The sequence below is a fragment of the Onychomys torridus genome, chromosome 5, assembly GCF_903995425.1.
Source record: "Onychomys torridus chromosome 5, mOncTor1.1, whole genome shotgun sequence".
In the NCBI taxonomy this organism is placed as follows: Eukaryota; Metazoa; Chordata; class Mammalia; order Rodentia; family Cricetidae; genus Onychomys; species Onychomys torridus.
This window is the reverse complement of record NC_050447.1, coordinates 4,000,650-4,577,365: the sequence shown is the minus strand read 5'-3', so window position 1 is coordinate 4,577,365 and position 576,716 is coordinate 4,000,650. Positions and strand designations below refer to the sequence as shown.

The following is a 576,716-nucleotide window of genomic DNA, read 5'->3' as shown; positions in this document are numbered from 1 at the left end:
CCACAGCTGCTCCTTCTGAGGAATGTGTACACTGCATCTGAATTGCACATGGTCCTCCTTCAGGTGTATGTTTTGGGACATATATGTTCTTTTGTAGATTCAATCTGATGTCCTTTTACCCCATTAGTGTGTCATTTTCAGTCATTCTAGTGACTTCAGATACTATTTATTCTATGAATAAGAAATTCATAGAATAATTAGTTCATAGACCACTGACACCACTCAGACTTGGGAAGTTAAGGCCGTGAACACTTAACTTGATGTTACCAGACACTGTTGGTCCTTGAGTGCTCTTAGCACAGTCTCCAGTGTGGCCTTTAGGCCTAGACTAGCTCAAGAATGCATTATGGGCTCACGAGGATATTTGCATTATTATTATTTTTTTTAACTTCCAAGATGAGTTATTTACTTTCCTTTTTTTTTGACTTTAGAAAGAAGCCACAGTACTCTTAGTGTATGGTGCTGCTGCTGGTGTTGTCAAATGAGAAGACATGGAAGTTTGAAGGCAGCTTAGAGCCCTGAAGGGGTTTTGTTTTACTTCCAAGTTTCGTGGGTTAACATCAGCATTATTTCCTTGGCAAGAATCTGACTCAAAACTACCAAGTTCTTAGAATTTGCACCCTGTTCTATAAATCACACATCGGTGGATCTGGGTTCTGGTATGAATGTGCACAATAGGCAGCATTGGTGGACTGTTACACAATTGACAGTCTGGTTGTTTAGGTTTCTATATGCCAAGGAATGCAAGCTTCTAGGTACAGTTTCTCTATTTAACAAGGGTGGTGGAGCCCAGTATGATTTGTAAAATGCCTGCACTTTACTGAGTATCGTAGTCAGGGTTGCTGTTTTTGTGATGAAACACCACAGCCAAGGCATCTTGGGGTGGAAAGGGCTTATACTTCCATATCACTGTTCATCATTGGAGGAAGTCAGGACAGAAACTCAAGCAGGGCAGGAACCTGGAGGCAAGAGCTGGTACAGAAGCCATGGAGGGGTGCTGCTTATTGGCTTACTTTCCCTGGCTTGCTCAGCCTGCTTTCTTATAGAACACAGGACTACCAGCCCAGGGGTGGCACCACCCACCATGGGCTGGGGGATGGTCTTTCCCTCCACTAATTACACAAATGCCCTTGCAGGCTCTCCTGCAGCATGATCTTGTGGAGACATTTTTAATTGAGGTTCCCTCCTAGATGACTATACCTGTGTCAAGTTGACATGAAACTAACCAGCACGCTGAGCAAAGCACGCTATAGTCATTGTTCATTTTCAAGTTTAGGATGATGGAATATGCCATAGTTCTTCAAGCATCCCACTGGTACTTCAGATGTTGGGAGTAGAAGCTGTGGGAGATTTAGGGGTATGTGCTAGCCAGGTGTAGGTTGCGTCAAGTTTGCCAGAGAGAACCTTAGTTAAGGGATTTCCTCCATCATTTTTGCCTGTGGATGTGTCTGTTAGTCATTCCTTGATTGTTCATTGACAAGGGGTGCCTGGCCCTGGGTGGGCGCTCCTCTGTTGTCTGTGAAAGGCAGCTGCACAACCACGGAGAGTAAGTCAGTAGGCCGCGATCCGCCACAGCCTCTGCTCCAGTTCTGCCTCCAGGTTCTTCTCTGTGTTCCCGCTCTGGCTTTTCTCCATGATGAGCTGAGAAGCCTTTCTTCCCCAAGTTGATTTTCGTCAGTGTTTTCCCCAGCAACAGAAACCCTAACTGGGTAGTGAGCCTTTCATGGCCAGTGTCCACTGGCAATTTCAGTTTTGCTTCCAGGAGTCTAGCCAGGGAGGCCATGTCTAACTTGGTCTGTTATTTCATGGTTTTAACTAAACGCTGTTAATAAGTAGATGGATCTGCTATAAAGAATCACTTTTCTCATGTACAAAGTTACCAAGGGCACACAGAGGCCATCGTGTGGGGGTCAGGGGCTTCCCAAACCAGATTGTGAGCTGAGGCTGTGAAAGGATTTCTTAGCAGTTGTTAAGAACAAATGTATATCAACAAGTATGATAAAGGAGAGAGAACCATAAGCATTGCTGGACATATACTTCTACCAAGATGAAATCCTGAGGGAGGAAACTTGAGCAGACACAGCAAACAGCCTGGACACTTGTGTGCTTCCCAGTTTAACCGTCAGGAAATCGAAAACCCGTGAGCAGATCAGTACACAGCGGAAGATTGAGTCAGCAATTAGAAACCACCCATCAGAGTGAATACCAAGAGCATGGTGTGGTGACTCAGTCCTGCGGACCTACTGTCAGGAAGTTGAGGCAGGAGGGATCACTGAGTTTTAGGCTACCTTGGGCTGTGAAAGAGAGATCTGTTTCTAAAATGAAATGAATAAATGTTAAGCCTTAGGGCCAGGCAGTTTTACCGTTGAACATTATAAAAACAGTGGAGACCACTTCTTTAGTTATTCCAGGGAGTTCAAGAGGGAGGAATTCTTCTCAGTGTATTCCACAGGATCACATTACGTCAACATCAAAGCCAGGCCAGGGCACAAGGATGAAATGGGCAATGAGATGGCTCAGGGGGTGGAGGTGCTGTGCACAGTCCTGACAACCTGAGTGTGACCCTTGGATCCTGAAAGGTAGCAGGAGAGAGCCGACACCAAGAGCTATGTTCTGATCTCACATGCGCACCTGCACTCACACATGCATACACTAAAACCAAAATGATTAAATACAATTCAAGAAAGAATAAAACTGTAGGATATTATCTTTGAACCTAGATGCACAGATTTCAACAAAACACTACCAATTCCAGTCTATGGAATATTACAAAGATATGCACTGTAATCAAGTAGACTGTATCACAGGCATGATTCAGCATCTGCTAATTGATATGTATATTAAATCACCAGTGAAGAACAAAACTCTATAGTTCTTTATATAGAGGAAAAGCTGGGTGAAAGTCAGCATTCTTTCATGGTGAAGACAGCGTTAGATATTAGCTACAGAAGGAATGTACCTGAACGCAATCCAGAAGACAGGCCGCAGCTGTCATTGTACTCGGGAAATGCTGGCAGCTTTCTAAGGTCTGTAACAAGTCAGAGGCCTCTGCTCTCACTACTTTCATTGCTGGAAGTCTTGGAGTCATCAGAGAAGCAAAAGATGTGAGACATTCAAACTACAAAAGAGGAAATGGCATTGTCACACTTGACACAGGACCTTAGGTATAGAAAACCTTAAAAGCACTCCAACCTTCTTAGACCAGATATACAAATTAAACAACATTGTAGGACACGACACTGTCAGTAGTGCCACATTGCCAGGGTGAACAGTAGTGCCACAATGTCAGTAGTGAACCTGCAGAAATAGACTCTGGGCAGAGGACCTGGGAATAATGTGAAATGCCTTGGAAGTTAAAATGGCGTCAGGAAGGGACTTATGTGGAGGTCTGAGACACTCTGAGTAGTCCAAAGATGTCAGCTGCCCTGGCTAGGTTCCTGATCTATCTGTAAATCTTAATACACCTCCACACATCAGTACCAGCCTGCCAGCTCATGAGAAATCAATGAAATAATAGTGGAAGTCCATGTCAGTAAAGGACACTTTCTTCCCGTGGCTTCCTCCTGTCCTTCCCTAGTAGAGACTGGAGTTGGCCTTTGTAACTAGTCACCAGAAACTGGTTGAGTTTCACATGTGCTGTTGTTAGAGAAAAAAAGCTTTTGATGGGCTACATTAAATTTAGTAAACTGAAACCACACCTTCTGTTGTTTGGAAAAGCAGCATATATCTGGAATTGGAAAATACATGAATTAAAAATGTTCTCAGTAGAGGTGGGTGTAGTATGCACAAGCCCTGACTTGCTTATTCACCTCAAACAGAAAAAGGAAAGCTAAAATATACTAAGCATTGGAAAATTAGTTACATTTGTAATTATTAAAAGGAGCAGATTTTGATGTGGTCAGATGTGTAAATGCTACAAACGTGAGCTCCGACACTAGAAGATCAACCAAAACTGAAAATAATTGTATTAAAAGAAAAAGAAAAGCCTAAATGTTTAGCACAAGGAAGGCATTTGTGTGTGGGAGGAGCAATGTCAGATTAGCTATGCAAATAACATGAGGAATTAGAAAAAATTTCTCTGTGTAACAGCCTTAGCTGTCCTGGAACTCACTTTGAAGACCAGGCTGGCCTTGAACTCACAGAGGTCTGTCTGCCTCTGCCTCCTCTGTTATTTAAAAAGTATCACTCTGTAACATTTAATTCTGTCCTTACAACATACTGTCTTTAAATGGAAGACCTTCGCTCTTTCAGTGGTTATCTGGATATTGAGGAAACAGCTTCAGATTATATGTATACACGCTCAGATTCAAAGGAACATTTTTAACAACTTAAATGCATGCATACAGATATGACTGACTTGCCTGATGCTCTTCTCTGTTGGGGTTGGATGGGATTATGAGATAGTTTCTCTGTCATCCAGTGTCCATGAGCTCATTGCAATTCTCTTGTCCCTATCTCCCAAGTATGGAATCACAGCCACCGGCCACCATGTCTGGCTCAGTGTGTTCTGACAACTAAGTGAGTAACAGAGGTGTCAAAAGTGAGGCTGCAGTCCTCCAGTACTTCACATAAGTGCATGGCACGAAGTCGAAGAGCAGCCTCCGTCATGCCTTCTCTGTAGTCTCCCCGAGTTGTGAGAGTCCTCATGTTAGTTTTCTGTACTTCACATCGTGTGGCTATGCAGGATGCTTGTTGTTCTAGTATTTGGTGCTGTTGGCGGATAGTCCCAACTCAGTTTCCAGGGATAAGTCTTCCTGAGAGTTCTGCATTGCACACAGCAAATATCCACGTGCAAGAGTTTTACTTAGAAATCTACCAAACTTTCTGGGTCATAGGACTTCATCAGATTTACCTGGAATTGCTAAACTACCAAGCAGTTATGCCAATTTTGCCAGCGAGAGATTTGTTTCTTCATAGGCTTTGGCAGTTAGGAGCCTTGGCTGTCTTGAGGTCTTCGTTTTGATTTCTGACCACTGAAGACCTTTTCATGTGGCTGCAGGCCACTTTAGTTTCTTCCACTTCCTCTCGTGAAAAAGGAAACGTTTTAAACGTTGCGGTTGAATGCTTATTTTCAGTCCCCTTTAGAGTTTCAGCTTAATCAGCATTATTAGTCCTGTATTAGTCAGCTTTTCTATGTGAGGAATTATGCCAAAACCTTGTTGGGGTATTGGTAGTAGGGGCTTGGTGATGGCAGTATCAGTTCAGAGGACGTGGTTAGCTGTCTAGACCTTCCATAGCCCTGAGGAGTGCTATCAGATGCATGCTAATTACCTTGTGACTTCAGAATAAATTCTGCCCTGATTGAGGAAAGTGCTGAGAGATACGCAGTGATCAGCTGGGGAAAGCGGGCAGGGCGGGGCCATGGTGGATTTTCTAGGGTGTGAGGGAGACAGGTGACCTGGGCATGTGCCATATGGAGGGTGATGGGTTGGATTATGCCTTTTCACATACTGAGTGGCTCAATCCTAACAGTCTACCAATCCCAACAGAAATGGATTTGTGGTAGTCCTTGGCTTTAAAGCAAGGGCCCTGTTCATCTCTGTGCCTTTCTTTCTAGGTCTTTCTGCAGCCCAGCGGAAGTTTGCTCATTCGCTCAGAGACTTTAAGTTCGAGTTTATTGGGGACGCCGAGACTGATGATGAGCGATGCATAGGTAAGAAAGACATGAGGTCTGGTTTGCCTTCCTCCCGCTCCCAACACAAACTCATCATGCCTTTCTCCTTACAGATGCTTCCTTACGGGAATTCTCTAACTTTTTGAAGAATCTTGAAGAACAGAGAGAGATCATGGTGAGTATCAGAAATGTGAATGTACTGATTAGCGGATTTCTAGGAGGGGACAGTCTGGGCTGTGAAGCTAAGCTGGACAGAAGTTTTGATGAACTTAGTGCTTATAATGGGGGAGGTATGGATGGGGTTTCGGAGCTCTGGTTTCTGGGTCCATGATGGTTCTGTTAGTGATCAGTTAGTTCTTGGGCAAGGTTCTGGGCCTCAGGCAGTCTTTTTTCACTTGTAAAATAGAAGGAGGGTGCTGGTTTGCCTTTTGTTAGCAGAGCCTTTGGCTTACCTAAATGCCATGCAGGGGCTGAATATACCCTAAAGCTGAAGGAAGAGATGCGCACTTGGAGGTAGAGGGAGTGGAAGGATGGTTTTTGAGCCATTGCTCTGGGTTTCTAGTCTGTGAGGGTGGACAGAGCTCTGGGTTTCTAGTCTGAGGGTGGACAGAGCTCTGGGTTTCTAGTCTGAGGGTGGACAGAGCTCTGGGTCTCTAATCTTGAGGGTGGACAGAGCTCTGGGTTTCTAGTCTGAGGGTGGACAAAGCTCTGGGTCTCTAATCTTGAGGGTGGACAGAGCTCTGGATTTCTAGTCTGAGGGTGGACAGAGCTCTGGATTTCTAGTCTGTGAGGGTGGACAGAGCTCAGATCTGGCTGTCTCTGATGTTCCTCTGCAGTGAGATAGCGTGATCCTGATTCTAATGAGAGCTGCTTCTCCATGCAGCATACTCTGAGTGCCTGGTGCTTTGTGAATACCTGTGAACTCAGCAATGATGTTTCGGGGGTTGGGGGGATTAGATGATATTTGCCTTTCTTATAAGTTTTCCAGTTAAACAAAGACTCACAGTGTGATTACCACTGGGTTTCCACATACTGTTCTCATTGTCCCCCACCTACCATTTTAAAATAATTAGAACTTGCAGAAGACTCTGGGTTCAGTGTCCTACAGAAACAATATAATAAAATACTGTTCTTGGTTCTTCAGAATAAACACTGCCTGGAATTGTGCTGATGTGTGAGTGGGTTCAGATGTGATAATGCTTCTGGTACTGAGCACAGTAACTAGAACGGTTAACCAGGACTGTATGCTGGCATCGCTCTCAGCCACTGACTTCACCTTAAGTCTCTCACTTATCATGCCAGTTCTGTAAAGAAGATCATTCCTCCACTCTGTTTTATAAACTGAGGCACATGGTCTGCCCAAGGTCACATGATGAAGTAGAAGCTAGAACCCTGAGCTTCCCCGATTACTCTGTGCCAGCTGCCCACCCACGTGCTTTAATTTCCCAGGTGGCTAGTGGAGTTTCTGTCAGGAGCATGTGCATTAGGGGCAAAGCCAAAGGATGGAGTTAATTTTGATTTTAGGAGCAGCACAGACATGTTTTCTTAAATCTCATAATTTGTACTATGCCCTACATTCTGAGATATTTTTCTAAATGTTAAAAATTCCACGGAGGGCCAGCAGAGGTGGCATATTATCCCAGCACTTTTATCCCAGCATTTGGGAAGCAGAGGCAGGTAGATCTCTGTGAGTTTGAGGCCAGCCTGGTCTACAGAGTGAGTTCCAGGGCAGCCAGGGTTACACAGAGAAACCCTGTCTCAAAAATGCAAAATCAAAAACAAACAAACAAAAAATCCACAGAGGGAGCTGGGACGATGTCTCATTTGGTAAAGTGCTTGCCACACAAGTGTCGTGATTCAGGTTAGGATTCCTAACATGTGCAGGAAGGCCAAGGGTAAAGCAGTGTGTACATGTCATCCTAGTACCCGAGAGGTGGAGGTGGCAGGCTCCTGGGGCTTGCTTGCTAGCGAGTGACTGAATCGGTAGTGAGCTGCAGGTTCAGTGAGACCCACCCTCAAAAATGAAGGGGAGGAAGTAACACCCGCTGTCAACCTTTGGCCCATGTACACATCTATGTAAACACATGTATCTGCAAACAGGTGTGTACACATAAGAACATGTACAAAAACATACTCAGAATTTCATGGTGTACATGTGAAGGCAGTGTCATCACATGGGCTTTTCCTGGCACACACTGTTAATTAAGTTCAATTAGTGTTTGTATAATGTTATAGTCTCTCATTTCTCAGCTGTTCAGTAAAGAATAGATATGACATTTGATCCAAATAGTGCCATGTACCACCTTTCCACACTGAAAAGTGGAGGCATGTGGAGTGGTAATGGAATTTCTTGGTTTATGTTACATAAGAGGTGTGTGCATGTACTTTCTTTGACGTTTAGACATTCTTTTCTGGGATTTCGAGCATGTGGCCAGCATTTATTGACATTTTGTGTTCTTTTTATTGGTTGGAATCTGAGAGTTTGGTAGCAAACTTTGTGAAGTACCTGCACCCACAGTTTCATTGCTAGCAAGGGAGGTAATGAGTAGACATGTTGTGCCATCAGGCAGTGAAGGGTGCTATAGCTCAGAGTAGAGATGGGTAGGGAGCTGTGGGTGAGCTGGGCAGAGAGGTAGTCATGAAGTGTTGAGGGCCTTTTTGGTAAAGAACTGTTAGATATCCTGGTGTGGTCAGGAATGGGGTTCTAGGTAGAATGGAGCTGGAGTTTAGACTTACAGAAATATCATGTGACCACTCTCTGCCTTGATGGTCCATTTTTGTATTCAGTTTCTTGGAGTAAATCAATGAGGTCAAGAAACTGGAATGTGGTCTTAGACTCTGATGTAGATAGCATAGTTCATAGAGCTGCTGCTAGCTGACCGATGATTTAATCGCAGCTGTTGTGGCAGCTGACCGTGTCTCTGTCTGAGGTGAGAAGAGTGTAAGAAGGTTGGATTCCTGGGACAGGGCAGATGTGAGAGTAGGATTGTGTCTGTGGAAGGCTCTGAACCCCAGAAGAATGGTACAGTATGTTAAAACTGACATGTGGGCCAGGTGTGGTGGCGCACACCTTTAGTCCTAGCACTTGGGAGGCAGAGGCAGGTGGATCTCTGTGATTTTGAGGCCAGCCTGGTCTACAGAGTGAGTTCCAGGACACAGAGAAATCCTGTCTTGAAAAATGAAGCCAAACCCACTAAAACCTACAAAACTGACATGTGGAACAGAAATGCCTGCTGGAGAGGAAGCAGTGGGAAGCCACCATCACCCAGATGATGTGAACAGGATACTCCAGTTTAGTATGGGAAATTGAAAGCATTACTAGAATATAGTGTTAAATTACTTGTTCTCAGCACCCAGTGTCACATCTGATCCTGTTTATCTCATATTCCTAATCCCCCTGCTGCCATTTTGACTCAGAGCCCAGCATCGGGTCATCTCATATACAAACATACACATTTCAAGTACAAATCCCTTAGGACGTATCGGCGAGGTGCCAACTTTAACAACAACATGGACAAAATGCCTTTATTCCAGAAGACAGCTCAGGATCAGAGTCTTCCCTTCTGTGTCTCTCTTAGTAGCCATTGGTCTTTCTGCAGCATCATTCAAATAGATGACATTTGATGGTAAATTTCCAAGTCACTTCAAATTTGTAGGGTTTTCATCTTTTCCCCTGACCAGAATTTATAATTTATGGGTTTTTGGGGTGGGGGGTGGGGACAAGGCTTCCTTGTAGCCTAGGTTGTTCTCAAGCTTGTAGTCACCCTGCTTTCCCTCTTGAGTGCTGGGAGATAGGCATGCACCGTCACATGCAGCCTCCTGAATGCTGGAGGATAGGCCTGGGCCACATGCAGCTTCCAAGTGCTGGTGGATAGGCATGCACCATCACATGCAGCCTCTCCAGTGCTGGGGGATAGGCATGTACCGTCACATGTAGTGAGCCAAATACTCTCTACTGGCATCTTTAGAAGTAGAAGTCTCCCAAGTTAATAAAAGTTGAAAGGTGTGTGCCATTTATCCACACTGACATTGAGTGATTTTCTGTGATCTTCTGAGATCACCTCTTTTGAAGCAGGAAAACTGGATAAAATCATCATGTGTCTTTGAGATCTTTTGATAGCTTATGAAGAAACGGTTGTGACATTTGGAGACCAAGGCATCTGTAAACTTTGAATAAGAACAGATATGCAAGAAACTTTCAGTGTAGCCCTGGAGAATAGCAGGTAATTAGCAAGTTTATTAAAATAGACAAAGGTATGAAGTGTGGTTGTCAGGGAGAGGGGGTCAGCCAAGCCCGTGGCTGTTGGGGACAGAAGCTGTCCTGAAGCTGGGAGCAGTGGGCTGAGGCACAAGGAGGTCCTTAGTGCTCTTGGAGCAGCAAGGAGGGGCTTGAGCAGCTAGACTGGATGCAGGTGCATTCTGGGAGCTCAGAACAAAATTCAGTCTCCAAGCCTCTTACAATGAGTGTAAGCTGGCAGCTAAAAGCCATGGGTGGAAAAAGACAGCAGAATGAGCCAGAGTGAAAGCCTTTCTGAGAAGGTTAGTGTAATCTTAGTGATTATTAAATCTTTAAAAATAATCAGTATTTTCCATCGTCTGACATTAATTAACAGTGAAGCATGATCATTGGATATTCATAGTTAAGGCTTAATCAGTAAAAGGGAAAAAAAGTGAAAATCTGTAGAAGGCTAAGACCAAAGCCAAATGTAGAAAGTTTTTTACTGAACAAGTATTCTGTAGGATTTTGGGCTTTAAAGGGTAAATACATGTGTCTAAAAGTGCAACCGTTGGCCAAGAATCCACATCTGACGAGACCGACAGCCGTATGCTCTTGTGCCTTGTATATACCTAAGCGGGGCTGTATGTAGTTCAGCCAGCACCACTGTGTGCTTACTACATCCAGGTGCCGGTTGTGACAGTAATGACAGCTCTTTCTGTGAGTAGTGGATGTCCACGGGAGATGGTCAAGAGAGTGTGTACTCAGTCATTTTGCTGTAACAGAGGTCTCCTGGAGAATGGGTGATGAGCCCAGTTACCCAGTTAAGCCCAGATGAGCTGGAATGCTGAGCCCTTCTTGAGGGAAAACTAGTTCCATCTGGAAAAGAGGGAAGGCTGTTTGAGTCTCCAATGTCCTCTTCCATTGCTATTAAATGAATTACTGAGATTGTGGGTGTGGCTTAGCGGTGGAGTGTGCTCAGTATGAAAGTTCAGTCCCTGGTCAAGCAAAACTAGGAACTGAAATCCAGTGACTCACTGGAAAGGGAAGCGGACAGAGTACCCGGTTAGGAAAATGAGCCACTATTTGCCTCCACACCCAGAGTTTGGTCTCCACGAGTGGACATGCCCCGCCCTCTAGACAGACATCACAGTGGTGTCAGGAAAGGGCTTCTAAGTGAGTAGTTTTTCTCCTAGTGTTTCTACCTGATTGTGGATGTGAGGAACCTAAACTAGGCAGCTGGGCCTGACCCAGCAAGAGGCCAGCACTGGCAGGCTTGTGTCTGTTCATGCTGCCAGCATTCCTATGGTGCTCCTCCATGTGGCCTGACAGCACATGGTGTACTTATCTGAGGTGGGCAGCTGTCCAGGAGTCTAGGACTTTTAAAATAGTGCTGCGGCATTTATGAATGTCCCTTCACACTGTATTTACTTCTCTGAGGAAATCCTTTGAACAGACTGATTTGGGTTTTCTTTCCAGCCTGCAAGGGCTCAGTTCCTGAGGATTTGGGCAAATCAGAGTAAGGGCATGGACCAGAGGGTTAGAAAAGCTGTGAGGAACATTGCCTTTGGGAGATGGAAGGCAGAGCTTTCCCGGTGGTGCCAGAGGTCCTTAGACATCAGTGTTTAGTACCTCCTTTTCATACTGGAAGTGAGGGACAGGCAGGGCAACTTGTCTACCTAAAAAATATATTCTCATCTCTGCTACTCTGGTTTTTGACTCTTGATTTTTGTTCTAAACTATTGCTGTTTTTCTATAAGAATGTTTCATGATGTCACTGAAATAATGTTCATTAAAGTAAATGAATGTTTTTACTCTTTGGAGAACACTTCTTCATATTCCTTTTTAGCGTGTCTCATAGCAGGTGACTGGGCCAGCATCAACTTCCTGTAGTGAGGGCTGGTTTCCATGACAACTGGACAGGATTTGGAATCATCTAGGAGACCCAGTGGCTTGTCCATGGGTGTGTTTCTAGAAAGGATTGACTGAGGGGCCAGTGTCCACCCTGAGTGTGGGCCGCACTCTCTGTGGGCCCTTGACCGAGTGGGGAGGGAGAAAGAAGAGGCTAGCTGAGAGCCAGCGCTCAGTTCTGGGGGGAGGTATGTGTGTGTGTGTGTGTGAGTGTGTGTGAGTGTGTGTGAGTGAGTTTGTGTATGTGTGAGTGTGTGTGAGTGTGTGTGAGTGTGCGAGTGTGTGAGTGTGTGTGAGTGTGTGTGAGTGTGCATGTGCGTGAGTGTGAGTGTGTGTGAGTGTGTGAGTGTGTGTGAGAGTGTGTGAGTGTGTGTGAGTGAGTGTGAGTGTGTGAGTGTGTGAGTGTGTGAGAGTGTGTGAGTGTGTGAGTGTGTGTGTGAGTGTGTGTGAGTGTGTGTGAGTGTGTGTGAGTGTGTGTGAGTGTGTGTGTGAGTGTGCGTGTGTGTGACCACTTTTTCCTTTGCCTCCGTGCTTCTCCACGCTGCCTGTACACTCTTCCACCTTGAGCCACAATGAACCTGTTCCCCTGTTAAGTCACTTCTCTAAGATACTTTGTCACAGTGTCAAGGAAGTAATTAATATCCTGGGGGGATATGCTAGAAATGCCCATTCTCAGGCTGTACCCCAGACCTGATGAATGCTGAAATCTGAACCACTAGCCCATGAAATCTCCTTTGCCTTAGAGTTTGTTCTCTCAAAAAGTTAAACCATGGCTTTTGCTGGCTTTATGCCAACCGGAGGGTTAAAAGACTCAACAGGTGAAGTTTTGATCTGTCATTTTCAGAGGCCTGGACACTATACCCATACCTGATTTGTCTTAATGAAGCAGGCTTCTACTTGCTAGTAGTTTTAGTGTTGCATAATAATGGTTAATGTTGTTTATGCATGTGAGTTTATGTGATAAGTTGCATAAACATTAGGCAATATTGGGCGGTCTATGCCTTCTGTTGACTCTTGCAAGTCATATTTGTAATAACAAATGTGTAGTCCGTTCTACAGATAAAAATGACACATTTGTCTGTGATTTTGTTGGCAGGAATGTTTACAGTAGGAGAAATCATAGCCGTTGTTCATGAAGACATTTCTTAGTTTGCTTTAAGAGCTGCCCATGACAATGCCAGGTATGGTGGAACACACCTTTAATCCCAGCACTCGGGAGGCAGAAGCAGGTACAGATCTCTGAGTTCGAGGCCAGCCTGGTCTATAGAGCGAGTTCCAGGATAGCCAGGGTTACACAGAGAAATCCTGTTTCAGAAAACCTAAAAAAAAAACAAAAACAAAAATAAAAAACCAAGAACTTGCCTGTGACTTTATTTCACAAAAACTTGCTTCCTGTCTTTGGAGATGATCTTTACCATTTGATATATTTTATCATTTTATCCTGTAAGCCCATTACAGTCTAGCCAGATATGCATGCTCCCCTGTAAATCCTGCTGCAGGAATGTCCCAGTTGAGGATTTATCTTTACACGTCTAGAATACTTGAGGAATTTAAGAATTTGGGAGAAGCCTTGTGCCATGAGTCAGAATCCTCTCTGTTGATGACTCATTGTTGTCTGTGACCCTTAAGCCTGTTCTCCTCAGATTCTGCTTCCCTTTTGGAGCTTACGTTTCCTCTATTTCATATCCTTGGGGTCTGTTCTTTGTTTCTAAGGAATTGTCTTACTTCGGATTCTACATGCATATGTGCGCCCATGTGCACGCTTGTGCACGCATGTACACACACACACACACACACACACACACACACACACACACACACACACACACACCCCTACCTATGTAACCACACACCTACCCACTCTCCTACCCATTCACCCACTCACCCAAAGAGACACCAGAATATTTCCTATATTCATTCCTATAATTGCCTAAACTGGGATATTTTTGTGAATCAGCTGGATCTACTATTTCATGGTACGTACTTTTTGATGAGCTAGGGCATCTAGGATCATGCATGAGTTAGAAAAATGAGGAAATTGGAGCCCATTGAAGCGAGTGGTTTGTTATGCATCACTACGTTAGGAACCACTGCTCTCTGTAGGACCAGCAGACAAGAGAAACATTGTTTCTTGGCTTCAGCTGTTTGTAACTTTTGTCTTTTTCTCTACCTCTTTTGGGGGCACATAGACTGGAGACTGAATCCTGGGCCTTGTGCTCACTAAGGACACATCCTCCGAGTGGTCTACACCTTCAGCTCCTTCCCTCCAAATTTGAACCTGAATGAAATGTGTATAATAAACGCATCACGTGGCTGCTGTGCACCGGGCAGCAGCGTGAGCAGATGTGAGTTTGGGTGTCACTTCTTGCCTGTGTAAACAACTACAAGCTGTCAGTATTTCAGCTCATTAAATAAGGGGCTGGTTACAGAGCGATGATGAGTCTCTCTCTGTAGCTGCTTGGAAACCTTGTTTAGAGAACTTGTTAAGTCAAGGAGGTTCCACAACTTCTGTCTCAAAGGTGGGTGTTACAACCTTGGGAGTAAGTCCTGGATATTGAAGTGGGGTACACTTTAAAGAAGTGATATGTCTCCAGTATTCTTGGAGGCACAAAGATAAAAATATTTGTGGGGGAAACCAGATTTTGATAACTAAGATGGAAAGTGATTCAGAAGTGTTTGGGCTCTGAAGAAGTTTTAGAAATATCTTAATACAAGTAGTTTATTTCCTTTTTTCGTGTGTATACACAGTGATGAAAATAAGCCAACTCTCAAGGAACTCTTTCAATAAACTAAAATATAAATGCTAAGTTCACATATAATTAGACTTATTAAACATTTTTTTTTCATGATAGTATATGAGATGCTAGAGTGTTTTCCACGTTGTGGCATGTGTAATTGATAGAAATGGTTTTATATTGGTGGTGGGGTTTGTTTGAGGTCAAAGGGATTCCCAGTGGCTATGATACTGTGGAGGACTCTGGGAGTTTTGCCAGTCACTGGTGATGCAGGGAAAGGGAGAAAGATGGGTTGTGGACTTCCTTGCATTAGTGTGAAGGCCAGGCTTCCTCCATCTGCCCACAGTTTGTGACCACCCACTGCATCTCCAGGGAAGGAGACTGGTTCCTCATGGACAGCCTCGTTCAGCTTCTCCTGGAGATGCCATGCAGCCTAAGATACACAGTTCAGCCTTCCTCTCTCCCTCTTTTTCCTGGGGTCAGATCTGTATCCACAACCCAAAGGTCTTCTGCCAGCTTTCTGGGCTCCCTCTTTTGTCCTTCTCAAACACTTCCCCTAATACAGTTCTTGGATTTCTAAGCTTTTGTTTTCTGTGTCTTTGTATTAGAGGATTCTGACTAGGAAAAACAAACTTTTGTAGCAAAGATTTGTTCATGGGCACAGTTGTGTTTGTTGTTATCAGTAGGACATTTTTGTGTGTGTCTTTTAATTATCTAAGTTGCTAAAGCTTCATTCATAAAGCAAATAGTTGAAAAGCCGGCTCTGTGCTTGGCCTTGTTCTGCACCTGAGGATGCAGTGGGGAATTAGTTTTTTCTTCAGGACAGGTGCTTAGCTGGTGGCCACCCAGGAGACCGAATACCAGGGCCTTCAGCCCAGTCAGGAGTGACCTGAGCATCCCAGAGAGGTTGGAGATCAGGGTCCTGTTTGTTATTGACTAGATGCTCTCTTTGAAGAGAGCTTGCTTGCTCACAGGCTCTCTCTCTCTCTTCCTCCCTTTCTTTCTCCCTCCCTCCCTTTCTCTCTCTCTCCTTTTTTTTTTTTTTTAAATTTAGCAGCTTGTTGCCTTATTGAATACGCTTTACTTCTAGCTTTGTCCATATTATCCCTGATTTAAGGAACTATAATTTTCTTTTTCTAACTTAAAACAGGAAAGCCCAACTTGCAAATTCTGTGTGATGATGCTTTTGTAGCCTGACAGACTAATCCCTCACTTATTTCCGTGGTTTTAAATTCCTTCTCATAGTGTTCTGCCCAAGTATTTATTTTCTTAAAAAAATAGAAGCAGGGTCCTTACTGTCCCACATGCAGAGAGGAAAGGGGCCAAGGTTAAACAAGGTTAACCGTCACAAGTGTCCTTATTAGGCTCAGGCCCTCTAGAAGGCACAGCAGCTTTTGAGTTCCTGGTTTTATTATTTACTAAGCCTAAGTTAGAACATTGTTACCAACAAAGAATTAGATTTTTAAAATTACAGTGAAAGTACCATTTTTTTCCTTCAGAGTCCATTATTGATTTGCTCTGTTCCTTTCCCTGTTAGCCAACATTCACCAGGCTTGTGTGTGTGTGTGTGTGTGTGTGTGTGTGTGTGTGTGTGTGTGAACTAAAGACTGTAGAACATAGACATCTAAAGGAATCTTAAACCTTAGTAATGCAGACTTGTCCTCCGTTTTCTTTCTTGCTGTTTTAACCTGAGCCTTGGTCACAGCCAGTGTTCCCGAAGTTAGTTTGGAACCGAGGCTCTCAGAACTTCAATGCTTACCCTCTTGTTTTGTTGGTCTCAAGCTAATTGGGATTTAGGATTGAAAACTGACAAACATTCTCACGGGATACTTTGTGTTCTTCTCGGAATGCAAGCAGAAATGTGATAATTGAACTCATAATTGTAGGGATGCACACTGCACCCAGGTGGCCGTGGATTGAAGCCTTGGGCTTTCAGGAACGTTTTATTCTAAGCTCCTTCCTGATTTCCAGGTTGATACCCTGTGGAGTGTGCAGCACCTCTGTCCTTAGGTCCTAATTCTTTCTGTGAGCTAATTAAAATTCTCATCTTTTTGCCCTTGGTGGTGGTATACACCTTTAATCCCAGGTAGAGGCAGGTGGATCTCTGAGTTTGAGGCCTACAACTTGGTCTACAGAGTGAGTTCCTGGACAGCCGGGGCCACACAGGAAATCCCAGTCTCAGGGAAAAATTCTCCCTGGTTCTAATGATTTTAGGTCAGTGGTTTCGAGCTCTTACTATACAACTTAATATTGTTTTTAGTTTGTTTCCCTACCAGGCCTAAGAGATCAGTTTAAGCTGACCTTAAAAGCAAAATGCTGTACTGGGGTTGAGTTGGCAGCTGACTTCCTTCCTGGGCGGCACTGTCTTTCCTCACGGGTGTGAGGTATGGAGTGCCATTCCTTCTTTGTGGTTGGGGTATTTGGATAACAAAGGGAATTGGTTCCTCTGCGGTGAAAAAATAGAACTAGTTAGGGCAGAGCCAGTGAGCCAAGGGCAGCCTCCATCCCCACGGTGGAGGGCACTTTGAGCACTGCTGACATGAAGACTTTGGTATCCTCTCAATGCCAGTCTTTGACTCTGTTCTTTTATTAGTTCAACCATTTTAATATTCCCATGGAAACTTGGATGTACGTTGATAGGAAAAGCTATAATATAGGAGAGCAGCCAGCTAAGTGGAGAAAAGGATCACACATGAGTGTGAATGGAGAGGGATGGAACTGTTTAAAAATGACTTGGTTTAGCTGGGGAAAATTTGTGTGGCAATATGTATCTCATTGTATGGTTACACACTCTTCTTTGTGGGAAGAGGCGGGGACTAATACATGGGGGCAGTGGAGATAAGGGAGGGTCTGAAAATGATCAAGTAACGGTGATGCCTTGTGTATGTAGAATGTCGTAATGAAACCTAGTATCCGGTGTGCTGAGTGACGTTAATATGTAAGAGCAATGTTGACTTTAGAACTGTTTTACACATGTGTTTAATAGTTATCTAAGCCTGGATGCTCAGGCAGCAGCACACGAGTGTGTCACAGGCACACGTAGTCCTGCAGCACAGCTGTTGACAGTGCTGTGGTGGCCACAGCAGAGGGTTGGCCTCCTTTTTGTCTTAAGGCACCCCACTTTCTTCAATCTTTCAGATGCTTTCAGAGGGAATATCCTCTGAAGCTCCAAGGGCCTATTGACAACACAGGGGAACAGGCTCTTAAAACTGAGCCCCGAGGTGCATTTCCATGGTTCTCTCAGTGTATCTGCTAGTCTTGTTCCCTGTGTTTCAATCTCATTGTCTTTGTTTCTCTCTCTCTCTCTCTCTCTCTCTCTCTCTCTCTCTCTCTCTCTCTCTCTGTGTGTGTGTGTGTGTGTTTGTGTGTGTGTGAGAGAGAGAGAGAGAGAGAGAGAGAGAGAGAGAGAGAGATCACAAGCAAGTGGCGCATGCGTGTTTGTGTGGATACATAGGTAGGGTGCTGGTGGAGGGGTCAGAGGATAACACTGTACCCAAGGAACCAAATCCATCTTGCTTTACTTGGTGGCTGTGGATTTGGCCAGTCTGGTGGGCGTGGTCCTGGGTCCCTCTGGTCTACGCCTTCACAGCCCCGGGATCAGAAACATGTGCCACCACACCTGGCCTTGTTCTGGGGATTATGATATTGCTCTTGTTTCGTGACCCAATCCAACTTGTGATCTCAAAGTATATGAAAGTAGATTTGATAGGCACTGTTGTGGCCTAGGGTTCTTCAAGCAGTTGTTTGGTGATCCAAATAATGAAAGTGGGATGGGCACTTGAAATTTGGGTTTGATCCTGGGGACCCACATGGAGACTCCTGCAAGTCCTCTGACCTGCACATGTGTGATGTTACATATACCCACCTCTCCAATAATACATGAAAAAAGAAAATTCAGTAATAAAAAGCACATTCCTTGGGGAGATTGACAGAATAAAGTCTTTAGATATAGCAATCCTTTTTTGGAAAAGTATTTCTCATTTTGGGAAAGTTGTTTTGTTCAGATAGATAAATCCTTGGCCCCCTTTCTTGAGGTTCTATTTCAGGAAAAGCAAACACTGTCTCAGCTCAGTGGTTCCTTTGCTGCTGACTGACACTGAAGTAGAAAAGTGGAGTTTTCCCTTTAGTGCAATAAAACAAAGTGTCTGGAAGGTCGTGGGAGAAAACAGTGGAAAGTCTCTTATGCCCTCAGATTATGCATTCTTTTAGAGGTCACAAGCACTTGGAATCCAGGCCTTAAATAATGAGGGCTGTGGAGAGTGAAGATAATTCCTTCTGGTTCTTTTATGCGCAACCTGGCTTTGCTGGTATTTGCTCCTTATTAGAAAGATGTGGTTAGGTGTTTATCCCAATGGTTCTCTGTTTCACCTGGGCCTTGCTTTAGAAATTGTCACTAATATTACCACACCATTTTACTGTGTGGGTCTTTGGCCAGAAGTCTTATTCTCTTTGACTTTACAGCCTCAGTACTCACCTTTGATCCCCAAGGTGGGAGGAATTGCCAGTTGCTATGGATACTCCCATGCTAGAACCCAGTCTTGTGCTCTGTTACCATACTAGAACCCGGTCTTGTGGTCTGTTACTGTGCCAGAACCTAGTCCTGTGGTCTGTTACCATGCTAAATCCGGTCCTGTGGTCTGTTACCATGCTAGAACCCGGTCCTGTGGTCTGTTACTGTGCTAGAACCCGGTCCTGTGGTCTGTTAACCATGCTAGAACCCGGTTCTGTGCTCTGTTATTGTTAGCAGGTTTCTTAGCTCCTCTTGAGCTGGAAGGTTGCCCAAAATAAGTTTCCTTTTCCTTTTCTGTTTTTGACTTAGTACTGGTAATTTGATACTGCCTACCAGGTACTCTGCCATGGAGATATGTCCACAGCCATCTTTTTATATTATTATTATTATTATTATTATTATTATTATTATTATTATTATTATTTTGAGACAGGGTTTCTTTGTGTACCTCTGGCTGTCCTGGAACTTGTTCTGTAGACCAGGTTGACCTGGAACTCAGGTCTGTATGCCTGTGCTTCCTGAGTGCTGAGATTAAAGGTATGCTCCACCACTGCCCAGCTCATCTTCGACTTCTTTGAAACTATTCAAGATTTTTAGAGCCAATATCTAATGAGAAGAGTTCTCAGACCAGAGTCCTCATGGAACACCACTGAAAAGTTTATAGTCATTTTAATTTTCACATTGTACTGTGAATCTCTGAGTCTGGAGCTTGCTGTCTTGCCTTTCCCCAGCTCATCTAGAATCCCAGGATTGACGATAAATTAGGACCTCAGGTTTCTGTGGCTAACTTTCTGTGGAGAAGGCCCCCATGGCAGACATTGCCTGGACGTTGGATGCTAGCTTCTTCTTGTTTATATAGAGGTAGTTAGTCACAGTCTCCCTTCTAAGGCAGCCGGGTCATTACGGCTCTTAATCAATTGCTTGTTACAGAGAAACCAAACACGGAAGCTCTGTGACTCTACCTGTTACATCTTGTTTTGCACTTTGAATAAATCAAAATCTGTTTTCTTCCTTATCATTTAAATATTCAAAGACAGTCTTTGTGTTCTTTCTAAATGCTCTCTCCTTCCCTGTTTCCATTAAATGCTGCTGCTTGTAGTTAGTTCTCTCCACCCACCTTTAAGTGGAATCTAGGGATGAGGCGTCAGGCTTGCGCAGCTGGTACCTTTCCATGCCGAACCATCTCACTGGCTGGATCTTCTTTAGCATCCTAATTAGGGACATCTCTATGAAGTATTTTGCTTCTTTTTAGATGTAACTGCCAAGTTGAGCCCCATGTGTAATAAGGTTTGTTCCTTCATTGTCTGATGGGACATGTTTGATTAAGTGAATATTTTAGGGCTCAAAACTCATTACTGAATTCACACAAACTGTTAAGATGTCCCATACACTTGAGCAACTGCCTTTCAGCACTGAGTCCAGTAGCTTTCTCAGACTTTGTGGATCACATTTGAATCCCCTTTTAAGTGTGAGAGCTACTGAACAGTAGTACTTCAGCCAGCATTCTCCTGGCTGCATTGTTGGGTCCAGGGTCTCTCAATAATGGGTGACAGATCACCAAAGTCTATTCAACCAGAAGCAAACTTTATTCCAGAAAAAAAAAATAAATAAAACACTGAGGGGTGCAAAAGCTTACCAGCTAGCTGAGACCACAGCCAATGCTGGAATTCTGGGGTTGTGGTAATGGAGGTGGGTACTGGCCCCCGCTTATAGTGTCAGGCAAGGGGTGCATGTTGGGAGTCACATAGAAACATCAGGCATGGGGTGCATGCTAGGAGTCATGTAAAAACAACTATTAAAAGTTAACTTTGTTCCAGGCAGTTGTTGGCTATAAGGGGAAGGGAGTTAAATGTTCACCTCTGGCTGTTGCAGAGGAGCTGACTGTAAAGCGGAGAGCCATTGTTAGCAGTTAACCTTTAGAGCTGATGACTGTCAGCTTTCATCTCTTAAGCTTATAATTTTATATTTCTATATTCCTGGCCCCTTTTCCAGCCTCTGTCAGCAGCAAACGTGGGAGACGTCTGTGGAGAGTACAGGCTGATGGGGTGACTCTCTAGGCTGGGTTGGTATAGGTCCATCTTGCCTCCTGTGTGTGTGCATGGTTGGATGGGAACACAAATGCTTCTGTGCATCACTTTCTGCCCATGGCTGATTTTGTGCTCTGGTGCCAGAGGCCTCAGAGTCGCAGATTGTTGCCTGGCCTTGCATAGAAAAGGTTGGCTGGTTGCTGCTGCCGGACAAGGGCTGAGTCGTTAGCATGTTTTGTGTTCATGAGGTTGCCTTTTGTTTCCAAGATCATCTAAAGCACTTACCAAGGCTCAGGAATGAAGGGATTCTGATTTTCTTTCTACCAGAATGATTATATCATCCTTTATGTGCTTGTAAAATCACATTCTGTATTTGCTCTTTTCATCTCATTTTTAACACGTGGAAGTTTTTCTCATTATTGTTAATTCACTTGTCTTTAATGTAGAAGGTGTCATCATCACAGATGGCCTTGGGAGCCCCAGTGTAGTCCATTGAAGATTTAATACTCATCTGTCTCTGTGGAGGAGTAGTGTTTGGTATTAGGAGTACTCATCTGTCTCTGGGGAGGAGCAGTGCTTGGTATTAGGAGTACTCATCTGTCTCTGTGGAGGAGCAGTGTTTGTTATTAGGAGTACTCATCTGTCTCTGTGGAGGAGCAGTGTTTGTTATCAGGAGTACTCATCTGTCTCTGTGGAGGAGCAGTGTTTGTTATTAGGAGTACTCATCTATGTCAGGGGAGGAGCAGTGTTTGGTATTAGGAGTACTCATCTGTGTCAGGGGAGGAGCAGTGTTTGTTATTAGGAGTACTCATCTGTCTCTGTGGAGGAGCAGTGTTTGGTATTAGGAGTACTCATCTGTCTCTGTGGAGGAGTAGTGTTTGGTATTAGGAGTACTCATCTGTCTCTGTGGAGGAGCAGTGTTTGGTATGAGGAGTACTCATCGGTCTCTGTGGAGGAGCAGTGTTTGGTATTAGGAGTACTCATCTGTCTCTGTGGAGGAGCAGTGTTTGGTATTAGGAGTACTCATCTGTCTCTGTGGAGGAGCAGTGTTTGGTATTAGGAGTACTCATTTGTCTGGAGGAGCAGTATTTGGTATTAGGAGTACTCATCTGTGTCAGGGAAGGAACAGTGTTTGGTATTAGGAGTACTCATTTGTCTCTGGGGAGGAGTAGTGTTTGGTATTAGGAAATACGAGTAATACTTTATAGTAACAACGCTATATTTCTGTGAAATTATGAAGGGAACGTGAAGCTCCATGGGGTCCCCAGTCTCTTTTGAGAGAAAGAAGAAAACAAAACAGCCACTGTCCTTCTACCAACAGTACTTACAAAAATGACTGTTGGCTTACTTTGTTCTTAAAGAAAGTATTTTAGGCTCTGTTCTGGAGTCACAGACTAGACTTTCCAGGGGACGACAACCTAATGATGGATTTTAAGCTTTACAGAGTGCTTTCAGTTGATAAAACAAAGCCAAGACCTGTGTGTACTGTTGGCTGTCCCCGCTCCTCCTCTGCTTTGGGAGCTTGTTGTTGACTTCAGCAGGAAGAGGCCCTCAGACGCTTTCCATCTTCCTTTTTAGCTCCTGGTGGCCAGGCAGATGCCTGTGTATCACACCAGTTCTCTAAATGAAGGAAAATTCCATGGCCTAAAATGACTCTTGATCTAACTTCCCGGTCTCCTTTTTTGAGGGAGTGTTTGCTGTGGAGTCCGGGGGTTTGAGGAGGCTGTCACACACTGGTGCTATGGGATGTCTTTGTCATGTCTTGAGCATTGCCTTGGTACTGTTTTGATGGTTACAGGTGACATCTGATGTCTCCAGCCTCCTGTGGTCCTCTTGCATTAACACTGAACTTCTGGGAGTTCCATGCCTCAATCTGCTGTTTTTCTTTCCACTTGGAGGAGCTTTCTCAGTGTTACCTTTGCCTGGAAAGCGCCTGTTGTCTGCTCTAAGCTGGGTTCCTGCCCATGCTCTCTCACTGAAGGATTTACTTCTTCGTGGCTTGGAGATGCCTGCAGCTCAGCTCAGCTCAGCAGCCTTCTAGGTACCCCAGTTTGGGATGCTGATGCATTTGTGTCTCTAGGAAATGCTTCCATCTGGGATGAACCTCATCTCTCATCCTGTTTCTTCATTGTGAGAGAAAAATCCTACAATGAGGCAGGTGAAAACTTATGCTCACTTCTCTAGCAGGACTTTAGCCCTGCCCATGGATATTCCTGATTCCATAGGCAGTGATCCTCATTTGAAGCCTGTCTGCCTGCCTGCGCACCCCCACCCCCATCTTTACATCATTCCCAGGCCTGAACTCTCTGTAAACATCGTTGTCTTATACCTCACAGAGAAAATAACTATCTCTAGTCCTTCCCACAGCTCCTTCATGATGTCTGCAGACAAGACTGGCTCTTGTTAGAAGGAAAGGAAAGATCTCAGGTCTCAGGACAGGGCAGCTCCCCATGCAGTGTCAGCGTTCCGTGTCTTCCCATGTTCTGTGTGACCTTTCAGCCTCTTTTGTGGGCTCTTCACAGGACATTATGTACTTATGTCTCTTATGTACTGATTTCTGTCTTTAAAGATAAAACAAAACACCCAGGAGAAGTCCTACCTCTTCCTGAGTGCTTATAGTTATCATGGTTATCCCTCTGAAGAATGGCTGTTCCCAAGATATTCCCACCTTTCCGTTATGATCACCTGCTTTCTGGCCTTTCCCATAGACATGGCTAACATGACTGAGTTTACATAGTGTTGTATAGACACAGTTACATGACATCTGTTCCACTTCCAGCTTTTGTGTCTGGATCTATCCTACTACTGTATCTGAATGACCCTATAGATTATATGTTTTCTGCAGAGGCTGGCATCTCAGGAGAGAAGTCAGCTCCCATTGCATGCTGGTATAACATTTAACAGATACGTATGCCACACCTCCTCCTTCATTTATCCAGTACCATGTTTTAGCAGCATCTTCACAGGTTTTGGTTCATGACTGCTTGGCTCCTTTGCTTTGTGTTGATGGTGAGCAGCACATTATGGCAGGTCAGGTGGAGCAGAGCTGTACAATTTATGTTGAGCAGGAAGCCCAAAAGAGAAGGGGCTGGAATTCCAGTATCCCTTCCTTCCCAGTGACCTGCCAACTTCATCCACACTTCCTCTTGTCAAGGTTCTGCTAGTGCCTTCAGCAGATGGACCTTTGGAGGCCGTTAAGGATCAAAACTGTAACATTGCTCTCAGGTACCTGTTTGCTCATACAAAATCTGGAAGCCATATTTCCTTTTTTCCACACTCAGTTCCCTTAGTTTGCAGCTGTGTCTCAAATGTACTTGCTTCTTTTTTGTGTCTACATTTGTGTGAGCCACCATTCTGTCTTGCCTCCTGGGGATACCTCCTGGGAAGAGTTTCTTCTTCCAGTTTCCCCTCTAAGTCCTTGGCTCAGAGCAGGGGATCTTTAAAAGGGCTGCAATCAGTCTATCAGTTCTCTGCTTAAAAACTGTCCAGTGGCTTCCACCCCCAGGGGTTCTCACTGCAGGTGTCCTGGCCTCTGCTGTCACTCATCTCTCTTGTCCCTCCAGTGCTCTATGCCCAGCCACACCTCCCCTTTGACACGGGCTGTCATAGGCAGTGCTTCCTTTTCTTTAACCCTGTGCCTCTACTGGCTCCAGGCTGGAATCTGCTGCTCTTGAACCTCGTATTCCTGATTCCTTCTCGTCTTTCAGCACGTAGCTTCTGTGTAACTGCTCTGATGAAGCTCAATACTGAACACATTCCTCCTATCACCTTTGATGAAGCCCTCCCCACACTTGGGTGGCCCACACTTTGCCACTGGAAAGCATCACTAGAATTTGCAAGTGTTCCTCCCCTACTAATCAGCAGAGTTCATGAGGGCTGAGGGGCTTCTCATTCTGGTCTGTATCCCAGCTCCGGTGCTCACATCCGGCTCTGGTAAGATGTACTTGGATGGGGAGTGCCCACTTGGGACTTTGACTGCACTGTTCTTGGGTTGTTGATCCCTGTATCTCTCGTTTGTGACCATAAGATTTGTCAGCCTCTGTCACACTGGCGGGGTTTACCAGGCGTCCTTCTTTCCTGAACATGTCAGCCTTTGTAGAAGATGTGTTTATTATGTATGGGTTTATTCTGCAACAGTAATAGGCTAGATCTGGAGAGACAAGCTTTTAACATGACACAGGTGTCATATATATTTCCTTAAAAATTATATTTATTTATTCAATTTGTGTGTGTGGTGGAGGGGCACACACATCCCATTGTGCGCATGTAGAGATCAGAGGACGATTTGGAGAGTCAGTTCTCTCCGACCGTATGGATCTTCAGGATCGAATTCTGGTTGTCTGGCTTGGTGGCATGTGCCTTTGCAGGCCCAAGTATCTGAATCTGGAAATTGTCTGTGGGTTGGATCACCTTGAAAACTGCTGGCAGATTCTCTGATGACTGCTTTCTGAGATGCAGCATGGGCCATCGCAGACCTTACTTGGCTGGCCAGGACCTCTGCTCCATATCACTTTGTGTCTGTTGTCTTCAGGACAGGGTGCTCTCTGGCTTGTCACTGTTTCCAGTCACAAGGTCCTAAATGTGGAACGTTTGAATCTGACATTCAAAATACGTGAAATGAATGCGTTTGGAAGATGAACCCATCTGTCTCTTTTCCTTTGGGTCTGTTACTTAGCTTTTGTATAGCAAAGTAGCAAATTTTCCAAGTGGGTGAGTAGCACTCAGGAGGAGCCCTTGTGTTGGAAGGGACATTTGCATATTTTGTATTTACCTTGTATTGGGAGTGTTTACTTTAAAAGAAATCCTTATGAAATAAATGAGTGCAAAGGAGCCTGTGGTGAAATTAAGAATCCCAAGGCCAGGGAGTATAGCCCCTGGAAGAGCACTTGCCTAAAACGCTAAGGGTAGGAGAAGGCACTGGATTTGATTTCTGCCATGTTCCTCTTAAAAGCATTTACCATTTTTTCCTTTATTTTAAGCTTCAGTTCTTTCTTTCTTCTTTTGTTTTGGAGGGGCCTTCACACATTCCTGCATAGTGTTCTAAGGTCCTTCTGTCATTCTGGATATTTCTGGATCTTGGAGTTGGAGGCTGAGAAGGCCACTGTTCAGTAGCATACTGTTACCAAGTATGCTTTCCTTAGGTAAATAATCCTTTTCTTTGTGTTTTCAGCATTTTGTGGCTTTGAATAAAAAGCCTAAGTGAGTCAGGGTAAGATACAAGTGAGATTGTGGCCTGTCACTCTCCTCGATGTGACGCTTGCCGGCAGGCCTGAGCACTTGGCCTGACTTTTGCTAATGTACCTTCCATCCTCACCAGGACAGGAATTGTCAGTGGTGACGTCAGACTACTTGTATAAGAAGAATCCGCACAGTTCTGAGTCTTTCCTTAGTGTGGTCTGGTTACCCCTGAAGGAACGTCATTGAATTTTAGATTTCCGAGGAGGAGGTGATCTCAAACACAAGTGCTCTGTAGTGGGTGTCATAGAGCCCTTTGTTCGATCGTGCTGGTCTTGGAGAGCTGTGGGCTGAGTTGCATGTTCTCTGCCAGCTGCTTCAACTCTCTTCCCTGAAAACATTTACAGACATGTAGCTCTTTAATAGTTATACAGCGCCTTAGTTGTTATGTTGGCAGAATGAGGTCAAACAGCTGAATATGTTGTTCACTTTACTTCCGGTGGAGTGCGGGGGGAAATGAAGTGCTGTTCCCTAATGCTGTGTTCTTTTGTTACTTCTTCTTCTCCAGGCACTAAGTGTTACTGAGACCCTGATTAAACCCTTGGAAAAATTCAGAAAAGAACAACTCGGAGCTGTAAAGGTTGGTGTCTAATTTGAGCACACTTGTAAACAGAACATGCTGGGGCCTTTGCTGCTGCTGTATTCTCTGTTCCCATTTGGCAGTGTGGAGGGCTTGCTGGGGGAGACCATCTGTTGTTTGATGTTTTAAATGCACTTTCCCCTGGGGGGAGGTGAAATTGAAAACAAAACAGAAACACCTGGACGGGGAGTAAAACAACTAGTCATCTCCTTTGGCTAAACCTTTCCAGGGCTTAAATTTCCTCTCTGGATAGAGAGCGCTCTGCTGTAGTCACAACTGTGTGCGCGTGCTGCTTCACTGTTGTAGGAGTACTGTGACTGTGCCAGGCCTTGACTAGGGACTCTGCTCCACAGGATGTCCTGGAAACTAGGAAGAGGTTACTGCTGTTGGGATGTAATTTCCTTGACTCTAGCAAAAATTTATTGAGCTTCTATTATGTGCAAGTGTTTATTGTAACAGTAACCTACAGCTTCACAGTGAAGGATCTGGGATGTTGCCAGGATTTCCCGGAATAATATAGCAAGCAGCTTTGCCACAGCAGAGCCTGAATGTATTTAGCAACTTCTAGAGTTTGTGATCTCAGCCTTGAAGTTAACCTAGCAAAATAATTTCCACCAGTGGAGACTAACTCATTTTAAGTAGGGAAGAGAACTATCTCGTTTGCCACTTTTCATAGATAGAAAAAAAAAATCAAAATCCTTTGGAACCATGTACTTCAGTAGCTATGACTGCACAGGTAGGCCCAACACACTCCAGTATTTTTGTTTGCTGTTTATAGACTCCTTCCTCCTTTTAAGTGCTTTGTTGAATTGAAAGTTTTGTTTGGTCTGATAATGTACAGAAAGACTGTAAATTGAGGGTAGTGGGTGTCTGGGGGTGCCCCACCCCTTCTCTGACAGTAAATGAGCTGCAGCAGCCTGGCCATCTTCCTGACTGCGGCAGCTGATCGGATGCACCTTCCCACTCTTGCCTTACCTGTCCAGTGAAGGACCTGGTGTCCTGCTTTCCACTGGTGTGTCTTCTAGTTTGAAGCTTGAACATGCTTCTGTGTCATTGGCAGGCAGTACATGCTTACAGCATTCAGTTCATGCTTTCATAGGATGGTGGGTGAGGGAGGGCAAGGGCTGTATTGCCTTAATGCAAGTGACTTGACCAGCACATGGCTTATGTTTTTCTTGTCAGTTTACCTGCTAGGTTGTGTACTTTCTTCTTCTGTCAGTGTCTTTCCTGGCTCCAGGCATCCTTTATGTTCCCTGTTGTTTGTTCAGTCAAGTGACTTGCAAAATAAGCAGCCCCTTAAAGGGTGAGATTCCTGCAGTGATGTAGCGTATGACTCAGGCTGGGTAGTGGCCAAATACTACCCAGAAGGCCCATTGCTTTACAGTTTCGGTGTGTTTCTGGCAGTAGGTTTTGAAGGATTAATTCCATTCTTGGTGAGTACAGTATGTGGAGTTGCTGTCTTGTCTGTTGATGTCCCTGGAGAAACCAGATAGGACCCTGGGAGAACTCCCCCCTTTTAACATAATAAATAGAGGTGGTTGCCTCTATAATGTAGTAATACAAAAATGGTGATCTCTTGCATCACACTGTAAATTCTTTCAAAGACTGTGCATCATTTTTCTTTGCCTCCAGAATTCTCCACCTTGCCTTTTTGTAAATGTCTAGAAAAGAGCTTATTTGGTTTATAATAATTCTGTAAGAACCAAAGAGGAACTTGCAGTTTAGGTACCTGCTCACATGCCTCTGCGTGTGCGCGTACATGCGTGTGTGTGTGTGTGTGTGTGTGTGTGTGTGTCTGTGTGTCTATGTGTCTGTGTCTGTGTGTCTGTGTGTGTCTGTGTCTGTGTGTGTGTCTGTGTGTCTGTGTCTGTGTGTGCGTATGTGTGTGTCTGTTTCCTGGACACCCAGTCCTGTTTTGACAAGCACACACTTGTGTTCCGTTGCAGTGTGCTTTAAAAAAACTTTCAACTCTTAGTTTGCGGCTTTTTTTGACAACCATCACGGAGCAGTTTCGTGTGGAGATGAAAACAGCACATTTAGAAGTTGACCACATCAGAGTTTTCAGACGTCATTGGCAGCGCTTAGCTTTCTCTCCTCTCCTTTTCCCGTGTGCTGATTTCACCTGTTTGCTTTTCTGTGGGGCTCTTGGTTCCCTCTGTGCTTGCCGTCTCTAGTTCTAGAAGTCGTAATTACACGTTGAACTATGGTGTAAGTGTAATCTAAGTTGCTAGGTGGTTTTTGTAAATTGGATTTTTAAAACCTCTGAGGTGCTCCTGATGATGCTGTTCTGTTTTGATGTGCCTGTCTTGAGTCATGTCTGCTGGGTTTGGGCTTGTTTCTGATTTGAAGACTCTTCTGTGCTTTCCTGTGGGCCTGCTGGAATCAGACCTGTGTCCTGGTGCTTTGGGCCGTGCTGCGTGCTGGCAGGGGTTTACTTCAGGAGCTGCGTTTCTGAACTCGTTCCACTCTTTCCTTTTCTGTACGGTGATGGCTTTTATTTGCAGTGCACCCAGCGCCTTAAAAGCCATCGCTCACTAGACGCAAAGTATATTGAGTAAAATGGGCAAGGGCCAGTGGGACAGACACCTCACCGGTCGGGTCATGGTGCGGACTGGGTCTAGAAGAGTAGCAGTAGTGTGCTAGTGTGCTGAGTGTCAAGCAGATGCCACTGAACTGTCCTGACAGACTGTAAGACTACCTCGGAGACAGCAGAGTTTGATTTACCTAGTAGGCCCAAACTTCTAGCACAAGATGCGAAACCAATGTTTGCTTCATATGATTGTGACCTCACACTTCACCCCAGGACCAAGCTTGCAGTCACATTTAGAAAACATTCTTTCTAAGAATATGTCTAATGAGCATACTTAATAAGAACTGACTGGCCCAGACCTTGTAAATGACAGCAGAGCATGAGCAGAACCAGACTTCCCCATGTAGCTTACCATGTCAGGCAGGTGGAAAAGTGGAGTGCTGCTCTAACTTCACCCTGCTGCTTTTTCTTTGGTTAGAAAGCACATATCTGTGTCTGTCACATGGCATCGTGTGCTCAGCCCTGGGACACACAGTGAACTAACGCACTGGCTAGCCTTCAGCAAGGCTGTGGGAGAGGAAGAGATGGGAAAGTGGTGGGATACGCTGAGCTGAGGTCTGGGATCTACCCCAGATGGCTGTGGCACACACTCGTTCCCTGCAGGGAGACCACCCCAAGTGAACTGTGATTTGGGACCAGCTACTTCAGGCGCTGTTCCTCAGTTTCCCAGTGTGTCTCAGAATGGGATTTCCAGAATTAAAAGGACCTTGAAATACCCACTGTGGGTCAAGTTTGGGTCAGGTTTGGGGTGGATACTTATGGTGGCAGTCACTGCCTTCCTGCTTGTGACTTACTCCCCATCACTTGCCAAAAAAGAATCACTCCGGTTTTTAATCCACTCTTCGTGGTTTGTCTGCAAACACTGGTTGGGTGAATGAGCAGCAGGTATTCAGGTGCTGTGTGGCTCTGGTCAGTGTGGGGCCTGTGATACTGTGCCGGCTTACTCATTTGTCCTCTGAGGTGCCGTGGCTCACACTGGATGAGGGCCAAGCATTGGATTGGAGTGTGTAGTGGGGAGGAGCTGACTTCTCTTCTCTTTAGAAAGGCTAAAGGCAGTTGGAGGAGGATTGTAGATGGGGCTGGGTAGCTCATTGGGATACCAAGTGGGAACAGAGGACAGGAGGAGCTAAGGGAGGTACATGAACGTGTACACCCCCCTCCCCCCACACCGGAGTGGGGAAGGGAGCTTGGAGCATGGGGTCAGAGCCAACAGGACCCTGCTTAGGGGGAGTACGTAGAGAGGGACAGGGGACTTTTAAAGAGGTCCCTTGGTGATTGCTGCCTGTCTTTGGGGCCTTGTGTCCTGTGTGGAGTATAGTTCCCCTCCTTATTAAGTAAAAAGAGAAGAATTGAAATTCCCTAAGGAGGTGTTTAAATCATCTAGACTACTCAAACATTGAATGTTATTTAATGTGTACAGCTGGAAAGGAAAACCTGTTTCCCAAGAAAAGTTGTAAAATGTAGATAACTACACAAAGATAATAATATTAAAGTGAACATAATAAAAAAATCTTACGTCTTCCAAAAGAAACCAAAAGCTCTGGTGTGATTTACAGATATGTTCCTATTTTTATTATTTTTTCCTGTTTTCATGGAAGTGTATGAATGGTCCAATGACTTTGAGTTGAGAATGACTGATTCCACTCTGATGTTGGCTGCAGCTCCCTGATGTGCTATCTAACCCTTACCTGGAGTGCTGTGCATGGTTGGAAATCTAGAGTATCTCTTTGGGCTCTACTGGTTGTTTTGCTTAGATGGTGTGTGTTTTATTTTAAGATCTGATGACAATCTCTTTATTATAGCTTCATTTTTTAACTCGTGACTTTTTCAGCCCATCTGGAATTAATTTTGATATGGGTGGGAGTTCTGTTTTTGTTTCCCAGTTAAATAGTTACACCAACTCCACTAGTTAAATAATGCATTTTAAAATGGTGTGCTTTCTATGGGGACCTTTGTATATATTTTACTTATTTTTTTTTGAGACAGGGTTTCTCTGTTTAGCCCTGGCTGTCCTGGAACTCTCTCTGTAGACCAGGCTGGCCTCGAATTCACAGAGATCCAACTACCTCTGTCTCCAGCTGAGATGAAAGGCTGCCTCATCACCACCCAGCTATATTTTATTTTTTAATGATATTTAAGAGTTCCGCTAATTTGAGTTGTGGGTCATGAATTTCCTCTCCCAATTATACATTTCTATTGGTCCTGTTTTATCCCACGCTACTATTTTAAGTCACATCTCCACTCTTTTTACATGTGCAACTTTATAACAGATAACTTATAGATAACTTCCTATGAGCTGTATTTAATCTGTAAACAAAGTTTACTTGGCATAGTGAGTTTTATAAAAACATGTTGAGGTTTTTTTCCAGCAGTTTGAGGACAATTAAAAGAGAAGACATGTGATAGGCTTGCCTCTCACATGGAGACGGCCCCGGCTGTCTGGCTTGCCAGTGCAGTACTTTAACCTTTTTCCCAGCCACTCACATCTCACTGGAGGCCGACTGGCTCAGACTCCCCCAGTTTATCACATCTGCTTCCTAAGAAACATCTGCTTCTCACAGCAAAGTTGAACTCCAAGATTCTGCTGCCATTTGTATTCGATCCATCTCCTATGTGAAGCATTGGAAAGGACGTGGTCCATTCTCACTGGTTGCTCCTGTCCATAGATGTAACTTTAGCACAAGAAGTGAACACAAAGAACAGATGTGCTGCAGTCACACTCAGAATAAACACAGGGGAAATAATTGTCTGGGTTGAGATTCCTGGAGCAGAGGCAACAGCACCTGTGCAGTGTGGTGGAACCTCCCAGCCTGAGTTTCATTTCAGTAGGTGGGTGTGACTGGTTCCCAGATACAACTCTTAGTTAAGAAAGCCTAAGCCAGGCAGTGGTGGCGAATGCTTTTAATCCCAGCACTTGGGAGGCAGAGCCAGGCAGATCTCTGTGAGTTCAAGGCCAGCCTGCTCTATAGAGCAAGATCCAGGACAGGCACCAAAACTAAAAGAGAAAACCTGTCTTGGACCCCCCCCCCCCAAAAAAAAAGTTTTTGTGCTACTGTTTTCTTTTTCTTTCTTTCTTTCTTTTTTTTTTTTTTCTTAAAAGATTTATTTATTTCTTATGTATACAGTGTTCTGTCTGCACATATCTCTGCAGGCCAGAAGAGGGCACCAGACCTCATGACAGATGGTTGTGAGCACCATGTGGTTGCTGGGAATTGAACTCAGGACCTCTGGAAGAGCAGTCAGTGCTCTTAACCTCTGAGCCATCTCTCCAGCCCTACTGCTGTTTTCTTTCACCCCCAACTTTACCCACACATTAATCACAAACCAACATTGCTGAGTGTGCTGGGGGTTTTGGCCATTGAATCCAGCTCTTTTTTTTTTTTGTATGTGGAGCTGAGGATCGAACCCAGGGCCTTGTGCTTGCTAGGCAAGGGCTCTACCACTGAGCTAAATCCCCACCCCCAAGACTGTACTCTTATGCATTGTGGACACACTGTGGAAAATGCAGGAATTGCTTGCCCTTCCTGTCGAAGTGGAGAGGCAAGTCCCGCGAGAGTGGTATATGGCTGTCCTGCAGGTGTACAGCACACTGAGTGGGCAGGACGTATCCGTGCCATAATATGTTCTCCATGCTGTCAGCTTTCTAAATGGGTAGTGATATGAAGGCAATGATGTGAGTTGTACTTTATTTCCTGCTATTAAAATAGTTGATGGCGAGTGTCGGGAGAAACAGAAAAGATAGGAACCAACTGTAACTGTAATCAGTACCATACACTTACAGAAATGCTGTACACTGAGAGAGAAAACTCCCCAGGGCCTCAGAAAGAGAAAGTGCTTCCATTTCTGCGGAAGTGTGACAACTTAGACATGTGAGAGGAAAGCTGCCTGACCCCTGCTTTGTCCCTCGCACACCCGAGGACAGTGGGCTCTCCACAGAGGAGTCAGCACAAGATACTCCCAGATCATTCTGAAGAAGACTTAGGTTCTCCTTGTCAGACCTTTTGGGAGATTACGTATTATTTTACTTTACATATATGGGTGTTTGGCTTACATGTGTATCTGTGAATCATGTGCATTTAGTGCTCACAGACAACAAAAGAGGACACCAGTACCCTTGGGACTGGAGTCACGGATTTGTGAGCCTCTGTTTAGGTTCTAGGAAAGGAACCTGGGTCCTTTTCCAAAGGTCCTGAATTTTTGTTTTCAGGCTTTTCAAGTTGATACTTAGAACTGGGAAGAAACACCAATTCCTGAGTCTCTCGTTCATCAGTGTGGGGACTAATTTATGATCTTAAATGATGAAGCAGAGGCTGTGATGTCCTAGGCTCCCAGAATTCAATCTGTAGTCCTGTGTAGTGGGGACCTAAGTGCCAGGATGCAGAAATCACATCCTTTGTTTCATCATCCACTAAAAGAGAAAACTCTGGCTAGAAAAGACTAGGGTAGTTCACTATCTTTGATTTAGAAAAAAATAGAAAGTAAGGAAGGAGATGTGCCTGGACATGCTGAGAGGAAGGCAAGTTGGTGATGACAGACACATTTCTAACATCACCAAGACACAGGCTTCAAAATGTTTGTTAAAAGTGTGTTGAGCCGAGGGAGGGCTGCTCTGCCATCTTTACCTGCAGAAGCTGGTGACTTGTTTTCTCAAAATTCCTTTGTAGCAAAGCAAAGCAGATTCTAGCTCTAGGCTATGCCTGAGAAGTGTGTGTGAAATCAACCAAACCGCTCTCCGTGGTCGTCAGCATTGCGTTGGGGTCTGGTGACCGCTGTTGCTGTGTTAGGTGGTGTATGGATCCTTGTAAGGTCAGGGAACTCAGTAGCAGTTCTGGGTAGAGTGATCTTCTATTCAGATTGGACTACTGATGACTTTCTTCCCTGAGATGTTCTAGAATTATTACGAGTCAAAATCTGTATGGCTAACCTGACTGAGTCTGACACGAATTTCATCTCTGCACAAAGTCCTGAGAAAGATCGTTCCTTGAGCTTATGTGTCTTATGTGAGAGAAGAGTGAGGTGATTTGACTCTGCTGAAGAGTTGAACATAAGGAAAGGGCTGGGAAGAAACTCCCGAGAGGAGAGACAGCGGGAGAGTGTCTCCGTGGCCCTGGTGCCGACTCTGATCCGAAGCAGCGGCTTGGGCATGGGAGGCTCTGCCTCAGCACTGCCTCCACATTTAGTGCTCTTCGCTTTTTGGTTTTTTGGTTTTTTTTTTTTAACATTTTTTTTTTTTGTAATTTTAGCCTCCAGTAGATTTAACTGTGCATGTGATTTATGTGTATTATGTATAATCGACCTTGCCTGGCTTTTCTTTGTAGGAAGAAAAGAAGAAGTTTGACAAAGAGACAGAAAAGAATTACAGTCTAATTGATAAACACTTGACTCTCTCTGCCAAGAAGAAAGACTCACATTTGCAAGAGGTATTCTTTTCACATTGCTCTTGATATATGTAGTGACCGCTCTCTTTGTAATAATCTCTTTCCTTGTGAAGACTTCACCTGAGATTGTATAGACATGGAAAACAGGCACTGCAGTGAACTAAGAGCAGAGTTCTGTGACTGAGGCAACAATGAATGTCTTACAGTATCGATCAAGTTCAGAGTCAAAGCAATAAACCTTAGGCTCTGAGCTTTTCACAGGAGCAAAGTTAGTATTATAAAGAACTTACACAGCCAGGCGTGATGGCAACACTAACACCTTTAATCCCAGCACCCAGGATGCAGAATCTCTGAGTTTGAGGCCAGCCTAGTCTACAGAGTAAGTCCAGGACTACAAAGAGAAACCCTGTCTTGAAAAACTAAACAAACAGCGCCCCCACTCCCACCCCATTCTTCTTTGCAGGGATAGGCCTGTTCTTGGCTTTCAGGTCTCCTCGATGAACTGAACTGAATGAGCTCTACACTGTTTTATGTATGTGATAGCAGCTTTAATCTACTTGAGCGCTGAGCTGCGGGGGGGGGGGGGGGGGTCAGTCTTGTTGGAAAGAGTGAATCTCTTCTACTGTTCTACTTGTGTTAATAGGTTTGTTTTTTTTTGGAAAGCAGAATGTGAGCAGAAAGGAATTTATATCTTACCTCTCATTTTCTCCATTTCTTTGTAAATTTCTAGACTATTTTCCTTTCTCTCATAGTCTTGAATAGAAACTTTATTTATTTATAATATGGAACATAGACTTTTAAAAGATTTCTTTGAATTTTTAAAAATAATACATGTATACATGGCGTATATGTGCACATGAGTGCAGGAGCCCACACAGGCCAGAAGAGAGTGACGGGTCCTCTGGAGCTGGGGTTACAATTGATTGTGAGCCGCTTCAAGGAAGTGCTGGGAACTGAACCTATGCAAGAAGATTATGCACACCTTTTTCAGAAAAAAATAGTTCTTTAGCCTTGAGAACATGTGTGCATACACAGACTCCCCCTCACTCTGACACCACATATACATGCGCGTGCACACACACACACACACACACACACACACACACACACACACTCTGTAGGACCATACATACTCCCTATTTTCCCCCAGATACAAAGGACCTCAGTACCTTCCCTTAAATACCCAACCATCTCCTCAGCCCCAGATCATAGAGTTAATTAACAATAATGTGATACATAGTTGAGATTGTAACTTACAACAGAAGCAGAACACTGCCTTTCTCCATTTGTTGGCTTTTGAGCACACATGAATCTGTGCATAATGCTCAATTACATATGTACTTGTTGACATATCATCCAGACGATAATAGTATGAAACCAGCTTTATATACAGACTGTATGTGTGCATACATCATTGGCTTGACATCTACAAGTGACAGTTTGTAGATTTAATTCTGAACAGTTTTATTAAATAAGAAACACAAAGCCAAATGCAGAGTTGAAAGCCCAAGAGGTCAGAGCAGCAGCCAAGAGCTAAGACCAAGATCGCCTTCTTACCCCTTGCTGTTGCTATTGTCCTTCCCCTCAGAAAGAGACCTACTTCCTGTGTGTCTGTCTTTTTATTGACTTTCTGTTCTGCCTTTTCATTGGTTGTAAACCCAACCACATGACCTCCTCATCACTGCCTGTTTATACAGACCTCTAGGTCTCTATGGTTGGTATTGAGATTAAAGGCGTGTGTCTCCATGCTGGCTGTATCCTTGAACAAAAAGAGATTCTGCCTGTCATGTGATTGGGATTAAGGTCATATGCTACCACTGCCGGACTTCTGCTAAATGGCTTGCTATTAGCTCTGACCCCAGGCAACTTTATTTATTAACATACAAATAAAATCACATTTCAGCACAAATAAAATATCACCATATTTCCCCTTTCTATTCTAATAAAAAGAAAAAAGTTTTCACTAATATAAGAAAAATTATATACAATAAGTACAATAACTATATACAATATTTACTAGCAATAAATACCTAAACAACATCTAGTCCATTTGCATTTGACAAACTCAGAGAAAATGATTCCATTATCTATCCTATTTTGGTAAGTCAAAACTGTACCTGATTCATTTTTTATCCTAACATATTACTAACAGAACTATCTTATAATGTCTTTCAAATTTATACACTTACACCTCTTTAGTGAGTTTCTTTTCTAAAATACTTAATAAGGAAAACTATAACTATCTAATCTTCAACTCCCTCAGAGACCCAAGAAGGAAATGATATTACCCAACAAAAATAAAAACAGGAAGTGCACGCAAGCAGCTTCCAAAAAAATGTGAGTTGACAGAAACAGCCAGCTGCCTGTACAGTCACCTGAGGTTTCTCCAGTGTTGGGACATCATCTTCAGCCTATTGGCTTAGCGTATCTGACAGACTCACTTGTGAAGTAGGATGTACACAAGGTCAACAGTTTGACCTCACATTTGGTGAGAGTAGTCCTTGTTCCAGAAACACCTGAATTCTACTAGTGTCCTATCATGATTCAGGATTTTAAATTCTGGAAATGGTTGGTTTTTTTTTTTAATTCAGCTGTCCATTCTTCTTGGCTTGTGTATATGGCTTCAACAGTTTCTTTTGTGTTTTTTATACCTTTGACATTTGGATGACATTTAATATTTTATAAAGAGAAAATAGCTTTTATATCACTTAATCCTCACAACAGTGCTTGAGGTGTAGGGCTCTGCTTTCTTATTGCCTTCTGCGTAGGAAGCCATATGGTGGGTTCTCACTGCCCCCCAAGTCTGTTTTGCAGCAGTGGCTGAATTGTATGCCTGCTGCTCTTTTTTACTTCTCTTCTCCATTATCTCTACTTTCAATTATTTCAAAGACAATTTTTATGCCTCAAGTCACTTTCCACCTCCACATCATTCTAATTAGCCATCTATTCCCGAATGTTCCTTGTGTGTAATGTAGGAGGCATCTTCAGCTCCCACACTCCACCTCTCATCCATCAGCATGTGGCCCCTTCTCTGCTGATGGCACCCAGGACCCTATGTGCTGTGCACTGCCCTCTCAGGGCAGACAGGTTTCCTGCTGGGGGTGCTTTGCAGTTCTTCTTCCTGCTGCTTAGAATATGGTTTTTATTTTTTTAATCTGGTGCATTGGTAATTGAAGTCAGGGCCACATACATTCCAGGCATACAGTTCCCTACTGAGCACACTCTGACCCCCGTCCAGTGTGTTCCAGCCCAGACCCACAAGTCTGCCTCCTTCAGATACTGTCCCAGATACCCTTTACTCAGGCTGTGTGTTAGGAAAACTTCTTCCCGCTGCCTGTAAAGATGACTTTCTTCCTCTGGCTTACTGTTTTTCTTCCTTTTGTTATGTACTGTTGCATGGCTTCTTTCAATGGCTATAAGCCCTGTGAAGGCTACAATCTTGCTTTCATTCAGTCCCCTGTCTGCCTAGAATAGTAGTAGTTTGTATGATGTATGAGCAGGACGTGTGCATAGTGAGCTATGGCTTTGGCCGAGTCTCCAATCCCAAAGACAATTAAGCTGCAAGTCATGAATTTGAAGAGGCCCCAAAGATGGTTTCAGTTTCCATTTCGATTGAATGTATTTTCTCTCTTGTTCTATTTATTCTTCATAAACATAGACTCCCATTTGAAACAGCCTTCTTGCAAGCTGTAGACATTAGAAGGGAAGAGGCATTTAAAGAGGAGAAGGCTTGGTTTTGGATGTTCATAGCTTTTTTGAGCTGCTAATGTGGCTGATCTTCAGTGAATTGACTTTAGTTCAGGAGATTAATTAAGGTTGCTGGGATGACCCTGTGCAGAGGTGCAGGAAGGTGTGGGCATCATTCTCCATTCTTGTTGAAAGAGAAGAGCAGAGCCCTGTAGTGCGTCCCTGCTGACCACTTTGTACTTCTGCTAGGAGCTGCTGCTCCCACTCTATGGGTACCATGCACAGGAACCTTCCCTAAACTCCAGGGGAGGGGAGATTTCCATTTTCCTTGGTTTTTAATGTTTGTTTCCCTCCAGTAGACAAAGGTACTATTTCAGTTTAAATAGCACTGGAGAAGTAACACTTTAATAATTTTATGTGGGACTCATCTCCTGTATTCTACTTGTGTAGAGCTCCAATTGGATAATAAAATGCAGTTGTGTATCAAAGCGAACAACTTTGGCTTAGTGTATGTGTTACTCATTTTGTGTTGCTGTTACAAAGCACACATGGATGTGTGGTTTATACACAAAATAGTTGTGGAGATCTGAGAATATGACATTGGCATCTGCTTGGTTTTGGTGTGAAGGGCCGCACCGTAGCTATGTGCTTCATGTGATGATGTGTGTTAAAGAGGCTCGGGAGGTGCCGGGTTCCTTAAAGCAGCCTCGTTACTTGGGAATTCCATGAGGTCTTCATTAATCCCTTCCAAAAATAGTGCCTCCATGACACAATAACCCTGTAGCAGGCCTCATTTCTTGACCTCATCACCCCAAGAATGACATATCAGAGGCCAGGCTTTCCAGTGCATTGAAGTTTGTCAGGCGCAGGTAAGCTACATCCAAATCATTCTATGCAGGAAAAAGTGAGAGCACTTTAGACTTAGGCAGGGTGAGAGTAATCATTCTGTACCCACGAGAACAGCTGGAATATTGTGGTGGTGGTGGAAGTTCTGAGCGAACTGTGACCCGGGGACTGTGGCAATTGAATGGTAAAGCGCATGGCCCAGTCCTTCTTGATGTCCAGAACATTAGGGGTGGCGATGGAAGATGACCTGCAGTGTCAGGAGAGCGCCAGTCATCCCATCCCACATGATGATCCCCAGGGGTGAGAAAGGAAGGAACACTCCTCTGAGCTATGCAGTTTCTTAGCTGCTCAACAGGATTACAGGGTTTTTAGCTGTGGGTTCCCCTGGTGATAGGTAAATAATCAGACTGATTATCGGGGACGTAAAGTCATGATTTTTAGGTAGAAACTCTCATTTTGGTAACTTTATGTTTAAACTTTATTTTACTTAAAGCATTTTAATTGTTTCTAGAAACTTCTGAAATTTTGTTGTAAACTCTTTATCTTCATGTTTGTTTTAGCTTGAACTGTACAAGGTCATTGGCTTCTTAATGCTTTTACTTGGCTGTGCAGCTCATTCCCACCCTTGTCTCCGGAGCTCACAGAACCCTTAACCTGTGAAGACTTCCCCAAAGCTTCCAGCAGCACCACTGTTCTGTCATTCTGTCTGTTTTAGGTAGTTCATGTACTTGGAGTTTCTATTTTTATGTCTGATGTATTGTATTTAGTATGAGAGGCTAACTGTTCAACCATGTTGCCTCCCTCCCCTCCCCTCCCTTTCTTTTCCTTTTTAGACAGAATTTCTTGGTGTAGCCCTGGCTGACCCGGAACTCACTCTGTAGACCAGGCTGGCCTCAAACTCTCAGAGATCTGCCTGCCTCTGCCTCATGACTGCTGGGATTAAAGTCATGTGTCACCACTGCCCAGCTGCTTTCTTTTCTTTTTTAAAGCCACAGTCTTGCTGTGTAGCCCAGGCTAGCCTCTAACTTGCCCTCCTGCCTTAGCTGTGGTTACAGGTGTTCATGTTACCGGTATGATTTGCCTCCTTTTGTTATAGTTCACTGTGTGGTGTGTGGGGAGTGTGCACACCTATGTGTGCAGAGGCCAAAGCAAGGGGTAGGACATTGGGTGTCCTGCTCTATTTCTGGCTGCTTTGTTCCCTTGAACCTGGGGCTAGGCTAAAGGCCAGCAAACTCAGCAATCCTTCTGCCTCCACCCCCTGTAGGAGAAAATGTAGGCATGACCTGTTGGCCAGCCTACATGGCACACTGCGCTTTTAGATAAGAAGCATGGCCCGCCATGCTCCTGAAGTCAGAACCCTGTGTAGCGTGAGTAGCCGGCAGCTGGCCTACAGACGAGCCTGCACTCCCCATCTCCTTTATGTGGTGCTTCTGTGTAGAGACCCTGGTGGTGTGTGCGCTCACTGTCCACTCCGAGGTAAAGTGCTAACCAGTCACCTTCCATAGGCTTCCACTATATGTGTGGTTGCCCACATGCAATCAAACAGATGCTGTTCCCTGAAAACCTTCTCTGGATGGTTTATCTCCGCATCCTTTAGTGACCCACAGCCGTTGTGGTCTTGTCGGGGGACACCCCCATTACGATGGCACCCCCAAAGTTTGTGTTAGAGACATGTGTATGGCCACACCTGACATTTTGTGGAGGTGCTAGGGTCCTCGTGTTTGTCCAGCAGCCATTTTTAACCACTGAACAAGCATTCTGGCCCATGTCATTTTAAAGGGCGCAGCATATCTCCTTGTATTCATAGAGCACATGTTTCCTGTCCATAGAGACTTGAGCTCCTGGCTGTACCATGTCTTTTTGAGTCCTTGTTTTCAGGTATTTTGCATATATACTCCAAAGTGTGTTTGGTGGATAATAGCACCATCCTCTTTCTATGGTGTTTGGACCTGCCGTGCTGTTTTCTGTGGTGAGCACACATGCCATTGTTATCGCCCTCACTAGTATTCAAGGGTCCCGGTTTGGCCTCAGCAGCACTTCTGCCTCCCTCCTAGCAGCCGCCGCCGGCTGGACGTGAGGTGGCGTCTCACTGTACTTCCCTCATGGCTGGTCCTCATTGCACACACTTTTCCATCTGTGCAGCTCTTTTGGAGACAGGCCTGGATGAATGCTTCAAAAGAAAATTAGCCAAGTTATAATTGTATTGCTTGATGCCTCTCAGGATGTCTTCAGGGACGAGGTTTCCCATAGTCCTCTCTGGCACTGTGTTCCCTCTGTCCTTCCCATTGAGGCAGGATAAGTTGGAATAGTCTCCTGACCAACTGGCAGCCCCTAGGCCCTGGGGATCTGGCATTATGTGGGTTTAGGGACATGCCTACCTCCACATGGGCCTGAAGCCCTGGCTGTCAGGCCTTAAGTGCTGTCCCCTCATCCAGTGTGGAGGGGAGTGCAGCTTCCCCAATCTTCCAGTGGCAGGCTGACTTCATTCTCAGAGGGCTTGCTCATGAGAGTGTTGATGTTGGGACTTTTGACCCAGTTCCATAAAGAAGTGTACTCCTTAGTCTTCAGTCTTTCAGGGTCATGCAGCTTCTCTTTAGAGTCTGAGGAGAGCCATTTCAGACTTTTGTGTGTGCTCCTGTTGCTGGAGAGAAGCCATGGGTAAGACACGAGTGAACATGTCCTAATATAGGTTTATAAAGACAGTGCCCCATGGACTGGAGTTCATTGACCTGTGGTGTTGAGTTTGAGAGTTCCCTGTCTTGGGCTCAGCTAACATTGGTTGTTTTAATACAGGCAGATCTCCAAGTGGAGCAGACACGCCAGCACTTCTATGAGCTCTCTCTTGAGTATGTGTGCAAGCTCCAGGAAATCCAAGAAAGAAAGAAATTTGAGTTTGTGGAACCGGTGAGTAGCAGAGCAAGCGTTGCTGTGGATCCTTGGGAGTAATGTTGGGAAAGACAGAGCGAGACCTCACACGCTGGCACAGGTGGACACAGCTAGTCAGAGTCTAGGAAAACATCTAGGTGAGTGGAGCCTTGTCCGCAGGGCCCCATGCTCAGCCTTCCTCCCATAGTCTCCCTCGCTGCAGTCAGCCTGGATTCGGTCACCCTCTGCCACTGCAGAGAGTGTGAGCCACAGTGCCAATCTTCATGACTTAATAGTTTTTAGTGTCTTAAAGTCAGTTTATGTGTTCAAACGTGCATTTGTCTCAAATGTTTATGATTTCTAAGTCATGCTGCAGCATTTGTGGATAGCTAACACTAGCTTTTAAATTTATTTTAGCTCTATTTTTCTGTATGTGTGCTTGTGTGTGGGTATATGCATGTGAGTGCAGATGTCAGTGGAGGCTAGAGGTGTTGGGTCTCCCTGGAGCTGGGGTGATAGGTGGCTTGCCACTCCACGTGGGTGCTGGGAATTTAGCTGGATTCCTCTAGAAGAGCAGAATGTGTTCATTGAGCCATCTCTCCAGACCCTAGAAACACCCTTTTAGATGTCTTCTAAATAAGTTCAGTTACTTACATATTAATATGCATATATAGGGTGTGGATGTAACCATCTTAATCAAGTGTAGATGGCATTTCATACAATGGGTTTTAGCAAAATGTCACGTGATAATTTTAATATAGATTGCATTTGCCCTTGCTTTATCCATTTAGTCTGTTATCTGCATGGTGAGAAACAAAGGAATAATCAGACAATACTTACAGGAATAGTTAGTTGGGAATAACAGAATCAACCAGAATCAAATAATCAGAGGAAATTCAACCTGACAATGTTCTTTCATGTTGAAATAATTGTAGTGTGCATGATTGGTGCTGTCATTGTCCCGAGTGCTGCCCTATTCACCCTCACTCTACGCAGTACTCAGACACCCCTGCCGCCCAGGGCAGCATGTGAAGGAGTGAAGGCGAGTTCAGTGATTCACCAACAGCGACTGATGGGTGTTGATACAGACTGGCCGTCCCATGCCAGGGCTTTATTGCTTATACCTGCGCTTTCTGAAGAATATAAATTCGGGATTTCAATTCCTCTTCCCCAATCCCTTTTACTCACTTTAGAGATATCCTTACCTGTGGGCAGAAGCAACTGCCTTCTAAGAAGGGGTGGGCTGGGGGGTTGGTAGAAAGCTGAGGTCTTAGTTACTAACTGCCCCACCTCCCATCCCTGGGCATTCCCCTGAGCGCCTTTGCAAAGGTTCTTGGAAGCTGTTAGACCGTCATGCATGCTTTCTCTGATCCGACCTTCCTGTGTGTTGACTTTGCTTGCAGTGCTCAGGTTTCAGTTCTAAGTGAGGTCAGGATTCTCTTGACTGATGAGGTACAAGTGGATGACTTAGAATTGGATTTTTCTTGGAGAACAGTACATAAATATTGTTTAATGATGCTGGTATTTGTGAAAAAATAGCATTCTTCATTTTCAGCACAGACCAATGAGTAGGTAATGAATGGCCTGACAATTTTTTAGGTTCCTGTGTCTTCTTTGAGGCTCCTTTCTGTCAGGGGAATAGGACCAGGAGGTGGTTGGTGTTACTTGTGGTTCTTATTTCCTCTGTTAAAGTTTTCTTGGTTGAACTAATGCCCCCTTCTCCTTTGTCATAGATGCTGTCCTTTTTTCAGGGAATGTTTACTTTCTACCATCAGGGGCATGAACTTTCCAAAGACTTCAATCACTACAAAATGGAACTACAGATCAACATCCAGAATGTAAGGAACTGAGCAATGACCTTGGGGTTGTGCCTCCTGCTCACTGTCTTCAAGGCCAGGAGACTAGGCCGGTACTGGGAAAGTGGGGATGTGCTGCCACCTAGCGGTCAGCTCCTGGTGGAACAAACTTCTCTTTAGCTAAGGGAGGCTCAAGAAATCCTCCCCCTTGTCCCGACCTTTCTGTGGGCAGGTCTCATGGTAGACTTTGCTGTGTTAACTCTGAATCAGTTGTTAACATCCACCTAAGCTTGGATGTTAACGGTTGGTTACAGTTTTCCCTTCCAGACTGTGGAATAGCGTCCCTGCACCTCAGGCATGTTCAGGACTGTGTTGGTATTCACCCATGTGCTGGTGTTCACGACTGCCATTTGCTTTCATCACTGTCCTTTGTATAATGTGTGCTTTCAGCCTGAGCTTGGAAAACGAGATTTAGAGATTCTCACTAAAGTTCTTTGACGCCAAGGAGATGGCTCCGTGGGTAACCCCGAGAACCTGAGTTTGAGTCTCCAGAACCCACGTAGAGCCAAATAGACCTGCAAATTTGTGTGTACAAGTGTGTTCTGGTCACCTCAGATTGTTGGTGTAGGTACCAGAGTTAGTTTTCTGTGTGTGGGTACACATGCAGGCCACAGGCTGACATCTTATATCCTCCTCAGTTGCTCTCCACCTTATTTTGAGACAGGGTCTCTCCTTGAGTCTGGAGCTCACTGGTTGTCTAGGGTGGTTGGTCAGAGGTGCAGAGGTTCACTTTCCTCACCTCCCTCCTGTCATACCACGATCCCTGCCCCTGCAGTGTTACAGACATGAGATAGACCTTTATGTGGGTGCTAGGGATTCAAGTTCCATCTTTATGTTTGGGCAGCAGGCACCTCACTGACTGAGCCTTGTCTCCAGCCCACTAGACTTTTAATGAAATGATTTATTTTGAGAGTACCTTGCAGGCTGTAAAACACGGTTTGTGGAAACAGCACCAATTGATGAAATTAGATTATATAATGACCTTCACTCCCAACTGGGCATATAATTGTAGAATTAACCTTTTCTTTCTAGACTTCATCTGTCAACTTCAGGTCTGATCAGATGAGAATCCCCAGTCAGGTCTGGTGTGTGCTTTGTGGGCCTAATATAAAATGAAAGCATAGGATCCCACAATGAAGACTTTCAAGATGGCAGATCACCTAAGCTGGCAGATTGTTAAGCTCAGTGTGGTGGTTCTCCCTTGTCATCCCAGCACTTGGGAGGTGGAAGCAGGAGAGTCAGGAATTCAGGGCCAATCTCAACTCTGTAGTGAGTCTGAGACCATCTTGACTCACATGAAATCCTGTCTTAGGCAGCACTGCTGGCCATGTGTGGCTGTATAGGCCACATGAAGCCATCTAGATGTATCTCAGGCTCTGAGTGACAGAGGAACACGTCAGTCCCCTGGGCTTTGACCAAACTGTCATCACATCCCTGGCTATGGAGAGAAGTACTTTTATGACGTATCTGCTGGTACAAGGGAGACCAGTCAGCTTATATATACACCAAAATCAGTCCAGAAACACTCAGCATGTCACTGGGACTGAGTCATATTGAGTCATGAGATAATGATGAGCAAAGCCCAAAGATAGGCTTAATCTACAAATGTCACACAGTGACCTGGAAATACGTTGATGAACTAAGAGCCTAGACATTTGTCAACAACACTCATTCTTTATTGTGGACAAATGTGTAGCAGGAATCTTAAAAGTTCTTATTAATAAAATCAAACCTGAGCCAAGTATTGGGGTGAATGCTGGAAGATCAGAGACACAGAACAAGCCACAGCTTCCTCACTTCACCAGTTCCTCAGCTGGTCTTGTTTCCTCAGACTGCAAGCTCCTGAGTCCTCATCCACATGAACCTCAGCTGAACTGCTGCTCCAAAGCCTAAAAGCTCAACCAGCCAAATGCTCAAGCAACTCTGGTGCCTGGTCTTCACGCCTTATATAATCTTTCTGTTCTCTACCATCACTCCCTGGGATTAAAGGCTGGATTTCTGGGATTAAAGGCGTGTGTCACCTGGCTGTTTCTAATGTGGCCTTGAACTCAGAGATCCAGAGGTATTTCTGTCTCTGAAATGCTATGATTAAAGGTGTGTGCTACCACTGCCTATCCTCATGTTTAATATTGTGGCCATCCTGTTCTCTGACCCCAGATAAGTTTATTTTGGGGAACACAATATTTCGGGGAACACAATACTACCACATTTCAAATGGGCACACAACTTTCTGAAAGAGGAGATTTTTTCTATATATTTAGGAACCCAATGAAATTCATTCATCAGGGAATTGTCCTCAATCCTTAATCTTCAGCATAGTCCTGATTCCAGCTGCCTCTGTAAATACCCCTCAGTTTTACTATGGTTGTCCCTGAGGCTGCATGGGTGCTGCTCTCTCAGACCCCTTTGTTCTGCCTCCTTTTCAGTACCAAGGGCACTCGGTCTGTGTGCTCCAGCCCCTCCCTCCCCGAGGACAGAATCCAGGGCACAAAATAGCCAGGTGTCCCACCAGTCCTCTCAACTATATTTTTGGCTGGTCTCGCCCTCTTGGGTTGAGTCAGTACCAGGCTTTATGCTCCCAGCCGGTGCTGAAGAGTGCAGGTGTGGACCGTCTGCCCTGCCCTGTCTGGCTTTCAGCTGCTTTCCCCTCTGAAGTCCGGCCCTTAAGTCACACACTGTCCATTCCTTCCCTCGCTGTACTTCGGAAGTGCGGCCACGTACCTTTGTCTTTTTGGCAGTTCATCTTATTCCCTGGTGATTTAATATAATAGCCGAGTACTGACTAAGTAAAGCTACATGTTTCTGAAAGAAAGCCCTAGCTATGTTTTATTTTTTAATATGATCACTGAAATGATAAAACCAAATTTTAGGGGTAGGTATCTTTACATTTTAATAGTACATAGTTAATTTTGTCAACTGTTTAGAATTTTATTATAGTAAAATAGTTTAAATTTAAGATGACTTTTATAATCAGGACGAGGTAAATTTTATTTAAAGTTGAAAACAACCTGTCTCCTGACCATGAGCCATGCCTTCATACTGTAGCAATGGCCTGACTCACTCTCCACTCATCCTCTGTAGTCTGGAGTGCTAAGCAGAACGCAGGAGAGCAGCGAGATGGCTGTCCGGAAGTTGTTTTCTTCTCTTCTGAAGGGAGGACACTGTCAACTAAAGGATATATTAAATCACTAACTTGGCACTTTTGTGATTCCATCCCCAGAAGACTGGGGCGAGAGAGACTGGGCTGGAAGTCCTGGCAGAAGGGACAGGTTAAGGATGGCAAGATGACTAGGAAGAAGAACCCCTCGACAGTCATAGGCATGGCTAGGAAGAAGTTAAGAATGTGGGCAGATAGTTTCCCTTGGTAGGAAATCATTATGGGTTTTGAGTGGCATAACTATAAAATAATAAACGTTCCTTTCCCTCTCTTCCTGTTGTGCTAAGTGACTTACTCCACTGTGTACAGAGGGCATAACTCCCGAGACACAGGGATGCTGGGAAGGGACTTTCTCTTCTTCCAGGCCCTCTACTTGGAGGCCAAGGCCATCAAGGGGCGTGGCAGTTAACCGAGTTCTAGGCCTGCTCTGGTCAGCTTCAGTTTTAATGTTGGGCTAGAAAATGGGCCACACCTGGTATATCTGGGATCAGTAAGTACAGGATTTGAGGGAGCATCCTGGTAAGGCTTTAAAACTGGTGGGGAACACGGGACTCTCACTAAGGGTAAGGGCTGAGATTGAGGCACTGCTGGCAAAGCTTGCCTCTGATGCTCTGATGGGACAGAGGTCCCCCAAATGTGCTTTGCTCTGTGTTTTTGTGTATTAAGAACTGATTGGCTATTACCTGGGATCTGCCAGCTCACTCTTTCTTTTGGATCTACCTCCATATGTATAGAATTCTTGAGAAGAGGTGAGGTGTTAGTGTGGTGTGTCTGTCTGTCAGGGGATCCTACTTTGCTTTTTTTGGTAAGCTTAAACCCTCTTCATGCTGTTAATCACCCTCTGTCTTCTTTTGCTCCATGAATGATGCCATGGGGCTGAGATGGAAAAACATGACTAGAAAATGGTTAGTCTACTCTCTTGTCCCCCACCTTCAAAGGCTTATTTGAGGATGTCTTAGTTACTGTGATAAGACACAGTGGCCAAGACAGCTTACAGAAGAAGAATTTATTTGGGCTTATGGTCCCCGAAGGTTGGAGTCTGCGATGGTGGAGCAGAGCTGGCCGTGCTGAGGGTTTACATCGTGAACCAGAAGCACAGGCAGAGAGTGCCAACTGAGAAAGTAAAGGCCTGGGGACTGGCTCCTGGGCCTTCTCAGGGCGGTCTGCAATGGGCCCTGAGCTGGAGATCCCCAACAGAAAGGGAATGTTTGTTTTGAGACAGGGTTTCTCTCTGGTTTTTTTTTTTTTTTTTGTCTATATTGGCTCTTTGTTTCTGGAAATAGTTTTCCTTTTTTTTTTTTTTTTTTTTTTTTTTTAAGATTTATTTATTTATTATGTATACAGCATGTATGACTGCAGGCCAGAAGAGGGCACCAGATCTCATTACAGATGGCTGTGAGCCACCATGTGGTTGCTGGGAATTGAACTCAGGACCTCTGGAAGAACAGTCAATGCTCTTAACTGCTGAGCCATCTCTCCAGCCCTAGTTTTCCTTTTCACAGCCTCCCCATGTCATAGGAGAAAGGTACCATTCTGCCATCTTTTCTATTTTTTTTTCACCCTTATGGGCTTTGACTACCATTTGCGTGGTAGTGAGGAGAGAGGAGAAATTTCAATAATAATTTTCTGTCTGAGCCCCGTTGCAGTTTCACACCAGCAGTTTTTTGGTTTTAATGTAGTTATTTTTGACTCTGGCTGAAAGGAATGTCCATAAACTGGGTTGTGATGACCCGTCTGGACAGCTGTGCTGACTGTCACTGCAGCTCACACGATGGGTTCAGAGTGCCCGCTTGGCAGATATTGGCAGCATGTCTACTGGGTTTCTGAAATGTGATTAGCCTCTTTAGATGCATGGACATTATTTGCTGGTGAGCTCTTCTTCCTTCTCCTATCTTCCTTAGGGAAGAAATGTCCTTTTCTATTGTAGTTACCACAGTCTGGAAGAATGGGCACCGACTTTTTGTCAGCTTGCAAGGAATAATTCTTTTCAGATTCACAGTGCTCACATTGTTGCTGTGATAGAAACAGCATGGGTCAGGTTGACTGTTGCCAACACCTTTCATTTTCCAGGTGGATAGATATTTGATGGCTTATTTGCTCCTTAAATCTGAGCTGTTGCACCACAGGAATTTTATGGTGGAGAGATCTGCTCTGCATTCTACACAAGCAGCCAGCACTTTTTCGTGCTCGACTTCTGTATTAGCTATTTTATTGTCCAGTTTTGTCGTCTTTGAATGTAAATCTCAATAAGGAGACACACTGGAAAGAATAGGAGTTTTTTGAGTTCTGCTGATTTAATTTTAGTTACACAAAGTCATTAAAATAGGGGTTGGGATTTAGCTCAGTGGTAGAGCGCTTGCTGAGCAAGTGCAAGGCCCTGGGTTCGATCGTCAGTTCTGGAAAAAAACAACAACAAAACAAAGTCATTAAAATTACGCACACACACAAAAAAAAAATCATAGAAGTTGGAATTCATCTCTTATTATTATTATTTTTTCTGTTTCAGACACGGAATCGATTTGAGGGAACCAGGTCAGAAGTGGAAGAACTTATGAATAAAATCAGACAAAACCCCAAGGACCACAAGCGAGCAAGCCAGTTCACAGCAGAAGGCTACCTGTATGTCCAAGAGAAAAGTAAGTGTGCAAACACTGGCTGAGTGGCTGGTTAGGATCCACGTTACAGTCTGAGCTCTGTGCCCTCAAGAGCTTCCCATGAATGCAGCCAACAGAGATTTGAGCAGAACGGTAAACCAAGCCACTCCATCTGGGGTACACACACAGACTGATTCATTTTTGAGACATCTCACTGTATAACTGAAGTGGCCTTGAATTCCCTGTATAGATAGCCCAGGCTGGCCTCAACCTACATCTTGGAGTCCCGGTATGTGCCACTGCACCTAGCTCCAGAGTTTTCTTTTCTTTTTCATTTCTTGACCAAACACAAGTTTAGCGGTTTCTGTAGCATGTGCATTATTGTATTATGTCTTGTTAGTAGTTGGAGAGGGTGTGTGCAGGCCCTATGATACTGTGACGAAGACAGGAGAGGCCAAAGATCCTGGCGTCTGTGAATCAGATCCCTACTGACACCTGGGAAAAGTCTATTTGAACCCTTACAATACTGTGATGGTTGGGAATTACCCCAGTACTGTTTCTGTCCGCTGTGATCTTGAAGGCATATTTAACTAAAAAAACATACATTTATGTTGATTTTTTTTTTTTTTTTTTATGGATGGATGTGTGTGTTGAGTGTGTGAACTGCATGTGCTAGAACCTAAAAAGGGTGTTGGGTCCCCTGGATCTGGAGTTTTGGATGGTTGTAAACCAAACCCAGGTCCTCTGAAAGAGTAGCAAGTGCTCTTAACTGCTGAGCAGTCTCTCCAGCACCTTGGTGCACACATTTCTGATTTTCGTTTGCATGGTGCTCTCTGACCATGCTGCCATGCTGTCTCCTGCTGTGTTCCAGGAGTCTGTTTCAAAGGGAGCCAAGGTTGAAAGTACAACAGCCAGCAGCGACCTTGTTATGGCACCTTTCTCCTCTCCTCACCCTTGACCAGTTCTGGCCAGTGCTGTGACTGTTTGTTGGCCATTGTCTTCCTGTGTCCACATCACCACATCCTCTCCCTTTTTCTCATAACTATGCCGCTCATATGAGTCAACGGGGCATCTTGTCCCTTCACATCATCCAGAGATAGGTTGTTTTATTAACATTATTAGGGAAGGAGTTAGAGAGATGGCTTTTCCTGAGGACTAGGGTGCAGTACCTAGCATCCATACTTTGTGGCTCTAATGTCTATGACTTTTTACTCACATACACCCATACACATAATTAAAAATAAAAATCTTAAAAGATATTAGGAAGACTGTAGATGGATATAGAAGATATTGCTACATAGTTGTATTTTACTAATATTTGTATTAGTGTTGTGTGGCTTATAACAAAGTACTTGAGAGCTGATAGTTTATAAAGAAGTGGTTTATTTGGCTCCTGATTTTGGTGGTTGGGAAGGGTCCCATGGCTGCATCACAGTGGGACAAAGTGAAAAGGCAAATTGCTACAGGTATAAGGGTGCTTCACTTTAAAATAGCCTATCGTGGCCTGGGGGTGTGGCAGGGGTGGTGGTGGTGGCTTAGTTTGTCAGGTGCTTGCACTACAAGCCGGAGGATATGAGTCAAGATCCCCAGCACCCATCTAAAAAAGCCAGGTGTGGCCACCAGTGTCTAACCCTAGTGCTGTGCAGGGATAGAGACGAGTGGGTGCTTGGAACTCACTGGCCAGCCAGTGCTGGGTTTAATGAGAGACCTTGTCTTCCAAAGAAGGTAGAGAGTGGTAGTGGAATGTACCTGATGGCTTCCCCTGGCCTCATGCATCCATGGACATGGACATGCACACACATAAACACACACACACACACACACACACACACACACACACTATTGTCTTGAGAACTAACCACTGAGAGCTCTGTTAATCCCTTGTGGGGGGTAGTGTCCCATCGTCCAGTCAGTCTCAATATAGTTAGGACTGATGGCTCAGCATGTGACTAATCACTGCACAGTTGCTTTGTTCAGATACAGCCTAGAGGAGTTTCTAGTTGGGAAATAAGAAACAAAATCTCATTCAAAGTTGAATTCTTCAGCTGGTCAGATGCACTGAATGTTTTACTTCTTCTCACCCTTAGCTTTGCTCAGGGTGCTCTGCAGTTTTCTTTCTTTGGTTAAGTGTGTTAACTTTCTGATGTGCACATTGACCAGCTGGGAATAGAGGCTTGAGGGAGCAGTACTGCTGTCTACACATTGCTGTGTTTCCTCCATTTAACCTGGAATGCCTGAATAACTCTTGGGTTTTCTAGCACATGAAAAGCGTGCCATCTCTTAGGATTTAGTTATTGAGTGTGAGTGTGGATGGTCCATGCAGTGGGGCATGTGTGGAGGAATTGGTCCTCGTTTTCCGCTGTGGGATTCTGGGATTGAGCTTAGGTCAGCAGGTTTGGGCTGTCAGTACTTTAATACCCCCCCAACACCCCCCCCCCCCCAGTGACTTTAACTCACAGTTATCCACTGAACAGGTTTTCAAGTCAGGTCTTGAGTGTTCTGAGGGGCTCCCTGCCTCCGACAGTCCCTCCATTCTGTTGGCTCCTGCATTTTATGCTTTGCCTGGCTGAACTGTGCAGTAATATGCTCCCACTGTGCATGTCTGCCTCCTCATGAGGAAACCACAAAGATCTGTGCTTTATTTTAGGGCCGGCTCCATTTGGGTCCAGTTGGGTCAAACACTATTGCATGTATCGGAAAACAGCCAAGAAATTCAACATGATCCCATTTGAGCACAGATCTGGCGGGAAACTGGTAAGTACTTGATAGTAGTTTTTTGCATTTTTAGGAGAGATACTTGTTGGGTCTGCCATTTCAGTAGTTTCATATTGACTATTGAGAAATCTGGTTTTAGGATTAAAATCTTGGTTTTGTTTCTAAATCATACTCCTGGGTCTTTACAGTTAGGTTTTAAAACAGAAGTCATTGTTTTATAAGGGGAAGATAATTCCTACACTAAGCTTTTGTGACTCATTGATCACCCATGTTTATGTAGGCGATCCAGCTTGTTCACATACTGTATATTCACAGTCTTCAGAAACTGGGAGGTGAGGTGATCTCTAACGAATCTCCTCTCATTCAGTTGGGCACATAGTTTTCACATGGCTGTTCCCTGTTTAGCTAGCTGTTCATCCCAAAGAGATGAATAGCAGAGCCAAGCCTGATAGGGAGACCTTGGGAACCAGCTGTGCAAGGAAGGTGATCTGCCCAGCAAGTGAGCAGTTGCAGGAGATGCTCATAGCGAGCACCAGTCCCTGAGCGGGAAGTTCTTCCCACTAGCAGTGAGCATAATTGGCCACACAGTCCAAGGAAGCAGGGAAGTTCATTGCTTGTTGGGTAGTTGGATGACATTTTGTTTAGGTGAATTCAGAATTAATCTAAACTGACTTCTATCTACATACCCTTTGCTTCCTCCAGAGACAGACAGACAGACAGACAGACAGGCAAACAGACAAACATTAAAGCAGGCATTCTGTAATGACATGGAAAATGAAAAGCAGCCATCGAGAAGAGGCTACAGCGAGACTGCTTGTCCCTTGTAGAAGGCAGGGGTTGAAGCTTTGAGCCTGAGTTTGCAGGTTCTCAGGCATCCCTACCTAGTGATTGCTTTCTAGTCTAGGCTCCAAATGATGAACTAATATGCTATAGTATATGGTGGTGATGTTTTGAATACACACCGTGGGTCTTTTAAAATATTATTTACAGAACCTCAATTTCTGGAAAATCCTAAGTATGGATTCAGACTTCTTTTTTATTTTTATTTATTTATTTATTTATTTATCTATTTATCTATCTATCTATCTATTATTATTATTATTATTATTATTTGTTTTGTTTTGTTTTGTTTTTTTGAAACAGGGTTTCTCTGTGTAGTTTTGGTGCCTTTCCTGGATCTCACTCTGTAGACCAGGCTGGCCTCGAACTCACAGAGATCCTCCTGGCTCTGCCTCCCGAGTGCTGGGATTAATGGCGTGTGCCACCACCACCCGGCTGGACTCAGACTTCTTAGCGTTGCTCTTTGCTGAGCCTTTGTGTTGCTTCTGTCTCTGCCCCAGTCTGATGCTCTTAGGAGGCCGGTGGCAAGAGGCGAAGTGCCGTTGTGGTAGAAGGGAAAACGTGAGGAAGCGTAGGGTGGCTCCCTTAGGAAGCAGGAGTACCTCTGTGTTGGTGGATAAACATGTATGATCTCAGCCCTGTGGTGTGCTTTCAGGTCAGTCCTTATGTAATTGCAGTGTTTATAGACTAGTAGTCACTATGTAGTGGTCACACTGATGTTGACACAGGGTGTAATATAGTGTGATGTGAAAGCAAATTTTGACCCTTTACAAAAGAGTGTGTCGACAGGCAGGCCATCATTACCGGACACTGCTGGTAATCCGTCCTACAGTTGGCGTTTGTGAAGTCTGCGTAACAGTATCATCATCAGGAAGACTATCAAGCCTCAGGGCAGGACTACACAGCTGTGGAGCTGAAGTGGGTAGCCTTGGCCCTGCAGGGCGGCACCAGATGCATTCGCTGCACAGAGTTTTGAGTCTTGTGCTTGTTTGCAGGGGGATGGAGAGGTGTTCTTTCTGAAAGAATGCACCAGAAGGTATACTGACTCCAGTGACAGAAGGTTTTGCTTTGACATCGAAGCTGCTGACAGGTGAGTTATTGGAAGTAATTAGATATGATATTAAAACTCATTTGACAGTATGATTTTTTAAAAATGAGTTGTAGGAGTGATTTCTGTGAACTAGAAAAAAATGTCATCTTTTTGTGTTCCCAGGTTGTCTTTATTATAAACTGTGTAGTGGTGGGGTCATAGCTCTTTATCTTGGCCAAAGACTGGAATCATTCTAACTGGTCCTGTCACCTAACAAGACACGTTGAGCATTTCCTTGTTGATGCACTTTTGATTGACAGTAGGAAGAGAAGAGTGAGTGTGAGTGGTGTGTGGTTGAGTTAAAGTGCGTGTCGCAGTAGTGTGGAGACAAGTGTCCCTTCTTGTGCATGTGTGCATTTTGAGTGTATGTTCTCGGTGTGTGGCTGAGGTCTAGACAAACCCTTTCACTGTAGTCAAAGACTTTTCTTACTAAATAACTTTCGGGCATTTAGTTTTACAAGAGTCTTTGGCAGGAAGGCAGAAAGGAAAGAGATGGTGCCTGATGTTCGTATCCTCTGGGAGCACTCTGCTGCCTGGTTGGCGACTCCATGCCACCCCCGGTGTGGTTGCGGTAGTTTGTAGATAAGGCTGTTTGATGTATGTATAATACAAGTTGTCCAAAGGAGAGGACAAAGAACAAAACCTTTTCAGGTCACCCTAATTATTGCTACTTTCTTCATATGATCTAGCTGATACTATGGAACTGGTACAGAGGGAAAAGCCCATAAGTGAGTTCACTGAAGATCAGTTGCATGAAAACGTGCCCTTGAGCACCCTGACAAATCTGTCAGTGCTGTGATGAGAACAGAGAAGGAGGAGGGTTTTGCTGAGATTGAAACAGAAAGAGTATTGCTTGAAAAGAGGCTAACATTTAAGTCACTTGCAAACTGGTCAGTAACCTGTAAGACCCCTTGTGTGTTCTCAAGAAGAGCATATGCCCACAGCTGCCCTCTACCCAGTCCTTTTTAGTGCCTGGGTATTTTCTGTCATGCAATCCCCCCCACACCCCTCCCAGATGAGAAAGCGAAGCTCCAGTGTTTGAGTGAAGCCCCGGAGGTCTTGTAGATACTAAGTGGAAGAGCTGAAATCTGAAGTTGTACTTTTTAACCTAGAAAGGTCAGTCTAACTTCTGTGTAGTCAGTCTGCTTCTGAAATAATCAACATAGATGAATCAGAAGTCTAGTGTGCTAGATGGTGCATTAGATGGAGTAACCCACTGCTTTGAGAGCAGGATCTCTAGTACTTCCATGCACTGTTGCAATGCAGTTTTCATTATCCTGGCTGAAGCTCCTATTTTTGGTGACATTGATGATTCTGAATGAGCTTTGTTGACCATGATCTTTACGTGATTGTAAATTATAACCTTTTCCTGCTACTCAAAAAGATAGCTGAGAGATTACTACTAAGTCACCTTTATACATAAAGAGTAATGTGATAGTTTATTTGTGCAATCCAAAAAGGTTTATCCAAGGATCAGAGGTAAAAGCCAGCCACTATATTAAACATAGAAGTCAGGCAATGGTAGCACATGCCTTTAATCCTATCACTTGGGAGGCAGGGATCTGTCTGGATCTCTGTGAGTTGAAGGCCATACTGGGAACAGAGCCCAGCACTAACCATAGAAGTCTGGAGTTTTGTACAGACAAACAGGAAGTGACAGAGCTGGGCTGGAAGAAGAAGTGATGTAGCTGGACAGAGAGCAAATGAGATAGCAGAACAGAAAGGTATCTAGGCTTGGATATACAGGAAGTAGCTCTCTTTAGAGACTGAGGTGTCTGTGAGGTGAGGTTAGCTTGTTGCTTTTCCTATTCCTCCGATCTTTCAGGTTTTTACCCCTATATCTGGCTCTGGGTTTCTATTTAATAGGACCATCTAGCAAGTTGAATCCAGAGTAACTTTTCTGAGATAAGATCTTATGACATGGAGTAGGCTAGCCCACAATCCCTCTTTCTCAGTCTCTCTAGTGCTGGGATAACAGATGTATACCCCATTCCTGGCTAAGATAATAACTGGAACTGAACTTACAGGAAACCTCTTCTAGTGGTTTTAAATTTCTTTTTAAGATCCCCTTTGAAATAAGATTGACATTTACACGTATGTAAATCAGCTTCAAAGAGTTTTCTTATTGAAGAGATGCCCATCCTTCGAGCTGCCATTCTCGAAGTCACCACATCAGTCCCTAATGTCTGTCACAACCCCGAACTCCTGTCTGTTTGCCTCTCCCCCTTCTTTCCTCCCTTCCTAAATAGAATCTCAGGAAACTCAGTCTGGTGTTTAGCTCCCCCTTTCTTCTGCCTCTACTTCCTAAGTGCTTGGGTTCCAGGCGTGTGCTACTATGCCAGGCTGTGACCCGTTCTTTACCAACGCCTGCCATTGCTTCCATCCTTCCCAACTCTGGTTGTTAGTGGGACTGTGGTCCCTTCCTGCGTTAGTCAGGGTTCTCTAGTGTAACAGAAGTTATAGAATGAATCTCTCTCTATATAGGGGACTTACAGGGTCCCTTCCTGTGCTAGTCTGGGTTCTCTAGGGTAACAGAAGTTATAGAATGAATCTCTCTCTATATAGGAGACTTACAGGATGCAGTCCCAGCTCATCCAACAATGTTTTCTGTGTATAGAAAGTCCAAGAATCCAGTAGTTGCTCAGTCTATAAGGCTGGATGTTTCAGCTGGTCTTCAGTATATGCTGGGATCCCAAAGAAGTAGGCTCCAGTGCCAGTGAAGGAGTAGAGGTGCTGGCAAGGTGAAGGCAAGGCAAGAGCAGGAGCAAGAGCTTCCTTCTTCCATGTTCTTGTGCAGACTTGCGGCAGATGGTGTGGCCCAGATTAAAGGTGTGGCCTTCCCACCTCAAGATCTGGATCAAAGATGTCTGTCTTTCTGACTCAAAGGTCTGGACTAGAAGTGGATTCACCCACTTCAAACCAAGCAGAAATGGTCTCACTCACAGGTGTGCCCTCCATTCCTGGATTGTAGTTCATTCCAGATGTAGTGAAGTTGACCACCAGTGATAGTTATCATACTCCCTTGGCAATGTCTGTTGCATACTTCCCTGCCCCCTTTAATGTTTATTTAAATAAATGGAGGCCAGAAGAGGGCATTGGATCCCTGGGAACTGGAGTTACAGAGGGTTATGAGCTGCCATGTGGATGCTGGGAATTGAACCTGGGTCTTCTGCAAGAGCAACAAGTGCTTTCAACTATGAGCCATCTTTACAGCCTCTATTTATTTTTATGTTATATGTTGGAGTGTTTGGATGTATGTGCACCATATGCATGTTGTGCCGGAAGGGACCAGAAGAGACCAGAAGAGGGCATTAGATCCCCTAGACCAGGCATTAAAGATGGTTGTTAGCTGCCATGTGAGTGTTAGGAACCAAAACCAGGTCCTCTGCAAAAGCAGCCAGTGCTTTTAACTGCTAAGCTGTTTTTCCAGACCCACCTATGTTTTTTTTATTAAATGCTGTAGAGATTTTTAAAGACTGTGTAGACAGAGAATTTATATACTATCTATAATCATCGGTACTACCATTTCTTGCCTCCACCCACTTTGCCTTTAAATTTCCTAACAGAAAATTTCAGTTTTGTAACCAGTCTTCATTCAGACTGATACTGCCTCCATATTATTTCATGTCTTAAAAACAACAACAACAACAACAACAAAACGTTACCATGCTCTCAGTAAGCCCTTTCCTTCCACCTTCTGCCCATTTCTTTTGTTCCATAAGCAGCAAACATTCCTCAGAAAGCTATCATGTTGATGTCTCAGATGACTCTCCTGTCCTGTCAGGCTGCGGGACAGGCTTTTGGGTCCTTCTGCCCTGCAGGTTCATCCCAGAAGTCTTCTGTGTGGGGCTCTTTGCTCATGGCCCCTCTCCCTCATGGTGCAGTTGGCTCCGTTGCTTCAGGGACACTGCACTTCAGACTCTTCCACCTGCTGCCCATTTTGTTTTTTACCTGGTTCTCCAGCATATTTCCCAGATCCTGTGGCACTGGAGTTTTCTGGGCTTCCTCTCTGAACTCCTTTATTCCTATAGCATTCCCTTACGACCTTGTCTAGCTCATAGTTTTAGTGCCATAGATATATTGGTGATGGCTGGATGTGTTTCCCCTTCCTAGAATTCAGGGTCTTCTCTCTGGTCACCTTTCTGTATTGCTGCTGGGATGGCTCAGAGGCGTTCACAGTTGGAGGTCATATGTTGCTGCTGCTTTTACAATTTTTCCAAGGATCTTTTAAGTTCTCGTTATTTTTGGGTGCTGCTGGTGCTGCAGCTCAGGGTTTTATATGCAGTGGGAAGTACCGTACCACTAAGCCATTCGCCTCATTCCATACTTTTTTGTTTTGAGGGGAAAGTATACTTTGTCGATGGGATTCAACGTTTTATATATGCATATGAATTCAGTCTTAAAAGTATTATTTGCTTAAGTCTTACTTTCTCTAACTCTCTGGTTAATTTGGAAAATTACTTGTAATCATAATATATTTTCTTTATGATTTCCTCAGGTTTTCAGAATGAATCCAATTTTTATTTTTGGATTAGAATCTTAATTGGTTTTGGCTTATTTCTTCATTTCTCATTACAGAAATATCTATTTGTATTTGTGTTTTACCAGTAGTGGTTTAGGGTGAAAGATCCTCTCACCCCAAACCATGTTGGTCATTTGTGGAGCAAACACTAGTGGGCTGGGGCTGGAGAGATGGCTCAGTAGTTTGTCAGAGGATTGGAGTTTGATTCCCTGCACCCAAATAAGGCAGTTTACAACTGTCTGTAACTCTGTTCTAGGGGATATGGCGCCCTCTTCTGGCCTCTATAGGTACTGTACTTTGGTGTACATATCTCCACCCCAACATAAACACTTAATTTTTAAAAAAAATCTTAAGAAAAAAAACTAGTGGGCTGGATATGAGGGGCGAATGTACGTTGAAATCTCTGTAATCCTGAAGTCATGTGGTGGACTCTGCTTTTGTTTATTGCCCTGGTTTCTGTCCCAGAAGACAGCTAGGAGTTACAGGTAACTTGTTCTCTCTCTGTTAGACTGCCTTCCATGAGAGTGGGGTCCTGTTTCACTTAGCAGTTCCAGATGGAGTGCTGTGTATGTGGCGGACATTCACCGCCTCTGTACTGTACATTGAATTGCTGTTCAGAGGAGGCAGGACTGGGATCAGATTCAGTCAGCAGCTCTCCTCTGCACTGCACTGCTGCAGCTGAGCCCAGGCTTGCATTCTGCTTAGAGAAAAAATAAATTTAGCCCATTTTGGAGTGTGTGGGCATTGTAAATAGGATTCTGCACAGTTTCTGTTGGAATCTTTTGAACAGCAATTTCATAGCTGATTGTATATCTTTAATCTAAATTTTGCCTTCTTTCCGAGTATCTGTTCTGTATTTTTAAATGTTAGAAGAAGTGCTGTTATGGCGAGACTCCTGAGTGTGGGCAGATATTTGCTCTTCTTGCACAGGAAGAAGACTACAGTTGTGGTCTTTAGTTCAGGTCAGCTTTGGTTTAGATTGGTTAGTTTTGAAAAGAGTCAGCAAGGCTCTAAATAGTGTTAGTTGATCTTTTTCTTGTTGGGGAATCCACAGGCAGCCAGGTCAGGGTTGATGCTAACATTTTGTGTCGGGTCCTGCTTTCTTGGGCCTGGCTTAGTTTCTCAGGTGGCTCAGGCTCACAGTGCCTGCTCCCATTTTCCTGAGAGTTACAAACATTTCCAGAGGTTGCTCACACTGGCACACCAGTGTTCACACTTACAGCTGGTCTTGTAGGGCACATTTGCATTAAGTTGAAGCCATGTGTTGATGCTTAGGTGATTGGCTACTGAGAACTAAGGGGCAGGGAGCTAGGTGGAGATCAATGGGCCATTTTTAATGTTTTCTTTTCTAGGCAGATATATACACTGTCTCTCCCCACTCCCCAATTCACAAAAAGGCAGCTTTGAATATTTTCTTTGATAGAGAGAAACATTTAATAGCATGTGCTAAAAGACCATTAAATATATCAAAAGAAGTAGAAAGTTGAATGGATTTTTATAGAATTCTTAGAACTAATAATTAAAAGATAGAACATTTGAAAGTGGGTAAAAGCTGTTTTTCTAGGAAAATACACATGTACCATGTGTATATAAGCACACAAAAAGATCTTGAACATGAACTTGGGAAATTCAAGTCAAAACCACACTGGGTTAATACTTGATGTGCACTGGGACAGCTGTATTAATGAGGTATATAGCAAGTGGTGCCAAGGGTGTAGAACCATGGGAGCCTCATACGTTAAGATGGGATTATGAATGGTGTAGCTGCTTTGGGAAACAGTTTGGTAGCTCTTCCAAAGGTAAAGCATTACATTACCATCTGACTCAGAAATTTTACATTTGTATTTATATATGTACATGTAGTTTATAAGTGTATATACATATATTTGAATGTAGTAAAACATATGTCTGTGCAAAACATTCAAATGATTATTCATGGAAGCATATTCATGGATCATAGGATCACCAAAATAGGAATTGAATGTTTCAGTAAACATGGTGCATTCCTCCAGTGAACAGTGGTACCTGACTAGAAGGAAGAGTGAGTGTATGCTGGAATGTTTGAATAAACCTTGAAAGCATTTGAGTAAAAGAAGCCAGTCATAAACTAACACATATCATATAATTCCACGTATGCACATGTCTGGAGCAGAGAAGTCTGTTGGGATAAAGAGCCGAAGAGGGGGCTGCCTCGGTCTGGGGGCTGCACAGAAATGGAGTGATGCCCGCTGGGGTCAGACCTGTGTCTCATGCATGATTAGCATGTTTTAAAATTGACTTTGGTGATGTTTACACAGGTCTGAGATACTTACAGTGAATGAGGTTTACGCTGTGAATTATGTCACAGAAAAGCTTCAAAACACAAACAAACGAGGAAGACAGCCGCAAGTAAAGGAAGGTCTTAAACGACTCTACACGTGGCCTTCCTTATGCCAGCCGCATTTCAAATACCACGGACTGTGAAATGGCGAGGCCACTTTTGGTTGTGGAAATAGACTTGAATATAGTTGTTTGGTTCAGTGCAGGCTGCAATCAGGAGATGTAACTTTCTTCTGTGGAAGACACTTACCTCCCCACCCCTGCCTCAGCGCTTTGATTCTGTAGCTTGTTGGCAGGTTTACCATGTGCTGTGGTGTCCTGGGGCCCTCCCCGTCCCCTCACATCAGCTGATAAGTAATTACTCTTGTGACCTTTCTCTGGCACACCACTTCAGGATGTGCTTCGGGATGCTTCTGCTTTGCTAACCCATTGCCTTAGAATTTGGTACTTTTTGTGGTTTTACTGAGTCCTCGTGTGTCAGTCCTGAAAGAAGGGTGAAATACTTCTTCTCTTTGTGAATTACCTGTTCAGGTTTTAGTGCCTCCGATCAGTGTGGTAGTTTCCTGCGACTCTGAAGCATTAGATCATGTGGAATGCTTCTTCACCAGTGACTCTGTCTTCAGATTGAGAGAGTTAGAAGATGTTACTTCTAGAAGTTCATACAATTGGTTTGAACAGTAGCAAGAATGCTTGTGTTTCACGCCCAGTGGAGTAGTAACTGTTAACATCATCTCACCCAGGCTCATGCACAACTGTTAGTTGATTCGGAAGGTGGCGACAAGGCAAGAGGGAAAGCAAGGCCAGACTTTTAAGGAATGTGCAGGGGAGGAGGGCTTCTAAACTGTGCAGGGGATGGAGACACTTTAGTAGTTTGTTATAATGGAGAGTGGACCCAAACTGCAGGTCCACCTCAGCTTCCCTTGGAGAGCCTCGCAGCCACGATGCTAGCAAGCAGCCAGGATTCAATGCAGAATCAGGAAGTGATTTAATCTGGGTATCGATCTCAGGACTGAGGACAGCGTGCTTGAGCACTTGCCCGAGAGCATGGCTCAAAAGTCACCAGGTCTTGTAAGATAGTTGGGGAGTGTGACTTCATGGTCTGTAAAAAGAACATACTAGTAGTTACATGCTGATACCATGACAAAACATGAAAGAATGATTTAAGAAGGAACCCAATGGTGGAATAAATTGGAAGAAAGCAGTGTGAGTCATTGAGTGTCAGTGGGGCCAGAAAATGGAAAGCAAACAGCAAAACAAGGTTGTCATTATCGAGACACTTGTGAATAGGAGTTACCCCTGTACTATGAAGATTGTTTCTTGATTGAAGCCTGAGCTTTAATGTTTTAGTCACACATCCCTCTCACCCAGTATTCTGGAGGTGAATCATAGGGATGGTTGTACAATAATGTATTTATGGGTAAAAATTGCCTAGATAGCAAATTTTACATTATATGTTTTTTTTTTATTGTAGTTGAAATTAATGAAAACATTTAGTCCCTGTGATCAAGCATCTGGAAACAGAAGAGGAGGTTTTATGTTGGCACTGGGTGACGTACCTATGTTTTCCTGTTATCTTGCAGACCTGGCGTCCCCTTGACTGTGCAAGCATTTTCAGAAGAGGAGAGGAAGCAGTGGCTGGAAGCTCTGGGTGGAACAGAAGCTGTAAGAACATCAGAGCTTTATTTCCAGTCCTTACAGCTGACTTGGTTCATTTCCAAATTACCTTTGTTTTGATAACTAGTGTTTGAGAACAGTTCCTTGCTGGACTGGGGCTTAAACTCATCTGGGAGCCATGCAGCACTCTAGGTGGTTATCTTGGGGTGGCAACAGTGCACCCACAGCTGGGGCACTGCTCACGTTCAGTTCTGATCTTCCTAGACTGTGTCCTTCTGTTTGACTTTGCTTTGAAGGAGTCAGCAAAACTCTCAGCTTCAATTCTACCCGACAGTTTTGGGTGGCAAGTACATTGAATGTAGTGTAGTTTCTGGAGATGGGACAGTAAGTCCATGGCAGCTGAGAGACCACTGCCCACATGTATATTTATATTATATTATATCATATCATATCATATAGATTATAATAGTATAATAGTTTCTACTTTGCAGTGTAGAGTAGCCTTAGAGACTGGGCCTCTGTATTGATTTTGTTTCAAAGAATAGACTAAAGGTTGTTGTAGCTGGAGACCTTCTCTCCAGCCCCCGCCAAGCCCTGTTAGTCTGACAGCCCACTTATAAAATAAACACACAGACACTTATATTATTTAAACTGCTTGGCCATTAGCTCAGGCCTACCATTGTCTAGCTCTTACTCTTATATTTAGCCTATTTCTATTAACCTATACTTTGCCACGTGGCTTGTAGCTTACTGGTACCTTACATCTCGCTTGTCTTGGCGGCCGCTGGCAGGTCTCTCTGCCTCCATCTTCACACACATATACCTACACACAGATACATAATTAGAAAAATTTTTGAAGAGTTTTGATGCTGGGCAGTGGTGGTGCACGCCTTTAATCCCAGCAGTTGGGAGGCAGAGGCAGGCGGATCTCTGAGTTCAGTGCCAACCTGGCTTATATAGAGAGTTTCAGGACAGCCAGGGCTACAGAGAAAGATCCTCTCTCCACCATTGAAAGAGTTTTGATAGTACGGAGATGTAGTTATGCTAATTCTTTACTCCTTTTTAGTAAAGACATTTCCTTAACCTTGATAATTTCTCAGAGCCTTAAGTAGTACTTTAGAAAGTGAACCTCCATAGCAAAGATACCACACATTTGAATCTTTGAGAAAAGTGGATTTCCAGTTTGGTTTAGTCTCAAACTCATGATCAGTTTGTCTTCCCCTGTATAGAACCAGGCCACTAACAGACAACAGCAAGAATGTGGAAAGACTGCTCAGTCATACATTTGTATGGGGACTGTAAGGTGTAGCACACTTCTTGCAGGTGCTGTGAGCCTTGCAAATAGTGAGTCAGTGCTAGGATTCTGAGAAGCGGATGACTGCCATGCTGGCTCAAACTATAGGCAAGTTGTTTGAGCCATCTCCAACTGTCATCAATATCAGGAACAGTCAGGAGACAGGGAGCTAGATATTATCAGTTGGAATGCAGCAGTTTGTCAGCCTGTCTGTAAGGTGGAGTGTTCCCATATACACAGACTTGTAACAAGTTCCTTAAAGACTGCACACTGTTTCATCTCATTTTGCCAGTTTGGCATGCCTCTTTAAGAGAAAAGTAGACCAGAGAAGTCCTGTTTGCCTTACTTAGTTTTGCATATAATAGCATATCATTAACCACGAACAGCACATCTCTCCTGCCTTCCCCTGCAGACTCCACATGGGGGTTTTCCTGCACTGACTAGTTGTAACACCAGCTGGATTGACCTAACAGTTCATTTCAACTCTGACACTGCTGTCTGGAGTGTTGGTGGCAGATTTTATAAGTTGGGCATTTGCATCTAGGTAACTGCCCCTGCTTCAGTTCTGCCAGTGACAAGTCCTGGTCTTTGTAGCAGTGTGGTGTGAATTGGGGATTGCTGAGACCCCCTTCCGTGGGTGTAGTAACCAGCTGACAGCACTTGGAGGGAAGGTACACTTTATGGTGTCTTACAGAGCACGCCGAAGCAATGCACAGGCCTGGGTGCAGTGAGGGTGGATGTAGTGAGGGTGGGTGTAGTGAAGCTGGGTGTAGTGGGGCTGGGTGCTGAAGAGCTCCCATGCCCCTGTCAGAGTGCCACCACCCCAGCATTTGATGCCCTCTGGGGGAAGTCATCAAAGCCTGTCGATATTACAGAGCTGAAACTCATTCCTCAGGGGGTCAGGATGAGGCCCAATGTTAATTCTTTCATCTTTATGCTACATAGGTTTTGTTTGCTAAGCTACTTGTTGAGCATAAATTTAGAGCTGTCTCAAAGGGCTCTTGAATATCAAAACATTTCTATTAGGAAGTTCCAGGTGTGTGGGAACTCTGTTCTGTAAAGCAGGGGTGAGATTAAATGTAGATTCCCTGTGCTGCATTATCTAATACTGTTTATGAAATTGAAAACTTGCATGTTCTTACTGAAAGGGTTGTTCTCTCCCTCATTTACTAGCTGCTCCATACTTTGAATAGAGCTGTCCTCCCGAGACCAGAAGGAGGTAAGTAAGTGTTCATTTATCTGTTCATCACCAACCCAGAGCTGGGGCTGGGGCTCTTAGGGTAGCCTCATTGCTCCCTCTGAGCTTTACTGTGAGCTCTCCTCTGTAGTCATTTCGCTGTTTATGTCTACAGACATGAAGGATGATGGGAACGTTCCAGGAGCCTTTGGAAGGGCCACTCTTTGCCTCTCTGCTCTCAGGCTTCCTCATCCTGTCACTTGTCATTCTAGATAGAAAGAAGTGGATTCTCTAGAACATAATGATGTTTGGTTGAGAATAGCAGGATGCTGCAATGGTCCTACGCTGTAGCAAACTATGGGCATATTCAGTAAAACATGAGAAAAGGACAAAATTTTTAAGGCAAATATGAGAAAAATTACTTCAGATATTTTAAAAAAATAATCCTTGGCCACAATGAGTAATAAATAACAAGAGTGGCCCCAACCTGACAGTGAATCTAGTTGCTGGTAAGATTTCCTTGCATGAGCACTTATTAAATAGTGCTGTGGTTCTGCAGGCTGTGGTTCTGCAGGCTGTGGTTCTCTGCAGGCTGTGGTTCTGTGCAGGCTGTGTGGTTCTGTGCAGGCTGTGGTTCTCTGCAGGCTGTGGTTCTGTGCAGGCTGTGTGGTTCTCTGCAGGCTGTGGTTCTCTGCAGGCTGTGGTTCTGTGTAGAGCTGTGTGGTTCTCTGCAGGCTGTGGTTCTGTGCAGGCTGTGGTTCTGTGCAGGCTGTGTGGTTCTCTGCAGGCTGTGGTTCTCTGCAGGCTGTGGTTCTGTGTAGAGCTGTGTGGTTCTGTGCAGGGCTGTGATACTTACTGTCAGGCAGTCTGGACCCAGAACTCTTCTTTCATAAACCCATGTCTTTATTTTCTTGCTTCAGTTTGATTTTTGGCCACTCATGTGTCCCTGTCATCCTTGAAATCCTCTAGTTTTGTAGCCTGAGTGTGTGCTATACAAGGCACATACACTTAGGCTTTGAAAAACAGCAGCAGCAAAGATGGGCTGAGTTGTCAACATATGCACAACAGGGATCTGCACAAGGGAGACAAAGCATTGCCTGTCTCTGCTCAGGGACTACTGATGTGAAACAGAAAGGATAAGGTCTGCCACACTCATTTTGGACTCACTTTTGATAGATTTGGTGAGAGAGAGTAAGGCTATGCTTAGCAAAGCCATAGAAAACGCCATGTAATGTTTTAAAAACATGTTTTAAAAAACAGTTGTGATCACTTATGCTGATTCTTGAATCAAAGACTAGAGGTCTGTAGCCTGGCCCTGGATGTTGACAGATGCCCCCAAAGGGGAGCGTGTTCTTCTTCTTTCCTTTACTGATGTCCCTTCTTCCCACCCCTCCATCGCTCTGTCCGTCCCTCCAGTCTCTCCCACTCATTGTCTCTAGCCTTCCTTATTTCTCATAAAAAGTGGAATCAGTTCTTCTGGGGATGGTTTTGCAAAGCAAAAAGAAATAACTTGCACTTTATACAGTGTTACCAGTGATGGATTCTTGAAACCATTGTTCAATTTTAACTATTAAAATTCACTTCAAAGCCGGGCAGTGGCAGCACACACACACCTTTATTCCAACGCTCAGGAGGCAGGCGTATCTCTTAAGTTCAAGACCAGCCTGGTCTACAGAGTGAGTTCTAGGACATCCAGGGCTACACAGAGAAACCCTGTCTCAAAAACCAACCAGCCAGCCAGTCAACCAAACAGTTCACTTTAAGCCTAGAGTTACAGATTCTGAACAAAGCTTTTATCCAAGGACTACAAACCCCATGAAGCAAGAGTTAATGCTGCAGTCCTTTAGGCCTGGCAGCAGTGGCTGGACAGTCTGCTTTCTTTCATGAAAGTTTTGAAACAAAAGCAAGATCTATAATTACATGCCAGTCTGGTCATAGGCAAACTTTTATATTAGAAAAAGTATAAAATTTCATTTTCAGATTGGACTTTTCTATTACATGAATTATCTATTTTAAATTCAAATTATGAAAATAGTAACATCAGTAAGAAGGCTTGGTGCATAGTGAAAACTACCAAAATGCTTATTGCTCAGAAAGCATTTAACAGAAACTTTTCCTAAAATTTTCCTTCCTTTGTTAAATGAAAAAGCTCAGACTCTCATTGAAAAGCTTTTGTGCATATTTGGAGTTTTCTGTAACTGAGCTGCTCTTAGGATTTTTGGCAAATACAGAGATTATTTCTGGGTAGCTTCTCTAAGAGATTGGTATTATTTTCTTTTACTATTTAAAATAATCTGTGCCTATTAACTTAGAATATTTTATGGTATAAGTTGAATTACAGTAATTGTACATCTTGATTTCATCATGAAGGCTTTCCTATAAATATATAAATTTTTCAGTTATGTCATTTACGTGGGAAATATCTTCAGCAGTCCTTTTTTCTCTTTTTTTTTTTCTTTTTTCGAGACAGGGTTTCTCTGTGTAGTTTTGGTACCTGTCCTGGATCTCATTCTGTAGACCAGGCTGGCCTGGAACTCACAGAGATCCACCTGCCTCTGCCTCCCAAGTGCTGGGATTAAAGGCATGTGCCACCACTGCCCGGCTATTTTCTTGTGTTTTTGTTTGTTTGTTTGTTTCTGTTTTTTGCTTTGCTTTTGCCTTCAGCAGTTTTAAAATGGTGAAACAAAAGTTCTACTACCTTAATTTTTTTTTTTTCTTCTTCTTTTTTTTTTTTTAAAGGGAAAGTAACTACTTGTCCCTTAATATTTTGTAACTTTCTTTTAGGTGCACAGTTGGATACCATGGGATTCACAATTCTCAGAAAATGCATCAGTGCTGTTGAGACCCGAGGTAAGGCATGCCTTGCTCTGCAGCTTTATTCCTGGAGGTGTGTTACACTGGGGACCTCTGCAGTGTTCCTGCATGGTCACGTGCTCCAGCATAAACACTCCTTCGCGTTATTCCTTTGTTGTGACAGTGTGGGTCTCTTTATTTTCCTCCCATGAAAGTGTGGGAGAACTTCACACATTCTTCTTTATGTTACAAAGTGACGCCATTGTTACAGTGGAGTCACATTAGCAGGTTAGATCAGCTATCACACAGATTCCACAGGGTAGACCAGTGGAAATCATGCTCATGGTTCTGGAGGCTGGAAGGGCAAGCTCAGGGGAGACAGGGCTAGTATTTCTGAGACCTGTGCCCTTGGCTTGCAAATGGCATCTCCTACCATGCCTTTTCTGTGAGTATGCGTGCCCCTGCTATCTGTTTTGTGTATTTAGAGTTGCTGTTTTTTTGTTTGTTTGTTTTTTTTTTTTTTTTTAGTATAAAGATTCAAGTGATGGTCATGGCAGTGTGTGTGTGTGTGTGTGTGTGTGTGTGTGTGTGTGTGTGTGTGTATCCCCAGTTTTAATAACCATACAATCTCCTTAAAGTCCTGTTTTTATTTATTTATTTATTTTTAATGTTACATTCCACGGTTCTGAGGTTTGGAACTTTACAGGGATACAGTTCAGCTCACACAAATCTTTGGAAGTATCGGCAGTTGGAAAAGCACATTTTGTTCAAACACCTTAAAGATGGTTTTCTTACTCTTGTGGGATCCTGTTAAACACGATCTTTGGGGCTGGGGTTAAACTCAGCTGTGGCAGAGGCTGGGATGTGCGCAGGCTCTAGGTCTGACTTTAACATGCACACAGACATATGCATCTTTACTGAAGTAAGAATTAAAGATAGTAAAATCCAGTGATCTTTTAAAATATAATATTTTCATTAATTCTTTGAGAATTTTATACATGCATACCATATTTTGGTCATATTTACCCCTACACTTCTGAATTCTCCCAGGACCATCCCTACCTCCTTCCAGCTTTATCTCATCTCTTTCAAGTGATCCACTGAGTATAGTTTTTGCTGCCTCTGTCCTCATGATGTGGGGTGTGCTGGATAGTTTCATGTCAACTGGACACAGGCTAAAGTCATCTGAGAGGAGGGAACCTCAATAGAGAAAATGCCTCCGTAAGATCAGGTAGTAGGCAAACATGTAGGCATTTTCTTAATTAGTGATTGATGGGGAGAGCCCAGCCCATTGTGGGTGGTGTCATCCCTAGGCTGGAGGTCCTGGGTCTGTAAGAAAGCAGACTGAGCAAGCCATGAGGAGCAAGCCAGTAAGCAGCACCCGCCATGGCCTCTGCATCAGTTCCTGCCTCCAGGTTCCTGCCCTGCTTGAGTTCCTGTCCTGACTTCCTTCAGTGATGAACAGTGATTTTGGAGCTTAAGCCATATAAGCACTTTCCTCCCCCACTTGCTTTTGGTTATGGTGACCCTAACTAGGACAGAAATCACCCACCGGAGTGTGGTGGATCCAGCAGGGATGGCACTTGGAAAGCAAACTGACTTCCCAGAAGCCACTGTCTACAGCTGCTCAATGAGTGGGGGTTCGAATGAACAGCTTTGAATTTCAGTCTGTTCCGTTGTGTTATTGCCACTGCCATAGCCATAGGTTTTGATCTCCTCTAGGTTCCTTTCTGCCCTTTGCGGTCACTTGCTACCCTGCCGTGGTCTTTGGCGTGCACTGGCCTGGTTTTTATCACGTCAGTTGTAGGGACATGTTAAATGTTTGTTTGATGGAACCATACATGCAGTTCCTAGTCTTTTGGAATCTATTTAACACATGGCTTTGAGGTTCTTTGTGCTGGATCCTGAACTACTTTTTTAAAAATCAAATCCTATTTGGACCAACAGCAGACAAATATTAAAATTTTGCTGTAGTCATCAGCACACCAAGAAGAGGGAACATTTTTTTTGAGTAACGTTATTTTAGATAAAAGCCATCATATATCAGAGAGTAACTAATAGAGATACTAGCATACCTTGGCTGGGTGGGGCCGTTTAGCAGTCTTGTTACCATTTCAGAACCAGTCAAACCACACATAGTTTGCTCATAAAATTATACCATGCATGATCCAGCACCATCATGAGAAGTTCATGGTATGTATGTATACCAATTTGAAGAATTTCATCAAACACTTGTTGCCAAGTCCTGCTGCACATTCATCACGTTGAACCTTTAAAGTACTGATCTGGGCTCTTATACGTAGTCCGACTTAATTGCTAGTGGCATGAGCTGGGAACTGGCTGTTTTAAAAGCTCCCACGTTTTAAAGTTATAATGTCCAGTAACAAAGTTTGGGTAGCATTGTGTTAGTAAAAACATTGCTTGTGTTGGAGAAAGAACTTACAGTTATTACCTTCACTATTGCTAGTGTCTGCTACTTGGGGATCTTTTTTCTTAACTTCTTTTTTTATAAAACAACAACAACCCAACTTAACCCAGAGAAAACAGGAAAGTTCTGAAGAAAGCAGCACGTGTTCTCAGTAAAGGGTAACCCATCACACTTTAGCCCCAGTGCTCGTCCGAATCCAGTCTGCTAACCAGTATTTATTGAGCAATCTCAAGGTGTAGAGCCTTGCCTCAGGCCTTTGGAATAGACAGTGAAGGTTGGTTCTATGAGCCCTTAATCCAGTAATAGTAGACCGAGCAGAAAGATTTGTAAGCAGTTGAGTTATTCTAGGTGATAACATAAAACTGTGGCAAGATTCACATTAAGAGAATCTTAGGGTCTAGAAAACACGAAGTGTTAAACAAAGACTGGTTTAGGAACAGGCTTTTAAGATTTAAAGGACGAGTGTTATAGTTTGGCATTCAGAGGATTGTCAGCTAAGATGTAGAGACAGGTTCAAACTTGATGGAACACAAGGGAAACAGCATGTACTCACAACAATGCACTTGATGGTGCAGGGGCTGGCTCAGTGCTGCAGGGTGCCAAAGAGCAAGCAGGCTTAAAACAGCAGAACAGAAGTGGCATTATGTGGGATGTACGGACTGTGCAGAGGGCAGTGCTCCCTAAGGACGGTGACCTGGGATGTGCGGACTGTGCAGAGGGCAGTGCTCCCTAAGGAAGGTGACCTGGGATGTGTGGACTGTGCAGAGGGTAGTGGTCCCTAAGGAAGGTGACCTGGGATGTGTGGACTGTGCAGAGGGTAGTGGTCCCTAAGGAAGGTGACCTGGTTGGGACAGTAAGTTTGCCAGGGGTGCAAATAGTTCAGTCATCTGAGTGACATCACCAGAGTCCTGTTGGTCAGTTAGTGCTTGGTTATTCTGCAAGGAATTTATTTGGGAAATAAAAAGGATCAAAGCCACACAGACATTTGTGACAGACCTGATGTCATATTCCAGGATCCCAGGGCCTGGGTTCAACCCTGGTCTGTGAAGGACCATTGTTGGTCTTTGGACAGTGAAACTGGACAGGAGTAGAGCAGCTGTGGATTAAAGAGGGATTCTCTTTGGCTTTCGGGGGACAAGAGTGGCCGTGGGAGGTTTCTGTGTGAGTGCTGTGAGAAGCCTACTCATGGGGTCCATGGAGCCTTGGAGACTTTAGGAACGTGAACACAGATGTAGAGGAAAGCCTCTGGCACACAGCTGACTGTGGCCGAATTTCAGTGTATTCAGCCAAGAGAATACAGTGTCAGGTGCTTTGTCGATGAGAACCCTGGGGGATTTGGGAACATTTGTCTAGTTCTAGTTCATTCATATCCCAAGCTTTGCTCTGCCCTCCTCCCTGTGGTGTCTACTGTGCAGCTACTTTCACTAGCCCTGTGTAGTAGCTCGACCTTTGTATCTACTGTGCAGCTTCGATGTTGCTCTTGGGATGGAGTGCTGTCAGCCCACACTTCTGGAGAAGGGTAATGGCTTAGCATTCTCTTTTGCTCTTCTGAAGCATCCCGATTCATGGCTGCCTGGAGGGTCTGACTCCTAAAAAATAAAATAAAAGACATATTTTGGCTCTCAGCGTTGAAGGTTCCAGCCCATGATCAGTTGCTCTGGTTGCTTTGGACCTGCGGTGAGGCGGCACAGCGGCAGACTGCAGTGGAGGAGAACCACTCAACATTTGGCCAGAGCTGAGAGAACAGAAGAGGGCCACCCTGGAAATGACCTGAGAACCTTCTGCCCGCCTTGCTTCCTAGATTCCAGTCCTCCAAGACATGGGACCTGGGAGTCATTTAAGGTCCACATTGTAGAGTTCTGCTTCTGGCCTCCCAAGGCTCTTGCTTATTTCATACTGTGAAATGCATGCAGTGTGTCTCCGAGAGTCCACGGTCTTTACTCTCAGCTCCACTCAGAATTAAACTCCAGGGTTTCTTCTGCCAAGACTCCAAAGTCTTATGTGGGGTCCCCATGGCCAGGAGGCAAAAGAGTGGCTTCAACTGTGGCCCTGAATCCACAGAGGAAGAGGACTTGACTTGTCCAGGTCCCACTGAAGGATATCAGAAGAAGACAGTGAAGGTGTTGGGGTGTGAATGGAGGTGATCCTTCCTGAGTGTGAGTCATCAGCTGAGCAGAAGAGGAGCGTGGTTGAGCAGGCACGCAGGTCCCTTTGGAAGGATTTGCCTCACTTCCAAGTGACAGGAAGCCGTGAGGTCTAAGCTCCTGTGAGGTACAGAACAATGCTTTGGAAGGCCCCTTAGCTTCTATAAAGAATTTGTACGATTTCACACACCTGCTTGTGGAGAAGCAAGAGCTAGCTCTGTGTTGGCCTCTGTCTTCTCCAGCTTTCTCTGAGTTGTTTTTGTCCCAAGACATTTGTGCTCCTCCTCTGTTGCTCACCCCTGCCTTTGTTAATTACTTTTCCTATGGTTATTTTGTTTCTGAGAATCCCATTTACTTGGATGGAGAAAATGTCTCCTCAGTCTCAGTGGGCTTTATTTCTGTCGAATGGAGGAAGAGTCAGTAAGTGATTGCTTTGGCCTGGACATTCCAGAGATCAGCCAGCATGCCATATTGGCAAATTGACAGATTACAGGTTGGTTATAAAATTGTTGGAAGGGTTTGTCTTTCTATATGTGGTTAGAATTAATATTTTCATGTAACATGCAGAGGAGCTTTCAATTTGTTGGGCATTTATGTCACCATCTTTCTGGATTATGAGCAATCCAGAAGATGGAGAAGGAGGGTCATATTGCACATGGAGGAGAGTAATGGTTCTAGAGTGGGAAGTATGATTATATAGTTTCCTTAAGTAAATAACTCCTTCCTAGAAAGGAAACATGCCCTTTTTTTTTTTTTTTTTTTTTTTTTTTTTTTGTGGGTCTGCAGAACACCCAATTTTGAGATATATGTACAGTATTGTAAGCAAAAACAGTAATTCTTTTGCTTAAAAACATCTTAGCTACTGTTTTTTAAATAGTCATTATGTTAAAACTAAGTTTGTATGTCACTTTTGTTTATGAAGTTTCTCTTAAAAATCTTCCATATGTGCATAATTTGAATATTCACTTTAATTTTCTGGAGCATGTCATTAAAATGTTGGTCTAGGCAGGCTGTCAGTTATCAAATTCAGCATTGTAACAAGCTGTGAGTTCATGGGTAGATAAGTCATGTTCGACCTTGATTTGTCACATGTAGAATAATTTCTCTTCCTTTGAACAGCAAAGTTTTAGATTTTGGGGGTATTTTCCTGACACCGGCTGAAGATTGTGCCGCTTCGGCTGGTGGGGCTGATGATGAGCTAGGGCAGAAGATAATATATAGTTTCACTATTAATCTTTGGAGATGGGTTTGGGTGGGAAGGTGCCCAAGTGGAGTGGCAGCATATTTTACCATGATAGCACATCAATCTTAACTCACCAAGGGCAAATTCCAAGCAAAATGAAGAAAATAAAGAACAGCTGTCCTCAGAAAACTCACAAGTAAACTGGCTTCTCACTAGCTGTCTCTTTTTAGTCAGAATGGGTGTGAGGTGAGCGTGGGTGGAAGCAGAGGACAGTCTCACGTGGGAGGGAGCAGAAGAGCCGTGTGGTGTCTACAGAAATGCAAATGCAAAATTGAAATACCGCAACCAGGCAAGTCGGGCTGAATAAGAAAACTCAGTCTGAAAAACTATTAGCTTTACATGAATGTCTGAGTTAAACTAGTAAGGATGAATATTTGCAAAAGGCTGGAATGGCCCATGTCCCTGCGTACCTCAGGTTCATGTAGTTGAAGGTTGATGCTGTTAATTCTTCTCTTGTTCAAGCGGCTTCTTTTCTCAGCCAAGAGGTCTTCAGCTTTCTTTCATCTTCTGTTTATCTCTGGTTTTGTTCACTTTCCTCCTGCTTAGCCCTTAAATCCATACAATAGGAGTGAGCTTTGTCTAGTAATTATATGAGAGATCTAGCTTCTGGGTATATTTGGGGTTTTTGGTGTGGTGCCGGGTCAGAAAAACAGCAGTGCCGTAGTTTCAAGTCCTGGTGCATGTGTGTTTGGACAGAAGACTTGTGGACTTGGTGGATTTCTGTTGGTAGTTTCTTGCTACAGGCTAGCTGACTTGGTTTTGTGTGTTTACACCAAAGCCTAGTAAGTTTGTGATGTTTTATCTTAATGTCTTTCATTTTCTTAGCGCAATGGGTGATCATGGATTCTAAAGCCAGGCCTCCTTGGCACCTCAGCCTGACCCTTATCAGGATGCCGCCGGCATCACCTTCCTTTTAACATCCATGAAGGAGGCTGTTGCCTGTGTCTCCTTCCTATCATTGTTATGGTAATGGTACGTGTTGACTTCTCCCGACTAACATAGAGGTAAATTTAGCAGCAGGTGCTACTGATAATTAGGAAGTACCATTAGTGCGAGGCTTATGAACACTGATGAACTTTTAAGTCACGGTTCTTTCCCATCATGGCAGTTTCCATAGGGCACCAATTCCCCTGCAGTCATGTGATCCGATCATTTGGTGTGGCTTCTGTATCATGCAGCAGAATTAGCTGATTTGGCTTTGAGCTGGGCACGGATGGCAGCATCAGGAAAAGGCTGGACAGTTTCAGATGCTTTCATCTGCTTGAGGTAGGAATAAAACGAGACTTCCGGAAAGCAGGAGCTGACTTCCACCTTGTGTCTGAGGTTCTTTTCTAACTTATGTTAGTCAGAAATTTCTGTTACTTGACTTTGAGTGGTGCATATCAGTGATGAGTTTGAAAATACTTTCCTTTGGCTGCCCCATCCGTCCCAGCTGACGTTAAAACTTGTACTTTCCTGGCCACACATGTGATTAGTGGACTTCAGTCGGTAGTTCTCGGGTCATTCCCCACAGGAAGGATGCTGGAGGATACAGTGTCTGGGAGATGGTGCCGTGATGAACTCCAGCCCAATTCTAAGACAGTTAATAGCAGCTTAAAGAAGGAAGGGCTTGTGAGGCCCAGAGTTCAAGATGCAGTCCATCATGGGGAAGAAGTCAAGGCAGCCAGAGCTAGAAGCAATTGCTCATGTGACCTCCACAGTCAGGAAATAGAAGGACAAATGCTTGTCCTCAAGCTGACTTTCTCCTGTTTATGCATCTTGGAACTCAAGCTCTTGGAAGGATGCTCCACAATTGAATCTGTCTTCCCTTTTCAGTTAACCTAGTCAAGAATATCCCTCACGGGCATGCCCAGCTTCTAAGCTAACCCAGAGATTCCCTCACAGATGTGAGGAGAGGCATTGTCTGTGGGTTATTCTAGGTCTTGTCCAGGTGACAGTATTAACTGTCATAGACGTCCTTGGGTTTATACCACATTCCTGATATGAGTAGGCTGAGTGGTGTCTTGGAGACTGGCAATAGAAAAAGATTCTTGAAGTAGAGACAACGGTTCATGTGTGAGTCTCGGTAGCTAGAGCATGGCCTTTGGTTGCTTCTTTCACCCTCAGTTACCAAGAACATTGCAAAGGTGACTGACATACACCTGTCCTCACTTCCTTATAAAAGGAAGAGGACTGTCTTTCTAAGGCTGTAAGTAACCTATTCTGTGCTCCAGAGGGTCGGATTGGAGCAGAATACACCAAGACAAGTTTTTGTTGGGTGTTGGTGTGTGGTTTGTATAAGGAGATGCCTTATGAGCAGTTGAATGCCTTGTGGCAGGTCATGGCTTCTGGGCCATGCTGCTTTCTGGCTCCACAGGCTGTGTGAGTGATTGACAGGTTAGAACAGCTGCATGTTGAGAATAGTCTGAGGGTTGGATTGATGAGGATTGGATGGTAAAAGATGGAAAGCAGAATGGTTGTTAGGATTTGGGATATAATTATGTAAGAGGTGATGGTGATTTAAACTAAGGTATATACAGCATGATGATGCCTCAAACATTGAATATAGAACTGTTGTATGAACAAGTAGTCACACTCCTGATTGTATAGCCAGCAGAAATGAAGCCAGCATGTTGAGTACACACCTGCAGTATTATGTACAATAGTCAAGAAATGGGAGCAAGCCAAATGTCCAGCTGCTGAATGGAGAAAGAAGATGTAGTGTGTGTGCACATACAGAGAGCTGTTCAAACACGACAAAGATGCAGTCTTGTTGTGTGCAGAACACCAGAGGTTGCTAGATGAATGGAAAGAACCTGGATGTGGAATGGCTGGCACTGGACTGCATCTCTATGAGCTCACTCACGGAGATGTTCTGAGAAAGTGGCTGTCACAGAGGTTGGGAGTCGAGTGGTGGCTACCGTGGGCTGAGGGGAGAGGAGGATGGGAGATGGAGAGAGGTTGGACGGTAGATATGTTAGAGTGAACTAGGAGTGAGAGCTGCTTGTGTGTAGTGGGGATTGCAGAGAGCAGATTCCAGAAAGCCAATGGAAGAACTTGAATGCTGCAAGAGACAAGCATGGTTAACCTGATGGAAATATCTTACTTATGTATGTGCTGATATGCTCTAAACATTGTACAGTTTTTGTATTTTTCTGTAACAGCTAAAAGTTGATATTGACTGTGGAAAGAAGGCAGGAAGTGATGGAGAAGAGGAGACATTTGACAAGAAAACAGACCAGTGGCTGCAGGAAGGAGAGTAGAGGCTGGCTAAGCTTACCCAAGCCAAGGTGCACAACACATTTAGCCCAGGGAGAGATGCGAGATGAGTAGCAGGTTTGATAGGACTGTAGTTTGTGTCTAGCTTTTCTGAATCCAAGGTTCATGTGACATGTCTGTAGGAAGTCTGTTGAAGCTGAGAGGAGAGAAGGAAGATGTCACAGAGGTGAAGTTTGATGGTGCAAAGGAACCCATGGCCCTGGGCGTAACGAGGCTAACCAGAGAATCCACATGGGTCCTTGTGTTGAGGGGATGACAGGAAGATAAAAATGAAGAAAGTCAACGGTAGTATGGGTCTACTGTTGTAGTTCTAGCTAAGTGATAGAGCACTCAGCATGTACAAGGAAGGCCCCTGGTTCAATCTGCAGCATTGTCCACCCTCCTCAATAAGGTTAGTTAAAAAGAGGTCAGGGGAGTACAGTATGATAGAATCCACAGGGGAGATCCCTTGTCTGCTGGGTCACTCCAGAAAACTGACGTCAAAACAAGAAGCAACATCCTCCTACCTGTGGTCTAGAGTGCTCAGAAGGTTGTCTTAATGGGTTTTCTCACAAGAGAGAGCCCTACGTGATGGTGCCCTCCCCCAAGGAACTCAAGTAGGGGGAGGTGTGTGATGGTGCCCTCCCCCAAGGAACTCAAGTAGGGGGAGGTGTGTGATTGTGCCCTCCCCCAAGGAACTCAAGTGGGGAAGTGTGTGATGGTGCCCTCCCCCAAGGAACTCATGTGGGGAGGTGTGCCCTCCCCCAAGGAACTCAAATGGGGGAGGTGTGTGATGACTGTGGACCCTTCACAAGTGGAAAAAGGTAGACCAGGCCTCCCATCCATGTGAGCTGCATAGGTCTTAGCTCTTTACCACAGTGAGCACAAGGAGATGGAGTCTCCGCAGGCTCATCTCAGGGGGTTAGGGTTAAAGTAAAGTATAAGGAGACACATTTCTGAAGAACAGAACAAATTAGATGTGGACACGGAGGAAGGAAGAGGAGAGGAAATATGTAAGTTTGTGTTCTGAACAAACTGGAAGTGAGGACAGCACACTCTTGACTTGCTCATCTACATTTGCATTAATTCATCCCAGAATGTCACCTGCCTCCCTGTACATACTCTGCACGGACGTATGCAGACATGCTAGCAGCAGAGGAAAGATCTAGCCATGCCTGAGCATCTCTACAACACCTTAAGAGGCCTCTTCTCTGGCAGATAAAATATCTGAGTGGGATCTGCTTTAGACACTATCTAAAATTCTAACAGATATTTGCTATCTTTAGAGTGCTACAGGTTCTGTCTCAGTCTCCAGACAGCTCAGTAGTGGTTAAGCAAGTACATCATTTAATAGGCTTGGTTCTACTGGTGGTTTAGAATAAATTAGAGTAAGCCTGTCACAGCCATGCTGCTTGTCCTAGGAACACTGAGGAGAGACTGAAGGACACATAGTCGTAGCTGGTGCCTCTGAGATCCTAGGATAGGTGTGCATTAGGTTTCTGGGAGAGTTTGGACCCTAGGAGCTCCTCTCTGTTCCCCTGAAGCTTTGCTTTGGTCTCCATCTAAGCATTTCGTCTGCTCGCTTGGATGGTTATTCACGACATAGCAGTGAATCCTTCTACAGTGAAACAGAGACCATGTTTGGTGTGAACAGGAAGTAAGGACAGTTGTGTTGATGTGTGGTTCATTTGATCCACCTTCAAAAGTAGCTTCTAATAAACAAAGTACCCACTGTATTGAGACTCACATTAGAGAGGATGAGTGTTAGCAAGACTAGGTGTGTCTTTGGAGTCCCAACCTTTGCCTTATGTGGAAGCGCACCGGCTTAGATCTGGCACCAGTGTTTGCCTTTTGCCACTCTCTTCTTGTGCTGGGTTGGGAAGTAGGAGTGATGTGTTGGTCCTACTCAGAGGCCATCGTCCCTGTCACGTGGCTCAGGGCTTTTTTATCTTTATTTCCTGCTGTATGTCCTACTTTCCTGCTTCCTCCATGTCTGTCTGTCTGGTTTTGGGCATCTCCCTTTCTTTCTCCCTTATTTTCTCTTCTCCTCCTTCTACATATTCTCTCTGCCTGCCAGCCGTATCCTTCTACTACCACCTAGCTATTAGCCATTCAGCTTTTTATTAGACCAATAGGATGCCACAGGCAGGCAAGGTAAAACACATGTAACACATCCTTCATCATTATAAACGCAGCACAAAAAAATGTAGCCCACCTTTACACAGTTAAAGTAATATTTCACAATGGATTTCACCCTTCTTTTACCTTCTTGTGTCTTAACCTCACCCATCTTGCTTCTTCAGCATCCTTAGTAGAACCCTCTTAATTTTGATGTCCTTTTCTGAAGGCAGAAGTTTCTGTCCCGCCCACCAATTCCCAAATAACTGACATAGAGACTCAGTATTAATTACAAATGCTCGACTGATAGCTCAGGCTTGAATACTAACTAACTCTTACAACTTAAATTAACTTATTTCTATTAATCTATGCATTGCCTTGTGGCTTGACGTGTCCTCCAGCATGTCTTGCTCCCTCTGTGTCTCCTGTCTACTCCTCTGACTCCACCCTTCTTCCTCCCAGTATTTTCAATTTGTATGTCCTGTCTATACTTCCTGCCTGGCTACCAGCCAGTCAGTTCTTTATTAACCAATGAGAGTAATATATATTCACAGTGTACAGAAGGATTATTTCCTCCTTTTTGTCTAATTAAAAAGGAAGGTTTTTAACCATAACTTAGTAAAACTCTATACAACAAAACAAAAAGTAAGAATTACAGTATCCAATCCATTTGTATTTGGCATATTTAGAGAAAATACTCTGTTTTTTTTTTTTTATCACATTTATATGACTTTAAAGTTTTATACCTAATTTACCTTTCATCATAACTAAGGAAAACTTCTATGGCTAGCTAGTCTTCAGGAACATTGGGCTGCCTAGACAGTTACACTAGGTTCTTCTGTGACATTGGGGTATCCATCTTTGGCCCACAGGCCTGGTATAGCTGACAGACATTTCTGAAAAGCAGAAAAATTTGAAGGACTGTCCTACTTTATCTTGGCCAAGTTCAGCAGTCACCATTTTTGCATCATGCTGATCCAGTTGGGACAGTACACTGTCAGCAATTGAGGCAAGGGTAGTTTTTTCCCCAAGTGGCTAACTTTTGCCATAAAGAAAGTAAATTGTATGTGGAGATTCTTTGATGCCCATCATCTTCTCTGAAGTAGATTGATGCTGTCAGGAGCAGATATGTCTTACTGTCATGAAAAGCCTTAGGTTATTAAACATAATAAATGCCATGTTCTTTAGGTCTTTGAAGTGTTTGAAGACCATTTATATATCTAAGAATATCTGTTTATGACCTTGAAAATATACCTAATATTAATGTAAGTTTGACTGTTATAAATGACTAATTATTAATCTGTACTTCTTATTTATACATTATATATTTTTTGAATGAGTTGCATAAGTACAATATCCCAAACAAGAGTAGAAAATACATACAGCATAACAGAAATTGTAGCTGGAGACCTTCTCTCCAGCCCCCGCCAAGCCTTGTCAGTCCGATAGACCACTTATAAAATAAACACACAGACATTTATATTATTTAAACTCCTTGGCCATTAGCTCAGGCCTACCATTGTCTAGCTCTTACTCTTATATTCAGCCCATTTTTATTAATCTATACTTTGCCATGTGGCTCATGGCTTACTGGTACCTTACATCTTCCTTGTCCTGGTGGCCACTGGCAGTGTCCTCTTCTGCCTTCCTCTTCTCTCAATTCTCCTCTCTGTTAGTCCCGCCTATACTTCCTGCCTGGCTACTGGTCAATCAGTGTTTTATTTACCAATCAATCATCCACAGCAAGAAATAACTTTAAATTTGTAGCAATAAACTAAAATCTATACCAATGTGTGGTTATATATTGTGTACCCTAATAAACTTGTCTGGGGATCAGAGGACAGAGTCAGCTACTAGATTAGACATTGAGGTCAGACACTGGTGGCACACACCCTTAATCCTATCACTTGGGAGGCAGAGAGCCTTCTGGATCTCTGTGAGTTTAAGGTCACACTGGGCTACATGAGATTGATCCAGTCTAGGAGAGAAACAGAGCCAGGCAGTGGTGGCACACACCTTTAATCCCAGCACTTGAGATCTCATACCTTTGCTTGGAAAGCACATATGCCTTTAATCTCAGGAAGTAATATAGCAGGGCAGAGAACGGTATATAAGGCGTGAGGAAACAGGAACTTACTGTCTTTAGGCTGAGGATTTTGTAGAGGTAAGAACTAGTGACCAGCTGTTCTGCTTCTCTGATGTCTGGCTCTGGGTTATTTGTTAAAAGACCATCTAAGATTCGAACAACACCAGTGTAAAATATTTTGAGATTAGCAGTTGTTTTTTGGATTAAAGTAGATTCAATAATCTACCCTTTCCCCTCATCATTTTTTATATCATATCCCCCTTTCTTCCTTTAGAAAGAGATCTCTGAATTTAACTCCTTTGTGTAGTTTTTCTTTTTTGACTATGAGCGATAACAATTTGTAACCAACTACCCAAACAATGACAAACATTTATAATCTATTGAATACCCCCCCCCCCCATCCTACTCTTAGGAATGTGAGCAATGTTCTTTAGACTACTTCCTGTTGTTTGTGGGTGCTGGTATCTTTGGGGGAACCTTGAGAAAATTAGGATAATGGTTAAGTCTTTTCTGTAGTGAGGCTGGTTCATCTCAGATGGAAGCCTTAAAGCTATTCTGGATGCTGGATCACCTGGGCCATCCATTATTGTTGATGTCTGTTCCTGTGTTCTAAATATACATAAACTTTATTTAAAAGGTAACGTACATATTTGTATCAATATGAGTATAGACTGTGCATTGTACACAAGTCAGCCAAAGATGATTTTTTGTTTTGTGTTTGAGCAGGTAAAATGTATATCGTGTGTCTTATAGTTCTTACAGGTTTGTTTCTTTATGTCTGTAGTCAGAATTTCAGGGTGTCTTCCTCAGTCAGACCTGATCATCTTTAAACTGGAATAAAACCACAGCTTCTCATTTTCTGTGGAGATAAAAGTGTAACCTCTCCCCCAAAGTAACACATCTTTTGACCTAAATTTTGAAGTCAAGATATTTTAAAAATATATCTGTTGATTTAGTCTAGCAGTTTTTATAATCCAGTATCTTTTAGCAGCCCCCAAATTCAAAGACAACACAATAGCATACAGGATGCACACTTTCTGTGCATTTTTCACTATGGGCTTCTTTCTTTTATATTACTTCATTCCCTTTTTAAGGACTTTATTATATATTATGAATGTTTATAATGTTTATACTTTTTCTTTTTTCTCCCAAGCCTATCTATGTATATTTTTAAACACTGTAACCCGTTGAGAGGTTTTTTCTGAATCTGTCTTTAGTTTATATCTGTAATCTTTTCTGTCTGCATGAGCAAAAGCCCAGACTCACCACATAATGTGCTGGTAGAGCTTGTGCTGGCAGTTCAAGCCTGCACACAGCCACTGGAAGATGCCTCTCTGTACAGTGGCCCATGTGAGAGAGGTTGCCGGAACCCACCATGATGCTTACTTAGCTTATAGCGTGCTGGCAGCTACCAGGAGATGCATCTCTGCACTGTGGCCAGCATGAGAAACCCTAGACTAGGAAGCCCAATTTGACTCCTTTTTTGTGTATTTAGAACCCTTCTGTAAAATCCTTTTCAGGTTTTATGTGGATCTTCAGTATGTGATGGTGGGTGCTCTCTGTTTTCCTACTCTTCCCAGATTGACATCAGAGGAAAAGGAGATCCTCGTCCTCCTGAGTCTATCTCCTTTCTCTCATAGTGACGATCTCTTCCATTTTCTTGAAGATAACATTTCATTCTTTATTTCTGAGTAGAACTTCATATGTGAGGCTTGTTCCTGTGTTTTGCCAAGTGTTATGCCGCTCAGTCTTCACAACAACCCCATTTCACTAGGATCCCCAGTTTTTAGATGAACAACTTGCGGATCTCACAGCAAGGAAGTGGCAGAATGGGAAGTTTCTAGGTGTTGGAGGTAACCTTAACTTGTAAGGGTTTATGCCTGATGACCTCAACAAGTTTGTATTACAGGATTGGGCTTTGCTTACACAGCTGCACCCCTCTTCTTCTGTGCTTAGAAGTGGCCTCTTCATTGTTCAATATGTGTGGAGCTACAATGATGGCTCGCCTTCTCCAGTTACATTGGTAAATCTATGCCCTGTTAAAACACAGTAACTCATGTTTGGCTCTGTCCACGCATATTTAAGATGTTAATACAGAATGTCTAACAGAACCTGAGAATGTCATGTGTCCCTGAGTTTCTGCAACTTATGTATCAGCCTGTTTAGTTTTCTGCAACCCAATGAAATAATAGGTGGGAAGTGTGTACTGTATGTAGGCTGGATGTGTATTTATTAAGGATGAGTATGTATATATATGGAACATAAGTTTACATTTTTTGTTCCATGACATGAAATAATATTTATGAGTTTATGTTTTTTTAAAGTTATCTATATAGCATGTCATTTTTGGCCATGCTGTGAGGATTTTTTTTACACAGTTTTTATTGATTTTATGTATACTGTTTTTCCTTTTGTTTTTAAATCTTTTTGATTACATATAAATATGTGACTTTGTAATTAAAATATACTAAAAATAATGGTTATTATTTGCATATGCTTGAAATTGTCTGCTTTTTTTCATCATAGAATCCATAGAGGAATTTGCTTTTGCAGTGCTGGTGTGATACATAGATTTCCTTTGTGTTTGTGTATGCACAGGTGTATGTGTGTCTGTACATATGTGTGTGCATACATGTCCTACTGAAAATGAGACCTTGCGGACTTCTGATGTAAATTCTGTGAATGTGAATATGAACGTGAATGACCCTACTGTCATCACAAACAGATGCAAGTGAAAGATTCAGTCATTCTACAGTTGTTAAGGACCTTGTTGGACACCAGGTGCTCAGCAGGTTGCTAGATGAGAGCTGAGCGAATGTTGGTTTTTAGGCCGATGGAGTGTGATCATTTATTTCTGTAGAGTCAGGAAGCTGTAAAAAATTTTTTTTGTTTTGTTTTGGTTTTGTGAGACAAGGTTTCTCTGTGTAGCTTTGCGCCTTTCCTGGAATTTACTTTGGAGACCAGGCTGGCCTTGAACTAGCAGAGATCCACCTGCCTCTGCCTCCCGAGTGCTGGGATTAAAGGTATGCACCACCACCTCCCTGTAAAATATTTTGAAAACAATTCTGTGTCTGTTTGCACCTGAGTGCTTATGTTCCCCTTTGGACCTGATACTGGTACTGTTTTTGTTTTACATATGAGCATAGGAGATGAGAATTCTCACAAGCCATCAGTTTCTTAGCCCGTTGCCCATTTCGTTCATTGACTTCCTGGCTTTACTCATTACATGGTAGCATGTGAGGTGTGCAGATGGCGTCAATAAGTGGAGGGCCTGCTCCTGAAGCCAGAGGAAGGTGACCTCACGGCCACCAGTCTCTGATTGCTCTCCTTTACCTTTCCAGTTGTCATTCTGTTTCTTTTTGTTACTTTACCTCTTTGCCTGGGAATGAAAAGTCCTCAGTTCTTGGGAAATTAGATGTCAGGTAGCCTGCCGGCTTGTCTTTCCAGTTTCTGTTCACTTATGTTCTCACTGTTCACGTTTCCTGTATTTTTGTTGTCTGCCTCCTTTATTCCAGAAGCCATCCTTGTTTTTGGTGTCCCCGCCCTTGCTGTTTTTCTTACTCAGTCTCCTGACTTGTCACTCACAGCTTGCAGTGGTCTGGATCTGACTGTGGAGTCCATGACTTGGAAACCCAGTGGGAGGCGCAGCAGGGTTGAGAGGCACTTAGGTCAAGTGCGCTGCCAGAGGAGTGGAAGCCTGCAGTTGTAGAGTGCATCATTAGTTCATTCCTGACCCCCACACCCTCTCCTGTGCTCCCCACACCCTCTCCTGTGCTCCCCGCACCCTCTCCTGTGCTCCCCATTGTCTCCCCTGTACCCTTGCCCTGTGACGGGACCATGGCAGGTCAGGAGAGACATTTCAGCATACCTGCTTTTCTCAGTGACTGCAGGCTGCCATCAGCCTCTCGAGGTTCACCCGTGTCTACTGTGCCTCAGCCATGAAGAGAAAGGAAACCTTTGCCTATAAAAAATGAAGAGGGCAAAATTTTTGTTAAATCTAGAAAATTACCACTTATGTCCTGAAAAATGTCTAATAATGTATATACTCTAACTTGTTCAATTCAGAATTCTATTTTGCCCTAATCTTTATAGCTTTAAATTAATTTTAAGACACACATAGTTTGTTCCCACTGGTCATACACCAGGTACCATCAAAACAGAGTAGTTCCTGGGTAATTTATGTACTGGGGATGAGCTATGTAGGGTGAAATTCAGGTACACATTTGTTTAAAAACTCTAAGGCTGTATGCGTTGTGGGGTTTAGATTTTTTTTTTTTAAGTTAAAATGGAGTACATATTATGTACTGTGTGCTTCTTCAGATCGGCCAGGTATGAAGGCCACTTTGAACATGGTGAAAAGGAGCATTCTCATTGAGCGAGGAAGTAAGGGTTAACCTGGGGTTAGGCTGGGTGCTCTCAGACCTGGTTTCAGGAATTGTGAGTAACAGAGTATGAGCTTGTCTTAAAAATATATGAAACATTGAATTTAGGAAGGAACTAAATGTGAGTTACATTAGGAAAAAAAAAAAAAAAGAAACAGGCAGACTTCTGTGGGAGAAAGAAGTTGGGTTGTCCCTGGATTTGGCTTAATGAGAACGTGCTTTACTCCATGCCTTGCCGGTGGGAAGCTGGAATCCTGATTGGCACATGTTTGGTGACTAAATCATGGCAGGTGAGTAAGTTTGTGAGGATGAGGGGGCAATGTTCTTGTTAGCTGAGGTACCAGCCTGAATGGAGCCACAAAGGATGGTTTGATCATCGTTATTTGTATGTGACAGTCTGTAGTCTGTTGTAATTAAAACTCTGTAAGGAGCACAGGTGGATAGATGAGGCAAGGGCCTGTTACGTGTGTGTAGTGTAAATATGGTGAGAGGACTGTTCAGGGGGAGAGACCACCGGTGTTGGAATGGATTCTGGTTGTGTTTCTTTAGAAGGTCTCTTAGTAATGAGTATGTACAGTGTGCATTCTACAGGAAGAATACCCCCTGACCTGTTGGATGTAGAAGCAGTAAAGGAAGAAGTCAGGGCTGACCCCAGAATTCTAGCTCTGGGAGATGGGCATTACTGTCCTTCTCATTAAAAGAGGGCTTTTGGAGAAGAAGCTGGCCAAGCTGTGCTAAGCATGGTGGCACACTGCCTACACTTTAGCTGCCTGTGGCTGATACATTGCTGTGAACGCGTGTGTGCTCGGGGATGCAAGGCGCCCACTGGCTCTTGGTCAGCCTTTAAGAACAGCGTAAGAAGAGATACAAGAGTGCGTAAGACTTGATTATTTTAGGTGCCATTTCCAAACTGCCTTTTTGTACAGGACCTACTTAAATTTTATTAAAAAGAGGAAAAACTGTGGAGCTGTCATTCTTTCCGCCTTTGATTATGTCTTAGTAATTAACTCTAGTTCTCACAGGTTGATGAATTTGAACCTGATCAATTATCTGATCGTAATCAGGCACAGAGTGGTCATCATTGCTCAAGTGACATTCTTGCTTCATCTTTGTGTTTTTGGCACTATTCATAAATGCTTGCATCTGTTTGACTTGCTCTTCTGACTCTGTCATTGAAGTCAAACTACTTAAACTGAGTAGTGCTGAACGAAGTCCGGGGTGTTAAAAACCCTCAGGACATGCCTTTTGGGAGGAGGAAGGGAACGGGTTCAGTTTTTTCCCCTGTTGGAGACTTGAATGTTCTGATTCTTGCTTCTTGGCGGTTTCCTTTGCGTTTTTTTTTCTGGTTCTTTGCAGGGCTGTGCTATCCCCCACCCCCTCAGTTGTATCTGTTCCTCCTTAGGGAGGGGTTCTCTGCTGCTGGGGTCGTCTGGATAAATGTGTCTAGACCGTGAGCTAGTTCTGCCTTCCTGACTCTAATGAGACCTTGAGAGAAGGGCGTCAGCCATTGCATAGGATCATATGGTGCACCATTTATAACATAGACATGATCTCTCCCACATCCCTGGGAGCTAGAACCCCAGGATAAAGTCCCCAGCATGGTTTGTTTCTTCTGAGGGTTTTTCCTTGCCTGTAGGTGACTTTTTTTCTTCTTGTGTCTTTATGTGGTCTGTTCCCTGTCACTGTCTATTTCCAGATACATTTCTTCTTAGGGTGTAAGCCACGTTGACTGGGGCCACCTGATAGACTGATTTCAAATTAATACCTCTTTTAAAGACCTTTATCTAAACAAAGGGTTGCTGGAGAGATGGCTTAGTGATTAAGAGCACTGACTGCTCACCCAGAGGACCTGGGTTTGACTCCCAGTACTCATTGGTGACTCAACTGTAACTCCAGTTATGGGGAATCAGGTGTCCTTTTCCGGCCTCTTTGTTGCTGCATGTGTGTAGTGTATGCATATATGTGTAGGCAGAACACCCATAAAAAAGAAAAATAAAGGTGAAAAAGATTATCCCAGCAGTGGTGGCGCACGCCTTTAATCCCAGCACTCGGGAGGCAGAGGCAGGGTGATCTCTGTGAGTTCGAGGCCAGCCTGGTCTGTAGAGAGAGTTCCAGGACAGCCAGGGCTACACAGAGAAACCCTGTCTCAAAAACAAAACACCCAAAAAAAACCCCAACAGCAAAATAACAATAACAACAACAACAACAACAACAAAAAACCCAAAAAAGGAAAGAAAAGAAAAAGAAAAAAAATTAAATACAGGATTAGAAGTTTAACATGTAAATGTTGTGTTTCACACTTGGTTCTGTAACCCCTAACGGGGCCCCCTCCCCCCTTCGCACACACTATTTGAGAACCTTAGAAAATGAGTGGCGAAGGGCAGGGGACATAGTTTGGTGGTATAGTACTTGCCTAGCATGCTTGAAAGCTTACATTCAATTCTCAGAAGAAAAAAGGAAACTTCTGGTGTTGGGGTGATGGCTCAGGGATTAAAGAGTTTACTGCACAGGGCGGGGACCTGAGTTCAGATCCTCTGCACCCATACCCATATGGAAGCTGAGCATGGCATCATGTGCCTGTGAACTCAATGCTGTGTGATACATACAGTTGGATTCTTGTTCCTGGTCAGCTAGTCTGTTCATAATGGTGAGTTGTAGGTTCAGAGAGAAACTCTGCCTCAGAAAATACTGGGGTAGAGAAGACATCTCCATACCAGCCTTTGGCTTCCACAAATGCTTAAGTGCACATAAAACAAAGAGGAGTAAATGGCAAAGGAGGAAAATAGTGATTTTGACTGAATGGTGAAAGTTAGTGTGTGTAGTGTGCTGTGATTTATAGGATGGGTTCATATCATGTCCTTCCATCCCAGCATAACACAGGAATGCTGCCCTTGTTCCCAGAGAGACCACCCAGAAGTTTCCCGTCTCTGCACCCAGACCTTCAGACTCTGCACCAGCCTGTTGCTGCTGCATGCAGGGAGGTTAAAAGAGTAGTTCTCGAGGGCAGATCCCACAACCTTTGCTGATTGGAAATCTGGGGATTAGAGACATTTCCTTGGCAGTCACTGTGTTCTTGTTAATGCTAACATTTGGAGTGCAGAAGCAAACACACAGTTGGAGAGTTATAACTCTGTAATAAGGAGACAAAGCCACAGTTTTGATGAGTCTTATTTGTTAGGAAGCATTTCAAGCATAGAAGATGTGAGATTGCTGTAGTGGGCTCCCAGGGTCTGAAAACCCTGGCGCAGCAGTTATTAGAGCTTTGCAGTACTTCCTCGATTGACCTTTCTAACTCGAAAGCAACTCTCAACAAGGTGTCTGCACCTCCTAAGGTGTGCAGCTTTGAAAGTTTTCCTACCCAGCCTGATTGCCCACCATAGCTTCCGGACCACTTTCAAAGTGTCACTTAACAATAGGTCCGTGCATATGAGCATCCACATGAAGACATTTGTTCACATGTTCAACACATGAAGTTACGCTTGGGTAACTTGTGCCTTTGTCTCTTGTACTCAAGGACACATGGTTCTCAGGTTTCAGCAGAGAGTAAATGCATTAAGTTGAACTATTTACTCATTTGAGTGGAGTGTATGGCAACTCTTGCTGAAAAACAGATTCAGGTCATGATCCGCAAGAATGGTCTAAACACTTTATTCGTATGTGCTAATCCCATGTTAATAAAGGGGCTGAAATGTCCCAAGAAAAATGTAAGCAAGTAAATAAAGGAAAACATGGAAGGACATCTGCAGAAACTGCATTGGACTACATTTCAGGGTGCTCAGCACATCTGCTTAGCATGACTTCATGGAGGCTGTTTTCCAGTCACAGCTCACAAATACACAAATACAAAGCTGATGTACATCAAGGCTAATATACCACTTTGGTGAACGTTTGCTTTTGTCCAATATTTTTATAGTCTACTTGTGGGAATGCTGCATTATGAGTTGTCAAAGATTTTGGAATGCAGTTGTTTGATAGCTTTGAAAACGCCATGTTCTTGTAATCTGCTAACGTTTTGTCTCTCCATAGGTATCAATGACCAAGGACTGTACAGAGTTGTGGGGGTGAGTTCAAAGGTCCAGAGACTTCTGAGTATGTTGATGGGTATGCCTCTTTAATCATTTTTCCATGCACTAATTGTTTATGTTCATTTACTTTGCAATTTAATATTTCAGAGTTGTATGTTGTATACTCAGGAATACACTCTTCTCTTGAACTGTTTACTTGGGTGCATTGTGTCCCCAGCCAAGGCTGAGTGTTTGCATTGGCTGAGATTATCCACATCCTTGGTCCTCTTTTTGTTTTTGTTTTTTTTTTTTTTTGTTTTTGTTTTTTTGAGACAGTGTTTCTCTGTAGTTTTGGAGCCTATCCTGGAACTCGCTTTGTAGTGCTGGGATTACAGGTGTGTGCCACCACCGCCCGGCGTCCCTGGTCCTTATTAAGCAATGCAGGCAGAATGATGTAGTTCATAGGTAGATGCCTCTCTCAGTAGATTTCATTGCCTTTCACAGTAGATGCCTGTCAGACCTGTGTGATCTACATGTTTTCCAAATTACCTGTCCAGAATCCTGACAGTACATTTCACTAGACAAGACCACAGGAACTCACTCATTTTTACAGTTTCCCAAACTGTCATTTGCCAACGAGGGCCTGTGTTCCATAGATTCCTTGTTTGTGGTCCTCACCAGGCTCTTCTCCAGAACCATGCTCCATCTGTGCTGATGACACAGTATTCTTTGGCATCACAGACTGGAAGAAGCCAGAGTGAATTCATTTTGTTACCCCAGACGTTCTGTGAATGATAAAGTGCTTTTGTATTATATGCGGCTGACAGTTCGGTACAACCTGTAAGACGCTCATGTCTCCTCCACCCTGGAGCAGACTGCCCTTGAAGGGTGGTCATAGTTCAGCAGCCTGGAGGGCCTGGCTATCAAACCAATCTGTCATTTTGGCCTTGCTACCTAAGAATTTATTTGATATCTCACTCTAATTAGTCAACACTAACAGTGCCCTCAGGTGTGCTGGGAATTTATTTAAATCTATCTGCATTGAAAACTCATTTTTGAAAGTATAAACTAGGATGAACAAGACCAGCATTATGGATAGCTTACTGGGCTGTCTGTGAAGCAAGGGTTTCATGAGCAGTTTTCACACTATGAACCACAGGAAAAATTCCCCATCTTCATTGCAGAACTTTATTATAATATATTCGCTTTCATGGGTTACTTCCATTTTCTACCTCTCTGCTTTAACTTGGGTGTGCAATTCTGGCAGATACATTTTCCTTTTTACCATTAGTGGGCTCCAGATTAAACAGTCAGGTTGCCAGTGGTCCAGTAGCAGCTGGAAGAATTTAATGGGCGTACAGCATCTGCTTTTACTTAATTTTAAAATTAGAAATACTAACTTAGTGTTACAATGCTTAGGACTGGAAGATGATATTGTGACCAGAATGTGTTTTGGCCAGAAGGCACATTTTGGTGGTAAATTGGCCAAAAGAACCTTGGCTTTATTTTGATCACTATTTTGTTTATGTTCAAGGGAACTTTGAACAAGGATATTTCTGTGGTCACCCCAACTGTTAAGTTGTCTTAAAATTTGTTTTTGGCCTCACAGAGTCCTGCATCTACAGGATTATTCAATTCTAATGATAGTTCCTCTGCTCTTGTGAAAAATCCTAAGATAGCCTTTAACTCACAAGGTGTTTTAAAATTTCAAAGCCCTCAAAAGTCTATGACCCAGAGAGACCTGGGAGATGGCTCAGTGGGTGAAGTGTTTGCAAAGACCTGAGTTTAGTCCCTAATTCTTACATAGAAGTTACGTGAAGTGTGGATACTTGTAACTCCAGTGCTGGGTTAGGAGACACAGGAGGGTCCCAGGGGCTTGCTGGCCAGTCAATCTAGCCAAACAGTAAGCTTGAGCATCCATGAGAGACTCTGGTTCTCTGTTTTTTTTTTTTTTTTTTTTTTTTTTAAAAAGCAACCGAGAAAGGAAATATCAGCCTCTGAACCCTAGATGCACATGCATGGGGTAAGTTCACCTGCATGCACATATCTAAGCACACATATACACATAAGGGCATGCACAAACATAGATAACTAGAAAACCGTGGTTTTTTTTGTTTTTTTTGTTTTTTTTTTTCCTGTATCCGAGAAGTCCAGACACAGTGTGTCACAACTTTGTTCAGTTACTGGCAGGGAAAACATTATGTTTTCAGTAACATTGTGCAAACAGAGGAAGTTAGAGGATTGGCAAGAAGACATTAACTTGTTATTTCCTCATTAAATAATTCTTTTAAGAGGGCTGTGCAGTGTGGATTTGTTTGTATTAATCTGCATAATCTGTAATATGAATCAGATTGCCCATCAAAAGTGTAGCGGCGGGGCTGGAGAGATGGCTCAGAGGCTAAGAAAACTGGCTGTTCTTCCAGAAGTCCTGAGTTCAATTCCCAGTACCCATATGGTGGCTCACAACCATCTGTAATGAGATCTGGCTCCTTCTTCTGGCCTGCAGGGATACATGCAAACAGAACACTGTATACATAATAAATAAATAAATCTTTTAAAAAAATGTGTAGCAGCAATATCATTCATTACTTTGTTACTAACATAAATCTTAGTCTTGACAAGATAGATGTCATCACTGTTTCCTGATCAATTTACCACTTTCTTGAGGTATTCTTTTTATCCCAATTAGATATTTCAGTCATTTAATACCATTTAAAAAAGCATTTTAGAGTTTCAATAACCGTGCATAAACATCCCATAGATGCTCTCCCTGACTTTTCTATTTACATCATGTTAAGGTTAGATCCTGGAGCGGGAAGGGCATGAGCCTGCCAAATGCTTAATTTCTTCTAAAAGCCAATCAATCAGTCTTGAAAGTAATATGTTCATTTAAAATTTGAAAGTTTTTCAGAGCACATTTTATTGGTAATGGACTTTTCTTCATGAAAACAAATTGAATTTTTTTAAGCATCCTGGAAAAAGTTCTAAACCATTTTATGTTTTTAGAAGAGGACTGTGTTTACCTGATTGTCTATTTCTCAAGACCTGTTTAGATTTCTTTAAAGAAAAATGATTGCCACTTTTACATGAAATTGTATCACTTCAATTTCAAATGTTTTAAGTATTCTTCAAACACTGAGATGTAAACATTTGTGGTGATTCCCAAGGCTTGATTATGCTTCATCTTTTGAATGATGTCCTCACTTGTTCCCTTCCTGTGGTGATTTTCCTTCCCTGTTTAAGATGAAATAGATAAAACTTTCTTCCCATTCCTTTACTTCCTCCTTTTCCCTACTACCTCCCCATCTTCTGCTTCTTCCCCTTCCTCTTCCTCAGGCTCTTTCACCTGCCTCTCCTGCCACTGGAGATGTCCGTTGACATAGAAACTTCCGGGACATTCTCTCCTCCTCCAGGCCAGGTACAGGAGGAGGCTGTAACACAAATCTTAAAAGGTCTTATTAATAAAAACAAACTTGGAGCCTGGAGCCAGGTACTGGGGTCAACGCTGGAAGATCAGAGGAGCAGAACCAGCAACAGCTTCCTCACCTCGCAATTCCCCAGCTGATCCTGTTTCCTCAGACTGGAAGCTTCTGTGTCCTCATCCAGAATGGATCTCAGTTGAACTGCTTCTCGAAAGCCTGAATGCTTAAGCGGCCTAGTTCCTGGTTTTCACACCTTATATACCTTTCTGCTTTCTGCCATTACTTCCTGGGATTAAAGGCATGAGTCACCATGCCTGGCAGTTTCCAGTGTGGCTTTGAACTCACAGAGATCTGGATGGATCTCTGCCTCCAGAAGGCTAGGATTAAAGGTGTGAGTGCCACCATTTTCTGGCCTCTATGCCTGTTAAGAGGCTGTTCTGTTCTATGACCCCAAATAAATTTATTAGGGTCCACAATATATTGGGGGAACACAAAAGCACCACAGGAGCTACTCTTCCCTTCTGGTGATCCTTTCCCTGGGGATCGGCAGGTGCTGTCTGCTGAGGTTCCGGCCCTTACCTCGAGCATGCTCAGTGACTGCTGCTCTGTGTGGAAGCCACTTTCCTCCTTCCCTGCCCCTCTGCTGTCTGTCAGTCAGGGCATGTAACAGTCCCGGAGGAGGTGGTTTTCTTTTCTTTCTGGTTTTAGCATTAGAAACATGGAGCTGATGAGGAAGGCAAGGGAAAGCAGCAGAGGGAGCGTCTCGGGGAGTCAGTGCCAGTTCCTAGTGAGACAGGGATGTACAGATGAGTTACAACAGTTAGGGCAGAGTAGGACTGGTCGGTGCCTCCTGATAATCTTTCTTCTTCCCACACTAGAGTGAAACAAGAACAGAGCAGGGGATTCTGGGAAAATGTGCTCATGCATATATGGTCTGGTTTACAAAAGACTGGGTGGTTTTATTTCTTTTTAGACACTGAACCATAGAAAATAAAAACAAAAAAACCCAGGATATTAATTTAAAATATTTTTTGTTTGCTTTGTTGGATAATTTTCTTACATACATAGATTGGACAAAGTGAGCAATGCAGCTGGAAACATGATTTTTGGTGATAAAGCATATTTGTAAGACACACACACTTTTTGCTTCTTCAAGTATTCAAAGAAAAAAAATGAACTGGCCCAAGTCCATGTTGGCTAGGGTGCTGACTCCCACATAAGTGATGCTTTGCAGTGAGTGTGGGTTGCATATTTCCAGCTTCAAAGAAATGACCAGTGCTTATGCAATAAGGAAATATTCATATAATAACAAAAATGCCAGCTCTTTGGTTCTGTGCCTCTTAGTTTAGATTTTTAACTAATGAGTTATGTTGTTCTTTGGTCAGGAAGGAAGTACAAGTCCTCCTCACTTGTGGTAGAGCACATATTCTAAATGAGCACTCTAAACATATTTTAGGTGTGAATCCTAAATAAATTAACACGTAGCTCACTGTTTGCAAAGGACTGCCAGGTATGATTGAGTTATTTGGAAACAGCAAACAGTTAATAGATGATTAGTTACATAGATATACAGTCATTAACTTCTGATATGACAGCTGTTTTTGTTCTGTGAATTTAGAAGGATGGCTTAGTTTTCCATAGAAAGAATTTGAATCTCAAAATACAGACTGATAATTTGGTAGAAAGTAGAAAATAAAAGACTTCCTTTAGAAGCCTCTTGGATTTTAAAATGGTGATTTGCTTGTAGCAAGTTTATTGAAAACGTTATCTGACTTGTATGTTAAAATGAGATTTAAATAATGGATTAAATGAGAGAAGGAATATTCAGTTACAGAAGTAATTGGTTGGCAAAGCTGTTAGAACAGAATTATTTAGTCCTAGTTATAAAGGATTGCATCTTTAATCAGGGTGCTTAATTTGATTTCTCGGACGTTCCGTGGCTGGTCTGACAGGCCCAGTAACAAATGAGTTCTGAATTGTAGGGACTGATCAGAATGTGATCAGCTGCCGTTGCTGTAGTTCACTGCATAGTGTGTCAGTTGTGTAATCAAGCGATGCTGGATGCCTCCAGAGTCTCCAGCCCTTTGAGTAACTGACTTCACGTGTGCCGTGGCTGTACACTAACACCCTTCCTATTTACTCTGAGATGAGTCCAGCATGGAGCAGTCCTCCTTTGGCTGCGTCATGCCCAGGCCCAAAGCTCTTCGGGCAGTGTGTTCAGCTAGGGTGGTGGCCCACTTTGACAGCTTTTGCTTTAATGCTTTTAAAAAGGAGTGCCAGCAAGGTACTTTCCCCTGTGGAGACAAATCTGGTGTAAGGGAGGAGGGAATCTGGGGACAGCTAGTTCGTTGTTTTTAGTTGAGGCCTTACTCTGGAGTGAGGGAGGAAGAGTCTCTTCCAGAAGTTGCTGTCTTCTCCTGACTGTAGGAGTGTGGGAAGCCAGGTAGATTTCTAGTGGTCCTTGACACCTTCCTTTATAACCTGTTCTCTGCTTCCTTCCTTTGTGGAGAGAACCACCATGGAATGTCCTTGCTTTTAATTGACTGTGCAGTGATCTGCTGCTTTTGATAATTCATGGAAGTCTGCCCATGTCCTTACTTTGTTAGTATGCTCACACTAGTTTATAGGAGCGTTCACTATGCTTAGATCTCCTTGGTGCAGATGAGGATCTCAAACTCAGTTGGATTGGGGTCTTCCTCGCTTGGGGTGGCTTACTGTTCCAGGCTGGTACAGCATTGAAGCCCAGCTGTGGAGACCCAGGCTGCCAGCTGTGCTGGGTGTGCTGACCTGGACAGACAAGAATGGCAGATCCTCAGAATGTTTGCCTTTCCCATCGTCCTGCCATTTTATTTTAACCTGGATTAATAACTAGACTCCTACTTTCCTCCCTCCCTCCCTCCCTCCCTCCCTCCCTCCCTCCCCTCCCTCCCTCCCTCTCTCACACCTGCCTGTCTGTCTGTCTGTCCCCCTCCTCTGTTTGGACTTGCACACTTTTCTTTAGAACACTAGCTCTGTAACAGAGCAATTGGAAACAAAATATCAGCAACACACTTTGAGGACAAAACCAGTGTAACTGCGAGTGAAGGCCAGAGGTGCTGCCCGACGCTTCTAGCGTTCTGGACGGCAGATAGACCGCAATGCTGGAGTGAAGCCATCCTTTCACTTAAGAGATTTTGTTCTTTACTTTGTATCTTCATTGCAACTTTTTTTTACTAATACAAAGAAATAAAAAGTGTACATGTTAATGAAGTAATGTGGTGTATTGACACATTTACATTGTAGAATATTAAAATTAATAGCATTTGAGTCTCTGTTGTCATGTTTCCTTTTGGGTTGATCATATGTTAACCTTCAGAAAACAACTGTAAGGAATACAGACACTGGAATGTGAGACCAGACTAATTACTCTGTCTCCCACTGACATGCTGCCATTTTAATCATTAGTTTACCTTCATGGTGACAGTGTTTCTTATGTGGTAAATCAGTGGATAGTAGCAGTGCCAATGGAGACAAGCCACATTCATGCTGCTGATAGCACCACACGCTCCAAGCTATGGCTGCTGACTGGCGCCTTTAATGATGACGTCACTTCCCATGAGCTGTCCAGTCTCTTCCTTCTGCATTTTCAGTCTATGTTTACTTTAGGTCCTCTGGCCTTGGTCTCACCTATAGACTTCCTGAAGTACTAGAAATGTCTAGTAATACAAGGTAGCTTATGTTATTATTAAATGACTGCATAGAATGCTTTTCTTGAGAAACTCCAGGATTAATTATCTGTTGTTTTAACCACTTAAAATTGGAAGTTTCCTGAGCTAGTCAGGACTTGGGATGGTCAGATTTTTAGCTAATTTTTCATTTTTGCTTGTTTACCAGATGCAAAAGCATGCAATGAGCTGGACCTGGAGAATTCCTTAGATTGGGAAGTGAAGACAGTAACAAGTGCCTTGAAGCAGTATCTGAGGTGAGCTGCTGCCACAGCCCAGGCATCCACTCCGCAGAAATGGCAGTAGTTGTGTTGACACTTACTGACAAGGAGAAAGTCTATGAGGAACCTGATGTTCCGGAAATAAAGCCAGTCGTGATGAGTACTGTCTTAGTTCCTGTTCTGATACTGTGCAGACACCATGGACACCCAAACTTAGGAAGGAAGGCATTTAATTGAGGGCTTGCTTACAGTTTCAGAGAGTCACGGTGGGAAGCATCGTGGCAGGCAGACAGGCAAGCAGGCACTGAAGCAGTAGCTGAGAGCTCATATCTAACCTATAAGTTGCAGAAACAGACAGACACACACACATACACACACAAGGGGTTTGGGGGGACTGGGTCTCACATCGTTTTTGAACCTTCAGAGCCCACCTACAGTGACATACCTTCTCCAACAAGGCCACGCCTCTTATCCCTACCCAAACAGTTCCACTCACCGGAGACCAAACATTCACATGCCTGAGTCTGTCTCATTCAAACTCCTGCAAGCACCTTTGTTAGGTAAACTGCAGCAGAGGAGCTTCATCCTGAGCAGATATAGAATGTTTCCACTGTACACTGTGTAGCAACAGAGAATCTTTTATTTATGATTTAAGCTAAAATGAAGACTGCTTTAATTTAACTATTCTGAACAGAACAATATATGATAAGACATGAAAGTCTTTAAAATGTTTACTTGTTGAGGTTTTAAAGAAAATTAAAGATCAGTTTGTTATAGAAAATAACATAGGGCTGGGATTAGAAAATCCCAGCAGTTGGGAGGCATCTCTGTAAGTTCCAGGATGGCCAGAGCTACACAGAGAAACCATCTTAAGAAAAAAAAAAAAAAAAGAAAGAAAGAAAAAAAAGAAAGCGGTCCACACTTTGAAGTGATGATTCATTTCTTTAGTAAAGGAACTTACTGTTTGAGAAGCATGTGGTTTCCTGAAGAGCAGCAGTAGGGAGTAACAATTACAGAGCCATGGCTGGGCTTCTCTGCTGCAGCTCTGAGGTTTGATGATTCTGAAAAGGCAGAAAGGGCGAGAGGTGGCCATGCTTGCCCAGAGCAGGGCACACGCAGGGTGCTGAAACAATTGTAGGGTAGTTTTCATGTAAAATTACATTGGCTTCCATGAGCACACGAGAATCTAATTATGTTTTACTTTGTAGGTTTTAAAATGAGACATTTCAAACTATGAGACCCAGAGCGGGTGTAACAGGTCCTCATGACTCACTGTGCTGCCCAAGGCGGCGGGGTCTGTCTTCTTCCTTTGGTCTTTGCCCTGCATCTTTTCTCTTGATACTAAAAAGATTTTCACAGAAATATTACTGTACTGATAAACACTTAAATAAATGTATATTTAAAACAGAAAGACTTCTTAAAAGGGTAATCAGAATATAATTATTAATGCACGCAGAATCAGTACTAGTCCGTGTTCCTCTGCCTCTGCTCACAGGATTTAATGACACCGATGATCCACAGTGTCAGATCTAAAGTGTACAGCCCTCCCTGACCCCAGCCAATAATGGTGTTTGTTGATGAACCTGAGTTATTTTTTTAGATAGTTGTGTACATTTTCTATGGCCTTTTATACCCTCATGGTGTCATACAGCGTGTGTCTCTAATCTTTCTATTTCCTGTTGTCTTTGCTAGGGTCAGTGGGGTCTTATTTCGTGAATTTATTTAAGTAGCCCACCATGCCACTTTCTTCTTGTTGTCTCAGGTCAGCTTGTGGCCACTGTCTGCTTGTCATCCTTCTTATTTCATTATCAGCTTTGGAGCGTTTCATGTAAAGATAGTTTTCCTTCTGAAATTTATTGTGCACCTTCTTGTTGCCCTTCGTTGTAACAGGAGCGAAAATGAAAGCTAAGCATACACCCTAAGCGTCCGATTGCCACCAACAGTGACTGGTTAGGATGTGGATTAGATGAAGGAACCCTTCAGTATTGCTTGGCTAGTCGCTCCCTGGGAAGATGGGTGTTTTATGGTCCATTGTAGGGTCCCATCATGTCACGGAAGCATTTAAGCAGTGTCCTTAACTAGAAGTGTCTGGCTGTCTAGAGGGTATTGATGGTATCTGCATGCTTTTTTGAGGCTTACTTATCTGTATTTTATGTGTATGGATGTTTCACCTGCCCGTGTACCAGGTGTGTGCAGTGCCCATGGAGGCCACACGAGGGCATCAGATCTCTTTGGAACCAGAGTTACAAAGGATTCTTAGCTGTAATGTGGGTCCTGGGAACTTGACCTGGGCCTTCTGGAAAAGCAGTCAGTAAGCTTAACTGCTAAGCCATCTCTGCAGCCCAGGTGTACATTTTTTTCTTAATTGTCACAGTTTCTGGAGGAGTATTACTGACATCTGGTAGATAGAGGTTGGGAATGAGCTGCTAATCTCCTACAATTCATACAACACTCTCCCTGCTCCTTTCTTCAAAGAATTATCCTGAATGGCAGTAGTGCTGAAGTTGAGAAAGCTTGTGTTAGATGGGCCAAGGGAAGTGTGGATGGGATAAAAACAGGATGAACTGTGTACGTTCCACTCTGGCAGGTGGCCGTTGATCTATTTACTGTTTGTATATTATACCTAGTGCAGAAAAAGAAGTTGACCAAAATCACAGTTATGGATGGAAACCTTGAGAGAAAACATTGAACTCTTGGTGCTTCCTGCTTCTTGCTCCGCAGGGTCCCTTCTCTTCCCTTGTAGGGAGTTAACTTGGTAAATGGGAGGCTTCTTATGCACACACACACTTTGCTTTTGGGTCTTGATCCTCTCTGCAGCTGGCTCCTTATTACTGCGGGTCTTCTGTTGCATTATTTACCCTCTTTTTTCATTACGTTGCTTTATTCCATTGAATTCCTCTTTTAAGTCAGCCATTGCATACAGAAAACATTCTGAGACACTGTTATTGTCCAGCTTAGTTCTAAATCTAAGCATTCTGCCCGTGGTGAGCGAGGATTATCTTAGGATAGCAGAAGCTTTGGGAGATGTACAAGGCAGGTTGCAATCTTTCCTCCTGTGCCACGCTTAGCAACTGTAGGTGCATTAATTAGGACTTAGGTGATATTTTTCTGGTTGATGTTTTAAGTGGGAGAAAACTTGGATATTTTTCTACCTGCATATTCCTTCAGAGCTGTGGCCAAAACGAGTGTTTATTTCCTCTGGCCTGAGAGACATTGCTGTTTGATGGGGTAGAGGATATGAGGTCTGGAGCCAGCCTGCTGGTCAGGGGTGAAATCTCAGCTCTGTCACTCCCAACACTAGGATATAGCATGGAACAGCAGCATTTCTTTCCTCTTAACCATTTGCCTGTGAATACTTCCTGCAAATTGCTAGCCACTGTGTGAGATGCAAAGCTGGAGACACAGGAGGGCGTGGTCAAAGCACCAGGCAGAATCAGAAAATAGGGGAGCAGCTGGCTTTGTCGGAAAAAGAAAACAGTGCACAGTGAACCCACATGTGGCGCCTCCTTTCTCTTCTGCTGACCGGGCAGTGTTTTGCTTCTCTGTGGGAGAAGCCTGGATCCCAGCCCTCCAGTGATGTCCTATCTAGGCAGTCTGTGAGTTTGATGGCCTGTAAAGTATTTGTTGCCACAGTTTCCCATTGTTTGGTAAAAAATGAGCTGTTTGTGATGATTCTATCAAGTGAACTTTACCTGGAGGAAACTTCTTCTAAGTGTGGAAATTGGAATGGGTTTTTAGGGAAGGAAACACCAGCTTGAGTAAATATTATGATTTCCACCCTCCAACAGATCCCAACGGGTAGCAAAGAGAGGTGGCTTAAATGCATGTTTAGTGGGAGGCTGAGAGATGCAGTGACTCAGTGTAATATAAAATTTGGATGGAGAAACTTGTCATTTTTATTACTGCTTCCTAACATTAATGATATTTATTTTTTATGCAGTATTGCCGGCTAGACATATGGTGGTGATGTAAGTAGCTGGTAGAAGATATTTAGAGACAATTCAGTCTTATTGGAGAAGAGATACTCTCCACGGTGTTGCTCAGTGTTCTTTTTCCTTTGCTTTTGACCCAGCACTTGAACTTTCCCTCTGTGAAAATGGATGGCCTTTCCTTTCCCTTTCCTGCTTGTCTGTACTTGGAAATAAACCGCCTAGAACTGACCTCTCATTGCCTGTCTTCTCCTGGTTGAGGCTCTGATGTCACCGGGAACCTTCTCCTTAATGAGTCAGGGAAAGGAGAGGGTGGAGAGGAGCTGAGGCAGCTAATTCGCTCATATCTTTGGTGGTCGTTGTTGGCAAGTACCGCTTTGTGTGCCGGATACACGGCACCCAAGCTGTGGGTAAGAAATATGTCCTCAAATCTTTTTATATAGTTTTGTTTTTGAATAGCTTTTCTTCATGAATCTCACGTTTTTTTATTTTAAGTAGAAACATTGAGGTATGTGTACCTTTCTCAGCTTTTTTTGAAGTATAATTATTTGGGCTGAGCTGTACATATTTATAGTATATGTAATCTTTATACACTTGTGAAACCATCACCATACTCAAGGAACTGAGCCTGTCCATCATTCTTCTAAGCTTTCTTCTGTTCTCCTTTGGATTCCTCCCTCATCATGGCCTCATCAGTAGGTAACCATTTAGCTGCTCTCTGTCTTTATGTGTTAATTTGCATTATTATGATCTTTATCAGTTTGACTTAGAATAATTGTTGTGGCATGCTGAAATCATTGATCTATTGCTGTGTATTTGGGTGGTCTGGAGCTCTTGACTGTTATGCATTAAACTACGTGAATGTCTGTAGAAATCTTTGAGATAAAGATTTTCATTTCTTTGGATGAATCCTAGTGGGCAAACACCTGGACCATGTGGGAGGGATAGCTGCACTCTTTTGGAAACTGATCAACTTTCCCAAATGGGATGCACTTCCTCGCATCCCCCCAGTAGTGTGCAGGCCCTGCTCCCTCTATGTCCTCTGAATATGGCCGGCTTTTCTTACTCAAGTCATTCTAATAAATTTATGTTGGCACCTCATTGTATGTTCTTTTAGTGTGAACTTCCTTACGTCCAGACTTTTCTTGATGTGTGAACTTATTCACCATCCATGTATATTCTTAGGTGAAGTGTGGCTTTGGCTGTCACTACCTTAGTTTTTGAGACATTGAACCTGGAGCTTATTGATTGGTTGGTAAGCAAGCCCTAGAAGGATCCTCGTGCCTTGCCTCCCCAGAATGGGCTGATGCGTGTGTAGCATCACACTCAGCCTTTGATGTGGCTGCTGGGATCCAAACTTGGGACCCCATGCTTGTGTCACAAGCACGTCACCACTCAGCCATCTCCTCAGCTCCTCTGCTTTTAGTGAAGTCAAAGCATGATAGCCTCAACTTTTTAAAACTTATAAAAGACTTGTTTCATAGCCCAGAATATAGTTTCTCTTACACAGTGAATTACCCATGTACACTGAGTCTGTGTGTACTGCTTTGGAGAAGAGAGTCATTTTAAAGGACATGAGTTAGGTGGAGGGTGGTAGTTTCACTCAAACGTCCTGTGTCCTACCTGATTCCCTTCCTGTTCATTCTAATTCAAGTCTCTCTGCACTTGTGGATTTCCTACGTCACGCAGTCTTGTCAGATGTTGCTCTTGTATTTGAAGCTCTGGTGCTTGATCTGTGAGTGAATGCTTGTTTTCTTCTCCACGAGGCAACCCTTTCATCAACATGGGACAGCCTTCCTTATCCCTGCTTAAGTGTGTACTCATGTGCACATGCTTGAGTGCACACGAGTATTTGACTGTTTTTAAACACTCAGGGGAATCCTGAGTCCCAGGTTTATGACCATTCCCCTGCAGAGTAGTTCTGCAGATCCCCACCCTGTTCTCTAGGGTGATGCAATCAATAAACCTGGCCTGGCAAAGTTTAAGATGTTAGCAGGTTGGCTGAAGTTCAGCATTACATTCTCACAGGATAAAATTTGCTACTATTTGCATAATGCAGTTTGCAAAAAAAAACTAAATGCTGTATATATTTTTACATTGTTTGACTTTATTTATTTTATAGCCTTCAGTTTTTCGTTTTAAATGTTTCTTCTGTATCAGTGGTTCCTAGCCTTCCTAATGCTGTGAGCCCTTCATATAGTTCCTCATGTTGTGGTAACCCCCAACCTTAAATTTTTTTTGCTACTTCATAACTGTAATTTTGCTACTGTTATAAATCATCATGCATATATCTGATATGCAGGATGTCTGCTATGTGACCCCAATCAGAACCAGTGTTCTACATGTATTTAGGCATAAAAATGAAAACCAGTTATTTTGATAGAAATATCAGAGGAGAGGGTTTAAGTTTCTTTAACATTTTCTGTGTATTATTTTAATATCAATATTTTAAAGATGCCTTTCAAAACTCTGCTTATATTTAATATATACAAGACTAAAGTTAAATACATCTTATACTTAAGTATATGAAACTCTTATATGTAAAGTGAGATGTTCATAAAGGGACTTATCAAGATTAGATTTGAAACATAGTATGCTTAGACCTGATAAGAATTTGAGGTTGCTGAAGAGTTGGCAGTGACTAGGAGAATCAGCAGTTAACATTGTGGGTTCTATATCTTTTGGTATTTGAAGGTTAACTCAGACATTCACAAGCAGTTTGCTATAATGTTATAAGTAAACGCAGAGATGACTTGTTTGGTAATTGAGCAGTGTTTTTTTTTTTTTTTTCCTTCCCTTCCCCAGGAGTCTTCCAGAACCTCTTATGACCTATGAGTTACATAGAGACTTCATTGTTCCAGCCAGTAAGTATCATGTGGATATACAAAGACTCAGATTGGTCGTTGATAGTGTGCACACATAAAAAATTTCCACCTGAAAATCTAACTTAATAGTACTCCCATCTGTGTTGAAAGGAGAGATCCTTTAGAGAATGGTTGTTTTTCCTCCTTTTAGAAAATGAGCAATGGCTGGAGAGATGGCTCAGTGGTTAAGAGCACTGACTGCTTTTCCAGAGGGCCTGGGTTCAATTCTCAGCACCCACAACTGTCTGTAACTCCAGTTCTAAGAGTCCTGACATCCATGGCAAAACACCAGTGCACATAAAACAAAAATAAGTAAGTTAAAAAAATAGTGAGCGAAGCAATTTGGTAATGGATTATCCATGGACTTAGCAGTTTCTTGTTGTTTCTTTGCCTCTAGTAGAAACTCAATGTGTCAGGCCAGAACAGAGTCCTGACTTTGGCAGCCAGTTCTGTATGCATGGCACTCTCACTGTCCTGTGAATACGTAGTATTGGCATGAACAGAATACTACAGAACAAGCTGGTAGGAGGTCAGAGAGAGGGTGAATCTGGAGACATTATAGTCTGGAGATAGTTTCTTATAAAGACATTTATATAGATAACATAGACAGAAGGATTATTATGAGATACTGCCAGAAGCCTAAACTACTTGATAATGAATTATATAGGATATATGCTGAATGACAAAGGCCAAGAGCTGGTGAATTTTAATTTGGAGTTAGGTATTTTCTGACCCCTAAACCCATGAACATTTGTTTGTGCCCATACTATGTACCTGCAGTATAGTGAGAGTGTGTTCCTGGTGCAGACAGAGCTGGGGATATTTCTGTCATACAGCTCTGCTTTTATCCTCAGTACATACTGCTTAATCATTCTTCTGAAGGGTACTGATGTTAGGTAGTTCAGAGTTAAGGAAATAGAGGTTGAGGCATACATATAAAGTAACTTGACAGATTGTAGAGACCCTTACCTCTCCACAGGCTGATTCTGCAATACTGGTTTTCATAGGCTCATTGATAGTAGCTAAAATTGTCCACCCACACCGCTGGATATATTTCATATTTTAATCTGTTGAAAAACTTAGAGCAATCCCATTGGGTCCTATGCCACTGCTGCCTGAACATGGCTTTAAATGTTCCCTTCTTGTGACATCATGGCTCCAGACTGTGTGAGATTCCTAATTTGTTGCAGAAAGAATCACTGTTGGCTGCATTACACTATACACAGAAAGGAAGCTTTTGGGAAAGGCCAGAATACAGTTGTGTTTGGAGTTATTCCAAAAAAGAGGATTTGTCTGATCAAGGAAGCGGGGGGGGGGTGGTGGTGTTGTTTTTGAAAAAACACAAGCAAATGCTTAGTTGTTTTGATTTCTTCCTTGTGACATTTTTGGCAAACAAGAGAAAGGAATTAAATTCAGTTGGAGGACAGTTTTAGGTTGTTCATCATACACCCTGGAAAAGCTGAGGAGTGCCAGCTTGCATCTAGAAGTCTTTGCATTCTGGAGAAAGGAAGAGTGGTTATGGAATGAGGTTTTACATCACATGAGTTAGTACCATGAGAATTATTACCATGTGTGACTAACAGTGGAGTGTTCAGAATCCTAATGTCAAATATCTTTTTCCAGATGAGGAAGTTCCTCCCCATTAGGAGGTAATGAAGCCCGAGATGGTGGGGTTTGCTGGTCTATTTAACTATGTTTTGGAGAATTGAGTAGATGTGATGGGTTCTGTTGCCTGTTGGGTCAGTACCCAGTATTTTATCTCCTGACCTTGTGGCCTTTGTAATAGTTTGCATGCTGATTTGAATAACAGGACTGTTGTGAAGGAGTGCTGCAGCTCCTGTAGTTAGTGGTGTGGATTCGTACCTCCATGCGGTTGCAGCTGGAAGGGGCCCACACTAATCTGGTATTAAGAGAAGCACTACACATGCCAACTGGTTTGCTCGAGTCCAGCGTGGTTAGGGCAGTTTGACTTCTCCTTTTCCTTTCTTGCGAGTACCTTCCCTCTGTTCTTGATGCCTCTTGGGAAAGGGCATGGGGGTAGATCCTCCTGCATTTTGCACATGCACTTGTAAGTATTGAATTCAGTCACATAAATCAGATGGCCAAAATTACTCTCCTCCTTTTGAATATTGGAGGATTGGGATTGTGGTTTAACTCATTTCCTATCAAAACCAGCAGTGCTTGCTTACCTTGTTTGTCTGTGAGCTCAGCTGATGATTCAGTAATGAGCCCACATAGCCAGCCTTTGTGGCTGTCTATCACACCAGCATGGAAACTAATTTCTGGCTCTTCCCCGCTGAGTGGTGATTTCTGTGTGTGCTGTGATGTTGAGAAGGTACTCTGTCCTTCACTGAGGGGTCTGAAGGCTTCCCCCAGTGCCTTTGTGTTCCTTCATCATTTTATTGCCTGTCATTTTCTGTTGAGAGTGTGAGCTTCTCAAGTTGCTAATGCAAAGGTAAGAGTTTTGTTCCATGTTCTCACTGCAAAGTGTCTATCTTTTTGTTTCTTATTGTAAAAGGAAACTGTTCTGTATGGAACACATTGGAAACATTTTTCAATTTCAGAAGTTTGAAAGCCTTAAACTGTTAACTGCATTCATTAGGTTTACTAAAGAATGAAAAGCACCTATCCATGAGAAATATAGTATACTTTTGGGGGTAGAAATTCATAAACTAAAAATGTTTTGAATTGGTCTATGTAAGAATTCAAAGGTTTGTGTCAGTCTGTACAAAGCTGGTAGCATCTACCTGGAAGCCTTCCCCTGGGAAGCCTACTGCCCTTGAGAATGATGTAGTCCATGCTCTGTAGCCTCAGAGTCCTTAGCCTGTCAGTGGTGAGCATGGACCCACCCTGCTGGGTTGGATTCACATTGGACTTAGCATGGGCTGGACAGCTTAATCCATGGTGCTTGCCTGGTGTTGGGTCTTTAGAACCAACGGCCTCCCTATTGCTGCTCAAACTAGAATACTTGTATGTCTGTGTTGTGTGTTTGCCTTCTGTAGTCAGGTTACCTGTACAACACACCGAACAACCACAGCCATTTCTGATGAGAGCCAGTGTAGGATCCAGTACATGGTATTTGCATAACCAGAGCATTCCATTCCATTCTTGTTGGGAAACACACATGAGGAAGGATGTGGAAATGTAGGCATTACAGGGATGGAGTGTGTAATGTCTCCTGTTTCTCTTAGCTGGGCATGTTCACTCTGCAGTAGGTGAGGACCACAGGAGGACTTCAGTACTTTTTACATGATGACTGAAGCTGCATTTACCTTAGGAACTGTTTGGAAGGTCACTGCTTGTAACTTCCTACATTACAATATTATTGACACATGGCATTTACATGTTAAGATAATTTAACAGTCTGCCTATGTTTTTTGTTAAGCCTCCATAAGCTTGCTCCTATCTGCAGCCTCTGTTGTTATGACATCATAAGCCATTAGACACTGAAGTGTGATGGATGCTGGTGTGTGGTTTCCCAATTCTGTTTTTTCCTATCACAGCAAACTCTCAAGTCTCTGGCACATTACAGGAATTTCGTGTACAATTAATTAGGTGCCCTTGATAAAAATGATATGCTCTTCATTCTTTGCTAGTTAGTATCAATGAAAATATAGCAAAATACATATAGCATAAGTAACAGAAAATAGTGTGTTTTAGCAAGATTTTTGGGGTGCAGATGACATATTACCTTGTAGAAGTACCTATTAGAAAGATTTGATATCAGAACAAAACAATGTAATTTGAAGAGCTAAACAAGCAGATATGGGAGAAGTGTGTGTGTGTGTGTGTGTGTGTGTGTGTGTGTGTGTGTGTGTGTGTGTTGGAGAGAGAGAGAGAGAGAGAGAGAGAGAGAGAGAGAGAAAGATATTTAATGAATTGTAGTAGGCTACTGGGAAGAAGGACTTGAGACTTAAAGTGGAAGGCTCTACTCTTTTCGAAAATAGATTTCAAATGTTATTCATTGTTAGAAATGAAAAATATGAAAAATACCATCACTAGAGGCTGGGAAATGTATCTCTTCTGCTTACATCTCTAAGTGATGAATCCTGAAATATCAAACTAGATTTTTAATGTAGGCAGCTGCGTATTAGATTTTGGGTAGGCTCCTGAGCTAGCAGTCTTTCATTGCAAAGCCTTTGGAGTTCTAAATTCCTGATGACAAAATTACTATCCTTGATAATGATTCTTATTCCTGTGGAGCTTGTGACTACTTCAGTTTCTGCTTTTATTTTGTTAAAAATCAAAGCAGTGTCTTGAAATTATGTTCTTATCTTATTTTTAACATTATACAGTCATCTTAATTGACATCTGTAGACTTCTATATAAAGCCTCTTATGAAGCATTTCTTTTGCTTCTGATGTTTTGATATTTGGGGCCTCCTGTGTCCTGCCTGGTTAGCCAGTTCCTAGTTACAAACTCCAGTCCACTTTTCATGCACTGATAATCAGTGTGAAGCCCCATCTTCTCACTTGATGGCATTCTCACTTCAGACCAGTGTTGTAATAACCCAGGGACAGAACCCTCAGAAGTCACAGTACCAGTGGTAGTCTTTGCCTTGCCTCACTGGACCCTTCCAGCAGGATCCATTGTAGGGATCTTTTATCCCTGAACTTCCTTCCCTCTGTACCCTGACTCACCATAGCACTTGCTTGCAGGGTCCTACATGGCTTGATGCCTTCTGTTTGTTAGGCACAGTAAGTACACACCTTTTCTTCCTCAGTGTGCACTCGATCTCATACGTTACCATATATCATCAAATAAACCATGAGTTCAGTTTAAACTGCCTCTTTCTGAGGTACCTAAGTGATGTGACTTAAGCATATATTTTGGGGAGAGTCACAAGCCTGTCACCAAGAAGCTCCCATTGCTGCTATTGGGCTTGTGTTTCCTGGTGGGCTGCCAAAGACTGGACAGTGTCACGTGAACTGTGGGTTGACTAGAAGGGATGCTGGCCAAGGGAGAGGCTGCTGGAGCTTTGTGTGCCATTAACATCAACCAGGGGAGAGGCATGAATTGGGAGAGGCCCAAGAATGCTTAAGTGTCTTCTCTTTTCAGATCCTGAACAGACAAATGGTTACAATTTCTAGTTAGGAGTAATATGCTTGATTCCAAGTACTCTATTAACTATTTTTCCTTTCCATTTTTTAAAAAAGAAAGTGGCAGCCCGGAGTCCCGTGTTAATGCCATCCATTTCTTGGTACACAAACTGCCAGAGAAAAACAAGGAGATGTTGGATATCTTGGTGAAACACCTAACCAAGTGAGTGTTCTTCCCTTTCTTGGCTTCCCTCAGTGTTCTATGCATTGTTCCTGGAGCTGGGGCCGTGTGTCCCCAATACCAGGGGCTGCACCTGGAGACCAGGCTGGCCAGTTGACTCACTGTGTGTCTTTTGGACAGAGCAGTAAAACAGAATGCCTGTTGACGCTGTATGATTATTTGTTTAACACCACTGCCAACACCTCAGTGAAAGGGAGGGTATTGTATATTGCCCCATCACAGATTGTGGAAGTGTGATTATAAATGTTTTAGCAGATTGTGAGCTTGGTTCCACACACACCTAATACTTTGTTTGAGCATGTCTTGTAAGTTTGTTTAATCCAGTCATGGGTCTGGTCCATTTATGTTTCCTGTCTAAAAAGCAGAATGTATTAACTCAGTGGAGAAATAAACCTTTTCAAATAAAAACGACTTCCAAATCACTATATCTGTAAAATTTGAGTGAGGAACAGTATTTAGAACTGTGGTTTTTCTAAATAAAACCACGTGCCTTTGGAAAGTGCCAGTAGACACATAGTTAGACCAGATAAGTGAACGCCCTTCTCTGTGAAGCATATGGAGAAAAGACACAGATTACAGTGACTGCTGAAATAATTTCTGCTCAGTGGCAAAAGAGCAGGGTGTTAAGACAATGGACTGTGAGCCTTTAGGACAGACGGACGGTCTCTGGTGGGATGGGTCCTGACTTCAGTGGGAGTTCTGCTGAGAGCAGCTGTGCTTGGTGCTCCCTGATGGAGCACCTGATCATTAGGATCCTGCAATGACCTAGATGTCTGTGGTAGCAAGGGGGGTGATGATCTGAGTAGAGGGGCCATGTCCTAAGCTGCCTTTTTTCTGTGTGTAACTAATACATGATAAATGTCTGTTTTGTGGAGGAAGGCATGCTTGCTGAAATGACAAGCAATATGATTTATTCTTGTGAAACAAAACACAATTAAATTAGGAAATTCCATTTTTGTTTTCAATCATTGGTTCAAGGCAGCTGCACAATTCTTTATATCTATATAAATCTACTTATCTGTTTAATGTTGAGCAAGTACATTAAGAAATGATGACACAGCTGTTGAAAGAATGGCTGCTTAGAAATGAGCTAGCTAACATGAGAACTGTCAGTGGGAACAGCTTCACAAAACGTTCCTTCACCTTGGCACAGTCCCCAGCCTTGTTAGTCAGTTTGCCATGCCTGTGACACAGATATGAGAGAGAACTGAGAGGAGAGGAGCCTTGTCCTGCCCAGCTCACTGTCTGAGCGAGCAACTCTAGCCCTAGGTCAGCCGGCTCTATTGCTTTGGGCATGACGTGAATCAGAATAACATGAGGAGGAGCCTGTGGCCGAGGAGACTGGTTCCTATAGAGAGGAGGGAGATGGGAAGATGGGGAGCTGGGGAGAGAGCAGAGCCTTCGTGCAGGCTGCTCTCTGGTCCAGGTGTCACAGGCAGACACTGAGATAGTTTGAGTGTTCTGCAAAGTTACAGAGTATCGAATGCTCCATGATTGTCACCATCAAACTAAGGTTGTTTTCTTTCCTTATCAATATCAGTGTGTCAAATCACTCGAAGCAGAATCTAATGACAGTGGCAAATTTAGGAGTGGTGTTTGGACCAACTCTGATGCGACCTCAGGAGGAAACCGTTGCTGCCATCATGGATTTGAAGTTTCAGAATATTGTTGTAGAAATCCTAATTGAAAACCATGAGAAGGTACCATTGTCTTTTTTTCTTTAATAGTACTTATGAATTTGGCTTGCTAGCCTGTGCATGGCTTTGTTATTAGTCTATATTTTTGTTTTACCATTGCTTTGAAGTTATTCTTAAGATGCTGACATTCAGCGCTGTGTTCTGATGGTGTTCCATGAACCTGACCCTTAGAGGGCTCCTCTTACCGCATTGCTTTATTGAAGAAACCTTGCATCCAGATGCAGATGAATAGGCAGTGCCCATGTGATTGTGCATGGTTGAGGTGTTATTTACATTCCTGTCCTTGGATATTTGTATATGCTTACCTGCTGCCCACTAGGCACACAGTGAATGATTACTGAAGGAATTAATGCATCCAGTGCATCTTGAGGGAGTTCAGCGTGAGGAAGAGATGGAGCCCTTTGAAGGACTGTGGGACAGATCTTCTTGGGTCTCTGTTTGTTGGAGCAGTTTTGGTGCGTGTGACTGTAGGTCTGTTCTGACAAGTTAAACGTGGTGCTGGTTCTGTCAGTGTGTCTCACTGATGTGACGCACTTTGTTTAGGTGGGCACCGAGTCTTACTGTTTTGGTAGTGACTGGTGGTAAGTTTATGCTGTCATTTATGGTCCTGTCCCATTGTCATTAAGCCTCACTGATGTGCACTGAGTCACCAGACAGTACACTTGGGAAGGTGGCTACTGTTCGGTTTTAGAAAAATATGTCATTAGACCACCACTTCGGAACGTGAGATCAGCTCACCTCATCATTATATTAAATCTTCATTAGAAGACTCTGGTACAGTTAGTTCATCCTTGAGAACTGGGTCCAGGTCTTACTCTTGAGTAAGGGGACTCTAAGCCCCTCTGCTGGGGAAACAAGCATGTACTGATTCTGCAGGAATGTGGTGATGGTTCTCCATGCTGTTAGAGCTTGTGAGGCTTTCTCAGGACCCTGGAAGCTGGTCCTTGTGTCCACGCAGAAGAGGTCAGCCATGCACTCAGCGCTCAGCTCTCTCAGAGCCAAGCAGAGAGTTGTGATTTTCCTCCCCACTCTGTGGCTGGACACACAACCTCCGTAATGAGACTGCTGAGGTTTCCTCTTTTTTTTTTTTTTTTAAATATGTTTTTAATTGAAACAGATTAGATCACTTTCCCCCCACCCTTCCTCCATCCAACCTCTCCCAGCTACCCTCTCTGAAACTCCTCCCATGTCCTTCTCCCACAGTGTTCGATCCAGGGGCTGTGGTGTAGATGTAGCCATTGGGGCTGGGTTCCCCACAATCCCTTGACCTCTACATTGTGTCCAGTTGTGGTTTTCTGTGATTGTTTCCATTTGCTGTAAAGAGAAGCTTCTCAGGAAAGGTGGCTTCAGCACCTGAGATTTCCTCTTGTGGAGAGAGGAGGTGGGTGCTGTAAGCAAGGCTAAGGCTAGACGTACAGGGTGATGAGGTGAGGTGGCAGCTTGCTTTCCGTATGCAGTTCCTCACTTCCTGACTTCTCCTTTCTGATTTTTCTTGTGTATTTCAAAGTTCTTTGTTTCTGAACTGTTAACTAGGCTGCATGTCAGAGACAGGCCTCGCTGTAAGGAAGAATAATCCCGTTGAAAAGGGTGGGTATGAAAACTCCATAGAGGTGTGTGTGTGTGTGTGTGTGTGTGTGTGTGTGTGTGTGTCTATATTAGTCACATCCCTTCATTGGACTGCAAAGGAGTGAGGGAGGGTGCAGGTCCCTCAGTACACGGAACAAGAAGCGAAGGAGGGAGTGGAGACAGGAGGGCTGAAAGGCCTGAGGGAAGTGTGCGCAGTGACCATGATGAGCAGGCGGGAGACTGGAGGACTTGAGAGAGGTGTTTCTCCTTTTCTCTCATTGCTTCTTTTCCTTCCCAGGATTAGGAAAACATTGTCAGAAAGTCACCAAAGCCAAGAGGGAACGCCATGTTATTAAAGCAGAGGCACCCCAGCTGGGCTTGGAGTCGGGGAGAAGACAGTTCTCTGCTTCGGAGAGTGTAGTTCCCTTGCCTCCCCTCTTTGCTGCTTCTTATACAGTCTGTATGTCCTTGCTAGGAAACTCACCCCATATGTCTTGGTTTCTTTTGCATACTAAACAGTAAGATGTTGTTTTAAAAGGAGTGTTCCTGGGCCAAAAACATCATCAGGGTGATGGATGTGTTTTCTTTTCTTTGCAAGACAGAAAATTGTGTTTCCATTATAGAATGGGTACTCTGAATTCCCACAGATTTTCTGACTGTGGTTATACCTGTGGCTTTGTGGCACTTGTTATACATTAATTCAGAGCAATGTTTCCTGAGTGCCTGTTGTGAGTTAGATATGTGTGATTTGGGGAAAATAAATATGTGAATCCTGTTATGGGAAAGAAAAAAATGTTCAGAAGTAGCCATAAGATACCCTGTGGGAAACTGAGAGAATGCTGAGGACTTCAGGGGAGAGACTATGTCAGCTTTGGTATATTTGTTCGTTGAGAAGTATTCCTTAGAAGCTAGTTGGAGTGGGCTGTAGACCAGAGGGGTGTGAAGAAGACTAGAATGTAGGAGATGGCTAACTACAGAAGCTCAAAAAGGAAATATGAGACAAGATTAGAAAGGGAATCTGGATGGGATGGGCAGTTTGAGAGCATCACTGCAGGTACATGGACAGCTCAGGGTTGGGTGGGCACTTGAGAGCATCACTGCAGGTACATGGACAGCTCAGGGTTGGATGGGCAGTTTGAGAGCATCACTGCAGGTACATGGACAGCTCAGGGTTGGGTGGGCACTTGAAAGCATCACTGTAGGTACATGGACAGCTCAGGGTTGGGTGGGCACTTGAGAGCATCATTGTAGGTACATGGACAGCTCAGGGTTGGGTGGGCAGTTTGAGAGCATCACTGCAGGTACATGGACAGCTCAGGGTTGGGTGGGCAGTTTGAGAGCATCACTGCAGGTACATGGACAGCTCAGGGTTGGATGGGCAGTTTGAGAGCATCACTGTAGGTACATGGACAGCTCAGGGTTGGATGGGCAGTTTGAGAGCATCACTGTAGGTACATGTGAGAGCATCACTGCAGGTACATGGACAACTCAGGGTTGGGTGGGCACTTTGAGAGCATCAATGTAGGTACGTGGACAGACAACTCAGGGTTAGGTGGGCAGTTTGAGAGCATCACTGCAGGTACCTTGACAGTTCAGGGTTTTATGTAAACTTGCTTCAGGCCACATAATTGACTAGGGTGTGTAACAGCAAGGAGAGGCATATGTAATGAAGAGGGAGGCCTTAGGTAGATTGAGGGTCAAGAAGCCAGGGTTTTCCAGGGTGAAGAACATCACTCAGCAGGATCCAATGTCTAATTTGTATGGGTCTCAGAGGAAAGAGCAGCAGTTCAATCCTGGGAGAATTTGCAGGAAATACAAGTAGGAAGTGTTATAATTCAGGACATGAGATTGACTTTTGGTTTATTAAAATATGGCATTTGCATCTTATGGCCCTAATGGGATTGGAGGTTTTTGTGTTTACAGACATTTACCATATATGCTGAAGTTTAAGCTGAGCATTGTTGTGCATGCCTATAGGCCAAAAGACTGAGGCAGATGGACACTGAGTTCCAGGACAGCCTGCCCAGGAAGTTTGACTAGTTCAGTGATAGTCTTTATTTTCCTAGAACGGATGAGGCCCTGGCTTCAGTCTTTTGTACTGCACCCTCCTAAACAAGAACAAAACTAGCAGACACCTGAACTGTGTAGGTATTTGGGAACACATGGTCACATGTCTGATTTCATCAATATATGCAATAATATCTACACAGGTGTTGTTGGTTGTTTTATTCTTTTTTGGGGGGCCTGCCACACAGCTCCCAAATAAATCACACATGGAAGCTTTTTCTAATTATGATTGTCCGGCTTAGTTTCTAGCCAGCTTTTCTTAACCTAAATTAACCCATCTATCTTTTGGCTTTTCCCGTTCTCTTACTTCTATAAATCTCATTCCATGGTTTGCTGTGAAGCTGGGTGGCTGGCCTCTGATCTCCTCCTCTGGCTGCTAGGTCTATTTCTCCTCCCAGAGTTCTCCCTCTGTATATTTTGTCTGTCTGCCAGCCCTGCCTATCCTTTCTCCAGCCTTGCTGTTGGCCATTCAGTTCTTTATTAGACCATCAGGTGTTTCAGACAGGCACAGTAACACAGCTTCACAGAGTTAAACAAATGCAATGTAGACAAAAGTAACACACCTTAAAATAATATTCTACAACACACGAATTTTCTATGTGAGTGATAAGATTGTTCATGGGGACATAGTCAGATAGGGGTGCTTGGGCTTGGACCCAGAGTGTTTGATGTCACGTGCTCTGATATTCATTGCTAGAATAAGAACACTGTCCTTGAGAAAATGTCAAGACTTTAGTGTTAGTGATGAAAGAACAGTCGTATAAGAGATCCCATGTTTTTGCCAGGGTTGTTGAAGAGTGTGGCGAAGCATGCTAGTGGTTGCCTATGAAATAAGACACTGTAAGAAGTGACAGGTGGCATGGAGTCGTTCAACAGTAGACATCTTGTTGGGAGCAAGGGCAAAAGGCAGCTCCTGAGGGGCTTCAACAGGAGATAGTAAGTATAGGTTCACTTTGCATTTCTCATGTGCAGCACAGTCCTGCAGAAGGAAAGCCAGAACATTGGTGTACAGGAAGGACCTGGAAGGCCTGTAATGCATCAGGGGTTTGTATCCAGTTGGTACTTCTCATAGTAGAAGTGCCAGTCAACTCCCAGGAGGGAGTGAGGAGCTCTTTAAAGAAACAGCTGAGCAGGCAGTAAGCCTTCCCAGGCATTGTGTCTGTGTACATGGAGCCCAGAGGAGGAGCCCTGCCTTCCAACAGTAGGGCCTCCTCCCAGACCCTGGATTAGGCACAGACCCAAGCACTTGTTTTCACAGAGAGATTCTTTACTGAGAAGGGAAGAAAAGTTAAAGTGGCTGCTTGGGACCTGGGCAGAAAAGAGCAGCAAACTGACCTTGCAGTTGTAATTTTTAAGAGGAGGAAAAGGGGAGATCTGTGTTAGGGTGGGCTACAATGCGGTGATAAAGGAGACAGGGGATGAGGGAGAAGGGGAACAGGACAAAACAGAGGGGGGAGGGGTATTTATCCCAGAGGGACAGAGGACTGCCTCTGGATTGAGGGGAGACAGACAGGGCACATAAGCAAGCAAAATGGTGGTTTATAAAGGTAAAGAGGAAACCCTGTGTTAGGATGAGGTATTTAATTTTAACTGGGTATGTTAATTAGGTGGACCAAAGGGAGCTTTTAATTCCTGCACTTTGGTAGTCAACCTCAGGAGGAGGAAGTGGCCAAATAAGGGAATAGACTTTGGTGACTAGCTTCAGGATCTAATGGTTTTTAGCAAGGCGGAGGGAATGGGGAAGAAGAATAAAGCCCGCCAGAGCCACATACCCTAGGTGGGTAGTGTCCCTTCACAGCCTGTCCTTATATTTTATACATTCTAATGTACTAAGGTTACTGTTATGCCCACGTCACAAGTCCCCTCCAACAAGACCACCAACAGCCAACTTCTGATGCAAAAACAAAAGGTTTCTTAATTCAGGACAAGCCCGGGCATGGCCTTCATCTGACACTCCGTTACAGCGAGTGAAGGAAGAAACCCCGAGCACTTATTACAAGGGGTTTATATAGGAAAAGTTTACATGCAGTGGGGTACACATCCTAGTGTCTTAGGATTGGATGAGGGAGCTAGGGGTGAGGTAGTTCTTTGGAGTTATTGGCTGAACTATAAGCATGAAATTACTAATGGCTGACATGATGCAGGGCATCCATGGAGACATAAATTTTTACTCCCTATATCCTGTTTGCTGGGTCCAGGATATATACATTCAGATTTATTGTTCCAGTCTAAGTTCACCTACTGGTCAGCTTCATGTTCATCTCTAGGTCAGCTCTAAATTACTGGTCAGCTTCCAGGTTCATCTACAGGTCAGCAGATACCTTGAGGTGGTCTGACTCTTAAGAGGGCTACTGACTTTTTCCCTTTCAGTTACAATGTCACTGTCCATCCAAAGACCCTTGAAGATCCTATTGAGTCTTTGAGAGCATCAAAGAAAACACAGGCTGATTTTCTTGGAATTTTTAAATTTCATGCTAATGCTGAAAAGAATGGTTCCATATGAAGTAAGGCACATAGCTACTCTACCACAACAGCCTGTGGACTATTAAGACTGTATTCCAGTTCTAGCTAGCTTGTTGAGTGCCATACGTGGCTTTTCAGTGTGATGGAGTGGTTTGTATTGATTGGGCCTCACTGGTATTTCTGTTTGATTCTCATAGTGACAGGAGATCATGGAGTTTGTCCCAGGCCTGAGCTTTTTATGTTGCAGTTTCTTTAGATCCTAGGGTGCCCAAAGACAATTAAACTTTTGTTACATAAACTTTTCTTTGATATCTTTGTTTTTCCTTATAGCTTTGTCAAACTCAGTGTGTTAGCTTTTGGAATGAGGTGGTTTGTGCTGTTTTGTTAATTTGGCCCAGACTTAGACAAAGCTCGGAGGAAGGACTTAGAGTTGAGGAGTGATTTCATCAGGCTGGGCAGTGGCTGTCTGTGAGGCGTTGTCTCAGGCGCTGATTGGTGCAGGAGGGCTATGCCCCTGTGGTCTATGCCCTCTCCAGGCATAGGCCTGCCCTGGATAAGAGAGGTTGCTAGGTAAGCAGGTCCCTCGTGTTTCTGATTCAAGCTCCTGCCTTGGTTTCCCCAATGATGGGTTGTAACCTGTGAGCCAAGTAAATCCTTTGCTCCCCAAGTTGGTTTTTGGTCACTGTTTGATCACATTAACAGAAAGCAAACTAGGTCAGGACTATATTACATTTCTAGGGTTTGAAACAGATCATCTGTGATGATCAGGTTCTGTGCAGAATGTCGGTGTTTATGTCTTTTCTAGTAGTTTCTATGCTATGATTTTTTTCCTGTTGAAAATATGTATTATAAAGTCTCTCATCAGCCCACACCCTGCCCCCAACCACAAAGAACAGAAGAGGATGAATGGGATGGGTGTGTATACTTAGCCTTCTGGATCACAAGTGCTGCTGCATCCTGGGAGTCAGCCAACCACTGATGGAAAACACTGTGGGGAAATGGGTGCAGGTCCACTGAATATGCAGTCTCTTCTCTTTCTTATTGCTGCTCAAACAGTACATTTAACAACTATTGAGGTAGCATTTGCATTGCATTAGGTATTATGGGTAATCTAGCTATGACTCATAAGGAGGTGGTGCTCACACTAGATATAAATACTGTGATGTTTTATTCAAGTGCTTGAACATTGTCACATCTTTATATCCACGGAGCCCCACATACCACAGATGACTCCATTTCCCAGCAATCACCAACATCACCACCAGAATATTAAACTGTGGACACAGACAGGACACTTTTCAGGTACCCCCATTTCATGAATGTTTGTGCCTGAGGTGTTGACTTTCTGTGTAGAGGCCATGTGTTTTCAGACATGTCTTTTAAAAAGGCTTTCAACGTCCAGGAACCCTTTTTTCCTTTTCAAGGTGAGAAGAACAATGATGCCTGTGTTCCTGATTCTGTTCTGTGCAGCCTGGAGCCAGGGCATGGGAAAGGCTTCCTAGGGTCTTCTTTCCTAGGGGACCATGGCTGTTTGAGGGGAGCAGATTCGGGGAAAGGAGTCATTCTGCAGTATGTGGGTCCCCAGTGTAGAGAAACCACTGGAGTTGGCTCCAGAAAATGGGGCGACTGCAATAAAAGGGGGTCAGGTTTTCAGTTGTCTTAGAAAGCCTTCACAGCACAAGGGGATGGACTTGCCAGGAGGGAGCTTTTGATTGAGAAGGAAGAAGGTCATGATATTGAGACTGTTAGATATTAGAGATGAGATTGGGGGCAGGGCTGGTGTAAAGCTTGCTGACCTCTGAGCTCTCACCCACCCTGGAGTTCTCTGCTAAGTGTCTGGAGCTGTGGGGCTGCAAAGGCCTGTGCCTAGAGCCTCCAGGTCAAGTGTAGACTGAGGAGCGGTGCTGCAGAGCATGGTCCTCTCTCATCTTGTGTTCGATTGTTTGTATTCGGAAGGAATACTTAGAAAGGGGTGTAAGAGTCAGGGAATGGGTGCTGTGGCGGCGTGTGTGTGGGCAGGTTGGGGAGCAGATATTGCCAGATGTCTTTACTGGAGGGAAAGGTTAGTGTGGGGCGTGTGGGCTAGATTTCCTCTCTTGGCCTCAGTTCTTGTTATTTATTCTCTGTAAAACAAAGCTCGAGTTTTCTCCACACCTCCCAATACAAAGCTGGAAAGAATAATTTCAAAACCTTTTTTGTGCCAGACCTAGCTCAGCTCCCCTTATGGAGTTTCATTGGAATAGTTTGTAGACAGTTTGTCATCAGGGATGCTAAAAGAAAGTGCCTTGTGTTGGAATCTGCTTCCCCAACTTGAGGGGCTTTTCATATGATCTCTTCAGCCTCATTGCCAGCAAACTGGTCTGTCAAACTAGAATAACTGAAGAACGTACTTGTGTAACGGCAAGTTTGCCCGTGTCCTGCAGCTGCTCGGTCCCAAGCAAACACACAGAGGCTTATATTAATTACAAACTGTTTGGCCTATGGCTCAGGTTTATCATTAACTAGCTCTTACAACTTAATTCAACCCATTTCTATTAATCTATGTTTTGTCACGTGGCTTTGTGGTATTACCTGTGTTTTATTACATCTTACTTCCCTGACAATGCTCAGCCTCTCTCTGGACTCACCTTTCCTCTTCTCTCTCTGCTTGGATTGCCCACCTGGCTCTGTTCTGCCTTGTCATAGCCCATAGCAGCTTCTTTATTAACCGATGGTAACAACACATATTCACAGTATACAGAAAGACCATCCCACAGCATAATTGAGTAACCAGGACAGTGTTAGCTCATACCCAAATCTCACTGGTGTGCATACATGGAAAACATGAAAATATTTTTAGAAATCTGCAGTTAAACTAAACATTCTAAGTAGAAAAAAATAAATATGAAAGATCATAGGAATAAAATATAATAAAATGAGTTTTTAAATTTTTTGAACTATAAACGAGTCTTGAAAATAAGTTACACACTTTTCATAAAAATTTTGGAATAGTAAAAGGGTACATTAATGTACACAATGAACAGCTCTTACCCAGTGTACTTAGGATGAGGAGTGTTTCCGGTTTCAGATTTTGTAATTTTTTTGGATAATGAAGTACTTGCTCTACCAGTTCTAATTTGAAATCTAATCTGATCTAATCTGAAGGTACAAATCCAAAAATACTTCAAAATTGGAAAGTTTTAAGTGTTACTTTGATGTGTGGTGGAGCATTTCACAGCTCAGGGTTTTGGTTTCGGGGTGCTCACATGGTATGTACACCATTGAAGTCTACAAACATACCCTTCACCAGACTACCATACTTGCAGAGGAGAATGCACCCATGGACCCTAAAGGAGGCCCCTCTCTCTCTCTCTCTCTCTCTCTATATATATATATATATATATATATATATATATATATATATATATATATGTAGCTATAAAGCTTAGAGAAATCTTTGAATTCATAGCTATTTCATTCATCCATCTGTCCATCTGTCCGTCCATCCATCCATCCATCCATCCATCCATCCATCCATCCATCCATCCATCCATCTGAGCCCTCCTACCTCTGTAGTACATTACAGTAGTTTGGTAATTAGGTTTCACTGCCCAGCCCCTTTGAGATCTACTCACTGTGGGCGTGAGCTTCTCCATCACTGTTTGGAAGTTTTGGTTCCCTCTTTTCTAAGTATACTAGTCACTACTGGGCTAAATATAGCACCAGGTAATCAGTGGAACCTGGGCTGAGTAGATGACAGAGATCACACATCAGATACTCTACATCTCAGATACTTACATTATGATTCATAACAGTAGTAAGTAAAGTAGCCATGATAATAATCTTATGGTAGGAGGGTTCCCAGAAACTTGGAATCAGGCTATAGAGAAACTGGGCTTGTTAGTATGAGGTTGCTCTTGGAGGCCCAGCCTGAAGGATGTTCCATGGTAGATCTCAGGTGGAGGCAGAATACAGGAGCCAGGGCTGGTAGTCCTCTGACTGGGGATGCAGAGGCTGTAAGTGGAAAGCTTCGTCCTTGACTCTTGATGACCTCCAGGGACTAATCAAGACAGTCTTGAGTTGCTGCTGATTCTTTTACTAAAATAATATTTGACGACCTTTGGTTTGCCAAGGTTTTCATTACAAGCAGATCATCCTTCAGACTGAATGAGCAGGTATGAGACACCTACAGTTTAGTTCATTCTCATAAACAGGTTCTTGACAGTTTTGGTTTAGCTCAGTTGCATTTCATATATTGCTGTAGCTTTGGGTATCTTCTGTGTGACATCAAAGGTCTAGCCACATAGCATTAGGTGGACACTAGTGCTTTGAAGCATTCCAAACCCGAACATCTTTCAAGCCTGGCCCTGAGCCCCATAGTTTTATGCCTAGAACGTATGAGTACTTGCTTTCAGGTCTTGTCTTTTTGCTTGCCAGCCCAGTCTTTAACAACTGAGCTGTCTCCAGCCCTTCCCTTCCCATCTTTCCTTCTCAGTCCAAGATTTAAAGTAGAAATTACAACCACCTCCCTTCCACTCCCTTCCTGCCGACCCTCTCGTCTCCTGTCTCTCCCCCACCTTTTGCTACTGCACTACTTCTCCAGCTCATGCATTAGTTCTGTTACTGGGAGATAGTTTTCCTGGCTCTTGATCTCTGCTCTGAGGTCCTGTGCTGTCCCACATTACTCTGTACCTGGTTGACCCTCTGGTCTGGCTTGCATCTGGCCAGTGAGCATTGAAATCCCAGTCCTACACCTGACATCCCCCATCTCCCGTCTCCTGCAGCTTATTCTATCAGTGATGACTTTGAAAATATAATGAAAACTTGGGGTCCTGTTTTCAGGATATTCTCTGTGTATGTTAAAGGATTCTATATATTATTTCAGGAGTCTGAAGGAATCTCAGGAGAGCAGCTTAGGGCTGTGAGCAAACTGGGACTGGAAGATCCAGGAGTGGTTGAGTTCATGGAACTTTCTCTAAACTCAGCCTTTTTTGTCTTTTGCTTGCGTTTATCATGATTCCTCAGGAGCCTAATGGGAGGGGCTGGGGATGGGACTTTCTGATTTCTGTCTTCCTGATCAGGAACACGAGCCACGGAAATCTCTTCATTGTGGCAATCCTCAGTTTACCCAGGGAAGGTAAAATCACAAGGAGATAGACAAACAATTCTGAAGTCATTTTAGGTTTCACATTAATGGATAGAATAATGAAAGCAAACCTCTTTCTGTTCTTTGAGACACCCTGGTACCCAGCTTTCTGGGGTTATGGGGAAGTAGTAAGGGATGGACTTGGCAGACTGAAAAAGTTACCTTGGGAGGGCTCAACAGATGGCTGAGGGTTAAGAGCACTGAATGCTTTTCTAGAGGACCTGGGTTTGATTCCCAGGACTCATACAGTGGCTCACAACCATCTGTAACTACATTTCTGGGGCATCCAATGCTCTCTTCTGGCCTCTGTGAGCAAACAGTCATGCATACGGTGCACAGACATACATGTAGACAAAACACCCATGTTGGAGCCCACAGGACTGCATAAGAGGTTAATTGGACCATGAGCCTGAGTACCAGGTGTGTTTGTAAGGGTCTGTCTAGCAAGGGGGAGGTCTTTTGCTCCACCCCTTGGCATTGTTATAAATAGACCTTTGAAATAAAGTTCTGGGCCGGTGGATAAGGATCCAGGTTCACCTGAGTCTATCCTGTGTTTTCTCTGTTTCTCTCCTCACTATTTCTAACTAAGTCTCTTATCCCTCAATCCTCAAGAGTTCCTGGGGTAAATAAGTGTGGGGGCTGGTCCCCGACACATCCACACCCACAAAAATAAATAAAAATGTAAAAAAAAGTCACTCTGGTCCCACTGCATTTGTCAGTGTAGTTTATTTCATTTGAAGCCTTCTGGATTTTCTTTTCCAATCAGTGTTGCATTTAGTTAGGAACAACTGCTCACTCAGCATAGTTACTGTCTTAGCATTGTGACGTCCATTTCCTTAAACAAGTTTTTAAGTGTTGGAGATGGAATCGTGGGCCTCGTGCATGCTATCTACACAGTACCACCGAATCACACCCCAATATGATTACAGTGGCAGACACTACTGTCCTGGGTCAAAACTAAATGTTTTGACTAGTAAATGCTTGCCATACAGTGGCTAACCTAAGATTGACATCTTTGCTCATGAATTTTCTGGGGAAACATGCCAGTCTGCTTCTCCTAGATTTTGGTTAATCTCCAGTATCTGTTTTGCTAAAGGTCAGAGTGAGCAGAAGGGGGCCTCTACACAGGCCTGTCCTTCAATTAGACACCTTCCCAGAATGCCTGCTGCCCTGATTTCTCAGTGTGTCAAGGTCTTATGGAAAGGCCACATTCTCGGATACTTGCTGCAAGGATTCACAGGTGCAGCAAGTTGTCCACACAGCTGAGTTTACTGGGACACACAGGCCATAGGGGTAGGTGACACAGCCCAGGGGCAGGGGGAGGAGATATTTGCAGGCTTCCTTATGCTGTCTTTCACCAACAGGGACTACAGGGCACTGTGGTGAAAATACAGCAGTGGGTGCCATGTTCCTCAAACTCCCGACCCAGGACTGTGTTACAGGTTGTTAGTGGACACCTTTGCTTTGCATGTCCCAAGCCCAGAGTCCTAGAAGACTGTAAGGTCTTAAAGTGACAGCTGGGTATTTCTGTACAGTCTGCACAGAGTGGCCATCCTGACCACTTAGGGGATGTCTTATGTCAGTTTAAAAAGGGTTTACCTGCCAGCAGTCAGGCTCACTCAGGTTGTTCTTTCCTACTAACTGCTGTAGTGAGGCGCTTTGGGGCAGGACTAAGGATGAGGTCCTGTTTCTTCGTCAGGATGTATTGCTTCCTTTCCTTTTTGAGAGGTGACCTGTGTGTCCGTCAGTTCCCAGCACAGACATCAGAGATCCTGAGACTGAAGTGCTGGTCACCCTGATTTAATTGCTGCACACCACATGGGTGCACTGATTATACATGCATGAAGATGTGTGTGTGGTCATGTCAGCAAGCATAATCTACTTCTAAAAGTTTAGTATGGCCTTCAGAGAGAAGCATGGGAGTCTAGAAGGGTGCACTCAGAAAGGCTGAGTCACACATGCCACATGGTCTTATGTCACAGTATTGATTTGGCACTGGATGAAAAGTCCCTCAAAAGCACTTCTTGCTTTCACTGTGCAGTTGGCTGACCTTTGAGAGTGACTGGAGATCAGAGGTCAGTCTGGTCAGCCTAGTTTCTGTTTGCGCCTCTAGTCCGCCGAGTGCTGACTCTGGGTTCTGTGCTGTCTGGAGAAGGTCTGTCTTACATGCCCTGCTCCTGCTGTGTTCCTGTTCCCTCCATTCCTCAGCTCGGGCTTGGGTGTGTCTGCATCACAGTGACCCATCCAGATTTCTCCATCCTCTGTCTTCTGGATTACATTTTTCAAAAACCCTTTGTCAGACGATATAAAGCTTGCTCTCTGGCTTTCAGCAGGTGAGTGTACCATATGGTATGACTTAATAGCTCATGACTTATATTTTCACCACAGTGCCCTGTGATCCCTTGTAGATGACTTGTAGATTTTTGTGGAAATAGTGTCTCTTTTGAAATGCCATAGCTAGTCTTACTAAAGATAGATCCAAATCCATAATGATGTCACAGACCCTTGATGACCAGTACAGTTCTCCATTAGAGTTGATGTCACAGACCCTTGATGACCAGCACAGTTCTCCATTAGAGTTGATGATGTTATAGACCCTTGCTGTACCAGCCAGCAGCAAGTGGTTTCCATCACTACATACTGAGCACCTTGCTGAGAAAACTGATAACAAGTAGTTCTTGTTACTGTACAGATACAGTTAGCTTACAGGATTTCTACAGTAGAGTCACATCTAGTGACTTGACAATTCCAAAATATTTTGCTTTAGGTGGGAATTTGCTTCAAGTTAATCTTGGGGGTATAATGTAGATGAGCCAGGATTGGTCATGAGTTAGTAGTTGATGTAGCTAGGTGATGTGTTTATGTGATATACTTGAGTTGATCATGTAACTTTTTATTCGTGGTAATAGTTCAATGATCTGGTAGTTGTAGTTGGCATTTTTTCTCTTATGCAGTCATTAATTGATTCAATGGACACTTATAACGTTGTATATTCCTTTTGTATTGATAGCCACATTTAAAACGTATATCTCAGTGTTTAGTGTTCTAGTGTCTTTGAGAAAGGTGACATTGCAAAGTGTGAGGTCTGACAACACTAGAGGCTTGGCTTGAAGGTTGTATGCTAGATCTGTGAGGGGCCTGCTGTTCTCATTGTTCAGAACCAGGTCACACCCTTGGTACCTCAGAAGACTTGCTCTCCTGGGCAGTCTTTCTAAGTCAGTCTGGTAGTTTTCTTGGAAAATGTGTGACTGTTTGTACGACAGCAATGTGATCCAGACTCAGGGTGGGGTGGGGCGGGGTGAGGAGCAGCTTGAGTCAATTAAAATATGCAAGATGCTTTTCCCTAGGTTTCAAGTATGCACAGAGAAGAAGTTAGGTGTCAATAGCTTACTGGGTATCTGGTGTCCCAGACCTTGGCAAACTCTAGTTTATTCAGAGAATGAATCAACCAACTAAGCCCAGAAGGGTAGGTAGTATATTTTGTGCAATTTGTAGGTAAATACAAAAAGCTGAAGCTTGGAGAGCTGAAATGAACTTGCCCAAGGTCACACAGCTTCCTGTATTCCTTTACAGTCTTCCTCATTCCACAAGGATCTTAGACAGTTAAGCGACAAGTTAGGCAGCTCCCGTGGCCTTACTTTACCAAGAAAAATAAGTCAACACTTTTTTAAAGTTTAAATATTGGTCAGTATTACAACATGGAGGCTCCAGGTTTAAATTGCACAAAAGTGCATATGTCTGCCTCTTTGGGAATGTGTGGGAGTCAGAAAGAAAATCCCTGTATTTGGTTTCATAAAGCCATGAGCTTTATATAGCTGCTGGAGCCACACATGCCTATGCCCGGTGGTGCCCCAAGAATGTTCCCATTAATCTCTGCACAGCTGTGTGATTTTGTCATCATTATTACTTATTCTTAATTAGCAAAAGCACACATGGACTTCAGATTGTAGATGGTGCCAAACCAGATCTCCAGCATGGTTGCATTAATCCATTATGAGGTAGATTTGTAATCCTTTGTAAATGAGAGCAGTTCTGTATGTGTTCACATAAAGAAACAGTATACACCTGAAACACACAGAATCCGGGCCCCAGTCTCCTCTGTGTTATCTCTGCACCTCTCTCCTGCTGTGCTTTGCTGTATAATCAATTCAGCTTTGTCAACTGTAGAGAAGAGGATTTGTTTACCTGCTCTCTCTCCTGTGCAGCAGTCTCTTTCCTGACCCCACAGTGACTGAGGGAGGAGGCGTTCCCCGAAGGATGGCTTTGACCGCTTGGTCTCTTTGGGATGCCAGTTCTTTTCGGGAGGAAATGTGGGGAAATGACCGCTGAGAGGACTAGACATCATTTGAAAGTTTAATGATGGAATCAGGTCATATGTGCTTCATGTGCTAATAAGCACAAGTAAGCCGTGCTGCTTTGATGGGTTGATGTGGAAAGGTCCTCAACTAGGGTTGGTTCTTGTGTGTAATCATTTTATTTCGAGGTTTATGCTGGATTGTGTTTCCAGGGCCACAGACACATGCACACTGTGACTTTTTTGGAAGTCTGTCTTGCATTAATACCACTTCCACGTTCCTTAAGGAAAACCCTTTTGTGCTGTGCTCACCCACTCCTGACTGCTCCTGTCTGGTGGGTCTCAAGGTTTTATGTTTTACATGTGCTGGAGAATTTAAAGGCTCCATACTTCTAAGGAGCCTACAGTTGTTCCTTGTGCTGCGCTGGTGTGCCAGGAACTCTGAAATCTGTGAATCGACCTTGCCCAGCAGCTATTGCTAGTGATGAAATGGACACAGGTGATAGTGAAGAAGCTAACAGAAGCAGGCGTGTGCAGGGTGTGCGTGTGTGTAGCAGTGAAGCCTTTGAGATTTCCACATGCCACAGGATCTTTACGCTTAGGTGTTTATATGTACTGTTGTACACTTATCAAAGACAGATAACTCAAAAGCATGTTTTAAAAAACTGTATTATTGTATTTGATATGTATGTGTGCCACATATGTATGTTTGCCAGCATATATGTCTATGTACCACATCTGTGCTCAGTGCCCTTGTAGCCAGAAGAGGGCATCAGAGCCCCTGGGACTGGAATTACAGACACTTGTGAGCTGCCATGTGGATGCTGGAACCAAACCAGGGTCCCCTGGAAGAGCAGCTGGTGCTCTTAATTGCTGAGTATGCTTTCTAACCCCTTCCCCCCAAACATATTCTAAGGTAAAAACAGACTTCAAAATCTAATAAAACAAAAATAGGTTAAGAGTAAAACATCAAAATAAAATTTAAAAAGACCTCTAGTAGCAAATGGAGGACAAGGCTTAGAGACAGATAAATAACATTCCCAGCCAATGTGACTGCCCATAGGTATGTATCCTAGTGTGGGGATTGAGAGTTCATGAGTGAGTCTTTGACTCATCTCCTTCCTCAAAGTCTCCCACATTTTGCATGGTCCATCTGGATTTATTCCTAATTCGACTCTGTATAGAAAGAATAGAGTGAAATGTAAAGTCCTTAAACATTTCATCAGAAACACTGAGAAAGAGGGATCTGGGAAAAGGATCCCCTAGAGGAGAGAGCTTTGTGTCCCACCCTGATATGCTCCCATATATGTGCCTTCAAGGATGATATGCTTTGGTTGATGAATCGGTTTCCTGTGCTTGGAGAGTCCCTGGGCTGAGGACTGAGGTCTGCCAGCTCTGTGCAGCCTAGCCAGAGGAAGAGAACATGGATGCAAACTGCAACAGGTTTGCACAGAGGCTGTGTTCTTGTCTGGTCCATTCTTAAAATGGACTGGATTGTTTTCCTTTAGTTCTTAAGTTGAAGCCCTAGTCCCAAAAGTGTATTTGAGGACATGGTTTTACAGAGAGATTTAAGGATAAGTAAAGGCCCCAGTAAGGAAAAGAAGACACCAGGATTGGCTACAAGTGTGGAAAAGAGTCAGTGAGTCAGAAGGTTGTTTACTGCCAGCCACAGAGAGAGGCTTCTGGAGAATCTGACCCGGGTTACTCTGGTTTTGAACTTGTAGTCAGTTGGATAGTGAGGAAAACAAGAGTTCCTTTGTTGAAGCCCTAGTCTGTGGTGATCCCTAGTCTGTCACAGCAGCCATAGCCAAAGACACCTTTCTTTCAGGTGACGGAACAAGCAGACACCATACCTGGGAAGGTGCTGGAGGAGCTGTCACCTGTGGTGTGCTGTGAGCAGCAACTGTTGACAAAGCCTGTGATGTTAGTGGAAGGAAGCCAACCAGCCACAGACTGGCAGCCATGTGGAGTGTGTGGGAATGTGCTGTAGCAGGGGGGCAGGTGGACACTGTAGGTCAAGAGCCAATCTGAGGAGGAGGAGGGAAGCCTTCTGACATGTATAGACAAGAACTAAATAGTAAAATGGGAGTTCAAAAATAAAGTGATTAAAGAAAGAAGCTTCCTAAACAAAGAAAACAGATAGGTGTCTGAAACAGCATTCAAAGCACATGAACAAATTAAAACTGGAAGTGAATAGAATCAAAGTTAAAAAAAAATTACTGTCATTGAAATAGTCCCACTCAGGACGGAGACAGCTGCAAGGGGACAAACAGCTGTGTGGTTCCAGTACAGACCTAAGGAGATAGAGAGTTGAAGCAGTTTTAGTGATAACTTAGTTGAGGAGTGTACTTAACCCGTTCAAAGCCTGATGACAATTAGAAAAGGCCACTTTACACCCTGAGCCCATCAGAGTCACCCACAGCAGACACAGCATGCTTCATTTACTGGCTTTGTGGAGGAAGAGAATGTGTTGAGGGGGTATATCTGGTCCCCTCATATTTTTCTACCCTGATGTTGACACATCTTGCGGACCTGATTTTGGCTTTAAGAACAAAAACAAAACCCAAACATCACAATGCAGAAATAATACTGCTTCTTCTGACCACATTACTCTGAATTTAGATATTAAAAACATTAGTGCTAATAGAAGAAAAATGAATGTTTTCCACCATATTGTGGTACACAAGCTCTAAGTGGAAATTTTTTTTAAAAGCTGAAAAATACAATAAAATAAACATCATGAAAACAAGCATGATAAAACTTAGAGAAGGCCAAGTGAGTCTTAGAGAAATTCACAACTGGAAGAAGCACTTGTGTGTGTTATCCAGAGAGAGAAACGTAAGTGCACCTCCCCAGCACCAGAAAACCAACACGAAAGTAGGAATTGGTGCTCTTTCTAAGGGAGAAAAAAAATGCATGTATAAATATGCCTTACTTTGGGGAGATTAAGCCATAGAGTAAAACCAAGCAGATAAACCATGGGCTGTGCTCACAGAGAAAAAGAGGGTGGGTGTGCATACAGAAGACAGACGGACAGCCTCTGAATGAAGCTAGTGATGTCAGCTGAGAGAAACAGAGGATTCCCAAACACTGGGCTTTCACATGTCTTTACAGATGAATTCTGTTCCTATTCTTGTTTCCTCTTGAAGCCCTGGCTGGTCTCCAGCTCACTATGCTGTTAGGGCTGGTTTTGAACTCTTGATTCTCCTGCTTCCACCTCTTGGGTCCTGGGACTATAGGGTTGTTCTACCATGCCCAGCCCTGGAAGAAGCAGTTCTATCTGTTAGTATTGGACTGGGTTGCAAGCAGCCTGTGAAGGGAAGTTTCAGTTGGGGAGAGAAGGGAGAGAAGGTTGCAGACCCATTTTACTTATGAATATTATGGAGTGATATTGTGTAACACACTTGCAGGTAACAGCAGTATAGTGAGATTTCCAGTATTTCAGTTTAAGCTTATTTCATCTGGAGTAAAGCTGCTTAGCTGGCTCCATATTTGGGAATATATTGATATGCACTGCATTATTAAATCAAAGGAGAAAGCTTTCACTAGATTCCTGAAAACATTAGGTAAAATTTATAGATTCCTAGCAATACTTTGAAATAAAAAAAAAAACTGTGACTGACTACTTAGGAAAACATCAATATATATTTGAGCAACATGGTATCATATTTTAAAATTGTTAAAATGCTAAAGACAGAAGTATTATTTAATATTAACTATTATTTCTGGAAGTACAAGAAATTGGGAAGGTGACATGTCAAACCTGGAGTGGGGCAAGGTTCTATTCAGATAGCTCTGGAAGGCAGGGTGAGGAACATTACACATGCACATTCATGAGGTTAGTGAGGGTGAGAGAATCAGATGATCAGTGGACCACCTGATGCTTAGAAATCAAAAAATTCAGTGGGACAATGGATCTTCCAAAAAGACAGGTCATGTGACTGTGAACTTACATCAACTGGATCAGGCCCTCTGGATAAGTGAGACAATTGAATAGCTTGAACTGTTTGGGAGGCACCCAGGCAGTGGGACCAGGACCTGTCCTTAGTGCATGAGCTGGCTGTTTGGAACCTTGGGCTTCCACAGGGACACTTTGCTCAGCCTGGAAAGAGGTGACAGGACCTGCCTGTACTGAATCCATCAGGTTTAAATGAATCCCCAGGGGAGTCTTGGCCCTGGAGGAGATGGGAATGGAGGGGAGGGGCTGGGGGGAAGATGGGGGTAGGGGCGGGAGGGGGAATGACTGGGGAACCCATGGCTGATGTGTAAAATTAAAACACAAGTATAATAAATAAAAAAAAAATTCAGTGGGATAATGGATCTTCCAAAAAGACAGGTCATATGACTGTGAACTTAAATCAACAAATGTAGAGCAGCCTTCTGAGAACTCTACCCAGTGACCAGAGGGCTCTCTCTGAGAGTGGGGAAGAAATAGCTTTGTGTAGTTCTGTCAAGAATGCATTTCCATGATGGGTTGACTTTGTCCAACACCGTTTATAGCGTGACAAGCTTTGATGAAACATCCTCACACTTTGTTTTAGAATCTAAAACTCTAATCTTGTGGAAATATGGAAGAACGGTGACCACGGGAGGGAAAGGTGGAGAGGTTGGTACTGGGCAGAACCTGGTCAGCCTGCACAGAGTTCTAGTTCCACCACATAGGAGTGGTTCTGTTGTTCTGTATAGTGTGATGCTATAGTTAATAACATGAATCTCGTATAGGGATGATTCTGAATGTTCTCAGAACGGAGAATCACACAGTTGAAAGGAAGGGATATTCTAACTGGATGTGTAGCAGCTTGTATATTATGATATTTTGTATAGTAATGACAATATAGAAATAGTAAACAGAATTTTTTCTTAAACTTAAATTATTAGCAGTGAGTTTCATGAGGGAAAAAGAGATAGTATTAGGGAGAGGAGAGGTTTAAATAGTGAATTGTCTAATAATCTGAGTGTGTCAAAATTAGTAGTGTTATTGGGATGGGGAAATGGCAGTCCATTTGTAATTTTCTAATATCTTGTTAACTACTAGCTACTTAAATTTACTCAGAGGACAAACAGTTATTTTTCTGTATGGTTGTATATCTGTTAACTTTGATCTTGGATGGAAATAGAAATCATGGAGGGATCAGGTCCTTTAGCCCTTCTTTTCTGATCCAGTAACTCCTGGCATGGCTGTCTTATCCTGAGGTCTCAAACCTGAAGTAATGGAGAGCTTCCATATATATGGTCTATTTAGTGCATGCAAAGCGTTTACATTTGGAAGCCATTGTGGGGTTGGTTATCTTGTCCATTGCTATTGTCTGGTTATGTATGTACATATGGCGTCGGATGCATGAGTGAAACACATGTGTCTTCTTGTGGTAAAGATGAACACTAATGCTTTCACATTTCCCCTTTATACGTGAGGGTTCTACATCTCCTGCCTTTGACTGTGGCCAAAGGATCTCATAACTATGGTCAAAAGATTCGCAGCTTTTGCTCCATTTTTTGGGGGACACTTTTTGTGTAAAAAGTTAGCTATTATGTAAGAAATATAGTTACCCTGATGGAAGATGGAGGGGAGGAGGAGGGAGGGGGAGAGGGGAGAGGGAATCTGTTTTCCTGTTCTAAGCAGACTCACTATTTCAGTGATATTGCTTTTGGACTTCTTGGTAACTTCCTAGGAAGCAGTCTTTTAAGGTGGCAAAAGAACATTTTTTGTTGCCGGCTCATTTTTGTCTAATAAAACTTTGGGAAGTGGCTTTACAGAGCTGGATCTGAGAAGCCGTTAATCATCCCCATGCGGCTTTCGGCACAGTAGCAGCGGGGCTAGTGTTGGCCCCTGGGTGATGGTTTCCTCGTCCACGCTCTTCTCTCTGCTTCCTCAGCTTGTGTGGTCACCTGTGGACTGAACTCCCTGGCCTTTCTGGAACTGCTCATGGAGTACTTACTGTATAGTACCTGATAGATTGTCCCAGCTTACGTATTTTGTCCTAAGCAGGTGTAGTGAAGATTTAAGTGTCTATAGGTGCTGTGGGATTTGGTAAAACTTGAAGGAGGTTAATCAAAAACCCCTTTCTGTGCCTCTGGGAAATGTAGAAGATGAGTATGAAAGAGGACACGTTAGGATGATTGGTTTATGGTGAGTGTGCATGAGATTGGGAGGAGCTAGCACTGCCTTGTGGTGCCCTGTGGTGTGTGAGCACTGTTAGCCTGTGACAGGTGAGGGGAGACCTGAATGTGAGCACTGTTAGCCTGGGGTGTGGGGAGTCCTCATCAGCATGCCACTGGCCGATTATCAGAGATGAGGGCAAAGTCACTCCTAGTTCTGAAGAGACCTGCCACCTTTGTAGGATTGCCAGGCTGTAGGAAGAGTGATGCACTGGGCTCAGAACGCTAGGTGAGATAATCTTTACTTGATCATAGATTCATGAGTTAACTGTCTAAGCCATTTGGAACATCAACCACCCTTTCTTATGAAATGCTGAGGACACAGAGCCTGAGCTTCTGACTTAACCTTGCCTAAGAGCTGTGAAACTTGAATAGTTCCCTTTTCCTCATATTCAGTGGGCTGTTTCTCCCTATATTCCCAGCCCTTTAGCCCTGGCTTTGATCTCCGGGGCTTAATACACCACCCTTCCCCCGACCCCCTATGTGATAGTAGCTTAGAATCTGAGAATTGCTGTGGAGGCCTGCTGATTGCTTTTCAGTTCTCATAGTCCTGTGACTCCCTGGTTTCATGCTTTGGAGGCTATTGCTCCTGGTTGTCTTGCAGAACTGAATGGGATATGGTTGACCCCTGGCATGGGCCTAGTTACTGAGCTTCATTAGATCAGCATCTTTTTCATCTGAGGTCGGCCACCTGTGAGGTCATCCCTTGCAGGTGTGATGTGCACAGGCTCGCTGCCAGTGTCCTTGTCCTCTATGCTGCTCTTAGGAGGCTGCTCTTGAAGACACCTTTCATTTCTGTAGGGACTTCGATTGCTCGTTGCTTGTTTCCAACCCACTGGAAATACTTTGGACACATTTCTCACTAAGTAATCGCTTTCTCATGCTTGCCCTCACAGCTGTAGAGTGCTCTTTTCTAGAGATGATGGGACATGTTGATTGTGGAAGCAGAGAGAGCCCGGCTGGTCTACAAAGTCCAACTCAAGATTACAAAGCAGAAGGCGACAGCGTTTCACTATATTGTTGTTTGGAAAAGACATAAATCATGTACATATGTACTGATACATATTTTAAAAGGCTTTAGAATTTAATGTTTAATTTGGAATATTGTCAGTCAGGAGATGTTACCCATACAATTCTTTATGACCTTCACTAACTTTTAGGAATAAATGAAGAAGTCATGGGATGAAGAAATAGTAGTATCACCTGATGTTATCAGTTCCCGTCTCTTGTGTAAGGTTTCTCACAACCTCCTGTGATCCATGGGGAGTAGACACCTCCTTAGGCAGCCACACACTTGTAATAAAAAAAGTAGCATTAAATTAAAAAGTCAAAACAAGGACAAATTCAGGAACTTTGTTAATGCTGTTGTTATCAGGACATCATGAGTCTGTATGATCAACACATTATGACACATTAACTGGGCATTTTCTGGAAAGGAAGACTGCATTGGGCCTTGCCCCAAGTCTGCTGAATGAGAATCCATGTTTCAGCAAGCCTTATGGGTGGTTGGTATGCACATACATGCTTGAGGGGTCTGCTTTAGTAGGCAGTATGTGCTCATGATAAATTCATGAAAATTCCCTTTGATCCAAGACTCAATCTATGACTGTTTGTCATGTCTCTTTAATGTCTTCAGTTTCAGTTTCTCGTATTTACCATTTGTGACATGGATACTTAAGTATGTGGGGAAATTGTTGCATTAAACATCATGTTTCATTTTGATTTTATGATTGGATTCAGACCCTGTATTTTATGGTGTTCCTCTTCTAAGTACATCATATCACAAGGCATTGGATACTGGTTCAGTTGCCGGTGAGATTACATAGATCACTTGGCTAAGATGTTGTTGTATCTACTTTTTATTTTTAACCTAACAAAGGCAACTAAAGGAAGGGTGTGTTTACTTTAGATCACAGTTTGAGAGCACAGTCCAGTATGCTGGGGAAGGCAGGGCTGCAGGAGCATGAGATGGCCGGTTTTACAGTACAGTGGCCACAGTCAGGAAGCAGAGAGACATACTTTCTCTTCTTTTCATTTCAAGACCCCATGTTTAGGGTGTGTTTTCCCTTCAGTTAACCCAATCTAGAAATCACCTCATAGACGCACTCAGAGGATTGTCTCTTAGGTGATAAGGGAGCTTATCAAGTTGACAGTCTGGACTGTCTGAGTGGTGATCTGGAAGAGTGAAGTGTGGCTGAGCTCATCAGTGGCTTTCTCTCATGCTTCAGGTGGGCTATAGGGCACAGGTATCACAGTCACATAAAACCTCCACTGAATCAGTGGCTTCCAGGTTCTTGTCTTGTGAGTCTACAGAACGATATTTAAGGACATTGAGAAGAGGAGGAGTTTAGAAGGGAGTTTTATTACATCTGTAGGTAGGAACTTGAGGGAAAGAAGGCAGAACTCCTGTATAGCAGGGGGACAGCTGGGAATGGCACACCACTGAACTGGGAGTCTGGTGGCTGCCAGGAAATAAGACAGAGAGTGGGGTGGGGTGCAAGAGGATGAACTGGGCCATCTAGTTGGCCCAACCATGCTGTGTCCTCATGCTGCCTCTCAGCTCTGGCATATCCTTGGGTACAGAGTCCAGGCAGGCATGCTCATGTGGGGGAAGAGAGATAATGAGAAGCCATACCTCCCTTCTGGTATCCCAAGCCTCTGAACAGGCCAGAACCAAAGATATTTGGGTTTAAACACTTTTTACCTCTGGCAAGGACATTGCTTCCTATAGAGCAGTTTCTGCTTTTAGATAGTCCTCTACCCTAAAACCTCTCAGTCATTTCTACCTCGTCTGTGCTATCCCACTACTTATCATAGGAGAGCAAACCATCCCAGGTTTAGTTCTGAAATAAGTAGTCTCATTATTTTCATGATTAAACAGACAAGGAAGGCAACATTTATCTGCTTTGCTTCATAATACCTAAGCCTTAGCTAGGATGTTTTCAAGCTTCTGGAAACTGCTGTGCTCAAATCTGGTGCCTGGGCTGGGTTGAGCAGGCTCCTACTTTCACATGGCTTCTGTACAGATGTTGCCACTGTAGAGCCCCAAGCAAATGTTCTCACCAACAAGGCAGAAGCAGGGAGTGTAGGACCTTTGAGGCTCTAGCACCAGATATCCCACAGCTCATTCTAACATAGGCTGTTGGTTGAAGCTGCTCTGGGCTTGCATCGATAGGAGGAGAAGAGTGCTGCTGTCCCCTCTTAATGAAAAGTATCAAAGAAATGATCAGCTTAAAATTGCAGATGGTGACTACTGGGATTATTTGTTGTAAATGTGTCTTCTTTCTCTTTGCAATTAACAGTAAATACCTGAAGAATATTCAAGAATCTGATTTCTTAGCAATCACTCTGTTTACAGGATTAGTTGTTCCAAATTTATTAGATGGAATTTAATTATAAGAAAATCTTAATGTGTTGAGCTCCCTGGAAATAAATTCGAAGTGATGGCAGACAATGTTGGATTCTGGACCTCTTTCTTGTGACAAAGTAAGTTTACATGACTCAGTTTGATAGGTTCTTAACCTTTCATACCAACACAAATGCCAAACACTTCATTATGAGTGTGTCAACAGTCATTTGGATGAAGGACTTTTGCTGTACTCTGCATGTGGTCCTATGGTTATTTTACTTGACTGTTTTTTCTCTTTCCAATTAAGGGAATGTATCCAGCAGTGCATGAATACACCCCTCCAGTGTGTTTGGGGACATTTGTGTCAAACCCTGTCCTACTCCTGGCCAGAGTAAGCTCCCTTGAGCAAAAGCTTCCCCTTTGCTCTTGAAGCATAAGGACATGATTGTAAGAGGGACAGAGAATTACAAACGATGAGTAATCCGGGTTAAGACCTTCATCCTTTCAATGTACAAGTAGTAGGGCAGGATGGAGGCTGTTACTGTTACCTTTTAAGATATATTGAAATAAATGGTGCCATTCACACCGAAGGAGAGGCTGGTGCTTGGCTATGGGATGTATGATTCCCCCATACACTCTGTTTAGTAGGAGGAAGAGTTGGAAAGTAGGCTGTTTGGATTGTTTTAAATACCCATTTATGAATGTTCTTAGATTTCAATGGTAAGGTATGGCTTATCTATTTCATAATGTGTTTTTAAATAAAATCTTGCCCTGAAGTTTAGTTTTGATGGCTGTATGTAGTGGAGGCTGATGTGCATAGCTAGGGACAGGACATTGGTAATTCCAAAAACCCAGTTCTATATGTCTCTGCACAGGATGTATTGGTTGCTTTCCTCTTTAAAACCAGACAAGACTATGAAAGACTAAACCCCAAAGACTAGTCATCAGAGCTTTAGCAGAACTGTTTGTTTGTGTGGGGTTGTGTGTGTTCAGGCGCTTTTCCTGTTGCTGTGATAAGGTACGCTGACAACAACGGCTCAAGGGAGAAAGACTGTACTCTGGCCCACAGTTCCGGGTTAAGGTCATCCCGCTGGGTGGGGAAGTCACAGCTCCAGGAGCTCACTGCAGCCGAGCACACTGTGCACACAGTCAGTAGACAGAGCCCATGGAATGATGCCCCTACAGTGGTGGGTCCCCCACCCTAGTCAACCTAGTATAGATAATCCCTTACCTAATGTAGGTAATCTTCAGAGTTATGCCCACACGCTAATCTAATGTAGGTAATCTTCAGAGTTATGCCCAGGCGCTTTTAACTCTTAATGATTCTAAATTTTGTCAAGTTGACAACACAGTGGTCAGTTTTTATCTTCTAAGATATTCTTTTAAATATTGCAAACATTTGACATTTTAAATGTTGCAAACATTTAACATGGTAAGCTTTGTAACGTGTATGAATTGTAATTTGAAAAAAGGGTTTTTTGTAAAGAAAGAAAAACTATTACCATCAATTTTAGACATAGTGATTAGTGGTACAGGGTTACCTGCTGCCACACCCAGTGCATCAACCCCTTAATATGAGACTCCACTCTAAGAAGTTACATCAGTGCTACCCTGACCAGTGAGTGCTTGGGAGCTCTTAAAGAGGCAGGCCATTGGAACAGGCATGTGTTCATGGAGAAAAGTTCAGATGATTATGATAAATATTTTTCTTTGTAATTAAAATCCACATGTTGAGTTTTGGAGACATAATAAATTCATTGTTCTTTCCTGCTAGAAAACTAGTTACCCAGCTGCCTGTTTTCCAGAAGATACTGTCACCCTTGAAAATCTATGAGGTGACATTTGCTGGGATTTAAAGTTTCCAAGAGGCTCGTAAGAAAGGACTTTTTAAAACAGAGTTGATGCCAGCTTCACAGGGCGCTTCACTCAGGGCATCCCTGGGTCTTTAGGACAGCAAAGGATGGTTTCCTCATTGGTGTCTTCTGTACTTCTTTCAGGACCAAATCGTTTCTTGGGATGCTTGAGGCCCAGAAAAAAAACGTGAAAAGCAGAGAAAAGAGCTGCCCTCCCCAAAGAGGCTGGCCAGATCAGAGCAGGGAGAGGGCAGTGAGCAGACAGACATCAACTGTGGAGTGGGGACTGTAGTTGACAGAGAACATATTTGTTAATGTTATTTTGGACCTTTATTGTGAGTTTTTTAAATAACATGTTAGCAAAGGACGCTTGAAGAAAAATTCTAGTGAGGCACTGTATTTTCCTAAGTGAAGAATATTTGTAGATGTTTGGGTTGTGGAAGCCAGAGGCGCAGCTGTGTTTGGGAAAGTGCTTTTGTCTGACTGTCGAAACTTGATGCTGGGTTACCCAGACCTGTACAGGTGCAGATGGGTAACATTGCACCTGGAGTGATTTTCTTAACTTTTGCAAACCATAGAACAGCATTTTCTAACTAGGAATGTATGTTCACACCGTGGTCTGTGAGCGCTGCATCTTTGCGTTGGGCCAGAGAGGTTTCCTTGACATAGATAGGAGTAAGTGATCGGCGAGTGTGGGGGGCTTCCTACTGCCTTTTGGTTCTGCAATATTGTCAGAGTTTTAGTGCCCATAGTCCCATTGTCTCTGCCAATTGCTGGTATTCTGTCCGCTCTTGATTCCATGGAGGCTGCTTGCCTGTGATTTGGAGTGTGTGGCTGTGGGGTGTGCTCCTCTCTGTGAAGGCTGATTGGAAAAGGCTGACCACCAGAACTGATAAGGCAGACTGCAGTCAGCTGGGTGGTACGATCTAGTCTGAGTGAGCTACAGAGATCAGTATCTGTTGAGGCCTGGGGGATGTGTCTGCACATGTCTCCCAAAAGAAAGCTTAAACTGTAGGAAGGAAAACAAGAATCCTGTCAACTTCATATATCTGCAAAGAAAATTTGGGTGTTTTTTTTTTTCCTCTTTTTTTGTTTTTATTTTTTTAACTTGTAAGTCAAAATTGAAGGTGCTATTCATAGGGGACATGCAAAGTCAGGGCCAACATCAGAGCCTGTGCCTCTGGGAAGAATGCATAGAAATAGCAATGTCCTCTGATTCTGTCTTCCTTTAAGTTCTTACGTCCCTGTCCAGTTTCCCACGATAGTAGGAAGGGTCTCATCTGACAGCTGGCAGCCAGACCCATAACATGCTCCGGTTGTCTGGCTTCAGAGAGCTCTTTGAGAAACTGCAGCAGCTGAGCAGAACCTGTCCAGAAGAGGAGGTGTGTTGTCCCTTGGTAGCTGTTGGAGATTGGTTCTAAGATACCATCCACTGCCCCCTGCTGCTGCCATATGACATGTCCCTTGTATAAAACAGCATAATATTTCCATGTAACTTAACAATACCTAATACGGTATAAATGCCGTATAACTAATGACTACATTGCATTTTTAGAGAATACAAATAATGACAAAATAAAGTCTATATATGTTAACTACAGGGGTAATGGTTTTCTCCAAATACATTGTCTCTTTTGCCTGCACTCTGGGATATGGGACAGATATTAGAAGAACACTAGTACACACACAAGTCATACTTTGTTGGGGACAAAAGGTTGGAGCCAATAGGATGCAAAATAGCAGTTGGCTGAGGCCCTCTGTGGGTAAGGCCTGAGCCTGGCATTGATGGGTGAAGGGAACAGGGGCCTCAGCCTCAGGGACTTTAGTTTGCTCAGCTGTTTGAGAAGTTAGTAGAAGAGACAGCAGGGACGCTTTCCAGCTGAGAGTGAGTTCTCATGAATTAGAACCAACATGAAGCCTTAAAATTCTGAAGGCTGAACCTGGCCTGTGTTTGACTGTCCCCATTATAAACTCTAATTGAATGCTCTAGAATAGACCTACATTTAGTCATGGGTAGGGCTAGCTCAAGGTCAGATAGCCAGAAACCAGTCTTCCATTTTATTGTAGTATACAGGGAGGATAAACCAAGGGAAGTCATCAGTGAGCCTTTGGGTTCCTTCAGGGCCACCCTAGTCACAGAACCCCAAATGCACTGTAGACTCTGAGGCTGAAAGTGACTTTGGGGGTAATTATGCATTTTAGGAAGATTATATATTTGCCCTTTCTCCCCACTTCCTGTTTTGGAAGTTTACTTGGGAGAGGGAATGCATTTACTTGCTGCCATCTTCTGGAAATCTCTGTCTGCTTACGAGAGACACCATTTATAGGCCAGCACATCACTGTGGAGGACGCTGGATGAATGGGACGTAATAGGCCACAGTGGAGTTCAGTGACTGAGACGTGCATTCTGGCATCAGGACGTCTGGTCCAAATCTTTGTATATAAAGTAGTTGGTATAATGTCAGGCATAATCATGTACTAAATATTTGTACCTGCTGCTGGAGCTGCCAGAAGCATGTAGACATAATCAACAGTCTTTCTTCCATGGTGAAAACCGCTGGACCCCTGCAGAAACATCTTTGTGAAGATGAGTAACTATCCTCCTTCAGTTATTGCTGGTTTAAGTTGGGTGCTGATGCATAAATTTCAGAGATGATCTTTGTCTTCTGGCAGAAGTGATTCATTTCCACATGTGGCCTCTGGTGGCATGGCAGGAAGAGTTTGCTGAGTCCCATGCAGGAGCATCTGCTTCATTGCACCCGAGGAGCCTGTGATTATGAGCAGCAGTGACAGACTTCTGTTTGTGCTAGCACTGTGGGGTGACCTGAGGTTGCAAATGCTTCCTTACCGGATAAGCTTTGTTTTATTGTTAAGATTGTCTGGTCTGAGTTTTTCTTGTGTTGTGAATATGGAGATGTGTGAAGAAGTTTTTAATCCTAAAAATGAAGTTTTGAGTAAATTTGATCTATCCTCAAACAAAGGCAACAGGAGGTAGAATGCTAAATTACGATATTGGAAACAATGGGGGGCACGTTACTGTGGTAAGGGATTAAAAAAAAATCCCAGAAAGAGACCTGGGGATGTGTGTAGTGGTTCAAGAATGATGATTTGATAACGTAGAGCAAAACAAGGTAAATGGAACATTCTAGAATCTGATCACCAGAAAACAGCTTGGCATTTCAATGTGAAGAGCTTTTTTGCTTATTTCCTCTTATAGACCCAGAAAAAAATACAACTTAAAACTGTTCCTACACATTGCAAAGAATCATAACAATTAGTTCTGTAGCCTTCTGAGAGGAAGAAGGACCTTGGAATTGATGCTAGTACATTGGGAGGCAAGGTGAATGAATGTGTCTGAGGAGCTTATGGCTGTGTGCCCATGACTGCCTGGTTATAGTTGCAGTAGGAAGAGATTTAAATGTAAAGCTTTAGTGCTAAAGTAGAGAGATGAAGGTGCAAAAACCAGTGGTTTGGTTAGAAGTTTCTTGGGAGTCATGACAAAGCAGTCTATTTGTGACTGTCCTTTCTGTCCCTTGCTCCATATCTTTCTCTGGAAGAACTACTCAGAGCTCTGGGAACATCGGCAATGGTGGGAGATGAGCACTGTCTTGTGGAAACAGTGGTTGAGCAGCACACCTAGGTTTGAATTCTCTTTCCTAATTGATGTGTCATGACACGGATGCAGGTTGGGACTGTTTATTCTGAGTGCTGTGTGCCCAGTGCTGTACTGAGTGCTGTGTGCCCAGAGGTCTCCCCAAGCGCTGACATCAGTTCCAAGCATTGATCTCAGCATTCGGAACTGGTGAGATCCCAACGCCAAGACAAGGCTGTCTGTAGCGAATATCTAGGCTTGGGGACTGCTAATGTGGAGGGTGATTCAGCTGCCTGGATGTCGGGCCCTCAGAGAATTTATTAAGGCTGTGGTTGGTGGCTGGAATCTTTGAACCATCATATGTATAAATGGGATGTGGCGTGCTCTAAAGAATTCACGTGCATGTCTAGTGCCATTTTTTTTTTTCTGAAAATGTTTTTGGTGTTCTGAGTTTTCCCTTCAGGCTTTCCACAGTTGTCTTAACTGTGTGGGATGATTTCCAAGTCTTTGCTCTGGCTACACAAAAGCATGACCTGGGAGCTTTAAAATCGAAACCCGAGAAAACAAGACAACTTGAAAGCACATTGTCTGGTGCAAACCCAAAGGTGCCTGAAGTCTTCTGGAGTCGAGCTAATGTTTGGCCCGAGCTCTTGGTTCTAGACTGAAGTACTGGGGGGGACTTAGTTCAGCCTTCAGGGTATGGTAGAGCCACAGTGGTCTGACTCTGCGGACTGGGCAGCCCCCATACCTGCTTCCCCAAAGCCTTCTCCAGACATCTCACCTCGAGTGCAGTGGAGGAGGAAGAGGTCAAGGATCGTCAGCACTTACACCATGCTGTCTGCGCAGCCTTTCAGAAAGGCCTACTGGGAAGTCACCACCCACCTAGTGCCAGTCCTCAGGGCCTAACTGTCCAGTGCTTAGTGGTACTTTGGATGTGCTGGCCCAGTGTGGTATTTGGTTGCCTAGTCTGATAACTTCCCAGAGGCATCATCATGTTTGTAGAAATCAAGCATAGATGAGTTTGGGACTTTCATAAAGTGTGATCACGGTGCTGTTCTCTTTGATGAGAGGGATTATGTTCCCATTGTCATCCATCACTGATCTCATGTTCTTTTCCACCTCAGTGCCCCTGTCCTCATATGCCACAACCTTTTCTTCACTTGAGCAGCGACAGTGGCAGTACATGGCTGGGCCAGCAGTCCGGGCAGCTGGGAGATTGTCAAGGCACACCTGTAGTTCCCTCTTTGCCAGTGCCGTGTGGAACCAAGATTCTGTGGAAAGACCCCTGGTAGTAGGTTACCAGATACAACAGCAGATGAGATTTTCACTAGCAAATAAGTCCATGGCAACTTAAATAATTTCTTATTTTGTTTATACATGAGGGGGCAGTGTGGCACTATAAAGCAAATACACTCTTAAATTAGCTTATTTTTATTGGTATATAATAATTTATAGGTGAGGATTTCTAGGTTTTTCAGTTAAAACCCTTTCTCTGTCAGTTTTCCTTTGTGGACACACATATGGAAGAGACACCTTCGCTTACCATACAAGTCATGTGCTTGATTCTATTCAAATGAGTAAGTAATAATTGCAATGCCTTTTACTGTGAGTTTACATTTGTATTCTTTTAAAGCTAGGTGCTTGCTTCCTATCTCCACCAGAGGAGTATGTCCATCTGCTGCAGGTGTAATGTCTGTCAGGCTGATGCCAATAATGCTTTATTTCTTGGCTTCATTGAAGGCTGGAGTCCCTGAGGCTGAGGGGTGTCTGTGATAAGTCATTGCACTGTGATGTGCTTCCCTTCATGGCACACATATTACTTTGTCCAAAGGAAAACAAATTGCTAAGCAAAGAAGCAGCATATTTTAATTAATGTTGTTATTTCTGATATATGAATGACACTGTAGATAAATCATGGTGGCGATGTTCTGGGCTTCAGAAATAGGAGAGAAAATTATTAAGGGGGGTTAGAAGGTGTTAAATGAATTGATGAAATCTATAAACATTAAATAAGAAAGTTATGAAGACTGTAAATCAGAATCCAGACAGGTGATTTCATAGGCACAGGCTATTTTTAAATCTATAAAAAATGTTTGTAAATGGATGTTTCTGTTTATGTAGTTGGGGAAAAAAATCAAGTCCAGCATTTTGACATAAGAATAAGCCTCTTCAGGCTGGGCAGTGGTGGCACACACCTTTAATCCCAGCACTCGGGAGGCAGAGCCAGGCGGATCTCTGTGAGTTTGAAGCCAGCCTGGTCTACAGAGCAAGATACAGGAAAGGCACCAAAGCTACACAGAGAAACCCTGTTTTGAAAAAATCCAAAAAAACAAAACAAAACAAAACAAAAACAAAAAGAAGAAGCCTCTTCAAAACTTAAGGGTACTTGATGCTTTAGTCTGCACCTTGGCTGCCTTCCTCTGGGATGGAGAGCTGTGCTTTTCATGGCGAAAACCATCCCGCTTGTTTACTTTCAGGAAAAATGTTATTTGAAATATAATGAATTGGTGCTTTTTAACTTTAGTGAGATGCTTTATTTTGAATTCTTGTGTTAAAAAAAAAATGTTTTCTGATGTCAAATTCAGAAGGCTCTGGCCTGTCACGAATGAACCCCAGATCTAACGTGGCTGGTTTCTGGTTTGCTATAGCAATGCATAAGTTTCACTCATGGACACCCATTGTCATGCTTCTACCCAATGACAGATATTTCGGACCTCTCCTGAAAATGCATTCCCTGAGCCCACCTGCCTGTCAGCATCACCTCCAAATGCTCCACCACGGCAATCAAAGAGACAGGGGCAGAGGACGAAGAGGCCGGTGGCCGTGTATAATCTTTGTCTTGAGCTGGAAGATGGTAAGATGCCGACTATTTCTCTGTTGGTGGCATGCTGACAGCTCAGCCTGTCATATGACCTCTGGGCAGGTCACTGTGTTTTAGTCTTTGTGTTCCAGTTTCTTTCTCCCCTAAGTTGTAATGTTTTAGATTAGCAGGGAGGTTGATGTTTTCTGGTCAGGGAGAAAAATGCAAGTTTCTGTTTAGTGTTTGCTTTTGTTACGCACAGTTCTTTTTTATTTTTAAGACAGCTTAAATTTCTTTTTTGGGAGACTTGTGTGACCTCCTGTGAGGTTACATAATCCCGAGACAAATGGAACTAAAATTAAAGCAGATCTTTGATGTGAGGAGCTGGTGGAGCCAATCCACTGTTAATATGTCTGGATTAAAGGCACAGGTCACTATTGCCGTGTGCTCATGCTCTGCATCATACTGAACCCAATGGGCTCAGGTTCTCAGAAGGCAGAACTCTTGGTCATCTCCAAAGCTGGGGTGCCTTTGAGGTTGGGTTGCACAGCCTGGGTGGCACTGAGGCAGATGGTGATTCTCATGTCCCATCCAATCTGTTGTTGCCAACCACCTCTCACCTCATAACCCTGTCTGGATTTTTAGGTTGGAGCTGAAACTGTGAGCCAACAAAGGCTGGTTGGTGATTTGTGGTCACGTGCCTGCATTTTTACCTGTGTATTTCTCCTGTTCAGTCAGTTTTCCAAATTTAAGGTTATTTTATACTTTTCTTCTCTTCTTGCTGCAAAGCCATTTAGCCTTTGTTATTCTTCCCAGCACCTATGGTTATGTAGATTGGGACCAAATTATAATACCTTCATCATAAACTCACATTCAAGAGAAAAGTGTCTATTGGTTCATGCACAGAAGTGACACTCTCCTCAAGTGACTGGGGGCACATTCAAATTACAGACCCAGGACACCTCTCCTGGCAATACTGAGGGCGAGCTGCTCTTGATTCTTTCTGAATTGTTTGCCATGTGTGTATAGTCAGATAATATTTTCCAATTTCCTGGAGAAAGTCATGAGTCATGAATATCAATTTCTGATTTAAGAACATTTTGTGTGTGTGTGTGTGTGTGTGTGTGTGTGTGTGTGTGTGTGTGTGTTTAAATCAGAGGTCAGTCATTCTACAACACATCTTTTGAGGAGTCTCTTATTGAGTTCAGTGCTCAATGATTAGCTGTGAACTCTGGGGATTGCCCCTCCTCTGCCCAGATCTAGGGTTACAGGCCTGTGTGACCATGCTTAGCTTATTGATGTGAGTTCTTTTAGGGAGCCACACTCCACCAGCACACTCCAGGCTCCTGGCTTGCCAGCTCCTCAGCTCCCAGAACTTCTCTTCAGATTCTTTCCACTTGTGATCCCAGATAACCTTTTCTGTTCTCACTTTGATCCTTTGCCAGCAAAGTTGCTAATAGGGAGTAAAACTGACTGGTTTGAGTTTCACCTCCTCTCACATCTCACCTGTCCTCTGGTAGAGGTGTTAATAAATGAGAAACAAGCAGATGGGAGAGGAGTAGGAAATACATCAGCCAGGCAAAGACCTGACTGTCCTTTAAGGAAGCCAGAGTGAACCCTTTCATGGCGGAAGTGTCAAAGTCAGGCACTCCTCTGGAAATCACATCCACATCCTCTTGTTCTGAGGAATAAACTTATATCTTAATAAGTCTGTGGAGGCGCTACCTTTCTGGGCAGAGTTCTAAATGATTGTAATGACTGAGAGTGTGTATTAGCAGGGTTCTCATCTTTGATGGAAGACTCAGGGTGGCACATGGAGTATATTACTCCTGTTTTAGTAAAAACACTTTCCCTCAGTGCCAAGCAAGTGCTCTGCCATTGAACCAGTCACTTCTGATGTTATACTTCTTAAATGTTACTTGATTTTGAGGGGAAATATCAATTATGCATTTCCTTTATTTTATCTTATGTTTGTTGTTCATGATGTTTAATTGCATGTCATTTTACTGTTTTCTATTTTATACCTTTGTTATTTCTTTTTGGTGACAATCTTCACTTTTTTATACATTCATTCATTCATTCATTTATTTATTTATTGAAAATAGATTTTTTTTTCATATAATATGGTCTCATTACAGTTTCCTCTTCCCCAACTCCTAGATCCTCTCCACTTCCCAACCACCCAAATCTACACCCTTTCTTTCTCACTCTCATTAGAATACAAACAGGCCTCTGAAAAATAATGATACTAAAATAAAATAAGATAAAATAATACCAATCACATCAGAACAGGACAAAAAGGGAGGAGGGCAGCAAAGAGAAGGTACAAGAAACCCATACAGAAAACCAATAAAGAAATGGTAAATCATAACATAGATGCACAAGCTGTAAGGTTGAAGAAAAAAATCCAGACAAAGCACTGTGAGACAAAATCACTCCCAACACCATTGTGTTGGCTGTCTACTGCTGGGCTTGGGGCCACTGTAGGAGGAAGCTTCTGACGAGCAGTGAGCAGGATACTGATCGATGGGTCTAGCAGAATGTCATCAAGGAGTCATTTTATTGCGGGGCTCTTTTAGCAGAACAGTAGTTGGTTTTCCCCTGGGTCCATGGCCTGTCTAATCTTAGATCAATCTTGATATTTTGTTTCTTTGTTTTAAATTAAACATGTATGGGTGTTTTTGCTTGAGTGTACCTCTATGCACCTCCTGTGTACAGTGCCTGTGGAGGCCAGGAGAGAGCATCAGATCCCCTGGCACTGGAGTTACAGATGATTGTGAGCTGCCGTGTGTGTCCTGGGAATTGAACTTGGATCCCTGAAAGAGCAGTCCGTGTTCTGAACTGCTGAAGCATCTCTTCAGCCCCTATCCACCATCTCAAAGTTGTCCTCACAATTAGGAAAGTGCCTGAGTTTGTGATTCAGTAACTTTCATACTTCCTTGAAGGTGAGAAGGTAATACAAATCATTTACAAAGAATGCTTTTCTTTATTGCTGAAAGAAGCTTTGCGTTTGAGTTGTGTGAATATGTATGTTTGTATGATGTATGTATTTATGTGTGAGGAGAACATGGAGAGAGTTGGAAACAAGTGTCTGAAACAAGGAGAACAAGGAAAAGGAACTAAAAATGTAATTGATGTTGTCACTAAAAACTCTACCTCCTCAGAGATGCCTGTGCATTCATTTTTGTTATGATTTCAATGGTTTGAGGAAGCATCAAGCCGTCTAGCCCAGGCTGGCCTTGTATCTTTCGTGATGCTCGTATCTCAGCTGTCAAATCCTCACCACAGATGTGCACCACCACAGCCAGCTTACTCGTCCATCCTTTAGTGTTCAGCTTTGTGAGGGTTCACAAACCATTGAAAATGTTTTTGGTGGTCACTTCCAGTGTTTGTCAGATTTCGTTTAAATATGTCATATATTCTACACACACACACACACACACACACACACACACACACACACACACACACTCACATTGGGGGGCATTGAGACGGGGTTTTTCTGTGTAGCTTTGGTGCCTGTCCTGGATCTCGCTCTTGTAGACCAAGCTGGCCTCGAACTCATGGGGATCTGCTTGGCTCTGTCTCCCAAGTGCTGGGATTAAAGGTATTCGGCACCACCGCCTGTTTTATACATATATTTTAATGTTAATATGCCCCTGTTCTTGTTTCATTATAAAATAAGGTAAATTTGACTTCATAGAATCCAGGATAAGTAGTTTGTGCTTAAAAGTTAAGTAGATTTTTTTTTTTTCCTGCTAAGATTTGAGAGAAGGATGTGAATGTGTAACAGACATTGCCTGTGACTTGGTCATAGGTTTGGAGTCTGCGCAAAGAGCCTTTGCTGTGTTTCATCTGCGTTGAGCCAGACAGTCAGTCTTGGAGAATGCTTAGCATTCAGCTCAGTGTCCGGGAGATGTGAGCCATGACGCCCTGTGAGGAATCAGGAGGCCTGCAGGGGAGGTGCCTAGGACAGGCTTCACAACACAGAACTCACCTTACAGGGTTTGACCGCTATAAGCATAGTGGCTTAGTGCTCGGCACCAACTTCTGTGGATATATTTATTGTGAGAATCATCACGAAAGTGGTCAGAATCAGGAAAGCCTATGAGTTTGGTATAGAGTGATTTTGATATAGGTAATACAAAGCAATTGAAAATAATTCTTGTCATATATGATCAAATGACATTCAATTTATTTGCAAAGGAACTTAAAATTATTATTTTCTTAACCAATCATTGCTAGTGTGAATGGCAGTGGTATAGTATCTAGTTCTCTTAATTAGAGCAGCTATTAAATCTTCTGAAATGCTCGCCTTTTGTGTTGTAGAATGCACATTGCTCACTTTTCGATGGCCTTTAGTAATCTCTTGAACCCCAAAGCCGCATCAGTTTGGCTGAGTCTGTTAGAAAGTAGCAGGGCGTGAGGCAGGCTGCTCAGCACTTTGCTTCCATTTCATTCTCCTTATCCATGTTTTTGCTTCCTTAGAACTAGTATAAAGTAGCCCAAGAAGCTAGGGCTGTGGTACACTGTTCACATTCTCCAGTTCCCCGTGTTCGCCTCCATACTCTCTTGTATGAGGAGGAGCTGCTGTGTTTGCTGTAATTCCCTCTGACATGGAGGAAAGTTTGTCAGGCTGCTTGAGATGACAGTGACCTCTCTTATTTTCCTTTAGAGGCAAGAAAAAAATAGAAGTAATGATTTGAAGAATGAGGAGGAGAGGCTTGCCATCTGAGTTTTGACTGAGTTCTTCCTTCCTTCATACCAGCTCTAATTTTAAACGGAACTAGACGTTTATGAGACTAGTTGTTATATGCATCTTCCTGAATATAATTAGATATTCAGTGCTTGTCTTCTGTGCATGATATAGCAGTTTACTTCTTTAGGCAAGTTAAAAATATGATTTAATGCGGGTTGAGGACAGAATCATCTGGGAAGCCAATTGGCAGGATATAATAGTCTCTATCGTTGGTCTTTCTTGGGTACCGTTGGGTTGGCACTTTGAACACTTGGATGACAAATGTGTTAATGGCAGCACATCCTTTGAACATGTGTTATTGTAGTCCTACAGGGTGGTGGATGGAAGCAAAGGGGAATGAGTGTACACTGTTGACGGAGAGGCAGATAGACGGGGAGGCCTGGTTCCTGATACTTCCTTCTTACACTTTGGAGAATTCCTTATCTGGGTCAGCCTTTGAATGCACAGTGGGGCAAAATTACCATGTTGAGGTCCCTTCAGCCACCGTTCAGTGTCACATGTCAGCAATGGACACTTAAAGTGGTGGTGGCTATGAATTTAGCCAACTTCAGTAGATTAAAAGAATTCATTTTCATTCACAGGTATAAGCAAGAAAAGCAGAGATGAGAAAGCAGGCCTCTGTGTAGTCTTCTAGATGTAGATTTTGCAGGGTGAGCTCAGAGCCTTAAGTATGATAGGCAAGTATTCTGTGATATCCCTAGCATCTGTAGTTTTTTTTTTTTTAATCCTAAAATAGTGAACCTTATTAACTGTTGAGGTTTCTAACACTGTCCTTCAGTTGTGGTTTTTATGGCAATGGATGCTAGAATTAAAATTATGTCAAACTCCTCACAAAGAATTTCTAGAAAATCTGTTGTGTGCACACTTAACACGCTCAGGCTGATTTCTCAATTGCACAGTTTAAGGTACTGGTATATCGACCACTGAATATGATGGACATAGTTGCTGGCTTGTGTTTGACATGACGGTGGTCACTCAAATCCCACTGCTCTTCCTAAGGAGTGTTCTTAGAGCCAGGGCACTTTCAGCAAGGTGACTGTGGTCAGAAGGATGAGAAGCACACTAAATTGTTGTCAGCAAAGAGAGGAGTGCCTCCAGAAAGTCCAAGGAAAGAGAAGTGTTTAATACCAGTGCTACATCTTCATAGAGAAGGGGTAGTCCTCATATTCATAAAGGAGACAAAACACATTTTTTTTTTCTGAGTGTATTTTAAAGTTTTGATTAAAATATAGTTCTATCATCCCCCCTCCCCTTACACCTTGTATATACTCTCCTCTTCCCCAAACTCATGGGATTTTCTACTTTGTAAGCATTATTGCTACATATGAATATAAATGAATATATATAAAAACATGGCCTACTAAGTCTATTCAGTATGCCTGCATGTGTGTTTCTAAGGCTGACCACTTGATATTGGATCACAGTTGGGGCTTGTTACTAGGGAAGATTAATTCTTCCTTTCTCAGCAGTTCTTAGTTGCCTATAGCTTTTCACGTAGGGGTGATGACCCATGGGATTTCCTCCACCTACATTGGCATGTCAACTGCAGTTGGACAGAACCCATTTTACTCTGTCCTTTACAACATGTCCACTTTGGTCCATAGGTTCATCCTAGAGCGGGAAGGCCACCATTTCACCAACAGGTCAGGGATATGTGGGTGATACTTGTTGTGGCTGTGTACTCCCAAGAGAATGTGCTTATAAAGCCTCTTTTCTCCCTCCTCCTCCTCTCATTCCCTCCCCTCCCCTCCTCTCTGCCCCTCCTCCCCAATGCACCCCTCCTCCATCTCCCTTCAGAAAGGGACAGGCCTCCCATGGGTGTCAACAAAGCATGGTTTGTCAAGTTGAGGTCGGACTAAGCTCTTCCCCTTGTATTAAGGCTGGGCGAGGCAACCCAGCAATAGGAACAGGTTCTCCAAAGCCAGTCAAAGTGTCAGGGACAGGCCCCACTGCCACTGCCAGGAGTCGCACAAACAGACCAAGCTACACAATTGTCACACATATGCAGAGGGACTAGGCCAGTCTTATGCAGGCTCCCCAGTCATTGGTTCTTAGTCTGTGAGCTCCCATGAGCAGGCCAGTTGCTTCTGTGGGTTCCCTTGTGATGACCCTGACCCCTCTGGCTTGTACAACCCTTCTTCTCTCTCCTCAGCAGGACTCCCTGGCTCAGCCCAGTGCTTGGTAAAAATCTGTTAAGATGTGCTTTTGTTTTGGAGTTGTGGCTGCCTTCCCTGCTGCTCTTAGCAGAGCACTTCTAACAGTGTGAGAAATAGAAGGGTCACCACAAAACCACAGTTGGCATGCATCATCACCCATATCTTGGAACTATGGGCTTTCCTTGTGGACATATCTGACCAGCTTCGCATAGGAGGTAACCAACCCAGATAACTAGGTGGGAGCAGGTCTCCATCTTGGGGTTGGAAATGGTTCTTTTCTCCAGTTTGTAATTGTTCCACCAGATATTTCATCAGTGGGTTCTGGGTAATAATTTCCTGAACATGGGTACCTCTTAACAACACCCTCAGAGCATACAGCGATTCCTTGATGCAGTTGTTTTTTGTTTTTTGTTTTTTTTGTAATGCTGAATCTGAGACTAGGCCCAGAATGTGACAGTCCATGTAGGCTGATTATTTCTTAACTCATTTTCACAGTGATAAGATCAGTGGGTTAGAAAAGACAGCTAGGAGCTTCAGGGCTCTAACTGAGCTGTGGCATGCCAATAAGTCATGCACGCTGCCACCTCTGCATAGGCCTCTCCTCTGAACTCCCATGAGCTCGACTCCCAATGCTAGTGAGAAAGCAAGGGCAGCTTCTGCAGCTTCCTATGTAGTGTCAAGTATGCTTCTGTGTGGGATGAACATTGTCCCCTTTCTCAGGAGGAGGAAAGAAGCTTATTTAACGCCTTTAAAAACACGTAGCTGCAACTGTGGTGAAAATAAGTTCATGGCAGGTAACTAGACTTTGTAGAAGAGAGAAAAATTCCCTTAAAGCTTGTCTTCCTGTAGAGTGTGTACTTTCTTCTTCTAATAGCTTTTATTTTAATTTCTTGTTCTGACTCCAAGCAGCTGACACTCTTGTTTTAGCCCTCCTTGAGAGTCTTGCAGCGTAGGAGGTAGCCGAGCTGTCTAAGAAACATCTTTTCAGACCAACCACAGTATTGTTTATCCTGAGTGAAATGGAATTTTTAAGGCTGTCAAGAGTGACTGATTTGCAGTGTTTTCTTTGGTAGCCAGGACAATGAGCAGGTATCTCGAAGTGGGGAGGGTATAATGCCAATGTGGCCAGTTCCAAATTACTTACATTACTCAGAGGACTCATGAAGACCCTGAAGAAACCAAGCAGAGGATAAAGATGCCCCTGCAACTAAGGCATGGGCACCCGATGGCCACTTCCTCAGTCCCTACAGTCCTTGCAGCTACCGAGGAAAGAGAGGATGAAGTCAACAGAGAACTTCCTCACTTGCGGGCCTCCTGGTGTCTGTGTTTGGCCTTTGGTAGCTCTGGGTAGTGCTTCTGGGGCTTGACTCTTCCGTGTGCCTGTTTGTGGAAAAGTACATGTCACCTTTGGATGTTTGAAAAAAAAAAATCTTTGCACCTGTTCAAATTAAGTGTTGTGATGCATTTTGGAACTATATTTTCTAAGTTACACAGGCCTTTTCAGGTGTGCAATGTAATTGTGATCATGATTTTATTTTCCTCTTTGGGTCAGAATAGAAACAGTGGTTATTTAATTCTATAAAAGAACCAAGATTTATATGCTCTTTTATTAAACAGGTTAATAGGTTATGGAGGAATATGCCACAAAGTTGAGGAATAATAGTGTCATCACTAATTATCTTACTACATGACAGATACTGCTCTTACCAATATTTATTTATTAAGCTTAGGTCTTCCTCAGAACAAACTGCAGGTGGTGTTCATCTCTGTGAAATGGGTCAGTAGCTTTTCTAGAGCCCACGGCTGGTTAGTGACAAGGCCAGAACTACCAGGCAGTGGCTCTAGGACTCTGGCTCTAGGACTGTGCTGAGGTGCTGAACAGTAGCCCAGACATAGCTTGCAATAGTGATGAAAATGTTCACACCCACCCCACCCCCAGCAGTATGATTATGAATGAAAAGGAAGGTCAGAGACTCCTTTAAACCCTGTTTAAATACAGGAATAGGCATAGAAATCTAGGTAAGTAATCAGCTCTGACAATGGTTATCCTAAGGGCTTGGGGATGTGGTAATTGTGTTTATCTCTTTTTTATCCTGATCACTTGTTACATACACAAGACATAAACATATGTACACAAACAGCATGCAAACATTCATGTAAATAGATGTACGTGTTTAGAAGTCTAGCTGTCCTTTGCATTTCATGCCTGCTGTGTTGGGTATCAGTTTAAGATTTGGAAGTCGGAGGACTCAAGCATAGAGCTCTGGAGTGATGACATGGGTGTCCCTGCACCCCTGGCCAGCTCTGCTGCGTAGTCTTTTCTTCCTGATGGGCCGTGATGCAGCCTCCACCTTTCCCCACTTGCCAATTCTCTGCTGCTCACTTTGTCCTTGCATTTTGGGGTCACTACTACTGGGGACACTTGGGCAGCAGAGTTTTATTGAATGGCAGACTTGAATTCATGTTTAGATTAACCTGGACTGAAATCCCTGGCCTTCCTTTGATGGCTTTATGGCCTCAGAAAACCCCTTTGTGCCTTAGGAGTTTGTGCAGTACAACTGCGACATGGTTTTTGCCAAACACATTGAGTTATTGGATGCAAGCCACACTGTGTGTAGAGGATGCTCCAGGAATTTTAGCCTCTATTTTCTTGATGCCCTGATATATGAAATACTTCCATTGGTATCCTTTCAGAGGAAATGTCATTTGGTATTTTAAATGATTTTTGTCTAGTATAATACCAAGGATTGCTGATCGCCAACATCTTTGTTTGGTAATTGCTGCTAATTAAAGTTCAGTAAAGACTGAAAAAGCCAGGAGCAGAGAACGGGTGAATGACTGGGAATCTTAGCAGCTTTACCGTCTACACCAGTGGTTCTCAACCCATGAGTAGTGACCCCTTTGGAAAGTGCATATCAGATATTTACATTACAATTCATAATAGTAGGAAAATTACAGTTATAAAGTAGCAATGAAATAATCTTATGATTGGGGAATCACCACACCATGAGGAGCTGTATTAAATGGTCGCAGCATTAGGAAAGTTGAGAACCACTGAGCTACATTGTCTCTGTGGGCCCAAATCTTGTGTTCTGTGCACAATACTCAGTTTCCTGGAGTGTCAAATGCTCTGCATCCCTGGGAGTTTATGTGAGGTTTTCTTCAGTGCCTGTTTCTCTTTGGTTTCTAAGGATAAAGGCACATGGTTGTTATGTTGGTTTACTTGTTGGTGAAGGTAGAAATCTCAGTCTCTTACAAAAAGATGCCGAGGACTGTAATCGTAATACAAAATGCTCTGCTCTGCAGGCTGAAGCGAGTTGCTCTTTCTTGCTTCTAGTTGCCTCGTTAGGACTGCCAGTCACCTTTGCAAGTGGTAGAGGTGGGGCCCGCGAGCTGTGACCCTTCTTAACTGCTGCTGCTACTTGATAATGGGGTCTGGTGTGGTTGTTGTTTGTTTGTTGCTTTGTTTTGTCATGGTCTTGATCTTTTTTTTTTTTTTTTTTTTTTTTTTTTTTTTTTTAGACAAGGCTTCTCTGTGTAGCTTTGCGCCTTTCCTGGAACTCACTTGGTAGACCAGGCTGGCCTCGAACTCACAGAGATCCACCTGCCTCTGCCTCCCCAGTGCTGGGATTAAAGGCGTGCGCCACCACCACCTGGCCATGGTCTTGATCATTATACAGGCTATCCCCTTATCGGCTTTTTCCCGTGTATAATTTTGACTTATTTTAGCTGTCCAATGTCTTTTTAAGGCAAGTATTGTGATCAGTTTTTTCATTTGTTTTTGAAAAAATTCATTAAAATATTACATCACTTCTTTTGCTCCTTCCAACCCCTCCATGTCTCCTCCATTGAAAATAGGAATAAACGTGTTAATTAGTTTATGGCAGTTTCACTGTCTCTTGGTGCCTTGATTTTCAGTCTGCAATTGGGGAGTTGACTTTCCTTTTAGTGTATGTTTGTTTTGAGGAGAGGTTCAGACCTTTACCTGGTCTTGTTTTTATACTTTTGGGATTAGAGGCTGAGGATGACCGTTTCCTTGAATGGAAATCTCCTTCCCTAGAGGGAACTATTCTCCCACAGCTGCTGTCTCCAGTCTGTGTATTATTGAGCTTTGCTGTGCTTTTCCCTTTTGACTTCTCTTATTTCTTAAGAGCAAACTGACAGGAGAACAGCAGGGTCCAGCCTCCTACCTGGGGTTGGGGGTGATTGGACTAGACCTTGGCTCTTGAACTTGTGCTGAGCACGCACTGGGCAGGCTGCATTCCCCAGCCCTTTACTTCTGTTTCTAACACACTCTCTGTAAGTACCCATGTTGCAATCTTTCTTCTTTAGCCTCTCAGATATCTAAGACTACAGATGTGTGCCATCCCAGCACTTGGAACTCAAGGCTCACAGTTAGCTCTCCTCTAATGGGCATCTGTCAGAGCTAGTTTTTTTCCCACAGTTCCTTCTTCTAACAAAGGAGTTCTCTGTCGATGTTCATTGGCGTAAAGTCAAGTTGAATTTGAGTTTTCTAAGAAGATAATCAGTTCATTCACATAATATCTATTGTTAAACTGAGTTTTCCAACCTGTCTTTTTTAAAAAAAGTGTCTAGTTAAGGAATGGGCTATGTGTTTACACACACTTTTCCAGTGAAGGAAAACTAATGTGTAAGTTAGTACAATTTCTCTGGTGTGGGTTTTGATGAAGGTGGAATAAATATCTGGTCTCAGAACTGTGAAAGAAAATAATTTTAATTTTTGTCTTGCTTCCAACAAAGGTCTTGGTATAGATCTTAGGTATCTGCTGCTCTTGACAGAGCGTCCTAAAGACAGTCTGCACTGTGGCCGTTTCCGTTTCCGGTGACTACATATGGGAGGCTGTGAGAGGAGCACTGGATTGTCTCTGTTGTGTAGGTTTTCCATCTGCCAGGCTCCTTCCCAGCCATGCTGCCTCATCTTTCTGCTGCTCTTTCCTCTGTGTGCTACAGCTACAGGTAGAGCAGGTCCAAGGAACCCTGATGCTCTGGACTAGCCTGACTCTGAGGTGAGTGGTGAAGAAGCAGCCTTACTCTGCTGGACAGTCTTAGCTGGTGTGTGTGTGTGTGTGTGTGTGTGTGTGTGTGTGTGTTATTCTTGAGGGTGATCTAACTGTAACAGACCCTTATGTCCCTCCCTTTTAAAGCAATCACAAGTTGCAGTAAGCCATTCTGGAGTCACATTCCTTACTCTGAATTAGAGATGAGCAATGTCCCACTATCCACAGACTTCACATCCGGTAGATGGAAACCATGCAATATGTTGATGTACTTTCAGGATCCGGGTAGGAAAGGTAAAGCGTATGTGGCTCAGAAAGGACATGTCCTAGTTACAGTGCAGGATTTCAATATGAACTGATCGAGGATGGCAGTTGCAAGGTGTCATTTCCTGTGTGTCACTAGTATACAGACATGGGCCTGTACTGACTGTGTATCGGGAAGTAGCACTATCCGGTCCACTGTCTTCTATTTCATGTGTTCTTCTGTTTAGGAGGGATAATAATGATGCCTTTTATCCTCTGTTGATTGTAGACAGACATTTTCCTGTGTCTTGCCTGGTCCCAAGTAAACACACAGAGGCTTATATTAATTACAAACTGTATGGCCTAGGCTCAGGTTTCTTGCTAGCTAGCTCTTTCATCTTAATCCATTTCTGTTAATCTGTAAGTTGCCACGTGGCTGTGGCATTACCAGTCTGCTGGCATCTTGTTGCTCCTTGGACGGCAGCTGGCCTCTCATCTCACTCCACCCTTCCTCGTCTCCATCTTCAGTTTGACTGTACCACCTAACCTTATTCTGCCTCGCCATTGGCCAAACAGCTTTATTTGTCAACCAGTGTGAGCAACACATATTCACAGTGTACAGAAGGACATCCCACTGCAATTGATCTTAAAATTGAGCAGTGATTCACATCTTATCTATTGTGTTGCTCCACTACCAGGACAGATTTCACTGTATGGAGGCTGCCTCCACATTTTCTCTTCAACATGACAAGGTTATTTATGATACTAAGTATAGTAGCTGGGGAAGGGGAAATGTACAATTTGGCATGCTATAGTTTAAGCTAGTCCATGTAGCATTAGGTACTAGTTTTGGTAAAATCTACCAACCTAGACCTTATTTTAATATGCTAGAAATTATGTCAACATGTAAGAAATGGGTTCCTGACACTAGGTCCCATAGCTCTTGATCCAATGTCCTCTGTATGCCAGAGTATCATCGGAGGAAAGATCACTATGGTGCAGTGTGGTAGCTGCTTGTGAGTGGCCCTCTGGACCATGGAAATGCAGCCTGGCATTATGGCAGGAAGTTGGTTCTACCAACCCCTGCTGGGGAAGGCCACTTAATTTGGATTGAAGCCATTTTCAAAAATTAAATAGTTGATGTTGAGGTTTGAATCTATGTTTCTATGTGTAGAGGAAGTTGCAAGATACCAGATCACTTGGAGACTTTATTCTCGGTAAGCTTTTTATACTGATAAGCAGTGAAAGTAATACTTAAGGATATTAGCTTTTTACTTATATAGTAGCTTGTGTTTATTACTTACAGTGTGTGAATAATCCCTCTTACATGAGTTCATTAAAATAAAAGTAACAGGTATATTCTAGTGAATTCTGTGATGGCTATTCTTTGGCTATCAATATTTGGGAAGATTATCTGTTGGCATAAAATGCTCTTATTTCCTGGTATTTTAAAGCTATAGTGTTCTTTTTGCTATTTTTTTAACCTTGCCTTACAAGTTTTAGTATGAAATGTATTTTTGTTGTATTTTTTTTTTTCTTTTTTTGGTCTTTTTTGTTATTTATTTATTTTTTTCCCCAGAGCTGAGGACTGAACTCAGGGCTTTGTGCTTGCTAGGCAAGTGCTCTACCACTGAGCTAAATCCCCAACCCCAAGTTCTAAGGATTTCTTAATAGCTTAACTATATTTAGTTTGCTGACATGGGAATTATAAAGTACAGCATTTTGTTATAAGATTGTCTTGCAATTCTCACCTGTTTTAAGAAGATAATTTACAAAGTTTTTGTTTGATGTTTGTGGTAATTTGAATGAGGACAGCTTCCATAGGCTAATATGTTTGAATGTTGGTCCCTAGTTGGTAGAACTGTTTGGGAAGTATTGGGAGGTGTGGCCTTGTTGGAGGTGTGTCATTGGGCATATACTTTGAGGTTTCAGAAGCCTGCCCATATCATTCTCATTTCCCTAGTCTCTCCCCTTCCCACCTCCCCACACTGCCTACACTCGCTCCTTTCCCTTTCTCTCCTCCTGGTGGTTGTCTCAACATATGGGCTCTTAGCTATTGCTCCAGTGCCTGGCTGCCTGCTGCCTTGCTCCCTCCAGGATGGTCAGGGACTCACCTCTGAAACCAAGCAAGCCCTGATAGAATGCTTTCTTTATAAGTTGGTTTGGTGGTCACAGTGTCTCTTCACAGCAGTAGAAGAGTAACTAAGATAGTATTTAAGAGTTTATGACATTTTTTTCTGATGTTGAGACTGTTATCCTCTCTTTGCTGCAAGTTGTGTGTGTATGTCTGTGGTGGGGGTGGTGGGGCTATAGAAGTCTCCTTGTACATTCTTTTTCTTGCTACATGTTGAGGTCTGAGTGTTGAGTTTTCTGTTTTTCCTGTAGCTTATGGTTGGTTGCTGCTGGAGGTTTTATGGTTTTATTTTGTTGTTTGATCATCACCTATTTCTTTGTTATGTGGCCTTCATGTACCTACTGTTATCATTCTTTTGGGTCCTAGGTGCCTAGTATACCCATACTTTCTTCTTGTATTTTCATCCTTGTCTTTTTCGCCTTAACCTTGCTTCTTTAAGTTGATGTATTGTTTGATTTAAGAAATGTATTTGGAGAGTCACTGTCTTTTAATTGGCAAGTTTAATCCATTTTTATATAATTATCATTGTTACAATTTCTATATTATATATTTTTCACTGAATGCATTTGATACATTTTTCCTTTTGTTGTTGTTTTGTTTGTTTGCTGTGACAGGGTTTCTCTGTGTTGTTTTGGTGCCTGTCTTGGATCTGGCTCTGTAGACCAGGCTGGCCTGGAACTCACAGAGATTCGTCTGGCTCTGCCTCCCAAAGGCTGGGATTAAAGGCATGCACCACTACTGCCCAGCTCATTTTTCCTTTTCTTTAAGAAAGAAAATGAGCTTCTGCTGTTTCTGCTGGTAGTCTTCTGTGTTCTCATGGTAGTCTCTGTGTTCTGATGGTAGTCTCTGTGTTCTGATGGTAATCTTCTGTGTTCTGATGGTAATCTTCTGTGTTCTGGTGGTAATCTTCTGTGTGTTCTGATGGTGGTTTCTGTGTGTTCTGATGGTGGTTTCTGTGTTCTGATGGTAGTCTCTGTGTTCTGATGGTAGTCTCTGTGTTCTGATGGTAGTCTCTGTGTACTGATTGTAATCTTCTGTGTTCTGATGGTAATCGTCTGTGTTCTGATGGTGGTTTCTGTGTTCTGATGGTAGTCTTCTGTGTTCTGATGGTAGTCTCTGTGTTCTGATGGTAGTCTCTGTGTTCTGATGGTAGTCTCTATGTTCTGATGGTAATCTTCTGTGTTCTGATGGTAATCTTCTGTGTGTTCTGATGGTGGTCTCTGTGTTCTGATGGTAGTCTCTGTGTTCTGATGGTAGTCTTCTGTGTTCTGATGGTAGTCTCTGTGTTCTGATGGTAGTCTCTGTGTTCTGATGGTAGTCTTCTGTGTTCTGATGGTAGTCTCTGTGTTCTGATGGTAGTCTTCTGTGTTCTGATGGTAGTCTCTGTGTTCTGATGGTAGTCTCTGTGTTCTGATGGTAATCTTCTGTGTGTTCTGATGGTAGTCTCTATGTTCTGATGGTAGTCTTCTGTGTTCTGATGGTAATCTTCTGTGTTCTGATGGTAATCTTCTCTGTGTTCTGATGGTAATCTTCTGTGTGTTCTGATGGTGGTTTCTGTGTTCTGATGGTAGTCTTCTATGTTCTGATGGTAGTCTCTGTGTTCTGATGGTAATCTTCTGTGTTCTGATGGTAGTCTCTGTGTTCTGATGGTAGTCTCTGTGTTCTGATGGTAGTCTCTGTGTTCTGATGGTAGTCTCTGTGTTCTGATGGTAGTCTCTGTGTTCTGATGGTAATCTTCTGTGTTCTGATGGTAGTCTTCTGTGTTCTGATGGTAATCTTCTGTGTGTTCTGATGGTGGTTTCTGTGTTCTGATGGTAGTTTCTGTGTTCTGATGGTAATCTTCTGTATTCTGATGGTAGTCTTCTGTGTTCTGGTGGTAGTCTTCTGTGTTCTGGTGGTAATCTTCTGTGTGTTCTGATGGTGGTTTCTGTGTTCTGATGGTAGTCTTCTGTGTTCTGATGGTAACCTTCTGTGTTATGATGGTAATCTTCTGTGTGTTCTGATGGTAATCTTCTGTGTGTTCTGATGGTAATCTTCTGTGTGTTCTGATGGTGGTTTCTGTGTTCTGATGGTAGTCTCTGTGTTCTGATGGTAGTCTTCTGTGTTCTGATGGTAGTCTTCTGTGTTCTGATGGTAGTCTTCTGTGTTCTGATGGTAATCTTCTGTGTGTTCTGATGGTGGTTTCTGTGTGTTCTGATGGTAATCTTCTGTGTGTTCTGATGGTAGTCTTCTGTGTTCTGATGGTAATCTTCTGTGTTCTGATGGTAATCTTCTGTGTGTTCTGATGGTGGTTTCTGTGTTCTGATGGTAGTCTCTGTGTGTTCTGATGGTAATCTTCTGTGTTCTGATGGTAATCTTCTGTGTGTTCTGATGGTGGTTTCTGTGTTCTGATGGTAGTCTCTGTTCTGATGGTAATCTTCTGTGTGTTCTGATGGTAGTCTCTGTGTTCTGATGGTAGTCTCTGTGTTCTGATGGTAGTCTTCTGTGTGTTCTGATGGTGGTTTCTGTGTTCTGATGGTAATCTTCTGTGTGTTCTGATGGTGGTTTCTGTGTTCTGATGGTAGTCTTCTGCCTTTTTGTTTCCAGAGTATTGTCCTTCTTTGAGTCAGACACTCTCATTTCTCTGTTGAGTTCTTAAACTGTCTGTGCCTGCCTCCATAACCAGCAAGACAGATAGTCTCAGTTTTCTCTCATTTCCCTACCTTTGTTGGTGTTTTCTAGAATTTGTTTCTGGATTTTTTTTTTTTTTTTTTTTTTTTGGTTACTGCCTTCCTGTTTCCTTTATTAATGGCAACAACAGACATTTCTAAGTTAGTTCAACACCTCTCTGTTGCTTCTCTTGATAAAGTCTTGAATTTCTCTGTGAGAATATCCAGTATAGTTCTTTGGGTGTCAGGCCTTTAGGGATTTTTAATGTCTGATGATATTTTTATTATGCCCTCACATTTTAAAATACATTTAGAATCCTTTTCCCTTGATTCTTTGAAGGCTTCTGGATTCTGTTCTGCACTCTAGTACTGTTGAGAATTCTGTGTTGGGTTGGCTTTTATATGCTGTGTTCTTTATATTTGTATAGGTTTGGGTTTTGTTCCTTGTATCTGATATTCTTAAATTATACAGTAGTGTCTCGTGTCCATGGTTTTATTCTCCAGTTTGCTGCTCTTGAGTCCATTGGGTTGAGATCCTCTGTAATTTCTTTAATTTTTAGGGGTCTCCTTACGTCTTTAAGTGTCTCTTCCTCCCAGCTTGTTTCTTCTCCAGAACCTTGACGCTGGTGGTTTTTCTGCTGCTCTCTGTATTATGCATCTTGAAATCATTGACTTTTCGTATTTTCTGAGCATGCTGACTGTAGTTACTCTTGCTCAGCTGTGCCCAGTACCTGACAGAAGCAAAGGAGGGATTATTTATTTGGGCTCATAATTTCGGAGGATCATGTCCTTAATTGATTGGCCCTGTACATCTGAGCAGAACATCTTGGCGGTGGCAGCATATGGCCGAGAACATACGACATCATGGGGAGTCAGGAAGCAGACAGTGAGTCACAAAGTAGCCAAAGCGATGTCCCTGAAGTCCTGCCCTAGTAACCTCCTTCTTCCTGCTAGGAACTCCCTCCCAGCATTCTCAGAACCTCCCAAACATTGCTGCTAGCTGGGCACCAAGTATTCAGACATTAGCCTGTGGGAGCATGTTTTATTGAAACCATAACACTGTCTTAATTTCCTTTTGTTTGTGAGTTCCTTGTGAAGGAGCATGCTCTGAGTGTGCTGGCCTTTCTCTCCCTTTCTCCTTCCTATTGCCTTTCCTCACAACAGTTTATCTCAGTGCCTCTCTAAGAGCCAAGTTTTGTTGTTAACACAGAGCTAACAGACCAAAATCCAGTTCTTTGGGTCAGTGAACACTTAGGTCAAGTTTACTGTTGCGAGCTTCATACTACCCAGGGTCTGGTGGATCACAGTTTCTGAGAAGCCTCAGGATCTGAGTGCTGTCAGGTCTGCTGGACCCAAAGAGTCCCGGGACCGTTGGCCTTGGATTTGTGCTTCCATTGGCCTCTAAGTATTTCCCTTCTGTCTCTGTTGTACAGAGACAGTGGACAGGTTTAAGGGCTTTAAATCTTATTTTATCTTTTAGTTGTTTCTAAGCAAATGTGGGAAGAGAAGAAGATTCCCATTTAAAATTTCTGGGCTAGAAAAAATCTCTGATTGGGCTTTAATCAGAAAAGCAGGCTGAGTAAGCCACTAGGAGCAAGCCAGTAAGCAGCTCCCCTCTGTGGCTTCTGCATCAGCTCCTGCCTCCAGGTTCCTGCCCTTTTTGAGTTCCTGTCCTGACGTCCTCCAGTGATAAACAGTGATATGGAAGTGTAAGCTAAATAAACCCTTTTCTTTCCAACATGCTTTTGGTCATGTGTCATTACGGCACTGGAAACCCTAATTAAGACAGTGCTAGAGCACTTGCCCAGCATGTGAGACGCCAGCTCGGTTCTCAGCCCTGCAAGAGTGAAATAGAGGGAAATGCATGTTCCTCTGGCATGTCTTTCTGTCTAGTTTTTGTCTTGACTGAGTTCTGCTGACTGCAGTGCCTGGATGTCTCCTGGCTCCATTCTCTGGATCACATTCCCCTCTGTAATTTGTGTAGGGACTTCTCTCCAGCTGCAGATGAATTCAGATGCCCTAGTGTTGCACAGAGTCCTGTTTTCTGCCTCTGCCCCCCCCTCCCCGTACTCCAGCCAAATCGAACCACTTAACAGCTCTGAAAACTGCCAAGCTCTCACCTATCTTTCAACTTGATGTTTCTCTATCAGTCTCTATTCTTTGAAAGTCTGGCAGTGATGTCTCCTTATTTCTGTTGGATGTCTCCCACATGTCTCCCCCTCCCACTGTCAGGTTTCCTGAGTCTCAAGTCCCCTCAGAAAGTCTCATTATACAAATGCCACCTTTGCTGTTTATTGTCACCAGTCTCCACTGTTCGCCTATGAGCACCTTGGGGCTGGGAACCAATGCTATAACTGTAAAGCCTCATCGCTTATGTGCCTGGTGAGTAGTCAGAAGGGCAGGGAGTGGAGATGCTTGTGGTTTGGAAGGGAGGAGCTGAGAAGTGGAAACCACTGGCCAGTTTTGTGAGAAGACACTGACAAGTGTAGATCCTCTATTCTCTGCTCAATCTTGGAGGCAGTGGCCTTCATATCCATGATATTTCTTGTAGTAGAGCATCCATGCATTTCCTCAAGTTTTGCCTGGCAACACCATGTGCCTGTAAAGGACTACCAAGCCTGAGATGTTGTTTCCACCCTCAAAACATATGTGATAGAAGTTGGGTGGCAGGCTAGATTAGGTCTTGAAATCATGTGCCTCAGCAAAATGCCAACTTGATTTGAGTTGAGAGGAGAGGGCAGACAGGTGTTGGCAAGTGGTTGCTGGGGGTCAGGTTTAAGCTACATGTTGCCTTTTGTCTTATGTGTCCATGATTATTAAAAACAAAAGTCGTTTAGTACCATTTTTGCTCTTTTTAGTCATAGGGACTTCGTGTAGATGCTCATTAAAGGGTGGCTCGCACCTGAGGGTAAAGGTTCCCTTACTAAAAGAAGTGGGAGATGAAAATGACCTGGAGGTGTGGCTGTGGCCCTCTGGTAAAGTGCTTGGATGGCATTCACTGGGCGCCAGGTTCTGTTCATAACACTGCAAAATGAGCAAAAAAGCATCTGACCCTGATTCTCAGTTATAAATTAATCTCACAAGATTTCAAACACTTGCTTTAGAGAGCATTGAGTACACAGGTTTGGGAGGTAACACAAACATGATGATCTGACTTCCACCCATTGGAAATAAGTCTGGGCATGTGGCATATGCTTGTAATTCCAGAGCAGGGGAGGTGGAGATAGGGGGATCCCTGTCCCGTGGCTTGCTGACCAGTCAACGTAGACTACTTGTTGAATTTCAGGCCAGTGAGAGACCCTGTAAATAAAAAAGAGGTGTCTGAGCATAACAGCCAGGATTGACCTGTCTTCCATATACAAATGTATTGATAACCCACACTGTTAGGAGCAGTTTGGGAAATGGTTATAAGCCTGACTGTTGATGTACATGATGGATGTGGTTCTTGTTCTCCGTGTTCACAAGATTCTTATGAGCAGACAGACTCATTTCTGAACAGAGATGGGGAGAGGAGTTTTGTCTGTTGAGAAAGTAGAGTGAGGTGTCTTCATTTGATCAGTCTGTAAACATATTCCCATCTACCATGTTGCTCTCACCTGAGGGCTCAGACTGCCACTGTGGCAGACTGGAAGACAGTGCTCCTAATAGATGTGACTCAGCAGACTGAGTGACAGTTTGTGCTGTGTAAGTCTGCCTGGGGAAGGGATTAGAGGCACTGTGAGTGAACTGCTGTTTCTGGAGGTGTTTTTAAAGTAACATTAGACCCCTGCTCTCAGACTCCCCAGACCTGCTTTTCATCTCCAGCCCTTTCCTTGGTAGGAATGAGTCAGAAGGGAAGATGTTCCCAGATTCTCCACAGTTGCTTTTGCTGAGTTAGGCACTGCCCTGGAGTCAGTGGGTGAGCCTGGAAGAATGGCAGTCTAGGAGTTAGTCTCAGGGAGCCAGGAAACCAATTGTGTGTCCCTCTCACAAGGAGCTGCCAAATTGGGCTCTTGTGTTGAGCTGGAATTGGTTACCTTTCCTAAAGGTAGGTTGATACTGAGGGTGTTTTTATCATTGCTGTGCCCACATCCCTGTCCAGAAGTCAACTAAGGGGTGAGATGTGTTCTCTGGGCTTACAGTTGAAGGGGTACACACAGTCCATCCAGATGTCACGAAGCACCTGGTTAGGTTCATTGCATCCCCAGTCAAGAAGCAACTAGAGGATAGGAAGTAGGACTAGACCATAAAACTCAAGGCGGCCCCAATGGTCCATTTCCTCTGGTGAAGCTCCCTCTTTTAAAAACTCCATAACTTTTCAAGACAGCTTCAAACACACAAACCTGTTTGAATATGTGTATGTGTGTGTGTGGGGGGCGGGTGTTCACATTCAAGCCAAAGAAACTATCTTTAACCCTCTCTTTCTGGTCTTGTATGTAGTCTAGGCTGGATTGAACTCACTATATAGCCCAGGTTGGATATCTACATGAAATTTTACAGCCTGCAAGCCCCAGACTCCTGAGCTTACAGGTGTGCACACCACACCCAGCTGAGTCCCTCTCCATTTTGTAGAGTAGTAACTCACAGTGACTGAGGGACACAGTTTCTGTTTGTGCAGAAAAAGAACTGGAGTTGAGCTTTCTAAGGAGGCAGCTGTGCTTTCAAAAGGAAATCCATTCTAAAAAGAATCGAAGCAATGTTCTAACAGTGGGTTTGGTTCACTTGCCTCTAAGTTGGCCCTACTGTTAGGACTGAATTTCTTCAATTACAAACATGTTTGTGCTGAAGGGCTACCATAAAAGTGACTTAGCTGAAAGATAAATTAAACAGTATTTCTAGAATGTGTGACAAGGACAGGACAAGATTTTACAAGGAGGTGCAGTCCAGGGAGAACATCCGCTCAAAGTTGGTTACTCAGTGCTCGCAGAGTCCATTCTCTGCCTGCACCCTGCTCTGCAGGGTTCTGCTCCATTCCTGTGTCTCCTCAGACAGCTCTCCCCATTCCATTGACTCTGATGCCCACTTCCCTAAAGAAGCTTTTCCGGATCTCAGTTCTAAGACATTTACTTTAGGTCTGAGTTGGGTCAGGAGTCAGATTTTATTTTCTACACTCAGGTTCAAGACTAGCATCCCAGGGTTTAGTCTAGTCAGGACCTAGAATTTGTCTTCTGGTTCATTTTGGGAGGGATTGCAATTTTTCTGAAATGGTTTCCTAAGAGTGAGTTCTTTTTTAACCCTGGCATTTGTGTGTACGCTGCACCTAGGATCCAGGGTAGGGAACTGTGACATCTCAGTGCACTTGGGGCGTTTGTTGGCTGAGGTAGTAGACCTCCATTTGCTGCTGTGGCAGTGTCGGGCAATTGTTCTGACCCATTACCTGGAAAATCAAGGCCAGGTTAGTGCTGTGTCTGTGGAATGGCTTCCTCTGCAAGTCACCTGGGGGAGTCAAGAGTTAGTAAGTTCTTTGGGCAGAAAGAGCAAAGCTCTGCCTGGGGGCATTCCGTGTGTTTTATAGAAGCTGGGACTTCATGAAAGCAAGAAGGCCAGCTGAGGAAAACAGCTGCTTTCTCCAGATCTTTTCTGTCTTGCATTTCTACACAAGCTGATAATGTATACAGATAATAGTAAACATATTTTATAAAGTGGCATAAATCACACACCTCATTTAGGACCTGCTTTTTAGTTGTGGTTTACATTCATCCCTTGCAGGGACTATGGGGACCCAACACTGTGCTGTCCCCTCAGTGTTCACAGGGAAATAGAAGCTCCTTCATGCCTGAATATTAGTAAGTGGAACTGTTTGAAATCATAGTCCAGGGTAGTAGCTCAGAATTCTAGTTCCTTGTCTCATGCAGTTAAGGTGAAAGAATGAGCCGGTGATTAGAGCATAAGGGATTGGGCTCTCCAGGGCGCTGTGCTACCCTGGGCTGCCCCGAAGGTGTCACTGGTCTGTGTCTGGGTTCTTTGCTCGTTCAGCATTCACCATGGCTGCATACAAGGTGCTTGTTTTTCTTTTGGTTATTTTCTTTCTTCACTCTGTAATAATCTATGTGTTAGCCAGCCTTCTGTCACTATAATAAACACCTGTGACATGCCACCTTACGGAGAGGAGAAGGCTTTCTTTGGCTCACTGAAGTCCATGACTGATTGGGCCCTTTGTTTAGGCTTGTGGGGGACAATAGGGTGCATGAGACAGAAACATTTGTTGCCTCTTGGCTGCCAAGGAGTGATGAAGAAGGGCTTGGGATTACAAAGTCTCCTTTACGGACATACCTTCAGTGACCAAGTAAACATTTTACAAGGTTGTACTTCTTAAGACTTCCTCCACTTTCCAGTAGTGCCAGTAGCTGGGAGCCAGGCTGTTAGCTGAGTGGTCTTTGGGGGACATTTCCATATCCAGACTAACAGCACTGAGTGTCTTCATTGGAAGTATGTAAGAAAGGAAAATTCACAGGTGCAAACTTTCAAAGGCCTGGTATTCGCATACTTTCGGGCTGAATTATGTATGTAATTTTGAAAATAATTTGACTGATAAATAAGGCCATGTAATTATTAGTGGAGTTATTTTTTTCTTCCTCTCTGTTTGTGAATCCGGTACTCTATTCTCTCTAGGTGACAATCCCGGCCCTGTCAAGGAGGACACCCCCATCAGCAGTCAGGATTCACTGTCCACTTCATCTCCCACAACTTCAACTACCCATGGACCTTCTGGACCAGACAGAAACCACCTTGCAGCAGATGGGGGGAACTGTGGAGACTGGACAGCCACTACGTAAGTTGCTTTGGTGTGCTGCTGAAGGGAAGCCATCCCCGCGCTGGCCAGCAAGCATTTAAGCCATCAGATCTGAAGACATTCCCCACTCGTTGGGGGCTCCCCAAGGGAGAAGGGCAAAGAAGAATCTTTGTTGAATAGTGTCTTTCTGTTTCCAGCTGGAGGGGAAGGGCGTGGCTTCCCACCTGAGTTCAGTTTGGGGTCCTCTATTACTCCTCTCAGCATAGACCCTCATTATGTTTGCACTGTGCTGGGTTGTCTCTGGAAACTGTCCTTGAGTGGTGGTTCGGGTTGGCAAGTCTTCGGTTGTTACGAGGCCAGTGTTGTATTTTACTTCATAGCACCTTGCCTAATGGGGACGTGGTAACTTACATCTGTTTATCTCCTCTGTTTTAGTGCCAAGCTTGTGTAGATTAGCTCAGGTCTCCTGGAGCAAGTGATGCTCATACCAAAGAAAGCCTTGAGCTTGTTTGACTGCATGGGGCTTTCTTTACAGTTGGATGGAGCAGAGTGGTAATGAGGTGACAGAGGGCGTCTGAATCCTCAGACAGGACACAACAGATTTATGAATAATTATGAGAACGTGCTTGATTAGTCAATCAAATACTCCCAAAATATATTTATAATTCATCCAGGGAGCATTAAAAATTTTAAGCTAAAATTGCTTAAAACAGATTATAGATAATGATGGCTCTGAACCTAGCTGGGCATTCTTGGAACTTTAAATGCATTGGAAAGAGTTCCTCACAGTACTTGGCTTTTTATAGCCTCAGCTGGAGTCATATGAAATCATTATGATCTTATTAAGTATTAAGAGAGGCTGGGAGGAATTTAACATGCTGAAATTTTGGGGTGACCTGAAGATCTTGAGAAACTGACCTGAAATCAGAGTAAAACTCCCAAGTTTGGAGATTTGTTCTCTAGAGGGGTGAGTGTGTGTGTGTGTGTGTGTGTGTGTGTGTGTGTGTGTGTGTGTGTGTTTGTGTGTGTTTGTGTGTGTTTGTGTGTGTGGTGTGTGGTGTGTGTGTGTGTGTGTGTGCATGCATGAGCATGCATATGCACCCCATCAAGATTATTTTAATTTTCTGTGTGAAGATTATATATTCTGGGCTTAAATCATGGGTCTAAAATATGTTTGTCACCTTTAACCATGTATCAGTATAAAAGTCCTCTTTGACGTTGCCGTGGTACCCAGTGTCTAATTCCAGCTGCATTTGAGTTGGAATTAGTCTGTGTGCTATTTAGTGAAATCCACATCCCTAGTCATTTCCTTCAGCCAGTGTGCATCAGAGTCAGTGGAGGACAGTTCAGCTAGCCATCCTTCTCCCTTTGCAGTTCTGCAGGAAAGTGACATTAGGAGCCATGGGGTAGCTGTGACTCAGTTCACGACACATTCGGGCCCAAAACAAAAAGAGCTTGATGTGTTTGGTCATAAATCAAGTGAGGAAGGAATTCCCCAGCTTCCTATTCATACACATTTGAAAATGTCACAAAAAAATACTCCCTCCTTGAGAGAGAAGCAGGAGGGTGGGAAGCGGGGGAAGGAAGCAGGGAAAGTTGTTAGTCATGGGAGCTTGCTTCTACTGAAGTTTTGATTTTTTTTCTTCTTTTTTGTTGTACATGAAAGATATGTTTCTCTTAAGTATGAGAGTACTTCCAGTGTATGTTTGAAGGGATTTGTTTGAGCTGGGCAGATGGCTCAGTTGTAAAGTATTTGCTGTGTAAGCATGAAGACCTGTGTTTAGTCCCCAGAATCCACCTAAAAGCTAGGTGCTGCATGTGTAGACAGGACGAAGGAAGTCTGGGGCTTGCTGGCCAGTCAGCCAGGCCATATCGGCTAGTTCTAGGCCAGTGAGAGACCGAGAAAACAAGGAGGATCGTTCCTCAGGAACAACACCTGACTCTTGGCTTTCACATGTGTATATGAACACATATATTTGTGCACATGGGCACGTGCATGCGCACACACACACACACACACACACACTCACTCACTCACTCATTCATTCATTCATTCATACACTCTGTTTACTGGTTTCTGTCAGCTCAGATTATTTTTCATATACAGATGAATGCTCTCAAGTGGGCATACCTGAGAAACACCTTACACTCCCAAGCCAGGGATGTGGCTCAGTGGTACAACTTGTGCTTAGATGGTTCTGTTTATTTTAAGAAATAATTTTTAAAAATGCTCCCACTGTCCTGGGTCCCACCCATGGCCGATAATGATTCAGTAGGCCTGAGAAGGAGCTGGGAAGCTTGCATTTCTAACATACTCTCATGTAATTGTAGTGTGAATTTTAATTGATCTTAATAATAAAATCCTGGAGTCAGATACTGGTGTAATTGCTGAAAGATCAGAGAAGTGAAGGGGCAGCCAACGTCACCTCTCACCTCCACAACTCAGACCAAAAGGGGGCCGAGCTCCTGTCTCTGCCTGCCTTATATTCCTCTCTCCACCCAGCCATATCACTTCTTGTCTCCACCTCAAAGGTGTGTGCTATGACTGCCTGGCCTCTATGGTTAACTAGTAGCTAGTGCTGCCCTCTGATCTCCAGGCAAGCTTTGTTAGAGCACAAGCAAAACATTTCTCCTTTTTTTTAATCTAAAATTTAAAAAGGTTATAACTAATATAAGAAAAACTATATACAATAAATATATATACAGGCAATAATTACATCAGCAATCTCTAGTACATTAACATTTCACAAATTCAGAGAAAATATTCCATTATCTATCCTATCTTGGTGAGTCCAAAGGATTGTACCTAATTCACCTTCTATCCTAATTTTATCGCCAACCCAACATTATCTTTGTTATCTCTCAATCCTATCTGTACACTTTACACCTCTTTAGTGAATTTCTTTTCTGAATCTGGTAACAAGGAAAACTATAACTATAAAGTCTTCAACTCCACCAGAGACCCAAGAAGGAAGTAATATTACCTGAGTAAGAAGGAAGTGTAAGCAAGTGACTTAAAAAAAAAAGTGAGAAATGACAGAAATGGCCAGCTACCTGGACAGTCACCCAAGGTTCCTCTGTAATGTTGTTCCATCTTTGGCCTACAGGCCTAGCACATCTGATAGACTTTAGTGAAGCAAGATATTCTGAAGGGCTGTCCTACCTTGTCTTGGCAAAGTTCTGCAGTCATGTTCTTTTATGTCCTGCTTGTCCAATTTTGACAGCATACTGTCAGCAGTTGAGGCAAGGGCTCTTTCTTGCCCAGTGGCTAACTTCTACCACAAAGAAAGTAAACTCCATGTTGAGTTTCTTTGATGCCCATCATCTTCTCTGAAGTAGATTGGTGCTGCCAGGAACAGACATGTCTCATTGTCATGTTATTAAAACATCTTAAATGTCATATTCTGTAGATCTCTGAAGTGTTTAAAGTGTTTGTCTACCTAAAATATATGTTTGACCTTGAAAACATACCTAACATTCCTATAAGTTTAATTGTAATAAGTGACTATGTACTAACCTGCATTTCTTTATTATCCTAAAGAGTTTATAATAATAACTTTCGAGGATTAGCAATTTGCATTACATTGTTAAATGAGCTGTAGAGGTACAATACCTTGAACAATAATATATATGTATGTGTAGTATATTCTAACAAAAATAATCTCAAATTTGTATCAATATACAAAGATCCATATCAATGTAAAATATTTAAATAAGTAGTTGCTTTTTAAAAGTAGATTCAATAATCTACCTTTTTATCCTGTCATTTATACATCCCCATTTTTTTCTTTTCAGAGTAGATTCAGTAATCTACCCTTTTAGCTTATCGTTTCACTATTCCCCGTTTTTCTTTTGAAAATAAGAACCCTGAATTGAATCTACTTTGTTCAGCTTTTTTCCTGACTATTACCAATAATAACTTGTAACTAACTACCCTAAACAATGACAAATATCCATAACCCATTGAAAGACAAAAACCACCCATTCCTTCTTGGGAATGTGGGCATTGTGTTCTTAAAATAATTTCCTGCTGTCTGAAGGCAACAACAGTTTTAGGGGGTCCTGAAAAGAAAATTTGGGGTTAATAGTCAAGTCCTGGGAGAGGCAGCTGTATCATTTGTTGTCCAGTCTTAAGTCCTGGCTAGAGTGTCTGTGAGGCTGGATCATCTCAGCTAGCCACCTCGAGATTGTCCTGAGCCATTTACAAATGCCTTCATTTACAAATCATCCAAAGCCGATCTTTCGGTGATGTTTGTCAGCTTAGTGGTGTTATCATAGTGCAGGGGTATCATCAGCGTTCGGCCCCATCCTCTTTTGGAGACTTCAAAGGTCAGTGTTAGGCATGGTTTGCTGCAGAAAACTTATACATTTTAAGTGTCATATGCAGCAAATCTCAGAGAGGTTAAAGAATCAATATTTGTTATGTACATTCAGAGTACAAAACTTCATTCCTAGTTACCTCATAGAGACTCAAACTTGAAATCATGTACAGGAAGATAGATGAAGCCTTTTTCTAAAATTAGTTAGTACTCTATCTGACCATTAATATCATGACAGAAGGCTTAAAAATATGTTTTATAAATTTTGAGATAATATTCATGCCTTTAGAGAAGTGTTAGAGAGACAAAATATAACCAGAAGATCATGAGGTTCGTGGCAATAAAATAATCCCTAAATTTTGGTTTTTCTTCTGTCCTGTATCAGGTGGTACTTCTGACATGACACAGCAATTTTAGATTTTACTTGGACAGGCATGCTTGGGTTTAGAGGAGAGAACTACACTCTGACTCCAAAGCCAGCTCCAATTTTCAGTTGAACTGGGACTATCAAAAACAAAAACAAACAAACAATAAAAACATTTGCATTATGCGTCTGTAGAGAAAAGCAGAAACAAACATTTGGGAAGATTTATGAAATTTTATCCTGTTGGAGGTGTGATATACTAATAGGCCAATTTATTCTTTTCCTTGGGACATTTTTTTTTTTTTTTCTGGATGGTTTGTCCTTTTTCTTCACATGACTCATTTGTCCAGTGGTCTTCAGATTCTTTAGCTGGATGCCTTCATTCTCCTCAAAAGACAGAAACAAAACTCTTTCCCAACCCTAATTTTGAGGAGGTTCCCTTATGGCAAACTATAGCTGAGCAAATGAAAAGCATTTGTTAGTTTCATAGGTTAGCTTAGATTGAACAGCCCCACTGTTTGATGAGCTATCACCTCTTTTAATTAAGAGGTCTCTCTTGTTCAAATCTAATCTGTATAATATTTGCTATATGGTTTCTCCTGAATTTTTTGTTCTCTCTTTTTTTAGCTATTCTATCATCCATAGCAGTATAGTCTGGGAAGGAGTTTCCTTCCAAATGACAAGAAACGACTGAACCTAATTTGACATGGGGGACTGCAAGAGGCCCTCTAAAACATTTCCCAATGGCAAAGGGCTTCCTTATCTGTTCCTTGTTGATCTACATTTTCATTAGTCCAATGTCTGCCCTTTCTACACCTTCTGCATAATCCGGAAGGGAGTGGTGGTTCTGTTGGGATTATTCTTAGAAAAAACATTGTTTCCAGGAATGCCCTGTTTACAATCCCCTTTTAGGTGACCTTGTTTACTGCAATTGAAACACTTGACATTTCAATTTTTCTTAAACCTCTGGAAATCACCTTTCCTATCCAAGCATCATAGTGGTTATAAGATTCAATATTGAGTGTAGTGGGTAGCCATCCCAGCATTGGCCTGTATTCCTTTTCTGAGAGTGTAGGAATTTTAATCTGGGTATTCCACTGTTGTAACAGATCTCGGCCCCATAGATTTACTGCTACATTCGCTACATATGGCTTCAGCCTTCCTCTCTGTCCTTCTGGCCCTATGCATTCAACCCATCTCGAACTCTGTTTTATCTGAGATAGGGTGCCAATTCCTAAAAGTTGGACATCTACCTCTTGAAGAGGCCAATGTGGATGCCATGATTTTGGTGTAATTACAGTCACATCTGCACCTGTGTCTACCAGGCCCTCCAGAACCAAGCCATTAATTCGAATTCTAAGCTTTGGTCTTTGCTCATTTATGGAAGTCTGCCAAAATATTTGTTTTATTGGGTTCTTTGTAAACTGTGATTCATCTATCAGAGCTGTTTTATCATCCATTGCAGTATTGGTTTTTACAATAGGCATTGGTTTATTCAGTTGTCCTGGAGAGGAATGTCTTCCACAGTGGCCGGGAATGTTCTTACCACATTTGATTTGGGGGCCTGCAAGAGGCCCCCTGAGGCGTTTCCCGCCAGTAAAGGGTTGCCTTGTATATCTATTTTTGATCTGCACTCACTGGTCCAATGTCGGCCTTTGCCACATCTTCTACATAATCCAGGAGGTGGTTGGGGTCTCCTGTTTAGGCTATTCCTAGAAGGAGTATTACTTCTAGGATTACCCCATGTACAGTTTTTACTTATATGACCTGGTGTACCACATCTAAAACATTTGGTACCACGGGGCCTTCTTTCACCTCTGGGATTTGTCTCTCCTATCCAAGCCTTATTACTGTAGTTAAAAGATTCAACACCATTAGTATACTGAATCCATTCTTCCAAAGGAGCTGACCTGATCTTTAATGGTGTAAGTATTCTTTTGCATTCTGCATTAGCATTGTCAAATGCCAAGGACTCAGTTAATACTTTTCTTAATTCTTTATCTGATACAGCTTTTGTTATAGCTGTGTTCAGCCTTTGTAAAAAATCAGTGAAGGGTTCATGTGGTCCCTGAAATATCTTTGTGTATACCTCAGTTGCTTTTCCAGGTTCTGGAATTTTTTCCCAAGCATTTAGAGCTGCTGTACGGCATAGGGATATTGTATGCTCATCATAAATGGCTTGTACATTCCTGTCAGCAAAACATCCCTCACCAAGTATTTTATCTTGGGAGATCTCAAAACCTCTGAGTTTACCTTGTTGTTCTAAATTTCTTGCCTCTTCTCTCAACCAGCTTTTCCACTGTAACTGCTGGCTATATTCTAGAACAGCTGAAATTAACTGATGCCAGTCATCTGGAATGATTCTATGTGAGGTAGACCACGAATTTAACATCTGTTTTACATATGTGGATTGTATCCCATATGTAACTACTGCTTCCTTTATATTTTTAAAGTCCCTTGTTGAAATTGGTTGTAATGTATATGTCGTATATGGCTCGGGGTGTGTGTCATCTGCTGGCTTCTCATGGATGATAACAGGATAAGCCATTGTATGAGAGCCATTTGGAGATGTTACAACTTGTATGGTCTTGCCCTTCTGCTTATTAGGTCCCTTGTCATGTTTATTGAGAGTTTCCTCCAGGGCTTGTAAACAAGCTCCTAGGGTCTGTTCCAGGGAGTAAACCTTCTCTCTTGTAAGGGATTCCAGATTTTTCATGGAATCATGGAAGTTTTTATGTTCTTCTGAAACACATGATTCCATGGACCTTATCTTATCAAGTAATGATAATTTTTCTTCCTTATATAGTGTTTGAGTAGCTACAACTTCGCTCTGGAGAGTTAGTGTTCTATCCATTAAATACTCATATTTATTATCAATAAAAGCAATTTTGGGTACAAGCTTGTTTTGTAAATTCTGGTTAGCAGATTCCAGAGAGAGAATCTTTTTATGTAAGTCTTCATTGCTAATTTTTAAAGCAAGTATCAGTCCCAATAATGACTCATCTTTGTTCTTACTATTAAACCAGTGTTTGAACACTGTGTGAATTATTACAATGAATGTCAAAATGGTACAGGCCAGATATGTCTTAGGGAGGTCGTATATTTCCAAGAAAATGTCATTCATCATACAGGCAAAAAGGCTGTTAAATTCTTGTGAGGTAATGTTGTCAGCCATATTACAAGAATTACTCAAGATTTGTTAGTCAGTTTTAAGGTGTAAAATTATCAAGTACTTTTACTTGAAAGAAGCTTACCTTTCCGTGGTTTTGGGGGGTGCAGTAGCACTTTTCAGCCAGCAGGAGGCGTTGGTATAGCTCCAAAGCAAGGCCTGCTAGTGACCTTGGCTGGCGGCAGCTGAAGGCAGGAGCCACTGGAGCCAAGGTGGCGGGGAGCCGGCACTCAGGGAGGAGTGGGAATGCCTCACTCACAGCGGTTTTCGCTGGTCTGGGGGCTAAGCCAGGAAACTGAGACCAGACTTGCTGTTTCCTTTTTCGGGAATGGGACCGTATAGGCGTTCCCTGCTTAAATGGAACTTTGCAGGTTTAGGTGCCCGCCAGCCGGGAGGAGGCTGAGGGAGGGAGCCGAGCCGCCTGGGCCTTTGGAATTTGCCCCACGTTGGGCGCCAGATATTGGTGAAATTATTAAGGCCACTCCACGTAGTTAAAAGGGAGGTTTATTTTGTGGGGTAACTTACAAATGAAGGGGTAGGTTGCAGGCAAAGGTAAAGGGTAGTCCGGCAGTGTTCTCTGGAGAACTCTGCTCGGTCCACCTCTAGTGTCCCGCGTCCCGGAACCAAGAGACCACCTCCTCCTGCTCCTCGGTCCTCCGCTCCTTCCTCTGAATAATTTCACCAATAATTGAGGGGCTGGAGAGATGGCTCAGAGGTTAAGAGCACTGGCTACTCTTCCAGAGGTCCTGAGTTCAATTCCCAGCAATCACATGGTGGCTCACAACCATCTGTAATGAGATCTGGAGCCCTCCTCTGGCCTGCAGACAGAACACTGTAAATAATAAATAAATAAAATTAAAAGAAAAAGATTCAATATTGATTGTATCTCAGATCCATTTCTACAAGGGTGCTGATCTTGCCTTTAGTGACCTAATTACCCTTTTGCATTGTGCATTTGCATTTTCAAAAGTCAGAGACTTGATAATTATTTGTCTAGCTTCTGAATTTGGTATCATTCTATTTACTGCTGAAGTCAGTCTTTGTAAGAAATCATTGAAGTTTTCTTTTGTGCCCTGTGTAACTTTAGCAAATGACTCAGTTTTCTTTCTGACTTCTTCAATTTTGTCCCATGCATTCAAGGCTGCTGTAAGGTATAAAGCCAATGTGTGGTCATCATATAGAGATTGCCTTTGTACATTAGCATAATCTCCCTCTCTAAGAAGTTGATCTTGGGAGATTTCCATATCTCTATCCCTACTTTGTTGTTCAATGATTCTAACATCATTTTTCTACGAGGTCCTCTACTATAATTGAGGACCAGACTCCAAGACTGCTCTAACCAATTATTTCCAGTCTTGAGGGATATTTCTATTATAAGTTGACCATGAGTTTAACATCTGCTTCACAAAAGATGAATGAGACTATTGCTTCCATGAATCTTAATTCCTTAAATCTAACAAGAGTCCATTCAGCGCTTACACAGTCGTGCGGGTATATATCATTTGTCAGTTCCTGTAAGGTTACTAGATAAATTAAGGTTGGCTGTTTGAAAACCATAGGCTGATCTTCTCTAACCTTATAATGCAATGCTGAGATTGGCTCTCCTTTAAATTGCTCTGTGTGGGTCTGTATGTCTGTGTAATCTGTTTGAATAAGTTTTCTAAAACTTGTATCATAGCTCTTATATTAACCAACATTTTTAGTGATAAAACAAAAATGATCAAACAGATAATATTTATAATTGACATGTAAATCACATCTCCTCTCATTTAATTCTTCCATTTTTGAACTGTCCAGCGTATTATTATACAGAGACCTAATTGCCTTCACTGTAATAGTATTTCTTATTTTTTAATGTGGGAAAAAAACCCTCTCTTTTAACTAATTCTTTCCTTTAAGAATTCCCAAAGAATTGTCTCACCACATCTGCCAATGATGATGATTCAGATGACAGTGAAGACGTGGGGCCATGTGCTGCGGTGTAGAACAGCAGAAGCACAAGTGGGTGTCAAGGCAGTTGGCTACCTAGTGTGGCAGCAGCCAGAGGCCAGGGATTCAGGGAGGCCACAACCCGCCAGGAGAGGGAGCCTTCTGGCTGAAAAACACACACAGGAGATCTTGGGGAAGAAACATGTGCAGTGGGAGCTGCCTAAAGGCAGAGCTGGCTAGTGGTGAGGGGTAGCTCTGGCAGTGTATTGAGCCTATAGCCGTAGAGTTTGTTGCAGAGAGGCTGCAACAAAAACTTGGCTGGTGGGGTGACTCTAGTCTGTGCCAGTGGCTGCGAAGCCACAGGCAAGTGGCTTTTTTGTGAATTCGTGCCCCACATTGGGCACCAGATAGAGCATGAGTTCTAATTGGTCTTAATAATAAAATCCTAGAGTCAAATACCGGTGTAATTGCTGAAAGATCAGAGAAGTGAAGGGGTAGCCAACGTCACCTCTCACCTCCACAGTTCCTCAGACCAAAAGGGGGCCGAGCTCCTGTCTCTGCCCGCCTTATATTCCTCTCTCCACCCAGCCATATCCCTTCCTGTTTCCTCCTCCCAAGTGCTGGGGTTTAAGGTGTATACCATGACTGCCTGGCCTCTACCATTAACTAGGGGCTAGCTCTGCCCTCTGATCTACAGACAAGCTTTATTTGTTAGAGCACAAACAAAATATTACCACAGGTGATGATTAGAAATGGTGACTGGGACCCCTGGGCTTCTTTTCCTACTTCTAGCCTGTGTTGCTTGTAGCTGCGTCTCTGGGGTAGAAGGTCAAGGTTAAGTGAGTTCTCCCTGCTTGGCTAATGTTTTCTGTTTGACACAAAATAGTTGTATGTCTGTTGTATATAGCATGGCATTTCAGTATGTCTATAAGATAACCTCAGTTATTCATTTACTCATCACCTCATACATTATCAGTGGGGGTAGGGCTGTAAGTGCCCTGCACTGGCTCTTCTGAGAAATGCAGCTGGGCCATTCCCCTGCTGTGTTGTGGTCAGAAGCAGTCCTCTTGCCCATCTGCTCTCTGCACAGCCCTTGACTTCTCTCCCTCCCTCAGGTTCCTGTCGTGTTGTTCTGGTCACTGGCGTGACAGCACTGTTTTTGGCATCTATGTGTTATGAGAATCTTTCTTAAATTCTTCTAGAGCAGCACATTCATTGGTCTCCCGGTGGCCTCCATGTCTCCTGCACACTTGGCTTTCCCTCTTTAGATAGCTCACTACTTGTTTGCTCCAGATAGTCCAAGTTGTCTTCAGGGTCTTCAAGGTAGCCTAAGCTGTCTTCATGGTTGAGCTTAATCTTCACATCTAGGCTATCAGAGCCTTGACAGATCCCTTTTTCTCTTGATCATCTTCCTTTGGTGTTAACACAGTGGTGCCTCTGACTATTAGTTAATATCTCCCCTTTTGTTCTATTTCACATTTATTTATATGTGTGTTTCTAATCATTGCCAAGGCTGCTCATAGAATCCTCACTAAATAGGAACTGAATCTTATGCTCCATGGACATTTTATGCTTCTGACATAGTAGTAAATATTTAGTTTCCCTTACTAATTATGATTTCTTTATTTAAAAAAAAAAAGGTCCATTTAAAAACCCTGTTTCCATCTGTATATCACCGTGTATCTCTTTGTTTAAGTCTGGTTTCTGTCCTTCCTTATGGACCACTTACTCCAGGCATCCCACAGCATTAGTCTGTGTGTTTCTTCTTTATAGCACTTTCCTTTGCATTCTTAAATTTAGTTTCCATTGTCATTTCTTACCTGTTGTTCTCTCTCCACCCCTACACACCAGCTGTGCAGCACCAACCGTAGTAGGCTCTTACTAAATGCTGACCAAGGTTTTTTAAACCAAAGTTTCTATGGGCCATTAAGAACTCAACACCAAGCTTTAAAGAAGTAGTTTCTAGCTAGGGTATTGATTGTACCTTCTAGAATTAGCTCTTGTCCCAGATCCTGAAGAATGGAGCCCAGCTGCATGTGGATCACATAGGACCCTGTTGCAGTGTTATACAGAAATGCCTGATCCTCAGTTACTGGATGGCAGATTGACAGAGGAAAATCCACAACAGCTGTGATTCTGACCTGGGCAGCGTGTAAGTGCAGCTATTGCCTGTGGCAGGTGGAAACCAATGCAGCAGAATTAGATTTCCTGGGTTTCTGCTGATGTGTATGACTTGTGGGCATTATTCATTGAAGTCAGTCAATCCAAAGCTATTAGTTACCTGTACACTTGTGAGATGATGGGTGACTTCATTGCCAATGAAGAATTGCCGGCTCGGACTCCTTGGAGGACATGACATCATAGGTCAAGGTATTTCAAATGCCCCAAAGTCATCCCCCACCCCATAAAGCAGTTTTCTCTAAACAGGCTTTCTTCTATTGTAATTGATGGAGCCAGGTCCCTGACAAGTAATCCTTTTAGGCTCCCTGCACAGAAGAAAATCTCTTTTAAGAAATACTAGGTATTGCTCTCTGCTTCCTCACTAAATTGCAAATGAAAAGACATGGCCTCCTATTCTGCTGTATTCCAGATGGCAGTGTCCCGTGATGGCTCTTTTCTGCCTGGGTATGTTGGCACCTGTGGTGCCTCTCACTCTGGGCACTAGGAAGTCTCCAGGGCAGGGAATACTTCCTGCATGCTGAGACACTTGGTTTTGGATAGTAAGACATTCTCAAAACTGTACATACTTTTAACTGTTGAGCCGTCTCTTCAACTCACCATTGAAAACTACTTTTATTCTTTGAGAATTTCCTATAATGCATTTTGATCCAACCCCTGCCAGATCCACTGTCCATTTTCTGCCCACCCAACATTAAGTCCTTTAAACAAACAAACAACAACCATCAAGTCCAGTTTGTGCTGCTCGTATTCTCTTAGGTGTGTGGCCATCACTGGAGTACGGTTGACCTACTAGGACCTACATTCTTAAAGCACATTGACTCTCCTTGTCCTGGCAACTGTAACTGACAGTAGTTCAGCTCAGGGTAGGACTTCACGCCTGCCTCTCCTGTCTGTGCTGGCATTTTGTCTTGGCTAGATCTCATCATATATGATGTCACAATTGTTGGAATTCCTCTGTGTGCTTGTCCTGCTGTATCCAGAAAACACCATTTCCTTTGGGTGATGCTCTGCCTCTTCCACTCTTTCCAATAAGCTCTGAGCCTGGTGGAGGGGCAGCTGATACAGGGGTCTCAATAGGGCTAAACATTCCACAGGCTCTTAGTCTTTGCACCTTGACTAGTTATGGGTTCAGCCTACCATTTTTGTTCTTAATGAAATAATAAGCTTTCTTTATTTTTATTCTTAATGAAATAATAAACTTCCTTTAAATTAGGCAAATCAGGATTTCTCAGAAGACAACTACTTGGCATTTCAAACTCCGTGACTGTTGGCTAGGACTGTATTTCACCAAAGCGAACAATTTTGTTAGAGATTTGAAAATGTTCCTTAGGTATGACTTGTGGTTAAATATACTACAGTAATCCATGATAAGAGTCAGTTTTTAGCAGATTTCTGAGAAATTGGCACATGTGCAGAAGCTACCAAAGTCACAGGCTGACTTCCTGTCCTTGCTTCCTGCCCCTTTGCCCTCCCAGCCTCCCAGAATGCCAGCCTCAAATGCCCTCCCAGCCTCCCAGAGTGCCAGCCTCAAATGCCCTCCCAGCCTCCCAGAGTGCCAGCCTCAACTGCACACTCTTGGCTTATTTGTGCTTTGCTTTCTTTGAACTTTTTGTTTGCTGTTTTATGTAGTGTTGAGGATTCACCCCGTTGCCTGGCACATGCCAGGAAAACTGTCTACTGCTGGGTGACAACCTCACATACATATGCCCTAATCCTTGTTTTACCAGGACAGTCAGTTTCTCCTAGTTGGTACCATAATATATTTACTATTATGTTGTGGTCATTGATTCAAAAGAAAATAATTTCTTTTTCACATTTATATTCTTGGTCACAGTTAAACATTCATTGCTTTTGTAAGAAGGGCAAGGATGTTATATATATTTGGAAAGACACCGGGAGAGAGTGGTAGTTCTTTTAGACAGTTGCTCATTTCAAGTTGTCCAGCAGCCAGACAGTGGTAGTGTACACTTTTAGTCCTAGCATTCAGGAGGCAGAGGCAGAAGGATCTCTGTGAGTTTCAGGACAGCCTGGATTACAGAGTGAGTTTCAGGATGGCCAGGGCTACACATAGAAACCTTTTCTTTAAAAAAAAAAAAAAAAAAAAAATGTCCTCCATCTTTTTTGTCTAGTATGGAGGTGATTTTCCTGTTAAATACAGCAACTTTTCTGTGCTTGTCTGTACCTTGGTCCTGGTTATAAAAAAATGTGAGGAAGGAAGGACATACTGCTCAGTGTTGGCCATTATGAAGAATAGATCAGGTCACCCCACTGGATGGATTCAGAGAGGCTGGTCTAAAGTGGGTTAACTCTGAGGAAGAGCATAGCATCTTGCATACACACACAGCCTTTAAATTCTCTTGGTCAGTTCTTTTCTGCACCTCCAGGGGCACTGGGGATCAGAAGAGGTCAAACCTTTTTGCTTTAGTGCAGGCTGGTAGATCAAGGCTGTGGAGGTTTAATTAGCTATCCTCTTGAATTTCTTAGGAAACCCTGGAGGCTTAGGAGCTGTAGGACTCTGGCATTGAGGGGTTTTCTAAATTATTTCATCTGAATGCTTCTGTCAGCCCAGAGGGGTAGGTCTACATTGATGTTTAAAGAGTCAGGACCCAGAGAGCACAAGAAAACTGACATCAGGGTATGTGTACAATTTGGCCCTTATTTCCGGCCCCTGTGGTTTGGGATTTTTGTGTTTGTTTGTTTTGTTTTTCATTTGTTCTACTTGAGAGACTGCAGCTGTCTAGTTGCCTGTGGGGTCATTTGTAGTTTGTAGGTATCACCCCTTTACCACCTACTCTGAAGACCAAGCTGACGGGCATAGCTTTTACCAGGTCAGTGCCTATGATTTGTAGAGAGACCACTAACCCTGTGGTAAACCATGTGACTGTGGCTTTTAATTACCTGTGGGGAACAAGCCCTTAAGTCTGGCCACTGCACATTCATTATCCAGCACCTTGCCTGATATTGCAGCAGGGGCTACCCTAAATGTTCCCCCCACCCCATGTGTGCCCCAGGAGCCTGAGGGACTTGAAATTTTGATGACTACAAAAGAGCAGCATCCTTAATCTTTTCTAAGGAATGTGTCACTTGTCTCCGTCTCCGGTTAGCTTTAGTGAAGCTAATCACAGAGCCTCATATATGGTCATCAACCCACTATAATGTCTGTTGACAGCCCTTTGTGTCCTGTGTAGTTCCTTGCTTGGGTGGTTTTGATAATTGTGTTGTGTGTGGCTCTTAGGTATACCTAACTTCTGCTGTGCTGTCACTGTACACTCTAAAACTTGGGGAGTTTTATTTTTAAATCAGAATGCTGATTATTCATATAGCTTTAAACCCTCGCGATGGAACATTGACCACCTAAAGTAAAGACACATTGTTACTGCCTAAGACTCCAAAGAATTCATGTCTTCCATTAAATCTTGACTTTGATTTTCCTTTGAGTTTCATTATTTTTTGTTGGCTAAAGATTTTTCTTGCTTGATGGCATTGCTGGACTGTTGTTATTTCCTGCCTGTGGTTGGTTGGCTATGACTCCAGAGTAAATAATGTAGGGGCTCATTGGCCTTCTCTATCAGCAGGGATACAGCTTTGCCTGGAAAAGCATTGATTTCAGTCACACAGGCCTGGCTTTGCACCCTCTTTCTTCTTTCAACAGTCTTAGAAAAGATTGTGTAACTTATTCAAGCAAACTGAGCTTTTCAAAATTATCTATAAAAGGCAAGGGAAAACACCTGCCCTTCTACAGTGGCAAGTTTTCAAGACACCACAGTTAATAAACCCAGTGTCTGCTCTCCTGGGAATTCCAGGCAGCCATCTGCTGGGAGTTTGCTAACCCCAAGAACCTAGTATCATGTTCTTAAACTTAGCCCCAACTCCCTGCTCTGTTGGTTTCATAACCTGCCCACCAAGCAGCTTGGGGAGATGACCTTTGTAGCCTTGGAGCAGCCCTGGATCTTGACCTTAGATAGTATTGTTCAACAGTCCCAGGACTGAATTTGGCTCCTCCCCCAGCTTTGATATTTAGAGATCTCTGAGAAAACTCATGTGTCACATGGCCAAGGCCTGGGACCCACCCAAGGCCCAGCCTCACCTACCAGTTATTTGGTGCACAATGGGTGATGCAGTTGTCTCAGCCAGCTTGGTGGGTAACCACAGCAAGTTTCCTTTTAGAGTCACTATGTCTCTCCCCTGAGCTTGCATGGCCTTGTTTGCATGTTCAGGCCTCCTGCTAGGTAGCTACTATTCTCATCAGGGACCCTGTTGGGCTACAACCCCCAGCCTCTAAGGGCCTGCAATTTTCCGAAATGAAGCTTCAGTTCTTTTCTGTTTTACTAGCAAGCTCATTTACCCCTCAGGCTGATTCCACAGTGATCATTTGGAAGGAAGTGAATGGGATTCATTCTCCGAAATTGGTCGGAGGTGTTACTCCAGGACAGTTCTCCTGTGGTGAAACCAAGAGTGCCAGCCTTGGGAATGAACTTTGTGTGAGTCCATGTGCAGAGATAGTTGTGGCCTTTCTCGGTAAAGGAGGAAGTTCAGGAGGGATGCCCAGCACTCTTCAGCCTGAGAACTCAGTTAAATGTGACTGTATTCCATCTTAAATGGATGCCTTCCATGTCCTCCCCACTTCCCTGCCTACATGGACCTGCTACAGGGTGAGCAAGTTACTATGTTTCCAACTGGCTTTGATGATTGGCCACCACCCTCCTTCAGGAGAGCCAATGGGAAACAGCCACAGGGACTACCAGCTGTGCAATAGAAAGCACTAGGTGTTTACAGGTCAGATCCAGCTCCCACCTTGGGCTCAGCACTCGTCCACTCCAGCAGTGGTTCTCAGACTAACTAATGTGGCGACCCAACCTCAAAATTCTTTCTTTCTTTTTTCTTTTCTTTTCTTTTCTTTTCTTTTTTTTGGTTTTGGTTTTTCAAGGCAGGGTTTCTCTGTGTAGCTTTGCTCCTTTCCTGAAACTGCCTCTGTAGCCCAGGCTGTCCTCAAACTCACAGAGATCCACCTTCCTTTGCCTCCCAAGTGCTGGGATTAAAGGCGTGTGCCACCACCTCCCGGCTTGAAATTATTTCATCACTACTTCATAACTAATGCTGCTCCTGTTATGAAATGTAAATATCTGATATGCAGGATATCCGATATGTGACCCCTGTGAAAGGGTCATTAGACCTCGGAAGGATCGAGACCCGCAGGTTGAGAGCCACCACTACAGAGGGAGAAGCAGGAGGTGGGTGTCGCGCAAACCTGGAGACTCTGTGGCCGTTCAGCTCCTTCACCCCTCATGAAACAGACTCACCTGCTCTGGTAATCCAGGGTGAGTGGCTGTGGCCTGAGGCTAGCTGACTGTGTGGATAAGTTTTTCTATGACACAGTCACAACTAGTCCTTCCTTCCTTCATGATTTTCCTGGGCTGCTTCATCTTCACAGAATTGTGTCAGGAAAGACTGTGTGGCCTGCAAGGACCTTTTTGGAAGAAGTCAAATGAATCTTCTTGTTAAACCAGTATTTCTTGAAGGCCCATTTTCAGTGAAGAAGTTTACCACCACAGGGCCATGTGTCTGATGGCGCTGAGGGTTACCACCACATGGCCATGTGTCTGATGGCGCTGAGGGTTACCACCACATGGCCACATTGTCTGATGGCGCTGAGGGTTACCACCACACGGCCATGTGTCTGATGGCGCTGAGGGTTATCACCACATGGCCACATTGTCTGATGGTGCTGAGGGTTACCACCACATGGCCACATTGTCTGATGGTGCTGAGGGTTACCACCACATGGCCACATTGTCTGATGGCGCTGAGGGTTACCACCACACGGCCATGTGTCTGATGGCGCTGAGGGTTACCACCACATGGCCATGTGTCTGATGGTGCTGAGGGTTACCACCACATGGCCATGTGTCTGATGGTGCTGAGGGTTACCACCACACGGCCATGTGTCTGATGGCGCTGAGGGTTATCACCACATGGCCACATTGTCTGATGGCGCTGAGGGTTACCACCACATGGCCACATTGTCTGATGGCGCTGAGGGTTACCACCACACGGCCATGTGTCTGATGGCGCTGAGGGTTACCACCACACGGCCATGTGATGGCATGTGTCTGATTGGAGGGTTACCATCCACACGCCATGTGTCTGATGGCGCTTGAGGGTTATCACCACATGGCCACATTGTCTGATGGCGCTGAGGTTACACACATGGCCACATATGTCTGATGGTGATGAGGGTTACCACCACGATGGCCACTTGTCTGATGGCGCTGAGGGTTACCACCACATGGCCCATTGTCTGTGGCGTGAGGTTACCACCACACGGCCATGTGTCTGATGGCGCTGAGGGTTACCACCACACGGCCATGTGTCTGATGAGCACTGAGGGTTACCACCACATGGCTGTGGTCTTGATGAGCACTGAGGGTTACCACCACATGGCCATATGTCTGATGGGTGCTGAGGCAGGTTTTTAGCATAACCTTTGTACATCTTTTCTTGCCATTGAATCCAGCAGAAGTTTTCATTTGGTTTTTGGATGCTTAGGTATGTGACTATGATTAAGTGTCTGGTTGTGTTTTTCATAACTGAAGATTAAATTTTTGTTTTGGAATAGTTTAATATCTACAGAAAAGTTATAAAAATAGAAAAAGACCTTCACTGACCTTCCCCTCTTGCACACATTCTACAGAACTCTAATAACTTTGGTAAAAAATGAAATTAATGTTTATACTGCCTGTTAATTGGCTTTTGTTGAGAACAGTGATGATGTACAGCTTTACCAGAAGGAAGGTCTGGGTCCAGAAATGCAGCAGCAAGTGTCAAGGGCTTCAGTTCCTGCCCCTCACTGTGCCCATCTCTCCACCTGTCCTTCAGCTTGTTACCTTCTTTCTGACAATGTAAAATTCCACAGACGACCAAGGCACTAATCAACACACCCATATGCACCAGCCACTGGGCGGGTGTGTTCCCACTCTTCCATCCTGTCCCTTTTGTCCATTTTAGACAGAAAGGGGCTGCATTTGAGGAGGTGACGCCACACACAAGCCTATGCCCAGCGGGTGGCAGCACTAGTCTTGGAACGGGTCTGTCTGTAGAGCAACCAGTAGCATGCATTTGGCGCGGGTGTGATTATGATCCCTTGTGGTCCTTGCCTTTAGCCCGCAGTCTGCCTCCTGAGTCCTTTGAACTCACATCACTGGCCCTTCCTCTGCTGTTTTATATTCCAGCTACTCAGGACTGGAGAATGTGATCTCCATTGTCAGGTCCAGACATGACCTTGAACAAATCCCTGTCACCTTTCTGAGGTTGTTTTCCTGTGTGTGCCATGGAATGTTAGGATCATGGAGAGTCATACCTCACAGGCTTGGGTGTGCAGAGGTGAGGATGACATAGAAGGAGGGCACCCTCACTCCTTCCTCCAGGAAGCCTTCCTGGTGTTCAAGAGCTGGTTAATGCTTCCTTCTCTCTTCCTTTGAGGGATCATGGGCAGATTGCCCATGGCACCAGGCATAGCTTCCCTGACCCCTGCCCTCCCTGAACACTTCTGGAGAACAGGCAGTGTTACAACCTTGCTAGCGTCCCTAGGGCAATGCCTGATGGGCTCTTCTCAGACCATAAGTAATGAGTGAATGAGGTCTGTTTCAGACTTTTCCTAATAGGCAGTAGGGTTTCTATTGCAGTGAAGAGGACACTGTGACCATGGCAACTCTTATAAAGGAAACATTTAATTGGGGCTGGCTTACATTATCAGAGGTTTAGTTCTGCTATCATCATGTTGTGACAAGGTGGTGTGCAGGCAGACATGGTGCTGGAGAAGTAGCTAAGAGTCCTTCCATCTTGACCTGCAGGCAATAGGAAGTGGTCTGAGTGTCACACTGAGAGAAGCCTAAGCAAAGGAGACCTCAGAGCCCACCCCAACAGTGACATACTTCCTTCTACAATGCCACACCTCTTCCAACAAAGCCTCACCTCCTAATAGTGTCACTTGCCTTGAGAGCCATTTTCTTTCACACCTCCACAGGCACAGACTACCCCTGTCTAACCCCACAGATTCCGGTGACCTCATCAAGGATATGGGTTACCTCCCCACTCTTACTCCTTGATGTGAACTCATTTGGAGGGAAACAATGTGCTTGCTGTGGAATTGCCCCTCGGAACACTAAGGAATGACTGACGTTATTTGGAATTTGAGACTTCTCAGAATCTACACATTTATAATATTTCATTCTGTCTTTGTTAACATTTTTAAACATTTGGTTAGGACAGCTGTTGAAGATAAGGCTGTACATTTCCCAGACTGGCGGGAGATCTTTTCACTACCGTGTAAATTTCTGCTCAGATGAAGTTCTGAAAATCACACTTTGCAGTGTAGGCTTTCAATTCGATTCTGATAACATGTAGTAGAGTGTCTGGGAAAGTGGAGGACTTAGTCACGTCTAATAAGTATCATTTATTACACTATTTTCCCCACTGTTGCGCTTGGGTTTTTAATTGCCCGTGTTCACGCCCTGGAATTGACCTTCTATTGCCAGCTGACCCCATCTGCTTTGCTAAAGAAATGCTGTGGGGTTTTCTGGGGACCCTTGCAACCCCAAAGGCTTCAGGCCCTTCTCTCCTCTCAGATATGTTTGTGCTCTTCTGACATGGGAACCTGTTGTTGGCATGCAGAAAGCACAGCCTTCAGGAACCTGTTGGCATGCAGAAAGTGCAGCCTACAGGAACCTGTTGTTAACATGCAGAAAGCACAGCCTTCAGGAACCTGTTGGCATGCAGAAAGTGCAGCCTACAGGAACATGTTGGCATGCAGAAAGTGCACCCTACAGGAACCTGTTGTTAACATGCAGAAGGTGCAGCCTTCAGGAACTGTTGGCATGCAGAAAGTGCAGCCTACAGGAGGCTGTTGGCATGCTGGAAGTACAACCTCTGATGCTGAGGTCGATTGGGCCAAGTTGGAGTCATGAGCAGCCTGCTAATTCGTTACACTTTACAGAAGTGAGCTCTGGAAGTAAATGTGTTGGTAGCCAGCACCATTTTGTTTTCTTTTGTCACTGAGAAAATCTCTAGGATCTTTGCCTGATGTGCAAGCCCGTTTTTCCAAAGTAAGGATATTAAGTCTTCCTATGCAAGAGTGTTTCCTTTGTCTGTCTGTCTGTCTGTCTGTCTGTCTGTGTGTCTCTCTCTCTCTCACACACATGCACACATGCACACGCACACACACGCACACATCCTATATCCAGCCTTTCTCCCCGCCTCCACCACCATGTCCCACCAACTCATGGAAGCTTCAGCTGCCCCAGGAATGGCCGCACAGATGTTCACTGTGCATATTTTCTGGAATGTGCTTCTGAGTTAGCAGTTTGAAATTTTCATGTGCTTTTAGTGAAACACTTGTTTTTCCTTGTCCTCCTTCCTTGAGAAGGGAACTGCTTCCCTCAAAAGAGGGTCATGGTATTGGCTCTTCCTTCCTCCATAGGAGAAGATGCAGTAAGTGTGTTAACTGGGAAGTAGTTGTCTGTAATTTATTCTGTTTTGGTAAATGTGGTTTCTGAGCTTCTCAGGAGGGATTGACTGTCTGGCTGTCTTCTTTTTTTTTTTTTTTCCCCCAAACCACAATGTTGCTTTCAAGAAATGTACTTCATGTAATGGTTCAGCAGCTCACCACTACATAAGGTTAGTAGTCTGTGCTTTCCCAGTGTAGCAGTCCAGAATTAGCTACAGCAGTGGAAAGAAGGGAGCAGAGTTTCCAGCTTTAAAGCTGAAAGGACAATTAGAGCATTTCATTGGATGTTCTAGGATGTGCCAACTTTTTATTCTAATGTCACCAATTCTTTTTCCTGTTTAATCCAGAGACTCTTAGCCAGGTTCTCATGTGAACCATAAAATACACAAAGATGATCAAGGTAATCATTTCTACAGTTTCCCAAAGATACTATGGCCAAGAACTGTGGAGGTTCTGAAGATCTGTTGTGTTTGCACACTGTTCAATTAGCCTCCAGCTGTATGTGTCCTAGCAGAAGATAACAAAGTTCCCAGCCCAGAGCCACTGGCATTGGTATTTTCTTGTCCCATTTCCACAGGGTGATGATGACAGGTGCCAGGTGATAACTGTGTGGCATAGTATAGGAGAGGAACCCAGGTCATCTTATTTGGTCATCTGTGTCATCCGTGAGTCTTATTGATGGATGAAGCCCGCTCTTTGCTTCAGAGAGACACAATCTCTATTGTCTGTGAGCCCATTTTCCCTACAGATATTTTCAAAAACAGCCCAGAACCAAGGTGCGCAGAAGATTGGATGTACAGAGGCATAAAGAAGGTCAGGGAAAACTACCTTCCACCAGACGCATGGGCAGAACCGTGCTGGCTGAGAGCAGAGATGGCTAATTCATTGGGTACATGGAGGGCTTAGGCGGGAAGCTGCAGTGGCTGCCCTCCCATAGAACTCAGGATATGTTCCAGTGTGACAGTTCCATACATAGAAAATGTACTTCAACCATGTATATCACTTCTATTTCTCACACTGTCTCCCTCTTGTCTTTCTTCTTCCTTACCCCTAACAGCTCCTACATTTTACTTTCATGTCCCTTGAGTTTCCCTTCAAAATGTTGTAAAGAAGGGGAAAAGAATAACAGAAATCCTCTTGGAAGGTTATTTTCCTCCACTATTTTTGGAGGGAAAATAAGGTGTTTGAAAGAATAAAGTATTCAAATTTTAAGCCATATTGCAAAGAACACGTAACCAAGTTCTAGATGGTTGCATAATGAATCTATGCCTTTAGGAGGGCAGTTCTTTAAAAACAACAATAACAACAACAACAACAAAAAAAACCTTTGCGAGACAGCCATGAATTGTAGCATCCCAAGGCCCTAGTGTGGACCTGTAGGATTTGAGTGTATTTATTTGCTTATTTATTGCCTTATTCCAGTCTTCTGGGAGGACAGGATTCCAAGGTTTCTTCTACCCAGGTGGCTGCCCACTCCATTTCTCAAATTGTATTCTGCCCTGCAGATATCCCCTCCACAAGGCTCCCAGTTCTCCAAGACGCAGGATCATTCCCAGACATGGTTTCTAGACCTGAATTTTGCCATTATTTATGAACATCTCAACCCGCAAAAGTTTGTGCCTGTGGAGGTTAAATGAGAATGGCCTGCATATACTTGAATGTTTGGTTCCCCGTTGGTTAGCTATTTAAGGAATGATTAGGAGGGGTGGCCTTGTTTCAAGAGGTGTGTCTCTGGGGGTGGATTTGAGGTTTCAAAGGCCCACACCAGATCCAGTCTCATTCTCTCTGTGGGCCTCCATCTTGTAAATCAGATGTGAGCTCTTAGATACTGCTCCAGCTCTATGCCTGTCTGTGGCCATGCTCTCGGCCATGATGATCGTGTACTCACCCTCTTGAGACATAAGCAAGCCTCCAATTAAATTCTATCCTTTGTAATTTGCCTTGGTCATGATGTATGTCTCTTCCCAGCAACAGAATTGTAACTAATACAGTATGTGTATATGTATACATGCCTGCGTGTGTGTGTGTGTGTGTGTGTGTGTGTGTGTGTGTGTGTGTGTGTGTGTGTTGCACACACATTGTGGGCCTGGAGAAACCCAGAATACAGATAGAGAAATTGAAGTTGGAATGAGTTATCTCAAATAGAAAGTAAACTGGCTATCATGAGATGTCATAGCACATAGATGTTGAACAGACACAAGAAGATACAGAAAGCATGACACCTTTGGGAACCTGACCCTGAGTAGAGATTGCTAAGTATGAGTTCAGATTCGGGACAAGCTAGACTAAGGCAGGGCCCCTTACCTTCCAGGTCTGTTCTTCCAGTAGCTCTCTCACTGTCCAAGAGGGAAGGGGTATTTCCCCTTCACACACAGAGCCAAAAGGAAAACACAAAACAAGGAAGATGAAAGGGTTATGTAGATAATAGTGGTACAGTTTGTGGTCTTCATTTTTAAAGGGCCCACAGCTACAGTCATGGTGTTCATCTTCGCCTGCGGCTGTCCTCCTCCTCAGCTGATGGATGGCCGTCCTGAAACCCATTCACCACCTATGTCTAGGAAGATGTGATGGGGTGGGGTACAGCATCTCCTCTTCAGCCGCCCTACCACGCCACTCCAGGCACTCTGAATAATGGCTGTGAGCTTAAATGGCAATTGTTGATCTGACTATGGCCTTAAATTTTCTGTGAGAGCCTCAGTGTCCTTTCCTTCTCCCTTTTTGATTAGTAAGACACCATTAGAGGTTTGTTTCCTTGTGAGAATTTAGTGTCTTTTGTAGCTAGGTGGTTCAGGTCACTAAGATTTATAAGTTCCTTGGCATAGAGTGAAGTAGGTTTTTTTGACTCCCCAAGTGGCCAGGTAGAAGTTTTGTGACTAAGTTCTCTCAGAATAATACTTGTAGTGAAGCGGGTTATGACCGTCTGTCATGGCAGTAATGGAGCATATCTTGCACTTGGTGTAAAGTCCATCTGGTTTACAGCTTCTCGTGGGTTGTACAGAAGGTGGGTGAAGGCTTTGCATGCCTGGCACTTTATCTGGCTTTGTCAGGACAGCAGAATGAAAGACAAGAGAAATAGCTAACACCGTCATAAAGCCACTAATCTCAGCCTGCCCTCCTATTTATTGAGGTAACAGGCCTTTAGGGGTCCCCTGTAGGCTGAAAAACAGGGGGCCTGATAGGAGATGGGAGTTGTGAGGCAGAGGCTGGGGTGGCAGAGGCCGAGCTTAGCACAGAGAGGCTGCAGGGTAGCAGCAGCACCTGTGCTCAGCGATCGGGTGGACATGTAGACTGCTCACTGAGGGTGACTGACTGCCTGGGACAAAAGAGCTGAGGACAAGCAGGAGACCGTGTTGGCAGTGGGGCATAGAACAGTAAAAGTGGTCCCTCTCCTAATGAAGGGGAGGGTTGGGAAGGGGCAGCTGGGGGATGGGCAGAAGGAGCTTTGCTGTGGAGAGGCAGTGCTTAGACTCTGGAAGGATGAGCAGTCGCTGAACCAACCGTTGGAGCTGTGGTGAAGAGGTCAGCAAGGTGAGTGTGTGTGTGCTGGAAATAACTGAGTTAAAGGGGTTGCAGGCATGCATGTAGTGGGTAGGCGGGGCTTGGTGGCCCAGTGCTTCCTGTTGCTTTCCAGACTCTGGGTTCCACCCCAGCACCACAGAGCAAGACAGGCAGGTAGGTAGTAAGTGTGCTTTCCATATGTTGTTTTTTTTTTTTTTTTTTTTGCTGGGGGATGGGGTTGGTTCTTTTTGAGTTTTGTAACTAGACTTAGTGGTGCAGGTTTTTAACTCTAGTATTTGGGATGCAGAGGCCAGTGAATCTCTTAATCTCTATACCAGCCAGGAATACAAGGACCCTGTATTTTTTTATCTTTTTTTTTCTTTCTTTTTTTTTTTTTTTTATACCACAAGGCTCCAGATCAAAGCGATTGATGAGTAATCCACGTTGATGGTTATATATCCAGAGGCCGTACTGATGAGTTTTTATTAACTTGACACAAGTTAGACCCGCCTGAGAAGAGGGAACCTCAATTGAGAATGGCTTCATCAAACTGACCTGTAGAGAGTTGCTGGATTAGCGACTTTTGTGGGAGGACGTAGTGCATTGTGGGAGGTGTCGCCACTGAGCAAGTGGTCCTAGGTTGCAAAAAAGCAAGCTTAGCTGGGCAGTGGTGGCATAGGCCTTTAATCCCAGCACTCAGGAGGAAGAGGCAGGCAGATCTCTGTGAGTTTGAGGACAGCCTGGGCTACAGAGCAAATTCCAGGACAGCCAGGACACAGAGAAACCCTGGTGGTTTTGTTTTGTGTGTGTGTGTGTGTGTGTGTGTGTGTGTGTGTGTGTGTGTGTGTGTGTGTGGATTTGGGAAGCAAGCTGAGTGAGCTATGGAATGCAAGCCAATAATGAGCGCTCCTCCATGGCCTCCGTGTCAGCTCCTGCCCTGAGTTCTGCCCTGACAGATAACATACCCTTTCTTCCCCAAGTTGCTTTTTGTTGTGGTGTTTATCATAGCAGCCATCACTGACTTCTTCAATATTTTTTGAGATTTTATTTATTTTTATGTGTATGAGTGTTTTACCTGCATGTATGTGTGTACCACATGTGTGCCTGGGGAGGCCAGAAGAGGGTGTTGGATCCCTGGATATGGAGTGACAGATAGTTGTGAGCCACCACGTGGAGCTGGGAATTGAACCCAGGTCCTCAGGAAGAACAGCCAATGCTTCTTAATGTAAGTAAACTGCAAAAACTCTGGGTTTGGTGCCCCGGGTTTCAGCACCAAAATGTTAGTCAGTTGATGGCTGAAACTGCAAGGAGACAGTTCAGCCCTAAAGGGTGGGGTATCCTGGACACCTGGAGCTACTCAGAACAAGAGCTCTGCCCTGAAGGTGTCCTGGACACCTGAAGCTGTTCAGCACAGCTGTGATGGCTGGGACTGCAAAGAAACAGCCCACCTTGGAAAAGAAGGTTTTCTGACTTCTCAGGAGAGTCAGGCCTGGAATTGCTTCAGCAAGGAAGGGTATCCTGACTCTTCGGGAAAGTCAGGGTATCCTGGGATATACCTGGTGTGATGGGGGATGGTCTCCCCGCAGGACACAGCAATCCTGCTCCTCTCCTGGAGAGCCACAATCTCTGGCTCGTGTTACCAGCTCTTTTTCACTCTGTCCACTAGGGGACGTCCCAGCAAGGTTCTTCTGCTCAGCTCCCCCTGCTCAGTCCACTAGGGGACATCCCAGCAAGGTTCTTCTGTTCAGCTCCCCCTTGCTCAGTCCACTATGGACATCCCAGCAAGGTTCTTCTGCTCAGCTCCCCCTGCTCAGTCCACTATGGACATCCCAGCAAGGTTCTTCTGCTCAGCTCCCCCTGCTCAGTCCACTACGGGACGTCCCAGCAAGGCTCTTCTGCTCAGCTCCCCCTGCTCAGTCCACTACGGGACGTCCCAGCAAGGTTCTTCTGCTCAGCTACCCCTTGCTCAGTCCACTATGGGACGTCCTGGCAAGGTTCTTCTGCTCACCAGTCAATGAAGGTCTTCACCCAATACTCTTTTGAGAAAGAGGTTTATTTGGGAAGGAGGAGTCCAGGAGAGTAGCTGCCTCTACCAGAGTGGAGAGAACAGCTCACAACTGACCCAGCAGGGTGGTTTATATAGGATGTCTAGGGGGCGGAGTCAACTGTGATTGGTTAGTTTATTTTCTGCCCAGGGATTGGCCAGTTTTGTGAGAAACGGGCAGAGATGGTCCTGATTTCAGGGCCAAACTGTGTTTGTTTCGCTGGCCTTTCTTGGCTTTTTGACACTACTTCTAAGGCCAGGGCACATTTCTTTCACTGACTCTGATTCTAGGGACCAAGAGTGTTATTTTGGTACTAGTTTCAGAGTCGGCATATTTCTTGGGTTCTGGGTTTGTGGATGAAGTGTTCATTTCTCTGGCTCAGGTCCCAAACACAGGCTGTGTTTCTTTCCCTGGCCCTGGGCCCTAGGGCCAGGATTCTATTGACCTGCTCGGTGTTTGGTTGATTTCACAAGTCAGTTGGACAGGAGCAGAGATGGCTCTGATCTGAGCTAAACTGTCTTTCTCTTACTGGCCTTATTTAGCTTTCTGACACTACCTCTAAGGCCAGGGCACATTTCATTCACTGACTCTGATTCTAGGGGCCAAGAGTGTTTCTTTGGTACTGGTTTCAGAGTCAGCGTATGTTTCCTTGGTTCATTTCTTTGGCCCAGGTCCCAAACACAGGCTGTGTTTCTTTCCCTGGTCCTGGGCCCTAGGGCCAGGATTCTACTGTCCTGCTCTGTGATTGGTTGATTTCACGAGTCAGTTGGCCAGGGGCAGAGATGGCTCTGATCTCAGCTAAACTGTGTTTCTCTCACTGGCTTTATCTGAGCCATCCTTCCCTAATTCTGGGCTCCAGGGTCAGGGTGGGTTTCTCTAGCCATCCCCTTTCCCCTACACTTAACCTCTGAGCCATCTCTTTCAATTTTAAAATCTGAGGAAAGACTCAAACACCAAGAATTGTTTGTGGTTCATAGATTTCTCCTTTAAATTCTAGTCTTTCGCTCTTTCTGGAGGACTCTTGGTTGTTAGTAGCAAAGTTTTATGAGTTTCCACATATAAATACCAGGTGAAGGACCTTTCACTGTTAAAGTGTTTCATGTTGGTCTCTGTCAGCCATGTACTTAATGTTTAATTTGTGTGACTTTCCATATAAGTAGAAGAAATGAGTTAGGACAGGTTCCCCACACACAAAGCCTCAACTTAAGGCTTTTAACTCAGGAAGCTGTGGAATCAACATGCATTCAGTAGAAACATGTTTTGCGTTCTCATCTTCTTTGGTCATAGGTGAGCAGCAGTGAACAATAGTCCCAGGTAGGATGTGATCGCATAGGTGTGTGTGTGTGTGTGTGTGTGTGTGTGTGTGTGTGTGTGTGTGTGCGCGCGCATATGTGCACTATGCTGCTAAGAACATTAGATGTAGTCTCAGTTACGGTATTTCCAGCTCTAGTGAGTTTACCAGAAGGTAAACCTCACTCTCAGCCAAGGAGCACCTGCTTCTAAGAAGTCCACACCACTACTTTGAGCATTAGTTTTCTACTTAGTGAACTGATTGCCTTAGGTAGGGTTTCTATTGCTGTGATAAAACACCTTGGGAGGGAAAAAGCATCTTGGTAAGGAAAGGGTTTATTTCAGATTCATTCATAGTCCAGCATGGAATGGAAGTCAGGGCAGGAACTCAAAGCTGGAACCTGAAGGAAGGCCAGGAGTGAAACAGAAGCAAAGTTCATGAAAACCAACCAGGACACTGAAAATGGCAGTAGGTTAGACAAGATCAGATCCCCACCAACAGAGAGAAGTTCAGTATCGTGTCTCTAGCTGGAGATGTGGCTCCTTCAAGAGTGGCTTGAGTTAGAATCCTGGGAGGTACAGACAGGACTCTGTCCTTGGTGGTATGAAGACACATGGGTGCTGGTATCCTGGCCATTTGGCTCAGACTGTTGTATAATTGTTGTTATGAGTATCCATGGCATTAATCCTGTCCTTCCAATGTATCCTTAGGCCAAGCCAGCCCCGGCCGTCTACAGTGCAGTGGCTAAATCTGCAGTCTCCTACCACACCAGGCTCCAACCCAGATGGTACATCTCCATCACCCCAGATGTCCCATCTCCTCCTCTCTCCTGCTGCCTCCATTGTAGACAAGCTGCCTGAATGGTACGTGGTTTGGGATGTTATGTGGAATAAGGTGGTAGCACAAAGAAGTGCCTTGACAGCCTTCTGCTAGATAATGTCTGTCTGGATCCCTTGGAGTCAATAGCTAAGTTCCGGTCAGGGCTGTGCCTCATCTCAGAAGCAGGTGCAGCACTCTTGGTACTGTGGGGATTGGCTTCAGGACTCCCACATCTGTCCACTCTGTCTTCTAGTTGCTCCTATAGAATGATTTTGTATTTACATCTGACCTACACTCATCCTCTTGTATATCTGAAGTCATCTGTAGGTAAATTTTAATACCTAATAATGTGTATGCTGTGTAAGTCTTTACTGCGCTGTATTGTTTAGGAAAGTCCTAAGAGGACTGGATGTGATGCACAATACAGATGCCCCTTTTTTTGAAATACTTTCAATCGGTGAGTGGTTGAATCTGTAGATGTGGAACCTATTGGCTACACAGGGCCAATTGCAGGTTCTTGAGAAGAATTTGTAGTGCATGAGCCTTGTTGGGACCTACTCTCCCTTTTTAGTCCTTTTATCTATTTATGAAATTAGGTGCTTTGCAAGAATTTTTATATGCAGATGTCAAGCAGATTCTTTGTTGAAAAGGAAGGCGGAGTGGATGCTGGATATGTTGACTTCTGTGGGCATCTTATGACCAGTTTGTAGAAGAGAGAGTAGCGAGTCACAATGCCTGAGCGTCATCTGGCAGAATTCTTACGTCTCCAGGAAGAGGCAGCATTTCTTGTTTCCTTGGCTTAGATCTGGCCAAGTATGGCTTCCACCATTTCCCATTGTGCACGTCTCTCAGGAGGGCTCAGAGTGTGTTCTCACAAGTTAGGAGACGCTGAGCCTTGTGTTCCTTTTGGAGGGCAGAATGGTCTAAATAAAGACATAAAAGGGATGGCAGCCCTTCCAGTGTGCTGTGGGAACTGTAGGTGTCACACACGGACTCACTGGGAGCAGTTTAATATGTGTGTGCCTCTTCCTTTCACATCACTGATGTACAGCTGAAGTGTTCAGAGGTAAACATGCCTTGTGTGTCCTACAGTGCTGGGCCCCAGGGTGGGACACTACACCAGGCACTGAGGAGAATCTGGTCAAGTGGCTCACTGACAGCTTCCCAGGGAGACCCCTAAGGGAAGGTTTATATTGGAAACCTATCATTACTTGAAAGCCAAGTGCTACAGCTCTGCCTGATGTTCGCTGCTCTGTCATTTCCTCTTCAGAATGTACTTCTCCACTGTTGGCATGTAAATGAGATTTGGGAAATGGGGAGGGGGCTGTGAGGGTTTGGTCTTCAGTTTTTCATTCAAGCCTCTGTGTTCTCTCTGCAGCGTTATCAATCGCAAGGCCCGTGCAGTGTATCCATGTGAGGCAGAACACAGCTCGGAACTGTCATTTGAAATAGGAGCCATTTTTGAGGATGGTGAGTGCCGCCGCAAGCTTTGTGGTGGGAGGCATCTCGTCTTAATGTCTGCACACAGAGTGCCAGCCACTGTTTGTGGCCATGTTTTGACACTGGCCTATAGAGATGAGCTGCAGAGCTGTGTGTTAGTGGTGTTTCTTCTTCTTCTTGACCACTCTCCACCCCTTTTCAGCCATGTAGACCTTCATTCAGGTCATTTCTGATGGTGGCAAGAAGCCAGTAGCACTTGAAGTTGTGAGTGCTTCTGAGGTGCATCCTTTGTTTTCTGTACCCCCACCATCCCTAACCAAGTCGAAATGCTTCACAGCACCAGTGAAGACTGGGAAATCCAAACACTTGGATTTCTCTCTTCTGTGCCATTCTCATGCTTTGCGGTTTCCTGCCAACCGGAACAGTGTGCACATCTTTAGACTTTACATTTTAAATAAGGGTGTGGATTTTAGTTGAATGTTTAATATTCATACACAGACATTTAGGAGCTAGGCCTGTTTTAATATTTCACAAATTTCTCCTCTGCTTTAGTGAATATATTTTCCTCCCTTGCTCTTGATTTCTTCCCTCTCTAGTCACACTCATTATGAAATTCATTGGTTGCTGTGGAAACGTTGATGTTGAGTGTGGGTGGAGCTCCCCAGAAGAGTTCCTAGGAAGCAGGGGAAACCTTGGCTGCTGGAATGGAATGGCTGATTAGCCAGAATGTTTGGAGTCTATGGAACACATCGCCACAGCTCATTGTGGTAGTTAGAAGTTCAGCATTTGATGAGGGTGGTATAGAAGGCAAGTTGCTTTATTTAGAATAGATTCTCTGTGTGTGCTGTGAGCTCCTAGAGCCAGATTCCTGATAACATCAGGAATCAACAGTAGTGCCCTCTCACAAGATTTTTCCTACACACCGAGATACTAGATAGAAGGATAGAGAGGGGAGAAACAGAAACACAGGAGAGCCTCGGGAGGGCCTGCATCATTATCCACCCACCCCTCTGTCTCTTCTAAAGAGCTGTTTATAGGAGTGCCAAGGAGTGGAACAAAAGACCTCCCTCTAGCTTCCAATTACCTAGTAACCATGCACATGGTCAAGCAGTCCTCTGATACAGCTCTGCTGGGTAAAGCAAGCTCAAATCTCTCCAGGAAACCTCTGTGGGCTTCCACAGTAAATGGGTGCTCAGGGGTGTGTAAAGATGTCATCTAGACCAAAATATTCCCATGTTTGCTGAACATTCTGAGCTTCAGACTTGGATCTTTGGCTGGTGTCCTTGTGGGGTGAGAAATGGCCACATTTACAGGCCACATATAACTCTAGCAAAGAGGGGATATCTCCTCTTTGTATTTCTTTTATGAGAAAACTTTCCCACAACTTACTTCTGAGTTTAATTGCCTTTACATCTCTTGGTCAAAATTGTGTCAAATATTCACTCAAAGTTGTCACTCTGAGGAATGTGTCAATGAGAACCACATTGGGTGCATAACACATGCTTTGGGCACACAGCTATGTCACCTGTGTCTCTCTAAACCAAATCTGGGTCTGCCAGTGTAGATGGAAGACAAAAGAAGGGTCAGAAAGCAGCCAGCCCAGGAGGCCCAAGTTCTCCACCACCAAAGTCCCTTGATGACTTTAAAAAAGGATCATAGAATCTGTGTATACTCATATATATATATATATATATATATATATATATATATAGATAGAGAGAGAGAGAGAGAGAGAGAGAGAGAGAGATAAACAACACACACACACACACACACACACACACACACACACACACACACACTAACAGCAGGTGGCAGTGCCTTTCCCCTTCACTTTCTCTGGAAACTATAAGTGCTCTGTGTACCAGGTTTTTCATCCCAGTCTGCAAATATGTATCAGGGTGATTCAGTGAGGTTCAGGAGGCTGAACTCTGAATACTGTGGGCTGGTGACTACTGTGCCCTACAGGGGCCATCACAGTGTGCTGCAGATATGGTTGCATCTAGCCAGGTTGTGTCTCCCTTAGGCATGGTGGCCAGCTCTTTCTAGCATGCTGGCTGGACACCCAGGGCATCTTAGTTGTTCCTCAGCCCCTCCCCCAAGGCTATGTATTCCAAACAAGGTCTGCTTGGTATGCTGGCCCTCTCTTCTCCTATCCTGTAGAGTCTCATTTTCTGTGAGCCCTGTGTCTTACAGGTGCCTCCCCAGCGCCCCATTGTGGTGCATATGAGCTCAGAGGAATGTTTACAGAGGTGGCACAGCCTGCCCAACTTGCTGTTCCATAGGAGCAGGTCCTAAAGGGCACAGGAGGTTGAGGCCCTTACTAGAGTGCAACCCTACTATGTAAATAAAACTATGTAGACAGCACTACTGTATGCACTTGTAACTCCACTGCCTGGTTGACCTCTCAATTGCTTGGAAGCAGGTATTTGTTCAGAATATGTTCGCTCTTCGAATGGTGATGGGTTCTTTCCTTCTGACAACCAGCATGAAGTGGGACAGTTAGGCAGGGCGTGGGTCCTTTTGTGGAGCCAGCCAGTGTTTACAAGCTTAACCTGCAGCAGTGTCTCCAGGAACACTCTCTTGCTGTGACTGGCAATACTTAACACCCTGACACCTAAGACTGTTTTCTTCTGCTCACATAATGGTTTGGAATCTTCTACCAATCACAGGGATTGTACAGTGTAGCCTGTTTCTGTACTGTAGGCAATGACAGAAACCGGTTTATGACAGTCAGAGGCCTGATAAGTCCCCTGGGCTTCACCGTCCAGGCTTTGGAATAATCACAAACAGGGACCTCAGACTGGTGTGTGGAAGGGAAAGGGATCTCTAGTGAGTATGGCACTCTATAACCCCTCACTTTCTCTTCTTATTCTGAGGCTGTGGACTTAGGTTAAGAATTCCAGTTCTGGGCTGAAGATGTGTTTCTGTAGCTCTGGGAGATGTTTCCCATCCTCTACCAGGAAGGTCTGTGCTCACTCGTGTGGTCTCAGGGCAGCCAGTGTTCCTTTAAAAGCCAGGGAACGTCCTCCTTTCTCTGGGGCTCAGGAATCCCAGAAATACACTGTTGACAGCTCTGATAGTCAGGTATGAAGTGTGGTTTTCCCTGGATCTGCGCACAGGACCATAGGGCCCGTGAGCACAGGGTTTTCGGGAACTAGCCCACACTCAGTGCTGAGGCCAGTGTGTTGGTTCTTTTCCACATGTAGAGACAGTGTCTACAGGCAATAGGTGTGGACCGTATTAACCCTTAAAAGCCTCTAGGAATTGAACTTGTAAGGTCTGAAGTACATGGATTAATCCTTGAAATGCTGTTTGGCACCCTCTGGGAGGACCTGCCAGCTATATTCCTAATGTGGGAATCACAGGAAGCTGTTGAGTGCCAGATGAGTACATGCAGTGTGATGCTGGCTAAACTCAGAAATCAGCAAATGGGGGTAGACTTGTGGGACAAAAGTATTTTAACTAAAGCTCAGGAAGGAGAATGAGAAGTGTGGCATTTGAGCCTATGGTCTCCCTGAGGAGGGGAGTGTGTCAGGTGGGAGACAGAGGGGAGTCCACAGACCCAGCTTGCATGGGGCCCATGTTGGGCTTCCTAAACTGAGCTGAGTTCCTAGTGCTCTCTTCTGCTGAAGGCTCAGTTTTTTAAATATTTGAACAGGTTGACCTTAGGTTAGACTGTCAAGACTTGATTCTGTAATGGATGGATGTAAGCAAGCTGTCTACAGAAAGTCAGACTCGTGGGTGGGATTGAACCTGAAGATATCCTTAGTGAAATAAGCCAATTCCAAAGGGACAAATAGATGATTCTATTTATGGAAATGAAGGATAGAGGTCACTAGAAAACTCAGGTGCAGAAGGTGACCCATAGGAAAGGCCCATAGAGAATGGTGGGAGACGGAGCCCCTGTGTCTCCTGCCATAAAAATAGAAGCACAGCTGCCTTGCCATGCAGCAGTTAGTTTCCAGGGTAGGAGACCCTTTGGGATCTTCTGCCAGCTCCTTCTGTCTGTCAGAGCAGCTGCGGTGTGGTTCCTGCCAACGCTGGCCCTGCCCTGAGGTGGTAAAGGAATTAAAGAATGAACAGATACTTTTGAAGTTGCCACGGATGAGCCTTGGCAAGCTGTAGGGACTCAGCTTGAGTTTACACTCATCCAGGAAGCCATATGCAGCAGGTGGCACATCCTCGTGTGTGTGTGGGTGGTTTTGGTTTTGAATCCAGTCCTTTCTCCATAACCTGGTGGCATTGCCAGTATAGTGTATGGATGAAGCGTTTACAAATAGTGTCCTTGGTAACAAGGTCAGGGTAAAGGTCAGTGAGGGGTGAAGAAAGTGAGTTGCTGCCTGCTGGTTCACCTTGAAAGCACACTGTAATTCATTTGCTCATTTATTGGAAAGACTGTGAAACATTAGGGTAGGTACCAGGGACCTTGAACTTTGATATGAGAACTTTCAGCTTAGTCTAGACTAGGAGTCACACTCTCCTGGTCTCTTAGGCACACATGGAATGTGTAGGTGTGAGGCCCCTCATCTGTCTGGAATGGTTGGGGTGTAGAATATTTAGGACCTGGGGAGCAACCAAGTAGAAGCCTTAAAGCTACTTGGCAGATGGAAGAAAGTGTCAGAAGGCCATGGCGATGCAGCTAGCAGAGTGCACAGGAGAAAACCCACGGTGACCTCACTGAAAAGGACAGTTAGCATTGACCCATCCTGTCCCCACACAAGTGGATCATGAATGGCGCAGTTGCCAGTGGCAATCACAAAGCAGTAGAGGAAAGAGTGCAGCACACACAGCTTCCCCAGACGGCAGTGCGGATGCCTGCACCCAACTGTTAGCATAAAGTAATTCCCATGGGTTGTGATCCAAAGCTGCATTTCAGAGCTGGTTTCTAGGTTGTTCTGTGGGCAAGTACTGCCCCCTCCCCCATGGCTCTGACCCTGGCCATAATTGGTGCTTCAGCTGGGGTCCCTTAAATTCTTTTGTATTTGATACCAAAATGCTAGTGCATTGACTTGCTCTGTGTCTTCTGATACCAGTCTGACCCTCGTCATGTGACTGTCACAAGCGTGTTTTGACTCTGATAGTGTGTTGGCACTGTGCACTGCTGTGTAAGGCCTGCCAACAGGAGCTTCCCCTAAGGAGCAGCTGTGTTCTTGAACCTGAAGTGGAAGAGTTACCCAGGGAGGAGTAGGAAGGCACTCTAGGCAGCAAGCACCATGTGTACAAAGGCTCTGGAGTTGGGGGTTCTCTGCTTGACTTGGTGAACTGGTTGATAGAGTGGGGAGTTCCAGAGACTGCTGGAGAGCTAGGAAGGGCCCAATAAACTTGGTTTTGACTTGAAGCAGGGGAAAGTGTTCTCTGCTCTGTGTTTGTCAAGCAACTTGGTTTACTGTGAACTAGAAGGAGCAGGATCAGAAGCTGGGGGACTAAATAGGAAGCTTTGTGCTTAACAATCCTGGGCAGAAGCTATCAGTAACTGCCATGGCAGCTTTGTTATTCAAGGCCCCAGAAGTGACCCTGCTCTCGACTGACTGCTCCATGGTTGAGCCTACAAGAAACCCTGCAGAATGGTGAGTGTCAGGGACAAGCACCAGGAGCTGGGTTGTAAACATGGTCTCTTCTTTTTCAGTTCAGACCTCAAGGGAACCTGGCTGGCTGGAAGGGACCCTGAATGGCAAGAGAGGGCTGATTCCACAAAATTATGTCAAGCTGCTGTAGCTCCAGGCCTCAGGGGGCTCCCGCTGATCCTGGCACCATGCACCAGCCTGGGAACACCACCAAACACCATCATCACGCTCAGGAATTGCAGATCACCATGGGCACTCCAGGGCTGGGGAGGGGATGGGATTTGCCACCTAGGACTATGCAGACATATGTGAAAGGAGAGCATAGTCAGCACAGGTAGGTAGAGTGGACTCTCATCTGGCAGGCACTGGGGCTTGTGATTTTTAATTCTCCAGCCTATGGAACAGTTAGGGCAGGGCCCACAAGTGACATCACTGCTAGGCATGGAAGAATCCAGCTCTCCATGCACCTGCTGTTGAGTTTTCATGGGAACTGTGCTACTCTTGTATTGTATGTCCAGGACACATGTGGCCTTGTGGGTGCAGGGGAGTTGGTCCCAGCCTGGAGAGAAGCCAAGAGAAGCTTTTTCGAGCCTTGCCTTCCTGCCTGCCTCCCTGGCTCCCAGGGCCTGCTCACTGGCAGCTGCACCAAGCTCACCTGTGTGCTTACAATGGTCTTTTCTATGTGCTCATTGGGTACTGTTTGCCCCATGCCACCTTGTTGCCACAAGGCCCCTCTGTAAATGAAATAAAATGTAATTTACTATTTGGTGTGTCTGGCCGACTATGAGGGAGTGCATGCCTTCATTGGTGATTCATGGTTTGACAGTTATGATGAGCAGACCATCAGAACCTTGTATTTGCGGCAGGGAGGGGGTGGTCCTTTCTGAGATGAAAGCCTGGCATTGGGAGCTCCAGTCTCCTGCCTAGGCCATTTCCCCAAGACACAGTGGGATGGGAACTGGTCTGTGGTAATGTGTGGGTAAGTTGCACCCACACTGATGGCCAGCCCTCTTGCCTGGCTTCTTTGGGCACATCTCTCTCATACCACCCATCATAGCCTTGCCTTCCAGGTCTCAGCATTGAATTTCCCCATCTTGATGACACCAGGCTGTGGAAAGGGTGACAGCTGTCCTAGTATGGGATTCTCTTCCCCATTCTCCTCAGCCCCAAGCCCAGACCCCAAGCCCAGCTAAGTCCTGTGGGGACAGATGGCTAGCTCTGCATCAGAAGGGCTCCAGGAGGTGGGCTGCTGACAGCTAACCCACATGAGGGTACTGGACCTGCCTGAATTTTCTCTTAAGGATTTGTCAAAAGAAGGATGTTGCCTTGTCAACCAGACTGACTCTGGAGCCTGCTGTTCTGCCAGCTAACAGATGTAGACTCACTTCATGTGGGCATGTGTAAGGGCATCAAGTTGGATCTGGAATGTCCCCCAAAGGCCCATGTGTTAAAGGTCTTGTCCCCAGTTTGTGTCACTGTTTGAAGGAGATTGAAAGTTTGAAAAGGGAGTCTTGTGGGGGGTTTCAGGCCATTGGGATGTGCCTATCTGGGTTGATGGGACACTAGTCTCTTTCTCTCCGGAACAGCTTATTCTGCCATAGGCTTCCTGTCATGCTGTGCCACAGATCCAAAGCTCATCTGCCGTGAAGTGCCACCTCCAAGACTGGGAGCCAAAATAAACCTTTACAAGTTGATCACTTCAGAGAACTGAATAGCAGGAGTCTCATGAGGATGGGAAGAATGTGCTTTTTTTGAAGTATGTATTCTGTAAAAAAAGTAAGGACTTTTCTTTACAATATCAGTTAAAATACTAAGCCATAGGTCCTGAGGGAAGAATTGAGATTACTGAGGAACCCAGGGCTGCACCATAGTGGCTATCTTGAAGTTGGAGTGGCCAGCCTGGCCCTGGAGGAAGGGTCGGAACCTTTGGTGCCCTGTGTTTTGTGCTGTCATTTCCCAGTGTGATTTAATGAATGTGCTTGTAGAAAAGGTGTGCATATGGGTAGGTATGGTAACTCAGTATGAAGAGACTGACTCCTGGCGGTGCTCCTCATTGGGATGACCAGAGCGGGCACTAGACACAACTCACTGCAGCAAGACTTGTTTGCTGGCTTGAAGGTTTACCTGCCCAGAGTGTGGCCCACCCTTCCCTGTGCCTTAGCATTTGATTATGTCAGCCCCCACAAGTCTGGCTGTCTCCACGATTCTGCCCTTGCTTCCCAACAGGAAAAGTAAAGTATGAGTGAAAGAAAAGTGTGCATGACGGGGGCTGCTGGTCCCTTCGTTACAATTGCCTGCACATTTGTTATCTGTGTCCTCTCTGTGCCATGGATACCAGTGGGCCAGCAGCAAGGCCCCAGAGTGGTGTGGCTAAAGAGGCTTCCTGTGGCCCCCGAGAGCTGCAGGCCTGTGTTTATCTAGGGGAAAGCAAAAAGTGCTCTCATCCAAGAGCCAGAGGAAAGTCAAGGGTGTTTCTATCAGAATATGGCTCATGAGCAACTTGGCTCAACTTGCCATCACCACAGGGCAGAGCAGAAAGCTTAGCCTTGGGCAAGGCCCAAACTCTACACAGTACTGGGAGCAGGGGTGTAGGGTTACATCTGGGCATCACTTCCGATCTCCTGAGAAGGCATGTGTTTTGTTAGATGGGTGTGGTTAATCCTGGGAACATCTCCAGGAGGCTGGCTGCTGGCATATGTGCTTCACTTCCAACGTGACACCAGCTGCGTCTCTCGTGTCCAGCCGTCTCAGCCACACTACTAGGACTAGTCTTGGGCCTTTGTTGGCACAGAGGCCCTGCAGGGGTCTTTAACCCTTGAGTTTCCATCTGTGAAGGGGAGACGCAAAGTGCTGTTGGGACCTTTAGCGAATGTGTCCAGTGTGCACAGCAGGGACACTAGTGAGTGGAAAGTGGGAGGCAGAGGCACTCTGCTGACTCTGTGCCTCTTAGCCACTGCCATCATTTGGATCTTGGGAGTCTGTCAAAGTTCCATGTGTTGAAGGCTTGGTCCCCAGCCGAGGGCACTCCTGGGAGGTGGTAGCACTTATTCAGACAGTCTGGATATGCCCTAAAGGATGAGGGCCCTCTGTCGTCGCTCTTTGCTGCCTGGGGGTTGGAGGGGGGCGAGTAGCTTTGCTTTCCTTCACACCTCTGCTGTGATGCCTCACCCTTTCATAGTCCCCAAGCCAGAGTTGGCTAACCACAGACTGAGATCTCGGAAACTGTGAGCATTAGCCAACATTCTCTTTTAAATGTTGATAATATCAAACACTCTGCCCCCAGAGCCAGCACTAACACAGCACACACACACACACACACACACACACACCTCTGCCATCCTCTGTGAAGGTCATTCTTTGCCCTTTTTCTCTGGCCATCACTGCGAGGCCTACACTTTTCCCAAGGTCTCTGCCTCTAATCCTGGCGTGTCCTCACTTCCTGTCCACCTCATGCTGACTGCATTCTCATCCTTGGCTTCTCACGTCTCTCAGAGCCAGCCTCTGCCTACTCCTACCTCTGTCAGATGCTTCCATGACACTTTGAATCTTCTTCAGCCATACAGCTTCTCCATTCCTCTGAGGGTATTATTGCAGGACTGTTGTCTCCCTGCCCTGTAAGTGTTAGAGCATATGACTCTCGGCTGGCTTACTTTTCCTTGGCTTTTCTTTCTTTCTTTCTTTCTTTCTTTTTTTTTTTTTTTTTTTTTGGGTGGGGGGTGTGTTCGAGACAGGGTTTCTCTGAGTAGCTTTGGAGCCTTTCCAGGAACTCACTCTGTAGCCCAGGCTGGCCTCGAACTCACAGAGATCCGCCTGGGTCTGCCTCCCAAGTGCTGGGATTAAAGGTGTGCGCCACCACTGCCCGGCCTTCCTTGACTATTCTAAGCAGTGATTTACTGATATCACATTTGGGGAACACAGCTTATTCTCCTAAGGCTAAATGTCTGGCTAAAAGTGTCTCAATCTACCTGCTAGAAGAATATTCTTGAATCTTTCTTTCCAAAGACGAGCGCAGCTGATGATGTCCACCATGAGACCTGCACATGGAACTTGGACCACAGATGTGTATCAGATGAAGCTGGACAGCTCAGCGCCACATGTTGGTGATGGATTTCTTCCTTGGAAAGCTAGTGTCTATGAAAATGCTTCAAGTGGAGTGGGAACAGCTTGCTCAGACCCAACTGAGTCTGGCTCATGAGGGCATAAATAAACTCTGTAAAGCTACAGAAATAGGTTTTGTTGACCCAGGAGAAACTTGGGAATCAGTCTTGGTAACACACATTCTGCAGAGTGTCTGAATAACAGAGTTGTGGTGACATAGTCTCTCACTCCTTGTTGGAACCAGCCTCTCTGAAAAGCTCTCCCAGTTTGACTGTGGGCTTGACCCTAGAACTCACTTTAGTCAATAGGACAGGAGCAAGTCTGAAGGACCAAGGCTTTTAGAAAGCATTAGCCCAGCCAGGCGGCGGTGATACCTTTAATCCCAGCACTCAGGAGGCAGAACCAGGCGGATCTCTGTGAGTTTGAGGCCAGCCTGGTCTACAGAGCAAGATCCAGGACAGGCACCAAAAAAAAAAAAAAAACGATACAGAGAAACCTTGTCTCAAAAAGCAAAACAAAACAAAGAAAAAAAAAAAGAAAGCATTAGCCCTTTCCATCATGTATCTGAACTTGTGCTGGGTGGTAAGTGGTTTCATGTAGCAAAGCTATTATAGACTAAGCACAGATGCATGAGGGAATCCAACTTAGCCAAGTCTGGTCCTAATCAGCAGACTCCCTGGACTCTGGAGAGAGACTGACAAACTAGTGGGCTGCTCTGTTGTGCAGTAATTCTGGCCTTGGCTTTGGACAACCTTGGCTCATGCCAAATGTCTGAGTTCTATCTTAATGTTCGTCTATTTAATGCTGTTTGGGAAACTACTGTTTTATTCCCATGTTGTGTGGTGATATTGTGTCCCCAAAAATATTGTGCATGCTTATAAACTTATCTGGGGTCAGAGAATAGAACAGCCACAATATTAAACATAGAGGATAGGCAGTGGTAGTACATGCCTTTAATCCTAGCATTCCAAAGTCAGAGATTGGCCTGGATCTCTGTGTTTTCAAGGATATAGCCAAGCATGGTGACTCATGCCTTTAATCCCAGAAAGTGAGCCTTTAATCCCAGGGAGTGATGGCAGAAAGCAGAAAGGTACATGGAGACCAGAAACTAGAAGCATTTGGCTGGTTAAGCTTTTAGGCTTTGAGCAGCACAGTTCAGCTGAGATCCATTTGGGTGAGGACTAAGAAGCTTCCAGTCTGAGGAAACAGGATCAGCTGAGGAACTGTTGAGGTGAGGTAGCTATGGCTTGTTGTGCTTCTCTGATCTTCCAGCATTCACCCCAATACTGGCTTCAAGTTTGTTTTTATTAATAAAGCCTGTTAAGATTCTGCTACACTGTGCACTAAGAATCGGATGGCTGGAGCAGAGAGTGTTAGCTGAGCTTGCAGTTGTCTTAACCTGCGATACATGCATCACTTATCAAAAGGCATGCGAGTGCTTTTTGTGAGAAATGTCTCCTCTTCGCTTTGGGGGGCCTTCGACATATACAAGCAGTAATCACGTTCGTCTATATGTGACACTGCACGGATTTTAATGCTGTGGCAGACAGTAGTAGCTGGCTGCCCTGGTAGTTCTCAACTAGAGATTCCTAATGGGGAATTGAATTCTTTCCACCCAAGAGTTGCTTTGTGAAATTCTTAAAAGCAAAATAAAGGCACACTTGCCCCAAGAATAGCCTCCTCAATTCTGAAGGCCACCTGCTTTCTCGAGAGTGCTCATGGGTAGGACCTCTTGGTAGGCTCCAGTGCTAGATTGCTTTTCGTTTCAAATTTGAGGCTGTGAGAAGCTTTGTTCCTTAACAGGTCAAATTTCATAAAATATTTGCATATAGATTTGCTTTCACATACAGATGTTTTACCACCCACTCTATGTGCATACAACTCTCCTCCTGGGCTGTGGTCAGTGACCATACTAAGTGTGCTAGAATTTTCTCTGTTGTGCTTAAGCAATGTTAAATTTGTCTATCACCCGGCTTCTTTCCGAAAGCCAGTCAACACTCACCCACTAACTGACACATTGCTTGAATTTATCTATGAGGAAATGTTCCCTATTTTAAAATGAACTGGTAATTGCATTTTAGTCATCCATGTTCATGAGAGTCAAGGGGGGAGTCCCATGAAGAATGGGTAACCGTCAGAGTTTGCAGGTCTGCATTCAGCTGGCCTGGTCTACTCAAGTGAGTATCGCAGTGCTGCGGGTGTAGAGATGCAGGCCATGCTTATGTGTACACACGTGGCCATGTGATATACTGTTATGGGAGAGTTAGTGAACTGAGTTTTAGCCACAGAACTGGGATGACTAATCAGTCCCCAAAGAGAAGGCTGATCACGTGACAGCCAACAGGCCTCTTTCTAGCCTCAGAGAGAGAACTCCAGTGGTTCCAGTGTTGGCTGTGGGCTGAAGGGCACAGGGTCAGGATGTAGGAAGGCAGGAAGTCCAGGTGTAGCTTTAGGCATTCCAATGAAGTTTCCAGAACAACAGGTGATTTAAGTAAAGGATTTATTGTAATCTGCTTACAGTCCTTTGCAAAGACAGACATGTTTTTGCATAAAGATATAAATTGCTTCATTTTAAACTAATTTAGTGTTTTACTTATATGAAGAAGTTTTGGTGAATTATGAATTGTACCAAACCAAGATTTTTAAGAGCAATATGGTACAAAAATAAGAGCAGACAGACAGTTTGGCCTGGGACAGGCATTCAACAGTGAATTTAGAGAATATGGCTTCGCTGTTTAGTTAAGCAGAGTTACCTGGAGACACATGAGGAGCCAGTAACTTCATTAATACAAAAAGCTAATGCAGGTGTTCTCCACAGTCCTAGCTAGGATGGAATTCCAATCATAAAGTGTTAACTCAACTACTCCCCAGACACCTCGCCTGCATAGTGCATGCTCATCACCTTTGAGGCGTGGCTTTCATATTGCTGTGCTGTAAGTTGGCTGCATTTAAAGATTTGCCTATAAATTAAATTCTGGAAATCGCAAATTATGTAAGAAAGCCCCTCCCTCTGAGTTCAGCCTTCCTAGGTTTCCCCTTGCAGAAGGCAGGCATCTTTTGAAAGACAAGGTAATGTTGCCTGCATGGTGAACCGTGTGGGAAAGTGCTGACCCACCTGAGCTTTGTCCTGGCCTTCTGCGTGAGTTATGACTTTTAGGTTTTGGGAATTTGTGTGATATCACTGAGTACAGATGAGAATCATCACTACATTTGAAAGGTTAATTTGGCCTCTATTCAAAGATTATTTAGTGCAATCATACTGTAGTTCCCCAGAGATATACATATGTTTGTTATTTGGGGCAGAAGAAAAGCCATGAATTGCATCAGTATTGGACCGATTAATGAATTAAAATTTTAGTGTCACTGTCTTGCTTATATATATGATCTGTAGTGGTTTTGTGGGTTTTTTCCTCCAAAACTGTTTGTGTATAAAATTTCATTTTAAAACCTACCTTAAAAAAAAAATTTAAAAACCTTCTAGTGATTTGTGGGTCTCCATGCCCTTCTGATTGACTCTTACCCAGATGGATTGCCACGGTACCTCCTGCTATGATTGCTGTTCCCATGACCAGATCCAGGAGTGAAGAACCCTGTCCAAGGCCAGAGGTGACTTCTGATCTTTGACAGATGCGGAGAGTGCATGGGATTTTCCCCCAGAGGAGAAACTTGGATTTTCTGAAACAGGAGCATTGTGCTCTCTAAGCTGTTTTCAGTCTCCTCTTCTGAGGGAGAGTGGGTTCTGCTTCCATAGAAAGGGGGGAAGACCGTACTCCCAGGACCTCAGTCCAGTGACACCTGCCAGGAGCTGCGGACATTGCAGTGTGATCCCCGATGGAAGCAGGAAGAAGCAGAAGTCAGAACAGGGCACTGGAGTCTCCCAACACCCCACCCAGGAGACCAAGAACAAAACAGATAGTACAGAAAAAGTGGAAAGGCTTAGAGACAACCAAAGAGGTTTAAGTGTGGTTATTTACAACAGAGACTGTAAAATGGTAAATTAGATATGAAGCTAAAAAAAGGCACAGCTTTCCCTTTCTTAAATACACTGTAAACGGTTCAGTACGCATGCAGAGCATCTCACGTTACAAAAAAAAGTTTTACCTTGTTTAGACAAAGATAGTACTTAAATAGTCTCCAGCAAAATAGAATTCTTTCAAAAATACTTTCCCATTCATCCTATTAACCATTAAAGATTTTTTTTTTGTATGTGTCTCATTTACAAAAGTTCCTTACACCTTATTTCAGGTCCTTCACGATTTATACATACAGTAATGTACAGCACAGCAAAAGACTGCAAAAATTATTTGAAAGCCAACACAATAGATACTAGAAATTGAAACCAAGGCATTTAACATCTTATCCATTCTAATTAAATAATAAATGGACGCTAATGAGTGTGTATGCCAGCGATGCAGAAAAACGTGCCCCAGAAGGCCGCAGTTCCACGCCACATGTTCTGTTATTACACATCAGGAATCTGTATGTATTTTTTGTTTTTTGTATTTTTAAATAACAAAAGAATATTAATGCCCCATATTGACTAGACGTTTTATGTGCAAACCAAGGGTAAGCTTAAAAAGTTCTCTAGTCCTCGAACCTTTGAAAACAAACGGGAGATACCAGAAACTACATGTCATAGTTAAAACTTCCATCTGTTAAAATATCAAAATCAGAGTTATTGACTAGATATGGCTTTTCATCCAGAGGAACGGGAACGTATTTTCTAAGCGCTGGGAGTGGAGAGGGGAAGAGTCCTTTTTAGCCAGCTCAGGCCTTGCCAAATCCACGTCTCATGGCTTTCCCGGCTCCAGACCCTTGATGTGATTTAAACTTGAAAAACTGCTGAACACGTGCGAATCAACCACCACATGTTCCAACTGCGAGTTCTCGGTCCTTCATAGGTGCAGAACAATGTGGGGAGACTTAAGGCAAAGTTCTTCCTGGCTGACGTCTTCCATCACTTCCTGTGAAAGTAAAGGGGTGTCGCGTTCCCAGACTCCACCTTTGGCAGCTGGTCAGTGATGATCTCCACCAGCATGGCGGGAAACTCCACCTTCAGAGCCTGGGACTCCCGAAAGGTATAGAAGCAGAATTCCAGCAGGTCACTCACCAGCTGCAACACAGACACAGAGGGCATGCATGATATGGGGCCTCATTTCAGATCCCCGCCTCCTCTGCGGCCTAACCCTGGTGCAAAGATAGGCAGCAGTGCTCAGGAATTCTGCCAGGAAACCATGGCATAATAGTTTAGTCAAGTTATCAGGTGTGTTCCTGTCACCCGTCAAGTCAACCATCTTCATGCTAAATAAAGTTAGCCAACTGTCTAGCATGAAATGAATATCCGAGGCATGTGGGACATAAATGGAGATGAGATAACTGTTCCTTCGGAAGCTCCTCCTCTCCCTCAGCCCGCCAAGCGGTGGCTCCTCCTCTGGAGCTGCTACAGGGTCTTTAAGCTTGGTCCCTAGATCTGCCGCTTGATTTCTCCTCTTCCTTCCCTGCCTCACTTCTGGGGGGTGCTTGAGACCGAGGGGCACACTGCTCATTAAACCTGGACTTTTAATTTGGCTTTATCTGGCTTATCGAATTGGAGAAACCTACTACTGGAGATACAAAACTACTTATCAATAACAATGCCTGGACCACGGAATGGCCCCTCAACCAGTGCTCATTTGCAAGCTTGTGAATTGGTCGAATCTGGCATGTGTAGCTATATGCTTGGGCCCACACATGCCAACAGAGGATCAAAGCAGGAGAGGCTGCCTTGTTAGAAAGTAAAATGATGTCTCTGTGGCTGAGCTAGCCAATGTATCCCAGGCAGCCACCACTTTCACAGGGCTGAGCTGAAGAGTACTACACTCCAGTTCTGCCTGACCTTGAGAAAATGAAAGCCCTGAGGTAAGCGTTATTGTGTGTGTGCTGCCCCTACTCTGGTGCTCAGGAACCTTTCCCACTCCTTGGCCACCAGAACCACCCCAGTTAGGTAAGTTAAGAAAACCCCTAAATGAATTATGCCCCTTAGTGTCACTAAAGCACTTAGACAGAGGAAAGTATTGAGAATTTCAGCATCCTAACTGATCACACAGAAGAATTCAGAACTTGAAGGCAGATCCTTTGACATATCTCAGTTGAAAAGGAAATGAAGAATGTCATGAAGACTTAGGAGAGAGTCTGTTAACTTAGCAGATTTTACATTACTGGAGTTCCAGAACAAATACCAGATGGGAGAAAACACACAAAACATACACAACTAAATAGTGCTCAGAACTTCCTAAATTTTGGGTAAACCCATGCAGCTTCAAGAAATAAGCACAGTCAAACTAAAGAAAAGGCCAGCATCAGGGACGTGTGGGGGGACGGACTGCACTGGGAGGTGAGTGGCCATGGAGAATGTGGACAACTCTGTGGGGCTCTGAAATCTAGGACAGCACAGAAAGAGGGCACAATATCCTGCAGTGTACATCTTACAGGAGCAGGGGTCGTCCCTCTCTGCAAACCTCATTAGTGTGACACCTGTCATCCCAGAAACTGATGTCACCATTCTGATGGCCTGCTGTCAACTTGGGTAACTAACCAGAGATCGCCTCAGCCACTTTGCTTTGGAAAAAGAATTTGCTCACTCATAGTAAGCCAGGGTGTCACAGCCAGGAGCCATCTGAAGACTTGCCTACTTTGAATGTAGACAGCTCTATATATCCACAAACCACTACATACTCCATCTGAGGCCCTAAACCTGGCTAAGCAAAGTGACCCAAGTCTTTCTGGGTGCTGTGACACAGGAATGGATGGCACTGTCCTCAAGAACAGCTTTACTTTTTCAGACTGTGGGTGTGGCTCCCACTTGAGGATTTTATCTAGTGCTGAGAATGAAGACAGATGCCAATGCAGTTCCTGTGCCACCCTCCCCACCACTGCCACCATGGTTTGTTTGGCCTCGCCAGGGCCTTGTGCTTCTTCCTTGGCTCTTCTCTCACGCAGAAGAAAGGAACTTCTGTGTCAAGTACAAATTCTACTAAAATGGCAGATCCACAAAACAGATTGAAAGGATCAAACATTATCAGTGCAGTAACCCATTAAACTACAATGAAAAGGACTAAAAGATCCAGAGCAGCCAGGACAGCAGAAAGTTGTAATAAAATATTCCATAGAAACCAAAGAAAGAAAAAAGAGATCCAACTGGTTTGTTACAAAAGATTTTTTAATTTGTTTTTTAAATAAACAATACAATGGAGAAAGTGGCTCCTCTTCAGTGAGTGCTGCTGGGAAGACTGGGCAGCCAGAGGCAGAAGGTGAAACTTGACCCCATCTCTTTCCATGTTCAAAAGTCCAGTCAAGATCGATCAAAAGCCTAAATGTAAGCTGGATGGTGGTAGCACACACCTTTAATCCCAGCACTTGGGAGGAAGAGACAGGAGGATTTCTGTGAGTTCGAGGTCAGCCTGGTCTACAGAGTGAGTTCCAGAGCAGCCACAGCTACACAGAGAAACCCTGTCTCAAACCAAACCAAAATCAAAACAAACAAAGGTGAAATGTAATACCTAACGTACTTGAAGAAAACATGGGGGGGGGGCACAGGGTGTGGGCTACAGACCATGATTTTCTCATTAGGAATCCAAATAGAGAAGTAAACACAAATGCTGATGAGTAAGGTCATATCACACTAAAATAATTCTGTACAGAGAGACAATTAACAGCATGAAGAGACAGCCTACAAAATGGAGAAAATATTTACTTATTCACCTAACTGAGGGTGCAGAACATGTTAAAAAAAAAAAAAAAGCCAACCTCAAAATTGATGGAACCACAGCAAAAAAAAAACCAAAACCAAACAAACAAACACAACCTTCTTCAGCCACCAGGGATTTTCAAGTCACTACAACAATGACAAATCAGTTCATAAAGCCTAGAATTACTACTAAGAAAAATGCTGACAAAGAAGTAGAGAAATGAACTCATGTACTGTTAAGGGGAGTTTAAGTTAGCACACATTATGGAGAAAAACAAGGCTGTTCCCTTAAGAAAGGAGTCTACCATATGGTCAGTTAACTTACAGGGAGTAAGATCGGCAGATTAGAGAGAGCCCATGTTTATTATGATGCTATTAACAACAGCAAAGCTACAGAATCGACCTGCGTGCCCAGTGGCAGAAGATGGGTAAAGAAAATGTGCATCTTTACCCAACGCAGTGCTGCTCAGCCACAGGCAATGAAGTCCCGTCTGTAACAAGAAGAGTGGGGCAGGGTGAGATTCAGTGAAATAAGCCAGACACAAAAGGCAAACACTTTCATGGGGAAGTTGAAAAAGCTTGAACTGAAAATAGAATGTTGACTATTAGATATTGGAAAGGGGAGTGGTCAAAGGGTGATTGATCAATGTTTGTATAGAAATAACATAAAAAGTATGAGACAAAGAACGAGAAAAGGGCACTCATGAGGGAATCCGAGAAACGGACTGTTTGAAAGAAACCTTGTACATAAGAAGAAAGTGGGTGGTGTATTTAAAGTCCTAAAAGAAAAAAAAATTGGCAACTAAACTATCATACCCAGAAAAACTACTATTAAAAATGGGGGAGAAAGGTTTTCAACACACAAAAAGCTGAGGTGATTCATCACCACAGAGCAGCAGAGAAGCCCTACAAGGAACAGTGAGTATCAATCATGCTGGCCAGACGTAAAAATGCAAGACCACACCATAGAGCAGACACAACAGAAACACAGGCAATAGTAAGGTATACTGATGTAGAAACTCACAGAGATGAGCAGTGAAAGACAGAAGGGACATAAAACACATAGGAGAAGTCAACAATCACAGGTGCACATCTTCAGTTATCAATGGTAATCGTGAATGTCAATGACTTAAGTTTCCCAAGTAAAATATACACATTGAGTGCTTTTGTGTGTGTGTGTGTCAGGATACTAGATGCAAAGAAGCAGCTCACTTCACTGGCAAGCGTATGCTCTGATTGGAAGTAAAGGAACTGGAAGAGGTAGAATACACAGAAAACAGAAGTTGGATGATAGATACAACCAGACAGGAAGACTTTAAGTTTAAAAAAAAAATGTTAAAGGAGGGATCTGAGGAGAAGACTCAATGGGTAAGTACTCCTACTGAGCAAGCATGAAGACATGAGTTCAAATCCCCACCTAAAAATCTGTGTGTGGCCACATGCATGCCTGGAACCCCAGAGTTGTGAGGGGTGGAGATCAGAGGGTCACTGTGGCTGTCTGGCTTTTGGCCTGCCTCTAGATTTAGTCAGAGACCCTGTCTGATGTGCGAAAGCTGAGGGTTATAGAGCAGGACATCTGCTGTGCTTCTTCCTCAGACTTCTGCATCAGCATAGACACACACACACACACACACACACACACACACACACACACACACAGCCAAAGAGAGATAAAGTCACTACATAAGGGGATCAACTCAGTATTAGGTGATAATATTTATACAAATACACATACCCAAACTAGAATACATAATTGCATAATGCCAACATTATACAATCAAAAATGTGGGATACAACCTGACATGATAATATCTGGGGGACCTTAAACCCCACTTTCATCATTAGACTGTCCAGATTAAAAACCATCTAAAAACCTTGCAATTAAACCCGATTACAGGCCAAATGGGACTAAGATATCTCCAGAGCATTCCTGCAGCAGCCGCAGAGGACATATTCTAGGACAGATTATTATTTAACTATTCTCAATGAGTTAAAAACAAATAAATTATGGCATGCATCCTTTTACCACGTTATAAAAATAAGAATAAAAATTGATGACCAGAATGTTAGAAGATATATATGCACATTAAACATTATTTGGAATGACCAATAATCAGTCAAGGGGGAGATATTAAAATTTCTTGATATGAATAAAATATCTTGAAATATTTGAATATTTCAAATATCTTGAAGAATTCTTGAAATAGAACATGGGATGTAGTAAGAGCAATACCAAGAGGTAGAGATAGAGGGATAAGTACCTGTATTAAAGAAATGAATATCTGAGATAACCTAATGATGTAACTTGAGAAAGAAGAAAATTGTGAACCAAGTTAAAGTCAGTAGAAGGAAAGAAAAACAAAGACAGGTAGAAAGACACAAAATGGAGACTTTATAAATGAATAAAAGGAACTGATGTGCTGGTGCATGCCTGCAACCCCAGCTCTTGTGAGACAGGAGCATCTCTGTGAGTTCAAGGTTGATATTGCATAATAAGAATCTGTCCAAAAATCAAAAGATAAACTGACCCAAATCAGACATAAAAAATAAGAACATACATCACAGAAATGGAGCAGAAATCTTTTTCTCCAAGATCAGGAACAAAACAAAAATGGTCACTCTCAGTGGTCCTATTCAATCTAGGACCATCTATTCCGCAACCTGTTATCCTATTGGATACAGTATTAGAGCAATATGAGAAAGGAATTAAGGGCACCCAAGTAGGAAAGGAGGGAATGTGTTTGTCCCTGTTTAGAGACACCATTAAGTGTAAGTATATAAATAAAGCTAGTGACCCCACACATAGTGAAGTGCTGGAGCTAAGGACTTCCTTCACTAAGTCTACAGGATGTCAAATCAGCACACAAAAGTCAGTAGTTTTTATGTGCATGGAAAGGAAATTGTCAAAGAAGAAATCAAGAACACAGTCCCCTTCACAGTAACCAAAACAACCAAATTTATGAATAATTTACTGAAACATAATGATGTCTAGAATTAAAATTCTGAAATACCAATGAATGACATTGAAGTGGACACAGAAAAATGGAAATACTCCTATGTTCTCAAATTGAAAAAATTAATATCACTAAAATACCCATATTCCCTAAAGCATCCTACACAGTCAATTCTATTCCTAAAGTGTCAATGGCAGCCTTCACAGACCAGAAAAACATCGTGAAATATGTATGGAAATACAAAAGACCCCAAATGAGAGCCCTAATTAAAAACACAGAAGCTAGAGATATTACCTGACTTCAGGGCACAGTATGAAGAGATAGTAACCCACACACCATCCTAGCTTAAAAACCATCACACAGACTACGTGAACAAAACACGGAATGAAAAATCAGTCCATATATCTACAGTCAAGTGGTTTATGATGGAGGGTCCTCAAAAATTGGAACTAGAACTACTATCGATCCAGCTGTCTCCCTACTAGGAACACATGTGAATGAGTTGAAATGAGCACGTCAGAGAGCCCTGCCGTAGCACATTCACTCAGGCCAACGTCTTTGTCTACCCCCAAACAGAGGTGGCACAGGGGAGGAAAGGTAGCAGGGGATAAGGTGCTTGCTGTGCTAGTGTGAGGACCAGGTTCTATCACTAGAACCTGTGTAAAATTGGGGCACGGTGGTGCATGCTTGTCCTCCTACACTGAGATGGGGACACAGGTGGAACCTTGGTTCACTGACCAGCTAGGCTAGCTTATGTGGTGAGGTCCAGACTAGTGAGAGATCTTGCTTCAAAAGAAAAAAAAAATCAGGGATGACAGCGTACACATTGTATGCACATGAACACACACACAGAGGATACAAAAAAGAAAATGTAGTAATATCCATAATGAAATAATATTTAGCTATTAAAAATGAACTTGTTGGCTGTGATGTGGATGGAACTAGAAAACGTAAGGGGACACTGGTCATGTATATGCTTTCACTTATATGTAGGAGCTAAAGTTGATTTCAAAGAGACAGGAAGAGAGTCTGGGCCGGGTGTGGCGGAGGAGTGGTGAAAGCAAGGCTAACTAAAGGTCTGGGGGGAGCTGGACCGGAGTAGCTATTATTCTACAGCCCAGAACAGAGACCTGTGTTTGAGAATGAGATGAATATTCTCAAAACAGCCGGTGGAAGGATTCTGAGTGTCCCCAACACAATGAGGTGACGCGTGTCTGAGGTGATAAGCATGCTTGTCACCCTGCTCTGGTCATGACTGGCTACATGCATGCATTTAAATACACTGGACAAAGGCACAATGACTGTGTGTCACATAAAGATAAAAAGTGTCTTAAAATTTTAAACTAGACACTTGTGGTAGTTCGAATGTAATAGACTCCCATAATCTCATAGGGAGCGGCATTATTAGGAGGTGTGGCCTTGTTGGAGTAGGTGTGGTCTTGTTGGAGGAAGTGTGTCACTGTGGAGGTGGGCTTGGAGGTCTCTTAAGCTTCACTCAGTGTGACACTCAGACCATTTCTGGTTGCCTTCTGGTCAAGATGTACCAGCACCATGTCTGCCTGTAGGCCACCATGCTCACTGCCATGATGATAATGGACTGAATCTCTGAACTGTAAGCGAGCCCCAGTTAAATGTTTTCCTTTACAAGAGTTGCTGTGGTCATGGTGTCTCTTCACAGCAACAGAAACCCTAACTTAGACACCATCTAAGTTCTAGACAACACAAGCCACCACTGGGACAAGCATGCTTTGTGGTCACGCCTTTCCCATTTCTTAAGCAGGGGTAGGCATCTGCTTTTCCCAGTGCTGGGGACCCATGCTGAGTACACATTGCCCACACCTTCTGTGTCTGCTCCACAGAGTGGAGACTCACACAGGAGATCAGGTATTGTGCTGCCAAGGAAGAGGAATGGGAGGTGATGCTGCTTTACAAAGGCAAAAACGCCTCTCAGAGAGCTGGCCCTGGTAAGGGACCTGGAGGAAGGAGAGCTGAAGTATGTGGCCATCAGGGGAAAAACATTTATGGGGGTTCAATACTAGCAGAAAAGGTTAACTGACTACCAACTCCAGATACAGGCTGCCCAGTGGAGCCAGCACAGCAAAGGTTCATGTCTGCACAGGTGGCATCAATGCTATTAGCTGTGTGAAAAGATAAGAATCTATGTCTGCCAATTTCTGAGCATGAGGCTGCAGGCAGCAGTGACATGTCTATGAGCTATTGACAGGAATGGCCCTGTGCCATCTGGCTGTCTCTGGCCCTAACATACCACCTACATAAATGTATCTGCAAGCACTAAGCATGCCTGGAGATGCCGAGGGATCACAGCAGCATGGGGAAGCTCCAGGCTCATCCTTTGCCTCACAGGTGCCCTGAGGACAGGTGTCCCAGACACTACTCACTAACCATGCATGCTAACCCAGGTGGCCTTTCCACCTTCCTCTTTCTTGCCCCACAGATAGGAACCTAGGGCCTCTGTTTACACCTTCTCTGCAGAGAGGGACAGAGCTTTGTGAGGACTGTGAGCCTGACATCTCAGCCAGCATGGGGGACAGGCTAGGCAGTCACAGACTAAGCAAAGGAGTCTTACTGTGTGTCAGCCTCAACCTCTCTCACCCTTATTGTCCCTGCTGTGCTGCTGTGGCCTGGAGGTGTGGTGAGGCTCAGCTGCAACCTAAAGGTGCTAGCTACCATGGGCACCTGTACATCACTCCCTGCCCAGGGCCGAGGCTGTGCTTGCTGAGGCTGGCATCATTTCTGGGGATGGAAATAGCCACCCCTGTCTCACACAGGGGGAACTCCAGCCACTGCTTCCAGTCTCAGCTTCTGCCGTCAGTGGCCATCTCTAAACCTGGCATGCCACAGCTCGTGGCTCAGTGGCCTTGAGGGCAGCTGTAGTGGGTAGCCATCCCAGTATTGGCCTGGAAGTTCCAACCCCCATTGAGGTTTCGGTAATGGTCACGCCCACAAGGCGGGGCAGAGGAGGAAGCAGAAGACCCAGGATCGAGAGGAGGTCTCTCGCTTGGTTCTGGGCCGCTGGACGCAGGAGGTAGACTGAACAGAGTTTTCCAGAGAACACCGTCAGACTGCACCATACCTTTGCCAGACCCTACAAACTATCCCTTCATTTGTAAGTTACCCCACAAAATAAACCTCCCTTGTAACTACGTGGAGTGGCCTTAATAATTTCACCAATAGGCAGCACCCACAGATGCTTGTCCTTAGCAGGTGGGCAGGGTAGTGGAGCTGCAAGGCAGGGTGCCATCCCTACTGGAAAAACCAGTTACCAAAGTGAGCAGCTAAGGGAGTCGAACCCCTCCCCTCTTAGATGGGGTGAAGGCCACGGGAGATTCACATGTTGAACAACTGGATTGAAACAAATGCTGCCCGGCCAGCATGCCTCAAACTCCCATGTCTTAGTAACACAAATGATCATCCTCATCTGGTAGCTCTGGTTTATATAATGCCAAGCCTAGTAACTGATAGTTCCTTTATTCCTTCGTCCCTTTGTTCCTTCGTTCCTTCGTTCCTTCCTTCCCTCCCTGGGATTATTATTCAGTGTGTATACTGGACAGTACATGATGTCATGTACATGCCCTGACATGGGAGTCTAAGACCCCTGGCTCTTTAATGTGGATGGGGGCTGGTGTAGGAGCCACGGTGAGGGGTAAACAGCACTGCTCTGTCTGCCAACAGCACATCAGCCTTCCCTGGAAACAAATGGCCCAGCACTCCTATCTGCTGTCTCTATATATTGATTCCCATCAGCTTCTCCAGGGGAGACACAATCAGCAGCAGCTTGATCAGCAAGAGTCCTGCGCTTTAGGAGTAAAAGACTTGGGTAGTGACCTCTCATTCTACGCAAACATCTCCTAAGACCTCGGAAGAGCCACAGAGGTCCAGCATGCTTCTCGAGGGCTGGACAGGCTGTAAGGATGGCACTGAAGTTTGGCAAGGTCACAGTGTGTCTCATGGCTCACAGCTGGCTCTGACGACAAGGCTGTTGGACTCTCTGCCTTTTTCCTGCTAACTGAGTCATTCCTGTGGTAGGCTGAGGGCATTCCTCCCTGCATCCTGCAGCTTCTCACAGGTCTGTGGTGGGGACACTACACAACTGCCTCAGTGGTGAGGCGCTGAAGAGAGTCAGCCTGGCTGAAGATGCCCTGTGTGCTTTCCAGATCACTCTCATTACTCTTGTTTCCCAAACATTATCTACTGACGAGAAGAAGCACAGCTAATCGGGACTCAGTCTTTGCCTGAGCACCAGGAGGAAGCTGGAAGCATTACATTCGAAGTACAAAGTTTAGTCATGTGGGTCTAGGGATGTAGTGCAGTATGGGGAGGCGTTCTCAAATGTGCAGAGCCCTGCTTCCATTCCCAGCAACAAAACTAGACTCAGCCAGCTTTAATGATGGGGGTTGGGACAAAAGACACAGAATCAACTTCAAAAAATACCAATAGGTTTACTGGTCACAAATGGCTAGTTACTATTTAGTCTAAGTGTTCCATAAATAGACCTGTGAACATTGGAAAGTGTTCCACTGAGATTATGTAAGGCACTTGGCCTTCATTAAAAATCAGACAGGTTTATTCTTGGATCTGAAACCAAAACCATAGGCAACAACTATGAAAAGCAAAATGCACTACATCAAAACTAAAAGCCAGGTATCAAAGACATTACCAAGAAAGTCACAAGGCACCCCACAGAAGGAGATAAAATATTTTAAAATTGTGTATCTGATAAGTGGCTAATACCTAGACTATATTAACAAAAACTCCCACAGCTGAACAATAACCAAAGTGATTTTTAAAATGGGCCAAGAACCCAGAGTCATTCTCGGAAGTCAAATGCTCTTTAATACAGGAAGAGCTGTTCAACACTTCTGGTGAGAGGAGAGATGAGAGCCAAGGCACATTTACATCCACACCAAGTCGAATGCCTGCTATCCCAAAGCAGAAGAGAAATAACGTGATATTCAATGATATAGAGAGACCAGAACCTTTGTGCATTAGGAAGACAGTTTGACAACTTCTCAAAAAGTTAGAGAGAACTCCCATACAATCATCTACTGAGTCTCCACCGAAAATAACAGAGAAGCGTGTGTGTGTGTGTGTGTGTGTGTGTGTGTGTGTGTGTGTGTGTGTGTATGCTTACAGCCCCATTATTCATACTAGCTGAAAGCTGGAGATAATCTAAAATAAATAGATAAATAGAAATAAAAAGATAAGAAAATGATTCGTGCACACACACATGCACACAATTTTTCAGCTTTAAAGAAGAATGAGACTCTGGTACATGTCACAGCATGGTGAACCTCAAGAATATTACACTCTTGAAGAAAGCTATATATGAGGAAAAATACTGTATAATTTCACTTATACAACAAACACAGAACAGTGAAATTTGTAAGACAGAGGCTCAATTGTGTTTGCCTGGGTGGAAAGGAGGCAGAGTGGGATGTTTCTGTCTGGAGATAAGGATGGGGGGAACTGCACAACTGTATAAAGGAACTTACTGGTACTGCATTAGTGCCACTTAAAATAACATGCAATACATTCTGCCACATAAAAATCACTTAAAAAAATCAAAACAAGTAACAAACGGATAAGGACAATATGGCACATTTATGCAATATAATATTATTCAGCTATTAAGAAAAACAAAATCATGAAATTTGCGGATAAGTGGATGGAGTTAAAAACAATCTAGGTGAGGTACTGGGCACAGAAATGCAAATGCTGCATGTTTTCTCTTTCATATGGATGTCAGCATCTAAGTTTGAAGAATGTGTGTTTCATTTAGAAGAACCGCAGAAAAGGGAGAACAGGGGGGACCAGGGTGAGGAGACAGTCTCCACGAAGGGGAAAGAGAACATGGTGTTAGGAGGGGAGAGAGGGCAAGCAGGAGGATGAAACTAGGATGAAATGGGCAAAGGAGGGACCATGAGAGGGACAGCCAACACTAAAGACCTTTAGACAAACTACTTCTATGGTAGCTTCCTAAATACATACATATGTGAAAGAAATTGAAATGCAGCTACTACATATTAGGGGAGACAATGCTCCCAGCTGACATATTTTGTCACCAAGTTAAAAACCCAGCACCAGGAATAGGTACATCTTATTGAGTGATTGACCAAGGGGTCCCATGGACTGAACCCCAAACATCACAGGCTATTGCCATGGCTATTGGTGTCCTCTACAACCTTATGGTAAGGCCCTATTGCTGAAGACACCATTTACGTCATCAACCATGGAGATATCAAGCTGATGCCCAATGAAAAGCTTCACCCTTACCAACTAGCATTCATGGCATGCTACCAGGGAGAAAAGTAACCATCAACATCACCCAGCTATGAATTCTGGGGCCTACAATAGAGAGATGCCTGCAAGATACATTGGTGCAATATTTACACAAACACTATAGGAACAGCCAGCCACTATTTAAATTGGATTTATGGCCCACTCCATGTGATGGAATCTACACCTTACACTGACAAAGTAGGCAAGAACCTGAAACTAGATAGGTCATGGGTCCTAGAGGAAAACATACTACTTTTATTCTGCTAAAAGAACAAAGTAGAAGAATGGTGCTAATGCCATATTGCTATACTCAATGAGCAGTGAATTGCTCAACCTCATAAGAGAAGGTTCTACTTACAGTAGATGGCCGTTAACACAGAGACCCACAACTGGACAATGTGTCCAGAGTGAGAAACTTTTGGAGCACTGAGTCATAAATGGAATATCTTCATCAAACCTCTCCTGTTAAGGCTCATGGATTTATGTGGAAGAGTAGGCAGAAAGAGCCAGAAGGGTGGATGTCTCCAAGGAGACAGTGTCTTCCAGATACAACCAGGCTGATGCAATATGAACTCAGAGAGACTGTGGCAGTGTGCACAGGACCTGCACAAACTTAAGCCAGCCACAACCCCAGAGTGGAGAAGGGAGGCGGGCACAAGGCCTCACCCCCAACCAAGAAGCTCTTTGCAATGGATGCCAGCTGGGGGAGGGAAAATCAGTTTTCTTCAATGGAGCGGCCCTGGCATATCAACCACACTCTAGGGCAGGCCCCATGCTTAGAAGCAGCTCACCAACACAAATGGACTCCATGGTTGTGTGTGTGTGTGTGTGTGTGTGTGTGTGTGTGTGTGTGTGTGTGCTGTGTTTTGTTTTGTAAGTTTTGTCTTTTGGGGGGAGGGATTTCTGAGAGAGAAAGAACATGAAGTTGGATGGGTAGGAAGGAGAACATCTGGGGGAAGTTGGAAAGAATACAATCAAATATATTGTATGAGAAAAAAGCCAAAGAAACAAACAGACAAACAAACAACCCTTCAAGTCAAGAACCAGGTTCTAAAGCCACTCCCTGTTTCCCAGTGCATGTGAGCAGGGTGTGTCCTAAGCACAGGAGACATAAGAGGACCTTGTGGCTCTGCTCTTTGTGGTTGGTTCCACCTCAGCAACATGTGACAAAATTAAAAAGACTGCCTCCCACAACAACTTGATGGCATTTGACTTGTCCCAAAGTAAATCTAACCTTAAACAGGGCTACGCTGCACTCTACCATGGATTCCTATCAGAACACACAGGCTCCAGAGTGCCACTGCCCTGGTAGCCTCGACAGGATCTCTTCCAGCCTGAGTTTTGGAGAGTCCTGAAGGCTCAAAGGCACTTCTGGGTCAAAAGTTTGCGTACTCGGTGTATCAGACAGGCACAAAAGAGGCACTTAGGGACTGCACTGGCTGGTTCTGTGACAACCTGACACAAGCCAGAGTCATCAGAAAGGAAGGAGCCTCAGTTGAGGAAATGCCTCCATGAGATCCAGCTGTAAGGCATTTTCTCATTTAATGATCAATGGAGGGGGGCTCAGACCATGGTGGGTGGTGCCATGCCTGGGCTGGTAGTCCTGGGTTCTATAAGAAAGCAGGCTGAGCAAGCCAGCGAGAGCAAGCTAGTTAGCAGCACCTCTCCATGGCTTCTGCATCAGTTCCTGCCTCCAGGATCCTGCCCTGTTTGAGTTCCTGTCCTGACTTCCTTTGGTAATTAACAGTGTTGTGGAAGCATAAGCTGAATAAACCCTTTCCTCCCATTTGGTCATGATTTGGTCATGGTGTCTCATTGCAGCTATAAAACCGTAACTGAGACAAGGACAGATGCTGGATCTTATGTGAGCTCTGCCTACAATTCCAGGTTGGGGACCCCTGTGAGGTGGGCTCTAGATCAGGATGAGGCCCCTGTACCACTGAGACTAAGAGCACCCCCTGCAACCTGGGCAAGTCTCTGCACAGCCCCTTGGTGAGAAGAGGAGCCCCCCAGCATCCTCCCAAAGCCAAGGGCATTTCTGTAAGCTCTGTGCTTCTGCCTATCTACTAGCACTTATATTCTGATTACCAATTTTATAAGAACGCCTCTGTCTCTGGTCAGAGGTGAATACTAATGCTTCAAAGTCTGTTATTTGGATGCTGTGATGAGCAAGAGGGACTCATTTCCACTACATTTTTGGTACTTAAATTTATTTAATTTCCATCCTGTTTAAGTTTCCTTGTATTTCAAGCCTTGTTCTAGCCCATGGCTCCGCCTTCTTGTGAATAAGGTCTATTGTACACGTGAAAACACAAAGAAAAATGACACAATGGGAAAGAAGTGGAGCTGAAAGATAAAGGGATAATTAGAACATTGTCGAACAAAGGGAGTCTAATGAGAGGCTTGTGCTCAGAATGCATTGGCATGTTACTGTATATAGAAGTATGAACTTTCCCTAATTTTGTTTTCAATATTTCCTAGATCTTTCTTGCAGATGTACACTACACTGAGCGGACTAAAAATCTAAACCAACTCCTGCTTCTATGTTTCCAAGTTGAACGTTAGGTTAAGTTTGTATCGGGCTTTTGGAATCTTACTTTGGCCTCTGATGAAAAGAGAATCTGAAGCAGTAAGAGGCACATCCCATTGGCCAGGGGCAGACAGCATCAGAACGCTGGAGAGCAAGACAGACTGCAGACCCAGGACCTGCAGGCATGGTCTGGCTTAGTGTTCTTGTATTTCACCCTTCCTCAGTGTGTGTGTGTGTGTGTGTGTGTGTGTGTGTGTGTGTGTGTGTGTGTGTGTTTCACACTTACAAAACTTTGAAAAAAGGTCAAAACAATAATGCTTTGTAAGCATGAGGACCTGCACCTGCATCCCCAGCACCCATAACACTGCTCTCCACAACCTTTCCTGGTTGTCCTAGCCATGTCTTCAGACTCTGTTATCTGTCCTTCCTTCAGCCTCTGTCCTGGGCATCCCCTGCACAGTACGTACACACTCAGGTCATCCCACTTTTTCTATTATTTCATCAGCACTACCCCCCAGTCCCTTCTCAGCTGCTTCTCTATTTTCGGTCTTGTGGCCACTATCTGTCCTGTGAGTTCAGCTCCACACCCTCCTCTTGTCTATCCACAGGCTTCAGGGATCACTTTGTGGTGCCACCTCCCAAGTCAGTATCAGCAGCTTGCCCTCGTCCACAGAGCTCGGGGGACATTTCTTCTGAAAGGTCCTAATGGCTCAAATCTGAAACAAGCCGGCTGCCTCTCCTTGAGAATGTCCCTCTCTGCCCTTCCCCCAACAGCCCTGTGTTAACCAGGCACCTGCTTCCTTTCCCATCAGGCCTTCCTTTCCTGACTCCACTGCTCCCTTATCCTCCACATCCTCATTGCCGTCCATGTGATCACCTGCACATCTCACTGGCCCGAAGCCCTACCCCCAGCCCACCCTCTCTCACCTGCACCTCAGCACCAGCTTCCTGATGACGACTTCCCTGCTTGCTCTCCGATGCACCTGTAGAACTACTTAACTCTGTGGCAAGTAGCCACATACATCACTGGGCATTTGCAATTGTGGCTAGTGGCACTAGAGGACTCAATTTTAATGACTTTAAACGTCAGCTGTGATACACGACAGGGTCAAGTTGACAGAGCAGCTTCTTAGTCTAGGCATGTGGTTCAAATCCCTCAGCACAGAGGCCTGCTGTCTTTCTGTGTCATTATTTCCTCTTCTTTCTCAGATACACAGAGAAGGGAGACATGAGCCGAGCCACCAATTGAGGTCACCTTTAGACCACCGATGAAGGAACACCCCATCAGGGCACCCTACAAAACTCTTCAAGGATTTGCTCTTTCAGCTACCAACATCTAACACCACCAATCCTTAGACCACAGACTATTTATAAAACACTCAAGTCATTTTCTCAGACCCATTAGGACCATTCAATTGTGTGTGTGTGTGTGTGTGTGTGTGTGTGTGTCAGAGAGAGAGGGAGAGGGAAAGGGAGAGAGAGAGAGACCAAAAGAAGGCACTGAAATCTGGAGCTACAGTCATTGTGAGATGTCTAATGTGGGTGCTGGGAATTGAACTCAGGTCTTGTAAAAGAGCCCAAACTCCCATAACCACTGAGCCATCTCTCCAGCCCCTATTTATTTATTCTGAAAAGATTCTCAGGCAGGGCACGGACTCCATATGCAGTCCACATTGGCCTCAAAGCTTGGCTGCCAGGCCTACTGGCCTGTCACCACACCTGACATTAAATGCCTGTGGTGCTTATTTTATCCACTATACCCATGTTTCAAAAGGTAATAATCATCCATCGGTACGGCTCACCCAGGGAAGTGCTGGACCACACATAAAATCAGAAACTTGTGAGTGCAATGCCAGCCCCTACCTACCATGGGAACTCAAAAGCGGACAGTGTAAATGACTGGGCGTTATTCACTGGGCTCACCATCTGGCCAGACAGCAACAGCTTTTCTACCCTGTGTCTGAGATCTTCACTGGTGGAAATCTCTGTCCTGCTCGCTCCCTGGTCCTGGGGAGATGAGGCCTTGCTCGCTCAGATGACTGCAGTCAACAACCTTATTTAGCATCTTTCTTAGTCATAGTCTCTGCAAAGAAGGCGGCAGGGCACCGCTGCTAGCAATTACACGAAACACTTGCACAGTTCTGGGTTTTGCTCGCTCACAGACGCCTGTGGTACTGGCAGCCTGGGGGCTTTATTAAAATCATGGAATCAAATAATCCCAATTTATTGTCAGTGGAGCAACAGGAAAAGAGAGAATGAATGTTTTATTCGGTTGCCTCGTATGTCACTCACTCTTCAAAACCTTTTATAATATGATGTGATGCCCATTTTAAGGATGGAGAAACTGAGGACCAAAGCATGAAGAGAAGTATACATGTGTAGGCTGATGGAGGGCCATGGGCCATGTTTGTTCTGTCCGTGGCACTCGAGTTTCTGTGGCTGGCTCCTATTTTGGTGTCAGAACTTTTTCTGAAGAGAAGCTGACCAGAAAGATTACAACACGCGGAGTGCGAGTGAGCAAGCACCCGATCATTGCGGGCAGAGCCGCACTCCTGGCGTGCACACTGAGGCTATAAACAATGCTTAAAGTAGGTTTTTGTCATTCTCAAATCACATATGGATGAGTCGGGAAGGAAATGGCCAGTACTGAGCCTGCATGCAGAGACACTTCTGAACCTAAGGAGCAGGAAGAATACTGAAGGATGTGTGAGTGACCCCGACATCGGGCCACCAAAACATAACGCCTCTCTACCTCGTGTTGGTGCTTCCTTGGTCCATCACTGGGTTTACGCCCCCACACCCAGCCCAGGGGAGGCTCCCAGGCTCCAGATCGGCTAGACAAGAGCTACCTCAGCTGTCCAGCATTCCCCACAGCACCACAGACTCCAGTCACACAGCGAGAGCACACTCAGTGCCTCCCCTTCAGTTGTGGGAACAGATCTGAGTGACAGGCTGATGCCTGCCCGCCAGGAAGCAAGTTCTGTCTAGGTGTGATGGTCACATGCACAAGCATCCACCCCGGAAACTGGGCAACAGAGCAAATGTTTAGCCACAGTTCTCCTGACCACCTGGGACACTTAATGAAGAACCAGGTAGACAGCCTTCAGGGTGTGTGGCTGTGCCATACAGAACTGACAGGTTCCAGAAGATGAGCCTGGGGAGCAGGGAGGAGCACAGCTGTGTGCAGTTCTACCAGATGTGGGTTTCCAGGCTTCCCCAGTGCATCCCAGCCTACCATGAGCAGCTGCTGCAGGCCTGTACTCCTCCTCATCATGGGGTGTCAGAGGTTCCCACACTGAGCCTGGATAGTTTCAGCTGCCACCTGCTCCTCAGAAGCCAGAGAAATCATGCTCTGGGCCTCTGTGGCTTCTACAAGGGTTCTCTGACACCCCTTAAAGGTTTCCACCTTTCCACAAAGCACAGCCGGCTCCAACATCTTCTTATGAGCTGTGTCCACTATAAGGGATGTAATGATCCCACCATTCATGGTGTGCCTGCCTTGACCTCCAAGCGCCATCTAGTTTCCCTTGTACACAGCCATGCACTTCAGACAGAAAACTTTCCTCTTGCAGGTAGGAGCTCCCTGAGGGTGAGCATCCTGCTCATGCTTGCCCTTTCAGTCTGGGTGCACAGCGGCAGGGGCTCACCCACCAGGGAATAATCACAGGAGCATGTGCCCTCCAGGCCCCACAGCTCACGTGACACACACCTCGGTACCTGGATTCCTTCTACCCCTATAGTCTCTAAGCTGATTAGGTCAGGGATGGTCTATATTACTAGGTGTGGGCATATTTTTGTAAAGTGTGTGTACCAAAATAAAACCACAACTCTTGCAATATTTAATAGGAAAGGGCATTTTTGCCTCAAGAGACGCTACTTGTCTTCTGTTGTATTTACTAAATACCACAGATCAGACCATAAAGGTCCTTAACTTCTGCAAATGCTTGGAAAAGAGCAATACATTTATGGGACACAAGCTTCATATACCTAAAGAAATGTCCACATCTCTTAGTAATAGCTTGAAAATGATTGCCAATTCTCTCCAATACAATAAACAATCGATCTAGTTTGGACACACAACACCCAAACCTACCAATGCCGAATACACCCTACCTCTGGAGTCTTCCCACAGCGGTGCCCCTTGAAACACTGTCTGGGGGAAAGATGGATGTTTGGGGGCTTCTGACTCAGAAAAGCTGCTGACCAGCTGTCAGGATGTGTTTCTGGAGAATGCTCCTTTCAGTCACCTTGGCACAGTTCTGCACACATATATGTGAACCATGTAGAAGTCCATATGTCTGGGGCCCACACACAGGAGAGCTTTGGAAGCGCAGCTGCATCTACAGTTGAGTGACTCTCACTTGTTTGAGGATTAAGAACAAATGGTCTTTTTTTTTTTTTTTTTTTTTTTTTTTTTTTTTTTTATAGTGGCCAGAATTAGGCTGGAAGGACAGCCCGTGTGCAGAGTAGCAATTTGTTCCTTTGAGGAAAGCACCACAATGTTGACTAAAGGATTTACTCACATGAAAACCCTGTGGGCATTCCCAAGCCCAGTCAGCATGGTGTTAGAGTGGCCCCTCGAGAATTACCATGTGTTTCCCAGCATTCTCTTCTGGACTGGGATGTAAAGAAAGCATGCTGGATGATTCTCTCAGACCTCCTTTAAGAGCAAACAGTTTTGATACCATAAAATAAAAGATTCCTGGTTAAGAACAATTCCAAAAAGTATGGGTCCCTTCCACCAAGGTAGAGTAAGATGATTTGAATATATCATTCTGTTTGCAGGAGCCAGAAATGCTCAGGGCACACCAGAACAAACCACGAAAGAGCGGTTTCTATGGCAGCAGGCACAGGGAGGGACAGAGCTGTGGGAGGAAGACAGGGGAGGTCTGTGGCCTCGGCCAACCTGAGGACTTCCAGACACAGCCCTGAAAACATGACTGCAATGTCAGGGACAATCTCCAAACTCTACTGCTGTGAATGTCAACCCATGACACATGTGTGGCAGGCTCTGCTAGTGAGAGGTGCAGAAACTTTCAGAGGTGCAGCCTAGAGGTAAGTCTTTGGCTCCCTGGAAGTGTGTGTGCCTGTGTGTACTCCAAGTGAGTGGATTGTGGGACCCCCTTCTCTATTTGTTCCCTGGCTCCCAGACAACTGATTGGTTTTGCTTTGCTACACACTACCAGATACAATGTGCTGCCTTGGCCCCAAAGCACCAGATCAACCAGTCAAGAAAAAGAAGCCCCTGAAACGGTGAAGTAAAGTAACAGCTTTCTTTTTACAAGTTAACCCCGAGCTTCTGTTACGGTAACAGAAACCAGCGCACTTGCTGAACTAAAAAAAAAAAAAAAAAAAAGTCTGGGCCGGAAAGGTAGCTACAGGAAAAGAGCTTGTGTGAATGTGACCCAAACCCTGACCCTGACTCTGACCGTAAACCCTAAACCCTAAGCCCTAACCCTAACCCTAAACTTTAAACCCTAAACCCTAACCCTAACCCTAACCCTAACCCTAACCCTAACCCTAACCCTAACCCTAACTACCTGAGCTCGGATGTCCAGCACTACAGAAAAACTGGGTATGGGGTACAAGAGTCTGAAATCCCAGCGTTTCTACAGGGAGACAAGAGGCAGAGCTGGGGCGATCTCTGAATGCTCCAGGGCCCACTCACCTGGTACACCACTCTAGAAAAGAAGAGCCCTTGTCTCAAGCAATGAGGCTGTCCTTTGACCTCCCTACATTCTGCATCAAGTTCATATTCACATAAAATGGCTCTTCAAAAGGCATTTCCCACCCCCAGAGAATGTAATGAAGAGCCACAGATCAGGAAAAAATAATTAAAAATCACATACTGGATAACAGTAGTGTGTGTAGCTACTCTATTTAAAAGCTTTATAAAACATAACAATTAACCAACAACAAAATTTAGAGGAAAAAACAGGCAAAAACTAGAATGGATACTTCACCAAATGAGTGTACAAAAGGTATCTAACCCCATCAGCCATTAGGAAGATGCAAATTAAAAACCATGGTGACTGCCAACATGCAGCAAACAGAACATCTAAACTAAAAACAGCCGTGCCAAGTGTCATCGGCTAGGTGTAGGACATGCGTCATGCTCAGGTATCTCATGGGAATGTAAAACTGGAACCATTGGAAGACATTCTGGCATTTCTCATAAAAACAAAAACGTATGTGTAATGTCCACCAAGAATTCCACTACTTGGTATTACCCCAAGAAAAGAGAAGTGTCCATCTTTTCACAAAGACTGGTGCAGAATTCTTCAGGATTTACATGGAATACTCCAAGCTAGAAACTTGTCAGGTGCCCATCAACAATCAGACTGCATGAATAAACTGTGGACTACTCTCTCAGTGTGGTACCATGCAGAGACCTCTGAAAACGGAGCACTCCACAGCTCTGAACCATGAATGGCATGAATGAGCCCCAGTAGTCATGTCTACAGAAGGAGGCTCACAAAAAATGTTTCTACCTGACACACTTCAACACAACACTGTGGAATTCAGACCAGTGCCTACCAACAGGAAGCCTTCCCCCTCAGAAGGGAAGGGGAACTTCTAGAGCTGGACACGGGCACCAGCTTGGTTGCTGTGATAGTGGCGTGGGTGCGTGGCTATCGCAAAACTTAAACTACACATTTTGAATTTGTTCAACTTATCGCACACCAACTATTTCTAAATAATAAAACCCAAGACACTAATTGGTGATGAGAAATTTCACAAAAAATCAGGTTGATGACCCAGCTACTCCCCAGCCACACTGAGGACAGAGGAGGGATGCTGGACGCTCTGCTCCATGACTCTCTGACCTGCTTGTGAAGCAGGGTCTCTCAGGAACCTGGAGCTAGGCTGGCAGCCAGCAGGTACCAACAAGCCTCCTGTCTAGGAGTGCAGATATGCCTGGCTTTTAGGTGGGCACTGGAGGATTTGAACTCAGATCTCCATGCTTGTCAGAAAGTGCTCTTACCTACTGACACATCTCTCCAGGCCCACATACTAAATTAGATTGTACTCATGGCTTTTGTACAAAGAACAGAATTCGCTGAGGATAAACCATAAGATCCCACTTTTAGGTGCCGATGAGGTCAGTTGGAGAAGGTACATCTGACCTCATGCAGGTGATGTGTGCCATAACACTGCACACAGGGAAGACGTGCTACCTGGGTCCCTTTTATTTTCTTCAGGGTGAGTCGTGAGACTTGACAACCATCTCCTCGCTTTTCCAAGATGTTTCCAACCAAATGCACTATAATACTAAGTCCATTTATCTCTGAGCTCACCTGGAAAGAAACTTGTCTCTTTGTTATCAGAGCAGTTCAGAGAAGGCAGGGTCTCCACCTGAAACACCAGAAGGCGCCCTTCTCCTCCTGACCAACACTGCACTGCTGTAATCTGACTTCTGTTTTGATAGAAACAGTACTAGAATCTTGGCCACTGAGTCTGTCAACATTTTTCTCCTCAGAGAAGAGTCATTTATCATTCAAAACAAACAAGCCAAACCTGGACAATGAATTCTCCAGAAGAAGATGTGGAAACTCCACAAATAGGAAGAAGCCACTGAGAACGACTGTATTTAACATTCTTTGAGCAAGTGCTGGAAAAGTGCTTACAAGGAGAAATGAGAAGAGGGAGAGCTATCTGACTTGGTGTTTGTGGAAACCAACATGTCAGCTAGATCTCTGATTGATGAAACCAGAAACAAACCCAGAATCCACTTTCTGTACTTACCCGGAGCAAGAGAGATGCCTCCTATGAAGAAGAATGAATATAGGATTCAAAGTTTGGCAATGATTGAGATGATCCAAGCTGGCCCTGGACCACTAATAACGTTTTCGAAAGATTAGGTTGTTAGATTAACAGTTGTGGAAGATGGACACTATTTGTGCAATGTTAAAGCAAACATTTTTATGAACCAAACATCTCCTAAACTACAAACAAAAATGTGAAACTCTATCTGACACCTGTAGCAAATCTGAGGGCCTTCCCTGGTCCAGGGCACAGAGCCAGACCCTTCTGTACTCAGGCTCTTTCTAAAGGTTAAGAAAAGAATGGCCACCTTAACTGGATTTTAACTCTTGCAATCTCCCTCTGGACACTTCAGTTCTTCCAATATCCATGTCTGGCTTTGTTGGGTCAAGTCGTGTGTGTGTGTGTGTGTGTGTGTGTGTGTGTGTGTGTGTGTGTGTGTTTAAAGAACACTGACTTCAGGGAAATCAAAGGCTCTACTTACATCATGCATGGAGTCTAGAAGCTTGGTCAGTTGGTAGAACCTCTGCCAGCTCTGCCCGGAGCTGTTGGGACACTTGGTGACCATTTTCCTCAGTTCTTTGATGTAGTTTGTTCTCATTTCTTCAAATGCAGCTTGGGCTTTGAGGCCATCTTTTGGAACTATGTTAAGGAATACAAACATAAATTTCACCATGTGAAAAACACAGCTTTTGCAGTTCCATAGCCTCTAATATTTTAAACTCACATACTGATTGTGAGGCTGGACCAAGTCTTAATTAATTATAATTATGAATAAATATGGCAGTTACATACTTGGCAAATACTAGCTCACACACATACACAAGAATAACTTATCTATTAGATTTGGGTTATTACTTTGCATACATTAGCTCATTTTGTTCTGACACCAACATTATCACATAGCTCTCTATTATTCTTACTTTGTAGATGAGGAAATTGGGCTGTAAGTGGATTGATTACTATGGAGTGTAAAATAACAGCAGCTCAAATTCATTTTCAATATTTACCTCCTAAACACCATGCCCCATATGGTGTGTGGCCCCTCTTTAGAGTATCTTCTAAATCCTAGCTCATCAATGCCTCAGAGGCAGGACACCATATGTCACTATCATGGGACAATCTGAGCTGGGGCAGCATTGTCATATTCAAGTTCAATTGTAGACACCATGAGAGCTGGCCACATAACACACGGACAATGCCAAATAAGCAGTTTCTGTGACTGCCCAGGATCACCTGACTGTGGAGGCATCATCACAGAAGTGTCTATTCGTTTGCCTGTGTGCAGGGCTAACATCAACACTGCTCTGTACACTGATGAGAAGTAATGCTCACTTTTAACTCTGATGAAATGAAGAATCGTATTCTCTCCTTTTGTCTTGTTCAGTGATTAGGTTTTTACACTGAAACAAAAAGTTCACTTACAAAGAGTATTTTGGGAGGTGAGTATGTAGCTCAGTGGATGAGCATTTGTCTAATATGCACAAAGCCGTGGGTCTCCTAGCCAGACCCCACCCAACAGGGAACACTTTGGGATTCGCGGTGTTGTACACTCATGTGCTCCCATGCCCGCTTCCATGCCCTGTGGACAGGAGCCACCGGCCAGGACAGATGATGGACAGTGGAAGGAGACATCTGTGGCCTCACAGTTAAAGATGCCTCTTTGGCAATCTGCTTCCCACTTGTTTTCCAGTATGGTTGATAAGTAGCTTTAAAACTATGAAGAGTAGTCACCTAAAACTGCGGTTTTAGGAGATGGAGGCCTCATGAGAATCCATCTTGTGATGTTAGCACTGTGACTTTCAAACCGCTGTTACCTTTTTGCTTCTTTTTTGAGGGGGTTCGAGACAGGGTCTCTGAGTAGCTTTGGAGCCTTTCCTGGAACTCACTCTGTAGACCAGGCTGGCCTCGAACTCACAGAGATCCGCCTGCCTCTGCCTCCTGAGTGCTGGGATTAAAGGCGCACCACCGCCGCCCAGTGCCTTTTTACCTCTTGATCAAATCTCCCACTTACTAATTTTTTGTGACTGGCATAAACAGTGATTTCTTGGGTCATTAGCACTTTTGGGTGGCTGCAGGGAGTCCCTGAGGGCCCTGAACACCAGGGTTATCACTCACTGCCTCCAAATTAACCTTGTTTTCACAAATGAAGATGTGAATTAGTTTACAAATCAACCTCCATCATGATGCTATCGAGGCTTTTGACTTTTGCCTCCTTACATCTATTATCTAGGATAATAAATCTCTAAAAGTCATCACATATGTCCTTGAGGATTACCAAACTGTGACTTTAAATGTGTGACTTTAATAGTAAGAGTTAAATACTACCCCTTATATAAGAAGTCATTTTCTGTTCTTTTAAAAAGGTTTATTTATTCTTTGTGCCTGCATATATGTATGCATACCATATACATGCCTGGTGCCCACAGAGGTCAAAAGAAGGCATCATATCCCTAGAACTGGAGTTTCCAGTGGTTGTGAACCAGTATGTGGGTGCTGGGAACCAAACCTGGGTCCTCCACAAGAACAAATGTCCGTAACTGCTGAGCCATTTTTGCAGCCCCTCAGAAATAGTTTCTTTTTAAAAGTTTAAAAAATAAAGACGGCAGTGACTGGCATATTAACAGTGAAACCAGATCCACTAACCACCAGCATTTTACCACTAACTCGCAACTTTCTAAAGGAAGCCGAAAGCTTGCCAAGACTAATCTCTGCTGCCCAGCAACAGATTAGCAGTGTTTGAAGTTCCAAAGCCATTCAAAGTGAGCCTTTTTCAAGGGGTACTTACGTGTGGGTGCTACCTAAAGATGAGAAAAAAATTCCACTTAAGGACGGTGTGCCGTTTCCTACTGTGATGCTATTCAGTATATCAACTAGATTAACCAAAGCCCCCATATTACTGACAGTTGCATTATCAAAGAATCAGAATGATATCCTCTCCTATCAAATATTAACACTTACATTTTATTGCTGTAAATATAATATACTGAGATATATTTCTCAATTTTCCAACCACATTTTTTAGAAGTTGAAACAGATCAACAAATAAAGGGAAGTTAAGCAAAACCTCGAATTTTGGATGTCTGCCCAGAATTTCTGAATTGACTTATTAAGTGCAGCAGGCCTGTTGGAACAATTCCAGAACCTACATGCTGGAGAAGAGTAAGAGCCATGAGGTTGAAGTCAGGCTGCTTTCCTCTCTAAGCAAAGAACGTGAGATTCTTTTGATATCACCTGCTAAATCCCGAGAGGCTGGCCATTCATTATGAAACTTACCATAGCCAAAGAGCAGGCTTCATACAGTCCATCACAGAGGAGCAAGCAAGCTGGCCAAAGCCTGGGATTCTAAAACTCCTTAGGCATTCCTACCTTTTAATTTTGCTCTTTCAGAATTGAGCATCCTAAGTAAGTTGGAAGCTAATAAATTAATTCAGGCAGTTTAAAAATGACATCAGAAGCTGCGACATGAAAGGGTAACTGGATGTAAACAGTATAAGTACAAGCTAAGTCCAAGCAGTCAGATTTGTAAAGAACTAGAAACAGGCATTAGAAAATGCATTTCGCTTTAGGTCTACCTTCCATCTAATGCTTTAGGGAAATATTTTTCTAAACAAGACTAGTGAGCAGTGTGGTTTCAATATGGAATTAAATCACTTCTACTAAATTGAAGGATAATTTTTGCAAAGTTATGCTCTGGGGAGGAAAATTAGGACTGTGAGGAAGCCCCTGACTGGCCATGGAGCAGGAGAGAGGGCCTGCTTTTTCCCCACCTACTCTGCACAGGGGATGGGCTGGATGCAATTAGTGAGGAATGGCCGAGTCTGTGGTAAACTGGGACGCCTGAACCCTGCCCTGGGCATGAGATTCACTGAAAATAAGCAAGAGCCTAAGAGCAGCCTCCACAGCAAACACAGCTGTGGAGTGGTTGTTCTTGCCAGGTCTGCCCTGGGAGCCAACCATACTGCCTCCTCTTCACTGCCCCTGCTGCTGTTACCCACCTCAGAGGCAGCCAGCATGCTGGTCCCTGGGAAAGCAGTAAGGCTCTGCCTTCAGTGAAGCTGAGCTGAGTTTCAGTCCTCACTCACGCAGTACACTAACCAATACCATCTAGGGGTCTCCCTTTGAGCCACCTTCTAATGGGGCTCTTAGACTCTCAGGGGTGTTTTGAGTGTTAAACTAGACAGTGTGTAGAAAACAAATTAAACTGTGAGGCTCCGCATTCACGAGGCCAAGCTGTTACCCACAATCCCTCTGCTCTGATCCCTGGTTCTGGCTTCCTCCTTAGAACCAGCTGGAACTTTACTTCTGCCTGACTGCTCTACCCTGAGCCATGCAGTTCTAGCCTCCCTTCTTAGGAAGATGATCCGTCTTCCACAGTCCTTTAAGTGGGGCTGGGTGTGGACCACACACACCTTTCTCCTCACAGGCATCGTCCTAGCCTCTGTTCCATGCTACTCGCCATGACACCCTTGCTGGTTCTTGATATCCAAAACCCCTCTTGGTTTCTCAGTGGCTGCTGTGTTTGGTTCAGAGTTTTCCTCCCTACATTGCCTCTTGCCATCACCCCGGGTCTCAACTCCATCCCTGGGGAGCTTCCTAAAATTCTTTCTTCTCTGTTTGAAAATTCTTGCATGGAGTTTGAGAAACAAGCACTCATTGCCTTGCTAAGGCTACTGCTGCCTTCCCCTGTCTCCTGAGGTACCTAATTCTATCAGCTTTTTTCTTCTCAAAATTGACTGGAGAAGTCCGAGAAAGCTTCTGCTTGATGGTCAATTTCAGTTCTCTTCTTCAATTTCTCAGCTTTCTCTGCTCAAGCCATATCACCTGTCATATCTGTCGTGGGACCCTATGGCTACACCCAGTTCCTGACTCTGTACTGTCCCTTGTGATGTTAACAAGGGTCCACTGGCTCTTTGTTCTTCACTCAGGAGATGGCCTATGATTAGAATGTGTCACCATTGTAGGGCTCATCTTTGAACACACTCCCTAGATGGTGGCCCTCTTCTGGGGCGTCCTGAAAACTTAGGAGGTAGGGCTAACTAGTAAGTGGGGTTGGTCCCTTTTCTGTCCCTCTCTGTTTTCTGTCTGATATGAAGAAGCTCCTCTGTCATACGTTGTCTCCACCCTGAACATGGGGGCCAACAACCATGGACTGGGCTGATGACAGGGTGAGCCAAAGTCAATCTTTCTTCGAGTTGTATCCGTCAGACATTTGGTCACGGAGGACCAGGTAGTCTGATGTGAGACTGTGGCATCTAGGAATGGTTGCCTAAACAAGACCCAGACAAAGACAGGATCAGTAGACAACATACTAATGCAGAAGGGGAGAAATCTCAGAATCCCACACCAAGACAACAAACGACAGACAGGTGGCCAATACCTGTGGAGAGAGGGAGAATTAGCCTCTCCCAAGGATGAACCCCCAACTTGGTTATCCAATATAAAGTGAACAGTCCCCAAACCATATACAAAGAATAAAAATGGACTCATCAGGTTGTATTTATATATTGTGTATCTACATGTATATGTAACAATAATAATTAAAGAAAAATAGGCCATCAATTTGAGAGGGAGGCTGGAGTGAAAGAATTTGGGAGGGGCTCAAGGAAGGAGAGAGAAGGGAGGACATAATATAATTATATTTTAATTAAAGTATATTAAATAAAATGAAACTTAATGTAAAATGTGGATGAGAAATATGTCTCTGATTTGCAATAATTGATTTATGTTCGATTTTAGTATTAATGACCTATATTTTTGTCCCAATAAAAGTCAGTTATCATAAAAATACCTAACATACACAGCAATTCTACTTACCATTGAGTCTCAACTATGAATACTAATAAGTATTATTTATGTTTCAAACCTGACTTGTAAGTTCTAGTGTCAAAATTTTCCCATCTTCTGGCCTTCTACAACAGGATACAGAGTTGGTATAAAAATTTAACCAATCAAAAAACTAGCATTGATTTTATACTCTACAAAACACTCTCCAAGCTGCACTCACACTATGGCCTTCTGGTGAGTGGTATCTCCTGTGCTGACTCCATCACATTTATTGTATTCTAATCCACGTTCCTCTTCCATCTGGACAGTCACTGAGACCAGCCCTGCACAGTTCTGCTCATCATGTGACCAGTTACCATGCCCCATGGTCTCAGTGCTTCGCAGGGTTGTCTCTGCCTGCTGCTCTGCCATCTTTCCCTTTTACAAAGTTGCTTGCTGCTAAGTTTTCACAGAGCCACAAAAGGCAGCATCGACCCTGTCATCTACCCTACTCAAAAGTGTGTGGTCTTGTAGTTGTCTGTCTGCCTGATAAGATTTAGATTTTTTTTCATTGGGCACTGAATAAATCTGGTCAAATCGACATCCTTACTTTATTCTCCTCTACTCCCCAGTGCAACACAACCTGAGGCATCTTGAAAAATTACTGGATGCATGTATAAAATTACTTAAAATTAATAATAATAATCAAACACCTTACTTAAGCCCCCATCCCCACCATGCACTCACCCTGCCAATAAGAATGGCATAAAGTGAGTGCACTCCTCATATCCAGTCTAGGACCATTACAAAGCCCCATAAGATCCAACCAGGCTATGGTGCTGTCCATCATGTACAGAACTGAAGTGTCTGTTCTCCTGAGTCACCATCACACCCCTTCACCATCTCTCTTAAGGTATTCAAGTTATCTTTGAACCTATCTGACAGGATAACATTCCCAAGGGCAAAGATCAAGTAATTGTACCACATACACATTACCAGATACTTAACAAATGCTTAGTGGCTGGTTAGTGAAGGTCTGAAGGGTTATACTGTTAAATATATACACAATTTTATCATCAGCAAGTGATTTAGTTCATCTAAGGCCAAAATCTTCCCTCCATCTGTCTTGCATTTCTTTTCAGGGTGTGGGTACCAGCTCCCTGAGCATCATAAATGGACCACTCTCCTGCAGGAAGATGATCTGACAATGTAGAAAGAGTGCCAGGGTGGGCATCCATGTACCTGTGCTTAGTAGCAGCAAAACCTTCATTATGGAGTATTCCTCAAAGGTCAGCTGCAGCCGCACAAACTGAAGGCTGATCTGGCGCATCCCCTGACACAGCTCATACATGGCAGACTGGTGCATCTTCTCTCTGCAAAGGAAAAGCAACCACACACGTCTGAGATGGGGCACCACTATGTCCAGGATGGCAGCCCAGGCAACTTAGCAAGAGCCTTGAGCCAGTTCCCCCTGCGGCTTCAACAGATGTACATTTTAAAGACAAGTCGGATGCCTTTCTGAGCGACTCTAAGTCAACTGTCTCTAAAACCCCCACTGAGCCATTTACTAGCTCCCTGTGAGAATCTGGGAGAAAAGCTCTCAGGGTACCATGGCTTCCTTCAAGATCAAGAGTACTGTTAGTGGACGGTAGTTCTGTGATAAGAACATCCACAAAGCAGAGCAGCTGTGGTGATGTGGGGTGAAGCCCCAGGACAAGTTCCTTTTGGCTGCAGGTGTGACAGACTGACTGACTTTTGGAAAGGTCTGCATTAGATGTAGTGAGCAGAAGGTGGTCATTACCATGCTTATTTCCAAATGGCCTCCTTTACAGAGGTCATAGAGTACATCTGTTACTGACGTCATCAACATACGTGATACAAGGAATTTAAGGCAATTTAGAAAGATGAGGACCTCAAGTAGAATTGGCTCTAACCAAGACAGAGAGCAACATGGCAGCTTGTCACCATATACAGACATGTTTCCATCCATATAGCCAACCCAGCTCCTCACTCCACTGCCCAAGTATTTCTGTAAAAATTCATGCTATACAACAAAGAGGTCTTTCTTCTCTCTTTCCTTGAGGGTTAAACAAGGCAGCTCATTGTTTTTAGATGTTTTTCAGAAAAATGTGCCTGTTGGGAGGCTCTGAATACATATGACACAGGAAAGGACATGCTACATCAAAGGGACAGGAGGGGCCACGAGGATGATGCACTTTTCCAGGTGTATCCAGGTGAGTACCTGCCCTGCATCCTCCTTACAGGATGCACCTGCAATGCTCTCAGGTGCCAAGGCTCTTCCAAGAGGTGAATGCCAGGAACCCAGGAAATTATGGCACACTTTGCTCTGGATAGTATAGTGTCTTCCTCCTCCTGTTATAAGCTAGAAGCTACATTAAGACAATATCTAACACACACACACACACACACACACACACACACACACACACACACACACACACATGAACTCACGCACGCACATGCACGCGTCCACACACATAGTAATAATAAAATTCTATAGATCTATCACCCAGAATTAAGAACATAACAAATGCTAACAACATTGCAATACCTGCTTTAGATCTTTAAACAGCTTCATCATGGCACATGATCTCTCTTCTGTTGGATCTGGCCCATGTCTTCCTTATTCAAGATGGGAACAATCAGCTTGAGGGATTATCATTTGTTCTCACACAAATGTACTAAGTGTGTGTGTGTGTGTGTGTGTGTGTGTGTGTGTGTGTGTGTGTAAAACAACACATACTCCTGTAATATCATGCAGTGATTTGAAACTAGAGATGATGTCCCTCAGTAACTAATTTTCACTCCACACATAAGTATGAGATGTAACTATTTTAATACCAGAGACTCTATGTGAAGTTACTCTGGCCTCTACCCCCTACTAGATTACAAGCACTCACCACCATACCCAGTTTATATGGGGCTGGGAACGGAAACTAGACATGCATTCTGCCAACTAATCTACACCCCATACCCACTAAGAGACAAGGTCTGTGTTGACCACACACTGGACTCATGCGATTCTCCTACTTCAACCTCCAAATATCTGGAGTACCAGGCATATGTCCACATGCCAAGTTCCCCACCCTTTCATTCTTGACAGGTTTTTCTCTTAGCTTGATTGCTTTATTTTCATCTTCTTCCTCCTCTTTCTTCCTCTTTCTTGTGAGGATTTGCCTGGTGTCTTCTCTCCAACTTTAATCCTTTGGTTTAAAATTTGCCACATGTATCTAATCAGCAAAAAGCCAAATTTAAAATGTCTGAGAGCCTTCAAGTTTTGCCATTGTCCAATCCAAAGCATTTGCCACTTTAATAGCTCGGTTTAATCTGTTTTCACTTATTGTGATGACTGACTATACATGCCTGCATTTTCCCACCATTTAACCCCATCTCGCTCTGTTCCTACTTTGCTCCTCTATCTACTTTTCTTCTTTAACTGGATCCATCCAGCTTTCTGAACTCCTCTCCTTGTCTCTCTCTACTGCATTTAGAAGAGGCACACTCTATTTTCACACAACTAATGATTATTTTTGAATAAAGGACTTGCATAGTCCCCTGAGAAACAGGAAGCTCTCAGAATGCCACATCATTTCTCTTCTACAGCTTCCCAGTCTCCATGCCAACGGTCTTCAGGGCTCGCAACCCACCATGCTTTCAAGTCACTGTCAAACGACTTTGCCTCTCTCACCTCCACTGCATTTCTTGTTAGATTCACTGGTATGTTTATCAATCTCTCCCTGCCCCCTTCTGCAGTGCTGAGGACGGAACCCAGGCCCGTACGCACGCCAGGCAAAGCCCTCTACCTTGTAGCTCCAGTGCAGCCCACCTGTGTGTTTGGATGCAGTGGTGTCTTTGGGCAGCAACACTTCTTGTCCATCATGCATCACTCCTGGGTTTAATTCTTACTCATTGCAGAGTATGTTTTAGTGATTCTTTCAGTTCTAAGTCTCAACTTCTTTCCAAGTGTCATTAACCACCTGCTTGGTGGCTGCCTTCTGAAGCTACAGATTTCTGGGTTGACAGGTCATTTCTCTCAGTACTTTGAGGCTAGTATTCCATGAAGCCTGGACCTTCTTTGTGGCTTTGGGGAAAACTCCATATAATTTTAATCTCTCATAGCTAACTTGAAGTTTTGCTGGTAGCATTATGTTTATTTCTTTTTCTTATACCTGCTCTTTCACTATGGTGTGCCTAGGGACAGACTGGTTTTTGTTTGTTTTGTTAGAGGCACAGTGCAGTTTCTGACATGCAGGCAGTTTTTAAATTCTGAAATGTCCTTTGCTACTGCCTCTTCAGCCAGCAGCCTCATCCAGCCTCAGCACCAAGTTCTGTTAGTGGACACCCCACCTTTCTCATTGCTTCTTCTTCGTTAACTTCTCTTTCATTCTCGACATTTTCTTCATATTTTCATTCTAGGTGATTTTTTTTCCCATTTATTTTCCAAATAAATATTTTCTCTTATTTATGTCAAACCCACAATTTAGTATCTATAGTTTATTTATAGTTTATTATTTTTGAGAATTTCATGCACGAGTATTGGATTTACGTTATTAATTCCAGCCTCCCCTCTTCCACTCCAGCGCCTCCTGTGTACCCAATTCCCTCTAATTATTCTTACTAGAATAATTAGAGTCATGAATGACCTCATTCCCCCTAATTATTCTTATGACTTTCGTGTCGCTTGTACTTAGGGCTTGAATTTTGGTGGCAGTATTTGTCAAGGAGTGAGGATGCTCTAGTATCATTCTTGTTACTCAGACTGAGTCCACTTCATATTGCTTTTGTCTGGGGCCTGAGTTTTGGATGCACTGTTTGCCATGTCAAGGAGTGAAGACATTCTTTCAAAAACATCTGTGACTTCCCATAAGACATTTCTTCTCATGGTTATTATGGTTCTTTTTATATTACCAGACATTTCAACATGCTCCTTTTATAGCATCTTTCAGATTGTTAAGTTCATTTTTAGGGTGCCAGTATGCACATTTACATGCATTACTTTGGCACAGTCTTCTATGTGAACCTGTATGGGCACCAGCTTGTGGAAGGAACTCTCTGGGAAGTGTTGGCATTTAGAACTGCCACAAGTACAAGTGTTTTACTGCTTCTGGAGGAGATTTTATTGCTAATTTCTCAGCTTCAGCACTTTTGGTAGGACTCACATAGTTTAAATTTGGGGGCTGAAGAGTTGGCTCAGAGGTTAAGAGCACCGACTGCTCTTCCAGAGGTCATGAGTTCAATTCCCAGCACCCACATGGTGGCTCACAACCATCTGTAATGAGATCTGGCACTCGCTTCTGTATGCATAATAAATAAATCTTTAAAAAAAATTTGGACTTCACTCAATGTGGCGCAGGCTTGTGTTTCTTATTTTTGCTTCCTTGCCATGTCCCTGGGCTAGTCAAAGAGTAGCTGAGCTTTAGTGTTCTTGGTGACAGGGCCCTGGATTTATGCATGGGGCTCTATCAAAGGCCCTAACCCAGCTGGAATGAAAGTCCTTTTCTTGTTTGTGTTGTAACATTCACCCCCAAAGCAGGTGTCTGCACCCACTCATCTGTTGGCTAACTAGAACTTTAGTTCAAAGCTAAGCAGACCTGTCCCCTCCCCCAGACCCCTGTACTGAGTATGGGGGCCAGAGAAGCTGAGCTGTTGTTCCTCAGGTGCCATCCACCTTGCTGCTTGAAACTTGGCCTCTCATTGACCTGCGCTCACTGGTCAGCAATCTCAGGGATCTGCCTTCTTCCTCTTCCATTCTCAGCTCCTCACATGGCCTTTGGGACTGAACACAGGTCCACATGTTTATAAGGAAAGCTCTGCACCTACCAAGCAAGCTATCTCTCCAGCTCTGCTTGCCCTCTCCTTTTGAGATTGACTAAACATTTAAGAGGGTTTTGTGTTTTCATCTGTGCAAAATTTCTATGTGTTTAAGAGTGGAGGGAAAAGTTCAGTTCTATCATTCTGTTAATTACACAATTCGTAAACATGGGACCTATGGTCACCAAGCCTTTTAAAAGTCAAAAATGATACAATAGAAATGTGCTAAGTATCAACTTTTACTCAATATATATTTCATGATAAAAGAAGAAAGAGGAGGAAAGGGAATGAGAAGTAATTAAAGCGCAGACATGAAGGCACACAGATGTGCAGATGATGGTGACAGTAATCAGAGGGACACTGGTCAGTTATGGATGCTAAGATTATTAAGTGCCTCCAAATTTAAATATGGCACTTGTGAAGATCTCAAAAAGTGGGGAGAATCCGCCCCGGAACTCCCATTGGGACCAGCGGTGAGTGCCTGGGGTTATAGCCAGAGGAGCAGCTGCCCCTGGGTCCCACCCCTGGGCACCAGCCATCCCCGGAGGACCTGCCCAACTTGGCCCCAGTTTCTGGCCATTCTGCGGGAAGGCTCCCCTTTTCCAGAACTGTGGGCAGACCCTGCAGTCTCCACACCCTGCCCCCACACCCATTTGCCAGAGACCCCAGCCACTTCCTGAGACTTGGAGACCAGCTCTCAGGTCCCATCTGCCCCGGAACTCCCATCTGGACCAGAAAGCCTCCAGCTACCAACTGCCACAGAACTCCCATCTGGACCAGAGCTTCCATCCTGTCCCGGAACTCCCATCTAGACAAGAGGAACTTCCATCTGGACAAGATATGGAGACTCCAGGGACTTCCTGAGACTCAGAGTCCAGCCCCCCAGCTCCTATCCAGCCAGCACTCCCATCTGGCCCAAAGCTTCCATCTGGACCAGAGAGAGACTCCCTAAATCTGTCAGCTCTGTCTGGACCAAGTACACTGATAAGACCAAGAATGAACCCACGAGGAGATGGAGAGACGTCAAGGCAGAAGTACATACAATAAAATAAAGAGCAATACAGCATCACCAGAACCTAGCCCTTCTCCAACAGCTAGACCTGAACATCACAGAATGGAAGAAGAAGAAGAAAACAACCTTCTAAGTAACATCATGAAGAGGCTAGAACCTTATATAGAAGAAATCAAAAATAAAGTGGAGGAACAGACAAACAAAAAATGGGAAGAACGCTATAAAAAAAAACTAGAGGAAAGGACAATTAAAGCAGAAGAAAACAATAAGTCCCTGAAAGAAAATCAAGAAAAAGCAAGGGAAAAGTCCAAGACCTGAAGAGGGAAATAGAAAAAATGAAGAAGACACTAGCAGAAGAAATGCTGGAAATAGAAAATCTGAGTAAACAAACAGGAACTTCAGATGCAAGTATAACCAACAGAATGCAAGAGATGGAAGAGAGGATCTCTGGTGTTGAAGATACACTAGAAGAAATAGATTCATCAGTCAAAGAAAACACTAAAACCAACAAAGTCATGACCAAAAATGTCCAAGAAATTTGGAACACCATGAAAAGACCAAACCTACGGATAATAGGGATAGAGGAAGGAGAAGAATACCAACTCAAAGGCACAGAAAAGATATTTAACAAGATCATAGAAGAAGATTTTCCCACCTTAAAGAACGAAATGCCTATGAAGATACAAGAAGCCTACAGGACACCAAACAGACTAGACCCCCCAAAAAAGTCCCCTCGCCACATAATAATTAAAAAAACTAAACGTACAGAATACAGAAAGAATATTAAGGGCAGCAAAGGAAAAAGGCCAAGTGACTTATAAAGGCAAACCCATCAGAATAACACCCGATTTCTCAATGGAGACTTTGAAAGCCAGAAGGACCTGGACAGAGATATAATGCAGACACTAAGAGACAATGGATGCCAGCCTAGACTAATAAATCCAGCAAAATTTCATTCATCATAGATGGAGTGAACAAGACCTTCCAAGACCAAACCAGATTTAAACAATACTTATCCACAAACCCAGCCCTACAGAAAGCACTACAAGGAAAATTCCAACCTAACGAAGGCAGATACACCCACGAAAACACAAGCAATAGATAACACCACAGCAGTAAACCCCAAAGAAGAGAAGTACACACACACTACCACCAAAAAATAAAAATAATAACAGGAACGAACAATCACTGGTCATTAATATCCCTTAATATCAATGGACTTAATTCACCTATAAAAAGACACAGACTAACAGAATGGATACAAAAACAGGACCCATCTTTCTGTTGCATACAAGAAACACACCTCAAATTCAAAGACAGACACCTCCTAAGAATAAAAGGCTGGGAATAGACTTTCCAATCAAATGGTCTTAAGAAACAAGCTGGTGTAGCCATCCTAATATCCAGCAAAATAGACTTCAAACTAAAATCAATCAAAAGAGATGATGAAGGACAGTACATACTCATCGCAGGAAAGATCTACTAAGATGAAGTCTCAATTCTGAACATTTATGCCCTAAACACAAGGGCACCCACATATGTAAAAGAAACATTACTAAAGCTTAAATCACATATAAAACCCCACACATTAATAGTGGGAGACTTCAACACCCCACTTTCACCTCTGGACAGATCGGCCAAATTGAAACTTAACAGAGACATAATGGACTTAACTGATGTTATGGCTCAAATGGACTTAATCGATATCTACAGAACATTCCACCCGAACAAAAAAGAATATACCTTCTTCTCAGCACCCCATGGAACCTTCTCTAAAATCAACCACATACTTGGCCACAAAGCAAATCTCAACAGATACAAAACAATTGGAATAACCTCCTGTGTTCTATCAGACCACCATGGTTTAAAGTTAGATTTCAACAACAGAAAAAAACTACAGAAATCCTATAATCTCATGGAAACTGAATAATGCTCAACTGAATCACCAATGGGTTAAGGAAGAAATAAAGAAAGAAATTAAAGACTTCCTAGAGATCAATGAAAATGAATACACCACATACCCAAACTTATGGGAGACTATGAAAGCAGTGCTAAGAGGGAAATTCATACCACTGAATGCCCACATAAAGAAGTGGGAGAAATCTCACGCTAGTGACTTGACAGCATACCTGAAAGCCCTTGAACAGGAAGAAGCAAAGTCTCCCAGGAGGAACAGATGCCAGGAAATTATCAAACTGAGAGCTGAAATCAATAAAATAGAAATACAGAGAACAATACAAAGGATTAATGAAACAAAGAGTTGGTTCTTTGAGAAGATCAACAAGATAGACAAGCCCTTATCAAAACTAACCAAAAGACAGAGAGAGAGCATGCAAATTAACAAAATCAGAAATGAAAAGGGGGATATAACAACAGACAATGAGGAAATCCAGAGAATCATCAGGTCATACTTCAAAAACCTCTACTCCACAAAACTAGAAAATCTAAAAGAAATGGATAATTTTCTGGATAGGTACCAAATACCTAAGTTAAATCAAGACCAGATAACCCATTTAAATAGTCCAATAACCCCTAAGGAAATAGAATCAGTCATTAAAAGTCTCCCAACCAAAAAAAGCCCAGGACCAGATGGTTTCACTGCAGAATTCGACCAGATCTTCAAAGAAGACTTAATACCATTACTCTTTAAATTGTTGCACACAATAGAAGCAGAAGGAATATTACCAAACTCCTTCTATGAGGTTACAGTTACCCCGATTCCTAAACCAAACAAAGATGCAACAAAGAAAGAGAACTACAGACCGATCTCCCTCATGAACATTGATGCAAAAATACTCAATAAAATACTGGCGAACAGACTCCAAGAACACATCAAAACAATTATTCACCATGATCAAGTAGGCTTCATGCCAGGGATGCATGGGTGGTTCAACATATGAAAGTCCGTCAATGTAATACACCATATAAACAAACTCAAAGAAAAAAACCACATGATCATCTCACTAGATGCCAAAAAGGCATTTGACAAAATCCAACACCCCTTCATGATAAAGGTCTTGGAGCGGTCAGGAATACAGAGAACATACCTAAACATAATAAAGACAATCTACAGCAAGCCAACAGCCAACATCAAATTAAATGGAGAGAAACTCAAAGCAATACCACTAAAATCAGAAACAAGGTAGGCTGTCCCCTCTCCCTATACTTATTCAATATAGTACATGAAGTTCTAGCCAGAGATATAAGACAACATAAGGAGATTAAGGGGATACAAATTGGAAAGGAAGAAGTCAAGCTCTCCCTATTTGCAGATGACATGATAGTATACATGAGTGACCCCAAAAATTCAACCAAGGAACTGATACAGCTAATAAAAACCTTCAGCAACATAGCAGGATACAAGATCGACTCAAAAAAATCAGTAGCCCTCCTATATACAATAGACAAATAGGCTGAGAAGGAAATCAGAGATATATCACCCTTTACAATAGCCACAAATGATATAAAATACCTTGAGGTTACTCTAACTAAGCATGTGAAGGAGCTATATGACAAGAACTTTAAGTCCCTGAAAAAAGAAATTGAAGAGGAGGTCAGAAAATGGGAAGATCTCCCATGCTCATGGATAGACAGAATTAACATAGTAAAAATGATGATCTTACCAAAAGCAATCTACAGATTCAATGCAATCCCCATCAAATTACCAACACAATTCTTCACAGATCTGGAAAGAATAATACTCAACTTCATATGGAAAAACAAAAAAACCAGGATAGCCAAAAGAATCCTGTACAATAAAACAACCTCTGGAGGCATCACGATCCCCGACCTCAAGCTCTACTATAGAGCTACTGTAATAAAAACAGCTTGGTACTGGCATAAAAACTGACATGTGGGCCAATGGAATCAAATGGAAGACCCTGACATTAACCCGCACACCTATGAACATATAATTTTTGACAAAGAAGCCAAAACTGTACAATGGAAAAAAGAAAGCATCTTCAACAAATGGTTCTGGCATAACTGGATGTCAATGTGTAGAAGGCTGCAAATAGATCCATATCTGTCACTGTGCACAAAACTTAAGTCCAGGTGGATCAAAGACCTCAACATAAATCCAGCTACTCTGAACCTGATAGAAGAGAAAGTAGGAAGTACTCTTGAACACATTGGCACCAGAGATCACTTTCTAAATGTAACACCAGTAGCACAGACACTGAGAGAAACAATCAATCAATGGGACCTGTTGAAACTGAGAAGCTTTTGTAGAGCAAAGGACACGGTCAACAAGACAAAGCAACAGCCTACAGAATGGGAAAAGATCTTCACCAACCCCACATCTGATAGAGGGCTGAAATCCAGAATATATCAAGAACTCAAGAAATTAGACATCAAAATGCCCAACAGTGCAATTAAGAAATGGGCTATAGAACTAAACAGAGAATTCTCAACAGAGGAAGTTCAAATGGCTGAAAGACATTTAAGGAATTGCTCAACATCCCTAATTATCCGGGAAATGCAAATCAAAACGACTCTGAGATACCACCTTACACCTGTCAGAATGGCTAAGATAAAAAACACAGAAGACAGCTTATGCTGGAGGGGATGTGGCACAAGGGGAAATCTCCTCCACTACTGGTGGGAATGCAAGCTTGTACAGCCACTTTGGAAATCAATATGGCGCTTCCTTAGAAAATTGGGAATCAATCTCCCCCAAGACCCAGCTGTACCAATCTTGGGCATATACCCAAGGAATGCTCAATCATACCACAAGGGCATTTGCTCAGCTATGTTCATATCAGCATTGTCTGTAATAGCCAGAATCTGCAAACAACCTAGATGCCCTTCAACTGAAGAATGGATAAAGAATATAGGGTACATATACACAATGGAGTACTACTCAGCAGAGAAAAACAATGACATCATGAGGTTTGCAGGAAAATGGATGCATCTGGAAAAAATCATCCTGAGTGAGGTAACCCAGAACCAGAAGGACAAACATGGTATGTACTCACTCATAGGAGGATACTAGATGCAAAACAAAGATGACTAGACTGCTACACAACTCCAGGGAGGCTACCTAGAAAACAGGACCCTAGGAAAGACCCAGTGATTGACCAATGACAGGGAAATGGATGAGATCTACATGAACAACCTGGACGACAGTGGGAGTAATGAAGGGAAAGGCTTTAGGGAAAGAGAGCTTAGGGGAGCAGGAGATCCCTGCTGGATCAAGAACAGAATGGGTGAAGAAGGAATAACAGACCATGATAAATGAAGACCACATGAGAACAGAAATAGGCAGAGTGCTGTAGAGGTCCCCAGAAATCTACAATGATACATCCTTTGTAGTCTGCTGGCAATGGTTGAGAGAAAGCCTGATCTGATCTATTCTGGTGATCAGATGGCCAAACACCCTAACTGTCGTGCTCAAACTCTCATCCAATAACTGATGGAAGTGGATGCAGAGATCCTCAGTCAGGCCCTAGGTGGAGCTCCAGGTGTCCAATTGTCGAGAAAGAGGAGGGATTGTAAGAGCATGAATTGTTGAGACCAAGACTGGAAAAAGCCCAGGGACAAAGAGCCAAATGAATGGAAGCACATGATTTATGAACAAAAGGCTGTGAAGCCCCCAGCTGGATCAGGCCCTCTGGTTAAATGAGACAATTGAATAGCTTGAACTGTTTGGGAGACATCCAGGCAGTGGGACCTGGACCTGTCCTTAGTGCATGAGCTGGCTGTTTGGAACCTTGGGCTTACACAGTGACACTTTGCTCAGCCTGGAAGGAGGGGACTGGACCTGCCTGTACTGTATCCACCAGGTTGAAATGAATCCCCATGGTAGTCTTGGCCCTGGAGGAGATGGAAATGGAGGGGAGGGGATGGGGGGAAGGTGGGGATGGGGGTAGGAGGGGGGAGGACAAGGGAACCCATGGCTGATGTGTAAAATTAAAACACAAATATAATAATAATAATAATAATAATAATAATAATAATAATAAGAAAAAAAAAGTGGGGAGAGAGGGAAGTATTAAGGAGACTACAAAATTAAGCTGTCTATGGTAGTTAATATAAATATGTACTTAATATTGGCTTCTGAAAGTGTCCTCCTATGCATTTTATGTGTGTGCACGCACACACACATGTACAAGCCTTCATGTTAGTGTGAAGGCTAGAGGACAACTTTCTGTGTCAGAATATAGCATGGCATGCTGAGGAGGAAGGTGCCATCCCCCTCGTGTTTTTGAGATGAGGTCTCCCACTAGCCTGGAGCTGAGTAGGCAAAGCCTAGCTGTCTAATTCAGAGATCTACCTATCTCTACTTCTCCATTATGTGGAGTATAAGCACTGGGTCTGGGAATCAAACTCAGGTTCTGGTGTTTCTGGGGCAAGCACTCTACCGACTGAGTAGCTCCCAGCCACTCATACACCTTTGCAGTCCTAACTGACCTATTCCACAGGGGAGCAGGCACTTTTGGCTTTGCCATGAGGGGCTAGTGCCACACAGCTCAGAGCCTTGTATCCCATGACTTCTGAGGCCCAAGCTTCTCACCGGCAAAACCCAAATACCACGAATAACTCCAATCTTGTGTGGACATAGGAATGAACCATGCACAAGTTCCCAAAGCATAGAGTACTGTGTGGAGTTTAGTTCTTTAAAAATTCAATTGTAATAGAGAAAACCTTTCTAGAGAAGTCATGGTTCATATTGGTTGAAAGAAGCCAAGAAAGCATTAAATTCTTAAAATGAATTTTCAAGAAAAAAACCCATTTTATTATTATTATCACTTCTCTATACAGACTAGTACACCAAGGACAGAGGAGAGACACGGCAGATGTTCACAAGGTAGACGTGACTTGCCTAATGCTGAACATGAGAAGAAAACACCTCCGTGTCAGGGTGTTTGTCACTAAGCCGTGTTAACACAATATACACACACAGAACAGCGGATAGAGGAAGATTCAGACTATCTGAGAGCACATGAGAGGGTTCATGTGGAAGCACACCTAAAGAAAGCAATTTGTGTCCCGTAGTTCTGAAAAGAGTCCTTTAACCCTGTGTTGAATAACCTTGCCGTCCTGGCGGGAGAGGGTGTGTGTGTGTGTGTGTGTGTGTGTGTGTGTGTGTGTGTGTGTGTGTGTGTTCAGGGACAGTTCCTGCAAACAAGAATTGAATTGCTTCTCGCTAATTCTCATGTCTTGTAAGGAACTATGTGGTGATATTTTATTTGTACTGAAATGTGGTGATATTTTATTTATATGTTAATAAATAAATTTGCCCGGAGATCAGAGGAAATAGCAAGCCATTAACACAAAAGTTAGGTAGCGGTAGCACATGCCCTTAATCCGATCACTTGGCAGGCAGGATCTCTGTGTGTTCAAGGCCACACTAGGGAACAGAGCCAAGCATGACACATGCCTTTAATCCCAGTACCAACCATGGAGACATGGAGGTCTGTACAGACAGATAGTAACAACGAAGTGAGGTAGCTGGGCTAAGAGCCATGGAGAGGGCAGAAAAGCAAGGCAATAAAGGTTCAGGTTAGACAGGAAGTAGCTTGCACTTTGGAAGCTACAGAGCTGGTGAAGTTAGGTGGTTGGAGGCTGTCACTATTCCCCTGATCTCTAAGGCTTTCCCCCCTGTGTTTGGCTCCATGTTCTTTATTTAATAAGACTGCTTAGAAATTCGTCTACAAAACTATCCTCATGTTTATGAAGGATTTTGTATGTGAGGAAGCTGTGATCCAAACCCTGATGTTTGACTTAAACTTTCAGGCACCATTGGCTTTTGAATCCACTACAGCCATTGAACTAAACAGAGAGCTTTAGATGGCACTGACTTTGTAATCAATGAGTTCATTGTTTGTCCTTTGTTCTGCATTATGTAGTAGAACTTTTGTGTTTCCAAATTCCTCTCCAAAAGGGGAAGATTATGTACTCAGTATAGCTTGCAATTCATGAAAATAAGCTGGCCATCTTACAAACACACTTAACTACACCACATTATTTTGCACAATTATATTTAATGTACAGAATGTACTTTCAAAGAAGTAGTAACAGGGACAATATTTTGGCATGATACCAGTATTAGCACTACAAATGCCTTTGCAGAAAGATTCTGCTATATGATTTTATTCATTTAATGATTGTATCTTATTTTGAACAGAGTAATCAAGTATCATCAAGTAAGATTAGACTTGACTACTTTGGGAAAGAAAGGCAACTCTGTATTCTGCCTCTGAAAATGAAAAGTAAGTGTAGGATTCAAAGTTAACCTTCAACAGTGGGCTGAATGGAGGTGGCAGGGAGCTGACCGGGCATCACATGTAGAGGGCTAGCAGCCACTCTTCTCTGCCTCTATACACTAACATACTTGCACATGCGAGTTTTCTGTGCATCTTCTCAAGCTGTGGAACAAAATAAACTGGAATTTGTGCAAATACAACTCCTAAAATAGGCATAGAAATGCCTGATTCTAAGAATCTTGGGTTAGAATTTTTAAAAAGAGACTGATTTCTATTTTCTATGTGTATGAATGTTTTTCCTGTACATATGTATGTGGTCAAGTGTGTGCCTGGTGTCCACAGAGGCCATAACAGTGCATAAATTCCCTGAAACTGCAGTTACAGATGGTTGTGAGCCTCAGTGTGTGTTAGAAACAAAATCTGGGTCCTCTGCAAGAGAAGTAAGTGCTTGTTGTGGAATAATCTTTTTGTACACTGTGAAGATGTATCACTCAGATTGGTTTAATAAAAAGCTGAATGGCTAATAGCTCGGCAGGATTTGGGGGACAGAGAGAATGCTGGGAAGAAGAAGGCAAAGAGCAAGCAGGGTGTGCAGGAGGAGAGGTAACAGCCTCGAGCCACATGGCAGGATATAAATTAATATGAATGGGTTAGTTTAAGTTTTAAGAGCTAGTTAGAAATGAGCCTATGCTATAGGCCGAGTTTCATAATTAATAATAAGTCTCTGTGTCATGATTTGGAAGCTGGCTGGCAGGACAAAAAAAGACTTGCAACACATGCTCTGTTAACTACTAAGTCATTTCTCCATCCCCTTGGGTTAAAAAATCATGAAAATAAAACTTTGAACATGCATGCAAACACATATATACATGTGTGTGCTCTACTATGTATTCCAGGATTATACAGCTATGATGCCTAGCTGCTGGGAAATTATTTAAAAATACTTCAACAGTTCTGTGTACTTGAAAGTTTCTCCATTGGGAAACCAATGTAACTATAGCTTACTGGGTCCTCTCTTGGGATTTCCACCCCACTAAACTAAAATCCCATGACCATTTAGAAGTAGCTCTAGGATGTTATGTCAAGTAACCCAGTCTCTCCCACTTGAAATCCGCTTGGGAAAAAGTGAATATTCACAGTGAGAAAATAGTTTGTTGTTGTTACTTTAAGAAAATTTGGGTTAGAATGTTTTTTGTCCTATAATAATAGTAGGGATTAGACATAGCTCATTAAAATCAAGGTGGATGGAGTACTCAAAACTGAAATGATTTGCATGTGAACTGGCTAGTTTTACTTTCATATCTAAACAACTTGGACACCTGTCTAAGCACTCATGTTACCTTGCTATATTTTTTCCTTAATGTTTCTGGCCACCTATTATTAAAGTTATCTCTCATTCATTTTATGCATAAAATAATGTGTCTGTTGTGTTATATGGTTTTTGATCTTTTAAAATTGAGTTATTTTCAAAGATGATCTATAACGAATTATTATTTCCGGGTTCAAGATTCAGTTTCTTCAGGGATGGGGCTCCTGAGAGGTGACCCACAGCTCAGTAGATAGTTCTATACCCATGCACATACAAGAATCACTAAGTGGACTAAATGGGTTTTAAAAAAAAGTACATGAAGTTTGGAGACATAAATGATAGGGGATATAGGAAACTGGAAGAAGGGAATAGAGAGTGGATTTGATCAAAACATATTTGACACATGTATGAAATTCTTAAACAATAAAGCAATGAAGTACAGTCATGCTATCATTTTATATCAATAGTACTGTGCTATCTTACATTATGGGGACAATCAATTCAACAGTAGGTTCAATGTAACAGTACTTTTTTTTTTTTTAAATCTCCTCTCATACATTACATACCAACCACAGCTTCCCCCTCTCTCCACTATTCCCCCCCCCCCCCCCCATCCTCGCACCCCCCGGCACCTCGCCTCTTTCCCAAATGCATTCTTCCTTTGTTTCCCTTAAAAAAAAAAAAAAACGCAGCAGGCCTCCCAGGGATATTAACTGAACATTGCATAACAAGTTACAATAAGACTAGACATAAACCCTCACATCACGGCTGAACAAGGTAACCCTGTAGAAGGAAAAGGGCCCCAGGAGCAGACATAGGAGTTGGAACCACCCCAACTCCCACTGTTGGGAGTCCAGTAAGAACATGTTTTGGTATTCAGGTATGGTCTTACCTAACTAAAACAAAAATGAAAATGACCTATAGTCTTTCATCTATTTAGATGGCCATCTGGTACAACAGTTTTGTTCTACTCTGATGCAAGCAGGTATCTGGTCAACCAAACCACAGGCCACTCCCAGCTCCAGCTGCCTGTGAAACTCAGCAACTCCTGAAAGCTTACAGGGGCTTCCCTCCACCAGCCTTCTACAGTAAGACTACAGCTAGGTCCTTCCAGTGTGGGGATGTGTGGTGTGCTCATGAATGTGTGTGCACCTCTCACCTGCCTTTTCCAGGTTCTTACTAGTGATCTCTATTCTGACCTCTCCTGCATTGATATATGGGCTCATCTGGGTTCACCTTTGAGGTGGAAAAAATGAGAGGTACATACAACACTTACCCTTTAGCTGTCTCGTGGGTACTATCCCTGACATTCAGGCAGCTTGGTAGAAAGTCAGGAAATCACAAAGACAGAAACAGTAAGGAACAGAACTCTGTCCCTAGGAACAGCTTTTATGGAAGAGCTCTGCTTCATTGCCACATAGCTGCTGGGGATGATGCACTGATCTTGAACTTGGGCCTGGAAAACCCCCCCCCTCTTTCTCACTCTCTCTCTCACTCTCTCTCACTCTCTCTCTTTTTGTCTGTCTCTGAGACAGGGTCTTCTGACTGTAGCTCTACTGGCCTGGAACTCATGACATGGATAAGGCAGTTCTCACAGAGCTCTGCCTGCCTCTGCCTCCCAAGAGCCTAAGGCCTGTGATACTAGAAAAGCTTCTCAGATCTAAATTCTACTGAAAGAATCCTGCAAGAATTGACAGTGTATCAACCAAAGACATGTGTACATGAAAGCTCATGGCAGCAATATTCATGTTAGTCAAAAGATGTGCAGGTACACAAAGCATGGTACATGCTGCACATAACAAGATGTTATTCAGCGCTGAAAAGGAAATTCCTTCATGTGATGTCATATGAAGGAATCTTTAAAAGATATTTACTTTTATCATTTCTAAGTGTATTTATACTCACATGCTGCATGCATGTGGGTACATGCATGTGAGTTCAGGTGCCCATGGAGGACAGAGGAAGTTTAGTTACAGATGACTGTGAGGGGACTGGATAGAGTGCTGGGAATCAAATCTGGGTTCTCAACCTCTGAGCCATCCATTCAGCATGAATGAATCTTTCATTTGTATACCAAGTAAAATAAGCCAGTCACCAATGACAAATACTGTCTGGTTTCACGTCCGTGGGGTTCTCTGAGGAGTGAAAGTCACCGGAAGTAGCATGGGGACAGGATGATCTTAAGAGACACAGTTTCAGCTTTCTGCGATGAGAAAATTGTGTTGATGAGCTACACAGCCTCATGATTGGATTTTACTCCCCCAAGCTGCACACACGAAGGAGCGAGACTCACATGTATTTTCATCCCTACCAAGTTTTGAAAAAAATTGACTGTTTACAAATCATCTTACTACACTCTGACAGAGGTTATGAAACCAAAATTGTATTTATTCATGTAGCTTCTGTCAGGGCTTGAAGGGGTATCTTTTCTTCTTTTCCAGGACACAAAACATCTCTCTTCGCCTTGCCTTGACCTCCTTTCTCATCAGTTCTCCGTGTTGCTGCACACGTGTTTTATTGCAAGCCGCACTCAAGGCTTTTAGAAAGTAGGAGAGGTAAAATTCTTCAATAAGCCATGGTTACAAAAGGTCACCCAGAAACAGTCCCCAAAGACCTGTTTGTTGTAGTGCTGGTGCCCTATGGGAAGATGAAAATGGACCTTCATGTCTCACTCTTCTGTCTTCCCTAAACTGCCATTTAATCAATGGAACCCTGTCTCACTGCTGGTGCTCTAAATGCTTAAGTACCACAGCTCTCCAGCTCTGCTACCTGTGGGCCCCAGGGAAAGAACGACGGTGTTGTTTACTCCAGACCCTTCAGCAACAGCGTGCCAACCCATCTTACCACTCACATACCTCAAAGATGTGTAAAACAGCACTTGAGAAGTCCTACAAAAGACAACTGAAATACTCCACAGTTTCCCTGCATGAAATCCAAGGGACTGCCCACACGGTGGCCTCTGTCCTTCAGAGCATGTATCATTCCATGATTGGCTTTCATATGACACATGTTCACAATGATATGAGGAGAGCAGTAGATACATTTCTCAAAACGATGGTATAGGTGAATCTAACTTTCTACTAGCTGAGCTATGAACCAGGGTGAATGCCATTGAGTTTCCGGACTCTCAGGAACAGATCCATCAAAAAGGTGATTTGGTTTGCTAGCAGCCAGCTATTACTTCAGTAATCTGCCTCTAGTACTGTGAGTGGTATGTCGTCATGAGGTAGCATGGGTCTCATTAAATAGTGAGTCAAATAACTTGAGATCACAACACATCATCATGTTGGGATAAATCGAACACCCTGTTCCGTGGACAGTGTAACAGATGGCTCCCGACTGCTTGTCATTAAATTTTTTTTCCACAAAACAATAGCATTCAGAAACAGTCTCTCCCTCCAAACCTCAACTTGAATCTTCAAATTATACAAGTTTACCATTTCTCTCCCAACCACAGGAATTAAGAGGTTGTCCCGGAACAACAGGACACAGAGGAAGCACTCCTGCTGGCTCTGTCCTTAGGATGTACAGAATTTCTCTCCAGTGGCAGAGCTCAGCCATCAGGTCCTGGGATCACCATGAAATTCTGGCTGGGCCTGTTTTCCTGGATTGATGCCTTAGAGAGATTGGCAGCCCAGTGGTCTCAAGGACATCCATTTATTATCCATGAACCTCCCATAGAATGTTCTATCACTAGTTAGAGCAAACCCAGTGTTCTCTTCATCACCTAAATTTATGTTCCAAGAGAGATATGTTTTCATAAAATCGGCCTTGGACGTCAGCACCCCAATTTCCACTGGCTTCAGTGGATGTTGAAAATAATATGTGACTAAAAACCTAGAAGGGGCCTAATGACATGGCATCTGTCTCTTACCACTGACAGCCCTAAAAGTATAGGAAGAAAAGTAATTTGTGTCCCCCCCCCCATAAATATTACACATGGCCCGCCAAGGGCCACAGAGAATGGCCTGGGCCACTACCCTGGGCCATGTTTGTGTCCGAGGACTGTGCTGCTGCTGGGGCCATACAGATCAGAGTCTTATGCTGCCACCTGGGGCCACGGCATACTTTGGGCCTGGGCTGCTGCCAAGGGCCATGTCTAGATCCGTCGTCCTGCAGCAGCTGTGGTCTGTGTTGATGTTGGTGGCTCCAGTTATCACAGAAGGAGGTGAGGGTGGGTTTGCACACAGTTTGCCCTGCCCCCCACTGGCTACAGCACTAGGGAGAACTGGACCTGCCTCTCACCAAGTACAACTCTAGGGAGAGCCAGGCCTGCACTTCACCTGGGCAGTACAGTAGAGCTGACCTGACCCTACAGATGGAGGTGGAGGTGATCCTGCCTCATGGACATGTGTGGAAGATCTGGTCCCACCCCTCATCTGCCATATGACAGAGTGGACAAGGGAGAGACGCCTTCCCCCATCCCTTGATGCTTATGGAGGTTGGGAAAGCTGGCTCTGAGGTTATGAGAGTGGGAGAGCTGGCCCTGCTCCTCACTGGCTGCAGCACTCCGGAAAAAGGGCCCTACACCTCACCTGGGCAGCACAGTAGAGCTGGCCTTCCTGGTGTGAGAGCAGGAGAACTGGCCCTGCCCCTTGCTGCCTGCAACATTGGATGAGCTAGTAGGGGCAGTGCTGGAGAGCTCGCCCTGAGGGATGCTGAGGAAAAGCTGGCAGGCAGACCAACCAAGCATCCACCCAGGTCCAGAACCAGAACTATGAGTTAACTTACCCCAACACCCACCTCATCTATGGACTGCTGGAGTATGAAGGGGACAAACCTACAGATCCAAACTTCAGGATCTCCATAACACAGGACAACAACAGGATATCCAACAGGATATCCAGTGAGGGCCCAGTATTGGCAGTGTAGCAGAAGTCAGAGTCCTCCACTCAGACCAATGAATCATTATAAGGAACCCTTACAATTTAAGATGTATGGACTAAAGGGTATACTGTGTGACATATTGTGTCACACTACAGCCTCCACACTGAGATGGTTTGTTGTTTGTTTATTTTTGTTTTTTGTTATTCTTTTAAATTTATTTTATTGGGGGAGGTTGCAAGGGTAAAGGGTGGACACAAAGGGAGGGGGAGATAAATGGGATCAGGATGCACGATGGGAAATCTACAAAGAATCAGTAAAAAGTTAAAGACTAGGTCTGGTGGCAGATGCTCATCACCTCAGTGCTGGGAAGGGAAAGGCAGCCAGCTTCTTGGTGCTTTCTGGCCAGATAGCTTAGGCAAATCGAAGAACCTGAGAACAAGAACCTCTCTCAAAAAACAAGGTACACAGTTCCTAAGGAATGATGGCACCCCAAACTGCCCTCTGACCTTCACAGGCATGCATTCAGTCTGCACCTGTATAGTTATACACATGCCCCAGTAAATAACATAATCAGTGGTTCCTCTCAGGTGCCAGCAGAGTTTGGGGTATGAGAAAGAAAGCATAAAGCCAGAGTCACCTGCAAAAACTCAGGTTTTGCAGAATGCAAACGGGGTAACTGCTGGATGACATCACACCAATGCTAAGCACAGGCCTCATGCTCATATTTCTTAAGCTGTGCCTATCCCCAGGCCGAGACAATATAAATACCTGACTGGAAAAAAAGCGATTTCGAAGCAACTTTTCAGGATGACGTCTTACGTCACCCGAGATCGGTGGCTGGAGAAGTCACAGTACTGTGAGATGAGGAAGCTATGGCAAAGCCTTAAAGGGAACCCCAGATCATCATGTGCATCAGCAGCAGGGCTTTCGGCATGGGAACACCAGCATCGTGTCTATAGGCAGCAGGGATTCCTCTACAAGCAGATCTTACGATTCTCGGCTTGGAGGGGATGTTCATACACATCCTCACTCTAATCATTCACTTGACTACAGTGATTACTTACTGCAAGACACTTAGGTTAAGTGGATGCTCACAGGCAACAGTTACTTCAAGGTTTGAACTCAGGAAGCCTGGCCCCAGAGCTGCAGTTCCATAACAGAAGAGAGTGCTCCACATCCCAGAGAGCTCCATAAATGCTCACTGGGTTAAAACCTGTTACCTCAAACTTCTATCTAGTTGGGCTGCCATGTACATGGTTCTATACTCACAATCTAACCAAAGGTGCATTAAAAATATCAGAGAAAACCTGCATCTGAAATGAACATGTATAGACTTTTTTTTCTTGTCATTATTTAGTGGGCAATACAGTGGAACCATTTTGGTACCATTCCCATTGTTTTAGGCAGAAAGTATCCATAGGAGGTCTGAAGGTGAGGAGGGTGTGTGTCATTTCACATCTGTACGTCTGCTATATTTACTGATCTCCATTTGGACATGCAGAGACAACAGGACACATGGAGAGGGGATAGAAAAGAACTTCCTGGCTGGGAGAAGTCCAGTTTTTAATGACCATGTCTCAGCTGTAGGCTGTAGATGTTAAAAGAAAACCAGAAAACACAGAGGCTAGTCTTCCTTCACACAGACAATAGTGGTTATAGAGAAGTCATTTAATCTTAATAAGTGGCTCCAGGTACTTGTGAGAGGGGAGTGCAGGTGGCAGGGATTCTATCCAATCACTATTGAAATTGCAGAATGTGAACACAGTTAATTGCTAGTTTATGACTGTTTCTAGACTACTTAGATAAAAAGTGAGGACAAACAATTTTTCCCTCTCTATAATCCAGATCTGAACCCACCAGCTGCTGGTGGGGGTCAGCTTTCCTGAAGCAAGGACCACATGATCCTAGCACCTGGGACCTGGGGCTGTGAAGATGTCTGCTCTGATGAACCTGCATGCAGCTGTCTTCCCGGTGTGTGCCATGATGCCTCGCAGAGGTGACTGATGTGTGTTGGTGCTGGGGTGGGAAAGTAGGATAGTGACTGTGCTCACATTATAGTCTCACAGATTTCCTTTACTGGGAAAATCTTACTAGATGAGATGAAGATATGCCAAGAGCTCTGTTACCAGTCACACTATTACATCTAATAATCAAACTGGGTCCTAGGCATCATTTCTAGGGTGCCATAATTCTGGACGAAGGGACCATCTTTTGTTTCAATTATATAAAAGTTGGTGCACTGCTTGAGTAGAAAAAAAAATGCTCAACTCAATTAATTTATTAGACATTGGTCACATGTCCTCCCTTATTACTGATTCTGAACATCTGTCACAGAGTAGATTTTGTTCAGGACATTATGAACAACTGCATCATTCATTACTGGGTGAAAGTAGTGTGACACCACCCAGCCACGACACCAGGCATGACATTCATTTCCCATAAGACATGCATATTGCATGATGCCACACAGAGCTTACCAGGGCATAACCTAGCAGTTTATTTGGTATATCTGTTTATATAAAATCACTAGTGAAGATGGCCGGGAAATAGCAGTTAGCATTTTCTAATCTTCCCCTTTACTCTGAAAGTCTGTGAGTTCCTAATCGGAACTGAGGGGCGGGCCATTGCTCTTTAATGACAAATGATTTGCTGAGGCTTTGTGCTCACCATCTAGAAGCAAAGCATTAAGACCAGGACTTCTAGTATGCCAGTTGCCTGTGTGTCTCAGGCAGGTCTCAGGGCAGCAGCACATAGGCTATGGTGGCGCACAGGATATGGCAGTGCATAGGGTAACCTGGCTAGAAAGAGGGGTGGCTGCAGCCAACATCCCTTCTTCATCATGCAGTTCCATACAAAGAACTGGATGTGCATGAAGGCTGCCATCAGATGTCAAGGACACTTGCTGAGACAAGGGAAAAAGAATGGAACCTCTCTGCCTGTGAGGGCGCTGCCCCCTTCAGGTGTTTCAAGTTCCTTACCAGCCTGGTGGCATTAAGAGGCGGGTCTTTTCACTTTTCACAGGTTAAATGAGATTAGGGTCTGTGTTCGCTACTTTTCTCTTTGCATTTGCCTGATCAAATACCTGACAAGAATAACTTGAGGTCGAAAGGATTGGTCTGGCTTACAGTGTAAGAGGGAGTGTAGACCAGGTATCAGGGGAAGCATGGTGGCCGTAGTGTGAGAACCCCGACTGGACACTGCATCTGTGGTCAGGAAGCGAGAGAGGAAATGAAGTGAGGCCATGAACTCCAGGTCACCTGGCTGGGACCAAGTGTTCAAATACATAAGCCCATCTGGGACATTTCACATTCAAGCCACAATAAGGTCTTTGTCAAGTTGACAGGGGCAAGTTGGACTTTCCCATCCTTGTAGGGCACAGTACCCATTCTCCTGTGCAGGAGTGCCATTTAGAAGCCACAGAGTGAAACCCCTTCACCAGATGCCAAGCACACCGGCAGCTTGATCCTGAATCTCCCAACCTCCAGAACTGTGAGAAACACATCTGTGTTGCTTATAAATTACTTAGATTTTGGTATTTTGTTATAGTAGCACAAACAGACGGAGATAAACAATGACTGTGTTCCCTTTCCATTCCTGGAGCACCCATCTATGAAATTCTGTCACCGGCCTTTTGGCTTTCATCACGTTAGTCTTCGACTCATGAGCATATGTCTCATGTGTCCAGCAATTCATCAACCATGCCATAGAACACGAGGGGACAGACTGCATTCTTTTCTCTTCTGCATTCTTTGCCAATGTCATCATGGGGCTTTGCATGCTGTGGACAGTTCTGCATGTTTATTACTGACTGAGAAGTTGCTAGTCACTGCTCAAGCATTTTAAAATTCTTCTTATGTACATATGAGAGTATGTGTATATTCATGTGTGTGGGGTACGTGTGTGCCACAGTATATGTGTGTGTGGTCAGAGGAGAACCTCGGCTGTTGGTTCTTGCCTTCTACCTAGTTTTGAGACATGGTCTCCTTGTTCACTGGCTGCACACACCAGACTAGGGGACTCTCCTGTATCCATCTCCCACCCAGCTGTGTGATTACAGATGTGCACTGCCGCACACAGCTTTGTGTGCACTCTGGGGATCCCAACTCAAGTCCCCCTGCTTGCACGGCGAGCACTCTGCCATCTCCTTAGCACTGTTCATAGCTTTTAGTGATAAAGAGATTTAATTTCCCATCCAGGGAAATGAGTAGGATGCTCATTTATGTTGCCATTTTAAAAGCTATGCTTTAACCTGAACAACCAATCACAGCAAACTTATGGTAAGACGCAGATAATACTCGTAAATCAACTATTTTTCATATAAGCCAGATTAGAGGAAGGACTTTAAAAAATGTCACTCTTCTAATGTTTTTGGGGAAATGGTTATTTTTGAAATGGTTATGTGATATTATTTATAAGAATTCAATGGGTTTGTTGTTATCTTTATTCTCTTTGTGGGGGTCGGGGATTGAACCCAGGACCTTGGGCATACAAGGCCAGCACTCTACTGCTGAATTATAGCCATACCCCTGTTGTTATTTTAAAATAAATCAATAGATTAATAATTCTAAAATTCCGTTTGGGTTATTATCATTAAATATAAGTGACGTGAAGAGAAGGTCTTTGTGTTCCTTGGTGATTTCGAGAGTATAAAGGGGCCCCACTGTTTCTGAACTGCTGATGGCTAATTTCCTGACACAGTGGATGAGAGATGAAGGCTTAGCAAAATAAAGTAGCTCACTTGACAACAGCCAAGTTGCTAGCAAAAAAGTTTGAGACTGGACTTTCAAGGCCAAGCTCTCAAATGCTGCTGTGGTATCAAACAGGAAATACAACTGATTTAAATGTGAGACTAAAGTCACTGTTATTATAAGAAGGTTCAGTGGTGCTATTTATACACTGGTGCATTTCTGTTTGTTTTGAAAGGTAACTTTTACAAGAGATGATATATGATTGGTCAGTGAGAGCTCCACATTATAAAGTACCAGAAACTATTATGATGTCTCAAGGTTTACACCATAGCCTGAAGGGAGCAGTCTTGACTTAGCTAAAGCTGTTGAGCTTTGGATGGAGGGACTCTTGTATCCAAGCCTGGCCCTTCATCTCCTCACCATTAATAAACATCACATCACAGAGTTGGGAGGTCTAAATACAACAGTGTCTTGAGCCCTCTGGTGCCCCTACATTCAGCCTGAAGCTGACTGTACAGGTCCCAGCTGCCCACCCTTGGGGGCACACCATTCCTGAACATTCTGCAATGTGGGTCAAGGTAGGAACTGGACAGCACAAGCTCCCATTTCATCAAATCAGCCTATTGTCCTTAGACAGAGGAGCATGTGGTATCAAACTGACAAGAACAGATATGCACTGCATCAGCAAAAGGCCCTAAAGCCACCAGTGTCAACTGACTTGTCCCCTGCCATCTGACTCAACTCTGCAACAGAATCACTGCAGAGAAAAAATTTTTCTGTGAAATTTTCAGTGAAGACATTTAGTGATTTTATTTATACGAAAAAGTGCTTTCAGCAGAAGAGAACAAAGCCCTTTGAGCATGTTAACTGAAGAAAGCAATATGCTACTAATATTCAAGGCCTAGCACTTTATGGATAATGTATGATCTTAAATTGTTGATGACTTTTATTCAAAGTGGGAACCAGCTCCCTGTACTTAGGTGGCAGGCAATGCAGCCATGTTCCCCATGTCATTGCCACTCTCTAGGATCCCAGGACAGTTAACACACAACTATTTTCCATCTCATATTCATCTTCCTTAATTTCCTCCTCTCCTCAAAAATCACCCAGCTTCATTAACTCCAGCAAATTTCTCAAGTGCACTACAAGAGTCATCATGTGAAAAAATGCCGAACAGACAGGAGTAGCCTTGAAGTAAAATTTAGACCAAGTCTACAGGAATGACTCCATTGCAAAGTTCAGAGCCTTTGAAAAGACTCCAAAGCATTGGAATTTCACTTCTGAGTCTCATGCTGGAAAGACTATTAACAAACCAAAACTAGTTATGGAGTGCCAATGATGTAATAAGCATTTTCTCAGATAGTGGGGCTGGTATTTAAAAGCACACTTTCTCTCTGGGGTAGTCAGAGTACAGAAAGTGCAAAAATTACCAACGGGCTGACAGGAAAGACCCTGCTTTAAAGAGGTCTGGGCATGGAGCTCAGTGTGGAGCACCTGGCTCAATCTCAGGGAGGGGTGGACAAGGTTGTGGTTTGTTTGCTTTTAGACATGGTTTCCTTATGTAGCTTTTGCCTCTGCTTCCCGAGGGTTGAGATTACAGGTGTGTGGCACCGTGTCCAGGTCTAATGCTAATTCTTATCACTATGATAAGAAGGGTGGTGGAGGAAATGCTGGCTTAGAGAATCTGTCCTCATATGCACTGCTGTGACCTGAAAGGGAACTATCCCCAACAGGCTCACATGTTTGAACACTTGGTCCCCAGCTGGTCACAGTGTTTAGAAAGTCAAGGAAACCATTAAGACATGGGGCTTTGCTGGAGGAAGTGAGTCACTGGGGGCAGGATTTAGGATTTAGAGCCTGTCCAACTTCCTGTTCACATTCTGCTGGCTGAGTATGGACACAGTGTGACCAGTCTCCTGTCCTCAGTATGGATGCAGTGTGACCATCCTTCTGTCCTCAGTATGGATGCAGTGTGACCATCCTCCTGTCCTGAGTATGGATGCAGTGTGATCAGCCTCTTGATCCTGAGTATGGACACAGTGTGACCATCCTCCTGTCCTCAGTATGGATGCAGTGTGACCATCCTCCTGTCCTGAGTATGGATGCAGTGTGATCAGCCTCTTGATCCTGAGTATGGACACAGTGTGACCATCCTCCTGTTCCGAGTATGGATGCAGTGTGACCATCCTTCTGTCCTGAGTATGGATGCAGTGTGACCATCCTCCTGATCCCGAGTATGGACGCAGTGTGATCAGCCTCCTGATCCTGAGTATGGACACAGTGTGACCATCCTCCTGTCCTGTGTATGGACGCAATATGACCAGCCTCCTGTGCTGAGTATGGACACAGTGTGACCATCCTCCTGATCCTGAGTATGGATGCAGTGTGACCAGCCTCCTGTTCCGAGTATGGATGCAGTGTGACTATCATCCTGATCCTGAGTATGGATGCAGGGTGACCAGCCTCCTGATCCTGAGTATGGATGCAGTGTGACCATCCTCCTGATCCTGAGTATGGATGCAGTGTGACCATCCTCCTGATCCTGAGTATGGATGCAGTGTGACCATCCTCCTGATCCTGAGTATGGATGCAGTGTGACCAGCCTCCTGATCCTGAGTATGGACACAGTGTGACCAGCCTCCTGTCCTGAGTATGGATGCAGTGTGACCAGCCTCCTGTCCTGAGTATGGATGCAGTGTGACCAGCCTCCTGTTCTGAGTATGGATGCAGTGTGACTATCATCCTGATCCTGAGTATGGATGCAGTGTGACCTGCCTCCTGATCCATCACATGTTCAGCTGCCATTATAGACTCTACTCCTCTGGAACTCCAAGGGTAAATGAACTCTTTCAACCTGAAGTTTCTTAAGGGAGAAATTAACTAGACACATACCTGGAGGACTGCTTCTTGTTTGCAGAGCTTCCCCTAGATGCCCTGCTAGCCTCTGTCTTCAGGTACAATCCCACTGTAGTCTAATTTTGTGGCAAAGATTACTCTCATTTCGAAGTGGCAATGCCTGTCTTCTGCAGACAGTGAGTGACCACTTTCTACTTATGACATTGTTTTTCTTAGGAGTTTCAAACCCAGCTATCTGTGAGGGGAGGTGAGGGTGGAAAGGACTGGTGGCTGCAGGCCCTGGGAGCCACTGTGTGCCGCCTGAGGGAGGCCACCACAACAATCAGATTGCTTGAGTGGACTGTGGCTCTCCAGCTGCCAGATAGCTGAGATCTTCACAGCTATGAAAAGAGGAGAGGCAGGCTCTTCACCCTACCTAGAGTTAGAAAGAAACAATAAGAGGAGAGAGGGCTTCAGAGAACACTAGTTTTTTCACTAAGAGGCACTCATGTGTTTGTGCATGTGTGCAAGCCTGTGTGCACATGTGCACGTGTGTGCATGTAAGACAGCCATGGACAAAAGGAAGAAGAAGGAAGGAAGCGAAGAACAAAGGTCACATACTGGAGACATAGAAATCCTAATTAGAAAGGAGAATAGGCTTGGGACCGAGGAGGGCACTTACAAGGGGTTAGTACTGAGGAAACCGGCCCAGATTCACCCACCTCCAGGCTCCTCTCATCAAAACAGCTCTTCTTTAACACTGGATGTGACACACACTCACTCCAGTGGCGTTGGAACTTGGTCATTTTGGGTCCTGTTCTAAGTCCAGCTACCCCAGGTGTCCCCAAGGGTGCCATAACTACAGCCTATGAACAAAAATCCTCCTGAGACACAAAGACACTCTCAGCCAGGCCTCTTGAAGTTTCAGAGTGTTGGGTGCAAGGGGGTGCACAGGTACTGTTTGTTGGGAGGATGGCTGAGAAAAGCCATCACTGAGGATAAGTATAAAGTGTCAGTGTAGTGACCTAGCAGCCAGGAACTTGAAAGGGATCAAGGTGCTATGAAAACATTACATGAAATGACTGATAGTTGAGCTGTCTGTTCTAAGGGCACACAGCATAACAGTCAGCATAGTCTGAGGAAGATGTGGGTTGACTTCACTTCTGCCACAACAGCTGGAATGACCTTTCCTTCCTGGAGACCCACTCAGAAGAGGCTGAGAGGTGGTACCAAGGCCTACCACTCCATTGCTCTCGCCGACAATTTTAGGACCACAATAACACACAGCTCAGGTGACAGGCACTGTCTTTCGAGAGCGATTACATAGGTCTTCAACAGACTTCTAAGTTTTAAATATTTTAAAGAAATTGACTGAAACACCAAATCTTAATTTCAGGGGGTAAGAAGAAGAGGAGAAGGAGGAGGAGGAGGAGGAGGAGGAGGAGGAGGAGGAGGAGGAGGAGGAGGAGGAGGAAGGAGGAAAAAAGCAAAAGAAAAACTTTCATTACAAGCTTAAGTGGGAGTTTTAATATGTGTGTTGAAGTGATAAGAAATTTGAATAGTTGCAGTGATCTGAGGCAATATATACTGTATTGTTTCAAGGTAGAATTGAATAATTAATCATTTAATACATATCTGAAAAATTTTGAGTTTATAATAAGAAAAGTTCTGTGCTAAAGTATTAACTCATATTTTCACTTCAGTGTTTAATGAAAAAAAATTGGAAAGAATGTTTCTTTTATTATCCATTTCCTGCCTCCCCTCCAGCTCAATATTGCTAATGTGGAGCTAAAGGATAAGATCGTTAGACAACCTGACACTCATTTCGAAGGCTAACACAGGCAAGCCTACTGTGTGCTGTTCCTCTTGGAAGTCCATCAATGCCCCTGTTGACAGACACACCACAGCCGTACATCACACTTCTCTTTCACCTTTTTTCTTGTAACCAGAAATGTGAATGCTGAAAAACCGCTGCAGGTCAGTTATTAGACTGGGGGGTTAATTCGCTCAATAATTAATCTACCCACAAAATATTTACAAAGCAGCTACTATGCTCAGGCTCAGGGATAGGTACTAGATTAAAAAAATAAGACTGTCAGAGTCTGAAGCCAACAAAAGGGACCAGCTAAACCTTCAAAAATAAGATGTTTTCCCCATGACTTTCATGTGTTCAAAGGGGTTCTCCTTGGGCTCTTGGTTGGACATTTTATCTTCTGATGTTGCATACATTTTTATATTAATATTTGGCATCAAAAGCAAAGGACACAAAAAGAAACAAAGGTGAATTCAACTTCATAAAATTAAGATCATCTGTGATTCATAATGTACCATCGAGGATTGGGTATGTGGTTCAGTTGTAGAGTGCTTGCCTAGTGCACATGAAGTCCTGAACCCAGTGCCCAGTACTGCACAAACTGGCAGTGTGTCTACAACTCTAGCACTCAGGACACATGAGAGTTCAAGGTTATCCTAGGCTCACAGTGAGCTTAAGGCTAGCCTGGGATAAATGAGCTCTATTTCAAAAACAATAAACAAATTAAAAAAAAAACACTTTCTACTTTCAAAAAGTGGGGAAAAATACTAACAGATGGGAGTAAATAACTACAAATCATCATATGAAGATTTTACATTAAGAATAGACACAGGACCACAAGCAAAGGGCAACATGACTACCAATGTAAAGTAAAAATGGGGAAAAGCCTTGACCTGACATTTCTCCAAAGAAAATACATCAATGGTCAGTCAAGATTGCTCAACACCACCAGCTGCCAGGGAAATGCAAGGCCCAACTATAATAAATGATCATAGTTAGCAGGATGAATATTCAAAAGAAAAAGTATTGGCATGAGCATGGAGGAATTGGAAACCTGTTTTCAGTTGGTAGGCTGTAAAAGTGTTACAACTTCTGTGTATACAGTTTGAGGATTCCTCAAAAAGTTCAGTGCAGAATTAGCATGTGCCCAGAGGCTCTACTCTAAAGTATATGGTCTTAAGAATTGAAAACAAGAACAGGTAATTGTGGAGATTTGAATGAGAATGTCCCCTAGAAGCTCGTGGATTTTCCTATTTGAGTCCCAGTTGGTGTCACTGTTTAGGGAGGTTATGACACCATGGAAGGTGGAGTCTTGCTGGAGGAAGCAAATCTCCAGGGCTCAAGGCCTTATCCCACTTCCTGCTCCTTTTCTCTGTTGACTGCATGCCAGCCATGCCTTTCCTCACATGATGGACTCTGTCCCTCTGGAACCATAAGCCAAAATAAACTCTGCCTTTCCTAAGGTGTTTTTGTCAGGGAGTGTGATCACAGCCACAGTAAAGTTCCTGATACAGATGTCCTGAGGGGCATTTGTGTACCCATGCCCACCGGTGCATCATCTACCATAGCCAAAGTTGGCGAAGGGCCACCTACAGACACTCAGCTTCTGATATTTTCAACAGCTATGTTCTATGAAGGCAAGGTAAATGGAATCAGTGAATATGGAGCTTGAGGGCCAACCCCCACTGTATACCTGGGCACACTTTTTCTCAGCTCTTCTATACACAATTTTGTTCCACGTGTATCTACTCAGATACTCCATTGGACCACAAACAGATCTCATGGCCAGAGCAACGCAGCTCATGACTGTGTGTTTTTCTTCTCTACGTGGCACCATTCCAGCCTTGCTGAGCTCAGTGGCATCAGACTGCACATCGGCACTGCACTCTGGCCATTTTAAACAGGGACATCACCAAGAAAAGCTTCACAGAATGTAGCAAAAAATAGAAAGCATAAAGGAATCTGGTGTACAGTCTCAGAGCTGAAACCAAAGGGCAGAAGAAGGTCTTTTTTGATCTCTGCTGCAATGTGCACTCTTTAGAGACTTATTTATTTTGCATTCTGCATGCGCTATGAATGACAGCTAAGATACTGTGTGTGATCATGGTGAGATTAAAACTAGATGTAACTACCAGCAGGCAAACCCACAGGTAGAGAATCCATAAATAATGAGGACTGACGTCATACAAAGAAGGGAATACTGTTAAGCCATAAAAAGGAATGGAGGTCGAGTACACGCTTCAGTGTGGGCAAACACGGACAATATTATGTTCAGTGAAAATCAGTCAGGCACAAAAGCACAAATACTGTATGGCTCCATTCCTACATTATGCCTAGAATACAGGTAGGCTCATAAACTATAGGTCCATAGAGGGGGGTCAATGAAGAATCATCACTCAAAATATGGGATGAGGAAAAAGTGCTGGAGGTAGAGTCTGGTGATGGTTATAAAATAGCACACGTCAAAGTATTAACTTAAGTGGCAAATTTTACAATTATGAAAACTGGATACACATACTTAGGAAGATTAGGCAGATCAGGTTAATCTGTTCTAAACAAAATCAAATGTAGATTTTCAGGCAACACCCACACTTCCCTGTTACAAGGACCGTCCTTAAAGTGATTCAAAAGTAGGCTTACTGTTTAATAATATATTTAACAGCTGATCACTGAGGAAAACAAGTAAATTTAAAATGTGCATACCAGTTCATTGGCTTTACTTTTAATGTAAATTTATGCTTGGATTAATCTGATGCCTTGCCAGAGCAGAATTGTCTCAAGGACCTGTAATGTTCTTACACTTTCTTTGGAATGAAATTCCTGTGGTGGCAAACCTCACTGAAGTGAGCTGGGCTCCTTGGCAGATGACTACAAGAGGTTACTGTGGTATCTTGGCATGATGTCTCTTTCCTTTACCATCACCCATTTGTTATCTGATATCCACATTCTAGAAGTTTCTATATTCATGTCTCTAGAGAGACTTCTGTTAGAGGATGGCTGTGGTTACTTTCATAATCTCAGTGCTCCCTTTTAAATATATTTTGACCTACCAATTACAAAGAGGCATTGCTGAATATAAACATATAAGAAATGTGCTAATGTGAAATGCAAACACTAATAAAATGTTAACTTAAAATAGGAAGGCATTCACAGTCAAGGAAAAAAAAACAGACTAGACTTTGTTCAGCCTTTTAAAATGCATCATAAAATGAAAAAAAATGTTTCACTGCAGAATAAGGTTTTGGCTTCTTTTATGATTGAAAGGAAGGGTAATTATGATTGTCATGAAAACACATTGAGCAGCTGTGTACAGTTAACAAAAGAACCATTCTAGGATGCTCTCAAAAACTGCCACTTTAAATATTCACATTTCCTAGAAATGAGCTTCCTTTCAATTGGAGCAAATACCAAAGAGAATGCTTTCTATTAATTATGGCACTGTACTAGCTGAGTTCTCAGAGCCAACTGGATCCTCGTTCTTTTGTGATGATTCCCACATACATGATGTAAGAGTTACATATACTGATTTATTGATACTTAGACATATGTATGTTATAGCATTGTAAAGAATGATTTTTAAGTTTTTCAAAATTCAATGGATTTTTTTTAAACCCTTAAAAATGCTTGTTTCAGTAGATTCTTTCACACTTGTACATCTGGCTTAGAGATTATTTTAAACAACAGCATAGCAAATAATTCTGCAGTTTGTTTTATGAGGGCTAATTAATAGGTACTTACTCATTAAAGACTAGGTCTGGTGCAAAATAGAGAAATTGGCTGTTTGTATGTTTGTACGATCTCCAACTCAAGGCAAACGATGATAGACACATCCAAGAATACTGGATGAGGGTAATTTGGTCCTCAAGAGGCAAGTTTTTAAATCCTAGAGAACAGAACAATTAAACAGAAAGACACTTAGCATGTGCGTACATTCCAGGAAGATTTCCACCTAACCACCTTTCTCTAACACACTCAGATCAATTCCACAGATATCTACGGGGATGCGTGCTTGGCTCTGCACAGGACTTCATTTTGAATTCACACTAAATACGTGGTGTGGGGGTGGGCTGGCGGTGGAGCAGGGCTGGGGCAGATCACACAGGAGCATCCAGTGAGGTTCTGCTTTGATAACCAACACTCTGGTAGGATCGCATTCACCTTCAAATCTTGCTTCATTCCCACATAACCAAAGGCGCCAGCTTTAGGGGGAGTTTAACTGTCACCATCTGCATATCTGCAAGAGCAGAAAAACTGCAGTCCTTTTGTCTTTGTGGTGCCTAAGAAATCTTACTCCTGGCTCCCCATGCCTGGGATACAGCTGTTGACAGCACTCTGCAGCAGGGCTGGTTCCCAGCTCTAGGACCTACCCTGTGCTTTTCTCACACCTATTTCCAGCTGTGATGTGCTGTTCTTTGGGCTGAAGCCCTCCCCTGCTTTTTTTTTTTCTACAGGCTGAAGGTTGACCACAGTGAATTCATGGACCAGGGCAATGTGCAAACATCTCTTCATGCCGCCTCTGTAGAGGGTCTATCCTGCCTGGCAGAAAGTGGACACAAGGTGGGGAGTTCAAGGGCACTTTATGGGTGCTGAGGGCAGGGAGGTACATGTGCAGCCTTGGAATACAGGTGCATGTGAAGCCTTGTGGGTATAATATGGAGAGGCCAGAGGTCTATGTGGGGTTGGCTTGTCTGTCATTGTCTACCTTATCTTTTGAGGGAGGGTCTTGCCCTGAATCTGGAGCTAGGCTGACTGGCCTGAAAGTTCCAGAGGTCCTCTGTATCTCTCTGGTGCTGGGATTATAGGCCTGCAAGACAGGCCTATAATATTATATACATCTAATTATATATATATATTTTTGAGGATCTAAACTCAGGTGTGTGCAGGCACTTCACAGACAACCTCTTGAGTCCCAAACAGGATTTTTTTTTTAACCAGGAAGAGTTGGTCAGGGTGTTTTACAAGGCCTTAAGTTCCTTGGGTCTGAGCTTAGATGAACTGGGGTACTGTGCTGCCCACAGCCAGCTTAGTGTGACCTCAGTGACAGAATGGATTGTACCAAATATAAATATATATATGTTTATATTTGCGAACACCAGTCGTGCTCCCGTTTCAGGAACAACAGAACCATTGACTTGCATTCTCGGAAGGAAAGAAATGAATCAGTATCTAGAATTCTCCCACCACTCTTGTGTCTTTGATAGACATTGTCAGGATGCTGCGCAAAGTGGACACCAGGGCACCACTAGTACCGAGCCTGAGTGATGCGCCATCCTACCTGGAAGTACCTTGGCCCACTTCACGACCTGGATCATCTGTTTGCCCGCCAGGCGGTTGAGCGTGGAGAGCAGGTTTTCTGCAGTGTCAGGCTTAGAGTTGTCATAGCCGGCGTACACGGTCTCCGGCTCAATGTTCTCCAGGATCATGGCCGGGGATGGCGTGAGTGCACGCGTGATGGAGGAGAGCTGTGGGACCAGTGCAGAATTCACAGATGGCTCCTTATTAGGAGCGATGTATGTGGTCCCCTCTTCCGGGCTCTGTGGAGGCGGTGGCGGGGGCTGCTGTGGCTGTTCCTCGTGAAGGCCTTTTAACTTCCCCAGCTTTTTTGACTTTCGAGCTGTCAAATACAAAAATCGGAAGAGATAAAGGCAAATGTGCATGATATCATCTCGAACACATTGCATGAGGCAGACTTTCTACAGGTCAATGCATGCTCTCTCCTAAAGATTCTTGTACCAAAAGGAGTACTTCCAAATTAGTTTGCTGAGGCAAATGGCAAAGCTTCCAGGTTACCACTACACGTAGCAGGCTGGCAGCTGCTTCTTGCCTTTGACCCATGGCACACATTTTTCCTTTTAGCCCATGGAGACCCATACACACCTGCAGGCTGACTTGAACCTCATCCTGGCCTCACAATGGAGAGGAGGGATGACATAATAGGACACAAAACTGTATTGCAGGATATAAGTGGGGCCCACGACCAAAAAATAATAGCAAATATAAACTTAATGCCAGGTATGTTCTAAATGGCTTGCACAAAATTCCCCATTTAACAACTGTTTTGGGTTGTGACTGCCATGATTTTCATTTTGGAATAGCCTTTAAGAGTTTGTCCAGTCACAGGAAATAGCATTTAGAGGAACAGCGATTGCTGCAAATGCTAGCATCCTGGGATCTGGCAGAGGTGAATGTAAAGGCAACTGGGAAGACAAGTGAGAATGGGTAGAAAGAACTTTCCCTACTCAGAAAAGCCAAGCTGAGCTCAGGGCTGTGGTAATAACTGACTTTGCAATTACTGTAATGCTTTCAATTGATGTAAAGATTCTCCACGAATCAGACATAGCTTCAGTTTAATCCTAATGTGAATCTCAGCCTTACAGGCTCATTTACCACAGAACAGGGCTATTCCACACCAGTGAACTTGATGTAAAATATAATCATTTCTATTTACAATTACAGCTATTAATATTGATCATGTTCACTGCAGAAAAAAATCTACAACTCAGTAAAAGTAAAGCCATCATCCAGGAGCAGGCATCTCACCTCTGTTACATGGTCATTAACCATTGGGACTAGGATTAATAGAAAACTAAGACATAATTTCTGCCAATAAAAAGTTTAACAAGCTAATTAAAAAATTTCAATCATTTGTTGCTAGACTCTGGCCATCACTGGATGATTTGAGGCAGAGGATCCCGATTCTGACAACATCATTTGAATAAGGGCTGCTGTCTCTTATCCACATACTGCTGGCAGGAAGCTTCAGATACTGTGGTGTAGGTAATCATGATGCTTCAAGGCAATGTGTGAATGAAAACACACCAGAACTTATCAACAAAGCAACCGACCAACTAGATTCAGAGAAAAATCAAAGAGCTAAATAATCACAAATGCTGGTGGATCACAGTGAATCTGGCAGAGCTGACGAGCCCTCTGGACTCTGGTCATGAGGGTAATCAGATCCAGGAAGCTTCTGTGCCATAGACATGTCTCTGAGTCTCAGGTTGTTTGACTAGAAAATGGGGCTCCATGAAAGATCCCATTTGAAAGATACAGTAGAGAGCAATTGGGGTGGACCTCTGGCTTGCACTGATGTGTGCACATACACACAAATACTCTAGACACTGTGTGTGGCTCACATCTATAATCTCAGAATTAGGGAGGCAGAGGCAAGAGGAATAGTGTGAATTCAAGGCCATCCTGGGTATCAGAAATTTTCAAAGCTAACATAGGCTGCAACGAGATGCTATCTCCAAAAGCAGAAAGCAAAACCAAGAATGAGCTCATTCAGCTTTCTTGTACTTCCAGAGACTGATTGATGCTAGATACATTCTGACTGAGTGGGAACAGCAATGCCTGCTTTTTCTTCTCATTAAAAGTGATATCTGCTTGCAAATTGATCATAAAATTTGTATTTGTTTTACGTCCTCAGTCCATACTACTGTGTTGATGTCTCATGTCTGATTTAAGGTCAATGCTATTAATATCATAAAGAATATTGAATGTCTTCTTTGGGCTGTCACCAGTAGTATAGCTACCAAGCAGGTTATCAGCATTGTGTCTAGCATTTCACTTAATTCATGTTGTGACTTTGTGAACACCAGGGCACTTGGAACTGAGTGATAATCCGTCTTTACTGAAACACTGTGTGGATTCTTCAGCCACATGTATGTATTCAGTATCTTTTCTGAAGGCCCAGGGAGTGTGGTGAAGACGTTGTATGCATTCTTCCAATATCATACTATGTACTATGTTACTAACTCATGAGTTCTCAGCAAATGTTTGCTGAATAAGTGTTTCACTGTTAAACATTAACAAATTGCACAACGCATCATATATATGAAGCCTCAGTTTATTTCCCTGTGAGAAATGTAGACAAGCTTCTGAGATTTTCAGATAAGGTTTTTGAGTCACTAATTATTCCTCTGCAAAATTTCTACTGTGTAACGACCCATTTGTGAACTTACCACTCTTAAAATTTTGTGCTTGAAATACTAAGCTACATTTGTTGAGTACCCAGTCTCTAAGCACAGTTCAGCAGACTTTCTATATTTTAAGAAGTCCAATGTTCACCAGGACCTGTGACTAGGCATTGTTGCTATTTCCATTTTTTTCAGATGAAGAAGCAGAGGGGCCAAAGGAGAAATACCTTTTTAAGCTTTCAAAGCTAGCAAACTCCACCGTGAGCCAGCGAGAGTCCAGCCAGGACCCCATTTCCTCTTCCATATCATGCAGTCTCTCTTCTAACCCTTCCTCTTTGACCTCTCAGTATTAGTTTATGCTTTATGAGCACTGGCTTCACATCCACCTGCATCATTAAGATATTTGCTGGTTATATAGAAACAATTTTGGCTAAGGATCCTCAATGAACATGTTTCAATTATTCAAATGAACCTTGTTTTGGGGTAGGATTCCTTACTAAATTCTCTGGAATTAATGGCCTTGGTCTCCCCTGGACTTGGAGATCTTACAGGCCCAGATGGCCAAGGCAACACTCCATCTTAACTATTAGCCAATATTAGTACACTCATTCATTCATTCATTCATTCTCTCTCTCTCTCTGTGTCTCTCTCTCTCCTCTCTCAGTATGGATGTTTCACCCATGTAAATGCCTCTCATTCCCACTTAGACTCACTTTAAAGAGGAATTTCACTTATCCATATTGGATTTTACAGAAACTAGAGTGTGCTCAGGGGATTCCCCGCAGGTGCCAAGGCGTTACTGGCAACATCTTGGCAGCTACTATCTCATGGCCCTGCTAGGAAACATACCGCCATACATTCTCCATGAATTCATTTCCAGGATTCAGAAATGGGAGGCCCTGCTTCCTGTCCATGGCCAATAACCAGAGCATCAAGCTGGGAGTACCTCTGTGTTACTCCACAAAGACTGGAACTATCTCCCAGTGTGATCTGGAGACACTTGCTGAAGCCCTGGATTCCAGTGTAACATGACATCCTGTTTGGTTTGTGCTACCTCCGAGGGATATGAGAACCCCTGAGTACCCTTCAGACAAAAACTTAGTCTACTTAGAAATGAAACCATTCTTGCATCTTCCAGGAGTTCTCCAGCTACCTGTATGACTTCAACTTTCTTCCATGTTAGAAATTGTGATCAATTGGAAATTAAAGACTTGGCAACAGGTATTAGAGATGCTGTGCAGGGATTATTATTATTTTTTATCATCATCATCATCATCATCATCATTGCTGCCGTTCTTACTGTTGGTTCCCAGGCCAAATGAAATTGCATCCCACAGGGCAATAACAGCACTCCCTGACTCTGGGTGTTGATTTCAGCCACATAAACACAATTATGCTTTGGGTGCAAGACTTCATTTTCTTTTAGTTGCCAGTGGAAGAATGAAAAGTCAGGGAGACCTCAGCATTTCTCTGCCATGTCACCAAGAGAAGAAATGTCATCTTTTTACAGAGGACATTAATTGGTTATACAGAAAAACTATCTAATTTGTACTAATGGGGGGGCATCTAAATGGTTCTGAAGGCAACACACATTAACTGGGTGGGGGGAGGGGCTAAGGGCAAGTTGCCTTCATGAAGAAATAGCTTCTCAATGGAAAATAAAGAAGTAGCATCTCTTGATTGTTTCCAAATACTCCTGCAATAGTTAATAAGGTCTAAATTGCATTTTAAAAAGGATCTGCACATATTTTCAGACCCCTCTATGTAATTAACAAAGTCCTATGCATTACTGATTTTATACGACATGTGCTATGGCAGAGGTAAACTCAACCTCTCACCACTTTGTAAGAAATTCTGAATTAGTGAATCTAAATTCTTCAGTGTATAAAGCTACCCACAAACAACATTACAGCATGATCAATATGATTTTGTTGCTATTTTCACAGGTCACATTTACCAAGTACTCAGCAAATAACTAACACCCACCCACTGCTGTATAGGGAGTACTGTTTTGCAGACAATGAAATGTTGATGGGAAATCTTAGCCTGACAAGAGAGAACCGTTTTGAGCAAGTTGAGTCCAGAAACTAGATTAGGTTTATAAGCTACCGGGGTTGAGTTCTGGGTGAGGGTACCACAACATATTTGGAGAAAAAGACAATGGCAGAGAGCTGTTTTATTTCTGCTGTCCCTTCTGTATGCCTGTCACTGTGTCTCCATCTGCTTTAGCTGTCACTTGGAAGTGGAGATACATCCATAATCAAATACTATTGACTTGCCCAAGAGTAGAGTCCTTTAGACCAGATCCAGAACTGAATGGTGAGTCTGGAAGGAATGTGAAGTAGTAAGAACAGGGTTTGGGATTCCACAAAATAAAGTTCTGCATTATGGCTTCCCTGTAGGAGAGACCCACACACTATTCTGTGGTCTGGGCATAGTTATTTCAATGGCATTTTTATTTTCTATGAGTACACTGTTTTTTCCCCATTCCTTTTTTATTTTTAATGTTAGTAAGAGTCAGGAATATGTATGTACACAGACACATGTATGGGCAAGGCTCCATCTTGGGCTAGAGTTTTAAAGGAGAGACAATGTGTCCTCAGTGCAGGCAGGTTGAAGATGGAAGTCAGAGAATCAACCTCAGTGCTCACCTGCAGGCAGTGGGGAGACATCTGGAGCTGTCTTCTGCTGAAACTTCAGCTCTTTTGTACAAAAAACCGAAGGAGGAGGAGAAGGAAGAGGAGGAGGATGGAAGAAGGAGAGTTTGACAGTAGGAACTGAAGCTATCCCTAATTCTAAAGTTCCATCTGGCACTTTGGATAAGGGTCTGTGCAGAGTGGCTAGGCAGTGTGGTGATTTGTGGCAATTCCTACTAGACACCTGTGTTGAAGAGACCTTGGGAAGTCATCACAGTGTACAACCCTGAACACCCATAAATCCATGAATCAATGATGAGAGAGAACAGGACTTTATCCAAGTGCTCTGCGTTAGGGCCAAATAGCTTTATTTCATTTTTGTCGTCTCCTCCAACCCAAAGTAGTGCTTTGAAAACTTACAGACATTTTCTGAATTGTGTTGACCACCTCGTTTTCTCTTTTTACCAAGGGTGATAAGACACAAAGGCTTTAAAGGATCAAAGAGGAGATTTGGAGAAGACAGCAGGAGCATTTCCTCTGAGCACCCTGGAATGTGTTATGGAGACAGGCTGGAATTCGATGCCCACAAGAACATGCAATATTGTTTTCCAAACAGCCTGAGGTCCTGGCGGCAAGTAACCTGTTGCTCAAGTGCAGCTTAGCTCTAAGGTAGAAATGAGTGACTGAATGAGTTCTGGAGATCAGGAGCCCCATGGTGGAAGTCAGGGAGACTCTCTGAGGTACATTCCAGTCTTCACCAATATTAAAAGAGCTGCTGTGCTCACATTTGCCTGAAACATAGGAATTAACCCCTTATCCTTGCAAGCATGGTAAGACATAATCTAAGCAATGTTTTTCAAAAATATGCATAAGGGCAAATACTGTGACTTCAGAACACATGCTTGAAAGAATTCTCAATGTTATGAAGAAAAACTATACCCATTAAGAAAGCAGTCTCATCATAAGGTACAGCACTGTTTATTCGGCCCCAAATTTAAAACACAATCTTCCTTTTTCCCTAATCCCGAGTACATTTATGAGTTGGGGAGTGACAAACAGTAACCGAAGATCTACATTCAAGGCAAGTTCTAAGACCGTCTCTCTTAAACATATTGCATTTAATCTTCATTCACACCCTAGGAGGTAGGTGCTGTGTTCCCACCATTGTTCAGAGGGCAAATGGTAGGCAGAGTGACAGAACACTGCATACTATTCTCATACTGCAGAGTTGGGAGGATGTGACATATTGGCAAAGATATGGAACTTAGACGTATAAGCAGGAGGCCAAAAGGGTCAGAGTAGGATCTAGAGCTCAGTTGTCTACAAGGTCACCATTGCTCCATAGTGACAGGAAAGTCTGTTAAACAGAAAGCACAAGGCCACCTCAACCTGGGCACAGGCCTGTTTTCTTTTCTAATCCTCAGGGCAGTGCAGCCAACCACACACTGGGGCTGCCACGACAGGCAATACAGGCCTTTTGCTCTGGCTCTGGGCTACATTGCCTTCACTGTAACTGGAAGACAGTTCTAAAAGGGCAGGAAGCAAACACATCAGTTTGCCTAAGACCTAGAATTTACCAGAGGAGGGACCTGTGTTTTGCTAAGAATTGAAGCCCTAAAGCACACTGTAATTGATAATTGAGTTCTTTGGACCTATGTTAAATGAAATTAATGATCTTTTGAAAATATAGATATTGATCTCCATAAATCCTATTTCCTGGGGATCACTAGGTAGAAGATTGATATATTTGTAAAACCTCTCAGTTGCTTTACAATACTGACTTAAAAGAAGAAAAACTAGGTGTGGTGGCCTATACCTGTAATCCCAACACTTGGGAGACTGATGCAGGAGGATTGTCATCTGTTCAAAGCCAGCCTGGGCTACTCTGTGAGTTCAAGGCTACTGGAGCTACACAGTGAGTTCAAGGCAAACCTGGCCTACGCAAGCAGAGACTTTATTACACAGGGCAATTTCGTTGGTATGCCAGGTAAATAGACTCATTAAGAATGGTTTATGAAGAAGCATTACGATTGTAACAAGGTTGCAGAGGTGAACAAGGCATGAGAAGGAGCAGGAGGCAGTGACCTGGAAATGGCTCCAGGGCCTGGCTTAATGGGCTGTGCCATGGGCTATGCCCTCCAAGTTCTCAGGATCCCTGGTGAGCTCACACTGAGCAGACTGAAGCAGAAGTGAGACCCTAGCTAAATAAAAACCCCACAGGATGGTTTGGTGCAGACATCCTCATGTGGGTGGCTAACTCGGTGAGAATTACCTTATGCAAATAACCTATGGAAAAGATGAAGAGTTTGGGGTTGGGTAGAGTTTGGTGGGAGAAGGTATGTTTAGTATGCAAGAGAGCCAGGGTTTCAAAGTTTACCAGGAGGAAACACCACATTAGCCAACAGCGTTGTCTTTATGGACATTACAGAATTCCTTCAGTAAGTGCACAAGGATCACTTTCAATCCAATGCACGGACATGTGCTTGCATTTTACTTTTGCCCATCCTCCCATCACGCTCTCTGCATGCTCCTCGCATGCTCTTCTTCTGGCCTCTGGTGCTACTTTACCGCACTAGTCTCCATGTTCCTTAATAGAATCCAGGGTCCTTAAAACATGGCACATACCAGAGAATTCTGAGGCACCCCAGAAAGCTGCCTAATTCCAGTGTATTTCACAGTTTTGGGAGAAAAAGACTGTATGATTTTTGTGCATAAGAAATAAGAACTGGGCTGGACGGATGGCTCAGTGGTTAAGAGCACTTGCTGCTCTTGCAGAGGACCCCATTTCAGTTCCCAGAACCTGGGGTTCACAATCATCTATAACTCCAGCTCTAGGAGATCCGCTGCCTTCTTCTGAGCTCCACAGGCACCAGGCATGCATGCATTTTATATAAATATTATATAGATATAAATATATATATAATATACACACATAAATGTGGGTAAAACATGCACATACAGAATAAAAATAAATCTATAAAGGTAAAAGAAATAAAAATCATCAATGGGGAATGAGAAAATACAGGGACTCATCAACCAGTCAAGTTTTATTTCCAATGCTAATTTTCCTGAAAAAAGAGTTCCTCCTTCTTAGATCGACATTGTTTCTGTAAAATAATTACTCATAGCTAGATCACTGTAATTCTAATGGTTTTTCAAGTATAATTACTTGGAAGTGTATCTTATTGAAAACAAAAATCACCTTAATTTGAGCCAGATTGTAAGTAATCTTTTATATTATTTACTTGAAAAATAAACTGAGCAAGTTTTACTGGATGATTGTGATTAAATAATATATTGATATCATTGGCAATATTAGTTAATATAAATAATTAACATTAATAATATTAAACAATATTAAATAATAACATTATGATTTAAAAATCATTTAAACTGTTCATGAGCAAAAGGGATGGAGAGGCCAGGTAGTCTGGCAAAATCAGCAATGACCAAAACTTGTCACTTGGAACTACACAGGAAACAGAATCCATTTCCCAGAACTGTTGCTCCACTGTTGAGAATATTTTGCAAATATGAGATAGAGAAGGCAGATAGCATTGAAAAATCTCCCACAACAAGCTAACCCTAACATACAGAAGGACCAGTGAAACACAGCGATGAGCAGTTCACAGGACGCCACTCAAGTGGGGGAGGGCAGATTAAGCAGGCCCGAGGAAAGGGAAAACAAAAGTCAATGTTTACAGCTTTTAAAATAAATATTATTCCACATTTTATTCCTCTGACATTATCAGAATGAGTCTAAATTAAGAAATAATAGTAGCCAATGATGCATATAGTTGAAAAAAAAAGTTATATTTCTAGGCTGGGTTCTCTGCAGGATACTGGTCGACTTGGTCTGAAAACTCCCAGATCAAGAGGAGTTGAACCAAACTGGCCTGTTTGAAAGAGGTGAAGTGGCAACCTGCAGTGTCTCCCTTCCAGCCTTCCTGGGCACAGGGGTCAGCCTGCAGATGGAAGCTGGGCTGGGAGCAGCCCACGCCCACAAAGGCTGGCCCGCCCAGCTGTTTACAAGGCTCACTTCTGTCCTCTGGGCTTCTGCCACAGTGTAGATTCCAGAGCATTGGAAACTCTCCAACAGGTCCAGCACTGCAGGCTGAACAAAAGCTCCTTCAGCAGACTCAGCTCTCAGCCTTCACTTCAAAAGTATTCTTCACATTAACACCAGTTAGCCAAAACAGACAGACAGACAAACAGTAACAACTCCTTCGAAACAAAAAACCAAAAACGGAGAGCAACAGCAAAACAAGGTAGAGAGACCTTTCTTCCCCGATCAGTTTTCTGTCAAGAGACGGGATCACAGGCTCTTGTGGAAATACGTGATTACAGCTCTGACTGCACACAGGCTGTGAAGGTGAGCTATCCAGAGGAAGACTCCCTGTGAGCTTTCATACTTTCTGAAGGAAAAGTAGGTCTTTCTGAAAGCATTTCCTAGGGAATCTCAGTTCACATTTGAAACAATGTTGGCAATTCCCTTAAGAACTTTGAAGTAGTTAATAACTCTTAAAGGCACTTCACATTCACACTAAGGGAAGGCCTAGTTTCTTCTCTCCAACTTCTTGCCTTACTGTTTGTTTTGCTTCCAAGGTAGGTTTCATTTCACACCAAAGCCAGTTGGAAAACAGTGATCACTACACGCTCCCCTCCCCCATGTAGCTCATCAAAAACTGCATGAGTGGACTCCATGGCTGTCATGTTTAGTGTTCCAACAAGCTCCTTCTGGTGTGGCATGGCAGCCTGTCACCTCCACCTCTGGAGGGGATTGTGAAGGTACCGATGGTTAGGTCAGCACTGACAATGTGGATAAAGGCCATTTTCATGTTACAGTTTTCAAATATATTCAAGTTACACAGCATGTTAAAGGCAAGTTTTAATCCTCACTATAATCTTTAATCGCCAATTAAATTAAATCACCACCCACAATTTGAATGGGGATGACGGGAATCTGTAACTTTCCCTTAGAGAATTTCTAGTCTTTAATGTCTGGGTTTTCGTTTTCTTTTTCATACAGTTAGTGTTAGAAACCCCCAGTTGGTTAGACACAATGTCCCTTCACAGTATGACCATGGAGACAAAGACCATGCGGCTACACCTATCATAATGTACTCTGAACTTGTTCTTTTGGTTTCTGGGTTGTGACACCAGGATTTGTTTAAGCATTTTGCTGTGTGGCCTACAGTAGATGGAGAATAAGAGCTCTTGAAAACGTGATGAAATGAGAAGGCAACAAATGAATGGATGCTTCGCTGGTTGTCTTGAACCAGTTAGACTTCCCAGCGTGACCACTGTGGCCCACTCTCTAACAGAGCTCCTCAGAGGAAAAAGCTAGGGCTGTTAGGTTTCATCTTAAGCCCCAAGGTAAGCCTGACTCCCTGGAAAAACACTCTAGCCAAGGTTCAACCCAGCCTGTCTGAACAAAATCAGACCAGTGTCCTCCACAAAGGCATGGGTAGAACAGCAGGGGGTCAGGTAAGGGGCCTGACCATCCAAACAGAATTCAGATTGGTAGAATACAGTTTCTCCAGAGTTCTAACAGGAAGCTGCTGAAGTTGGAGGCTAAAGATCTCTAGGATTCTCAATGAACTGGCCTTCAGGCCACCTTCTGTGGGACTTTGGTCACTGTGAGAAGGTGTGTTGCTGTCATTGGTGTAATAAAAAGATGAATGGCCAATAGCTAGGCAGGAGGTATAGGAAGGACTTCTGGACACAGAGAGGAAGCAGGAGGAGGAAGCTTGGCAGACTTAAGAGACTTAAGGAGACTTGGAGGAAGCAGCAAAGGTGATGTGTGACAGAAGGTAGATTAATAGAAATGGGTTAATTTAAGTTATAAGAGCTGGTTAAAAACAAGCCTAAGCTAAGGCTAAGCTTTTGGAATTACTAAGTCTCCCTGTTGTTATTTGGGAGCTGGTTGGCCGGACAGAGAAGACTCCTTACAGTCACCAGTGTTTGTATGAGGCTGCAATGCCCCGTGCATGTGGAAGGCCACCTGTGAGTTGGTCACAAAATGTCCAGAAATAGGCCTTGATACATCACCCAGTCAGCACCATATATCATTCTCTAATTTTAAATTTCAAGAAGATGTTTAATATCTACAACCAAAAAATACTATTCATTATAACCAGCACTCTAGTAACTAAAACATATGCAATGTTCTGCACAGGTCAAAGCCAGTTAACTACTGTGGTATAAATATGCCATCTTTCCAAGCACCAAACAGCATTTGAGAGACAGGTCTCATGTCTCTACAACCACCCTTATGGTATTACCTTTGGGAATTAATAGTTTACAACATTTAAATCACATCTGTTTAAAAAATAAATGACTCACATGAATTATTTACCATATTATCAGATATAGAAGGTTAGCACACACACTCTCTCTCTTCTATTTTGTTCTTGTGCTTAGAATAAAAATGAAAGTTTAATTTAGTATCGAAGGAAACCACTACAAAATGATTCCTGATGTCTACATAGGAGACTTTAGCCAAAAATTGAGGAAATCAGAAATTCTGGGAAAACACCTTAGGATATGCTGTTTAGCTACTTGGGCCAGGAGTGAGATTTAAACATCACAATGATATATGCTTTCATTCTTTACCCACAACTGCATTTTAATTTATTTCCTTCCAAGACACAAACATTGATTAAGAGTTTTTGTGTTGGGCAGCTTCACAAAAGCAACAGTATCTAACAGGAAAGCCCATGGTGAAGGATGCAAAGATAAGAAGCATGGGCTCAGCGACCATAGAAACAGCTGAGCATCCCAGTTTTCCAACCGTGGACTCCACATCATCCTTTTGAAGACCCAGGGGTGAGTTCTCCATGCAGAATCTTGGGCTGCAAAGGGCCACATATTAGAGTATATGTAAGTGGAGATTTGGGGGTTCTCATTCTTAAATTCTCACGTGTTTGTTTTCTTGCATTTGAAACTGACAGCTACCATCCTAAAGAGTCTGAAGGAAGAAAAAGCAGAGGGAATATGAGCAAGATTGAAGGGAGAGAGGGAGGACATACGGGAGGTGGAGGACACAGGAAGGGAGAGGGGGAGCAAAAAAGGAGAAACAGTAACAATTTGGTCTCCTTCACTCCACTGTCATTTTGGATTGGATAATTTATGTCTGTAGGGACAATCCTGTGTGACACAGAATATTTAGCAGCAGAATTAGTCCTCTACCCATCAGACGCCAGTAGCCACCCCACAACCTCCAGTTGTGACAACCAGAAAGGCTTCCAGACCATTCAGTGTCAGTCCCTTCTGGAGGAAAGTCACCCCTGGTTGAGAACCAGTAGTTGACACTAAGCAAAGTCATTAAAAGAAGAAGAGAGCTGGGCAGAAGAGGAAATCCCTAGACCACACAGACAGCAGACAACTGACAGGATCAGTAAGCTAACCCATCACACATTTATCACTTTCCTAACAGCAGGTGTCATACACTGGAAACTGAACTGTACAAAAAAAATTCCTCATTTTCAAAATCTGAAAATTTTCACACAAAATGGTATTTCTAACATTTTAAAAATCTAGCAATACTAGCTTGTTTTCCTCATGACAACAAATATCTGGACTCACTCCACTAGAGTCTGGTCCAGCTGTGCCTCATAGACAGGTGAGTTTCCACTAACTTCCCTAAAGAAGCCAAGAGTGTTGCAAGAACAATAGAACCCATTTATATCAGAAACTTAATCATTTCTTCAGTGTCCCAGCTTGTCATCAGGGACACAGACACAGAAAAGTACTAACAAAATCTGCAAGCAACCTGGGCACACACACAGCTTCTGGAAAGAGTCCCCAAGTTTACGGTAATTATATCATCAAGTTTACAATTGGCAAGGCATCCAAGTGTCCACCACACCCAAAGGGCATGTACATGAACTGACAAGCATACATCCTGTATGTTGCCACCCTCATAAAAAAATGAGTAATGGCTGATTTCAACATTCACCCTCACATTAAATTTAAGTTGGGCTTTATACAATAGGCCTCTTTACTAGGCATCTATTAAAAAGAGTATTTGTTCCTGGAATGAACAAGGCTTCCCCACAACTCTCCCTTGCAGATGTGTGGCAGGTCTGCCCACCAGGATCAGCTTCCTGATGCCACCACTTGGGGGAACAGGTGCACACCCATGCATTTATAGACTGTTAGAGGCACCTTTTATCCTATCGTGAGTGGCTTCCCTGGGCCCAGCCTGGCTCAGTGTATGATAGATGGCAGATGACAGATGGCTCCAACATGAAGAAGTGGCAGGGTCACTTTACCCTGTATGCAATCTCACACTCTGATGACCTCCACCCACAGGTTTTGGTGTACATTTCTTTCTAAGATGCCCTCAAGCCTGGCCAGATGTATGTGCCTATTACTCTTGGCTGACTACCGAGACATGGCTGAGGATTTCTGTCAGGCTTGAAATTCCTGCAAACATGGGCAGTTTCCCACCTGAACTCTCCACTCATCCTCAGCTGGACCCTGAAGGACAATCTGTCAGGAACCAGGGACTTGCACTGAGTGAGTCATCTGCTCCGCTTAGCTCCTCAGCCACGTTTTTCATCTGAGTCTGGCTTTGCGTCACTCCTGCAGTTTTCTCTTCCGTTACCTTAGCAGTTTTTGTCTTTGACACGGGCTCTCCTGACACAGCCTGGGCTGGCCTACAGTGCTGAGATTACAGCCACTCTACTTGATCTTCTCTGGTCTCTGTTTCTCACAGTGATTTTTGTGGAGGGTTGACTTATCTGCCTTTTGTTTTAGGTTAACCCACTTTTCACCTTGAACTTAACGTTTACACAAAACCTATCAGACCTGGCCGGAATTCCCACCCTGGCAGCATCAACAGTTAGTCTGAAATGCATTCCTCTCTGCTGAGGACAGAAACCACAGCAAATGAGCCACAAGCTGAAGTTCAGCATCACTTGAAACTCCTCCTCATGGAAAGAAGAGGTGCTAACTCATTTCTTCAATATATCACCATTTAAGAAATCTCTAGATTATACTAATGTGAATAGTAGGCTTTTTGGAAACTGTAATTGCCTGTAAATCAATGGTTCTCAACTTTCTTAACGCTGCAACCCTTTAATATAGCTCCTCATGTTGTGCTGACCCCAAACCATAAAATTATTTTGTTACTACTTCATAACTCTAATTTTGCTACTGTTATGAATTGTAATGTAACTATCTGATATGCAACTCACAAAGGGATTGCAACCCACAGGAAAATAATATCACAGAACTTTGATAAACTACTGATTTTGGAATCTGTTATGGGATTAGCTTAAACATAAAATACCTTTTGTCTTCAGTAATTATTTAACTAAACTTTGGGAGGGCAGATGGGTTATTTTAGTAGTGTATGGGCAAAGTGTGACCATATTTCCATTCACTCACTCAGTAGCATTTACTAAGCACATGTTGCACCAAAGAGCATGGAATCTAAAGAGAAGAGGGCCATCTTGTTCTGACAAGTTGCAGGCATGACTGGTATGAGATGTCTATAAACTAATAACTACAGCGTAGCGTGGTCAGTGCTGCGACATAGTCTGTGAAGCACAGAGGAGGACGAGCAACTCCTGTTGGAGGAAGCAACACAGTCTTCAAAGTTATATAGAAAGAAGGAAATCGGGTTGGGGATTTAGCTCAGTGGTAGAGCGCTTGCCTAGCAAGCACAAGGCCCTGGGTTCAGTCCTCAGCTCCGGAAAATAAAAAAAATAAATAAAAGAAAGAAAGAAGTCTCTCCCCGCTCTGTAAAAAACACCTCTGAGGAGTAAAGGGCTTTTGGGGGCTGGGTCTGGAGACCTATCCACACTGGGAAGGAGCATGTGGGCCATTTCAGACTGTGTGCACAGAGGTACAAGCAGGAGGTTGTGTGCAGGGATTCAGAGTGCCTCGAGGGAAAGCAGAGTGGTGGTAGAATGTAGTAGTGGGGAGTGGGGCAAAGGCATGGAGGGCAGATCAGGAAAGCACACAGTGGGGACAGGTTATACAAAGGCTGTGGAGTGGAACAGCTGTCTGTTAGGGTTTGAATCTGAAATGCCTCCCTCAGGTTTGTGGTTTGAATACTTGTTTCTCAGTTGGTTGTCCTGTTTGGGGAGGCTGCTGAGCTTTTAGGAGGTGGGACCTGGCTAGCGGAAGATCACTACTTCTCTGAAGAATGCATCAGTCTCTCTGGGACCTCAACCACAGTGACCTAAGCAGCCTCCACCTCACACTCTGTTGCCATGAGCCTGGAGCTCTGTGACATGCTTTCCCTACCACTATGGGCTGAAACTCCTTGTGAGCATGAAAAACTAGATCCTTCCTCCTTATCACACCAAGCCTCCCAGTCAAAGCCATGCAGAAGAAACTAATGTGGTGCCTTAAAGATGCTTCTTCCTGATTCCTGGAGCCCTGGAGGGTGTTACCTCCCTTGGCAACAGAAAGGACCACAGGCCAGAGAATGTAGGTAGCACCCAGAATTGGGGAAGCCAAGCAAGTGGATTTTCTCCTCCAGTCTTCCCAAAGGAAGCCAGCCTGATGTTGCATTGACCTGAGCTCAGTAAGACCCATTTTAGATTTCTAACCTGTACATTTATATGAAAATAAATTTTATATAATTTTATTAAAACCAATAAGCTCGTGGTTACTTGTTATTAGAACAATAGGATGTGAATACACACAGAATCTGGGCACCATGTTCTTGGCCTTCTTATGCATCTGGTGAAAGTGAAAATTCTTTGTTGGAACTGACAGAGATAGCTCCAGCCCTCAACCCATCCAAGTTACTAATTTATCAGGAACAGTGCCTAGCAGTGGAGGAAAAGGTCCGAGTGCTGGAGAGGGCCCTGCCTGTGTGGAAGGTCCAGGCCACTGGTGACAGGATTAGTCATCCTCAGGCATGATTCAGAGCCCTACAGAGGGCAGGGCAGGGACAGGATGTGTGCTTTAGGGATGAAAACGAACCAGCAATGTGCTCAGTCCAGAGAACCTGTTCATTTTGAATCTCAATCCAAATAAATCAAATAATTGGAGGAAAAACAAAACAAAAAAACAAAACTGCAAAGTGAGACTCTGAGTCAGTCAATCAAGCAGACATCTCCTTTAACCTTTCCTTTTGTTTTGGGTCTGGTTTTCAACTCCAGAGGATTCTGAGCAAATAGCCAGAGAAAGACTTTTCCCCCCAGTTGCTTATAAACCAGCCCTAAGCCAACCATCCTGTGACCAGTAGCATGTGAAAAAGTTTCATGAGGTGACTCAGCCATCTCTGCAGAGTGAGGATGGAGAAGTGGGTCAAGGGTTACTTCCTGGGAAACAAACAGCCTAGAGAAAACCTACTTAGGGTTCGGAAGACTCCACGAGCTGGTCTTTGGAGCCTTTGTGACCAAGGCTAGGGTAGGTACAGAGTCACCCCACACCTTCTGCTCTTTCTTGATTCTTAAAGTATGTACAAATGTTTCAGTGTGTCCAGCATTTAGGGTGAGGACAAACAATCAACAACAGAGTGGCATCTCCACACTGGGTCCTCATCTCCTGGTAAATGACAGACTGAATCCAGGACCTTTCTCTTCTATAACTTCTGTTGTTTTTAAACTTACATTTTAGAGTTGCATGCTGTTTTTTTGCTTATTTATTATTTGGAGGGTGCACATGCATGTGAAGGTCTGAGGACAACTTTGTGGGATCAGTTCTTTCTATGTGTGTCCTGGAGATGGCATTACACGTGAGTCATGAGGCTTGGCCGCAGGACCTTCCTCCATAGCCATCTTTGCTCCCCTCAGCTCTTTTGCCAGCCTGACTTGCCAACACATAATGCTAACTGGGTCTTTCAATATGCTTTTTCTGACAATTCGAAGCCCACCTTCATCTGTGAAGATGAACATTCAACCCACATGCTCGTAGCATTTGGATGCAAGTTGATCAGATCCTTAAAACCACTGTGTACTGAGACACAACATTTTAAGTTGAGTGCATCAGTGTGGCGAGGAAAACAGAAACACACTGACTTAAAATGTAATTTTCAGGGACTTTTCCAAGTGCTGGTCATCGTCATCAACAGACCTTTCAAAATGATGAAGCCACTATTTCTGCTGGAGCCACTTTTGTTGTCTCTGCTAATTCAGCCAAGCTCTGTGTCAAAAGGTAGACCATTATTTTAATTCAGCCAAGCTCTGTGTCAAAAGGTAGACCATTATTTTTCAAACAGCAATTCAAGTGCTCAGCAAACACCCTGCCCATTCCATCGTATTCCCCCAGGTATTACAGAAAACTACAGTCACTATGGTCAGGATGTGGTTTATAATTTCATTTTACTAATAAGCATTGATTTTACACTTTAGTGAGAGTACAATGTGATATTTTTTATGTGCATATAATGTGCAGTGATCAAACCCAGTCCCCTCTTTCCACCCTGCTCCCTTCTCAATTTCTAGAAATCATTACTCTACTTTTCATGATAGTATATTCCATATAAGAGAGAGTGTGGCATCTGCCTTCCTATGTCTGGCTTATTCTACTTAACTATAATGTCTTTGAGTTTCTCTGCTGCATATGAAAGGATTTTATTATTCTTTATGGTTGAAAAATACCTACACTTTCCATGTGATGAGCAACTGGGAAGACCCCATATCTTAGATATTCAGAGCAGTTCTTCAGTAAACATTACCATGCAGGTATCTTTTTGATTTGCTAATTTCATTTCATTTAGATAGGTACCCAGAAGGGTGATAGTGACATGGACTGGATTATTTGGCAGGAATCTATCTGCCTGCCTATCTATCTATCTAATCATCTATCATACACACACACACACACACACAAAAAAAAAAAAAAAAAAAAAAAAAAAAAAAACCTTTGTAGTGCTAGGAATTGGGCTCAAGGCCTATACATTCTTCACAGTGGTTTACTATGGAGCTACAACCCCAGCTTGGGAGATCTAATTTTAGTTCTTTAAGGAACCTTCATACTGTTCATTGCAATGACTGTACCAATTTTCATGGCCGCCAACAGGATATGAAAGTTCACTTTTCTCCACATCTTTCCCAGAATTTTTAAAGAGCCAACCTACAAGGATGCTAGTTACTGTGCTTTAGCTTTGGTTTGCATTCCATCATGGCTAATGATATTGAATATGCTCCCAAGTTTTTTTTGGTCCCTTGAATTACTTCTTTTGGAGTATCTATTCAAAGGACTTCCCCTTCCAAATACCGGATTACTTGTTTGTTGTTAAAATGCTCCAGTTCCTTTTATGTTCTGGATGGTAACCCTCTGTGAGATGAACAGTTGGCAATTCCTTTCTCCTTTATGGAGGCCATCCCTTCCCTCTGAAGATCATTGTCTCTGTGCAAGTTCGCCTTCATGGATCCTGCCCCTTCACTCCATTGATTGTTTTATTTGTTGGAGAAGCTTACTACTTTGTCCCTTAAGAATATCTTAATTACTATATTTAATTATATATATAAATACAATATTTAATTACTATATCAAACTGCTACATTGATAAGGCCATTCCATGCATGCACATAATATAATTTGGGCATGTTGCCTTCACAATAATTTACCCTCTTTTTTACCAACCTCCTCCTATTAATTTCCTTTGTTCTTTTACACAGTTTGCTACTATTTTCATGACATATACATATACAATTTCATTTATCTACATAAAAGGATCCACAAACAGAGAAAGCATGTGGTAATGGGCTTTATGAAGTTGATTGAATTTGCTTAATATGATCAATGTTCAGTTGCATAAACTTTCTTGAAAATGACACAACTGTTCCATCTCCTTATCCATTTCTCCTACTGATGGGCAATCCAGCTATTATGAAAAGTATAGCTATCCACATGGCTGTGTATTTATCTCTGGCATGCTGACTCAGAATCTTTCAGATAAATATCCAGGAGTGATTGTAGCTGGATCCTATGGTAGATCAATTTTAACTTTTCCAGGGACCTCCATTACTGCTTTCCACAACGGTTGAGTTCCTTCACATTTCCATCAACAGTGTAATGTATAAGGATCCCCTTTTGTCTATGCCCTGGACAGCACTTGTTACTTGTTTTCTTAATGACTTCTATTCTGATGGGGCTGAGAGGAAATCTCACATCATTTCTCAGATGGCCAATGATACTTGACATTTTCATTTCACTGGCCATTTATACTACACACTTTGGGAAACAACTGCCAATCATTAGATTTTACTGATTGCATTTTGGTTCGTTATTCCATTTTTGGTTCTTTATATACTAATCTTCTGCCAGGTGCACGGTCAGCAAAGGTTTGTCTGTGACTGTAGGTGACTTCTTTACATGGTTTTCTGTGCTGCACAGAAGCTCTTTAACATCATGGAATCCCATTTGCCAATGGTTGGCATCATTTACGAAGTGATCACAGTCCCTTTCAGAAAGTTCTTGTCTACACTTATATTTTGTCTTTCCACTTTGTATTTCTAACCTGTTCATTTGATCCATTTGGAAATGATGGTTGACAGGGTGAGAGACTGGGATCTAGTTTCATTATTCTACATGTGAATATCCAATTTCCCCAACACAGTTTATTGAAGAGGCTGTCTTTTCTCCTATGTATATTTTTGGTGTCTTAGTCAAAACTCAGGTGACTGAGTGGGTTTACAACGGGGTCCTCTGCAGTATTCCATTGAGTCAGGTTTCATGATATTTTTGTGACATTAGCTCTGTAGGATAAATTGTAGGCACCGTAAGACCTCCATCATAGTTCTTTTTATCAGTACTGCTTTGGTTACCCTGGGGATTTTTATGCTTCTCCATGAATGTTGAGATGGTTGTGTGGTTTTTCTGTCTCTGTGAAGAATGGTACTGGGAATTTGAAGAGGGCTGAACTGAACCTGTAGGTTCCTTTTAGTGTATATTCATCTTCTCAATGTTAACTATTCCAATTCATGAGTAAATCCCAAAGTTGCTGTAGAATATTATTTTCAGATGTGTTGTATTTGTTTATACTGTGGAACATTTCTTTAATGATGAAAAGATGTGTTGCATTTGTTTAACTCTGTGAAGCTGTGGTACTTTGCCTGTCTAAAACACCTGGTGGTCTAATAAAGAGCTGAATGGCCAATAGTAAAGAAGGAGAAAAGATTGGCAGGGCTGGCAGGCAGAAAGCATAAATAGAAAGAGAAATCTGGGGGTGGGGAGGAAGAAAGACTGAGATAAGGAGAGGAAGACACAAGGGGCTAGCCACCCAGCCACCCAGCCACACAGCAAGCCACAGGGTAAGAGTGAAAGTAAGATTACAGAAACAGAGGAAGGAAAATGTCTGAGGCAAAAGTAGACGGGATGACTTAAAGTTAAGGAAAGCTGGCAAGAAACAAGCCAAGCTAAGGCTTGGAATTTATAATTAAGAATAAGTCTCCATCTGTGATTTATTTGGAGCTGGGTGGTGGGCCCCTTGAGGAGTCAAAAGAGCAAAGAGCAAAAACTGTGGAAGCCCACAGCAGTTTCCTAGTGAGATCTGAGCTTGCTTTACCAGCAGGACTGCATAAGAGGATGACTGGACCACCGGCCTGGGTACCAGGTGTTTGGAAGGATCTACACTTGGCTGTATCTAGCAAGGAGGAAGTCTTTTGCCCTTCCCCTTGGCATTGTTATAAAAAGTCCTTTTGAATAAAGTTCTGAGCTGGTGGATAAGGATCTAACCTCTCCAGAGGGTCTGTGTTTCTATCTGTTTTTCTCCCCTCTATATTTCTATCTATATCTCTTATTCTTCACTCTTCAAGAGTACCCTGGGGGGAAAAGGTGGGGGCTGGTCCCCTACAAAAAACAAATGAAAACACAATGTCTTTTTCAATTTCTTCATTCAGTGTTTCAAGGTTTTCATTGCAGAGGTCTTTCACTTCTTTGGTTAGGTTTATTGCAAGGCACCAACTATGAATAAAACTGTTTTCCTGGTTTCTTTCTTAGCATGTTCTGTATTGGTACATACAACCATTGATTTTTTCCATGTTCCTTTTGCACCCTGCTGCTCTCCTTAAGTGTTAATCAGTCCTAAGGGTGTTGTGAAGTCTCCAAGGTCTCATATTCTGCATCACACCAACTGCAAACAAGGAGACTTGGACTTCTTTCCCATTTGTACCCATTTTTTGCATTCTCTTATTGCTGTAGTTAAGATTTCAAGCATTATATTGAATAAGAGTGAAGAAAGTCAACACTCTTGTCTTGCTACATTTTAGCAGAAATGACTCAAGTTTTCCTCATAAGCACAAAGGTGGCTGTGGGTTCATCATTACCACATTGTGCTACATTTTCCTAGTTTCTTCAGAGCCTGTATCATGTAAACATGTTAAAGTCTGTTAAAAGCCTCTTCTGTACCTATTGAGATGACTGTGATCTCTGCCCTTGACTCTATTTATGAAACATAATTATTCACTTTGTATGTTGAACCATCCCTGCATCTCTGGAATGGTGCCAACTTGATCATGGTGAACAATGTTTTTGTTGTGTTCTTAAATTCATACTCCATACATTTCTCTTATAAGTTTTATGTCTATATTCACAAGTTAGACTGACATACAATTTTCTTATGTATGTGTATGTATGCATGTGTGTATGTGTGTGCACGTGTGTGTATGTGTGCATGTGTATATGTGGTGTGTGTGTGTGTGTGTGTGTGTGTGTGTGTGTGTGTGTCCTTGTTTGTTGGGACAGGGTAGTACTGGCTGCATCTAGAGTTGCTAGATTCTATCCCTTCCCACCTTCTGAGAGTTTGATAAGTCTTGCTGTTATCTCTTTGGGTCTTATAGGACTAAACAGTGAACCCATTTGTCCTGACACTTGGAGATTTTCTTATTTCAGTCTATTACGTGACTGTTGGTCTCATTGTTGCAGCCTGCCTCAGCTCTCTCACTCATGTCAGCTCATTTTGCCAAGTCCTATCAATCTAGAAATCCATGCATTTCTTTAGATGTTCTAATTTAGTGGAATATAATTTTTTAAAGTAAATCCTGATTTTTTTTTCTGAATTTCCTTGATATCCCTACCTTGGTTAGGGTTTCTATTGCTGTGATGAAACACCATGACCAAAAAGCAAGTTGGCGAGGAAAGGATTTATTTGGCTTATACTTCTACATTAGTCCATCACTGAAGGCAGTCAGCACTGGAACTCAAGCAGGCAGGATCCTGGAGGCAGGAGCTGATGCAGAGGCCATGGAGGGTGCTGCTTACTGCCTTGCTCCTCATGGCTTGCTCAGCCTGCTTTTTTTTTTTTTTTTTTTTAAATAGAATCCATGACCACCAGTCCAGGGATGGCACCACTCATCATGGGCTGGGTGCTTCCCCATCGATCACTAATTAAGAAAATGCTCTACAAACTTGCCTGCAGCCAGATCTTATGGAGGCATTTTCTTAATTGAGGTTCCTCCTCTCAGATGCCTTTTGCTTATGTCAAGTTGACATAAAACTGTCCAGTACAGTCTCATTAAAAACAAAACAAAACCCCCAAACTCTATTATAAAACCTTATTTTAAGCTTTATTATAAAAAAGTTACAAATAAAAAAATTAAATGCTGAAATTTACCAGATCCAAAGGCCCTCTGTACCATGACACAGTGCCTTCTACACTGTTGCAGCAGCCATTCAAAACAGAAGCTGTGCAGCTTCATACTGGACTTTATGCTTTCACTGATGATTGTACTTTTATGCCCTCAATGCTGAGCTGTCTCTACAGCAATGGTTCCTGTTTTTTTTTCAAACTAACTATATTGAAAACTTTTTAATTCTAAAAAAAGGCCATTGTTGGTTTTGTTCCATGAGGCATAAAATTATTAATTTTGTCAACTGCTTATAACAAATGGATTCATTTTTAAGTGTATGAATAAATTAAAACAAGTGGATAAAAATTAGAGTATTAGAAACTTTTCTGTAATTTGCTGATGTTCACAATGAGATGACTGTTACTGTTATGAATTTAAGGTGAAGCATGTCTATTACATTCTGATTGCTACCTCATAGTTCCTTTCTAAGAACTGGGTCCAACCCTTCCTGTCGTTGATAGCCACGCTTTCTTCTGAAGAGCCTGATATGAGGCCACAGTGGCTTGGGTAAGGAATAAGCAGGAGAGCCATGGTAGTCGGTTCTGTCCATCAGTGTGCCTGGAGACTCAGTCTCATGGAAGCTCTGTGCTGGACAATGATCCACCTTTGCTCTGAATCTTTTCTTGATGACTCTGAATACAAGATCTCAGGAGAGGGGCAGGGAGAGGGCATGGAATATGGAGGCACAGTAAAAATCACAAGCAGGAGGAATCAGGTAAGAGGAAAGAAACAAGGGGGTGGGGGAAGGGCGTGAAGTAAAAAGACAATCCAACAAAGCCAAAGCCTGCTGCATTTTTAACAGCATCCCTGTGCTTCACAGAAGGAGTGAAGTTCTTACAGGAGAAGTGCTTCATGTGAGAAAGTGGTCAAGATGTGGAGCCATGAGCAGCACAAAGGACCCCACCCGCTGTCCTAGCTGAGCAGGACACAGGCACAGTCCCGAAACAGCAGAGCATGTGTGCAAACTCAAGCGAGCCAGGGCTGGGAGACCCATGTCTGTGTCTGCTAAGCAGGGCTCGCTCTTAATATCAAGGGGAAGGTGTAGCATGAATCCTAAAGGGTCTTATTAATAAAAACAAACCCAGGGCCTGGTACTGGGGTATATGCTGAAAGATCAGAGAAGCAGAACAAGCCACAGCCACCTCACCTCGCCAATTCCTCAGCTGATCCTGTTTCCTCAGACTGGAAGCTTCTGTGTCCTCATCCAAATAGATCTCAGTTGAACTGCTGCTCTAAAGACTAAAAGCTTAACCAGCCCTAGTTCCTGGTCCTCACACCTTATATACCTTTCTGCTTCTTGCCATCACTTCCTGGGATTAAAGGCGTGAGTCACCAGGCCTGGCTGTTTCCAGTGTGGCCTTGAACTCACAGAGATCCAGATGGATTTCTGCCTTCAGAATGCTAGGATTAAAGGTGTGAGTGCCACCATTTTCTGGCCTCTATGTCTAGTGGTTGTTCCCAGATAATTTTATTGGGGTGTCCAGTAGATCAGCCGCAGGAAGGGACAGGTGTTTTAGAAGCGCTAAGGTCTTGGGTTGGGTTGTAAGAGCTGGAGGACTGTGAAGACTGACTGCCAATGAAAGGTCCAGGAAAAGGGTCAACCGAGCCTACCTGTATATCCAAGCAGGATCTCCCTGCCTACCTGTCTTCTGGTCTGGTCTGCTCACCAAGGCAAGAGAACAAATGTACAAATGTGTGCACTTCTGAGGCAGAATGAACATTCTCAATGTCAGATGTCACCACCCAGCAAAGAAGAATCCAACTTAACCAAAGATCTGAGAGAAATGGATGGAAATTAATGTATGTATTAGTTACAAATTATAATCGCAAAAGTGTGTGAAAGAAAAACAAGTATGAAAATTGAAAGGACAGAGGAACTCTTGTACGTTCTATGTGGGACCAATAATGACAACACACTACACCTTTTCCTTCACGAGTGTCTGAAGGGTAAAAACACCAACTGTTAATTCAACACACACACTGTTATGGCAGTTTACATGAAAGCCCCCAAACAGAAATAAGTGACATTTCCCTCTCAATTTTACTGTGTGGAAGCCGCGCTGAAATTGTTTCCATGGAGTGGAAAAGGAAAAGAAACCCAAGGAAGGGTATCTTTTCACAATACAGGGCAGACTGCTTTCTTAGGTTCTGTGGTGACTGGACAGCCCGCCTCTGGAGACACCTACAGGCGCCAACACATTTTTCTTGATGGGATTTCAGATATGTGGCTTCACTCTGACTGACATCCACCCTGCAGCTTCTCTCCCCACATCTACACTGCTTGAGCTTTGTGGCCAACTACACCAACTGGCTGTGGAAAGCTGCCGGCCGGCTGGCAGAGAGAACCATCTTTCCTCAGCTAAACCTCTCCTTTGCCCCTGCTCCTCCCTTCCTTCTGTGCAGCGGATTTCTGCAGGTCTCTCCTCCTCCCATCTTTGTTTCCCATCACCTTCCATTTTAGTGTTGGGGGTTCCCCAGCAGTGGGAGCATGGCTTAGTCACTCTCTCTCCTCCTTCCTGTTCAATGGGGACCTCCTTTGAGTGTCTAGTTCAATGTCATTAGTCTTAAGCATCCATTCTTGGCTCAAAATTGTGAACATCTTATTTTCTTTAAAACGTTAATATTACTAATAAACAGGGAAAAATGAATAATGATGTATCCATTACCCCATGTCACTGACATCTTTTCCTAGCGTCTTGACCCATGAAGCCCTCTGCACATATGTGAAGCTGTAATCACAGAATAAAAAAGGCCTAAACAATCTTGCCGAGTCTTAGTACTTTTTCTGTGTTAGTCATGTTTTCATAGAAAACATTTAATGGAGTTCTAAACATTCATAATTCTCTTGGGCAAATCATTGCAGCACAAGCCTGGTTTCAGGTGTTCCCGCAGCTCTGGCTCCACTCTCCTCAGGAAGGCACTGAGTGTCATTCTGTGTGCATTCCCAGCACTACGTCCGCTCTCTTTGCAGCCTGCTACCATCTCTATGCAAAGCAATCATGACACCTTCTGTGCCCTGTCTGTACCCCTTGTGTCCTTGTGTCCTCTCCCAAGAGAAAAAGGACTTGGACTCCATGTAGTTCCAATTCCTGCCAAGGAGCACTTTGCATGATGGAAGTAACACACATCAGAATAAGGAGCCAGCTTCAGAGGTACACTTTAGCCTACAAGATCTACTTTATTCCGATTCATTCGTTGAGTCTGTATTTTTAAATTTACAGAAAAATAGGATTTAATATTCTAGAATCTCCATTAAAGGAATATGAAACTTTCTTGTGCACTTTGTGGAGTATAAAAGAAATAAGGTGGGTGTGGCTGAGGAGAGTGGAGAAAATAATTAGGACCCTGGATTGCAGTTTTAAATTTTGTGCAGATAGGACCTTGGACTCCAGGTTCCATATCTATAAAATGGGTGGAAGAAAGCAGAAAGGCCTGCTTTATGGCCAGGGCACAGCTCAGCCAGGAACACTGGAGAGGATTTCTGGGTCTGAGGGCCATGTAGCTGCAGTTCTGTGCTCCATATATTTTAGAGGGGAAGACAAGTCCTGTATAGATCACTGGAGTGTGAGAGCAAAGGCATGAATTCCTTTGGGGCAGTCTCCAGAAAGCAGCAGGTCCCTTTGCATGTCACTTGAGGGCTTTAAGATGTAGGAACATGGGCAATGGGGAGAGTGGCAGGTCTGGGCTGGAGTTGGAAGAAGTGGTTTCCCTTCCTTTTTCTCTGTTGACACTCTCACATCCTCTGCTGAAGCTCTGCAGGACTTTAAAGAAGGAAATAGTACTCAGGCAGGAGGTAGCCAGAGGGTCTAAGAAAAGCATTTACAGCTTTAACATTAAGCAAGCCTGCCTGCTTTCTTTCCTGCCTGCCTGTCCACCCCTGCCCACTTTCCTTCTCCCTCTTCCTTCCCTCCCCCTCCCTTCCTTGCTCCTCTAAGCAGAGGTGACTTTAGGAGTATGGTCAGGAGTGCCTCTAAATCAACTGTCAGCATCAGGAAAAAAACAATTCCAAAGTAACTTGGATCTGTGAATATGTGTTGCTCTCATTGGTTGATAAATAAAGCTGTTTGGCCAATGATGAGGCAGAATAAGGTTAGGTGGTACAGTCAAACTGAAGATGGAGATGAAGAAGGGTGGAGTCAGAAAAGATGCCAGTCCAAGAAGCAACAAGATGTCAGCAGACTGGTAATGTCACAGCCACATGGCAACATATAGATTAATAGAAATGGGCTAATTTAAGATGAAATCGCTAGCTAGCAAGAAGCCTGAGCCATAAGCCATACAGTTTATAACTAATATAAGCCTCTGTGTGATTATTTTATAAGCAGCCACAAGAGCTTGGGTGGGAGAGATTTGTCTGGACCGTGGGGCTAGGTAGGACTGAGAAACTTCCCCTTGTGAAGCTGGCACGTATCTGAAAATGTTCTAACTTAATTCACATTTTTAATTACAACAATTGCTCCACATTAAAGGCGAAACACCCTGTTATCTTCTTGTAACATGATAAAATCATTTGTGTTTTCTGTTCCAAACTGAAACCAAATGAAAGGCTTGGTAAGAAATTATGAGGAAAGAATAAGAAGGAAGAAGAGGAACAGGAAGGAGGAGGAGGAAGAGGAGGAGGAGGAAGGTTATTCCACCTGAACAAACAAAGTTGAGTGTCAGTCCACAGAAGTCGTTGAACTCTCCATGAACTGAAGGACACAACCCTCCTAAATGTCAGTTTCCATGCTTTCCATCCCCTGCTCTCTACAGTCAGCGGCACCAGGAGTCAGAAACGTTCTTCCTATGTGCACCGAACCCAGCTAGTCACGAGTTCTGTGTCTGTCATGTCCTATGCCACACTTCGCTTACTGGTGATCAACCACAGGCACAGGGAAGACACCTGGGTGCCACAGTGCTATTCTTAGATAACCTGAGTCAGTCTGAACCACAGCACTCCACTCCATATGGCAGAGTAATGCTCCAGGAGCACAGATCTGAGTGGCCGCTGCCACTCCCCAGGGTGTGTGCCAGCTCTTCAGTTTCTCAATGCACCCGTCCCATTGTAAAATGGACACATTAATAGCAATGCCATGAGGTTTAGCCCAGAGGGCAGACAGAAGAGGGTTTGTACATTGCTGTTTCGACTCAGAAAGTGAAGCTCCAATGTTGTGGAATATTATTTTAACTATGTAAAGATGTGTTATATTTGTTTATGCTACAGAATATTTAACTGTGTAAAGGTATGTTACATTTGTTTAACAATATAAGGATGTGTTACATTTTTTTCACCTTGCCTGCCTAAGACACCTGATAGGTCTAATAAAAAGCTGAATTGCCAATAACTAGGAAGGAGAGGGATAGGCACGGTTGGCAGACAGAGAGATGAGTAGAAGAGAAGAGAACAAGAGGAGAGGAGATGAGAACAAGGGATAAAGAGGGGGTCACGCCCAGGGCTAAAAACCAGGCAGCTGCCACCCAGAAACTAGAGGAAGCAAGAAAGTAAGACATACATACATACATACATACATACATACATTCATACATACATATATAATTCATACATACATACATACATACATTCATACATACATTCATACACACATACATATATACATTCATACATACATACATACATACATACATACATACATACATACATACATACATAAGGAAAGAAAGAAAGAAAGAAGGAAAGAAAGGAAGGTAAAAAGCCCCGAGGCAAAACATAGATGGAGAGAAACAGGTTAAGCTAAAAGAGCTAGCAAGAAACGAGCCTAAGCTAAAGCCGAGCATTCATAACTAATAAGAAGTCTCTGTATCACAATTTGGGAGCTGGCTGGTAGACCAAAAGAAGAAGCCTGGTACACCATGAAGTGTGGCAGTTGGATATACTGAGGTCTTTGGACTGAGAACCAAGGTGTTTTGGACCTTCTCCCAATACTGTTTCTTGTCCCTTCTTACGGCACCAAATGCTGAGAGGGTTTTTTTCTGAAACTCTATCTACTTAGAGCATGGATCAATAAAAAAGAAACACAGTTGCCTTTTACTGTATCCCTGACAATTCATCCATGGATGAACAAGTTCACAACTCAGAAGAAATTGAAAGTCCAACATCATACCAGTATGTGGACAGCTGTCCCTGGCCCATTCATCCCCCCTATTTATTTACTCTCCCTATAAAGATACCCATATGACCCTCCCCATATGACTTAAATTGTTTAATATATGGGGTGTGGGAGAATTCTTTTCATCTTTACAACGCACAGAAGTCATTGGGAATGGAAGTCAGTCATTCATATTCAGCATGGGCCTACTGGATACTAGTATGTCACTGTGGACAAAGGAATTAAAAGTATACAGAAATGAAATCATCCTTTGGTGGAATTTAAAAATAATACTAAACATTTAAATTGTCTTTGCCAGGAGTTGTTGTTACTGCTGCTAAGCCATTGGGTCTCCTAAAAAGCAGCTCTGAATTGGAGTCTCTATGTCATTCATTATTTGGGGGTTGATGGTTCAGGGAAGTCTGAGGAGAAAGACTTGTCCCACTGTTCAACACAGGTAGATGATAAGGACAGTAGGCATAGGCTAGGGGTAACATGCCTGAAGCTACAAGACCAGGAGGGACAGGACAGAGGGTTCTGTCCATCTCTCTCACCATAGGAGCCATCTCTGAGCTCTTGGTAAGACCCTCTGACATGCTCTCATCACCATCTTCACTAACCAACTTTACCCTCCTCTTGATACCTAAGAGTTTCTCTGTCACATAGGCAGCCATGTCATACTATCCAAGAGCAAATTCATTCACCAAGACAAAAGGAGAATGAAGTTGTTCTTTATTAAAATTTCTAATATTTTATTTCTTTTAGGTATGTAATGTGCACATCATACAGGGTTCTGATGTAACAAAATTCTAAGGTGCACAGGAATATATGGTAGCAATCAGTTCTTCTTTCTGTACAGTCTACTGTTTTTCTAAAATAGATTTACAATCCATAGTAAAGAAATACCCTATTTTGCAACCTTAATTTGTTTTTGCTGAGCAACATCATGAAGATAAGTCTGTATTAACCTCACTTGGCTTTCTTAATGGTGGGAAAGTGTTGGTTCTAAGTCCTTTATTCTTTCCACTTCTTTTGGTGAATCATTCTGCAGTATTTTCTCTTACATATTTACTCTTGGCATTAAGAATAATTGCTATATGTCACATGCTATCATCTAAAGAGACAGAGATGATAATCATCATCTATAATTTTATGCAAAACAGTAATCTTTTTTGTTTGGGTTTTGGCTAAAGACCTAATTCTTGAAACTTAGCAAACTATAGCTGTCTTCTTTTAGTTCCCTGTGAAAACACATCACCATGATAACAGAACTTTGTTTTATGGATCTTTAGAAATTTTGTTTCACATTAGTCCCACCCTTGCTTTTGGTAGTACACAGACTCTACTGATGTTACAGTGCGTATCAAGCTAAGCTCACAACACTTACCTCCTAAGTTCATACCAGCTTGAAGACATTTCTGGAGTCTGCAGGCAGGACAGTTCTTCCTCCGAATCTTATCAATTATGCAATCGTTCCTTCCAGCACATAAATAGTTGTGTTGCCCTGATTTAATAATAAAAAAAAATGTTAAAATAGCAACTACCAGACTAGAATAAAATACCAACAAGTATAATCAGAATTGGGTTTTTGCTCCTTTCCTATGTGGACATTTCTTCTTCAACATAGTAGAGGCAAGCAGGGTTTATGGGTAATGGAGGCAAGAGGCTGGCAACTTAACACTACTAAGACTTGACTTCCCTGTGGTGCCATCCCTGGGCTGGTGGTCCTGGGTTCCATAAGAAAGGGGCCTGAGCAACCCTAACTAAGACACCTAGTTACCACTTACACACACGATTTCACTACAAAGACTTTCAAATTCACATTAGGTCTTGGGCATGATAAGTCACATGCCTCCAAGTAAAGGTGTTGGCAGTTGGACATCCAGGTATGGAGTGAGGAAGAGGTCTGGGCTTGCCATGCTGTCAGCTTGGGATGTTATGTAAGCCATGAAATGGTGAGAGCATATGGTGGGTGAGCACAGACTACAGAGAGCCCTGAGGGTGACTCACGAACATAAGCGAATACAAGATGGTTTCACTAATACAATAACCCAGTGAACAGGTTAGGTTAAACTCCTTTCTTCAGCCCTTTACTATTATGTCCCCTTCATTGATAACCTCTTATTATAATAAGTATCCAACAAAACAACATGCATCACTTAATACAATAAATCACCTAAAATAATACTGGAGCCTTAGGACATGCCTACTGCAAATGCCAGGCAATTGTCCCTATGGCTGTTCTCCAGAAGGAGGAACTCCAGCTTGAATTGGTAAAGTGACGAAATGCAGCATCAGAAGCACAATTCAAAAGGCCTGGTGGCACTGGTCTTCCCGAGGCCAGGCAGCTTTCTAAAGAGCTGTTGGCAATGTAATTTGCTTGTGGTCTAACAGCATGTGCAAAGCGCTCTTTGGAAATGACAAACAATGGAATGTTCTTTAAGGAAAGCACACTTACTTTACTCGGCAGAATTTCTACTGGCAATTGGCATTATGTGCCTGTTACATCACATGAGAGTGAATGCCCAACCACAGGTTTCATCTGTCACTCACAATGAATTGAGTCAACTTTAAAGTCTAAAAGAAATAATGAACTGTAATTTTAATTTATTTCAATTCACCAAGGATTTATGGCCACAAGACATTTGCATAAGGCATTGGTCTCATGGGGTGTAAATTTCTTTACATTTCTATAGATTAGTGATAAATGTAAACAAGTCTCATTGGTATATAAGAATGAGCTAGAAATGGTCTCCATCTTCCATGCACATAGAAGATTTTCTCTGGTTGTTCTCTGGTTGTTTTAGAATGAGTGGCTTTCAAAGGCCAGGATGATGTATGATCAGCATCCTTTAAAGATACATGGTCCTATAACAAGTGCAGAATGGTTTCCTTCCTGGGCTGTGTTCCATCTGTCACATAGGACAAGAGAATTACAGGAGACTACTGCAGACATCTTATAATAGATGCCAGACAATTCTATTACATACTTTTCAGTTGTGCAAACATTAAAGATCTGAAAAATTCAATTACAATTTTTAAAAATGTCTATGAGTTTTGCCTGACTATCTATTGGTGCTCCTCTGTCTGGGCTCCATTTGTATCCATGGTACCTGGAGAGCCAGAAGAAGGTGCTGGATCTTTTGTAACTGGAATTACAGTTGTTTGTAGACCATCATGTGGGTATAAGGAATCAAACCTGGGTCCTCTGGAGAATCAGCCAGTCCTCTTTAGCCACAGCATTAAAAATCTGATTGCACTTATATAAATGTGTGAATTGTGTCTAATCTCTTAGTCCCTATTACATCAACAAAAACAAACTGAATACAAAATGAGAATGGAGCTGGGTGCCTTCAATCCTATTCATTTCCCTTTTAATGCCTGTGCACTTAGTGCTAAGGTAGTTAATCCAGAAGAAGTCACATTGTAGGCTATGTGGGATAATTTTGACAGAAATACTAACACCACAGACCATCAGAATCCTGACTAGACAGTGGTGGCCAGGAATGACAGCCAAGGGACTCAGCAGCCACTAAGCAGGTCCTGTGATGCTACTGCCGATTCCTGCTTACAGACTGTCAGGTCCAGATCCATGCTTCAGAAAGATAAATCTGAAGGTTATGTGACAGATTAGTAGAGAGGAAGTAGGGGCCACTCTTATAGGTCTCCATGGAAGTTCAGAGATGCCTATATGAAAATAAGTAGCTGTATACTAGTCAGCATATAGAGAACCAGAGGAGTAATTTTGGGTTAAAAAGAAAGCTAAGTGGCTAAGGAAAATAAACTTGATTTTGTATTGACTTACTTATCAATTGTGAAGCAATTCTTTATCTGAGCAATGACATAACAGTCTACAGGAGGTAAGTCTCCGGCACATACTTATAAACTCTTCAGCAAAGGGTTGGGGTAAAAAATGTAAAGTTTCTTAGGAGTGAGCAAATGCAGGGAGACACTGGAGGCAAATTGACCACTGAAAAGAGAGTCCCTCTCGGAAAGGTCTTGTGGTTGACTAGCCCCCCACCTCACCTCCACCCAGCCTTGTGATCCATGTTGAACAAGATGGCTAAAAACAAACCAACCATCCCCCCCCCCCTTAATCTTACAAGACCAAAAAGACAGGTTTTGGGACTGCAGGAGAAAGTACTAGGAAGTAGGGTATGTGAGGGCTGTGTAAGAAATTCCAGAAATGATCATGAGATATCAAAGCATTCAGGATAAAGTACAATTTAAGGCTGAAATAGGTGAGCAGGAATCTCAGGAGCTGCCTGCCAGAGGAGAACAGAGCTTGAATTCCACAAAACTAAGGAGACAAAAAGACTTCTGACATTCCTTTGAAATCCTAAAAGGTTCACGCCCTACAAAGAGATACTGTGCCTCACAATTAGGGCAAAATACATTCCCCCAAAGTGAAAAGTGAATAAAACAAAGGCTCTACAAGTTCAAGGTGGCTGCCAGTGATTTATCTGACCTCTAGATTAAAATTTATCATCTTTCAGGGAACTGTAATAAAACGCAGAATCTTCAGAATAAGTAGACTACAATAACAATAGGAACATACAAACTGAAAATATGAGCCAGAGTCAATAGAAGAAAGTCAGTCAGTGAAAGAGCTTCACAGATAACCTAAAGGCTGGAATTAGAAGCACCTGTGAGTTAGAGTATGTAAAAAGATGACCACAAGGAGTCAAGAATGAGGGCCAGGATAGAGACTGTAAATGGTACAGACATACAGACAAGCAAAAATAGAAGGAAAATTAAGAAGTGAAATGTGTATCATGTAAGAGCTACTGCTTAGAATGATCAAGATACTAGGTGTTCAACAAGAATTCATCAGTGAAATTAAATAGTTCAAACTAAAACACAAGGAAAAGATAGTTTAAAAATAAGTAAATAAAACATCAGTAGTATGTGGGACAGAACAAATTATTTAATACATGTGTAATTAGAGTCCTAGAAGAAAAGAAAGATCAGAAAATATATGTGAAGACATTCTAATTTAATTTTTTAATGCCAAAAGATAAATAGAAACAAAATAACTGAAGCATGACACAGTCAAATGTCTGAAATACAAAGACAAAATTCATAAAACCAGCTTTATATGGTGGGGAAAGCTACATTACACAAGAGGAACAAGGCTGAGTAGTAATTTTTGATGAAAATAACTAAGGCCAGAGCTACTGACAATTGATAGCTGGTGGGAGAGGGAGGCTTAGTTTTCTTAAGGTGTGGCCCTGGGAAGTTGAACACTCTGCAGTGGACGGCCCCATACCCAAGGGTATACAGCCAGCATGAAATGGCTTTGTTTTTTTAAATGAGGACACAAAGTTGAGTTGTATGATGTGGGTGGAGGGCAGATCTGAGAGGAGGTGAAGCTGGGGTTAATAATCAAACTACAATGTATGGAATTCTCAATGAACTAATTCAAATACATTTTAAAAACTTCTGAGGTCTAAAAGAGGACATGTTATAAATTTAGAGACTGTTAATCTTGAATTTTAAAAGCAGTTCTCCAAATCAAGGAGAAATGAAGATTTCCCCCATTTTGGATAAAGAAGAGCTAAGAAAATTTGTCACTGGCAGAGCTACATTGTAAGGAATAAAACACAAAGTTCTTCATGCTTAAGAAAACCAATGCAAATGGAGATTGGGCATACAGAAAAAGTGAGAGTCACAGACAGTAAATACATGGGAGGATTTTTAGGAAGATAATAAAAACACATTAGGAGTCTTTCAAAATATACATATATAGAATACCTGTCAACACAATACTAAGAATAGGATATAAAACGGGATATGAAGGAAATTTCCACTACTGCAAGTTTTGCGTGTTATATTTGAGATGGTATAGATGAATTCTAGGTAGTCTATGGCCATAAGAATACACACACATATATTGTTATCTTTAGCAAATGGTTCTCAAGCTGTGGTGTCTGTTATATAAGCATCACCTAAGAACTTATCAGGAATTTATATCCAATGTCCTTTTTTTCAGAACTCTAAGATGGGGTATTGAAGTTTGTGTTTCATGTAACCAAAAATCTGATGTACACTGAGCAACAATAGTATACAACACATCACACCACACTATAACAAAACAAGGAATATGGTTTAGGAGACAGTAGAGGTGTAAGAGAATACTGAAAAAATCAAACCAAAGAAAGACACAAAAGAAAAATTTGGTGAACAATTAACATAGGAAGCAAAAAAAAAAAAAAAATCAAAGATAAAACCCAGGCATAAGTTCCATTAAATGTAAATGGTCTAAATATTTGAAAGTCAAAAAAGATGGCAGACTAGTTTAAAAAGCAAGATGCAGCATGTACTAAGGTGTGTTCTAAACATAAACACAGAGATCACAGATTAGGGTGGAAAGATTGACACCTGATGCAAACAGTAAGCATAAGAACGCTGATGTGATTCCCTTAAAACCAGACAAGACATTCAAAAAGACAGCACTGCTGGAGATATGGAATATAGTTTTACATTGATCAAACTGGAATTATAACAACCCCAAATATTTAGACACATAATAGCATATATGTGTCAAATAAAAACTGAAAGCAAAAGATCTATTCATAACTAGAAATATAAAAAACTATCAGCACCCAGGAGAGCAGCTACTATCTAGATAGTCAGGGAGGGTCCATTGGATTTGAACACTATTATTTACATACTTTCACCTATTCCCATTTGGGTGACCCAACCACACAACATACATATTTTGTTTCAAGCACATGTGGGAAATTCTGAGATAGAACTGTGACGTTATCTAGGTAAGATAAAGGCATTTCTCAAAACAGAAGAGGCCCATGTCACTGAAAGTAAGGGAATATAATTATAACTATGTGTCACGGAAGAAATCCCATGGTAAACAATTGATATTTTAAATTCAGTAACAATGAACACTGAACAAGAACTCGTGGGATCCAACTAAAGCTGTACTTAGGGAGAATATTTTTAGCTTTAAATGCTTATATTAGAAAAGTACAAAAAGTAAAGATCTAAGAGTCTACCTGTAGAAACTAGAAGAAAGGAGAAACTGAACCCCAAATAAAGAATTCATTAGATAATAAAAGACATGTAAGAGACAAACAACCTAGAAAAATCCAAACCAGTTGTTTCTCTGTTGATTCATATCAGGAGCTAGAAATGGGCTATTTCTTCCCCTGATACCACAGAGCACCTTGTGAGTCTCAAGGTGAGTATAGATTCTGATTCAGGAAGTCTAGCTCAGCCATTGCTCAGTGCAGTGATCCCATCCCATCTCAAGCAGGACGGAAACTGGAAGTAAAGACTGGGAAACACATACAGGGTGGGGTGGGGATGTGGGGATGTGTGGTAGTGGTCTTCAGTGACCAGGAAACACACACAAGGTGGGTGGAGTATATGGGGATGGATGGGATGGGTGCTCAGTGACCAGGAAACACACACAGGGTAGGCAAGGGATGGGGGTAGGTGAGTGATGTGAGGTTGGGGTTCCTCAGTGACTGGGAAACCACACAGGGTGGGCGGTGGGGGGCCAGTCCTCAGTGATGTGGTAGGAAAGAGAAGGCATGAGATCCAGTCTCTGGAACAGAAGCAGTGAACATTCCAGTTTACTGATTTTATTCTTGCCAAGTTAATTTTATAAAATTGAGGGCTATTTATACAGTGAGTTTTTTTTTAATTAAAAAAAATTATTTTAACTATTACTAAAAGTAACCAGTGTATAAAATTCACTTCTTCGTTGAGGGAGACCTAAAGATCAGTGGGTTATTTCAATAAATAATGTAACCCATGATTTCCAACTAAGTTTGAAATCTTACCAAACCTGTTCCATAAGTATCAATACCTGAATACTCAAGAATATCCACAATTATAAGACAAATAATTAAAAAAATATATAGGGGAATGCAGCCGGGTGGTGGTGGTGGCGCACGCCTGTAATCCCAGCACTCGGGAGGCAGAGGCAGGCAGATCTCTGTGAGTTCGAGGCCAGCCTGGTCTACAGGACAGTCTCCAAAGCTACAGAGAAACCCTGTCTCGAAAAACCAATATATATATATATGCAAATCCTGTAGTTTTCTAATAGATTCCATTTAGCTGTCATAAAAATGAGGAAATTCTGTTTAGCTAGTTCATAATAGATAGTGTAAAAGACATTTCAAAAAAGTACATGTTTCTATTCATGGAGGAAAAAAAGTTGTTTCATATATGAAACATGTAAACATACATACATATATACACACATACATATATATGATTTGACTACTTCAGAGTGTTCCCTTATAGACTTCTGTACAAAATCTATAGTATGGTACTCTGCTAAACACTATAGAAAATGGTCCCTATGCTAATGAAGAAAGTAGAGATGCACAGATAGCCTGGGGTACTGATGCTGCATAGACTCTGGAAGAACTAATCAATGTACAAATACTGCATTATTAGGCCAATATGTGCACACAGCACAAGGAACTTGCAAGTTAATGCAGTGTGCTGTGTAGACACAGAGCCATAGTAAAGAATGCTCACCCAAAACTAAGTAACTGGCTTACACATGACCCACAGATACAAACATGTTTTGTTCCCTTTGCAACGGTCTACCCCTGAGCTCCTCTTCACACTGTGCCCAATAATAAAACGACCTCTAAGGAAGTATGGAAGCTCATGTTAGTGTTTAGGAGGTAGAGACAGAGGGATCAGAAACCCAAGGACAGTCTCCTCTTTATGGCAAGTCTGAGGTCAGCCTAGGCAATAGGAAACTGTCTAAAATTCTTTCTTTGTTTAAAGGAAGGAGGGAGGGAGGAGGGAGGAAGGTAGGAGGGAGGGAGGAAGGGGAGAAAGGGAAGAGGAAGGGGGAAGGGAGGAGGAGGGAGGAGAGAAGGAGAGAGGGAGGAAGAAAGGAAACAGGTTCTGAGGTTTTTCAATGAAGTCAGCTAAGGAGACTGCTGATCTCCCAGGAGACGCTGCTCAGTCTGTGCTGCCTAAGGCTGTGGTAGAGTTTGGGAGGAAAGGCAGTCTGTTCCAGAGGCTTCAAAGGTGAGGGGCAATCTGGATGGAACTCCAAGGTGCTGACACCAGGAAGCATGGACAACACAAATTCCAAGGCTAACTGGAAACCTAGCATTCATGAGTGCTCAAAAAAGAAACCAAAGCAAATCACAAAGCTGAGTTCAAAAACAACAAAACACATGCTTTTGTTATTTCTGTACTGTTTCAAACTATAAAATTGCTTTTAACTGTAGGATAATTTGGGAAATGTTTAAAAAGTAAACATTGTTTCAAAGTTTCCCAAAAGCACCAAAAGTTATCTTTGGCGTTTTTTTTTTTTTTTTTTTTTTTTTTTTTAAATACAAAATCAAGAACCAACTTTGTGCTATTCTTGACCTGGTGCCAAATGAAGCAGGCAGGTTGAGGAACGCAAGAGTCCCAGACTAGCTAGCACAAGAACAGGGAAGGCTGAAGATGGGAGGAAATAGCGGAGAGCAGAAAGGGTTGGCCAAAGCCTGTGGGCTCAGGGCTGATGCTTTACGTTTCGGAGTTGTGATCCCCTAACTACAAAATGGAGAGACCAGTGCCAACTGGTGAATGCCCAATGGGGCCAAACAGAATGCAGCAATAAGAAGTACCAAACCTGGCCTGCAGTAAAGACTCAAAAGTTAAAAGTTAAATTAATTTAAATAATGGCAGTGGTGTTGCCATTCATCACTGCTTTGCTTCATTCACTTCTTTTATTTTCTTTTAGTAAAGTGAGAAAATGCAAACAGCCAGCTCTTAAATTTCAGTGAGTAGAACATGTACTGATGCTGGCCTTAAGGTGAAAACGTCCCACTTGACACCAACACTACTAATTTCTGATCCCATCTTCAAGTTTTCCCTTATTCCAAAAGACAACAAGGAAGTGAGGATGTTAAACTATATCCTAAAAGTAAACAAGACAAACATCAAACTCGCCCATCTGTCCGAAGCTCGGCTAAGAATGAGATTGGGCCCGGGACCTGGAGGATCTAGAAAGCACTAACTTCCTCATCCTTCTCCTCTTGATATCAGCTGTCTGTTTTCTAGTATTACTCAATGCTTTTCAAAGTAAGAGAGTGTGTACAGTCAGATCCTGAGTCCTTGAGACCCAACAACTGAGTGGAGCAAAGCAGATGTTCACAAGGGCTCCAGGAACACAGTCCTCACAAAGAGTAGGTTCTGGGATTCATACCACATCTCCAGCCATGATTTAACATCAGTCAGCAAACTGTGTGTATGTGTGTGTGTGTGTGTGTGTGTGTGTGTGTGTGTGTGTGTGTGCTCGTACATGTGCACACGCACATGCCCACAGATATGTATACGTGTGCATGTACATAACTAGGGATCCAACCCAGGGGTCTCATGCCATCTAGTCAAGCACTCTACCAGTGAGCCATATCCCTAGCCCCCAAATTTTCAAAGCGGGGTTGAAGGGGTTAAAATGCTGCCCATCCATCACCTCTAAGACTTTACTTTACATTCTAGAGGGTCAGGAATTTGGAGAAGTTAAAAGGAATCAATCATATGGTATTGATATGATGTGAATTTATAGAGATGGTTATATGAGGGTGGAGAGGGAAGCCATTTATGAAGAGGGGACCAGTCAGGAAGTGGGTAGGGTACAAGTGTACAATGGATGGTATATTTGAAAATGTCACAGTGGAATCTATTATGTGTATGCTAATTTAAAAAGGAAGGAAGGCAAACACCTGAGTCAAGCCCCAGAGAGTATTAGAACTGGAAACAGAGAACAGGTACACAGCAACTCAAACGATGAGTGTGTTCAGAGAGGCCGGGACAAGTTCAGTGTGTGGATGCAACTGCTCAGGCAGGCTACTGGGCACTGAGCAGCGACGTGCACGCTGAGGTCATGGGAGGACTGGGGCCTGACAGGAAGCTCTTTCTGCAGTGGGACCTCTCCCCAGGCTGGGTCTCCCCCAGGCTGGGTCTCCAGCTCATACATTCCTGGGAGGCGGTAAAACCTTTGAAAGGTGGAATCTTCTGAAAGAAAGACCAGAATGCTTCAGAGGCCATTTGACCCAGTGGGTGACACACAGACCGGTTCAATGCCTAGTAGACACAGTTACTCTTGCTGTCATCATTCCAGCTATTATCTTTAAAAATACTATGATTTTAAATTTATTTTAAAAAATGTTCATATACTAAAATCAATTTTATACAATATATTTTGTTTATATTCTTTCTCTTCCCCCAGCTCCGCCCAGGTATTTCCCCTGCATACTTTCAATTTCATGTCTTTTTTTTTCCTCTCTCTTAAAAAGAAATTTAAAGGAGGAAAAAAAAAAACCTGCACCAAACAGAACAAGAAAAGCACATGCAAAGGGAGACTTTTGTGTTGGCTAACTGCTCCTGGAGATGGACCTGCCCTGGAGTATGGCTGATAGACCCAGAGTCACTCCACTCAAGAAAACAGCTCTTCCCTCTCCTGATAGGCGCCAATTGCAAACAGCTTTGTTGAGGCGGGACTTTGGGTCCACTTCCCCTCTCTGTGCTGGCATTTTGTCTGACTGGAACTTGTACAAGTCATCTGTACGACATCACAGTTCCCATCAGTTCCCATGTGCATCAGTCGTCCTATGTGTCCTCTCCAACTATTTTCATTCCAGGTATTGTCATCTAGTATTGTCTATTGCCATGACTATGCTTGGAACTAGACCACCTGTCTCTGTGAGGTACCACTTTTAACCAAATGCTTCTTAAGCTTAAAAACAATAACAACAGCTTAGCTGGGCATGATGGCACATCTTTAATCTCAGCACTTGAGAGGCAAGGGCAGGTAGACCTCTTTGAGTTTTAGGTTAGCCTTGTCTACATAGTGAGTTCCAGGACAGCCAAGTCTGCAGAAAGACCCTGTCTCAAAAGCAAACAACCAACTTAAAAAATGTATTTTTTAATAGACGTGGGTGCAAACGAAGAGCCGAAGGTGAGGTTCCTGGTTGAAGTGACTATGAAGAAGGCCGTCTTCCGCACGTCTCTCAGTGTCTCAGGAGGGTCTCCACGGCCTCCACAGAGGTGCATCCATGTTCTAAGATTATTTAGTACAGTGGCCCTCTGAACCACCAATGGGATCCTGGCATTGTTCTGTTTACATGCCTTTCAAGGTCCTATGAGTTGTAGTCTCAAAACCAAGACTGTAAGGACCATGGCTCTGTTGCAGTGAGCCCTGCGGGCACACAGAAGGGAGTGGACAGGGGAAAGTGCCTAGGCATGCTCAGCAAAACTCTACCATGTCGGAAGCAGTAGCTACAGCTTAGATCAGAGACACAGGCCCCCATAACTCCAGCTTATTTTTATTGGTGCTTTGACTTTTGGTATCTTTATGCTACTATTATTGGTATAGATGACAATATATTATGTGTGACTTATTTTAACAACACAAAAACTTCAGAAGTTAGTGGCATATTCAGAAATAGAATGTGATACTGAATCATACATACCAAACTTAAAGACATTTACAAACGACAAACTGGTGAACTGTGTGCAGCCTGAATCTTTTTGACATTTGACCCCTGCTAAAGTTTGTCCGGAGACTGTCCACACATGTGACATATCTTCCCCATGCCTCCCTTTTGATTTTAGGAAGGAGTTTTGTTGGATAAGCTCATTCTGTATTATCTATGGATAGCCACACACGCCTCAGGCCTATCCATGTCCTGCTTGTTTCATTGTTTCTTGGTAAGCATGGCTTCTAAGGTACACTTTAATAAGGAAAAACACTGACATTTTCAGGGGACATTAGACATAAAAAGCCCCAAGTTCTAGCAGCTCCAATGTCAAGGTCAACAGCTACAAACAGCTCTTGGAATCTTCATGGGAGGATTCATGGAGTTGGGGACACTTGGACTACACACTTGTGAACAGACACTTAGCCAAACAGAGGACTGAAGCGATTCTTCACTGGACAAAAGGTCCCCAATTGCACACATTAGAAAATGCACCATCTGTGTATGATTACACTTCACACGGAGGGGTGAGCTTTAGGAAGGGAGAGCATACTGAACAACAAGGCTGTTCCTGCAACATTGCAGTGTTGGGACCTCACACAGAATACCCTCCACGTTTCCTTTGGGGAAGTGGAAGCTGCAGGATGTTATACCTAGGGCCTCTGTATCATTTGCTCACTCTGCTCTGATGAGGAGATTTGAGAAGAATATCTAGCTTGGTTACCTCCACCCATTCTTTCCCTCTGAGGAAAAAACTTAGAGAGTAGGTAGGTCCACAACCTCCTGGGCTCTGGGAAGGTCTGCCCTGACCCAGTGGAGCCCATGCCTGCATCTTGTTCCCAGGCTCAGGTTGCAGATTCTTTTTGCTCTTACCACAAAGTCACATCCTTCAACTTACTTAGCCCTCTCAGAAGGCTGATATTTTATCTCCCACAAGCCACTCCTTTGTTTTTCAGTCTGCCCAGAGTCTGGGTGGAGAAACACAGCACTATTTATGAGGCCTTTTAGAGATTAAGACTCTGGAGCCACAGAACAGTAGGACATAGTTTTGTTGAACCTAAGTCCTGTTACAGGGTCCTGCCATGTGTCCTCTGCCCCTGTCCCCTTCACCTTGGGTCTCAGTCCCATATGTGGAGTTCATTGAGAGGCCAGGGCCATCAGACTCAGGCCACTGTGGGAATCCAGACATTAGGGCAACAAGCCTCTTTACAGCTGGGGCATGGCCTACACCCTTTCTGGTGTCATTTGGGTCATCCTTCTAAAAAATAACCCTGTCAAATTTCACCACCAATCTTACTTTCCTTTATGTTTATTGTGTTATGTGAAATAAGAATTTTCTTTTCCTCCCTCAAGACTACAAAGGAGATTAACTAAAAAGATAGCAATTTACAAGGTAGTTTAATACATATCATTCAGTTGAGCGATTAATAATTCTTGCTTAATAATTTGTTATACATCCAAAGTCAGTAAGTCTGAGGGCTGGGCTGGTGGCACCATTCCTTAAAACATGGGAACCAAGAGCAAAGGCATGGCCCCAAATTCATTAGGAAGCCTTCCTCCCACTTAACCAACTTGGCCAGACCTCAGCAGCAACATTTCTCTTTTTCAAAATGAGAATTCGCTTTTAACATCAGAAAGGCAATTTCACTAAGTCCCTTTTAAAGTTAACCTTTTGTTTGAGTCTCATTTTCGTTTCTGAAAGTTCATTTGTTCTCCTGCTTGAGGGATTTTTTTTTTCCAGTCGACAAACTCCCAGCAACAGTAGCCCATGCTTGCAGTCACTATTTTGGGCTACATCACATGTCACTTACATAACCTTGTTTAACTGCTCTTGAACTGGTTCAAACAACCTGGGGAACAGATTAGGCAGTCCCAGCAACTCCCTGCACTGTACTGCAGGTTCTGATGGGCGATCTCCCATCCCCCATGCCATAGTGCAATGTGGTGAGATGCAGAGAAGCAGGAACTGGTTATTCATTTCCAGAGCCAACTAAAACACTGGGTAATTAACTTCCTCTGCTCAGTTAAAACCAGTCTGGCCCACCCACAATAAACCAATGGACAACCATCCCCTGCTGCTGAGCTTTGGAGTGAGCCTGAACAAACATGCTGTGAAATGCCAGGGAGGAAAGACATCCAGAAGAGGTTGTCTCTGCCACCTTGAAACACAATCTCTCAGACTTACCCTTCAGGACCCTGACTTTAAGTTGGGAGTCAGGTTGGGACTTAAGGCTCAGGAGTTTTTACCAAGGGGAGTAAGCATAAAAATCCTGGATAAACTTCCTTCTTAGAGTGAAAGGTGTTAGTTTTTCAGTATATGTGTGTGTGTGGTGTGTGCTAATTATCCCAACTTACATTTTAAACATCTTTTTATGAAAAATAATAAAACATATGAAGAAATGCAAAAGCTGGAAGATTTTTAACCTAAAGAAATAGTTGTCATAACAAATGGTAAGAGAAGTTCCCAACAAGAAAAAGTGTGTGTGTGTGTGTGTGTGTGTGTGTGTGTGTGTGTGTGTGTGTGAGTGAATTACATTCTATTTGCATCCCACACTAGGACTTTTACATCTTTGGACTTGGACTTCCCTATACAATAACATCTGTTGTAGAGATAAACTTGTAAGTTATTTAGGGTAGTGGGCAGAGACTAACATTTGTTAAATTCTCATTATGTGACAGGTGCTTTCAAAATCATATAATTTAGTACTTATTTTCAATTGCTGTGAGGGAGTTATGAGATCAGGGATATTGTCTCTATTTTTCCCAATTAAGACTCCACCATGCAGCTAGTTTAGGTAGGATTCATACTTGGACTCTATCACAGTACAGGTTCTTCTTTGGATCCACACATATTAGAAATATCCTCAATATACTCAGACCTAGAGGACAAAATGGAACTCAGACAGAATCTGCAGTGGAAGATATGTTTAGGCTGCCTTATATAGGTTTAGATAGACAGAAGCATCACTAAGCACTCTGCCGCTGAGACCTCAGTTGTGCTGCATCTCTGATGACACCATACAAGGGTTGCTAAACTTATACACTGGCATGTATATCCAGTTTTGCCTGGTCTCAGAGAACCTCAATACCCCAGGCTTTGACAGACACTGGAGCACAGCCCTGCAGGAATGGAACCCCCTGGTGTTGGCTTCTCCATTGTCAGCTTTCAGACATTTTCTTTTTTTGCCCAGTCAGCTAACTCCCTGTGGTCTTGAAAGTAGAAAGGAAGGCAGAGTGGGAGAAGGAAGTTTTTTTGTTGTTGTTCAGCCACCTTGGTTTCAGATAACTCTGGAAAGCTTATAAAGGCTTTGCTTGCTTGTTTGTTTTGCTTTTTTTTTTTTTTTCTTAAACAATTTTGTGGGTGTTCATCTGTCACCTTGGGCATCACCAATGAGCCCCAGATGAAGGCTGATATTGGTAATAAATGATAACTATCTCATAGACATCAACCGGTACTCTAAATATTAAAAAAAGAGAGAAACTCAAAAAACTATGAAACCAGTTGTCATAAAGTCCTTTGCATACATTAAATTGGACTAGTTTGGAGTACTTGAAGTAATACATGTATAGGATACAAAATCTAAGAGGCTGTAAGGTGGAAAATGTCACCCTAAACCCTGGTTCTATCTCAAAGCAAACACAACTACCAACTTCACTGTATCCTACTGAGACTCTTTTTAAAATGATATATGCTTTTTAAACTACAGTAAATATGTTCTGTTGGGATGTGAGGCATTGGTAATTTAGTATCTCTTCTTGTTCTTCTATTAATCCAATAAAGGATTGCTGATTGGCTATTACATGCCAGGTCCTGTGATCAGCTCTTGGTGGAAAAGTGAGTAGTACTGGAACCCTGGTGGGGCACTGGCGACCCAGGGCAGGATCTGCTAAGCAGATCAAACGTTGTCCAAGAACAGCATATGATATGAGGACATAGGGGGGAAGGGACATTTGCCTCAGACGTCAGGAAGGGCCACAGGAAGAAAAGAACATTAGATTTGTACCCTGGAGGAAGTTTTTGGATATAAAGAGAATCAGGAGTATTTGAACAAGAGACACAATTTATTTTAAAAGAAGGTGTCATGAAGTCTGGAGTGGGGAAGCTGAATATGATGGAAACTAAGAGGTAATGTGAGGCTGTGAGGACATGCGACGCTGTGGCATCTGGACCTGAGCAGTGAGCAATAGGGAAGCCAGTCCAGGTCTACTCCTTCTTTTTTAATAACTTACTTATTTGTTCTTATTTTATGTACATTGGTATTTTGTCTGTGTGAGAGTGTCAGATCTTGGAATGACAGATAGTTGTGAGCTGCCATGTGGGTGCTGGGGATTGAACCTGGGTCCTCTGAAAGAACAGTCAATGCTCTTAACCACTGAGCCATCTGTTCAGCTCCCAGGTCTACTTTTTGTGTTAGAAGTTCACTGTGACCATTGATCATCACATTTCCTGGGACAGTATTAGAGGGACTAGTTCAACTCACCAAAAGTAATTCACAATGAACTGGTCTGTGCTATCTTCTTACTCTAGACCAATGGTTCTCAACCTTCCTAACACTGCAACCCTCTAACACAGTTCCTCATGTCAAGGTGATCCCCCAACCATACAATTGTTTTTGCTGCTACTTCAGAACTGTAATGTTGCTACTGTTATGAGTCTTAATGTAAATGTCTGTGTTTACTGATGGTCTTAGACGACCTTGTGAAAGGGTCATTCGACCTCAAAAAGGGTGGTGACCCACAGGTTGAGAACTGCTGCTCTAAACCTGTTTTCCCATATCTTCCATGCCTTGATAGCCACTTGTCATTCAGGTGAGGAAAGATGAAGCCATCCTGTACCATTTCTTTCTGGTCCTCTACGTAAACGCTCCTCCTTTTTCTAAACTGACCACTCCAAGTTGTGCAGCTCAGCCTCCTTGGTTCCACTGTTCTTGTGAAGCTGGTGATGTGGCTGCTGAAGCTGAGATGGCCTCTGAGCTGCCTCCTACTTGGCTTGCTAAAGTCAAGAGCAGGAATCTTCTGATTTCACATCCTAACACAAACAGAGGTGTTTCTACCCACATCTGTTTGAATTCAAAACCTTGTGTTTATCAAGAGAAAGTGGTACAGAAGAATAATCACAATACACTGGGACCCACAGTATGCTTCCTTCTGTTGACATTTGAAGTTGACAGACTCTGATGAGATCATGTACCTCTCCACTACTTGAACCCACTGTCTGAGACAATGGACTCTCAGTTTAAAAAGCTTCGGTCCATGGTCACTGGGACCTCAGCTTTGGCTTATGGTAGCCCAGTGCATCGTGGCAGGAATACACAGTGGAGAACTGTTCACATCATAGTAGCCAGAAACCCAAAAGAAAAACAGGAGGAGCTGAGATTCTCTACAGAGCTGTGCTCCTGATGACCTGATTTCCTCCTTCTGGGCCTCACTTTGGGAAAGAGTCTACCAGCTCCCAACAGCACTGGCAGTGGGGACTAAGCTTTTGTTAATGTGTGGCTAGCAGGGACATTCCAGATCGGAATTATAGTAGAGACAGTGTGGGGAGAAGCTGTAACAAACTGCCAACTGCTCTGGTCTGTGAATCAAGACAGGTTGAGAAAGCAGACCAGATTATGCATAAGTGCCATAACCATGGAGACAGGAGACGCAAGGTGATCGAAATTAGGAGGACCCATATTTATTCAGCATAAACTGTGCTGGTCAGGCTTTTCAGCTGGGAAAGTTACACTCATCATATTTAGTGTTCAGTAACTGCTGAGATGTCAGTGCCTTTCCCTCCTGAGCAATGATCTTGGTGCTTTACCTGGCCAGCGGCGATGGCAGGATCCAAATACAGGTGTGTGACAAAAGCCCTTTCTCACTTGGAAAGTTACTCACAAGTAATACTGGTCTTTATATAAAGGGAAACACCTGACCCTCACTTTCCAAAAAGGTTGGTACATACATGCCATAAAACTGCAAATGTGATCACTTGACTAAAGTGCTTAGAATAAAGACATTTTTTATCTAAAAAGAGTTTAATTCTTATTTACTCAGGCCAAGAGACAGCCCTAATTTAATTCCTATTGCCACGATGGGCTTGGGATAGGACACAGCAGTGATACCTAGACTGTCACTATCAGATATACAGTGTTGACTAAACCATTTAACCTTATATTTTCTCATCTGTAAAGCTACTGCCACTAAGCTTATCTCACAGGGCGGGGCATATAAAGATTAAGTGTTACTGTATATTTAAAATGTCTAGCTCCACATCTGGAGCACTTTCCTGCAGCCACAACCCAGGAGACAGGAAGCACTTCAGTGTAGGGTGGAGCTCTGCCCCAAGGCAAAGTCCTGTCTGCACTTGGTTTTAGCGTTGCTGGCTTTAGCCACCTGCACCAAGCTTTTGTGCCTCTCTCTGTAGCAAGGCATGGTGTCTGTTTCCCGATTGGTAGCACGCAGCCCTGTCCAGCCTAATATAACTTAGGGCATCTTTTCAAGATTTGGGGTGGCCCTCTGCATTAAGTCACTTTCCTGGTTTGATTCTGGGGGTGAGGGTTGGGTTTCATTCCTATGTTCTCGGGCTGCTTATGATGTCTGAATGATACCCTAAATTATACAGGAAGAATGCCTGACAGCAGCATGATGTCCCTAGATGGGCTGGTATCCATCTTTCTTAATTTACATCTGCTGAAGACCAAATGCTGGTCACCTCTTTTCCCTTAAGACTCTCAAGATGTCTTGCCCAATGCACCAGGGGTTTCTCCTGGGCTACCTTTTCTTGTGGCCCCTCTGACCACATCCCATGAATTGGTCCATTTATGAGTCCATCTGGCCTGTATCTTAGGCCTTTCCAGTGTACCCCATTCTCACCTTCATCTCCAAAGAACTATTTCCTGTTTTTACATCTCTCACAGGAAAAACAAAAGGGAAAAAATTCACAGTTTGGTTTATTGGCCATTATGTTTTTTCTACCTCAAAAAGCTAGAGCCTATCATAAAGAGCCTGCAAATATCGCTGAGTTTTACCATAAAACTATACAGATTTGCTTTGATTGCCTATTAGCATGTTGCTCATTTGTTAATGAGAAAGACTTGCTGTTTAGAGACTTGTGTGGGAGGCTAACAGCCGGGCTGCTTACTCTCAGCTCTGCTAGCCTGTTAATTTCTTTGCCCTTCCATCCCGCCCTGCTTCCTAGTCCCATCCAACTTCAGGTCTCAGGCTGAAGTCCCTGGGCTGGAGGAGGCCTGTAGTGCTCTCAGTTTCTCATATTCTCCCTAGGGTAGAACTGGACCCAAGCCACATGAGCGGAGACCGTGGAGTTGATGCTCGCCTTACGTGGCAGTCTTCCTGCCAGACGAATTCCCAAGGAGAGAGGCTTGGCTTGGCAGTGTGTGACGTTATAGCCCTCCTCTTACTGTCCTTTGTGCTTTTACTTTGCAATACTTACTTAACCTCCGTAAACCACAGCAGGTAGAGAGCTCCAATAAGTTGTCTGCCCTGCTCCCCTGCTCCATCATCTCCATGGAGTCATGGCAACCTCCCCTAAACCACAGTACGAGAGTGCTCTATGCCCTTTCACCTCAAGATCTTAATCCTATTTGTCCTAAAATTGGCTGAAAGCACGGTAACATAGTATGAGGATGAAAAAAATCCAAATATAACAGGTATGAATTAACAATTCCTATCAGTAAGCACCAATAAGTTATCATTCTGTTGGACATTTCACACATAAATGCCTGTACAGCACTGGGCAGGTGGTCCTAGGCCAATGGCTCCTCTGTAAAGTTAGAGATGCCAGGACCTTTGCTGCTCCTACCTCTTGAGTTGCTCTGCTTCTGCCCTGAGGACGGGCAGGAATGTCTGCTCTATTTCAGACAGACATGCTCCAGTGTGATCACTAGGCGACACATTGGAGTTGTTCTCCAGGGGCTCAGGAAACACTCCCTGTACCTAAAGAAACCCCGCAAACTGCTCAAGACCCCACAAGCACTACTCCTTATCCCAGGAGAGTCTCACGACTGCCGATCAGTGTCGAGGATCAATAAACAGCCGCCGTGGCCTTTGACGAGAAAGGTAGTCAACGCAAGAGCAATGACTTACTTGAAAATTCTTCCACGGCAGGTACTCCAGCAGATACAAACAAAAGCGGAGAAGCATAGGTGGTGCATGGATGTGCACATATCTATTCACACACGCACTTTAAATAGCACCAGCTGTGCTGAAAGCTAAATGGTGAAAACAGGCTCCCAAAACAGATCTAGAATTTATGGTAATGAATTACAGTTAAGACGATACTACAACGCAGAAATGGAAGGCTTGCTCCCAGGACTGCTTAAGAGTCTAAGGAAGCTGCATGTTTATTTATTTTTACATTGTAATTATGAAACACAAAAATAGCAGAAAAAGTTAGGCATTGATATTTTAAAGAAAGAAACACCAGAGATCATCATACTTGGTAAGTTGTGACTTCTCTGGAAGAATATTAAAGAAAGAAGGTCTCTGCTTAACACCACAGATCAAATTACATGAAACAGTGTGATTTATGAGCAGGACAGAGATAAACAAAATACAGCTTGTAGGCCCAAAATAGCTTCATTTTACCGAGTGCTCTGCATTCCATCTGTCAAAACAAGGTGGATGGCACTCAGATACCCGCTGTGCATGTCTAACTGGGTGGATCCAGTCACTTTGTGATGGACTTTGCTTTACCATACATCAGAATAATCAACCAGGAGTTCAGAGTTTGTGTAAGTATTTAAGTACCAGATGCCCCAGCCATTATCAGCCAGCAAATTCTCCCTTTCTTTTTTGAGATTAAGGGCAGAGATTTCCCCATCCTTTCCACATAAGCCTAAGACACTCAATCTAAAATCTATATAAGTCAAATTTCCCTCAACCTTCCCCAACCTTGGACAGAAAGACTTCTCTCTGAAATACCTCTGAAAATTAAATCTCAGGGGCCCACCTACCACCACCAAGCACTACCCAGCTGGTGCTGTGTTATTTTAGGTAACTTTTACCAGAATTCCACGTGCTGTTAAAGCTTCCCATGTCATGTTGTTTTTACTGCACTCCAGTTCTTACTGGAAATTATGGTGTCCTTCTCCATGTGCAGTTTGGGACATTTGCATGTCATTTCTTCTGTTTGTACCTCAGTATCTGCAATATAAGGACATTGCTTCCTGTACCCACAAAGCTCCTGGTGCCTGGCACCTGTTCACCACAGTGACACCTTTGCATTGAAGTCAGGGGAGGCCTGTTCCCAGCACTCTGGCCCTCTCACTTAGCAATGGGCTCCTCCACAGGTAGAATACCCTGCCCCTTCTCAGCTAAAGCTCCACTCTGGTGGTCACCGCCCAACCTTGTAGTGCCTGGTCTGCCATAGTGGCAGACTTTACTGTTCTTAAACCTTGCCTCAGCAAAGTTTTCAGCCATATAGAAGTTGATAGTATCCCATGGCAAGTGTGGGAAGACATGGGCATCTAAAAGCAAATGGATCATTTGAAAAGGAAAGAATATTAGAAGTACATCAGTTATTGGATGAGAGTTCCAGCATGACAGTTAGGGTGTTTGGCCATCTGATCATCAGACTAAGTCAGATCAGGCTTTCTCTCGACCATTGCCAGCAGTCTACAGAGGATATATCATTGTGGATTTCTGGGGACCTCTCCAGCACTCTGCCTATTCCTGTTCTCATGTGGTCATCATTTATCATGGTCTGTTATTCCTTGTTCTCCCTTTCTGTTCTTGATCCAGCTGGGATCTCCTGCTCCCCTAAGCTTTCTTTCCCTTAAACCTAGCCCTTCATTACTCCCACTGTCATCCAGGTTGTTCATGTAGATCTCATCCATTTCTCTGTCATTGGCTGATCTCTGTGTCTTTCCTAGGGTCCCGTTTTCTAGGTAGCCTCCCTGGAGTTGTGTAGCAGTCTAGTCATCTTTGTTTTGCATCTAGTATCCTCCTATGAGTGAGTACATACCATGTTTGTCCTTCTGAGTCTGGGTTACCTCACTCAGGATGATTTTTTCTAGATCCATCCATTTGCCTGCAAACCTCATGATGTCATTGTTTTTCTCTGCTGAGTAGTACTCCATTGTGTATATGTACCACATTTTCTTAATCCATTCTTCAGTTGAAGGGCATCTAGGTTGTTTCCAGATTCTGGCTATTACAAACAATGCTGATATGAACATAGCTGAGCAAATGCCCTTGTGGTATTATTGAGCACTCCTTGAGTACATGCCCAAGAGTGGTACAGCTGGGTCTTGGGGGAGATGGATTCCCAGTTTTCTAAGGAAGCGCCATATTGATTTCCAAAGTGGCTGTGCATTCCCACCAGCAGTGGAGGAGAGTTCCCCTTGCTCCACATCCCCTCCAGCATAAGCTGTCTTCTGTGTTTTTTATCTTAGCCATTCTGACAGGTGTAAGGTAGTATCTCAGTGTTGTTTTGATTTGCATTTCCCGGATAATTAGGGATGTTGAGCAATTCCTTAAATGTCTTTCAGCCATTGGAACTTCCTCTGTTGAGAATTCTCTGCTTAGTTCTATAGCCCATTTCTTAATTGGACTGTTGGGTGTTTTCATGTCTAATTTCTTGAGTTCTTGATATATTCTGGATATCAGCCCTCTGTCAGATGTGGGGTTGGTGAAGATCTTTTCCCATTCTGTAGGCTGTTGCTTTGTCTTGTTGACCTTGTCCTTTGCTCTACAAAAGCTTCTCAGTTTCAACAGATCCCATTGATTGATTGTTTTTCTCAGTGTCTGTGCTACTGGTGTTATATTTAGAAAGTGATCTCCGGTGCCAATGCGTTCAAGAGTACTTCCTACTTTCTCTTCTATTAGGTTCAGAGTAACTGGATTTATGTTGAGGTCTTTGATCCACTTGAACTTAAGTTTTGTGCACGGGGACAGATATGGATCTATTTGCAGCCTTCTACACATTGACATCCAGTTATGCCAGAACCATTTGTTGAAGATGCTTTCTTTTTTCCATTGTACAGTTTTGGCTTCTTTGTCAAAAATTATATGTTCATAGGTGTGTGGGTTAATGTCAGGGTCTTCAATTTGATTCCATTGGCCCACATGTAGGTTTTTATGCCAGTACCAAGCTTTTTTTTTTATTACGGTAGCTCTATAGTAGAGCTTGAGGTCGGAAATCGTGATTCCTCCAGAGGTTGTTTTATTGTACAGGATTCTTTTGGCTATCCTGGGTTTTTTGTTTTTCCATATGAAGTTGAGTATTATTCTTTCCAGATCTGTGAAGAATTGTGTTGGTAATTTGATGGGGATTGCATTGAATCTGTAGATTGCCTTTGGTAAGATCGTCATTTTTCTATGTTAATCCTGCCTATCCATGAGCATGGGAGATCTTTCCATTTTCTGACATCTTCAATTTCTTTTCTCAAGGGCTTAAAGTTCTTGTCATATAGGTCCTTCACATGCTTAGTTAGAGTAACCCCAAGGTATTTTATATCATTTGTGGCTATTGTAAAGGGTGATGTATCTCTGATTTCCTTCTCAGCCTATTTGTCTATTGTATATAGGAGGGTTACTGATTTTTTTGAGTTGATCTTGTATCCTGCTATGTTACTGAAGGTTTTTATTAGCTGTATCAGTTCCTTGGTTGAATTGTTGGCGTCCCTCATGTATACTATCATGTCATCTGCAAATAGGGAAAGCTTGACTTCTTCCTTTCCAATTTGTATCCCCTTAATCTCCTTATGTTGTCTTATAGCTCTGGCTAGAACTTCAAGTACTATATTGAATAAGTATGGGGAGAGGGGACAGCCTTGCCTTGTTCTGAGACAGTAATTTTCTACTGGACGGCTTCAGCCACCATGTTGCATGCATGGACTGGATGACACACATCGTATTGACTGTTCACAAATGTACTCAGGCAAATTCCTTGCTCAAGTTCACAAAACTGTCCCTCACTGCCCCTGCATGACTGACTGAGCTGTGCCTTTGAATGTCCAGAAAGTGCTAAGAAGTCATAGTGAAGAAAGAAACAGAGGTGGGATGTGGGGTGGACAGAGACAGCTCGCCAGAGGGGTCTCACAAAGAGGCTCTCTTCCTTTGGGCTGTTAGGGAGAAATTATTTTCTCTAGGTGGAAGGGAGAAGGTGACCTTCATGTTACAGGACGTGCTCTGAATGTGAACTGTCCCCCTTAAGCTGCTGTGTTTGAATACTCACTCTCCAACTGGTGACCCTGTTGGGAAGGTGGAGCCTTCAGGATCGGAGCCTCTCTAGGGGAAGTGGGTCACTGCAGGTGCATCTGAGTTGTTTTGTATAGCCCATCCCTACTTCTTGTTCTCTCTGGGCTTCCTGACTCCATATGTGACGTCACCCACTGACTGCCTCATGTGCTATAGCCTTTCTGAAGTATCAGAAGGTCTGTATAAGTCAAAAGAAACCTCCCTTCTCGTTTCTTGTCAGGTATTTTGTTGACAATAAGAAAAGTAATTATTATTCAGACCAATGCCTTTCCTTTGGCAGACACCTTTGCAGGCAAGGCCATGGCCTCCCTGGCAGATGGCATCTTTACCTTCTCTGTGCAATCCATACACACAGATGCACATGGAAAATAAGAGTTATGGAATCCATCTTAAAGTCAGTGTAACAAATATTTTTTAAAAATCCAAGAGAAGGCAATTCAAATCTCAAAACTAGAAAGATATGAAGCTAAAGCCTGCAAAATGCAAACAAGAGAGAGGCACTGGCCTCCCGGGAAGAAACGGCTTCTATGTACACTTGAGGATCAATTGTAAATCAGCCAGGAGTCCGTGCTCCATTCTAATGTTTGTAGTATTCTGAATGGAATATGCTTATCTCATGGAAATGAAAATGCAGCATTACCACAGAGCAGTTTCCAAGGATAAGGTCCTTCCCATATACTCAACCTTTCAGCCAGCACAGTCAAGAAGTTTAAGGAGATATTACATTGGAGTCATTCTCTCTAAAAACACTCTAAATTGCTGGGTGGTGGTGTTGCACACCTTTAATTCCAGCACTCGGGAGACAGAGGCAGGTTGATCTCTGTAAGTTCAAGGCCAGCCTGGTCTATAGAGTTCCAGGACAGCTAGGGCCACACAGAGAAACCTTGTCTCCAAAACTAACGAATACAACAACAAAACAAAACAAAAAATCCACTCTAAATTATTTCAATAGAATTCTGACTAAAGTGAAAATAAAATTTTCTCAAATAGAATGTGCAAGGTTCTTAGAACTTTTGCAAATGAGATCTTTGGAACTTGACTCACTTCTAGTCCATAAAGCCATATTGTGAATATCGCACGAAGTTGTAGTCACAGTGGCTGCCTGCTGAACCCTTTTCAACTTGTAAGCCCCTTTATTCTTGAGTTTGATAAAGGTAAACACAAAAGGTATGATGATTCTTGGAATCTGAATACTTTGTAAAACTTTGAATTATTGAACAGAAACTTTTGTTTTTTATTGAAGAAAATGAGTTCTTTTATCCCTGCTTGTTTTGAAGTTTAGAAAAATTGATAATTTTAGAGCCAGGGAGAAAGTTAATTCCAAGCTAGGGCTTACTCTGACCACAGAGCTAGTGGAAGGAAAGAGCTGGGCTTTAGAGGAGAGACCAAGGTTCAGGAGAAGCTGCTCACTGGCCAGAAGTTGGTTTACTTCTGGGTTGGCTCCTTATCTACATTTCTTCAAATATACCCTCTAGCTGAGTGTGACTACACTTACTGGCAGTCTCATCCCAGGCAAGACCGAAGGAGGATTTCAAGTTTGAGGCCAACCTGGAACACATAGTGAAACCCTGTTTCAAAACAAATGAATGAGCTTACTGCATTACTGCAAAGGACTTAAAAACTCAATGTATTTAAGACATAAAGGATAGTACTTAGCAGAATGGGTATCCATGCAAAGACTTGAGCTACTGCTATTGATTATGGATTGAACCTTGAGGGAATTATTCGATGACATAGAGCTTCCCCAGCAGTCAGGAACACTGGTGTCAATCACCAGGAACTGCCTCTCCACACACACAAAACGTCTGCTGGTTGCAAGTCCATTAGATTTCCTATGCGTTTATTACTTTCCTTTGTGTTCAAGAAAGAAAAATAGAGAGAAAGGGGAGATAATACAACAGGCATGCTCCAGAACGCCACAATTTGAGTTGTTTTCTGATAGTCTTATCCCATGGTGCTAGGGGAAGAAACCAGGTCCTTAAAAATGCTAGGAAAATGTCCTACACTGAGATGGCACATCATTCAGGTTTTCTAGCTTTGGGCGAGGTGAGAGTGGCAGCCCTGGCTCTGTGATCATGCCATCTTCAAGATGAAAACCCCAAATCACCTATAGCTGAGGTGGCTAAACAACCCCAAGAGCCACCTAAATGAAAAGGGCAGAGCAAGGTAGCTGTAAGGAGAGGGAACAGGCTATGGGGGTCGCAGAACCTGGCTCCAGGAGCAGCAGCTGCTCCAGCTGCATGCTGGGGCAGCCTCTTCAGTTGCCAGAACTTCCACAGGTTTGGGTGAGGCCGGTAGTTCAGGCTGTGTCTGAAATCTCTTTGCTTTTAAACACTGGCAACTCATTTAGGCATATTTAAAAAAAAATCCAAGCCAAAGAAAACACCTCTGCAGGCTGTATTTCAAGCTGGAGAAACCAGATTAAGAACCGCAAAAGGCCAAGTGTAGCCAGGATGGGGCTTCTATCTCTGGGAGCTGGACAGTACAACACAGGAGTAAGGGGGAGTATTTGCCACAGAAGAGGAAGTGGAAGCATGACCCCACAGGAACCTGCCTTTCTACTTCTTCCACGATTGGCATTCTTATTTTTATGCTTGAGAACTCAGAACAAATCCAGGATATTGGCACTCAAATAGATAACAGAAAGTTTATGTAGGGCATGCAAATGGAAGAGAAGGGTCTAGACAGGCATGTCCCTGATCTGCCCTTCCCTATGTCCTTGGGATCTGCTGCTATGTGCAGCTGGTGCTTCATAGAGATTAGGGAAAACATTCAGAGCAATTCCAGTTCACTAAACTGTAAATGTTACTAAATGCCTTGAGGCATTTACCCGTGAACCCGTATATGCCCGTGGTGACTGCTCAGCCAGCTGACAGGAGTCACCCAGGGTCTTCCTGATGAGGAAGCAAACGCCGTGAACAGTGTGGAGAAAACTGAGGTGATGTTATTAACCTGCAGCAAGCGAGGCAGCACACGAGTAACCTGAGGACTAAAGTGGCTATGGATTCTGGCTTCCCTGGAATGTAACAGCACCCAACAGGAGAACTTTAGGACAAATCAGCTTCCTCATTTTTCCTCCACTTAAAAGAGGCACAATTAACTTTCTAGGACCTAGAATTTGAGTAAGGTTCCAATTGGAAATATTTAAAGTTTGTAGGACAAGTTTTTATTACAATTCATCAGCTATGTGATTGCAGCAATATTATATAGTCACACTGATCATAACTTAACATGTGAGCATGGAGGCTGGAGGAATGGTTTGCTCAGTGGTTAAGACCACTGGCTACTCTTCCAGGCTAGAGTCCCAGTGCCCAGTGCCTGTATGGTAGCTCACAATCATCTGTACATCCAGGATAGCTGATTCCCTCTTCTGGCCTCTGTGGGCCCCAGGCATATACATAGCATACAGACATAGATGCAAACAAAATACCTATACACTTAAGTTAACAATTTTAAAATAAGTAAGTATGGCTCTGCTATAGTGAAACTAAAATGTGAGCTTTATATATATATGAATATATAGATACTTATCTCTACCCTAATCATTTAGTTTCCATAAAAATGGTCACTGGGCTAGATTTGGACCTAAATCTACAGTAATGTTCAATCAGAAATCTAAAATAATTAAATTATTTCACTTAACAATGACAACAGTTCTAGTCAGCAATTACGATCTCCATTTTGCCTCTGTCTGAGAGCACCAAGGTTTGGGACAATCAAGTCACAGTAAACAGACAGTGAGTAGGGGCTCAGAAGTATCTCTGTAGAACAACGGAGACCAATAAAGAACTTATTATTATCAGACAGGGACAGTCCTACTGACAGCTAACTCATCTTGAATGCAGATCAACCTGATATTCTGAAACACTACTCAGCAGGGTCTACAACAACAGGGAGGCTTTGGGCCACAACAAATGAAGTTCTTGATGGTGGCTGAGTCTTATTTACAATGCCAGCTTTGCAGGAAACCACTGTCCCAGAGTTGAACTAAAACTGGGCACCCAGATGACAACAAGGTCAATATGTGGCACTAGTTCTGGGAAAGGTAATGCCAATCATACAAAACATGCAAATAATAATTTTAATCCAATTCAGCACAAATGCACCAGCATGTTTTTTGGCATAGCTTTTATTTAGTGCCTGTCTGCAATGGGTTCCCAGAGGGCAGAATCCTTCCTCATAGCTCAGGGGTATACCAAAATCTTTGCGGGGAAACTTGTGGAATGCCACGGAAGGCAGTCTGCACAGGGAATGTGCTTCTGCATCTGAACACTGAGGCAGAAAGCCCTGGGACAAGTGCAGCAATCCCAGTCTCACCCTCCCCACCTATATCTAAGGATTCAGATATTTTCAAGCTGGAGGTGGAGGAGTCATGATTTCCTGACTTCCACTGTCAATATTTGGAAATCATTTGAACAGCGTGAGTCTGCTGTGGTGATTTCAGGCAACCTCCTTCCCTCTTTTCTTTTGGATGCCCATGCTGGAGTGCGTGCTGCTGTCTCTACTGACACAAGTCCATCTGTCTTTCTCTCTCATTGTCCCTTGTCATGTTTCTGACACTGAATGTGATCCAGAGCCCTGTTGCCTAGAATAGTGGAAAGTTCCCTCTCTCATTGGACTTGAATGCTTGCTGCAGATCAAGTACAGGAGAAGCCTGGAGCTAGGATGAGAGAAGTAAGACACAGAAAAGGACTGTTCGTGTACGGAGACGGAAGCATGTGATGCACAGCAGTCCTTGTAATGAACATCTGTAGCCATCAGCAAGAGTGGTTTCATATTGATACTTCTGAATGTAACAGTGATACAAAGCTCTTCTGGCTACAGAGCTTACTTGCTAGGACATTTACTCAGATAAATTGTGTTGCCTTGTTTTAATTTTCTAGTAGGTTCCATTTAACTTCAGTAGGCATGTGCATAAGAAAAACTGGCCAACACTGCCTCCTCCTTTCTTAGGACCCTAGGAGCCCAGTGTCTTCCTGGAAGGTTTAAGTCTGTAATTTGCCACTAGGAATAAAACCAATAGAGATTATCATAGTTATCACTATGTCTTTGATGCATGAGAAGAGAAATATATTTTAGAGATGAGAATGCATTGTTACAATATGAGAAAAAAATAAAACGATGGAAGCAAAACCAAAACCACACTCAGGAGTGATATCAAAGTGGAGATGCATGTAAAAATGGATTATATGTTGACAGGCTCATCACATAAGTGATGTACAATTTAGAACCACAGGAAACACTAGGACCTATGAGATCTTAAAAGGCTATAGGACAGATTAACACACCCTGTCACCAGCAACAGAAATTCAAATGTTTGCCTGATGGCTTTATTATTGTTTTTGTTTTGTTAACATATTGGGGTATCTCCTCCATATTGTTTTTCCTTTACTGAAGACCTTTTTAAAAATATTTATTTATTCATTTTATGTGTATGAGTGCATTGCCTGCATGCATTTATGTGCACCATATATATGCTTGATGCCTGTAGAGTATTTAGGAGCGTGTCTAATCCCCTAGAAATGGAGTTATGATGGTTCAGAGCCACCTGTAGGTGCTAGGAACCGAATCCAGAGTCTCTGGAAAAGCAGTATATGCTCTTAACTGCTGAGCCATTTCTCTAGCTCCCATTCCCTGTCATATTTCAACTACATATTCTTCTTTAACATAGCAGTTATACTGCTCTCCACTTCAACTAAGTAACTCAATGATTACTGCCAATTTTCAGATGGTAAGGAACATCACCACAATTCAGTTTTAAAGTATTTTCATTCTCTCAGAAAGCTCTCTGCTGACCACAGGCAGTGAACGTCTGTCTCCACAGGTGTAGTGGATAGCCATCCCAGCCTTGGCCTGGAAATTCCAACCCCCATTGAGGCTTCGGTAATGGTCACGCCCACAAGGCAGGGCGGAGGAGGAAGTGGAAGACCCAGGATCGGGAGGAGGGCTCTCTCTTGTTCTGGATGCTGGAGGTAGACCGAGCAGAGTTCTCCAGAGAACACCGCCAGACTGCGCTATACCTTTGCCAGACCCTACAACCTATCCCTTCATTTGTAAGTTAGCCCACAAAATAAACCTCCCTTTTAACTACATGGAGTGGCCTTAATAATTTCACCAATACACAGGCAGTGAATGTCTGTCTGTCTCTGCTGGCACTCAACTGACTGTCAATATGTTTTCTGTCTCTCTAACTTGGCCTTTCTGGAAAAAAAAAATTGGCCTTTCTGTACATCTCATATACATGGAAACACAATATTATTTTGCTGTTGGCGTTTTCCACGTAGCACAATGCTTTTAATATCAGTCTATGTTGTAGCATGTAATGGTAGTTAGCTCCTTTCAATTGTTGAATATTCCATTACGTGGATGTAACACACACACAAATTTATCAGTTGATCAACATTAGCTTGTTTTTGTTTTTCTTAGATTTTAAATGCTTTACATGAATATAAATAAATTTTTATGTAGGTAAGTAAACAACAATACACAAGTTTATATTTGTTATTTTGTTAAGAAAGTAAAATAAAAAGTTTTCTTTTGTTTGTTTGTTTTTCAAGACAGGATTTCTTTGTGTAGCTTTGGAGGCTTTCCTGGAACTCACTTTGTACATCAGGCTGGCCTCGAACACACAGAGATCTGACTGCCTCTGCCTTTCGAGTGCTGGGATTAAAGGCATGCGCCACCACCATCCGGCTAAAAAAAGGTTTTAAAGTTTGCTATATTATTTTACATTTATAACAGGTAGGGAATGGTTTTCCTTACCCTCTTGAATGGTATTGCATGGTTTTTAAAAAATTACTACTAAAGCCACCTTAGTGGGTATATCATTATATCTCACTAAGAATTTAACTTGCATTTCTTTGTTGATTAGTGATGTTGAACATCTTGTCATGTGACTACCAGCTGTTTGTTCTCTAGTGTATGCCTACGGCAATCTTTGTCCATTTTTCAAAAGGTTATTTCTTCTCCTGTTATTGGCTTCATAATCCCTATTAAGGTATTCGTTATGTGTTCTAGAATCAAGTCCATGATCAGCTTCTTCAATACTTTTTGAGAACGTGAGGGGATGCTGCAACTACAAGCCTCACTGGTCACTAAGGTGGAAGGCCATTGGCTGAGAAGGAATGGTACCAGTTTGTGACTGTAGAGGCCATGGTGCAGTATTTCCATATGCCAGAAGCAGGCACACAACACCTATAGTCAAGGGAGCACTTTTTCATGGAACCCAAACAGAGGATCAGCAAGCAAGAAAACGTCATGGACTGTGAGACTCAACTGCGTTTCTCTGAGGCTGTGGCCACTGCATACTGGAGAGGAAAAGGAATAAGCACGGAGGATGTACGGACAGAGGATGGCCGAAGCCAGATTTCTTGTGTGATTGTTGTTGAAAATTTGTTCAAGTCTGTACATGAGATGAGCCTAAAACAAACAGGCTCTAAGGTGATGCTTCACGTACAGTGTTAAGCTGCCCTCCATCTCCTAGGGCAATGTTGTTAGGAGGTAAAGGCTGAAGGCTTAAGGAGGTAAGCTCTGGGCTTTAACATTATCTGGTCTATCTCCATTTCATTTACCTCAGCTACACTTGCTAACTCTCAAACAAAATTCCCAGTGTCTTGTAGAGAGACATGAGATAGGCATTTACCTCTCAGGTTAACTCTTCCTCAGCCATGACACCTGATCTGCACACTCACAGGGCAATAATATGTCATGAAACATTATAACTAAAAAGGGAAATTGAATATGGAAAGTGGAGGAGGAAGGGGCAGCAGATGAGACTAGCTTTCTCAAAACAAGTGGATGAAAGTTTATTTCACTTAGTTAGAGCAGAATAAATGCAACCTATAATAGGTGCAAGATTTAAATAAAAGGAAAATAATTGTATTGTAAAAAAGTTTTACATTTCTCTAGCATAGAAGAACTGAAACACTTTGGCTTGAAGATTTGTGCACATGTCTCTGTGTTAAATGAGTTGATATGAAAGAGCTGTGACTCACATAACATAACGAGTCAGCAAGTGGGAGATATATTATTATGACTATTATTGATACAGAAGATAAAGAATCATGGGTACCAAGTAAGACTTCCATTTGCTTTTTAATCTATGGAATCTCATCCTATATTGCTTTGAAATTAAATGAAACCTCATTGGGATTTGAACATTATTTTATGAGGAGACATAAACACAACCTAAAAGAGTCATAAGACATAATGGAAAATGATACATTTTTGTTCTTTGCAATTATGGGAAGTGTGGAAATTATGAACAATTAAAATTCTCAACAGTTTTCTTCTTTCAAAAGAGGTTGAGTGCTATGTACTCAAGAGCCTGTTGATTTGATGAATGAGTGCAAAGTCTACGTGCCTACAATGTGTGCCTGGAAGAAATTCACTTGGTTACTGATGCTGCTAAAAAGAAGACAGAGAAATTCTTATTTCTTCAAAAGCAACTCTATTGTCACAATTCCTGAAACTGTCAGAAGATGATGAAAAAAGAAGCTGTGTGCCTCATGATGCCTTCACTGGATTATGAATGATGGCATGCATGACCAGGAAACCCCAATACACTGTGTCAGGGGCATTACAAACAGAATTAATACAAAACATGAAAGCAACATAATTTCACAATTACAAAATACAAGTTACACGTTGATTAAGAGTCGCACTTAGTGCAGAGCGTGTTGCAGCTTTGCTACCTGAAATGCTCCTGCAGTGAGCTGAGGAGGTAGACATTCTTGACTGGTGGTGCACTTTGACTGGCCAGTATCTTACAGGCCAGTAGGGTTACCTAGCATTGTAGATCACATGATGTGGTTTGACAATAAAATTCATTATAGAACAACATAAAATCATGTCTCAAAAGATAGATATAAAATATAAATTCCCTCATCTGCACAGTTTTGTTTACAAAAGTACATGCATAACAATGTTATGAATTCTGTATGAGTTTAATTTTTCTCTGCTGAAATGGAAGCAAATGTTCATTTAGCAACATCATTCCCAATTCTAATGAATTACAAGTAATTTGTGAATATTACAACTTGACTAACTTTGAAATAATTAGAGCTCTTTTGAAAAGAAAATTCAACATCTATACTAGTTAACAAATTTACTCAGTTCCAAACATTGTGACTAAAAACAACTGCAAACGCTGCCCCTCCCTCCAATTCCAGTGAACGAGAGCCAGTGAAGGCGGAACACTGGCACAGACTCAGCTAGATTATAACCCTGACCTGGTAACCACACTCCAACATCTGGAACTCGGCACCAGAACTCGCTGGACTACTTCTCTGCCTTGGACAATGATTTTATCACTTACTAATAACTGGCACAGTCTTACTCAGAAGTCTATTTAAGAACAGATGTCCTTAGATGTCCACAATCTACAATATAAAATGTTGGTAACATTTAGATAAAATAAGATTTTATTGTTTTCTAAAGATACATCTAACTAGAAAATAACACATAGTGAGATTTCCTTCACATGGATTAATGGTAACATTTTAAATTTTACAAAAAGCTTACTTAACAGCAAGCATTCTGCTTAGTCCTGAGCCCTTACTGAACTGAGATAAAAGTTAGTGTATAATTATGTTACTATGTCTGGAAAAATATATAAATTTTATGAGTTAAAATCAGAATATTTCTGCATTAATATTTCAATTGGCCAATGCTATTATAAATTATAATCATCTTGAATTTGAGTTTTGCCTTTGAACCTCATGAAATAGCACTCTAACATCTTCCATTCAACATAAAGTTAAAAAAAATCCCTGCTATTATATTACAGGAAATTCACAATTATAGTGGGATTATAATTCAGTAAGCCCACTGTAAATTGAAAGTATAAACCTGAAACACATTTTGTGGTGGTATTGTGTTCCCCAAAATATTGTGTGCCCTAATAAATTTATCTGGGGTCAGAGAACAGACAGCCACTAGATACAGAGCCAAAAATGGTGGCTAAAATATGGGTCAGAGCAAGCCATAGCAGAAGCTGGGCAGTGGTGGTGCACGGCTTTAGTCCCAGCACTTGGGAGGCAGAGCTAGCCGGATCTCTGTGTGTTCAAGGATACAGCCAGCATGGAGACACACGTCCTTAATCCCAGGGAGTGACGGCAGAAAGAGAAAGATATATAAGGCATGAAGACCAGAAACTAGCAGCATTTGGCTGGTTAAGCATTCAGGCTTTGGAGCAGCAGTTCAGCTGAGAGCCACTGGGATAAGGACACAGAAGCTTGCAGTCTGAGGAAAAAGACCAGCTGAAGAACTGTCGAGGTGAGGTAGTTGTGGCCTGTTCTGTCTCTCTGATCTTCCAGCGTTCACACCAATATATGGCTCCTGGTCTGATTTTATTAATAAGAACTCTTTAAGATTCATGCTACAACATTTAATACACCTAACCTCTGAACATCCTAACCCAGCCTAGTCTCCCTTTCTTGCTCTCAGCATCCTTATGTTGGCACACAGCTGGGCAACATCACTACCCAAGTCTGCTTTATGGACAAGAGTGGATAGCTCCTGTCATTTATTTACTGTCTGTATCCAGCAAAAGCTGGCAACACCATAGCCTGTAGAGAGTGGTTATTCCCGAATGATCACATAGTAAGCCAGGAGCTTGCTACCACTGACCAGCACTGCTTGCAAAGATAGGGCTGCAGATCCCTTCTCTGGGAAAAGTCCATGTATAAAATCTGAAGTGCAACTTCTGAGTGCAGATCACTTTTATACACTCATGAAATGAAATGATCAGAAATCAAATAGTCTTAAGTGAGGAATCTTAAATAAGTAATGAATAAGATTACTTATGTTATGAGAGAGGTGCTACAGACATTCCCTGTAAAGATGTGGGTGGATGTGTTTCCATCTGCTTTGAGAAGTACCTGGGAGTAAAACACTTGTGTATTTATTTAGGGTAGGTATAGCCTATATATACAATTTGCTAAACGGCCTTATTAATAAAAAACCTGGAGCCAGATATTGGGGTAAAAAACTGGGAGATCATAAAAGTAGAAAGAAGCCAGCCACATTCTTACCACTTGGAGATCCTCAGCTGAAGAGACCTACTTCCTGTATACCCATGCCTATATGCCTTTCTGTTCTATATTTCACTTCCTCTCTCCTCCCAGCTACATCAATTCCTGTCTGTCTGTACAGACCTCCAGACCCTATGGCTAACTAATGTTGGAATTCAAGACATGTGCCACCATGCCTGGCTCTGTTCCCAGTGTGGCCTTGAACGCACAGAGATCCAGATGGATCTCTGCCTCCTGAGTGACAGGATTAAAGGCATGTACTATCATTGCTTGACTTCTATGTTTAATATAGTGGCTGGATTTTTCCTCTGATCCTCAGATAAACTTTATTGGGGTGCACAATATTTTGGGGGACATAATATATTACCACATGTGTGCATGTTTGTGTACACGTGTGCAAACATGTATGCGTGCATATGTTTGTGTACACACGACTTTCTAGGATGCTGACAACCATAGGCCAAGTGCTCTCTTCCATTCCAATAGGAGCGCATAACAGATCTGGCTAACCTATATATATCCTTGCTAGTATCTGATGTTATTTATCATTATCAGTGAATTTCTGGAGGTGAAAAATAGCATCTAATTGTGGTTGTAAGTTACAATTTTCTGATGATGCTGAATATCTTTTTGTGAGCTCATCAACAAGCATCTTCAGGTGTGTGCTTATTCATCTTTTTCTATTTTTTGGCTAATATTTTAGGTTTTGATAATTTGCAACTGACAAAAATGTTGGCATAATGCAGAGGTCTCATATTCTCCTCACATCACTTTTTTAATGTTAATAAGCTGTAAGCCCTAGCTTAACTGCCACTGACTGAAGAGACAATGTTATTATTCACAGATTTTTTAAACTAAGTTCTTGGAGGCATATTGTAGCCAGTCTTCCACATCCTTCTTCATTTTCTTAATGGCATTTTGATGAACAGCATTTAAAAATTTGATGAACTCTATCATTCTTACATCCAAATTTTGATATATAGTAAGACACAAGGTAGCTTTAAAATGTCTGAAGAAAGACTAGACTACAAAGACCTATTCCTTTGAAGCAGGTAACACCAACAAATCAGGCTGGCCTCATTCAGGCAACATTGTATTCCTCCCTATATGATGATGGTGGTGTTTGGAGAATCAGAAGGCTGTTGGACTTTGGCTTGTGAGAAAAAGAAGGGAACGGTCCCAACTTATGCATGATGCCAACAAAAATGTTGGGAGGCAGACAGGAGGTTAACAGTTACAGGGAGAGCCAAGGACTGACACGAGCATTTGGTCAGGGCTCCATGAAGACAGCTCTGTGCAAAGGCATGGGGCAGGCTAACAGGCTGTCCTGCAGTTCTGCAAAGAGAAAACCACAGTAGATGAGATTGTAGACGCAGCCTGTGTTCAGCTGTGGGATGCCCTAAGTCTAAAGAAACAAATGCTACCCAGACTCCAGCTTTCCTGACAAGAGGGATGGGATGTAGGTCTAGAACTGATCTTCTCAGCCAACAGCAGCCCACAGATACCATGAAGAATACAGGCTACCCAGTTCTATGACCTGCCAACAGTAAAGCAAAGAGATGCTAACATGAGAGCTGTCAATGCAGCTAATTTAAATAGGCAGAAGGAAATGTAACTTAGGAGTCTGGGGTGACAACCCTAGGTAAGAGCACTTGCTGTGTGAGCATGAGAATCTGAATTCTAATCCCTGGTACCCACGTAAAGAGCCAGCCATGGATACACATTTCTATGGCTTCAGCTTTGGAAGACAGAGAGGTGGATCCAGAGAGATGGCTAGCCTCTAGCAATCTCTGTTTTCTAGCCCAGTGAGAGTTCCCTGTCTCAAGGCAGTAACACAGAGAGGTACTGAAAATCAAAACCCTCCCCTGGCTTCTGCATGTGCATGAACCAGCATTTGCATTCACATGCTCCTATGCCTGCAACCATACAGAAAACATTTTTTTTTCATAAGCTGCTTAGGGTTAGAGGCATTGTAGGCATTGCTGCAGCTTACCTTCCACAGCTATCCCCTTCACTTCCTTCCACCCCATCCCACACAGCCAATGAACTTCAAGGGTGCTACATCCAATTTCAATGCAGGCAAGGATTCAGTTCTGCACGGAAAATCCAGTCCCCGTGTCAGTGAGTGCTCACAGGTAGACATTTAGCTAGCTTTACTAGGGCTTTGGAGGAAACAGGGAAAGTCCACCTCTCTGCAAATGAAGGAGTGAAGCACATAGCTCCAGTCTTGAAGCCAGCCCATAGGGTGCGGCGACCTGTGATGGGCAGAGCAGACACAAGTGAAGGGTTCTTCACACTGAGATGCTCTGCTTGTCAGTGCTGACCCTTACCCCTCTGCGTGCTGGCAATTATGTGCGGCTGCCGTAGTCTGTATTACTGGAATCACCTGAATTGTATTTCTGAAAATTTTAACCAACTACTACCAAAGTATCCTAAAAGATAAAATATCCTAGTCAATCCAGTTTCTTTGCCTTTGCTCCAACTAAATACTTTGTAGGCTTCACTTAAGCTTGGGTGCTCAGTTAGAGCCATGCACCATGGGATGAAGGAGCAGTAAAAGTTTGAGTCCCTTGTAAAGAGCAGAGGTTGCAACTATGCCTTCGTTTTAGTGCCAAATTCAACAGGCCATGCATTTCCTAGTGCCACATTACAGCTGAGCAACAGCTAAAGAATTAAAAAGAAGTGTCCAGCACATCTTTATTATTTAAATATGGATTGCTGAAAATGTGTCCCTGAGACAAGCTCAAGTCTACAGACTGCGTTGACCACCCTGGCCCAACAGGAACCCTGCTTCTCACTCTCAGTCCCACATTTCAAGGAGATTTCATCATGGGTGAATATTTCAGTTTCCACAACAATTTAATCATCTCAAATAGCATTTTTCTTACTCAGGTAATGCTCCAAGTTGGCACCTGGAAATGAGACACAGCCCTCAAATGAACATAAACAGTCTAAATTTTGGGGCTAGATTAAAAAGAAACTAGTGTGAGTCTGTTTTTAAACAATTATAGTTATTAATTTGTATTGATGCATATGTGAGCACAATGGCAGCAGTGTGGAGGTCAGAGGACAGCTCGCAGGAGTGGATTCTCTGCTTTCACTATGTGGGTTCTGGGGATTGAACTCAGGTTGTCAGGCTGAGTAGCGAGTACATTTACCTGCTGAGCAGTCTCACAGGCCCCATTTTATAAAATAAAGAAAGAAAACAAATATAGTTTTACAGAAGTTTTTAAAAACATTTTATATTGAGCACTTTCACCCTAAAAAGCAAATTTGTCACAACTACTAACAAATTCTCCACAACCATCACGAAGACAAAAATAATCCTACATACAATTTTTGGAATAAATGGCCCATGTTGCCAAATAGTGACATGGTTGGCCACCATTCACAAGCAACCCCCTAAAAGCAATTTCCCATATAAGCTTAGTTTCTGTCTCATTCAGCCAAGCACCCTAGAACAAAGCCTGCTGCCTACAGATACCCCATATACCAGGACATTCAACTTGTCTGTGCCAGACTTCCGGAAGGTGACACACACACTTTTAACACACACAAGAAAGAAAGATCTCTAACTATGAATATACTTCAAGGGCAGTAGCACTAAACTCTGTATCTGCTATTTATGGTGTTACATCATGAAAATGGTCCTGTGACCTTAGTATGTCAGTAAAGCACATTCAAAATCACAACTCCAAGCCATTAGGAATCCAGTGACATGAAGACGTATGGAGTGTGCTTAGTTTCTTATCTGAACACACAATTATGTAAAAACATTAATTAAGTGATAACAGGGTCTTTTCAATGAGTTATCTTGTAACAATAATGGTATTTTATAATTTGAAGTTATAATTATATTTAAAGGAGCCCTGTCTCTTAAGTACACGTGTTAAAGATTTATTGATATCGATATATTCTTTCAAATACTCAGATTACTGGGGAGGGTAGGGAAGAAATGTTTATAAGCAGATAAGTGAGAATTCATTTACCGACTTTGTATGCTTTCAAAAGTCTTTATAATGAAGTTAAACAACCAGTTTTAAAAACAGAATGATTAACAGCAGAATGGTATGCAGGACTTTCTTCAGGCATTTGTAATATAACTCCACCACTCTGAAATCTGATTCCATTTTTCCTCCTAACTCCTATATTAAAATATCATTTGCAACCACAGATTATACCCACTCCATGTGTACAGTTCTTGGATTTTTGGCAAGTTTACACAGCTGTATAGCCATAAGAATAATGACTTGATTTGAACTGGGAGAATAGTGTGCTCTAGTTGACATGGGAGTGCTTTGTTGTGAAACGTTAGATTTAAATAGTGGTTGGAATAACAATAAAGACACACTTCAAAAACAGGTCTTCTTTCCTCTTTGGGGAACACCGATAATTCTAAGAATGAGTCAGCAGCTTGATTTTGTCACTAAAGCTGTCTTCTTCTGCCCTCTGTCTTGGCTAACACATCCCTTCCTTGCCAAGTCATGATGAAGAAATCCCTATTTCCCTCTTTTCCTGTAATGTATCTCTTGGCAGACAGCCAGGCAAGCAGGAGTGCTCAGGCAGTTCCTCTGTGTTTCCAAGACACAGCAGGGTGGCCCTGTGGTTCCCCCACCCTAGAGACCCTGGGGACCTTGAGTTATCTTTAAAAAAAAACTTGTTTATTTTTATTTTTTATTTCATTTGTACTGACATTTTGCCTGCATTTATGTCTGTGTGAAAGTGTCAGATCCCCTGGAACTGGAATTTCAAACAGTTGTGAGCTGCCATGTGGGGGCTGGGAACTGAGCCTGGGTTCCCTAGAAGAGCAGCCAGTGCTCTTAACCACTGAGTTATCTCTCCAGCCCCAGGAGTTATCCTTTTCTTGTGGGTGGAAATGCAATAAATGGAACACATTAAAGTAGGCCTAAAAGAGATGCACTTTCAGGCAAATCAATGTCAGGGTGGCTCTGCTGCATCTTTTAACAAAGATTTACATATTTTAAAAAACACTCTACCTCTGTGTGTGCATGTGCGTGTGTGCGCGCATGTGCACACAGCACCTGTGAAGTACGGAAGAAGTTCTGAATTCCCTGGAGCTGGAGTTAGGGGCAATTGTGAACTGCTGGGAACCAAACTAGGGTCGTCTGCAAACTGAGCCCCATCTTTTCATGCCCTCTACTATCATTCCTACCTAATCCCTGGCATCTGGAATGTTTCTACAGAAGATTTTGTCAGTTCAGTACCCATGTGAAGAATCAGCATGTGCAATTTCTTGTTCAAATGTCCAACCTTAATAGAAAAAGCATAGTTGATTTTTTTTTTCTAAAGGAATCTCATGGGCTTTCCATATGTATTAGAGCAATACACTCTGGACACATATCAACTAGCAGTTAGTATATGTCCAACAACAATACATACATATAATATATATACAATACAACTCTACACCACACACACACACAGACACATACAGAGACAGACAGACAGACAGACAGACAGGCACAGACACACACACAGACACACAGAGAGAGAGAGAGAGAGAGAGAGAGAGAGAGAGAGAGAGAGAGAGAGAATGAGTGCCAGAAGTTGACATTCTTTTATTTAAAATAAAACCTTAGAGGCTGGGTGTAGCTGGAGTTTTTCTGTGTCCACCCAGCTCCTGTAGCCATTCAGACACAAGTAAACACACAGAGACTTATATTAGTTATAATATTACTTATAAACTGTATGGCCATGGCAGGCTTCTTGTTATCTAGTTCTTATATCTTAAATTAACCCATTTCTATTCATCTATAAGTTGCCCTGTGGCTTGTGGCTTACTGGTACTTTACATCTTGCTTCTCATGGCGGCAGCTGGTAGCGTCTCCTGACTCAGCCTTCCACTTCTCAGCATTCTCCTCTCACTTTATCCTGCCTATACTATGCTTCCTGCCTGGCTACTGGCCAATCAGCATCAATCAATCATCAATCAATCAATCAATCAATCAATCAGAGCAACACATTCACAGCATACAAAAAGACATCCCCAGCAGCTGGAGAGATGGCAGTAGTTAAGACCACCAAACCACCAACTTTTCTTCCAAATGACCAGGTTTCAATTACCCAGCATCCCATGCAGCTCACAATGTTCTGTAAAGCCAGTTGCTGGTGAATCTACCCTGTCTTCTGCCCTCCTCAGACTCTGCACATACACAGTATATAGATATACATGCAGGCAAAACACCCATACATATAAAATAATAAAAATAAAACAAAAATTTAGGAAACTGGTTTTAAAGACTTAGGTATACCATAAATAAAATACATATGAACTTGGATTCAACAATTGTATTTACCTTTCAGCTTTCAGCACTTAAAAAGCTAAATGCTATTTAGGAAAGTGTATATAACTGGATAGTCATTGTCATAAATAAAAAATTGGTCAGAGAACTAAGCACAGAATGTATTATCCAAACACCTTCTAAAGTGGGTTATTAAAAATCTCAACATAGGGCTCACATGACTCTAGTCCCAGCACTTGGGAGGCTGAGGCAGGAGAAATGCCAATTTGAGGACAGTCTAAGCTATATACTGACTTTCAGGCTAGTACAGAAAAACAACACTGCATCATATGGCTAGGGATGTAGCTCAGTGGTAGACAGTTTAGCATGCTCGAGGCTGTATCCTCAGCACCACACATTTATGAGAACAACTGGAAACCAACAATATCTGAGGCAGACCTGGGCTCAAGACCTCTCTATAAACAAGTTAGTGCAAACAGACAAACAAACAAACCAAACTGAAACAAAAGGCCAAACCAAATGAAAACCAAACAAAAAACCATTAGGAGTAGAGGTTTCAGCTAGGTTTCTGATTTTCCAGGGGCCAGCGCTGATCTCGCTCCTTCTCCGACTCACAGAGGCTTTTGACAAGCATTAAGGGAGAAGCCAACAGGAATGTCCATCCGTACCCCCTGAGTTGTGACTTCTTTGCCTTTGTACTATGAACAACTTATCTTTATAACAAGTGCTGCTCAGCTTGAACCTTAGTGGACAATACTGCAATAATACAATTGGAACAATATAGAAAATGAGTGTTATGATGGGCTCCAAACCCAAATTTTTGGGAAAAACCCCAAATCTTGAGAGGATACTCTTTCATTTATAATTGGATGATCTGTTAAAAAAAACACAGTCAGATTGATCATCTCTATAACATGCCAGCAGTGTGAAAACTCAGCATATAGTCACACAATATACTGCTGGACAGAAAAGCAATGGGTGTAGAAGTCACACCACAAAGTCAAGCCTTTATATCTCTAGATACAGAATTCAATTTCTATTAAGGTGTCTTCACAGAGAAATATAATTAAAATTCCCAGCATCACTTACTTCTACTAACATTAAACCAAAATCAAACTAAAAAATTAAAAACTGCTGGAATTTGACCAGAAGGACTTTCTACTTTGAAAAAAGAGCTCACTATGATGTCTGTGGGATTTTTATGGCTGTATTAGTCCAGTAAGTTTACATGCCATGGTACTCCAGTGATTTTGTAAACTGGAGGACTGCCAAAAGTTATAGGATTATTTGGTCTCTTTTTTTATAGAGAAGTCAAAATGATTTACATTTAAAAATTAAATTACAGATTAAAACATGTGGTATGAAGCCTGGATGTCTTTTATTAAGAAGCAAGTAAAATTATTTCTGAGTCCATTTCCAAAACTGTTAGGGTTATTCATTTAAATATCACTGTATGAAGCCAGTACTAGCTTAAATACTAGTTTGGACAATTTATTTTTATATTCATACAAAATACCACAAAAATTAGAAAGCCCCCAAGGCTCTCAAATTAGAAGCCACTACTGAGCATAAACCAACGCCATCAAATACATTCTCTTCTCTTGACTCTTCACTTCTTTTTCTCCTATATTTTATTTAAAGTTAGCAACTCTATTTGCAAATATATGTGTTTTCTAGCATCCTTGCTAAACCAGGAAATCAAGGGTGGAAATAACTTACCTTTGCTATTTGTTCCCCAAAACCTAAAAAATGATTTCCCTTAGCTGAGTTTTACTACTGAATAGAATAGATCCAGTGAGTAAAACTGACTTTTACTTCTTAAGCCATCTGTAAGAATGTAGGAAGTTGTGAGTAAATCAACGATCAACTAAAAATACCTCGGGAATAACAATAAAATATCATTAGCCAGACAAAGGAAAGGTCGGGCAAGTGAACCCAGAAATGGAACTGAAGTAATATCACAATCACAAGAGTGGTTAAAAAGAGTGATAGATACAAACCGCATCAAAAGACTGTCATCATGTGCTGAATTATGGTGCACTGCTGGCACCCGATCAACAGATCAGAACTTCCCATTTTCTCCCATTGTTGAAATCTGAAGCACTATATTCACTAAGATCCAACACAGACAGACATTGAAGCAAGTGTCTAGCACCTGCACACGATGCCGAGGGAATCTAGCATCTGGGTTGATGTCTCCCTGGTTTCATCCACTCATTTGTGATACACTAGGTATTGCTTCCCTCAGGGAGTGGGAAACGCACAATAGCAACATTAACAGAACATGTAAGGACCGGCAGTCAGGAGGACCTCTCAGAGGTGGGTGTCTCTAAAGTAACTCCTGAGTCAGGGAGGGTGAGGGGTTTGTCACATGGAGGGGACTATGCTTGTCAAGGCCAGTCAGTCAGGCAGGCAGGCAGACAGACAGACAGATGGGAGTGGCTTGCATCACACAAGCTCGGTACAGCTGAGGGACAGATCCTAAGGGCTGAGTGAAGCTAGATAGGGAGGCAGGTTCCAGAAAGAATGAATTGAAAAATCTGCAAAAGCACAGTCAGGCTTACAGGTATGACTGCTGGGTCAATTCTCCTGCCTTCTTGATACTTGCTCTGTACATCTACCATCAATGTTTACTTCTCCAGGGTGATGAGGGGTGGGGGTGGAACCCATGGTGGAGTGCTTACCTAGCACACACAAGACCATGACTGATGCCCAGCATCACACACAAATACAGAAATGACACACATGTAATGTTTTTCAATATAATGGGCCTTTCAATTCAGCCTGGGGGTTCAGATGCTGGCAGGATAAGCTTGGTCCCACAGCTTGAAAACAGGGACATCTGCCAGCCTTGGGCAAGGTAGCACCAGATTCTGCTCCCCGCATATCTCAACTGCTCCCCACCCTCAGGAGCCTCCCTGCTGCCCAGGGTTTCCGATTCTGCCTCTGGCTGAGAATAATAACAGTTAAACAGGTCAGGTAGTCTCCGAGTTCCTAATAGATGGAAGACCCACCATTTCTTAGAGATGCAGAGGCCAGGCAGGGCGTTCGCTGTCAAGTGTCCCCATCTACCACAGCCCTTCAAGCTTGTTGGGAAGATCTTCAGCTTTGGTAAGAGGTCAACCTGGAAGTTGCAGAGGCTTATAGTTTCAAAAAGTACACTTTTACTTTATTTTGGATTATGTGTATGTATGGGATTCTGTGTGTGTGTATACACTTGTGAGTACAGGTGCCCATGGAGGTCCGAGGGCAGCTGATCCCCTGGAACTGGAGTTACAGCAGTTGTGAGGTACCATTTGGGGGCTGGGAATCCAACCTGGGTCCTCTGGAAAAGCATCCATTGATCTTAACCACTGAGCCATCTTTCCAGCCCTCTAGAAAGTTTTGGTGTTCATTTGTTTCTTTGTCTTGTTTTGTGGTATACTGTAAGGTGAAGAAAATAGCATGTGAAAATGGGTAAGAGATCCCCACTGTTTGGAAGAATGGTGCCTTTTCAAAGTTCTCATGGACACATTTTCAATCCCCCTCCATAGTGAACCTGGAGAAGCTGCAGAGGAAGAGCCTGTTGCTCTACCTCCTTAGGAACTTGGTCAGATGTGCAGGCATGAAGGGAAAATGTGAGCAGAGAGGGTGTAGTGAGGCAAATATTTTAAATTTCCTGGTAGCCACATTAAAAAGTAAAAACAAACAGGTGAGATTAATTTTAGTAGTAGCTTGTAATTAATTTAGCCAAAACATCCAATCATCATGTGACTGGTATAGAAGCATTTAAAGATACTTTTTGCTTATTCATACAAGTCTCCATCATATAGTGTGTGTTTTATGTGTGTATTATATCTCAGGATTGGCTGTATTTCAAGGACCCTGAAGCTACCTGTAACTACTGTCTGCAATTCTGGACCATAGTCCACACAGGGTAGGGGTTGAATATTTTACCAAACATCTCCTGTGCCTTACACCCCGAAGCAGCGAGAACACAGAATTTTCTTAGGAAGAAACAGCCCAGATTAGGGGTGGCTCCTACTACTGGGAAAATTCTCGTTTGCGCTAAAAATCTTAGTATGAAAACTCAGTATCATCTGTTTACACACACAGATACACACGTTTAAACACACATGAACACACATAACACACACACAATGGTCTCTGTGAAGTTCTTTCTGTCTACTAGTCTGTCAGCTCTCTGTGGGAAAGGTTCACTCTCTCTGTCTCTGTCTCTGTCTCTCTCTCTCTCTCTCTCTCTGTATGTGTGTGTGTGTGTGTGTGTGTGTGTGTGTATGTGTGATTTTGTTTCCATGGGCCTTAAAGTTCCCCATGTGAAACAAACACTATAGTATAATCTAGATCTCATGCAAGTCTGTGTAATACCTAAAGGATAGGCATTTCTCTGTCTCCTTAGTCCATTTTTGGCTATGTTTTATCAAATCTATTTTCCTGTATGAACAGCAGGGAAGGCTTGTCATATAAAGGCTGCTTAGCCAATGCAGGTTAGGCAACAGCTGTGTAGGCAGGGAAGTGTGTAGCTCTGTTGTGACGTAAAGTGAAAAGCTACAGGATGCAAGAGAGCAAGCTGTTGCATCATGAATCTTCACACAATTTCCCACAACTTCTAAAGTCACAAATTTTATGTGTTCTCAGTGGGACTAACTGAAGATGTAAAGCGACTTTGACTAATGTGATCCTAGAAAAGATTGGGCTGATAACTGGTTACAGGGTACTGGTTTAGGTGGCAGGTCTCCTAACTATTTGGTGTTATTTTTCATTTTAATAAAATTGTTGTCTATGATGGTGTTTATTTAAGTTTGGGGAAGATGGTTCTATGATAACAAATATTATCTCCTTGACTGCTGTTACAAAAACAAGTAAGAACAGGTTTACAATTTTTTAAACTTTGTTTACTATTAGTGTGTAGGTGCATATATGCCACAATGGTGTGTGCGTGTGTAGGTCAGCGGTCAAATTGTAGGAGCTGGTTTTCTCTTTCCACCATGTGGGTGCTGGGGATACAGATCCTCAGGCTTGGAGGTGAGCGCCCTAACCAGCTGAGGCAGAGGTCTCTCTGTTTTTGTGTTTCCAGATTGTACTAGACTCCAGATGGCTATTTCTTGATGGGTTTTCAGTACCAAGGTGGTTTGCTTTCTGTGTTCTACCTGAGATCAGGCTTTTGTGATTGCAGAGTGCTCCCGGGGCCTCAGTAAACACCAAGGAAAGGCACATACCATGTGCACTCTTATTCATACCAATTTCATTTTATTCAATATGGATTATTCATGGGACAGGCTTTGGAGGAACACACGACTTAGCTCCTTGCTAACAGCTGGAAAGACAGAATGAAAACCCTGAAGCTGCCTCAATTTCTTCTGCTAGCAGAGGGTGTTTCGAACTCACAGAAAGTAACTCCTCTGTTAACTTCCACACTTGGGCCAAGTGTGCCTTCAGAAGCACTTTTCCACAAGTGCTGAGGACCTATGTTTGCATTTCTGCCTGACAGTGTCCTGTGCTTAGACCATTCACAAGTGGTGCTGAGCACAAAGTTACATGCAGGTTGGTTTGAGGGACAGTCATGACATAAGAGAGAGGGTTTACCATGGTACATTCTGATTAATATTTACCAGTAGAGTTGGTCCATGTACAGGTAACTGTAGGTTAACTTGCAACAAAACAAGTCATACTGAGAGGTGGTGCCTGAGTCCTCACACAGGGCTCTGAAAGGATTCGTTGGGTTAAAAATCATCCTTAGTCAACATTACCAGGCCATGACAATCTGTGGTCAACAACTGGGCTCCTTGTATTAATTTGCATCCTGCCTCCTGAAGGGTAAACAATGCTTCAGGATGAGAGGGGCATGTGATCTACTTACTTTTGTAGGAAAAACCACCAGGGACTTTCCCTCCTCACTCCCTTTTAAAATGTGATTGTGGGGAAGGGAAAAGAGATGGCTCAGTGGTTAAGAGCACAGACACCTCTTACAGAGGAATCAAATTCGGTTTCAAGCAGTGTGGTAATATATTGTGTACCCCAATATAATGTGTACCCTAATAAACTTATCTGGAGATCAGAGGACAGAGCCAGACACTAGATTAGACACAGAGGCCAGACAGTGGTGGCACATATGCCTTTAATCCTATTATTTGGGAGGCAGAGATCCTTCTGGATTTCTGTGAGTTCAGGGCCACATTAGGAACAGAGCCAGGTGTGGTGGCGCAGACCTTTAATCTCAGCACTTGAGATCTCATGTATTTGCTTGGGAAGGACACATGCCTTTAATCCCAGGAAGTGATGGCAGGGAGCAGAAAGGTATATAAGGTGTGAGGACCAGGAATTAGAGGCTTTTACCAGGAGCTCAACTGAGACCCTCAGGGGTGAGGACACAGAGGCTTTCAGTCTGAGGATTCGTGGAAACAGGATCAGCCGAGGAGCTCACAAGGTGAGGTTGGTTGTGGCTTGTTCTATTCCTCTGATCTTTCAGCTTTCACCCCAGTATCTGGCTCTGTTTTTTTTTTTTTTTTTTTAATTAATAAGATCTTTTAAGATTTGTGTTACAAAGCACCTATGTCCCACAGCTCACAACCACTGTAACTCCAGCTCCATGGAATCCAGCACCCTCTCCCTTCCTTCTTTCTCTCTGCTCCCACCACCGTGTCCCCCTTTCTATCTCTCTCTCACACATACACATACTTAAAATGAAAATGAATGGGATTTTTTGTATATGTTTGTACAATGTGTTTGCACAATGTAGACTGACTGCAGTTTAAAGTCTGTAACCACAGGCACCACCTCTTGCCACCGTTATCAAACATGCTCAACATTATGCCCCTTGTCAACTTTCAGCAGTGACTTTCAAGCCAGCTTCAGATTGAGCCTCAGCTCTGTCACTGTTAGCTGTGACACCTCACCCAAGTCACTTGCTTGTGTGTTTTGGGTGGTACAAATACATGCACAGATATCCTGTGTCATGACTGAATGTAGAGAACTGGTTGTAAGCTCCACTCCATGTTTCTTCCCGAGCCTGAGCTCATGAAGTCCCACCTGAGCCAGGCAGGCTGCAAGGGGAGCCTAGCTCCTGGAGGCAGTCAGGGAAAGGGAATGTTAGTGTAACTGGTAATCAGAACATTTGAACAACTGAACAATGTGTTTCACTTTCATTTCTGTTGCTGTGATAAATGTTCCCACCAAATGGTTTATTTAGTTTACAATTCCAGGTGTCTTAGTGAGGGTTTCTAGTTCTCTGTCAAAACACCGTGACCAAAAAGCAAGCTGGGAAGGAAAGGGTTTATTCAGTTTACATCTCTACATTGCTGTTCATCACTGAAGGAAGCCAGATAGGAACTCAACAGGGCAGGACTCTGCAGACAGGCACTGACGCAGAGGCCATGGAGAGGTGCTGCTTACTGGCTTGTTCCCCTGGCTTGTTCAGCCTGCCTTCTTATAGAACCCAGAACCACCAGCCCAGGGATGGCCCCACCCACAAAGGGCTGAGTCCTTGCCCATCAATCACTAGTGAAGAAAATGCCCTACAGCTGGATTTCATGGAGGTATCTTCTCAGTTGAGGCTCCCTCCTTCCAGATAACTGTAGCTTGTGTCTAGCTGACATAAGAGCAGCCAGCACACCAGCCACAGTCCATCATCTCAGGGAAGCCGAGCAGGAACATCAGCAGCTGGCCACATGCTTCAACAGTCAAGAGTGAAGAAAGAATCAACACCCTGTTGCTTGCTTATTACTCAGCTACCTTCCTTTATTCTTCTGTAGTCTAGGACTCAGCCCATGGTGTGGTACTTCCTACTTTGTGGGAATGTATTCCCACATTAATTAATAATGAAGACAATCTTTCACAGACATGACTGAAAGCCAAAATCATCTAGCCAATTCCTCATTATGACTCTCTTCCCAGGCGATTCTAGGTTCCATCAGGTTGACAATCAAACTCAGCAGCACTAAACATATGTATGTATTATGTATATATGTATGTATGTATGTATGTATGTATCTTATCTATCTATCTATCTATCTATCTATCTATCTATCTATTTATCTATCATCTATCTATTTATCTATCATCTATCTGTCTGTCTATCTACTAATCTAATCTAATCTAACTGTTCTCTCTGTATATGTGTGTTAGTGTGCCAGAGGTCATCATCATGTGTCTTCCTCAATCTCCATCTAATTTTTGAGTCAGGGTCTCCCACTGCAACCAGGAGCAAACTGGTTGGCTAGCGAAGTCCAGGGATCCTTTTGTCCCTACCCTACTTCCAGTACTGGAGTTACAGGTTGAGTGCCATCAACCCAACCCAAATCAGTTCTTCAATGTGGGTGCTGGGGACCAACTCAGGTCCTCATGCCTGAATGACAATCCTCCGCTGACTGAGTCATCTCCTCAGCCCTGCCTCATTTTTAAAACCAATGATTGCATTTCCTTCTCTTGAAAAAAAAAAACAAAAAACAAAAACAAAAACAAAAAACAATTAAAAAGTTACTTCCATTTCCGGCCCTCAAAAGCAGAATTTTGGTAAAATTTTGTTTCAAGTTAGAATTGGAATTAGAAAAATAACAGTGTAGGACTTTTGAGCTGTGCCCACACCTAATATCATGTGGTGAATCTCATCTACAAAACAGTATTACACCTTTTAATGTCATCCATCACTGTATTTGATAATAAAGGAGAGCTATTTGAACAATTGGAAACGCTGCTGGTTCTAGGTCTACAATTCTATTTCATTCTTTTTTCTCACCAGGCTTCTGATCTACCCCTTATTGGTTTCAAATATGCCTTTTATATTTAGTGTATATGGGGCAGACTGGAGTTAGAATCTGACATACAAAACTATTGTTCCATTACATATTTATAGATCATTTCACCACATAACCATGTAGAAAGGTTTGTATATCATGTCCGAGGTCTAGCCTGACAGGGAATCCCAGCTCTGAAGAGTGATCATTTACTCACTGTCTTGTGGGTCAGGTACTTACCATTCACCATCTCCAAACTCCAAAGCACCGTGAGAAATCAAGTATTACCTAGTTAGTGAACAGGATGTCTGGTACCATGCTCCAGACCTAGAGTCAGTCATGTATCACATAATGAAATAAAGAAAGAAGGCTTGTATACAGAAAGACCTGCTCACAGCTCGCAGCTCTGTCCTTTACCATGTACATAGGGAGAAATCGTTCATTTTTTTAGTTAACTTCCTCCTTAAAAATCAAGATCCTGGATGGGAAGGGAGGGGGGTTGACTTGATCAAAACACATTTTGTGCACATATGAAATTTCTAATTAATAGAACATTGAGATACTGCCTAACCCCTACCGAAATTGCACAGAAGTGGGGGAAAACCATAATGTCCACTTCAAGCTTGGCTTGTGGTTGTATTTAATAATTATTAACAAGATAAAGACTATGAACAGTGACGCCAGAGTTTCAATATGGCCTCCTAAGGTTATGATTCTGATTACAAAGGCATAAATTTAAATGGAATCAGGAAAATGTGATACTATCATTAGTCTCAATTACAATTAAAATCAAGTAAAAGCAGTTGTCAAACATTAAGCTTTAACAGACTGAGTTTAGAAATAGTATTTTTAAAGGGAATTTTATAAGCAAGAATCAAATTGCCTATTTTACATGACAAGATCATTTTGTTATGTGATCTTAAAAGAATATTAAGCATATTAGAGAATATTCTTTCCATGGTTTATCTGTGTGACACAGGGCAAATCATTTCAGGGACTTCCTTCCCGCTTATAGCTGCTCACTCAGTGACAATGAGTAGGTGTGTGTAATATATTCTAGAAGGACTATAGCTGATGTCTCCTCATCATGGCATGGAAGCAAAGAGAACCTTTCTGTGAGCCTCACTAGGTGATGTGTCCTTAAGGAGATAGTGTTCTGTGACCTGTGGCAGGCCCTCCTCTCCAGAGCACATCTCTCTTTGTATTTCCAATTTTCTTTTCTCAAGGGCAACAGGAAAGTCCAAATCCATAAAGGCAGAACAATGTCCTAAATGTGATAACTGATGGAAAGGATGCTCATGACTTTACTATTACTAAAAATAATTCGAATCTTGTAGTTTAAAATCTTAAATATAGTTTAATAATATAAGGTTATTTAAGAGACACAGGAGAGACAGCTCAGACAGCAAAAGCTCTAGCTGTGTAAGCCTGATGTCTCAGGTCAGGTCCTGTATCCCATGAACTCGCATTAGAAGCCAGATGCTGTGTTGTACATCTATAACCCCAGCACTCCTGCAATGAGATGCCAGGCAGAGACAAGAGACTCACTCTGAAGCTCCCAGGCCAGCTAGCCTGAAATACTCAGTGTGCTGGCAGAAACAAGAGAGGTCCTGATTGAACAAAGTGGAAGGTGAGAGCCGACTCCTGAAAGCGGTCCTCTGACTTCTACACGCATGCCAGTTCAGTTCCTCTCTCTCTCTCTCTCTCTCTCTCTCTCTCTCTCTCTCTCTCTCTCTCTCTCTCTCTCTCTCTCTCTCTCTCTCTCTCACACACACACACACACACACACACACACACACACACACACACACACTTACTCACACAAACAAACAAGTATTTTTTAAAAAATTATTTAAGAGTCAAGGAGTAAAAACATATGTTTAGTGAGTATAGGCATTTAGGGTACTTGAGGTCACATTCTCCTTATGGTTTAGTTAGCAATGGGAGATATTCAAAGAAACTTGTCAAATATGTTAAAAGTCTATTTAATTTAAGGAAATTTAAAGGGAAAATTGTTTGGAGGAATATCCGAACCCATTTTAAATGGTATTTCTTTACCAAACCTCTTTTAAAAACAGGCATTTTGTTAATCTTGATTAACATTCTTTTTATTACTTTTCTTCTTTAAAGTGAAATTTCAAGGCATATTAGATAATACAAAAGACAGCCAGTCAGCCGGACGGTGGTGGCGCACGCCTTTAATCCCAGCACTCAGAAGGCAGAGGCAGGTGGATCTCTGTGAGTTCCAGCCTTGGCTACAAAGTGAGTTCCAGGATAGGCACCAAAGCTATACAGAGAAACCCTGTCTCAAAAAACAAAATAAAACAAAAAATAAGAAGACAGCCATTCAGTGCTTATATAACGTCATCTGGTGGGGACAGAAGAGGAAGCCCGCCCTGTGTCTCCACACAAAGGAGACACATCTGTGTGTGGTTCCTGATGTGCCCTCTTTAAGCAGACATGACACAACAGACTTGCTTTTTTCAAACTTTTTAAATTGCAACAATTCTCCAACGTGTTCATAGCTCAGTAGAGGTTAATTTTCCCTGCTAAGATGACTTTCTAAACTTGTGTCTCTTCCCTGTGGGTCACTACCATAAATTACAACTCAGCCTGAGAGAGGAAATAAGTCTCAGGGTCTGCATGCCAGTGTTTGAAGCTTGGTGAACTGAGCTCCATAGTGAGAAACTATATTGTAAAAAGTTAGAAATTTCATTAACCAAAACAAAAAAACAAAAAAACAAAACAAAACAAACCAAAAAATCCAACAACAACAACAACAAAAAATGGAAATCATTCAGGCTTCCATTTGATTTTTGCAGTAGTTTTACCACTTCATGGGTAATTCTCAAAGTGCAGCTGATGATTGCTGAGTGTAATGGCAGAGGCAGGCAGACCTCTGTGAGTTTGAGGCCAGCTTGTGCTACAGAGCAAGTCCCAGGACAGCCAGGGATGTTACTCAGAGAAACCCTGTCTCAACAAACAACACACCCATAAATAATACATATGTCTGGTGATTAAAAGGTATGCAGACTGCCGAAACAAGCACAGAATCTGAGATCTTTATGCCTTTTCATCAGTGGGAACAGATCAGAGTTCATGTGGCACCAGAGAGGCAGGCGAAGGACTTGGCCAGATTCTCAGTTACTGGAGATGGCGCACATCCCCATCTCCAGTAACTGCTATAGCTCATGTGGCTCCAGCCCTTTGGGTAATCTGTCTTTCTTTGTCTTCTTATCACCGAAAGCCTTGCTTTCTATCATTCTGAACCTTTCTTTTTGTGTCTGCATGAGCTATAATCTACCTTTGTTTTGACTACAGCTCAGTTCTCAGAGATGATGGCTAAATTAGACAAAGGTCAGTTATTTTAATATTTCCAAGGTGCATCATAATATATTGAATTTTAAGTATCATTAATTGTTAATTACAGTAACTGAAACTCTTTAAATAAATCCTAATCAGATGTGTCATAAGCACATTTAATTAAAAAAAACAGGAAGAGAAGGTTATTAGAAGGATTTTAGTTTAGTAGTGGTATTTCTATAAATATTTCACATTTTCTCCCTTAAAAATTATTTCTATTGAGATTTTTTTAGTTAAAATTTCTATAAAAGGGCTATTAATACCTTCCATTCCTACTCATTTTCCAACTCATATTGTATAGTAACAGCAATATCAAATTGTGGAGTCTGTTTACTGGAGAAATGCTATGTTATGGCTACATTAAAAAAATATAATCTGGGCTGAGGAGATGGTACAGGAGGCAAAATAGCTGCTGTGCATGTGTGAGAATCTTAGTTCAAATCCCTAGAACCAATGTAAAAGCCATGTGTAACAGCAGAGGTCTGCATCTCAGTGCTCATCAGGGAGACTGGAGGCGAGATGGGAGACTAAGATCAGGAAGGCCAGCTAGCTTGTGGCAAACAACTTAAAAGATATATCCTACAAATACACAAAGAAACACAGAAACATCACACGCGCACACATCCTACATACACACAAAGAAACACACACACATCTTACTTACACACAAAGAAACATACACACGTACATACATATATTACACATAAACACAGAAACATGGGCAACAGAACACTCAACATAGACTACTTCTGTGCTGATTCTACAACTACATTGTTCAATCAGATCAGATTGGTAGATTTCAGTGTATTTTATATATCTTGATACAGTTAATTAACGATAAAATGGAAATCAGAAGTGTGATCTAGAAAGAACAGGAAGTTGTCTTTGCTCTTCTACATTTTTTACTCCTTCAAGACAAATATCTAACATGCCCACAAATTAGCTGTTGTATAAATAGTTCCTATTTTATTGATAACCAATGTATACCGATGGAGTTCTGAAGAATGGGGAATCATTTTTAATAGGAAGGTGTATAAAGCAATCTTTTATTGTTTCTCAAGTAACTTATCTTCCTCTGTCTAAGACAGGCAAGACCTTTAAGATTTATTTTCTTTTGTTTATAGAAGAGGAAGCAGACAGTCAATTATTTGCTCAGTCTCAGAGTGGGTAGCATCCATAAAAACGACACTGGGATCTATGCTGGTGACACCTTTATTATACAGCTGTTTAGGGGGAAGTTCATGGTAAGGATTCAAATGTCTGAGTAAAATCCAAATACCATTCCCAACAGTGTTTGGAAGTGGTTACTGTAAGGGCGTGTGAGTCTCTAAACTCGAGCCCTGGTTCTTCCTGCAAAACAAGGCATTGAGAGGAAAGAGCAAAGAGGAGATACATGCCTGGCATCCTAGCACTCAGAGGCAGAGGCCACTAGTGAGACCCTGCCTCCTAAAAAAATAATAAAAACAAAGTAAAACAAAATACAAGAGAAAGGGAGATATGTTAGTCCCCTTTCTACAAACTCTATAGTTTTGATTTCATTGAAACAAGTAAGTAAAAGTAAGCATTTATACCAAACTTTTGAAAGTGTTACAATATCTACTCCAGCCAATCCACACTTATTTTTTAATGTTTTTGACATGTCAGGATACCATTCCACATTTAATTCTTTCAAGTTTTTGCAATATTTTCTTATTGTACTGTTACAAAGGTAAAGAAAACATTTATATTAGAAAAGTATTGCATTGTCCAATGCTGACGCTTTAGAGAGTTAAAGACCCACTAAGGACAACCAAGACTCCTTTGAGACCTCAGAGAGGGCTCTTCTACTTGGAAGGGGAAGTTGCCTTGCTGAGCGATTGTCCTTCACCAGCTGCGGCATGTGAGTTGCTGCCATTAATAACATGACATGTTCTTAAAGGCAAGGTTTTTGTAGCATAGTGTCAGAGTTCATGAATTTAGTTTATTAAAGGGCTCCAAACAGGACCATTCTGGGACAGGACAGAACTCCTCGACATCACTTCAGCAGCTGTGAGCATCTCTGCTCTGTGTTGGCTGCTCTCCTTTGTGGTGGGGACTTGATGAAGAGAGCGAAGGAGATGGCAGACACACCCACAGCCCTTTTTATGATACTGCAGCTGGCTTTGAAGTCTCCTTTTGGAAAGGGAGGCCTTGCTGCTTTCTGTTCTTGTTTCATAGTAACTGGGTTAAGTAAGGCCAAGCTCTTAGAAAATGTATTTCACATGCCTCTGCTTCTCTCTAAACAGCCCCTCTGTCCTGGTGGAGAAGCCAGAAAGTCATTGGATGGAGACACAAAGGAGTAATAGAAAATAAACCATCAGTATACACTCACTCTTATGTATCTCTTTGAGGGTAAAAGTTTGGGGAACTTGAATGATTAGCATTTTTTCTTATTTTCTACAGAGATTTTTTCTTCCTTTCCAATCATAAATAGTATCACATTATGGCTCCCTTGAGTATGCTAAAGTTATCATTAGGAGTGGTAATACTAGGAATGAGAGCATCAGTAGCCCCACCCCCAGCATCACTATCCTAGTTGGCCTGGCTTGCTCATGCTGAGGGCCCAATATCTTTAACAGACTTTTGAGTTCTCCATGTAACTTCCTGTGCCTCTTCTAGGTAGCCATGATGGCTACTGACTTCCTGCTATTCAAGCTCACTGACTGCCAACTAGCTAATAGCTAACTGTGTTGTTTATTTTTAAACTCTCAAGAAAAATCAGCAGGAAAAGAATGAATTCATTTTTTTTTTATATAGCTTTGTCCATTTGCTTTACTCTTTCTGAATGGCTTCATTCCTTTTTGGAGAATGAATTTATGTAACCTCAATAGTTCTAAACCCTACTCCTGTACCTGATGCTTAACTGGCAGCCTCCCCAAGTCTCTGTCAAAAATGGCCATCACTCTCTACAACTACCCACCATTAAGTCCTGCCAATTTTCCCTTCTCACTCCTGAGCCAGGCCTCCCATTCAGCTGGGCTAATTCCACCTACAGGAAGGTCCTTACTTCACATCATACACTGTCCCTTCCCAGTTGTGCCCTCCTCTTCAAGGCCCTGCCCTCCAACAGACCTCACTTATGCAACTTCAAGGAACAAAGCTACTGTGGTGCCCCTCCCCCACCAATTGTAAGTAACTCTATACAAAGTTGCTGTATTCAAGAGAAAGGTTGAGATTTCTCATTCCAATATTCATGCTTTAGTTCCAGGGTCTTTGTTTAATCTGCTCCTCTACCTCCTCTTGGGTAAGGGCCTACTTTAGTCAAGCAGGCTTTCATGGCACTGCAGGAGATCTAGAGGGTGTCCTCAGAGCAAGCTCCCAAGTCTTCATCTATACACTCTCCCTTCTAAGTTCACTCTCTAACAAACCCATCTTTCTATCTCTCAGGCAGATTCTGTCTGGGCATTGGCTTTCAGGAAATTCAGCAGTCCTCATTTTTAGGACTTCATTATTTTCAAGGTTATTAAATCATGCAAATTACATGACACTAATTACACCATGAGTGCATGTCAAGGGAGGAGATGAATCTCTTGACTCAGGTGTGGTTGTGAGGTAGTATTAATATAGCAGACATCTAACAGCTAAACAGTGAGTTCCATTTGAGGAAGACCTTCTCTCAATGTTTCCTTGAGCCTTCTCAGAGGCTATATATAATTTTTATCACACATAGGAAATGAAATATAGAAACATAAAATTTTCAAATAAGGCTTCAGATTAATATCAAGATGTTATAGAGGCACTTTAAGATGGTAATGGTGACTATTTAAAAATATGAGGTTCATTCCTTAAGGAAGAGTAGAGATAACCCAATTTTTTTTTACCATTAAGGCAATAGTATTTCAAATTAGAATTTCAACTTGGAATGGGTAGGAGTTAATTATTTAGAATACAGCAAGATAACTATTAAATTATAATGTGCCCATCCTCAAGCTCAATCTATTGCTCTACTTTTTTATGGGTAAAAATAGTTGAGATCTGAGGTAACTCTAAGAGAAGGATGGCTTATATGCTAAGTGTAGAGTGTCAGGCTACCTGGGCTATCTAGGGTTCAAATCTCAGCCCTGGCTCTCCCTTCTATTTGGGCTACCTTTGACAAGTGGTTTAGGTTATGTATTCTTTCACAGGCTGATCTTGAACACAAGGATAGCCAATTTTGCTCACTGCAAGGGATTATCATAAGGATTAAAATGATAAAATATAATAAACTTTTTCTCATAATGATCATGAAATAATTTCTCAGTAAATATTTCAGATTTGCAAGGGTTGAAGAACAAGACCATTAAGACTTATTCAGAACTAGCTGATACTTTACCTGTCATGCCAATTGCTTAGAAAGTTCGGATCCAAAGACATTTCCTTCTCAAACTCACAAAATCTTAATTCAAGAAGGCTGGGAGTTGAGGATGTAGCTAAGTGATAGGGTTGCTCACTTGTGTGAGGACTTGGATTTCATCCTGAGTAGTGCACCTTCCCTCACTTAAAAATAACAACAACCAAGCAACAACAACAACAACAATAGTACCTTATGTACAAATCTACCATTCTATCAGTGACAATGGAAATGCTACTTTAAAATTCCAGGTTACCATTTAGATGAGCCAAAGCTGCTCATGAGAATGTTCTCATGGATTTCTTCAGCCAGAGCTTAAGAAGAGCATGGCAGGTCAGTTGACACTGTGTCTCTGATGGTCACATGAACACCATGGTGGGTCAGGTGACTCTGTCCAGATGGTCACGGGAAAGCTGCGAGTGGTTTGAGGGCAGCATCTGCACAGGGTTGGGGCGAACCTCTCCAACATGCCCAGCTCCATGCTTCTTCGTCACTCCCATTTCCCCTTTCTCCTCTCTTGTGTTTCACTTGTTTTAAATTTCACTTAACTCATGGAAATCTGAGAGCTACTTATTCTCAGATGAGTTATAAGCAAATACATCAACATGAGAAGTAACTTTGAAAATTATTTCTGTTCTCCTGATTGAGATTTCTCAAATTTGCCACATGAAGTGAACCTTGATTCAAAAATTTAAGCTACAAGGAGCTTTCTTTGGGTAATACTATTTTTTATGGCTCCTGCATCCCAATGTCAAATCATTTTCTAATAAATTGTTGCAAAGTATTTTCCACTCTAGAGAATCAGATAAATGGCACATACGTACATGGAGATGAGCCCTACACACATACTAGTTATCAAATATGCAATACATCGACATGTGAGGGATTTGCTTATGCAGTGCTTAGCAAATCAAATCCCTCTCAAGTCACATTTGTCTGGGACTCTTGACTGGCTAAAGGTGAGCAAGAAGAAGAGGATGAATCAAAGTCAAGGCTGGGGTGGAAAATGCTCAGACTCAATGCCTGAAGCCGAGAAAGGCCTTCCATAGCCAGAGACTCAGCATTTTTCTGCATACATCAGGAAAGGAGGTGAGAGGCAAATTATTTCCATGTGCTTATACCATGCATTTCATCAGAAACTCTAAGGTCTGCTTCTCTAAGGGCCCTGTCTCAGGCTATTGCATCTGCTCTATGGATGATGGTTCTAAAACCTTTACTCTCAAGCTTGCTTTGTCCCCAAGCTTTAGAACCATGCACCCCACTCACTGTAACCATATACCCCAATTGCTGTTAGACACACCTGAATGTTCCACAGACACTGCAAACCCATCCTAAACCAAGCCTCACTCTTTTCACTTTGTTCTAGTGATTCTTTCCTGGTTGCACAGCATCCATCAGCCTTTTCAGACAGAATATAATCTACTCGGTATGTTCTTCATTTACCCACCCCTCACAATACTGTAAGTTCCCTCAAGACAGGGCCCATTGACCATTTCCTTGATCCTAGCCCAATATGTCCTAGAAATGCAGAATACAATTCCTGGGATTTGGAGAGAATGAATCAATACTTGCTGAACAAATGACCCTTTCCTCTCTCACATGCCCACTCAGTATTTTGCCTCAGAAAATGTCACCAGGAATGGAGCCTGGGAAATCACACTCTAATTTGGCTTCTTTGCCCTCTACTCAGAGCTAATGATATTCTAAGGTATTTTTGTTATCCGTCCCTCCTGTCATCTCTAACCCTGATGGCTTTGGTCTATTATACATGACCTCTTGCCTAAAGGATGAAAGTAGCCACCAGGTGTATCACCATGTTGGTAAATGTACCTATTACAGCCAGATCCTAAATGAGACACTGAGCTTACCACTCAACTATAAAAACATCCAGGGGTCCAGTTTTCTAAAGGATGAATTTAGGCTCCTTCTTGCTGTCCAGAACTGGGACCCAACCTGTATTTTTACCTCATTTTCATAACCTCATACTTTGAATTTTACACAATGGTAACACAAAATTATCACCCTGCCCTTATCTCGGCTCTTAGTGCCGAGGCTAATCTCTGTACAATCACTTTGGGATCACTTTGGGAAGTCTTTCCTCACCTTCCAGGGGAGCCTAAATATTACATCTATGGCGTGTTTCCATAGCAAGCAACATTTTCCACTAACACTAATGCAGTATGTATATGGAAGAGAGAAGCTGTGGTTAAACTTGAAATGTCCCCCATAGTCTCCTGTATGAATGCTGGTTCTCCAGCAGGGGGTGGCCTTGAGGTGGGGCCTAGCTGGAGTAAGTGGGCCACTTGGGGGTGTGCTCTGAAGTTTCTTAGCCCAGCCCCATTTCCTGTCCCCTCTCTGCTCACTAGATGCAATGTGACCAACAACCTCAGGCTGTCTTTCTAGATATGATGTGCTATATCCCTTCCAAGGGTAAGACCCAAATCCTCACCCCTCAAGTTCCTTCTTGTCAGGCCTTTGATCACAGCAACAAAAACGAATTAATATATGAGTGTTCATAAAGAAACTACAGTAAATGGAATCAGCTTCCATCGTTCCTAACTTCAGATAAAACAAAGGCTACAGTCAATTTCATCTTTAAACTATTTGATGGGAAAGCTGTGAGTCCTTGGTTTTTCCTTCTGAGGGAGCAGGGGCAATGGACATGGACACCCATCAACCTTGTACAATTCTGGGAACACTAGGCTGATCTTATATTACTAAATGAAGACATCTGATGGACATCAAATTATTCCTTGCTTTATCATTGCCTTAATTTTATATTGCCAGAGGCCAGGGGCTATATTTGAGTTACTCAATACCTTCCAGACTGACTTGTGTCTCCTCCATTGGAGGTCTTCATTTTCTGGCACAATGGTCAGTTTTATCCTCTAGCAGAACACACACTTGCTCACTTACACACTGGTTTGCAAGTGCACACAAAGCACACAGATAACCTGAGTGTATTGCATGAAACACTTTCTTCTGGACCTATGCAGTTCCCTCATGCATCTTAAAGGAGCTAAGAAAATTCACCATTTATCACGTGTGACATTTCCTTAAAAATATTTCTCTGTATAGAACCATGAACCAATAAGTCTCAGGAAGCGTACACAGTGGAGACGACGTGAAATGAATGGGGCGCAGCCTCACAGGTGGTATTGATATTTGAAAAATAAACATTAACCTGAAATGAAACCTTTCAGGCAATTTCACTTTAAGAAATAGACTTTTAAGTCTCCTTTAAGAGAGACAGAGGCCGGCACCTGGCTTAGTTGATCTAAGTTGGTGGCCTTTCAGCCTAACAGGTCTGCTTACAAAAGCATAAATCCAGTTGGCCTTACTTAATAATGAACTTTCCTCCTTTTATAGCCTTGAACTATTTGGTGATTTGTGGGAGCCGTGTCTCCTACACACTGCTCATCTATTGTGTATCTGCAGAGGAAATTAGATTATAAGATAATACGTGGAATCTAATCCACTTTGCTCACTGAGGGATCACCACGTGAACTACACAGACAAGAGGAAGTTACAGTATTTTGCTACTGGAGCAGGATGAAGGGACAGAAAACCCAAAGGAGAATTTGAAGTTCCACACCAGAATTAAAATGCTGACGTGAATTCTGGGACTAGCTCTGGTTAGAATTTACTGATTTGGTGTGGGGATCCATGGAGGCTCCCTAGTAAGGCCTTACTCAAGGTCAGAAAGCCTGAGATTGCTTTATTCAGCAGGGCTGCATAATAGGATGATTTGGTCAAAGGCAAGGTTACCATGTTTTTTGAAGGGTCTACACTTGGTTGTACATTGTGCTTTGATCTTAAAAGGGAGAGGTCTTTTGCCTCTCCCCTTGTTAGTGTGTAAAAAGCCCATTTGAAATAAACTTGAGGTGGCTGGGTATTGACCCAGGGCCCTCCTGAAACTATCCTGTGTCTCTATCTTTTCTCTCTGTTTACATTTATATTTCTTCCTATTATTCCCCAGCTCCTCACTCCCCACTTCAAGGGACCCTTCAATAGGCTGAGGCTGAACCCCATACTGAACTCCAACAATTTGGGTTGCCATTTTCCCTGGACTGTCCCATGTCATAAAGGGTATTGCTAGGCTTTTCCAAACATCCATTTGATGGCTCTTTAGAGTTGGAGCTTCCTTGCTGGGCTCTCAAGGAAGGCTGTCTTATCCCCCAAAATTCTGACAGACAAACTGAAGGAGTTGAATTGTCTTTCCAATATTGTCTCAACTGTATAACACTCAAAGGTGCCACCCAACCAGCATTGCCACAGAGGCTTCATGGAAGAACCCTACACAGTCTAGCTGGCACCACAGAATCCCCTCCAAGGACTTTCCACAGAATTTTCACGTATCCCCTTTGAGAACTGTTGAGTTTAGGACAGTGGTTCTCAACCTGCCTAATACTGTGGCCATTTAATACAGTTCCTCAACCATAAAATTACCTCATTGCTATCTCATAGGTATCATTTTGCTACTCATATGAATTGTAACGTAAATATCTGATATGCAGGATATCTATTATGCCACCCCCAAAGGGGTCGTGACCTAAAGGTTGAGAGAACCTCTGGTCTAGGAGGATCTTAGCATCTCAAGGGGCATTCCTAACCTGGTATGGAGCTGAGGATATGGTTGGACATCCTGCCTACTCTCACATAATGTCCCTTCACTATTCTTTGGTACCGTGTTCCCCTTTAGTGTTAGTTGGCTCTCCTCTTCTCTGTTTTTCCTACATATTGTTGCCTCAAATTCTCTGCTGTAGTATAAGAGGAGCTTAAGGATATCAAAGAATCAGAAAAGAATAAACACTTAAATAAGCAATCATATGTATGCATACATGTTACATTATGCATAGTCACATATACACATAGTTAGGGTACTACCTAAGTTCTTCTTGATGTTTTGGCCACCCCTTTATTAACCCAGTTGGCATGAATAGAATAAGAGAGCAGCCAGAGCTTTCATGAGAATGGAAAGAACCAATTGTAAGAGTTGGGTAGAGTCTGGGTTTGGGGGAGAGAGAAATACAAAGTTCGCAAATATAAAAACAAAGAGGGCCATTTGTACTTTAAATCCACACTTGTTTCATGTAGCTAAATGTTAAAAGTCAAATTCCCAATTTAGAATGTAATAAACTTTATTAATGAGAGTCTTAGGGCTGGGAATATGATGCAGTGGTCCATTTGCTTTGTAATGCACGGCCATCCCCATACTTCAGCACACACACACCAAAGCTCACCATACCAAAAATCTAAAAAGTAACAAACCTCACCATCTCTCTAATTGATCTGCTTTCTAACAAACAAGAATGAAGTACCAATACTTGGGTTTTCCACACTTATTTATACAAAAATAATTCTTGGTGGATTTCCACAGAGACTATTTAATACAAACTAAGTAAGAATCCCAAAAACATTTTCTTTTTCCACAGAAACAGGCAGATTCTGGAAAGCATCAGGTCCAGGTTCTGACACCGAGCTGGCCCAGGAAGGGGAGGTGGCAGCTGGCTGTATGGAGGCCTCTGCTGCCATTCTGCTCCACCCAGCTCTGTTTTTAGTGTCACATACTTAGTTTACTAATTCCTGAGAAGAGGAAGGGGAGGTCTGGGCCGGAAGGTGCCAGCAGTCGATTTACCTATTTATCCTACACTGAGCCAATCGTGTGCTAGGGAAAGAAAACCAGATTGATACCTCTAGTATTATGAAAAATCTATTTTTTCCATTTTCTGAAAATCAACTTCCTTCTGGTAACAGACTCTACCTTCCCTCAGGGCAACACCCTTGTCAAACTCTGAGTCTTGGAACTTAGTTTGTCTGGTTCTGCATCCCTCTTGGTGAGGAGAGTGGCAAGCTGAGCCACATTCACTCTGAGGCAGCTCTGTGGGGACCTTGATAGGAACAAAGCACCTGCTTTAAATGGAGGCCTGGTCCTCCTGTCTCTAGGACAAGAGATAATGGGCAGGCTAGAGCCAGAGCAAACCCAATGGCCCGGGGAGTTCTAAGAGCCTGGCTTAGGATTGTGGCTTACACAAACGAAGTCTGTGCTAGGACTTTTCCAGCATAATGGCCAACGAGTTTCCTCTGGGCTCCAATCAGTTTTAGATGAAGTGTCTGTTATTTGTAACAAGAATCCATCTACTGAGAGAGAACGACTCAACTCCTCTTACTAACTCTAAGCTGCACTCTGGGACTATCAGATAATTGAGACTGTAAATCAGGCTGGGGTGTGGCTTGGTGTAGAACACTTGCCTACATGCACGAGACCCTGGGTTCAATACCATAACTGTATTAAAATATATCAATCAAATAATGTAAAATCAATCTAGAAGTCAAGTAACTTCACACTGCAGAACTGAGAATATGACTGTAGTCTATGGCAGGAAAAAAAAAAAGGTGAATCATGGATACTGCTTTTCCAAGTCCCCAAGGCACCAGCTTATCTCTCCTCAAATTTCCCTGAGAATTTAACCTTACAGGGTTTTCATGTGGAGCTTCTTAGATGCATAAATGTCAAGGAAAAACTAATTCTTCCAGTAAGAGTGAGAACTCTCCACATTCACACAATTTTCAACATTAATAAAACCATCTGGCCTAAGTCTGATGTTAATTAGCTGCTTGCCAGTGAGGGTAAAGGGAAGAAATAACCATATTGACTTAAGAAGTACTTGTTTACCTAGATGGAAGCCAAAGCTAGCCTACACATACACGTTCAACCCCAGGCAAACTTTTCATTTTTGGTTTTCACACAGAAAGCTTCAGCAAGAATAAAGGATGAAAGAGGGAACCTGGAGTTCGAATAGTTGAACAACACATGATTTAAATCTGAGCCTGTATCCTATATTAACGTTTTAATTTGCACAAATGCATACATTTGCAGAGAAATACCAAGAAGAAGAAGAAGAAGAATTCTGTGTGACTACTGAAAAACGCTCTTCTACAACATGCAGATCGAATGCACACTGACCCAGAATTCTTGTTTCAGACTACAAGCTCTGCTGGTGACTTCAACAACTCTCAGTAAATGTCGCTCAGTGGAAAAAAATCTCTGGTAGTTTTTAAGATAAATTATCATTACTATCCATTATGAGAGATTACATCAAAAACATTTTGCTAGAGTTTCCCAGTTACACTGCAGAGTGGACTGTGCAAGCAAAGACACTCAAAGAGGAATGCATAAAGGGATCACCCACATGAACATTTACCTTCCACGGCTCTTTTGAAGAAGACTTTGCAGCTGCCACAGGTCACTACCCCATAGTGACATCCGGAGGCCTCATCCCCACACACCAAGCAGATTTTGGAAGGTCTTGAGGATCCAGTAGAAACACTTCGCAAAGCAGAGCTGGGGAAAGAAATCAAGATTTCAATAACTTCACTGTGATGGCACATCTCCTGTCTTGTTCAGTTGCATTCCAAATTTTCAACAATCCTGGCCCCTTGAGTGAATCCAGTTTCCTTGGTCATGTTGAATGACTCAGGAAAATGAAGGTAAAGCCATTGAAATCAGGGGCGTAGTGCCATCAAGAATGGTAGGCATACAGGCTGGGGAGAGAGTGCAGCGGATAAAGTACTTGCTGAACATGGATGAGACCTGGACTTCAGATCCCCAGAACTCACATAAATGCAGGGCCCACCTGTAATCCCAGGACTCAAAGGGAGAGAAAGGGGATCTTCAGAGCAAGCTGGCTAGTCAAAGCAAAATGCTTTGGGTCTAGTGAGAGACTCTGCCAAGGTATATAAGTATATATATCATCAGGATATGTAAGATGCTGACTGATGGAAGAAGACATTTGATATCAACCCTTGGCCTCTACATGAAGTACATGTGCACACACACTTGCCTAATACACATATAAGCAAGCATGTACATATGCACACATAAGAAAAGAACAGTGTACAGTTAAGTCAATTCTCAACACTGAACACATTCCTTCCTTTGCCTGTTATTTTGAGAGTATTTCAGAAGCTATCCCCACAAAGTTTCACCAACATGACTGCACAAATGTGAGCTGAACAAGGACAACACCAAGAAACATGCCAATGTGGATGGGGCAGAGACCACTAGACCTCATACTACACAAAGAACTACAGTGAATATTGAGAACAGGAGAATACTGTTTTCAAGGGAAGAGCACACCAATGGTTATCCAATACCAAATGGTCATCCCTGAAAACACACATAAAGGTAACATTATACAGACAGAGCATGAATTTGAAATGTAAATATGTGTGTGTATATATATATGTGTGTGTGTGTGTGTGTGTGTGTGTGTGTGTGTGTGTACATATGTGCACTTAACAACAACTAATGAAAAAAGAGACCATGAATTTGAGCAAGAAGAGGTATATAAAAAGATTTGGAGGGAGGAAAAGGCAGGGGGAAATGATATAACTATAATCTCAAAAATGAAAGAAAATTTATTTAATAAATTTACAAAACCAAAACCAAACTCTAGCCTTTTTATTATTTACCTTGATAAATAACCTGAAATGTATACTATATCTGGTTTTAATATTGATGGTATCCTTTCAAAATAGGAAGCAAAATGAATTATGTTGAATATACATGTAATAGCAGGGTTTGGGGTAGGGCACAAAAGTAGCCCTTGAAGCAATAATCTGTTTGGAAGCTGTTTAAGAGGAACCCTCTCTAGATATTTTATACATTACTGGGTTAGTCAATGGTACGCTCCAGACAGAACACCTTACATTTTGATGAGGAGCCACAGTTGAGTTACATAAGTAGGTGTGTCTTGAGCAGGTAGAGAACTGCACCTTTTCCTTCATGGACCATAAGCATTTACTTATCGATAAGTCTTATACAAGGTACTGAGGAAATCAATATAAAAACCCTGGTTTCTGCCCCAAAGCTAGTAGGGCACAAACTGTTGTGTTTGTGTTTCTGCAGGGTAAGGTTACATTATGGGTTCAACCCTCCAGTCTGGGGAGGGCAGTGATGTGGGAGTCAGGAAAACACTGACTCAGACATGACATCTGAGTTGAACTGTGAAGTATGACAGTGAAGTGGGAAACAGAAGGAGAATGGAAGTGCGGTGGCCAAGGAAACTGCACCAGGCACGTTCAGAAGACCAGGGTGCTATCTGCCTCTGCTGGTCCCCTGCTCCACACACTCCTGACTCAGTGTAAACAGCAGACATGAAGGAAAAACCTCAAAAGTAAACACACCAAGTAGCCACAAAGCTCACATCATTGTCATGGTCCTCTGCTTTTCAAATTTGCTAAAGCCTGGTCACATCACGTTAATATACATTTGCCTAAAAACACATTTCAATGTATGAACAACCCTCTCACCAAAAACAGCCAAAAGAACAAACATTGAGCTGCTCAGTCCACCGTGGCATGACTGCCTTTCTAGAAAATGCCTTCTTAAATCAAGGACTGAAACAGCATTCTCCAAAGCTATTTCTCCTCCTGAGAAAAGTGCTCTTTATTATTTTTATTACTGCCCTCTGACTCCTTTATGGCATTCAAAACATTCCATTTCAGCACCAGCAACTCTGCAACATATTGGCTGGGAAAACTCAATCCATGCTCGGGCTGACTCACAGGACACTTCAGAGAAAAGCCGCAACTGTAAATATTTAAAATATAATGTAAAATCATCATTAAAATGTAATTGCCTTCTCACAATGACAAGCACATGTGGGTTTTGTCTGGTTTGGGTTTTGTGGTGCTGGGACTGAGTTTGACTTTGCATGTCCAAGGCCAAGGCCGGACCACTGAGCCCATGTGTGAGATTTTACTCAACATTTTTTGTGGGTCTAAGATCTTTTACAGGTCTCTTAGCTTCAGTCTTCTTGGAACACTTGTCTGTTGCGGCCAGACTTCCTTGTGGTGTGATCTCATCTAGTTTCTTGACTTTAAATATCCCCCATATCTTCAGATTTCCACACATCCATCCTCAGAACTTCAGAACACTTAGCTGGCTGTCTACCTGGCACCTCCACCAGGGTGTCTAACTTCACCTCAGACTCAACATGCCCCCCAACTCTGCTGGTTTTTGTCTGCTTGCTTGCTCATCTCCACACCTCCACATCTGCTAATGCAAACAGCTCTAAGTTAAAAATTTTTTTTAAAGATTTATTTATTATGTACACAGTGTTCTGCCTGCAAGACAGAAGAGGGCGCCAGATGTCATTACAGATGGTTGGGAGCCACTATGTGGTTGCCAGGAATTGAACTCAGGATCACTGGAAGAGCAGCCAGTGCTCTTAACCACTGAGCCATCTTTCCAGCCCAAGTTAAATTTTTTAACCTCTCCCTAAATCCACAGGTTGAAATCCTGCTCCCCAACCCTTCAGAATGTGACCTTCATGATGGCTGCCAGTATGCTTATTAGTTTTGATGAAGATATATTGGAGTTAGGTGAGCCCTTAATTCAGGGACTGCTATCTTCATTGGAAGGAGAAATTGGGCCACAGATACCAACACAGTGACTGCTATGATCATATATGTATAAGGCAGAGACTGCAGCATGTGTTTAGAGGCCAAATTGCATCCCAGATTGCCAGCAAATCAGCATAAGTGAGAAAAGAGGTATAGGGCACATTCTCCATCCAGGGCCTCTACATCAACATTGCTGATCTTGGTCTTGGATTGACAGCTTCCCAAACTGAGCTATCCAGTGTGTAATGGTTTGAGTAGTCCTGCAAACTAAGCCAGCAGCCTTTAGATTTTTTTTTTCTAGCTGCTTGAGGGGAAACCTGGACTCATACTGAATCTACCTTACTGCTTCACATACACACATGCAAGCTGCTAGGTCTTGCTCAGCACATATTCTGATCATTCCTACAAGTACCAGGCTAGCCCAAGCTGCCAGAGGTAGGACATCTGTGGATCTCTGAGAAGCTTCATAGCTAACCTCTCTTTTTTGCTTCTCTTGTTCCTCCCCTCTCAAGTCTGAATACTCTGTTCACCTAACCTGTGCCTCGAGAACATCCCAAACTGTCTTAACATACTTGGAGTCAAACACACGGCTACAGAGCCACTATATTCCCTTCCCTTTCTTCCATACTTCCTCCACGTGAGCAAGACTGAGCTCCTTGCTGCCCTCAAACATACCAGCATGCTCCTTCCTCGGAGCCTCTGATCCTTCTTCATCTAGATATCAAAGGGTGGTGGTGGTGGTTGTCATCTGTTTCCTGTACCCTTCCTTGTCTATGTCATCCACACAAAAACCACAAGCACAGTATAAACGCAGATTCATTTGTGGTTCTCACTTGTCTGTTCCTCTTTTGGGAACCGGATCCACAACAGGCCTGATATACTTGTGAACTTGAACATTCCTCAAAGGCTGTGCAGTACTCTTCACAGACAGCAAAACCTTGAAGATGTGGGTTCTAGTGAGAGAAAGTTAGGTGGTTGCAGGGTGCACATAAAGGTGGGATCTCAATTCTCCCCCTTTCCACTTCTCTGTTTCCAGACCACCAAGAATTGAGCAAGCCTCCTCCACTGTGCCATCTTACAAGATGTACTGTGTCACCACAGCTCCAAAATAACACAGCCAAGTGACCATGGATTAAAACCTGTCAAACTACAAGCTAAAGCTCATCAAGTCTTTCTCTTATCAACTGGGTATTTTGTTACAGCCTTACAAAGCTGACTTACACAGCACCCAACCAACACAGATTACTAAGCCATCAGGTGGCAACCTTACCAGAGCCACCATGGAACCCACTATGGCTGCCTTTGAGCAAGACAATACAATCACACCCACTTAACCATAGAGAAACAAAGTGATTATCAAGCAGCCAAACCTAACTGAGATATCACAGAGTCCAGCATAACCAGGCCCTCATGGACTGCAGATCACAGCAATTAGTTTGTTACATTCAAAAATCAAAGCCAACATCCTTCTCCTCTCCTCCTCACTTATACCTCCCCACAGGAGAACACCAGAGTTGCCTCTATTTGCCTCAAGGTTTCCCTGTCAGAATGGAGCCTTCTCACCCCATATCCAACATGTGCCCTTTCTAGGCTCTTTCCCATCTTGCTCACCAGCTTCACATTTCTACTTCTGGCTGTCTTTCCATTTCATTTCCACTCTCCATCTCTTAAGGGTCTCATGCATAACGTGTCTTCAGGCAGCCTTCATCAGATATCTAAATCTTGATAACCAGTTCAGGCTTTCTCCTCTTCCCACAACCTTCCTGCTTACTGTGAACTTCATAAATACACCAGGTTCAGAACTGTTTGCATTCATTTTCCACATCTGGATATTCTGGAAGGGTACTAGCACCTTGGAAGTACTCAGGATCAAATCCTGTACCCTTTGTCTTCAGTGGATATTAATTATCACACACACACACACACACACACACACACACACACATATATCTGCTTCTGATATGCCCTGTAGCACCATTACTATCTTTTGATATTTTTGCACTGTGGTGTCTCCTCTTGTGGCCTCCTTGCTTTGGTGCTATCAATAAGTAAAATAAAGTCTATCTGACTATAAGCACTGTGATATACTATGGCAGTAGATCTGCTAACTCTGCTGGCCATTGAGTGACTAAGGAGGGTGCAGTATACAGGGTGGAAGTGCTGGACAGAGGAACCATTCATGTCCTATGTAGGATGGAGCAGAACAGCCTGAAATTTCCTCATGGTAATTTGAAATCTATGGATCTTTTGGAATTTCCATTTAATATTTTCAGACTATAGTAAGACAACCACAGCAAGTAAAACCAAGACTTTCTAGGGATTATTGCTCTCTTCCTCTACTAATCCAACTAATTGCTTATCAAATTGCTTATTTCAGCCTTGCTCCCTCCCTCCTCTTCTCTGCACACCACTGCTGTCCTCACTCAGGCCTTTGGCAGTTCTGAGGGCTCCTCTTTACCTCTGGTCTTCCCTGCATTGTAGTGCTGCCATGCTCAAGGATGCAGCATTGTCTCTCTGCTGCGTGTCACCATCAATGAAAACCTTGGTAGGACATTGGAGTTCTTCTCCCTGTGACTAACCTTCTCATAGCCTTCCCAGCAGCATCTAGTCTTCTGTTCACACAGGCTAATAACCCTGCTGAGGGTCTGAATGACCATTTATATAACTGGGCATTTTCTTCTCCCTTCCCATCCGTGAAAGCCACACATCCTCACAGGGCCTGTCCCACTAGCAATCAGTCACCCCCTTCCTCTTAACTTTTGGCAGTAGGGGAACACTCTCCTTCAGCAGATATCACTTTGCCCTTGCATTAGGGACCTGAGAACTTATCCTAATCCCTCTGGGCAAAAACCTTATCTACTGATCTCTGTGTTTCTGTAGCCACTGACCTGGGTTGGCATTGTTTACTGAATGAATAAAACTACACTCATAATCTCATTATAGAAGAACATAAATTCACAGAGGGCAATTTTACAGAAGGTAAATTAATGAGGCCAAGGTTACAGGTTCAGTTCTCATGCGGTTGATTTAGCTTTTGAGAGAGAGTAAAAGAGAGTATGCTTACCCAAGTCCAAACAAATTAAAGCAAATAAAGACCCAAGGACAGGGACTGAGACTGATTACCTAAGCAGCTCACTGTCATTGTCCCATTATTTAGGGAGAATCTCTGGAGTGCTTTGTAGTGTATTATCTTTTATGGAGTTATCTTTGGAGATAAGTGAGTCATTCAAGTTTGGGGAGGTGTGGACATTCTTTCTCCTGAGCCACAGTTCATAATACACAGCAGTGAGGAATTGAAAAACGAAGGTCCAACTTAGAATCTGAACTGTGCAAATCAAGTTACAGCTGAAGTTGCCAAATAAGGGAAAATTCAAGAACATAAATGCTTTAAAAATCAAATTTAAAAGACAGTGACTAATAAGACACCAACAATTAAGTAGTTATTGATAGATATGGTGAGGCAAGAAAAATGAAATAAAGTCCAGACAATAGCAAAGAAAAAACACACACCAAAAACAAACAAACAAACAAACAAACAAACAAACAAACCAAAAACAAACAAAATCTCACTGGGATCCAAAATTCAATTAACTTCACTATACAAAGAAGCTTGGAGAATGGTCCAAGTCATAGAGTGCCCCCAAAGTAAGACAAAGAAGTTAAAAATTGGGCAGGCATTTGGTAGTCGACTAAAAATCTGCCATGCAAAATGAAGAGACACCACTTGCAAGGATGTACCTTATTAGAGCACACAAGTGTGGTGATGGAGAACAATCTTCAAATGTACAATATAAGCAATGCAAGCAGAAGAGCCTGGTGAATTGGAGAGGACAAAGCAAGCGTGAACAGCATGCTCCCCAGAGCATGGCTGAGCGCAAGCTACAGATCACTCTCAGAGCGCAAGGGCTTTGTGTTTCCTGCCAATGCAGCAATGAACTAGCCTAGGAAGAGCTTCACAATGCCGGCGTCTTAGTTTTATTTTCTGGTGCTTGGATAAGAGACAGTGACAAAAGCAATTGAAGGAAGAAAAGGTTTATCTGACTCACAGTTCCAGGTCACAGTCCATCACTGCTGGGAAGGAACCAGAAGCAAGTCACATCACATTCATATTCACGAGCAGAGAGCAAGGAATTGCGCACACTTGTGCTTCATTTGCCCTCTTCCTGCAGGCCAGTCCAAAGCTCAGCCTAGGAAATGGTGCCACCTACATTCAGGGTGGGTCTCCCTCTCACTTAACATAATCCAGGGACACCTCCCCTGCAAATATTTTCAGAGGTCGTTTTTTTTTTTTTTTTTTGAGGTGACTCCAGGCTGTATTAAACTAACAATTAAAATTATCCATCACAAAATAGAAAAGTTTCAAGATTCAAGAGAAAAATGTTCAGAAAAACAAACAAACCAGTATCTCTGATTAAGCAGGGAAAGAAACTCAAGGAACAAACCTAAAGAAGAAAAATCAGAGGTAGAGACGGGGAGGATTATGAGTTCAAAGGCATCCTCAGCTACCTAGTGAGTCTGTAGGCAGTCTGGGTGAGCTACATGATACCCAGTCTCAAAATCCAGAAAGACAGGAAGAGAAAAGAAGGAAGAAAGGAAGAGGGGGGAGGATGAAGACAGTAAGAAGGTGAGATAGCGCCATCTTGGAATGGAAGCGATGAGTAGATGGTATGCTCAAGCAAGCCAAATGCCACCAAGAGGACAGACAACGCCAGAGGCCAGCCACCGGGAGGCAGCTGTTGTTCACATGGTTGACATGAAGGACAATTTTTATGTATATGTGTATGCGTAATGTGAATACTGGCTGTAGTGAAACAAGGATATTGTACATCTTTCCTATTAAGGAGTTTTCATACACAATTTGATTTAAAGAATTTAATGCACAGTCATATATAGAATCTCTAAGAATATCTAACATCAAATTATCTCCAGAATGAGTACATGTAACAATCAATGGTTTCTAATACAACTAAATATTGGTACTAAAAAATTGCAACATGTTATTGGTCTTTGCAGTCACTGGTATATGCCAATTTATATACAGCTTATTTTCTAGAATCCACTAGAGGAACCACAAACTCATTACCAACTCTGTGGTCAGAGCTTTACTACAAAGAACGTTTTACAGAAACTACAACTGGATCCTTGCTTGAATATTTCTTTTTTGGAGACAAGTCTCACTGTGTAGCCCTGGTTGGCCTAGAACTTGCTATATAGACCAGGCTGGCCTTGAACTCACAGAGATCTGCCTGCCTCTGCCTCCTCTATGCTTGAGTATTTTTAAATGACTTTGAAAAAAGTTAGTATGTGTAAAATGTGTGTGTGTGTGTGTGTGTGTGTGTGTGTGCATGAACACATGCGTGTGTGGTGTGTTTAACATTTCTCCTGAACATTAACTACCCTTTTGTTACAAAGCAGTCTAAAATGAGGCTACAGATGCCATTAAACACTGAGGAGTGATGGATTCATATCTTATGTTTCTTGAACCTGGGTGATTTTGGAATCAATTCCTATGGTTCCTATGTGTTTTGCATTTGCTGAATTTTTAAAGATGTTGATATAAAATGTGCTTTCTCGTGGTCTTTGGAAGCAAAACAATACCTCAGCTTTCTCTTATGCACTTAACTGATTTGTCAAAACTTTGGCCTTTCCTTGACTTCTGTCGCTACAATCTCTCTTGCAGTTTGCGCGGCTCCCAGCAGTTCCTCTGATGCTCTGTGATGTGGGCCTTCCTGTCAGTTACACCCTGGTTCCACCTCCCACGCACGATGAAGGAACATTATTATTCTTTTTAAAGAATCTACACATACACACGGTAGGGCAGAGGCAAGCGCATCCAGTAATCTCTGACACTCAACGACAGTGCTGCGGCGCCTTGCTGACATGACAACATCTGGACTTCAAATGAACTTTTGCATAACTTTGAGCAGCACTGCTGTTGGAATCCCACCCCACTGAACAGCTACAGGACGGCACATGAGCTGTTCAGTGTTAGTTATTCCAGGGCTTTAGGTCCACATAATCCATGTTGCATGGTCCAGTAATTTGTGCACAGTGTGATCACATAATCTCTGCGCATGTGTGGCATAGCTATGTGAGCCCACAAGTGAATGTGCGGGGGGGGGGGGGGTGGGGGGGTGGTGTCCATTACTGACTCCCTTCCCCTCCTCCTCCTTCCCCTTTTTCCCCTCTCTCTCGGGACAACCATTTCCACAGGCCTGAGCATGCCCTCTCCTGTCCCTCCCTTCTAGTAAACTCTCAGAGTGGGTTTTGTTGTGCCTCGTGACTTTTCCTTACAGGGTAAAAGTGCTGCATAAAACCAACAATCGCCACTCCTCAAAATATTAAAAATAGCATCTTAATATGAAATTAAAAATCCCCAGGAATACTTATATTTGTGGGTTCATTCTTTAACACTGAACTTTCTGAATAAAAATTGAGGTATTATTAAATAAGGAAAAGTTGGCAAAATGTTTTCTCAGGTAATCCCTAATTTTCTTAGGCATAATTATTTAATTGTGAAATAACATAAAGGCTTTCACATCAGTTTAATACTCTGAAATAATGTTTGAGAAAAATTATGAGAAATGGACTAGAAAAAAAAAATCATCCCCTTTCCCACATTAGCTTGCAATAAGTAAAGCATAGGTCCATTTCCAAACACAGCTGTGAGGTTTTCCAGTACTAAAGGTTTGTTTGATGGTAGTCTGTATTGTAGCTAGGTGTAAATAGAGCATTGTTACCCTACTCTTCAAGGCAAGGTGACTTGTAACTGGTTTGTAGTGATGGTTATCACCACAAAGAATGACTTGTCAGCAATGCACAATCCTTTTCAGGGGACAGACTAGCTCGGTGGGAAACTTTGAAGGCAACACACACTCACACAGACACACAGACACACAGACACACAGACACACACACACACAGAGAGAGAGAGAGAGAGAGAGAGAGAGACAGAGAGAGAGAGAGAGAGAGAGAGAGACAGAGAGAGAGAGAGAGATAATGAAAATGACCATGCATATACCAGACACACAAATGATTCTTGCAACATGATTTGTATTTTTAATTAGCCACTCCCTCATAGAAAATGGCAGAGGCTTTGGGCAGGAGCACCAAGGCAACAGGGTTCCACAGTTCAAGGGGCTAAGCCTGCAAGAGATTCAGAGGCATGCTTTGAACCGCACCCCCTGCCCTCCACAGCCATCCCTACCCCCTAGAGTCAGGAAGAAGAACCAGTACTCTTCCAGTGTTCTCTTGCATTTGTTCTTAACCATCACTGGAAGCATCTTTGGAAGTTCTCCCTTTCAAGCTGGATCTGTAGGATTACGTGGTGTAAAGTGGATCCTTCCCCACTGTCCTCAACCCACAAAGTCCAGAATTCCCATGGTTCAGTAGGACATATTTTTTTCTGACATCTGGTATTAGCAAAACAACCAAGATCTGCCCCCCCAAAAAACCCCTCCAATTCAGTAAGATGATGCTTTCTTTTTTTTTTTATTATTCATTTTTATTTTTTCGCCAGAGTTGAAGACCAAACCCAGGGCCTTGCACTTGCTACCACTGAGCTAAATCCCCAACCCCGATGCGTTCTTATATGTAGGCAAAGGGCAGGGTGGCCACAGGCCATGGCGTTCCCCTTACCAGATAGGAGACTGAGTCCCTCTTTTAACAAGGTTCTCCATCAATTTTGACTCCTTTTGAACTTTCTTATGATGTTAATATTACTTTTATGTGAGTAGTTATTTTTTATGATGGATTTTGGTGTTTCTGTTTTTAAGTGAAAATAGTAGCTTAAAATGATTTTAATAAATCAAACAGTGTGTTCATTTCCTTACTTGGCACCGAAAACAGCAAACACATCCTGGATATTTTCTGTGTCTTTGTTTTTCTCAGGGTTTGAAGTCAGAGGTTGTTTCTTTGATTTATTCTTTCCAAAAATATTCGGAGCCTAAGGTTTCATAAAGTCCATTCTTTGGCTTCTAGAAATTTTTTCTCATGTGGAGCCTAAATACAGCCAGTGGGGCAGTGCTGCCTCATGGGGTCAGCACACTGCTATGTAAAATACATACACATTTCCTTAGCAACATCTTTTCAGACATCTTTTGCTCATCCACTATTTGTCAGGAAAACAGAAAAATGCTTCTTTCACATAGTCTGCCTTCGGTCCATATGTATTTTGCTTTGAGAAAAAAAACAACAATAATAACTACCACCGTTACCATAGGTATGGGAATACTGGTCTTTACCAGAAGAGATTTAAAGTTTTATAACCGTGTGTTTAATTAAGTTAAAGGAACCATATGGACAGTTTTCAGCAGTTCGTGTGGAAGAGGAAGAGCAACAGGGTTTGCCTTTTCCTAGCCAGCTCTCTCACACCTCTATGCTCACCTCGTCCCTCTTGCCAGCCAAACATTCCTCCAAGTCTTTTCCAGGCAGTGAACAGGTGCTAAACAGCAGGCTCATCCCTCTTTTCACCTATTATCTCAGTTCCTGAGCATGAGGCAAACATCCGTCATGTGTGGGCGGGCCTGAGACACACATCAGCCCCATGAAACTCTTCTCTAGTGCTGGAGAATAGGTGGGGAAGGAACACAGGTAAATCCCACTGGAAAGGCAAGGGGTCAATACAGGTTGAATATCTCTTATCTGAAGGGGCCCCAAAAATTTAAGGTCTAGGTCTTAATTTGGAAACATTTGCATATTTGTAATAAGGCATCTTAGAGTTGGGATCCAAGTCTAAACATGAAATTCATTTATGCTTCATGTGTTCCTTATAGATATAGTCTGACTGTAATTTTATATAGTATTTTAAATAATTTTGTGCATAATGCAAAGCTGAATGCTGTGAAATTTTCCTCTTGAGGCATGTGTTGGAGCACTTCAGATTTAGGGTTTTTTGAATTAAGGATGCTCGACCGGCACATACAGTAAGTGCTATCGTGCTTTTATGTGACTTTCCTCACGCTTCCAGACGTAGATCAAGCCTGTTTAAAATAGCCTTCCCTCCAAGCAAGGAAAACCAAAATAAAAGCTCTAAATTCAGCTCACTCAATGAAATTTTCATTTCTTATAAATGAGGTAAGAATCATGGAAGACAAGGGAAAATGCTCCTAAGAGGATTGAGTCAGTATCAAAATACTTGCATACTCTTAAATGTGGTGTGCATGATGCATGTGTGTGTGTGTGTGTGTGTGTGTGTGTGTGTGTGTGTGTGTGTTGTGTGCATGTATGTGTACAGGTATGAAAATACTGAAAATACTTTTGGAACCTATTAAAGAAAATATTGTAATTTTGTCTTGCTTTCAGTAAGGTTGGGGGCCCTTCAAAAAAAAAAAAAAAAGACATGGCTATGTGCTAATAGCATTTTAAATAATCAATTTGTTTTCCAGGACTATTAAAATCCACACTTTAAAAAGGAAAGTGGCCACCCTCACTTGTCATTTGTCTAACATTTTAAAACTGAATTAAAGACCCCTCCCAACGTTAGGCGTTTGTCCTTGGAACAGATCTGAGGGAAGATGAAAAGGGTTCCTAAGACAAGGCAGTGGCATAGAATCAAAGCTCACATGACACTGTGGTCAGAAGTCAGAACCCCACTGGGGGTTGTGGGACAAGGGAACGATTTCCGGGTGCCCCAAACAGCGATGAAAAATACTAAGCAGAGAGGATGCACGAGGCAAGCATGCTGGGGACCTTCAGATCTCTCTTGCTTCAAAAACATCTTCCTGCCATGTGCTCCTGCCCCAGGAGTAGGAGGCCAGTCATCTGAGCACAGGACAATGCTACCAAAGAGACAAGCAACCTGGCCTTGCCCTTCCCATCTTGATAGATGCATTCACCCTATAGTATGACTCAGGAAAGAGTTTTGAGGGTACAGCTCCATAGTAGAGCACATGCCCAAGCCTGGGCTCTAGCTCCAGCACCATAAACAAACACACATAAATAAATAAATAAATAAATAAATAAATAAATTAGAGGTCACAATCCCACTGGCCACAATGTTGACAGAACTTTGGTAATAAAGGAGGAAAGGTAGAAACTTCTGGATGCTCCAGGGCTCAATTCTAATGCCACAAAATCAGGACTGCTAGCTATTCTAAACTTGATTTCAAGGACAATGTGTATGTCCTGTATTAAATGTACCATGAACATGACCAATGAAAACTGTAAAATCTACAGTAATATCCTCTTTTAATATTTACTCATTAAAGGAGAGATTAAGATAAAATTCCTTCGAGTACAAAGACTACATGCAGGAATATTTCTATGAAGAATTTACTATGCATTACAAAATATGGCCACAAATTCATTTTTTATACACAGAATTTATTTCTTTTTTGTATAGACAGTAGCATAATATTCAGGTATCAGGATAGCATCTTGGATTAAAAAAATGGACCCAAAGTGGTAACATAATTTTCAAAGAGACACAAAGAAAACAATGGGGGTATCTGGCTGTGTGCCCAGAACAGAAGTACATCACAGCACCACAGCATGAGAAGAGCCAGCAGAGACCCAGGAGAAGGAGCACAGGGCTGGGGCAGCAAAGTGAGAAGTGTGCTGCACAGACAGGGGAGAGTGAGAGGTGGGAAGATTCACTGATGACAGCAGGTGACTGGCTAGAGCTGGTGAGCACAGACATACTCAGGGTAATGAACAAGGAACAGTTTCAAGCCAGAAAGGCCCAGAACCCCGGAGGTCCCACAACTGACCCAGCACAGGGCTGGACAGCTGGTACAAGGTTGGGTGGGACTGAGAGCAGAAACAAGCAACAGCTTCTAGGGCAGATCATCTGAATTGGGTAGGAGCAGGCTGCACACTGGGAACCCTAGAGCCCCAGAATCATCACACCCAGCAAGAGCCAGGCACTGTGTTCAATAGAACAGAAAGGCAAAAGGTGAGAAGCAGAAGGGCGAAAAGACACTTTAGCAAAAAGGCAGCCACAAGAAGCAGAAACTTCCAAACATGGTAGATGTTTTACGAGAACTGCTATTGAGAACAGATATGTGGCAAATAATTTATCAGAGACTTAGAGAGGTAGATTATGTACAGGCTTTGTCAGAAAATTTACCTTAAGATGGAAGGCATTTAGAGGGAGAACCAGTAAAATAGGACACAGATAATTTGAGATGGGAAGGAGTTGGTAAACCAGAGTTACATGTTTAAGTGCACTGTTCATCCTCTAGGCAGAGAAACTATTTGCTAATTGAGATAAGTGCAGCCGCCCTACATGGAAAGCCCAGAGGCATTTGGCTTATGATAGGGTTGCAAAGGGCTTATGACCTTAAAGCACATTCAGGTTAATGAATTTCTCTAATAAATACAAGCAGGAAATTACAGGTAGAAAAAGGACTTGTTATTGTCTTAAAAGCTCTCCACTGTATATACACACAGTGGAAGAAGATAATTTGATGAAATCTAAAATTAAGCTAATAAGTTTCACTTGCATGTTTTCAAAATGTAAATCCCAAGAGTGAAGATGAGTTTATGGGGAATTCAACTTCATATAAAGAAGAAAAATCTCACTTTATAATATAAAGCATGTGGAAATCTGAAATATAATAGATAGAATTAATATCACCATCAGCTCTCATACAGCTACCAAGAGAAGAAAATTTAATCTAGAATTTCTGAGAATCTACAAACATCAAGCTATCCCAAATAAAACTCTGAATTTTTGACAGATCTTGCTCAAGAAAGTCCTGATACTTGAGTTACTCTCAAGTCCCCCTTTCCCCTTGACACTAGTGATAGTGATATCACAACATACACAGGACTTCATAAGCCCAACTACCTTACTATATATGTTCCATGAACGTTTTAATATGTTTCACCTCAAAACACTTCAAAACTCCAGGTACAGGGAGGGGAAGAATGTTCAGAACCCCTTGGGAGCCAGGTGTTCTGTTATCTACTGGAATTCTGTCTGCAGAAGTTTGAGGCACTAGCTCACATTTACTGGTGGTACTGAAAGGCCACAATCCTTCTACGCTGTGTCTCAGCATTTCCCATTTAATAGATGTGGAACTTGACCAAGAAAATAAGAATGAAAGATCAAAGACAAGATAAGTTTCATCCAGAGTTATATAAGGCTAAAAAAAATCAATATAAGAATTAAATAATTAACAACATTATAGTAACATAGAGACAGGGATTTCTCCTGTCTAAAAATAGAGACAGTCCCAAAATCTAGATAAAAGGCCGCTGTCCCATAACAAAGCTGCATGGAGCTTGTTTAGCAAGGGGCTGCATGCAAGCAGGTGGGTGTGACTTCCCATTCCCATAGCTAGTGGTGTCTCTTCCTAGAGCCAATGTCCAGCCTCCAGAAGTGTGCCAGGGCATCATACAAGAGAAGACCACAGCCCCACCATTTTGCTTTCCAGCTATGTTAGAGCAAGAGTACCACAACCTGCGATGAATCTGTTTCATAGCTGCTCCCTCTACTCTAGCCAAGTGTCTGATTACCATGTTTGGGTTATTTCAGAGTTTACACAGGTAACAGCATGTATTTCAATTGTTTGTGAGAAACAAACTTCCAATCAGAAAAAAGGAACTGAAATCTGTATTAATCATCTCTTCTGTAGTACTCTCTAGAACACACCACAGCACATACACACTCACACACACACTCTCTCTCTCACACACACTCACTCTCTCACATACAGAGCCACATGAAAATACACAGACACACACTCGGGAAACCAGGGGTTTAGTGACAACTTGACAATCAGTATCAACTCAGTACTTTTATTTTTGGGACATGTTTGTAGAGTATCCTATTGATCAAAACTGTCTCAGAAACTGAAGCTGAATTTCAGCTCACAAAAGTTTAATTCCATTCTTTTGTATTATTAATATAGCAAATACCCAGAGAGAACATTTAGAGACTATAAAACAACATGAATCATTGCCACACAGAAAACCATCTCCTCTCAAAGATTCATGGCCATGGTACATCCCCTCACAGACAAATAAAGTTTCATGTAATTTCCAATATTATTGTAAGCTCTTCAAATTTCCAATGAAGTCATCTGCATTAAAATTACATATGCTTTATATCTGCATTGTAAAGCTGAAACAAATAATAGGGGAAAAACAGCTTTGCAAATGATGCCCAAATCTAAACACCTCAGGCAGGCTGTTCCCATCAGCCCCTCTCTAGCTCAGCAGTCACCATGGCAACCTTATTGGATTGGCTGATGCAGCAAAAATGGTCACCATCATCTAGCCAAACAAAAAGCCACAAAGGCCACCATTGGCAAGGGACGAATGGGCCTCTTCATCTACAGGATGACCTAGTCTAAGTGCACCACATCACGTGACATAATGAATTATTTTTACTTTTGGAGAAGGCAAGGTTTGTTCTCTAAGAGATAATGAAATTGGTACCAGTATCCCAAGATGGAACTCTATGCTATTAATAGCATATGGGGTGTGTGTGTGTGTGTGTGTGTGTGTGTGTGTGTGTGTGTGTGTGTGTGTATTGAATGCATATGACAGGCTCACACACTCAAAAACCAGAGCCAAACCCCCAGGTATCTTCCTCTACTGCTGGTTGCCTTATTCTCTTTACACAGGGCCTCTCATTGAACCAAAACTCATTGCTTTCGCTAGGATGGCCAGGGGGCTCCTGGAATCTGACTGTTTCCTTCCCCAGTGCTGGAGTTACTGGAGAATGCAGTCTTGCCCACTTTTTTTTAAAAACATGGCTGTTGAGGATTTGAACTCATGTCCTCATACCTGCAGAGCAACAGGTCTTACCAACTGAGCCATCTCCTCAGTCCTCCATTAAGGAAAGACATAAAAGCAGACATTTCAAAGGACTTGTGAATTAAAGCCAGTTTGCATTCATATTTGCCAAACAATGTGTGCAAATATCAGGGGCCTCTGGACTAGTTTCAAATGATAACTTGGGATGGTAAAATATGAACATGTGAACCAGCCCCCAGCTTCCGTCTGCCCCGGAACTCCCATATGGACCAGAGGTGAGTGCCTAGGGTTATAGTCAGAGAGGCAACTGCGCCTGGGTCCCACCACTGGACACAGGCCACCCCAGGAGGACCTGACCAACTTGGCCCCAGTTTCCTGCCAATCGGCAGGCCCTGCAAGAAGGCTCCCCTTTTCCAAGATTGAAGGCAGACACTGCAGTCTCCACACCCTGACCACACACTCATCTGCTGGAGACCCCAGCCACTTCCTGAGAATCAGAGACCAGCCCCAAGCTTCGATTCTGCCCTGGAACTCCCATCTGGACCAGAGACCAGAGGAACTCCCATCTGGAAAAGAGGAGCTCCATCTGGACAAAATAAGGAGACCGCAGGGACTTCCCAAGACTCAGAGTCCAGCCCACAGCTCCTATCCGACCAGCACTCTCATCTGGACCAGCGCTCTCATCTGGCACAGAACATCCATCTGGACCAGAGAGAGGCTCCCTAAATCTGTCAACTTTTCTCTGGACCAAGTACACTGATAAGACCAAGAACAAACACAAGAGGAGATGGGCAGACGTCAAGGCAGAAGTACATACAACAAAATAAAGAGCAAAACAGGATCACCAGAACCTAGCCCTTCTCCAACAGCTAGACCTGAACATCACAGAATGGAAGAAGAAGAAGAAAACAACCTTATAAGTAACATCATGAAGAGGCTAGAGGCTTATGTAGAAGAAATCAAAAATAAAGAGGAGGAACAGACAAACAAAAATGGGAAGAATGCTATAGAAAACTAGAGGAAAGGACAATTAAAGAAGAAGAAAACAATAAATACTTGAATGAAAATCATGAAAAAGCAAGGGAGACAATCCAAGACCTGAAGAGGGAAATAGAAAAAATGAAGAAGACACTAGCAGAACGAATGTTGGAAATAGAAAATCTGAGGAAACAAACAGGAACTTCAGAGGCAAGTATAACGAACAAAATGCAAGAGATGGAAGAGAGGATCTCTGGTGTTGAAGATATGGTAGAAGAAATAGATTCATCAGTCAAAGAAAACACTAAAACCAACAAAGTCATGGCCCAAAATGTCCAAGAAATTTGGGACACCATGAAAAGACCAAACCTAGGAATAATAGGAATAGAGGAAGGAGAAGAATACCAATTCAAAGGCACAGAAAATATATTTAACAAGATCATAGAAGAAAACTTTCCAAACTTAAAGAAGGAAATGCCTATGAAGATGCAAGAAGCCTATAGAACACCAAACAGACTAGACCCCCCCAAAAAAAGTCCCCTTGACACATAATAATTAAACAACTAAACGTACAGAATAAAGAAAGAATATTAAGGGCAGCAAAGGAAAAAGGCCAAGTGACTTATAAAGGCAAACCCATCAGAATAACACCCGATTTCTCAATGGAGACTTTGAAAGCCAGAAGCACCTGGACAGATATAATGCAGACACTAAGAGACAATGGATGCCAGCCTAGACTAATATACCCAGCAAAACTTTCAGTCATCATAGATGGAGTGAACAAGACCTTCCAAGACAAAACCAGATTTAAACAATACTTATCCACAAACCCAGCCCTACAGAAAGCACTAGAAGGAAAATTCCAACCTAAGGAAGGCAGATAGACCCATGAAAACACAGGCAATAGATAACACAACAGCAGTAAACCCCAAAGAAGAGAAGTACACACACTACCACCAAAAAATAAAAATAACAACAGGAACTAACAATCACTGGTCATTAATATCCCTTAATATCAATGGACTTAATTCACCTATAAAAAGACACAGATTAACAGAATGGATACGAAAACAGGATGCTTCTTTCTGCTGCATACAAGAAACACACCTCAAATTCAAAGACAGACATCTCCTAAGAATAAAAGGCTGGGAAAAGACTTTCCAATCAAATGGTCTTAAGAAGCAAGCTGGTGTAGCCATCCTAATATCCAGCAAAATAGACTTCAAACTAAAATCAATCAAAAGAGATGATGAAGGACAGTACATACTCATCGCAGGAAATATCCACCAAAATGAAGTTTCAATTCTGAACATTTATGCCCCAAACACAAGGGCACCCACATATGTAAAAGAAACATTACTAAAGCTTAAATCACATATGATACACCACACATTAATAGTGGGAGACTTCAACACCCCACTTTCACCTCTGGATAGATCGGCCAAATTGAAACTTAACAGAGACATAATGGACTTAACTGATGTTATGGCTCAAATGGACTTAATCGATATCTACAGAACATTCCACCCAAACAAAAAAGAATATACCTTCTTCTCAGCACCCCATGGAACCTTCTCTAAAATCGACCACATGCTCGGCCACAAAGCAAATCTCAACAGATACAAAACAATTGGAATAACCTCCTGTGTTCTATCAGACCACCATGGTTTAAAGTTAGATTTCAACAACAGAAAAAACTACAGAAATCCTACAATCTCAGGGAAACTGAATAATGCTCAACTGAATCACCAATGGGTTAAGGAAGAAATAAAGAAAGAAATTAAAGACTTACTAGAGATCAATGAAAATGAATACACCACATACCCAAACTTATGGGAGACTATGAAAGCAGTGCTAAGAGGCAAATTCATACCACTGAATGCCCACATAAAGAAGCGGGAGAAATCTCACGCTAGTGACTTGACAACACACCTGAAAGTCCTTGAACAGGAAGACGCAAAGTCTCCCAGGAGGAACAGATGCCAGGAAATTATCAAATTGAGAGCTGAAATCAATAAAATAGAAATAAAGAGAACAATACAAAGGATTAATGAAACAAAGAGTTGGTTCTTTGAGAAGATCAACAAGATAGAGAAGCCCTTATCCAAACTAAACAAAAGACAGAGAGCATCCAAAGTGACACAATCAGAAATGAAAAGGGGGATATAACAACAGACAATGAGGAAATCCAGAGAATCATCAGGTCATACTTCAAAAACCTCTACTCCACACAACTGGACAATATAAAAGAAATGGATAATTTTCTGGATAGGTACCGCATACCTAAGTTAAATCAAGACCAGATAACCCATTTAAATAGTCCAATAACCCCTAAGGAAATAGAATCAGTTATTAAAAGTCTCCCAAGCAAAAAAAAGCCCTGGACCTGATGGTTTCATTGAAGAATTCTACCAGATCTTCAAAGAAGACTTAATACCAATACTCTTTAAATTGTTCCACACAATAGAAGCAGAAGGTATATTACCAAATTCCTTCTATGAGGCTACAATTACCCTGATTCCTAAACCAAACAAAGATGCAACAAAGAAAGAGAACTACAGACCGATCTCCCTCATGAACACTGATGCAAAAATACTCAATAAAATTCTGGCAAATAGACTCCAAGAACACATCAAAACAATTATCCACCATGATCAAGTAGGCTTCATCAAGGGATGCAAGGGTGGTTCAACATACAAATGTAATACACCATATAAACAAACTCAAAGAAAAAAAAAACACATGATCATCTCACTAGATGCTGAAAAGGTATTGACAAAATCCAACACCCCTTTATGATAAAGGTCTTGGAGCGATCAGGAATAAAGGGAACATACCTAAACATAATAAAGGCAATCTACAGCAAGCCAACAGCCAACATCAAATTAAATGGAGAGAAACTCAAAGCAATAGCACTAAAATCAAGAACAAGGCAAGGCTGTCCCCTCTCCCCATACTTATTCAATATAGTACTTGAAGTTCTAGCCAGAGCTATAAGACAACATAAGGAGATTAAGGGGATACAAATTGGAAAGGAAGAAGTCAAGCTTTCCATCTTTGCAGATGACATGATAGTATACATGAGTGACCCCAAAAATTCAACCAAGGAACTGATACAGCTAATAAAAACCTTCAGTAACATTGTAGGATACAAGATCAACTCAAAAAAAAAAAAAATCAGTAGCCTTTCTATATACAGTAGACAAATAGGCTGAGAGGGAAATCAGAGATACATCACCCTTTACAATAGCCACAAATAATATAAAATACCTTGGGGTTACTCTTACTAAGCATGTGAAGGACCTATATGACAAGAACTTTAAGTCCCTGAAAAAAGAAATTGAAGAAGAGGTCAGAAAATGGAAAGATCTCCCATGCTCATGGATAGGCAGGATTAACATAGTAAAAATGGCGATCTTACCAAAAGCAATCTACAGATTCAACGCAATCCCCATCAAATTACCAACACAATTCTTCACAGATCTGGAAAGAACAATACTCAACTTCATATGGAAAAACAAAAAACCAAGGATAGCCAAAAGAATCCTGTACAATAAAACAACCTCTGGAGGCATCACAATCCCCGACCTCAAGCTCTACTATAGAGCTACTGTAATAAAAACAGCTTGGTACTGGCATAAAAACTGACATGTGGACCAATGGAATTGAATTGAAGACCCTGACATTAACCTGCATACGTATGAACATATAATTTTTGACAAAGAAGCCAAAACTATACAATGTAAAAAAGAAAGCATCTTCAACAAATGGTGCTGGCATAACTGGATGTCAATGTGTAGAAGGCTGCAAATAGATCCATATCTGTCACCGTGCACAAAACTTAAGTCCAAGTGGATCAAAGACCTCAACATAAATCCAGCTACTCTGAACCTGATAGAAGAGAAAGTAGGAAGTACTCTTGAACACATTGGCACCAGAGATCACTTTCTAAATATAATACCAGTAGCACAGACACTGAGAGAAAGTAATCAATCAATGGGACCTGTTGAAACTGAGAAGCTTTTGTAGAGCAAAGGACATGGTCAACAAGACAAAGCAACAGCCTACAGAATGGGAAAAGTTCATCACCAACCCCACATCTGACAGATGGCTGATATCCAGAATATATCAAGAACTCAAGAAATTAGACATCAAAATGCCCAACAGTCCAAATAAGAAATGGGCTACAGAACTAAACAGAGAATTCTCAACAGAGGAAGTTCAAATGGCTGAAAGACATTTAAGGAATTGCTCAACATCCCTAATTATCTGGGAAATGCAAATCAAAACGACTCTGAGATACCACCTTACACCTGTCAGAATGGCTAAGATCAAAAACACAGAAGACAGCTTATGCTGGAGAGGATGTGGAGCAAGGGGAACTCTCCTCCACTGCTGGTGGGAATGCAAGCTTGTACAGCCACTTTGGAAATCAATATGGCGCTTCCTTAGAAAATTGGGAATCCATCTCCCCCAAGACCCAGCTGTAGCACTCTTGGGCATATACCCAAGGAATGCTCAATCATACCACAAGGGCATTTGCTCAGCTATGTTCGTATCAGCTTTGTTTGTAATAGCCAGAATCTGGAAACAACCTAGATGCCCTTCAACTGAAGAATGGATAAAGAAAATATGGTACATATACACAATGGAGTACTACTCAGCAGAGAAAAACAATGACATCATGAGGTTTGCAGGCAAATGGATGGATCTAGAAAAAATCATCCTGAGTGAGGTAACCCAGACTCAGAAGGACAAACACGGTATGTACTCACTCATAGGAGGATACTAGATGTAAAACAATGATGACTAGACTGCTACATAACTCCAGGGAGACTACCTAGAAAACGGGACCCTAAGAAAGACCCAAGGATCACTCAAAGACAGAGAAATGGATGAGATCTACCTGAACATCCTGGAGGACAGTGGGAGTAATGAAGGGCAAGATTTGAGGGAAAGAAAGCTTAGGGGAGCAGGAGATCCCAGCTGGATCAAGAACAGAAAGGGAGAATGAGGTATAACAGACCACGATAAATGAAGGCCACATGAGAACAGGAATAGGCAGAGTGCTGGAGAGGTCCCCAGAAATCCACAATGATACATCCTCTGTAGTCTGCTGGCAATGGTCGAGAGAAAGCCTGATCTGACCTAGTCTGGTGATCAGATGACTAAACACCCTAACAGTCATCTTGGAACTCTCATCCAATAACTGATGGAAGTGGATGCAGAGAACCTCAGCCAGGCCCCAGATGGAGCTCCAGGTGTCCAACTGTCAAGAAACAGGAGGGTCTGCAAGAGCATGAATTGTTGAATCCAAGATTGCAAAAATCACAGGGACAAATAGCCAAACAAATGGAAGCACATGAATTATGCACCAAGGGCTGTGGAGCCCCCAGCTGGATCAGGCCCTCTGGATAAGTGAGATAATTGAATAGCTTGATCTTTTTGGGAGGCTCCCAGGCTGTGGGACCAGGATCTGTCCTTAGTGCATGAGCTGGCTGTTTGAAACCTTGGGCTTACACAGGGACACTTTGCTCAGTCTGGAAGGAGGTGACAGGACCTGCCTGTACTGAATCCACCAGGCTTAAATGAATCCCCAGGGGTCCCTTGATCCTGGAGGACATGGGAATGGAGGGGAGGGGCTGGTGGGAAGGTGGGGTTGGGGGCGGGAGGGGAGAGGACAGGGGAACCCATGGCTGATGTATAAAATTTAAAACACATAATAATAAAGAAAAAGTTAAAAAAAAAAAAAAAGAACATGTGTCCATAAACATAGGACTTTATATTTTTAGGTAAAGCCCACTTCTTCTAACTTACAATACTCCAAGTCCCTTAATCTTTTTTTAAAAAGTTTAACTTTCCTTCTTACTTTGTTGGAAAATTCCTAAGGAACTTTGGGGAAATACACATTGGATTTTCTTTTAAGTTGAAACATTAATGGCTTGGTGGCTCATACCTGAAATCCCAGCTTTAAGGACTAGAAGATTCAGAGTCTAAGGCAACCCTGGCCTAAGTAGTAAGACTGATTCAGAAAACAGCAGTAACAGCACTCCAGATAACCCACATAAAGGAAGAGCACCATATTTCACCTTCTAATGAAGAGAAAAAGTATTTTAAAATATGACTCATGCTCTTTGTAATGGTGAATACTGACTGTCAATGTCAACTGACAGGGCCTAGAATTACCTAGCAGACAAACCCCTGGGCATACCTGTGAGGGAGCTTCCATATTGGGTTAACTGAGGTTGGAAAACCGTCCTTAAAGTGGGTGCCACTTTTCCATGTTTGGGAAACTTAACTGAATAAAAAGGAGAGAGTGAACGGACACATTCCTCTCTCTCTGCTTCCTGACTGAAGATGGATTTTGATGTGCTTCCTCACTTTCCTGGCTCCACACCTTCCCTGCCAAGATGGACTGTCCCCTCATGCTGCAAGTCACCATAAACCCTTCCTTGTTGACATGGCTTTTGCCATGAAGTTTGCCATAGCAAGGAAAAGATTAACCGATATTTCCCTTTTGTGTTCTACACTGAGACCATTGAAGTCTCAGTTCAAACACCATCAAAGGAAAATAAAAATTGAGACTAACTTCTTGATTTGTGGTAATTTGATAGTTAATTTCCATACTAACAAGCTGGTGAGAAACTCTCAGAAGTCTGTAACTATAAGGCAAAATAACACACGACTGAACAGAACAAAGCTTGGTGGGAAGCAGATAAGCACCATCTTTAATTGCCTTTCTCTAGTGAAAGTGTTGTAACTATCAAGAATATGCTTTTTATGTCTGTAAGTCAAGGGAGGTAGAATCTTGAGGATCATCAGTTCAAGGCTATCCTCAACTACATAGCAAATTTCAAAATAGCATGGGATACATGAGAGACCTTTCGAATTTGTTTAAAGACAAACTTATTGCAAGTTCAATTTGTATACTGTGACCCACTGCTCTCTAAGAGTATAGGAATATGATGGACAATCATTTACTAACATTATTGGGGTAGAAGCCATAAATTTATGATCATTACTGTGCTGTTTATTAGTTGTTATGTGACTTTTCTGTACCTCAGTTCTATACCTGAAAGCATAGAAAGGTTAGCGTTTAGACAATCCTTGAGAGATTTCTCAGGAAAGATGACAGATTTCTGTGCCAGTCAACACACAGTAGAGATGCTCCAATCTAGGTCACTATTAAGAATGAAATACAAACCACGTTTCCCACACATGAACTTTCAGTTCATAAGTACATAATATGTTCCTAATATTTAATTCTCTTGTAGTTTTAAGCATAAATGTTTTGTAATTTCATTCATTGTTGGCTAAAATGGTTGTATTAGTTTTTTTCAAAAAGAACAAGACACAAAAAATTCATGAGTAGAGATTCAAAAGTAAAATATGCACAAAGTCAAATCTCTGGTCTTCAAGTTCATAGTCTAATCAGAAAGTGTGTCTTGTTCTTGCAAGGACCTGGGTTTGACTCCCAGCTCCCACACAGAGGTTCACCATCTCCTTGGGCATCAGGCATACATGTGGTGCAAAACATGCACACACAAAAAATAATAATGAAATAAATCTTTGTGGTGATTTTGTGTGTGTGTGTGTGTGTGTGTGTGTGTGTGTGTGTGTGCTCTAACAAATAAAGCTTGCCTGGGGATCAGAGGGCAAAATCAACCACTATATTAAACATAGAGGTCAGGCAGGGGTAGCACATACCTTTAATCCTAGCATTCAGGAGGCAGAGATTCATCTGGATCTCTGTGAGTTCAAGGTCACCAAGTGTGGTGGCAAATGCCTTTAAGCCTATCACTAATTAACCATAGAGGTCTGGAGGTCTGTACAGACAGACAGGAAGTGATATAGCTGAGTGGAAAGAGGAAGAGATGTAGCTGGGCAGAGAGAGGAAGTAAGATGGCAGGGCACAGAAATATATATAAAGTGTGAGTATACAGGAAGTAGCCCTCTTGGACTGAGGATTTCCTAGCAGTAAGAACTTGTGGCTGGCTTGTTCTATTCTTCTGATCTTTCAGCTTTAACCCCAATATCTGGCTCTGGGTTTTTCATTAATAAGACCGTTTAGCACCTCTTCTCACAAATAGTTTTTTTTAAAAAGTAACACATGTAATGACAAATTCACATATAAACACAGAGGGTACCAAGTGTCCTTGATGCAGAAGGTGGACTTTAACTGGCTAAAACTAAGTATACCCTGTATTTCTATGCCCCATCCCACAAAGTAGTCACTTTAGCTGGCTTCCAATCTGTTTACTACCAGAAAATGTAACCCTCATCACAGTAGATAAACCCAACCATTAGCTGAATTTCACTAAGTTCCTATGGGAGAAAAAAAAAATCTAGTTTTCAACAACTGTCCGAAGAAATTTTAAAGTATAATGTATCCTCAATTTTTCCCCTGAAGTGCACTTTTTGCTAACTACCATGCGTTAATGAAATCTTATTTCCCTTGAGAAATAAAAATGGCTTGTTCTGCAGTTTTTCAGTTTATAAACACAGTTACCTGAAAGGAGTAACTGGAAAGCAAGCTATGAGCAATATCAAAAGGAATGTCGAGTGCAACAGAAAAGTATCCAGAGTACTCAGAAATAACAAAGATGGGACAGGGCAGTCACAGTCACCTGCCTTAGCATTTTAAGAAATAAAATTAATCCTGATTTGGAGCATGCATCACTCCCAGGAGGAAAAAACACACACATGATGTGTGCAATCTCATAAAGTTAAAAGGAATAGGTTAATATGTGTGCTGACTTCTCTACTATGCTAGTTTTTCAGGACAGGTTCTTATGTTTCTCAGGCTAGCTCTGAACTTTCTGTATGTAGCCAAATATAACATTGAGTTTCTTATTTTCCTGCTTTTACCTCTCCAGTGCTGGGATTACAGGTGAGAGCCACCACCCTGCTTTATAGGGTACTGAGAGAGAACCTAGTGTTTAACGCATGGTAGGCAACTCTACCATTTGGGCTACTGCCTCTGGGATATGTTATTCTAAAAAAAAAGGTATATGTGTTGTGTGTGTGGTGTATATGAATATGCACATTTGTATGTGTAAGTGTGCTCGCCCCTGCATGCAAGTGTCAGGGTCACTGGTTGAAGTTGGGTGTCCTTATTAATTGCTCTCTATCTTAACATTTTGAGACAGGATCTCACACACCTGGGGTTACAGACATGTTTACACAGGTGCTGTGGTCTGAATTCAGGTTCCCATGCTTGTACCACAAGCGCTGTGGTCACTGAGCAATCTCCCTAGACACTTTAGGCTAAATTTTGAGTGTTAAAGTTTGTTTGAGAGAGGTAAGGATGTTTAGCTGGAGCGAGCATTGGACCAAAAGCAAAATCGAGTCTTAGGCTATTTCTGCGACTTGGGAGAGAGGTGTCGGCACCTGCTGCAGCCATGTCTGATAATGTCTCTCAGTCTCCGTCATGTCATTTGTTTTATTTTTTCTGACACTTCATTGGTTTCTCCTACAAGTTTTCCTAAGTTGTCATAGACTTGACGTCACCTCTGCTTTTCCCCCTGTTCTGGCTAATGCCTCTACCAAAGAGGCAGTCTAGGGTGCTAGCTGATTAGCCACAGGAGCTGGGAAGGAAGTGGTGAGGGGTGAGAAAGGGCATTCTAACTCCCCTAAAGAAACTAATATGTGAAGCAAATGCTGAGAAAAGCCAACTACAATGAAAGTTTCAATTTATTCAGACATCATTGGGAACATTCTACTGTTCTGGTCACTAGTACAATGATGTATCTTATACTAAAAAAAAAAAAAACAACAACAACAAAAACAGAATGAGGATATGTGCATAATTTCAGACAGTCAAGAGTTTTGCTTACATTTTATACTTCTTACATTAAGAAAATCCAGTTGCCAAGCATTTAAATTCTCATTGGGTATTTTTAATAGCTTAGAAAGACAAAACCAGCATTTTCTGAGGCACACCCACTTCGTGCTTTCTCTTCTTCATCTTCAGTTTTTGTTCTGAGTTTGTTTCTCTTTCCTTGTGAGAACATCTGGCTCAATATCAACTTCTCATTTTCTGCATTTATCAGACCATTCAATTCAGTGCAGCAAACATTCAACAACAACCTCTCCATCCTCCAAGGCAATGCCCTGAATACTGTGGGAAATAACCAGTCATGCCAGGGAACCCATAAAGAGACAAACATGTCTAAATACAGAATAGCACATGCAAGTCACCACACGAAGTATTAATGCATGCTAGGAAACATGCAGGAATAATGCCATGGGAATAAAATGTAAAAAATCAACTCATTTGGATGCAGAGATTCTGGGTTTGGCTGTGCAGTAGTGGTCAGATATTAACATCAGAAGTTTTCATGATTTTTTTTCTTAATATTTATTTTCCATTGTCTGTTTACTGCGTGGTGAGCTTAAACAACAATTTAAAAAAAGCCATTTTATGCACTAGGAACAATAAAAGGAAATCTGTTCAGAGTAAATACCACAGGCAAGCTTAAAGTGCCTGCAGTGTAGGAGCACAGGCAGCAGGTGTAGGTAAAGGGCCAGTCAGAGAAACCTAACAGAGCTAGTGAAAGAAACCCACCCTGGCCCTGAAACCCAAGCCAGTGAAAGAAATATTTTAGCCCTGAACCCAGAACCAAAGAAACACACCCTGACCCTGAAACCAGTGCCAAAGAAACACACTTTGGCCCAAGAAACAGAGCCAGTGAAAGAAATATGCCCTGATCCTGAAATTAGAGCCAAAAGGTTAAAAAGGGCCAATGAAAGAAACATACTTTGGCCCTGAAACTAGAGACAAATCTGCCCCTCAACAACTGAGCATGAAATCAACCAATCCTTGAGCGGGAGAACCAGCCAATCCCTGAGCAGGCGAACTAGCCAATCCCTGAGCAGGAGAACCAAGCAATCCCTGAGCAGGAGAACCAGCCAATTCCTGAGCAGGAGAACCAGCCAATCACTGAGCAGGAGAACTAACCAATCCCTGAGCAGGAGAACCAGCCACTCTCTGAGCAGAAAATCAGCCAATGCCTGAGCATGAAATCTAGCCAATCCGAGCTTGTCCAAGCTCAAGGGACTGAAATCTGACCGATTCCCACACTGAAAAATCTTCTCCCTAGAAAAACTCTGCTCCTAAAAAGCCCTATATAAGCCCCGAGCCTGTTCAGTTTGGTGCTGCTCCCTTTTTTTCACCCAGACAGAGGCAGCCACTCTTCTGGATTCTTCCCTCCCAATAATCTCTTGAATGAAGTTTTGAGTGAGACCTTCTTTCACTGGAGCAGAGACAGAGCCTGGGTGGAGCGGATCAGAGCAAGACTATAACACTTTTTCTGGGGAAACCTTTCCCTCACAAGCAGAATTGTTATACTGGGGAAGCCTTTCCCTGCAGCAGGGCTGTAAGCTGCTACACTTATGATGACTTGTGGCTCTTGATTGCCAGGATCCCTTTCCATCCGAGCTGCAATGCTTACAGTAGATCTAGAAGCAGAAAAGCCAAACAGTTTTTGAATCTTCATTGAACCAGTTGTATTATCAAAATATGGAGGACCACAGCAGTGAAAAGCAGAAAAGGGACGCATTAAACCTGTGTTTGTACACTGCATACCAGTCAAGCCTGGTGACGAACACAGGTAAGAATAACCAACGACAACTAGAACACAAGAGCAGATGAGAAGGCCATGGGAAATGACCTAAGATGGAGGAGGAGGGCACAGGGCAATGCACCCCTAACTGGGAGAGCCAGACTGGCGAGACAGAGCTGAAGGATTGTGCTGGGACTATACAGAAAAAAGGCAACAGTGATGTAAGATGAAGTCAGAAAGGAAATAGAGCTGAGGAGAAACACTATCTATCTGGTAACCCACAAGGAAGTGCCATTTACAACCGTTTGCAGCGCAAAGGCAAATATGTAACACTTCAAAGCAAAATGACTAACTTAAGGGCAAGAAGCAGCATCTTAAGAAATGTGAAAATCAAGAACAGTAAATAAGAAATAATAAAATAAAACAAAACCAGCTGCCTCACTCAGGAGCATGAGCCCATAAACCAACTGTTGGATTGGAACTGAAGGGACAAGCCAGGTACCGGCCCCACACATGCCAGCCCCTCTGCAGCGTCCCCTCTGCCACAGCCATCATACTGAGGACTTACAGCCATCCCTCAAGTGCCAGTGGACAGGTTCTGAAGAACCCACAGTAACAGACACACAGGAGGGCACCAAACCCAGCAGCTCTCTGTGGATGCCCCTGGATGCTGCAGGCACCGCTGTGGAATGTGAGTAACTGTGGGACACTGGAGGCATTTTAGCCTCCTCCTGCTTCCCATCCTGCCTGCCTGGCTCTACACTCACCATCTCAGCTATCTCTTTTAACTCCACTGGCAGAAGGCACGTCTAATTTTTCTCTCTACTTCAGTATCTCCTAGGAAAAGCTCCACATTTTATGCAAGTTATACAATAAAAACCAGCACTCTATAATTCAATTTTTGGTTAATTTATGATTTCTGCTTACACAATAACTTAGTTCATTAGTGTATAATGGAGTCCATCAGTTTCTGGAAAATCATGATTTGACATTGAGTACTAGTTGGATAGAGATTCAAAAGAAGTGATGAGGGAGATGGCTCAGTTGATACATCATCTCCATGCAAGCATGAATTCAAATTCCCAGAACCCATGTAAGGCCAGGTACGGTAGCGTGTGCATGTCTGTGACCCAGTGTTCCAGCATGGGGTGCAGACACAAGGAAACCCTGGAAACCCGTGGGCCAGGTAGCCTGGCACTGCAGTGGCAAATGAGATGCTGCCTCAAACAAGGTGAAAGGTGATGGCTGACAGCTAAGGTTGTCCTCTGACCTCCACATAGCACCAAGGCATGCTTACACCCATACATCATATGAACACACAATTAAAAAGTGAACTAAAAAACTATGTAGGTATAAAAACAAATCTCAGGCCAGGCAGAGTTGTCACATGCCTTCAATCCCAGCACTCAGGAGGCAGAGGCAGGTGGATCTCTGTGAGTTCGAGGCCAGCCTGGGCTACCAAGTGAGTTCCAGGAAAGGTGCAAAGCTACACAGAGAAACCCTGTCTCCAGAAACAAAACAAAAATCTCAAAGCAACTCAAAGAATATTAACTTCCATTACGGAGATGACTGACGAGAAGCTGCACAAGAACCCTGCTCCACCTGTATGGGTCAGTGACCTCTGGCTATTCCAGCACCATCACCTCAGAAATATTTCCTGGCTCTTATCTTGTACACCATCTCTGTGGAGAGCAAGGCTGCGGTGAATTGGGGATGCTGCAGCAGGGTAGAGTGGTACTCATGGCCACTGGAAGGGCAGGATAGACACACCCCACCATTTACTTCCCATACACGCATACACCTCCATACGCTTATCAGTTCCTTAAGAGTAAGGGGTTGGGTTTTTAATCTTTATGGCTGCAATAAATTAACATTAATACTCAATACATGTGTTGCTGGCATGAATGTCTCAATGAGTGAGCCACAGGAAGGAAGGACCGGGTTGCTTAGCTGTAGGGTAGAGTCCAGTGTGAGCACTGACTCCAAGTGCGGTAACGCCCACCGTCTTTACTCTCATCTTTGAGAATCCTTCTTTCCTCCCTCTCTGATTTTCTTCTCTTTCTTTTGGCATTATTTTTGTATGTCCATGTGAATCAGTGTGTGTGCCTTTAGATTACAGAACAGGTTGCTGGATCCCCTGGAGTCACGGTTGGTTGTGAGCTGCCATGTAGGTGCTGGGAACCAAATTCAGGTGCTTGAGGAATCCGAGAATTCTTGAGTCACACCGCCAGCCTCATGTTTCTCTCTTGAGTCAGGAACACGTGCATTCAGGTTATTTATTTGCAGGACTATCATCAGGAGGCTCTCACGTTTACAGCCTTCTTATCCATAGGGAGGTAAAGAGTTCCGGGACTCGCTCCGCTTTGATTTACACTGAGGTGCAATACTTGAGTGAGCCTCCCATTGGGCTATGGCACTGAAAACTCAATGGCCTTCAAGGAGACAGAAAGGACATCCACATGGGCTGACATTAAGTGCTGAGGGTCTAAGGCTTCTAAATGTTATCACATAATCTGATCACGGGAATGATTCCTCTCAGAAACTACAGCACCTTCTAGCAGCAGGGCAGGCAATAACAGGGGCTTGTAAGCTTGGCTTTGTGGGTCTTAGAACCATGGTCTCTGCATCTTTTCTGGATGCCATAATAAGGATTTGTGTGTGGAGCTTCTATCTCCTGGTGTGAATGAAGGAGCTTTAAGAGTTTTTCTCTATAACTTTTTTGGGTAATAGCATATGAAAGAGGTAAGTGAAGGCCAGCAAGGGCCTTATTAGAATGTCTTTTGAATATAGAACCTTAGACCCCTTGTTCACCGGTAAGCTAGAATGTCTTCTTACAGTAGAGCCACAGCTGCCTCACTGTCCTTCCCAGGTGGTGATGTGATTCAAGGACCTTCCCTCCCACAGCCAGCTCTGTTTTCTTCAAATGCTAACACTTTCTTGTGAGACATCTGTCAGGGTTCTATATTTCATACATGTAGAACTGCAAAGTACCTACATTTTTAAATAGAATTTATTCTCTCGTGATCTTTTTATTCAAAGAAGAATTTCACAGAATATTTTAAAAGGAGAATTAAAACAAAATCTTATGCATTATTTATTTTGCAAGCAGCACATTAAACTGGAAGTGTTAGGGGGCAGGGTGCTGGGCTAAGGGGAGACACCTGGGAAGGTGTGCTTGATCTCCAATAGTGGTGCAGGGCAAGCCAAGTGTACAGCACACATAATTATATATATAAAACTTATCATCACTGAAAACAAGCATATTTGTGAAAAAATGGTATTCCAATAAGCAATAGTACCTGATCACACTCATTCACTCATGGCTCAGTCAATGACAGAGACATGTCCATATTTCCCGAGTAAACTTAAGAGCCAAGCACAGATCAGATGAACTAGATCAGCAAACAATGAAATTTCAACTATAAAGCTTTCTCACCAGTTACATAAGTGGGTTTTAGACATAGAATAGAATGCAGGGTTGAAGAAATCTAAGTGCAATCAAAACAGCATTTTAATAAACTCAATCTCTTGTTTTATAGACATCAACATAAGTGCACCAATTAAACTCAATAACAGCAAAGACCTCAAAACATAATTCTGCCTATTATGCCTTCACAATCATGTACAAAAAGAGTGCCCATTCTTTTCTGAATGAGAGTCGTTAGCATCTCTAGACTCTACTGATGGGCCACATTCTTATTCTGTGCCTGTGTTTCCTGTTTGTTAGTGGCAGAATACTAATTTCACTATTTTAAATGAAAGACCGACATTTTACAGCTCTCATTTTATTTAAGCAAGAACTAGAGATAAGGGATAAGTGCAGGACCGCTCACCCATGAGGCTGCTCACCCATGAGGCTGCTCACCCATGAGGCTGCTCACCCTGGCATTCCATTATTTTGTAGAGAATTATCATCAAGGCATGGCAACCATTTGTTTTTCTTCTCATGTTTTTGAATTCTGATCAGAGCAGTTACTACTGTTTCTAACTTTGTACCCTCTTTTGCAAGCTTTCCCAAGCCCCTTATTAGAGCCCTGGGAATGCTTCCTATCTGATGCGCTGCCAGCAACTGTCCTTTTGAGCACAATGCTCTCAGGTTATTAGTCTGATGTGCATCGTTCAGCAAGCTGTCCCACAATCATCCTGATCACCATCGTGGAAGATGGAATTGCTGCCTTGCCCATGGCTTTTAGATTTATATAATTAACCAAAATTAGCTTGATGTTTAAAACACAATGCCAGCCCACTCGTTTATTTTTGGAAGAATGCTTTATTGAACACAATCAGTGGGCTGATGTGGAATTGCTACCTTGGACTGTCAAAGTTTTCCTATAAGATTATTATACTTTAAAAAAAATCAACTTCAAATTCTTTAACAGCAAATACCATTAAAATTAGACTATTTGATAAATTAATCAGGGACTATACTGTTTTCATTTTCATTCACCATGAGGTTTAACAGAGCCCAGGCATATAATATTTCATTCAGATCTTTGAGTGTGTTCTATAAATATTCATCAATGGGAACCCTAGAAAAGTATAAACTCACCTCAACACAACAATATTATATGAAAACGATAACAAGAATAAACTATCTATCATTCAGAAGTTCTTGGTCTCAGATTAAAAAATTAAAGTAACAACTAAATTCTGAACATTGCAACAGTTATAATCTTGGAGAGGAGCTTGAAGTTTTATTTCTAAAATATATGTGGTTCATTAGCTTTATGATGACCCGCAGGAGCACATTGGCTAAAATCTCCATAAAGGGTACAGAAAAACAGAATGATTTCCATACAATCACTTCCATAAAATGTAGCCTGTAAATATTACTGAAAAAAAAATCTGACTCTCATTATGCATGGCTACTGTGAGTTCCATTAACACCACTGTACAAGGATGTGAACCACAGAGTTTGCTGACTCATGTTTTGAATAACTTCAGACTGACTCCAGTGCTCAGTGTCTTTCTAAGTAAGATGGTGACAATCATATTCACCCTTGCAAGGATCTAGTGATACAGAAAAGCAAAGCACAGCCAGCATAAGGCAGGAGCTCAAAGCTCACACCATCAATATTAATCCAGTCTGCCTAGGTGCCGGCACTGCTGTTGGCACCCGGAGCCAACAAATTTGGACAATCTGCCCACATGGAGCTGTCACCCTGGTAGACATAGGATGAGTTTGACTTGTGGCACAAATGCCGAAGTGTCCCCTAGGTCAGCTTGTCCTCACCCCTGCACTGAGTACACAGCTGCTGGCCATCAGCCAGTTACTCTGGGGCACATGAAAGGCTGGGAGATTTGAGTCCTGCACAGCCGTTTGGCTTTTTCTCAGTCACTGTGCCTGCTCCCTTCTTCCTTTTTAGACTGTGTCCTTCAGTCTTAATTAACCAGGTATGATTTACAAAGTGTTAGTTAATTGACTCCGTGTGAAAGGCAGGAGTTCAGCTGGGGAGATGGCTGGGCTCAGAGGTGGGCAGGGGAATAGTCCGCCATCCCACATTGGTGCAGGGCTCTCTACTCCAGCTGTTTGATGCTTTCTGCACTAAACTGCATGGGGCTTCCAGTGCAGCCTTCGGGTGTGAATAAAAAACCTTTTAGTGCCGAGTGGATGTTTACAGAGAAGAAAACAAAGACAAAACAACAACAACAACAACAACAACAACAACAACAACAAAAACCAACTGCTGTCCATCTGGAATAGGTTCCTAGATAAGCATGTAGCTCAGCAGCAGAGCATGTGCTTAGCATGTCTAAGGCTCAGGGGGCAATTCTTAACTCCTAAATAGAAACATACATGGAAAAGAGATGCCAGACCTTAGCAAGTTGAAACAAGGACAAAGAAATGAGAGTGACTGGAAGGAGCTAACAAGCCAGAGGAAATGTCTAAGACATAAGAGCTGGGTGAGATGTATTTAGGTTTTGTCTAGACCCTGGCTTTAGTAAGTAAACTATACAGATACCTGTTTGAGATAATCAAATATATTTAAATATGGATTGGGTGTGCAATTAATTGTTAGTTTCACTAAATGTTACTATTGATAATATGTGGTAAAATATGCATTTTAAAGGAAGGAAAAGTCATGATTATTATGTGTAAAATTTGGAGGCTGGAGAGGTAGCTCAGGGGTTACAAGTACTTGTTGCTTTTCTGGAGGAACTAAGCTCTCAGCACCCACCAGATAGCTCACAACCACCTGAAACTTCAGCTCCAGCCCTCTTCTCGTTCTGCGGGCTATTCTGCTCATGTGTGTACTCAGAGACACACACATGCACACATAATAATGTCTTACAAAAGTTCTGCGTTAGAAGTAATTTGTATAATTTTAAGAATGTAGCAAAAACTAAAGATGATATAAATGACAGTCAGCAATTGCTAGATCTTAATGTTGAGTGCATTATATATTTCTCTTGACATTCTACATATTTGATATTTTTCATAGGAAAAAGTTTGAATGATAGCATGCTACTTAAAAATTTCATAATTGAATTGTAAAAGTGAATATTGAAATGACTCACTAGCAACCATAAAGAACACAGTGTCATTCAGGCTGCTATAAGAAGGTATCTTAGACTAAGCAGCCTGTAAACAACAACAACAACAACAACAACAACAACAACAAATAAGTTCATGAGTTTTGGGGCAGGCCAGAAAGACTCACTTCTAACTAATAGAAAACAGGGAATTGAGGGGGTGCCTTAATTTCTGTTTGACAACAAATGTTAAATGTGAGAGAATGTAACTTCTGGATCGTCTCCTTCACAACTTGCTTGTTTTGACAAAAGGTGTGGCCATGTCACACGCAAGCTGCGCTCAGTACTTAGGAGGACAGAGGCCTGGACTAGCAACCTATAGAGAGACCTGATGCTGTCAACCACCAGGTGAGCATGGCCAGAGACACAACCTTCCCAGCTCGGCTCTCTGCAGCCTGCCTGGACCCTGTGCTAATCTTCTAAGGCTACCAAAATATGGCCTATGAAGTTGCTCACATCACAGGGTAGGCTCTCAGAGTTCCGAGGTCAGGGTATTAGCACAGTTGGTTTAGGGTCTCTTTTCCTATCTTTTGCAGATCTCTTCTGTGTACCTTCATGTGGTGTTTCCTCTGTGTGCAGAGCATTTATGTCTAAGTTTATACTCCCTCTACTAACAGCAATACAGCCATATTGGATGAAGGCTCATCCCAAAAGCTTCATTTCAGCCTAGCAATATCTATTTAAGACAATATCTCCTCATGAGTGGCATGCTGGGGTCCTGGGAATCAAAACATATGAGTCTGAGGGATGAGAAAAGGACACAATTCAACTTCTACAGGATCCCAGAGAACAAAGCACAGGTAAATGCTGTCAGATTCCTCAGCCACAGAAATATGCAATAATGTTTTGAGCCACTGAGATTCAGAGATAATTTATTATGTGGCCATAAATGACCAACCTAGCATCCAAAATAATTATCACCATTTACCACCTGGGCCCAGTGAAAAACAACTTAATAAAACTTCTCATATATATAAAACAAGTCTAAATCCATGCCTTCCTAGGTTTGAAGGTATGTATACATAAAGTGGTCAACATTCTCTGAATGCAAATAATTGCCTAACAGCTTCCACATGTGAACCTACCACATATCCATGTCATAATACCAGGTCTAGAGGCCCAAGAGCAGCCTTCTGGTTCTGTTTAGCATGGCTTCCAAGACTACTCTAGAGCCTGCATTGTTAAGACACAGGATTCAGAATACTTTGAGATTCGTGAGTTTATAGAGAGGTTGACCATTGTCTCGTTCCTGTATTTGCAAAACATTTTCAGTTTTTTGTTTTTAACCACTGACTGGAATGAGTAACCCAATTTTTTTTTTTAAAAACTTCTATATTTTGCTGGGTGGTGGTGGTGGCAGGCACCTATTAATCGAGGTTTATAGAGTAAATTCCAGGATAGCCCAGGCTACACAGGGAAACTCTGTCTTGAAAAAAAAAATCTCTATATTTTCTGTTTCCTTCTATGTATCACTGTATACACTCCTGCCTTCTGTACATCTACTTACACATATCAAGTAAATTAGCACTTTTATCACATAGACAATGCATGCATCTACTCTTTATTCCATATGAATTTAAAATAAATAATCCATATTATTTAAATACCCAAATCCATGTTTTTTTTAATTTGAGTTTATTTAACCTTTAATAATTGTTAAGCTAAGGTTAGCCTATACTTAGAATTGTTTTTTCTAACTATTTTAAAAATGACTTTAATTTTTTTTTATCTTTATATATAAGTACCTGTATGTATATTTGTGCAGCATGCTGGTGCTCTGGTGCCCAGGGAAGCTGAAATTGGAGTTACAGGTAGTTGTGAGCCACCATATGGGTACTGGAAACTGAATCTGGGCCATCTAAAAGAGCCACAAGTTCTCTTAACCTCTGAGCCATCTATCCAGCTCCTTAAGAATGTCTTTACCACTTAGACATTTAGGGGAAGAATTTGTAGTTTCCTACATAACACAAAACTTATGGAAAACAGCCTAAGCTTACTCTTTTAATGTGGCGTTTTCAAACGTAATTATGCATAAATTTTAGGAGGTTAAAAGTGAAATATCTTTTAGAAGGCTGCTTTACATAGCATTTAAATGTATTTTATTGATATTACTTTAGGGATTCATATCTTTTTCCTGTTGTTATTAATATGTCAAAATGCTACGGAGCATGAGTCAATGACGTCTGACTCTTGTGTGCACACCTTACTGCCTGTTCAAGTCTTACCGGTATTTACACGCAGCTCACTTTTTTCCTTTGCCTTTCATTTCAAGATGTGATCTTCAGTTACTTTATTTTTTTTCTTTTTTTGAGACAGGGTTTCTTTGTGTAGCCCTAGCTGTCCTAGAACTAGCTCTTTATACCAGGCTGGCCTTGAATTCACAAAGAACTGTCTGCCTGCGCCTCTCAAGTACTGGTATTAAAGGTATATGTCACCACTGTCTGGCTATCTTCAGTTACTTTAAATTTCATAACTTTAAAATAATTTTGCCAATGAACAAGTGCTACAGATTCACTGGATCTTAATTCTACTTGTGGAATAACAAATGCATTTTTTAAAAATCTGAACTTGCCTTAGTTTAGTTTTCTTTAATATACTTTATGTCTCATTTAGCAGGTAAGTGTTTATCTTTTCAATTTGTCAGCTTCTCATGGTCTTTACTGAACACCATGGCATGGCCTCTGGGTACAGCTGGTCATGGAGCTCAGTCACTTTAGACTAGGTCAGCTCCTGTCTTGGTACTCCAGTTATGTTGGCTCTGATTTACTTCTCAGAATTCTGTAAGTGAAATGAGTAGGGCATGTTTTAATGCCCACTAAATACTTTTTGCTTTATATGATGGCATTTTAAGAAGCAAAATACAAAATGTCATATTAATACTGCTAAAATCATTATTGTTATATTCGTTATGGCTGTTAGTTTGGTGTTCTTGTGGGACTCCTAACAGTGGGAGGGGGTGATTTTTGACTCTTTTGCCTGCTCTTGGGACTCCTTACTTGTGTTGTCTTGACCAGCCTCGATAGGAGGGCTTTTGCCTTGTCTTACTGTATCTTGGTTTGCTTGTTTATCTGTTGTCTCCCAGAGGCCTGCTCCGTTCTGAAGAGGAAATGGAGGGGAGTAGATCAAGAGGAGATGCTCCGTCAGGAGAAGTTGGGAGGAGAGGAGGGAGGGGAAAGTGGTAAGGATGTATTATATGAGAGAAAAATCTATTTTCAATAAAAAAAATCATTATTACTATATATAACACATATTATAAACAGGAATTAAACAACATTTTTAATACTTTATACAATACTTGCATGATGTGTATAGTTGAAATTCTTAAAAACAACACAAGCATGCTGTTCTCCCCAGCTGCCACCTGACCAAGGTTAGAGCACACAATGGTCACTTCAGGATGTAGTCCAGCATGTACAGCTTCTCTAGGGTTGTGGCTTCACAATGGGAGATAAGGGAAATAGGAAGTCTTAATAAAACCTTTAACTAATAAAACAGCTGGCATCTTGACAATGTCCCAATTACTACTGTCAAAGTTCCCTCAACTACTCAGGGCTATTGCCAGGAACTAGGCAACCTACCAGCAATCATTATGATATAATAGGGTTAAAGTCTACAGAAAAATAACCTTTGGCAAAACACCTCTTACACCTTACCGTCTTGTATACTTTTCAGAAGTGCAAAACATCCTCCCTCCCTGGGGGTGGCCAGGCTATGATGGGCAGGGAAGCATTCACATGCTAAGACAGAACATGAGAATATATGTTGATCCTGAGCCTCTGAATGAAGGTGTGGCATGAGGCAAGGCTAGCCATCATTTTTGGGTTTTTGTTTGTTTAAAGAAATTAATTTATAGTTACAATAAGAAAAGTTGTATATCTGTTTCTAACAGCTATAAACTAACATACACTTATATATAATATCATCAGAATATGAGCCATTGGTAAAACCCACTACTATAAAAACACTTCTCAAAAATAACAGCAACTTGAGGTGGTATGATCTTCAAGATATTATTATAATCCCTGTATTTTCATTCTAGCTCAAAGTTCATTGATATTAGAAAAAATATTGCATAACATCATTAACCAAATGATGACAAAAGAAGCATTCTCATATTACTGGTAAAATATGACATATGTAGAATATCAATTTCAATATATCCACAAAAATAAAAACTAGGGAAGAGGGGGAAGACCTTAAAATTTTGTCTCCATTCAGACATTCCACAAAATCAAAATTTTTCTTTACAATAAGATAATTTAAAGATCATTTTCCCCCTGGAACTCAGTATTTAGAAATACTGAAATATAAGAGTAAGAAAAAATGCTTTTTTGAGTAATTCCATAGATCCACTGTAAGCCCAGGCTGAGACCCCCTGTTCTCATAACCAGGCTTCAGGGCAAGAACACAGACACAGACACACACCCATCACCAGTCTTCCACGGTGCACTCTCCTCCATGGGTGAACAGATCTGCAGTCTGCTTCTCTACGGGCTCAGAAGCAATGGGGTCTAGTGAATGTGATTAGAAGTCCTGAAACTGTGAGAGCAAACCAAGCTTCTCCTCTCAGCTGCCTCACTGCAAGTGTTAAGAACACGTGAGCAATGCAGTGACCAAGACAGGAAGAGGCAACAGAGGATGACCTTAGGGAGGGCACTAGGTATCTGACTCGACTTTGTCCTCCTTGAATCAATGACAGAAATGTGTTTATATTCCATAGCATCTATAATTTTAAACAGTATTTTAAAGGATGAAAGGAATTAATTCCCAATATCAACTTACTCATCTATGTTCCAGTATCATTTAAGATGGCACCACATTTCTGGGAATTGACCCAAAAAGCAATATTCACAGCTCTTCCTTAAGATCTACAAAATATTCTAGGTTGGAAAAAACAGAAACGGTATTTTATTTTGTACCATTACACTTAGTTATAGGCGAGATTGCCATCTGATTGGCATTTTCCCTTTTCGTTCTGAGATCACCTAATCACAGAAGTGAAATGACTTGTTGTTTTTAATGATTCCAAGCTGCTCACTGCTGGTCTCACCAAGAAGAACACGAGCATGTGAGCTGTCACAAGGGGGCACCTGAGAAAGCTTCCTCCTGCACTAGACAGAGGGCTCAACCACTGCTGTCGTTTTAACATGGAAATAGTCAGGTAGTTGAATGGCACCAGGATAGCTGCCACCTCCTAAAATACTCCAGGCCTCCAAGGTGTGTCCAGCATTCTAACACAGTGTCATCTATGGAGTCCTAGAACCACACAATCAGGTTAGAAAGACAGATAACCAAACATCAACGTTTTAGATATATATGTGATTGATTTTTGTGTTGGTCCATATTTATAGCTATTGTGGCTTCCATGTGAGCCATGATCTATAGACTCTATATTCCTGTAAGGCTTAACTTTAAAAATACTGCAAATTTGTGTTTAAAATACCATATATTAAGTATTTCATTGAAACTGAAAGACAATGGCTACTTCTGAGCTTGGGCATCTCAGCATATAATAATAAAGACTTTTAAAATTGTTTTACAATGTAACCAAGCAGTAGGTGATACTTGAATATGTGCATTTAGACAAACTATCCAACAAGCTATCCAGCCATACACAAACAGTACAATCTAGACTTTGGTCACTATCTAGTAGCCATGGACAGACAGAAGAATCTGTACCTCAGGCACCAAGTTGCACAGCCACATTCAGGAATCTGAAACTTAAATGTTGCTAGAAGATTCCATGTTGAAAAACATAGAACACACATGTAGATTGACATAGAGCACTACTAGACTATGCTATGAGACAATTACAATAAAATGGTTTGCAAATTAATGAATCAGTGATTGCTTGCCTTTTTGGACAAACACCCACTAAAGTATATATTTTCACATTAACTTGAGCAAGGCTCATTCCCTACATCTCAGTCCCTCCCCCATTGTCTCTAATCTGGAGCCTCTACCGTCTTTAATCACTTAATTTCTTCACATAAAACAGTGAAGAAAGGTAGACTTTGTAAGTTTGGAAAGTATGTCTATTTTGTAATTTAAAATGTCATGAAATATATAAATAACCTAGAATTATCCATAGCACTCAGATTGACCACAGAGCTCTCTAAAATATACCTACAGATTTCAAAGTACATGCTACACCTGGCCAAAATGAAAAAGGTGGGCAACGGTAGACATTGATGAGGAGATGGTGAAAAAGGATGTCACTGTTGGTGGGACAACAAGTGTTTCACTTCTAAGTTTTAATGTATGTGTGTCCTGAGATGCGACAACACTCACCCTCAAAGGTACTGATTCAAGAAAACGGAATAATAAGCACAGAAAGACTTACAGATGCTCATTCAAAAAGCAGCAGATGAACAAGGAAGGACACATGGCCGCATGTTCAGGCAATGAATAGTACGCCATTAGGGAAAGTTATACACAACATAATTAAATATTTAAAATACAGTGCTAAGTGAAAGAACATGACACTCCGTGATCTCATTCACCTGAAGTCCTAGAACACACCAGCTACCTATGATAAACAACAGAGCAACACAACCTTATTGGGAAGGACAAGGGAGACTGCCAGTTAATTAGAAGGTATTGGCTTTTAAGCAAATAAAGGAATAGCATACAATAAGAAGGAACTAACTGCTCTTTGGTTTCCTTTTATAGAAAAGGCACACCTAATTTAAAAATCATTAACAGCAAATTACACTGAAATATGACAAAATGATCAAATGATTGATGTGGATGTCTCAGAGTAGATAGCAAGGTATCATCAGAGTGTTTTCTGCAGGCTGCGCCTCCTTTTGAGTGTCTGCTTGCTCCTTCACTGTCAGTACCTGTATGAACGGAGTACAATAAGGCGCATAGTCTAGTTATCGTCCAGCAGAGGAGCACAGACAGGCTTGCAACCACTGACTTACATAACTCAAAGGCTTCCTGCTTCTCCGTTACTGTTAACAAGCACACAATCTCTAGCTAGTTTTCTACATACTTTTCCACATCCGTAATTCTTGAGTAGCCAATGAACTGATAATAAAAAATGTCCTCATTTGCAAAATAATTGGAAAATATCAGCAAGGTACTTTAGTATCCCCAGGATGCCAGAAAGTTCCATTGCACATGCACTGAGAAAGGGAAGGAGGAAGTTTGTCGTGGTCCATCTAAGTTACATTTTAGCTTCATTTTTTTTTCTATTTTTATTTACTTATTTATGTGTACATGGATGTGTGAGTGTGTTCATGTGTTAGGGGAATCATGTCTGAGAGTTCCTTGTGTACATTTGTAAGCCAGTGCTAAACCTTGGATACTATTCACCTTATTTTTGGGCAAGTCTCACTGATCCTGGAACTCATCATTTTGGGCTAGCTATTGGCAGGAGTTCCAGGGATCTGCCTATCTTTCCAGTGCTGAGATTACAACCATCTGCTGCTGCACCCAGCATTTTTACATGGGTACTAGGGCTCCAACTCAGGCCTTCAGGCTAGCAGGTGAAGAATTTTACCAAACGAGCTGTTTTTGTTTTAAACCATATATCCTTTGGATCCAAGAAGAAATGCAAACTTCTCTCTCCTCCATTGCTCTCCATGTAGAGCAGTCTTCTTTGAAAGCCAGGGACAAAATGCAGCCCCATCAGTCAAAGCAGCTTTCAGAGGCAGAAGTGGATTTCCCAGCAGGTGCTGACCTGAGGGACTGTTTCTGTCAGCTCTGTTCCACTTCCTGGGCCTGTCCACATGGGAAGACAGACACACAGCTCAGGCCACATATGCCAACCCCTCCCTCCCCCAGCTTCAACACTCCCACTTCCCCCAAAAGCACATTTTAAGGAACTCCAATGAAAACCTCCAAAATGCAGAAAATGCTGTTTGGGGCAAACTTTTAAATTAGTCTTTTGTGGTTCACATGAAGTTCTTTTTCTGGGCAAGATGGCCCATGCTTGGGACACAGGAGGTGGGCACAGGAAGAGCCTGAGTTTGAGGCCAGTATGGACTCCTGCTGGCGATGACACCTCCCCGACTGAGCAGAACTGAGGGAGGGTGGGGCTTTTGTGGGCAAGTTTCGGAAAAGTCCTACTCTTATTCACACAGGTGAACATTCCTCGGGAGTGTGAGTGATATGAAACCCTGTGGAAGTTACAGGCTCCATGTGTCCTGCGCTCCAGCTGCTTTGATAGTACTTGGAATAAAGCAGCTGCTCTCCTAGTTCTTAGAAAAGCGGCTCCCAGGAGCAGGACTCTGCAGCTAGACTTGAGAAGGATAAAAGTTGATTCTATTTTAAAAACAAAATAGCTCATGGCTGCCATCTGGCCAGCAATGCCCACTGTCAGGAATGCCTCCTTGCTGTCTGCAGAGCACTTTACAGCTCATGGATTGTCCCCATGAATTGGATTTTTCTGTTTCATACTACACAGTGTTCTAGGCAACCTTACCTACATTTCAACAAAGCAATTAAAACAAGTCACATAATTACCTACTAAAGAAGCGAGAAGCAAAATCTTATTTGAGGCTCAACACAGCCTCTGCTTACACACTATTATGCATGCCTTACATTCCTTTAGGGACTGGCCCTCAAACTCTCTACATGCTGAGGATGACCATGAACTTTTGACTCTTCTGCCTCTGCCTGCTGGGCTCTAGGATCACAGCACACCTCACCACACCTGCTTTATGAATGACAGGGATCCAACCACAGGCTTGCCTGTGCTAAGCAAGTGTACCCATTGAGCAAGTTCATATGCAGCTCATCGCCTCCAACTTGTTACTTTTCTCAAGTGTGTAAATCAAATTACTGCTCCTGTATCTGTCTGTCAAGTCCTTTCTTCCAACAGCCTGAAGTTCCAGATAGTAAAAATAGAAACTAGATATTTTTCTTGGCTTAATGAATCATAACTTTGTTTTCATAACACAACAATTCTGAAACATAATGGATACAATGCATTGGAGTTTGAATTCTTCCTATGCAAATGCAATAATATTCATTTTAAACTTCTCAATTGTATATTATGAAGGATAATCTTAACGATTTCGAATAAGGAAACATTAATGAGAATAATTTCTATTTGCCAGTGATCTCTAACAGATGGTTTCCAAATGAATCCTACGGAGTTAATGTATAATGTTATCCCATATATATGCTATACAGCATTAATAATGAATCACAGAAATATTCCTAAATTCTTATCAAACTCGGTAAGAAAATGTTGAAAGGATAAGCTCATGGCTAAGAAAATAATAGTTGTTTGCAACCAAGTCCCTCTTTTAATAGATTAATGGATTAAATGAGACAGCTTTTTTTAAAAAAGCCACATTAGGTCTGTTTCCTTAATTTGTATCCCAACATATTCATTTAGTATAAGAGGGATATTAACATGAGTAATTTTATGACAGTTTAGAGTTTTTAAATTGATTTTTTTTGTTATTTCTCTCTTCTTAAGAAGAAACATCATGTTTAAGCACCAAAAAAAGAAAGTTAATAATTGTATTTTGCCTAATTAGATTAGGTGAACAAATGCAAAGGATAAAACTTGGCAAAGAAAATGACAATTATCTTTGAAGGAATTTTTCCAAATTGAGATGTTTTCTACTGAATTCTCTCTTGGAACCTGCTGGTTTTGACAACTGCAGCTCTAACTTACTACAGCACCAAGTACTGCAGCAACGGCCTAAAGATATCCCTCAGTCGTTCTTTATGCTGTTTTCATCATTGTAGTTAATAATTCCCAGCACAACTGCCCAGACGCACAGAGAAATCAAACTTGCTTGGCCAGCAGCAAGGACCAGAAGGACTCCAGAGACAATGACAGATGTCTGCAGGACAGTGATTCACATGACCTCATTTGTAAGTCACAAGAAACTGCACTTCATGAATGTCTTTATATGCAATCCATACAGTCAACTATGAGTGGATCTTCACAAAGGCTCAGGTTTAAATGGCTAACATATAAGATGCCATGGAGACATTGCTGTCACTATGGGGACAAACAGAGTAATGCTTTGGGGACTGAGGGGGCAAGAGATGACAACAGATGTGTGTTCTCAGGATGGCGATCCTGAAGGGTACTATTTTTTGGAAGTCTGAGCATGGGAAAGGACCTAGTATAAACCCAAGCTCTGCTTCACAGAGGAAATGGCATCCAGTTGAATATGCTCCAAAAGAAAGTGACATTAGAACTTTGAGGGAGGAATCAGAGAGGGTGGGAGACATGAGGTGTGGGCCAAGAGGAAATCACAAAGGCAGTGCCAACATGCTGGGTGGGACCACCAACAGGGTGCTTCTAAGTTGTGGGGGTATACAGTGTCCTTCTTGTAACTACAAAATATTTAATAAAATTGTCATTTTAATTAAAAGAACCAGAAGAGACACAGGTTCATGTCTAGGTGTCACAGGGACTGGAGTCTGGCACCTGCTGATATCTGGAGATAAGAGGCCTGTCTATGTTTTCTAGAACATAATGAACATCAATATATACAAACACATTAGAACTGCAGTTTGAAATTTGTGCTTTTTTATTCTATGGGGAACAGTCCTAAAAAAAAAAAAAAGAAGAAAAAACCCTGAATGCTAGAAATATTCAAAAAAGCCACAGATATTCATCAGTCTATTTTTCACTTGAAACCCATCAGCATGTAACACTGACAGAGATATTCTAGAAAACTGCACACTCAACACTGATACTTGCCACAAGAATAAGGGAGAACATCACCTTTATAACTACTGTGTGCTGGGAAAGTAATATCTAAATAGAAAATAATAATGACATCAGCCTGCTAAACATTGTGCTTACAATCAAAATTATTTAACAATTATGCACTGAAAACTTATCCTATAAAATCTAGTAAATGATAACTATGTACCTGGTTGGAAGATGAGTGATTTTTATGAACAAGAATAGACTGGAAATCTTCCCATCATCTTTTTCTGTTTATGGACCTTTAAACAGGAATAGGGATTGTCCAAGCTCACACTGGCATAAGTTGAAAGGCCATGTATGAGCCTAAGTCATTTGGCTCCTTATTTATCCCTTAACATCGTGACTCTAAAGCTCAGAGAATGTGGCTAATGAACATTTGATGACAGTCCTCCTCTGATCTGGGTATGGCTCATCTTTCACTTGTTGGAAGCCCAACCCCAGTGTAGTAGTTTTAGAAGGTGGAAGAACCTTTAGGAGATGGAGTCTCCTGAGCTTTCCTTCAGTGATATCACCCTCAGAGGGATTAGGAAGCTCTTGTGTAGCATCCTTAGTTCTTGACAAATGGCCCTTATCATGAGGAAGCAGACCCCTGAGTGGATCTCTAGCTTCCTATCTTACCCTATCTCTCTTCCCACCAAGAATACATTCCACACAAGACTGCATCAGATCCTACACCAATGGACTATTTCATTTTGAGATTTTAGCCTTCAAAGCATTGAGAATTTTATTGTAGCAACAGATAACAGACTAATACAATACTTCACTTATCATAGGTATTAATAGATTCATGGGAAAAAGAGATAAATGAGCAACAGATTACTCTCTCTCCAGGGAAGTTGTACAAGATAGAATCATAAAATGAGTCACAAGGCCTCAAAATTCTATTTTCCCCATTAATATAAACAAACAACACATGCTAATAAAATATGAAAGCAGAAGAGAGGATTCAGGGTGGGAAAAAGGGAACTATCGGGAGGCAGGACAGGGGGATTTCGAAGTTTGTCTTCACTGGCAACATGACGGTTTAGAGTCAGCATGGAAACACACCTTTGGATCTTTTGGTGTTTCTAGAAAGGTTTAATAGAGGCGTGAAGACCCACCTCAAATGTCGGAGACTCCAGCCTGTGTGCTGGGGTTCCAGAATGAATAACTGGAGGAAGCGAGCCAGCACCTCCATTCATCTCCCTCAGCTTCCCTGCTGCTCCTGGATCAGCTGTTCCCTTGAGTTACTGTGGTCATGCATTGAGAAGAGAAGTGCATGTAGATGGAGCAAGCAAGAAGAGGAGCTGACACAGATGGAGGTGAGGAACGGGTCACGGAGAAGAAAGTAGACATGCAAATGCCTTAGTGAGATCCATTACTCTGTTTGCTACTTTAAAACAACTAAAAGAACATGTTACTAAAAATAAACATAATTTTTAAATGGCATATAGAAAAAGTACCTATAGAAAAGTACTTTTTCCCCTATTTGTCGGAACTCTAGGGTTTTATAAATGCAAAGGAAACCACACGAAATGCCTTAATGTTTTAAATCTCACGCTGAGCTTGGAGACCTCAAAATGTCAACAGATCCATGGTCCTGCTTTTGGAGAGAAGGTGCCTCCTGTGTCCTTCTGAGGCCCCACACTTCTCAGTCTCTTTGGTAGGACTCCTTGTCACCCCATCTGGCTGCTCTGGGCTTTTACGACCTTGGCAGCTTTATCCATCTCTATTCTTATTACTTTACAGTTTGCCACTCTACATCAAATCTCTTCAGATTATTAAATCCCGCTGCCTACCCACCACATCTACTAATGTCTTAAATCTGATAAGCACCTCCAAGTTAACATTCTATAAACCTATGTCCTTCTCTGCAGACCTGCAGCAATGTCTTCGGCTAGCTAATGGCTACTGTCATGCTCCAGCTGCTTGAGAACAAGCCTTGGAATCAACTCCTTTGCTCCAATGGGCAAATGCAGTCAAGCTTACCGTTATGGATGTGGCCATGTCTTACCATCACCATCTCTACCACCACTGTCTGAGTAGTCACCAGGTGAAATGCCACAATGGTGTCCTAACAGGTTTCTGTGTCTCGGTCCATGTACCCAGAACCTCACCAGAGCCTCAATAATCTTGTTATATGTAATTCCAACATCACTCATTTGGAAGATTTGAAATCTTAGTACAAATAATCTAGTTCATACTAATGGCCCACGTGACAAAACCCTATTAATCACCTTGTTAGGGACCAAGATTTCAGGAACCAAACATGAACCGTGGAAAGTATTAGCTAAGCCAGAGAACAAGTCATAAGCCCACTGCCCTTCCCCAGAGCAGTAACACCTGTTTACTAACCGGAGGCTCCCAAAGATAAGAACATTCTACAGTCAGGTGCCATGGCAACCGAATGTAAAGAGCAGTCCATGGTCAGGTAGCCTAGCAACAGAACAAATGGCCCCTGACCAGTGACCTTAGCTGACATCTTGCAGTTGCATGACCTGCACGTCTCCCATGTTCTGCACCTCTTCCATGTCTCTTCCCCTTCCCTCCTTCCTGCCCCCTCCCCTCCTATGCTATATAAGCCTTGCGGAGAGAAATAAATATTGCAGCTTGATCAGAATCTTGTCTTGCTGTCAGTCTCTCATGTCCCCTGTCTCTCATTCACTCCCACAGGAGGGTCACCCCCGTTGAAACCCCACTGGCCGGGGCATCTGGCACCCAATGTTGGGGCTCGACCCTCGCCTCATTGGGAGTTGAACGTCCTTCTCCAGGAAAGTCCAGATGTCTGGTGGAGATTTGAAGCGATCGCCCATAGAGACCACCCGACTCGGTGTCCTGGTGATCTGGGGGAGAGCGGGAAGGATGAGGTGAGTCTGAGCTATAGACTTCACCATGGGACAGGGAACTTCTCAGGACTTGTTCCTAAAGGGTGTTAAAGATGCCCTCCAGACACAAGGGATAAGGGTTTGTAATAAAAGGACTTCATAAAATTCTTTAGTCACTTAGAGGACTGTTGTAACTGGTTTCCCCAAGAAGGAACGATTAATGAAAAATGATGAAAAAAAAAAAAAAAGAGAGAGAGGACAGCCAGCAGCTCTGGCAGGGTGTGAGTCGCGCGCGCGCGCGCGCGCGTGCACGGTGAGAGGCGGAGGGCAGAGAGAGCCGGGAGGGCAGAAGAATGAGAGCGTGCGGCGCCTCTCCTCGGCTCCTCCGCCTGGGTGGAATGAGCCAAGCCTGCCCGAGCACTCCGTTAAAACGGCGTGGCGGCGGCCGCAGTGGCCGTGGCGTCTGGTCTGTGGTGAAGTGACTCTGCTGAACCCGCCACCCTCTGTTTTTACGTCTGCCCTGATCATCACCAGCCTCGCAAGTTTCTCCACAAATGTGGGGGAACCGGAGAGCTTTTTTGCAAGTCCTGGGATGTGAAACTATGGGCAATACCTATTGGCACCCCTCTTCTTGGGATTTTATTACTGTTACAGTAATTATTCCATCGGACATAGTAATACTTATCATGGCACCCCTGATTGTTTCTCCTGGTGCCACCCCCTAAAAGTTACCTTCACCGAGGCTGGGAAGGCTCATTCGGCCTGGGAAGGCGGGCCTCACTTGGGGCCTTTGCCTGTATTAGTAAGGAAGAGATATAGGTGTCACCTTTATCATTAAACTTTTAAAACAGCCTGTTAATTCCCCTAATGCTGTTGCCATCAGTCCCAACTCTCTTCTCGGCAACAATGATTGTTTTACAACCAATATACCTCAGTCCTCCACGGGTTTTTCTCACACGTTCCCACCTCCCCCACCAACTACCAAAGATATGATTACCACCCTTATCGCAAAAACCTACCAGGTACTTAATACCTCCAAGCCTGATTTGGTTGACTCCTGCTGGCTTTGCTACTATCATTCTGCCCCACCATTTTATGAAGGAGTGGATGTTAATTTAGATTACTCCCTAACCACTGACCCACATGATTGTCACTGGCAACAGCCACCCACATCTCGCCTTACACTCTCCCAAGTTATGGGTTCAGGCCGCTGCCTTGTCACCTGAGGCACTATCATTCCCCGTGTTTATCAACCACTTTGCAATGTCACAGACAACCTAAGTACTTCCCTTAAGTCTGGATGTCTTTTCCCTGCCAATGATACTTGGTGGGCCTGTACTGATGGCCTAACACCACGCATTTATCTTCATTTAAATAATCCCTCTGCCCCTTATTTTGCATATTGGTTCAGCTTATCCCTAGGCTAACCTATTATTCTCCAGATCAATTCTCTGGAAGATGGGAAGAGAAGACTCTGGCAGAGACGGAGGCCCTTGCACTCCCCCATCGCTCGAAAAGGGAGCCTGTTCCCTTTGCAGTCACTTTAGCCGTCCTCCTGGGAGTGGGGGCTGCAGGGGCCGGTATGGGCATAGCCTCCCTGATCTTATCTAATCTACATTATTCAGAGCTTAGAATTTCCATAGATGAAGATATAGCACAGCTTGAGCGAGGCATTTCCGCCCTTGAATCCTCCCTCACCTCCCTTTCAGAGGTGGTCCTCCAAAACTGCCAAGGGCTAGACCTCCTCTTTTTACAGCAAGGAGGCCTCTGTGCGGTTCTTAAGGAAGAGTGTTGCTCCTACACTGAGCACACAGGAGTAGCAAGAGATAGCATAGCATGGCCAAGGTCCATGAAGGCTTAGAGAAGCGCAAAAAAGAAAGGGATCAAGAGCTAGGCTGGTTCCAAAATTGGTTCTCAACATCTCCCTGGCTAACCACCCTCCTGCTGTCCCTCCTGGGACCCTTGGTTGGCCTTATTATTGTCTTGACATTTGGCCCTAGGGCTTCGTCTTGACTAACTCAATTTGTGCGCAGTCAGCTGGCTGAACTTCAGGCAAAACAAATTCAGGTTCATTACATCACCTATACCTCCCTGAACGTGGTCTTGATGAACCAGATACAGACTACATATCAGCACAGACCCCTCTGCCCAGGGGAGGATGTACCTGTGCCTGGGAGCTGGAGCCCACTGCTTAGGGGATTGAGGGTGCAGCCAGGATTGCAGAAGACAGGGAGACTAAAGTGCTCCACCATCCTGGGTGCCTTGGATGACATGCTCTATTGCATGGCAGTTATGCAGACCCTATACTCTTCCCTCCCAGATTAAAACCCGCCCCCTGTAAAAAAACTGCATCATCCCAGCTTCCTTCTGGACATGTAGGGACGCCTACATGAACCGACCAATTAACAATGGAATGGAACTTATCAGGGATGGAGCCTCTGTCACCCCTCCCCCATCACGGCGAAACATTTGGGCCTCCTTTCTTTGTCTTGCTATATGTATAGAAGGAGAAGATGTCAGGAACCAAACATGAACCATGGAAAGTACTAGCTAAGCCAGAGAACAAGTCATAAGCCCACTGCCCTTCCCCAGAGCAGTAACACCTGTTTGCTAACCAGAGGCTCCCAAAGATAAGAATATTCCACAGTCAGGTGCCATGGCAACCAAATGTAAAGAGCATTCCATGGTCAGGTAGCCTAGCAACAGAACAAATGGCCCCTGAGCAGTGACCTTAGCTGACATCTTGCAGGTGTACAACCTACACGTCTCCCTCGTCTTACACGCCTTCCACATCTCTTCCCCTTCCCTCCTTCCTGCCCTCTCCCCTCCTATGCTATATAAGCCTTGTGGAGAGAAATAAATATTGCAGCTTGATCAGAATCTTGTCTTGCTGTCAGTCTCTCATGTCCCCTGTCTCTCATTCGCTCCCACAGGTGGGTTGGTCGCCCCCATTGAAACCCTGCTGTCCAGTGCATCACCTCATTGCTCATCTGACTGTCCACTCACTTACCCAGATATATTGGCCTCTTGATGACTCTGGAATGTGCCAAGATACCTGCTTACACAGTAGTACCTAAACAAATGCTCATTCTGCTTGGATGGCTCTTCCTACAGATGTTGCAAGTGCACTGGAACGTGGACCCAGCCATCCACAGGTAAACACCTTCTTCTTCCACACACTCCTAACATGGCTTTTGGCCTCATCAAAGGCCTGCAATGGGACCCACCAACTAGGGACCCCCCTCAGCCAAAAAAACAAAACTGTGAGCCAAAGAAACACTTCTTTCTTATAAGATTACCTCAAATAATTTATTATTTAGTAACAGAAAGCTGACTAAAACACATGCACCTTTTTTACCTCTTGGTGAAGACTGATCAATTGTCAGCTTTTTAAGTTTTCCACTGATTAACCAACCACCCCTTTAAAAGCAATATCTTGAGTGAACACACACATACACATACCTCTAAAAACGTGTTCCATCATCACACATCACATACAACAGATACAGTCCAGCATGCACACACCACATATACATGTTCCAGCATGCATACATACATAGATATAGATGTATTTCAGCGTGTACTCACTCCATCCACACACATACATAGACATACTTCCCAACCCCCACACATACAAACCATTCACAGTCCTGAATTACCAATGCCTATTTCCTATTTTCATTTCACTTTTGGTAATAAAAATTTAAATGTGGTTACTTTCTTTGATGTGTGTGTTTTACTTTCTTGTTTGTCTGATACTGGTGTAGTGAAAACAGCCTGTATAAGCTCATAAAAGCTCACTCTTAAAATTTTCAGGCATTTTGCAAATTGCTCATTAATGTAATGCCATCTTTACAAATATCATCTATAAATCTCCAATTAATTATCTATAACAACAATAGGCAGTGCACATGTAAAGGACATGCTTTCTTAATTACCACTTAATTGTTATGTGTGTCTATAACATCCCAGATGCTTACTTTACCAGTGTGAGGGGCATGCAGTTAAGCTCTTCCCAACTTTGCATTCAGGAGCATTGAATCCGTACCTTGAGATGGGGTGTGGTGGGAATATTTGTGCTGTGGAAATGAGCAAACACAAGAACGTAGGGCTTCCTGTTCCACAGAGTCAGGTGCTGAGGAGCAGAAACGGTTTCTGGTCCCACAAAGTTCTCCTGTGCTGCCTCCCAGAGCAGAGTTCAGGAACCAACATTGAATTAGCACAAAAATATTAATGGGCTGAAAAATGGGATCTCTCCAAAAGTCACTTGCAGAAGTCTAATGAAAAGGCACTTCAAAGCTGGATAACATTCTCATTTTAGAAAACACATAGTTTTAGCCAGGCGGTGGTGGCTCATGCCTTTTAATCCAAGCACTTGGGAGGCAGAGGCAGGTGGATCTTTGTGAGTTCTACAGAGCGAGATCCAGGAAAGGTGCAAAGCTACACAGAGAAACTCTGTCTCGAGAAACAAACAAACAAAAAAAAAAAAAAACCATAGTTTTATGCAAAACTCTCCCTATTAAATAATGCCACATTAATTCAAATAAATGTCTCATAAAATGATGATTCAACTCAGCTACAGCTGGCGTCTATCCAAACAAATAATCAGACATTCTAAGTTGATACTTTCTTCCTTGAGAGTTTTGTTTAGTTTTACAGTTCAGCAAATTTGCAAAAGGCTTTGTATGTGTGTGTGTTGGAAAGCATATGCCTTTAACTAAAGATCAGTTGCACAATTAAATACTACTGAAGATAAAAATGCTTTTTTCTTATTTTGATAAAAATTCACCTTTGAACTACTAGAAACTATAAGTACAGACAACAAATGTATCATTAACCCACAACAAATAAAATCAATGCCTTCTAAAAGCAAGAAATAGCAGGTGGTCTTCTTAATTACTTGTTTAAATAACCTGGGGATTTTATTTTATTTATTTATTTTTAAACAACTGAACGGAATAAGCCATACACACTAAAATGAGATAAAACATGATAGTTAATTTACTCAACATATCAGTATTTAGAAACTCTTTGGGCTACAATCCAATGCCATTTATCTTTTGAGCACAAAGCAGATTTCTTGAAATCCTTCAACATACACACACACACACACACACACACAGAGTGGGGGAGAGAAGAGAAGAGAAGAGGGGAGAGAGAGAGAGAGAGAGAGAGAGAGAGAGAGAGAGAGAGAGAGAGAGAGAACACCAGCCCCTTTAAAAATAATTGCTTACAAATTTAAGCCTGTTTCACTCTTCAAATTTTGATGTATGAAAGTACTTTTAGATTATCCACTTTGTTTTATTTGTGAAGAAAAAAAATCTACCTGTTATGGTCCCTTACAGATCTTGTACACAATTGCAAAATGCTTTCATTAATATTTTATAAAAGCTAAGGTAGCTAAAAAAATTGTAAATTTAGCAAAAGTACAAATGTAGCAAATGCTGAACTCTGAGGATAAAGCTATGTGGAAAATGTTACTATCCCTTCTTTAAACATGAAGAAACAGAATTCCACCAACTATCAAAGTCTACACAGATGAGTGGGAAGAACACACTCCAGAGTTTGAACTGTCTGTCTACTCTTTCCATAAATCTTCTGAGATTCCAAATGGTTTCACTATCATGTTTCAAACATGATTTGCTTAGCAGTTTTCTCTGCCCTTACCTACTACATCTTGGCTTTCCCCATTCTTGTATCTCACACAACAATGGTAAACACAGACTTAAACATTATTCTCTCACTAAGTTTTACAGTAAAAATTAAGACTCCCCAAATCTTACAGTAAGCCTCTCTTGCAATCTTGGGCTTTCCAGGTTTAAAATAGCAGCTAAGACATCTCTGTACTAAGCTGTGTCTTCCTGGGAGGGAGGCAGGTAACAGGAGGGTATCCTTTGCAGAAGTCGAGAGGATTCCAAGTTCTCTTTGAAAGAAAAGGCATATTTTAAAAAAGATTTATATTTATTTTATTATTTGTGTGTGTGTGTGTGTGTGTGTGTGTGTGTGTGTGTGTGTGTGTGTGTTCCTGTGTGAGTGCACTCACATGTGTGTAGGTTCCCACATAGGGTAAAAGAGGACATCAGATGCCTTGAAGCTGAGGTTTCAGGCAGTTATAAGGCACCTGATGTGGGTGCCAGGAATTGAACTCTCATCCTCTGTGAGATCAGCAAGCCTCTCTCCTCTGCTGAGTCATCTCTCAGACCTGAGGTCTATTTTCTTGTCAAAGCCTGTGCATGGTGCTGTAATTCCAAGCCTGACCAAGGAAACACACAGTTTACTCAGAATGGCTGCCCCAAAGAGAAACAACAAAGGACTGTGTGTCTGTGGAAGGGAACTCTCCAGAAGTAAGACAGGCATATAGTTTGAGGTAGCCATGGATGAACAGCAAGAGAGACAGGTGCTCGACTTACTACCACAAGTCACCAGAAATCAACACTTTCCAAGGCAAGGACACATTTTTGGAGTGGTGGTCACCTCGCCACTGTTTGTTCTGTGAAAATCCTGATTGTTCTTCCAGACCTTGCCTAAGATCTGAGGGTGTTTGTACTTAATAACCATTCAGTATCAATTGCAGGAGAGGGTTTGTGAAATTGCTGTGCATTCAGTTTTATGACTATTTTAACACATGTGATCTGGGTAGAATACAATTTTATTTTATATTTCTACTTTACAACTTATACAGCAGTGAAAATTAAATACTTAAAGTCTTTAATAAAATATTATGAAACCATATGCCTGTCCATATTTAAATGTGACCCTAGTGTTAATAACAATCACTCACAAAGCTTTATAATTTGTTAGAAGCTATAACTCCTGTGAAGTACTCAATCTGTGCATTTGTTCTGAAGTGAAACTAAATATCTGACCTTTAACAATGCAGCAGAGTTCAAGGGCAGGGCTTCTTAAAATTTTCTGTCTTTATGTTACCTCAAAATAAATTATCATAACACAATCACATCTTCACATCCAAGAAAAATACATTATAACAACACAGGTAACTTCAATACAGCAAACACCATGAGCGTTTCACGCCATGAAATGAAAATACATGAAATGAAGTCCCGACAGTGAAGACACATTCTGCAAACATTATACAATAAGTGACAGCTATGTACTTTGAATGTGCACTCTTGATTATCTGTGATTCAGGCAAACAGAAGTTTTAAATAACCAGTGTTTTGACAGTGTCAAAGTTGCTGTGAGAATTTATCTTTAAAGCTAGCTTTTGCAGTATGTCACTAGCCCAGAACAGTTTGGGCCAGCATGCCACCTCCTCCCACATGGAAGGCTCACTGCTCAGTCACTCTGACCTGCCAATCAGATACAACTTCCAATAGGGTCTTTCTAGGACTGACTGGACCCAGCCTTGGATTACTCATTAATTCCATAGCAAACCACCGCCCTCCTAAAGCTGTCACCATCCCATGTCCACTTGTCATGCAAAATGATCCGTGGTGTCACATGGCAAGCTCTCCACCATGGTAAGTAGTTGTCTTAGTACTCCTAACCATTAGACTCCTAACTAAAACTCGAAGATAAGAATAACCAATTCTGGCACACTCAGAGCTCGGTCTTCTATATACTGATGAGTAGTGCTGCTTCCCAGGGTGCTCTTGGTAAGGATGCTTTGCATTCACATTATTATGAAAATTAAAGTTTTTATTGTTTTAGATTTTTTGACCACATAAACTATTTTACTTGACTAATGAACTTACAACAACAAAATAAAATTGCTTTGTTTAAACTAGCAATATATGTCCCAGTTTAAGATCTTTAGTATGCTATTGGAAAACTAACTTACAAGAAAATCTCTAAGAATTTCAGAGCCCTCTGACAGCAACAGTTACTTGCTAAAATGAACTTACATTTATATAGTTATTGCATATACTTCAATCTACATTCTATGACAAAATCCCTCATGTGCATGGATAATGACAAAACTTGCTTTCTGTCATGCTGAAAATAATGCAAATAAGACACAGTTTTAAGGACTCTTACTCTTTTAGGGTTGTCATACATTACTAAAGGTAACAGTCCATCAAGAAGGTGTAACAGTTTTAAGTACCTAAGCACTAGATGTTGGTGCATTCAATTTCATAAAACAATACTGGACATAAAAGGACAGAGGAGTAGACAGATATGGTAAGAATGGCTGATTTCTATACTCTTACCAACTGACAGCATCCTGTCTATATTCCCTGTCAACTGATAGCATCCTGTCTATACTCCTGTCAACTGACAGCATCCTGTCTATACTCCTCTTACCAACTGACAGAATCCTGTCTATTCTCTTAGCAACTGACAGCATCCAGTCAAAAAGTCATCAAGAAAACTGTATCAAGAAAAGACATCAAGAAAATTAAACTGTATCATAAACAAAAATGGGACTTAACTGACATCAATAGATAAAACAATACACATTCCATGGCATCCCAGGGGATTCTTTCTAGAATATACCATATTTTAGGGGAGAAAACAAGTCTTAGCAAATACAAAGAAAAACTGAAATAATTTCTTGTACTTTATTGCTGTGAGATGTCAAATGTGTTGCTCTGATTGTTTAATAAATAAAACACTGATTGGCCAGTAGCCAGGAAGGAAGTATAGGTGGGATAAGCAGAGAAGAGAACTTGAGGAAGTGGAAGGCTGAGTGAGAGAGACACCTCCAGCCACTGCCATGACAAGGAAGATGTAAGGTACCGGGAAGCCACAAGCCACATGGCAACTTACAGATTAATAGAAATGGGTTAATTTAAGATATAAGAACAGTTAGCAAGAAGCCTGCCCCAGCTATACAGTTTATAAGTAATATAAGTCTCTGTGTGTTTACTTGGTTGTGTCTGAGAGGCTGTGGGACTGGTGAGTGAGAGAGATTTGTCCTGACCGTGGGCCAGGCAGGAAAACTCTAGCTACACCTTATAGGTTGTAGAATAAATGGAGATTCAATATCATAGAAACTGCAGAAACCATACACACAGATACTGATCAATACACTCTTGAATAGTCAGAAGTAGTTAAAGATATCAGGGAGGAATTTTAGAAACTCCAAGAATCATATGAATACTGAAGAACAGTGCACCAGAATCTTTGGGATGCAGCAAGGCTGTTTTAAAAGTAAAGTTTGTAGCTATAAATGCTTACATTATCAGACAGAGAAACAACAACCACCAAGAAGGTCTAGAATCAACAACACAATGAAGGAAAAGAAGACCTCAAGCCTCAAACCAACTGACAGGAAAACAAATACTAAAGCTCATGGAAGAGATGAATAAAATAAAGAGTAAAAGAGCAGTACAAAAAAATGCATGGGACAAAGAGTTGGCTCTTCAAAGTGATGTGACTGAAAAGCTCTCAACTAAACTAACTGAAAAAAGGAAACACTCAGTAATTAATGAAATCAGAGGTAAAAGGAGTTGTTACAAAAGATAGCAATGAAACCCAAAGGATAATTTGGGAAAACCTGTAACACAAAAATATGACAAATCTGGAAAAATGCATATAGATAAATGACCTGCAAGAATTAAACAAACAAGATTTGCAACAGAGAAAAGCTCAAGACTAGACAGGTTCACTGCTAGAATCTACCAGATTTTTAAAGAAAGATGTCAACCAAATTATCCCATAAAATAGGAAAGGAAGAAATACCACCAATCTCACTTTATGAAATAGTATTATCCTGATACCAAAACAAGATAAGGATACAACAATGAAAGAAAATAATCAATTTTCTTGATGAACATGGATGCACAATAACATCTTTGCAAACTAAATGAACCACACATTAGAAAGATTACACACAGCTGAGCATGTTGATGCACAACTTTAATCCCAGCACTCAGGAGGCAGTGGCAGAGGCAGGTGGATCTCTGCGAGTTTGAAACCAGCCTGTACTACAAGGCAAGTTCCAGGTCAGCCAGGGTTGTTTGTTATACAGAGAACCTCTGTCTCGAAAAAACAAACAAATAAACAACAACAACAAAAAATCACACATACCATGATCAAGTTGCTTTATTACAGGGAAGTGAGGATGGTTCCACATACTCAAATCAGTAAAGCACATAAACATGTATGATATTTGAAGTCTTAGCTCGATAAGGCATGAGAAAGTAAAAAAAAAAAAGGGACATAAATAGAAAAAAAAGGTCAAATTATCCCTATTTTGAAACAATGTAATCATACACAAGAAAGGTCTTAGATGTAATAAAAATTTTAAGTGAATTAACAGGATATAAATTCAATACACAAAAATCAGGATTTTTCTACATACAAATAATGAACTTACTAAGAAATAAATCAAGAGAATAAATCATGCCAAAATATAAAAAAACAATAATAAATATAACCTGAAGCATAAAGCTAATTAAGGAGGTAAAAGACTTCTACAACAAAATCTTTACAATATGAAGGAGATATTAGAAGGGAGAAAACCTATCATGTTCATGGATCAGCAGAGTTAATGTTGTTAAAATGTTATATTGCCAAAAGCAAGATACGGATTCAATACAAAACATATAAAAATATCAGCAACATTCTATATACAACTAGAAAAACCCCCAAAACTAAAATTCCTTCAGAAGGAAATAACCCCCCAAATAGCCAAAGGAATCCTAAAGCAGGAACACAGGACTGGAGACCTCAAATATACCGCACAGCCACAGCGCCAAGAACAACATGACACTCACCACAGGCATGCAGACCAAGAGAATAGAACAGAGGACATCAGACTAAGCTCACATAGCTACAGCCACCTGAACTGTAACAATAGTGCCAGAAACGTACACGGGGGGAAGAGGACTCCTAATGAACAATGCTAGGAGAGCTGGACCCATGTGCAGGTGAATGAAGCTAAATCCCAGGTTCTTACTCTACAAAAACCAATTCCAAAGGAATCAAAGATCTTAATGTGAGACCAAAGACGTTAAAGCTAATAGAGAAAGACATAGGGAAAAATATTTCAAGATATTATGGGCTGTGCTAGTTACTTTTGCTGCTATGCTAAGACACCATGAATAAAAGCCTCTTGTGGGATAGAAATTACTTTGGCTTCCAGTTCCAGACAACTGCCCATTCATGTGTACTGTGGCACTAGTCACATTGTAGCCAAGAGTCAGAGCTTGTGTAGATGCTCACCAATAAATGACACTGTCAATAAAATGTGGTGACACACACACAACCGAGTTTTATTCAGCCATCAAGAAGATTCAAATTATTACATCTGCAGGGCCTAGATAGGCTAGGAGATTATCATGGTAAGCAAATTAAACCAGACTCAGGAAGACAAATACCACAATTTACCTCAGATCAGACTCTCTACTGAAAGAAGAGCTGCCTCACATCACTACATGTGATGATACACTGGACCTTCAAACGCAAAAAGAAAGAAACTCTCTCAAGTTGCTTTGATAGTAAGTGTTTCTCTCTCTCTCTCTCTGTCTCTCTCTCTCTCTGTCTCTCTCTCTCTCTGTCTCTCTCTCTCTCTCTCTCTCTCTCTCTCTCTCTCTCTCTCTCTCTCTCTCTCTCTCTCTCGCACACAGGTACGTGCACATGTGTGGCACTTTTTCTTTATCCACCTATCTATCCATAGACATTTATTTCTATGTCTTGTCTATTGTGAATAATGCCACAACCTCAGTGGCCTCAGAGAATGAAGTGGTAGTTATCAAGGCCTAGAGGGTTGAGAAGATGTGTGCATGAGGGTTGAGAAGATGTGTGCATGAGGGTTGGGAAGATGAGGGTTGGGAAGATGTGTGCATGAGAGTTGAGAAGATGTGTGCTTCCAAACCACCCAATGTACTCCCAACCTAGGCTCTCTTCAAATTGATGGACTGTTGTTCTCTTTTAAAATAATTGTTGTTGTTGTTGTTGTTGTTGGTGGTGGTGGTGGTGGCGTGTGTGTGTGTGTGTGTGTGTGTGTGTGTGTGTGTGTGTGTGTGTGTGTGTGTGTGTGTGTGTATTCCTAGCTACATAAATACAACCTGCTCAATTCATATCATGTTTCTTATATATACATGTTTTCAGAGCTGACCATTTGGTATTAGATAACCCACCATTGTGCTCTTCCCTGGGGAAGACAATGGCTTGGAGGATTCTGATAAAATCTCCTGCAATAACACAGGCTTTAACAACACAGTAAGAATGAGGACACACAGAGCTGACCTGTGGTACTTCCCATCACTAAGAGTATCGACTTTTCCCAATGCAAGTTCATGGCAGTGCCCAGGAATTCCATTCTCTAATGTCTTATGACTAAACAGAGCTTTTATATTTTAAAATTCTGTTTTCTTGGACTGTGGAGATGGCTTAGGAGTTAAGACAGTAAACCATTCCTTCAGGAGTACTGAGTTCAGTTCCCAGCACTCACGTCCAGTAGCTCACAACCATCTGTCACTCCAGCTCCAAGGAAAGCTCCATTCTGGTTCCTAGGGTACATGATCCTGCATGTATATGCATACAAACAGACACACATACACAGACATACAGACACACACACACACACACACACACACACACACACACACACAAAGACATGCATACATATACACAGAGACACAGACACACACATGTACATAATAAAAAGATACACACATAATAAAAAGTAAATCTTATAAAAACATGCTTTATAAATTAATAGAAAAGAAAAAATAAATGGAAATGTTCACAATATGAAGAGTACTGAAGATGTATTTATGGAACATGAGCCTTAAATGTTCTTTACAATTGTACCATCTAAGTTCATCATAGGCATGTTTTTGTTTGATTGTTCAGCTACAGGTTTTCAGTTCTTTCTATATAGAAATTACTAAATTAAACTGGGAAATATATGAGGTGGCTTAAGACATTAAACTTTTACAATCAGTGCAGCTCAATATGAGCATGAATATAAATGCCTTACTTCCTCAATTCTAAGTCATGATTAATGGGTAATACATCTCCGTTTACTTGGAAAAAGAAACCTGCATGTGTGATCTAGTGACTGAAAGCAACCTTTGATTTTCCTTTGAAATAAGACTAATTTTTATTTTAAATTATTCACATACATGTGTTTCTATATTATCTATATCCAGCTCAAGAAATCAAGTGCCCAGGGAGACAAGAACATGATGTCAAGTCCTCCGAGCTTGAACCCCTGGCAGTTGTGAACCACCCAATGCCATGCTGGAGACCGAACATGGTTCCACTGTAAGAGCAGAACACACTTTTTGCCTCTGAGCCATCCTTCTCCTCAAGCATTCCATTATCTGAACTTTCCAGAAATAAAGAGGAGAAAAACAACAATTATAAGTGAATCTCTGGCTACCCTTAGCTGATGACATGTGGATCTTGACCTACGTTCAATGTTGTTTTTGAGGTCAAAGCTGGACAACACTGAACCCATATATCAAGATCCATATGTGTGTGGACATGCATCCTAAGTCTTAGAAGTCCCTTGGAATAGGGAACCCTGGGGAAAATTGTTGCAGCTAAAATGTGTCTGCAGCCTGAAGTATCAAGGTCTGGAATGCACTTTCCCCACAGCCTGAAACCAACTGAGGGCATCAGGTGTTGGAGCTCTCAAGAGGAGAGGCATCTGCACCAGCCTACTCAGCCTCTACGTGCTCGGGGATAGGTCTTCACAGTAGGAGATGTTAGCTAAGGCCATGTCTAGGGACAGACACAGACACTCTTACTCATTGGCTGCAGGGTGCCCTGCTGGCATTGGACACTGTGACACTAGCAAACTGGAATGAAACTGTTGGTCTCAACTCTTGGTGCAGACCCAACGTGCTGGCTGCCATTCTATTCTGTGTCCTTTGTAATTGCCCACATGCTGGCCATGAGTCCACATCAGTGACTGAATGTTTCTCCATCCCTTCTCCAGGGGTGGGAGAGAATCTGGGTCTTAGCAGTTGTCTTTTCTTGCCTTGACACTGTGCCTCAGCCTGTCTTCTCCAGAGGCAACAGTGAAGCCCAGAAACTCTGGGTATTGATTTCAGCCCTGGATTCCTGCCAGGGCTTTGCCATTTGGAGCCAAGGCTGCACTTGCTGTGGAACTGATGGAGACAGGAAAGAGGAGGCAGCAGCTGGGGAGGGTTGACTCCTGCTGCTGCTTCTTTTCCTGCAGCCACACAGATCTACTAGGCAAGAGGCACTGAAGAACAGAAGACCATTTCCCATTGTGAAAGGAGGGAGGGGGAAGAACTGGTCTGGCAAGGTGTACCCAAGAGCAAGAGACCTGCTCCCAACCTAGGCACTTCAGACTCTTTCCTGCAAGATGGACACATAATATGTTTGAAAGGAACACTGAAGCCAGAGGCAAAGACTGGGCAGATTGTAGCAGCATCTACTCCCATCTTCTGCCAACATGCCAAGTAGCCCCTCCCCCAAACAAAAGAAAATAATAAACAAAGGCTACCAGTCAAACAAGTGCTTGCCCTCACTATTCGCGGGCTATCTGGATAGCCAACATGGATTCTTAAATTGATCTCCTTGCACCTGATCCTGGAAAAAGCATCATTAAGGTAGGGTTGCCTTAGTGTCTCAGTTCAACAAAGGGAGAGGCTCACTACAGCAGGTTTCCCCTGCTGTTGGTGTAAACAACTGTAAATATCTGCTCTCATGGTCAATAAACAGTAGAGTACAGGTTCTAGGTCAAGAATCTGTAATTATGAATGTACCATTACTTGGAATTCACCACAGCCAAGAACATACCATGTAGGTGACAGTCATTCCATAAGAATATGTTGTCAGGTGAAATCACAGCATCCCCATTTTTGGGTTTTTGTTGTTGTTGGTTTGTTTTTGTTTGTTTGTTTGTTTTTAAGCACACCACAATGCTCACACAGAGACAAAACTGCCTGACCACATTTCTCCTTAAAGGATTCATGACTGTATACCTAGCTCTGGTATGCCCCATGTCCAACCACACTCTGATAGATCTCTTGGTGTTAAAATTTGATTTTATTTTATTCCATTTAAATATCCATTTAGAGAAAATCAAATTCTAAGACATATAATGGAGAGTAAAATGATATTTAGTATGATAAAAGTCAATCAGAAACCAAAATTGCAAGTACTCTCGGGCCTGATAACTGCTCACCTAATGAAGAAAGTGGGTCTACATATTTAGGGCTTGCAGTGAGCCGAGGAGCACAGCTCTTGGTATCCACTGGCACCCACTTTGCAGGGCTAGCACAATCCTCCTGTACTAGGAACCAATAAATACATTGAAATCTCTTTTCTTTTCCCTCACACCTTTTTCAATTCCTTGTTGCATTCTGCCTCCCCTCTGATGTAATACAGTTCAGTCTTAAATAGTCACACAGATGATGTATATATGCAATCATGCACATATGTGTCTAAATAATGTTATATGTGAACACTTCATTTTCCCCAGCACATTCACATTTCTAACTCCCAGTTCTGTATGGAAATTCTAGAATGGAACACCCTCATTTTCCAAATTATTTAAAGAACAATTTTATTTCATTTACACTGTGTAGGGTGACTCCTTCCTACTTCTTCTAAAGGTCACATCTATCTCCTTATTGGTACCAACTTCATTACTAAAGGGAATTCTTGATTAAATGCTAATTCTTTAATGGGAAAGTTAAAAAGGCCACCTCTTGTTTTCTTAATGCTCATTACATACCATATTATTCACATTAGATTTATATAGACTTGGGTCAGTAACTCCTGGAAAAAAAAAAAAAAAAAAAAAAAAAAAACTAGGCTCCTTTTGTACTTCAGGGAATGGATGGAAGTTCAGCTAATTTTGCCAAAGTGGTGGAAGCTAGACATGAATTCTGGCAGATTCTAGGGCAGGGACCCACCTAGTTAAACCCACTGTGTGGTTCTCTCAGGAATCATAATCCTTAAGTGTAAAAAGGTTCACTTTACTTATTTATTCAAATGGTTTTTCTCTCCTCACTCTTTGCCTGATGCAGGATCACCTCTAGGCTAGTTCTGGCAACCCAGGTGGAACTCAAAATTGGAAACCTTCAGGAAATACTGATTTGAGTGTAAGTTGACAACAACTGGGGTGCTGTCCTGTGAGTTTCTACAGTTAAGCTCCCATTATCCAGCAACTGCGTTGGCATTAATGTCAGTAGAAAAAAAAATAATATTCTTCTTAGCACCTATAAATGCCTTTTGTCTTCATAACACTCACAAATATTAGCTTATTAACCCTAACGAAACCTCCAGCATCTTTAAGGTCAAATTCATTGTCAACAGCATTTATAAGCAGACAAGCTGTTTCCCTAATTGATGAGGTCTCTGGCTCACTTTCATTATGAATTACTGCCTTAGATTCCCAAGGTCCATCCAAAGTCCTGATGGACTAGCAAGCTGAGCTTTATCACTGGACAGCCCAGTGTTTCACAGAATTTTTCTTGGCTGCCCTGTTGCCCTTTGATTTTGCAATATCTCTGAAATCAGGGTTCTTTTAGTGATAAGCAGGAACAATCCAATACACCAATATACCTTTTTTATTCCTGTTAATACTTTTTTTTTCTTTTTTTCAAACTTCTGCAGATCAAAAATGAGGAATAGGTCATTTTTTAAACTAACATTTAGATAAGCATCACACACTCGTGTTGTTTTCCTATTCGACTTCAAATTCTATAGTTCACACGTATCCAGATGTGGTGGTACATCCTTTAATTGCAGCAGTTAGAAAGCTAACTAGGAGAATTCCAAGTTTGGGGCCAGCCTGGGATACATAGTGAGTGTGAGGCTATCCTGGTGGGACCATATTTCAAATACGTTAGCTCATGCACATGGTATATATATATTCTACAAAACTGGTCAACAGGTCTAACACTATCTCTATTTATACTCTCTTGACAAGTGTGTGTATATGTGTGTGAAAGGTAGAGCTTTCTAATATTTTAAATATTCTCTTTGCAAGAAAAAAAAAAGAAGCAGGTGAGTCACTGAAGTGAGCAGAACTGAAGTGATTATACAAAACAATTGTCTCAAACATGAACACAGATGTCACCAGGATGTGGGGTAAATCCCCTGGGGAAGCCTCACTTTTCCACACAGTACAGCAGGACACTAACAGAGGGACCAAGGTACTCCTGCCACCAAAAGAGCCGAATATGATAACTATGAGCATACATATGAGACAGAGTTACAGGAAGAAAGCTGCAAATCTGATATAAATACAAGATTTCAAACTATTAATTCAAACCTATTTTCTCCCATACTTGTCTAAAATTTCTGTGACTCCTAGGAAAAATGTCTTATCAATCAAAAGTTTGATTTTAGAAAGGGTAATGATGTGTCTTGTTAGTGAAAATAGAGTTATGCAAAGAGAGATGGTGATGTCTACATGTTCTCATGTTCATATCCCAGCAATTGAGAACAAGAGATAAAATATACCCTCTCACAGAAGACTTCTGAACTGTCACATACAAAATGCCATCCCTGAATTGCTGAATAGTTGGCGGGTTGTAGCCACCCACTCCCACATCCCCACCTTGGTGCTCACTATTCCTCATAGCTCCATCTAATATAGGATGCAGGATGACTATCTACGCATTTAAAAAAAAAAGGTGTGTGCATGCATGCATGCATATAAACACCTTTATTTGATAAACTATCTCACTGGTCAGAATCTCCTATTCTTAGTAAAAGAACTGACTTTCAAACTAGGCAGTTACTGCCTACCTAATAGACAGTATTTCCAGACCACTAGGCTTCAAGATATGACCAATTGTAGCCAAGGAGATAATAAGAATGATATCAAGAAACTACTAGACAGCCACTCAAAAATCTAGTGTCTAGAAAAATGGAAGGTTGGAGAGACTATGAACCTGTACATCTAGCATGGCTACCCTAGACAGCTTTTACCTATATTCTTTAACACGAAAGAATACTTATTTAAGTCATTTTTTTTTTTGTCTGCGTAGCTGCAGGTAACACTAGGTGCTACAAAGTCTGAAAAGGCAAGGCAGTATTGCTGTGGGATCCGTTTCAAAGTAAACCAGGCAGATTTTTTAGTAAGAGCAGGTAATGTCCAGACCTGGCCATGGACCAGTCTCCTCAGGAATCAAAATGCTGAGATGGGTCAGTGGGCTGGTCCTAGGAAGCCTGTACAACTAGCTTTCTTTGAATCCAGATTTTCAAAACATGGATTAAAAACTCTGGTTTCTTTCTACTTTTTATTACATGTTTTAAAACTCAAATTAATTTTCAATGTATTTTCCAGGCTTGTAGTCAGAATAAAAGAAAAGAAATTGTGAAATTGAAACAATGGAAAATACACATAACAAAAAAGTAGACTTGAACCACCCAGATATTGAGAAGGACCATAACTGACCATCGTACAACAATCACACAAGCCTGGAAAATCCTAAGGAACACTGAAGGCCTAAGTGGAGAAAATGAGAGAAGATTTGCTTAGAGAAAGCAAAAGTACACCTTAAAGTTTGCTTGAAACACCCTTCCAAGCTAGTGATAGAATCCACATGAATGAAACAGTGCTTACAACCAAAACTGGGCGTTGATGAGACCATGTTTTAGAGGACATTGAGATCTAAGGTGTAGGGCTGAGTGGATAGACAGACCTATAGCTATAAACAGGTCATTCAAAAACATTCTAGACCTGGTATGTTTACTTGCTAAGACTCTTGAAGCCAAAGCATCATGAATTGGGCAACTTAGTCTAAAAAAGAATCCTCAAGTCCTGAAGAACAGAGATGCCTGAGAACAAGGTGCTGCCCTGGTCCCTCCTGACCAAGCAAGTTGTCACTGCATGCTCTTCACCTGGCTTTGGTGCTCTCCAGGCAGCCTGCAGCATCCTCAGCTTCTGGGTCAGCACTCATCTTGGTCATGTGGCCATTTCCTGTATGGATATCTAGCTCTTTATTTTTCCTTTTAATCAAAGCATCCATTGTAATGGATTAGTGGCTCATTAGGCTCCACTGTGACTTCAACTTAGCTAATTATACCAGCAGCAAACCTGTTTCCAAATAAGGTCACATTCTGAGGCACTAGGGTTAGCCATCCACATATGAATGGTTTATATGATAATCCCGCCCTTGTAACAGACAGAGCAATTCTGAGTCTTTCCTACTGGGGCTGCATGAAATTGAGTGTAGGCCAACAATTCAGTATCTATGAGACAAGCTAATTTGCAGAGCGTTGGATCTCAGAGAAACCCATCAACCAATGTTTAACTGAATAGAAGTGTTTAGTGGTGAAGACTGGAGAAAAATTGGTGGGTATGTGAGATAGGGCAATATCTCAAAACCCCAAGAGTGATTTTGCACACAGAAAAACCACTATTTAGCCTGGATACAATAGCAGTCATTTAACCATCTCCCGAAAGCACCAGCTCCGCTCTGGTATCTCAGTGGTTCGGTTGATTAACCTGAGAAGGGATTTAAAGGAGGTATTAAGAACTGTTTGAACATTCATCCTTTTTTTTAAGTGAGAATAACTCAGAAGGCCATCTCTACTTACTATACAGTGATATTTCACAGAATATTTCAGTAAGTTCTCAATTATTAAATCTATTAAAAAACATTTTAGTTATACCTAAAATGCCATTAAAAACTCATCATAACCGGAAATGCTACATCTGAACATTTACCCCAAGGAAACCATAAGTGGAGAAACAACACATAACGATGTTCAGCACACCACTGATAAGGGAAAGCTCAGGGACCAGTTGTGTGTGGACAGTACATGGCTGGCAAGTTATGGTATACCATGTATTCCCATACACGTGTGGTTATGGGGCTTTGTTCTGTGACATTTCTCTCCTCTCTCTTCAGCGGTAGGCATGGTTTGCCCTTTTCTTGCCTCAGGAGACAGTGCTTCAGAGGGCCACAGAGAGATGTCATTTGAAGACAACCTGGCTTCCTGATATCTTCTGGAAGCTTGTGTTTCTAAAGGGCTATCCCTATGGGTGGGAAGGAAAGAGAGAAGCATGAATTTGAGAGCTGTGACACGATGGTAGCATTCTTTAAATCTGCCCCAAGCAGGAAAGTGTAAGAGTATAGCAGGCCAGAGGTAGCTATGTGATAGGTCTGTGCAGGCAGAGCCCCTTGTTCTAGCTAAACTGACAGGATTTTAGTGTCAACACATATGGTGCCAGAAAACTGAAAAGTCATGATATCTTAGATTACTGCATAACAGTGGTTTGTTTTAGAGTGCAGTGAGGTCACAGCGTTATCTCTCATCCCCACCCCACATCCTGGTGTCTTTGCATGGTGCTACAGTTGAGAATTTCAGTGTCTCCACCTAACCTGGCAGAGCAGAGTTTCTTATACATAGAAGACATGGAGTATAAATGTTTTCTGTGTTCTAGTTTAGGGATAAAGAATCATGTATTTTTTGCCTTACATGTATTCTGCTGTCTAGTTTTATCATTCCTGATTTTTGCAAAACTTGTCTAATGAAGAATCCATAGCTTCCTGGTTAGTAAATTGGACTGTAGTAAAGGGTCCACTCACAGTAGAAACATTAAGAAGAAACATGCAAAAAAAAAAAAAAGATTCATTTTTACTTTTAGTTATGTGTATGTGTGCAGGCGAGTACAGGGACCCATGGAGGCCAGCAGAGGGCATCAGATCCCTTGGAGTTAGAGTTGCAGGAGGTTGTGAATCACCAGCTATGGGTACTAGGAACTGAACTCTGGTCTTCTGCAAAAGCAATACAAGCTCTTAATCAGTGAGCCATCTCTCTAGCTCCAACAAATGGAACTTTTTTGGGGGGGTTTTACTTTGTTTCAAATATGTTTTAAAAATAAGATTTACTGCTGGTTAAATTGAAATATTTTTCTGTTTTGTTAGAGCATATCATTTAGTATGAAAAGCTTTTGTATTAATATTGGTTAATATTTAGGTTTGACTATTGTTGCTTTTAATAAATTGAAGGAAAGATCAATGTTAAAAATGATCCTTTGGATGAGCAGCAATACACAGTAAGTATCTAAAATTTGGCCAACATTTCAGGCAAAGCCAGTAAGGATTCTGACTAACACTCCAATGCAATGATTTTCATATACAAATGAGAATTTACTTTTTGGTTTTGGTTTTGTGTTAGGGGAGAAGAAGGAGGGCTAAGTTCTCACTGTAATTTTGGAAAAGTGGCATTACATGGTGGTGATCAAGTCCTTACAAAGACAGAAATCTAAGTTCATACCTTGGATTTCTCATTAGCTTTGCAATTTGACACGACGTTTTCTAAAATGTACATGCCTCATCTTCGCCATCAGTGGCACTGAGAGGATGATGAGCGGTCCTGATGCTGGAGGGAAGGATGGAACTCTAGACGCAGAGTGCACAGGTCTGAAGTGGGAACAGCTCAGGGCTCCTCTGTAACTCTCACAGAGGTCACACTCAGGAACAGTTCCCTTCACAGTGAAAAGTGGTATAACTACCATGAGACTTACAAAAGCCACCCCGACTTTAGAAATTCCGGTTTTTCCTATAATGCTAATGACATATAAGCCTGTTGGTCTTCACTGGGCTGTAATATCAATGCCTGACTACTGAAGGTAAAAAGGTGAAAAGGCAATGAAGCAGATCCAGTGTCTCACAAATTCAAACAACCAGTAGCCACACACACAGTGAATTTCTAGACAAAGAAATAGAAAAATTTAAGAGCAAAACATGACTGATTCAATAAAATGCTATTTATAAAAACAACATATTTTTTGAGAAAAAAATGCCACAGTAGAGAGGGTAGCATCCTTTCATGTGCTTTGCTAGTGGGATAAAAGCTTTCTCATGATTTTTCCAGGTCTGGTCTAATCAACTGAAAATCGGGGGTGAAAACTCACATGGTTTAAGGGGTTATAGTTACAATGCAGTAGGAAAGTCAACATGATAGCACATGCCATTCTAGTGTCTGGCTGCAGTGATTCCCAATCTTATCTCACAGGAGCACCCAGCTCCAGCGGCAAACACAGAGGCCTCAAGCTAAGCACCCTCTGAAGGAGGCAAGCTGCTGAAGACAGAAGGGAATCCACTGCAGTCGAATGCTAGAGTGCCTGACGCTCCTCTGTCCTAACCCAAGTACATGGAAGAGTGGGGTTGCCGAAGACAGTTATAATGGCTAGTTTTAGGTCAACTTGACAGAAAATCACCAGAGAGAAGGGAGCCTCAATTGAGAAAATACCTTCATAAGGCAAGCCTGTAGGGAATCTTTTTGATTAATGATTGATGAGGGAGGGCCCAGCCTATGGTGGGTGGTACTATCCCTGGGCTGGTGGTTCTGGGTTCTATAAGAAAGAAGGCTGAGCAAACCAGGGACAGTAAGTCAGTAAACAGACCCCTCCGTAGCCTCCAGCCTCCAGAATCCTCCCTGTTTGAGTTCTTGTCCTGACTTCCTTTGACAAGGAACTATGATAAGGAAGTGTAAGACAAATAAACTCTGTCTCCCCTAAGCTTCTTTGGTCGTGGTGTTACAGCGATAGCGACCCCCAACCAAGACAACAGTCTTGACCCTGGTCAAATGAAGGGCAGCAAGGAGGCTGAATGACAGCTAGTTCCTCATGACAGACTGAGAATTTTGTGGAGAGTCATTGTTGCCTGCCCTGACCTTAGAGCTCGGGGTATTGAGAGGTGCTTAAGGGCTCTGGTGGCTTTGCTAGACTGCAGATCAGTACCCTTATTAACACAGTGCTTGCACACAGAGCAGACACAGCTGTCACAGGAAAAAGTTGGTGACAGTCAACATTGCATTTCAGAACGATATCAGTTTATTCCATCAGATATTTGCAAGGTCCAAGGACATTACAAACACTTGATAAGAATTGCTCTGAGAACTGTCCATTCATTTTACATGTGGCACTCTGTGGTGCCTTACACCATGGAAGCCTACCTGTGTGCATTTGCCCTAAAGTGTGAAGCTCTCCAGCTATCCAGAAAATTGGAGTTGACTACTCAGACTCCCTAACATTGGGCATGTGGGAATGTGACTGTAGAAAGCAAACACTTGGCTGTTTTTGTTGAAGCATTTTAACTGTAACGAATTGTCAATAAATGTTACTCCACTGAGCAGTAACTGTACGGACTGTACTAGTGTACGGACTGTACTAGTGTCACAGCATGGGCAACACATGCTGTTGGAAGCAGGAGGCGCTAAAGGACCTTCCTAGCATCCAGGAAGGCAGCTGTTAACCTTCATCCAGAGTGCACAAAGGACTGCAGCAACATGGGTACAAGGGCTTTGACCCACTGAGCCTGAGAGCTAGCATTGGTTAGGAAATGATGCTGCTAGGGTGTAGCCTGAGGACACGAGAAGCTTAGACTCCTTTGTCACTAAAGGGAAAGGAACTGCTGTCCTGGTTTTGCTGGGTTAGGCTTGCACAGCTCTCATAGGCAGTTTCTGAAATGAGAAGCAACAATAAGCTATTAAAAACTTTAGGCTGGGTAGGGGGCTTTTCCCATGCAGTATTTCTACATGCTCATTAGCTAACATAAACTTTGTTCTTTCATTAATATGTTTTAACATGAAAGGTTGAAATTTCAAATCATCTGAATATTAAAATGAGGGAAACCTGCCTTCCTTACTGTCATTTTAAACAACTCCCAGGCTTTTATCAAACCAAAGAATGAAGATCTCCAAGCACAGCCCGGCACAAGGAGCCCACATGAGTCCAACAGCAGAAGAGAAGGAACCAGAGTCTCAACCGGGGTGCTGAGAGGAGGAGGAAGGTTCCGGAACAAATCCATGTTCCTTCCCAAGGTCCCAGCTCCCTCAAAGTGCCATCTAGACAGAGATTGCACTCTTCAAAGCAGAGGCTCCTCTGTTGGGGCTCTGTGCACACACTGTGAGAGGCACCAAATGGCACAGAGCAGGCCAGCCCTACGATACACCTGTGTTTCCTAGCTGAAGCGGCTTGATGCTGATCCATAAGAAGCCCCGTAGAACCTAAGCTGAGCTTTCTCCATAATCCTTCCCCACAGCTCTGAACCTGCAGTGGGGATTTTTTCTTTAAACAGCTATTAGCAGTGACTAAAACTTCTAATCCTCCGTTTTGCCTTTATTAACACATACAATTATCATGCTCTTGCATTAGGGCACCATGAAAAAACTATCTTCCTTTTACACCCTTCTAAAAACAATGTCACGATTGTTACAGAAATACCAATTCATTCATTTTGTCTGTATTTTACTGAAAATTACGTTAGCTATCAGGGTAACTGGCATCTTTCACAGAGTGAGAGAAACTTCAAAGTACCTGGAACAGATCCATTACTAAGGCAACTACTTAGATTAGAAAATAAGCTTTCTTTAATTCATTAAAGACATGGGCAGATTTTTAGCTCATTCTTGGAAAGAAAGATAGAATCGGTTTTGAAGATTAATATAGTAGTTGCATACAGAATGGGAGTCACACGACATGGATAATTATTAAATCAAATATGGCACCTTTGCTCCAAACTTAGGAAAGACAACCACCTAACTGGCCTGAATGCTAAACCCACAGGGCAAAGGAAGACACATACTTATCCAAGACTCCTGAGATTCTGGGCACACACACAGGGCCTGTCACATGTAGCTTCTGAGCAAACCTTTTTGGGTCCCTTCACCATCCTAATTCTTGTGATCTTTTCTCAAATTCAATTATTCAAGCTCTTTAATTTTCTATACCACTGAAAGAAAATCTATGAGTCAGGAAGCAATTTTAGCTGTTACTTGGTTGGGCCTCAGCTCTGGTTCTCTGCATCCCATTGGTTCAAGGATAAAGAAAAGAGGGCGGCGTTAACTCTACTTACTAATCTCTGAGCTACACCAGGAAAGAGGTTAGCACAGTGGCTGCCTTGCTCACAGGATTCCCACCTGGGCTGGTGCATCTCTGCACACCAGGGTTTTACAAGGTTAATTCATTTTAACCCTCAGTGTTTGGGGTGGGGATGGATGTCTGAAGCCCAAATTTCTTATCCATAGTATTTATTCAAAATTCCAATCTAATTTTTAACAAGCATAAAGGGTTCCTAAAAATGAAAAATTAAATATCCACTAATAAAGAGAAATGAGAAAAATTAAAAGATTAGGTAACAGAAGTCACTCAGTGATACAGACCTATACACACAACTACAAACCCCCAAAACTATAATAAAATCTATTTGTATTTTAAAAATTCCCAAGCATGTCCATACTTTGTCTGTGGCCATATGTGGCCAAGTACAGTTATGAATGTGGCCCAACATAAAATTGTCAACTTAATTAAAACAGTATGAATATTTTAAATGATTTTTCAAATAACTTGATTGCATGGTTCTTGAGCATAAATTCTGAGGATGGGACTGTAATGTGTCTCTACAGGTAAGGGAACCCACCACTACACTGGTGGCCTCAGTTCAAACCCTGGGCCCCACTTGATGGAAAGGTATGGGAGATTCCTCTATCCAATTGTTCTCTGACCTCTGACACATGAGCTGTGTGCTCACACAGACAATTGAATAAATTTCCTAAGATTTGTAGAATACAGCACCATGTCACAATTTGCATAGAATGGACAAACCTGGCAGCTATTTCCATTTTGAGGGTTAAATTATGGATGTTCAATGAGAAGACTGGTTTAGCTCAGGGACCTAGTCACACAGCAGGCTAGTCACAAGACTGTTTGGCGAGCTTCTGGGATTATGGAGGAGGTAAGTGGCTCACAATTCCTGGTACAGCTTTAAATTAATGGCCAAATGCCACTATGGAAGCAGCTGTGTCTAGAGAAATAACTGACTCACGTTTTATTCAAAACGTCATAAAGATCAGGTCTAAAGTTTTGATTCTTTTCTTTACATTTGGCTTTATTCCAAACAGGAAAACAAACAAACAAAGAAACAAAAAAGCTTCCACTGGATTTCTCTCTTCAACACAAATAGAAGCTGGTGGTGCAGCATGGGCTTAGCCTGTTCAGGGCTCTGGGTTCAAGTGCCAGCATAAAAAAGAATAAACAAATAAAAAGAAAACAAATATCCATTTGCAGGTTTATATTTTCAGAAATATTAATAGTGTTGGGAGAAATTTGCTCAAAATACTTCCATGAAAATGATCTCACGTAACCTTTTATAATAAAAAGATTTATTAATGTTATTGAAAATACTCTATGTATTCTGTATACAGTTTAGCTAAAATGGTAGAATTCTATTTAACATAATGAAATCCCGGAATTACAAGTAACAGCAAGGCCACTAACGCATGAAATGTAAACAGCCCAGAGGCAGGATGGTTGGCACAAGCCGGAACTGCACAGTCAGACATTAGGACTGCTGTGCACACTGCACAGAGAGCCAGTCACTCAACCTCTCTAATGAGTAAATGAGACAACATACCTCAGTCACTTGGCATGACGTTCAACCCCTCATCAGCATTCAATGACTGCTAGCAGCTATGCGCATGCTCTGGAACTCGGCCCACACAGGCAGGGATTTGAGGCCACATCTGTCCACCTCCATTGCCCAGCTTCTCTGTTTTCAGGGCAAGGTCAACACCATTGCTGTTGCTCAATATGCTTATTATTATTTTGGGGTTTTTCGGAGTTCTAAAATCTAGATGAGTACATGAATAGGATTGGAACAGCAGCCACGGTCAAGACTGGCGTCTCTACGGGATTTGAACGGAACGGAGTGAAGAAAAGATATGAACCTAGCAGCTACCTACCCTGTTCTTTTTAGTGTTGCTTTGGGGCCACATGGGATCCCACTGACTAAATCAGAACTAAAGACAGAGTCAAGGCTGAGAAAACATGATAATTCTAAAGCATGCACCATGAAGGATCCCTTTTGATTTTAATTGTTCTTTCCCAGGCTTTTAAACTTTACATCCAACAGAATTATCTCAATTTGCTGTGCTTTGTTCTCATCTTTCAAATACTGTAACTGGCTAGATTCCAGATAGACTACTTATCCTCAAATGCCTCCTAGTGAGGCCTGCCAGATTCTGCGGCTCAGAAGTAATTTAAAAGTAGAAATGTGTAGCAAATGAGACCTAATGGAAAACACTGGATGCTTCATACTCAAAAGGTCACTTCTTTTACTTTCTGGAAGAAATGGGCAATGTACATGTGCCCACTTATCTAAACACACACAGAGACCCTACACACAAGACAGAAAATGATAAACCAAATCTCCATGTCTCCTTTCAGTTGTTGTACAGAACAACTGTCAAGGGTAAATATTTTAATATACGTGTACACCCAGGCATGTGTGTGCACGTGTGCACACACACAGAGAAACACACGCTTTTGTGATTTTCAAAAGAAAATACAATTTATGATGTAGTTCAATGACCGACTAAGTTCAGTAAGTTAAAATCGAGTATTAAAATGAAATTAGCAAATCTGTTTTATGGAGTTAAGGGTCGGATGGTACTTAGTTTTAACTGTTTGAACTTCTTTCTTAAATTAGATTTAATTTCTAAATATAACGAAACAACTTTTGAATAATAAATAAGTTGTTCAAAATAAGAAGAAGTCAGGTAGAGAGCTTTCCATCACCAAGGCTCAATGATATGTACATGTTCCAAAGGTGACTCCTGTACTGAGAAGGATTAATCCAACTGTGGATCTCAGCCCTCTCCTCCTCATGGATGTGTTCAATGCTTTTGAAAGCTGGAGCCTTGGTACATAGTGTACATATAACAAAGCAGGATGGGTCCAGGTCTCTCTTCCCAGAGCTGAGAATCCAGAGAGCAAAGACTAAACACAAGGACTCAAAAACATGACTAAGCTATGAGATGATGTATGGAGAGAGATGGAGACCAAGGCCAGTGAGACATTTCTCCAAAACCATCTGAGGGACATGAACTCAGCTATGCAAGAGGACAAAGCAGGATGCTCCAGGCAGGGAAAAATGTGAGTGCAGCAACAGAAAGCCAGGGTAGCTAAAAGGAAGAAAGTAGGGCGAAGTCTATGGAAGAAGGCAGAGAAGTGACTTTGAAGGACACAATAAAGCATTGGTGGCGTTTAGCCTAAGGGTAATGGCAACTACTGAAAGATATTAAGCTGTGAGATTATTAGAACCAGACGAGAACTACAGACAGCATCATTCCTGGAAAGAGGAAGACAGGTCGGCTAGATGGAAGGATCAAGAGAGAAAAGATATAGACATGGTTTACTGAACTAGCAACGGTGGTGGACAGTGTCCTGAGCCAAAGGCTACTAGCTTGACACATGTGATATGACTGGTTTTGTGGATGAGGGAGAACTCAGTGTCAAAGAAATCAGATTCTGGAGTGGACAATGTGGTCTATGAAGGTGTTTTCAAAGGCCGTGAAGACTTGAGACACTGGGCCTACTTTTGGATGAGCCTACTTTTGGATGAGCCAAGATTGAATTGTCTTTCATGCAACTGGATTATGTCTAGAATCTGGGAAGTTAAAACTAAAGACTGGGTCTGGTCATTTTTGAGCATTCAGATCTATAGAATCCAACATGATAGTCACAGAACAGGTGCCTGGGATATGGTTTATTCAAAGTGAGATGTGCTACATAAAAGACAATTCCTAAATTTCAGGGCAGGAGACATATCTCAGCAATAAGAACACTGGCTTCTTTTGCAGAGGACCCAAGTTCAGTCCCCACCAATCACACCAGGAGGCTTATAACAGTCTGTAACTCCAATTCCTGGGGATTGGATGCTCTCTTCTGGCTTCCCTGGGCACCTGTATGCATGTGGTGCAATTACAAATAAGAAGGCATAAGTGCACTGGAATAAAAATAAAATTTAAAAATGTTAATGCTAAATTTCAAAGATGGAAGGAAAAATAAATGTAAGCTGTTCATTGTTTTTATACTGATGTTATTCTCAAATGATACTTCAATAGATCAAAGACCACCAAGAAAACTCACTTCTCCTATTCATTGGTTAATTTTGTACTGGCCCCTATGGAATGTACAGCCATAAGTTCCCATTGTGCCTTACACTGTATTTGTGCTGGCGAGGGTGATGCAGAGAGTGACAGAGTGTAGACCAGTGAAGAGTGCAGTGAGTTTGATCGCCAACAAAACCGCAGGTTTAGCAATGCAGCAGGTGTGATGAGGCGCTGCAAACATCATGGCAGAGGACAACATGTGCTTGGTTGGGGACATGTGCTACACCAGAAGGAAAGTGAAGTACTGGCTCTCTACAGGCTGCCAGAGTGAAAGAGAAAGTTCTGATGGGAAATCAAGTAAGAAAAAGATAGCAAAGGATTTTAAGCTAGAACACAGAAGGAACCCCCCCCCACACACACAATTATCAAATTGTATTTGTATGACTGTGATGGAGTGCTGGAGTGCTTCGGTACCTGAGTAGTTAGTGACTGGCATGTAAGTCATGCAAGCTCTGCATGCCAGCTTCTGCTGCGGTGGTGGCTGTTACTGTGGAATATGAAAGGTATCATCTCTCCTTGCACCATAGAGCGGGGGGGGGGGGGGGGGGAGGGCAAGGCAGCCACACAGTAGGATAGCCTGGGCTACACAGACTCCAAGTACCTTAATCAGATTATATATTCTATGAGTACCAGTGACCTCTCCTTTACATTACTCCCACCCCTGGTCCCTGTAAGGAGACAAAGTATGGAGTGGTGATTGGCACCTCTCTCCCTCTCTCTACTTCCCTCAGGAGAATTTCCAACAGAATGGAGCATGTAAGCCACATCGTAGCAATGGTCCTCAAGGTACACTCTGCCTGAATAAGCCTACCTCACTGTTAGGTCTAGGTACAGTCCCCAACAGCCAGCAATGTCATAACCCTTACATCACAACATGCACTGTACCTCAAGAGCAGCACCTTCATGGGGGTAATTTTCACCATGTGATTCATATCCAGTCTACTCGAACACCTCAATAAAGGCAAGGATTCTATCTGCTTAAACATCCCCACCATCCAGAAAAATGCTAGGTGTCTAGCGGCACTCAGAAAATATTAACTGCATGAAAATAAACTTCCTAAATGCTGGAAATGTACACAAGCATATACCCCAACTTTTCTCTTTAAAAAATCAGAGATATCTCACATTCTCAATCTTCTCGTATAGTCTCAAAATAAATATAATTAGATCTTCCCAGGGTCATCATTTTGAACCCTAATTTTGTGCTTTGTAGTAAATGCAGATACGCCACAGTGGAGCTAATGAGGTTAACTGGTTCTGTTGCCTGGATAGCAGAGCTCCCTAATTGCTGTGCTAAGTGTCTGTGTCTACTTGTAAAGATTTGAACATCCCTCCTACCACTTTCAGTATGTTTGGCCCCATGACTAATTTGATGTCTCTAATATACAATAACTCAAGGAAGCGTGTTTACTGGCCATAGCAGAAGGTACATTTGCCTTATCTATTTTAACTCCCGAGAAGATGTTCAGCCCTTCTCTCTGAGTTTTCCACTACTTACAAACTTTAAGGTTAACTTAAATGCTATTCTATTTTTGCTGCAAAGTATTATTACCAAGCACAGAAAACACATCCAGAAAGAAAAGAGGATCACTATGTATGTACTACATTAATTTACTTGTGTGTTACAGAGAACTGGAAACAACTTCAAAACATAGAGAGAAAATCTGCTGTCACCTGTGACTGGGAGGGATGGAATCGAGGCTTCAAACTGTGTCCCTTCTTGGTGCTCAGAATCCCAATATGCACTGGACTAAACAAGCCTTCCCCTTTCCGGGGGAAATTCTCTTTCACCAACTCTCCTTTCATTTTCTTCCATGGTGTGTGTGAGAAGAGGCACCTGGCCATAGCTTGCTCGTGGCTGTGCCTACTGGAAATGCTATCCAGGTCAGCTAGAGGACCAGCTTAGAAGAACTGAAAATTGTCCCCAGAGAAGGAAGGGCTTGTGACAACTGTCATCTTCTTCAGAGTCACCCCTGAGAGAGGGCTCCACAGAAAGGGCTCACAAATGCCCACAAAGACACTTTTCTGTCTGAGAATGAAGCAAACCATCCCCTCCTACAAAGGCTCTGTGCTACTGGGGGAAAGATTTCATAATGGCCACTTTCCTTAGCGTTTATAACACATTTAATTTTTTGTTGTTGATTTTAATGTATGATAAGCAATATCCTAGTTAATTTCATGACTTCCGTTTCCCACTAGACAATTTTTCATTATTTGCTAAATTTTGTTGATTCCCCAGAAAAATGTAAAAGAAAAAGGCTTATGGTCTATACTGTTGCTATCAAATAACACTCCACTCTACTGCTCCCGAGGCAACTAGGAGGCCGAGGGAAAACATTTGAAGGATGAATAAAAGATAAACATAAAAACAAGGAAATATACAAACAAGGGTCCCATTATACAAGTAGCAAAATAAACCAAACAGCCCTCAAATTACAATATACTTTTCCTTCCTAAAAGATGTTTGCTTTCTCATAAATGAAAACAAGAAGTACTTACTTGTTGCTTAGATGTGAGTTTGTATTGTGACTGGAGTTTTATTCTCCTGATCTCCTCTAGAGGCAGGGAATTATAGCACTGACTCCATTTTACACATAGGGATACTGAAGCACAGAGACTGGATTGCTCTAGTCACAAAACGCCGACACAAGATACAGAAAAAGCCTGCTGGACTCTTCAGTTAGTGTCTGTGCCTGCTGACATTGTAAGTCATTGTACCCTTGACCTTCTGTTGCTAAAAACTGGAATTTCATAGAAATTTCAGGTACTGAGATTGGGATTACTGAATGTCATTTTTAATTGTGTATTCTGATAGAAAAGACCATCTATATATGTTGTACTTTCAAATAATTAGCACTAATACACACATGGAAAGAGTTCAAAGGCAATAAAGGTATCTATAATAAACTGTTTTACTTTTAATTTCTTAAATCAGTTTCCAAATCACAGGCCACACTGTTTTCTCCCAATGGCTTCCTTCAAGTGCTGCTTTGAAAAGTTGCTATAGGAAAAAATATACAATGCAAATGCAAACTGACTGTCCTGTTTCTGAAAGCCTCCAACCATCTTCACAGTACACTCTTACCTCATTAGCATGGAAGAGGCAGGGCTTAGTGGTGGCTCCTGTCACAGATGTCTTAAATGGCTGGGAGCTCAGGGGCCAGAAACAAGCTTTATTACTTTAATGACTGTTTATGGAGATGAATTAAATTAATAGCCTCCAACTCAGCAAAAGCACTCATCTATCAATCCATTGTTCTTCAAGCCTTATTTCTTTTACCTTGAGAAAAAGAAACTATTGTGCACATATCTGCCCAAGTGTCTGTGCTATAGGTTGTGCTCAACTATTATGATTGTTTCCAAAATTCCAAATCTTCCACCAGCCCCCAGGGTTCACAGCTCAATTTCCTTCTAAGCCAACACTTAAAGCTTCCCCATAAGCCCTTCATCTATTTTGATCTCAACTTTGTGCTCTAGTCTGGGCTGATAGGTATTTCTACTTCGTCTTTGCCTCTGTCGCCTTGCTGGAGAGGAACATTTATCACTTTACCCATCCTTAGGGGGCTGCTGACTTCTTTAGTCTTTGGCATGCTAGTCTCCAGAAGGAAGATGAGGTCCCATGACAAGGACTCTACCCCGTCCAGAAAGATACCTTGGTACTCATGAACATTACTCAATGATCAACTTTGGACTGAAAGCTCTCCAGGACAGTTCCAAGATGAGATGGTCCATCACACCACACCTCCAGCCAGTATCTTAGACAACCTCACCCCTTACCCTGAGACTGGATTCAGAATCTACAGCTAGCCCTACTGAGACCTAACTATCTGAGCTTTCTTACAGGACCCCATAGAGATACCATAATCCCCTAAACAACAGGAAGCAATTCTAAGAAAACCACATCCCCTCTCTCACAGGTTTCATGTTTTTCAGGGTTATGGATGAATGGTTATAGGGTTGAGGTTGGATCAAAAAAATCAGACTCAGTATTCTCCTTAAGAAAAGAAAAAGGGGACTAGATAGATAGGTATAGGATATTAAGATAGATTATTCTATATGCCACTAGACTAATTTAATTTAGTAAAATACCAGCCTTAGATAATTAGCACAGTTATGGATTCTTATGTATTGACACAAATGTAAACTATTTTTACATTCCTACTTAAGATAATTTGTATATTGATACAAATATAAAACTATATTTGTTGTATTGTACATATATTCCTACTTCCACTTGAAATATCTTGTATGTTGATACAAATGTGAAATTATATTTGGCATATCATATGTATGTTCTACCTCTGCTTAGGATATTTTGTATAATGATATTTAGGGTTGTTGTCATATTTAAGATATTTTGTGTATTGTCACAATTTTGAGGTCATTGTCCTTTTACTGTACATTTGTTTACAAACTGTTTACTTCATTTATATGAAACCTTAGGTCTTAGGTTATATAACCCCCAAATAAATTCCTTTGCCCCTAAGTGGATTTTTCCCATTACTTGTGTGACTGAAGCCACATTGTTTTTATATGAGGATGTGTATACATGTCCATGCATGTATGACTGTGTATGTGGAGACCAGATATCAGTATTTGCACTTCCTAAATCACTCTCTTATTTATTTATTTACTTGAGACAGGGTCTCTCATTGAAACTGGAGTGCATTGATTCAGCTAGACTTGCTGGCCTGCATATCCAAGAGATCCTCCATGATCTACCATCCTGGAATCCCAGGCACACATCATGTCAACTTTTTTATATGGGGGCTAAATATCCCAATACTTCATCATGCACAGCGAGCATTTTGCCAAGTGACCTATCTCCCCATTTCAGAAACTACACATTTTTTTTTACATACAAATCATAATTTAAAACAAGTCTTAGAAATGGCAGATACCTGCATTTTTTGATTTGTTTAAATACAGATAGAAATCATTGGAACACTAAACTCACAAGGAAAATCTCTAACTATATTTTCATGTAATGTGATTTTTAAAATGTAAAGCAGCTAACAACTAACTTGATAAGTTTTCCAAATTACAACAAGTGGACAAACATCAACACAGGCGACAAAGCAGGTCTTCACACACTGTAACCGCCCAGAAGTGCTGGTACAGACACAAAAGGCAAGACCATGAAGGAGTCATGGGAGGAGAAAATATTAGTTCTTATAAAACTAAAAGAATCTTATTTTTTATGCATAACTGATTAGAGATACATTAGAATATTCTAGGTTACACTGGATACTGATAACATACTTTAGAATTTATTTCCAACTTATTAAAAAGTATAGAGTTAAGATAAAACCACATAGGTATATTTAATTCTACAACCTCAAAATATAATGAACTGAAGTAACAATATATTTTCATTAATTCAATTAATTTTTATTTTTAAAAATTATGGATATTTGAAAATCTATGCTAAATTTAGTTTGTCAAAATCACCATTAAAAACTTGTTTAATGATAACAGAGCTTTTGCATACAACCCAAGCTGGTTATATACACATTTATGCTCCAAATATGTAAACATACATATATGGATGTTTTCTGAAATAGTTAACAGGAGAAAACATTTGTGCTATACAATAAATGCAAGCACTTACAAAAAGACATGTATAAGATTAAGCCATTTTTATTTTGAAAACATTCATAGATACAGAACGGAAATAAAATCTGGAGTTTCAAGTAATTTTACAATGTGGAAAATCAGTTTTAGGACACATGCATATCATTCATTGTTGCTACCCAAAACTAACCATTGCATATTGGTGAGTGACATCAGAGAAGCTTCTGTCATTCTTCATACTGACCAGCAGGTTTATCAATACTTTATTGTTTTAGACACCAATCCACGTGCAGTAAACAAGGAACCATATTGTAGTGATGTTTCTTTGAATATCAAGAGTTCTATATAATGGTGTCTTTGATTAAAAGATAAATACTCTCATTATCATCCCTTAAAATAGTATTAAATGAGGGCCAGGAGTATGGCTCAGTAGCAGAACACTGAAATAGAGTGTACAAAGCTGTCCTGGTCAGGGTAACTCTTGCTGTGATGAAACATCATGATCTAAGCAACTCCGGGAGGGGAAGATTTATTTTGCTTACACCTAACACATCACTGTGTATATTGGAACAGGAACTCAAGCAGGGCAGGAAACTGGAGGTAGAAGCTGATGCAGAGGCCATGGCGGAGTGCTGCTTACTGGCTTGCTCCTCAGGGCTTGCTCAGTTTGCTTTCTTATAGAACCCAGGACTACCAGCCCACAGGTAGTGGGCTCTCCATCAATCACTAATTAAGAAAATGCCCTACAGGCTTGCCTACAGCCCAATTTTATGGAGGTGTTTTCTTAATTGAGGCTCCCTACTCTCTGATGACTCCAGCTTTTGTCAAATTGACATATAGCTAGCCAGCACAGAGGCCCTCAGTTTAATGTCCTATGTCAAAAATTTACAGCAGTTGAAAATTTATTATGTAAATCACAGGTCTTAAGCTATCAACCATCTAGATGAGCTAAAAAAATATTTTAAACTTGCCAGTTATCTTTGAAAAAGATATTACTGGAGATTGGTGAGAAGAAATAAATGTTCTAAGAACTTTATACAGATGCCAGCATTCTGTAGAAAAAATAGCTGACCGGGCACTTGTGTTTGGCCCTGAGCCAGATGTGCTAAAACTGCAAGACCCTACTCCGGCATGAGTCAGGACAGCTGACAATTACAATGAAATATAGATTGCTTTTACTGTCATTAGTGGACAAGTGTCTCAAGAAACAAATTTCATGTAATTACTTTTATGAGAAATATAAAACTTCTCCACATACAATTATAAATAATCACGAGTCACTTTAACTAAGAATATTTTCATTTTAGAGGTATAAAATTAAACAGTTAGCTCACAGCCAGGAAAATACGAACTGTGAACAGAAGTATTACCCTCAGAATTAGGAAGATGATCTGAGGGTTTTCTGCCAAGTTTGTGTATTGTTTTACCTCTGTCAAGTGACTGATGTCACTAAACTCTTCAGATGAAAGGAATGGAGTAATAATTTCTACTGGAATCAAGCTCTAACCGGTCCTGTGCCTCCCCCCACCTGTCCTGCCCCACATTACATAAGGTTTCACAAGGTCAACCCACACACCTCCAGGGGAAATGATGCGTAGATGGAACTAGAAGTCCAATGTTTCCATTTGTGGCACAAATCTTGTTTACATTTTGGAAAAGATTGTGTAGTGGGTAGCCATCCCAGCTTTGGCCTGGAAGTTCCAACCCCCACTGAGGCTTCGGTAATGGTCACGCCCACAAGGCGGGGTGGAGGAGGAAGCAGAAGACCCAGGATCGAGAGGAGAGCTCTCTCTTGGCTCTGGGACCCTGGACGCTGGAGGTAGACCGAGCAGAGTTCTCCAGAGAACACCGCTGGACTGCGCCATACCTTTGCCAGACCCTACAACCTATCCCTTCATTTGTAAGTTACCCCACAAAATAAACCTCCCTTTTAACTATGTGGAGTGGCCTTAATAATTTAACCAATAAGATTGCTTCAAAGATAAAGCTGATATATATTTAAAAAAAAAAACCCTCCACTTATAAGACCAACTTCTATCATAAGATACGAGGTGTGTGTGTGTGTGTGTGTGTGTGTGTGTGTGTGTGTGTGTGTTCATGCACACGCTCACACATATGTGTGTGTGGCAGCCAGAAGACAATCATTGGTGCTGCCCTTAGGCACTACCTGCATTTTAATTTCTATTTATTTATTTGTTTGTTTGTTTGTTTGTTTGTTCGTTCATTTATTTATTTATTTATTTATTTATTTATTTGAGATTGGTTCCCTGACATACATACATACATACATACATACATTTATTGATTGATTGATTGATTGATTGATTGATTGATTTGAGACTGGTTCCCTGACTGGCCTAGTAGACTGATGGCCAGGAAGCCAGGTCCTCCCTTGTGTCCTGGCCATCCATCTCTTCTGCCCATAGCACCTTTCCTCTGATTCTTTTGCAGGCCCAGACAGTTCAAGTTTAATCCAGGCATAGTGCTGAGAAGGAGTCTCTCAGGCTATGCCCCCTCTGTACTCCTGGACATCTGAGGGCAATGCTGACACACCTGCCACCTTTCGCATTGCACAGCTGGTGCCTTCCTCCCCCCAGGAAAAGGCTGGCTGAGCACTTCGTTTTCCTTATACACCATTGGCAAACAAGTGCTCTGGAACTGATAGCCATGTGGAAGGCACTGGGCACTAGGAGGGACGGTACTGGCAAGCCATTTACTAACAGAGCCCCAAACAGTGCTGAGACCAACACTCAGCATCAAGGGGTTTCTTGTCAGAAATCCAAAGAAAAAAAATAAAATTTTGGTTTTGGAGGTTATATCCTGGCCCAGCTACCTGACCTTGGTCAAATTCCCTAACCTTTCTGAACCTGTTATTTGTTTTCAAAATTGGCACAGGGCTGGGGGCCCTGCACACTGGCTTCATGAGCATACGCTGAAGCATGTGCAGGGTTTCTGTCAAATAGAGACTTCACCATGCTGGTATGGACCAAGTTTCACAGCAATCAAGTTTTGAATAAAAAAAAAAATCACATGCTGGGCGGTGAGTGGCTCATGCCGTTAAACTTGGGAGGCAGAGGCAGGCAGATCTCAATGAGTATAAGGCCAGTCTGTGTCTATGAAGAAAGTTCCAGGACAGCCAAGACTATTACACAGAGAAACCCTGTCTCGAAAAACAAGCAAACAAACAAACAAAACCCAAAATCATAAATTTATCACAAGTGAATCGGGTATGTAACAGACACTTAGCAAGCTTAGGAGCATGAAAAGGAACAGATTAAAGACTGTCTTACATTATAAATAAAGCGGAGGAAGCCATTGTAAGAAAGTATGAGCTCCATAAATCTGAGAAAATTCATTCAATGTACAAAAAAGTAATTTGATGGATTTACCATACTCATGAAAACTAAAGTCATCTGTGGGTGTACAAATGAGCTTGTTAATTCTATTAAACTGTGTGTGAGTGTCTACATATACATGGACCATACTTTTTGAAGGAAACTCTATGGATATGCCAACAGCAGCTTCTTATTTAAACTTGCACAATAGTGCAAGGCATTCAGAGGGAGGAAAGAGTTTTGAGTTGTTCCACCCACAAATGTGGGACACCAATGGCAAACTCCCTATAGTAGGTGTGCTGAGAGTGTACAATGATGCTACTTTCCACAAATTCAAGCCTGCTAAAGAGATACTCGGGACCCATATGTAACTATGATATTCCAAAGCAGAAGACTGTGTCTTTGAGTAGCCTTATGTATATGGCACACATCCCAAGGACAGATTGATTTACAAAAATCCTGTCCCCTTAGCTTATGTGTGTGTATGTAAAAACAGTCTTGTTACCAAAACAAAGTTTCACTTTCTAACGATTCTCTAATAATGCAAGAAATCTTTCTAACCTAGCACATCTAGAGAGAAAATGCTGGAGAAAGTCCAGTTGTCTGTGATTTGGGCCCCTTCCCCATTGGCTTAGATGTTCAAAGAAAAGCACACAGAAGCAAGAGTGAGTGTATATGTATGTGTGTGGTGGGGTGTTTGTAAAGGAAAAGGCTACAGCATTACAGGTTCCTCATACACACAGTTCTGAGGAGGGATGAAACTCTTATATCACCCTTTAGTGCAGTTTTTGTGTTTGGAGTAAAACATGCACTCATAGATGCTCTAAAATCTTTAATCCCATAGTAGGTGTGTGTGTGTGTGTGTGTGTGTGTGTGTGTGTGTGTGTGTGTGTGAGAGAGAGAGAGAGAGAGAGAGAGAGAGAGAGAGAGAGAGTCCCATGGCAAATCTGGAACATGCAGAGGCTAATTCTAAACACTACTTTGGGGTAAAAATAAACTTTTTTTATTAAAATATGAACTCCTCAAGAACGGTACTTAAATCTTCATTTTTAAACCTTTAAAATCTAGATTCTTTCATTTCTATACTAAAAGCATCTCCATAAATTAGAGACAAGCTCATTTATTCTTCTAGAAAAGTATCCATGCTTTTAATGTCCTAAGCCCTCCTCCTCCTCTGTAGAGGATTTAATCCTTTATCTACCGTACAGTCCCCAACACTAGCCAGGACACTATTAATCTTTTAACCACTAGTCACGGCACAGAAGTCTCCCTTAACTTATAAGCTCAGAGTCAGGCAAATAGAAAACATGCTGCAATTTCTAAAATTGTAGACAGCTTGTTAGAAGCTGAGCTGCCTACTGGTCTCTGTGTTACATTAAATAAAGGAAGGTGCTATCAAAGAACCCTCTTTTACTTAAAATCAACTATTTCTGTGAAATCACCACATCTTTATTATGTTGAGATTTTTCTGTTTAACAATCCCCATGATTTCTTTTCAAATATAATTTAATTATAATCATAAATTTAATTCTGATTTATGATGAGAACACTGGGCTAGGGAGATGGTATAGGACTGGAGTTTGGAACTCAAGAACCCACTTAAATCCAGCACTTAATGACAGCACAGATCTGTAATTCCAGAGTGCTCAGGATGAAATGAGAGGCAAGGAAAAGGAACCCAGAGAAACACATTGAATACCCGGCCCCGAGTATGTGGCAATAGACACGATTCCCTGCTTCCACCACAGTGGAAGGTAAGGACCAACACTCAAGGTAGTCCTCTGACCTTCACACATACACCAGCACACACACACACCAACACACACACACACACACACACACACACACACACACACACACACACACACACACACTTGAAATAATAAAAATATCTTAAAGCAGAGAAGCAGAGATCATAAGCCCTGGAAAATCCCTGTAAGATCTTCCTGCAACCACACTCAACATTTGATATTAATGCTCACTTCATTTACCTTACATCTATATTTAAAGAAAACACTAATAATTTGAATGTTTATAATCTGAATAACGTTTTTAGGATGGACTGTACTACCTGAACAGTTCTTATATGTTCCTAATAGGAGGCAGGATTTAGCACCCACAGCTCTCACTGAGGACCTATGCCATCTCTAAGACAATGGGATTCTAATGGTCCCCAGCTCCACCACTCCAAACAGGCAGACATTTCAAAGAATATTATAGTGCAAGCAAATGAATAACAATAGATTTTATATGTATCTATAAATTAGTTATCACTATCTCTTCTTACTCTGATGAGTTCAGGGATTTTTTTTTCCAGAAAAGAGTATATGGTAGAATCAATGGGAATGAGAAAAGAATAAGAAAAGAAGAAGCAGAAGCAGCCCTGGCCTCTTCCTTATTTCTGGCATCACTACCTCCTTTAAGAAACATGGAAACCGTGTCACATATCCACATATCCACAATGTCACTGGTAATCTAGAGGCAAACTCTCAATTAAAAATTTGATCAACCTTGTAAGGATAGTGAAGTTGTATGCCAAGGGAGTGAATCCACTAGGCTGTCCTGCATGATTCATCAGGGGCTGGAGGCAGGTGAGCATTAGGGATGAGAAAATCAGGAGGGTGGGTATGAATGAGACTCTGGGCAACGTATCATGGGATGGGTCTCAGGTTGCCTTATTCATGTCTGAGAGAGAAGTGTGGAGAAACTGACAGCAGATTCTCAGTGTAGAGGCTGAGAATACACTGAATTTGCTAAGAGAGTCTGTTCAAAAGTACAGAATGCTTAGCCTAAGCCAGTCAGTAAGGTCTTGGTGATACAAAGGCATTCTTTAGCTCTTTTTGCCTTATATCCCACTACCATTTTGCCTATTTAGCATGAAGCATAGTAAATATTTACTATATGAAAAATTAAAATTAATTATTTAATCAACACAACTTATTTACATAGGCATGCATACATGCAAGGGCGTTATACATATGTTCTTTGTCTTACAAAACAGTCTAAGTTTTCTTCTTTAAACTAAAACCAAAAATACATTTGAGCTGAAACTAGATGAGCATAACACTGTCCAAGGTCCACACTCCATGAGGGCCAAAAATTCACATGCTGTAAGGCTGTAGGGCACTGATAGCAACATGCTCTTTGGAGACCTACTTTGCTCTTTGTGGTAGTGGCTTTTACTGCAAAGCAATGAGCTCAAAGGGACAGCAAACAAGGCCAAAGCATCACAAAGCTGTGTGACAGAATTACATACTCTGTGTGACATTAGAGTTAGATGTTCTGTGGTAATGAACCCATTTTCTGCTAAAGGAACTTAAAAATTCTATAAGCATGTGATATGTTAAAGAGATTAATCATTTCTGTTTAGGCTTATTTAGAATATGTTTAAGTTATAAACAGAGTCAAGCTTTCAAATTACTGTTTGAAATGTGTGTGTGTGTGTGTGTGTGTGTGTGTGTGTGTGTGTGTGTGTGTATGACAGAGAGAAGGGGGAGACTGGGAGGGAGGGGCTCAGGATTTAACCCAGAGATCTGCACATGCTAGGCAAGCACTTACCACTGACTTACATCCTCAGCCCCTCAAACTTGACTGCTTAGATTCTGGAATCTTCTAATTCACATAGTAATTAAGGCATTACTCAGTGCTACATACCAGGTATAAGAGCTTTTATGCAGGTTTTCATCTTAATTACATAATGTTAAGGTCAATTGTTATATTTCATATATACTGACAAGAAATAATAATAATGAATTATTTAGTGAATTTACACCCAGAACATCTGGGTCTGCACAACAGGGTGTTTATCTGGTCATGGCTGTCACCTTCACAAACGGCATCTTCAGAAGCCCCACCAGGCTCCCTCTAGCATCAATGCTTTGAACTGTATTTTTTCTTCCTTCCACCAAACTGTCAGCACCTCAAGGCAGAAAAGGCAGTAAGATGCTACATATCAATGTTTCTGGTCAACAAAACATACAGCATACATGTATCACATCTAGTGCCATTATAGCCACATTCATTGGAGAAGGATGCTCTCTAAGTGGTGAAGTCTGGAATTATCCCTGAGTTAGTGATGCATGACGCCATGCCCAAGGAATTTTAGTGGGTTAAAGAGTAGTGCATACAAACTTGTTTTCTTGTAAAATGATAACTAATTAATATATTCCACATCAACACACAGAAAGATATAGATGCAGTCTTTACTATAATATATTGTTAAACAACCATGTATCAGTTAACCACAGGGGATGCATCCGGAGAAGCACATCATTAGGGGATTTCCTTGTCATGCAAACATGCAAGCACATGTATACAAACCAAGAAAGCTACCTCAGCACTCTGTGATATCATCTTATGGGACCACCACCATACATATGACCAAGCATGTTGACAGAAATGTTGTCATGTATTATTTATGGTCTATGCTAGTACCTCATAATAAATCTCTGATGAACACAAGCAATGGCATGTTTATTATTGATCTTGCAGGAGATGTTGAGTGTTTAAGAAAAATGCAAAGATAATATAAGTCAATAATAAATTATCAATGAAAATAAGAGATCTCAGGGGAGGGGAGATTGCTCAGCAGGTAAATCACGTGCTATACAAGTACGAAGGCCAGAGTTCAGTCAAACATCTGGGACCCACGTTACAAGCTGGGGTGGGAGTAGCAGCCTGCCTGTAATCTTAGTGTACCACAGCTGGAGGAGGAAATCCTCGGCAAGCTAACTAGTTGAACTAGCTGAAACAGTGAACTCCACATTCAGGGAGAGAACACACAAGGTGGAGGATGGATGAGGATGACATGGGCATCCGTGCACACAGGTACACATGCACACACATGTAAGCATATACATGCAAACATCCATATCTCTCCCCAACACATACCACCTATTTTTAAAAAATGAAGTCCCCATATTAGTTACTCAGAATCAGCTCAGATGTGAGAATTCTCAGTAACAAAGTCCAAACAATCTCTACCCCATGATATTATTTTCCTTCTGTGACATGATTCCCACACTGCCAATGGAGCACTATGCATTGTGAACAAGCTTGACTGTGAGGATGGACAGGAATTCCAACAGCAGCCCAGATAAGCCAACAATGGGAAAGCCAGAGCAAGCCCCACTCGGCAGCTGCTCTGCAGGCTGCTGCCCTCAGAGAACTGGAAAACTCAGATTGTCCTTTCCATTCCCCTTAAACACATGGAATTAAGGGGAAACCATGGACACTGATTTTAATCGTGGCTCTGACATCTTACCATCTGACAAGCTAAATCTCTTTGATGGACCATTTCTTTAACTGTTAAATTGGATTGAATGTTCCAGGACTACAGTAGAGAAAGACAGCATCTCACGAACTGCTGAGCCCTCTCCCCTCCTCTTCTTACAAGGTACACTTTTACCTTTAAAGCTTTCTGGGGTCTGGCTCCCCACATTCACAATATACAAAATTGATACATGTGCAATCCTAAACTTGAACATGCCGAGGCTGGAGACATACCTCAGCAGTTAAGAGTGGTTGTCGCTCTTACAGAGGACCTGAGCTCAGTTCCCAGCACCTGCATGGTGGCTCACAAATGACATGTAACTCCAGTGCCAAGTGAGCCAATGCCTCATCTTCTGGTCTCATTAACTCTGCAGTGGTCCCCCTCCACCCTGTAGTGCCTAACCCTTATACTCTCCTGTCCTCTATCCATTCAGGAACCTCTCACTTCTCTGTTCTGGATCTCAGAGACGCCTTCTTTTCTATCCCTCTCAGTGCTCAGTCTCAAAATATCTTTGCTTTCACCTGGACTGACCCTGACACTCACCTGTCCACACAGCTGACCTGGACTGTTCTGCCACAGGGATTCAGAGACAGTCCACACCTATCTGGTCAGGCTCTGGCCTCTGACCTGCTTTCTCTGTCTCTCCTTGGCTCTAAACTAATACAGTATGTAGATGATATTTTACTCTGTGGTCTATCCTTACAGGTTAGCCAAACTAACACCTCTGCTCTCCTAAATTTCTTATCCAGCTGAGGTTTATAGGGTATCTCCTTCTAAAGTTCAGCTGTCAACTCCCCAGGTTACCTATTTGGCTCTAGCTATTACTCTAACCCATAAGGCTATAGGAATTGTCCACTGCCGGTCTCATCAGACCGATAGCTCTATCATCTCTAGGGGAAACAACCAAGCTGACCAGGCAGCCAGGACAGTGGCCCTCCAGGGCCAAGTCTCGTCTCACCCACCACAGGGAATCCATACAGTACAGCTTACACCCTCACATGGAACTCCTGACACTAATCGAATTTTCTCCTACCTACACCAGCTCTTTTATCCTAATAATCTTGCTCTGTCCCAATTCGTAAAGGCTCACCTGCAACCCACCTCTGAGGACTTACAGTTCTTAAGAACTATTACTGCCTCTTATGAGGTCTGCCAAAAAACAGATCCCAATACCAAGTACAGGAGTCAGCCTTTTCCCACCCACCAGGCTAGTGGTTCCCTTCCAGGGACTGACTGGCAGCTTGATTTTACCCATATGCCCACCGTCAGGAAAGTTAAATATCTCCTTGTGATGGTGGACTCATTTTCAAATTGGGTGGAGGCATATCTGGTTTCTAATAAGCGGGCTCAGACAGTTGCAGACCTCCTTCTCCGAGAAATTATTCCTCGGTTTGGGGTTCCTGCTTCCCTTCAGTCTGACAATGGCCCGGAGTTCACCCTCAGATTTCTCAGACACTAGCTAAGGTTCTTAACATCCCTTGGCATTTTCATATCCCATACCGTCCTCAATCCTCAGGAAAGGAGGAACGTACCAACTGGTCTTTAAAAACCATTCTTACTAAGATGTCACAGGAGCTTCACCTCGACTGGGTAAGATTATTGCCTCTAGCTCTTCTCAGGCTCAGGGCTCTTCCCAAAAAGCCTCTTTCAATTTATCCGTTTGAACTAATGTATGGAAGGCCAGTTCTAACACCAGGTCTTTTATCCAACACTCCAGCTCTTCCAGATAGCCTGTTAACTACCCATCTATGTCACCTAAGGTCTATCCTATGGAGCCATGCAGACTGGTCATTACCCCAGCCGTGTGATAATCATTGTCCACCTCCAATCCACATCAGGGACCAGGTTCTTCTTTTTCCTCCAGGCCAGTGCCCTTCACCCCTTTCCCCTAAGTGGCAGGGACCCTTCAAGGTAATTCTTGTGACTCCTACAGTTGCTAAACTCGAGGGCTTTCCTTACTGGGTCCACCTGTCTCATCTAAAACCTTTTATCTCACCTCCATCCCAGAAAAATCTCTCCTCATATACAGTAAAACAAACAGGGCCTTGCACTCTCAAGCTCTGGAGGACATCAGGATCCACTGCCTTGTCACCAATTCCAGAGGAATAAGGTATTACCCCTTCCTTTCCCAACTAGGGCCACACAGAGCAGGAGGCAAAAGGACCATCAAAATATCCAGGCAGTAAGGATATAACAGTCTATCATTCACTGTTCAATACTTGGCAACTGATCACCTGTGTTTCCTAAATGCTAAACTAATAAAACAAACAGGTGCCTTAAATAAACTACCTCTAATAAAGCCTGTCTCAGGTAAAAATTAAGCAGAGTACTAAAACACCATAATAATAATTAATTCTATCACAGCCACCTTTTTAACATGCCTCCATCTGGACAGGCCAGATCTACCTCAGATAAATGTCAACTCCAAAAATAAAATAATAATGATTCTTTTCTCTAAGCTTTTTTATGTCACCAGTATCTTATCAGACAGAAGGTTCCCAGGCACACCATGAAGGATGGACAGCTGTAGGACAAGGGAAGACAGAACTTCATCCCAGGACTTCAGGAGCCAGCCTCCCCATTTCCCCCAAGAGCCAACCGACGCCCACAATTCAGCCTGAAGCAGTCTTTGAAATGGTGCCCCATACCCACTCATCCACATTTTCCTCTTTTTTTTTTTTTTAGAAAAAAAACAAGTCAGGAATGATATGAATTCACAACATGCCCCAACGGTTGGGCATGCCCGGTGGACCTAGAAACTACCGACTAGTTATTTCCGGTTCAAAATAGCCATTTCCAGGTCAAAACGTTTTGTGTGACTAGGATCCCATGGCTTTTCCTGTATGCACGTGTGGCCCACCCTTTATAAGCCGGTGCCATTTTCCACCAGTCTCTCTCTTTACCTTGACCACATGTGTTTTCCACAGGCCTGTTCACGTCTGTTTCTTTCTTTCCTATCTTAATAAAAACTCTTATTAGTGATTTTGTTGTGTTTCGGGACGTTTCCTTGCAGGGTAAGAGCGCCGGCAAATAACTAACAACCGCTTCCTATGTGGTTCTGTCTTATAAAGGTTCCATAACTACCCCAGAAGAACACCAGTTCGTGGGAACCATGTATTCAAGCACATGAGCCTATGGGGGGCATTTTACACCCCTACCAAAGTATCGTCACACTTTGGTTTGCTGGAAATGAAGCACGCACTTTCCTCCAGACCTTACATGGTTGAACATTGTTTGGGGGAGACTGAAGCCTATATCATTACAAATTGATTAGTGAACATAGGAACCAGGTATAAAAGAGGGGAAGTAATCCTCTTTGCCTCCATGAATGGTAACATTTGGAGCTATATTGGAATTGGCATGTTCCTGTAGTCATTCAGTGTAAAGAGTAATGATACTGAGCCACACTGAGGCTGTGGACTGAAAGAATTTACATTGGATGCTTCATTTATGGTGTCAACAATCCTTCATAATTCATACTATGTCTTACAAAGGCAAAACAATCTATCTAATGACACCTTCAGCATGCATAACACCAACACTTCCAAAGCCACTCCTCTCTTCTCATTTTCACAATCATCTTAGAAATGGATGGGTGTCGTCACTATGTGGCACCATGTGATACATGGTCTAGCTGCCCATGATCACAAGGTGATACTGTGAGAATCAGCTTTGCAACACCACCTCCTCTGTTCCCAACCCAGGACTTCTTCACAGTGTTTTGTGTCATAGATCCTCTGTGTGCACACACATTTGGAGCCCAGAGGTCAATCTCACTTGCTGTTCCACAGATGCTATCTACCATGTCTTTACTTTGAGGCAATATCTCTTACTTGGCCTGAAAATCTGAGTAGGCTTGGTTGGTTTGCCAATGAATTCCAGGGATCATCGTGTCTCTGCCTCCCCAACATCACAGTGCTAGGATTATAAGCACATGTCACCATACCCAACTTAAAGAATATATATTTTTATTAATCCTTTGAGAATTCCATGTGTGCATATAATATATTTTGATCCTATTCAGCCCCTACTCCTCCAAACTCCACCTCCTCCCAAATCCACCTCCCCAGTCCTACCCCTACTTCCAAACATTACATAATTTTTAAAAAATAACTTACTCAAGCCATTTTATGTTTCCTATATACTAAACCAATTTATGTTGTCTATATACTCACGGGTGTGGGGCCATCCACTGAAGTGTGACCTACTTACCAAGCACTAGATCCTCAAAGGAAATTGGCTCTTTCCAGAAGGCATCAGCATCAGCAGTCTTGGCTAGGGAAGGGTTCATGAACCATTACACCCTCCATGCTGGAATCTTGACTGCACCCAGCTTATTTATGTGGATTCCAGAATAAAATTCAGATCCTAATGCTTATAAGGCAAGTACTTTTAACACTTTAACAAATGAGTCATATCTCCACATCTCACCTAAGACCCTTTCTGAAGCCTATGGGTACCTGTAGATCCAAGAGGGAGGGGATCAACAAGGTTAGAGAGAGAAAGTAAGCACACACATGTGTATAACACATTACATAGGAATCAGTAAGACTGGCAGTTATCAAAATATTGTGACATGGTAACATACTGTTTTAGTAGTATGTTAAGCAACAAGATCTTGATGTAATTAGTAATTCTGTAACTTTAAAGTAGTAATGGGCTTTAAGGTTTTGAGGGTTCCTACAAGTGTAATGTGACATGAAAACACACACATGTTCTATAAGAGGCAGAGTGAGGAGTTTTGTCAATGCAACTTTGGTTAATGGCCCACATAGATATTAGTGAAAATGAAAATGTAACAGTTCTTCAGTTACAAGTTAGTGTGTTTCAGTGTGTCCTCATGACAGACTCCAAACACTAAACAATGTAATTCCAGAAAGTTCTGTTCTCAGACCTCCCCTGATCTTTACACACAATCCCTGAAATGGTCTGAGGAAACATTGGAATTTTAAAACCTAGTCTGTTGAGAACATATAATGGCAGGCAAATTAATTTTGCCTTCTGCATCAAGGAAAAGGGTAACATTGTTGGGTCTCACCCACCAGGCTGGGAAAGGCATAAAAAGGATAGAATTTCCCGGCCTTTCAGGGTAAGTTCTGTGACCTCCCTGCTCACTCCCAGGTTCAGCACAACCTATGTACCTGAAAGTCGAAGGACGGGTAGAGGACCCTGTCTTGTGCAGTGCACATGTGGACAGGTTCTACTCTTCGCCACCAGCCCAACTTCCCCATAAAGCAGTGATAGACACATGTCCAGTCTCCAGAGACCACTCCAAGGGCAGGCCCAGTCATGATCTGCCAGTTATGTGAGTGAAACAATTAGGAATCACTGAGGCAATTTTCACAGGTGCTTTTTCATAGCCTTTTATTTCAGAACACTAAGATACTGTGGAAGGTAGACTAGAACAAATATAAAAGTATTGGCTCTAGAGTTTACTAATTTTGAGGCAGTAACTAGTTCAACACAGTCTAAATTAATATTTTTGAACAAAACCAATTTCTTTTTATACTGACTCATCAGTTCACAAGCATTGCCACGTTGGAAGCACAAAGAAAACTCCCAAACACCAGGAAATTCTACTTTATTTTTACTTTGTCTTGAGAGAAGACTGAAAACTCTACCTCAAAAATTAAAAGTTACAATGACAAAGAAAACCCTAACTGCATGATAATTTAAAATGGATTTTCAAGAACATTCTAACACTGAAATGTCCTGCCATCATTTATATTTGGATTTTATGAATAAAATAAACCCGGTCATACCCAGAGAGGCCCGCACCTGGGTCAGAGCCTGGGGCACCAGCAACTCTGGAGAAGACCTGCACAACTGGGCCCCAGGTTCTGGCCATAGGGAAGGACCTCCCATCCTCACCGGGAAGGTTCCCCCTCTCCAAGACCCTCTGGTGAACCCTACAACCTCCACACCCTGGCCCTACACCCATCTGCCCTAGACCCCAGCCACTTCCTGAGACTTAGAAACCAGTGCCCAGCTTCCATCCTGCCCCGGAACTCCCATCTGGACAAGAGTAGCTCCCATCTGGACAAGATGAGAAGACTCCAGGGACTTCCTGAGACTCAGAGTCCAGCCACCCAGCTCCTATCTGGCCAGCACTCTCATCTGGACCAGAGAGAGGCTCCCAAAATCTGTCAGCTCTGTCTGGACCAAGTACACTGATAAGACCAAGAATGAACCCACTAGGAGATGGGCAGACGTCAAGGCAGAAGTACATACAACAAAATAAAGAGCAGTACAGCATCACCAGAAACTAGCCCTTCTCCAACAGCTAGACCTGAACATCACAGAATGGAAGAAGAAGAAGAAGAAGAAGAAGAAGAAGAAGAAGAAGAAGAAGAAGAAGAAGAAGAAGAGGAGGAGGAGGAGGAGGAGGAGGAGGAGGAGGAGGAGGAGGAGGAGGAGGAGGAGGAGGAAGAGGAGGAGGAGGAGGAGGAGGAGGAGGAGGAGGAAGAAGAAGAAGAAGAAGAAGAAGAAGAAGAAGAAGAAGAAGAAGAAGAAGAATAAAACAACCTTTTAAGTAACATCATGAATAGGCTAGAGCCTTATATAGAATAAATCAAAAATAAAGTGGAGGAACAGACAAACAAAAAAATGGGAAGAACGCTATAAAAAACTAGAGGAAACCACAATTAAAGAAGAAGAAAACAATAAGTCCCTGAAAGAAAATCATGAAAAAGCAAGGGAAACAGTCCAAGACCTGAAGAGGGAAACAGAAAAAAATGAAGAAGACACTAGCAGAACAAATGTTGGAAATAGAAAATCTGAGTAAACAAACAGGAACTTCAGATACAAGTATAACCAACAGAATGCAAGAGATGGAAGAGAGGATCTCTGGTGTTGAAGATACATTAGAAGAAATAGGTTTGTCAGTCAAAGAAAACACTAAAACCAACAAAGTCATGACCCAAAATGTCCAAGAAATTTGGGACACCATGAAAAGACCAAACCTATGAATACTAGGGATAGAGGAAGGAGAAGAATACCAACTCAAAGGCACAGAAAATATATTTAACAAGATCATAGAAGAGAACTTTCCCACCTTAAAGAAGGAAATGCCTATGAAGATGCAAGAAGCCTAGAGAACACCAAACAGACTAGACCCCCCCTAAAATGTCCCCTTGACACATAATAATTAAACAACTAAACATACAGAATAAAGAAAGAATATTAAGGGCAGCAAAGGAAAAAGGCCAAATGACTTATAAAGGCAAACCCATCAGAATAACACCCGATTTCTCAATGGAGACTTTGAAAGCCAGAAGGACCTGGACAGATATAATGCAGACACTAAGAGACCATGGATGCCAGCCTAGACTAATATGCCCAGCAAAACTTTCAATCATCATAGATGGAGTGAACAAGACCTTCCATGACAAAACCAGATTTAAACAATACTTATCCACAAACCCAGCCCTACAGAAAGCACTACAAGGAAAATTCCAACCTAAGGAAGGCAGATAGACCCATGAAAACACAGGCAATAGATAACACCACAGCAGTAAACCCCAAAGAAGAGAAGTACACACACACTACCACCAAAAAATAAAAATAATAATAGGAACGAACAATCACTGGTCATTAATATCCCTTAATATCAATGGACTTAATTCACCTATAAAAAGACACAGACTAACAGAATGGATACAAAAACAGGACCCATCTTTCTGCTGCATACAAGAAACACACCTCAAATTCAAAGACAGACACCTCCTAAGAGTAAAAGGCTGGGAAAAGACTTTCCAATCAAATGGTCTTAAGAAGCAAGCAGGTGTAGTCATCCTAATATCCAGCAAAATAGCCTTCAAACTAAAATCAATCAAAAGAGATGATGAAGAACATTACATTCTCATCGCAGGAAAGATCTACCAAAATGAAGTCTCAATTCTGAACATTTATGCCCCAAACACAAGGATACCCACATATGTAAAAGAAACATTACTAAAGCTTAAATCACATATAAAACCTCAAACATTAATAGTGGGAGACTTCAACACCCCACTTTCACCTCTAGACAGTTCAGCCAAATTGAAACTTAACAGAGACATAATGGCCCCAGGTGGAGCTCTAGGAGTCCAATTGTTGAGAAAGAGGAGGGACTGTAAGAGCGTGAATTGTTGAGACCAAGATTGGAAAAAGCACAGGGACAAATAGCCAAATGAATGGAAGCACATGAATTATGAACCAAAGGCTATGGAGCCCCCAGCTGGATCAGGCCCTCTGGATAAGTGAGACAATTGAATAGCTTGATCTGTTTGGGAGGCACCCAGGCTGTGGGACCAGGACCTGTCCTTAGTGCATGAGCTGGCTGTTTGGAACCTTGGGCTTACACAGGGACACTTTGCTCAGCCTGGAAGGAGGGGACTGGACCTGCCTGTACTGAATCCACCAGGTTGAAATGAATCCCCAGAGGAATCTTGGCCCTGGAGGAGAAGGGAATGGAGGGGAGGGGATGGGGGGAAGGTGGGGACGGGGGGCGGGAGGGGGGAGGACAGGGAAACCCATGGCTGATGTGTAAAATTAAAACTAATAATAATAATAATAGTAATAATAATAATAATAATAATAATAATAGGCAATAAAATAAAATAAAATAAAATAAACCCTGAATTACAACAGTCATGTGCCTTTAGTAATTCCCTTTTATATGGACTCTTTTCCCCCATAGGGTATGCTGGCTCCATTCCCCCTTATATGCAAAGAAAAAAATCTCATAAGGAAGGAAATATGTCTGTTATTCCAGGAACGCAAAACAGTATTTTGTCACTTCCAGACTTAATCACTGAGACAAGTCTTCAAACAAAAGGATCCCCTATCTCTATATCTGAGTCGCTACTCTAAATTAATCAATCTGCACAACAGAACGGTGTAGGTGTAACCGTCTTGTTAAATAAGAAACACAGAGCCAATTGCAAAGTTAAAAGCCATGAGGTCCGAGCAATAGCTGAGAGCTGAAAACCTTACCCTTCACTACTGCTCTGTCTTTCCTCTCCGCAAGAGGCCTACTTCCTGCGTCCTGTCTTTTATATAGACTTTCTGTTCTGCTTCCTCATTGGTTGTAAACCCAGCCACATGACCTCCTCATCACTGCCTGTCTGTACAGACCTCCAGGTCTTCTATGGTTGGTATTGAGATTAAAGGCGTGTGTCTCCATGCTGGCTGTATCCTTGAACACACAGAGGTCCTGCTAGCTCTGCCTCCCAAGTGCTGGGATTAAAGGCATGTGCCACCACCATCCAGCTTCTGCTATGACCCCAAGGCAACTTTATTAATATACAAATAAAATCACATTTCAGTACAAATAAAATATCACCATAGAATGGATTTGCTACAAGACTATGTATTTTCACTACAGTTCAAACATTGCACAAAAAGAGTGGTTGGTTTCAAGGAATGGCATTACTTCAACACATACAAATCCAGGCAGTCTGTGTGATTTCTCAGTATACTGTAATGGTCCTGGCATATTGTAAGTACATGGGACTTTTAGACAAATGATGCCACAATTTAAGAGACCAACTGTGGGCAGACTTAGCTCAGGAGGGAGAGTGCTTGCCTAGAATGGACCATGCCTTGTGTTGACTCTCAGTACTCTGCATACCTGTCATCTCAGCACTCAGGAGGTGGAGCCAGGAAGATGAGGTGTTACAGACCATCATTGGATATACACGCTGAGTAAGAGGCCAGTCTAGGCTACAAAATATCCCATCTCAAAATATTTAAAAGTTTAAATGTATTCTCAAGTAAACTGAAAAAAAAAAAAACCCTGTCTATTAAAATTCAGCTGGGGTTTGATATGAAAAATGTTAACGTACCAAGAGAATTACAGTTAAGCAATCATGTATAAACACAGATATTAGCCTGAAATACAAGACAGGCTGCTGAAGTGAATGATGGGACCATCAGCTTGAGTTTTCAGTTCATTAGCTTAACCACAATCCCAACCTAATATCCATAAAGTCACCAAGGCAAGTATAATATACCTCCTAAGTTTACAGATCTATGCAAGTTTTCCATTATTCCCATCATGAAGGATTTATGGCCAGCACCACTTTATCATGCTGGAGAAAGAACCAGATGAGTGTTTGAGGAGAAAATTAACTTATTAAAAAACATTAAAAATCTGGGTTTCTCACGTTCAAAGCAAATGCCATTTTTAAAAGAATGGAGGTTGAAAGAAAGAAAGAGAGACAGGGAGGGAGGGAGGGATGGAGGGAGGGAGGAAGAAAGAAAGAGAGAGAGAGAAAAGGACATTCTACAAATTACCCAGTGTCCTTCACCCAAACAGGTGTCAAAGGAACAGTCTGTTCCTGTTGTATTCCTTCACCTGGTTGCCTAAATGTCTGCTCCTGCTCTCCATTTTCCTCCCTCCACTCACGGATCTCGGAGTCTCAAGCCCACTCTTTCCTGGTGTTCTTGCCTGAGAGGTGGTGAGCCAAGCTCTCTCGTCAGCACATGTCAGCTGTCCCCTCTCCCCTCCTGGCTGCTAGGCTTCCTCAGATGTCACAGTCTCACAAACCCTGACTAGCCTTGCCCCCTTCCTAAAGTTTGCTAGGTCTCCTCCGGAGCTTCTGAGCATTTCCAACATCTGCTTCAGCCCCTCCCTGATGGAGTGTGGTAGGAGGATGCACCCTCACAACGGTACTCTGCTCCTCAGATGAGATGATCTGTAGCACTAAGAAACCTACTGCAGCTCAATTCCCACCTCATCAAAGAAGAGAATGGAGAAAGGGAACAGTGCTATTTTTAGCTCCTCTACCCCCCACCCTGCTATAGTTAGCACACATCATCATTAGCACTAGTAGTAGCCAACACTGGTACATTTTATCATAAACAAAACAATGAGCTACATTTACATATGCAATCCTTCTCCAACTCCAGAACATTGAGCATGTGGGCAGTCAAGTACTTTACATCAGTGCACACAGACAACTACATTTTACAGGAGGGAGAGCCAGCGGAAGCCACAGGATGACTCTTGGAGTTCTGAAGAGGCACTGGAACCCTGTGCTGGAGAGGGGAGGGTGAGGAAAAGAAGCTGCAGAGCACCAGATAAAACACAAATGAGGAAGTCCCTGGAAGTGGTGACCTCTGACCATGAGGCTCCTTCCCTGTTGTGTGGAGCTGGACGGGGCCATATAGAAACAGATCTGACCTATGCTGTCCCAGGGCTGGAGAACCAACTTCCTCTTTTGCACTGGTGCCCTTGTTACATTCAGCTCCTTTCTAACACTCCCTGCTTTGTTGCCATTGACAACGCTCAGTAAATATATAGTCTGTGCTTTAGAACCTTGGGAAGCAGTAGGCCAGGTAACATTTGCCAGTTACCTGTCAGCAGGGGAATATTTATATACTTTAATCTATTTTATATATAAAAAAAAGTCCTAAATGGATCCCAAGGGCAAGTATCTAAACTAGGATTCTTCTCAGCACTGCATGAGTGACTCTGCTCTAAAATGTTTGATATAAATGGACAAAATGGAGCTGGGAGACAGCTTCACTGGTGCACAAACGTGAGGAACTGAGTGTGGGTCCCCAGTATCCACCTAAAAAGCTGGGTACAGAGGCAAGTATCTGTGCAGATAAGGAGACCCCACCTAGACCATCAGTTTAACTGAAACAATGAGTCCTATGTTCAATGAGAGACCCTGTCTCAAAATATAAGGTGCGGGCGGGATATAGGGGAAGACACTCAGCATCAACCTCCAGCCTCCATACATGTGCATGCCCAGGTGCCTGGACCCACACCAGTGCATATTCCACAAACACAAGAGTGAATGCATTAAAAAAACAGACAGATAAGATGAATGACTCACTAGGAAAGTAGCCAAAACATGAAGAAGAAATTAGACAGTTATATATTGATGTGTGTAAGCCACCTTTCAACATGCTTACTAAGTCATACTCTCCCCTTGCCCCATACTTTATGACCTTGTCCACAGAAACATGTATGCCCCAAAGAGCAACACCACCAAGAACAGTGGTGTCATTTGGAAGCACAAAAAATTAGAGGTGCTTTCTTTGGGGTTATTTTTAATTAAGTGGCAAAAATGATGAGAACTGAAGACTGGCCTCCAACATTTCTTTAACACCTAGAGTGTAACTGTTATATTTACTACTTCTAAATCCATGTGTCTCTTCATTTTCAAGCACACAATAAAACTTCTCCATGGTGGGTGGACCGTGTGTCCACTTTTAGGTCTCTAATTAAGTTTATATCTAGAGATGCTTATGTGTCCCTTTAGCAGGACATTAGCAGAAGTGACTGTACAGCAAGATTTGCCCTGAGGTTATGGGTCACCATTTCTCCACAGGCCACAGTGAGTATGGTACCCCTGCTGGTGCTGGTGGCTGGAGCAGGCCTCCATGTTTTAGAGGCAGTAACTTGCTAAGTCAGCAACAGTGTGTTTCAAAGCATCCCTGATGACGCAGCCTGCCCATCCCAGGAGCACCCTTTCAAGTGTTTTTCTAACATGCTTGATGGACTGTGAGGTTTGTCCCCAGGAGACAGCCAGCCAGGGACAGGTGCAGGACAACTGCCTGCAGTCTGCCCTGCCATCTGACCACAGAACATAGCAGAGTCCTCTCTCCTTGTGGAAAGAGGGCCTTGGACCCTTGAGCCTTGGAGACCCTGACTGACCAGTTCAAACAAACTAAGGAAGACACAAAGGCCCAGGCAACGGCACAGAAGCCAGCTTCTCCTTGCCAGCTCTTTATTTTTCTATGGATTGGCATTTAGAGAAAGCTCACTGTAAACCAGCTAAAACAATCCCACAGTAAAAAATACCTCGGTAAGCTATGAAAGGGCAGCTATTCAACTTTATTTTGCTAGGGTATTTTTTTTTTTTTTTTTTTTTTTTTTTTTTTTTTTTTTTTTTTTTTGGTTTTTCGAGTCAGGGTTTCCCTGTGTAGTTTTGCGCCTTTCCAGGAACTCACTTGGTAGCCCAGGCTGGCCTCCAACTCACTGAGATCCACCTGGCTCTGCCTTCGAGTGCTGGGATTAAAGACATTTGCCACCACCGCCTGGCTGCTAGGGTATTTTTTCATCCATGAATTTAATCATAAATATGCGTGATTAAAAGAAACATATAATTAGCCTTCCTCCACGATTTACCTTTTTCAATGCTGTGTCTGTGTCAGTATGCCTATAATTCAAAAAAACAGGTCATATTTTAGATAGACTCACATGGAATGCTGTCAAAAACCAAAGGGTTTGTAGAGTTTCTCCAACTCTAAAGTTGGTAGGAAATTAGAATAGACAAAAAGCAGGGGGTGTAGAAATCTAGATATCTGTAGGAAACCAAAGGTCCTCCCACAAACTGATTTGCTTTTAAAACAAAGGCAACCTTAACAGTGTGTGCTCATTTAGAGAATTAGTGACGCGGCTTCCATTGCTTCCTGAGTCTGTAAGCACAGGGTCCTGGTGTCTTTCTTAAATGTGACTTTAGATGGAACAAAAGATTACATGCTCAGGGATCTTTGAGTTGAAAACTTTCTAACTCTATGGTTCTGTGATCATATATGCAGAAGAGCTCAGAGAACTTCTGCTCTACCAAGGAATTCATAGTCCTGGCATGAAACGTGAGCAGTGTCTCAATACTCAGCATGAGCAGGCCTTCAGATACCATACCTAATTCATCAGAGCTGGGGTGGGGCCACCAGACTTGCTATGGTCTATATCTGGGATGAGCTCTAAAAACCCATGTGTTAAAGTCTTTCCCCAGTTTGACCTTAGGAGAAGGTGGTGGGAACTTTAAGAGGCGGTGTGCTAGTAGGGGCTTTGGTGCATTGGCGATATACTTGTGAAAGACTGGGGGCTACACTATGTGCTCTTTCTCTTTTCTTCCTGGTCATGAGGTAAAAAACGCTTTCTCTGTCACACCCTCCCACCATGATGTCACCACAGACCCAAAAGCAATGGTGTCTGTCTACCAGTCATGGACTGAAACCTCCAAACCATTAGCCAAAGTAAGATTTTTACCTCTTCTAAGGTAGTCTTTGAAATTGAATATAATTGCACTGTTTTCCCCCTTCCCTTTGCTCTCTGACCACACATCCCCTTACTCTCAAAATCATGGCATCTATTTCTTTAACACATGCCTGCACATGGTCCTAAATATACACAAATATGTACAACCTGCTCGGTCCTTTCTTCTTTTTAAGAGGACTATTTTAGATATTTTGTTACAATAATGGAAAGCTAACACAATATTCAAAAGCACTAAGAATTTAGGAGACACAGTGAATACACATTTTCCTTCAAATGGTGCTAAATTGAAGATGTGCTCTCAGGAACCTGAGAAATGGGCACTTTGGTAAAGACGTTGCAAGACCATAAAGTTGAAGAAACTAAAGATTCAATAAGTCCAAAGGCCACTGATAAAATTAACAAAACAGCAAATGACTTATTAAAAAATTTTGAAGAGTGGAAGGGAGGTACAACCTTTCAACAACGAAGATTTTTATACCTTTGATTTCTTTCAACAAACACTGGTACACAAACCACAGTTGGTCCCTTACTCAGCAAAGAATAGTGAATATTTTGTTAATACATTAAAAAAAAATCATGGCCACCAAAACAAGAAGTAAAATATGCCATCATGCTTTAGCAAGTGTGTTCTTTCAAGCATAATGTACTGGAATGAAGATTTATTCGCTCAGCAGATGGAACATTAGATGACTTCTTCTGTCTTTAAAAAATGTTAAACCATAAAGCAGCCAAAGTATAAGGATGTCTGAAATTCTAGAAGTCTCCTTGTGACATATTAGCAAAGGCTGACAGAATTTTAGATGTAACTCTGATCTTCTGGTTTAAAAAGACAGTATATTCTCTTGTTTACATGGCTAGTCCATCTTTTCTCCAAACAAAACCCCTGGTCTAGATTACTGTTCCATCTCTTATTCTCTTATTCCATCTTTGTCCTTCAAAATGATAGGATCTGCAATCACAACATTCCTCACATGTAGCACGAATTTTAAAAGGTCTTATTAATAAAAACAAATCTGGAGCCAGGCATTGGGGTGACAAAAAAGGCCACAGCTACCTCACCTCACCAATTCCTCAGCTGATCCTGTTTCCTCAGACTGGAAGCCTCTCTGTCCTCATCCGAATGGATCTCAGCTGAACTGCTTCTTGAAAGCCTGAAAGCTTAATGAGGCTCTAGTTCCTAGTTTTCACACCTTATATACCTTTCTGCTTCCTACTATCACTTCCTGGAATTAAAGGTGAGTGTCACTGTGCCTGGCTGTTTCCAGTGTGGCTTTGAACTCACAGAGATCCAGATGGATCTCTGCCTCCAGAATGCTAGGATTAAAGGTGTGTGTGCCACCATTTTCTGGCCTCTATGTCTATCTAGTGGCTGTTCTGTTTTCTGACCCCAGAGAAGTTTATTAGGGTGTACAATATATTTGGGGACATGATATATCACCACACTCAAAGAAAACAGAGCAGAAAAGTACCAAAGATGTGTTCTCAGGAAAATACACTACTGGAGGTATGGGGAGAGCATGACTCATTAGCCCTCAGAATACAACAAGACTGTAAGCAGTCACAGCAACTTGTATTAACCACTGAGCCATCTATCCAGCCCCTATAATTTGTTCCATCAAGAATGGCTTTTATTGGGCTGGACACATGGCTCGGTGGTTAAAAGCACTGACTGCTGTTCCAGAGGACCCAGCTTCAATTCCAAGCACCCACATGGCAGCTCACAACTGTCTGTAATTCCAGTTCCAAGGGACCCAATGCCCATGACAAAACACCAATGCACATAAAATAAATATAAATAATTTAAAAAGAATGGCTTTTTACCAAATGGAAACCACAAAGTGAGCAAAAAGTTAACTTCTTTGTTCTTTATGGTCACTAGTTCATCTAGTGAGACACAGGATCAAATTCAAGAAAACTCCCTGAGTTTCAGTTGTCATGAGATATGCCAATCTACCACTGACCTCTGACCAGGATTCCTGCAGTTTTATCACTTTAAAGAACTTTCCATCTTAATTACTTAAACACACACACACACACACACACACACACACACACACACACACACACACGAATTGTATTACTAGAGGATTGCAGACTACTTGCAATTAAAACCTTGAACTATATCTGATTACACACACACACACACACACACACACACACACACACACACACATCTACCTACCTATGTGTATGTGTTTTAAGATGAAAAGTCTCCCCCAAAGATAGACAGCTCTAAGACATTAGAATAATCCAGCTCTTAGGCTGTAACTCTAGCTCCAGGGAATCAGAAGCCCTCTTCTGGCCTCTGCCAGCACACACACACACACACACACACACATACACACACACACACACACACATATATATATATATATGTACACACCACACCACCACCACCACCACCACCACCACCACCACCACCACCACCACTACCACCACCACCACCACCCGCCTAAACGGCAAGGCATCCCTTCACAGAGACAGACTATAAGCAGTAGGATTAGATGTGACTTCTTCCTTCCTGGAACAGTGTGCTGTGGCCCCTCCCAGTTTCTAGTGGTCTTTCTTTTCAACAGGAGCCAACCTCCATCACATGATGTCACCTTTCCTTCTTCCTGGATGCCTCCCTTGGCTCTTTCTCCTCCTCCCATGTAAAAAACTTCACTCCTTCTCAAAGCCCAGGTCAAACCCTCCTTCGGCAGTCTCCTGTACTCACTACTCCCAACCTGCTGTCCCATCCACTTTCTCCACATGGTCCCTAGTCTATGGCTTTTCCTGGAACCTGTTCACACACTCCTCTAGACCTATAGGTTCTCAACAATGGTTTGACCTCAAATAGGACATTTTTAAAAAATGTGACAACTGAAGTTGAGTGTGGTCACATCTAACTTAAATTCATTAATGTTTACAACAGATCTGTGAAATAAGCATTGTCCTCACATCAGAGACAAGGAGATTCAGAATCAGAACATTTTAATGAATTACCTCAGGAACCCCATCTCTTGAGGCACAGTTCTTGGCTCACATGAGATGAGTGGTGTGGGTTCTAGGTCCCACACACCACTGCTCTGCACCTACATCTCCTGATATGAAATGGGATTCCCTACATAGAAGATTGTGTTTGCCCCCATGAAATCTTAAAAACAGAATACACCCTGTCACTCACATTCCACTGACATCAAGTGACAATAACCCAGAAATAAAAAGATCCTAAAAACAGTGGAAACTTAGGATACAGGTTGAATATTGTGAATTTAAAAACTGGAAATTAAAGATGCTCCATAATTTTGAGTTTTGCCACACTTCGAATTTGCATATTAGTGTTCTCTATCAGCAAAATGTATAATAAGTTTTCTAAAACTCCAAATAAAATCTGAAACCCAAAACACTTCTGGTACCAATCAGACTGGATCAAGATCATTGAAGCCTATATTGGAAAACTTTAAATTATCTACCATTGCAATTTCTATACTTACATTCAGTTTTATTTCTTAATTGGCACATAATAATTATATATACATGGAGTATAGTATAAAAGTCATAACAACATTCTTTGAATGTAAATATTTGCTACATTAGAATGTTACATTCTTATCTTTCATAAATTCTAATTTACCAAAAAGGGCAAAGAAGTCATTAAATTATGTTTATAGCCTTCATGTAGAATATCCAGAAAGCATCACTATTTCATAGGTGAGGAAATGGGGCTTGGACTGATTCCCTACCCTCTAGGTCACACTGCAAGTCTCCGGAAATAGTTTATCATTATGCTGTTAGCATTAAATACCAAGTCTAAAGACACTTTGAAATAAGGGACATTAGCAACAAATGTCAATTGATGCCTGAAATAACCCTGTTGGGGCCTCTTAGTCCAATAAAACTAATTTGTATGAAAAGGTGGAGATCCGAAGAGCCAATGCACTTCCTGAAGGTTTAAAGTTATTTTCAACGACTCTAACAGAAGACTTGCAGAGTTGAAAACACATGTTTGTTTGAAGGAAACTGCTCCTACTGACTGGCAAAGCATCTCTGTGGGAGAATATCAACTGCCAGAGTTGTTTTTAGATGCCACCACATATCTTAAAAAGATTGACATGAATATAATCTGATTCTAGATGCTCACAGTCTCTACTTGTAACTCTATCTGAAAACAGGTAGACATCTTTCCCTCACATTCTAGTGACAGCGTTTTAGAGATGAATGACTGAGATGAAAAGAGGTCTAAAGTAACTGTAATATCAGTGAAGTAGACAAGAACAATTCATAGAATCATAGCTTTCTTTCTCAAAAAGAACCACAATATACCTTTAATTTCTACTGGGGCTTACATGTTTTCTCTGCACAAAAAAAAAAAAAAAAAAAAAAAATCAATAAAACTGCAGAAGTTTTTCTTTTGACAAGAGGATATTGATATTAATTTTCTGCTCCCTGGAGTCTTCTACTTCCATGGTAAGCTGTCTTTCAAAAAAAAAAAAAAAATACAAAATTTCCAAGCTTTCTCCCAAATTAAAAAAAAAAGAAAAGGCTTAAAGTTTCAAGAGTTACACCCTAGAGTAGGAAGGCAGAGCCACACCCCTCATAGTGTGCCCTTTCCAATCCAGTGGCGGCTCCACAGGGACGGGAGCAGCGAAGTCAGATGACTTTAAATCCAAGAGCATTCTAGAACCCTGGAGGAAGGGAACGTCTCCAAAATGGCCAAAACAGAAGCAGGAAATCAGAATCCGCTCTGAAAGGACAGTGGCCTTAGCAGGTCTCCGGGCTGCCACTCAGTTCCCAGGCTCGCATCACAAGCGGACCTCAAGCTCATGAGAATGGAGCACAAATAAGATTAGTTTACTGCCTTTTCCACCCAAGGTGAGGAGTGTGGCCCAAGTAAGCAGAGGGCTGTTGGTGATTTTTTGCTGTCCCCAGCCACAACTGTTTTCTTCTCTTAGGTTATGTGAAAACTCTTCAGGGTAGAAGGAGAAAGTAAATAAAAGGAAGAGATGTAATTCTTGAGCCGATGCCAGCTTACAGTATTTAAAAACAAAAAACAAAAAACAAAAAGAATGTGCGCCACAGTTTGGCAGGCGGCCATATTTACAGTAAGCTCTCCAGTGTTTTCCCCCACAGAACAAAGGGCTCCATGTGGAGCTGCTATGCATGCTTCAAAGCCTCCCAGGAAGGAATGTGGCCCCCAAGCAAGGGCCCCCTTCCCTTGCCACACAAGTCTGTGAAGCCCAGGCCTTCACATGCCACTTGTAGCGCCCAGGTTAAATAACCACATATTTCACCCAGATCCAGCCTGTTTACTTTCTTTATTCTTTGGAATTTCAGATGCTTCTACTAGCCACTTAGTAAAATTTGTAGCCCTAGCTTCTAAGAACAGTAAAACCTAAAAGGAGAGCCTCAAAACGGGTTTGGGGTTTGATTTTCTTGGTAAGATTTAAAGAGTACCCTTCCATTATATTGTCAGAAAATTTTAATAGTAAATAGATTGACTAGCATGAGGAACATTGTATTGTGGCCTCAATTTTAATATAGTAGATTCCTAAGTTAATTCGAGAATTTAAATGCATGTTACAGTTTTATAAAGAATATTAAAAAAAAAAATAACGTCTTTTTTTCCAAGTTATCCTTTTTAAAAAAAATACACTTATATAAAATAGAAATGAAAATTAGGTATACCAGTGTTTATGCTCCTTTATAAATTACTTGAGAATACACCTTGGCTCAGGTGAAACTTTTTGTTTGTTTGTTTGAGACAGGGTTTTCTTGTGTAATATGGCTGTCCTGGAGCTAGCTCTGTAGATCAGGTTGGCCTTGAACTCAGAGATCTGCCTGCCTCTGCCTCCCAAGTGGAGGGATTAAAGGCATGCGCCACCACTGCTAGTTTTGGGTGAAAGTTTTTAAATTTACAATTAGTAACCAGTTTAGTGTTCTCACAGACAACTGTTTGTAGTGGGAAGGAAAAGAAAAAAAGGTAAATAAGTATAATGTAGAGAGTATTCCATATTATAGTAACAAAGAGGCAACAATCAAGATACACTGAAGGTTGACTTGCATCAGGAAAAAGAGAAGACAAATTTAATTAGAAGTCTGGGAAAGGTGGCTATGGAGGGTGAGTCTGAGGTCTATACTCGCAAGGAATAGAGTTATGAACAAGCCTGGGGACTTGGGGAAAAGAGAAAGCTGGGGCATTAAGTAAGCATGTTCAACTGCTGTGAGCTTTGCCCAAAGAGGAGGGACTGCAGAAAGAGCTTTATTTAAAAATAGACTCTGCTCACAGAGACAAGGAGCTGGCTGAGTGACGGGGCCCTGGAAGCTGGCGTGGACACCAGGGAGAAGGGCGGAGGCCAGGGCAGGTGAATGAGGGAAGAGGGACCTTGAAGTCATGTCCGATGGTCCCATCATCACTTTAGGGTAGTCAGGCTGAACAAGGCACTCAGGGGAGGTCACCCCACAGGCAGGTGGGGCTGGAGCAAGGGGGAGTTACTGCTTTTTAGTTCTGTTTCACATATGGTCTTTTGTTTCCTGGTCACAGATAGGGCCCAGAAGTTCTCTCAAACATGGGCAGAGGGCCTCCCAATGCTCAGGACACAGCAGGACAGAACTACATGGAAGTCTCAGTGTCATTTAAGGGGTTATCCAGAAGAAGTGGACAACAGGTATCAGGAGAAAGGAGCAGGGCCCTCAATACGATGTCCTCAAATGTTTCACTCTGTATAAACTGATGGCTCTCCCATCTGGGTCCCCTGGGGTAGCCAGGGGAGGGGCACTGAATGTACCACAGCTGGCAGGTGGAAACTGCGCACAAACCGTCAACAACTATGAGACAGTGAGAGATCACAGACAGTCCCTGTCCACTTCACTCACAGGACTGCACTGGTGAGAAACTAACTTTGCACTGGAAACACATGAAAGAATTTGCTGCATCATGACTTAAACTACACAAAGATCACATGGAATATTCATCTGATGAGAAAAAAATGTGTTGATGTTAATAAAATATTACACAGTAGTGACATGAACTATAAATTACAAACTTAAAAAAAGAAAAAAACTGAGTAAAAAAAAATCCCCAAAGAAACAAATAAATTGAGTAGACCAAATAAGACACAAACAATACACAATATGACGTGCATCACCCTTCGTGTAGTAACATGAAGTTTCCGAGCTGAGTGTGCCAGGAGAGCACTGACTCAGGACTCTAGCCATCCGGAGGCTGAGGCAGGGAGGTTAGGGATTTGAGGCCACCCTGGACTACACAGAGACACAGTTTCAAAACTGGAAGACAATGGTAGAAGGTAGGCATTTAATGAAAAGGGATTTAGAATTCAAGCTTATCTCATATGTAGTTATTTGGGAAATTGGATAAAGAGTTCAAGTAGAGGCTCTCCAGAAAGTGAAATTAATCCTTGAGAAGCTACTGATAGCTCATTCCAAGTACACATGTCTTTCTTAAGATCATTTTTATTTAATGGTTTAATCTTGGAATGCCGATGTTTTGTTGTTTGTTTGCTTGTTTGTTTTTTCTATGCCATCAATCCTCAAATCAAGGTGGCCAGGAAGAGAGGGGAGGAGCCAAACCCACCGCTCAAGTGGACAGCTCCCTCCCCTGCTCCTCCCCTTTTGCTTCCCTCCTCACCCACCTCTGTCCTGAGGTCACAGAGGCCCACTGACTAAGGCCTCCGGAGGGTTGCTAAGCTGAATGTTCAAAGGGCCCAAAAAACCATTTTGCTAGCAGCCTGGCTTCTATTCAGAAACAAGAGTTGGCAAGAGATAACAGATTTATTTTGAAAGAAGAGGAAAAAGTTATATTTCGAATATTCTGTGTCATCTGCTAAAGAAGCAACTCCCATTTCCTAAGGATGCCAGAGATAAAGACGAGGAGCAGAAGCAAGGAAGGCTTCACGCCATATTAGAAAACATCGTTCCAAATGGAAGGCTAATGAGGAGGAGGCAAACCGGGATCTGGCCTTGCACTCTGGGAAGATGTCTCTTTCAGTATGAAGACATAATAACGAAATGTCTATTTTTACCTAATTTGGAAAAATGAAAATTAAGGCCTATATGAAAATGGACTTAAACAATTCCAATGTTATTCAAACAGGCATAAAGGGAAGCTAGTATCTTCCTAAAAATCAATAATTTGGTTCATGAGTAGCAACAGTATTATGGATATGCAGATAAACCTTAATACATTTATAATATCATAATGGTGTTATAGTACACAACACTTTTACCAGAATTGTGTGACCAAAGAAACATGAGGACAGTAATAGAATTTTGAGAAAGTGGCTGAGCCTGGCCAGTGACTCAGATGCCACTGACATCTCTAAAATATGTATTGATTCTAAGTAATAAATAAGTTTCAAAATTTGCTAAAATTTCTAAGTTGTTTTCAAACTAACATCTTTAATCTTTTCTAGATCAAATTAATGCACTAGCAGGTTATATTCAGAGACATTGCATCATGAGTTTAAACAAGAGAGTAGGCCAGGGATAGCTCAGCTGCTACAGTGTTTCCCTTCCAAGGATGATGACTTGAGTCTAATATCCATAACCCATACAAAATAAGGCAGGCATGGTGGCACATGCTTTAACACCAGTGCTGGCATTACAGGCAAAGATGGTTTGATCCCTGGGCTCACTGGCCAGCCAGCCTAGCCTACTTGGTGAGCTCTAGGCCATAGAGAAACTCTGTTTCAAATAGCAAGGTAGACATGTTTTGAAAAACAACTAAAGTTGATTCCCAGCTTCAACAGGCACTTGCACACACATACATAAAATCACTCTCAGAGACATAAAAATAGTACACTATTCCATGTGGGACATGTTGTGAGACTCATGACACAGAGGATCTTTGTACAGTAAAAGATGTTTAAAATGGAAAAAAAAGCTACCAAAATATTCCTCTAAATAAGGAATCGAACGTTCACAGTTAGGGTTAGAGACATTTAAGGTAACTCCACCTATGACCATTGCAGCTCATGCAAGGTACACTCATGTTAGTGGTTACTGAACAGGACTTAGGCCTTGCCACTGAGACCACCAAACATAGTTATGGAGTGCCAGTAACCTTCCCTACACCCTTTAGACTTCAACCTTTGGACATATTTCATGCAAGTCTCGCTTTAGAATTTTTTCTTCAGGCTTTTTCCTGACCACTGCCACCTACCTAGATCTCACCACATTTCATATAAATCTGAAGTTACTATTCCCTCACCGAACAACTAACATACACATAATATGGGCAAACAAATTCACAGGGTAGAGAAAGCAGCCTGATATCAAGTCATTTATGACCCCAAGTTTCTAGTCTGGATGGCCACCTCCCTTTCACATAAGCCTTTATGAAGATGAGTCAAATCAAAGAGAACAACCTCCAAATTATGAAGCACAGAAGTAGTTGCAGTCCATTCTAGGCACTCTAAATGCGTTAGTTATTATTTTATTCATGCATCATTCAACATTTATTCTATCTCCTCCAAGTGCCAGCCCCTGAACTAGGTACTAAGGACAAAAATAAGACAACATCCCCAGCACTTAATAACCATTGAGCATTAATCATGCTGTCCAACAGCTGCTCTATCTCTGCATTATCACTTTTAATCTTCACACCAGTCCCTCCCACACCCAATGCATAGAGAAAACAGACCACGAAGTTAAGTGGCTTTTCCAAGCTCACAAAAGCTATCAGCAGGCAAGCCTACATCAGCATCAATCTGTTCAACTTCAAAGCCACAGAAGCACAGAGCCTCCAAGTAGCACAGTCAGCGGGGAGTACATGCCAGGTACAAATACATACTCTAGATGTGCCTAGTTATGTATCCATATCACATAACATTAATATCAATGATTTGCATGAAGCTACCTGGTAAGTGGGTATAATACCAATATGGGTATTATAATTGATAATATCTCCTTTTTAAAACACTAGATGAATAATGTTAATCAATTCAGTACTGAGTTTTACAATATCAATTATTTGTAGGTTTTTAACTTCCTACTGTTGATTGCTGGATCTATATTGGAGAAAAGAGAAGTCAGTAAGCAATTTTAAAGAAGGAAATAAGACTTTAGAAATAAAGTAGAATTATGTGTTAAGCAATGAGAGCATACTGCAACATTTTCTGTCCAAAAACTGAAAAGAAACATCTGTCTCACTAATACCTCAAGAAATGTATATGGTAGGACTGGAGAGATGGCTTATTGGTTACAAGCACTGACTGTTCTTCCAGAAGACCTAGGTTTGATTCCTAGCATCAACATGGTGGTTCAAGTCACCTGTAACTGCTGTCCTAGGGGGTCCAACACCCTATTCTGGACAAGCATGAACCAGGCATCCACAGACATACATGCAGATAAAATACCCATACATAAAATAACAAAAATAATAAAAAACAAAAATATATGGAAATGGTCTCAATTTCATCTCAAAAAATATTTTCAAAGGCAGTGTACATCCCAACACTGAGAAGCCTAGAGCAGGAGGATTGCCTGGGATGTGAGGGTGTAATGGCTTGAGCTAAAAAGTGAGTTCAAGGCTAGCCTGGGATACATAGCCAAATTCTGTCTCAAAAACAAAAGAGCTTTGGATACAGATCAGTAGTACAGTACATGTCTAGAACATGGAAGACCCTGGGCAGCAGAATATATATATGTTATAACGAAGACAATCTACAGATTAAATGATTAGCAAAAACATTCATAATAATTTGAAAATAAACCTAACAAATGATTAAGGTCCTCACACCCTACATGTCAGATATCAAAACATGCGCACACTGAATGCTTCATTCTGGCATAATAAAAGGTGGATGGCAAAAGAATTAAAACAATTTTGAGGCGGTTTTCTAGTTTTTTCCTATCTGAGCAAACATAGTAAAGTGTTAGGGACTGAGGAGAAGGTTGATCTACTGCATTAAGAGATGTTTTGCCTTCAGATAAAGTAGGACAACTTGGTTATAGGTTTTTTTGGTTTTTTTTTTTTTTTTTTTTTTTTTTTACATCTCAGCCTGCACTACTGCAGAAGCTCACTAGATTGTTAGGAATGATGGCAGGCTTGTGCCTTTGGTTAGTGTCACAGGTCTTCTGACATCAAACATGACACCTCTGCTTCAATTCTGTGAAGTCATTAATGTTAAACAACAGTTTCTGAACTAGGGATTTACCGTGCCAAATGTAAACTAGCATTACCCAAGTGCTAGGTCACCTGAGAGTACAATGTAGACACTGTCGATCAAATTTGACTTCAGAAGGTCTATAAATAGGCACCCTTTAACATTAAATGACAGCACCTAAAAACTACATACTATTTTTTAATAAAATAATTGAGTAAGTCTGATGGTTTGTAAGAACCAAGATTCATGAGCAATTTCTCAGAAGAAAAAAACAATGCATTTTATGTTACTACATTTGAAATCTATTTTTCCATATATTCAAAATATAATTTAAACCATTTATGATAAGTAACTCATATTTTCTATCACCAAAGTACTTAAAATGTACAAATAGTATTTTCAGTTCAATAATAAGAAATAAGATTTTCATGTCAACATAGAATATAAGGTAGAAACTTCATTTCTTACTCTGTTTCATACACAATATAAATAGTCATATTTACTTCAAAGTATGATAGATTTTCTTTGTGAGGAAGAAAATATCATAATAACTGTAGTGCTATGTTGGACTTCTTGGTGGCAGAATTTTGTTGAGAGAGAAATAAAACATACCATATGGTATAATCAACAGAATAAAGCTCCCTCCCCAATCCATGTATGTGAAACCCACTAATGTTATGTATATCAACACCACCTGGTTCTGAACTTAATGCTCGTGTCAAGATTCAGTACACATTCTAAGCAAACAAGAAACTGTATTTGCTAAATTTAATTCCCCAGTTGAACACAACAGGTTTTCTTGTTCTGTTTGATGAAAACTACAGGTGTTTCCCCATGTATCTGTCATTGTTTAACCGAAATGTACTATTTTCTCTCCTTCATAAAATGCATCATAAACGGAAATTATGTAAATAGAATACCTCATTGTATTCTGCCATGTTTTCTTCACAACAAGCATATCAGTAAGAAGGAATGCTGGAAAACACTGCTCCAGAGACTATACAGACTAGACAGTGACAGAGATAGCACAGACCATAGCTGAGTGTGACACCTACATCACACCCTTATGGAAGAACGTCACTGGAGGCCATTTTCCTGCAAGTACAAAAGGCCATGCTCTTCCATGTCCATTTTACCCAAATGACACATCTTCCCTCTAGGGATCATAAACCACTAGGATTTCTCAGTCACCAATGTGCAAGCATGGCAGGGGCTCTGAAATCAACATTCCAACTGCAGAGATCCCCCTAAAGGACAGTAACATTGAGATCACCCAAGACAGGATCTATAAGAAACTACCACCAGTCAAAGAGCAACGTCCTAGGACCATTGACTGATCCCAGCGCCATTACATCAGAGGAAGAAATTGGATGCATCAGATAAACTAAACTGCTTAGTGATCTCATTCTTACCAGAAAAATTATCTGCCAGAAAAAACCTTCAAGGTCAACCTTGGCAAAAATTAAAAAATAATGAAAAGCATTCATCCCTAAGGCAGAGTGAGACTGTTTCAGCTTGAAGCAATGCATTGTATATTTTATTAGCTATAACTAGTTTAATTATTCATTACACCTCTTCTGATATCCCATACAGAAACCTCACATTGCTCAGATTTCTATCTGAATCCTTTTTAAAATTTCCTTTCTTATTCAAGCGTCTTAAGAGCCTAAAGCGCTCTACCTAGCACTTCCCACTGAATGCTAACATATATTAAATCAGACTCGGAAGGAAAAACAGTCAGAGAGGGACTGAGGGAAGAAAGAGACCCTCAGACACACCAAATCTCTGATAAGCCACCCTTCTTGCCACCTGCATTTCAGACACCCTCTGTTGCCCTGGATACCATGCAGCCCCATAGGCTGCAGAAGGTATGCTAGGACACCATCCCAAACCCATGCATCACTTCCTGTCATCTAAGTGGTTCTGTTGCTGACCACTTAGCTTGCTTTCAGATGCATCTTGACCCTGAAGATGCAGGGTTGTTTGTTTCTCTCTCTCTCTCTCTCTCTCTCTCTCTCTCTCTCTCTCTCTCTCTCTCCCTCTCTCCCTCTCCCTCTCCCTCTCCCTCTCTCTTTCTTTTAACCACAAGTTTAATCATCTGCTGATTTCCAATGGATGGGTATGCCCAAAAGGTGTGCCCTGATGGAAGGGGACCCAGGCATGGAATGTCTGAGGCAGTTCCTCACTGGAATGCTGATGTCCACACAGGCTTGCAACTCATGGCCACAAGCCTGATTATGCTCCAAGTGTCCACATCCCTAGCCCCAAAGACAGCAGAAACTAACTCCACCACCAATGAACCCTGGGAGATATAAGCTCCTCTCATTCATATGAACTCCAAACTTTCCCTCCCTCTGTCCACAGCTCTGAATATTAAGGTCCCAAGCATAATCTAATTAGCACCAAAATTAATAGCACCATATCCCTGGCTGGGTAAGGGACCAAGCCATGGCTTTTCTCACAGAGAAGATATGGCCAATAAATTTCATGCCTCAGCTTTTCATGTAATAAGCCCAGTGATAGTGACGTTTCAGGAAAGACTCTATGGTGGTTTGAAATAAAATGGTCGCCATAGGGAGTGACACTATTAGGAGATGTGGCTTGTTAGAGTAGATATGGCCTTGTTAGAGGAAGTGTGTCACTGTGGGGGTGGGCTTTGAAGTCTCTCTCCTATGCTTAAGCTATGCTTAGTGTGGTACAGAGATCACTTCCTGTTCCCTGTGGATCAAGATGTAGGACTCTCAGCTCCTTCTCCAGCACCATGTCTACCTGCATGCCATCGTGTCATATCATGATGACAGTGGACCAAACTTCTGAACTGTAAGCCAGCCCCAGTTAAATGTTTTCCTTTATAAGAGTTGCTGTCATGGTGTCTCTTCACAGCAATAGAAGCCCTAACTAAGGCAGGCTCCAAAATTGCTTGACTGGCTTCCCATGTAGGGCTGTTTAAAAGAGGCTAGGGGTCTATAAAGTAACCAAGGAGTTTTTCACTTGGAGAGATCACAGTCTGTCAGCTCCATAGTTAGAGATGGGAGGAGTCCCTTATACAGCAAGAATATGCCATTGGAGTGTCTGAGGGGAGGGTTTAGTGGACAAGCTGCTTGCTGCACATGCATGAGGACCTGAATTCAGATCTCCAGCCCCATGTAAAGTCTGGGTATGGTGACAAATGTCTCCCACCTCAGCACTGGGATGCAGAGAGAGACAGAACTCTGGAGTTTGCTGGCCAGGAAGTGGGGTGATATATGGTGGTAGCAATTTGTCTTACAAGGCAGTCTAAGCAAAGGAGTTCCAGGATCAGTGAAAGACCCTGTCTGAAAAGATGTTAGAAAACTCGACTAAAGAAAACATCTGGATAAAAAGCATATGGATACATGTGCTCGAGCGCGCGCGCACGCACACACACACACACGTGTGCACACACACGGGATAGGGAGGTAGATCCCTCTATTAAGCATAACCAAGTCAGACACTACAAACCCAGGACAGCATCCCAGGTTCGCTAACTTGGGAGTATTATAAATATCTATCCCTTAGGAACTCCTAGGGGTCAGTTTCTAAAGAAGAGCTATAGAATGCTAACTCTCTTTATCCCCACTCTTCCCCCAATAGCAAGTTGTTTGCTTTCTTGTAAGTAGATGACTTCTCTCTCTCTCTCTCTCTCTCTCTCTCTCTCTCTCTCTCTCTCTCTCTCATCTGTGTCCTTCCCCTAGGCCCTTGGCATGGCATCTGCTAGCATACAGGTGTTATATGGGGAGTCTCTCTGCATAACCAATCTAGATTTCTCTCCTTTTCTCTTACTGAGGCAGCTGCCATTTTATGCAAAACAACATTTTCCTGTTCAGAAACTGCACATCTCAACCTCTTTTGGGTGGTCATCATTGCCAGGCTTTATTTCATCATCCAGAACTGCCAAGAGAAACAAAAGTCGGTATTGGAGCATCCAAGGGGGCTCTTTAAATATAAGTTCATCTTTCTTTCATCTAGAAAGCTTAAAGCAGGTATGATTGCTTTTGATTTGCTATCTCTGAGGCCTTTCACCTTCTTCAAGGACCTTGAAGGTAAAACAGTTACTTTGTTACCAAGAGGCAAGAAATAAGAGGCTGGAGGCCAAACAGCCAAAAGGAAGGTTATAAACAAGGTGAAGAAAGAATGTTGCTTGAGGCTATCCACCTGCCCAAGCTACCTCAGACTAAGTTAAAGACATCTAATTGAGAAACTTTGCCTGAGGTTTTTGTCATATACAGATGTCATTATTTCTCACTATCAGATGCCAGTGGATGCTATCACAAATACGAAAAACAGAAAAATTGCAATAGTGTAGTTCAAGCATTTAATGGTAGCAGTGTTCAGTCCAGATCCTGCCAGAATGCTTGTGTGGGTAACCCATGGAGGCCACTGAGAGTGAGGTGGCCAATGACATACTGCACTGTAAAAATAAGGTCATTTCACCAAACAAAGTGCTGAGCTTATGCTATAACATGAGAAAAGGTGGGGTCAATTGTGTCAATTACTGTGGTAATCCCCAAGAATTTAAGTGTGATGGCAACTTCTCCCAGAAGAATAAGGAACACAATCTTCCCAGGATGGGTATTCCAAACAGCTGATTCTCAGGTCTCCATTATGACGTTTAAAGCAAGTGGTATCTTACAGGTGGTACAAAAAGTCCTAAGCAACTGGCAACCCACTTAGTTTGTGGCCCAAATCACAAGTAGAACGTGAACATATCATGGAAAATCCTTCCCACAATGCACTCCTCTTAGCCATTCTCCATGTCTAGAGACTACCCAACAACTGTGATCCTCCACCTCAGCCAGACATATTCCCATATATTTTTGCTTCTTTTAGAAGTTCTAATATGTTAAAGTTAGGAACATGCCTGCAGAAAGTAACTTTCTGCTACAGTTTTCTTTACCTCTTCTCTGGATAACAGGCAAGTCAAGAGACAAACACTATTTCAGGAAAACAATAAAGCACCACATCTGCCTTAGATGCAGCCACTCTCTGGAATTTCAAATTATAAAAAAAATGTATTCTTCAAAAACTACATTTACCTCACCTCATGTAACATAAAACAGTACCAACACCAGTCCCAGTGCCTTAACTAGACAGAAAATGAAGAAATGCTTAGAGAAAACACTGGACTGACATTGTGAATCAGCCCATTTCATGAATTACTTATCACACACTCACTGTGTGGTCCAAACGTTCATAAAAGGGTAATAAGTGAGAGGGAACCAGGACAGGTGGCGTCAGGGAGCTTGCAGAAGACCCTGTGGGGAAGGACAATTGCCCCGGCTCCTCCGATCAGCTGACTTTACTTAGGGAACTTGTATGATATACACACATTAAGAAGGACAAAAAAGGGCAGCAGCATTCATGCATAGACTTTGAGGGACCAGAGCAGCAAGCATGCTGGCTTACAAGAGGAAGGCCTCCCTGGCTTGAAGATGATGGTTGAGCAGCAGAAAATGTCAGGGGCTTTTTTGGGAAGGATACAGGTTAATTTGGGTGTGTGTGTATATGTTTGTTCATGTGGGTATGTGATGTGTGTGGAGGCCAGAAGTCAATGTGTGTGTATGTGTGTGTGTGTGCGCGTGTGTATGTGCACACATGTGTGTGGAGGTCAAAAGTCAATGTTTGATGTCTTTCTCTACTGCTCTCCCACCTTCGTTTTTGAGACAGCATCTTTCTCTGAACCCTGGAGCTCAGCAATCTGACTGATAAGTGAGTTCTAGGGATCCACCTGTCTTAATGTCTCAAGCACTGGGATCACAGATACATGCCTGCTGTGCTCAGCTTTTTACATGGGTTCTGGGAACTGGAAAAAAGCTCCTCATGCTGGTAAGTGTTGTAAGTGCTTTGCCAACTATGCTGAGCCTGTCCCCAGTCTACGGACAGTTCTTTGAGGCACATGTGCGGTGATATTTTATTTGTACTGAAATGAGGTGATATTTTATTTGTGCGTTAAAAAAATAAAGCTTGCCTGGAGATCAGAGGAAAAGGCCAGTCATTTTAAGTAAACAAGAAGTCCGGCAGCACATGCCCTTAATCCCTTAGAAGGCAGGATCTCTATGTGTGTTCAAGGCCACACTAGGGAACAGAGCCAAGCATGGTGACACAGGCCTTTAATTCCAGTATCAACCATAGAGACCTGGAGGTCTGTACAGACAGATAGACAGTGACAAAGCAATGTAGGAAGTGGAAGTGAGGTAGCTGGGCTAAGAGCCAATGAGAGGGCAGAACAGCAAAGCATATAAAGCCTAAGTATATAGGAAGTCACTCTCTTTGGAAACTGCAGAGTTGGTGAGGTAAGGCTGGCTGGTGGCTTTCCATATTTCCCTGATCTCTCTAAGGCTTTAACCCAAATTTCTGGCTCCATGTTTTTTATTTAATAAGACCATTTAGAAACTGTCTACATATACTTTATGCTTAGACTGGCTTGGTGTTGAATGGAGTCATCAAGATTTCTGAAGCTTATTATTCTCTGTCTATGTTGTGTGTATGTATATGTGCATGCACACACACTGCTGTGCTGACATTCTGGCCCTTTGTGCCTTTCTTTCCTCAGTTACCTCCTAGCATTACTTCTATGAAGAGATATGGAACCATTTTATAATTGCAGACAAAACAATCCTTCATTTAGAAAATGTCTCAGTTCATTTTTGTTGCTGTTTTGGGATTGTTGTTTTCTGAGGCAGGCTCTCATGTAGCCCATGCTGGCCTCAAACTTGCTACATAGCAAAAATTGGCCTTGAATCCTGATCCTCATAACTCAGTCTCCCAAGTACTGTGATCACAGGTGTGAGTCATCATGCCCTGCTCAGTTTATTTTTTAAGAAAAAAATATGGGTCTACAAGAATGACCTAGCTAAGGCTCCTATCAATAGGGAATATATAGCCTAAAGTGGCCATCCCTTGTGACCAGGCAAGACCTCCAGAGAGGGACAGGAACAGCAACACAGTCATATAACCTTTGACCTATAGTCTGTCTGCCTAGGGGAAGTGCTGGGGTAAGGGTGGCACAGAGACTGTGGGAGTGGCCAATGACTGGTCTAGCCTGAGATCCAGGCCACAAGAGTGAGCCCACTCCTGACACTGCCTTGGAGTGCCAGGACCCAGCAGCTAGATGGCCCAGAGACCTAGCATAGAACCAAACATGATTGGAGAAAAAAAATGTCAATATAATGATGCCTAATGATATTCTGCTATACTCATAGATTGGTGTCTAGTCCAATAGTCATCAGAGAGGCTTCATCCAGCAACTGATGGAAATAGATGCAGAGATAAACAGCCAAACATTAGGCTGAACTCCAAGTTGGGGAATTCTGCTGAAGAGATGAAGGAAGGATTGTAGGAGCCAGAGGGGTCAAGGACACCACAGAAAACCCACAGAATCAACTAACTTGGGAGCAAAGAGCTCACAGAGACTGAACCAACAACCAGGGAGCCTACATGGGACTAACCTAGGCCTTCTGCATATATGTGACAGTTGTGTAGCTAGGTATTCTTGTGGACTCTTAACAGTGGGGTCAGGGGCTTTCTCAGATTCTTTTACTGGCTTTTGGGACCCCATTTCTCATACTTGGTTGCCTTGTCCAGCCTTAGTAAAAGGGGAGGTGTTTAGTCTTAGTGCAACTTGATAGGCTATGTTTTGTTGCTACCAATGGGAGGCCTACCATTTTCTGAATAGAAATGGAGGAAGAGTGGATTGAAGTGGGAGTGGGGGAGAAAGGGGGGAAGAGAGGGTCTGGGAGGAGGGGGAATTATGGTCAGGATGTAAAATAAATAAATATAAATAAATAAATTAAATTAAATCATATACCTTGTCTCGAAAAACCAAAAGAAAAAATAAATAAATAAATAAATAAAATTAGATCATATATTCCAAAGTACCCTTTACTGAACTAACATAAACAACTTGCAATGTCCCTGATTCAGCAGGCAAGCTACTGAAATCAACAGGACTTAAATTTATACAAGGCATTAAAGATAAAAGGCCAAAGAGCACAGAAAAAAATCTTCATGAAATTTAACCTAAACAACATCAGACTACTAAAAATAGTTACTTGTAGCACAAGGCCTCGATTTTAAAATTACTACTTTTATACATAATTTATGAACATGTAAAGCAGTAGTTCATTGTGTTTGTGGGTGGACAAGAATATTCTATAAGTAGTATGGACTGCAAAGATGAAGAACCCAAGGAGGAAGAAAATGCAACTGATAACCCTTCAAGTATACATTCTTTTAGGAAATGTTGACCAAGTCTGCCTCTTATTATTCAGTACTATGTTAACTATTCCGTGTGTGTGTGTGTGTGTGTGTGTGTGTGTGTGTGTGTGTGTGTGCATGTGTTTCATATAAAGATAAAGATTTATTTTCCAATGAAGAATTGTGCCGAATTTTGATGGGGATTGCATTGAATGGATGACCATTTTTACTATATTAATCCTACCAATCCATGAGCATGGGAGATCTTTCCATCTTCTGATATCCTCTTTAAGTTTTTATTATACAAGCTTTCATTTGCTTGGTTAGAGTTATCCAAAGGAATATACAGATACATATATATATATAATGTTTGTCATTTGTATATAGGAAGGCTATTGATTCTTTGCATATGAATTTTGTATCCTGTTACTTTGCCAAAAGCGTTCATCAGCTGTAGGAGTTTTGTGGTGAATTTTCTAGGTCACTTAAAATCATCATATGCAAACAAAGAAATCTTGACCGCTTCCTTTCATATTTGTATCTCCTTGACTCCTCCAGCTGTCTTATTGCTGTAGCTAAGACTTCAAGTACTATACTGTAGATATGGCAAGAGTGGACATCTTTGCCTTATTTCTGATTTTAGTGGGAATGCTTTGAGTTACAATGATGTTGGCTGTAGACCTGCTGTAAATAGACTTTTTTATGTTGAAGAAGTTTCTTGTATCCCTAGTTTCTCTAGAACTTTTACAATAAGGGGTTTTGGATTTTGTCAAAGCCCTCTCTGCATGCAATGTAAGATGATCATGTGGTTTTTGTTTTTCAATCTGTTTATATAGTGGATTACATTTATTGATTATGTAGAGTGAACCATCCCTGTATCTCTGGGATGAAGCCACCTTATTATGGTGGATAATCTTCTTGCTGTGTTCTTGGATTTGAACCACAAGTATTTTATTGAGAATTTTTGCATTTATGTTCATACGGTGTTATGGAATATTAGCTTAAGATTGTTATATTTGTCTAATGATGCAAAGATGTGTTGCATTCTTTTATGCAGCATTTGTTTAACTCTGTGAAGCTGTGCTACTTTGCCTGCCTAAAACACCTGATGGTCTAATAAAGAGCTGAATGGCCAATAGCAAGGTAGGAGAAAGGATAGGCAGAGCTGGCATGCAGGCAGAACAAATAGGAGGAGAAATCTAGAGAAAATGGAGGAGAAAAGTTGGAGAGGAGGACACACAGGCCAGCAATCCAGCCACACAGCCAGCCACATAGTAAAAAGGAAAGATACACACACACACACACACACACACACACACACACACACACACACACGTATATATATAAAATAAAGAAAGGTAAAAAGCTCAGAGGCAAAATGTAGATAAAGAGAAATGGGATAATTTAAGTTATAAAAGCTGGCTAGAAACAAGCTAAGCTAAGGCCAGCATGGGCATCCATAAGTAAGAATAAGTTTCTGTGTCTTTAATTGGGAGCAGGATGCTGGGCCCCCAAAGGGTAAAAAGAAACAACTATAATAAGGTGTGGTAGTTTGAATATAATTGGCACTCATAATTTCATAGGGAGTGGCACTCTTAGGAGGTTTGGCTTTGTTGGAGTGGGTATGGGCTTGTTGGAAGAAATAGCTGTGGGGGCAGGCTTTGAGGTTTCCTATGTTCAGGACACTGCCCAGTATCTCAGCCGACTTCGGATTGTGTACAAGAGGTAGGACTCTCAGCTACTCCTCCAGCACCAGGTCTGCCTGCATGATAATGGACTGAACCTCTGAAACTGTGAGTCCACTCAATTAAATGTTTTCCTTATAAGAGTTGCCATGGTCTTGGTGTCTCTTCACAGCAATAGAAACCCTAAGACATAAGGAATATTGATTTTCTGTAATTTTCTTTTCTGTTGGGCCTTTGTGTGGTTTAGACAGCAGAGTAATTGTGGCTTCATAAAAAGAATTAGGAACTGTTGGCAATAGCTGGGAATGGTGCTTAGTTGAACTAGACTGTTTTCCTCGCATGCATGAGGCCCTGGATTTGATCTCTAGTCATTGCTTTCATTTGGGTGTGGTGGCATATATGTGTAATCCCTGCTCTGGGGTGGTTGAGGCTGGAGGACAAGGAAGAGAGGACAGGGTCATCCTTAGCTACACAGTGAGTTGGAGACCAACCCAGGCAAAATGAGACTACAAAGGAAAGGGAAAAGGAAATGGAAGGAAACACCAAGGAGGAAAGAATTTGACAATGAAATGTGAGAGTTAAACCTATGAGGGTTGGTGGTGCTTGCTAGATTTCCCTTTCTCCCTCTCTCTCCCTTCCCTCTGCTTCTAGACAGGCTCTATCTGTGCAGCTAGGCTGAGTGCTAGAATTCCAGACCTGAACCACCACACCCCACTAGTGTTACACTTCTCCAGTAATTTTGAATAGAAGAAAATCTTGGGGTGGAATTCTAATGTTCTCAAACACAAAAATGCTGAAATGGGGTTTCAGGTGGGCCAAGGTGTCAGACTGTGGGAGATTCCAATATTTGGGGAGAACAGCAGGCATGTAAGGTATTAATGGGGACGAGTTTATGCAAATTGTAGTGTTGGGATCACCTAAAAAGAGGACAGGCGGGATGGTTGAGGGACATAGGATACTGCCAACACTGTGTTAGCAAAGAACACAACAAGGTCCTATTCAAATTGCTGATGTTAGCTGAGTGCTGTGTGACCCCAAAATTGAGCGCTCTATATATCAGCTTACTGGGAAACAAACAGGCATAAGAAAGTTTGCTTGATGCATAAAAATGAACTCTTCATCTTAAATACATAGGAAACCACTAAAATAATGTTAGGAACAACAATCCTGAACTAAGATTTTGAAAATGCATGCTTACCAATAAAAGTAAAAAATTATGCCTGCTCATAATATGGCTTTAAGATTGAAGTCAGGAACTTATTTTATCTGGTACACCACAGCAATTTGCTATAAAGCTTTATGAAACAGCTAAAGTAATGTTATAGCCAAACCAATTGTTGCTAAAATGCATTCCGTTAAAATGGAAAATACAGGGAAATAAAACACTATAATTGTCTCTCAACCCACATTGTATATTATGTTGCTAAATTATATACTATTATATCTTCTTCATTTTAATATGCTTTCCCATAGAGGAATTGATAACATGAGGAAATGATTCTCTGCTTTTATTTCTGAAGACCTAAATATTATCCCACATGTGTTTATAAACCAAACAGGGTCTCATTCTCTTATTAGATTCCAAGGCTTATAAAACTCATTTCATGAAGCCACACATACAACAATGGGTGAAAAAATGAACACAAATGGCCTTCTGTTCTATTCCTTACTTGTTTCATATTTAAAGAGAGCTATAATAACATGTAAGAGGAGCAAATCAAGGTTTTCTTCATTTTAGATCTTTTAATAGCATATTGTATATTTCTTGCAAATATTGTCTTTGGCCCTGAAATAATTTTGTTCAACATCATCCATCCACTGGGCTCCCCAAAGAGATGAAAAAAATTCTATAGCTGGATCCACATTTAGCAGGATGTTGACAGGACACGAACCAGTAATGTGCATAGTATCTAAATAAAAGGTCAACTTTTTCTTCCCTGGAGACTTTGTAAAGATTTTTTTAATGTAATAAACCACAAAACTAACAGAGTACTGAAAAAAACTTTGTGTATATAAGAAATTTCTGTATGTAAAGATGATAAATAACTTCTTAAATACAAAATAGGCAATGATCAAGGGTTTTAGACAGGAGCACTGTATCTGAAATATGTGAAGATGTTTACAAGGCCAAGAAGGGCTATGAGCCAGCAGATAGACAATATAAGTGCCTTTCCTTACTGTCATTTCCACATACCAGACAAGAAACCATGACAGAGAGGAAGGGTCAGTAGGGTCTACAGTTTGAAGCCTCACAACACAGTCCATCTTGGCAGGGAAGGCACAGTGGCAGGAAGGAGGGTGAGCGCAGCTTGTCATACCGTGTCCCTAGTTAGAAATCAGAGTAGAGATAGGACGTGGGTCCTGGAGTAAAAACACAGCACCATCCTAGAGATACGGGCTTTGGGAGAACAACCAAACCATGGCAGCTGCATTATAGACATCTTCCTACTGCCCTCCCCTTACTGGGGTAGGAGACAGATGTTCAGAACTAGCCCAGCACAAACTCACCACTCTAGAAATGTGCACTCCACTAAGACAGGAGACTGGGCTGTGCTGCCAATATGGGGCAGAAGGCCAAGGAAAACAAAGGCTAACCTTAAATCCTGGTTTTGAATAACCAATGAAAATAGGTAGTTTCAAGTTTTTCCTTTTAAATTTTAAATCCTATCTCATTATCACCATCATCTACTCAGAAACACATACATAATCTCTGGAGTTGTCATGAAAAAATACAGGCAATTATATTTATTTTTAAAGATTCTCCCTGACTGGCAATGGGAAGAAAGTAGGGATAGCGTTTTGGTAACGGCTTCCGAATTAAAGGAACTGGCTGCATAAATGTTTCAGTAATAAGTAGATTTGACCACCAGCTCCAGTCTCAATGAATATTCTAAAACAAGGTGTGTAAGAAAATCTAGTTCCTGGGTGAGCCTTGCTTCTCCTCTTCACTCCCTTACCCCTTCTCGTCTTAATTAAGTGGCACACAGGTTCTCCTTAACACTCATGGCAGTCTTCAGAGTGCAGAAAACAAACATGCTTTCCTCTAAGTGTGCAATGTAGAGAACTTTACAGACCTTTCTTCTGTTGAAATTGAATGTCTCATTATATTTGGAATGTGTAACCTGGATTAACATGTTTTAAAGTAATTTTAATTGTAGTCCAACGGTGTGTTTAACAAGTTGGAGAATTTTAGTTAACCAATAAAACCAATCTCATCACAAAACAAAAACAAAAAGCCATTGTTCTTTGGAAGTGATTTTAAGTAAGAACTGACTCATCTAAAACATGACTGTGGGAAAAAAGTATTTGACAAGATTGTAACAAAGGCCACCCTCTGTGACATGCACATTCCATGTATACAGTCTGGTTACTTCCTAGTCCTTTGAAACAATGAATAGCTGAATCCCAATCACAACTAAAATGCTCCTGCATCCATAGCTTCTTCTGGAGGTGGCCTACAGCTGCTTAGCCTTATAGCCACCTTCCATCTTCCCACAGGTAGAGCCTGGGGTACTAGATGAGCTTCTATATGAGTGTACTGTAACAAATGCATGATTCTCACTGTTGTGGGATAGTCTTTTTATATACTGTGAAGATGTGCCTATTTTACCTCACCTGCCTAGGGCACCTTCTGATTGGTTTACTAAAGAGCTGAATGGCCAATAGCTAGACAGAAGAGGGTAGGTGGGACTTCTGGGGAGAGAGAGGAACTCTGAGAGGTGGGGGAAGAGAGAGAGAGAGAAAAGGAGGAGGAAGAGGAGGAGGAGGAGGAGGAGGAGGAGGAGGAGGAGGAATTTGGATGTACAGTATGAAGGAGAAGTAATGAGCCATGTGACAGAATGTAGATTAATATAAACAGTTTAATTTAAGTTATAAGAGCTAGTTGGGAACATGCCTACAGTAAGGCCAAGCTTTCATAGTCAATAATAAGTCTCTGTGTCATTATTCAGGATCTGGTGGCTCAAAGGAAGTCTGACTATACCCAATAACTGTAAAATGTTTTATTATGTTGTTATGTTAGTTGTGTATGTGTGTGTGTGTGTGTGTGTGTGTGTGTGTGTGTGTGTGTGTGTGTGTATGTGTGTGTGTTAAATCTGGAGTCACATTTTAGTATATAAAATCAGATTTCCCAGCAATTTATAAATTAATTTATCTATTTTACTTTTATTATATACTTTCCTCAGATAAGTTGGGAACAGAAAGGAAATACTGTGACATAAAAATAACGTTTTAGCAGAAAAATAAGAAAATTAAAAGTAAAATCATTCCTCAAGTACTTACAACTAATCTTGTGGGTCCTTTTGCCAGTGGTTCTAAATGACAGAACATGCCAAAAACACTGTGGCACTTAAATAGGTAGGTTTAGTTCTGCTGGATAGTGAGTTGGATTCAAAATGTCTTAGACCCCAGGACTCTATATCCTACCAGAGAGATAGTACCTACACATCCATGTTCACTAATGCTCTGTTCACAATCACAAGGCAATGGAAACAGTCTAGACAACCATTAATGGATGCGTGGATAATAAGGAAGTGGTATGTATACACAACAGAATTTCATTCAGCTGTAAAGTAATGAAATTTCTAGGGAAATGGACAGAATTGAAAAACACTATGTTCAGCAAGGTGACCCAGATTCAGAAATTCCTTCTTGTATGTGATCCTAGATCACAAAGTCTAAGTGTGTGCATGTGAGTGGGGTGGATGGTGATCTTAGCTCACAATGTGTAAGTGTGTGCATATGAGAGGGGTACATGATGATCTTAGATCACAATGTCTGTGTGTACATGTGAGTGGGGTGGATGGTGATCCTAGATCACAATGTCTAAGTGTGTGCATATGAGTGGGGTGGATGGCAATCCTAGATCACAATGTCTGTGTGTACATGTGAGTGGGGTGGATGTGTACATAGGCTATGAAGTGAGACAGGAGGTTAGAAGAGGGGCAAAAGGATGTCAAAGGAGGTAGGCAACAGGACAATTGAGCCATGAGAGTGGAAAGGTTTTGTGGGGTTTGAAGGGCACAGGAGGGTATTGGAGATGAGGGAAAAGAACAGAGGAAGGGAATTAATAAAAACATTTTCCTTTTAATCATTAAAATGAAACATAATAGTGTGTATGATAACAACTTTATAAAATAAAAATGCTGCGAATAGCTTTTTTTTAAACAAGGGTAGGTTCTGGGGATGTAGGTCAGATGGTACTGTGCTTGTCTTGATTGCACTAAGCCCTGGGTTTTATCCTGCAATCCTAGCATCATGAGGCTGGAGGCAAAAAGATCAGGAGTTCAAGGTCATCCTCAGTTATGTAGGGAGTTTTAGTTGGTCTAGGCTACATGAGACTGTCTTAAGCAAAAACAGCGTAAGAGGTCTTAAGAACCTGCAGATGATTCTGACACACAGCCAGAAAGATGAGCTACGATGGACATAGACCAGATGTCTTGGAACTAGGCAGACAGTGTGAATGAATGAACAGACAGCTAGTCATGGAAACTGTGTCAAACTGAACAGGACACACCCTCCTGAAGCAAGCAGTGTGCCCAGCTCTAGTTCCCTGGGGACAAAGGGATGCAAACCTGATGCTTCCATTTTATTCAAAAATGCACACCCATGACTCCATATGAAGATTGTTAATTTTGTCTAACTGTGCCAGTGATCCCACTGCAGCTTTAATAGTCAGTTTGTAATCTATGACTTCTAAAATCAACAGCATTATTTTTTTACTCAATCCACAGATGTGAGGTGGTGTTACATTTAAGAAAAACTTATATATGGCTGTGTATGTACGTGTGCATGTGCGTGTGCGTGCGTGCGTGCGTGCGTGTGTGTGTGTGTGTGTGTGTGTGTACAAGGGGGCAATCTCTTTCTTCCAAGAGTTCACATTAAAATAAATATGAAGGTTCTATGGTGTAGATTATAAATTGTCATTAATTTTTAGCCATATTTTTAAAACATAAGGCTGAAAGAACATTCCAATGGGTAAGCATTGTTCTCCTCCTATTAGGCATATTTGGTGGGCAGGCAGGGCAGCAGTGAGCTATGCCCCCAAGGAATCCTCACTCTGAATATGTTGGAAACTTGGCAGCAGTTAAAGGTCCCAGTCAAGTGAGAAGCATAGCAACGGGGAGTGGTGAAGTCACAACTGTGCCATGGATGATCCCAGCCTTCTCCAAGAAAAGACCGCAGCGACTGGCAGGGCAGAATGAAGTGGAAACAGACCCCGTGATAAAAGACGGCACTGAACTTTTGAGCGAACTGAGCTTATCCGTGATGAATCGCCTCTCAGGGAGTGCTTGTGCTGTGTGGCCTACTGAAGCACGCTCAGTTAAACTTCCAGACCAGTGATGGAGGAGACAGCATTTAGGTTGCAGTAAGAGCCCTCAGACAAGAAGTACTGGTGGCAATGTGAGGATATGAAGGCTAAACTCGGTTTACCAGTTGACTCTGAGGGTGGCATCTTCTTGCAAAATTGTTTCTTTTATTCCAGTGAATGGACTGATAGTGTGTCACGGTGGATGGGCCAGGAATTAAATACACTAACCTTACTCTCTGTGTACTCACAAGCAGATGGATGCAGTAGTGACTTATGCACACTTATCTGTGTCTGCTACAGGTCCAGGAAGCTTCAAATGAATTATAATTTACCCATTCATTAAGGAACGGTTTGGGCCAGTATAATCTATTTAAGAAGATTGGAATATGGTTTGTTTTAGACAGATTTCTGTTCCAAATGTTAAAACAAAACAGCCTTGAATTTTAAGCAACTTCTCCACCCCTCTGGAACAATCCCAATGCCGAAGTTATACCGAACATACCATATGCAATATTTTATGACACATCATAGGAATATAAAGCAGTGAAGAAAATAAATACATATATAAACAGAGACTGAAACTTCTTATGTTTGTACTTAGGAGTAATAAAACTTGAAATGGTTATGCTTTCCCTGGGGCAAAATTTTATTTTATTCATTAAAAGTTCAAGACAATTTGAGAAAAATTTATATGCAACCATTACATATACATCAAATTACTGTCAGCTTTGCATAACCAACGATCTCTCACTAAGGCTTCAGTAAAGTAACTAAAGCCTAACTTGAAATATTTTTAATTGAAAAAGAAAACTTATTTTCCTTCCACAGTCAACTAAGTTGAAGAGAACAATTTCATTGAACTGTGACAAACATGCACAACTTTTCTGCCACAATTTGGTATTTTTTTTAGCTGAAATGATAATATAGGGACAAAAATGTATGAGTCCCTAGAAACAAGCTCCAATAAAGCTATCTCCTTAGAAAATACTATTGGCACTGAAAGGTATTTTAAATTCATATAGGAATTACACAACTGCCCATCTTAATGTACTCTATAAAGCAAAATATATCCTTGATTAGCTGAAAACTTAATGTACTCTAATAAACACTGAGTAAGCCTAACGCAATCTTCAATCTTCCACACAGCTTATGGACTATGTACATCACAAAGCCAATGTTGACCCATTTATTTTTTCTAAAAGAAAAATCTGAAAATCCTTCTTGGGGACAGATTGATTACAAGATATGGTGTACAAAGTGTAACTAAGTTTTACAAATGTTCTCTGCAAATTCTGATATCAAAGTCTGCCACATGGTTTGTGTTTAGAACTCAGTTACTTTGGCACGGCACCTCATGGGTTATATGGACCATGTTATTGATGGCTGTTGTTGGCAGCTGCTTTCACTTAATTTCTTCCTTCCACTCAGGACCTCAGGATAAGGTTTATGGCCACCAAGGAGCTGTTCTTCATTTGCTTCCATCTTCGACCCACCATCATGACCATGAAGTTAGTATGGCAGCCCTGGGAAGCAGGGCAGCCTCACTGGCCTGTAGACCTTAGTGAGCCTTGGACTTTCAATGGGATCCTACTCCAGCAACCCTGTGTGGGAAAAGTAGTAATACTTTTGGAGCTGGGGAGTCCTGGGTTCCAACTCCTGTTCTACTGTGTGGCCTTGAGTCAGTTGCAAGACCTCCACACGGGGAGAAGTCATACAGAGTAGCCCACCTCTCATACTGGAATCCCACCAGCGTGCATTGTTACTATTGAAAAGAAAAGCAACCTGTGGTTCCATAGGATTTTTTCCTTCTTGTTCTGTAAAGAATGAGGTGGGATTTTGATTGGAATTGCACTTAATCTGTAAACCACTTTTGGTAGAATGGCCATTTTGACAGAATTAACCCTACAATATATGAGCAGGGGACGTCTTTCCATTGAGTGTCTTCCTCAGTCTTTTCAGAGATTAAAATTTCTCCTAGTGGAGGTCTTTTACTTCACCCACCAGGCACGTTTCTCAAAAGTTACTCTCATTCAGGCTGTTGAGAACGAGGGTGCAGTGCCTATGACCTCTTCCTCAGCATGTTTGTTGTTGATGTACAGAAAGACTACTGATTTTTTAAAGTTGTTTTTGTATTCTGCTGTTTTGCTGAAATTACTGTTTCTCTAAGTTTTTTTTTTGGCGAAATTTTGGGCTTCTCTTATATCTAATAATCCTATCAAAACAAAGAGGGTGGGCGACTTCTCTTTTCCTATTTGCACCCCTTTCATTTCTTCCCTCATTGAATTGCTGGGGCTAGCTCTTCAGACACTACCTGGAAGGAGTAGGGATGGCAGACAGCCCTGTCTAGGTCCTGTTTTCAATGGGCTGCTTCTAGTTTTTCCATTTAGGATTATGTTGACTGTGAGTTTGTCATGTCATTCTAGTCTTAAATGTTTTGAAGTATGGTCATTCCAGTCCTCTCTTGAGGACTTTCATCGTGTAGGCATGTTGGATTTTGTCAAAGGCTCTTTTCTGCATCTATTGAGATGATCATGAGAATTTTGTCTTTGAGACCATTTATATGATTTCTTACATTTACTGATGCACTTACATCGAGCCATCCCTGCATCTTTGGGATAAAGCCTACTTGATCATAGCAAATGGTTATATATATTTGTATTCAGCTTGCAAGTATTTTACTGATGATATTTACATATATACTCATTGTCAAATAGGATCATATTCATAGTCACTGGAGAGTAGGATTTTCGACAAATATTTTTTAGTGAATTCTTTTGTAGGTATTAACTCATAAATGCTATAAAATTAATTTCTAATAAATATAAGTTAAGCTAGAGTGTTTTTACTTTACTCAGGTTTTCCCAATGAAAAAGCATTAAAACTTACGGTTAGACATTCTTTTGGTCATAAAATCCTCAAGTACATGTATAAAATGTTAGTCCTATGATCTGGAGTGTGCTGCAGTATGTTTCTATGTAATAATCTTGAAAGTGTGCAATATCACTTACTTCATTTATAACCTGAAATAAGAACCCAAGGTATATATAACCACTAACTTCATCAGTGAGAAAATGAGATTCAGCAGTTCAACATGTGTCCAAAGCACAGAGGAAACAGAAGTTGTGCTGGGGATCGATCGAGTTTAAAGTCCTGATTCATTTACTTGAAAACACTTGCTGAATGCTTCCTATGGTGAGGGATGTAAATCTGTAAACACAGCATGTCTTCTAGGGCCTCTCCTCTAGTAGGGAGACAGGAAGTTAAGAAATTCAAAATGGGGCCTGGACAGATGCCTCAGAGGATAAGAGCACTGACTGTTCTTTCAGAGGTCCTGAGTTCAATTCCCAGCAACTACATGGTGGCTCACAACCATCTGCAATGAGATCTGGTGCCCTCTTCTGGCCTGCAGTCATACATGCTGTATACATAATTAAAAAAAAAAAAAAAAAAAAAAAAGCCAGGCAGTGGTGGCACACATCTTTAATCCCAGCACTTTGGAGGCAGAGGCAGGCAGATCTTTGTGAGTTCAAGGCCAGCCTGGTCTACAGAGCAAGATCCAGGAAAGGCACAAAGCTACAGAGAAATCCTGTCTTGAAAAACCAAAAAAGAAAAAGAAAGAAAGAAATTAAAAGTGACTCGCAACAAAACTCACATGGTGACAGGGTAGGGGTGTGTGCATATATATGAGGGGAAGGAGTTAAGACAGCATGTGTGGATGGTTATCTGCTGATACACAGCCTGAGGAAGAAGTGAGGCAATCCTGAGAATCGGTGTAAAAACAGTCGAGAACAGTGGTTCTCAACACGTAGGTCAAGACGCCTTTGGAGGTTGAGTGTCACTTTCACAGGGGCCATCTAAAATCATCAGACAGCACAGATATTTACATTATGATTCATAACAGTAGGAAAATTACAATGATGAAACAGCAATGGAAATAATTTTTATGGTGGGGGGTCACCACATCACAAGCAACTGTATTGAAGGGTTGCAGTGTTAGGAGGGTTGAGAACCTCTGACACAGGAGAAAACAAGTGCATTTTTAAGAGGGCACAGTAAAGATTCTACCAATCATTTTGGGTTAACACTCCAGGGATGTTTCGCACCACTTGGTCAAGCTCACACTCTGCCTCCACCACCCACTTAGTACCTGGGGCCTCTGTATGGCAGCTTCAGTACACTGCTCATGCTCAGAATAATGTAAGACTGCCCTGTTCTCATAGACATAGACCTTATGTATGTTCTCCATTTTTGTAGGAGCTTCATGATTATATTAAAACAGAAAGGTAAAATAAACTAAATACCATCATGATTTATTACATTATCATTTACTTATTTTTAATAACCCAACACTCTTACTGAAACTCTATAAAATATTGAGATATTATATAAATAGAATTGTATAATCATATACCTCATACATTACATATTATTATATAAAATTAATGGTAACTTTTAAAATAGTAGCTCATAATAAAAAATATCTTCATTGTGGCAAGCTTTTAGTCTTTGGAATGGTTATGCATATTAGATTTTTAAGATGGAATGCAGAGAAATACAACTTTTACATGACGTGAGAATTATAATTATTAAGGTTAATGTAATAGCTCACATCTTTGTTTGCAAGTCAGTCAGTTTGAAACAGAGTTCATATCTCTGACAGATCCCCCTCTCTCCCTCTCTCTCTGTCACACACACACACACACACACACACACACACACACACACACATCACCAGTTCAGATCATATAGATAGGTAAATATGTTAGGAATTTTCCAAAGAGTTTGATTTTACAAGTTTACTCTATGTAAGCTTGGGGACAATGAACCCAGATGTGAGAGTGAGTATATTTCAAATAAAAATTGTGAATATGGCTGAAATATCCAGTCTTCTGTGTTTCTATCTAGCAGAAATTCAATTAAGGCAATATGCTAAAACAAGACATTTCTCAGTTTTCCTTGGCAAAAGAGGTTTTCATGTGATGTAGCTTAGGTCTCTGGAGTGTAGATAGAGGCCTACTAAGGACTTCTGTCAAGGTTCTACTTCCTAAAAATGCTGCCTTAGTTGGGTTTTTATTCCTGTGATAAACATCCCAATCACTTGGGGAGGAAAGGGTTTATTTGAGCTTACAGTTGTAGTCCATCATGAAGGGAATTCAGAGCAGAAACTGAACAGAGGCCATGGGTGAATGCAGCTTACTGGCTTGCTCAGCAGCTGACTTACATAGCTCACACCACCTGCCCACCTATGGGAACTCCACAATAGGCTGGCCTTCCACTTCAATCATTAATCAAGACAATCCAACATGGGATTGCCCACAAGCCAATCTGGTGGGGTGATTTTCTCAAATGATGTTCTTCTCAAATGACTGGCTTGTGTCAAGTTGATACAAAACTAGGCAGTAAAAGTGATGCCTTGTCAAGATCAAAGCATGAGAAAAACAATTTATCCATCCAACCAGTAAACTCACAGGAATTAGTAAATATCTCTCAGTAATCTTTAATGTTAATTATTTCAACTTACCAAGAAGGAGACTCAGACTAGTTGCATGTATTTAAAAACTTGATCCAACCATACATTGTCTCTAAGAAACACATCTCAATGATAAAGACACACTTGATAAATGCTAAGGACATAGATGAGAGTTCTGGGATGGAAGTAACCCTACCAAGCAAATGAAAGCTGAAAACAAGCTTGTGTAGCTATTCTGATATCTAATAAACCAAATCAGTAAGAAGAGATAAAGAAGGCTAGTATATATTAATCAAGATAACAATCCATCAAGAAAATATAACAGCTGTAAATATATATGCACTCAGCACTGAAGTCCCAACTTCCTAAAACAAAAGTCCATGGGTATAAAGAGTATGATAGGATCTGACAATAAAATATATGAGGACACGGGGACCCAAACCAGACTTAAAAGCTGTTCCTGCCTGGCCTCAGAAAAAAGGTTCAGGACTCGTTATTAAGATGGTAAGAGGTAAACAAATGCATGAGAGAACCTTGCGAGGATCGACCTCTGTTAGTCTCTTGGATCAGGGGGCAGGTTTTTTTTTTGTGTAGTAAGAGCAATATGACATTTTCTCTACTTAAAATTCTTTGTTTTTATATATATGTGTCTGGACAAGCTTATATGAAAAAAATCTTCATATATGCATATAACATGTATATATCTTTTAACCACATGCACACTTAATCACTTTAATCCCAGTACATTTAAAATGATTTTTAAATTACCTGATAAAATTACTATTTAAATAGCCTAATTAAAAAAATTAATACCATAAAAAATCTTCAGAAGAAAGTTCTTCATCTCCTCTTTCATATTGCCATAAATCCGGAACTGTGAATTTCAATAAATTACTACTTGAGATCCAAATCACATATCACACATTGAAACTGGGAAAGAGGTCTCTATTCCATCAGCCCCTAATTTTCAATACTTTGTTATGATCTACTTCCCACTTTCTGGATAAATCGTCTTTATTACATACTACACCCTCCTGGCTTCAAATCTACCATAAGAAAGGGAGGAAACCAAGCCTGTGGGAAAGAGCAATGTAGAGAGATGTCTTATTTTCTACTGATTAGGGAGTAAATACCTACTTTTAGCAGATTGCAGGGCCTGCCCCTTCATATAAGAATACTTAAGTTTATTTCTAAATATTCTGTAAAATTTTCTCTCATGCTTCAGGAGATACACTTTTACACAGAACCAGGTACTGACTGAAGAAAATAAACCTATAAAATTAAGATAAACTTTTAACTGTACTAGTTGTGATAATAGTAATTTTTATATTTAAATGTTCTAGAAAACATAGGGTAGAAAATAAGTACCAGTGTATATGGTCCAAAATTTTAAAAAAAATTATAATCACTTAAGTACTTCCTCTGATAACCAGATGTTTTAGAAACAGCTGAGGTCAGTTTATAAAATTTATGTTTCAACCAGAATGTATTCATTGATTATGTTATTTGTCTTTCAAACAGGATTTAGTTTTTACAGTTCTATCTCTCAGTCATGATACATGGAACTCAAGTTCACAAAGAAGAAAAAGAAAACATTTAAAAACTTTATCTTAATATTTAACAGGCAAAATTGAGATGTTGGCAAAGACAACTTCAAGACTGCCAAAGCCTTTCTCGTTTTATTAGCCACTGTAGTTTTGTTTGTTTGGGTGCAGAAGGACCAGGGAGTACACACCAATGTCTATGCACAAGACGCAAGCAAGCACTCCAGGCTGCCTGCCATTAGCTCAGTCTCACACTGGTATGATGCTCTGCTCATTCAGGCAATCATTTTCTAACACTTATGATCCCATCTAGAAATTTAAATTCATACCGATACACATGGATCTTGATGAGTTTTTAAAAGGAAAAATGATCAAATGATTTTGAAACAGTACTGAAGCACAAGAAAACAATAAGGAGAGAAGAGTACTTTGGGGCATACTTTCCGCAGCAATGAAAGTCTACGGAATGTGTTTCATTTTCATTCACAATTTATTTGTAATATTTGCTTGTGAGAATGTTACCTGAAGGATAAAATTATAATCAAATTTAACTGATTTAAAATAAGCAGAAATAAAGCATATACTTAGCCAAATCTTCTAAGCTTATACACTTGGATACATGTGGGGAATCTGACATCTCTAAACTCATGGACTGGATTTTTAGTGAATTATAGCAGCACACTAACTTACTGAGCAGTTAAATATCAAATAGCACATATTCCTGCAGATTCATTTCTAGTTAAATGGTACTGGTTTTCAAATTATCTTCTGTTCATATAACAACCTCCAAATACAAAACAGATGTATTTTATTAAAGACAATGCAGTGGATGGAAATGAAAGGGATCAATGATAATTTGACATGCAAGATGACTTTGATACACAAAGGGACACTCTTCTCTCAGTAACAACAGTGTTAGAAATAGTCACTGGAGGAAGGGGAGAAGTCTCAGTGGTAAAGCATGTGCTACACAAGCCTAAACAATTCAGTTCTGACCTCCTGCACCCACATAAATGACAGCCAAGGCAAGATGGCCTCCCTGTATCCCAGTGCTCAGACCATAGACCCCAGAACAAGACAGCCAGCACCATGAGAAATTGTCAGGCTCTAGCCCCAAGTGAGAGACCATGCCTCAATATCTTACCCTCTAACATTTCACATGCACATATACCCATTTGAGTGGGTAGGAAGTGGAAGTGGATCTGGGAGAAGCAGGGGGTAAATATGATGATCAAAATACATTATAGGAAATTCTCAAAAAACGACTATAATGGGGAAGGAGGAGATAAAAATGTAGTCTATAAACTAAAATCTGACAGTTGACAGATTAAAGGAGATATGAATTTAACTTGTGTATTTATTAGACTTACATACTTTAAGAAAATACAGTAAAATTTAAAGTATTTGTTTCAATTAAATAATGACAATCATTTGCCTATAGTTAATATGTATCTAAGTACTATGCAGCACATTAAGGTTATGCGAGCATTATACTCTTAATCCTGAAAAGAACCTGAGAAATTAAATAGATTATAACAACTGTAGAAACTAAGCTTGGAGAATGTAACCTTCCCTGTGCCATAGTGCTCACCATGGTTTAGAGCCAGTATTCAAATGCAAGTGGTGCAATATCAATTCCAACCTCAGCCCAGGGCTCAAAGGCGTAGATCATTCAGTTGGGTGGCGTCTATAACATGGAAGAATTATGATCCACCAACAAGTACGAAATCTCCATTACATACAGAGGTCATTTGATTATATTTTGTTCAATTGACAAAAGTTTAAATCAAATAGCTCTATGGCCATAAGCAGCTTCATATGTCATAAAAATGTATTCCCTTTTATGCATGTAGTTTTCTATATTAAAATGATTTTATCATGCCTCCCAAGCATATAATTAGTTTTGATTGAGTGGTTTACTTTTGTGAAATTTTATTGATTCATTCATTAAACAGCTTATTCTTCAAATAAAACAGTATTAAAATCTACATAAATTACCAGTGACAGACAGGATTTCACTAGACTTCCTAGTATGCCAAATAGCTTTCTTCAGAGTTCTAGAATATGATTTGCAAGCATATGCACATAATGAATCTAAATGAATGTAAATCACTCAAATCTATCAGAGGTCCCACTTCATTAGGAATACATCCTTCTAAAGAATTAGTTCAACATCCCATTTTTACATCAGTTAGCAGCTCCTTTGACTATTTTATTCTTACTGTAGTACTATAACATGTCACATGTTTCTATAAAGGAAATCAATATCCTCATCTCATTTCTATTTACTATTCTGGTGATGCTCCACTTTTAATTTGAATCTGAACACTGATTTTCTAGCAATACATACAAGCAAGTTCACAAGCATGGAATCCCACTGACCTCACCTGCCAACAGACCTTCAGTTGAAACTGGCCTGCGTTAAAAGTAGCACTTTGCAGACTATATTTTCGAAACCACCACAAGCAAGCTTCCCTCCTCAAGTAGACATTCCCAGCCCAGCCCATCTCTTCCATGTGACTAATCAATGTCCTTGCTAAAAAATAAAAAGGCTTTTGATTAATTCTCATATTGATTTGATCTTACAGGGACTTAAAATGTGCTTCAAGTTTTAATTTCTACACATTTATTCTTAGTTTAAAATTTGTGAGTGTGTGTGTGTGTGTGTGTGTGTGTGTGTGTGTGTAATATGTATTGCACTTACCTGTGTAGGTGCCAGAGGTTGACGTTGGATGTATTTTCTCATGGTTTTTGAGACATCTCTCTTCACTGAACCTGGAGTTCACTGTTTGGCTAGACCAATTAGCCTGAGAGCCTCTGGGATCTAGCTGTTTCTAATTGCCTAGTGCCAGGGTTACAGATGTGTGCCACCATTCCCACCTTTTACATGGGTGCTGAGGATCTGAATTAAGGTCCTTACATTTGCACAATGCAAGCATTTTACCCACTGAGATATCCCCCAGATCCTCAGATTTTAATTTAAATGTACAAAGAAGAGGGAAGGAGGAGCCTATACATCACAGAGAGGCCACACCTACCTTTACCAAAGCAGCATGGATGGATATGATCAAGACACGCTGCACGAACATCTCAGGCCTCCATCTTTGTTCTAGAGTAACTATGGTAGGTTCTACACCTTCAAGATCTTTTCCGTGAATTCCCAGTTTCCTTTACCTCCTACCACATATTACAGTCTTGGAAGGCAAGGATTCTGGTGGATGTCTTTATACTCCACAACTTCAAACTCAGTGGCATAAACTCACTAAAGTACTGAAGTCAGCCATAGAAATTTTAAAATTCAAAGAAGAATATTTTCCTTTATAAAGTATACCAGATAGCGTGTTTTTGCCTATCAAGAAGTGTATCTACAAACCATGGGCAAACGCATTGTTGATTAAAAACATCTGTCTGGGCCACGTGCCTTTAATCCCAGTACTCGGAAGGCAGAGCCAGACGGATCTCTGTGAGTTCGAGGCCAGCCTGGTCTACAGAGGGAGTTCCAGGATAAGACACCAAAATCACACGGAGAAACCCTGTCTCAAAAAAAAAACAAAAAAAACCAAAAAAACAAAAAACAAACAACAAAAAAAACACCCAACGACAACAACCAAAAACTCCCCAGCAGTCTGTAAAATATAGAAAACGTAAAGTATGACAAAAATAAAACCCTCCATAATATCACTATGCAAAAGTATAAATGGATATTAATAACTTTTATAAATTAATAGAATTGTTTATTTAATTATAAATTTCATTTACTCTGACACTTAAGAATAAATCTGAGTGTATCTTAAGATGACACCATACAGTTTGTTTCATGCTCTGTTGCTCTGTGTTTCAGGAAAAACATTTTCTTGTGCTTAGCAGCACTTACTATAGCAACGGTGACCGGCCAACTCTCACCGGATGGTTTGCAATCAGCTGCTTTTCCCAGTCTTGCTAGCATTGCCCTTGGTCTCTGTAAATGTTTTTCTGCGTTGCTCCCTTTCCCTTCAGATGGCTTCCTAGAAGTGGGCCAAAGTGTAAAAAAACAAGTCTTTTTTTTTTTTTTAACATATTGCCAAACTGCTTTCCAGAAAAGCAATCCCAGTTAATGCCATCACTGCAAGCATATGTGGAGTTCTCATTAACATACACACACACACACACACACACACACACACACACACACACACACACATATACATATATGTATGTATGTATAAAACCTATTTTGAAATGTTGACAATATGGAAAGAAAAGCAATAGTCTGTTGTCTTGATTTGTATTTCCTTGATGTTCAATGAGACAAATCATCTCAGCATGTGCTTATCAGTCATTTCTATTTCTTCTTCCTCTACAAAAATACTTAGTATTTCTCTTTAGCAGCATCATGAAGTGCTCAAGCTGATTTGAGGCCATGAGTTGCCATTTTTGAGGTTAAACACACACTTCCGCCTTCCTCTACTGTATTACATCTCATGGTCTTTCACTTTACCTTTATTAAACTTTTCAACCTAAAATCTGATCATTTCCCATGTTCCATTTTTCAACTTACAATAAGCATATCTTAAATATGTATTTCTAGTTTAAAGAACTAGATACCCAAAAAGTATCCCTAATTACCAGGAAGTCAGTCTCCAGATTAGTATTTAAAAACCAAGGCTATAATAATATGTTCAAAAATTGAAGGCATGGTACTAAAATTAGAACATATTCTTATTTATATTTAAATTTCATGCAAGAATATATGCTTAGAATCATCTTTTTAACTCTCATTAGTTCATAACAAAGGAAAGTGGCCCAAGGAAAGTAATTTACTTAGTTTCAAATTCATTTTAACCAGTAATTGTCCTTAAGTGTTTAAATAAAATATCCTAATTTTCTCCATACTAAAATTCTCCATAAATATCAAAGAATTTAAAATTTTCCTTATGATCATATGAAAGGATGAGTCTAAATAACATAATGCTACAAGTTCCTATAAGCCATCTCATATTTAGAAAACTACATAAATCCCAATAGCTACCATTATGCGTGATATTTTCTATAAATCACACACATATATACCACATACATATATCCTTTAAAGAACAGCATATTTAAATTCAGATGTTTAAATTGCCAAATTCAAATTGTATCTAAATTTTCTGATCATATACTATTAACTAACAGACATAAACTGCATCTTGTTACGGTAGGCATGTCGCAATCAACTGTTTTCTAGCCTTCTGGATCATACCACCACCATGGATGTGTGAGAGACCTGCCCTCTTCCAAGTCCTCCCGAGCTTCCAATGGGTGAAGCATCTCCCAGGTAATCTAATAAACCTCTGGCTAGAAATACATCTATAAAATGAGACTGAACAGAATGCTCTGAGAAACGACTTCATCTTTAAAAAGCTATCAAATCCGAGTTCTGTTATGCCCCTCGTTCAAAGCAAATTCCCCTTTAATTGAGCAATAACAGAAGTTCATGGCTTCAGATTTATAGAGACTTAATTTGGGGTACAGTTAGCACTACTTTCTAGTTTAACTGTGGAAGCTTAAATCAAGATTTAAGATGCAAAAACTAAGCTATCCACAGTAACAAGTCTTGAGACCTGCATGCATGGCGGAGACCTTTCACTCGAAGTCAAATTAGCAAGGTCTTTCAATAGCGCATTTTTCTTACCTACTCATGTGTGAATTCAAACAAACCTGAACACACCCATCAGATCACAAGAGGGGAGGGGTGGTGAATGATCATTCTGAGCAATGAACACTTGTAGATTAGCCACTTAGCTTTCTTACCCAACAGTTAAGGTTGTACTGCTATGACTGATATGCTCACAAAATATGCTCTTTAGCAGCATCATGAAGTGCTCAGGCTGTCACACACCATTTGGTCAGAGTGATACTAAAGGTGTGGTACTTCCGGAATCAGAGACCCAGAACACATACAGCCCCAAGGGTTTTTATTTTGTAGGGCTTGAGCATCTTCCCAAAAGTGCAGCACAAACTGGTTAGATTTCAAAAGCCCAAAACTATTAGGCCATTTAAGAAAAAAGGGATCAATCTGGAATTCTAACTAGATCTTTGAGTAAATGTTCAGTGTGGGGATTCAGATTTAGCATTTCAGTGATGTAACACAGCTTCTACTAGTGATTTAATTTGAAGAGAGAAGAAAAATACCAGAAAAGTAGATAAAGACAGTAACATGTATGCCATCCCTTCTGGGGAATGAGAAGGTTCACCTGAGTGCTTTATAATGACAATGTCAACTATATCAACAACCCAACTGCCAGCACCTTCAAGTTTATGAATGGGATTTTCTTCCATTTTCTAACAGTACTCAATGTTTGGTGTGTGTGTGTGTGTGTGTGTGTGTGTGTGTGTGTGTGTGTGTGTGTGATACACATTCATGTGGATGTGTGCGTTTGTGTGTGTGCATGTGTACATGGATGTCTACATATGCAGAAGTCAGACTTTGATGTCAGATGTCTTCCTCATCTACTCTTCAACTTAGAGTTTGCCCCCTCAGCTAGACCAGCTGGCTATCCATCCCTTCTCTCTAGTGTTGGGATGAAAGAAAAGCTCCACTGTAGCTGCCTTTTCATGTTGGTGCTAGGGGTCCTAACTCAATTTAGCACACTTCACCAACAGGGCCAACTCCCTAGTCCCATGTCTGTCACTGGATGAATCTTCCTTTTCTGACCCAATGTCATCAGTGCAGTCATTCCTCAAAAGAGCACAGAGTGTCTCATTGTGTTTAAGATAACAAACGCATTGAGTACACAGCTCACATCTATGTCCTGGTACTTCTCCTGTCTATGTGGACTTGTATTTATTTGTCAGAGAAGCTTAAAATATAATCTAAATTGGCCTCGAATCCAAACTAGAAGTTTCTTCTATTTTATCTTCCATCATCAGCAAAATGCAGTCACACATATTTGAGCCTTAAGCCAAGTAAGAAAATGAATACCATCTCAAACTCTGTGTCCCATCTAGTGTCATTTAAGGCTCTAAGGAGCTAGGTGGCAGTCATTCTTTGTAAGTCACAGCATGTGACTGCTTTCTGTTCTTAGTCCATTAAACATGACAAGGAATTATCCCCATTGCTACAGAAGTTCTTTTAGGGGATAGTGGCAGCAATGCATCATTTCCTAAAGTAACCACTTTCTCAAGAAACAATCTTATCAGCTGCTCCATTGGGAGCACTGAGACTTACAAAGTGCAAGCAAAACTAACCACAACAATATACAGGAAAAACGAATTATACAGAAAGACTTGGGGGTTGGGCAAGGCACATAAAGTGTAAACTGTAAACAAATTCAAAGCAACTGTAAGAAGAAGAATATTATAATACATTTGAACTTCGTATGTTCACTGAAATCTGAAATGTTCTCAAAGTTCTTGAGCACTAATATGTCTTCACATAGAAAATCCCATGCTGTGAAACTTAAATTTCATGCACAAAATTCTAAAAATATATTGTGTAAAATTACCTTTTACTATGTGTATGAAATGTATGGATTGACTTTTATTTAGGCTCGGGTCTTATGCTCAAGATATTTCATATTATGTATATATAAATATTCCAACACCTGAGAAAGTTTACAAACTCAAACACTCCTAATTCCAAGTTTCTCTTTTGTGTCTCATATCCCAGTCTGGCCTGCAAGGCTCTGTAGAACAGAAGATGGCCTTGGACTACTGATCCTCCTGCCTTCACTGCTAATGGCTGAGATCACAGGAGTGCACCCACATACCTGCTTTATGTGGTTCTGGGGAATCAAACCCAGGGCTTTATGTATGCTAAGAAGCATTCTGCCAACTAAGCTACATCCCCAGTCCTGGTCCCAAGTGTTTCTGACACGAGACATTCAACTTGTAATGATTTCAACAAATAGTGAATGAACCACAAGAAATGAGTAGAGGCTGAGCGTGGTGTTGTACATATGAAAGCCCAACACTTGGGATGCAAAACTGGAGGATTGCCAATGAGAGGAAGCCTGGGCTACACAGGAGGATAGAGGCCATCCTGAGCTACATAGTGATATACAGTCCCCAAAATATAACAAAAGAAAAAAATAATCATGAAGAGGTATAAACAGCCATTTTATAAAGTGAAATTCCAGACTGATAATCCTATAAAAGCATGTTCAACTTACTGGTATCAAGGAGATCCATATCTAAACTCCAAGAGTTGCCAGCACTGTACAAATGCTGCTAAGAACATAAACCAGTCTACACACTGGGAACACTGTGCAAAGTTCCTAAATTCAAGATACCTGTGTTTCTCCACCACCCTGAAATTCTATTTCTAATGATGCATCCCTAAAGAAGTTCTCACTCTTGTGTATAAGGAGACATTTACAGAACTGATCTTTACTGTACAATGTATGAGCAATAAAACTGGAAACAACATAAATATCCATTAGCAGGGAGAGAGGTAAGCAATAAAATACCATCAAACAATTAAATTAGAATGAAGTAGATGGAAATGGATCATTACACACAGAGTTCAAAAACTGTTAAATATTTTGCAAGCATAATATTGCATTATAGAATTATTACATGTTTACATATATCTACATATGTAGGACAAAAATACAGGCAGAGACTACATGCTACATTCCTGACTGAGGCTCCCTCAGCAAAGGCCAAGAGTAAGGGAAAGAGGTAGAGAAAGACCAGAGATTCCACTTCATCTGCATTGTTCTGCCTCTGGGAGCAAGGGCTACTCAAATGACAGATTAACATCTGGTAACTCTGACTGGAAAACTATGTTTGCATTAGTAATTTAATTTAAAAATAATATGATAAGAAACAACTAAGACATCATTTGGAAAGTCCTAACCCTTATGTCTAGTTGACTGGGTACCTTTTTATCTCACCAGCTGCTGCCTGCCTTGGTTGCCACTGACTCTGAATAAATCCCATTCTGAACTTTCTTACCTCTGTTGAGAAACACACTTGGAAACTAGAAGCAATAGGCCAAATGTAAACATATTAAGTTGTTTGAAAAATAGCTGTTGAGCCGGGCAGTGGTGGCGCACACCTTTAATCCCAGCACTCGGGAGGCAGAGCCAGGTGGATCTCTGTGAGTTCGAGGCCAGCCTGCACCACGAAGTGAGTTCCAGGAAAGGTGCAAAGCTACACAGAGAAACCCTGTCTTGGAAAAAAAGAAAAGAAAGAAAAAAGAAAAGAAAAATAGCTGTTGAATGTGTTGATGTTAAACATGAGAGCTTTGGGAAGGAAATTAGTGTATTTTTTCCTTATGAAAAAAACTTACTGATTAAAAATTCTCTTTAGCAATAGCAGATGAACAGATTATATAGTAACTTCTATAATCACCACAGTCTTAATGAATATAGTATTCAGTCAGTAGACCAACTGCAAAGCATGGTTATTAACAATATTAGAGTAAGTAACAGAATGTTTTTAAAGCAAGTACTTGTGATATGCATAAACACAAATTACTGACAGATTTTGCAATTGTTTAGAATAAAAAATAAAAGATATCAGGCTTGCAAAATGTTCAATGATTCATCCAATACAAGTTAATAAGTAAAACTCTTGCCATTTACTCATTTAACTTTTCTTCATAAAACTAAAGAATTGGTAAGTGGAAACAATAATGTGGTGATATTTTATTTGTACTGAAATGTGATTTTATTTGTATGTTAATAAATAAAGTTGCCTTGGGGTCAGAGCAAGCTATAGCAGAAGCTGGGTGGTGGTGGTGCATGCCTTTAATCCCAGCACTTGGGAGGCAGAGCTAGGCAGGACCTCTGTGTGTTCAAGGATACATCCAGCATGGAGACACACGCCTTTAATCTAAATACCAACCATAGAAGACCTGGAGGTCTGTACAGACAGGCAGTGACGAGGAGGTCATGTGGCTAGGTTTACAGCCAATGAGAAGGCAGAACAGAAAGTCTATAAAGAAGGAAGGGCACAGGAAGTAGGTCTCTTGTGGAGAGGAAAGACAGAGCAGCAGTGAAGGGTAAAGTTTTCAGCTCTCAGTTATTGCTCTGACTTCTTGGCTTTTAACTCTGCAATTGGCTCTGTGTTTCTTATTGAACAAGACAGTTACATCTACACAATAAGCTTTTAAAAATAGACAAACTGAAAAGAAAAGAAAAAAAGCAAAGGGCTGTCTTAACTTCTGTGTGTAAAGAACCATTCTTACAGTGATGCCAAGCACTGAGGAGGCCAAATTTCAGGCCTGAAAAAGTCCTGCAATGGAGGAAAGATCACTAATGTAAAGAAGAAAAAAATGTGAGAACATGAGATTTTTGTACGATATTTTATTCAGCCCTAATAGCTCTTAAAGTTACTCCACTACTTTAAGAAATAAACTGCACTGTAAAGAAACCTGCTGCCTTCACCATGCTTGCTTGTTCAGGCAGACCACTCTAGCTACTGCACTCTGACTTACTCTCGACAGTATTAATAGCTGCTATGGCCAGGGGTCCCGCAGCCTAGAAGAAGTCTAGGGACAGACAAATGCCTGCAAGAGACAGAGTGGCAGTCCAAAGAGACATGTGCAGTGTTCCCACTGTCAGGCCTTCCAGGCTGTTCTGGGGAGCCAGGCAAAGCCACCATCATGCCAAAATCAGAACTGAACAGAGCACTGGCTTCTCCAGAAACCCTAGCTTCCCGAGGAAATGGTAGTGCCATCTGGAGGCAAAAAAAAAAAAAAAAATGCTCCCTGTGTTCTGTGTTCTGTGGGAGGGATTTACTATGCTCTCAAATGGAATCAGTCCGCTGCTGTCCGAAGAAGTTGCTTTTCTGCAGAAACAATACATTCTCATTACAGAAATGTTGGTAAATAAAAAAGCAAAAAAAAAAAAAAAAAAAAAAAAAAATAGCAGGGTACCAACTCTATTACTCAGTGATCAAGAATTTGAGGTATTTCCTCCCATGAAGAAGGGAAATGTTCACCCTTCTTCCAACTTGGGATAAAATACTCATATACACAAAAACGTACAAATTCTGTGTAGAGAGCTGCACATAGCATTAAATAAAAAATCCAAACAAAATACTTTTTAATGGTTGCCTGTATATTTTCCTTCATAGAGATGCCTACACTTATTCCATGAGAAGTAAAACTTGGCTCAATACCAAAGGAAAGGACATTTTAGCAAGGTCTAGTGGTATAAACTTGAGATCTCAGCAACTGGGAGGAGAGTGGTCAGGAAAATTGCAAATTAGAGGCCAGCCTGGGATATATAGTGAGTTACAGTCCAGCCTGAACTATATAGTGAGACCCTGTCTCAAAAACAATAATAGAAGATTAATTTGTCAAGACTTGGTTGATCCCCAATTTGATGGAGTGAAAAACGTTGCTTAAATTACGTTTGTCCCCATGTGTGATGATTAGGGACTAGTCCTAGGAATGAGACCTTCAAAACACAGGAAGGCAATGATGAGTACATACAGCTGTGTGGGCCTTAGCACTTCACAGTCGTCAACTCTAGGAACCCTACAGCAACCTGTCTGGTGTTCTGTATCACTATTTCCATGTGACAGATGAGAAGACCGAGGCTTAAGCAACAGGTCACAGAGCTGGTAAGTGGCAAAGCTGAGATTCACACAAGGACGTCTGGCTAGAGACCCCATGCACTGGGATCACAACATGACTTCTGTGTTGGCACATGTGGCTGAAGTACTCCTCATGGACACTCAATAATGAGATCTCAAGACACAACCTACCAACTGCCTTCCCTGAAAGTCCAATAGATTTAAAATGGCGTCAGACTGCTGCTTCCACAATTCAGAATCTCTTGCACTCTGTCCACATCGACTCTCCTGTAAGTGTTCTGCTCCCATCTTTACCTGCTTTCCTTCCCTCACTAGAAGTTTTGCTCTCATGAATTCATAGTAACCCTTGGCACAGAGACATCAGCCTAGCAAGCATTTCCCTTATTTTGTCTTAACTCTGGCACACTGGATTTTTCAATTTTTGTAAAATCAAATGTGTCTAGTCACGTGACTGTGTGTGTGTGTGTGGGGGTGGGGTGTTTCTGGACTAGGGTTCTCTTTGAGTCATGGGAAATGATCCATGGACAGGCTAACATTTCATCTTAAGCACAGTAGGAATGTAAAGACTTAATACAGTATTAAGTCTACCATACTTTCATCTTCAAGTTTTAAGACTACATAGCAAGATAGGCTGCCTTGTTACAATAAAATTTCCAAACTTGAGAAAAAATATCAAAATCTAAGACCATTCTGTTCTGGTTATGACCCCATCAAAATCGCCTCAAACCTGAGCATCTTCCTGCCTTTGACAAAGCCGGAGTTATAGCTCCCACAGGCCATCTCTCCACAGCGATTATAATGCCCAATATAGCAATAATTCCTCAGCAGGATTTTCACAGAAGAGCCAAAGCTCTGTTTCTTTTTTCAATGTTGTTATTTTTCTCTTGTCCAAAAAAGCGTAACTATAGATTTTGACGTTATCTGCTTACCAGCCTTTACATTGGAATAGCATTGCCCACTTAGTGCTTGCAACTGTGTAAGAGACAGAAAGATGGCTGATGTCTTCACTGACTTCTCAGGTTCTTCTCTACCTAGAGGTCCTTAGAATCAAATTACAGTACACGGGGGCACGAACAATGTGAGCTGTATGCCAAGTAGCTTGTTAATAATCTTTATATTGAAGTTCCGTAATGGCTTACAAGGTTCTAGTGCCAACACCACTGTCCTTGGTAGTCTGATTTTCCTAAATCATAGCAGAGGCTGGCATTAAAACCTTCACAGTGCATCACTGTGCAAGCCTGTCTTATCTATGCCATAGTCCATCGTAAGCAATTCATACTGATTCATATTTTTGTGCCAAATATTGATTTTTGTGAATGTCACAGAAACAAAAAGCTTATGGTGCTATTTGCTGCACTGCCTACACATAAACGCCCACATAATACTTATAAATCAAAGTAGCAGAGTATGCGATATGTGTGAATATTAATCTTCATCTGTATCAATTAAAAAAGAGTTGAGAAATACTGATCTAAGCTACCTTCACAATACACTCTATTTTTGGAATTCAAAGACTAGAGTTCTCAAATACCCCACGAGTACACAAAGAACTGGAAGGGTTTCCTCTCTGGAATAATGTTAGTTTGTGGTTGAGTGTACTGGAACTGCACTGCTGATTCTCTGCATGATGGAATCTCTGAGGAAGCTCTCACATGAAGAATAGTTTAGCCTCTGCGTTTCTCATCTGTTCCTACTCATATACTAAGGTCTGTGCTGAGCATTCCCTATATGCCCACACTTTACAGAAATTATCCCAGAACAACTTCCCTTGAGCCACAGAGATAAAAAGTATTATTGTCAATATCTCATAGATACAAAAATCCATTCTGGGTAAAGTAACATGTGTTGGGTCATGTGACAAGCAAGTGAAAGGCCAGGCCCAGAGTTAGGTCTTCTGTCCCCACCAGCTCTCTCATGCATTTCCCCTCACATTTTCTCAGTTTACCAAGGTTATCCTGACTCTTGATTTTATCTTACCTCAAAAATGCTCTTTCTTAGCCTGTCAAGCTCTGCAGGCTTCACTAACATCCTCTTTTCCAGACATACCTCTGCTCTGTTCATCACCTAAGGCACCCTGCACACACACACACACACACACACACACACACACACACACACACACACACGCTACATGTTATAAGACAATGTAAATATATAGTGTAGCACCACTGTGGAGCACAGATTTCTAAGTGTATGCTCAACTATAAATGTTTGACTGGCAGTTGACTAACATGGCCCTTTCTTGGAATGTAGTTATATTGAAGATGGACAAAGAGGACTCAATATTAACCCAAGTCCACAGAGTGCTTCAAAAAATGTTAGTGGGAGGATGGCATCAGAATCTTCAAATATATGGGAATTCTACCATGTATGTATTTTGTGGTGGAATCAGGTGTTTACATGGTCTAGATGCATGTAAGAGGCCAGTTAATGAGCCTCTTGAAATTGTATCAACAAATGAGGGTGGATATTTGGTATACTTTTGTTAGAAGACATTCTGGTTACCACTACACTAAATTTTCTCACAAGTAAATGTGTTCTATGAAAGATTATCAAATCTTTCACGCTATCAAAACTGGCTTTGACCCTTTCTGCTTGTCAACTTTCTCTTCTACACAAGATGGCAATATTCCTAGGAATTGCATTTTAATTACTGATGGTGGTGCTTAGAGAAGCAGGCAATGAGGCTAACCTTTCTATTTAAAGAAGTTACCATCTCTCTCTCTCTCTCTCTCTCTCTCTCTCTCTCTCTCTCTCTGTGTGTGTGTGTGTGTGTGTGTGTGTGTGTGTGTGTGTGTGTTCTGTATGTGCATAAGTATTTGCAGGAGCTCCCATAATTGAATCCTCACGGCTTTATAATAGGGAGGGAGACCAGAAGGTAAGAATGCTCAAACACACACATCCTTCCCTTTGTCTCACCTTGTGTTGTCCTGAACTGCCTTCAGAAGCAAGAAGACCATGGATAGATTTGTCAGCTCTACCTTCTACCTCCAGCCCCATGAGCCAAGATAAAAGTTAGTGCTACATATGTCTGTGGGGTTGTAGTATGAGAAGATCGATGCCTAAGGAATAATGAATAACTAACTATGTGGCCATTTTTCAAATTAATCAGGATGAGTTTTTTCAGACTCTAGAAAGCCATCTCCCCGTGTTCAGTTGATGTAGCTGGGAAAGGTTGATCAGCCGACAACCACAAGCTCACAGGGATACACATGTGCATGCACACCCACATTACCTCTCTCCAAAGCTGGTCATGTGAGCCCAGCCAGTACAGTCATAGCCTGTTAAGGGCGAGGCTGATCCTTGTACCAGAATCAATAAATAATGAAATCGACTGGTCAGAGTGCTACTGGCTAGAGTCCCTGGGCAAACGTAAAGAAGGACAGGTAAGCCTGGGTCTGCACCTTCTCATATCTGAAGTTCAGTCTTTGTAAGACTTATCCTTGAATTTCTTCCATTTTGGGAGTCTTGGTACTCCATTCTAATTTAGAGATGGATTCCTGTGCTACCCGAAAATGAAGAGTCCTAATCACAATAAATTACCTTATGATCACTGTATCATTTTATTAATGAAATTAGTATCTCATCCCTCAGCACTCCATGCCCATGTTCTCAAGTATTATTTGATACCTCTAGGATAAGACCTGCCATGCCTACTTTGCTCTGGGGTTTTGGGTGTGCCTAGATCAGTGCTCGTAAGAAGTAAGAAGCCTTAGTCTCTGCTCTGACCTACCACCCTGGACTATGCTATAACAGCACATGATTAACACATGGCTGTCGAATGGAAGTAAACAGAACATATAAATGGTACTGGACCTAGTTGCTTCATATATGAGCTCAGCACACCTTGGCAGTTTTTGTTCTGTGTTGAATTTTATCAGTGTCACCCATGCCAGATTTGTAGTGTTATTTTTAACTGTGATTAAAAAATATGAATAGTTTATCCTTTAGCTATTTTTAAGGTTGCTATACAACCATGGCCACCACTCATCTCCAGAACTCTCTTTGTATCAAGTGCCTTATATTGCTGTTTATTAGAGATTCCATGGAGTTTAATGAAAGAACTGGTATTTCAAACAGTTATTTACAGGTGGTGGTGCATTTTTCTTTTGAAAATACCCATGTTTTCTGTCTTAAAATAGTCTTGTTTTGTCCTCATGGGCAGAACCCAGGAAAGGGCACTCCTGGCAAAGACAAGCAAGTGAAACACTAAGCAATAATAACTCACTAAGAGCAGGAGATGAGAAAACTTTTACTGGTCTTCCTAAATTCAACATCTTGAAAGAACTTTGGACTGGCATGTTCAGCATCAGCTCTACCTCAATTGACTGCACAGACTGACAGGAAACTCTCTTCATTCTCCTCATTAACTTTTGTATCTTGTTTTAGGTCTACAATCCTGAAAACCCTTAGAATCCTAGAATCTGCTTACTCCTGCTAGAATAAGATTGGCAAGAATTAACTTTTTAAGGCCCATTTTCTTGGTGTTAAGAAATACAGAGCTGGCCCATGTTCACTGTGAGGCCTCTAGTCTTCATCTATACCGAGCTCAGGTACTGGCAACAAATCCATTCTTCAGAAACATGCTCAGTTCAGACAATCATGCTCTTGGGAAAATCCTTAGCCTTTAAAATGCACATTAGCTAGTACCTGCCAATGGGTGTCAAAGAACCACCCATGGATCTAAATGCCTTAGAAACTCTACAGATGGAGGGGGTCACAAGGAATGATTGCTGGGTTTCTAACACCTCCATCCACTACCCCAGACATCTGTCAATCTCTTTAATTCCCCTAAAACACAGTACTTAGGAGGGGAAAGAGTTATTTTCACCTAAATCATAGCAACCAAGTCCAAATACAGGGTATATGTCAGCCAAATTATATTTCTCCCACATATAGAAAACTCCAAATACACCCAAAGTCTCAAAGAGAAAACCTCACACACAATCACTTCCATTGCATCTGAAAATGACAAAGGAATAGATGAAAATACTTTGTACACAATAACCAATAAATTCTTCCTTCACTTCTTAAAGTTTTGGAGTTTTACATTCTCTGAATGTAAGCTTCATTCAGATGGACTGTGAAGATCCAGGGGCGTAAACTGGAGAATGCCTGTCCCATGCCATCTCTACACCTTCATATTGTTTACCCAGAGGACTCACAATCATCATCATCATCATCATCATCAGGGTTTCATGTAGTCAGGCTGCCCTTGAACTAACTACAAAGAAAGCATGTCTCTTAGTTTTGGATCTCCTTGCCTCCACTTCCTGAGTGCCAAGTCAGTACTATGGCAGGCACAGGCATGAGCCACTTGGTTACTGTAGTGGTGGTGCTTAAACCCAGGACTTTGTATGTGCTAGGCAAGCACTCTACCAACTGAGTTAAAGCCCCACCCCTAACCCCAATCTTTTTAAGTTAATATAGACTTTACCATGTGATGGAAGAAGACAATCACATTCCCACTTTTGGAAAGAGAATCCTGAATCCAATGCCAGTGCCAACACAATGACAACTTCCAAATGTTCTGGCCCTATCCTTGATCTCTTGGTATGCTCATCAGAATCCTATTAGTCACCATTGCTAATTCAAGTTTGTATCTGGTTTTGTCTAACCAGTAGTTTGTTCTTTCTGTTTCCATTTCCAGCATTATTTTTCTAGTGACCTAATGGAAGGCATTTTATTTAAGTGCCAAAATTGAATTTTACCTTCATTCAAACAAAATTATTTATCTTGTATGAAGGTTTGAATAAGAATGGACACCACAGGCTCATATATTTGAATGCTTAGTTACCAGGGAGCAGCACTATTTAAAAGAATTAGAAGGATTAGTAGATGTGAACTTACTATAGGAAGCGTGTCTTTGGGGGTCGCTTTGAGGATCCAAAAGCCCTTATGAGGTTCAGGGTCTCCCTCTGCCTATGGCTCAGGCTGAAGCTTTCAGATACTCTGCCAGCGCTGTGTGAGCCACCATGCTCTCTTCATGATCCTGGACTAGCCTGCTGTGCTCCTGCCCTCCCTATAATGGGCTAACCCTCTGAAACTGTAAGCAAGCCCTCTATTAAATGTTCCTTTCGTAAGAGTTTCTTTGATCATGGTGTCTCTTCACAGAAACAGAACACTGATAAAGAGAACTTGTTTTATATTGATACCACAATTTCACGAGTTGCTATTATTCCTGTAACTTGTTTTTGCATGTTCTTTCCAATGCCCCTTGGCAAACTTTTTTTTTGTGTTGCTAACAATTAACATGCTTCATGGTACAGTAGAACAGGTTAGGGTCAGGTAACCAGACACTCACTCATTCATTCTCTAAACCACCTCTAACCTTCCACCACTTATCTCTAACCTGGTCACTGGTGCTCCCACCCTACGGGAATTACCTACATAGCCCTGTCTCCACTTTGTCCCGTCTCTAGAGTTAGTCCCTAGTTTCCTTGCCAGATTAACTTTCTACCTTTCCGTGCCACTTTTTGTCTAAAAAACATGTTGAATTGTTTACATTAAAAATAAATCAAACACCAGAGAGAACCAGTTCAAAAAAGATGAACAGTTTGTTATGCTCATGGTTCTTGAGATTTCAGCCATTGTGCTAGCAAGGGCTTGGTGACAAAGAGCAGTTGATGTGACAGAGGTCAAAGCAGGAACAAAGAAAGAAAAGGGGGCCAAGGTCATGCTACAACCCCGAGAACACACCTCCAGTGGCCTGCTTCTTCTAGCTTATTCCACTTCCAAAATCTCCTGAACTCCCCCAAATAGTGCCAGGAGTTGGGCTCAACCTGTCAACACATGAGCCTATGGGGGACAATCATATTCAAATTCTAGAAGAGCGCAATACTTCATTCCAGCAGTCACAGATTTCTATAATCTAAGTTCTCCAAATCCCATTAATTCCTTCCAAGCAGGCTCCGTCTGTGTTATCTGTGTACTCAGCTTATGTTATTACTTATCCTTAAATACCCTCCCCACTCGCCGCCAAATACCAATCTTCAAATGTCAACTGGATCTCACCTCCCATATAGAGACAGCTTCCTTGACTTTCCAGCCCACACAGAACACTTCCTTTTCCAATTTTTGGTAACACTTCTTATCGGCAGTGCACAACCAAACACATAATTAGGGAACAAGAAAAGGCTATGTACACTCATTAGAGCCATCTTCTCCACTAGATGGGAGATGGCAGGACACTGGCTTATTCATATTCATTTGGTTTTTTGAACATTAAGAACACAGAGGTAGGTACCAAGTAATATGAAGATTGCCTATTGTTATACTCACTAACAATACAGGATTTTCCATCTGGTATGTATACAGCTCAGTGTGTGTGTGTGTGTGTGTGTGTGTGTGTGTGTGTGTGTGTGTGTGTTGGTATGCACATGTGTGGTGGTGCACATGTGTGTATATACACATGTGTGTAGGGATGCACATGTGCCACACATTGACAACACAGAATTTTAAAATAGCTTTTTCTCTTAGTTTAGGCCTTGTATCAATACATTTACATTAAAGTGCACTGATTAGTCAGGCAGTGTGGCTCAACAGGAAGGACAACTGTCCCCCAAGACCAACAACCTGAGCTTGGTCCCTAGGACTCACATGGTGGAAAGAGAGAATGCACCCATGCAAATTGTCCTTTGCCCTCTATATGTGTGCTAGGGGACACATAAGCTGCCCAACATACACAAAATTGAAATGCAGTAAAAAGTTACACAACACACTGATAACAAAACTCAAAAAAGAAAAGACAAAAAGAAAGAAAAGAAAGCAACCGAATAAAAATGGGCTTAAGGTGAACCAGCATGATGGGGAGCATATTCACAATACAACATGACAAGATGCGCAATGTCACTCACAAGTGTTGGCAAGGATGCAGAGGACTAGAAGTTTTATGTACTGTTGGTTGGAATATAAAATGTTAAAAACCATTTTAGAAAACAATTTGATCTCTTTTGTTTAAAAATTAAAAGATTTGATCTCTTTTCTTAAAAAAAAAACAATTTGATCTTTTTTTAAAAAATAAAGTTGCACCTATCTTCAAATACATCCACATTGGGATTTGCATGTCAACATTTAAACAGCCTTTTATGGGTAACAAATTAAACCGGCAACAGCAGAAATGACCAAAAAGAGGTAAATAGATAAACAGAATGTGGTTCGGCCACAAATGGAATGAATATTAGTCAGCAATAAAAAGAAGTGAGTCTTAATGCATGCACACTTGGATTTCAAACACATTGTAAGTAAAACCAGCCAAGAGAAAAGACTATATGAGCTATTATTTTGTTTATATGCTAATCTGGGGTAATAATCCCCAGTGGTATAGCAGTGGCACAAATATCTCAGGGGTAGCCAACATCAGTTCATTGGATTTGAGGTGCATGCAGTTGGAGGGTCTGGTACTGTAGCCAAGAACCCAGGGCTGGAAAGGTCACAGACACTAGAGGAGAATGTATCACTGCCATTTTCCTAAATAACTGTAGCTCCCAACTGTGCATGTGTGTGTTTAGCAACCGTAACCATAATTACCAACGACATTATGAACTTGGAGGTATTGGGCAGACCGGAGGAGTTGGAACAGAGAGAGAGGAAGGCCTGGAAATATTGTAAATACAGTGTATTCATATAATAAATTCTAAAAAAAAAAAAAAAAAACAATAAAATGAATATAAGAAGAAGACACATATTAGGGTTACTCGGGCTTGGGGTGAGGGAAGGGGTTGTTGATAAAAGGGGGCCACAGAAGGGGACTTCAGTGCATTATGCAACTGTTGATAAATTACTGCACACTCAGCAAAACACTCAGAACTCCATATCCAAAGAAGAATTTTGCCATTTGATATTTTTTTTTAAGTAACCTCAAAATAAAGTCCAAAAGCATATGTTACCAATTAGCTTGGAAAACATCATTACCAATTACTCTTTTGTGTGAAATGTGAAAAACAAAACCACATTCTTTATTGTTTTGTGAACATCTCTAGAATGTGCAGATAGACGCTACAATTTTTTTAGCTAAACTCAATAGAATTCACCATGTTATTTGATGATAATTTCCCAAATATATAATCATCACCAATATCTACCTAGTGAGTCTATACATATGCTTGCCCCAAGTCCCTCCAGTAATGAATTCAGCCCTCCATCCAGTTCCACATCCAACAGGGATTCTGGAAATGGCTAGACTGGGTCCTGGCACTCCTGAGGCTGACATCACAGTTACATTCCTAGTTAGAGGAAGTGATGTAACTACTGTGTATCGTTGTGGAAAACAAGTAATTTCTCTGGGCATTAACTTCGGGATCTTTGGATCTATAAATCTATGTGGCTAGATTTATAAGTTTAAAAGCTCTTTTATTTTGTCAAGTCCAAGGTTTACAATCAATCTTAGCTTTGGCATCCATGTTTCAGTTCTATGTTTATTTTTCTAAATAATTTCCATTTCCTTCATTAGGATATGTTGCTTGTGTTATGGGTCCATTTCTCCACGTTCTTAACCAAATGCATCCATCATAACGTTCTCAACAGATATTCAACACTGCTATCCATACAGGCAGTCTGCAATCAGAGGGAACACTGGTATTTAAAACTCGGGTAACCAAGTCAGGCTCTCCTCAAAGAGACGGTGATTCTGTGACTAGGACAGGAAAGTGCAAGATGGACAAAAGCAAACTACTCAAATAAAAACAGAGTCATGACAAAGAGACACAGAAACAACCTGAACTATCAAACAGGCTAGAATTCATGGCATAAAGTAATATACAATGCTGTCATGTAAATATAAAAAGAAAGTGAGTATGCAAAGCTTAATGAAGAATGGGATGTTTTGATGCCTTCAAAGGATTTTCGTAAGAACAGACCTAGCTATACAAGGATAGTAGGAACTTTAGTTGAGAGTATTTAGTAAATAGTAGCAAGGACAATCAGAGCCATATGCCCTCATTAAATGCAATGGGAAGAGTGCATAATTACTTGCGCATCCCCTGGATCTAACCATGATGAAACTGCTGAAGAAAACACTCCAGGACACTGGCATGGGCAGGAAATTTTTGTGGGAAATACTGTAATAAAGCAAAACTAAACAAGCAAGCTTGCATCAACTTAAAAATGCTTTCACTTGGTAAAGAAAATTTCATTGGAGTGAAGAAACAGCCTATAGAATGTGAGGGAAATTTTGCTAACTCATTTCTGACAAGGGTTAATATCCAGAACATGTAAGGATATCTAAAACATTTAAAATAAGCAATAAAGTGATGTAATTACAATCTTAAAAATAAAAGAAAAAAACCTAAACAACAGATTCAAGAAAACATTTCTCAAAGGAGGACATTAAGTGACAAAGAGGTATATGAAAAAATATTAAGTAACACTAGAAAAGCACACATCAAAATCATCATGTAAGAATGCCTATTATCAGAAAGTATTGGCAAGGATGGAGGGAAGTAGACCCATGAATGCTACAGTCATCACAGAAAGGACTATTGGGCTTGAAAATAAACAAACAAACAAAAGTTGCCACAGGATCCAGTAATGCCAACCCTGGAAATACACAAAGGAAATAAATCAATATGTTGAAGAGACATATTCACATGTTCATTTGAGCCCTGTTCATGACACACAAGAAAAGGAGATAGTTTATGTGTCCATCAACTCAATAGAAGTGTGGATAAAGAAAATATAGGCTATATAGAGGATGCAATAGTACTCTGTTAGAAAAAGCACAAATACTGTCAGCCATTGGGACGACATAGATGGAGATCATTATGCTAAGTAAAATAAGCCTCAGAAAAGCCATTGTCAAAGGAGCTCGCCCCTATGTGGAATCTAAGAGCTGTTTTCCATAGAGACTGAAAATGGGCTGTTGGGTACCAGAGGCTGGAGAGTGCAGGTGAAGAGGGGGAGATTGGCCATCAGGTTCTACCTTGAAGATCCATATCTGAGTAAGAAATTCCTGTGTGCTCCTGTGCAGTAGGCACAGGGTGCCTGGCTACCCATAATGACTGTGTACTGCACATATCAGAAACCTATGAGGAAGATATTTAGATGCTTTGCCACCGAGAAGTGATAGTAAGGCACATAGGTATTGTTTACGCTGATTATTCAGCAGACACGACTCAAACCACATGCCTACTAAATTAATAAGCACAATTTTTAAAAAGGTCATACAGTCTAGAAAAGACTGAGGAACTATCCCAGACCAAAAGAGAAAAAGAGATATGGCCAGTTAGCACAGCAGTAAACTCTGAACCGGGTCCTTTTCCTGAAAGAGTCATTATTGGGGCAATTGGCAAAAATATAATAAGATCTGCTAAGAGATGCCAGTAATGTGCTATGCAAGCATTAGGAACTGAGTCCGATCCACAGAATTCATGTTAAAAAAATAAAATTAGAAAGCTAAGTATGGTGGCATTGGTTTGCAATCCCAGAACCTGGGAGATAGAGAGAGTGGATTCCTGGAGCTTGCTGCTTTGTGTGTCTACCCTAATATGTGAGTCCTCAGGCACTGAAAGACTGTCTCAAAAAACAAGGTTGACGTTGCTTCAGGAATGACATACTTGGTTGACCTTTGGCATCATCTACATGCTTGCATGAAGACATGCTGTTGTATAACATCCTCCTCAGAGATTGAAACATTCCACCTGAAGGGAATCTCCCTAAGCAGGAAGGTAAACAACTCAAAATAGCTTCAGGAAGTTCCTGAAACTGACCAGATCTACAAGGCCCCTCCCTGTCAGAGTAATCAATAAAAGCTGAGAGAAGCTGAGCTGCAAAAACTTTGAGACAGACCAGCTGCCTGGAACAAGCAGAAACAGCTAAGCTTCCTGGAAGAGGTTTAGACCAAATAAGGCACTTGGAAAAGATGCTCTCCAATCTTTGGAGCTGCCTGCAGTGTGTGCAGTGTGCTCCAGGTTCCTAGCTCTGTGAGCTGTCTCACCCATCCTGGGGTGGGCTTGGCTAATAGAGCTGCCCTTGAGTCCACTCTGCTGTTAGTAGGCCCAGTAAAACCCATGGTTCACTGTTGTGGGATAATCCTTTTGTACACTGTGAAGATGTATCCTTGCCAAGGCACCTTCTGGTTTGTTTAATAAAGAGCTGAACTGCCAATAGATAGGTAAGAGAGGATAGGTTGGATTTCCAGGAAGAGAGAGGAAGAGGAGATGAATCTAAGTGTGCAGGAATGCTGGCAAGAGGAGGACCACGTTGGACATTCAGAACAGAAGAGAGGTAAAAAATGCCATGTGGCAAAACATAGAATAATATAAGCAGATTAATTTAAGCTATAAGAGCTAGTTGGGGACAAGCCTAAACAAAAGGCCATGCTTTCATAATTAATAAGAAGTCTCTGTGTGATTATTTGCAAACTGACGATTCCACAAAAGAAAGTCTGACTGCTGCTCACCAAGTTCAAAGGATATCTGTACTTTGGTCTGGCATGGGATTTCTGTCTGGGGTGAGTAGATGTGTGTGTTGTGTCTCTTCAGAAAACATTTTGCCACACAACACATGCCTACACACAAGACAGTTTCCTACACTGGTGTTTCTATAATATTTCAAATCTGCCCTCTCCTTTCCATTATGGTGAGAGACAAGTTCCTAGTCTTCCACACAGTTGTGATCTTATCTTTACAAGCACTTCATGCTTCAGCCCAAGGAAGGTCATCCATGTATGCTAGAGCTCCCCTTATCCCCTGTTCCTGCCTCAGCATTTAGAACACTTTTCCTTATCTACCACATTGGGCAGCAATTTCTTAGTCTGACTTTCAAGTTCAACTCTGCTCTGATTCCAAATAACCTGTGTCTAGTTGCTTCTCCCCACCTACCCATCCTCACCAGCAGCACAGCTGGAGTTTTGCTCAGTTCTGCTCTAGAACTCCCTGCACCAGGTAATAGTCACCTCTTACGAATTTTCTAAGACTAGGTGAAAAATACAATCTGTGACCATCTCCCTTAACTCTCCATTTTCCACACTGTCTTTCTCTGTCAGAATACCTAGTCAACTCTGCCCCTTACAAATTGCAATTGTTTTAGAGATTTGTCTCAATAACTAACACTTGAGGTGAAGCCACACACCACGTGGCCATGATCATCCTTATCAGTGGTCAAGTCAAGTCATGACCCAAGTTACAAATCCAGATAGTAGTTATCTCACACATGCACTGAAGCGTGGACTTTTTAAATAGTTCCAATTATTATCTGTTTAGCCTATATCCTTTCTTGAATACAATTTTATCTTTCTACTACTACATACATAATGCCTACCTCTTCTCAACATAGAATTCTGGGCTTTGGCCAAACCATTAACAATCCTAAATCTTGAGGCTTCTAGAATATCACTTAAGTATCGAATGTCTATTTGTAATTACATGTTAACTTCACAAAGAACAAAATAAAATTCTTAAAACTAAAGTGAAATTCACAAATTTCAAACCAGAAACTCTAAAGTTTAGAATAAAGGTGCATCTCTTGAGAACACTGTCCACTGAGTACACATGTCTCCCCCTTAGTTTTTATTAATAATTTTTAATACAATCATCCAAGTTAATATGTATATTTAAGCATAGTTAAGAAGTCCATTATTTTCTATATTTGAGTTTAGCAAAGAAAAGAAAAATGATGAATTATTTAGTAGCAGGGTTGAAATTGTATTGCCAAATGAGCAATAGGAAACTAAAAGCAACAACCAAAAGCCAGAAAGGTTATTATTCTCGAGGCAAAATATAATGGCATCAAAGCATTGAAGGAAGTTGAGCATTACCCTGAAATTGTTGTAGCGACACAACATCTGCTATCATTTTGTCACGCAAGGACAGGAAAGGTTGGGCACACCCAGAATTTCAATAAGCAAGATGCTTGAATCTATAAATGATAAATCTCTAGGTCCTGGATCCAGCAGATTCCAAGGATGAAAACCACCTTAAGGTGGTTTATCTAACTGTAACTATGGATTTTAGTTCAATATTCATATTTAAGTATGAAGCACTTAATAAAGCATTTTTAAGGGATAAAAGGTAGATGTGCTGGAATTTAAACATGAAACATTTCGGATGTGAGAAGCAACGTTTAACAGAAATACACTGTCATTGTCCAAGTGGTTTGCATATTACAAAGCACTTGGAGTCTTTGTTGTTGTTGTTTGGTTGGTTTTTTTGTTTTTTTGTTTTTTTCCAATAAAATGATCACAAATTTCTCCAGAAATAATGGAAATGAGTGAACTTTCAGGAGAAACAAGTCTCATTTTAAAGTCATTTTAAAGCATTATTAGAGGACTTGCCTTGAGAAATTATAGATCTGTTAGCCATTTTGAAGTCAAAACATTATGTGACAAGTAACCAAAAGAACATTGCCCCTTTTCACCCCGATGTCCCAGGATGGCTGTGTGGCTTTTCTTGGCACGACGCCCACACATAGAGCATACCTGCCCCAAATCCTCTGATTCTGTAGTTCACAGCCTGGAAGGCTATTTACATCTCTGAAGCTTATCTGAAAGTTTACCGATAGGGAAAACTTTGTCACTATCTTCTTGAATTCTGAAACTTTTATGTCACCCACAGAAACAGAAATTTTTTTAAGTCAAGGATAATTGACAAATAAAAACAGTTACCTGTGATTTACTAAATTTTTCTCTTCTATCTGAAAAAAAAGTACGAATTATGGTAAGCACTTAATTGGTTCTCTTGGAACCTGCCAGTCTATGCCCTTTGAAACAGTGGACTTTACATTCAAAACTCTAAGTCAATGTTAGCACTGCATTATGAGACTATCACAGTGACTATGGTCATTGCCATAAACAGCCAGTGTTGTATTAGCAGAAGGTCACTTGTGCCAGGAATAATGCAAATAGAAAGAGCAAAAATTCATAGCAGGTGTCAGATTTTATAAAAGAAAATGTTGGGCTAATAAAAGGGACCAACATGCCTCAAGTTCTCAATGAGAGGTCTCCCCCACTTCTCATTTCACCCAGATAATGATAAATTGCTAGAACCATGTGTGTGTGTGTGTGTGTGTGTGTGTGTGTGTGTGTGTGTGTGAAAAACACAATTATTTGTGATCAGGTTAACAGTTATTTTAAGGGACACTTTTTTTGTCCTCCAAAGGGACTCTCAGTCATCTTTCCAGCAGACTTCACAGAGAATCAAGCTGTCCTCCCTCACTTTAGAAAGAAGTCACTGAGGCAACAGGGGTTCTGACTCATCCCAGGTCACAGTTTTGTTGGCACTAATGTGGACAGGGAAACTCTAACCCACATGACTAGGTCCAGTGTCCACCCTAAGGTTTTACATTTAGCTTTGTCATAATTTACTTTACAACTTGGAACTCAGCCTCTTCTCTGGGAATGATTAACAGAGGTGACTTCCGTCACTTCTCCCACAGAATGCCCACGCAGCGAAGAAAGACAACACGTACACCATGGCCGTTACTCTTTTCTGTCAGCCTGAACAATAGTCTGAGTGACCGTCATTTCTCTTACTTGAATAGGATGCTGTTTCCAAACTACTCAGTAGGCTAATGCAAATTATATCCCCATTATATCTCTATCAGCTCCCAAAATGTGTGGAGAACAGGAGAGACCGGCAGTGATCAACTTCTATGCTGAAAACACCTTTCATTCTGAACAAAGAGCAAGGGTAGCTAGGGAGCCTGGTGGTGCTGCCTGTACCCCCAGCATCCAGGAAGCTGAAGAAGGAGAGCCTAAGGCTAGCTTAGATAGAACATGTGTCTCAAAAGGAAAACCTTATCAAAGGTCCAAAAAATCATTTCTAAAAAAAAAACCTGTGTTTATGTGTTATAGCAAAATTAAATTATAAGCAGAAGCTGATATTTAACTCATTTGAAAACAAATAATTACATATTAATATAAACATGTTTATGAAAAATAACTTTCTCCAAATAAAACACTTCGGTGAAGAATTGGCCATTTTTTTTTCAAGTCTATTATCTTCCTTTAATATAAGAGCCAGATTCTCATATCAGCTCTTGCATTCAACATATACTAATATAGTTTGTCCCATGAATATGGGAAAAATGTAGCCTCACATGGACTTCCTAGGAATGGGAAGAATGCTATAAAGCTCTGTTCAGATCATTACAGGCATGATTCTTTGGGACCACAGTGAGAACTGAGAGTGAGTACTCTTTTGGAAATGGTGAATGATTGACAGTTACAACATGGAATCTGAACAAATCCCAAGCTACTCAGACATCACTGCATGAAAATCCATTGGTCCACTTTCCACTCTGAGAAGATCTTTTACTCACTCATGATTTATGATTTCATAAACCTCCTTAGAAAGGTCTCAGAATCCCCCAGATCACAGTTTGAAATCTTTAAAATAGGTTTTACCCAGAAAGGAGGAATGTTGCCTGAGACCACCAGCATTCCACATAGCCTTGATGCTTCACAGTCATCAATCTTTATTTACCCAACAGTTTTTGAAATGGGATATTATCATTGCAAGTGGAAAAACTGGGAAAATCAATTTTGTCTAAAAAGATACAAAGAAATGATGAAACATGGATGAAATTATTGTATTGTTTATATCAAAATCTAGAAAACAGCCTATGTACCCTCTGATCCTTGAGCCTGTATTCTTGAAATGAGCAAAGCAAATAGGCTTAGACTACCATCACCGGAGAAAGCTGTAAAGACTTACCAACCAACAGGATGCCAAGCAACACTAAAATTTTCACAATAAAATGTGGGAAGCTTAATTTTAGTTGACACAAAACCACCGGCAAATGCACAAGCAGAAAGTATTATTAGGAGGAGACAGGCACTTTCAATGCCCACAGACACAGGTGGGTTGCTCATACCCATGGCATGCCTAAGGGTATGGGTCGATGGATAATCGGGAGGAGGCTGAGACACAGCACTGCAATATGGCATGCTGTACTATGAAGAACTGCTAATAGTGTATTCTTAATGGAACATTTGCTTCTATAAAAGCAAGAAGAAAATGGTTTGAGCCAGTGATAAGGAATAGAATTCTCAAACCAAAAGTTATTGCTTTGTATTTGAAAAAAAAGTAAAAATATAGATATACCCTATATTCTGTTAATAGAATGGATATATTTTCCACAAAATAAAGATTCAGGGAAATGAAGAAAAATAACCACATGTTCCTAGATGCCAAAGGAATAAAATGTAGTTAGAAAAGTTGCACTTTATATATTCCACAAAAGGTTCACTTATCACATCCATGTAATAAAACCATAATTGAAGCAAAGTCCAATGCAAGTACTCATTGCATAAATAAGAAACACCCTTTACCCTCGAAAACCTCTTCCGTGTTTTTCTAAATATGCACCACACATTCTCTGCAACAAGGAAAACCAAGGCACATTTTACAGTAAATTAAGTATATATTCTTGCAGAGCTCATAAGTTACATATATACCAATTCAAAACTATATATATATACATACATACATATTTCTAATATAAGAAAGTAAGATTGTCCAGTAAGTGCTTTTAGAAGGCTGAGTCTTTAAATGCCTTTATAGTTAAGGAAATAATTTATTTGGATAGGAAATTACAACTTTCATATAATTAGACTACTTCCCGCACCCACCTTCTCCCCAAAAACAAACCTTCCTAGAAATAGTGAGAGAAGGAAGCTTGCAGGTAACAGACTTGGGGTTCTGTTTTATTTTGTACAACTATTGAAGTAATTAATAAAGAATTTTAATATAAAAAGGAAATAGGGCCATGAGGATAAGTAATGTAATACAGTCTTAGCAAACCAGCAAACCACAAAGAGAAAATGAGTTCTATTCTGATACAGTACATGCAGTAACATTTTCCAAACACTAAAACAGGCAACAGAGGGGCACCTGTATATGCTTTTTCCAAGTCAACACAAAGATTTTATAAGAGATCTTAAGAATCTTTTGTTCCTCTACATCAAAAAACAGTGCTATATCAACATTCCAAAGAGAACAAAATGACCACCCTTAAACAAAATAAAACTCAAATCTCTCAAATGCAAAAACAAAGATGGGATGTAACAATTTACAAAGCCAGGATTTTCAAAACTAAAATAATAAAAGAAAAGAAAAAGGAAAAAGAAAGAAAAGGGAAAGGAAGGGAGAGAGGAGAGAAAGGACTCCAAAACAAATTAACTTACTTTGACACATTTTCTGGAATGTACTCTAGGACTGGATATCCATCACTTCTCCTAGATGACAGGTCACTGTGTGGTTTCCATGACTCCACTAATGTATTGACCGGTGGAAAGGAACTCAAGTGTTGGAAAGATTGGTCTCTAGGTGACCGTGATAAAGATATTGTACCTTGAGCACCAATCCGGTAGTGAAAGGACTGTCCACCAGAATTCACACCAACAATGGCAGATGATGGGATGCTGGCCTCGGGGTAATAGCTCCCGTCATCTGGTTCTTGCTTAATCCCCAGTGGGAATGCACTGTCCTCACAGCTACTATCAAAACCGGGCACAGGTGGTCCTAAAATTCCCGATAGGGAATAATAGTCTTTATCATCCATAAAGGAAAAATACGAGCCATCCATGAATGGAAATGGGTTGACCGCGGGGTTCCCTTTAAAAGAGGCGCCTGAACATGAGTGCTTGGCTGATTCTTGCTTTATTGGTACAGAGAATGGAGAACTGGGGTTGATTTTGCTGTTTCCTCCTAGGCAGGATCTGCTGAAAGCCCCATCTGGTTCTGGTTTTATGTACTGGACAATGTTGAGCTGGCCAGTCACACCATTGGAGATGGCCTTCTCGACTTCCTCTGTCTTAGGGAAAGGAACGTCTTGAGCACCTTTCTCATGGGTGTCTGGACTGGAAACCGCATCACGGACGGCACCAGCTCCAGCAGCAGCGCCTGAAGTGGTATAGCTGAAGGCATTGCTGATGGGGCTGCAGATGGACCCCACAGTGCTGGCTGTTGGGCTGGAGAGTGTGGATCTGTTGTTGGTGTTGGAAGGGCTGGAAACGGAGCACCTTGAGTTGTTAAGATTTGCCGGGCTGGACACAGAGGAGCGCAGCGTGACATTATTAGGACTGGAGACTGGAGATTTTACACTGCAGTGACTCGGGGGGCTGGAAATCGGGGATTTCATGCTGCTTAATGGACTTGAAAGAGGGGAGCCCACATTGCTAGCATGTGCGGGGCTGTGCGACCGCGAGCCTCGGTTTTCAACATTGGGGGAGCATGTCAGAGGGGTTCCTTGAGTGATGGGGCTGTGCACTGGGAAACCGCCAAAGCTGGCTGTGGAGGAGGACATGGAGTTGATGCCTGCAGGGCTGCATACCGAAGAAGGCATAGTCAGCGGGCTGCAAACAGAGGAGCTCTTCTCATGACAGATGATTGGGCTCTTAACAATGGCACGCATGACCCCACCATTCACGGAGCCTCCGGAGTCGGGCATGAATGGCCTCAAAGGCCTGTTCATGCCACTTAACGTGGAGGGCCGATGACCATTCTCTTTGTAAAACTTCACCAGGTGCTCCATGTTTTGATAAATCTTTGCTGGGCTCATGCTTCCTTGTTGATTCTGCTGATCGTAGGGGTAGTCGGCATCTCTCACAGAATCCATGTATAAGCCCATGGACTCAGCCACAGTGGCTGAAAGTTCCTTGGATTCCAGCTCGGTTTTAATATCAGATGGTAAAATCTCAGACCGACTACTGTCTTGCTGAAGGCATGGGTGTAGTTCGTGTTTTTCTTTGCTGCTTCCTTGAGTACTGCTGTTTGGAATAGCACCGGAAACACAGCTGACGTTGACAATCTCCATGTAGTTGTCTTCATCAGTCCTTTCTGCAGGTCCAAGAGAAGAACGCTCCACCGTCTGAGAAACTTGACTCCAGCGTCCTTCCATATCTAGACCTTCAGGGAGACTGTGGTAGCCTTTGGTTTCCATAGCTAACAAACAAGATTTTTATTAACATGTTAGAGTCAGTACACAGTAGTATGCTGAGGCATTCTAAAATTGAATTTATTGAGCTACAATATATATTCTATTTGATATGAACAATATTTCTTGTTGTATTAAAATTTATCTTCTTGGGGTGCTGACACACAGAAAATTGACTATAACTTCTTCAGAGCCAGAAGGACCAAACACAATTTTGCATCTCAATAAAACTTGCTATAATATAGCCTTCATAGTTTGTAAGGAACATTTATAAATGTTAACTTACTTGAATATTAATTAAAAGTCAATATAATCCTAGGTATTGGTGTGATAGAGTAGAAAATGAGGACTAAATGAGGCGAGTGATTCGACACAGCCAAAAGCATCATGACAAATATCAAATTTAGACTGACCTGGGCAACCTCTCCTTGGGATCCACTTCTATGCAGGAGTGTGGCTGGTTTCCTTGCTGTTAAACTTGCTCCCATAATAAAGCTCCTTTATACACTAAAACAAAACAAACAGCTAACTTTATGACTCCAGAGTTTTGGGAAACTTGGTCATATGAAAGTTGCCTTCCATATGACCAAATATATAGCCTTATTATGAAGGATTATAAACGGAAATGCAATTAAAGTTACAGTTCCCAAACATATGCTTACCAACTGAATAGTCAAAGGAAAAAAATCATTGACTTTCTTATGGTATGTTAGTGGTGAAGATAGTTTAGTATCAGTTCTGAAGAGGACAAGTTCCCATTAACTGACTGACTTGTAGCACAGATCAGGGCAGTTGCCAGACAGGTTGGCTGTAGCAGGGACTCTTTCTTGTACCTAATACAGGAAGCAACTCTAACAAGCACCTTGGTCTATCAACACCTCTCTTAAATCTTCCAACAGCTGGGCATTTTCACTCTCAACCAGGAATGGAGTATGCTTATGAAGGGCCCTGATCATATAAGTATTTATTCAACATTCCCCAAGCACTTGTTATACCCTGGGCCTAAGAACAGTCCTGAATCTGTAGTAACAAAAAAACCGGCCTAGTTTCCATCCTAGAGGAGCCCATGGGAGTGTTTTCAATATACATTCATTTCCATCTGCTCTAATCAATAAATTTAGTTCATGAACAGATTACAATAGGCTATATGTTCATAATTATTATATGCTATATAATAAAGCACACTATTACAAGCCTTTCTGACATATTATTTAACCTTATGAAACAATCTATACACAAAAAGCAAAACCCTAATCATAAACAATCCAAGTCAGAGACCGAGGCACTGGCCATACAGCTATGTGGAAGAGCTGGAATTTGATCTCAGGCCTCTCTATTTACCAATGTTTCCCAACCTGGGTCTTAAGGACATTTTCAGGTGGATCATTTTTTGTTGTTGTGGAGGCCTGCCCTATGCACTGGAATGTGTTAAGCAGGGTCTTTGTTTCCAAACTACTAGACGCTGAGAGTACCACTCTCCCCAGCTATGACAACCAATAAAAGTCTACAGATTATCAAATGTCCCTAGGGAGCAAAATCATCCCCGGACAACTGCACTAAAGAAACAGACCACTGTAAAGACATACGTGATAGAAAATTAATTCAGTCTTATCTGTACATCTTAGTATTAAAAATCATGCCTGCATACATTTTCAAATGTCCTGCCAGGTCTGCAGTTCTTCATATATAAAAAGCCTAGTGCAGCGTTTATATCCTTCTTGCTAGCCTCCAGCCTTCTCCCTACCCTCTCTTCATTAAAAGAAAAAACAACAACCTGGAAGTCCTTTGCTACAGTATTTATATTAATGAACATTGCAAAACAATATAATGAATTCACTAAGTAAATTGGTATTACATATCACAAGCCTCTATAATGAAATGTAATGCTCAAATTACCTGAGTATTATAATTACCTCTGACTTTTCTGTATTCTACAGTTGATTTTAAATTATGAGTAGTCAGGAACTATCAATTCCACCACTGTGTCCCAGATGGATAGTAAAATGCAAATAAAAATGTTTAACTATTATACTATAATCAATACTCAATTTATGAACCTTAAAATATACCAATTATGTAGCATGCTTCCACTTAAAGAACATTATTCTATTAATTCTTAATAAAAAAAATCAATCACTAGAAAGTAGAAAATAAATCAAATTGCAATCGCCAAGGTTGAGGTAGTTATCTGGTAATTTCAGCCAAAAAATTAAGTATAGATTCAAACCAAGTTAAAGTTGAAACACACATACACACACACACATACACACACACACACACACACAGAGAGAGAGAGAGAGAGAGAGAGAGAGAGAGAGAGAGAGAGAAAATTGGAACCTAAATCATTGCTAATAATGGATGTTTTTACTCTTCTGAAAACTCAGTCATAGCAATGAATTGGAAAATACAATAAATATTATGTGCTGCTTCTACAGAAATATTCAGCCCTTTCCATACCAAAGATAATTGGCTACAGCTAAGGTATACATGTTTCAGGTTCAGATCCATTAAATGTCACAAGAACTATATCTGTTCAGAACACAACCATATATATATATATATATATATATATATATATATATATATATATATCCGCCCTGTCTTCATCACCAAACTCTCCTGAGCCCTGCTGTGACCTCATGGTCCTCCTTCATCCTCTCTACAAGGCTTCTACAGGGACTCCCCCATGCCCCTGATTCCCATAGCTGCAGCCCCAACCTCCCCTCCATCCTAGGCAACAGGGCTGTGAGCCCTGAGTCTGAAGGTGAGTCCAGATCCTTCTCCAGAATTTCATACACCCAACTATCTTTTGGGATACATGGAAATTCTGCTTTTTATGAAGTCTCACAGTAAAATTCTGGATATTAAAATCCTTGGGAGAGTTTAAAATGCAGAAAGCAGTGTATTTTTAATCCAGCACTCCCTAAAATAATTTGATCTTGTTGTTGTTCGGAGAACCTACTAATATTCTGAGGGGCACTTGTGACTATTGCCTAAATGAGCCATATGCCAGGTCTGCAAACCTCTCTAAAGCTCACAGTAGAATCCTTCCTAGAGACAGTGGCACTGGTCACAGTTCCTCTGTACAGGGAAGCACTGTATCAGCGAACACCAGACAGCTGAACTCCCCACGTCCTGTTTCTCACCAAACCCTGATCTCTCCTAACAATCTCCTAAAGCCAACTGCGTTTTACCATGTTTTATTGACAGGAATATCATGTAGAATTTGACAGAGGCTTTCCTGAAATCTAACTGGCTCTGTTCAAGGTATCCTCACCTATCAACCTCATTCACCTCTCAAAGGAAACAGAATAAAGGTTGGCAGCCAACACAGAAAAGTGGACAGCAGCAGCATGTGAGCTGCAAACCTTGTTTCTGAGAACAGTTGCTTTTAAATAGCACTACTGAAATATTTTATGCTGAGTTCTGCTTGGTTAGTACTCTACTTAGTATTTTCTATAAACAAATGGGTTAGGTTAGAAATTTATTTTCTGTGTTGTCCAGGAAACTCAGGTTGTCTTTTCAGAATTGGCATAATGACCATGGCTTTGAACAGTAGTTCAGTCAACCCGAACTTACCAGTGACTACTAAAAATATGACTTGATGAGTATGAGCCTCATAAAACTTTATCCTGAGGGTAAAGGGGAAGCTTTTGTTACTTAAGAATAAAATAAAGCAGTGAAATATATGAATTATATCCCTAGCTTAAGGAAAATCAGGCCTCTACATTTCCCAGTCCTGGGCCATTTCAAACCTTTATTTTCATGCAAAAGAAACAGGAAGGTGAGAAGAAATTCACATAAGTAAGGGAAAGCACCAACAGGTGTGTGTGTGTGTGTGTGTGTGTGTGTGTGTAGCACTACTAATACCCTGAGGGGCACTTGTCACTACTGTCCTAAATGAGCCATATGCCAGGTCTACAAACCTCTCATGAGTGTATGTATGTTTATACACACACACACACACACACACACACACACACACACACACACACACACACGCGCGTCCTTAAATACGATGTCTATGAAGGAATAGACTTTACAACTTTGTTTCATAGTCTGTTAAATTGCCTTTTTCCATAAGGAAGTAATTTCCTCCCCCCTCCCCGCCCCAGGAATTATTGAAGAGCCTTGGGTATTTGCATGTTTTCTGATAACTTTCACTTTTAATGCTCTCCAAAACATACCCCCTTCCTAATGGCATCTTTCCCCCAATCATGTTGCTTTGGGATGGCATGCTTAAAAACGTGGCTGTTTTTATGAGGCAGAAGATGACTTTAGGAGACTAGCTGTTGCTGTTCTGCCTCTCAGGACTGTCTCTTCCCTCTCCAGGGGGAAGTGGGATCAATCTGCCAAGGTCACTAAGAGAGTGGGAGAACCAGTTAGAACCAAGCCTACCTGACTTCTGTTCATTGGCCTGACCCATTGAGCTACAGCTACAGCTTTCCTTTAAAAAACAAAAACAAAAAAACAAAACAACAACAACAACAAAAAAAAACCTCTCCTTTTAAAAAGCTCCACTTTAGTCCCTTCACATATACACACAAACTTCTCCCCGAAAGCATTTCCATGGTAGTGTGTGATGTCAAACACGAAATTAAAGCTCCAAGGGAGGCAGATGAAGAACGCTGTTATCATTACTATGTAAATATCACCAATAACAGCACCTAGAGAATGAGGACCCAAAATGTTAGGGAGCCTTTAAAATTCGGCAGTCTTAATAACTCGTTTTCTATCAAAAGTTTTCTGAACTATGTTATAATAAATAAATAAAGCAGATGGTATGATAAAGCATTAAGATTTAGATCTCATCTTTTTAAAATGCAGCAAGAAAAGCCATGCATCTAAAAACCCATCTGGGCAGGGATGCCACCAAAAGCAGCTTCATCCCTTTTCTGTCCCTTCCCTAAGAATCCCCAGAATTTTCCTAATATCAAAGAACTGGAAACGCAAGATTTTCTAGACCCCTTTTGTAAGAGATCTATGGGGCTCTAGCTCCTTCGACTGCCCTATAGGCTACACCTCCCACTCAGATTGAGGAGCTTCCGCAATTGATAGATGAAAGAAATATTATTCAAACGTCCTTTAAAATTTCCAAGAGGAAAAACGATCTGAAATTCATTTTGGGGAAAAGGGGAGGGTAGCAGACCTCCCACTGCCAAAGGCGGTTAAAAGCCTTTAGAGGGCATTTATCCAAAGTGGCCAAACTTTCCCAAAATAGTCCACAGCCGGTCGGAAAGGGAGGGGAGGGGATTGGGGAGGGGATGGAAAACCAAAACAAAACAACAAGCACACAGCACGGTACTGACTGTGCCTCCGGATTACGCAGCGGCTTCTCCCTGCAAAGTGCAAGCCACCCTTGCTATGGCCGCACGCCGGGGCAGGACCAGAGGCGCCCCACTGCGCACCCCTACACACCTGCCTCGGCCAGGGTCGTCTTCTCGCCGTCTACCTGTTGCAGCGCTTGCCACCGCCACGACACCCTTGCTGCGGAGGCCCCCTACATCCAACCACATCCAGGCCAGCAAGTGCGGCTCTCCCCTGCAGTAGGAGAGCCCCAGGCAGCAGCGCTGGCGCCCAGGTGACTTGCACCGGCTTCCTCTGAGCAGCCTGAAGTTGGCTCTCTTCTCTCGGGCCCAATGACACCCTGGGTGCGCAGGAGCTAAGGGGAGGGGTCAGGGGCAGGGCCAAGGCGGGCAGAAGAGGGAGGGAACCCGCGGGAGGGAGCGGGCGAAAGCCCGGAGGGGGAGTGGACCAGCTGGAAGCGGGTCACATGTCCAGAAAGTTCAGGTCGCTGTCCCGCCCGCCGGAACCATTCCCATTGGCCAAGGGGGAAACAAGGCTCCACGCTGTGCGGGCCAGGCGTGCTTCTCATTGGGCAATCGGGACTGTCAGTCACCAGGCGGGCGACGTGACTGATACAAAGTTGCTGCGACACAGCCTGGACTCCGCAGCTTCCTTAAAGCCGCAGAGGCAGCAGGTTCTCCGGGTTCGCGGAGGTAGCCACGACCCAGGGCACCCCTGTGCATGATGCCCTTTAACCCACATCTCTCCCTCGCCCCAAACTTGCTCTCACCTACCCAACTGTCTGCCGGGGGGTAGGGTGGGGGGACCACAGGCAATCTGGAGAGAAGGGGAAAGTGTGGTGACGCGATAGCAGCCTAGATGGTGTGCCCTCGCGCTCTCCACCTGCAGCGCCAGGTGAGCCGCAGCGACTCACACCCGACGCCGCCCACAGCGTCCGCAAGCCCAGGACGAATCAGGTGGGCGTCCCCGGGACCCCTAGCGTTCTGCTCCCCACCCCCTCCAGGTCTGAGTTACCTCCCCGCCGAGCAGCCGCGGTCGAGAGCCAGAGAGAGAATCTCGTTCCCACTAGATTTCAGTTTCCTTTTTTTAACCATGCAGGAAAAGCGGGTGCTTTCGGTGCAGCCAAACCCCTTTAAACACAGCCTTCCTCCCACCCCACCCCCTGCCAAGAAAAAGTGCCAGGGTCAAGAGCTAAGGCGCCTGATAATTTTGTTACTGTACTTACTACTTTAGTGCTGGATTTTTCCACTAGTTCAATATGCAAGAAAGCTTACTATCGAGGATATGCACTTTATAATGTGTGGAGGAGGTGCACATAATTGGGCAGGCTTTTGGGGGGAGGGGAAGACCTAAACTGTTTTCTAATGATCGCTTGTCTGCGAGAAGAAAATTTGACTTCCCTTCGCCCCCTCCCGATTTTCCTCCCGCCCACTCAAACACTGCACTTGCTTAAGCCGAAGAATGGGCTCCTTAACTTAAATTTCTAAGGACTTCTAGACTGGTGTGAGGCTCGGTTTTGGACTCCCCTGCTGGCTTGGAGTCAGCACCAGTGACGTACACACCTAAATCTGGTCCCCTGGCCTTTGGCGACCCACAGGCCGCCGGCGGCAGCTGTGCAGCTTCGGGCTCACCCTTGTTCCCCGGGAGCTGAAGCCTCGGAAAGAGGAGGGCACCTTGTACCCAAAGGCCCCTCCTTTCTTTACAGTTAGTTAAGCCTCTGGGTCCTGGATCCCTAGCCCAGGGAGATGGGAACTCTCAGACGCTCCCGCAGGACACTCCCCAGAGGCTGGGGGACTGCAGCTGCTCCCGCGAGCTGGTCGGGATTCGGGACTCCGGTGCCCAGCATTCGCTGGCGTGGAGCTAGCCCTGGAGCCCCTACACATACGAATCCGCGCCGAGTGTCCTAACTTTCCCCCGAGGTTAGCTGTCACGAGCGTCGGACGAGCAGTCTCAGCATCGATTGCGCCCTGGGCCGCACGCGGGTGGCGAGCTAGAGCTGGGGGAGTCCCAGACCCGGCGGCCCGGGCTCGCCAAGCAGCAGCGGCTGTAGCTCAGCCAGCGTGACAGAACTATTCATCATTAAAGAAATGGACGCGTCTCCTTTATACTAAGTTTTTACCTCCTCTAGGGAGGGCTGGTGTTGCCCTGGATCGAAGCTCCTTCCTTGCAAAATCTAGGTTAGAGCGGCGCGGCGCAGCAGTCGCGCTCGCTCGCCCTGCACCCTTGTCCCGTGCCGGCCAGGCGGGTACCTGGACTCCTGCCCGCAGCCCACTTGGCTGCGCCGACCCCGTCCTCTCCCCTCTGCGCTGGCCTTGCCACTTCGGGGCCACCCCTGTTCTCCCAGGCCCCCTCCGGCCACTGTCGGCGCAAAGTGACCGTCGTTGCACTCACCTTTTCTAGGACATGGTAGGGAGGCTGGGGCGGGAGGGGCGGCAGCGAGACTCCCGCCGCCTCCGCCGCTACTGCAGCCACCAGCAAGTCCAATACCGGCTGATCAGCGACGAGGATGGAGAGGGTAGCAACCCCGGCAGTCGCCCTAATGACGGTGGGTAGAGCAATAGAGAGGCAGTGCAGTTATCCTGCTGGAGGCAGCTAGCTGGCGGCACCAAATTACGCGAGGGGGCTGCGAGCACCCGCCGGCCCCCAGCAGTGGCAGCTGGGCCTGGGGCCGGCGGGTCTCCGAGGCTGCTGGTTCGCCCCGCGGTGACTGCGGAGGTTCTCGGAACCCGCCAGTCCCGCGGTAAGATTCCGCGCCCTCAGCGGAGAAGCGCGGCTCTCCGCGCCCCCTCACTGGGCTGGGGTGGCCGGTGACAGCTCCGGCGACAGAGCGTGGTGTGTGTGTGTGTGTGCGTGTGTGTGTGTGTGTGTGTTTGTGGGGGCAGCCGAGGCGCTGGGGCCCCCTCCCTGGGTCACACCCTCACTAGCAGTATGTGGCAGTCCAGCGTCCAGCCACCCGCTGGTGGGAGACAGGGTGCTGGTGGCGGTCGTTGGAACCACAGCCACTGACAGCAAGGAGGCCAGGGGAAAACGGAACCCCAGTGCACGCACCCTGTACTCCCTTCCTCGCGGGTCCACAAAGTCGGCCCTGACCTGGCTCCTGGCCTTAGGTGCAGGTGCCACCGGAAAGGGAGCAGAGGGCTGGAGGACCAAGGGCGGGCCAGGAGGGAAAAGTTTCTTTCCTGAGCCTTGGCTGCCCACCCGGTGAGACAGCTCTTGGGTCGCTGCCCCACCCCCACCTTGGGGGGGCGCCCTGGAGCGCCTGGGTGTCTGTGTACCAGGGCCTGTGGGGAGCGACCGCCGCCGACCCGGGGCTCTGACAGCGGCGGCGGGGCGCTGCGGGCCTTGGAAGGGACCAGCCGCGACAGCCTTCCTCCGCCGCGCGCTCTCGCGCCGCCCCGCGCGCCCCCGCGCCCTCGCGCCCGCCCGGGCAGACACCTACGCAGCTGCGAAAGTGAAAGGCGGGCTCCCTGGCCGGGCGGCGCGGCGCGCGGGCACGCGGCGCCGGGAGGAGGACTGAGCCCCGAGCTACGATCAAAAGGATTCTCTTGTCCCTCGCGCGCCGTAGAGCTGACCACAGCCTTCTCACTCTCCACCCTTGCCAAGTCCCAGCCTCTCACCCCAAGACACTCTGGTCACTCCAGCCCAGTGTGTGTGCGCGCGCGCTCGTTTTCACGGGCACTTGCGGGTGTGCGGGATACCCTATGCTCCAGATTCCACAAGCCCCTAGGTGGAAGTCTGCAGGGCGGGGAGACTTGGGTCACTAGCAGAGGCTCACCTGCTAGCTTGGTTTTTAGGACTGAGTTAAATAAACCCAGGACTTGATCTCTTTTCTGGTTTGACATTCCTTCCAGGGTTTTCTAAACCCTCTGTAGCCCTTCCCCCTTTCCCAATTTCCTCCTAAATAGGAGTGAAAGTTACTGATCCCCGTTTAAAAGCGGTCCTGTCCTGTTAAAATAACCCCGTCTTTCTTCAGCAGCACTCCTATAGGCCAGTATCAAGCTTACTTGCTCCATCCCCCACAGTGTTGGCACTCCTCAGTTTGTGGCTCAAGGTGGCCTTTTGGCCTGCTGCAAAACAGACTTTTCCTGTTTTGTAAAAGTAGTGTCTAGGTTAAGTTTTGTAGGGGCAAATCTTACGTGAGATCAAGAAAGTGTTTAAATAATTTATAATAAAATTTAACCTTATATTCAGCAAATTTTAAAAAGGACAATTTAGAAGAATACTGATGTTCACAAACTGGAAATGCCTTCAAAATAAGAAAGATTGATACTGACAGATGAACAGAAAGATGAATAGAGATGCGATAATGCATATGTGAACGTAGTATAATAACGGAAGAGTAAAATTGCTAGTATACACGAGTTTTCTCCAACTTCCTTGTATGTTTGAGATTTTGCAGTAAAACACTAGAAGAGGAGCCACCATTTAAGGTAACTAATATAATGTAAATTTCGTTCGCAAGATTGGCAGGTTAGGCTTGGATGATCCTTCTACGTGCTCCCACCGCTACTTCTGTCAACATTTTCAAATACAGACGATGTGATCAAAGTATGGTATAACATGGACTTACAATAGCTGCAACATTTTAGAAATTTAGGAGATTTCTTCCTATGGTTTCTTTTCTTTTGTTTTCTGAGACAGGGTTTCTCTGTGTGGCTTCAGCTGTCCTGGGACTCGCTTTGTAGACCAGGCTGGCCTCCATCTCAGAGATCTGCCTGCCTCTGCCTCCCGAATGCTGGGACTAAAGGTGTGCACCATCACTGCCTGGAATATTCCTATGTTCTTATTTAGCCACTTTGCAAATTTTTATCTGCTCTGACTTTAAGGTTGTTTGCTATTAAAATCTAAGATATTTAATACTTTTTTGAAACATTTTCATACCAAAATAGAGGGGGTCTGGGGTCTCTGTATGCCCAGATATGCCAGTTTCTTTTATTACTGAGGGAGATTTAGAGGATCTTGCAATTATCCATAGGCAAAGTTTTAGGTTTTTCTATTTTTATCTGAGTATCAAGTTTCCCTTGCACAATTTCCCTTTGCTGGCACTCTGAGATGACACAGCGCTGGAATTCCGGGCTGTACTCCCTTGTGAGGGACACTAGGAAGGTGGCACTGCCTTTGATAGAATCAGTCCATCAGTGCTGTCCCTAAGGGACACCTTGAGAAAAGAAATCGCAGGGCTTTAGGGTGTTAGGAGGCACTCTCCTTTCCATGCCCACCTTGAAGAGCCCTGTCAGCCTCCAGATGTGTCCAGCAATGCTATTGTTTTAGAGACACTATCTCTTAACTGAAGCTGCTCTTTCCAACCTTTGAAATAAGCATATTTGTTATTTGAAGAAGGATGGAGGTCTCAATCTCTTTTGAAAAAGAGATTAAAAATTAAGAAATGGACAATCACAGAGAAGTATTAATTACTCCATCTCCTATATAGCTACCAAATGTCTTAAAGCTGCAAGCAGCCTAGGTCTCTCTCCCTTTTGACAATCAGAGCACATGCACAGGCTGAGCCTGAGGACACCTCCCTTCCCCATCCCATTAGTGACAAACTCCCTGAGGTTTGCCACAGTAAAGTGCACGACTCAGCGTTTGCAATTTACATGTGTGACATCACATCCTCTGTTATGTAATTTCAGAAACAAAGCCTAATATCTAAGTTTGTGCTGGAAGAACCAGCTCTGTTTCATCTTGAACAGAACTGCCCTTAGCTCCCTGCTTCCAGTCTCACTTCCTCACCAGCTGTCAATGGGCGAAATCATAAACTGGAAGATTTCTCTGACCCAAGGTTGAACTACTTTCTTATGTCTTTGTTTGCTAGCAAGAAAGTGAAGGCCACATAGTTTATTTTTACTACATAAGGTTTTTGTTTGTTTTTGTAGGCAGGGTTTCTCTGTGTAGCCCTGACTGTCCTGGAACACTATGTGGACCAGGCTGGCCTTAAACTCACAGAGATCCGCCTGCATCTTTTATCTCCCCCCCCCCCCCGCCAAGATAAAGGCTAAAGCATTTAGTTACAATTAACTTCATTAACAAGACTACCCACGCTAGGGTTGGTTGGTTATTGATTTGTTTGTTTGTTGATTTATTTATTTATTTATTTATTTATTTATTTATTTCAGCTTTTCTCCTCTGTGTAGAGAGAGGGACCAGCTATTGGAAAGAGTTGAGAAAGACAGGGAAAGTCAGAGAAAGGAGATGAACAGGACAACAATGTGAGATCAAACTTCTTTGTTTATTGCAAAACACACAGTTACAGTTTATAAACATTGCACACAAGGAAGAAATTGTGGACTAGTAGATAAATACAGAACACATTAAGGATTTCACTGACACCCAAACCTTTCTACCAATTTTCTACACAATTTGGAATATTTGCTTCAGCTTTCATTATTCACTAATTTGAATAATTAATTAGGGATTTATTTACTAACTGATTTATCTGTCTACCTTCATCCTATTTTCAGGTAGTTTAAAAGAGAAAATTCATAAGCTTACTACATTTCTATGGCCAGATTTTGAGAAGGAAGAGCAGCAAACAGCACACACATTACGATTAGTATCCATATTATTAGAAGCAAATCAGATTTCATTTGGCCTGCATTGAGGTTCTAAACTTAGAAATAATGTACAGTAGTAGGAAGGGGAAGGAACTTAGAGCAGTATATTTTAATAAAATGGGGACATTTTCAATTTCTTCTCTTTTCTCATGTATTCTTGGTGCAGTAGAAGAAATTCATCACCTTTAAATAACTGTGCTAATCTGACATAAATAACTGCATGGTTGTGTTCTCATTAGGAAGCCAGGCTGTTTTTCTGGTATAATGCTCAGTAGCAGCACACAGACACATACAAATACACATACACACTCTCACACACATGAATATATACACATACACACACAAATACACACATGCACACACACATACATACACACACAACTACACACAGATATACCACACACGAACATATGCATATACACACAAATACACACTACACACACCACACACACATTCATAAACACACACTATACACCACACACAAGAGCATATAAACATACACATGCACAGACACACAAACTATATACACATACATACACACTCACAAAATACACATACCACACACATTACATACATATACACTTACACACCACAATACACACACATATATACATACACATATATGCACATACAAACACACACATGGACATACATACACACAATACATTCTATACACCCATATGCACACACACTGAAACCCACTGGGTCAAGAGTGTGAAACCCCTACCTCTGTTGAGCTAGATGAAAACCAGTTTAGAATGTCTCACCAGGACTTCACAGGAGTGGTTCCCTTTTCAGTAGCTGGTGATATATTTTTAGCAACATTTTAACAGCTGTCAGTAACAACAAAGACAACATTTGATCAACAATATTTTTTATTCTATCAAAGATGATTGCAAAAAGAATGCCTCAATATTTAAATGTTTAGCCATTAAAGAGAAATAATTTCTTGTGATAAAAAAATGCTACAAACACATCAGAGACAGGCATGAAGTAATTGCATAAAATGAGGTCTAATGGATTTTTTTATTTTAAATTTCCTGACAACTGTGTACACATAATAAAGATAACTATTCCTCAAAGGTGTCCATATCAGGAAGAGAAACATCACAATGTAGGGGTGCATAGTGTCTTGTCACACATTTGCAAATGGGTAGAGCATAGTTATGTGGGCAGAAAAAGTAAATATAATATTTCCCTTAATGGAGTTTAGAAAGAGAGGTTATCATATGTCAGGTAGATGACACTGGAAACATCAGACAGAAAATGTAAGACGCTTCATGACAGATGCCATTGTTGTCCCTAAAGATAACCATGGTCATCAGTGGAACTGGGTATATGTGGTAACTGAGACCCGTCCTTTGAAGAATGTATCACAAAGCAAATGAACCAAATAATCCAGTGTGTCTAGGGTAGGCTCCCCACACTGAGTGATTTTTTTCTCCAAGAGAAATAGAGGTAATGATGTTTTCTCCATAAGCACCAGAGTCATCTTATTCAGAGGTCATCTGCTCACTTCAAGAGCCTAATCCCAGTCTTGAAAGTAACCAAGCATTTCCTCTTTGTCTAGCTGACAGTGTAGATAATCTGTGCATTCTTTTTTTTTTTTAGCTGAGGGTAGAACCCAGGGCCTTGAGCTTGCTAGGCGAGCGCTCGCTCAACCACTGAGCTAAATCCCCAATTGTGCATTCTTACATCAAATAATATTTCTGTTGCATGACATTTGTGTTCTCTAATCCTGTTGGAGTTTCATTACCCATTCTAATAGGGAGTATTTTAAATTATATGACAGGATTTTTTTTTTTTAATCATGGAATTTTTGTAAAAAAAAAAAGTTTAAATCTAACACAAACCATTTTACAGGTGCAACTCTTTAGGTGATAATGGTTTTTCAGAGAGTTATATGGTTTTATATATGCTTTGTTTTTAAACTTGAATATTTATGAAACCAATCACATGCCATATTAATATTAATATTTAAACCACAATCTATTTTGATGTACTTAGTGCTAATTGTAACGTATCCTTACTATCTTTTCAAATTATGTAGGCATTTTTAAAAAAGATTTATTTTTATTTTATGTGTAGGGTGTTTACATGTATATATGTACATGCATTTTGAATGTCTGGTACCTGCAGAGGTCAGAAAAGGGTGTCATGTTCCTCTGGAACTGGAGCTACACTTAGGAGCCACATGTGGGTGCTGTGAAACAAACCTGGGTCATCTGCAGAAGCACCAAGTGCTCAGAACTGCTGAGCCATCTCTCCAGCCCCAGTAGGCATGTTTTTCTTTTAACTTAAATTTTTTAAATCTACTTATTATACAGTTCAAAAATTGTTATTGTTCTCAGTGTTTCATGAAGATGGGCTCATTCCTTGCGGTAGAATTTAAATGATATTTCTTTTTCAGTTTTCATTAGATTTTATTAAAATTTGATGAAACCTTTGTAGCCATTACTATTTTGTCTTTCTTCTTAGTTTAGTAAGGCATTATATTGTGATAGAATATAGAAGAAAAATTCATCATTTTTACCTTTTGTGAACATGCAGATTCAGTGGCATTGAGTAATCCACACTGCAATGAAGTCAACATCACTCTCCAGGTGCAGAATTTGTTCTGTCTTGTACCCCAGAACACACTAGGTTTTAAGAATCTGACCAGTGAGACACTGGAGAGATAGCTCAGTGATTAGCAACATTTGCAGCTTGTGCAGAGGACTAGGATTCAGTTCCAGCATCCACATGGTGTTCACAACTATCCAAACTTCAGTTCAAAGGGATCCAATGCCTTCTTTGGGCCTCTGAGGCCACTGTACTCACATGGTGCACATAGACACATCTAAGCAATCCACTCATACATAAAATAAAATGATAAATCTTAAAACAAAATAGTTGAACAATGAATTTCATTCAAGATAGATGAGATTTCTAGGTATTTAGAAACAGACTTGGTGAATAATCGAACTTCAGCTGAAATAAAATGGAGTTACATTTCAAGTGTTATTTAAACATTCATTCATCTGGAGAGCTAAGATAAAAAGAAAGGACTGTGTACTGGGCTGTAAGGAGAGTTGTTACGTTACTCAGGCTGAAGATGTTGCAGTGCTGTGTGGTCCACAGACTAGAAATGAAGCATTATGAGCAGCTTTTGACAGGAAGGTCATGTGGAAAAATGAGATTGCCTCTCATGGTAGATAGTGACCACTCAGAAATATGAACCACAACAGTGTAATTCCATTATAAATATTATTAATGGGTTAAAGAAATGGCTTTTTACTTCCCCGACATGAAACCTGGAGATCAGATGTTGGCACCCACAGCAGGTGGCTCACAAATGCATGTAACTCTGGCTTCCAGGGATCCAACACCCTCTTCTGACCTCCAGAGGCACCTGCACATGTGTATGTATACGCTTGTGCAAACATGTGCACATACATAAATCAAACAAAATCTTTAACAATATCAAAATATTTAATTACAAAACTATCAAGCATAATGCATTTTACACATTTATCAATACTCCATAAAATATTTCAAGCACACAAAAACATCTCACCACCTCCAATGCAGTCACTGCCTTCATGTCCACAGGATAATATCATATTTGCTAGAAATTGCTACAGAAATAGGAAGCTGTTCATAGGAGTGTTGCATTCCTACCTCATAGAAGTTGCTGTGGAGAGAGAAGAATACCTAGTCTTTCCCTGGGCCACACAGTAAGCTTATAGAACAAGTTAGATTCAATTAGTGGCTGATTTTTAAGTAAGAAAATATAGCAAATGTAATACATTTAAAAAATTAAAAATAATAAGAATTTCAGCTGTGAGATAAATAAGTTTGAAATACAAGTAATACTCTTTTATAGAAACCCAAGAATGAAAGCCTTTCTCTCTCTCTCTCTCTCTCTCTCTCTCTCTCTCTCTCTCCCCCTCCCTCCCTCCCTCCTCCCTCCCATTGTGGGGAAAGAGCTAGTGTGTTGACCTTCATGTGCATGTTAGCAAAGGTGAGAATGTGTAGGAATCCACAAGTCCCTCCATGAACCTGTCACAATGTCACAGCACAGGGTTAGATCCAGGTAGGGTGATGCTCAGTGGGTCAGGAGGAAGCTTCCAGGATGCCTGACTTCCAGCCAGTACATGTCCTGATGGACTCACACTGGTGCCCAGCTGGTCAGTGCTACCAGACAGATGTCCCTGCTTCAGGGGCCAATCAGAATGCTCTTAAGAGAGGTGCAAAGCACAAAGGCCAAAGAAATTAAGATTCCCAAGAAAAAAAGTACCAGGTTCTTTCCTCCAATCTGTGAACCTCTTCTAGGTAATACATGTAAAGGAGAAAGAAAGAAAAGTTCCAGGCTCATTTGCTACCAGACAAGTATTACACCATTTGGGGTTCACATCTGCCCAGGACTCACCAGTCTCCACGGAATTTTGATAAAGAATTCCAAATTTCCCTTACGTTTTAGATGCCAACACACACACACACACACACACACACACACACACACACACACACGCACATAAAATTTATATAGATTGCTGAATGTTAAGATGGACTGGAAAAGCAGTTATGAACTTCTTATTCTAAAGGAAATTAGAAATGGGATCTGTACTGATCTGGATAGTCAAGGCTCTGCAAGCAGAGTGACAGAGTAAGCTATCAGCTTACTACATCATTTTAGGTAATTATTTTTAGAGGAAAAGATTAGAAGGGTGAACCCCTCCCCTTTATTTGGGGGCAAAGGCTATTGGAACTTTGACGTATGTCTTTTGCACTCACTTTTAAAAAGTGACTACCATGAGTCCCAAACTAGCGGTCATATACAAGAAGAATTCCAGTTCTAAAGCAGAGAACCATGGCAGCTACTTGTCTCATGAATGACAGGAAGAAAAAAGCCAGAACACAGGAAGGAGCTAGGGCAAGACACAGTCTCAAACACCTTCTTTCTCTCTCACTCCATCGCAGAGAGACCCATTTCCTGTTTCTTATCACCTGCCAATGATGCCATGATGATGCCGGTGATGGATTCACCAATGGATTAATCACTTGACTAGATTGACACCATCAAAATCTAGTAATTTACCAATAGTTCATTATCTTGCCCTTGAACTCTGAGTCCCAAATCCATAGACCTGGGTGTGTGTGTGGCTGATTTAACATTCAAGAGTTAGCAGAGGTGAAGGTTAAAAGCTTTGGGTATAGATATAACCTGGGTTTAGATGTCACCTCCACTGTATCACTATGGGTAGATTATTAAGCCTTGTGCCTTAGTTTCATCACCTGTAAAGTGAAGTAATATACCTTACTTCATAGGGTTGTTGTGGAGATTGGCAATTTATATAACAGCTGGATTGTGGCAAATAATACATGTCAGCTACAATATCTTCACATGTGCTTACTTCTAAGCCATCTGTTCTTCTCTACCCACATACTTGCTTTGTCTTTATACATTCATAACTTGTCCTCTTTGTGTAGTCCTGATCTTGAGGACTGCCAATTTGGCTTCCTCCACTAACATCTAGGCATATCCGCTCTGCATGTGCCAAGCCAGCCATTGCAACATGTATTATTTCCGTGGTATAATGCCATCCCACCCTAACCCCACACCCTGTAACCTGGTGTGTACTGACATAAACTTGACAGCACATTTAGGTCATTATGGAATTCTTAATCCATTAGAAGTAAATTCTCTTATATTATATAAAATCAAATTTTATTTCATTTTCTTCTTTTTGGGGCACTGAGTAGGGCTGCATATCCCAATTTCTCTTGCATTTAAATGTGATCTAGGTGCACATTCTGCTGTATTAACAGAGGCAAATGTATTCTACTTCAGGCCTGGCCAGGAATCTTCCTGCATGATTGTCCAAACTATTTCTTCTCCTAACATATGTGCTAGTTTGGAAGCATCGATGTATGGAAGAAAGCTGTATTTCTGAGCCATCTTCTGGTGGAAAGCTACTAATGCCAATCTCATGGGACTGTAACAGAAGCAAGAAATAACTATTTTGTCACCCCTAGAGATTTAGGGCATATATATTATTTTATTGCCCTAATGTAGGTGGCATAGAAGAGGATTAATTAGACAAGATATAAGATTATAGTGGATCATATGTAGTACAATTTCAATGTAATCATGTTGCAAACATTACTGTACTGATTGTGGAGTCTCCAGTGTATTGTGGAGAAAGGATATGGATCATAGAATCATCCAGAACCAGATTAAGGTTCTGTCCCCAGAATTTATAAGCTTTGATTTCAAAATGTTCTATCTCTGCAATCAAAATAGAACGTCTTTTTTAATGATCTTGTTGGATACGTAAATTAAAACCTGTTAGGTAATGTTCCTTAATTTCCTTCCCTTCTAACGTTTCAATATGCTTAATCTGGTATATAATATTGGTGAGTCCACATCCCAAACCTCATTTTAAAAATTTTGACTTTGTACAAACACTGTATTAAATCTTGACAAAATGGTAGCAATTTAGTCCACACAAAGCACTCATTTCCATAATATGTGCCCAAATGAAGAAAAAAATCATTATAAAACTTTTTATGTTGAAAATAGTACTGAGTAGAGAACAATTTTCCCTTTATTTAGTGCATTATTCAGAAAGTTCCCAAGTTAGAAAGCTTGTGCTATGCACCATAGCACAATCTTGAAAATATTGTATTTAATTAAAATGGGAATTTCTAAAATGATTACAACAGCATTTATCTTTCAAAACCTCACATACAATTTTTGACCCATAAAATATTTATGAGTTAATTTTCCTTTCCCCATCTCAATTTCTAGCAATCAGAAGAATAGTTTCCATTTCAAAATACTGAGGGTAGGCCACTAGCAAACTGTGCACCAGCAAGTTTAAAAATACCTAAATATCACACACATATGGTCACTTGTATACATGGGGCAAACAAGATTTCAAAGGCATACCTGTAAGGTTTGCCACTTGCTAGTTAATATTTAAACAAATTGTTAAGAATTTATGACATCCATTTGGCGGCTTTTTAAGAGGAAAAAAACAAACTAGAGTATTACATATTATATTAATATAAAATGTGAGTGGCTGAAAAAATTTACACTAGTCACACAAAGAACATTAACAAGTCAACAGGTATTAATTGAGGGCATGTATTTCCTGATCCTACATCAGTGCAACTGAGTAAACTCCCTGTGGCTTAGCTTCTTGTTTTAGACACATAGTAGGCTTTTCCCTTCAATTACCAAGTAGGTATTTCTGAGCAGTGGTAGGGTAGCATCATGCTCATTCCATCCTCTGTCTTTCTTATTTTCACCCACGATTGCTTAATTTTCTTCCTTCTCATCATCTCCAACTGTACTACCCTCAAGACAATCCCCAAACCTCTATCAACCTCCTCCAACCCTTTCTCTCTCCAAGCATGAAGTTACCTTTTTACATTTAGTTTCATCTTTGGCAACATGATGAAAGCAAGGTCAGAAATACCTTAGAGAGAAGTTCCCATGTTTATCTTTGAAGTACATTATGCATGGCCATCTTTATGCATCACGTTTGAGGCTGTTATGCCATAGAGCTCAGCCAGTTTTTTCTCCGGCATTGGAACAGATTGCTGTTTTCTTAGCTAAATACCTGATGAAGTAGTTGGCTTGCATCTCAGGGCCATGTTGTACCAAAAAAAAAAAAAAAAAAAAAAAAAGTGTGTCTTTAACACTTGAATCACACTTGGATGGTAAGATGCTCATTCCATGAGAACAACACAGGAACTGAGAACAGGGGAAGGGATATCAGATTTGAATCTCCCTTCTCGCACTTTTGGGGCATATGCTTTAGTGGGAAGCAGGACAGATGCACGCACACTATTTACATTCTTCCTTTCTTTGTCTTCCTGGCAGAGTAAGTAGAATTGAATATGGGTGTGAACTTTCTATGTGTAGAGGAGATGTGACATTTTGAACCATAACATTTGCTCAGAAGGGCAGCTCCTGGGAAAGGGAATATAGGGACCTCAGCTTCTGTGTTTGTTGGAGCAGAAATTCCCTTTGATTAATGGAGTGGATGTCTCAGTGGTTGAAAACATACAGAACTGGGGAGGATGAAGGCTTGAGAGGACTATTTATTCGACAATATTGCTTCTCAACTTTAGCTCTGTATGTTTGGCTCAGTTCTCTGTAGATGGTTCAGATTACCAGTGTCTAGCAGTGTTAGCTCCCTTTTCTCATGGTTCTGACAAAAGCCCTGGCAGAAACAGTGTGAGGCTTGAGGATTTATAACACACAATGGTAGGGAATTCACAGCAGCTGACCCTCAGTAAGGAAAAAGACAGAAATAGACGGTGCTCAACTGGCCACCTTTTTATTTAGTAGAGGAACCTAGCCCATAGGATGATGCCACTTACATTCAGGATCACTCTTCTCCATCCTCAATAAAACCTTTCTGGAAACACTCCCATAGACACATGCAGAGGTGTTTTCCTTGGCGGTGCTAAACCCAGAAGCTGACAGTCCAGTTAAACAGACGGCAACAGCATTCATGGCTTCAACTCCCTAGATGCCTGTAGAAAACACCTCAAAGTTGTGACGACTGAATGTCAGCAGACACTGCAGATAACCCTACCTCTGGGACAGGCCAAAGTTACCTTTGGTTGACAGACACTTGTATTTGTAATGGACTATGAAGACCTGGGAGACTTGGAGGAGTATTTTTTATGGAAGAAAATGTGGGTAGGGTTGAGGCAAAGGCCTCTGAAAGTCTTTAGTCATTGATTGTTGAAGACTTATAAAACAGGTCTAAAATCTCATGTAAACTATTTTCTGTTATTTAACCCCATTCCAAACCTTCAGGAAAGTCATACAAAAACATCAGCACCATGTGTGAGCAGCTAATCTGTGACTGTCAGGCAGTAGAATGGGGGTGCAGCTTGGAGCAGGGATCACATAGTTTGCTCAATTCAAAGGAAATGGCTTATGGAACCAGCTCCCACCAAAAAGGACTGTGGGGGGAAAAACCCTGTGGATTTCCACTATGTGTGAGTCATGGATATAAACAGTGTCCATGTAGCTCCTTGCAGTTCCAAGGTCTTTCAGTTGCAGTTTGTAATAGCAAGGGTCATTGTAGAAGGAGATGAAAAAGAGCTTTTCTCTCCAAATTGCTACCACTTGGTCTGGAATTTGGGGGCTATACAAACAGAGACAGCTGCTTGTCATCACTTCCACTGTGTAAGGCCAGTCTGCAGGGGACACGGCTAACTTCACATCTCCCTATCCTCTCAGGGTGCAGCCTCTCCTGTCTTCCCATCACAGCTGCTCTCCACTGCCTGCCGCACAGTCTTCCCAGGAATGCTCTAGACAGGTTTCATTGACATCTTCCATGGCTTCCTCACCACACAAGCACAATCTAAGACGTTCCATTTCTCCCCTTCCTAAACCCCTTCCGTCCTAGGTCCGAACTGTCAGACACCCACCCACTGTCTCCAGAGCAATGTTCTTTATTTCTTTCATTCTATTACCTCAAATCATTTTTTCTTATTTAAAAAAGCTCTATATTTCATGTCTTCAGATCTCAATTTGATGTATTCTACTCTACTTTCAGAAATCAACCCCCAAATAGTGCTTCCTACAGTAAACCAAACTATAAACTCACAGGATTTTATCTGTACCTTTTAAAAGACATTTATCATTTTCTCTCTGTTTTAATAGCTACTTGTCCACATGTTATCTTTTATTCCTAAGCTCAAAGCATCTTGAAAATTGGAACTCTGTTTTAGTAATTGGTTAATGGTAGCTACTAAGTAGTTGGTTTCAATTACTTCCATTTTCTTAAAAAGAATTTAAGGTGGCTTCAAAGGACACATAAAATAATAGCTAATGGCTTAAATCAAAAGAAATAAAAAAAAACAGGGAAATAAAACAGAATCATAGAATAATCCATTACCCCCACATTACTAACTGGAACATAAAAGGCATTTTCTGTGGTGATATTTGTGATGAAATGTGATATTTTATTTGTATATTAACAAATAAAGTTGCCTGGAGATCAGAGGTCAAATAGCCATTAAGAAGTCCGGCAATGGTAGCATACGCCCTTAATCTGATCACATGGCAGGCAGAGTCTCTGTGTGGTCAAGGACACAGCCTCGCGTGGTGACATGAGCCTTTAATCCCAGTACCAACCATAGAGACCTGGAGGTCTGTATAGACAGGCAGTGATGAGGAAGTCATGTGGCTGGACTTAGAGCCAATGAGAAGGCAGAACAGAAAGGCAATGAAAACACAATCAGGCGAGAAGAAACTCTCTCTCTGGGGAAGCTACTGCTGGTGGTAAATTAAGGCTACTCGTGGCTATTGCTCTAATCTCTTTGGCTATTTCCTCTGTATTTAGCTCTGTATTTCTTATTTACTACAACTGTTTAGAATTTCGTCTATAATTTTCCTCAAATGAGACTTGTGGATGCAACACACAGCTCTGTCCAGGATGAAGTCTATATTCTTCCTCCTTAAGTCCTTGTTTTATCCTTGTACCAGATCTGGCCATGATTTTTGATGAGGTCCGCTGTGATCTTTTTGTATGGCCTTATCTTCCTAACTATAGTGATGATTCTGGGCATAGACCCTTGATGCCAAGCCAAAATAAAACAAACAAACAAGCAAAAACAAAGCAAAACAACAACAAAAAACAAACAAAAAACCCCAAAATATTTCTCTGGGTTTGTTTGATTTTGGAGCTGAATCAAAACGTTTTTGCATGATGGATGATGAGCCAGGAAACTGCAGAATCACCTCAGGTAGAGAAGGCAGACTTTCAGGAGACATGGAGGTGAAATGCACAAGGAAGCAGAGACTAGATGCAGAGAAAATCTTGGAGGCACGTGAACCCTTGACCTTGCTTCTGAGACCACTCTCCCAGAGCAGCTCAGCTTCCTGAAGTGTAATTATGAAAGCTTCTTTGGGTTTTTATTGGATGAGGTTGGAATCCTGGAGTCTGATAACCTCACTTCTGAAGTCTCAGAATTAGCCTCTCTCAGATGTCAGCCTCATTCATTCATCCATGATTTTCTTAGTTACCTCCTTACCTCCGATGACCTTTAGCTTGTTCTTTTTGTAATACCTGTTCTAATCTTTCTCCAGGATCTAGTCCAACCAAGATCTGCCTTCTCCATTAAAACCCTTCTTGATTGATCCTTTTCTTTTCTGACCTGTTGTGGCCCTTCTTGTCCCCTACTGTTGAAATGGGCTGATTTTCTCCCTTGGTTTGTCCTGTTTTGTGTTTTCTGGGTAAGGAAATGGACCCTCCTCCCCTTCTTTTCCTTCTGTTTGTTTACTTACAAAGATCTGCCTTTAAGAAACTGTATCTTCTTTGTTTAAAAGCAATTTTAATTTGTTTGGCTAGGATGGCTAGGGGCAAGTAGTGAGGGAGAATTGAATTTTATCTACATAAAAAAGGAAACGTGGAAAAAATCTGAAATTCTTGCAAACAGTTGAGAAAAGGAGATGTGAGGAGCAGAGGAGGTTGAGAAGAAGGGCTGAGCAGCTCCTGGAGTGAGGAGACTGTGATCCTTTCCCATGTTCCCAATCTTTCTGGGGAGAAAAGGAAATGTGTGGAATGCCTGGGGAGCATGCATAAAATCAATGCACTGAATAAAGAGATAGAGTGTGGGTGTATAGAGTCAAAAGGAAAGACAGGCAACACAATGCATGCAGGTGTGGCAGACTGGAAAGTCCTGACCCTTCTACTTGCAAGAAGCATGGAAAGGGCTTTGGGATCTACTCAGGTTTGAAGTTGGGGATTTGGGCTAAGGAGCAGGAGGGCTCAGTGCATATGGAGGTCATGAGTGCTTATTTTTTTTTTTTACTATTGTGTATGTATACACACATTGGTGGGGGTGCCTATGTGCCTATATGCTTGAAGTCAACATCACGTGTCATTCCTCAGATGCTGTCCACCTTGTTCTAAGTAGGGTCACTCATTTGACCTATATTTGCTCACTGGGCTAGGCTGGCTAGCATCCAGGCTCCAGGGATTTGCCTGCTTCTGCCACCCAGGCACTAGCCTTTAGGATTCTAGAAATAGAACTTAGACCCGGCTTCTCGTGTTTGTGTTGCAAATTTCCTGACTCCAGCAGAAAATTCACTTTTCTAACCCCTCCTTCCACACTTCCCCATGCCTCTCCTCTCCATGCTGGCAGTATGACTTTCAATTTGACTTTAACCAAACAGTTCAGAGAGACTGTCTCTGAGAGGAGGAGGCAGGGCGAGAAGAGGGGAGAGGGGAAAAAAGGGACCTTATCCTTGCTCTCCAGAGCCTTTCAAACTCTTCTGCTGGCTGCCAGATTACCTGACTTCATTTGATTTATCCAAGCAAACCTCCTTTACTAACATGATTCTCTTTCCAGGGATGCTGAGGCTCTTCGTGTAGGTGAGTACACTGAGAGTCTCCACCCACTGCCTACATCGAAGTAGTTATTATCTTTGGCTACCATTCCACTATTTCTACCTACAAATCTTGCTTTTCTCATATTCCAGTAGATCCTTTAGCTCTTTTGGGAACCTGTTCTGATTTGCAATCCGCAGTTATGTTTTAACAGATCTTATATTTATACAACTAGACAAGTATGTTTATGTATATATACATATGCATAGTACAATATTTATATGTCAAACAATATTATGCCATACAACATTGACTGTTGCTTTCTGGCTGACTTTATGGTGGTCAGTCTGCTCTTGAGTAGCTGGAGGACCAAAGCAGTAATTTGACATTCTTATATAGTGGGTGCTTAGTGCTCACTCAATGTGTAAAATGTCCCTTAGCTGATTGCATTCACAAAGGTTATAGGCTTTGTGTAGTCTGTTACTCTTTCCCAAGGCCAGAACATGGTCTGGAAAACAGTGGATCCTACATGAATATTGAATGCATGAGTAAATATGTCTGCCAACTTCCGTTATTCCTAGTAGGGAGGGATAATTTTTTCTTCTTTGTTTTGCCTTGCAATTTTTAGGAATTTTTCATAACTCTCCTAAATCTAATATCTGCACTTCCTCAGTTGAGTTCCTCAGCCATTCTGTTTATTGCAAATGTTACTACTTGTTCCATGAGTTGGCATCAGTCATACTTAAAGCACCACACTCATTTCAAATCACATTTGGGTCATATTCAGTCAATCTTTACTGAAAGAGAAAATGGAGAGCAATGCATATGCATAGCGCAGACGTTCATTCTCATGCTGCTGTGTTATCATGATACTGAAGAGTGAGGCATGGACAGTAAAGGGTTAAAAGGAATTTCTCCAGGGACTCTTCTGTTTTTACTAATGGAAATGCTCAAAACCACAGAGATATAAATGAGCTCCAAATTAACAAGAAGTAGTTGAGAGAAGCCAAGGTGATTTTACAGCAGAAAAGGGGGAAAGGACTTGCTTTTTCAGGTCATCAAGACTTACTGTGAAGCCTTCTTAATGAATCTGGTGGTACACAGACAGACAAAACAAGCCACAAAACCCAAACCAAAACAACAAAAAAGGCACACACAACAAATTATCCTGGGGCATGAATTCTGTAAAAAAGATCCTGGAGCCATTAGCTGGTGTGTTAAAAAGTATATCTACTATGTCTCACATGAAAATAAATACAGATTCTGGGTAAATTAATAACTCAAATGTAAAAAATTCTCAAGGAAAGTACCAAATATTTTCAAAGCTTGGAGTAGGAAGAAAATTTTCTAAGTAACACAGAAGTACAGATACTACAGGAAGAAAAGATGGATAAGTTTGATGACACTAAAATTTAAAGTTTATTTATAAAAAGGATATCAGAGTTCAACATCAAATCACAAATGGTTTCAAATTTCTTAGACATATGTGTGTATCAGACAATGGTAACTAGAGTATATAATAAAATTAAATGAAGAATTGAAAATTCAATAGGAAAAATGAGAAATGATTTGAATAGGCGACTTACAAAAAAGAAGCATAATTGGTCACCACATTCAACTCTGAAAGTATTTAGAGAACTGTATCAGTTAATAAAATTGAGATTGAAAAACTGTATCTTACTATAATTCTTATTTTATGTATATGTCTTGCACATATACACAGATATAAACCCTCCATTTATGAACAAGTAGCATATGCAAAGAATTTTGCAAAGTTTATAACCATAATATTTGAGACAGACCCAAGATAATAGGTAAATAACTCTTGGTATTTCTCCCAATTCATCTGATATAAACTAATTAAAGCTGTATGAGTCAAAACAAACCTCAAATGTCACCCAAAGGAAAGGACAAAAGCCAATTGTGGAATGTATATTATGACACAAGGCTTTTTACTCTAGGACATTTGCTGTCTGCTGCAACTGAGTGTCCCCCAAAACAGGCTCTGAGAAATTACCTTATGAAAGACTCTTTAGTAAGTACTCTGGGAACGAGCTCTTATGGAAGGGAGGTAAAGGATGGGATGCGAGGAGATTGTGCAGCAGTCTTTACTTCTGGAAGCTTCTGATACTAAAATTGACCATCAGAATGGTCTGACTTAGGTTAAGGCCCTGTCTCCTCACCTTGTGACAATGTCACTGGCTAGTGAGATGAGGGAAGACCTGGGGTAAATAGCTTTCCTCACCCCTCTACATGAGTAATATTCATGTTGACACTCTCTTGTCCTCCTGGAACTAAGTTATGTTAGAGTTTCCCACATCTTTCTAGATACGACCAAGCAATTTGCTCTGATGAATGGATCTCACAAATGGTACATTTTAACTGTAGGTAGAAGCTTTTCATAATCTAGGGTCCCTTCCTACTCCATAGTGACCTGTGATATTCCAGATAGTGGCAACCCTTCCAGCTGCATCTCTGAATGAAGAAATCCTGGAGCAGTGCCCCCAGCCATCCTTTGACATATGAACAAAAGTAAACATTCTGATTGCTATCTGCTAACAGGGACTATATTGTCATGATAGCACAATTGTGGCATCTGACAGGTGTCATCTTTCAATTCCATATCTCACCTTTGCTACATTGTATTTCTCTCCTTATTTCTTACCCAATATTTATACTTAATATTCTTTTCCGTCTTGTTCAAGCTCAGGATTTATCACAAAGTGTTCTGTAAAGAACCAGTCATGTAAACTATTCTCTGAAATCATGGTTTTTATGGTCTTTAGGTAGGAAACCACACACAGTGTCACTCTCAGGGATTTATAATTGCTTATTAGCATATTAAATTTCCTAAGCAGTCTGTCCATTAAAAAAATGTTTTAATTAATTTTAATTTTTATTTCAGAAACTCATTGGACTATGGAACCCTAAAAATAACATCCATTAACATCTGACAAAGGAACACATTTTTTGGAAACTATGCCCTTAGCAATTTTCCTCTTTCCATTGCAAATTAAACAAATCCAGCAGATCTACTTGCAACTGAAGAGAATGGAATTGGGACTTATTCACAGTAGGTTCAAGAACTAAGAGTCTTTCTACAAACATAGCAGTTCAATAGAACTGACTTATAAAACACTATTCAATTGGTTTAAAAATCAATCAATCAACACTGATTTAAGATAAACAGAATAACAAACACTAGGATGTGGGGAATAGTGGCTCCTCAGTTAGCTAAGGCTGAAAATGTGTTTTCAAGATGATATGTAGATAAACAAATATAAAGTAATTAAATTAGTTCATGAACACTAACAATGGATGGGTATAGTTGGAGCCTTCTGTTTCTAGGATCACACAGCTAAAGTGGATAGCTGGAAAACTGCTAACTGTTTTTCATATGTTGGATTCCAGCATAAAGGATTCATTGAGTCATAAAACACCCATTGTGTGTGTGTGTGTGTGTGTGTGTGTGTGTGTGTGTGTGTGTGCAGGTCAAAGGTCAATATTCGGTGTCAACCTTAATCACTCTCTATTATAGTCTTTTTCTCTGAATTTGGACGTGGCAGACTCACAGATAAGCCCTAGGCATCCTTCAGATTCCACTTACTCAGCACTGGGATCACAGGCATGATCATGCACCTGACCTTTAAACTTGGTGCTAGCACTTCTAACATGCAAACAGTTCACTGACTGAGCCATTCACCCATCTCTTTACTTATTGATATTAAGATCTCTTACTTAAGTAGAATATGTAAGAACTTAAATCTTAAGTGTACCTAGTTAGAGAGATTGTCATCTTTCTGTATTCCCATCATGACATCAGAAAAAGACAACAAAACCAGAATTTTCCAGTTTCTCAGTCAAGCAAGATCTCAAAACTGCCTGCCTGCTTTATCACTGTACTAAATTATAACATGGTTTACTGGCTGAAAAAAATGTCCTACTCAGAACAAAGCATGGAAGATTATTGTCTGGGCCTTTATAAGATTGTTTCTTCCAGAATTTAGATAAAAGTTTACTTCTATTGAATGGAAATTTCATAATTTAATAAACTAGAGTGGTTGGCATCCCAAGTGGATACAGCAAAACATTGACAAATCTCTTCTTTTTCTGTGCTTGATGAGAAGAAAAAACAAAATATTAAAGGGAAACATAAGGATACCAGGGTTCTACCTCTAACACAAATGAGTTAGAGTTAGGAACTAAATTTTTAGTGTAATATATTAGGGACTTGGAATCCAGATATTTTGGGAATAGATAGCTCAGCAAGAACACAAATTACTTTTAGACCCAATCTATTATTTATTATCTCAATTTATAAAAAATGCACCAATGCATCTTTGTGATGAAGAGTTCAAAGTCATTGTGATGGTTTAGTTAGCTTATTACTTACACATAGAAATCTGCATATTTTGTTTGACATTATATTCTTTGAGAGATTGCCAACTCATAAGAATAAGTTAGTTTTAAAGAATAGAAATCATAGTGACTGAATACATATACTAATCACTTTACAGTTGCTGCCATAATTTCGTTTTGGTTGTTGTGACAGAAAGCAAGATATGGAAGATAGGGTTTTTCAATTTAGAGTTCCAAGTCACAGTCCACCAATTTGGGGAAGTCAAGGCAGGAGCTCAGTCTGGTACTCACATCACATTTACAGTCAAGAGCAGAGAGAGAATCTATACATCCTTGCCCACTTCTTTGTTTCCTGACCCCTGCTTAGGGAATGGTACTGCCCATAGTAGGACCCCCCTCCCTGCCTGGGGAATGGTACTGTGTAGTTAGAGTTTTCCTGACTGGCTCACAGTCAGGACAAATCTCTCTTACCCGCCATTCCCACAGTCGCTCAGACCCAACCAAGATAGCACACAGAAACTTACATTGTTTACAAACTGTATGGCTGTGGCAGGCTTCTTGTTATCTACTTTTTTTTTATCTTAAATTAACCCATTTTTGCTTATCTATACTTTGCCACATGGCTTGTGGCTTACCAGTGTCTTTACATGTTGCTTTTTATGGCGGCGGTAGGCGGTGTCTCTCCAGCCTTCTATTTCCCAGCCTTCTCCTCTTTCTTGTCCCGCCTATACTTCCTGTCTGGCCATTGGCCAATCAGAACTTTATTTACACAGAGCGATATCCACAGCACTTCCCCCCCCTCTTTTTTTTAAGGAAGGCTTTAACTTTTACATAGTACAATTACATATAACAAAACAATTATCTAGCAAGAATTACAGTTACAATATTAAAGAAGATATCCTATCCATCTTATATTTGTGAGTCTAAGGTTTTATATCTAACTTATCTTGTATCATAACTGAGGAAATTATAACTATCTAGTCTTCAACCATATCAAAGACCTCAGAAGGATATAATATTACCTGAGAACCGGGAGAAGGATGCAAGCAACTTTCGGGAGTCTTGCAGGGTAGACAGAGACAGCTGGGAGCCTGGACAGTCACCTAATGTTCCTTTGTAAAGTTGGGGCATCTGTCTTCAGCCCACAGGGCTAGAGTCTCTTGGTTATTTTTCTCAGTGTCCTGTAGAATGTCTGGCAGTTTCCTCTGCAAAGCAGGAACCTGAAGAACCATTTTGTCAAGCAAAGTTCAGTGGTCCTGCATGTTCAGTCGATCAAGCAGTCCAGGCAAGAACAGTTTCTTGCCCAAATGGCTATTTTTGCAAAGGTGAAGATAAGATATGAAGTGTCTTTAATGCCCATCCTTCTCTCTGAAGTAAATCGGTGCTGCCAGGAGCAGACATGTCTCACTGTCCAGAAAGTCTAAATTTTGAAAGTATTTTAAATGCCATATTCTGTAGGTCTTTGAAGTATTTGAAGATTACCTATCTATCTGAAATATCTCTATGTATACCTAGAAGAGCTAACTAACATGGCTATGAGTATAATTATCATAGATGACTAATTATCAATCTATTTTTAACTATCCATTACAATTTAAAATGAGCTATATAAACATAATACCTTAAACACGATTAGAAATATACACACAGTATAACAAAATTAACTTCAAGTTTGTATCAATAGACCAAAATCCATACCAATGTAAAACATTTCAAATGAGTTGTTGCTCTTTTAGAAGTAAGTTCATTAATCTACCCTTTTATCCTATTATATCTGTATCATATCCCCTTTTTTTTCTTCTTTAGAAAGAGATCTCATTTATAATCAAACTGCTTTAAAGAAAAATATTGGTTTTTCTCTGTCCCACACCAGAGGGCTCTTCTGATTTGGGACATAAGAATCTCTTAACCATTTCTTTTAGCAATATGTCTGGGTTTAGAGAAGGAGTGAGCCAATTCCATCTCCAAAGCCAGCTTGATAATTTTGGGAATGTGGGCGTAGTTTCTCTTACTACTTCCTGCTGGAAGGGGGTGCTGCATCTTATGGGGACACAAAGAAAATTTTAGGGTTATAGAGTAGTCCAGAAGGGTGAACCTCTGAGCCAGTTGCCTTGAAACCATTCTGGATGTTGGATCATCTGGGCTATGGTGTCATCAGAGACCTTTCAGGTGGTCTTGACTGATCAAACCTGATATATCTTAATCTGGAACAAATCCACAGCCTCTGGCTTTCTGTGGAAACAAAAGCAGAGACTCTTTTCCAAAGCAACATATCCTTATATCCAAATTTTGAAGTCAAGGTACCTTTAAAATTCACATATTTGTTTAACTCAACAGCTTTTAAGATCAAATCTTTTTTTATAGTTAAAAATCCCAAAGACAACATAAACCAGATTCTCTGTGTAATATCCATCTTTGTAAGACTGAAATGCTTCTGTGGCTGCTGGCTCCACCCACCTCAGCTTCCCAACATGGTGGGTGGTACAGTTCACCGCCAACTCTGGGTCTGGAGCCATGTGTACCATCAACTATCAGAAGCAGTTCTATCAGAGCAGCGCATAGCCCAGAACCTCCCCCCCCCCCCCCCCCTTGTAGTTAGAGTTTTCCTGACTGGCCCACAGTCAGGACAAATCTCTCTTACCTGCCAGTCCCACAGTCGCTCAGACCCAACCAAGAAAGCACACAGAAACTTACATTGTTTACAAACTGTATGGCTGTGACAGGCTTCTTGTTATCTACTTTTTTTTTATCTTAAATTAACCCATTTTTGCTTATCTATACTTTGCCACATGGCTTGTGGCTTACCAGTGTCTTTACATGTTGCTTTTTATGGCGGCGGTAGGCGGTGTCTCTCCAGCCTTCTACTTTCCAGCCTTCTCCTCTTTCTTGTCCCGCCTATACTTCCTGTCTGGCCATTGGCCAATCAGAACTTTATTTACACAGAGCGATATCCACAGCAGTACTGTCCATAGTAGGTGGGCTCTTCCCACATCCTCACAGATATGCCCACAGGCCACCTAGCTCTAGATAATTCCTTTTTAAGATTCTTTTCCCAGGTTGTGTCAAGTTGACAAAGCTAACTCAGAATAATATTCTGGCAATTAGAAATTTAAATTATGTTGCTAAGGTTTGGCATGGGACATTGTTTGTATTATAATTAATTGTTCTAAGTGCCTTGAAGTCCATAGAAAAAAAAATATTTTACAGGCTGGGTGTGGTTGCACAGGCCTATCACCTAGCCACTTGGGAAACTGAGCAAAACCAAAATCAACAACAAACAACTCTCTACTGAATCCAAAGTATGTTTTGAAGTAATTAATTTCTCTGTTGCATTTCATATGTTTGCACTTACTGTCTCTAAGACTTCACTTTTCTCTTTCTCTAACTTTTCTCTAATTCTTCTTTACTCTCTGCTTATAAAGTTTTGCTTTCCTGTTTTGAGATAGTCTTCCCACCTCCCTATGTAGCCCAGGCTGCTGTCAAATTGCTTTCCTTCCCGGAGCCACACTGCTGGGGTCGCAATGAGTAGCAACAGGCCTAGCTTCTAAGAGTTTTTGGTCTCCTAAGTAAACCAACCTAGTTCCCAAAATGAAAACAACAACAACAACAGAAACAAAAAAGCAAGCGAGCAAACAAACCAATGAGCAAGTTGTTACGTTGAGTTCCAGTACTCAATAGGAGTATTTAGAGAGTTCTGATTTTGATGGCGAGACATTCCCCCCTAAAGGTCATGTATAATAGAGAGAAAAAAAGTTTATATAATTTAATTTAAGTACTACGATAATTGAAAAAAATATTACTTTGAAATCAGTTTCTAACTTTTTACTTCAAATATTTTAAATCTAAGCAGATAAAAATTAAACTGTCTATTAAAAGTTGAATTATAAATACCTGCTTCATAAATATATACATCTTGAGTCTTGGTTTTGTTTTCTGTTTGATGGTTTTTGTTATCTAATATGACATATAATTATTTTCAAGTAAAGTAAAAGTACTGGCTCTCACAGAGAACCTGGGTTCAGTTTTCAGCACCCACATGGAGACTCACAACCGTCTATAACTCCAGTCTCAGAGGATTTGAATTCCTATTCTGGCCTCTGTAGGTACTACAGACACACACACACAGAGAGAGAGAGAGAGAGAGAGAGAGAGAGAGAGAGAGAGAGAGAGAGAGAGAGAGAGAGAGAGAGAGACATATGCTTGAAATAGAAAATAAAGTTAAAGCGTGAAAGTTCATTTATTAAAAAAGTCGTCATTCCATTAATATGAAGGCCACACTATTCCTTTCTCTCCTTCCACCGTGTGCATCCTGGGTACCAGACTCAGGTCATGAGGCATGGCTGCAAGCACACTAACCACTGAGCCATTTTACCAATTTAAAGTGAGAGTTTGCCATTCACAAATCATAATGCAGCAGCTAGTTTGCCAAATTCAGATATTAATTAGGTGGTATTTAATTAATAAGACTGGAGGGATGGGTGAGACCCCAATTATAGCCCTGGCAAGCAGTGAATCTCCTTCTTA

The 576,716-nt window shown here is 42.3% G+C and overlaps 2 protein-coding genes across 4 annotated transcripts in view; one reads left to right on the top strand and one right to left on the bottom strand.

The window, feature by feature from the left end:
- The window catches only part of Arhgap10 (Rho GTPase activating protein 10), a 271,607-nt gene extending 66,864 nt beyond the window's left edge, over positions 1-204,743 (top strand). Inside the window, exons 2-23 of one of the 2 annotated variants that reach the window (XM_036187947.1) lie at positions 5,558-5,653; positions 5,728-5,789; positions 26,757-26,828; positions 34,737-34,838; positions 42,123-42,233; positions 43,928-44,032; positions 49,714-49,843; positions 52,449-52,555; positions 54,352-54,446; positions 62,868-62,949; positions 65,369-65,414; positions 68,157-68,222; positions 89,830-89,904; positions 97,103-97,190; positions 103,889-103,947; positions 109,104-109,209; positions 110,768-110,927; positions 144,093-144,243; positions 167,739-167,898; positions 196,868-197,020; positions 198,355-198,446; positions 204,043-204,743. In XM_036187947.1, the coding sequence (XP_036043840.1) occupies positions 5,558-5,653; positions 5,728-5,789; positions 26,757-26,828; positions 34,737-34,838; positions 42,123-42,233; positions 43,928-44,032; positions 49,714-49,843; positions 52,449-52,555; positions 54,352-54,446; positions 62,868-62,949; positions 65,369-65,414; positions 68,157-68,222; positions 89,830-89,904; positions 97,103-97,190; positions 103,889-103,947; positions 109,104-109,209; positions 110,768-110,927; positions 144,093-144,243; positions 167,739-167,898; positions 196,868-197,020; positions 198,355-198,446; positions 204,043-204,131 (2,207 nt within the window). In that variant the 3' untranslated portion in view covers positions 204,132-204,743. Of the gene's footprint in view, positions 1-5,557; positions 5,654-5,727; positions 5,790-26,756; positions 26,829-34,736; positions 34,839-42,122; positions 42,234-43,927; positions 44,033-49,713; positions 49,844-52,448; positions 52,556-54,351; positions 54,447-62,867; positions 62,950-65,368; positions 65,415-68,156; positions 68,223-89,829; positions 89,905-97,102; positions 97,191-103,888; positions 103,948-109,103; positions 109,210-110,767; positions 110,928-144,092; positions 144,244-167,738; positions 167,899-196,867; positions 197,021-198,354; positions 198,447-204,042 lie in introns of those variants that run through there. The other variant, XM_036187948.1, reaches the window with a different exon arrangement.
- Positions 204,744-210,559: 5,816 nt separating this feature from the next.
- On the bottom strand, positions 210,560-552,322 carry Nr3c2 (nuclear receptor subfamily 3 group C member 2). Of its 2 annotated transcripts, XM_036187396.1 has the most exons (10): positions 551,324-552,322; positions 544,039-544,132; positions 541,875-543,633; positions 371,432-371,571; positions 307,213-307,329; positions 276,917-277,255; positions 275,380-275,524; positions 242,361-242,491; positions 235,837-235,994; positions 210,560-213,191 (listed from the first exon to the last, which is right to left on the bottom strand). In XM_036187396.1, exons 3-10 carry the CDS (start codon positions 543,629-543,631, stop codon positions 213,036-213,038), a joined length of 2,943 nt encoding a protein of 980 aa, XP_036043289.1. In that variant the 5' UTR covers positions 543,632-543,633; positions 544,039-544,132; positions 551,324-552,322; the 3' UTR covers positions 210,560-213,035. The 2 variants fall into 2 exon arrangements, with proteins under 2 accessions (XP_036043289.1, XP_036043290.1); XM_036187397.1 differs by lacking the exons at positions 544,039-544,132; positions 551,324-552,322 and adding an exon at positions 549,044-549,391.
- Positions 552,323-576,716: the final 24,394 nt, after the last annotated feature.

Excerpts from the sequence above, each read along its gene's own strand:
- Nr3c2 (XM_036187396.1), bottom strand. The coding sequence starts at position 543,631 with ATGGAAACCAAAGGCTACCACAGTCTCCCTGAAGGTCTAGATATGGAA. Across the intron at positions 235,995-242,360 it reads TTTGCTGCTACTAAGCACAG|TTCCAAAAGATGGCCTCAAA; the intron begins GTACATGGATGC and ends TCCTTAACATAG. Across the intron at positions 213,192-235,836 it reads TTCTAGACTCCATGCATGAT|CTGGTGAGTGACCTGCTGGA; the intron begins GTAAGTAGAGCC and ends TCTGTGTTGCAG.